This window comes from Hippocampus guttulatus, chromosome 14, assembly GCF_054856545.1.
Source record: "Hippocampus guttulatus isolate MCC_2025c chromosome 14, RoL_Hgut_1.0, whole genome shotgun sequence".
Lineage (NCBI taxonomy): Eukaryota > Metazoa > Chordata > Actinopteri > Syngnathiformes > Syngnathidae > Hippocampus > Hippocampus guttulatus.
Window position 1 is genome coordinate 15,295,574 of NC_141274.1, and position 574,580 is coordinate 15,870,153.

At 44.2% G+C, this 574,580-nt stretch overlaps 22 protein-coding genes, 2 long non-coding RNA genes, 1 other non-coding gene and 1 pseudogene across 58 annotated transcripts in view; 18 read left to right on the forward strand and 8 right to left on the reverse strand.

Moving 5' to 3' along the window:
• The first annotated feature begins 2,853 nt into the window (after window positions 1–2,853).
• Window positions 2,854–37,660, forward strand: insra (insulin receptor a). 2 transcript variants are annotated; one of them, XM_086128391.1, is made up of 21 exons: window positions 2,854–3,903; window positions 12,666–13,214; window positions 21,327–21,663; window positions 26,347–26,486; window positions 26,574–26,718; window positions 27,449–27,657; window positions 27,976–28,102; window positions 28,710–28,963; window positions 30,299–30,466; window positions 30,825–31,023; window positions 31,150–31,433; window positions 31,604–31,743; window positions 32,163–32,322; window positions 32,402–32,498; window positions 32,567–32,634; window positions 32,777–33,006; window positions 33,604–33,714; window positions 33,804–33,963; window positions 34,074–34,203; window positions 34,276–34,410; window positions 35,148–37,660. In XM_086128391.1, the coding sequence occupies exons 1-21, from the start codon at window positions 3,816–3,818 to the stop codon at window positions 35,497–35,499; spliced, it is 4,083 nt and encodes a 1,360-aa protein (XP_085984517.1). In that variant the 5' UTR covers window positions 2,854–3,815; the 3' UTR covers window positions 35,500–37,660. The 2 variants fall into 2 exon arrangements, with proteins under 2 accessions (XP_085984517.1, XP_085984518.1); XM_086128392.1 differs by lacking the exon at window positions 2,854–3,903 and adding an exon at window positions 10,857–11,183.
• Window positions 37,661–38,734: 1,074 nt separating this feature from the next.
• Window positions 38,735–51,058, forward strand: arhgef18a (rho/rac guanine nucleotide exchange factor (GEF) 18a). 5 transcript variants are annotated; one of them, XM_086128790.1, is made up of 20 exons: window positions 38,735–38,902; window positions 42,213–42,326; window positions 42,533–42,627; window positions 43,337–43,477; window positions 44,239–44,489; window positions 44,607–44,732; window positions 44,950–45,067; window positions 45,157–45,408; window positions 46,413–46,489; window positions 46,574–46,764; window positions 47,187–47,245; window positions 47,325–47,504; window positions 47,588–47,734; window positions 47,854–47,966; window positions 48,041–48,100; window positions 48,677–48,724; window positions 48,808–49,284; window positions 49,751–50,075; window positions 50,202–50,282; window positions 50,398–51,058. In XM_086128790.1, exons 2-20 carry the CDS (start codon window positions 42,253–42,255, stop codon window positions 50,544–50,546), a joined length of 2,964 nt encoding a protein of 987 aa, XP_085984916.1. In that variant the 5' UTR covers window positions 38,735–38,902; window positions 42,213–42,252; the 3' UTR covers window positions 50,547–51,058. The 5 variants fall into 5 exon arrangements, with proteins under 5 accessions (XP_085984916.1, XP_085984917.1, XP_085984913.1 ...); XM_086128791.1 differs by having other exon boundaries at window positions 50,401–51,058; XM_086128787.1 differs by having other exon boundaries at window positions 46,413–46,764.
• Window positions 51,059–51,504: 446 nt separating this feature from the next.
• sppl2b (signal peptide peptidase like 2B) lies at window positions 51,505–59,259 on the reverse strand. The gene is made up of 15 exons (XM_086128792.1): window positions 59,122–59,259; window positions 57,823–57,933; window positions 57,575–57,757; window positions 57,415–57,504; window positions 57,173–57,312; window positions 56,913–57,055; window positions 56,720–56,816; window positions 55,902–56,018; window positions 55,720–55,801; window positions 55,576–55,650; window positions 55,442–55,504; window positions 55,255–55,354; window positions 54,704–54,781; window positions 54,455–54,615; window positions 51,505–53,228 (listed from the first exon to the last, which is right to left on the reverse strand). Exons 1-15 carry the CDS (start codon window positions 59,215–59,217, stop codon window positions 53,079–53,081), a joined length of 1,686 nt encoding a protein of 561 aa, XP_085984918.1. The 5' UTR covers window positions 59,218–59,259; the 3' UTR covers window positions 51,505–53,078.
• Window positions 59,260–59,648: 389 nt separating this feature from the next.
• Window positions 59,649–59,720, forward strand: trnae-cuc (transfer RNA glutamic acid (anticodon CUC)). Its single transcript has one exon. It is a non-coding gene; the product is annotated as a tRNA-Glu (tRNA).
• A 439-nt stretch (window positions 59,721–60,159) lies between these two features.
• dapk3 (death-associated protein kinase 3) lies at window positions 60,160–65,104 on the forward strand. Its single transcript, XM_086129947.1, has 9 exons — window positions 60,160–60,250; window positions 60,864–60,995; window positions 61,184–61,544; window positions 62,436–62,565; window positions 62,695–62,743; window positions 63,380–63,406; window positions 63,498–63,650; window positions 63,725–63,770; window positions 64,178–65,104. Exons 2-9 carry the CDS (start codon window positions 60,934–60,936, stop codon window positions 64,706–64,708), a joined length of 1,359 nt encoding a protein of 452 aa, XP_085986073.1. The 5' UTR covers window positions 60,160–60,250; window positions 60,864–60,933; the 3' UTR covers window positions 64,709–65,104.
• Window positions 65,105–66,756: 1,652 nt separating this feature from the next.
• prkci (protein kinase C, iota) lies at window positions 66,757–88,958 on the forward strand. The gene is made up of 18 exons (XM_086129177.1): window positions 66,757–67,111; window positions 72,934–73,055; window positions 75,498–75,587; window positions 77,826–77,876; window positions 78,357–78,442; window positions 78,877–79,014; window positions 79,119–79,173; window positions 79,793–79,848; window positions 81,076–81,252; window positions 82,065–82,162; window positions 82,567–82,653; window positions 82,755–82,890; window positions 83,027–83,114; window positions 85,012–85,137; window positions 85,613–85,692; window positions 85,915–86,004; window positions 87,544–87,659; window positions 87,747–88,958. Exons 1-18 carry the CDS (start codon window positions 67,029–67,031, stop codon window positions 87,832–87,834), a joined length of 1,767 nt encoding a protein of 588 aa, XP_085985303.1. The 5' UTR covers window positions 66,757–67,028; the 3' UTR covers window positions 87,835–88,958.
• Window positions 88,959–92,234: 3,276 nt separating this feature from the next.
• Window positions 92,235–125,417, forward strand: skila (SKI-like proto-oncogene a). Of its 2 annotated transcripts, none has more exons than XM_086129342.1 (8): window positions 92,235–92,384; window positions 96,309–97,574; window positions 117,490–117,594; window positions 118,148–118,233; window positions 119,338–119,480; window positions 121,058–121,365; window positions 122,011–122,241; window positions 122,681–125,417. In XM_086129342.1, the coding sequence occupies exons 2-8, from the start codon at window positions 96,465–96,467 to the stop codon at window positions 122,945–122,947; spliced, it is 2,250 nt and encodes a 749-aa protein (XP_085985468.1). In that variant the 5' UTR covers window positions 92,235–92,384; window positions 96,309–96,464; the 3' UTR covers window positions 122,948–125,417. The 2 variants fall into 2 exon arrangements, with proteins under 2 accessions (XP_085985468.1, XP_085985469.1); XM_086129343.1 differs by having other exon boundaries at window positions 117,493–117,594.
• A 1,194-nt stretch (window positions 125,418–126,611) lies between these two features.
• Window positions 126,612–136,066, forward strand: nadkb (NAD kinase b). 2 transcript variants are annotated; one of them, XM_086128779.1, is made up of 12 exons: window positions 126,612–126,822; window positions 127,911–128,227; window positions 128,311–128,394; window positions 129,995–130,124; window positions 130,654–130,762; window positions 131,327–131,412; window positions 131,497–131,599; window positions 131,939–132,099; window positions 133,765–133,864; window positions 133,942–134,099; window positions 134,162–134,244; window positions 134,467–136,066. In XM_086128779.1, the coding sequence occupies exons 2-12, from the start codon at window positions 127,917–127,919 to the stop codon at window positions 134,624–134,626; spliced, it is 1,485 nt and encodes a 494-aa protein (XP_085984905.1). In that variant the 5' UTR covers window positions 126,612–126,822; window positions 127,911–127,916; the 3' UTR covers window positions 134,627–136,066. The 2 variants fall into 2 exon arrangements, with proteins under 2 accessions (XP_085984905.1, XP_085984906.1); XM_086128780.1 differs by having other exon boundaries at window positions 127,916–128,227.
• Window position 136,067: 1 nt separating this feature from the next.
• Window positions 136,068–140,765, reverse strand: sec62 (SEC62 homolog, preprotein translocation factor). Its single transcript, XM_086128782.1, has 8 exons — window positions 140,687–140,765; window positions 139,635–139,743; window positions 139,421–139,526; window positions 139,156–139,339; window positions 138,973–139,059; window positions 138,841–138,901; window positions 138,635–138,754; window positions 136,068–138,145 (listed from the first exon to the last, which is right to left on the reverse strand). Exons 1-8 carry the CDS (start codon window positions 140,720–140,722, stop codon window positions 137,664–137,666), a joined length of 1,185 nt encoding a protein of 394 aa, XP_085984908.1. The 5' UTR covers window positions 140,723–140,765; the 3' UTR covers window positions 136,068–137,663.
• A 536-nt stretch (window positions 140,766–141,301) lies between these two features.
• samd7 (sterile alpha motif domain containing 7) lies at window positions 141,302–147,547 on the reverse strand. The gene is made up of 9 exons (XM_086130047.1): window positions 147,235–147,547; window positions 144,030–144,161; window positions 143,839–143,962; window positions 143,630–143,754; window positions 143,449–143,530; window positions 142,523–143,172; window positions 142,301–142,416; window positions 142,111–142,221; window positions 141,302–141,812 (listed from the first exon to the last, which is right to left on the reverse strand). The coding sequence occupies exons 2-9, from the start codon at window positions 144,130–144,132 to the stop codon at window positions 141,558–141,560; spliced, it is 1,566 nt and encodes a 521-aa protein (XP_085986173.1). The 5' UTR covers window positions 144,133–144,161; window positions 147,235–147,547; the 3' UTR covers window positions 141,302–141,557.
• LOC147195329 (apolipoprotein D-like) lies at window positions 141,689–152,091 on the forward strand. Of its 2 annotated transcripts, XM_086130049.1 has the most exons (8): window positions 141,689–141,819; window positions 141,911–141,969; window positions 143,644–143,766; window positions 149,641–149,758; window positions 150,402–150,536; window positions 150,930–151,051; window positions 151,126–151,211; window positions 151,593–152,091. In XM_086130049.1, exons 5-8 carry the CDS (start codon window positions 150,423–150,425, stop codon window positions 151,850–151,852), a joined length of 582 nt encoding a protein of 193 aa, XP_085986175.1. In that variant the 5' UTR covers window positions 141,689–141,819; window positions 141,911–141,969; window positions 143,644–143,766; window positions 149,641–149,758; window positions 150,402–150,422; the 3' UTR covers window positions 151,853–152,091. The 2 variants fall into 2 exon arrangements, with proteins under 2 accessions (XP_085986175.1, XP_085986176.1); XM_086130050.1 differs by lacking the exons at window positions 141,689–141,819; window positions 141,911–141,969 and having other exon boundaries at window positions 143,619–143,766.
• A 2,620-nt stretch (window positions 152,092–154,711) lies between these two features.
• and2 (actinodin2) lies at window positions 154,712–158,885 on the forward strand. The gene is made up of 5 exons (XM_086129716.1): window positions 154,712–154,827; window positions 155,949–155,993; window positions 156,240–156,403; window positions 156,910–157,809; window positions 158,493–158,885. Exons 1-5 carry the CDS (start codon window positions 154,770–154,772, stop codon window positions 158,883–158,885), a joined length of 1,560 nt encoding a protein of 519 aa, XP_085985842.1. The 5' UTR covers window positions 154,712–154,769.
• A 673-nt stretch (window positions 158,886–159,558) lies between these two features.
• Window positions 159,559–195,891, forward strand: LOC147195331 (RNA-binding Raly-like protein). 6 transcript variants are annotated; one of them, XR_015102910.1, is made up of 11 exons: window positions 159,559–159,665; window positions 169,763–169,970; window positions 174,868–174,945; window positions 181,570–181,847; window positions 191,591–191,687; window positions 192,537–192,584; window positions 194,011–194,210; window positions 194,416–194,517; window positions 194,633–194,790; window positions 194,896–194,971; window positions 195,108–195,891. XR_015102910.1 is itself a non-coding variant. In XM_086129911.1 (11 exons), the coding sequence occupies exons 4-10, from the start codon at window positions 181,592–181,594 to the stop codon at window positions 194,941–194,943; spliced, it is 894 nt and encodes a 297-aa protein (XP_085986037.1). In that variant the 5' UTR covers window positions 159,559–159,665; window positions 169,763–169,970; window positions 174,868–174,945; window positions 181,573–181,591; the 3' UTR covers window positions 194,944–194,971; window positions 195,108–195,883. The 6 variants fall into 6 exon arrangements, 5 of the variants coding, with proteins under 5 accessions (XP_085986037.1, XP_085986035.1, XP_085986038.1 ...); XM_086129911.1 differs by having other exon boundaries at window positions 181,573–181,847; window positions 194,911–194,971; window positions 195,108–195,883; XM_086129909.1 differs by having other exon boundaries at window positions 194,911–194,971; window positions 195,108–195,882.
• Window positions 195,892–196,253: 362 nt separating this feature from the next.
• On the forward strand, window positions 196,254–204,868 carry lrrcc1 (leucine rich repeat and coiled-coil centrosomal protein 1). Of its 3 annotated transcripts, none has more exons than XR_015102840.1 (19): window positions 196,254–196,496; window positions 196,820–197,025; window positions 197,588–197,653; window positions 197,730–197,897; window positions 198,273–198,439; window positions 198,709–198,945; window positions 199,086–199,270; window positions 199,453–199,621; window positions 199,685–199,833; window positions 200,865–201,069; window positions 201,453–201,571; window positions 201,650–201,851; window positions 201,986–202,171; window positions 202,265–202,439; window positions 203,011–203,174; window positions 203,234–203,442; window positions 203,619–203,661; window positions 203,807–203,944; window positions 204,022–204,033. XR_015102840.1 is itself a non-coding variant. In XM_086129220.1 (19 exons), the coding sequence occupies exons 1-19, from the start codon at window positions 196,453–196,455 to the stop codon at window positions 204,778–204,780; spliced, it is 3,165 nt and encodes a 1,054-aa protein (XP_085985346.1). In that variant the 5' UTR covers window positions 196,254–196,452; the 3' UTR covers window positions 204,781–204,868. The 3 variants fall into 3 exon arrangements, 2 of the variants coding, with proteins under 2 accessions (XP_085985346.1, XP_085985347.1); XM_086129220.1 differs by lacking the exon at window positions 203,619–203,661 and adding an exon at window positions 204,664–204,868 and having other exon boundaries at window positions 204,022–204,280; XM_086129221.1 differs by lacking the exon at window positions 203,619–203,661 and adding an exon at window positions 204,664–204,868 and having other exon boundaries at window positions 204,022–204,157.
• Window positions 204,869–205,027: 159 nt separating this feature from the next.
• Window positions 205,028–210,477, forward strand: e2f5 (E2F transcription factor 5). Its single transcript, XM_086129222.1, has 8 exons — window positions 205,028–205,439; window positions 206,505–206,614; window positions 206,768–206,929; window positions 207,419–207,527; window positions 207,634–207,961; window positions 208,870–209,007; window positions 209,477–209,515; window positions 209,661–210,477. The coding sequence occupies exons 1-8, from the start codon at window positions 205,311–205,313 to the stop codon at window positions 209,732–209,734; spliced, it is 1,089 nt and encodes a 362-aa protein (XP_085985348.1). The 5' UTR covers window positions 205,028–205,310; the 3' UTR covers window positions 209,735–210,477.
• A 6-nt stretch (window positions 210,478–210,483) lies between these two features.
• Window positions 210,484–211,814, reverse strand: LOC147195334 (uncharacterized). The gene is made up of 3 exons (XR_015102841.1): window positions 211,647–211,814; window positions 211,471–211,557; window positions 210,484–210,672 (listed from the first exon to the last, which is right to left on the reverse strand). It is a non-coding gene; the product is annotated as an uncharacterized LOC147195334 (long non-coding RNA).
• Window positions 211,815–212,773: 959 nt separating this feature from the next.
• On the reverse strand, window positions 212,774–217,223 carry LOC147195335 (uncharacterized). Of its 2 annotated transcripts, XR_015102843.1 has the most exons (4): window positions 217,209–217,223; window positions 214,143–214,303; window positions 213,519–213,611; window positions 212,774–213,449 (listed from the first exon to the last, which is right to left on the reverse strand). It is a non-coding gene; the product is annotated as an uncharacterized LOC147195335 (long non-coding RNA). The 2 variants fall into 2 exon arrangements; XR_015102842.1 differs by lacking the exon at window positions 217,209–217,223 and having other exon boundaries at window positions 214,143–214,353.
• myripa (myosin VIIA and Rab interacting protein a) lies at window positions 215,694–229,465 on the forward strand. 2 transcript variants are annotated; one of them, XM_086129218.1, is made up of 17 exons: window positions 215,694–215,860; window positions 216,392–216,573; window positions 217,350–217,571; window positions 218,716–218,852; window positions 219,932–220,024; window positions 220,461–220,558; window positions 220,723–220,803; window positions 220,930–221,046; window positions 221,128–221,245; window positions 221,821–222,338; window positions 222,498–226,049; window positions 226,149–226,205; window positions 226,670–226,834; window positions 227,261–227,422; window positions 227,606–227,704; window positions 227,808–227,868; window positions 229,003–229,465. In XM_086129218.1, the coding sequence occupies exons 2-17, from the start codon at window positions 216,464–216,466 to the stop codon at window positions 229,104–229,106; spliced, it is 5,694 nt and encodes a 1,897-aa protein (XP_085985344.1). In that variant the 5' UTR covers window positions 215,694–215,860; window positions 216,392–216,463; the 3' UTR covers window positions 229,107–229,465. The 2 variants fall into 2 exon arrangements, with proteins under 2 accessions (XP_085985344.1, XP_085985345.1); XM_086129219.1 differs by lacking the exons at window positions 215,694–215,860; window positions 216,392–216,573 and having other exon boundaries at window positions 217,427–217,571; window positions 218,595–218,852.
• A 6,161-nt stretch (window positions 229,466–235,626) lies between these two features.
• On the reverse strand, window positions 235,627–244,260 carry LOC147195337 (intraflagellar transport protein 20 homolog). 4 transcript variants are annotated; one of them, XR_015102846.1, is made up of 8 exons: window positions 243,947–244,260; window positions 242,821–242,958; window positions 242,637–242,722; window positions 242,448–242,551; window positions 241,876–241,998; window positions 241,713–241,807; window positions 237,667–237,741; window positions 235,627–236,025 (listed from the first exon to the last, which is right to left on the reverse strand). XR_015102846.1 is itself a non-coding variant. In XM_086129223.1 (6 exons), exons 2-6 carry the CDS (start codon window positions 242,945–242,947, stop codon window positions 236,022–236,024), a joined length of 396 nt encoding a protein of 131 aa, XP_085985349.1. In that variant the 5' UTR covers window positions 242,948–242,958; window positions 243,947–244,255; the 3' UTR covers window positions 235,627–236,021. The 4 variants fall into 4 exon arrangements, 1 of the variants encoding a protein (XP_085985349.1); XR_015102845.1 differs by having other exon boundaries at window positions 241,687–241,807; XR_015102844.1 differs by lacking the exon at window positions 241,713–241,807.
• Window positions 244,261–248,928: 4,668 nt separating this feature from the next.
• depdc5 (DEP domain containing 5, GATOR1 subcomplex subunit) lies at window positions 248,929–348,150 on the reverse strand. 6 transcript variants are annotated; one of them, XM_086129477.1, is made up of 42 exons: window positions 348,017–348,150; window positions 345,867–345,934; window positions 345,704–345,791; window positions 345,554–345,600; window positions 339,129–339,214; window positions 335,606–335,689; window positions 335,481–335,530; window positions 330,395–330,464; window positions 327,754–327,832; window positions 327,606–327,667; window positions 327,446–327,515; window positions 327,300–327,372; window positions 327,119–327,222; window positions 326,961–327,035; window positions 324,363–324,497; window positions 312,757–312,818; window positions 312,614–312,684; window positions 312,453–312,522; window positions 312,231–312,267; window positions 312,032–312,152; window positions 311,714–311,937; window positions 311,439–311,639; window positions 298,841–298,976; window positions 289,240–289,328; window positions 288,543–288,596; window positions 283,892–284,048; window positions 282,828–282,988; window positions 280,575–280,695; window positions 280,325–280,492; window positions 277,815–278,037; window positions 276,920–277,044; window positions 274,881–274,959; window positions 273,670–273,782; window positions 270,182–270,268; window positions 269,680–269,812; window positions 268,819–268,918; window positions 268,496–268,735; window positions 262,501–262,670; window positions 252,588–252,759; window positions 252,426–252,486; window positions 250,098–250,180; window positions 248,929–250,017 (listed from the first exon to the last, which is right to left on the reverse strand). In XM_086129477.1, exons 2-42 carry the CDS (start codon window positions 345,922–345,924, stop codon window positions 249,719–249,721), a joined length of 4,638 nt encoding a protein of 1,545 aa, XP_085985603.1. In that variant the 5' UTR covers window positions 345,925–345,934; window positions 348,017–348,150; the 3' UTR covers window positions 248,929–249,718. The 6 variants fall into 6 exon arrangements, with proteins under 6 accessions (XP_085985603.1, XP_085985602.1, XP_085985605.1 ...); XM_086129476.1 differs by having other exon boundaries at window positions 268,496–268,738; XM_086129479.1 differs by lacking the exons at window positions 339,129–339,214; window positions 345,867–345,934; window positions 348,017–348,150 and having other exon boundaries at window positions 268,496–268,738; window positions 345,704–345,792.
• Window positions 348,151–350,980: 2,830 nt separating this feature from the next.
• mrpl37 (mitochondrial ribosomal protein L37) lies at window positions 350,981–365,548 on the reverse strand. Its single transcript, XM_086129661.1, has 8 exons — window positions 365,069–365,548; window positions 361,325–361,502; window positions 360,731–360,846; window positions 360,114–360,302; window positions 358,382–358,536; window positions 356,371–356,502; window positions 354,568–354,642; window positions 350,981–351,842 (listed from the first exon to the last, which is right to left on the reverse strand). The coding sequence occupies exons 1-8, from the start codon at window positions 365,490–365,492 to the stop codon at window positions 351,765–351,767; spliced, it is 1,347 nt and encodes a 448-aa protein (XP_085985787.1). The 5' UTR covers window positions 365,493–365,548; the 3' UTR covers window positions 350,981–351,764.
• A 9,913-nt stretch (window positions 365,549–375,461) lies between these two features.
• On the forward strand, window positions 375,462–437,289 carry LOC147195340 (microtubule-associated serine/threonine-protein kinase 3-like). 2 transcript variants are annotated; one of them, XM_086128303.1, is made up of 27 exons: window positions 375,462–375,943; window positions 381,964–382,052; window positions 387,478–387,550; window positions 395,571–395,591; window positions 397,086–397,167; window positions 398,652–398,812; window positions 413,449–413,524; window positions 413,637–413,846; window positions 416,699–416,800; window positions 417,159–417,291; window positions 417,698–417,783; window positions 417,965–418,050; window positions 418,310–418,518; window positions 418,623–418,761; window positions 418,863–418,995; window positions 419,078–419,243; window positions 419,382–419,483; window positions 419,592–419,714; window positions 420,722–420,834; window positions 420,920–421,098; window positions 421,726–421,847; window positions 421,936–422,124; window positions 423,828–424,051; window positions 424,204–424,326; window positions 424,404–424,540; window positions 424,645–424,829; window positions 430,427–437,289. In XM_086128303.1, the coding sequence occupies exons 1-27, from the start codon at window positions 375,858–375,860 to the stop codon at window positions 431,272–431,274; spliced, it is 4,197 nt and encodes a 1,398-aa protein (XP_085984429.1). In that variant the 5' UTR covers window positions 375,462–375,857; the 3' UTR covers window positions 431,275–437,289. The 2 variants fall into 2 exon arrangements, with proteins under 2 accessions (XP_085984429.1, XP_085984430.1); XM_086128304.1 differs by having other exon boundaries at window positions 397,089–397,167.
• A 673-nt stretch (window positions 437,290–437,962) lies between these two features.
• pik3r2 (phosphoinositide-3-kinase, regulatory subunit 2 (beta)) lies at window positions 437,963–503,880 on the forward strand. 2 transcript variants are annotated; one of them, XM_086128364.1, is made up of 16 exons: window positions 437,963–438,160; window positions 450,327–451,189; window positions 467,794–467,886; window positions 479,914–479,991; window positions 486,778–486,930; window positions 489,771–489,981; window positions 490,072–490,157; window positions 490,563–490,668; window positions 491,020–491,118; window positions 491,250–491,430; window positions 492,754–492,873; window positions 494,866–495,008; window positions 495,101–495,277; window positions 495,383–495,454; window positions 495,581–495,751; window positions 496,242–503,880. In XM_086128364.1, exons 2-16 carry the CDS (start codon window positions 450,871–450,873, stop codon window positions 496,447–496,449), a joined length of 2,217 nt encoding a protein of 738 aa, XP_085984490.1. In that variant the 5' UTR covers window positions 437,963–438,160; window positions 450,327–450,870; the 3' UTR covers window positions 496,450–503,880. The 2 variants fall into 2 exon arrangements, with proteins under 2 accessions (XP_085984490.1, XP_085984488.1); XM_086128362.1 differs by lacking the exon at window positions 437,963–438,160 and adding an exon at window positions 448,879–449,009.
• Window positions 503,881–509,464: 5,584 nt separating this feature from the next.
• Window positions 509,465–510,268, forward strand: LOC147195342 (uncharacterized; annotated as a pseudogene).
• Window positions 510,269–513,711: 3,443 nt separating this feature from the next.
• Window positions 513,712–518,420, forward strand: LOC147195343 (gamma-interferon-inducible lysosomal thiol reductase-like). Of its 4 annotated transcripts, XM_086129844.1 has the most exons (8): window positions 513,712–513,960; window positions 514,588–514,776; window positions 515,877–515,951; window positions 516,091–516,177; window positions 516,329–516,481; window positions 517,830–517,898; window positions 517,988–518,082; window positions 518,255–518,420. In XM_086129844.1, exons 1-7 carry the CDS (start codon window positions 513,841–513,843, stop codon window positions 518,069–518,071), a joined length of 777 nt encoding a protein of 258 aa, XP_085985970.1. In that variant the 5' UTR covers window positions 513,712–513,840; the 3' UTR covers window positions 518,072–518,082; window positions 518,255–518,420. The 4 variants fall into 4 exon arrangements, with proteins under 4 accessions (XP_085985970.1, XP_085985969.1, XP_085985971.1 ...); XM_086129843.1 differs by having other exon boundaries at window positions 517,988–518,420; XM_086129845.1 differs by having other exon boundaries at window positions 514,633–514,776; window positions 517,988–518,420.
• Window positions 518,421–519,575: 1,155 nt separating this feature from the next.
• The window catches only part of LOC147195344 (3',5'-cyclic-AMP phosphodiesterase 4C-like), an 81,278-nt gene continuing 26,273 nt past the window's right edge, over window positions 519,576–574,580 (forward strand). For 3 of the 4 annotated variants that reach the window (XM_086129841.1, XM_086129842.1, XM_086129839.1), the window contains exons 1-3: window positions 519,576–519,648; window positions 519,732–519,796; window positions 523,221–523,438. In XM_086129841.1, coding sequence (XP_085985967.1) covers window positions 519,755–519,796; window positions 523,221–523,438 — 260 coding nt within the window. In that variant the 5' untranslated portion in view covers window positions 519,576–519,648; window positions 519,732–519,754. Of the gene's footprint in view, window positions 519,649–519,731; window positions 519,797–523,220; window positions 523,439–549,582; window positions 550,544–574,580 lie in introns of those variants that run through there. The other variant, XM_086129840.1, reaches the window with a different exon arrangement.

Genomic DNA, 574,580 nt, shown 5'->3' on the forward strand with positions numbered 1-574,580 from the left:
GTATCTCACCAATCTAAGTGTAAATTCAGAGCTCGGCAGCTTGACAGGAATTCTGTCTCTCATCATCAGACTCTGAGTGTTAGCATCCATCTTGCTTTGTTTCGAAAAATTTTTGGTGTCACTTGGATACGGCAGTGTTGTTAACAACCTCTCATCCACTTCCACAATCAACAATGCATGCTTCCTTCTTGAGCTGCTTTCGCGCCACGATCTCATAAAAGAGCTTTTCTTAGACCTACGTGTGGGAGGACAGAAAGTCAAACAATAGTTTGAGAACGACTTTTACAGGAAGTATCGACGTCCAACGTTTACGTTTCCTCAGTGGGAAAAGCGTGGAATTCAACACGCACAACTGGTGAGCAGAACAGGCATCAGGAAGACAAACAATGCGCAGATATGCGTGTCCAGAAAACTCATACGTGACGTCACTCTCCTGAGACTTCAGCTCAGTGAGCAGGGGTGGACAGGCATTTGTTTTCAAGGGGTCCACACTTGATCTTTAAAGGTGGGCCATTATGGTCATTAGAAGAGAGAAAAGTTCATGTAAAAAAAAAAAAAGTTTAATTACTGTAGAGACTATTCACAGAACAATTAATTACATTTTTAAAACTTTCTCATGAATGAAACTTAAACTGCTGTAAAACAAGAAGTATCAAATATTATAAAAACTTTTAAAAATAAAAAGTCAACTGATTGCTTTAATATTGACATGACAATAATAAAGCAGATTATACAATATGTAGTGCGACCTTTCACGCACATATGCAACCTGTCATTCAAAGCTGGTATCTTTCCATCAAAAATGAAAATTGCTAAAGTTATTCCAATCTATAAAAGTGGAGAAAGACATCGGTTTACAAATTATAGACCAATATCACTACTACCACAATTTTCAAAAATATTAGAAAAAGTATTTTCTCGCAGACTTGATAGCTTTATACAAAAGCATGCGCCGTTAAGTGAGAATCAATATGGCTTCAGGGAAAAACGGACCACCTCAATGGCAGTTATGGAGTTTGTGGAAGCAATAGCCACTAATATAGACAACAAAGAATTTACTGTTGGGGTTTTCCTAGATCTAAAAAATGCTTTTGACACAATAGATCACAGTATATTATTGAAAAAACTAGAAAGATATGGCATTAGAGGTGTATCTTATAAATGGATAAAAAGTTATTTAGAAAACAGATATCAGTACGTGCAACTCAACAATAAAAAAACCAATCAACTGAAAATCACTCACGGAGTTCCTCAGGGGTCAGTGCTTGGTCCAAAACTATTCATCTTATATATAAATGATATCTGCAAGGTCTCAAAACAATTTAAATGTGTCCTATTTGCTGATGATACAACTTTCTACTGTTCTGGAATAAATCTGAAACAGCTCCTGACAACCGTAGAAAACGAATTAAACAAATTAAAAAACTGGTTCGACAGAAATAAATTGTCACTTAACCTGAAAAAATCGAAGTTAATTGTTTTTGGCACAAGACCAATCAAACACCAAGCTAAAATTATGGTAAACTCAATTGAGATAGAAAGAGCGTATGAAACCAAGTTTCTCGGATTAGTAATAGACTCAAAACTATGTTGGAAGCCACATAACGATAACGTAAAAAGAAAAATAGCCAAAACCGTAGGGATCCTCTACAAAACCAAGGAAGTGCTAAATAAGAGATCTTTGTACACATTATACACTTCATTATTATTACCATATATGACCTACTGTGTGGAAATATGGGGAAATGCCTGCAAAACAAACACACTCCCTATTCTCAACCTACAAAAAAAAGCAATTCGAATTATTAATGGATCAAAATATACGGAACCCACAAATCCACTATTTATCAAATTAAATACGATGAAATTTTATGACCTGGTTGACTTTAAAATCGCCCAATTAATGTACAAAGCACACAATAACCTGCTCTGCCAAAACATTCAGAAGTTTTTCGAAATTCGAGAAAGCAGCTATGATTTAAGAGGTACCAACTTATTCAAAAAACTCAAAACAAGAACAAACATCAAGCAAAGAAGTGTATCTATCAAAGGTGTTATTAATCTGTGGAATAATTTCGAAACGGACCTGAAAATGAGTAAATCGCTTGCCGAGTTCAAAAACAAATTCAAAAAAATAGTACAAACAACCTACATCAATCAGAGTTAAAATGATAAATTCAAAACATTAAATATAATGATAAATCAGAACTAAGTTGATAAATAGAGAAAGGTATATAAATATCCATTATGAATACAAGAGAAAATTGACACAAGAGTGTCAGGGTGTGGAAGTATATAATCCCGATACAAACCAAAAGTTGTAAAAATATCACGGTTAAGGGTAAAGTATGAGCCTTAATGGAGACTTCTTTCTTCTTACTTTTTTCTTTTCTGATTGATATAAAAATGATTTATTAGATACAATCACATAACGGGGTAGGACTAGATAAGTTTTTTACTTCTTCCTACTCCCTTGAACATAATAACTGTGTTGAATGAAGATTGATTTCTTTCTTTTTACTTTTTTTATCTACCTTATTTTCTGTCAAATTATTACTGTATATATGTTTTATGTTCAATAAACAAACAAACAAACAAAGTACTCATTTATAAAAAAAAAAAAAACAAAGAAAAAAATACATCTTTGGAAAAACGAGGAACCTTGTGAAGGGTCCGCAGATGGGAGAATCCCCCTTCCAGGATGACCAGGCTGCAATGGATACCGAGCGGGCAACATTTCACACACAATCTTAAGTGTTTATTGACGGAGTGTCCGTTGTGATCCAACAAACTCCAGTCCGTGTTTCCCCGGGAGCCCATCTGCCTCTCTTGGCAGCGTTTGTTTACTGTCTGGGAGAAGAAGAAAAAAACACGCACACACCCTGGGAGACAGACCATCTACTACCTCTCTCTACCCGTGCAATTAGAACGAAGGGGCTTTGAAAAGATCCACAACAGAAAGGAACAAGTGCGACTTTACTCCAGTTGTGGCGTTGTCTGCCATTTTACAAGAGCAGTCGGGTCGCGACTGGGTGGTGCGACGTTCACGTGAAAAGCAAACAAACGGAGTTGTCCTTGCTGCCGCGTGGAGCTGCAGGAAATCTCGGAAATCTCAGCGCTGGAGCACGCCTCGGAGTTCGGAATAGAAACGACGCACAACGAGGACAAGCATTTTGCCATGCTTTGGCCAACATTTGACGCGTATTCGGGGGACGATTTGATTCTTTCCCAAATTCACGCGAACGTAACGCCACGCGTGCCACCAGCGATCTGGACTCACGGCGGCTCAACGGCACGGAATGACACAAAATGGTTTTTTTCCCCCCCGGTGTAAATACTTTACATTTATGTGGACGTAACATCCCATTTTTGTAGGCAAAGTGTGGCGTTGAGTGTCCGCGGCCCAAACTTTGACGTGTGTGGCCTAGTTGGCTGGCTGGGATTGGTTACTTTTGACAGCTAGCTTGTTAGCTCCAGGTGGCGCACGTTAGCTGCCAGGTAAAGCCGTTTTTGCGCTCTGGGTCGCGTGGGTTTGAAGCCACAAACCCGCGGAGAAGCCACACGTAGCTGGTTGGCTTAGCCTTAGCTTTAGCCGCAGTAGCTTGAGTGAACACGTTGGACTCGTTCCTCCGCCCATCTTTCCGGGATGCCGTTGATTTATATTTGTTTACTTGCTGGCTCACGCCGCAAAAGCAAAACAATTTCCTGAAGAAGAATTACACCCCTAACAACACGCCCTCCTTTTTGTGCCCCCTCCCTGGTCACAAGAAGGATTACTCGGGGAGTTTTTTTGACGGCTTGCAGCAAATTGGCCGATGGTGCTCGAGCCCGAGTCAGTTATGTGGCTCCGGACTTTGGCTCTTGTTTTGGCCGCAGCCTGCTTCGTGACCACCACCGCGGAGAGTAAGTAACCTTTCAATTTCAATGATGTTTTTCCCCCGCTATATAATTCGCTTGGAAGTAAACATTAGGTACCTGTGGTGGGAAAAGTGTGGCCCGAGGGCTCATATTCCATCATTTTTATTTCGGCCAACTGAGAAGAAAAAAACAGCCCTAAAACAGGTCTTAAATATCAAATGCAATTGTTTTGCATTAAAAAGTTAAATACAGCCGAATTGCATTGGCGCTGAATATTTTGCATGCCACCCAGAGGGAGCCCGTTTTCCATTCAAAACAAAACAAAACTGAATTTATTGATTTACCGTAAAGCTGGTATCTCACCGAACAGTGAATGCTTGCGAACGTAGTGAATTTTGGGTTTTCGGCAGCGTTCGTAAAAAGGTTGCAAAGATGTTCGCAGGCAGGTTTTAATCTTGCAAATAGTTTTTCTGGTAACGCTGTCTGCAGACTGTCTGCTAAATTTCATTGGAGGCAACACAGTGAAGAGACATGGTGGCTGCAAAATGCCCTCATATCGGGAAGTAACCAATTAAAGGAAAGCTGCTTAAATTAAGGAGAACAGCAACCCAATCACAGAAAAGCTTCAGATAAAAGAACATCACAGATTATTTAAAAAATTGACTACAATAAATTGCGGCATGGGTCTCGTCACCGTACTGTACAGGAGTAACGAGCAAAAAACCAAAGTTTCACGTAAGGCAAGGTTACGTTCTGCATAATTTGAGCATTTAATTCAGCCGTTCTTCGCATATCAATGGTGGTTCTCGCGCCACCCTTTCAAAATCACTGGGTCAATTGATTTACAGGATTATCAATGAATAGTAAAGTACACATAATATTGCAAAAATAAGACATTGTGCGTATAACCTCTTTATCGATTTATGAAACATGAGTAATACCAACAATTTGACACAGCCGTACGTTTAAGACGTTCATTTATTATAATTGGTGAAACAATCCTGATCGCTTATGAATAAAAATGTTTCAAAAAGTTGTTTTGTCCACCAATATATTGTTTTCCTTTTAGTTTTTGCAAAAATGATATAAAATTGAAAATGAATTGTTTATTAACACTAAACAATTCTACATGATTTACTTGTTTGAAATATAGTCATTTTTCAAGTATTTTTTATCTTTTGAAATAATTGTTCAATTGATTTGGTGAAAATAATAAAAAAAAATACACAATGTGACGTACACTTGACATTTCTTAATGTATTTTATAAAGTACTTGGTCAATGAATTATAATTGAATAAATTTTAAGCAGTGACGGATAACTGAATGACTTTATTAAAATTCAACTTTATATCTGTTAATCTCATCCAATACAAAAGTCTTTTCGAGAGGGGAAGTAAAAATAGACCACAAAGATAAAGTGCGCCGTCATAAAATTGCAGATGTGGTCAGTCAATCATTTAAACTCGTGTCAAATGGGAGTTGGCACACGTCTCCCACCCTTAAAAGTGCCATTCATTCACCCCAAATAAAGTTCAGATGTTTTAGTAGGCGTTTCTCGGCATTTTTGTGGTTGCATGCGACCACACGGGCTGCTGCTTCCACGGCATCAGAAGGCGCACCCCATTGTTCAAAGGTGTCAATCAGGCGAAGGGTACCAAAGAATTTTCAAGGCATGAGATTAATGGTGGAACAGAGTAAAGACACGCATCATCAAGAGGAGGATATATGGCACAATTTGTGACATTGCCCACTTGACGCCTCTCCAAAATTAACGAAAAGACGAAAAGAAAACCGGTCAGGGGAGCCGGCGACAGCGTTGAGGGAGCTGCCGCAATTTTAGTACACGTGACGGCAACCTCTCATCTTCTTCGTATGTCTGGGGCCGTGGGCTCGGGTGACAAGAGGGAAGCATTATCTTGCAAAGACAAAAACAAAAACAACGCTTGAAATCTGCCAGACGGATGCGGGAAAATGTGTTACGGTCTGATGAAACCAAGGATGAACGTTTTGCCCATCATTCCAAGCTATACTCATGGCTCCTATCCAAAAAGACCAACACAGTGATTATTTATTTATTTTCCCCTTTAAAAAATTCACTTTGCTTTTTAATGGAGATGTGCGGGTCGTAGGTCACATGAAAAGTGAAAACGATAGAAAAATCCTTCATCTTGGTCTCATTATCTTACGTCACAAACACCTGGAATCTGCGTATGTAGACTCATTTTTTATTGCATGTCTGGATTGTAGTCATCCATAAGGAAATAAAGAAGTCAAACTGATGAAAGTCAATTTGAGTCTTGCCAGTAGACATTTGACTATAAGCGCTGTTGTTTTGGCCACGACGGCATATTGACGATGTTGTAACTCACAGGCGCCTCGTGCACGTAAAAAGGCACAAAGGTCGGGCACTTATCATCTGTTTGTGTCCGTAAACAAATTGTTGTCGCCGTTGGCCCTCCTGGCTAAGAAGTCTGAGAATGTCAGGGGGGGGGGGGATAATCTGCTCTCACTCTCTGGCCAATTTAAACATTTTTGTGTTGTGTTTCTCGCTCTCGCGGTCAAGGAATGCGACATCATAAACTCCTGATAGCATTCTTATTCTTATTATTTTTCCATGAATGCATGAAGCCGTGTGCTTTTTTACTATGGATGTAATGCAGTGATTCCTATCTGTGGCCAAAGTATCCAACTTCACATACGTGGTCCCCCAATTATGATTGATTGAATTCAAATAATGTGTCTTTATCTATCTGTGCCAGCGACGATGGTTTTTCAGTCCTTTCATTGGCTCAGTGACCTCAAAATTTGAACTGTATTGTACGTATATCGCAAATGATTCTTGGGCACTTCCTGTTACCTTACATTAGGTAGCTCGCGATGAACGTCTTCCACCGCTAAGTGCCTTCCACACCTATTTCGGCATCATCTTGAGAGGTTTACCGCCCCGCTTTGTTTGACGACAACCCACAAAGAGCTTTGCCCGCCCTGTCTGGCCTGTACTGAAATCCTCTCGCGCCGCTCTTTGCCGTCAAATCGGATGGCGGCTATCGGCCGGTTGGCCGACGCCAGCTTCTTCCTTTGCTATCGCGGAGGAGAGCGTTTGAGCGGGATTTTAGTGCATTGCAAAAAGAGCCCAAAAATAGGATAGGATCAGCACCAATAGTTAGGTCGGACAGAAAAAATGGGCCTTTCTGCAAATGGTTGACTGCGCACTTCTGCAGTCGGCATATAATAATGTCGTAAATATCACACGGCACTCAAACACGTGCACAGTAAGTCTTTTTTTTTTTTTTTTTTAAATCTGTGCAGATGATTACGTTTCTCTTTGGGCGCTGCCTTTAGGATGACCCCGCCCGCGTACCTGGCGTGACAACAAAGCTGCCCTTTAATCCTCTCCATCGCTTTTCATCACGTCCTCGCTTGGCCTTTGTAATTGGAAAGGAAAATAGGATGCGATGTCAAGTGTGTTTTCCATTAAGACTGTGCGGGTTCAAAAAAAAGTCGTTTATTTTTTTTTTACTATTTGGAAATGGCTTTCTTTCTTATTATTTGGCCTTATGGGGGAGCTTTAAGAAAACATACAAAAATATATTTAGCTCTGTGCGCAACCTGACTCCAGTGTATCATGACAGGATGCACAAAAATCCATCCTGAACATATGGTGCAAACCACACTGGTAGTTGCCCAATATTCGCTTGAAAGCGCCTTTTTTTTCCACGGACTGCACACCACTAGAAAAAAATGCTTCACAAATATATGGAAGTTATGATGATCCCGTCTCCATTTACTCACAAACAGTTTCAAATCTTGGCCGGTGTATTTAAAAACAGTTATTGATTCTGTTGGTCACACAGGTTAACTGGACCTTCTACCATCTCGGAGACGAGCATCCAATTGCCTGTCAGTATAAGTCGCTGACCTCGATAAAAGAACAAAGATGCAGTTGTTAAAAAAAAGGGGGGGGGCGGGCAATGAAATGAAATTACATGATGACCAGCAGCACACCTGGCGAGACTGGTCAGACCGGTGATGCGAAATGATGAAAGTTGTGAAATGTTGTCACTGGGTCCTTGGCGGAGCTTCAGAGCAAAGTTTGATGATTCACTCCAAAATGCAAAACTTGGCTCCACTATCTCTCAATGGCAGGCTCCGTTTTGTTTTTTTGTTTTTTGGAAAACCAAAAAAAAAGTCCCACGTAAAAAGAGCTGTCAGTGAAATGTGGCCCGGCCTGTGGGGCACGACTGTAAATGCCAGCCCCAGTAACAAGCACGTTGTTAAATTAACACCTTGTTGACAGAATCATCAAAAGCCAACATTATTCTCCTTGCGCAATTCTCAAACCCAGCCGGTGTAACTTTTGCAGTCATGCAATGTGACTTTACAGTCATTTGTTTGTTGCTAGCTAATAAAAAGCACATTTGGTGATCAACATATGAGCTTAGACTTAAAAGCAAGGTTTTGAAGGACTAAAGGTTTTGTTTTTTTTTGCCGTCGACTATTTTGCGATGAAAAGCACAAAGATGTCGACCATATGTTTTCAGCAAATAAAAATGATCGCCGGCCTTTTGTGCACCGAGGACCGGTTTCACGTGAAGAAGAGAGAGAGAGTAACAGACTGGCATAGAAACAAATACTGTAAAAACAAATGATTAAAAGGGTAACTCGCCATTGTGATGAAATTGTTTGTTTTTTTTTGTAATTAATGCAACCCCTTCATCTTGTGCCTTTTGCCTCGCAAGGTTAAAAAATAAAATAAAATAAATAAACCGGTATGTATGCACTACATTAGTTTTGTGCCACGGGAAGAAATTTGGTGGCCAATCGAATTGTACCCTCATATAGTTTGAAATTGGCAGATTTAATTTTTCACTCTAAGAGGCAGCACTTCATCACTGAGACGCAAAATTTATACTTGCCTACTGTTATTCCGATCCATATTTGTGGCACATGCAGTGGTAATAAGAGTGTCTGAGGCCAATGCAGTTAGCCGCTGCTAATCTGCGCTTCCAACAAAACAACTCATGTGGTTTGTTGGTTGCTTGAGGTTGGCCTATCTTCACCCAGGCTTGTCTCCAAGAAACCCAATGTGCTGGTGACAATATATTCATGACCCTAATTTCGACATCACAAACCGTCAAAAATCTGAAGGGCTCGCTGACTCAGACACAGATTTTCAAGATTGACTTGGCTCATCATTTTCACACTTGGTGGGGGGGCGCAGGCTGAAGAGAATGGCTGAATGTGCACCGAAATGGAATGACTTGTTGTTGAACAAATGTCATCGCTATTCAAAAAGTTTTTTTTTTTTTGTCCATAGGTGAATGTGGACCAAGTGTCGTTCGTGTCGGGGGCAGTCATGTATGTTGCGTAACGGCACCTCCCGTCCCTTGCCTGAAGTCTCGGGCGGCTTTACAACGGCCAATGATTTCATGACGTTTTGACCCCAGCTCAAAGTGAGCAATGACATCAAACCGACTCAAGCGGGAATTTCTGCATCGTAAATCAAAAGAGAGTTGCGCAATACCGCCGCACTCCGTCAATTTTAGGGCCTCACGCTGAACCCTCTTCACAAGCCCGTCCGACCAGTGGCTGAGTGTCCTCTCAGGTGCTTGTTAAGAGAGGAAGCTTTTCGTCAATTTAATGCATTCCAAAATTGCCTCCTACTGCGAATTCCACGATCTGCGTTGTCAACGCGGACTTTCAGTGATGTTTTGCGACACCTTCAAGCTGAAATTCCCCAAAATAACATGCAAGTGGCAGCAGGCGCCTAGCGCAGGAAGCTAACGTAGCGGTCCATATTGTAAATCAATTTACAATTCTTTTTAAAAAGAATTCACACTCAAAGTGCCTCACAGCAGACACACAAGATCCGCATTAAAGTCCTCAAGCCATGAACACTGGGAACAAATCCAGGAAGTAGAAACCTTCCAGAATAAAACCAGCAGCAGCACTCTACGGATAAACGCAATCCAATACGTCTTTATTTGAATAGCGCTTCCTCAACAGGCGCAGCTGTCGATGAGAAAAACATAAGTGGGAGAGCAATTTGGCCGAACATTGCCGAAGACATGGTGCATATTTGATGACTTCTGATCACACGTTGCAAGAGCAACAAAATGTTTGACTCTTGGCCTGCGCTTCCAAGTCTGAAATGTTTTTTGCAGGGGTCGCCTTGCCTGATCTGTTCAAGTCGACATAAACAAGGAGAAAGGGAAAGCCGTTTAGCGCTTTAGCATCATATGTAGACAGATAATAATACTCTGAGGCACATTTGCTTTATTTTCGTGACGAGCAACCCATATTACTGCAGCTGATTGAGAAACTGAGACGGTCTCCAGTATGGCCATATGTCTGGAGTCTACTTTCCCCAGATGACCAAGGCGCAACAGACCAGAAGTGGCAGCAAATGTCCATTCAATTGAAAATGTTCACCAAAAAAAAGTGGCGAAAATTGTTCTCTTTTTTTCTAATCTATTTAATGATGACATTCCTCTGTCTTCAATATGAGAGCGAGCTGCTTTGAAAAAAAATATACAGGGTAGTATTCAAAAATAGGATTGTTATGATTAAAACATACTGTATATTTAAAAAGATTCACCTCAGCAAAACAACAAAAATAGTGCCAATTTATATGCAATAAGAAAAGGGGGAAATACCAATCAATTTTTGGGAAGAAGAAGAAAAAAAATGTATCCATTGTAATTGCCCACTCCTGATCAATATTTGTCGTTGGCTACCAGGAAGTCGAATGGCAGCCAAATAGTGAAGCAAAGCTTTGGCCGCAGTTCTTTCCAAGCTCGGCGCGGATGATAACATCACATGGAAGGAAGAATCTCGCTGACTTGTATGGAAAGCAAAGAGAACAGTGAAACCTTGAAAAGGGAAGTGTCGTAATCTCCCCACGGCTTGTGTTCCCGCGTTTTCAGGGGCCCTCTCAGGGAGCCCGCCCCCCCCCCCCCCCACCCACACACACACATACTCAACACCAGCCTAACAACGTCAACGAGCCTCTGCCGTGCAAAGGAATGTCCTAAAAGTGGAAAAATTAGGGCTCTCGTTTTAAATCAATTATCCTATTGGCTACTCTGGTGTGTGTGTGTGCGCGTGTGTGTGTGCGTCTGCAACCAATGTTGGGTAAAACATGGACAGCGGCCATCCGTTTTACTTGAGTTTTTACCGCGTTTTTTGGGATGCCACCGCCAGTGACGAGGAAAACAAATGTGCGATGAAAATCATATTTCAGGCAGTTGACTCAGGAAGCATCTGTCCGCTTACATCGTCACGATGAATTCAGCCTTTGAAAGGTCTACAATGCTATCGACGGGTGAGCAGTTTTCTCCTTTTATTTGAGTTTTATTGTACAATGGTTTCATCTTTCAGAGTTCCTCACTTGTATGACAGTTCAACTCGATTCTACCGTTTTTTTTTTTACTCCTATAGAAGTTCTCTGTTTGTTTTGCTTCGAGGCGCGTCCCGTTGCCATAACCTGCAATGCAGCTATTTCGTGCCTTTGGCGCACGTCCTTTTAGATTTACGAGCCGTGGCAAAAGTTGCGACTAAATGTTCGCACATGGACCAGCGAAGTCTTTCTCCAAAATTCCCCGCTCGCACATTTGGGTCGTCATGTTCCAGTTTCCAGTGAGCTTAGCTATCAACGGCTTGGATTGGCCGTTGCTAAAAATACTCTCCCGGCTGAAAGTGAACACTGATAGGAGCGGCGACGGCGGCTCGCTCGTCTTCTGAGCGGGGGTCACTCGGTGCATGTTTTACGAGCTCCTATTGTACGCTTGTCCATTCACTCCTTTGGTGCGCACCAGAAAGCTGAGCTCTTTGTGGCTCTTCACTCTCGCCGCACTCGGTTTGCCGGTTGCCAAATATTTGGACACTTTTTTCTTTTTGAAAAAAATGAATTCATTTTTTAAATCACAATTGTAATTTTACGTCGGTAACCGAGGCTATTATATATGTTCTATATCACCGCTCTTGTAAAAGCTGGTTGTTTGCGCGCCGAGTTGCGAGAGAAGGTGTCAAAGGAGTTCTCGGCCATAAAGAGGTGCACGCCTTCCGCCACCTTACATCTGAGCGGTTGACCCCGCGCACACCCCGGCTCACCGGCGGCCGCCTCGGTAAACAAATACACGGCCGCGTGCCTGCGCACTCGCGAACTATACGTTGGAATGTCCCAAGTTGCGCCTGCGCAGCCAATAGCAGATGTGGAAGAAGCGGGATGGATCGGGCCTGATCCACTCTTGGGGGTGCGCTGTCAAATTGACCGGGCGTGCGTAGCGCGTTTACTCTCACCGAGCCATTGGCCGACGCTTGTTTCTGAGCCTTACGTAAGCTAAGCTCTTTATGGGCCTGTTGCTGCTTTGGTCTGCAAGCCTGCCACCACATGGCTCCCGTTTTGGCCACCCGTGATTGCGTTGTTCGCGCTTCCAGTTGGACACCATAGACAAAGGCAACCCGTTGCGGCCGATCGGCAGGCCGCGTGTTCACGTGCCGGTTAATATTGCCTTACCTGGTTGATTGTAGCGCCATCTGTTGATTAGCATCTGCTTGCGAACGCTCTTCTTTGGAAGTTATTTGTAGTTGTCTTATGGAAAGACCCCCGCGGCTCGCTAGCCACTCCTCAGACCTGAATTTCGAGCAGTTGGGTGTCTTCGGCGTGTCTACCATGATCTGGAACCCCCAGCGTCATAAATACGCCACTCGCGCAAACCGCGGCTAACAGACTCGTGTGTCTGTGTGCAGCGACTCTGTTCTTTTGTCATCTTAAACTTCTTGTTCTTTCTTTTCATCTTTCCAGTCTGTCCAAGCAAGGACATCCGTAACGGCGCGAGCAACCTCAACTCACTGGCCAACTGCACGGTGATCGAAGGCCACCTAAAGATCATCCTCATGTTCGGGACCAAGCCCGAGGACTTCCGGGGTCTGACCTTCCCCAAGCTGACGGTGGTGACCGACTACCTGCTGCTGTTCCGCGTGTACGGCATGGAGAGCCTCAGCGACCTCTTCCCCAACCTGACGGTGATCCGCGGCAACAACCTGTTCTTCAACTACGCCCTGGTGGTCTTCGAGATGCTGCAGCTGCGCGAGCTGGGCCTGCGCGGCCTGATGAACATCACGCGGGGAGCCGTCAGGATCGAGAAGAACCCGGACCTCTGCTACCTGTCCACGCTGGACTGGTCCAAGATCCTGGACTCGGTGGAAGACAACTACATCGTGGCAAACAAGAACGACAGGGAGTGCGGGGACGTGTGCCCCGGGGCGTCTGTGGGGAAGACCACCTGCCAGACCACCACCATCAACGGACACTTCAGCGAGCGCTGCTGGACGCAGAAGCACTGCCAGAGAAGTAAGTTCTTGAGTGTCGTGCTACCATAGCATCCTTTCGCTGTCGTCCGGTACGATATCGTAAGAGCGTTGCTTAAAAAATACGGACAAATTACAGCTGAACTATGGTCAGGAATAGAAAAAACATTTGCCGGGTGCTGCTGCAATGTCAATTGCCAGACTTACAAAGATCCAAAGCCTAAAATGTTCAATTGTGCTGGTCTCACAACAGTCAACGGTGACCCTGTTCAATATTAACCATGTTTAAAATTTGCAACGGTAGTTCATGTCATTTTTACGTCCGCAAAGTAGATGAGACTTGAAACGACCACGACAGCTTAGACTGAAACATGAAAAGAGCCGTCAGAGACGCGGCAGCACACGCGCACGCGCAGGTGGAGGAACCAGCTGATAAAGCGCAGGTGACCGTGTTGCGTAAGGGTGCAAGAAAAGGTATCGGGACGGCACCCACGTGCGAGATTCTTCCCAGAACTTGAACTGCTTGGCACCGCGAGGCAGCAGTAGGGCAAGCCAAACTTCTAGATATCGTCTGAGAGGATCTCCCAAAAAAAAACAAGAAGCGCGAGAACCCGCTGAGAGGAGCCGTTGATGCGCTAACTGGCCGGCCGCGGCGTCGCATTAAGATCCCGATTCGTACCCCGGAAAGCCGTAACCGAAATAGAAAGCACCCCGAGCAAACTCCGGCGCATCACGCAACGCGAGCATTCCAACACGGCTGACTTTAGCCAACGCTGCCATTCAACGGGAGATGATGACGAATTATTTTGGTTTTGCGCAGCGATGCTCGCCGAGTCGTCGGCTCGGATCGTATGCGGTCCAAGCGTGACGAAGCAACCTGATACAGAAAACTGCTTTTGTTTGATCTCTACTTCACAAACCTAACTCAATCAAAGTGTAAAAACAATTTGATCAAATGAAGACGCTTTTGTTTGGAAAGACAATCTGGCAACGCAGGCACATGCGATGAAGTGAATTGAGCGCATCCGTTGCCAGCAGATCACTCACTGGTCCCCGCTGGTTGCCGTCGGCTCTTCAGCCTTTATTCTGCTCACTCGGAATCTGAAGCCCTCCGCGGCCCCGTGTCCCCTGCCCCCCCTCCCCCCCCCACCTTTTCACCCCTCTGCTTCTCAATACAATCATGACCCGTTAAATCGCAGTCTTTGCGATTGCAAAATCACATTTTGTAAAATTGCGATTCAACGTTCAGCCCGAGTATGGACGTATGACAGGCGCAAGCAAAGAAAGAAAGAAAGCTCTGTTGCCTCTTCATCAGCCTCTTCGGTATGATTTATTTCACCTTTTTTATTTTTATACATATTGACTCCAATTTGTGAAATGCCTCTGTCTCTTCTTTAATGCCACATGTTTATAAATATATGAATTATGGGAAATATATATGGGGGGGATTGCAAATCGATCGCATTTTTTTTTCTCTTTTTAAACGGCAGGTAGATTATTCTCCATAATCATTCAGCCCTCGATCAAATTTGATTCATGCGGGATTTTCTTTGGTTCACTCAACCAAACCCTTCAGGAGATTTGCTCCCCAAAGGTAATAAACGGTGTGCCACTCTCTAGTTTTTGCCGCTCACTGCTTCCAGGGTGTCCGAGTAATGTATGCTATCCCTTGATTTGCGCTGCTAATTTTTACTATCTAGTGCCAGCGAGGAAAATTAAAAGAGTGGCGGAACGGCCGTTTTAATGACCCTCCTCGGGCTCGAGTCGATGTAGCAGAGGCGGCCCGGCCCCATTTGCCGGCACGTGTTGCATAATGAATGATTTCCTGCTGATTGGGTAATATACCTTGCCGACAGAAGAAGACTGGGTGAAAGGTTCATCCCGCGCCGACAAGATGGGAGTCTTCCAGGTTCAGCGTGCGTGCGTAGGATGAGGCGTTTAAATCGCACACGGACGTGGCTTTTGCGCGGGGTCGGCTATTGTTTGGTGTTTGCTGCTAGGAGACCAGAGGAAGAGTAGCGGCAGGGTGTGCACATGAAGCCGTCCGTCACTCTCTGGAGGAAGGAACGGCGAGGCCGTCCGTCACCGCGGCGGACCAAGTCACTCGACGTGGCCGGCGAAATCGGGGCCCCTCGCTCCCACCGACGTTCCTCGCCGGTGCCGGCGCGCTTTCTGCACTCCGGACGACAATCGTCGTCCGAGTGTTCGACTTGATTGTTTCCCGTGCGTCTTTGTTGCGCCTTTTCCGCTGTGGGATTATGAATGGACGCGAGAGCCGGCCAGCGGAACCAGATCTTTTTAATGACGGGTCGAGACGGAAAGGATAGCGGCTGCTCCGGGAGGATTTGAGCTTTACGACGACGCTCGATCCGTTTGGGATTTTGTCACCTGAAGAAATAAAGAGCCTTTCACTCGTGCGTCTGCGAGGCACTTAAGGAAAGCGCTTCGCACCGACTCCTCGTGACCAAGCATCAGGAACAACTTGTGGTTGAGTATCTTGCTCAAGGACGCTTCGATGTGGTCGTAAGAGGTGGCAATTGAACCCGCAACTGCTGGGTTGGGAGACGACCGATCCACCGATGAGCTGCGCCGCCCCCATTTGTCTCGTTCACGCTGCCGGCCCAGATTCGATTTTGCTCATCTTCGGTTTGAATGGACATCTCGCTGTGTTGCCGATAAGGAGATGCCTTTCATTTACAGCAACGTTTTGACATCTGGGATTTAATTACCCTTTGATCAACAAATTGCCAAAAACGTTCTGTGAAATATTCACCCAGGAACCGTTCGATTTTTCTTGTAGATGACGCACTTGGCGGCTAATTGGGAGTACAGCGTTCCACTGTTCGAGGAAAATAAGACAAGGAATAAATCTTAAATGACGCGTTCTTCTTTTGTTCCTTCAGCGGTAAACCGATTGATTGTTGTGCTGCCGATTGGGCTGAAACGGAGCGCCAGTGTACGTGGGAGTGCTGAGTAAGGCGAAAACAAATCGGTCCATCCGAGTATTTGGGAGTGCTGGGTCTCACCCTCTTCTGTTCCGTTCGTCTCGATTGGCCCCGTCCACACGCGCGCGAGTCTTTCCTCTGAGCTGACTACACCTCACCTCTCTGGCACTCGCCAGGAGCTGAACCCTGCGAACTCTTTGCCGTACAGCGACCGAAGCCAGCCTCGCGGAATCCCGGACATTTCAGGCATCCGGCACGAGCCGGGCGGAGAGCCGTTTGGTTTTTTTTTTCTTCACCACTTGCCGTGCGCCCGCCACAGCCTTCCGATCCGTGCGCAAGGTTGACTGTTGGCGTTTCTTTGTTTGATTTGTCATGAGCATCAACTCAAAGGCGCATTTGCAGTTCCAACATATCGAATTTCGCCCAAGCATTATTTTAAATATTTGGTGTGTCGTCAGGACTCTCAAAGTCAACACTTGGTGTGCAAATTGGCTGTTCTTCCCACGTTTCGATTGCCAGCGAGGCCCGGAAGCCAGTTAAGACGCAGAGGCCATCTCGCGCGTCATTTGCCTGTCGAGCGGGTGGGGTACACTGCGACATGTGTTTATCATTTCTATTCCAGTCACGGACAAATTGCATATCCTGCTTTCAGGTGGCGATGACAGCAGCAGCGCGTTCAAAACAAAAAGTGTCGCTCCTCCTCCTCCTCCTCCCCCCCGTGTTGTTTTTCTGTTCTCGATCAGTGGAAAGCGGAGCCCGCTAATGAAATTGTTTACCTGTCGCCCCGCCCGCCCGTGTCCTCGGCCAAAGCCCGCCGCCTCTGCTGCTGAATCAGAAGACGTTATGAGCGAGGTGTACCAAAAGTAATTGACTCTTCTGATTAGAATTTGTCCTGTTTTTTGTTGTTGTTGTTCTTTTGGTTTTTCTGAATGTGCTGAACTTAATCAGTCCAACACATTCTTAGCGTGTTTGGTCAATGTTGTCGCGGATGATTTGAATTCTCGCAAGTCAAGGTGTTGTTTATCCTTGGACGGTGTCACAAGTGATTATTTCAACTGGCTTTCAAGAATCCGTTCAAATTCAAAATTGTCTATTAAAAAAAAAAAAATCAATACCATACATAAGATATCTGCAAGTGTGACTGCAGCGTTTTATTTAGCCATACATGGATTTGTTTCCTCTGGACTTTCAGAGAGAGAGAGAAAAAAAAAAGAAGAAACTAAAAACTGTCCATGTCATTGCAGTGGAATTTTAATTAGCATCCAGCAGTCTGCCGCTCACACCGTTTTGCATTTTCGGCCCTTTTGATACAAATTTAACGCACAAGCCCCGAATAAGCGGTTGTTTCATGGCAGATTGAAAAGCATACCATGGAATGAATTAAGAGATGATGGTGGCGCTTCTGGTTGGAAGAAAAGCCCTTCAGTCTGTAGGTAGTCTTTAAGGAAGACTCGGCCCATTTGGAATGCCAAAACCATTCGACTATATCGGCCTTTGAATAGACGGTCCTGAAAACCTGGACTACATCAGGGGTCCGCCAGTCCATCTGGTACGGGGCCGCACAGATATATATATATTTTAAAATGTAGCGCAACATTTGTACGTTCTCATCTGGACCACCCGAGCTGAGGAAAGATGCTTCGCTTTTCGCGAGCCCTTCATGAAAAAAGAATCGAGGTGATAATTCAGAGATGAGCACGTTTGACAGAGTAATTGACAACGTCCTCGGACGGTTTGGCCTCTCACGGGTTGGGACCGCGTTGTCCTTCGGCGTAGTTCGTCTCGTTCAGACGAGCCACCGGCCTCGATTTGAGTTCCTGACGGTCCTTCCCCCCCCCCGTGTTTATTGTCATCTATTTGTAGTCTACAACTTTAGAGCTACATGACTACGCGTTTCAAACAAAAGGCAAGTAGACGGCTGCTGTTTATTGACTTTCATGTTCATTCAAAGCCGCAGTTGAGCGTTTTGTTAAACATTCACCACGGTTATTGATCGTCTCTCTCCGATGCCAATTACGCTGGTCTCTGCCGTGTACTCTAAAAAGTCTTTGGGTTCACCAATGACAACTGGTTTTATTGGATGTTTTTAGGCGGCTTTTGGCCGCAGTCATGCCCGGACACTCGGATGTAACCTCGTTGTCCAGCCTGCCGATTTCACACCACCTCTGAAAGGCACTTGCCGAAGCCTGCGTCATGTACTGAGTGATGACACCCGCACTGATAATCCATTACTTACAGGATTTTTATTTGAAAAAGAATTGTGTGGAGGTGGCAAGATTTTTGTATGGTGTCTAGCTCGGGTTTTGAACTTTTGCAATTGGATCTGGAATATCGCCCCTGTGATGACCTGGGGGGAGCGCACTGTATATCATTTTTAGGACACGCACGGCCATTTTAAATACTTCCATATTTTCAATTCCTACAACTCGTTCCCAAAAAGGATCAACGTTCGCAGCAACAGTCAAGCCGATGAACCAATTTGGGCTTACTTACAAATCCGAGTAAGGCGTCAGACACCTTCATTAAGTTGACAAATCGGCGAATGGGTTGCGGACGTGACGAATACGACTCAACACCTGAGATGTTGTGGACTTCTTTCAATCCCCGAGCCGTAAGAATTTCTACCATGCGCTTCTGAACGATAGAGTCAAACGTTTGTGCCGCAGGGGGTGGGGTGAGGGTGTTTTGTTTTGTTTTTTGTCGGAGACATTAAAATTCATGTGAAACACTCGGAGTATATTTCAGCCCGGATTGTAAAATGTTTACAACCTTCCCTACGGTTGCTCTCGTGCTGACCAGCTGCCATCTGAGAGTGCTTGAAAGGGTTAAAGCTGGGGGCCTGTCTTCCTAAAAGATGAGGAGAAGCCCTTTGAATGGCTAGCCTCCGCATTGGCTAAGGCCGAGGGTGGATCTTTTGCAGCCGCGACGCTCCGGCATGGATCTCTCCTGCGGGATCGGGGGCGAGCCGCGGCGTTGAAGCGTGCGGGTGTTTGCGTCGAAAGCAAAGTTGAAGGACGGGTTTAGAAAGCAACTTTGGGGCTTCGCAATAAAAGGCATGTTCTGCTTCTGATTGCCGAGGCCCGAGGCCATTGTGTTGTGAAGTCAATAAGAGACGCTTATATCACAATGTTTTCCCTCTCACGTGGTGCCCCCCCCCGCAACCCCTCCTTCACATTCCCCCTCTCCTTGCCATTCTCATGTTGCTGAAGCCCCCCCCCCCCCCACATGCATGCTTCTTTCAAAGGTGAAGAAAGAGCGGGGGGAGTGGGGGTGTCAATGTTGATTAGGGCGTACACCACAAACATGAAAATCATTGCACCCTCGAAATTGGGGAGTACCTGCAGAAAACCAACTCCAAGGACGGGTACAAACAAACAAACTCCATCCAGGAAGGCTGCAGCCGAGATTCGAAAGCCAAACCTCAGAACTGTGAGGACGTGCTCACCGCAAGGACCACAGAGTTGACGCATTCAAAAGTGCTGCTTTACGGGACCTAGTGGTTGAGCCCCGCTACAAATAGCCAGTGTGTGAGTAACTGACCCCCCCCCTCCCCGATTTTTTTCATTACCCTTACTAATACTGTACTCCTCTGCAAGCCGGTGGTCCGGTACTCACGTGCTAGAAGCTTTGGATCGCAGCCCTTGCTAGTCGACGCAGAAAAGTCATTTCAAGGAACAACTGATGAGCGAATGTAATGAGCTCATTGCTACCCAGGAGTTGTCACATTTTGTCCCGAGACATGTGGAAGAAGCGCGCTCTTGCATTTTACTGTTACTAGGACACCCCCCTCCCCGGCCCCCCCAATCCAAAGCATAAGTGGGGTTGGTGCATTTTATTTTGGGCAGGCCCTTACCTCAAAGAACCTTTTGTCCTTCTCACATTAACACTTGGATAACAGTATACACACACACACACACATGAGGAGGGGCCTTCACACCTGATCTAATGTTATATAACAGGCTTATTATTACAAACACACACATATGCAGACGCGCGCATAAACGGTCGCCTTGCGTCACGCTATCTGTCCTTCAAAGGCCAGACACCTGGCCGCTCCTCGCACGTTAACCCGCAACATCTCTCTTTCCTGTGTTTGGTTGACGCACCGCACGGATCGCTCCGTTAGTGTTCACGAAGACGCACATTTTTGTTGATGTCGGTTCTTGACTCACGCATCACACGTTAGTTTCATATTACAAAAGTGTCTCGCTTGCAAAAGACGTCAACCGTCGCTCGTGTTTACTTCCCGCCGGCCGAAGATTGTCCTTCCTCATTAGCGTTTGTCTGGTGTTGAGCCATAGTCGATCCCCCCCTCCCCCGGCGGCCCCCTGCTGTTTGTATACAATAACACTTGTTGTTAGCTGACAGCAAGATGATCCTCGGCTGCTGACTGGCTCACTGAGGGATTTCACTCTGCCTGATGAGCACTTTTATGGAACAGTATAAACCTCTTTATTCCTCCTGGGTGTATGCTAGCTATGGCACGGGGAAAGGCGGTTGCGGGAAGGCCTTTTTCTTGGAATGTTTGGAAGCAGCGCGGTGACAAAGTGGTTGGCGCATCTGACTCGCGGTATCAAGCTTCGGGCTTGAAATCTCCAGTTTATGCTCTCAAGTGAAAGAAAACAAAAATGGCAGAATGTATGTTGAAAATGTCCCCAGTCGGGTCACTCGTATCTCGAGTTGCGACTGGACATGAATGTGGAATGCCTTGATTGTGATAGCACACGTTTGCTCTAATAGCATACAATTTGCTGTGTTCTGTGTTAAAGATGAACAAAAAAGCTGTTTTGGGGTCAGATGTAGATGCATTTTTGCAGGATGGATGTGTCTCCCGTCTCAGTTCCGACATTATAACTCTGCATAGCGTGCGATAGACGTCGCCTTTGTAAGATGGGGGTGTCAAATAAAGGGGATTTATCCAACGGAACCCGTTTCATGAATGAAAACGAGTGATTCTTTTAGAGCCGTCGTTAAAAAAAAAATGCAATTGAACGTATTTGCACCGAAAGTGAACTCGTGAATGAACAGAGATAACGGCGCTTTCCGTATGCCTTCAGGGCTACGATGCATGTTCTTTTCCAACCCAGATGAAATCTCCTTTGATCCACTTCCAAAACTGCCAAGGAATGGCCGCTTTGGTTTCACGATGAACCCTTCTTGACCATCCTGACCTCCTTTTGTCCCCCCCCCCCCCCCCCCCCCCCCCAAAGTGTGTCCCGTCCACTGCAAACACCGCGCCTGCACCCAGGACCAGCAATGCTGCCACGAGCAGTGCCTCGGCGGCTGCCTGGAGCCCCGGTCGGCTGCTCACTGCGTTGCCTGCCGGGGTCTCCGGCACCAGGGCGGCTGCGTGGAGCGCTGCCCCGACGGCCACTACACCTTCAAGGGCTGGCGCTGCGTCTCCTTCGCCTTCTGCCGGGACCTCAATGACAGGTGCAAGCGGGAGAAGGAGCGGAGCCAGAGCCCCGAGTGCCACGAGTACGTCATCCACAACGGCGCCTGCGTCCCCGAGTGTCCCTCCGGCTACACCACCGTCAACTCCTCGGCGTAAGTGCACCGCCGCCCTGTCATTTCCCTAAAAAAAAGGTTTTCACGTAGGGTCTCCTTCATAAGTGCATTGCCGCCATCTTGTGGCATTTATCCCCAATTACAAAAGCCTTTTGGAGTCATTTTCACCCTTGATGGCAAGGCTCTGATGACACGTTTTCCACCTTCAAAGGTAACATCAGCCAAGGCGCTGACAGGATGGTGCCTGTGTGGATGAGCAATTTGGAAAAATTGCAGGGTAGGACATTGCCAACTTAGTCAGTGTTGGCGTTGTTTATTCCCAATGACATCGGTGAGGAAGACGGTGGGAAGCTTTGACTTGGTGCCCTCCGTTCGGTGTCGGCCGGTTTGGTCCGATGACCGTCCAGACCTGGCTGAATGAACCGAAATAGAGTTCAAGTGTACTAAACGACACAGAAAGCAGACGACTATATTGATGTTATGAGCAATCTGGAAATATTTCCTATTTTCTTTTCGAGCTGAATTCAGTCTCTGCATGTTGACATCGATGTCTCAGTGACTCAGACATGAATTGTTTTCCCCTTTGCTCCACTTGACTCCATTTGCAGTTTTTGTGATATTTATCTACCCGACTTCCCACTCCGGATTGAGGATTTATACATGCGCTGACCTCTCGACAACCTTCTTCACATCGCTCCTCGTCGGCCTCGCCGACCTCATCGGGGAACTTGCATGTTTTTGGCCGTGCCGACCGGCCTACCAAAGAACCATACGGTGGACCCGATGTCATCGTTTTTCAAAAACATTTCAGCTTTTTTGACTTGCGAGCGCAGACTTGAGATACGAGTACCGCAGCGAACTCGACTCGTCGAACCGGAAACGGCAATTTGGCAAAAATTTAACAGTTGAGCAAAAAAGAAGAAAAGAACAGGAAACCTCTGTCATGCCACTCCCAGTTCACGTTTGCCATCAAACAAAACATAAGACTTTTTGCAAACAAATTTGATAGCCAAATGCGAACAAAAAAAAAAGAAGAATCTCATTGAAACGCAAAACAGTTTTGATGGATCGTTGCAATTTTAGAAGCATGGATATTTGAACACAGAGTGAAGCAACACGTGTAGACAGATAATAAATATAACAATACTCGCAGGCATACGTTCCTTATCCTCTCCGAAAAATGACAAATATTATGCAAATATTGCATCTGACTGAGTCACTTGTGCTAAAAATAGAATTCTTCTTTTTTTGACTGCATCATGATGCCTTCCGGTGGCCCAGGCGCGCATGCCAGAAAGAGCAGCACAATGAATTGGATTGCAACTTTAAATCATGATGTGCAGTTTAATTCTTAACATTCCATTTAATTACAATTAGCTCTCTCTGTTTCGTATAATATCGAGTGCTGTTTTTCCTTATTAAAAAAAATAAATAAACACACCACCAACAAAAAAATAGAGTCACTGAAACTGAATGACTCTCATAGCTCTGAGAACATAAACGCGCACGCTCACAACATTGTGGAGCAATGCAGTTTAATCAGTTTATTTCGAAACCCTATCATTTAGTATTTTTGTGTTTTGGCAATCGCGGCCACGTCCTGACAATAATAACGTTCCACCATGTTTGGCGTTGAGCTTTGAGTCTCTTGCTGCATTTGCCTCCAACTGACCCCTTCTTGCACTGTCGCATATCAGCACTTTTACTCCCGCACCGCTTCCGTCACAGCTCAACCCTCGCCGGCGCTCAGAATAAACGTTGCGCTCGACGCTCAAAGTGCACATGTGGCACCGCGCAGAGGGAATGAGGTCAATGTTGATTGTTAGCTGAAAGATGTTTTTCTTTTCCCTGCCGCTGAAACCCACATACTTGGCCACGTTGCTCCTGTCGGGCTGGAGTCTTTTTTTTTTTTTTTTTTTTTTTTGAAGTGCCGCCGTTCCTCGATTGTTTGTTTAGCCGATTTAATCTGTCGTTAATCTCCAAGCGACCACAATACTTGTATTATTCTCTTCTGATTACGTATTTAGACCTCATAGAGGAGTCGCCGCCATGAAAAACACTGAATTAGCTGACCCACAGTCGTTCTTATCAATGGGCTATCATGAGTGGACCCTCAAATGGGTCTCAAGAAGTCAATACAGCACCTGAAAAGAAATACATTAAATCGCCTGAGATACCTTTGTAGAAATAGAAGTAGCATGATCCAATTGATTCTGATCGGCAGAAGGTTTGCTTTTTGCTTGGACTTGATCCCGCTCGTCTTTCGGGTGTGTTGAGCACGTTTGTAGATATTTTATTTCATGAAATCCTGACCGCCAAGTGTCTGACCAAACGACGACTTTTCGGTGACAGCGGAGGTCCCGAGTATGCGAATGTAGAGCTGCCCCCCACGTGCTTCCGGCCACCCTGCAGTGACATCTTGTCACTCTGGGCAGGCCACTGAAAAATTTCTGGCTGTTGGGCGGGAACCTTTCCACAAGTTGCAAGCATCACCCAAATTGTTTTGTATGGTGTTTAGTAGCTCCTCTCGAAGTTTGGGGAAAATTCAGCCCCCAAATCTGGTAAGCATGTCTATAATCAGTAAGCCTCACAAAGTTTCAAGAGGCCATCCTGTAAAAGCACAGAAAATATGCTGTTTTGCTTGGATTTTAGGGCTAAGTCGGTCTTTTGCAGGGGTCCTTCAAAGACAAAATTGTCCAAGAGGTTTTGCTCAATTGCTACCGCGTATATTAGATGAGTGAACAACGATAAATTGCCAGGAATTTGGGTTGTCATCTTAACGTGTGGGCGGAGCATGTCTGCACCGTTTCAGTTCATCCGCCGCAACTTGTAATTCTTTTTTTTTTTTTTTGGAGTTGTCTCTGTGCTTTGCCAAACAAAACAGTTCTGTCATCATAAAGCCGCCAGATCAAAATATTTTAGCACCAATCACAGCAATGACCATAACCTCCATCACTGGTGTCTAATCCTCGCTTTAATCACAACCTTAATCAACTTTGGGGTTTGTGGGGGCACACACACCACCCGCGTGTCTGCCGAGTGAATCCGTTTCTGGCGTACTTTGGAGTATGCCTTTGTGCTCATCACCACCACCGCGTCATGAATGATGGGATTGCGCGGATGGATTTTTCAGGGACATCATTTGATGCGGCGGACACACAGCTGTTGTGGGAAGATGCCATCTGAAAACATTACATAAGGCAGTTTGTTTAACCAAGTTCCATTCAGTCGAAAGATAATCATGGAGCTATTTTGTTACCGCGCACCTTATAGTGGCCGTTTTTTTTCATCGCAGTGCATTTTGTTCAAAAGTCACTCTCAAGACAAGAGGGGGAGGTGGGATGCAGAAATGTCAGACAAGCACATTTAGCGGTGGGAACATTTCTTCGCTAATGGCTTTGATATTTCTCTCAGGATGCGGAGCAGATACGAGGGCACGATAAGGAGAAAGGGCATGGTTATCGTTACTGCGGCGACTGCGGATTACCTACTTTAGCCCTCGGTTATGTTCTCATTCTTTGCCGTTTGTATCAACTTTGCCTCACATACGAAACGATCAGACGGTGTTTATTGCAAGATAAACATACAGATGGCACGTCGTTGTCAACCTTGATAGGACAAGATGAGGTGGGCCCCGGAAGAAAAATGTGGATGGACACAACATTGTGGAAAGACCAAAGATATGCTGACGCCCTGAAGGTGGAGTTTAAAACAAGATGAAAAGGACTGCTATGGAGAGATGAAAGTAAACAAGACAAAATAGGCGGAACAAATGAGTTGCGTAGCTCCCCCATTGAAAAAAAAAAAAAATCACACGCAACATTAGGGAGTGATCACATTTTTACAAAGTGGTCTTTAAAACAAGGATGAGGAGGAGGAGAAGGTAGCGCTAAATGAGGCAGAATGGGCCTCGCGTGGTGGGATGCCTCCAAGTGGCGCGAGGGGGGAACGCCGGGGCTCTTGGGCCCCAGTTGCGGCTAAATGCCCACCAGCCACCGGAAGGTAGCCGCCCCACAACCCTCCTTAAACAAAAATCAGGCGAGGGCCCTTCTGGGGCCCGCACTGAGTGTGAACCTCGCGGGGCACCAGCGAGAGTCGTACCGGGTGTGGGACCCGGGAGGCGGGCAAGTCCCTGACGGGGGCCGATTGCCCAGAAAGGAAGGAGGCAGAATGGGTGGAACAAGCGACCGCATCTCCAAATACGCCGCCTCCGCCTAATATAAGATCATCCATCGTTCGATAAACTCCACACATGAATTCATCTGAGAGACACTTTATGTATTTTATGGCTACTGCCATTTTCAGCATGACGTCTCTGATCCACTGGTGAAAGGACACTTTGATCCTCTCCTCTTTCATCTATAACTGCTTCAGACAACAAAGTGTATGCAGAAAATTGGTGAAGATTGCACGACTGTCTGTGTCCTATGTGTTGTGTTGTGTTATTTTTGTTATTTTGACTTCAAAATGGCGCAGCGAGAGTGGCTGCCTTTCCAGCAGCTCCTATATTTTGTTGTTCTACTTCTTCCTTTCATAACTTTGCTGCTGTGAATTGGCAATTTCTCCTTTGCGAGACTAATAAAGGTTTTCTTATCTTATTTTGATTCGCAACAGGCTTTCAGTGGGCAGAGCATCTTTTTTTTGTCTATAAGATTTCCAAGGTTAACACATTTCTCCCGCAGGTGTAACATATGAACATGTTTTTGTTTCACGGCTGCGCAGGCTGAACTGCACCCCATGCGCCGGGCTCTGCCCCAAGGTGTGCGTCGGTCTGAAAATGGTGGACTCGGTCACGGCAGTGCAGGCGCTGAGGGGCTGCACCGTCCTCAATGGCAGCCTGGTCATCAACCTGCGCAGAGGAAGTAAGCGCCCAAAAATCTGCACCTTTTAAGGCTGACCGGGCGACATGACAAACCGTTGGTGGTTTTGTTTGTTTGTTTTTGCGCCAGACAACATAGCAGCAGAGCTGGAGGCCAGCCTGGGCCAGTTGGAGGAGATCACCGGCTACCTGACGGTGCGGCGCTCCTACGCCCTGGTTTCGCTGTCCTTCCTCCGCAAGCTTCGTGTCATCCGTGGAGAGGAGACGGAAATTGGGTGAGGCACTGTCCTCTACCTGCTGCAGAGGTTCTCAAAAACCTTTTTTACACAAGTACAACCTCATAATGCGAACGCCATTGACGCATATACAGTACGAGTTGTCTCTGTTTTGTTTGTTTTTTTTTGCAATTCACTTTTCCGGCTCTGCTGCATGGTAAATGTTTTCCATTCTGCTTCTTTTTTAAGAACAACAAGTTGTGCTGTGCATTCAAATATTTAGACCAGGTGAAATTAAGTACAGTACACCTGTAAAGGTTACAGTATAATCATTTTGATATTTCATCAGAAAGCCCAATATCACATCGTTTTGAAGAGAAGATAGCATATGTCGGGTATGCCTTACTATCTTAAAAATGAAAGGTGCTGAGGGTGTCCGGGCTCTCCCTTTGAGATAAAATGAGAAGCTTAGTCATCAGGGAGGGGCTCAGAGTGGAGACGTTGCTCTTGCGCATTGAGAGAAGCCCGACGAGGTGGCTTGGGCATCTGATCGGGATGCCTCCTGGACGCCTCCCTCGTGAGGTGCAAACCATCAGGACTATGGAGGGACTATATGTGTATTGGTTGGTGTGGAAACACCTGTGGTGAAGTGGCTTGGGAGCGAGAAGTCTGAGCTTTGGAAATGGAAGAGATTAGCTGGATGGATGGATGGACCACCCCCAGTTGAGAACCACTGACTTCCATGACCCAGTTAACATTCTTCAACCTTGTCTGCCCCCCCCCCCCCCAGCAATTACTCCTTCTACGCCCTGGACAACCAGAACCTGCGGCAGCTATGGGACTGGTCCAAGCACAAGCTGAGCATCCTGCAGGGACGCATGTTCTTCCACTACAACTCCAAGTTGTGCATGTCGGAGATTCGCAAAATGGAAGAGGTCACCGGGACCCGGGAGCGCAGGAACGACATTGCGTCCAAGACCAACGGCGACCAGACATCGTGTGAGTTGTGTTGCCACGGAGATTGACGCACCTTTTTGATCCTCGTTTCACCAGTGGCTTTTCTTGGCATCTCCCCGCGAACAAGAATGATTTTGTTAGTCTGTTTTCAAGCGAAAGTCCTGTTTGTAGCGACGGTACTCTGAATGACCGCCGAGAGCGCTGCCGAAAGCTCGATGGCCCATCCGCAACGCCGCGTTTTGATTGACTGAACTTCAAAAAAACGTTTCGGCACCTAAAAAGGATCGAGTGACCTTTGAGCGCATCTGTATCACTCTTTTGCACCTTTTTTGACCTCGTGACCCAAATGTGTTTTGCCAGGTGAGAATCACGTGCTGAAGTTCACTCAGATCCGCACTAAGAGCGATAAGATCATGGTGAAGTGGGAAGCCTTCTGGCCTCCAGACTTCAGAGACCTCCTGGGATTCATGGTGCTCTATAAAGAGGCGTAAGTTCTTTTCCACTGACTGCGTGACCGGGCTATACGCCGAATGTATCTCGTTTTCAGCTGCAACGAGAATGGATGACGTGACAAAATATGAACATGTGTTTCCAAACGTGGGAATCAGCTGGCCATCTCGTTTTTACGCTTTGACGTCTAAAATCCACCAAATGACCTTGCGGGCCACTGGTTGACCTCCATTGATTTGATTATCATTCGTTGGTTGTTTTGCCATCCACCGATTAAGTTGATGACATCTTACCGATACGTTTCTTGGGCCGAGTGGGCGTGGGGGCTTGTTTCTTCTCACGGTTAGTTTTTTGTTCATATTTTTTTCATTGAACAATGCGACTCTTACCCGGTATGTAACCTTAGGACTATTGTGGTAACTGTCCCAACAAATGTGTTCTTGCTGCATGAAAAAAGTAGTCTTGTTACATTCCATCTTATTTCATGTAATGAGATTGGGGCTGGCTGTTTTACAACATGACAGCAAGGCGTGGAATTTGCTCTTGGAACATGAGCATTTCTCTTTGAAAGGCGTGTTTCCCGGCGACCGTTTTGTCGACTCGGCCATATTGCCCGGAATAATATCGCACTGTGGTCTTGTCAGGCCGTTTCAGAACGTGACGGAGTTTGACGGGCAGGACGCGTGCGGCTCCAACAGCTGGGTGATCGCCGACGTGGACACGCCGCCGCGCTCTTCCGAGGGCGACAAGTACAACTTTGAGCCGGGCCACCTCATCTTGCCCCTCAAGCCTTGGACGCAGTACGCCATCATGGTCAAGACGCAGCTCTCCGCCTCCGACGAGCGCCAGGTCCACGGGGCCAAGAGCGACATCATCTACGTGCGCACCAACGCGACGAGTAAGACTTCATGTCATCTTGTCGAATTACGTACACGAATAAAGGGAGGGAGGTGGTTTTTTTCAAGTGGACACGGCCTCAATGAGAGTAGAGGCAAAAGTGTTGCATGAAAAAGTCTTAATAGCGTCATTTGAACTGTCACTTTTTACTGGTAGTTACTATACTGTTCTCATTGCAACTTTTTTCGCCAATGTTTAAGACATTATTCTTTTGCGATTTTTATTTTATTTTTTCAACTTAATTCGTGTAATGCTTCAACCCCACTTGGACGTGATTTCTTTCCCGATGACATTCTTGAGAACGATTATAGCTGTCTTTTTTCGAACCATCAATCCAGCTACTTTGCTCGTGCAAAAAAATCAATATTTTGACCACTTGCTTTTATTTCCACCGAGCACAAGATTGTAACATATGGCTCGAGTGCAACTTTGTTCACTTCGGGATCATCAGTTATGACCAAGTGCTCTCCGGGGGATTCTTACAGTATATGACACCCGCCATCTTTCCCACCTCCTGAAATAAATTATTCATGGAAAGATGGGGGGGGGGGGACAGTGGTCTGCCAATTTTTCAGTCTGAAACACACGGCGTATCGTATATTATTCACACCATCTGGAAAAGCTTGTACACAGATTCTTTCGATGTGCCTATGAATGCTTGGTAGCCACGTGAAGGGCAGCGTGGCGCTCTTACCCCGTCTGGCACCCCTCACTCCAAGGTTCCCTCGTCCATGTCGCGTCAGATTGTCAGCCCCGACCCCAAGGCCGGCGCTGCCGTTTCCATATAAGCAGCAGTTGGTTTGGTGCACAAATAGTCTGTGTTGGCCTTTACCCTGACATCCAGAGAAGCAAAATTTAGCTACTTCAGGCGGTGCGCTATCTCAGAAGCTCTCATCCGTATAGTCCCTTTAAATAAAGTGTTATCAGCCCCACTGGTGTTTTGTACATATTTATTAATATGTTCAAACAAAAGCACTGAAATAGAATCGGAACAACGTGTGCACTTGTGAGTGCCGACTCCCCACAGCACTCAACCCTTTATTGATACAGCACTTTCAAACAACCACAGCTGCATACCGAGGGCTTTCTCGACTTGGACTAAAAATCAATTGTACAATCACAAACAATGAAGAGAAATGATTAAAAATGTCACTAACTATAGCTGAACGTCAACGGCACTCATCGGCTATCTCTTGCATCCCAAAATGAAAGTTTGATTTATTGATGTTCCCCCGCATAGTTGGTCAGCATTGAGCTCCGTGGCGGTAATACATACAGGAAGTAGCAGCGCATGTACTAGGTCTTCAATGCCGTGTGGATATCTTTCTGTCCACAGAACCATCGGTCCCTCTCGACCCCATCTCGTCATCCAACTCATCCTCGCAGATCATACTGAAGTGGAAGCCCCCCAACGACCCCAACGGCAATATCACACACTACCTGGTCTTTTGTCAGCGGCAGGCCGAGGCCAGCGAACTCTACAAGTTTGACTACTGTCAGAAGGGTGAGACGTCGACGACACGTACGCGCGTGTGCCGTCATGATTGACGTGCCGGATCGTCCGGTGATTCGAGTGCCTGAAGTAGCCAAACAGTCACGGTACAATCAGACCGGGTCATGGACGCCATTGAACTGTGAGCAATGATGACGGTTATAGTGATGACATTTGTCAGCGTTATTTGCCTTACCGCGCAAAGCAAAAGGTCAAGGATTGGCTCATTAGAGCGAGGCGAGTCAAAACATTAGTCATGCTGGAAGGTGCGTGAACAACACTTACCGGTGACACGGGTTTTATATAAGCACGCGCATGTGCGGCCCTTGTCCCGCCCTCTTTTTGTGACAGCGTCTTCCCATTTTCCCAGGGATGAAGCTCCCCTCGCGGGTACCGACTCAAGTGGACGGAGACGAAGAGCAGAAGTGGAACCGGACGGAAGAGCAGGGACCCGGCACGCGATGTTGCGCCTGCCCCAAAACGGACAAAGAGCTCAAGAAGGAGAAGGAGGAGCTGGAGTACCGCAAGACCTTTGAGAACTACCTCCACAATGAAGTTTTTGAGATGAAGTAAGACTTCCCTACACAAAACTTAAAAAGGGGTAGTCAAGTCAAATAGATGGCTTGCTTTCAACTTCCTGGGAAAAAAAATCGTAATTTTCCGACAAAATAAGAAAATCAATTTTCACTTTGCAGACGCTCAAGACAACGGCGCTCGGCGATGGGCGCGGCCAACCAAACGCGCCCGTTCCCCACCGCCGCTTCTGGGAGCAGGCCGTCGAGCACCGTCATCCCCGAGGACGAGGAGATGTTGGAGAGCACCAAGACGGTGGTCACCGTACTGGCCAAGGAGTCCACGGTCATCTCCAACCTGCGCCACTTCACCAGCTACCAGATCGAAATCCACGCCTGCAACCACCCCACCGACGCAGCCCGCTGCAGCATGGCAGCCTACGTCAGTGCCCGCACCATGCCTGAGGGTGAGCCGCGCTCGCACGCTTTTCAAAAAAACAGGAAACGTTTACTTTTATTATAGATCAACGTCCACTCGAATCATAATAGGAGTTCGTCAGTCAAATAAATACGCAAGCAATGTGCGGACGGAGCAAATCGTACACCTTCCTGTGACATTTTATGTGTTCCCCTGCAGACAAAGCCGATGACATCACGGGCCCCATCACGTACGAGGTGTCCGACATGATCGCGCACATCACCTGGCAGGAGCCCGCCGCCCCCAACGGCATGATCATCCTGTACGAGGTTAACTACAAGCGCATCGGCGACAGTGAGGTGAGCGGACTGTGCTGCTAAACAAAACAGCAGCACCTACATCAAAGGTCTCTCCGTCCACTTTCCGCTGTATCTTTCATCGACAACTAACGTGAACTAGAGATGAACGTTACGGGTTTGTGAAAGCAAAGACGATCATTCATAACGTCATCACGAGAGCCTAAGCAATATTGGTCAAAAGGATGAAAAAAAATACAGTTTTAGGTAAGCAAAAAATATTTTCAAACATATAAATAAAAAATAGGATATTGCATCAATACAAAGTAAAAAGGAAAAAAAACAAACATGGGTACTCAAAAGAAGACGATAAGAACGTTAGTGGACAAATATTACCATCTCCTTCCGGGAAGATCTCTGAGGAGATGGCAAATGAAGAAATGAGACTTAGCCCATGAATTGAATGAGCTGTTTTGGCCCAGGAGCTGCACCACTGCGTGTCAAGGAACATGTACAAAGCCACGCGTGGCTGCAAACTGCGGGTAATGCACTCCGGCAACTACACGGTGAGGATCCGAGCCACCTCCCTGGCCGGGAACGGCTCGTGGACCAATCCCACCTACTTCTACGTACAAGACGCGAGTAAGTCTTTGCTTTCGGTGATGTGTTGACATTATCGGAATGTGCAACGTGTCTCACGTTTTGTTTTGTTTTTAACCAGGAGATCCTCTCAACATCGCTAAGATCGTGATCGGACCGGTCATCTGCGTGCTCGTCCTCTTTGCAGCCTTGGCGGGATTTGCCATGTTCAAGAAGAGGTAGGCCGCCTCCGCCACTCGTCTCTTCTTCGCCGCACTTCTTCTATGAACTGATGTTTTCCTTTCAGCCAAACTCAAGGGCCCAGCGGTCCTATTTACGCCTCGTCCAACCCCGAGTATCTCAGCGCTAATGACAGTAAGGCACAAACTCACCATCCGATCTCGTATTCCTCCAACCAATCTGACTTCATGAAACATCGATTAGTAGATTGACATATGCTCACTTTACAATGTCGTGCGCATCTACGTTGACCAATTGCAAATGCGAATGAACGCAGTGTATGAGGAGGACGAGTGGGAGGTGGCCCGCGAGAAAATCAAAATCCTGCGAGAGCTGGGCCAGGGCTCGTTCGGCATGGTGTACGAGGGCATCGCCAAGGACATCGTCAAGGGCGAGGGTGAGACGCACGTGGCCGTCAAGACGGTCAACGAGTCGGCCAGCCTGCGCGAGAGGATCGAGTTCCTCAACGAGGCTTCGGTCATGAAGGCTTTCAGCTGCCACCACGTGGTAAGCGCAACAGCTACAGCCTCTTCACAGTCATGCCAACATATATTACCTGACAAATTTTAATTCCTTGGTTGTTTTTTTTTTTTAGAAGAAGAAGCCCTCATTCTAAAAATAAAAAGTCAAAGCCTTCGGTACAATTGGTACACAAATATTAGATGGAAAAATACTTATTTGTATATGCAGTAATACAAAGCATTAGACAAAAATGTCCAAAACAAATGTGGAAAAAATAAATTTTTTAAATATTTTTAAAAAACAGAAAATTATTGCAAAGAAATAAGAATGTCAGAAAATGACGCCAAACAAAAGATGATTTTTAAAATATATTTAAAAAAAGATTGCAACTTTTGAAAATATGAAAAAAAAACTTGTAACATAGGAATAAATACACAAAGATTTGGAAAGAATACAAATATGAGACAACAATAATTCCATCAAAATATTCACCAAAAAATTGATATAATTACTCAATAAAATATACACAAAGAAAAAAGATACAAGGTAATAAAATATTGGGTGCGGGGGGTATATATCAACTGTCTGAAATGTCAATGCGGTTTACAGTCAGCAAATCCATGGTCCCTTTGTTTTTTTTAGGTACGTCTGCTAGGCGTGGTGTCTAAAGGTCAGCCCACCCTGGTGGTCATGGAGCTGATGACCCACGGGGACCTGAAGAGCTACCTGCGCTCCCTGCGCCCTGATGCTGAGGTAATAACATCTTCTCGTACATTCCCTCGGGCAGCCGCGGTGTACTCGCTACATCAAACAATGAATAAATAAAATGATGCGATTGTCAGAACAACCCGGGTCGTCCACCTCCTACGCTCAAGGAGATGATACAGATGGCGGCCGAAATCGCCGACGGCATGGCCTACCTCAACGCCAAGAAGTTCGTGCATCGAGACCTCGCCGCCAGGAACTGCATGGTGGCGCAAGACTTCACCGTCAAAATAGGAGGTGTGTTTTACACTTTGGAAAAGTTGACTCGACGTGGTCATGTTATTTTCCCCTAAGATATGGAGTTTTATTGCTTTGGCTGAATCAACTTGTTTTTCTTCTCTGTTCAGATTTTGGCATGACCCGAGACATCTACGAGACAGACTATTACCGTAAAGGAGGGAAGGGCCTGCTGCCCGTCAGGTGGATGGCACCCGAGTCTCTGAAGGACGGGGTGTTCACTGCACATTCAGACTGCTGGTCGGTAATTCATTGATTTGAACGTCAGATGAAGAAGGTTTTTGTATCCCAATGTTTTTGCCTTGCGGGCAGGTCGTTCGGGGTGGTGCTGTGGGAGATCAGCACGCTGGCAGAGCAGCCTTACCAGGGCCTCTCCAACGAGCAGGTGCTCAAGTTTGTCATGGATGGAGGATACCTGGATCGACCGGACAACTGCGCGGACCGACTGTGAGTACATGATAACGTCAACAATGTAAAAGTACAACTGTCGCCGTTTATTGTATTTACAGTTAAAGGATAAATCTTGGCCATTGTAAACTTTTTGAGGGGGTGGTTGTTAGTTGTGGCAGGGCTTAGCCCTGCAACATTTCGCAAACAATTGACATTACCCTCCACCCCCTCCAAATATCTGTAATTAAATATTGATGCCACAAGATGGCAGCAAAACACTTAAAACAGAGAGAATCAGAACGCATCAACCCCATTACATCGAGCATGTCGATGTTGGGGGGTCGCCAAGTTTTCATCAGTGCAACTGCGAGGGCCACATACAACCACGAACTTATTAAGCAAGTTCATGACAGAATACTTTTTAACATATGGACACAATATAATGTGCAAAATATTTCATATACAGTATATATATATATACACACACACACACACATAGAGAGAGATGTTTTTAAATTATTTTTTCCGCTTACCTTGCTACTTGTTCCTCCCAAATTGCACTTAAGTCCAATAACTTTGCCGCACACTTTGACAATGCTGTTTTTGTCTTTAAAAGGCAGCCCATTAAAAGTTAGAGGACTTTCAATAAAAGCATGATAACAAAAATCGTAATTCAGTGTTTGTTAAATTTAAGATTTGAGTCAAACACTATCCCAAGATAGTGTTTGACGAATGCCGAACCGCAAACGTGTGAGTTTTCACTGTTGCCATTGCGCTTGCTTCCCTTCTTCCAGACACAACCTGATGCAAATGTGCTGGCAGTACAACCCCAAGATGCGTCCGTCCTTCCAGGAGATCATCGAGATGCTGCGTGACGACCTTCACCCGTCCTACCGCCAGCGCTCCTTCTTCTACAGCGAAGACAACAAGCCGCCCGAGAGCGCCGACGACCTGGACCTGGATGTGGACAACATGGAGAGCATTCCGCTCGACCCTTCTTCCTACTCGCAGAGGGAACTCCGCTGCTGCCCCGACCGGGACGGAGGCGGGGGAAGTTACGAGGAGCACCACATCCCCTTCGTGCACATGAATGGCGGCAAGAGCAACGGACGCATACTGGCTCTACCACGACACAGCCCCTCCTAACCGGACCCCCTCCTCCCACAGAATCTTTTTTTTTTTTAAAACACATAAATCACACACTCTCCAGAAAACCCTCAATGCATATCTCAGGATTTTTACTTTTGCTACACACACACACTACAGTGCTTTTTTTAAGTAGAACCTCCTGCAGCTTACCTCTGTACATACTATATATATAAATAGAGAGAGAAATATGAATTTTGCCAATTTTGTGGATAAAGAATTCAACTGTGAAACAAGGCTGCTAACAACAAAAAACAACTTTGGGATGAAACCAAAGGGTGGGAAACGACATATGTACATATAAGCCCCTTTAAAAAAAAAAAAAAAAAGTGGGGGGGTTCCCCATTTCTGTGCTGAAAGACTTCATTCTCTGGTTATTGTGTGGGGGGGGAGCAGAAAGAAACTACATATATGGACCCCTGCCAAGGCATTGGAGAAAATGGATCCCCACCCCAAAAAAGAACAACCACAAAGACGTTCCCCACTGCCGCGTTAAAAGGTCTCTTTCTCTGGTTGTTTTGAAAATGAGAGAGATGGACACTACAGTGGCGCCTTAAAATACAAGTGACCCGACACAATTATTTCTAGATTCTAGTTTTTTTTCTTTTTTTGGGGGGGAGGGGGGGGCTTTAACTTGAGAGCAAAAATTAGAGATACGAGTGCTTTATGGTAGCAGTGTCTTCAGCTCAACACACTTCACAATAAGCAGTTTGGCAAAAAGTCACAATTCTTCAAAAAAGCGGCTTCGAGCTGCTAACTACCCGCATGTTAAAATTAACCACAGATTTTCCATAGAAAAGTCCGCTCAGTTTAATGGAATATATAATGCCATAGTCTGGCTCTCAAATAGCTACAGTCATGGTGTTCTAACCCTGTAAGCAACAGATATTTAAATTCAAAAAGTGAAGTACCACGTATAGACAGATATTTTACTCACCTTCTCCACTCACTGGTGTATATTCTGAATCCTCTACAAAGAACATCTAACAATACTGCTGCTTACTGTGAAATTGATCAGATCCAAATATCTGTATGGCTGTAATGTACTGCCCCCTGGTGGCCCAAGCACACAAACCAGAAGGAGGAGGACAATGTTCATCGAATTGTTTGGATTTACAAACTTCAATTTTTCACATTAGATTTGTGTCCTTACTTTGTTTTTGTAATGTACAAGAGTAGGTTGCCATTGACTGAAGGAAATAGTAGAGTGCTATTTTTCTCATTTTAAAAAAACGTGACCATTTTTTGCATGTTTTTTTGGGGGGGTGTTGGGGAGACTTTCACAGATAAGTATTTTTTCTGGGGAATTATGATTTCAGATACCAATGTGGTCACATAATGAATTAAAGTTGTATCTCAAGGCGCCACTGTACTTATATGGACCCCTGTCAAGGTTTCTGAGGAACTGGACCCCCCCCCTCCCCGCCCGAAAAAAACCCCAACAACAACCACAACGAGGCTGAAAAGGGGCTCCCCACTCCCGTGTCGAAAGGCTTCATTCACTGCTTGTTGTGAAAAAAAGTAGAAGGAAAAAAAGTGTCCTTCTTGAAACTCTTGAACAAACTGCTGAAAGGAGCTGGTTGATGGTGAATTTTTTTTTCTTTTAATCTCCTGGCTCTGCAGTATTCCAAACACAAACAGGATACAAGACACGAGATCACTCTTTTCCTTGTTGGATTTTATTTATTTGTTTCTGTTTCACATTTACAGCTGAAGGATATTTTTAAAAATGACCTCCTCACATCGACCAATAGCTGCTTTTTCTTTTAAAGCGGGTGTTCAAAAGAGATGCTATATACAAATTTTTTTGGTTTTGTTTTTAATATACCGTGTATATATACACGGCATATCCATGAAATGATTGATTGATGGTTTTTGTACATAGCTCATGTTATCGCTCCCGACAAAAAAAAAACGTTTTTACATGTTGCGCTATTATATTCAATCTTTTTTTTTTAAATTCTAATTCATGAACTCATGATCAACCAATAGCACTTGTTGTTGTTTTGTTTTGTTTTTTTGCTTAGCAGGCGAATGAGTGTTTTGTTTTTGTTTCATTTTCTTTTTTTTCTTTTTTTTTTGAATCGTCATCCTTACGAGATCAAATAAAATGTAAATTTGCAGCAAGGCGCATCCTGCTTGCAGGAGAGTCTCAACCTTAGCTCACCATTTCTCTTTATTTTCCACACGACCAAATCTTGATCCAAGAGCAAACCATTAAGTGCACTTGCAGCACAGTCCAACCACAACTCAAACAAAAATGCTCAAAATATTTCACTGATTTCTAAAAGCACTATAAATATCCATCCATCCATTTTCTTAATGGTTTTATCCTCACAAGGGTCGCGGGGGGTGCTGGAGCCTATCCCAGCTGTCTTTGGGCAGTAGTCGGGGGACACCCTGAACCGGTTACCAGCCAATCGCAGGGCACACACAGACAAACAAACATCCGCGCTCACACTCACACCTAGGGACAATTTAGAGCATAAATGTCAAACTCCGGTCCTGGTTGGCCGCTGTCCTGCATGTTTTCCAATGAGCAGGTTCAATGTCAAGCTTGCGCAGAGCTTGCTGATGATCTGATCATTTGAATCAGGTGTGTTGCAACAGGGAGACTTGGAAAACGTGCAGGATAGCGGCCCTCCAGGACCTGAGTTTGACACCTATGATTTGGAGTGTTCAATCAGCCTGCCATGCATGTTTTTGGAATGTGGGAGGAAACTGGAGTACGCGAGGAGAAAACCCACGCAGCCACAGGGAGAACATGCAAACTCACAGCGACTCACAGGAAGGCCGGAGCTGGGTACCTCTGCACTGTGAGGTCGATGCTGTAAATATGACAAGTACTTTTTTGTAGTGTGTGCGATATACACAAATCTAAGAAAATATATATATATATTCGTAAGATATATAAATATTAGGGAAATTGCAGCGATGTTAGACAAAAACTATAACGTGAAGAATACACAAAAATACAGAATTACCCAAAAATAGGTCAAACAAAAATATCTCCTTTACACAGACAGGAAGTACATTGAGTGTATGTGCACACACACACACGCACTCAAAATACAAAAATATTACGTAAAATTGGGCAAGTAGTAGAAAAGGTACAAACGTTAAGAAAACAACTTAAAAATATACCCACATATTGAAATGAAATCTTTCCCAAAAAATCTTCCCTTTGAACGGAAGTAGTGCTCTGGGTTGTTCCACAGGAGGCTGTACCTTTTACCTTCTTGTTGACCGCCTCTCTCGAGCAGAGCACTTGTTCCTCGGGAGTCGGCATATCGGCGTTCACCGCTGCTGTCATCGTCCCAGCTGAGGAAACGCGACCACACTGAACCTGTCGTCTGTCCTGAAACGAACATTATAAAACCTTCTCTTTCCCGTCTCCTCACAGGTAAGACATTCAACCACTGCAACGTTTCCCCTGCGCCCGACATTTTGTGCTTTTTCGAGGGAGGTTTGCCGAATAATTTTTGATAAGACGACGCTAAACACCGCCGTCAATCTCACCTGCTTGCAAACTTCAAATTACATTAATATCCTCCTTCTGGTTTGTTTTGTCATGGATGCACTTTGAAGCGTGGCTTTTATTAACTTAAATCGGTGTTAATGGCGAACAATTTAACACAGTAGCATGCAGGTAGCCAAGTCACCTGCCGACCTCAGTCAGACTTGACACCTGTTTGCCTCCTCGCCCGAAACTGTTGATTGAAAGCGACACCCCGCTGAGTTTTTGTATTTTGTTTCTAATTCTCCTATTTGTATACTAAAAGCTTTTAGGGTCGACACGACGCTGTGGTAACCGAACACAAGTTTTTGTTTGATTCATGTAGTTTGTTGCAGTTTCATTTGGCATCATGTTGCGCGCGCATTGATACTCACGAAAAAGTAGGTCGTTAGGCGATCGATTTTCGGCCGTTTGGCAACACGTTGTGTAGTTCTAGTCATCGTAATAAATGCATAAATATTTGAGAAAAAATATATACAAAAATATCATGAGCAAAATACACAAAAAAGGGAAAATACATAATAGTAAGGAGACATTTTACACACATTTAGAGTGTTCCATGAACCTGCCATGCATGTTTTTGCAACGTGGGAGGAAAGCGGAGTACCCGGAGAAAACCCACGCAGGCACAGGAAGAGCATACAAACTCCACACAGGTAGGTCGGGGCCGGACTCCCATACCAACCCAGTATTAACCAATCACATTTCAACGCACGTTAGATGATAGCCGTCGCGCACGCCACTGTTTAAAGTGCCTCGGTCACACCAATGTTGGAAAAAGTGTTGCTTTTTTAAGAAATATATCTAAAAAAAAAACAAATGAAGCATTTAAACAGGGCTAGGTTGACCTTATGTATCCACTGAATCTTTGCTCGTGAGCAGGTATTGAATATTGATCAGTTGACCCCCTATGGCACGCGTTAACATCACCCAAAATGATAACCGCTGCCGCTTTTGACTAGTTGACGAAAAAACTGCGTCAACGGGCATGTATTATTCAACAAATAGAATCCAGAAACAGATCTGTGGTTGTTGAGGTGTGTGTGGGTGTGCACGTTGAGCTGTGTTGCGCCGCGCATGTCTGCTGCGTCACGTATGTTGAGTTGTGCTGTTTGTCGAGCGTTTTGTGCAGCAGGCCACCTGGCAGACTCGCTGGTCTAGTTCCTGTTGTGATGTGGGGCAGTGACCTGGATTTCACACGGCTTTTTCCTTTCAGTCTTTTGAGGTGTGGCCTGTGCCGAAAAACACATCAAGTCATTTCTAGCTCGAGTAACTTTTTGTGTGGCTAAAAATTCTCGGGATGCCTAGCTGTTTTTTCCCCCTCCGATACTGATAACGTAACATTTTATTGATCTTTTTTTGTTGTTTTTTTTCTCAAGTCACGTTGCACGTGGAACAAGTTCGCGTTCAGTGATTTCCATAACATTTGCCAGCTCTGCATTTTGCCAAATCAATGCCCATTCGCAGTTTTGTGTTTCAATTTGGTTGTTTGAGGCACAAAATGCAAATATTGACTCGCAAACCGACAAATGACTCCCTTGAGGTCGCCGAGCCAATGTCTCGATGCCGCTTTGATCTCTTCTTGAAATTTTATAGGCCCCACGCCCAAATTAAAATGAAAAGAAAGTACCGGAGTCATAAGTCACACTTAGCGTAAATCAAAATTGTGTTTGTGTTCGATTAACAACAGTGCGTTTGAGGTGCGTCGGCTTCTGAGCTGCTGTTGATTTTTTTTCACGGCTCCAAATAGCGCAATGCCATCTACGTGCTCCTCATATCAACATCCACTTCAGCCGTGTCATCTTCCATTCGATTTCCCCGTGACGCGGATGCCGGCGGCGGCGTGCGCTTTCAAGCGGCAGCCGCGCGCTCGTGATGAAGATATGAAGATGCGCAGGGTATGCCGCGCCCTCGCCAAGTATGAGCGGATGAAAGCCGACTGCTGCCGTCACATCTGGGCCGCGGCGGCGTTTCCCACAGTGCGCTTCCGGGATTTGCCAGGGAGCTGGTCGGACCTGAGCTCCTGGCAGGTCTCGCTGATTTTGCCGCCGCCGCCATTGGACTCAAGCGCTCGCTCTGGTCTTGTCTCTCTTTTGCAGGGAGCTCCTGTGTCAACACTCTCATTCAACCCCTCACGTCTCTTTTTCCTTTTGGGTTTGAGCGAGCGCTTGCGGCAGATGGCCGACCCCCTGAGATAACTTTCGTTCACCTCCGAGACCGTTTTGAACCATGTTGCTCAGCAACACTGAGGAAATGACACCGCTACAATGTAAAGTGGACAGATTGTATGGTGTGACGGTGAACGTTTCTTTTCCTCGCCAAACAACTAACTGAACACACAGCTATTAGTGTCGAAACCACCGGCAACAAAAGTGAGTCCACCCCGAAGTGTCAATCTAAACGTCACCATTTTTGATGATCTTTTCCAGGATTCTCCATGAAAACATGAGACTGGATCAGACAACATTTTTTTGCCTCTAAAGCACTCGTGCCACCGATTGACGCAAAATTGGGTTGACACATTTATCATTCGACAGAACTCATGAAAAAGTCCCGTAGACACATGCAAGACATTCGATAGCACGTTTGCCATGCGCAGAAAAGCGGGATATTAATGCATCCATCCGTGATCCAATCCGCTCATCCTCACTGGGGTCGCGGGTGTGCGGGGGCGAATCCCAGCTGACTTTGAGCGAAAGGCGTGCTGAAGCATCACGCCTGAACAGTCACGCCTAGGAATAATTGAGTGTTCCGTTTACCTGCCGTGCATGTTTTTCGGAATGTGGGTGGAAACCCGAGTACCCGCAGAAAACCCACATGGGCTTGCGGAGAACATGCAAACGCCGCACAGGAAAGCCCATAGACCGGATTCAAATCCTCGAAATCTGCCACTGTGAGGCAGATGTGATCATCCGTAGGCCGACATATAAATCGGATGCATTCTTCTTATTTTGTATCGAAGCTCACATGGTTGGGCGAATTCCAGGCCTCGCGGAAACAGTCCCGCAAATGAATTCAAGTGTGGAGGCTTAACATTTGTTAGTCGACGATGACTTTGAACATTGCGTGCGACCGCCTGGCTTCTTGGCACCTTGCTGCACTTTGCCTGTTCTTTTCGGTTCATACAGTAAACGGGAAGATACGTGAGCACTCTTTGCGCTATTTCACGTTGTTTTCTTTTTCTCCTTGCGCTCAGTGTTCCCGATGGCATCCCTGGTTTCCCCCCGGGTCCCGGCATGACCGTCACGCCAACTCAAGACAAAGCTCAGCCCGGTTCATCGTCACGCAAAGACGCGACAACAAGCTTCAGGTGCGCCGGCGGCAGCGACTCAGATCAACTGGTTTCTCCTCATACTTGATTCACGTCTCGCACAAACCGCTGGAGAAACAAACACGAGTTCATTGGGGGAAGTGCTAAGCTTGGTTATGTGTTCGCAGCCTTCTTCAAAATTAGCTTGATCGTCTCCTTTTGATTTGAGTCATGTTTCCACTCAAACCATTTTTCACCCCCCCCAGGTCCGGCCAAGCACGGATGGATGAGGTGGATGGCGTGCGGGGGAGGCTCATGGTCGAGGATGCCGTTTCCCTGGCTGTTTCCATCAATCTGGAAGGTCAGCTCATCCACTGGGAAGATCAAGTGGTGTCTTTTGACAAGAAAAATCACTCGCTACTCTTTCATTTTGTGCATGGCTTCACTCTTTTTAGTTCCTTTCATTTTGGACTCATTTATATTATTTAATTTATTCACTATCCATTTGATTTCATTTTTTTTTTAAATTCGGAAGCTGAGTTTATTACCTTTTCATTTATTTGGAGGTGGATTTTTTTTCAATGAATATTTTAAAATCCATTCATTTTGTTAATTTCATTCAAAAGTGGCTTCACTCTTTTGGATCATTCATTTGAAGATGATTCGCCATTTCCATATTGTTTTTATTTGTTCGGATGTCTTTCACTCATTTGAATTATTTCTTAATTCGGCAATTTGCTTTTGAAGATGGCGTAGCTATTTGATCTGTATTTTTTAATCCGTTCATTTTATTCGAGGATAGTTCATGAGTTAATTGATACAACTTGATTATAATTTTGTTCATTACTGGAGCCTGATCTGAGACTTGAACCTCCAGTCATCCTGGAATATTCTTGACAGTTTGAAAAATGGAATTTAATTTCCATAAATTGGTAACACTGCGATGGGCTTTTCTTTGAGCCAGGGATAAATCGCTACAACAAAATTCAGAGTTGAAGTAAAATGCATTTGAAAAAGTAAATCGTTTTCTAGATATCGTCCCCACTTAGTGAATGTAATGTGTCCTCCAGACGGTCATTATTCTTTGCTGCGAGGCAAGTTAGAGTGCGACCCTCAGAGCCTGGAAGCCGAGTCCTGGAGCGCGGCAGCCGACCCGGACTACCTGAGAGGTCTGGACCGAGGGGCCGTCAAAAGACAGGATGTCATCTACGGTGCGCCCAACGTCCCAACGCCCGACCGCGTTAATTCTCGCCAGGGTTACGCATTGGAATGGATGTGCTATTTCAGGAGCGGTGACCACGGTGCTATTTATCTTTTCACTTACGATGATTGTAAATGACATGAGGGCGACGGTGCTTGTAATTATAATTGCGCTGCGTAAAATGTTTTCGTAAACTCGCATGGCCTATGATTACAAAGATCACGATGTCGCAGTACCGTGTTGTGTTGAGTGCCGGAAGCTGAAGTGCCGTGCTATTTCGCTCCATGCGACACCAGACGCTTTCCTTTGTGTATTCGTGTGCCCTGATATATATATATATTTTTTTTTAATTTAAATTATTTTTTCCATGAAGATAAATTGTAATCTTTAAAAAAGAAAAACTCGTGAAAATGAATGGAGTGAATATTTACTTTGCATTCCACCTAAACTGTTTTTTTTTCTCCCCTCACTATAAAGCATATTTTTCAACGGAGGTTTTCTTTTTTTTAATAGGAAGGGAATAACGCTATGAATTGAGGTAAAAAATTTGAACTTTAACAATAATATTTTAACCTGTGAATTTCCAAAATATTTTAATCCTTAGACATTTATGATAAAAGCAATTTCGAAGGTATAGTTTTTCAGTCTGGCAATAATGTATTGCCACACTGGGAGGCATTTTTCAATTTGAAAAATTCTTTATTAAATATAAATGTCAAATGACTCCTCCTACTTCAGTGTGACAATTATTTTTTTATTTTTCTTGTCTAGAGCTGATCCAGACAGAGATGCACCACGTGCGCACCTTGAAGATCCTCCGACACGTCTACATGCACGAGCTGCGGCAATCGCTGCTGCTGGACGAGGACAAAGTGGGCACGCTGTTCCCCGGCGTGGACGCCCTGCTCACCCTGCACCAGCACTTCCTCGACTGCCTCAAGGTGCGCCAAAGCCAGAGTCAACAGGAGGGCGCTCCCGACGGCTACCAGATCACCGAGCTGGGAGACCTACTCATCGCACAGGTTTCCCTCGGAATATCAAAGTTCTTCTTTAGATAGCGGATAACACGGAGTAAATATACAATACATAGCAAACGTGTGGATGGCTGACCTCGGTTTTTATGTTTTGTTTTGTGCTAGTTTTCTGGCCTGGTGGGTGAAAAAATGAAGGAGTGGTACAGCATTTTCTGCAGCCATCAGACGGAAGCCGTCAGCTTCTACAAAGAGCAGCTGCAGAGCAACAAGAAGATTCAAAGCCTGATGAAGGTAGGTGAGACGCAAACTCTCACCCGGCGCCGAAACCCGAGAGGCGGCGGCGTTCGTTTTCCGACGTCTCCGGACCGGGAGCCCACAGACGGATCTGTCGACTGCCGAAGGAAAGCGTATTGTTGAAACATGTCCGTTCGTAAATGCAAAGCGACTTTCCAGACGCTCCGGATTGAGTTTTTCCACGCCAATTGAATGTGTGGGTGTCTGCCACCAGAAAATTGGCCAGCTGGTACTGGTGAGAAGGTTGAGCATCCCTGAGTGTTTCCTACTGGTGACCCAGCGCATCTCAAAGTACCCCGTCTTAGTGGAGCGACTGCTACAGAACACGGAAGGTACGCCACGATTGGGATTATTCTCTCATTTACAATTACACGTACACCCCCCCCCCCCCCCCGCCCTCAAGATATTGTGCACCTTTCAGTCGACACAGACGAGCACGAGCGTCTGCTCCAGGGCTTGGCGGCCATCAGGGAGACCATCTCCCGGGTGAACGACAACATCAGGGAGTACGAGAAGGCCTCCCGCCTCCGCGAGATCGGCGTGCGCCTGGAGCCCAAGTCGGTCGGCCGGATGAAAGACGGGCAGCCGATCCGTCGCGAGGAACTGATCCAGGGTGACCGGACGCTGCTGCACGAAGGCCCGCTCGCCTGCAAGTCTTCTGGCAGACACAAAGGTTCATCTTATTCTGATTCTTAATCTTGCCAAAGGTTGTGGGCAGACGGCTCAGTACTATACAACGGTATGCCTCCGGTGTTCTGATATGTGAAACCGTTAAGGCCCGAGAGCCAGTTGATTGGATTGCTCGATAGGAAAACATGATATTTCAAAGAGTTGATCTTCTTGGCTGCCCTGTGGCCTATCCAGGGTGTACGCTGCTGGCTGGGATGGGCTTCATCTCATGTGCTCCTCTGAGGACAAGTCACATGACATCGATGGGACTAGCATGGTGCCGCGAAATTGACGATTCTCAAAGATGTTGGGGTTTATTTGAAGAAGTTGACATGTGTTTCACGCGTGTGGAAGTGTCATTTTAAAAATACATATTGAAGATTTGAAACTTACGTCGGTCGGGGATAAAGGCTCTTTTTAGCTTAAGAAGTGAGGTGATGTCTGAAAAGTTTCAGACATCGGATGACATAAGATTTATTCAATCCCTGGGCAGGCACGATTTGTGAAAGTTCCTTTGAAAAGTCAATTCGCCATGATATATGCCCCTTTTTGTATTCATTGTGCTTGTGAGAAGAGCTACGAGGAGTAGATGTGCGCAAGGGCATCGTTTCATTGATAACGGTTGTCCATGAATTGGTGAGGGGAACTTTTGAGAAAATGGCTGCCAGATGTCTCACTCTGAGATTCCTTCCACGAGATAACGCGAGTCTTTTCTTGACTGAATGCTATTCGAATATCCTGAAGACGAGGATTCCCGTCCCAATGTCGAGATGCTGTTAGCATGCAGTACTGCGGTAAGTTAGTTGAGGTTTCACGTGCTGCATAAACCCGACTAATTCAAACCACTGTGACGTGGCCTCTACAGTTGGACTGGGCTCATGCATCAGGGCGCTTTGATCCGACCGGTCTTGCTACATATTTGAATGTCGCTGCCGTCGTGTCAAAGGTTTACCGACGGTATATCGGACCCGGTCTAAATTGAATAATCTTTGATTGGATTTTCCTCAGACGTCCACGCTGTGCTGCTGTCAGACGTGCTCCTGCTGTTGCAAGAGAAAGAGCAGAAGTTCGTTTTCGCTGCTGTCGTGAGTGATGTGCGGGAGGGAAAAATTCATTTCAAAAATACACACACACACGCACACACACAGAGCCGCTATGTTATCACGCAGGATAATAAACCGCCGGTGCTCAGCCTTCAAAATCTGATCCTGAGGGAGGTGGCCCACGATGACAAGGCCATGTTCCTCATCTGCGCGTGCACCGCCACGCCGCAGGAGGTGTACGAGATGTACGAGCTACACGCCGGCTCCAGGGAGGAGCGCGTCGCCTGGATGGGCCACATATGGGACGCCATAAACCGGTCAGAACGCTTCTTCTTGTTGTTCTCATTTCACTTTTTCACGGCGGGCATTATTATCAGTCATCTGGTTAGTAGAGCAAATACACGATGGCATAAAATGCACATCGCACGCGTCATGATATTTAATCCGATCACAAGTCTTGATAGAAATCCAGGCCTCCCCTCCGATGAAGGCCTTCAGCGCAAGTAAAAGCCAATGGCCGTTATTCAAGGGGCGAGTCAAGCCAAAAATATGTTCTCATCAGCCCCACTCCTCCAAATCCGGCATTCACGTTCATATCGCGCGTGCGGACTATGTCACTCTTGTAGAAACAAAAACGCCTTGCTTGAAATATCGGCAGTCAACAAAGACCGCTATTTGGGGAAATGCCCTACGTTTTAAAATGGTTTCAAAAGACACGAACAAATCCTTCCGATTGCAGTTACTCGGCGGAGGACAAACGCTTGCAGGAGCTGATGAGCAGATTGCAAGAATATCAAGGTAAGAGTCCAAGTGCTTTGTGTGTTTCCAATCCATCCTATTTAAGAATGCCTTTTTTTTGTTTTGTTTTCATGGGTAGAGCGTTTGAAGGCGAGGGACGAGGACATCAAGCTGTGCCTGTCCGAGAAGCTGCAGATTTTCAGCACCATGTATCGGGACATGACCGGCCAAGAGAGCCCCGCCAAAGGGCTTCTGCTGCGAGGAGACGCCGCTGACCTCCAGCAGGGGGAGACACTGCTCCAAGGAGCCATCCACGAAGGTCGGAGCAAATTCCAAATGTGTCCGTCTTTTGTGCTGATGCTGATGCCGATGCTGATGGGGTTCCTTTTTGTGTTTCTGCAGTGGAAAGCCTTCAAAATCTGCTCTTCTGCACAGCAAAGGACCCCGCTAACATCCAGGGGGGCGATTATGCGTTAAAGTGGAGGTCACACAGGAGGTCCGAGGCCTCGGGGCCGCTCGACGCTAACCCGTCTGCGAACACTCTTACAGGTAAGCTGCGTAGGACAAAATGGAATGAGAAATACAGCACGGAACTCCTTAACGTAACCACCGCGATGAATTCATGCCGAAATCCCTTCGGGTAAGGTGCTCTTCGTTGTTTTGATTAGATCGCACGTCTCCCGACGGAGATGTGCTGAACGGGCTCATCGTTGGCGGCGTTAAGGCCGACGACGCTCCGTCCCGAGAGACCACGCGCTTCCCCGAGAGCCACAAGCAGCCTGTGAGTGACACAAACGCAACCCTCAGGCCCACGTACCGACGCATCATCCCAAACCTTTTTGCCGTCTCGTAAAGGCCACCAGCAACGCGTGGACGCAGATTTGGGCTTCAGCCACCAGCGACTTGCAAGCCGAGGTGAGAAACGGAGAGCGGGGCGGTGTTTTACATGAACATTCCCCCTGGGGGCCACCCAAAGTTCACTGACGCTGCCCCAAAAATATATACGATGAAAAGAACGCGCTGTCTTGCTTTTTTCATATTCAATATTTGGACTTTCATCCACTTAAATTGATCAATAATGATGAATCTTTTTTTTTTCTGCATTGCGCGCATTTATGTTGCACGTCAGGTTGAATCTTTCTATAAAGAATGGCTTGAACATGAGTTCAAAAGCCCGGGGAATGTCAAATGCTAAATTTGATTTCATACTGTTGTGCTCAGTTAGAATTTATACTACAAGAAAGACAACATGCAAAAAAAACCAAAAAGTTTTCAAGAATACAGTAAAAATTTAAAATCATCAGTGAATCAGTATTCGGACTGGGACTGTCCACGAGTTGGATGACGTCATTTTCTTGTTGTCGCTAGCGCTATCTGGCTCTCGTAACGGTGGCTCGCAACTCGGGGCAAAAAACAAAAACAAGCTCAGCTCTCGAACACTTGTCATTTGAGGTCCCATTGTAGGTCCCATTCCTATCATTCCCTCTGCAGGTGTGTGAACGCGTCATGCTGCTCGCCCAGAGGCTGTATGCATTACAAGTAAGTTGTGAGCTGCTTTCCCACCACCACGACACAAATGGCGTGCGTGAACGCCGGTTATCTTTCAACCGCGGTCCTCCCAGGCTGTCGTGGCCCGGCAGGACAGTCAGATCGAGGTCCAGCACACGCTGCGTTCTCCCGGTCAAAGGCATTCGCGGCCCTCCGGCGGCGCCTTGCTGGAACAAGAGAAGCAGCGCAATCTGGAGAAGCACAAGGAGGACCTGGCCAACCTGCACAAGCTGCAGGCGCAACACCGCCAGGCGCAGCTACGCTGGGAGAAGGAGCGAGAGCGCCACAGCCTCTACATGGAGGCCCTGGAGTCCGAGCTGAGGCTGCGGCAGGACGAGTGCGCCCGGCGCGAAGTCAAGCTCGGCGAGGAGAAGGAGGAGTATGACCGGCAGTGGGAGAACTACCAGCAGGGTCTGGAGCGCCTCCGCGAGACCACCAAAGCCGTGGAGAGGGAAAAAGAAAGCCTGACTCAGGAGAAAGAACGTCTGGAGGACAAGCTGAAGAAGTACGCGGAGGCCGTGAATGCGGGCAACGCCAACTATGATGACTCGGTGAGTTGACCGCGGCGGAGTTTCCTGCCTAGTAGTCATCCTTTCCAACAATAACCGCATGTCGAAGTTGCCTTCACACTTTGGAACGCTTGTGAATACATACACTGATATGAGATTGTCTGAATCGTAATGTACAAAAAAGCATGATTGAACAAGGCGCATACGAATTTTATGGTTGAAAACTCACGGCACACCACCCAACACAAATTCTTTGTGTTGAAATAACGATCTGGTGTCGATTTATTCTGGCCACAGCTGGATACACAGCTTCATTTATACCTACTGCCATCTAGTGGAAGAGCCATCAATTGTCACCTTAGGTTGCTGACATTGGAATCGGTGGAAGAAAATAAAAAAAATGAGATTTTCGAGACAGAACTTGTCTCATATCTAAAAAAATATAAATATATATGTGTGTGCGCATTTGTTTGTTCATGACAAACACGTTGACGTGTTTCCTCCACAGCACATCAACCTCTCCAGCTACAAGTCATTCAGGGGCAGCCTCGCCAACAGCCCGACCAGCGTAAGCCCGCGTCCGCACGTCCTACTGGCCATCGCCCGCGACGGCAACAAGGAGACGCCGCCCAAAGTCCCGCCGCGCAAGGAGAGCATGAGCGTCCCTCCGCCGGCCAAACCCGAACTGCCCGTGCACCTGATCAGCACCACCAACCAGGTGCACAAGGTGGCCGGCGTGGTGCAGCAGATCCCCACCAAGCTGGCCACCATCTCCAAGGGAAAAGACCGGGGCTTCCGTCTAAAGGCGGCGCACCAGAGGGCCCACAGCGCAGGTCATCTTCATCATCATCATCATTTCTATCTATTATCTACCATAACTGTCAATCACTGTATCAACTGCCTATCTAGTCATCTGTCCGTCTACCTACTGGACACGTTTGACATCTCTGTGCTTGCAGCCTCCATCGACGTGAGCCAAGTCGTGCCCATCAGAGTGACGGGGAAGGAAGGAGGGAGTCTGAGGGCCGTCTCCCATTCAGGTACACGTGTGTGTGTGTGCGTGTGTGTGTGTACATTTATTCATTCATTCAAGTGGCTCCGGATCCGGACCCCAGCTGAACTCTCATTTCCTTTTGCCATGTGTTTTATGGACAGTAGATGAGTCATCTGGGCATGCCAGCAGCGTGAAAATATCACAGTCGTTCATGCACCCCCGAAGTGGCTTGGAGGACCCGCCCCCAGTCCCATCCCCTTTCCCCAAGGAAGTGCTGGAGAAGCCCACGGAGAAGGTCATCTTCCTTTAATTCACGCCATTTTGGACTGAGGAGTGGAAAGACTGGAAGTCCTCTTTGAGGTACTGAACACAAATGTGTTTTTGTCAAAACATTTTTGCGTGAGATGAAGAGTTTAAAAACAAAACCAAAAAAGGAAAGCGCGGGAACCATTTTGTACAGTGGAGAAAATATTATGCTCCATGTTATTGATGTTCTTACATTGCCAAATATTTTTTTTTGACAAATGTATTTTTGATTGCAAATGAACACTGCATTTTATGAGCTTTTTAATTTAATGGTGCATGGAAGCTACTGCAGAGGAGAGTTTAGAACAAGAACTGCTTTTGAATTAAAACAAAAAAACAAACTGCTGCAATATTGAAATGAAAAAAGCAAGACTTTACTGTTTTATTGGTATTTATGGTTTTTATGATGTAGGTAGTTAATTTCATTCAATATTTTTGTTAAATGCATTTTTAAAAATCCAAAACATATTTTATTCTATTTGAAAAACATAAAATAAAGAGAGTACAATATTTGGAGATGCTTTTGTTGTTTTTCTGTCTGAAATTCAAAGAAACCTTTTTTGACAATTTTTATTCAAATGATTTTTTTCTAAGTACTTGATTTGGAGGGATTATTAGCCAAAACAAAATAATATTGGTGTTGCTGATTTATTTATTCTTTTGAAAAACACCTAAAATATGAGAAGAATACATTTTAAAATCACAAAATATAGAGATACTTTTTTTTTCTCTCTATTAAATTAGGGGCTTGTTTTGTTCCTTTTTTTTAAATCTGACAAACAACTGAAAACCTTGTTGCTAAATTTTGTTTTTCTTTTTCAACCAAACAAAATTATGTCTCTTTAAATTTTTTATTAGTCGTTTGGATACATTTAAAAGATTTGTTTTAACCCCAGAGTATTTTTTTTCATACCCGGTAACTAAAATGTGGTATGTAAAGAAAACAAGAAAAAGAGAAGATATTTCCGCAAAAAGCCTTTAGTGTTTATTTATTCAACTGCAAAAGTCAACGTTTCATTCTATGTTGTCCTCAATGGAGGCACTGAACACAATTGAAAGGAGTACATCGGTCTTAAAACCTATTGCAGTCAGGGGGGTCACCAACTTTGGTCCTCGATCCGGCATGTTTTACAGCTCTCCCTCCTCAAAGATACCCGACTGATTATCATGCTTCTGATGAGCTAATCATTTGAATCGGGTGTGCTGGATTTTAGGAGATATCGAAAACATTGTGGATGTGGGGGCAGGAGGACCAGAGTTGGTGACCCCCCTGCTCCTGCATAGTATAGCACATCATATATACATCCAGAATATGTACATTAAAAACACAGAAATGATCTTGTATAGAATGAGTTGTGCAAATGTTTCATACAATCTAACTTGATCTCTTGTAACTTGAATGACTCCCGTAGGGATCCAAAGTGCTACATTTTTATTTATTTAGTTTTAAAAAACGTTTGCTCCACCCAATATGTCAAGTCTGCACTATAGGTTATAATTCATTTGTAATACTAGGTAGAGAATCCACACCACCGCATGCAAAACAAAACAAAAAAAAAAGAATAGATAGCAAAAAAAGGAATTTAAATTTTAAAAAAAAAAGGTTTGGCTCAGTCGACAACCGTGATCACACCAACTCACACTCGTGTCACAAGACGCATGAATGGCACCATAGCTGATCAACTTAAAGCATACATCTACACATTTCCCTCATTTTTACTTGAACTTCTTTGTTTTGACTGAAAATTATTATTTTTAAACATGAACGGGAGGGAGGGGTTTTAATTTTTTGATATAAAAGGCATAACTAAAAAAAATTGGTATTGCAGATGAAAAAAGAGAGAAGCACAAATTGTTGCAGGTTTGATGTTTATATATATATATATATATATATATATATATATATAATTTTCAAATTCCCCAAAATAGCTATAGTAGCAATTTCTATCCGCAATTTGGGGTTTTGGTTTCTTATTCTAACTATTCCCCTAAAATTATTTTTCTCTGTATTTTGGATTAAAAATTAAAAGAAAATTTTGACTTTAGCATTCAAGAAAATTATTTCCTTGAAAAACAACCCCCCCCCCCTCCAAAAAAAAATCTGATTTTTTTTCAGGCTGGATTTTTTTCAAAATATCTTAAATTTCTTGGGGGGAGGACAGTCATTGTTTTTAATTTAAAATTTAAAGAGCTGTGTTTTTTATTGGACTTTCTTTTTCCCTGAAATATTGAAAATGTCTTTTTTTTTAAATCTGAAAACATTTAAAATCTTTTCGGGATATTGAACGTAATTCAGATGTGGAGATCCACGCTTTTTATTGGACAGCAATGATACATGTAAGCTAATGCTGTGGTGAGCCAAGCATTGGGGTGTGTCGGGCCTGGGCTAGGAACATATTCCCTCCCAGCTCTCATTCCCTTTAAAAAGTGAGGTATCAACACACATTGCGGCGCCTCTTTCTCCTTTGTCCCTTTTAACGTCCACGTGTGTTGCAACACGATACGGAAAATAAACTTGAGACGGACACATGCGCTATTAGTTGAGCTTTTCCTCGTTTTCAGCCAGGGGCATGTCCTGAGGCGGACCAGGGTCTTGGCCGTGATTGGCTGCGTCAGCGCCCGCTGACCCCTCGGGTTGCATCCCCGCCGTTTGTGTACACTTGATGGGAGCAAGCGCTATGGCAGGCTGTGAGGGATACAAATGAAATGACCGTCACACGTTACGAAGTCAACGCGCTCATTTCCAATCAACGATGTACTGAATAAATTATTGCTGTCCCATGAAAAGCATGTACAGTACCTCCAAGTTTATGTCATTCCTCAAAATGGTAGCATCTGCTGTCACTGTGCCCCACTTATTTGTCAATCACTAGGATATCGATTCTTTTTTTTCCCAACTGTCAATTTGAGTAAAATTTGTCTGCTCTGTATTTTTGTTTCACGCCAAAATATTATTAAAACAAACAAAAACACCCCTTTCTACAAACACGGACACCCTGATTAGGAAAGGACAGAGCCAACTCTTCCTACTCAGGAAACTGAGGTATTTTGGGGTTCAGGGGTCGCTCCTTGAGACTTTCTATAACTCGGTGGTGGCCTCGGCCATCCATTGTGGCATTGTCTGCTGGTCAGGCAGCATCTCGGCCCGGGACAGAAAGAGACTGGAGCGACTGGTCAGGAAGGCCAGTTCTGTCCTGGGCTGCTCCCTTGACACTCTGGAGGAGGTGGGCAACAGAAGGATGCTAACTAAGCTAAAAGCTATGATGGACAGTCCCTCCCACCCCCTCCAGCCTGCCCTGACAGCACTAGGTAGCTCCTTCAGCCAGAGACTGTTTCACCCGCACTGCAAGAAGGAGAGATACCGACGCTCGTTCCTACCAACTGCTGTCAGGCTGCTGAATAAAAATAATAATAATAATTAAATGATGTGAAAAACAATTGTAAATAGCACTGCGATTTATCCATTTTGTATTTATATTGCACTTAATTGAACGATGTTTGTTTGTTTTTTCTTCTTTCTTCTTTCTACCCACATTCTTGCTGCTGGAGGCTGTAAATTTCCCCAGTGTGAGACAAATAAAGGATATCTTAAATCTTAAAAAGCACCCCCCAATAAGTTGCCTTTATGCTTAATGCTTCGTCAAGAATTGACAAAATGGAGGCTCTGAATATCGCAGAAAAAAAATTGAGTGTAAGGTAACAAAGCAGACAGAATACCTGCAGTGACACTGACAGACAGCTGAGCCCTCAGCAGCAGACTAGATAGAACACCCCCCAAAAAAGAAACAAGCAGTTGGAATGTATAAAAAATAATAAAATAAATAAAAAGTTAACTTTATTGAAAGTGATTTTTCTTTCCTCGAGTCAAAAGTATTGTCTGTTGTTGCGTGCTTATATCAAACTGGTAGTCACCACAAATCCGCTGCCGGTCCAGAACTGAGACAGCTCCCTTCGCCACAGCGCCACCGCCAGGCTGGTGAGCAGAGTGCAAGGCACCAGGTAGAGCAAGGCTGGCTGGCCCATCTGCATTAGGGCCAGCGCCACGAAAGTGATCATCAGGCCCACGCCGTACGCTAAATATAGCGGAGATGGGACTGTCGTTAAAAAAAAGAATAATAAAAATGGCCCTGTCGTATGATGTATTGACTGATAATTACGTACCAATCGTACAGGCCACAAAGTAGATCCTGGAGGACTGTGTCAAAATGTCAAAGCGGTGGCAGTACACCACCAGCAAGCCTGGGGGAGAAGGGAAGAAAAAAAAATCCCGAAAAGAAAACGATCCCAATTTCAGAGTGTCCACGAATCCGAAGTTGATTTAGAATTTACAAAATCCGTTTTGAATTTTTAAAAAATGTAAACCAGGTGTTGGATAGTTTTATGACTTGAAAAGCAACAAAAATAACTTTTTTTATTTCAAATTTAAAAAAAAAATAGGCAACGTATTTTGTCATCGACAGCTGTATGAATCATTTCAGATCTGAAAATCAATTATTGCTGTTTCAGATTGACTTTGTATTTCGTATTGGTTTGGATCGTAACCAATGAGACCGTTCACACCAAAAATTCAAAGTAAATAAAAAAATATATATAGTGCTGCCAGTCTGTCTTGCGTCACTCATCGTGACATGGTAAGTAGTGTGGGTCACTTTGGTGAAGAGTTATGCCTTGGTGAAGGTCTACAATTAGATTTAGGGGTGTCATTTAATCACCTGGCACCAGGATGTCGCCAAAGCCCAGCAGGGAGAAGGGCCGATCGCATAGGGCGAGGGGTGAGGAGTTCAAGCGCGGCACCTTCAGCACCATCGGAAGCTGCGGACCAAACCAGCAAAATCAAGCTGGGAACTGGTTTTTGGTTTATATTTATATATATAGAAAGCGTTCAAAAAAACCATTGACCTTTTCGTGCGTGGCTGAGTCGGAAGGGCCTGCGGCCACCTCCACCATGATGCTCTCGCCGCTCTGTGCGGAGAAAGGGAACGCATGACATGACCAAGAGCTGAGAACGAGGTGGCATCTGTAAAGCCAGCTACCTTTGTGAAGAAGGGCGTGATGAACACGAAAAAGACGTCGTAGACGAAGAGCACCGTCAGTAGTAAAGTGCAAGCCTGCCGTAGAAGAAAGGAGGAAATCTCCACTTCAGTGAATAGCTTGATGATATGTTGACGTTTGAGTACCTTAAATGTGGGCAGTCTGACAGTCTTGAGCATGTAGAGGCAGAAGGCGATACCCAGGGTGTCCTGCAGCACCCACGCCCACCTGGACCACACAAAAAAAAGTTTTTTTTTTACCCCCCTATCTCCGTTGGGGCATTTCCCCCCTCCCAAAGGTCTGTGTATGAAAGTATCTCTATACTCACTGATCCTCATTGCGAAACACCATCCAGGTGATGCTAACGCCCACGCAGAGTGCGGACAGCAGCAGGGCGCGCACCTGAGGACGCTTGTGCAAGTAGGGAAGGTTGTTCTCCGGAATTCTGCGAGGAGGAAGGGGGGGGGGGGGCGTCTCACAACTTGTATAACAGTGTACAGTGAAACGCGGTCAAAGTATCGGGTATCGGTGCTGATGCTGTACCTTTTGTACATTACCTGTACTCCCTAATATTGTATGCATCGATACCACATCAATCGCCAGCATGAAATACCGTCTACCATCTGGCATGGAGTCATGTCAACGGTCTATGTGTGGCTTTAGAGACGGATAACCATCATCGTAGGTGCCTGCGACTTCCTTCTGCGGCGGCGGAGACGGCCACCCCGCGAGTTGCCGTCTCGGCCACTGACCGGCGAGTAACGAATTTCATGCAGTGGTGGTGAGTACACAGTACAGTACTGAAAGTTGTATCAGTGCCTACCTGCTAAAGATGTAGTAGCTTGTGACATTTTCTAAGTATCTTTGTAAACAGTGATGGCCATTTTCTGCAGGTTGCAAAGCGGCGACTTGGTCCTCACCATTTTTTTCGCCCCCAAAGTCATTGGTAAGGCATTTTAGGATGTCATAAGGTGAATTTGAAATGACATTTCGGGATTTTGGGGTCATAGTTATGAGTACGTTTCAATTTTAAACGATTGACATAGGCAATTTACTTTCTTTTTTTAAATGATTATTTTGTTGTCTTGGTCCCAAACTCACACATGATGTTTCATTGCATTTTGAGTGCGGCGTCCTTTGTCTCACCTGCATTTGCAGAAAGGAAAGCGGCGCACAAAGGGCCACAAGCAGCTGTAGAGCCCCACGGATGACGCCAGGCAGAAAATGGCTATCACCCAAATTGCTGCAACGGGGGCAAAAAATATCAAATTGTGGAAGGACATCTATTCAGATGTACTTCATGGCTTGTTTCGTGTCTGCTTTTATTTATTTTTTTTACCCAGGCTGTCGTAGAAGAAGTAGAGCAGCACCAGCATGCTGCAGCACATGACCACAAACACACAGATCATGATGGGAGTCACATCCAGCGTCTCCTCGTCCTGCTTGTCCGCCCCATCGTCACGCTTGTGCTTCAGGTAGCGCCTGCGTGTGGAAGGAGGGACCAAGGTACATATTATGCTGACCACCACTTTAGTCTCTGAATTCTTCGACTGCTTTTGCGACTAATCCCCCCCCTACCCCTGCGGCATCCACACTTACTTCTTACGGTCTTTGCTGCCGGCCCAGTGGCCACCGACGGCGACGGTTCCCACAGCCATGAGGAAGATGATGACCATGTTATAGTCCAGCACGGGCTCTTTGGGAGCGTACATGGCCACCAGTCTACCTTTGGCAAACATCTACCACGCAAAACAGAATGAGTCATTTGAAAATGAGACTTGATGTTTTATTTTTTGGACTAGGTATGTTGCAATGATGCATGATGCAAGACTGGCTCTCACCTTGCTTATCTCCAGCATGTCAGAGTAGCTGAGCAGCGCGACGGGGATGTCAATCTCCTCGTACTGGGTCTTGTTTCCCGCTGGTGGCGTCTGAAATGAAACCAAAGCAAATTGCCAGGCGCCGCATTCAATTGGAATCCTTCAATCCGATTGATGTTACCAGTCTGTCCTTGCTGACAATGAGCAGGCCCTTGGCGCCGTTCATCTGTGCCAGGCGGACCTTCTCGTAGAAGGTGCAGTTACCCCTCATCACCATGGCGATGCGGTTGGGGAAGCCGCCCTCCGGGACGTCGGCGGGCGAGCACAAGACCGATGTGGTCAGGTCGTGGATCTGGAGACGCGACTGCGAATACATGGGAAACGCTGATGTTCGATCGCAGCGTATCAAAGCAATCCTCAATTACTCACCGCCTTGTTGAGGTCCTGAGGCAGACGTGCCCATTGCGAGTTAAAGAAGATGCAGTAGTCCTTCCCTTTGTTGTCATCGCTGAAATGAGCCATGCCGTGCTCCGCTGCCACCTGTGTCCATGGGAGGACAAGAACAAAAACCGTGGTGCCTTGAGATCTGAGTCGTCCAACGTTTCGAGTTTTGCTAGATCAGAATTCAAACTTGAGATACGCACACTTTATGATGGCAGTGAACTCGACTTGTGTCACAATGGCCGCACTTTGGTAAAAACTCATATCGTTTGTCATACGTGTGTGTGGGTGTATATATTAGATGACTTATCTTATGGTCCGCATACAGCACATTTGACAATAAAGTTGTACTTGATACTTGACTTGATACTTATATTAGTGCTGTACTAAAGATCTGAAAAGGGAGGTCAGACGAGAGTACATTTCCCCACTTAAGTTCAAGGCAGTACCCCTGGTGGGGCGGGGGGGGGGGGGGGGTTAAATAGATTAAAAGGCATATACATTATTTCACGGAGAAAATATGATTTGAGATACGAGTGTTTTGAGTTAAAAATTGGCGCGAAATGAATTCAACCCGTATCTCAAGGAGCCACTGTATGACCACGTTTGGGTTTTATTCACCCAAAATGTCCGTTTACGTCAAAGTGACTCCTGGAAAACAACCTTCACAGGCCACATTATTAGGTACACTAAATGCGTCACAACGGCCCAAACAAGACTTAAGAGACATTTTATCTTTTAGAATTGCCGGCTGATATTATGAAATGTGATTCATATTAGCATTTGTGCTAGGTAGCAAATGGTAGTGATGCAACACAGGGAGACCCCTCGATACTCCCCTCGCGTAGGTGAGGGGGAAAAAAATTTAATATTACAACCAGAAGGCCGTGTGGCATGAATCAGCTAACAGAAATTGACTGGAATGTCGGTAAATGTCAAACTTCATTTCACCGCAAAGGCGACTCTTAGCTCGGATGCTAGCGGCGTTAGCTACCCACTACCACCCAAAATGACTTTACTACTACTTAACTACTAACGTGCATTTAAAACATCGTTTAACACTGTTACAATGGCGCTGACAGGATGCTACGAAGTTGTCAACTGCTGTCAGACTTGACTAAGCTAGTAGCAAAAATACGAATCTTGCGTTGTTTTGTTTTTTGATCAACGATGATGTGGTTCGATAAATGTTCGTCGCCGGGCACAAGAAAAAACCCCAGAGCCCACCGGTGGGGAGGAGTGAATTTTCAGTAGGGAAAAAAATGAGTCGGTGTAAGTGTCGCCCACCTGGTGGATGGCTAAAAGAGCGGCCCAGATCATTGTTCCGAGGCCGGGGACCGTCATCGTGAGGCCGGGCAGCAATGTTGTTGTTCTGACCCCCATCCAACGGAAAGCAGGGAAGTGAACACCCCACCGCCAGCTGTCCCGAAGACGCGCCCATTGAATGACGCCCCACCCGGAAATGTTTCCTGGTACAGTTCTCAAGGATTAAATACAATTAATTACCTGCTACAGTTCTCAAGGATTAAATACAAGGAATCAATCCATTAATTTAAGGAAATACGCGGCATTTTAGTTAACAATTTATTACACTTTATAGTTTTCTAATTGATTTAAAAAAAAATATTAAAGGACCGCCTTTTTCGTACATTTCAATGGATGGACATCAATGTACTACAATTTTAAAGGACCGCCTTTTTCGAACATTTCAATGGATGGACATCAATGTAGTATATTGAATGTACTGAAATGTACGAGCATTTGTCCCATATATTTATACAATGATAGTGCTCATGCAATGGGTTTCCTGACAGTCCCTGGTGGTCTAGTGGTTAGGATTCGGCGCTCTCACCGCCGCGGCCCGGGTTCGATTCCCGGTCAGGGAACTAACTTTTTGTGCATTTTTAAAAATGACAATGTGGAACTTAAAGGCACATCTTTCAGAGTATGATCTGTCTTTCTATTGGTTATGTTGTAGGAAAAATCTAAACTGTGCGTTTTACGTATTGCTTTCGAAGCTGAGCGTCGCGTGCACCGCTCGACACACTGTGGCGTTAAAACTGCGGATTACGTCATTACATATGTTTTCCCTTCTGGCAGTGCATTGGTCTCTAACAGCAAGGCCGGAACTCGGTACTAATCACCTTTCGGAACAAGGCACTTTATGAGGAAAATTAAAAAAATAAATCTTAAGATAAAACTCCAATGAATTTCATTGTGTGATATTAACTTCCCATTTGTATTAGTCTTAGTAAAGGCATTCCCCCGCTGATCTCGCTCCGACTACCTTAACGAGGACTTTTATTCTGACAAGTCGTAACGGAAGTTCAGTGACTGTATCACTCGCCTGGTTATACTTCAACTCACACAGTCAGTTAATTTGATCGGAATGCAGCACTACTAACCCAATACAAACGTAAGTACCTCCTCGAAAATAATTTTGGGTGGGTTAAATTCCATCCCAAACTGGACTTTATTGAGCGTTTTTCAATGACCGCCAATCGGTGCCTTTTCAGCGGCTCCTTCAAGCTAGCTGGTCAGCTAAGCTAACTGCCGTCTTGAGTCCCGACTGTTTCTTTTTCTTTTTTCTCAACCCCCATTCCATACCAGCACCGCCACCACAAAAAGAGGCTTGTAATTCTAATATTACTTGTTTTCCTCTAATTTCCATTACGCTTTTGCTTCACGCGTACGTGCTGTTTTTGTGTTTATCCGTTCCTATCCTAAAGTCACAATACTATGTCCAATCCAAATTTGCGAGTCACTGTCATTCTTGTGTTCAATCAAAGCTCATTTTCAGTCTGAGTTTTCCATTTGTAGAAAATAGTTCAAATGTCCGTATAGTAGTCCATTTAACTGAGACCGATTGGCAAGGAGATGATGTAAGTAGGACTGGAATGCAGGGGGCTCGCTGACATCATCTTCAATACTGCTGGCCAAATAAGGAGGAAAGAACACGTGATGTCAATTTGGATGTTGTTGCCTCGAGCCAACTCTTTTCTTTTAAGTATGTAATCACCTCTTTGCAGGGTAACACGCACTACTGACACACACAAAGAAAGGCAGCCGGGCCAGCAGCATTGGTGTAGCCGGCACGTCATGGCTGGCTTCAGGCAAGAGGATGTGGAGCTGCACTATGAGATGGGAGAGGAGCTGGGCAGGTATGCTGTTCAGGTGTGTGTGTGTGTGTGTGTGTGTGTGTGTGTGTGTGTGTGTGTGTGTGTGTGTGTGTGTGTGTGTGTGTGTGTGTGTGTGTGTGCGCGCGCTTCTTATCCTCTGATAGTCTTCTGTGGTGTTGTTATACATGAAAAAGAATCATACACACACTGCTGTTGCCTCCTCCCCTCAGCGGTCAGTTTGCCATTGTGCGCAAGTGCAAGGAGAAGAGCTCGGGCTGCGAATATGCCGCCAAGTTCATCAAGAAGCGCCGCCTGTCGTCAAGCCGGCGGGGCGTGAGCCGTGAGGAGATCGAGCGGGAGGTCAACATCCTGCGTGAGATCCAGCACAGTAACATCATAACGCTGCACGACATCTTCGAGAACAAGACGGATGTCATCCTCATCCTGGAGCTGGTGTCCGGCGGTGAGCTCTTTGACTTTCTCGCCGAGAAGGAGTCTCTGAGCGAGGAGGAAGCCACGCAGTTCCTCAAGCAGATCTTAGACGGTGTGCACTACCTGCACTCCAAGCGCATCGCACACTTCGACCTCAAGGTACGGACACTTTATCGGGTGACACTTGCGCCATCCACTTACACCCTCAACTGCTCGCCAGCCAATCGGAAGGCACCAATAGCAAGCATTCACAATCACGTCGATGGAGAATTAACAAAAGGAAAATTTCGAAACAACTCAAAACTGCCTCGTTAGCTTTTCCAAACTAACTTTAAAAGATATCCAGTTGCAATGTCAACTCTACAATTTGTACGAAGATTTGTGGCTGTCCATTTACTTAATGTTTTTTTTTTTATGTGCATGTTTTGGCAAATTTATGGTAATGTAACCTGGGCAGTTTTAATGTGCTTTACAGCAACTTTTATGGGATTTATTACAGTCAAATTCTAATTCTTACTCTTGTATGCAATTTACTTACTTACTTTAGTCTCATTTCATCTCATCTCATTTCAAACGTTTATGGCATTCACGGTCGTCTTATTTTAACCTTGAAACAACTTTTTTTTGCGCAAACTGGTAGCTTCATTTTCAATTAAGCAATTTTTATAGAGTTTATTGGATTTCTGTTCATCTTATTTCAACTTTTCCAACTTTGGGGGAATTTATGATAACCTCGCTTAAACTCATGCAACTTTTACTGGATTTTATGGCAGTCCAATTTGTAACCTAAGCAATTTTTATGGGGCTTATGGTCGTCTTATTTTAACCTAGAGAGTATGCATGGGATTTACAGGGGTCATATTTTAATAAGAGCATCAGCTATGGGATTGTTCAATCAAACATCTATGGACCTGGATTCATTCATTGGTCCCACATACGCTCAACTATGTGAAATAGCTTCCATCTATCTACACGCGTTGATTCGTCAACCACATCCTCAGTGCCGTGCTGTGGACGAACGCTGAGCGTTGTTGCTGTGTTGCGTTGCAGCCCGAGAACATAATGCTGCTGGACAAGAATGTTCCCAATCCCAGGATAAAGCTCATCGACTTTGGCATCGCCCATCAGATCAAAGCCGGCAATGAGTTCAAGAACATTTTCGGAACGCCCGAGTTCGTAGGTAGGTTTAGCGGCTCAATAACACCCTTCCCCCTACTCCCAACGTGTCGAGTTTCTTGCCGAGTGAGCGACTTTGTGCGGTCTCCACATCTGCTTCACGTTGACATCTTGGTTCCTCCGTGCTTTGCAGCTCCAGAAATAGTCAACTATGAACCGCTGGGACTGGAGGCCGACATGTGGTAAGACAACAACCTGCTTTGCTCTGTGACTCCGCGCCTCACCGTCCACATTCTTATACATGAAGACATTTATTTGCCTTGCTCTTCTTGCAAGAGGAACCATTGGCGGGATTTACAGTAGCCTGGTTTTCACCCGCATAAATTTTATGGGGTTAACAGCAGTTTTATTTAAAGGCAGCACAATTTCGATGACATTTATGGTGGTCGTATTTTATCCTATGTGACTACGATATGCACGTAGATAAAGGGGGGGGGGGTCACCCAGGTCCAGCTAGCATCAACGAACTTCAGGTGGCCCGACACAGTCACGTTTTGGCCCTGGGCCATTGGGCCACCGGCATTGTCGGATCCTGTTGTATAGGATTTATCTGCCTTTTACTTCAACATGTGCAACTTTTATGGCATTGATGGTACTCCTATTAAATGCCGTGCTTTAAATATCTACACATGTCTAGGATTTATGGTTGTATGTCTTTGAACATTGGGATTGGTTATGTATATTTTATTGATGTATTTTAACTCGTCTAATGTGATTCTGTGCATCTTTGGGATTGAAGGTAGACTTTTAAACCCACATACTCATTGTGAGGATTCCCATGTGACATTCTCAAGCCGTCTTTTCTTTTTTCTATGCAGGAGTATCGGCGTCATCACGTACATTTTGTAAGTGTCGCATCCCACAAGGCGAACATGCTAACAAGCATTCAACCGCTTCACTCGGTCATCCTCTAAAGCGTCCAACCTTTGCCGGCAGGTTGAGCGGCGCTTCTCCGTTTCTGGGTGAGACCAAGCAGGAGACACTGACCAACATCTCAGCGGTCAACTACGACTTTGACGAGGAATACTTCAGCAACACCAGCGAATTGGCCAAAGATTTCATACGACGCCTGCTGGTCAAAGATCCCAAGTAGCAGACCAAATCAAATTCTTTGTTTCTTCACGTTTCCGTGCTGTCTTTTTCTGACTGACTTTCCATTGCAGGAAGAGAATGACCATTGATGACAGTCTTCAACATCCGTGGATTAAGGTGATGTACCATCTTCCTTCACTGCTGTGGACTAGTGTTCTGTATTGTGTGTCTAGGTAAAGGTGAGGATATGCCAGAAGGGCTGGATAAAAATAGTTTTGGGGGGGTGTTGGGTTTGACCAAAAGGAAAATAGAGTGAGGTCACATATTACCCCTGAATCCCAATCTTATAAATTGTGACCCTACTAACACTAACCCAACCAAAAAAAATGATTTGAAAATATTACGCAATATTAGAGCGCGAGAGGGAGACTCTAAATACGGTAGTGATGGTAATTCTACCCATCTTTATTGTAAATGTTATCGCAAACATCATCCCAGGTTTACTGTTTTATCCCTCCTGATACAAAATGAGATTGTGATCGGAGTTTACAACTGACTGACATTGCCGCTTTGGTGTTGTCCAGGTGATCAAGCGGCGCAACGTGCGCCAGGAGGACCACGAGCACAAGCCGGAACGCCGGCGTCTGAAGACCACGCGTCTGAAGGAGTACACCATCAAGTCGCACTCCAGCATGCCGCCCAACAACACCTACGTCAACTTCGAGCGCTTCTCGCAGGTCCTGGAGGAAATCGCGGCGGCCGAGCAGGGCCTGCGCCAGCTGGAGCGCAACCGGCGCTCTTGCCGCGACGACGTGGCCGCGCTTCTGTCCATCTACGAGGAAAAGGAGGGCTGGTACAAGGAGGAGAGCCGGGGCATCTCGGGCCAGCTGGGCACCGTCCGCCAGGAGCTGCAGCGCACGCAGGCGCAGCGCAAGAAGAGCCAGGAGGATGCGCGCGGAACTGCGCAGGCCGCTGGCGCGCTCAAGCGCAAGTTTGGACGCCTGGAGAACCGCTACGAGGCTCTGGCCGAGCAGGTGGCGCACGAGGTGCGCTGGGTGGAAGAGCTGGTGCGCTCAATCGCCGTAGACAAGGACCGGCAAGAGAGCGCGCCTTGAGGTTGCGCTTCGATGCACTCCTCGCCTTTAATTTATTGTTTTACACTTCTTTTTACGGACTGTCCTTTTTATTCTCACTTTCCATTTTTATTAGCATCAGCTATGCAGTGCCTCTGTGCTTACATGGCCTCACCAACAAGAACTGGAACTATTTTTTTTTTATTTTTTTTTTTTGTCATCTTAGTGCACCTCAAACATTCCATTTTTTTGTTGTTGTTTTTTAACACATTCCCCACATTGTATCGAACACTTTCAGTGAAGTCCCCCCCCCCATGTACTCGTTGGCACTTAAGATTATAGCAACGTTTCAAAATATATATATACTTTTTTTGTATATGTGTAAACAAGCTGGCATCGTTTGACAGCTTTTTCCAAATAAAACATTTTTCCTGTAAACTGTTTTTGTCCAGTCCAACACCTGGACTCGTTGGTATGTAACTATGCCATATTACTTGTTCAATCAAACATCTATGTACCTGGATTCATTCATCGGTCCCACATACGGTCAACTACGAGGAATATCTTCCATCTATCCACACACGTTGATTCGTCAACCACATCCTCAAAAAGCTCTCAAAAAAAACAAAACAAAGGTCCTGGGAGATGACCTAATCCCAGGATTGGCTTCGACTCAATTCTGCCATTCATTCACGTTCTTGTTGGCGTCGCCTGAACAGATCTCAGAAACAACAGCGGTCCCCTGATCTGGCTCCCACGTGTGTTTGCACATTCAGTCTTTCACAATATCCTTGGTGCGGTCAACACCTGGATTGACCACCTGAAACCTGCTGTTATTTTGTTGAATGAAACCATTAGATCAGGTGATTAATTATTTGTTTGTGGGCACGAGCAGCAGTATAACGTAGTATGCCATCAAACGCTTTTAATCATTCTTACTATTAATATTATTGATCGCACTTGTACCTGGGAGGACGTAGGTGAACGGGAAGGTGACAGCCACCGTGGCTGCAGGCGCTATGAAAATAGACTGCTGACGGCGGCAAATAGAGGCAAGCTGCTTCAAGACATAACCGGCAAAGAATGATTAATGAGGTGCAAAATGTGGCCTGTGAAAAAAAAAAAAGTAACATTTGAAAATTTTCCCAGGAACATTGCGGGCATGCTGGGCTATGCTAGCTGTCGAGCGCTGGTTTCAGCTTATCAACTACTGCCATTCATTCTGATGACCTTGGGGCAAACTAGTACCTGGATTTGTCTCTTGTTTTGTATGTTCTTGGCCTTATCGAACGTCGCGATTGGATTCCGGTCAATGACCCAATTCAGTCAAAGGTTTCACGGGCTATGACCTCAATCAACTATGGGCATTTAGTCATCTATTGCTGTTGCTGTGTAGTAGTGGAGGGTTGACTTCCTCTCAACAATAAGAGGTCTGAGGTGAACTGCCTTGCAGCCAAACTGTTGCCATGGCGACCGCAGTAGATGTGCAGAATTTAACTTATCCAATTAAGTGCTATCAAACTTGATTTGACACTTTTTAAAAATGCTCACCTGGTCCCAATCTTTAAAATTAAATTACACGAAACAGGAAAGTAATCAAAGTTTGTATGCGATAACCGCGAATCCCTCTTATCTTGGGAGACTTGCATGCCATTGGGATGGTTTCATAACCCACGTGTGTTGTGTTTTGCACTTTTTTCTTCAAAGTAGCCCCTTCGCTAAATGACACGCTATGGGTTTAGCTTAATGTCGGCATTTCTTCTGCACCAGCGCAGTTGAATGCGGCACATATCCTCCGGGTATCTGTTCTAAGGTTCAACCTCAGAGACTTATGGGTGAACGACACTGTCCACATGAAAGCTTTAGTTGGTCCGCTCTGACAAGGAGTAAACTGATGTTACCGTGGGCGATATTTTACACCGATATGATATGTTTCTGAAGCAGATATCGGATTGGTTTGTGTTAATGCCTTTTATTTTGCTGTCAGATATGAGTAAATATTTGTATCACAAAAACGGAACGTTTCGTCTTTCGGTTTTAAGTTATGCGCCACCCCCCGCAAACATTCCAACAATGGTGTGGTCCGTGACTAGGCCTATGCAGTAGGGAGTTGTTTGGCGGCCCCTTAAGTTTTTCTTTACTTTCAGGCGTCATTTTGTGTTTAACCACGCAAGCGATTATTCTTCATTTTTACGGCTCAGTTCACCTCGCTTTTCACCCGTTAAACTCCACTCGGCTTTAAAGATACCGTTTTCGGGGCGTGGTAGACAACTAACAACACACGCACACCAAAAAGGAAGGGAAAAAGGAGCCGGAGACGGAAGGGGAGCTTCAGAAATTCTGGCTGACCGCGGCTGAGCTTATGATGCCGACGTTGCGGGACAGCACCATGTCTCACCCCGGCGAGAATTCCCAACAAGTCCGGGTGAAGGCCTATTACAAAGGGTAAGAAGACGCCACCATCGTCGTCCTTTTTGCGCCCTCTCTCCACTTCTTGCGAGGTTCATTATCGTAGAAGACAGCTAAGCAGACGGCTAAGCTAACGAAGCTAATGGCTAGTATCGCCCAGTGTGGGGTAAACTTGACAGACCGGTGAAACTGTCCAGACACCCAGTGGGCGAGTTGTGGTTTATCCCGTCTTAACGCTATCTCTATTTCATCAAAAAAAAGACGTACTTGTTTTAAAGACAGTTTGGTGGGAGCGAGGGTTTGACGCTTTTTCTTTTTTACTTTCCGGTCAAGTTGCGAGAGTTGGCTAATAAATCGTGCTCAGGCTGTTAGCCGTCGGAGCTAATTGTCAATAGGATGTCACTGGGAGGCCCAGCATCACTGAAATCGCAGCTATTGATGATTTATGACACCGGTTATTCACTCGTGGTTGTTAAGTAACTTAAATGTGGTTAAAACTACATTAAGGTGAGTCCAATCCTTTTGTTGATAATGTTTACTCCAGTCCTCTGTGGGAAACTTATGGATCATGTTGTGGTCTCGAAGATCTCTTCTCTTTACAGTTTAGCCTCTTCTATCCCAACTGACTTTGTGGCAAGAGGTGGTATACACCCTGGACGAGTTTCCAGCTAGTCAGGCACATGGGAACTGCAATGCATCAATTTCTCTCTCCTGCTTCTCCTCATTAGCATCACAAGTGATGCAGTTTGTCACAGTTGAGTTTGAGTGAGAGGCAGGGTACACCCTGCACCGGTTGGCAGTCAATTGCAGTATTATATAAACAAACAACCATATTGGCCTTAAAGTGAAAATTAATCTCAATAATAGAGCATATAAATTGCATTTCAATGGTGGTTATTCTGTGCTCGGACATATGGATTGCGGAGTTCCCCGGGGAAGTTGCCTGGTATACCTTTTGTTCTCTGTATTTACGAATGATTTTCCATTTGTGTTAAAGCATGCAACTGTGGCAATAACATTAAATGTGGCTGCACAAACAATAGGTCAACTCAATAATATCTTAAAAGAAAAATTTGTTTCAGTAGCCCGCCAGATACAAGTAACTAATAAATTATTTTTCAATACTGGAAAATCACAAATGCATGGTGATTAGGTGTAGCAGTTGATTCTACTTTATTGTGGAGCAATCATGTCAATTACTTATACTTCAGAAAATGGGAAGGACTATGGGCATTATTAAATATTGCAAAAACGTTATCAAGTCGGGCGCTAATAGGGTTCTCAATACGCGAAAGAAATCTGGAGAAATTTGAGGCTGAAATTCCAAGGCTACTGTATGGACACTTTTCTGTTAAACAGAGTTTCTAAATAATTATTATTATGATGAATTTGATAATTGATTAGTTGCTGATTAGTCGTTTAGTTGTGGCACCTCTAGTGCTCTAGTTGGACAAGTGGCAGAGTGTTTTGGGGATGAGGGAGGAAGATGGAGTGCCTGCGAAAAACCGGGGACGAAAGGCAAACTGGACAGAGGAAGGCCAGCGCAGGGATCTCAGAACTATGAGGCGGAATTGCTAACCAGTCTGTTACCATGCTCCCTCATTTGAGCCAATCTTCCACTGTCATTTGAAACCTCCGAAAACATTCAAACCGACAAAATCTCACAAAGCATCATGTGATTTCATGAACTCAGTACAAGTCCAAAAAGTTTCTAAAAACTAAAAGTCATTCCAAACTAGTCAGTACGACTACTACTGATAATACCGCTAGTTCATCCCCCCACCCCCACGTAAGTGGGAGAAATGGTTCTATAAGTGTCAAATTGGCATCAAGATGCGAACCTGCCAGATAGGTGCCGATAACGCATCTAAAAGGTGCAACAGTATCACTTCAGAAATGTGTTGATCAGCAGGTTCGGTAATATTAATAGAAATCTTCAAAAAAAATATTCCCTCCCCCTTAGTACTATATGCATCTTCGGTAAAGACTGGTCACTGCGTTGACGTTTCCACCTCCCTCCTTGCGATGGAGCCAGCCATTGGAGCGGGACCTGAAAAACCTGTCGTACATGTCCCGTTCGCCACGCACCGGCTGTGTTTCTTCGCTGCCGCAAGCGACACACCTCAGGAACGCTGCTCCCGTGTGCGTTCGCTTGCTCATTAAGTGACGTCTCATGCAAGCATCCCGAGCACGCTGCTCAGGAATGTCAGCTATGCCAACCCTAAAGAGGAAATGAAGATAAATCAGGTATTGGATGGCTGTGTGGCAAATTGAGCAATGATCATTGAAGCTCAGCTTTGACCAACTTCTGCGGTTATATTGCATCACCGCTTTCCTGGCATTTGAAGTGGGATTGACAGGTAAAAGGAGCGAAACAGCCTTTGGCGGCGCGGGCACCCGCAGTGGCTCCTCATGTTGTCTGTCGCCTGTTTAAGTGGGAGGAAATTTCATCTGTGCTGTGTGCACATTTGACAATAAAGTTGTACTTGACTTGAAGTTCCGTTCCTATGGAGGCGACCTATCTTGAATTGATAGAAAAATTACATTTACAGTGAACCCTTGTAGAAAAACACTTCAAAGCTGCGTTCACTGAGTCGACCAGCATCATCAAGCTGTCACAGATGGCTCAAAATTCCAGAGGTGTCTAAGATGCTACGTTTGACCACCCCCCGTTTTTCCATGTGAAACTGAATGCTAAAAAGTGTTCATATTCCCAACACCAAACCCAAGTTGGCCGCCTTTGAATAGTGGCTAGCTGCCTCTCTTCGTTCTGGGTTTGGACGCGGCACCTCCTGCTGCTGCGGGACTACAATTTCAATCTATATTTGCTTTTATTGTTGCTTCCTTGGGCTGGGCTTTCATCATTGGAGTGTTCATTCTTGACCAGTTACATCAGCAGGCCGGTGTCTGGCGGTGGCGTCTCGGTCTGTCGCAGAGCTTTCTTCCTTCGCCCTCGCGCCTCACATCCTGCGCTTTGTGAGTCACAATAAGCGAAGGCTTTTATTGTCTCCCCGTTAGGACTGTCTTGCTCACGGCTTCGACTTTAGCTTGATGGTTCCAGGCATCTCGTCGGTCTGGAAACGGCACCATTATGTGGAGGTATTGGCTGCGCATCGGTGTCACAGGAGTGGGCATTGAGCGTGAGCAGTGAAGACGGATGTTCCAAGGTGCTCATGGAAGCCCACCGAGGCCCTCTGACCTTTCCTCCTGCTTGAGGTCTCGACTGACAAATAGCTTCACTCCAGGCAGATGCGACCGCCGAGTCTGACGAAGACGCCAGAGGCGCGGGTTACAAGAACGCTCCTTCTCAGCTCACCAACTCTTGCTTAATTTGAGCGTACAGTCAGAAAGAAAGCCAGGCCGATGCATCATAATGCCACAGCTGCTGGCTTTTACACGGTGATGAGCAGTCAGGCTTCATTTATCACCCCGCGTACTCTTATTTTTTTCCTTTGTAGTCTGCCGGATGTCGCTGCGCCGGCGTCGTCCTTGCCCGGATGGATAGATCTCGCCGTTTCATCAAACAAAAGCACCATGGATTAGTTCATCTTGCCATTCGCCAAATTGATTGAGCATGTTATAAATCAAGGCCAAACGCAATGGTGGGTGGTCTTCTTGAGGCCACACCCAAGAATTCGGGCAGAGCCTTTTAATGTCTCATCATGCAACACAAAATGTATTCTTATGATGATGACAAAATACCTCTTTCCTCTGGCTGCTACTTGAGTCCTGATTTGGGATATTAAAGATGAGCTGTGGTCTCGTATTCAATGGACACCCACATCTTAGATCCCGTGAAACGTGACACATTCAACATCACCCGTTGCCGCCTGTTGGGCGCCGTTATCTCTCGGGAGGATGTAGCTGCCATGTTGGTCCTGCAGGAGAGATCAGAGTGTAGGACGGTCAATGCCAGCCTTCTCCAACCCCCACCTCCCTCGTAGGCAATGATTAACACCACCAGACTGGAGGACGGGAGGTGAGAAAATAGCGGCAGGTTGGGAGGCGGAGGCGGCAACGTGCCACTGATGTACCGAGCTTCAACAATGCCACCGTTCTTTTTTTTTTTTTTTGGGTGGGTGCCTTCCGCCGTCTGTCATTGAGTGTGACGCTGTCTCTTTGTTTTAACACTTCAAGTTGAGTGACGCATTCAGAGTTGGCCATGGCGCTCTCTCCTATCCCACCAGGATTTCTAGTCATTCATGGACCACCGCGTGCGATATGACCATGATCAATTTTTGAATTTGGACGACATTTATGTGTCACATGGTTGAACAACTTCTCCAGGAGGCGGAGCAACTTGACTCCAGTCGTGCTTTTATCTACCTACATGACAGACTTTACAGCTTTACAGATGCCTTTTTATGTTCTTCTGTTGTATTATTTGATGTGAACTGTTCGGGAAAGCGCTTTGTTATAGCTGCAGCTGTTGTAAAAGCGCGATGCAAATAAAATGTATTTTATAATATGGTATCATATTATGTCCTGCGTAAGCACCATGACAATGCCAGATTTTTATTTTTATTTTGTATTTTTTGTTAGATCCAAAAAAAAAACCAAAAATGCAGTCATATTCCTTTGCACCAGGCCTGGCCCAACCTAGCAGACTTCAACCCCATCACACAGTTGACGTTGAACCGGTGGTCCAGTGTATCCTTGTTTCTTCTTTTTTTGTCTTGCCCTAAAGCTGTCAAGTTAAAGAATCACAGGCTCCATTTTGTAGCAGGCGAGTAAAAGGAATGTCCTTGTGCATTGATGCTGGGCCTGCAGGGTCCCCTCAATATCCCCCTACTGACCCACCCACCCACTTTTCCACTTTTTTAAGTTTATTTTTAATGTCCACATTCTAAATAAACTCCTCCCTCGTACGTTCAGGGGGTTTGCCGACACGTGTTGCCATGGAAGCGTAAACGCTTCTGGGGTGCCATTTCCCGGGCTGTAAACATCAGAATGACCGGCCGGTGGGGGCTAGCAGACAATTCTGTGAAACGTCTGACAGATGATCCCCTCCACAGGGGAGAACAGTCTCGGTCACCCTCTACTAGACTCGTTATCTCTTGTGTGTGTGTTTGTGGGTATGTGACTGGAAGAAACAGAGGACCATGTCTGATGGCCTAATCTCTGCGGTTGGCCACGCTCCATTAGTAAAGTGTTTCCTCATCCCGGGGCCAGGGGCAATTATTTACTCGATTGCAGGTGATGGGACCTGCCTTATCAGGGCGATGTACCGATTTCCTTATTTGCATGTTTTGTTTTTGTTTTGGTCTTCCTTCTCAACACTGAATAAAGATACTTGGTTAAAATAAAGGGTGTTACGGTTTATGTCCAAGGACATTTGAAAACTCAATCATTTTCATTTCATTTTAAATTGAATTCCTTTTGCATTTTCATTCATCCACAACTTACAAGGAAATTCAATGACATTTTTGGGAGAGGATCGGGCCAAATTTTTGAGTTTGAGATTTATTTATTTTTATATGCCAGCACTTATTTTTGTTTGATTATGAATGAATTTCGTTTGTTTTTAAATATATATTTTTAATCAAATAATTTGAAAGATTATTTTTTTAAATGATTTAATTTTGAACTTACTGAACTGATTTTTTTGGACATGTTTAATTTTATTTATTTTGAATGTTATCATCTGATGACATCTTTTTTTTGACAAAAATAAATATTGTTTTAAAATATCAAATCAAGTGGTTTGAAATTGTTTGGTTCGAAAATACGGCATTGACTATTACCAATATTGTCATTTACAAGAATTCCTGAGGAAACTCCTGAAAAATATGCTCAACTGATGTGCTGGCGTCTTATGCGCGAAAGGGTGCGTTATTAAGAACAATGATTCTGTGCAGGGACATCATGATAACCCACTTTGAGCCATCCATCTCATATGAGGGCCTCTACGGCGAAGTCAAAGACATGTGCTCCATGGACAACGACCAGCTCTTCACCATGAAGTGGATCGACGAGGAAGGTGTGTGTCCAACTTATACACACAATTATTAGAAACACACTCTTACATCCTAGTTTTTATGCAGAAATATTGTTTTAATAAAAAACTAAAGCTCAAAATACGGCAGTCCTTTTACTTAACTCAACTGCACCTTAAAACAACCACCGCCAGATACAAAGCGCTGTCACATGTCAAAAGCCAAAGAATAAAAATGAGTTTTAAAGATGGGCAGCCAGGGGCCTTGCCTAACGTTCAGTGGGAGGCCATTCCAAAGAGAGGGACCAGCAGCGGAGAAGGCTCAGTCCCCTCTGAGCCTCCGCTTAGTTCTTGGTACCTCTAACAATGTCTGGTCCAAGACCTGAGGCACCTGGCAGGTGCATAAGGAGGCGCAGGAGCTCCTAGACCTGAGGTGTCATGAGGCCATTTCAAGATTTGAAAACAAATACAATCTTAAAAAGTACATGGTATTGGGTGTTGTAGTATTGGAGCAAACTTGTCACCCAATTTCACCAGGCAGAGGCAGTGTCTCACGCGAGACGAAGCTGTCGCATCTCACCGCTCAGCACGAAGGTCAGCATGACAAAACTAATTAGACTCAGCCGCCATACATCATCGGCGCCGTCGTTAGCCTGCCCGAGCAAGAAAGCTGCTTGATGCTCATAATGAAGCGCTTCAGCATCACCCCTGACATCGATAGAACATGCAGGGGTTGCCCTTCTTGAGATCGAGTCAAATGTTGCCTTCCATTATTAGATTTGTTTAATAAAAATAAAAAAAACATGAAACAAAACGGGCATATTTATGTATGCGCCTAAGGTTTTATGCTTGGGGGTGTGTGCATTATTATTATTATTGTTTTTATTTTGGTAGTTTACATGAGAGAATGTACTCCAGAACGTACTTCCTAAGAACTCTAGTCTTAGCCCCTGGCTGTGACTTACAGTAAATATTCCCATCCCCGGAATTCTATGGAAAGGAATATCCTTCACCCGGAATAAAAACCTATGCATTAACATTTTGACTACGATATTACGTGTTACCGGAACTTGCGTAAGCGGAAATTCCACTACCCGTAACCCGGGAGCTTAAATACACGCAACGCCCACCCGATGCGACGGAAAAGACAACGCTGAAACAAGTTTTCACTTCGCGTCTTTCGATCATCAGATTCTTAACGACGACGTGCAAGTGAGTTTTTATTGCCGTGCGTTTTACTGTAATTGTCAATGATTTTAACTTTATTCACTTACGTCCTGTAGAACGCGGCACTAGCCTAAAAGCAGCACTCACTCGACACGACCAAAGAAACGTGTTCGCTTCGCCGTTTTCATTCATCAGATTCGAAACGAAGACGTGTAAGCGACTTTTTATTGGCGTGCGTTTTACTGTAATTGCGAAAGATTTTAACTTTATTCACTTACGTCGTGTAGATCATCGCATCGAAACGTAGAACTGTAACGACTGGAGCGGAGCGAGTGAAATGCATCCGTTTGAGCGAGGCTGGACACAAAGTTAAAAAGGTCCAGCAGACATTTGGAGTTGGAAAGACGCAAATCTACGAAACTTTAAACAACAAGGCATCGATTCAACTCCTGATGACAAGCCACCATCCAGCAAGGAAGCAATGCAAATGGCAACAAAAATCCTTCAGTATGCACAAGAATTACCAGACATCGGTGATCAACGGGACAGTTACTTGCAACTAGCAAGAAAACTGTATGACACGCAGGCAAACATTGTCATAAACCAAAGAATGCATCCAACAAAACAATCCAAAATACATATTTTTTTCCCAAGACAGAAAAAAAATAAACATTAAAATACTGTACGTATTTTACTGTTGTGATTTTTTGGGGATACACCTGTATTGCAGTTTTTGTTATATAAACAGTTTTTGGACAGTATATTTTTGTATTTTATTGATTGTGTTGTTACACGTGCATTTTGTCAACATACTTGCAGGTTCATAAAGGACATGTACCATGCTCATTTCCCAAATGAGGAATTTCTGTTATCAGGACAAATTGGACAGCGCAAACACGAGTCCATACTAGAGAATATTTACTGTATTTACGTGAAATGATTAAAGGGGAAGGGGGGGACTTAAAACATGAGTCCTCTCCTCAGCCATTTTTATCGCAGCACACAACGTATCTTCGGACATTTGCCCAGCCCAGTCTTCACAAGTCAACAACCGAAGCATCTTGGTTGAAGATTCCATTAACATTTGGATATTCTGCGCGTTCTCGGTTTATGCGTACTTACAGTTGGAACAGGACTTGGGTCGCGACTGATGACAAGATCTTCGGGACCTCAGAACGGACAAGAACACAAATTGAGCAACAACGTTTGTCTTATTACTATCTGTTATCAATTGGCTGCCTTCTATAATGAAATCACGTTCCTTCCTCCACCCTTCGTCTGTGTGAGGTTCCGTGATTTAACGTCATTATCCTCTGACAGGTGACCCGTGCACTGTATCTTCTCAGCTGGAGCTTGAAGAAGCGCTGCGCCTCTACGAGCTCAATAAGGACTCTGAGCTCATTATTCACGGTAAGCCCCCGCTTTATTTCCTTGAACACCATTTCCTGGCAAAACACCATTTATTTACTCATGGTGGAATTACGCACGCTGGTCTAAGCTTAAAAAGAATATTGTTTGGTTTTTTATATATATATTTTTTTAGCACTCTATAGTATACAACTTGATAAACATCCTGTAATAACATAATTTAAACTCAATGTAAAGAATAAGTTTGTGCTTCATGATTAATTCATTGCGCTATCGTCACCAGAGGGCGGTCTAATTTCCGCATCGGCGATAAACAAAGAAGTCTGTTTGAACCGCTGTGTAAGATGCAGTCATCTTTTGTATCCCTGTGAGCGCTGTTACATTGTATGACTACATGTGTTGCTTCACCCTTTGTTGAAATAAACCCTATTGAATTAAAGGCTTCTGAACCACAGAATCAATGCTAGTGAATTGAGGGTGCATTTTGTCTTAACATTAAGCCAGCAAACCTTTGCAAAAGGTTTTTACAAAAGAGAAAAATGCTAAAATTCGATAAACTGCAAAAAAAAAAAAAAAAACATCAGGGGAAAAATATTAGATGAAAAATGTATCAAATGTTAGAAAAGCATATTTGACAAATATATAGACCAAAGGTAATAGCCAAAAATACACACATGAGGGGGAAAATTTGATTTTTCAATCAAAAGGAAGTGGAAAAATGCCTTGCCCCTGAGATGGATGAAAATGGGTGGATTTTTCTGCTTAATTCGTCTTCCACAAGTGCAGTATTGATCACAATACAGATATTTAGATTAGTGGGGGCGCATAGAACACATTATTGTAAAGACAACTTTGGGTTTGACGTCCTCTTTAAATGACCAAATAAATCCAAAAGTAAAGATTTGTTTTATACAGTGCTATCATTTGTCTAGCCAATGTACTTCCTTTTTTATTTTCCACAATCTGTGTGCGCGCGCGCCATCGCTCATAGCAAGGTGGAGGAGAAATCAAGCATATGTTTGATGATGCACCGAAGTGTGAACACCACCGCTTTTCTGCCCCTGACATGCGTCTCCGATCCCGCTGGCTACTTTGCAGCTATTCTTAGTCGCTTCTATGCACAATCGGCATTGATGCAGAGGTCGGAATGGGCGTATGTGTAACCAACATTTGATTGACAGGCGCCCGGAAGTGTCTGACCGGCGGGGGCTGGTGTTCACATGGTGTTTAATGTTAAGTTTTCTTTGAATCAGAGGTGAGGAGTAGGTTCACGAGTGCAAGAAAGGGTGGTGGCAGAAGAGCAGACGCAGCAGGGGGGAGGATGCCGGCCGGGTCCCTCGCTAACGAGCTTCTCGGCTGTGGCCCACGCCTCGCCTCTGACTCGCACCGCCTCTGGTCTCGAGCTCCTTGTGTCTCACACGCACACGCACATTTGTCAGCTTCTCTTAGGTCATCCCTGCGCGTCCCAAAACCTGCATGCACCGCACTGACGACGTGTCAGACGCTCGAGGTGACACTTGGGCTGCAGGTGGTCTTTACTACTGCTTTCTTATTCAACATTATTAAGTCAAAGGAGTAAGCATTTTTCCACAATTCAAAACAGCTCCCCCAGGTATCATAAATTGTGACTGACACATACGCACGCAAACACAGTGTGGTGTATGACTGCAGCCTCCACAAGTTAAGGACACACTAGCTGGTGAACACATGAGAGCCAGTCTTCCACGCGACATGGTTGAGGAGATGCCCAAACAAAATCCATTCCGCTATTAGACATTAGACATGCGCTCGCTGGTAAGATCCAGCCTGCTGTTGCGCATACAATTGCTGGCACAGTGGCAAGAGCCAGTCCTCTGAGCCACGTGCAACAGGTGATAACTGCCCTGCCACTAGTCAAATGTTAGCGCCGGTTGCTAATGGGTGCATCCCCCCCAAAAACGGAGTGCGTGGGTCTACTTACCATTTTGTTTTATTATGGTAGTGCAATGGCTGAATTCTGGCCCTTGCTCGATTGTGGCTCTGGATTACTTTGCATTACCGTGGCGACCGGTGTCGGAGCTGGGACTTAGAACAGGGCGAGAAGGCTACTTGTGCACAAGCAGAGGCAACACTTGGTTGTTTAATTTCACACTTGATGGGTGGACAGGCACTCCGGAGACCCACCTGCCTAGTTGTATACCAGTACGAGCAATTAAAAAGTCCATTTTAAATACGCGGTCCCATTTAAGTTGATGAAACTCATTGGACCTGAAATTGTGTTCTTTTTCCCCACCCCTTCAGTGTTCCCATGTATACCAGAGAAGCCTGGCATGCCGTGTTCTGGTGAAGACAGTAAGTTCAACTCAGTTGTTTTTACTCTGCATGACATCAACTTTCATTTTGTGCTGTCCTCCAATGGTGTCTTGAGATATGAGTGACTCGATTTACTAGCTATTTTTCAGATATGGGCTTTCAAACGGTGCAGCAACACTGTAGAAGTTCTATATTCTTGATCATCTGAGAAAAACAATCCATTAATCATAATGCTTAATTAATTTCATCTGGAAAAGGTGATTTGAAATACAAGTGTTTTGAGTTCCAAACATGGTCATAGGGCTTATTCAACTTGTATCTCAAGGCAGCATTCTGGTCATCTTCTCTTTTCACCTGTATGGCAGTTAGTGATGTTCAAATGTTGCTTCAAGCAGCCCGACCCTCGAACAAATGTATTCACTTAACGTTACTTCCACCGTGGGGGAATTGTTTTGACACGAGAACAAGTTGGAAACCAAGCAATTTAGCACAGCCTCTCTTTCACTTCCCGCCCCACAGAGTCCATATATCGGCGAGGAGCGCGGCGTTGGAGGAAGCTCTATTTCGCCAGTGGCCATGCCTTTCAGGCCAAACGTTTTAACAGGGTACGCCATCGCACCGACTGCTCTGAATTTGTGTTTTTACGGTTTGCATCTCGTGGGAAGCCTTGTTATCTTTTTCAAGGGTCGATATAAAATAAGATATCCTTTATTTGTCCCACACTGGGGAAATTTACAGTCTACAGCAGCAAAATTGGGGGTAGACGGAAGAAAGAAGAAAAACACCATAAAGTCTCTTTGGTGTACTCATCAGAAACACTCAGTCATCATGAAAATGTCGCAGAGTGATGAAACTGTGACGGCTTCTTAAAAGCGGCCCAACATTTGCACACATACCAGTCAACAGACTCCTCACCTTGTCGGTAGTTCAGTAAATAAATGCCCCCGGCCACTATTTGTGCAATTATGGTGTCTTTCGGGGGGGATCGGATCCATTTTTAAATGTCATGTCTGTTTGCTCCTCTCACCGATGTCAACAGAGAGCGCATTGTGCCATCTGTACGGACCGCATCTGGGGTCTCGGCCGACAGGGCTACAAGTGCATCAACTGCAAGCTGCTGGTGCACAAAAAGTGCCACAAGCTGGTTACTGTGGAATGCGGCCGGCCCATGATCCAGGTGATGTGGCGTTGATTTTATTTATGTATTTCTATATTTATTTTACATTGTTTGTCACCCATAACACTCACCCACTCAGTGCCGTGACTTGCGCTTTTTTTTAGGAGCCGATTATGCCTGGTCAGCCACCCGATCAGTTAGACCCATCGGAACAGCCAGGTACTTGTGCGCTTTCAAAACCACGACTAACATCATGGCATTTATTAAGATTTGAAGATTTTAATTGCACTCCATTATGGTCAATAATTCTCATTTCACTGTTTGAATTCAGTGGCTTATTTAGGACTGTATTTCCACAATCTATATTTTATTTTAATTTTTTTTCCCCAATATAATTTAAGATATAAAGTTGCATCGTGTCATCCTATTTATTTAAATGTATTGATGTTTTTTAATCTGTTTTGATTCCAAAATGTATTTTAATTTGTTGAATTCATTTTTCAACAAACATTTCCTATTTTTATCAATGGGTTCGTGTTTGTGCGCCTGTCGCAATTATAGTTTGGGCCGGAGGCATCTCCCAGGTCGCGCGGGGCATTTGTGTTGTATTCCCAACAAGGTCATATTGGAAAATTGCTATTTTTTTTCTCCCCTACTCAAATGGAAGTAGATATTATTCAGGCCCAGCAGAGCTGTGAACAAAGCATGACTGTCTCTCACCTAGTTTCTCTCTTTCCTGTTTCTTTGCCTCCCCCTCTCCTGCTGCTGTCTGTCTGACACTTTTGCTCTTTCTCGGTCTCTCTCTCTCTCTCTCTCTCTCTCTTGCTCTCTCACTCAGGCCCTCAGAATAAAGACTCCAGAGAAAGCTTGACTTATGACGGAGAGGAGAAAGAGGTGATCTTTTTAATTTTTTAAATAAGCCATTCATTTGTGACTCTCACTCTGTCGACGGGACTTGTTGGATATGTGTGTAAAATCACCGACATGCTAGCAAAAGATCTTATAGATTTGTTTCAAATTGAAATGCGTATAATCCCTCGTTTTGAATTTATCTTTATGCCAGAACCACAAATGAGAAATATCCAAGCAATTACCGGCTCTCCAAAGCCGTGACAACGTGGATAGTGTAGAGTTGCAACTCCCAGTGCTGCGATAATGATTGACGCGTGCAGTAGTCCAATAATTACGTCAAAACAAGGCCTGAAAAGTCAACTGATGACGGTACAGTCAGCCCCCGCAGAAAGGGTGGACTCACCAGAAGTGCCTCTAACCGCCTCGGAAGATTGACGACAGACTTACATTTTTTCAATCAATTAAATTTCATTCAAGTTCAACAACTCGTCAAGGAACTTCTTGATTCAACGTGTTTAAGAGGTAGCTGGAAGTGAAAATACGCCCATAAGAGCATTCATTTGCAGTCACTGTTGCGGTGCCTTTTAGATTGATTTCCTATAGCGTTGCAAATAAAGTAGCCTTTTATCACAGCTCCTAACACAGCCGGCTGATGAATAGCGATGTGTGTAGTTTTGGGCCCGTTTGGTACAGCCGCAGAGGGACAGGGAGTCGGATACGCACAGATGGTCTGAGATAAGAGAGGGGTGGCTGAATGATCTTATCTGCACCCGGGGATGGGATTGTCTCAGCGCACGGTGAGTTGGATCGGCGACTGGAACGTCTTGCTACAACTCTAGATTACGGCAGAAAAGGATAGAGGCAGGAAGATTCCAGAGGAATGTGATCGTGGGGTCTGTAGTTCGACTGTACCAAGCTGGTTTATAGCTACTTGCTAAAAATGAAGGTTTGGTGCATGTCTTGGTCAGATAGTGGTCCATATTTCAATCCAGTTAGGGATCAAGATGAAATACATAAAACTGCTTTCAAGCCGTTAAAAAACAAACAAACATAAGAATTACCAACTGCTAGCACTATTGATAGATTCCCCCCAAACCAAATAATGTACAGTGGCGTCTTGAGATATAAGTGACTCAAGCTGTTGTTCAGCTGATTTTTATTTGATGTTTTTAACTTTCTCTGGGGGAAAGTCAATATATATCTGTGTCGCCACAATCATATTGTCAGTTTTGATTAAGTACCCTCCTGCCATCTCTCATCCCCGATCAGGCACGGAACAGTCGGGACACGGGGAAGTCGCCCTCCAGCCTCGGCCTGGCCGACTTCGACCTGCTGCGCGTGATAGGACGAGGCAGCTACGCCAAAGTGCTTCTAGTGCAGCTGAAGAAGACGGAGCGCATCTACGCCATGAAGGTGGTCAAGAAGGAACTGGTCAATGATGACGAGGTGAGCCCGCATCATCAAGCATCTACTGTATGTTGTAAGATGTAATGTTGGGTGAAAGGAATCATTTCTGATTCGGCAAAGCTGACAAAGCTGAATTCATCTGTGTTGGCGCTTGTGGACTTGCGCGTGATTTGAATAGGTACTCTTTGACTGAAAGCCGTTATGTGTCACTTGGCATCGAATTGACCTTAAATGGGAACGTGAACTTGGACCCGTAGTATAAATCTAGCTTTAGAGGGCCATGAGAGAAGGAAAAAGCAAGCCAACAGCCAAAAGTGAAACAAAGCCTTCATCCAAGTAGATGTGAGGCCAAGTTAACAGTGCAGTCGTCTTATTTGTGCGTCCGAGTGCGTTGGTGAAGTAAAATGCAATTAGCACAACCGGCGGGCGCTGTTATTTATAGCACAACAGACGGGCGCGCTCCGACATCCATCTCGGCTATCTTGTCAAATGCTCTGAGCCCGTCGGTGCCTCAGAGAAGGTGTGGATTAACCGCGGCGTCTTCGGGAATCAATCGGCAGCATATGCTGTGCGAGAGGCGAGTAGTTAGTCTTGATTTGACGCTCTGAGCGCAATTGACAAATTGACACGCGGCAGCCGGTCGATGGCCGAGTGTTCTATTGGCGCTGGGCCTCGCCAGCGGCGTGTCCAGACATATGAGATGGGCTCTTCTGGCTCGGCCCTTTCCGCCCGCCGTTGCCCACGCGAGTCGATGGCAACGCTGCTTATTCAGCTTCTCAGCACTTGAACACAATGTCGCAATGACCTCTCGTTGGCATCTTGGTGCATCTGTCCTACCCCCCTCCTTTCAGGACATCGATTGGGTCCAGACAGAAAAACACGTTTTTGAGCAAGCGTCGAATCATCCTTTCCTGGTGGGCCTGCATTCCTGCTTCCAGACAGAAAGCAGGTACGAGGCACTTTTTGTCAAGGTGACCTATGATTTTAAAAATCAAGTTGGATTGTCCTTAATTGTTTGGAGAGGACACGATGACAAAAGGTCATTATTTCCAGTGATTTAGTCAAGGTTATGCTGTAGGTCACATTCACGGAGAAATGGCCTCGTTTGTTTCGCGCACAGAAACCTGGCATTTGAACCGGGGTGTGTAGACTTTTGATCGCCACTGTCCCAACCTAGTCCGGATGGATCGTTGGATTAAATGATTTAATGTCACCCCTTCCACCATTCTCGGCCACTCGTAGGCAATGTATTCATGTCATACTTAGCGATTGCTTTGACATGCTGTCAAATTACTATATATGATCGACGTCTGCTAAGAGAAGAATGAACTTTTGTCAATATTCCCTCCGCAGACTCTTCTTTGTTATTGAATATGTGAATGGTGGCGACCTCATGTTCCACATGCAGAGACAACGGAAGCTTCCAGAAGAGCACGCCAGGTAGGCTTGCTGCTCACTGATGTTACGTGGCCTTCCTCCAATTTGGGGGTTTTCGGAGTTGAATGTTTTTGTTGTTGTTGTTATTTTATTTTTTCTCTCAGATTCTATTCTGCAGAGATCAGTCTGGCGCTCAACTACCTCCACGAGCGCGGCATCATCTACAGAGATCTCAAACTGGACAATGTGCTGCTCGACTCTGAGGGACACATCAAACTCACAGATTACGGCATGTGTAAGGTACGTGTCTCTACGTGTGTGTGTGTTGTGCATGGCCATGAGTTTCCATGCGTTTGTCCATGTGAGTTTCTGCTCGTGCACAGTCATGAGCAAAAGTGAGCGGCTGTCATATTTGTTGATGTGTTGTTTTGTTCAGGAGGGCTTGAGACCCGGCGATACGACAAGCACTTTCTGCGGCACCCCTAACTACATCGCTCCCGAAATACTCCGAGGAGAAGATTACGGTGGGGACAACAAACATGCTGCCACTCACACACATTCAGTTTCCCAAGTTACTTTTTTGACTGAAAGCTTAGACACTTACTTGTCAAAATAGAACACTTTGTGTGTAGAAAAAAATATAACTGCAAACAAAACCAACAAAAAAACAGAATGACCCAAAAGCCAAAAAAATCGGAATGTGGTGCGAGGTGGGCAGAATGAAGCATCTTCACAATATACCCCACCCCACCCCTAAAAAAAAAAGAAAGCAAATTAAAGACACTAAAAATACCCGTTTCTGCTTCACTACAGTGTCACTCCACTACAAATGTTGTGGTATCATAGCAACAGGACCTTGCTTGCTTGAATGCCTTCATTTTGGATACAGTATTCTGTATTATTTTTTTGCTTAGATTAAAATAACGTTATTCCTGCACCATGTTTTGGCTTGAACTTTTTAAAATTAAATAAGAAAAGGTCAGGACGCACGCTAGGTGTGTTCAATATCATGCCTTTGATGATATTACTGTTTTGTTTTTTTGTTTAATTAAAATTTGAAAAGTCACGAAATTTATACGAGCGGGCCGTGACAGCGCGCGTATATTGTCTCTTGACTCCCTTTGGATGTACGCGCATTGTTCTCTGCTGCATGAATAATGTCGGAGAGCGAGAGCAGTGCCGCAGGATTGACTTTGTCCTCAAATGAGGATTTAGTGCCTAAAATGGGAGCGGCCTCTGTCGAGTGGAGGTGATTTGGCTACAAGAGGTCAGATATACAGCAAAATACAATCGTTTGCAAGTTATGCAAGACAATTGTTCCCAATCATGGTGGAAACCCAACAAATATGTTTCACCACCTAAACTTAAATATACAGCCAATCTGAATAGGCCATGAAAACGCATAATGAGCTCGTATCTCAAGTTGGCGCCAGCAAAAAAGTCAACCGATAAATGGCTTGTTTCTCGAAAAGCTTATTTGTCGGGTTAATCTTATCTCAAGGCACCACTGTAATGGCATTCCTGCCAGATGCTTGCTTTGAGGGACTATTAAAATTAACTTTTTAAAATTCATTATGCTCGGGTGTTTAATTAGATGCAGACGCAGGGAGACTTCTCCTAATAAACCTTTTTTTATGTGCAGATATTAAGATGATCCTTAAGGGAGTACAAATTACATGAGTAATTTTAATCCGCCCTTGCAGAGAACACACACACACACTTTTCTGTGTTAGTCGCATCATTGGAGGTCAAAAACGCAGCATAGAGGTTGGAAAGTCAAGCCTAATCATCAGTATAGTGGTATGTATGTATGTGTGTGTGTGTGTCCATATTGCTCCATCATATGGCTTTGTACGCGCGGGCAATATTTGCACGAGGCCAATCAATCCCCCCCACGCAATAAATGTTCAAGAAACATATTTCCACACCAAATATGTAATATCTTTTGAATAAGGCATAGTGTGCGCATGTGTGTTTAAATGCACACTGATTTATCCCCCCCGCCCCCCCCCCCCAAAAACGTTATTACTGGGAGGGTTTTCGGCGTTTGTGTGTGTGTTTCCCATGTGTGCCCGTGTCCCTCTCTACCCCATACAGACTCATAAAACAAGCATGCAAAACGTGATCAGTTGGAGTTGAAAAGGAAAAATGCACACTCGAAGGCCCCACACGTACCCCCCTCCAGGGGTGCACGCATCACAGTTTGGGAATCCCTGATTTAATCCAAGCTTTCCGCAAGGCTTAAGTAAGACATTTTCATGCATTAGTACTTGTAGGTTTAGTCAGTGAGAACACATTTACTGATCTTTTCCACACTGGACAGGTTGCCATAGTAACAGTGAGATCAAGTATCGGAAGGATTAAAAGTAAACCGTAGTGTCAGAAGTCTGATCGAAAGCGCTTCTTTTAATTTGTGTGTAGGCTTCAGTGTGGACTGGTGGGCGCTGGGCGTGCTGATGTTTGAGATGATGGCAGGCCGATCGCCCTTCGACATCGTGGGAAGCTCCGACAATCCTGACCAGAACACAGAAGACTACCTCTTTCAAGGTAACGGAAATCTTGTTCACACATTTGTGTCCGCCATCTGCTACGAGGGAACCTGCGAATGCACACGCGCTCTAGTCTGTCAGTTGATTTCATTTCGGGAATGAGGTTGGTGTGTTGCAATATCAAGCCTTTCATACGGGATCGTAAGTCAACAAAATACATGCAAACAACGCCCATTATTATTTTTTTCAATCATTTTGTTGAACCGCAATTCAACGTAAGGTTTCATTTTGATTGAATTTTATTGATTTCTTTTTTATTGATGGTTGTCAGATTCAGGTTATTTCTGTGACCACTGGGGGTTTTTCAGAGGGGTACCAACTTTTTTGTTTGTGTGCATATTCTTCACCTTTGATGAGATTTCATGTCGCATTGGAAGTGTTGTAAATACAATACAATAATATAATATGTAATCTTGTGGACATGCTCTCGTCATTTATCTCACCTCATCCCTGTTTTTGTGTGTGTGTTGCAGTTATATTGGAAAAACAGATAAGAATCCCCCGCTCATTGTCTGTCAAAGCTGCCAGTGTCCTTAAGGGATTCCTCAACAAGGTAGGCAGTGCTTGGATGAACACTGAACGACCTTATGGCCTTTTTTTCACATAGCACTGCTTCTTCCCCACTCACTTTGCCGTCTCTCATCCGGTTCCAAATATATGTTTGATCTTAACACATATATTTGCAGCTTCTCACCTCTCTGTCTATTTGCCATTTTGTTATCGCACTCTCACACTTTTACCTGTCTCTCACCTTCCCACCCTCGTTCTATTGCAGGATCCCAAAGAGCGTCTGGGCTGCCACCCTCAGACAGGCTTTGCCGACATCATGGGCCATCCCTTCTTCAGAAATGTCGATTGGGACCTTGTGAGTCTTTTACCTTTTTTGAGCTTTACTCAGGGGATTTTTGCACATGAATGCGACTACGCATCATGAGTTAAAAACATTGAAAATGCTAAGTGGACATTTCCAAAGTGATGACAATCCATGTATTGATCGTTGTAAGGAAGAGTGGATACTTGGACCGCCCTGCATAGAAGCACTGTGGCAGGAAGACTTTTAAGGAAAAAAAAAAGAAGAGAAGGTCAGCAGGAACATAGTGACGAGCAGAGCGGCAGTGTGACAAGGCGGGAAAGCTGAAACGTAAAAGACACATAAGTCAGAAGAGCACACTTAACTCAAGTGCTTTTACTGTGACTACGTTTACATACGGTCAAATGTTGGGTTAAGGTCAAAATTCTGATTTCTGAAACTTTCGGGATAGCCCGTTTACACACGTGAGTCGACAGTCACTCCTGCGTTTACACAACTCGATTTAAACGACATCGAACGGACGTCATGACACAAACAGACGTCACTCATGTCATGCCACTCATCACGGGATTAAAGCAGCCAGTTTCCTCCTCGCTCCAAAACCGAGCTGGGCTTGAGTTTGCGCGACAGACGTACAGACTTCTAGACACACGTATATGTGTGTCTGTATATAAACGCGGTGTTATTTTCACCACAGAGAGCGAATATAACGTGAAAATGCCACGGCAAAGTCATTGTTTTCAAATTAGGCTCGCTATGGCAATGTTTTCCGCATACAAGTACTTCCTGTATTGCAAAGACCGAGATTCCTCGCCGATAGAGCAAGAACGTGCACATAACACAAACCCAATGTCCCTTTCAACAGAGGTATTCAGTCATGTGTTTGTCAGTCACGACCAATTGTTCGGATTAGAAAAGGTGTAACCCAGGGGTCATATTACAAAACCTGAAGAAGAGCGTATTCGGGTTTTTGCGCGAGTGTACATGGACTTCACAAAATTCTGTTCAATTCTGCTCATATTCCGGTTTGAAATGGGTCATTGACTGGATGTAAATGGAGTCAGTGTTGGTCTATGATACGCTTTTGGAGCCACTCCCTTTGTTGTCCATGTGTTTTGAGTCGCATCGACTTTCTTTTTTTTTTTTTTAGATACTCAGAAATGACTGACAGGAATCTCAGCATGAGTCCAACGCAGACTAAAAATGGTCCAGAGTGTTGTTTTACTGAGCTTCCTGTTCCCGAGTCATAATAATGACTAAAAGTCTCATATTTCATAGGGAGTGACATTCCTGTGTTGTGTCATCACAGCGGTAAAATGAAACTCATGTTCATGTGGTCTTTCAAGTCATTCATGAAGCCGCTGAATAGAAAATGAATCAACAGCAGGAAAGGTTACATTCCCAATAACATTGTGTATTTAGATTTGGGTTCAGTTTTATTTTTACCATTTTTCTTTGTTAAAAAAACACAAACACCATTTTTTGGGGGAGGGTGCGATGGATTGGCATGATTTCAGTTGGCAAAGAGTGTGGCCACGGAATTAATTAAAGGCATATTTCAAGCCCCCACCGTATATGTGATTGTGATTACAGCTGGAGCAAAAGCAGGTGGTCCCTCCCTTCAAGCCCAACATCTCGGGTGAATTCGGCCTGGACAACTTCGACGCCCAGTTCACCAACGAGCCCATCCAGCTGACGCCTGACGACGAGTACGATTCGCTGATCGGTCGAATTAAATGCCTTTGTGAATTCATCAATGAATCCATGGATCGTCCTTTTGTTGTTGTTGTGTGCAGCGACGTGGTGAAGAAGATCGATCAGTCCGAGTTCGAGGGCTTCGAGTACATCAACCCGCTGCTCATGTCGGCAGAGGAGTGTGTGTGAAGGGAGACGCGCATGCACACATTGACAACACACACGCTCACATACACACGTGCCATCTCAGTGTCTTCATGCTACGCGGTTACGAGGCGACCCAGCGACGTCATCATTCATAGTTTTCGTTGTTGCCAAAAGCAGTTTCACACTCTGCCAGTTCTAACCACTCGCCCTTAAGTCTTTATGAATTATTTTTATATGCTCTCTATACAAACCTACAAATGTATAAATATAAAACTGCACTGATACCTTAGTGTCATTGGGGGCCTCTTTATCAAGTTCTTCCAAGGTTACTTACTGTACACAGACTCATTTTATTTGTATATATGAAACTGCTGTTGATTAACGTTAGCCACTTTTTAAAATCTAAGCTCATTCATTGACTCATGCCTCTTTCTCAAAACACAAAATATGAATATGTCTATATTTTTTAAATTTAACTACAACCGCTATGTGTGTCATCCGTGTGCAACTTCAGAATCAGAACTGGAGTTGAGTTGGCTAAAATACTGTGAACAAACGTAGCGCATTAGCCAGACTTAAACATTCACACAGGACCCCCCCCCCCCCCCCCCCCCCCAAAATGTTGGTTTGTATCTATCTAAAAATGGCCATGTCTTTTCAACGAGTAGCCATCTGGGTACGCCTGCCACAAAATAAACACCCAACTTTTCCAAACCAAAATAGCACCTACCACCAAAAACGGCCTCTCTCAGAGACGTATCGAACTTTACCGCAGTATTATGGATATCTGTCAGGAAAGAAAAAAAATACGTAGCCACTGTAATATCACTGACTCTAAAGCTGTTGCTAACCAAAACAGCAGCACTTACCGAGGCACTTAAACAGGCGCTTATGAATTCAAGTGTTGCGTGAGTCAATGTTTACATTGCCTCGGTTCTCTAGATTTTCTTAAAGATGCTTTTAAACTCCATTTTCACTTACTATAATATCTACTTAGATGTGAAATAAGACCACTATTTTTGGAAATGTGCAAATATCCCATCGTGCACCCCCCCCCCCTTATTTCGCCACTCCACGTAAAAATCAACGGGTTGAAGCACAGTTGATTGTGGCTTTAGAACTGTTCTGTTTTCTTCAAAAATAAATAAACACACACACACACATTATCTGTAGATTATTTTCTGAATTATTCCACTAACTTAAAACACTAAGAGACAGATCGCAAACCTCTGAGAAACACATTCTGTCTGTTACCTTTATTATTATTTTTTTTTTATTGTCATTACTTTTTATTATTTGTAATCACCCAATTAATTATGAAATGTTACTGGGTGTGTTTTGGAAGGCACCTGCAGGACTCTGCTGACATTTTATTATTAATGTGAAAAAGGAAAATAAAACAGTCAAATAAACATTTTATTTCTCCTTGTGGTAAAAAAAAAAGTTTCCGTTATTTTTATCAACTGGATTGATCTTTTCAGAGACAAGTAGGATGAATTTTTGTCAGTCTACTCATAATAGACAAGCCTACCAAAAGTGATACTGTTTTGGAGCTAAATTTTCATCAAATTCGTGGGGGGGTTCAGTATCAACTTTTTTAACAACCTCGGGCACACACTCCCAATAGCCCAGTGACAAAAACAAATGTGCTGAAGTTAGCCTACCCTGGAAGCGTCATTCTGATACACAGTCTCCGCTTTGCTGCTGCGCTCCCGTTTTCTCACTGCCCTCAGTCAACTCTGAGATAGTGAGTCTCCAAGCACCGCGTCGAGAAATGTACACGGGAGACCATCATTTGGTTCTAACCAATTCACACGCCGCCTTGGATCAAATGTGTTCTAGTTAGTTGGGATGGGCTTGCATTCAAAGCAAAAATAAGGGGAATCAGATTGTTGCAATTGACTTCTTTTTTTTTTTCTTCCCTCCACTGGTTACATGTCCATAGCTGCATCTTTTCAGAACAGCCCTCCCACCTTCCCACCTCTTCTTTTGACACCCCTTGAGAGTCATTGACACCTGACCACCCCCCCACCCCTTTTTCTGACCTAATGCCCCGCAAGAACCGAAGGGTCACGGAAATGATGTGCTGCAAATAATGAAGCTGATTGATTTGTGGGCCGAGGGTAGCCGTAACAATGGTGGGCGGGGGAGGCGCGGTAAGTTTCACACACAATCCCAGGTGAATCACATTTGTGGGTGAAAAAAAAAACAAGACTCCATCTCGAACAAATGTCTTTGCATAATTGCTCATCCCCACAATGGTTTGTTTGACATTGTTCCCGTGCCCGCTTTTATATAAGGTGCATCCCCCCAGGCCATGTGACTGCTCCTCACCCCACGGAAGACATACAGCTGAGGTATTCACCTCGTATCAGATAAATGTATGACGGAGAAAAACGCATCCTCCTCCTATTAATTGCTTTTATCTTGTCGGATGTTTTATCCCTTTAACCCAACCCCAAAGGGACTAATTAGGTAGCGGAAGTCCGTGCTAAACGCCGTCCCTTTTGTAAAACACGCACAAGCACACACACCCGTAGACTACAACTGAAGGTGTTTTACTTGGCAGGGGCTTACTGTAATCTTGTGGAGTGGGTTTATGAGAGTTTTCTGTTGGATGGCAAGTCATCAAACGTCGCCGCCATGCTGCGCTCACATGAAATGGTGAAACCTCAAAAAGATATTGCTTGGATCATCCAGGTTGGATGGCAGCACGTTTCTCCAAAGCCTGTCCGCACCTTTCAGCATGAATTCACTCCCAAAGACATATTTATCTTTTCAGACTCCATAGATTCAATCCCGGGTACTCCCCCCCCCCCCCAAAAGGTAGGGTGAAAAGAAACCAAAATAAAATGGTCACCTCAAATCCAAGTGGAAATTTGTCAGGTGTTAGTTCTTCATTGTGGCTCTTCTCATGATACAGGTATACGTGTCTACTGGATTTCATGTTTAAAACTTGTTTTAGGGGAGTGAAGAAAAACCAAAAAAATCCAGTCGCAATGGTTATCGTTTCTTGTCATTTGGAATTATACAACATTTATCGCATTATCTCCCTAGTAAAATCACTCGCTGCCAAAGCCTATTGAATGAATTGCATTCCTCTCATGGTGGTTGAGCATTGTTTCTCCAACCTGTTTGTATGTTTGCCATCACCGGTCACAAAGAAAACAGAATCACCCTCAGACATGTTGTCATCAAGCATCATTACCGCAAACTACATTCAGAGAGCCCGAACGAGCCCTGGCACATTTTAATATGCCACATCGATAAGGACGTATGAAGACGCCGCCGTTATGCCTGCCTCCCCGGGGGTTTCCACTGATCGCTACCCAGTCCGATAACAGTTAAGACAGAGCAGCAGCCTCTCTGCGTCTTGGCTTCACCCCTCACTCATTTTGTTTTCTAATGAACCGTCACATTAGCGCACGTAACAGATGAATTGAGTCCCCGCGCAGCACTTGTAGCTGTTATTACAGCAAAATCAATGCCTCCCCCCACGACACATCTTGTTGTCAGGAGGGGGTTGGGGTTACTCATATCTGCTCTCATAATACAACCGCTGACCTTGCCGTCACATCACAGCAGCTGCTGCAAAACAGCCCACGGGGTTGCCCGGCGTTCTCCGTGTGCCATCAGTCACAGTGTACTCAGCTAAAATGATAGATTGTAGCCAACGTGGTCACTTGAAACTTTTTGTGGGTGTACTCGTCATAGACATTGCTATCGAATCTCATGTGATTAGATAAAACCGACTTTCGAAGGCGAGTTTCCCAAATTTTCCAAGGGGAGCTACCAAATACAATACAATGTATCTTTATTTAGGTAGCGCTTTCCCAACAGCTGCAGCTGTCACAACAGTTATCATAAATGCAAACTGTAACCAAACCGATGCTTAAAAGGACCACTTCAAACCAAAATGGCAGTCTATCAATGTCTTTTCAGGCATGTCCATGCTATTAAATCTTTTGGTGGTAAGGGAAACTGAATTCTATGTTTTACCAAATGTACATTTACACTAAAATACCCCTAAAATGGTTGCGTCAACCAAAATTGCAGACGGCCTGTCATTTCAGGCAAGGTTTCATGAAACCGTTTTTGTGAGGATGCCTCATAGACAAGTCAACCAAGTTTCATCTTGCTAAATGAAACTCTCTTCAGAGGTTGAATTGTCAAAAGTATTTCAGGGGCTGCTCCCAAATGCACATTGTAACCAAAATGACACGACCGAAAACCGATTGGCGAACAACGTTTCCCCTTTAAATACTGTCGTCCCGCCGGTGTTAAGCCTGTCTCCTAAGTGCAGTCAGGAGGAAATGGCAGACACACACACACGCACACGCGCGCGCACACACGCACACGCGCGCGCACACACACACACACACACACACAGACAGAGTGCGCGAGAGAGAGACACCCCCGCATCGTTTCCTGTAGACGTGATGACGTCTCCGCCTCTCGTCCTCGATGTGGCGTGACGTCACAGGGCTGTAGTGGTGGTGTAGCCTCATCTTGTTGACGCTCTGCCGCCGCCGCGAGGCTTTTCCAGTACGGAGAAGACCCCCGGCGAGTGAGGTCCAAGCAGACGGAGGCAAGTGCTTCAGTAATTTTTTTTTTACTGCATGTTTTTGTTGTATTCCCGTTTGTCGAACAATATACTTGTCGGAGTGAGTGTCGCATTGATTTGTTTGACTACGAACGGGCAAGAGTCGGTGGGATATGATGTCGGCTGAAGCTTGCTCGGCGTTGCCCGCCGTGTCGCTCGCTCTCCGTCTGGGGGAGGTGAGCGAAACGGCCGTTCTCCGCTGGACCTAAGGAGAACACACCACGGTGTTCGTTGTCGTACTCGTGGTCGGCCGAATTGGCGAGACAGCGCAGGGCTTCTTGAGTCCCCCACCTTCCGCCTCCCCTCCGCCGCCCTAACTACCGCGTAGCCGTCTTGTTAGAACCCACTTTTGCTGTGTTTTTTTTTTAGGCTGAGCCGAGTGTTGTACATGGCTAGCTAACTAGCATTTTCATCGCATAAATTAGCCTCCGGTTTCGTTTTGATCCTTTTTTCTCTTTTTCGGTTACTTTTATCAACCGTCCCTCGCGTGTTGAACGCAAGCCTGACATGAATTCAAATGAGGATTATGATGAAATATATATTTTTATCGTTGAACGTATCGCGAAGTAGACCGCAGTGACACACTTGTGGGGGCACCCCGCTCAGAGTGAAGCCCGGACCGGACCGCACAGCGTTGGCTGTTGTAGTAGTGGTCGCGGTGGCCGCGGCGGCTCTCCCCAGTCGAGACTGGGCAGTGCAGACAGTGAATGTCATTATCGGCGCTGTCTGCATACCAGCGCAGCGCAGTCGAGGCGGGAGGAGGGAGGGGGGAAGACTGGAGAAGGAGCTTTTCTATGCGGCGTCCTTGCAGCAGCTAAGAGCGGTTCCTCGGACTTGGGTTGGTCGCTATTGGATGATCCCCAAAACGCTGCTGTTTACGGGATACTTGCCTCTCACCGCCTCTCCCGTGGAGCAAAACTCATTACCCCGCCGCGAAGCTCGTGTTGACATGTGTTCGCGGTGCTTTATGACATGAAAACGCCCGCAAACATCAACCAGGCTGCGGAATCAAGGTCGGGCTTTTGCGCAGAAGCAGTGCGCCAGTCGAGGGGAATGCTCCATGAAAAATGTGCCGAGGCATGCACATGCCCATTGGTCTGACAGCACTGGCTTTTCCATTTCAATTTCACACTCAACGTAGTATCAACGTAGAACCAAAAACACAGTGAATATGATTTTAAAGGACACATTCTCTTGATCTGTGGCCTTAAAATTAAATAATAACAATGTTAAAATCATAAATATTGTCAAATATGAGCATTGTGTTGCAATTTGCCATGCAAATAAAGGACAGAAAGGCAGTGAAACGGTCTGAAATGACATGGGTGCACACAGTACTGTGAGTGACCTTGTATCAGCATCAGAAGAACGAAAGACACCGTACAACATAAGATCCGAGGGAGACTGAATCGAGCTAATAAGTCACCTGACTGGAAATGTGGTCACACCACAATTTTCTGTGCGTCCATGTGTCAGAGACACCTGAAAGGCTAATTGGTGTGAAAAGACCCAAAGCATACTAGGTAAAAAACAAAATAAAACAAGTGGCGTAGCTCTCTGTAGCATAAACATGGTTGGACGCAACATTGTGGAGTGACTACGTCAGAGTCGACTGGAACGCTAATGGAGATATTAGACATAAGATCTGAGTTAGACTAGAAAACAAATACGTGGCGTTGCACACACAACATTGTGGCGCAAACGCATGTCAAAGTCGACTGGAATGCTAATCGTATTTAACGTTGTCTCTCTCTTTTGAAAGACAAAAGCTAGGCATATATTTGAGGGAGGAGTATATTTCTTGGTTTGTACAAGCACAATTCACAAACTCTGACTGCGCCTCATTGCCTTGGTCCTGGACGCAAACGTTTGGCAATCACACTCCGGCCTGTGTTGCATTCAGGCACCCTCACCAGAGCTGAGAAAAGCCATTATAGCTTGTGGGGGTTTCTTGTTTCTTTTGTCCTGAAACAAATGGTTTGGTGGGGAATTGAAAGTTACCAAGATGATGCTACCACAATTAGAATCTTCACACTTTTTTTACTCTGAATAATACAACTTTAGTCTCTCTAAAAATGCAACTTTTTCCTTGAACTTTTTTCTCAAAGAAACACCATTTTATTCCCTCGAACTCCCAAATTCCGACTCTTTACCAAAATGTGGTGGCCCTGTCAGAACCGGCACTGGCCCCATACTGTATATTCAGGATCTAATAAGTTGCAGTGATAATTTCATATTTAGCATCTCCATGGTGTATTATTTTAACCTTCCAAATTATTCCCTACATTTGTAATTTGTTGTTTTCATGTCATATTATTCATCTAAGAATCGTTGGAACATACCTTTTTGTCAAAGAAAACAAAACGTAATTCTCCTGAAAAGCAAGCATTTGTTGAACAAGTATGACCCGTTAGAACTAACCAGATGTGTTCAAGTACGCTATGCTGGAGAGAATCGCTGACTAGGGCTCCCTCTAGTGGTACGCAGAAGATTCACTCAAATAAGATAAGATAAGATAAGAAAACTTTATTAGTCTCGCAATGGAGAAATTCCCAATTCACAGCAGCAAAGTTATGAAAGGAAGAAGTAGAACAACAAAATATAGGAGCTGCTGAAAAGGCAGCCACTCTCACGGCGCCATTTTGAGGTCAAAATAACAAAAATAACACAACACAACACATAGGACACAGACAGTCGTGCAATCTTCACCACTTTTCTGCATACACTATGTTGTCTGAAGCAGTTGTAGATGAAAGAGGAGAGGATCAAAGTGTCCTTTCACCAGTGGATCAGAGACGTCATGCTGAAAATGTGCACACGTCTGCTACAAGCTAAGTTTTGAAAGCCAACAGAAAATAAAATGGATGTAAAACATGACATTTCATCAAATATATTAGAGTGAATGACAATATCAACTGATGGCAAGAATTAAGTGAAGCCTTCAAAAGTTCGCAAGTGCATTTAAAACCAGACACAGTAGAAAGCAGTAGGAAGCAGCCCAGTTATTGAACTTTGAAGTGCAATTCATTTCAATTGAATCTTCAAGAAAGGTGTACTTTAAAATTCTGTGCCTAGTAAAATTCTGACTCATGGCGTATTGTGTAGTCAAGCCGATGTGACGCGCATAGATACTGCAAGTGCTGTTTAGCGTCTTCCACATGGTAAATCCTGCTTTAAAACGGGCTGTTGTATGCCAAGCTGTGAGGGAGGGGCTGGAGGGGTTCTGTTAAGACTTTCACGGAGTGTTATTCATGCGCTTGATGGAGCCAGCATGGGGTAAAAAGCACAGTATGGGGTTTTTTTTCTTTACATTTAATGGAGAAGCATTTTCACTTGCAATGTGCAAATGTTCGGAGCATTGCGGGCCAGCATGAACTTATATAATGGCAGTGGCGCCGGTCGTATCTGGTCCGCTGGATTTGCTTGTCGGGATTCTCACTTGCTCGCTCGCCGGGGAGAAAAAGTGAAATATCCGATGCAAATTTCACCCCTCACCACCACACACAAACATCCCACCCTGGGTTCAATTACAAGTGCCCCAAGAGATGTTTGTGTGAACTATGCTAATGGCCATTTGGCTCAGTGGTGCACGCAAACAGCCATTGACCTCATCAATGCTGCAATTTTCTGAGGGGAAAAAGGCAATTCCATGTGACTTAAAAAGAAAAAAAGTCAATCCGATCTACCCCAAAAAGTTCTTGGACTTCTTACAAAGTACAAACCGGGTCTACCTTTGACTCCCGTGACTAAATTTTGACAGTAGTTACTGTGGTCCAAAGACATCATGCTCATCCAAAGGTTGCTATTTTTGGAATAATGTTGATTTTTTTGTCTGTTGAGGTATATATACAGTATTTTTGATTTTCCTCTGTTAACTTTTTTTTTTTCGTACTCTTTTTGAATCACCAGGAAGCATCTCGGAACATCGAAAATTCTCCATCATGCTTGTCTCCATCGACTCAAGAATCAGCATCATTTAAAAAAAAGCCCACGGGACAAACCAAAGGAGTTATTAAAAAAAAAAAAAGCCGAACCGGAAGATAGCAGAACAATAAGAGAGCGCTCAGACATGGCCAGCACCCAGACCAGCTTGAAGAGCCCCTTCAAAGGCCTGAGCTCCTTCAAAGGCGGCATGAAGCGCCTGTACCGTGAGCGTCTGGAGGACGCGCCCATCAAGAAGCGAGTGATGGCCGAGATCAAGCTGAAGCGCCGCGGCTTGGAGTCCTTCCATAAGGCGGCTAAGGTGAAGTGGGAGCACGTGGACGAGCCGCAGCAGCAGCAGCTTCACTGCCGCGACGCGGACACGGACACGGACGGCGAGTTGCACGCGGCCGCCTCGGCCAAAGCGCTGGACCTGAGCCCGGGGCTCAAACACACGCTGGCCCAGTTCACGCTGAGCAGCCAGAGCTCCCTCGGGGGGCCAGCCGCCTTCTCGGCGCGCGGCGGCCCGGAGCCTTCCCGCGCCGGCACGCCCCCGCCGCCCTCCCCGCCCGTCCTGGGAGGCGGCCCTCTGCTGGTCCCCTGCGACAGCTCCACGGAGCTCACCCACTCGCTGCTGGAGGGCGAGTCCATCTCCTGCTTCGTGGTTGGCGGCGAGAAGCGGCTGTGCCTGCCGCAGGTGCTCAACTCGGTGCTGCGCGACTTCTCGCTGCAGCAGATCAACACGGTGTGCGACGAGCTCTACGTGTACTGCTCGCGCTGCGACGCCGAGCAGCTGCACATCCTCAAGGTGCTGGGCATCCTGCCCTTCAACGCGCCGTCCTGCGGCCTCATCACGCTGACGGACGCGCAGCGGCTGTGCAATGCGCTGCTGCGCCCCGGCGCCAAGCCGTCGGGCCGGGGCCCGCTGAAAGAAAGCGAGGCCGGCTTCCGGGTGGAGCACCGATGCCTGGGCAAGTGCCAGGGCCTGTTCCTGCCGCAGTTCTACGCGCGGCCCGAGGCGCCCTGCGTCCAGTGCGTGGAGTGCCACCTGCTCTTCTCGCCGCAGGAGTTCGTCATGCATTCGCACAAGTCGCCCGACAAGAGGACCTGCCACTGGGGATTCGACTCGGCCAAGTGGCCCTGCTACCTGCAGCTGGGCAGGAAGTATCAGGGTTCGCCCGAGGAGGCCGAGCTCAAGCGGCTGCTGGACCAGGTCAAGGGCAAGTTCCACTACCGGCTCAAGAGGGCTCTCGACCGGGTGAGTCCTCGCTCGTGCGCCGCGCCTTGCCGTGCCGTCCAGCGTGACTTGCCGTCGTTGTGCTCCGAAAGGAGGCGAACTGTCAAATTGGTCCTGTTCGGCTCCATGCCGTTGTACTTGCCGCGTCCGACGACACCAGAGCCCTTCTCATGTTGTGTGCTCGTTGGCCAGGCTGGATGACTTTGAGAAAAATGGATTTTTCAGGAGGGAAGCAATCTTTCATCAAAACGTAACCTCAAAAGGTTGGGTTTGAGACGAGATGCATTTTTCAGGAACGCATTCCGATGTTTCGTCATCTTCGCTAGTACACTCGCATATTCCTAGAAAGAGAGATTTTCATTGAATGCACATTTTGTCACACAAAAAGTCTGCATTTTACTAGAGAGAAAGTGGCCACGTGTCATTTTCTAAGAAGTTGCAATATGATGACATTTTATTTCTTTGTTGTTGACTCAAAAGACACGTCCACGTTGTCACGTAACGATCAACTGGATTAGACTACATCGCGCCCGGTGTGTTTTCTTAAACCACCGTTGACCTACTGCGTGTTTGTTTGTGTGTATTAGTGAGAGAGATCAGGGACAGGTGGCCGGCCTCATCAGACAGACGAGGTGAGGCCAGCTGGCCACAGCTGAAGGGGAAGTGCATCATTTGTCCCCCCTCGGGTCACCTGGGGGTCACTGGGAATGTCATTGAACAAAAGGTCAATACATGAACCCCATAAACCGCAAGGCCGGAACCAAAGACCACCGCTGAATACACTGTTGGCCGTGTACTGTCCCAGACGGATGCACGTGTTTCAAAATGAGAGCCGGCCTCACTTGCTCTTAGATTTCAATGCACCCGTTGCTTTGCGCTGAAAGATTGGCAATTCATTCCGCTGGGGCTTTTAAAAGTCCCAGATTCAAAATTGCTAAAAATGTGGAGTTATCACGACACCTCGCCCTCCCGTTGTTGGTCAGGCCGGCCCCTCGCCCGACCGACGTAAAACCAAAAAAATCAGCTTTTCGGGTAGCACGGCTTGATAAAGGAACAATCTCCCAAAAGTGTTTCCAAAGAATGACTGCAAGTGCTGTATTGGAGGCAATGTTATGTTTTTGAGCGTGCCATTTTTCGATTAATTCAAGGTACTGTTAGTATATGACATTGTATTATATCATGCTGTCAGGAAACAAACAGTTAACCTGTCGCCAAATGGTCAAATGAAAACGATAGACTAGCTACCGAGGTAGCTAACTGGCTAACTCGCTTGGCTAACAGAACAATTGGTTGCGACTCTGTTCACAAAAGGGAGATAAGCGGGGAAGTGGCTACTCATATTCCGAGATGACACTTTGGTTGCATTCATAAGATTTCAGTTGTTTCTTTCCCTTGACCGAATGTGCCTGTCTAGCGCATTCAGACTAATATATTCTCAATAATTATTTGTCACCCCGCGATACATTGAACCCGCAATATTTTTGCTGACTGTTATCATATTGTCCAAATCTGACACCAGCCCATGCCTGCCATAAGATAATGCAGTAGTCAAGTCATAATTACAGTCAATATTTGTATGAAACAATAAGTTGGGTCAAACATAAGCATCCTTTTTTTCCCCACTTTTTCCCCTCCCACCCACATAATCATACGCCGCTGCCCAATTTAGTTCATCGCGTGGTTTACTGCATACGTGAGGTGAGAGGTGTTGTCACACTTTTTGTACATGCATAGATTCGAAAACTCCTTGTTTCGGTCGTGATTTATGGTCCACCGGTCTCCCGTCCCGCCTTGCCATTTGTCTTCGTCCTCTGCTGCGAGTAGATATTCCGGAAGCCGAACAAAGGTCAGCGCACAAAGCGCGGTCCTCGCAGATGAACGTGCCAGACAATGTCGCGAACCCCGTCGCCAAGGTGCCGTTAACCGCAGGCGACGTGACGCATCGTCGCAGCTCGCCGCCTCTCTGGAGCCTCCGGTCTCACTACGTCGTCGGCCCTCGGCGGAATGCCTCTTTCCTCTCTCGCTCTGATTTTCTTCTTGGAAAAATCGTCTTCATGTTCTCATTAAAATGCGACTTTATTCTCCAATTGTTTTTACTCGTAGACTTTCTTCTAAATATTACTTGCGGGCGTGATTGTGACATTATTCTCATGAGAAATCCTCAGAAAATCAAACTATATTCTTGAAAATTCAGGCCTTATTTTTCTCGTAAAACTAGGACTTTATTTACTGGGAGAGAAAAATAAATCGGACTATCCTCATGACTTTCTCCTGTAAAAGTCTTACAAAATTGGACTGAATGATTCTCCTAATATTCTCCTAAAAATCCAACTTTAGTCTCATTTTTTTTCTTGTAGTCAAAATCTGTTTTTTTTCTCAAATATTGGTCACGGGAATCTGACTTTATTCTTATTTCAAATTCTCATAAAATAGGACTATGATGGTAAAATGATGATTTCTTTCTCGTAAAAGTAGGACTTTAATATGTTGAAAACCTGCTTGCAAAAAAATTGGCCTGATTTTCAAAATATGTTTATACAGTATAAAAATCGGACTTTATTAACTTTACCCTCGCAAGATTTTTCCCCTTTTTTTTTCTTCGTAGGGGAAAAATACAGCATTCATTTTTCTCCCCTCACTCTATGATGTATTCTCAAACTTGGACTACTCGTAACTTGTTCAATTCTGAGCGTTGGTGAGGAGGTGCTCCGTAAACTGAGGCACCTGGGTCCACATGTGAGCTGGAAATCACCATGTTGAGCAGCTCTTGATCAGACCCAGATTCCTGGATAGGAATTAAAAAAAAAAAAAGGATGTCTGTCGTGCTTCAAAGAACGGATGCGGCATTTGTAAGCTGTTTGGCGCGTGTGATGAAAGTGCGCGTTTGCCTGGACAGGAAGTGAGGCAGACAGACGTGTCTCTCAAGCCGAACATGCTCCAGACTCCCGCAGCCGCCGCCTCAGCTGCCGCCGCCTCCGTGGCGGTGACTCACAGTTTCCACATCCCAGTGGATGTTAGTGGAAGCGAGGCAGCTTATAGTAACATGTCCTTTTTCGCGCTGGCTTATTTGGGGGCTTTGGCGTGTTGCTCTAACCCTTTTCCCTTTGGCCCACATTCACACGCTGCGGCTTTTTACAGGCAGTAGAGACTCAAACAAAGGGGCGGCTTTCTGGAACTTTGTCACTTTCTTTGCCAGCGACCAGTCCCATATCCTGTTCAGGTTGTTTGGTCTGAAAAAAAAAAATACAGTTCACCCCCCCACCCCCGAATGCTCTTCAAACAGCACCGCTAGTGGGAGGGACAGTGGTCACATCAGTCGACAGCTTATCATCTTATCAGGTTACACGGCGCATGAAAGGGTTAGATAGATTTTTCCTGTCCTAATACCTCGAATTGATTGATTTCCATGTTTTTATCTGCTCCTTTTCATTGTGGCCGTAACACTTTGTAGCATAACAGCGCCACAATTTAGTGCAGACCTCCTGCCAAGGCCAATCGTACACCTCCCTGTGTGGCAAACTCTTGACCGTTTTGTCACGTTCGCCTTGTTTTTGTTGAACAGAGTCAGACGCCGTGACCTGATATTTTCAGTCGGCCGACATAATCGTGGCGAGGGGATTATGTGTGTGTGTGTGTGTGTGTGGCTCAGTCACAAGTGTCAGACAGACAGAACAGCCCCCATCTTGTCTGCCCTGAACACCCCGGCCCCCCACCCCTGACTGAGTGTCTGCGGCACAGACAGTAGACAGCTGCATGTGTGTATTTGCTCTTTGGAAGCCAGTGACTTCACGACTGCATTGACGTAGCCGCACTCGGCGGCGATCTGTCGGCAGGCAGCCCGCTCTCCCGCCCGCCATCTAAACGGATCGTAGACGTGCTAATCAGTCATTTTCTTCCTTTTCTGGTTCCATGCTCACGTCCAGCTCTATTTACGCCGTTTTGACTTCCACGCTCAGACATTTCAGCTGTCGCCCACGTGAGCCCGCAAACAGAACAGCTCAAGAACCGCCCTACAAATCCCTCATCATCAAACTCCTTCAGCTACATAAGTTTCACCTTTCTCGGATCCTGCTATGAAAAGGAAAAAAACAAGCGTACTGTATTTGTTGGGCCTCAGATCAGAACGTTGCTTCGGGACAACCGCTTTGCGACTACAACGACCGCCGTTGAGGCTGCAGCTTGCGGAATGCACTCGCTAATGCGGTTCGTAACTTCCGAAGCAATAAGAAAGCCGGCGGTCATCGTGAGATCGCGGACGAGCTTCTTCTCGGTTTGCAAGAGCTCGGGAGTAGGATGAGCATTAAAATGCATTACTTGTGCAGCCGCCAAAGCCAGTGGTCCCGAGAACCTTGGCGGCGTAAGTGAGGAGCAGGGCGAGCGTTGCCATTGGCACATCAAAGCAGTGGAAGAATGTTAGCAAGGTCGATGCAACTGCAACGTGAGGGCAGATGACTTCCGGAGTTTGTTGAGAGATCTCCCTTAGGTAGTTCACAAGAGAGCAGCTGCAAAATGAAAATGTATGACGTGTGGCAAGTTTGGGGCGGGGGGAGCTTTTCAGTGGTGTCTTATCTGTAATGAGCACAATGCTCCAGATTTTTTTCTCTCGATATTTTCAACTTATTCAGTGTTTGTATGCTGTGTGCTGTGGTCAATAATGCTCAGAAAGGACGCAAACATAAAAGTCGTTTTGATCATGCGTGATCTGGGAACTATTTATAATTCAGTAATTATAGATCATCAGGAAAAAAAATACTCAAAAAATTAAATTGGAAGGATGGGAAAGAAATTCCCATAATATTATGGAGGACTTATTTACTTATTAATTATTATTATTATTATTATTCTTTTGACAGGGATAAGTATAATTTTCGGAGATGATCAATGACTACATCAACAAGTCAATAGTGCCAGACACTTTTCCGCTGTAGTCCCCCCCCCCCCCCCCCATCCCCCCAGACTCCAGCCAGCCGACAGTCACAAAATAAGCATCAAAAGGAGCCGATAGTCGACTGTTACGTAATCAGAGTGGGCGCATGTGTGTCTCTGCGAGGCGGGTGAGTGGAGAACCCCGTGGCTATTGATCAGTCTTGATGAATGGCGGCGCAAGAGGAAAGAGGAAAGGGACGACGAGTGAAAGCAAGTCGCGTTTGCGTAAGCGCTACATGTCGAGACTCGCCATGCAATCGAGTTCACCTCGCCGCTACCTCCTCATTGCCGCTCCCCAGACGGCCCGCGGTGTCGGCTGGAACTTGTGGTCAAAACAGCCAAGCCTCGGCTCGCCTCCCCTCAGTTGAAAATTCACCTCCCCGAGACCCCGGCTGAACCGCTCACCCTCCCTGGAACAGCCCCTTCGGCCCCCCCAATCACACACCGGTTTCCTCTGTCCTGAACCCAAATTGAAAACCCCTCCCCAGGATAGCCGCGTACATATTTCATGTCATTTTCCAAAGAACAATTATCCATTTATGCTGAATACACAGCAGCTTCTTAGAACCTCCAGTCTGCATGCAGAGCCAGGCACAACAAGCCCAGCCTGTGTTTGCTTGCTCTTGTAAAAGGGGGCCCCTCCGAGGTCGGGGGGCGGGGTGGGCTCTGAGCCAGGGGGGTATGTTTCTGGTATGTCGCCATCGGGTCGATGGCAGCAGTGCAACGGCTCGACCGCCCGCTTGGAAGAAGGCCAAATTCACATCATGATGAGGCCTACATGCTATGCCTAAAGAAGTCGGAATATGAGGAGAAAATGTTGCTTTTTCTTTTTAGAAACAGACTTCATGTGACAATGGAAAACCACCATTTACTCAGAGTCCAATTCTGATGCAAAAGAGTCAACGTCAAATGAATCTCACGGGAATTCTTGTTTGAATGAGGCGGGACGATAACGTCGGGGCTTCTGCCGCAAACTCGGCCACAGTGTCCGTGAGGTCCGTCGGTCAGATAGAGCGGAGCCTCGGCCGCAGCCTTTCAGACCAAACAAACGCAACCAAATGTGTTCCGCCTTTTAAAACGACCGCACCTGCTGCCCGCGCGCACGTTCGCAATAGTGTGACAACCGAATCCAGTTTGCCGTCTTTTTAGCTCATCGGAGGCTGATGTCTACGGTTTACGCCGGTCCTCTCATGCGAAGTTACGAGGCAAAGAACAAAAGAAGGCGCGCGGGGTTGCTGCCACAGATACTGTTTTTCTTTTGGTTGTTTTACATTCATGGCCAGCAAGCTTTTTTTTCTTTCCATCTGTTAATTATGACTTGAGTACGGCGCTAGCATAGGTTAGCGCTCGACTAAGGCAGTTCCATGTTTGCATCACATCGCTGCCCCCGTATGGGAAAAATACAGCCTTGGTGTGATTCTCCGGCCTAAATTAAGGCGCCTGATTGGCAAAGAGTTCAGAGAGGACTTTTAGGAAGCAAGCGACAAACAAAAAACCGGAACACATTCTTGTCCGCTTTGTTTTGGCGCAGAGTCTCTGCAATAATGAATCAATTTGTTGACAAGGAAGTGAAGCGTTGTCTATCCGGTCTCTCTGGGAGACGCAAACGCAGGTTGCCTTTTTAATCGGAACCCAAGCGTTTGCATTTGAAAGACTCGTCCGGGCCCGCTTCCCCCCTCCCCTCCCCTCCCCTCCCCCGCCCGACAGGAGCGCTGATTAATGAAGATGGAAACGCCAGAGATCATAGACGGCACTTTTTCCATAGGCGCGCACACATGTAGACGCATCATACGGCCACTTAAGAGTCCCTCTCTAATATTTGATCCCCGCGGACGGGGGAGATGAGCGCCGGATATCAAAGGCGTGTCGCGAGTCCCGTTGGACCGCCGCACTCATAAATGATGCATGCCGCAAACAAGCCCGAATCAAGGGAGAATAGTCAGCCCTCACCATGATGGGAATCCCCATCACTCCACTTATTCCTATCATCTATTTTGCATCTTCTGGAATAGGCCTGAACACTGACTCTCTTTGGACTGGTTGTCTTGCTTCTTTCTGGTTTTCACCTTTGCTCCATTAACATGAAAAATACACCCAGCAGCACTCCCCTCACGCTGCCTGTCAATCCTTATCTCACCAAAGGTGTGACTGACTGCTTACTTAGAAATATGTGAAGACAGTTTGTAAAAAAAAAAAAAAAAAAAAGTTATTTAAGATGTTTGCAATAATATTAAAAGTGGATGATGATGATCCGTTCTAAATAGAAATCGTGTTTTAAAAGTTGGAGGTGCTTGGATGTCGTTGACCGTGAAGTGCATGCGGAGGCGAACGACTTTTGAGGACGGTCTGTTTCTTGCATCTACGATGGAAAGAGGTGCAGAGGATCCACGGGGAAGCACAGCTCTATTTACAGGACGAATGTAGATGAGCTGGCATGGAGCCCGCAGGGCAATGAAGCTAGAAGACTTTTGGTGGCTCTCCCCCGCCCGAGACAGATGACTCCCCTGCGTGGCGTCTCACTGCAGGCGGGAGTAGCGGCGGCGTATACGCGCCAAGCCTTCCGGGAGACACCGGAGCGCCTTTTACGCAGAGATCCAGAAAAATGACAATCCGAGCTGTGACACGACATAAATCACTCCACTGTGGCTTTGACACAAAAGCCAGCTAAGCGCTGTATTGCGACAACCGTGCGGGTTTCGGTTTTCTGTGCATCGGTAGACATAACATTGTGGCGATGAAGATGGAGCTTGACTTTGCGCCGCTGCCATCGCTACTCGCCGCCAGCCCTGAAGTACTGCTCTTGTAGATCTTTTAAGACGTCGCGGGTATCGGAATTGCCAAAGCGAACCGCTTTTCTCAGACACCGCAACCTTTTTTTAAAAAAATCTTTTTGAGCACTGCTGCGTATGTGTGAACACTGTGTCCTTGCTAGCCAAAACATTTCTCTGCTCTACAGAGCATTAAAGACTGACGGCGGCAGAAAACGCATAACTTGGACGACTGGGAAACTAGATGCCGAAAACGGTCGGCTTCAAGCATTAAGCGTGCGGGCGGCGGAGTAAAGTCGACTCAACCACTACTACTGTGCGGGAGAATTTAATGCTTTAATCACCTGACGTTCACTGCCCATTTTGTGTTGTCACACCGATGTCACCGCGCTTCTTATTATCTCAATAAGGCAATCCGCACGGGCACCACCTCCGCTGTTACGCCTCCGATGCGGCAATTAAGTCGCGTAAGAAGGCAAGGTGTACCGTAGTTCACTTCCTCTAGCTCGGGACGTCATCCCTCTGCGGCGGCCATTTTAAGCAGCCCGCCGTGATAAGCGCGCTTGCGAATGTCAGATGTTTTCCATTTTGTCACGGCCGTCAAATCCATTGGGATGAATCACATCCCCCGTCCCGGCTGCTTCGTCATCGGCGGTAAAAAGGACAACGAGGCTAGACGCTGACCTCAGCGTGATAACATCCCTCATTAAGGACACACACACACACACACACACACAGAAAGATAAGCAGCTGTGTAGACACACCCCGCAGCGATGCACCATTTCAGACAAAAAAAAAATGACAGGAACAAGAGCACTCGCTTCCTGTCACATTGCGGTCTCGTCTTCCACTCGTCACGGACGAGACGAGACGAGTGGACAAAGATTGATCATTATCCCCCTCGCGTGCGTCTTTGATCTTCCGCCCAGGTGCGTTGACTCCGATGACTCAAGTCCCGGATGACATTTCGGCAAGTGACTCAGACACGCAGACGCACGGACTTTTGCATTGGATGTTTTAAGAGGCCAGTGTTTACAAGCGGCCCCGGGACACCTTTCCAAATCATTTACTCAATCATTTAGAGTCAACAAGCCTCAACGTGCGCAGAGGAAGTGACGAGACTGGCAGCGAAACAGGAGTTTATCTTTTTCAACTTATTTCTTGGAAAGATCCACTTTTATATTTTTCGGCAAATGTGTCTATTGCCATAAAGTGTCGTTTTTCCTTCCTAATAATCTATTTTGGGGTAAAATGACAGCTTTGTTATTGTCAGTTGAAACTATTTTTTCACGATACTCTCATAAAATGAGGCCTAATATCTCATCTTATGCTTTTTTTTCCTGATCCGATTTGCAATCTAACTACTTACTTCTCTCATAGTTCTGGCTTTCTCCTGTAATATTGGGACTTATGTCTTCTTTCAACTGTTTCCCCACTCACATTATTGGCACTTTGTTCCATTTCATCCAATGTCATGACCTTATTTTCATAATATTACAACTTGTTTCTCGTATTGGTCCAACACGATTCCCATGAAATTAAACCCTTTCTGCAAAGAATCCATTTTGCTTCTTGTAATATAAGAACAATTTCTACCACTTGATCCTTCTGCGTCATAATAGGACAACATCTCTTCATTTTGCGATTTAATTCGGGCTCCGAGATCCAGAAGTACAGTAATCCCCCCCCTCAATTGTGCCTTTGGACTTTTCTTATTCTGCAAACTGAAATGAGCACGCGGGAAGTGATTGTAGTTGGTCCTTGAGCTCTTTTTAGAAGGAGAATGAGTTGGATTTGCGGCAGTGGATCTGTGCGTGCGTGCTAGTGTGACAGAGACAGGCCTGTCCTGAGGGGTGCTGGGTGGTCTGGGGTGGCATGTGGGGGTGGGGGGGGGGGGGGTTAGCACAGCCAAGCTGGCCATGTAGAGAGAGAGAAAAGCAGTGGAGGCTTCAAACAAGCATTGCATGTAATATGGATGAGAGCCTGCACACATTCTCTCGCTCACCCTCTCCCTCGCTCTCTCTCACTTTCTTTCATTCTTTGTGATGCATTTATTTTGCCTCACCCCCTCCCCGCTCTCCCCAAAACATAATGTCACAGTATTACATGACGCCAACCACTAACGTCACGGAAAAACATAGCGCGCACGTTTAACATTGCTCAGGAAGCTAAGTATACATTGTATGTCTGAGGGTGGTGGGGTGGACGGGGTGCCAAAACGTAATTGTCTACAACATCTATGTATATACGTACACACACATACACAGTATGTCATTACTGTATGTTTTTGCAGGGGCATTTTTCTCATGACAAAACATCCCAAAAACTTGTTGTTTGTGATCTCCGTTCATTCTAATGGGGCGAGGTCATTTGAGAAATGGGGGTTTTGAGTTACGAATGTGATCAAGGACCGAATTAAACTCGTATCTCAACGCACCGTTGCGGTGTGTATCTCGGAACGCTTGATATTTCTTTTACACTTGAAATGAGTTCAATATAAATGATATGATAAAAATTCCATGAAAAGTATTGCTAAGAAAAAACTAGCAAATGGGACATTTGGCCCTTTATCTGGCCACTCGTATTTATTGCAACTACAAACGCAAAAGGGGATTGGGCAGCGTCTCCATTTTGTGTCATGAAAGCAGAGCTGCGCTGGCTCGCCTTCTGCTTAGCAACGTCGCTCTCTCACATTCTCTTTCTCTCTTGCTTCTCTCCAGGCTCTCTCTTGTTTCATCCTCTCTGAGTTTTTTTGTTTTTTTTGCTTCTATTCTCTGAGTTCACAAGTGTCCTCTGGCAGTGAGAGTCTCCAGACTCTTGCATTACTCTTCCACACTCTTACATTGGCCCAGATGACGAGTACGGTCGTGGACAAGACAAGAGCCCACTGGCCTCATTCTTCGCGTCCTCTTTCATGAAGCGCGCCCGTCTTTCCAACTGCGTCATCCTCCTCTTGACCGATGGCCGATGACATGCGTCTGTGTGTTTTTGTGTCGCGCGCAGGTGAGCGCCCCGACAGCTCGTCCATAAACAAGCCCAACGCGCTTGGCTGTGGACGATCGTTTCATTTCATTTAAGACGAATCGATGAATCCACAAGTGTTCTCAAGTGGTTCAATCGACACTCTCGGTGGATGTTGTCGCGGCCACGTGGTTGCTCCGAGAAGTGATTAATCCACAATCAATTCCTTGAGACACGTCTGTTCATAAATTTATTTCAAATGTCCAATAAAACCCAAAACAAACGAAGCGGCGGACGGAAAACAAAGCGCGACCTACTTGTCGCAATTCACCCCAGTGAGCGACGCTATGATTAAAACTCGCAAAAATCGATCCGTTTTGGGCATAATGTGACACAATTTGTGGCCCTTTTGTTTTTTGTTGTTGTTGTTTTTTTTTTGGGGGGGGGGCGGGGGTCACTCGCAGGAATGACAAACATGACCGCCTGGTGCACGCTGCGGTCTAGACGCTCATCATAACTAGGACATGTTGTCATCATGATCAGGGTTTTAATTCTTGTTGTTAATGGCATAATTCATAGCCACGGCCAAGCCTCCTGCAGCTGCAAAGTGAGACATGACCTAACGCTTCCTGTTTGTCCTTTTATAAGGAGCTGAGTGGCGGCTTTCTTTCAGCGCCTTCCTTCTTCACATTCTCTCTGCAGGGTTACGCCAGGTGAATTACAAGACTTAAAGAAGAAAAAAAAGGAACAATTTTGCAAGCATAAAGTTGTAATCTTACTCCCCTCCTCCCCCCGCCCCCAAAAAAATCACAATTACATTCGAATATAGTTGCAACACGAGAAAAGAAAAACAATGTCATTTTTACAAGTCACAGCATTGCAAGAAAAACGTTCTGATTTCATTTCTCGGATGAGTGTGAATGGTTGTTTGTCTGAATTTGCTTCTTTTGTCCGCGTCGTTTCACAATCTAACCTTCATACCGCCACCTACTCTGCGTGTGCGTGCGTGCGTGTGCACGTGTGCGTGTGTGTGTTCATCCAGCAAAGTGTATTCTCGGGCAATTGATCCATTCATGAGCTAACAGCTAGCATTATGACTCCCCTTAACTGTGAGAAAGGGAGATAGAAAAAAAAATTGATTGAGCCAAGTCTTTTTTTTTTTTTTTATGTGAAGGATCATGGAAAATAAAAAGCTAATTGCCGCAGTGAAGCGCCGCGTAGCAAGACATCGCGCACCGTTCCATTTATAACGAAGGCACTTTCACCCACATGTTACAGCGAGGCTGCACAAGGTCGGCTTGTAAAAATGGCTGGCGGGAGCAATGTGTACGTGTGGCTCATTGACGATCATTTCCTCCAAAAGCAACACGAAATGTATCAAATCTTTGATGCAACAATTCTAATTCTATCGCTTTTGTGAGTTAAATGTCGAGGCCTTTTCCCCTGCAATGTTTTTTTATTTTAATTCAGCACTCGTTTGGTCATTATGCCGACTGCTGTCGGGCTATTGAATAGACGTCCCGAAAACCTGGGCTCACCCCCCACTCACCCGTTTTTAAGATGCTTATTTTTATTTTTGTACTTTTTGTCAACTACTTTCTCCCTTTCCTAATTTGGCTGCTGTAAATTGGGAATTTCTCCATTGTGAGACAAATAAAGCTTTTCTTATCTGATGCCTGTGATGAGTAGGCCAACATTCAAGCCTCAAGAACCCTCGAGCGAAAAGACATAGGAAGTCGGCCATTTTTTTTTGAAGCATCCACTTGAATCGGCCATTTCGGGGTCGTTACAAAACAGGAAATCTACCATTTTGATTTGAAGCAACCGTTTAGCGTCATTTTAATGAATATTTGCATTTGGTAGCATCCCTCAGAATGGTTTTAATATTGAGCCCCCAGAGTCAATGTCACTTGGCACCATGCAATGGCTGGTCGACATGTCTGTTTTTGAGGCGACCCACAAAAAAAGTCTTACGAACCCGTGCCCAAAAAGACACGAGTCAGCCATTTTGGTTCAAGGCTGCTGTTAACTTTCATTTGTTTTTCGAATTTCCCTCCCCCGGTATAGACAGCGCGTCCATGCGGCGCAAAAACATGCCAGCGGGCCTGAAGCCAAATCAATCGGGCAGGGATGAAACACTCCTTATCTGTGTGTGTGTTTGTCGGGGGAGGGTAGTTGCAGGAGGTTTCCAGACATGGAGTCGCACGACATCGGTCTCACCGGTCTGCTGTCAATTTGCTTCCTGTTTGTATTTTTCCCCTCACGTGAAACACGCCACATTTCTTCTTCTTTGCTCCCTTCAACATTACATCATCCCAATTTGCAGGTACGACAGAAAGACATATTGGCCAATTTTTTAAAAACATCCCACTGATATGCTAATGAAGTCCCCCAACCCCCCCCCCCCCCCCCAAAAAGTGCATACCATTAAATGCCTCACTTTACTTTGCCCATGGGCTCTCATTGATTTGGCTGTTAAAACAAAATGCCGCTGCGGGTCCGTGGCTAAATGGCTTATTGGATTAAGACCTCTTGTGTGTCTGTCTGGGAGGGGCAGGTGGGACCACCACGTGTAAAGCAGACAGATGAGATATTTATGTGTCAGACCGGCTCAACGCTTGGGAACTATAAACCCATACGACCGGATATCCGTTCGTAAACGAGAAACATACGGCCGTGTTGGTACCAGACTACTCTAATTGATACAAATTACCGCAAGGAATCCATCGATCCATCGATTGTAGAGCAATCAATTGTGGCTTGACAGTTTTCATCACTTGAAACAAGAGAGCTCACACCCTGCGCTCTGTATGTCACGTTACGCTCACAACCAAAAACGGCCAGCAGCGCTGGCCAGTAGCGACATGATAGCACTGCTTTGTGGTTTACTGTCACTACATTTCACACAGTCACTATTTTCGACACCTCTGATAGCTATTCAGCAGTTGAGCTACTTTGGTGCCTGATAGGAAGGTAGCGTTCACAGACGCTTCATTTCCTCCCGCAGTTGTAATCATTTCTCCAACGTCACATGACTTAGCTTTTTTTTTTTTTCCGCAAGCTCGCCGGCAACACCGCGGGCCTGCGAAATGGGTACAGCGAGTGTAAGCGTGCAAGTGTGTAGATCTGGCCGATACCCGAGCTTCTTATCATGTGTTGTGGAATATTGGTTGGGCAGAGTCTTTTCCCGACAAAAATAAGATATTTTGTTCTATTGAAATCTTGAATTCAATCTTTAAATACGCAAGACATGTTGTTGTTGCCTATTTTTTCGAGTGTTATTAAGCAACAGCGCTCAGGGATAAAAGACATTTCATATGTTTGAAAATCCTGGAAGAATGTGATTTGATGGAATTGAGTTCTTTATGATAAACATCCACATAAACAGATTTGAATGATCAACTCGTATCACTCTCAAACGTCATCAAATCATGTCGAACTTTTTTTTTTTATGACATCCTGTGAATATATCGAATCTCATGCCAGAGATTCCCAATCGCCACTTCGGAGCACATGTGATGTTACTATTATAACGGTTATCAATACAATATATCCTCTTTTCATTTTCAACACAGGTGCTAATGCTGACATTGTCGTGGTTTTCTGATTGATTTGTTCCAACAGTTGGCAACGGTTAGAAATACAGCCGGCTCGACCGAAACCTGCGGGGCTTGAGCGGAACAACAATCGGCTAAGCGTATTTCCTTCGCACAGTAATCCATCTTCAAAGGCAGCTTTAACTTTCCGTTTGTAGGTGATTCAGTGTAGCCCCCCCCCCCAAAAAAGCATTTTAAAATGTTCGATGTGTATCACAGGATGTGTCAACGCAACTTGTAGATCGGTTAGGGTGAAGAAAAAAAAAAAGCGTCTTCCGTGCGTGATGCTGTCGAGCAGCTCAGACAGGAAGCGTGTATTTCGACAGCTCGGCGTCTGACACGGCTCGACGGACTGCGGGAGGATGTGGTGGAAGCAGACGGGGCGTGACCGCGTCTCTGCGGGCGACTCTTCCAGCAAAAAGCGCACCCAAATAAGTTTGACTTCCTCTTTCTGACAAAAAAAGAAACGTCTGCGGCGCTGACCTCCTCATGAATGCCAAGCTCATGAATGGGCCCTAAGGGCCAGGAGGGAGAGACGCTCTGGGTGCGGGAGTGTTGTTGTGACTTTCACTGAGTCATATGAAATGTACTCGTTAGTCATGAATCTTTGAAAAATTCTGCCCCCGAGCCAGTTTCACCGAGCATCATAAAATGTTCCGGGGTTTGTTCATCATGAGTAGACCCACACAAAAAAAAAATCCAAAGATCACATGCTTGAAATGCCGCAGGAAATAGGTCACATTTTGATAACATGAGTCCTTTCGGTGAAAATGTATGTGGTTATGAAAATTCAGCCTTTGAGGCCAGTTTTTGGTAGGCATGTCTATCAGGAGTCGATAAAAAAAAAGCCCCTCCCTGGAAAAGGGACCTATGTATATCATTTGGATTGAACAAGAAAGAACATAATCACCATGTCAATTTATTTGGGTGCCACTGGCCCGATCGATTGGGAAACTATGCCAGACATGCGTAAGCCCGGGAGAGACTCGGACTGCAAGGCGGCTTCAAAGGGCCGATGACAAATGTGTCCTCCGATTTCTTTTTTTTTTTTTTTTTCGGACGATTTACGTTCGCCCCTTATGTAACTAAATTAAAAGCAACACGATCACCATTTTGTCCTCATCCCCGGGTGCTTGTATACTCCCACAAGGAAGCGGAGAGCGGGCTGTAGCGCTGAACGAGCCGCGTTAAGCGACACACCGACCCAAAACTCCATTTTAACCATAATGGCTCGTTATTTTATATCCAAACAAAACCACGACAATATCAAGGCACTTCTACGATTTCAATATCGTGAAGACGGCATTATCCTTCCACAGGAAGTGGTCAATTTTGGTGTGACGCGGCCATTTGACCGTCACCCAGAGACCTTCGTAGGTGAACAACCCGAGATGTACATCACTTGCGTGTGTGATGCCAGATGAAAGTTCAAACCCAAGGCCTGCGCTCTCTTTTTATTGTTACTGAGATAAGATATCTATGAACACGGTTTTACCAGCAGGTTACCGTTTCAGCACGCACAAATCAAGGCCATCAAAAGCTGTATCTAAATGGCGACTTAATCATTGTTTAAGTTCCAGCATTATAATGTGTCGTTGTGACAATTGCACCAGTTCGTGGTTGTGGGGCATGATTTATAATTGACCAGCAGAGCGCCGTCCTCGACGCGCACATACTTCCTTTCCACTTGACGGCTCTTCGTGTGTCTGTTACGTCTACGGAGTGTATATACAGTACATTGCGTCCGTACATTATACATTCAGCGGGAAGACCGCGCGGGTATTTATAACCGTGTGTGTACAGATACGCGTGAGGGAGTAGGAGCTTGACCTCGGAACTTGTTTGCTTGTCTGTGTGGCAGTCCGGTTGCGTGCGCGTCATGTGAAAAGCGCACCGCTTGCCCGCATCGGACGTAGCGTCTCACTCCGCTTGCGAAAGGAATGACAAACGGGAAGTCGTTAAACATTTGAGCGGCCGTGCCGCGTCACGCGGGACGAGTTGCGATACCCGGCCGGGGTTGTCCGTTGAACTTGCGCGCCGCTTTCCCGCCTGGCGCACACCCTCTTACTCGGTTCATAAACGGCAAATCATTCAACCATTTGACTGGCTTGGCCGCGTCACGGCGCAGGTTATGGATGGCGCAATGTTATTTGTTGACCACCAACTTGGAATCTGGGGTCGGGCGTGTTGATGGCTGTTGTACTTGTATCGGTTGTAGTATTTAACGGCCTGCGCGCTACGCAAACATCTTTCCGCTCCAATAAAGTTGTCTGCTGCGAAAGCGTCACGTGTACAGTACCGACGGTCTGGGGAATATGCGGAGGCTGCGGAAATGGGTCACCGGGAACGTTCACGTGGCCCAGTCTGTCTAGGGCAGTATGTTTCATTGAGCTGCCGCATCGTGTGCGAGTGTGACTGCGGCAGCGGGCGGCCAGACTGCTGGTGATTAGGACCAACGGGGCAGAGTTCAGCCAAGAGAGTGTGCGGAATGCTAATCCACAATGTCACAAGGCGAGGTTTGGCCTCACAAAGGCCTGGAGACATACGTGCGTGTGTGAGCGCGAAGGGGGCTTGTGTGTATGTTGTTAGCAGCCCACGTAAGAGAGGTGCTACTTTATGGCAGATTAGCACAACATGGTGTTTGTTAATAAAAACATGGCGGGGGGGGGGGGGTGAGAGAGCGACGGGCAACAACGCTCGAGCGAGACAGTTGTGTCGAGGTTTGCAGACTCACTCATGAAGACGGCACAGACCGACGGCAATAATGAGCATTGGCCGCGTTTGTGCGTGGGCGTGCGCGCTTGTGAGTTTGAGGGGGAGTGGCTGGTGGGCGTTGAGCCGTCAACTGTCAGATCAACTGCAATTAGCCAGGAGCGTACATGCACGTGAATATCTCTCCGGCGTATATCCATATGCAAGGAGGGAACGTCTACCGACACGCCGACAAACAAAACCGTTTGGGTAATGTCCGCATTCATCCACGCGCCAGCGGGACAAAGTATTGATGTTGCGATGGATCATAGTGCGGTGGCAATACAATGTTCAAGCTTTGGTTTTTTTATCGGTTTCACTCAGTTTTCCGCATATAGCTTATTTCCGTCCCCGAGCGATGTACAGTTCAAACTAATCCCACATTTACATACACGGATGACGAGTGCCAGGTGGTCTCCAATTGCCCACATCACATCCAGGGCCGACTACATCATCCGCAAGGGGGGGTCTTGGAGTTTATATTCCAATGTCATTCACAGACCCCGGCAAGTCTATTTCCGTTTCCGCAACGTCAAGCCGACGTGCGCTCCGACCGCCCTGATTTTAATGCGAATGGGCGATATCGTCACCATTGCTGATTCCATCAACTAAAAAAGCGTATGGAGAAATCCATCATGTGCAATCTTCAGAAGAAAAAGGAAAGCACTTGAAAAACCGGCTTTGCGAGAAAAAAAACAAAGCCATTTTTTTCAAATCAGCCTCAAAATACGTTTCTGGACACAGAAAGCCGTGTCTCATTTTTTGTTGCAGGCAAGTCATGCAACTGATTCATTCCCACGAGTCGTCTTTCATAGAAACGTCAAACACGAATCCTGACCGTCACGACTGGCCTTCACCAACTGCTTACCCGTCATGCGCATGATGGCTTTTCTGCACCCCCCCCCCCCCCCCAACAACAACAAAAAAAAATACAGAAGGCCAAAGAAGATGTTTTTACTGAGTTGTGCAGTAAAGCTCGACCAGCCATTCAACGGCGGGCGTTAACCTTCAAACGGTCCTTCGAAGACGGGCCTCGGTGTCCTTCGCATGTCATGTGACGTTTACTCCTAAAGACCACATGCGCACGCAGGCGTGCACTTTAGTGAGCTGTGTCGTCAGCACACCGTGCGTTGTAATGAGGGTCAAGCAGAGAAAGGACTGCCGGCGACTGCTTGTCTTGTGTTTTTTGTCACCTCTCGCCTCCCACACATGCACGTACCCATCCGCTTCTACGAGGCACCACTGCAGTGGCTTCACCGTCACTTTCCGTCAGTCTCCGGGCCCCGAGTCTCTCCCGCCCTCCCCCTCCCATCCTCTCTGTTGCTGCAGTAGGGAAGAAAAAAAGAATCCAGCCAATCGGGAGCCAACATAAACAGACGAGCCCCCTCGCTCTGCACGCACACACACCTGGTTGTGCTCTTGCCTCCAGGCTGTTACATGTGCAAACACACACTCATTCAAGTGCGTCTTTGTAAATACGCTCCTACCCCTGACAACGCACACATTACGAATACATGATTGTGTGTGGTTTTTTTTTAATGAACATCTGACAACAATGAGCACAGAATGCTAGCATCAGATCTTTCATAACAGCGCGACGCGGCCGACCGTGACTGGAAAGGACCACTGGGGGGGGGGGGGGGGGGGGGAGACAATGACATTTTGCGACTCACAACTGCTCAGTGAGCAATTGAGAATGGCTTATCCCCGTGCTGTGACCATAATCTGTCAAACCTTTGTTTGATGCTTTATCTGTTAGCTCGCGTGTCAGGTGGCCGCTAGCCGCTTGTTGAGTGGCATTCTGAGCCATGAGGGCTCTGAGATGAAATCTTTCCTCTTGCTGATGATTGTGTGGGTGTGTCGGGGGGTGGGGGGGCGGGGGTATATCCTCTCATCGAAAAGAAAATTTCACACGAGTTGCCTATTATCCTGACTGACGTATCATTTTGACAGCAAGACTCGTGCATCCAGATGCAAGCAACTTTTGAGTGGTTGTTGATGTAAATAGCTGATGAGTCATTCCTGTTCAGTCTCCATGACCTGTCTGTCAAGAGGGTCATTTGACTTTATTTGAGTTGTATTATAGGGTGGAGCCTTGAGCATCAGCTCCATCGAGCCCCTTGCTGAGCCTGCCCTGGATTTGCTGAAAACACACATGCGCAGAGGCAATGTCGCTTGTATTTACTCAGCACACACCACGCAGGCTAAGAAGCTGACATCATGAATCATAAAGCTTAAGCGCACACACACACACACACACACACACTGGCATGTATAGTGTATAATGTATAGCGCATCCTCACATTGAGAGAGACTCCCAGCTGCGTTGCGGCCCGCCTAGCAATGAATCACACGCACGCCAGCGCGTAATGGCAGACCGTTCGGCTTTGCTCCTCTTTTATTCATGTAAAGCTTCCTCGGCGGCCCCGCTCGCTCCCGTATGCCTCGCTGTTTTTTTTTCCCCCCCCCCCAACGACATTCGTCTCCATTTTCCATCTCTTGGTTGGATGTCATTAGTTCCTCCGTCCTCCATTTTCAAAGGTGTTTGCATCGATATTGTCTTTCTACTTTTCCCGCACTGCCGTCGGCATCGTTTCCATCCGCGCTTTGATGACGTCACGGGCGGCGGTCGCCGGGCTCGCGGCATTATGAGTCTTGATGTCCAAAGTTGTACATCTGACACTACAGGTGAAAGCTATTCAAAAGCTCTTTGCATCTAGAATTTAGATGCAGAGGTCTTGATGTCTTGATAGGCGTCAGTCATGGCAGTCAACACTGTAGTGGCTGATGCACAAGTTTGGCACATATCAAAAGAACAGCTTTTTTTGAAGAAGTCTTGCTCCAAATGGATAGGAAATCTCACTTTGGGATTCCATGTGTACATTTCCGTCTTGTTTAACCTTGACGCCCCCCCTTCCCCCTTCTCCCTTCCAGAAGGCGGCTGCGGCAGATGAAGACCAGGAGAACCAAGCGCGCAAATCCTCTGCAGACCTCTGCCCCCCCGGCGGCAAGCTGGCCGAAGCCGAGCCCGCGAGGAAGGTCAGTCGCCAGGCTACCCCCACCTTTAACACCCCCTTGCACGCGCCTCCCTTTCTCCCATCCGTCACCTCCAGTTGCTCCTGCCGCCCCCTGGTACATGCGGGTCAGCTCTCTGGGTCGGCTACCGTGCGCCAAGCGCGCGCACGCACAAGCCGCTCATTTTCTGATGGCGTGTCTCCTCGGTGCAACTTGGCAGGAAGCGCGCACACAATAACACAGCTGCAGAGATGGTCTTCCAAGCTCTTTATCATCATGATCTCTTTTTCTTCTCTCTCTCTCTCTCTCTCTCTCTCTCTCTCTCTCTCTCTCTCTCTCTCTCTCTCTCTCTCTCTCTCTCACACACACACACACCCCTCCCCCCAAAGGCACACTTACTTAGTGTTGAGCAGGTGATCCCTCATCTATGTCTCCTGGCAGCATCTATTAGATTACAATTGTGACAGTGAAGCCCATTTCCTGTCTCATGTCTCCACGCTTACGCGCATCTAATCACTCGTTGTCATCATTCCTCTCTTTAAAAGTGTCTGTTTGTACTGCTTTGTTTGTACCACAGGTTAAGATGTCGCCGAGCGCGGTGTACGATCAGCTTTTCCCGGACATCAAGGAGGAGCCGGGACACCCCGCCCTGGTCCACCCGAGGTACTACAACATAGGAAATGCTCTGGTATTTTTAGAGTCCTTGTAAAGCCCCCCCCCCCCAAAAAACACACATTTTTTTTCCCGTCCTTGTGCCGAATGAAGAAGTCCAGGACTTTTGAATAGCTGTCCACTAAATGGACGAGTGCGCAATTGTGACATCAGAACCACTATAACGACTGACGTACGACTTCACTGATCTTCATCAATTATTAAATTGATTGATTGATTAAAACTTCACTACAGTCTCTTTCACACAAATCCTGCAAAACAGAGTCATTGTTTTTTTTTTTTGCACAGAACCCACCAAACCAAAAAGAAAACTCACTGACATGGCATGATGTCATTCCAATTGGCCTTCTCACCATCTCGCATTGAAGCGTAATTCCACGCAGATTAAAAAAAAAGCGGAAACGGCCGACCAAGCCTAGCCAGCGTGGGACTTGCGTGACGCGCTGACACCCCGCCACCGCCGGCACCCCACAACAGCCTGCGCCAGTTTGTAGCTAGCGCGTCTGCGGCGGTTAGCCATCATGAACGTCTCGCAGTACATCCTCCGCAGCACTTAGCACAACGTTTGACGTCCATGCGCGTCGCACTTGTCAACCATCAGCTGGGTGTGCATTTTTTTCAATCAGGCCTGGGTTGCCACTGTTGTACTTCTCTGCTTAACCTAGTTCGTCGTGCCAACCGCAGCTTTGTCTGGAGGGGGTCTCTTGATGATGGGGGGGGCGGGGTCTTCACGAGTAAAGAAGCAGATAGTGCCACCTGGACGCTTGTGATAAGCCCAAGGTCTGTTTAGGCGGAGTGGGTGTAAATACAAGATAAGACCTACCCCAATATTCGGCGCCGGTGTGAGTTTGATGGCGCGCGCAGCGTGAATTACGGCTCCCGTATATGTTGCATATCATCCCCGCTAAGTCCATAACTCAGAAGGTTTTACGAGACCATGAAAGGTGACATTGCTTGCTCGCGATGATGAGTAGGGTAACAAAAAGCCGCAGTCGGTCAATTATGAACAAACGGAATTCATTAAAGCTGTCTCAGAGCGTGTATCGGTGTTTAATCTCTCCTTGTTGTTTTTTTTTTCTCCTCTGTCTTCTCCAGCTACTACCTGTACACATACGATAAGATGCTAGCTCCCAACGTGTCCCTGCGCAGGGAGGCGGAGATGAGCCGCGAGATACTCGGCGCGCTGCTCAAACATCAATATGGCCGAGGAGCGCCGCAACACGACCAGCCTCCCGTGGGTCAGTTGCCCTTCATGTTAACCGAGCGCTGTGCTGTTGAGCCCAAAAACCACACAACATTTCTCCTTTTTTAAAGCTACGGTGCTGCTTTTTGTCTATTTGAGAATTTATTGAAGTTATCGGTTTGAGGAACGGATCCCGTTTGAGAGTGAATATCAAGTGGAGCCGACAGCTGCAATCATGGATGTCAGTCACAAGTCTGCTTGCTTGTGGTGTACTGCTGGAGTGCGGCTTGTTTGTAAATAAATACGCACTTAGAGAGGAGCTGGCGCAAGCTGTTAACATTCTTACGACGTGACCGGGAGAGACAAGCGTGCTTATGGAAGAGACACGTGTGCACTGTAAACAGCAAAACACACACACGCGCGCCTGCAGCCATGCATGTAATCGTGTGCTGACCTTCACTTATAGACTTGGGAGGGGAGAGGGTGGCGGGGGGGGGGGGTACCTCACTATTGATGAGCAAAGCGGTGGTGGTGGTGACCTCCTTTTCTGCACTTTTTCTGCAGTGTGTGTTTCGAGTACAAATGTGTGTGTGTTTGCATGAATAGTCATCACAGGAATGTGTTTGCCATCCCAGCCCGTCTCTCTGTGAGGCTTTTCTCCTTCCATCCTTTTCTCTTTTGCGCTTCTCCGCCTCCCACGCCGTCACTTTCTTCACTCGTCCTCTTGTCCCGCAAATGCTAAAATGGCCACCTTCTGGGACTTTTCAAGCATGGGCTCATGAAACTTTTCCTTGGGTTCTTTGGACTTTTTTGTGTGTCTACTCATTCTAGACATACCAAATTTCATATTGCTAAGTGCAACCATGTCAAGGTTGAATCTTCCAAAGATTAGAGGGGATGCTACAAAAAAAAAAAGACAGACTTCCCGCATCTTTTCCGGCATGCCTTTTTTAGACTCCCCCCACATCTACTCACAATAGACACGCGAACCGAATTTCATTTTGGGAAGGGAAACTGGCTTTGGGGGTTGAATTTTGAAAAGTCTGCTGTCTATTTCTTCCGCTTGCTGTGTAACTTCCACTGGTTTGCTAGCCTACTTGCTTTTGATCCATCCGAACGACTCACTGCTATTTGTGTCTAGCATGTACTGTATGCACTATTTATTTCTGTCACGCACACACACTATATGAATAAAAGGCAAGCAAAACAAGATGCGGCTTTTGATGCCTCCCCAGATACATTTCTAAGAGGTCAAGCACTTTGCCCACTCCGTTCTTTAATCCGCCCCACAAAGCATGTTTATTATTAAGAGTCCTGGAATATTCATTGCATTAACGTATCCTAAATTTGAGGTTTTTTAAAAAAAAAATTATTGTACTTCTGGATGTCACTTTGGTACATTATTTTTGGTCCATGCCCAGTCTCTTTTGGGGGGGGAATCAAATATGTCGCACCCCTGATTTAAAGTGACAGAACACGTTGCCAGATGTCGCATTAGGCTCCCCCTAATTCCCATTTTGCCGCAAAGACGATCTTTTTCTGCATAGACGACAGTCCGCACTTGCTACCTTCTTTTTTTTTTTCCCCCCCTCCTTCGCTAACTTCCTTCTTCATCCCGCTCCTCTTCCTCAGATCTCCACGCGTCGCCTCCACCGGCTGAGGAGGCCAAATGCCAACGCGCTGCCGAGCGGGAATGCCAAGCCCAGGCAGTTTCCATGGAGACGAACATCCTGAGCGGCAAGATAGCCACCCGCTCCCACAACAGCCCTCCTCCTTCTCCTCTTCATCCCGCGGACCAAGATGCCGGATGCGCCGTGAACATGACGTCGGGCGGGCCGGAGGACGACAAGGACAGGATCGTCGTGGAGATCGTGCAGATGTACGGCAGGCAGCAGGAGAAGCTGAACTCCACCCTGCACAAGCAGCTGCAACTGGAGATGGTGAGAAATCAAGCCCGCTCGGATAAATAGACTCGCAGGCTTCCTCGGTTCAAGTCGGAATCCCTTTTATATCAGCAAAATATGTTGAAAGCATTCAAGGAATTGCTTTGGTCGTTCAAGTCACTCTCGTGCTCATCCAGAGGATTCGCCGCACACTGTTCTCATCGATATGAATGAAATAGGTTGACATCCACCAGACAACCCCGAAGATCAGGATCTGTCTGCCTACACCTCAATCAAATCCACCAAAATGGTGTTCTACCACCTGCCCCGCAACGAGTTGGTCTCAAGATGAGTTTGCCTTTTGTCACCAAATTGGCAGGTGCACCACCAAAAAAATGCTCGTCATGGCGCACCGTGCCCTGTCAAATTCCTAAACACAAAGAGGCTTGCACCTGCACCGAGCTCAAAATGCGCCACTTTTTATGCACGTTCGCTGCCTACAAAAATCGAGCCCTTTGTGCCTATTCTGGCATGGCTTCTTGACACTTTTTGCTTGGTCTGTTCACAAGACGGGCCAAGCAAATTTCATGTTGCCAAGTCAAACTAGCACTGGAGGCCGAAGCTAAAGTTAGTGCTCGGCTTCCTGCGTCTTATTACTCCTGACTTTTGTGTCCTTTCTTTGCGGCTCCGTTTACCCCGCAGGAGCTGGAGGCGTTGCGCGGCGGCGAGGCGGCGCGGCTCCGCGAGTTGAGCGCCGAGCAGCGGGAGCTGCGCACCGAGCTGGAGGCGGCGCACAGCGAGCAGGCGCGTCAGCTCGGCCAGGCCCGCCGGGAGCAGCTGGAGCTGGAGATGCGTCTGGAGCGGCTTCGGCAGCAGACGTGCGCTTGCGAACCCGCCGCTCGGCGCCAGCAGGAGGCGCGTTACGCCGCGCAGGTATGATGCCACGCCGCGCGTCGGACCGAGGTGGTCGGACGCTAAAGTAGACAGACGTGTGCCGTATTCATTGAGTGAATGAAATAAGATACTTGACTCGAGGGTGTCTCGCTTCCAGTTTTGGTTAGCAAAGTACTTTGCAAATGTGCTCAACACATAAGCCGTCATGTCCACATGTGCACAATACAGTCTCTGAACCGAGGTCATTCCAGTTGCTTTTTTTTTTTAATTAAACCATTATCTGAGGTAAGCTTGTAGGCTGGGCACCACTGTATACAACTTCCGGCCCTCACGTTTTGCTTGTTTCTGAGCATCCCGTCTCCACATGCCATCAATTTCCGGCTCCGTGTCAGCCCAGCGCGAACAACGTTGTGCGCTCGTTGTGCGTTGTTCCCAAGGTTTACCTCGCTAAGATCTCCTCCTCGCGGTCTCTTCGCAGTTGTCGGATCTTCGCCAGAGGCTGGAACGCGCCGAGGCCGACCGGCAGGAGCTGCAGGAGGAGCTGAGACGCGAACGGGAGGCGCGCGAGAACCTGGAGCGCACCATCGCCCAGCTCAAGCAGCAGATGGCCCAGTCGGCCGCCGCCATCCCCGCCGGGGGCAGCCCCTCGCCTCCCCTTACCCCGTCCACCGGGCCCCCCAACGCCCATTCGCCCGCCTCCTCCTCACCGTCCTCATCCTCCTCCTTCTCGGAGGCCCCAAAGTAAACGGCAGCCCTCTTCTGCTTTCACTGTAGGACTTTTGTAATTTAACAAAGAAGAGTTTTGCCTTTTTTTATTATTATTATTATTATTATTATTGTTATTATTACTGGTAATCCTTCTTCTGCTCTCAGCAAACATATTTAAAAAGCTTTTGGTTTGTTTGGCACGTGATTTCAATTGATAGCCACCACCATTCGCGCTGCTTGTTTTGCATTCCCTCGGCACACCTCGCGGACGGGTGAGCGCTCGTCTCCTCTGAGAGCAAAGTGAAATCATGTCATGGAAAACGGAAGACAACTGCCATCGCCACCTCGCTCTGCGAAGCCGTCCTCCCTCCGCACCACTGTGGCATTCTTCCACGCCCACCGAAAAACAAAACAAAACACTGTGCTACTTTGTTCCGGGGTACTTGGGTCATCCTTCCCCCATAATCCCTCTGGGAAAGGAATGAGGGGTTTATTTGGTTTGTTTGTTTGTTTGTTTGTTTATTTGTTTGTTTGTTTTCTGCGCCGAACATGAAGGCAGCTTTTTGATAATAACGCAAGCTTACAGCCCCGCCCCTTGATTTGACCTGAATGTGGGACAGCAGGTGACACCAGTTACTTGCCCGTTATGCTGCCCGACTGAACAAACGGCGGCAGGAAAGGGAGTCGGAGAGGGGCGGCACCCCATGGAGGGTTGACTTTGACCCGCACCGGAGCTCCGGTTTTTGTCACGTTACTCGGCAAAATGTGCTTTTTATTGCACATGAGGTAAAAAAAAAAAAAAAAGAGGTGGGGCTCTTTCTAACTTTTTATGCATCTGCAACAAATGCAAATTGATAAGACATTCCACTGTGTTCCATCTCAAAGGCAGATTATAAGGAGCGTTGCAAATCAAGTCCTTGCTGAGGGTGGGGGGTACTTTCGAGAAATTATTTAACATAATATTAAACTAAAGATTTCTATTCACTTTGTACATAAACTAGCCATTAATATATGAACTCTTCCGTGGATAATGTTTTGAAGGTTATATGAATGGGACCGGGGGGGAATAAAGGCTTTTGCTTGTGATCTTTGCAAAAACATGCAGACTTGTCAAGTGGATGTGGAGGAAAATGATATTTCACCTCACAATTTGCCCTGATCTTTTTGGAGCTGGGGAAAGGAAAAAAAAACAAACATTCCTGTCACTTTTTCTATGAAATCCACAAAAGGCCATACTAGATTTCTGAAAAAAAATTACAAATGTTTTTCATAACAATTTCGATGATGTTTTTAAGAATTGATGGCAGGCCAGATCATAGGTGCTGCCGCCAGGTTTAACATGTTTTAAAAAATGCATATATGTATATGCATGTTTCGCAGCCTCTCATGTTTGTCACATGACCACACATACACATGAAAATAAAATGTCTCCCACGCGTAGAATACTAATAATGAGCCACCGAGGCTCGTGTGCATGAACCTGTGCAAGTTTTTGAAAAATCATGATGGGTTGAGATGAAGACTTCATTCAAGGTCAGCGTGTGTGTTTGTGTGCGTGAGACTGAGACCGTCATTGTAATTGTACGTTTGTACACTGTTGACGCCGCTAAATTCATATTCAGTATTAGTGTTGTTTATTTTTTGGTTTTGTTGGGAACGGAGCAGAACAAGTCAATGTTTTCTACACAAGGGGCCTGCTGTTTGAAGTGAAAGGGAAGTGTCCCCCCTCTTTAACGATGGATTACATTTTGCAGTGTTACAACACATATGCTTTTGTACAGTTCTAATTTTTTTTTAACACCAGTACCAAGTTTGTCCACCACGATGACATTGACATATCCTCTGTTGGGGTTTTAACACAATGTCGCCGCATACTGTAAATAAAGATGATAAATAAAAGACAGGAAATGTGAATTCCCGACAAGAATGACAATCGGCAAGTTTGGGAACCCCTGTTCTTTTCCTATTCGGTGGCATGCTTTTGTCGTCCCATCCTAGCATTGGTGAGCGACAAGTTGGTACACTGTGTTTTCATTTATACACTTCTATTAAAAAAAAAGATCTATCTATCTATCTGTACATCTATATCTAGAGAGCGAGAGATATTCGTGGCTTCCGCCACACAATGCTGAAACATGACTTGCAGTGTCCGTGTATAAATATGACCATTGCCAATAACCATGTGATGAGACTTGTTCTTTGCATGACTCGAGACACTGATCTCCTACCTCATGTTGTGATATATATAAATAAGATGGTTTTTTTTAAATGCAGAGGACACTCTGATAACTGTTCAATCATTTAATATTGACAAGTACAGACATGACCTGACCTGTAAATGCTTCTTTAGCTCTATAATACCTCACTTCTTGTATCTTTGTGGTTTCTTTTTTTTTTTTCCTGTTCTTTACCCTCATTTTCATTTCACACCTTGTACATATGACCTTGTGTAGAGACAATGAACTTGGATGCAATTCAAGTAAAGTTCTGTAGTGTTAAGCCATCGACACGTGTCTCCTGCTGCTCATTTTCACACATCGATATTTAGCATCTTGAGAGAACTAAAATGTGTAGAGACAATGAACTTGGATGCAATTCAAGTAAAGTTCTGTAGTGTTAAGCCATCGACACGTGTCTCCTGCTGCTCATTTTCACACATCGATATTTAGCATCTTGAGAGAACTAAAGTGAAACTTTTTGACATTGAAGGTCACACTAACAATCGGGCCAATTTACAGTCATTTCACTCACTTCCAATCAAAGCCGCAAAGGCCCGATGGTTAGCTATTGAATCCTCCGAAAGATTATTATGAGTATACATATTGTATTTGTATCAAATACATACCCTAAAGGGCCGCACAAATTATTTTCAACAAGTCAAAGGTCTGTCTATCAGGGTCGGTCAGGTCACACGCGACGATATGGTAGTAATCCGATCAAAATGTCCTTTTCATTCCACAAAACAAAACTACAAATAAAATGTCATTCCCATTCTCAAGGTTTTCTGCTAAATTTAAACCTCCCAGTCGTGGTTTGTTTGAGCGAGTGGACACACTCCAAATATCTTTGTACAAAACATGCTTCCTGTCTGTCCAGTGAAGCACAGCCAGGCCAGCAAACAAGCTCCCAACATAGGGGAGAAAACTTTTTCCTGCCAATAAGCCTGATTGATTTTAAGTCGCAAGTGCCATGGCAACCAAAAACAGAAATAGACTCCACAATTTGAGAACAGGGGAAGTGAAGGGGCGCAGGTTCCACACACACCTCTGCTTTGAGCAAAATGTTCAATGGAACCCGTGGGGGCGCCATCTGGGAGGCCAAAGACCTCACCTGGAGCATCCCGCTACAAAGTCCGACAATGGAAAGTGTGTGGGTTGGACAGGAGAGCACAAGTACAGTGTGTTCTCTGGAAGTATGCCACAAACATTTATGTACTGGGTGTACTGTACATGCAATGCACATGTGCTACACGAGCGCACGTGCGCACACACACACACTCGCAGGCAACACACACACAAACGTTTATGTTAATTATTCGGCGTATCATAATTACGCACAGTGTATTTGTGTGCTACCGCAGTTTACTGCACTCAGGGCGTAATTCTCCATGAAACCGCCGAACGACCACCAATGGCGCTGTTGCACTCATCAGGCACCAAATCCTGCCTGAATATACCCCCCCGAGTGAGACGCACGCGCTCAAGATCACGCGGTGACGTCATGTAACTCGCGGTCACCGTCACGCGATTTGCTAATGTCACTTGGGGTGTTGTTTTGACGCCGGTGTGTCTCAGTGACAGTTAATAAGGAACACACATTGCCCGTCAGATTTGCGACGCTGCTCCGCGTCCCGACGACGTCGTTCTTGTCATCCATTATGAACTTCTGTTGCTTTTCATTGCCGTAACTACGGTACGTACTGAACAACGGCTAGCCGGCTATTTAGCGGTCAACAGACTAGTTGAGACAATTAATGTCTCCGACGTTTTCAGATAGCTGCCAGAGAATTATTGACTTGTATGACTTACATTTTGGGTTAGCTAATTGTTTAATTTCATGGGTTGTTTGTTGGACCACAACTTGGCGCTGTACTTTGTAAATTTGTTTTATAAGCCTAATAAGGCCATGTATCTTTGTAAAAAATATATATATGTAATTTCTATTGTACATAAGTTAAAGGAGTGCCAGTAAGGCAACAACTGCTTTTCAAATGATCAGCTATTTTTGAATATAGTTTCTAACCACGACGGATGGCGCATGATGATGACGTTGGCAATCATCATCATCAGTAGTAGTAGTAGTTACATTGGTCAACTTTTTTTTTTTGCATGAACCTTTCTTTAGATGACTAAGTCTGAAGTTGCCTTTATTTTTACCTTCATAATAATCATATTAATAATAATAATACAACAATATATATAGTCAGCAACAGGTGGATTTTTTTCCGAATAGTTACAAATTACAACGCATGATTCAATCCATCCAATTAAGTCAACTGTATTTATAAAGCACTTTCAAACAGCCATCGCTGCATACAAAGTGCTGTACATGGAGCAATTTAACATGCACAATAAACAGTAAGACAAATTGGTAATAAAGGCAGCAATTAATATTATTACTTATGGAGTAACAGTGTTTTTGTCATCATTACTATTATTATATACTTTTAAAATGAATTCTTAAGATTACAACTCACTAATTTTATGTTTAAAAAAAAATCCCACCAAGTATGCAGATTTTATTCTGAAGTCAACAACAACAACAATAATAATAAGTAGTATTAGTATTAGTGGAGTTATTTTAATTATGATTATTAATGTTATCTGCCAATAACCTTGATTCTATTCTGAAGTCATGTGAATTTATGATTAACATTTGTTGTTGTTAATTAGTTGTTATTTTGGTTGTTTTACTCCCCTTACTCTAAAGGAAACAAGTTATTATTATTTAGTTTGAGTTACTTGGGTACAACCGCTTTGACGTTTTTGCTTTTGCCACAGCGCAGCATGGAGAACTCTGAAGGCGGTACGTCGTCGGAGCCCGACAGCGTGACAATTCAACCGACATCCTGCCCAAGCCGAGCGTCCGAGCCGGTGCGGCCCCCCTCGTGGGCCTCCTGCTCGTCCTCCGAGCACCGCGAGCCCAAGAGACGGCGAGAAGCCAAGCAGCAGCAGCAGCAAGAACGGCGGCGACGGCGGCGGGGGGAGGGTCAGGAACAGCTGCTCCGTGAGACGGAGCGCCGGAGGTTGCCGGGCCAACGTGAGCACTCGGAGGCGTGCGGCTCAGTGAGCGACGCAGCGGAAAGTTCGCCTAAGAGGTTTGCTCGGGCCAAATGCCAGCTGGTCGCTCATGCCACTGGCATGGGTGGGTTGACCTGACTTCTTCCTTCTCCCTCTGCAGGAGAGCTCACTTCCTTCATGGACCCTATCCAGCCACTCACTTTGGACCCAAAGCCTGCATTCTTCCTAACCCCACTTCAGTCATGTAAGCGACCGCGTGATTATGCACTGAAAAATGAAAAAGGCCTTTGAATGTACAATACTTGATTCAAATCGGAGGCAAATGACTGAAAATGCTTGAAACTGTCATCATTTCCCCCTCTGCGCCCCGTTTAAGTCGTACTTGTAATACCAGCGTCAAAGAATTGTGTTAATTTCACATTTTCTTTGTCTCTTCTTTCTTCACATACTCGTGAAAATGTGTCGTTGTGTGCTTTCAAACAATTTAATTACATTTTTGTTTTAGTACCCCATTTCTTTTGCACTGAACAGAGAGAAACTTAATTCTGTACGCAAAAAGTCTGTTTGATCATTTTAAACATTACACAGCAAGTGCAGAATTGCATTTTGGACAAGTTATCCATCGATCTATATATCTGTCTTCGATACCTTCCAAAAGTATTGGAAGGGCAAGGTCAATTCCTCCATTTTTGTTGTAGAGCGAGAAATGAATAAGAGACATTCAATATTTCAGCTTTTATTTCATGGCATTTACATTTAGACACATTCAATGACTCAGACTTGCGTTTCAAGCCACCCGCTTTTCAAGTGAGCAAAAGTATTAGAACAGACATCATCAAATGAACTAAAAGTCAATCACATTTCATATTTGGTGACATAACGCAGACTAGCAATCGCTGCATCGACCCAGTCTTAATTTTGAGATTCTTTTCCAGGCCTTTACTGCAGGCCCTTTCAGTTCTTGTTTGTTTGTGGGGATCAACACGCCTACTTGTATTTGCTTGACATCAAATCACTTCGATAAGATTTTCAGGGTGACACGAAAAGATTGAGAGCATTGTCGAAAGAACATCGGGTCTGATTTCATGCGTATGAACTCTTGAGATGCATCAACTGGTGTTCCCTCGCGGTTTAAGTCTGCAAATGTTATCATGTAAACAAAACGCCAGTCGCGATGACGTCGAACCGTCGATCCGAGTCCGCAAATCATGATTCGAATTTTAATTCGCCAACGCCCCCTCGTACGAATGTCACTCCGTCTATCCGTCCGTCCGTCTTATCTCTGTCCCTTTTTCTCTAGCTACAGAATATTTCTATGACACCATCTTTCTCTCTCAATATTTCTTTTTGTTTCTATTTGTATCGCTACCTATCTATCTGATTGACTGAAAATGTAAAAAAAAAAAAAAAAAGTACCAGTACCTTTTTTTTTTCTTTCTGTCGGCACGTTTGCGGCTATGCCTGTGTGTGTGCGCGCGTGTAGACATTGACACTGAAAGACTTGCGTAACCCTGTGAGATAAGATTAAAAAAAAAAAAAACAGGAATACTGTGATTGGTTCTTTTATCTCAGAATGGGAATGGTCACAGAACACATGCTTCTCACCTCATGTCAGTGTGCGCATGCGTTTCCCTCGGAGTGTGTGTGCGAGTTTATCAAAACAATGCCGGTCAGCCGTCGCAGTAAGAAGGAGCGAGAAAAAAGGTAGAAGCAAAATGCAAAAGGGAGCACGTGACGGTAGTTTGTCATTTTGGTGAACTACCGAACGTATCCAAGGATGTTGAACTTTTAACGACCAAGGAATCCTGTCAAGACGGCACTAAGGTCTCATGTGGTTTTGTCAGGCACATCCAGGACCCAGCAAGCCAGCGCCTCACCTGGAACAAACCTCCCGTCAACGTCCTGGTCATCAGGAAAATCAGAGACGAGAGCCTAGCGGAGCCTTTCAAAGAGCTGTGCCGGTTTCTCGTGGAGGTACGCGCACCTCGTGTGTGTGTGTGTCTGTTTGGATGAAAGAACGTGCGTCTGTGTATTTGTGTTGCGTGACTGCTGCCAACAAATGAGCTCTTTGTGTGTATTTGTACTTTGCACAGTGTTAAAGTAAGACATTTACAGCAGTACAAAAATGGGGATGGATTCCGATGCACTACGGCAGTAACAGAAGATCTAATATTAACGTCCTTTCAACACAAAAAGTTGCTCCATACCAGCTTTGTCTGCAAGTATGAATCGCTCCCACAGGGAAACGGGAATTTTGAAATGAAAGGAGTCAAATGGACTTATATGCACACACTTTCACTGTGTTGAGCAAAGGTTTGGATATCTGTGCATTTTATTTCGCAAAACCCCGACCGTGGATGGTCTGACAAGCAATGACTTGTCAGTTACAGAACACGTTGCAAGCGCACGCGGGCAGGTCTAAGTCAAAAGGCCAGGGCCTTTTTTTTTTTTTTTGTGCCAGTCCAGCCCTGCTAGTGTGTGTGTGTTTGTGCGTGCGAATTAGGAGAAGCAAATGATGGTGTACGTGGAGCGGCGGGTGGCTGACGACGGGACGCTTTCCAAAGATGAGAACTTTGGCTCCATCCGAAACCAGCTGTGCACCTTTCGAGAGGGTGAGTGAGCATCAATTGACCCGGGGAGGGAAAAAAATGCTGCTAAACATTCCATATGCATTTTGCAAGAAACACGGGGGGAAAAATGTATTTTGTCCTTTCTCGTTTGCCCACTTTTTACCTCCCGTGTATGTGACATAGTGAACGCATTCTGGAAAACATTTGGCTCGGGTGTAGCTGTACAGATTTGGAAACGATGCTGACATTATATGTAGTCGAGTCTCGAGCTCTCTGTATTTCCCGTATCTTGGTTGAGCAAAAGTTTTGCGCTTCCGTCAACAACGGAGCTATTTCCGTGTTCGTTCACAGAACTTGCCCGGCTGGTGGGTTCTGCTATCGTCTCAATGTGCGCGGCTGGACGTTCACGTAACTTGCGCTGAGATGTGAATGATATTCCGAATGAAAGAGATGTTGAAGTCTTCCGATAAACCCTCATCATTTTGCCCACGACAACCGTGATGCGAAATTCTCAGACCACTTCATCTTTGCTGAACCTGACGTTCCGCCAGGGGTGTGTAGACTTTTTCTCTCCACCGAGCAATCTGGTTTTGTGATCCACCGCAGGCTACGACGACATCTCGGACTGCATCGACCTGATCATCTGCCTGGGCGGAGACGGCACGCTGCTCTACGCTTCTTCTCTCTTCCAGGTAGAGCCGCGTGTCTCTTTGGCGTCTTGTTAGCATGAGCATGCGGGGATCGGTCAAAGTCAGCTCAAACGTCTCTTCGTCCAGGGCAGCGTTCCGCCGGTGATGGCGTTCCACCTGGGCTCTCTGGGCTTCTTGACGCCCTTTAAATTTGAGTCGTACAAGACCGAAGTGGACAAAGTCTTTGAAGGTAGGCGATGCTCAGCAGACACTTGATTAGGTACACCTAACGCCATCTCATACACACACTTACGAACACTTCAACTACAACACACAGGTCATATATTATTGTCGGGACCGAGCCCTGCCACCGGCGAAAATTGGCACGCCCCTGAAACGGTCTGTAATTCTCCATGGATGTCAAAACACGGTGGCAAGAAGAGAACCTTTTCGATTATCAACACCTGATGGCACCAAAGTGCCAGAACGTGCCGGAACGCAATAGCGATGTCACACCAACACACATTTGCGCAGTTTGTGGCACTTGCGTCAGGCGCGTCATTTTCAAACCGTTTGGCGATATGTTCAGGGAACGCGGCCATCACTTTGCGCAGTCGCCTGAAGGTGAAGGTGGTGAAGGAGCTGCTGCCGCCGCAGCAGCGGGAACAGGATCAGGAACCGGAAATCAATGGACTGGTTCCTCACCGCTACACGAGCAGCGACGCAGGCAAGGTCACCCTGCAGCTTCAGGTGAGCTCCTTTCGTCTTCCGTCATTGAAAACGATACAGTGGCCCCTTGAGAGATGGGCGACCGGATTCAAGTTCGGTTTTCCAAGATGCGAATGTGATGTTATTCGCCCAATTTTATTTTTTGCTTTGACAAGCTCGTGTGGATTTGAGCCACAAGCGCCTTCTTCAAATCTACATTGCAACAATTGTTTTGATTTTTAGGTGAAGGCTGGAACAGATTCATGGCATTTCCGTTCATTTCAGTGGGAAGAGATGATTTGCCGTTTTCATGAATGAGCGTCGTCGCGGATTGAATGAAACTTGTATGTCAAGGCACCACCGGCTAAGTCGGAATAATCGCTATAATTCTAAACAAAGAGTGCTATCCTGTAGGGAAAAGGAGAAAAAATAGTGGCGTTGTTGGAGCAAAAACACGACACGTACACACCGTGCAAGATGACAGCGAGAAGTCACTCACATACAGAATATGACGTTAGACAATTGCTTTCGACGCGAGCAAGCCATGGTGTTCATTTCAGTTCTCTGTCCTGCCGCCGTGTATACGTAAAGTGTTCCATTTCTGAAAAAGAGGTCCCGTCATCCCATTTCCTTTTCATCCCCTCCGACTTCCCCGTTGTTGGTTTTTCTTCCTGCCTGTTGCACGTATTTGCAGGCTGCGTTGCCGTGGCGACAGTCATAATAAAGCCGCTTGTGTTGAGCCCGGTTGCCGCGGAGATCGTGGCGTCAACAGCAGAGCCGACGCCAAATGGGTCTTGGATAGAGTCTGCTGACGCACGCACACACGGACGGACGCGACTGCGGTGGATCATTTCCCCCTTTCACCTCCTCCTCTTCCCTGCGTGTCTGATCTCATTGATAGACTGAAGAGGCTGACTGATGATTCTTCCGTCGGCGCCTCAGTCTAACCTCCTCTTGGCGGCGCGCTCGGTCAGCGGCTGACGTCAGCGCATCTGTCAGACGTCGCGAGCGTCTGTCGCGTGGGACGCTCATTTGCATGCGCCGCATGCGGCCTCCTGATCATTTCTTGTTTGGATCTAACGGAGTCCAGCAATCGGTAGTGGCAACAATTTTCACATTTCAGAACGACTGCGGCCGCTTCTAGTTTCTTTTGCTGGATCAAGCGCCCTGCTCATTTCTGTGCTGGCTGAGCGAGAGCCTAGCCAATGACTTTGGGATCCAGAGCAGGAATTGATCAAATTTTGTATCTTTTATTCAAATCAATATTTTTTAGATACAAAACTAGAATATATCTAGAAATTATATTTCATCTTAATGAAAAAAAAAGTCGCCTTTTGTTTCAGGAAAAAGTTTAGAATGTCAATTGTACATCACATTGCATCCTTATGAAGAATAAAGAAAACAAAAAGGTATAGCAATCGGCTGACTAACTATTAATTTATACGTTGAGTGAACGCTGGCGCGTTTTGGCTGCCGCTGCTCAACCCGTATTGTTTTGTGTTTTTTGTTATTGTAAAGTGTCCTTGGGTGTCTTGAAAGGCGCTTATAAATAAAATCTATTATTATTATTATATTATACTCGCATACTGACAACCAGGGTGCTACTGCCACCTAGTGTAGTGAATGTGCAATGAAACGTTATTGTAGTACGGGGGGGGGGGACAGCCGTAAAGCCAAGTGTCTATTAACCGATGTTTGCATGTGTAGGTGCTGAATGAGGTGGTGGTGGACCGCGGGCCTTCATCCTACCTGTCCAACGTGGACCTGTACTTGGACGGACGTCTCATCACCTCCGTGCAAGGCGACGGTGAGGACCCGCGCAAGCCACGTTCTACTCTTCTCGGCCTTTCCAACAAGCGTTAACCCGTGACCGTCCTCCATCAGGCGTGATCGTCTCCACGCCGACGGGCAGCACGGCATACGCGGCGGCGGCGGGGGCGTCCATGATCCATCCCAACGTGCCAGCCATCATGGTGACGCCAATCTGCCCGCATTCGCTCTCCTTCAGGCCCATCGTGGTCCCCGCCGGAGTGGAGCTCATGGTACGGCATTTTCTCTCTCTCTATTATTATTATATTTTTATATGATACTATTTTTTCCCCAGATCACCTTGTCCCCCGACGCCAGGAATACAGCCTGGGTGTCGTTCGATGGCAGGAAGAGACAAGAGATCCAACATGGCGACTGGTACGCCCACTACTTCGAACATTCATGGGTTGTTGGAATTGATTGACTAGTGGGGTTTTTTTTTTTGGACAAATAATGAGATTTGTTTTTACTGTCAAGAATGAAGTCCAATTTTTTCGGGGGTGGTAAAATGCTGGACCAAACCTGGGTCGGCCGTGTCATCGCAATGTTTCCACATGCCCATTTATAATGATCTGCATTGTTTTGTGTGCGTGCGCTTAGCATCAAGATCACCACGTCGTGCTACCCCGTGCCGTCCATCTGCTGCCATGACCTGGTGTACGACTGGTTCGAGAGCCTGGCGCAGTGTCTGCACTGGAACGTGCGCAAGCGACAGACGCGCCTCGCCGAGGCGTCCGACGCGTCAGACACGGACAACTGAACCCGGTTCATGCCGCGCACCCCTTTTCCGCACACTCGCACCCACTCATCGCAGTTCCTGAGCCAGATCCTGTGACGCTACTCCCAGCGGTGTCCCTTTTTTTTTACATTCCACACAGTGTCAAATTAAGAGAAACATTTATGTATATATATTTGTACAAATTATATTTTAGTTCATAGTTATTGAATGTCATATTTACATCTTTTCAAAACGTCACACATCGCCCCGTAAAGCGTTGTTTCCCAACCTTTCTTGAGCCAAGGCACATATTTCACACGGCATGCCACCACCACACACAACACACAGCAAGTATTTACAGGGAATCGCTACTATTTGTTGGATAGGGAGCGCTCAAATAATTGACACCCCTCCAAAAAGGGATTTGTAATTGATGGCGCCAAAGCACATAAAAGTGAGAAGCTCATAAAGTATCAACATCCTGCTTCCAAAGTATATATAATCATGAACCAGTGTTACATAAACTCCTGTATTCAGTAGTTAAATTCTGCAACATAAACAAACCATCTTCACATGAGCTTCATCGGTCATATTTGCTGGCATACGTGCCTAAACAAAAAATTGACGTGATAGCACGCGTGAAATAAACAACTATGCAGACTAGCATTTCACACAAGTATTAAGTCATGAAATTCACCCTTTGCCATTCACACACATAGCGGCGGTACATGTTAGGGAATATTGGCAAATTGTAACTAACTGCAAAGTAGACAACAACAGTTTGTAGCTGCTTTGGAAGAGAAGCAGGAACATACTCTCACGTTTTTCTGCGCACAAGGTGTATTCAATGACCGCCAACAAAATAGGACATTCCAAAAGCATATCATTGGCGTTAGGCTGAAAGCTCCCGTGTCATAATTTGGTCCATTTCATAATTTTCACAATTCTATTCTTTTGGTCAGTCCACGTTGTGTGTGTGCTATTTATACAAATTGCTGACCAATCAAAACAATTTTTGCCTCCTGAAAAGTGATTTTGGCGGTACAAGGATTTGCCTGTTGCCAGTTGAGATGAAAAATACTATCAATGAATTAAAGCTGAAGTAGATTCCACCAGATGGCGCCAAAGTATAATTACCTGTACTTCACTTGCTCCCCCCAAAAATCTGAATAATTTTGAGAATTGGGTCTGCCAAAAAACATGCACATTTGTAATTGCAGAACTGCGAATATGTGAGATTCACACCGTATCCAGGTTCTTTGTACCTTCTGTCATCTAGTGGAAAAACCTTCCTCCTCTATTTGTTCTGCCTGGGATAGACGAGCTAAACGTTTTGTTTGAAGTAAATACTGGTCCAACCAGTCAGGGTGAATCAGTATATTTTGTAGAGCACCGTGGTTGGCAATCACTGATCTGAAAAGTGTCGTGTAGTTTGGAGCCCAAAATGGCGGCTTCAAAACAAAAATAAAGCTGAAACACTTACTGGTGCTTTCTCTGTTTTTATTGCAATAAGATATTTCCAGACATCCATTATTCTTACTGGTTTTATTATTAAATTATACTCCAAAATTGCATGAGAATCGAACGTGAACAACCATACGCAGACAGAGGACACAAGGGAGAGAAAACATTGACTTCTCCGTCATTTTAATATCATATACTACATTGTACAAGAGCAAGTGGAGGGAACACAAATTATGACTATATGAGACAGAAAATGGAAAAAAAAGTGAATGGAATAAATTAACGGGGCAGAAAAAAAGCAGCAGATGGAGATGTTTCTACGGTTATTTTGACATGAAGTTGTATAAAAACTAAACAAACATGGTGGCAGGAAGGGGAATAGTCAAATATATTTAACACCTCCTAATAATAGAGAAGACGCAAAGAAGCAGTTACATGGACTGCAAACACGGTATGCATATTTCAAGCTCATAGATTCAAATATTCCCGAGGAGTAGGAGGGCCACACGAATAACGAAATGAGACCACGACAACTTTTACTTTACATGTGACCACTGAAACGATGATCCTTTCTTCACGGCACTTTGTAAAAATGTGAACTTTGTTCTCCGAATATTTAGCCTTTGTTTTGCAGAAATTGCAGTTTGATTTCTGTGTTATTACAACTTTAATCTTGAACAATTACAACTTTTTGGAAGAGAAAAAAAAATATTCGTGTAAGATTAGGCTTCATTGCAAAGTTGTTGTTTTTTTTTTTGTAACACTGGGACGCCTCCCTGCCCCAAAATATTTTTGGTGGTGTAATTTGGTTCTCTTGTGTGCCCTCCTGCTCCTTGGTAAAATATGATACATTTCAAAATGTGATCCTCCTTAACACTAGCGCACTGTGCTCATTTGTTTGTTGGGTGACATGAGCTGTTTCTCATCACACTTCCTGGTGTTGTTTGGCACCTTTCATTTTGAAAGTTTACTGCCATCCAGTTGACCACGCCCACAAAAAAAAAATCAAGTTCACCGTGGCGAATCTCTGCACGCCTATTTCGGTTCCTTTACAAACAAAACAAATATGAAAAAAAGGTTTGGTCCCTCTCTGTCGCATCAGGCGTGGGCCGTGATGACACCAAAAAAAAAAAAAAAAAGAAGGAAAGAGGCTTCTCTTTTGGACCTTGCCGAGTGGCTGACCTGTTTTTTGGGGGAGGCGGGGGTGAAATTCTGATACATTTCCAGGGGAAGTTAAGAAGGTGAATTTTGGAAATAACGTATTCCAAACTGGAAACTATCCCATGAGAATTGAAGGTAATTTCATAAAGCATTCAAGCGTAAATATAAATGTTGTCATGAGCAGACATGTAAAATAGATAGCTCTCCTTGCCCACATGCGAGGGCATTAAATTACTTTCATTAGCCCCTAACTATATTTAAAGTTCTCTATTAAGAGCAAAACGTACATTTGATAAATTCTTGGTTTATTACCGTTAATTTGCGCGAAAAGTTTCCCATTTGGAAAATCCCAAGAGTTTTGCAACGCGAAGGAGAAATGACGCAGGAAAGGATGGCAGATGAGTTGTGCGGGGCAGACAGTCAGCAGAGCGCGACGGGATTCCTCTTTTGGAGTTTATGATTGAGCCACGTGGATTTGAGTGTCTTTGCGCTCCTCCTCTTTGTCTTCCTCATCTTCATCTTCTTCCGTGTGCTGGTCCAGTTCCTCCCTGGTGATCATCTCAAAGTCGTTGCCGTTGCTGTGTTGCGATCCTTCCTCCTCCTTGCGCTCGCTGTCCGTGTCCGAGCGGCGCTCCTCCTCCTCCTCACCGCTTTTACGCTCCTTGTCGTCCTCTTCGTCCTCCTCCTCGTCCTTCTTCTCGCTATCCGACTTGTTGTCGTCGCTGTCTGACTTGCGGGCCTCGTCCGCGCCGCCGGCGTCCTTGTCCTCTTTGGCCTTCTTGCCGGCGCCGCTGCCTCGCAGGCCTTTGTACTCGTGCGTGTAGAGGGGGCGGAAGGAGTCGATGAAGCCCACGTCGGCCGTCAGGTTGGGTAGGAACCAGAAGTGGTGACGCCCGCCCGTCACCAGCCAGATGAGCAGGAAGAGAATGCAGCGAGCTGAGAGAGCAAACGTCGCCAGGACAGAAAAGCGGTTCAAAAGGTGAGTGGACGCAAGATGTCAAAACCAGACAATGTCAAGTGTTAAATATCTTGTTGGATTTTATACTGCAACAACCCCCCCCCCCCCCCCAAAAACAAATTAAACTACACAGAAATAATATTTTCCTACGGTTTAAAGAAGACAGTATTCTATATTGATACGCTAAGGAAATGTATTTTCAACAGCAGCCCTGCAGTAACTGTTTTCGTACACGTGGGGGCAGCAGAGTCAAGTGCGCATGCTTGCATTTCTCCATTCCAAAGAGGCAAGTTCATTTTGAATTCAGATCCAATTGAAGACCATTTGGTCTCGGTGGGAGGTGTGCCTTCTACCTCGGTGCCACCATGGCAACGCTTATGCAGCGTTGTGGTGCACTTCCACCTCCTTTTCCTTCTTGTTCTAGACCGGTGGCGGCTGGAAAAAGAGAGCGAGGCGAGCGTTCTTACCGATGGCGAGGAGCAGAATGCTGGCCACGAAGCAGCCGGCTGCCACACTCAAGTAGTAGACGCCCACGCGCATCTCTGCAGGCCACAGCGGGAAGAGCGTGGCGGCGATCACGGCAATCACTGTTGACGATGGCGACAACGTGTTCAAAGGTTGGTGGAGACATTTAATGCGTAGAAGAGATGATGAGCACGCGGCGCAAACTGACCCAAGACCAGCCCCATGGCGAATGTTTTGAAGTGAACAGGGTCATAAATCCACACGTAGACCTGAAGAGGGGAGATTATTATTGAAAAAATATTTAGTGAAATGGTCGCCCAGGTGACACACGTCCTTTGACCTCGTTTCCGTCGAGGAAGAGCTGCTCCTCGTGCAGCTCCAGTTTGAACTTCTTCTTCACCTCCTTCTTCTTCTTGGGACTGTCGTCCTGCAACCGTAACACGGACATCGGTCACTGTCGATGACAACTTCAGCGCTGTGCCTTGAGATACGAGCGAGATCAGAATGAATCCATCAAACGTACACTCTTGTCCTTCTTGGCTTCACCAGCATCCGACACCTCCTTCTTCTTGTCTTTGTCCTTCTTCCCCTTTTTGTCTTCCTCCTTGCCACTGTCACCCTTGGACTTCTTGTCCTTCTTGGCGTCTTTCTCAAACTTCTTCTTCATCACTTTGAGCGCTCGGTGGAAGAACTGCTTCTTGAGGAGTCTGAGCAGCCGAGGAAAGGACACAAACGTGTTTTGATTCTACACTCTGCATGCGGTGTGGCTCCTGGCTAGGTGTGGGTACCTATTGCAGTAGTCGAGCACCGAGTCTCTGGTGGTGAAGACCGCTTCCTCGCCCTTCTTGGCCTTGGCCCACTTCGAGTCCAGTAAACAGTCCACCGCCTTGGAAGCTGGCACATGGGAAAAACATTTTCCGGGAAATGCCTTTCTTATGGCCTCCAATTGGCTGAAATATGGCCATTTGGTTTGCTGTCACTGCAGCTTTGAGGATCAATTACCGGTGAAGTAGTCCACTCGCTGGCCCATCATGTTGGTGGACTTTGTAGGACAGTTGAAGCGCATGTACTTGGCCACCGCCTTCTCCTCCTTGGTGGGCTCGCTCACCTCCTGCACGCACACGCGTGCATACACACAACGATGTTCGCTTTTGATCGACAGTGTCAATATTGAGTGTTGTGCGGTTTGAGGGTTACGTTACCGCTCATTACATGCCAACACTACACATTATGTAACTGTATACTTACAAGATGGCTGGAATAGATACCAGAGTTTTTCCTGGCTAAAATTGAGGCAGAGGTGGTAAAACTGTGATCATTCGCGTGTGTGTGTGTGTGGGCGCGCGCGGACTAGCTCAAGCACTTTTAATGACGGGAATGTTATTTTCAGCTTTCTTTAGTCCGTTCTGAAAGCTGACTGATTGTTTTGAGTCAAAATGCGAAACTTGCAAACCTCTGCTTTTAGTTCGCTCTGGTAGAGCTAAATAACCAAAATATTCGCATTATCTATGGCTTCTAAACACTCTTGACGTCAATAGGCTCTTGAATTGATTTGTTGCTGTCATGGCTCGCTTTCTATGTACATATACTGTATATATATATGCATATGTATGTATCTATGTATATGTATGCAAGCAACGGTTGCACTAAATAGCAACGCAGTGCCACATGTTACCTCCTCGCATTATGTAAACACGTCGCGCATTAGAGTCGGGCTGAGGTGGCTTCAGCCATGAAACATCCCAATTGATGAGGCACGCCAGACGGTAAATTGTTCTAGAATGGATTATATATACTGTATGATGACGGTTGGATAAATGTGAGTTTAAGCGAGGAGACAGCGTTTCAAGTCACATTTCAGCCGAGCAGCACGACTCTAATGCACTGTAGTTGTAAAGCAAGCTAACTTAGCCACGTTAGCATCACTTAGCTTCGCCAAGCCGGCAACAGACGGGATTGGAGCGGGCTCGCGAGTCGACCACAGGCGGGCGCACTCCATCGCGCCGCCGGCTGAACTTCTACAACCGTAGAGGAGGGCAAGATAATTATCACACCTGGATCCGTTTCTTGTGTCTTCTGCGCTCCGCCATGATCGCCCACAGCTCAGAATCTGCCGAGCCAGAGCTCGCGTCAAGTATCGCGAGACTACGAACGCGAACGCCAACTTGGTGGAGGAAATGTACTTTTTGTATACGTGCTAAACAGTGCATGTTACAGTTCAAATTATGACATAAAATGAATTAAATAAATATCAAAGAGAAAATCGTTAAAAAATCATTAATTCACTCTGATTTTGAGTATTCTTTTTGAAATCAAATATATAGCATAGCATCTATACTAGTTAAGCACGGTAGCGCTGAAGTAGCTAACGTGCACCAAGCAACATTTACAGTATGCTTTTTTTCCCCTCTCACCATGTTTTTGTGAAATCCAGTTAAGGGTCGAGGGGTGCCGGAACGGATTAATGGTAATTCCATTCAAGTTAATGATTAAAGATAATTTGTGATATGCGTCATTTTAGTTATGAGTGTTGTAATGCAACAATTAAACTCATACTATATCTCAAGGCAATACTGTAATTATATTTTTCTAACACCTGGAATGAGCCAAAATGGTGTCTTTCTATAATAACAATAAATCAGCCTAAGTGAACATCATTGCTTCCAACGTAAAGGACAAAACAGACACACTTTATTTACAATCCATTCAAACCAATAAAAAAGTGGTGTCAAATTCCAATGACACTGCATAAATAAATCCAGTAGATCAATCACTCCGGCAGGAGAACTTTTCAGCTTGCCTATTTGTGTGACTTTTTCGCATATACCCCACAAACACGGACACGCGCAACATTGTCAAGTGACGTGGTTGCAGTCGTTGCTCCACGTGACATATGTTCATCTTCAACCACTGCTGCCAGAGTGTTCACATGGGCTCAGCGGTTAACTCTTTAGCACGCGGGGAGCAGTTGTCCAGCTCGCAGAGGTGCTCTGTGGGTTTGAGGATGTCGGCGGCCTCCCGGGGACTGGATGCCATCATCATCATCTCCTCGCCGTTGCAGTTCACCGGGGAGCCCGGCTCTGACGAATGGTCCCCGGGCTTGTCGGGGGCTGCCTGCAGGGGGCCGGCGGGGTGCGGGAGGTTCATCATGTACAGCATGCTGCCCATGCGCCTCGACACCTGTTGGGTGAGAGAGCGTGTTTGTTCACAAGCTGGATTGATTAGTTGTTTCTATTTGTAGCCGACTGTTGTGCGACTTGTTTTGTAATTCTTTCCAGGACAAGGAATCGCATCGAAGTGGTCCTGAACGTTGCACCCAGCTATCCCACAAAGAAAGGTAATAAAACTGTTTTCCAGCCATTTTTTGGTTGATTATGCTCATGTTACTTTTAAAAAATTGCATGATGATTCATTTCCACCTGTTAAATGGAGTGCACGAGAGACACTACATGATGCCATATCCATGCCATGAAATTACCTGAGAGCGTATTTTGAGAGCTGGCCCAAGTTTAAGGCCCAGTGTGTCCAGCAAATGTTCCTCCGAGAGGAGGGGCAGCGTCTCACCGTCAATCATGTGGTCTTTAAACGTCTGCACAATCAAACGCGTTTCTCTGGTCAGCGTGACACAATTGAATGGAAAAGACGGCAACGCAAAGCGAGACGCCCACCTGAGCGTACTCCGAACAGGAGGGAATGCTGTTGATGAAGTTATAAACATCGTTGGCGCTCCATTTCCTGATGTCCTCGGACACCTCATCTCCATTTAGGAAGACGTTAGGTGGACCTGAACAGCGATAAGTTTCAGTCACAAACGACACCAAAACGTAAACTGTGGCCACAATAATGGAAATATTGTCATGCCCCCCCCCCCCCCCCCTCCCCAAACGCACCTGGTGGTAGAAAGCCATTCCCGGCAACGGGGAACATGTAAGGCATGCCCCCTGGGGGATACATGAACTTCTCCGGGAAGGTGGCACACTGGCTCGGAGCCTCCTTTTCGTTGGCTCCACTGTTGCTGGATTCCACACGTTGGTCCGGAGCGCCGCCCTTACGCGGACCCACCTCGCCCTCCTTGTAGCATTTGCTGCCTCCCGCGGCCGCTTCAGAATCCACTTTGGCCGGGTGGTGCGCCTTGCCGACGGAGCACTCGTCTCCCGCCTCCCCCTTCACCTCCACCTCTTTCTCTTCCCCTCCGGAGGCGCCCCCCGGACTCCGCTCCACGCATTTGTCCTCGGCCGGGCCCTTGACATGATGCTCGGCGCTCTTGTGGGCCGCGGGCCGCCTGGCCGCCCGGCGGCCCCGCTCCCTGTGCAGCGTGCCGAGAGGGGGGTAAGGGTTGGAAGTCATGAGGATGCTGTTCGAGTGGAGTTCGTCCAGGGTGGGCCGGTGGACGAAGACGTCGTGGCCATCTGGCATGCGCTGGCGACCTCTGAAGGTCATGGGGTTGGAAGGGTAGGACATGGGGTTCTCTATGCCCATCAGACCCTTTTGGTGGGCGTTCTCCAGCTCTTTCTGATGCAGGATGGCATTCATCTCCATTCTGAACACAAGATGAAGATAGAAGACACTTTTGGACCTCTTTTTCACAAGGTGTTTGGTCTTGGCCGTCCGACGGGTACTCGGATTAACATCCGCTAATCGACGGAGTTGACTGTCCCGACGAGACGGGCAGCCGCCCCGTGACAACCCACGGACCAGACCCAGATCTGAAGACGCCTCCGTATGAATCTGGGCTGCTTCTTGCCAAAGAGTACGCTGTTCCTTGGTTTTTATCCAACAGTCTCTTTGAGACTTCGGTTATTGAGCATACACTCACCTGGCCATGTTTTGCTTGTGAATGAGCTCCTGTCGCCGGGCGGCCGTTTCCATGGGCTCTGAGGGCAGGAAGCCGTAGCCAGCTGAAGCCAAGGGAAACGTCACACTCTTTACCTTAGGAATACACTTCAACTGACTGGAAACGGTGTGTGTGTGTGTGTGTGTTTGTGTTCATACCGTACCCACTCCTGGAAAGGTTCTTCCCGGGAGGACGCCGGCGTGCGGTGCCAGAGGAGGGCCCAGGTGAGGTCCCATGTGCATCTGCCTTCCGTCCGGAGCTACCATCTCAGCCGGCGGGACTAACTCCCTGAGAGAGGAGGTAGGTTCATTTTTTACTATCTGGCGAAAAAAGTGATCAGGTCGTCCGAATCTTAGCGGCAGCCTCCCCAACCTTTCCATGAATCGTGGTTCAAACGGGGTCGGGACACCCTGTAACCTCTGCTGGCTCTGGGTGAGGATCTGTGGCGTCATGGCCATTTGGTTCCTCATCATGATCTCCTGCCTCTGTCTCAGCTCTTCAACACACAAACACACATTAGGTCACCAGAATTCCATTTCAAAAACCAAAACTTCTTTTCTTACCGTTTGCCGACATGCCGTTGACCAGGCGGTACCAGTGCTTCTCATCCAAAGCTCCTTGCTCTCCCAGTGCCGTCATCTTCCTCAGCTGCTCGCGAGGGGTCATCTTACGCTCCTCCAGCCGCCACGAGGATGCTGGAGAAAATGCAAGACAAACCACAAAAGAGGGTTGAAAATTAGGATTATGGAAAAATAATGCACCGATGAGTATCGTATTATGAATACCTTTTGACCAAAAAAAGGTTTTCAGGTATGTGGAAATGCAAACGTTGCAACGTTTACATTTCCACGTTCTTCCTCTGCATAGCGTTCTTCTTATTTACATTTTGATGTTTTTAATGTCAGACTTTTTCCATACCGTTGTATTTTGTTAGCAGTAGCAGAGACGGCAATTATCCAGCGAGGTGGGCGGTATGAGACGTGAGATAATGACTCACTACGGTCCGGCCATAAGTGCGAGCTCGCACCGATTCACCCGTTTGCGAATCAGCTTGCGCCGTCTTATTGCCACCCCGAAGTGAGTTATTCTGTCAGCCTAACTGCCCTACTGAAAAATTTCCGGCTTCCTCTGAAAGCAAGTTTGATATTGTGCATGCACATCCGAAATAGTCTTTTTATATCCATCCATCAGACACCACTGCCACCCCATTCAAAGCATGCAGCAATTTACGCCACTCAGCGTTTCACTCTTTTGCCTCTTTGTCTTACTGCTGATCTAATAAGCATTCATCTTCCATCTCCTCAATCCCCACTCAGCCTTATAAACTCAAATTCATTAGTGTAAGAATGGCGTTCTAAAATAGTGCTGACACTCATTCACTGCCAATGACGGCTATAGAAGTCAAAAGGTCCGTTGTTTTTCCGTGGGCTGGCAGGGAATGAGTTTTGCAATCAACGTGATAGGAATATCGTAATCCACACTCAGTCTTTAAATTTACCCACTTACATCATGTATATTTACCGTTGTGTCATGCTGCCCCTCTGCCCCCTAACCTTGTGTATGATGACAGCCTCTCAAGTTCCCTCTGAAAGCATCTTATCTGAGCCTTGTAATCCCCCAGGTAGTCCTGGAACAGTCTGCTAGCTACATCTGCTGACCCTATCGCTCTACCCACCCCCTCCAACCCCTTCCCCACGCTCATCCCAATTCCATCTCCACCTTCCTTCCCCGTGCCGCCCCCACCCAAGTCTCCCACACTTCCCCCAGGATCCTATTAGCTAAGTTGTGGCTATAAAGCACTTTAACGGGATGTGTCGGAGGTAATCCTCACGTTTAGAGTTTTACCCCCAGCAAACCTTGCCTGTAAGCATCCCGGACAATACACCCTGAGTGCTAAGCCTATTAGCCTCCATTAGCATCCAGGTTGGCCTAAAAACACCTCGGGGGTAAATATGGGGGGACACAATCGGTTTATGTAGTGCTATGTGGGCACCGCAACACACCTGCGTCCCTTTTTTTCCTCGCCATCGTCAAAGACATACCGCATGTAGTCGGTAATGTTATTTCATGTGCAGTCAATACCTAAGTGAGGCGCTGTGAGGAAACGCATTTCGCTTGTTGAAGGCTTATTGGATTACCTTGAGAGTTAAACATTCAAGTTGTGTTAAGCTTGCCACATTTGGTCAACGGCAATGGAAAAAAATCAATACGAATGCCAACAAATGACTGTTTCATGAACCCACGGGCGATCACGGCGAGAGGTGCTTTTAATTCCGGTTCAGTGGAAGTTCAGAACATACGGGGGATTATTTAGGGTCGTTTCAATAGTGGTGTTGTTGAAATGGCAATGATGTCAATTTTCACACATCATGAATGCCAACAAAATAAATCAAAATCTGATTCATAAATGACATTTCATAATATTATTCGGACATTTACTTTTAGAGTCAGAAATAATCAACGAAAAGATAAACTAGAATATAAAAACAAGAGTAATAATAATCCTTGTTCAATAACAGTATTTTGAAAATGACTTCATGCACGTGTCTGTTATGCTATTTTGTCAAAAGCAGCGAAAAATTTCATGAGCAAGTATATATAAAATAGGAATGCTACGACATGTTGGATAATATTGTTTTGAACTTATTTAAATCATTTAAAGTGCACACACATTTAAACAAAAATGCATCCTATTTTCATCTTTTTTTTTCCAAACTCAGAGTGTCATAGCAATCTTAAAAGGCAGCGGGGAGTTCAGAACAGGACAGTACTTGTTGTTGCCTAGTAATGAACCAAGTCATTCATGTATTAATGTTGAGTAAATTCACAGGCTACGGCGCTGTCAATTCATTCTCAATGCTGCCATGGAAACAGGAGGCAGAAACATTTCGAGAGCAATTCTCGCCCCCTGTCAGAAACATTATTTTAGAAAGAGAATACCCAAATGAAAGGTGAGCGCTCAAAGTATTTGGGCGACAGGCGGCTGCCTAATGCGCAGGGGGGGCTGGACTCCTTGGGATTTACCGTTGCAAACGTAATCCCATTACAAGAATGAATTAAAGAGAAAAATTGCTGACGATTTAGCTGCAGCTTAGAGGAGGTCATATCAGACATTGTCTCGCCCCTTCTTATTCTCTACGATGCGCACGCACGCTAAAGCTTGGCATACTCTCAGTTACACATGGACAATTCCATTATACGCGGCTTGTCAGTGGTAAGCACTGACTGAACAATTAAAGCGGTGGCTAGGTAAACAATATGGCAAACCCTCCATCATGTGGTCACTTGTCTGACACATTGAAAATACATAAATGTACTGTGCACATCGGAAAAAAAAGAAATCAAATTTTCATTGAATTTTGATATTGGGTTGGGAGAAATCAACATGCTTCTGGAGGCTTTCTTTTGGCCATTTGGAATTTGGACTCATGTTAAAGATACCAAAGGTTACATTGCCCTCAAAAATTATTTAAAAAATAAAGAAATTATGGAAAAGAAAGGCACCTCCCCAAAACTTTATATATACAGTATATAAAACATTATATCAATATATCATATATATAATCAAATCTTTTTTTCTTCATATGCTGATTGGCTGGGAGTAGTCACACGGTTATCCTGCGCGGATAGACTGAAGTTGAAGTTAGCAAATATGGTAGCCCTCCCTCGTAAAGCTTCATTTCATGAAATGGACGCTGACGCTGTTTAAACTTAACGTTGTACAGCATCCTGTCATGTGATTACTTCAACGAATCTGTCAGGACTCACCTTGAAAATCCAGCGAGGGGGATCTTCGTTTCAGTTGAGAATGAATTAAAGAAAAAAAATCAATAAAATATGTCAGCGAGTAAGGCCTCGAGCATCCGACAGGAAGCGTCCCGTCCCGCGCGTCAAGTCTTTCCCGGGCCTCCCGCCACACCGACAAACTGCCTGCCAGCCTAACTGCCTTAACTAAAAAAGACCTTTTAAATACCGATTGCTTTCATCTCCATTAGCGGGCCTTATCCGCCGCGGTAAGCCCTCCCTCGTCCTGACATCACCGTGATCTCCCCCGTCCAATTGCCCGGGTGCACCTTGCAAAAAAAAAACTCATGTGTAATTACTGAAGCAGCACTGCTCCTTAAGCGTTAAACCTCTTTGGACGTTTACCTCACTAATCCCTTGTTAGCACTTTAGGCCATAGTTAAGACACCTAAATGCTTAGCTCCCTTTTTGCACCAGCAAAATAAGCAAAGACCTCCCGCTCAGAGGCCTGATGCCGCAACGCTTGGAAAATCCTTCCATAAGTCTTATTTGTGCCTTTTTTTTTTCTCTCTCTCTCCCCTTGGAGTGTTGCTCTCACTGGGGTGCCGGCGTCTTCACCCAAACATGCTCGGTGGTCATTTGTTTGCGTTCCATCTAAATTGTCTGGATCAACCACTCAGACCTCCTAAGCTGACAGTTTGTGCTCACCGGCCGCTTACTCGCGGGGGTCTGCGCTTTGAGGCATGTTGACCCGTACCCGCAGTACACGGTCAAGATGGACCAATGAAGGAGCGTGACGAGACCCAATAGGCTGCAGTGGCTTGATGAAGTCATTCGCTTCTTTCATACAGAGTGTTGAAAGAAGCGAATGACAAATTTGAAAACAAAAAAATGAAGATATCTCCAAAAACTGATATGCTTGAAAAAAAGTCTTTTTTATAAAGTCTGAGTTCAAAATATGTTTCGGGACATATCAACCCCTCTCACTTATTGAAGGCTAGTGAGGTGATTAACATTTTCCCACTTTGCTGGGTCGTGGGTGAAAGGCAAAGGCGGATAAATACTCAACCTGCCGTTACGCCAATTTTGCAAAAACCCTGCGTGAAGACGGCTAATGCCTGAATCGTATCTTAGCCTTTTTTTTTTTTTTTAAACATGGCTTCCGCAAAATTGGCCGAACAGTAGAGGATGCATTTGTTTGCCTTTGCCTTTCACACGGAATGAAGACATGCTACTAACAGCCTCACTAGCATTCAATAATTGATCGGTCTGCACGGGATAGATGAAAACATTCGCGTCTTTCACGGAAATTCTGCTGAATTAGGGCATCAGAGGCATCTCGGTAGAGTCCGTTTTTATTGGCCTGTGCCTTTCACGCAGTACCCATCGTAAACCCTTTCTCACACAGAAATCGGAAAGGCATCAAATCAGAATTGATCAGGAAATGGGAGCCAATTACAAGCATTATTAGTGCCGTTTTGCGCTCTAAGAGGCCTAATAAAGGACTTTGGAATTAAGCATTAGGACTTCAAAACTTCTAAACTGGTCATTTAGGAATCTGTGGGTCACATAAGCTTTTTATGGGGGATTTCTGTCCATCTTGTTTGTACGCAGCATTATAGAGTCACAGCGAGGCAAAGGGATCACGGCGGGTTTAACCTCCCCGGCTATAAAGTGACAAACAAGACACTCTTTCTGCTTGGTCCTCTTCTAATTACAGCTACAATCTGCCATCCGGACGTTTCACACTGCGACCTAATCCTGCTCAAGTGGAAGCATTACGTCTTGCTCAAATCTTGTTTAGGTCTTGACTGTGAGCTTATTGTTTAGGTTGAATAATCCCAAAAATAAGCCTCCAATCTGAGTGGCGGCACATGCAGGAACATGCTGTTGTCATCAAAATATAGCAGGAAACGCTGCCGAAGGTTGAGGACGATTAGCTTCACTGTGCTTGACGAACGAGGAGAGTGATAGACTACAAAATGGCCGCCTAGCTAGATGCTGTATTTTGTCAGAAGAATGCCCTTTTTTTTTTTGGAATAGCCATCTCCTTCTGGAACATGTTCCCTCCAGAAATTCTTCAAGTTTTGTAAGTGAAGCCCAGGAAGAATAGTCTCGGCACTGGTAGACCCAAACTAAAAGTCCGGAGACCCCGTGCCTGAAAAGACGCATGAATTCTGCTTTTTTTGTTTTGAAGTGGACACTTTAGAGAGATTTTCACCATTTCCAGGGTCCTTCAAAAGCGGTCTTGTGCTTGAGATTTTGTCCACACGCTACAAAAGTTGAGCTACGTATCAAAAAATGTAGTTAAAAAAAAGCAAAACTTGAGCTTTCAGAGAAATGTCTGCATGTGTGGCACAACAGCGGCCCAATCAAGGTTGTTTTCTAACATGTGCTGGTATGTCCCCCATGACTCCAATTTGATAATAGTTGACTTCAAGTCTGAAATAAAGTGAAGGCCCGAGCACAAAGGCACCATTGATGACGCAGAAGCGCACTGTGAACCAAATCTCATTCGCTGTCACACTTCTGTCTGACCACCTCTGAGGTAAGAACTCACTCTTTACCTGTTCATAATTTGCTTTTGTCATGAACAAAATTACGCACACAAACTAGCCTACGTTTATTTATAAATGATATTCTTGTGAATTGCATGTCTTGCCATCCATTTCCTTGACGGAAAAGCAAAAAAGCGCTTTGAGTGATCAACACGATGATGGCAAAAATGAGAAAAAACACGAGTGAAGATGACTGCCACTTGTTTTTCATCATTCATCTTGTTTTGTGAAGCTAACTTAATCGAAACAAAATCAAAGTTAAATGTTTATTACGCCTCAACGATACTTATAACACACAGACGTTGAGAATTTTGGCCACGTTTTCACTTGAGGCAGAAAATCCAAACTAGAAAGACGAGGGCTGCAGATGACCGCAACCTATTTTACTCGGCATATTGTCTTGTTTCAATCAATGTCTCAATGTACCGATATGGTGTGATTTGTTTTGATTCGGCAAAATCCATTTTAAGCAAATTTATAAGCGGTCATTGTAATTATGATCCTCTCTCTCCTTTATGGATGAATCACAAATGTTGAGTGCATTACAAATAATCAATTCCAAGCATCTGACTGTTAAATGGCCCAAATTGTTCACATGTCTGGTTTAATCGCAAAATTGTTCACCTCTGTCAGGTATCAAAGGTGAAGCTCGCCATGAAGCTGTTTTGGGCACTGATGGCATTCATTTTGCCTCTCGTCAGAGCTCAGGTGCCTCACTGGGGTCCATGTCCAGAACCCGATGTTCAACCCGCCTTCAACCTCAAACAGGTTATCTATCTCGCTATCTAGTTATCCAGCTCGCTCTCTAGCTCGGTGGCTAGCATCTCTCTCGCCTCTTAAGCCCTGACATATAATGCTATCCTCTCAGAGGAGGGAAACATCTAAAACATACAGAATAGGGACCCTTGAAGACCGTAGTTGCCCACCTCTGCTTTTGATTGTCTAATATTTATGAAGGGGTTTTCTATGCAATTTTTTTACTGTCATAAGGAGTAGCATCTTTTCAAAATGTCACAAAGAGGAAGGAAACCACCGGCGTCGAGGTCATGCTCAGGTTGTGAACTTCTTTAGGCAGCATATACAAACCTCCCTCCACATTGATGCGATGAATCAACTATCAACTCCATCCAATGAAAACAATGATTGTTACGCCTGTTACAGTTCATGGGGAGGTGGTTTGAAATCGCCAGGCTGCCGACGCAGTTCGAGAGGGGCCGCTGCATCGAGACCAATTTTACATTCAGAGGAGACAAATCCATTCGAGTGGTCAGCTCGGAAATACTGTGAGTGAAAAAAAAAATGGTGATTGTGATGATGAAAGTACCTGACATACAAAAAGCGTTGTCTTGAGCCACAGGAAAGGAGAGGTGAGGAAAATCGAAGGAACCGGTGTCATTGAGGATCTGAAGAATCCTGCCAAACTTGGAATTAGCTACTCATACGGTGAGCTTTAGGGAATCTTTTATAGCCCCTTTTTTAACACATGCCCTGTTGACAGGCTCACGGTTGTCACCGTTTCAGAACTCCTTGAGCATCAGTTACTTGAACACAAATGGTGCTGCAACTCATGTAGATAGACAATATCACCCTACCAATTGTCATTCAATTTAATTGTTATTATTCCAAAAAAAAAAAAAGGAATGTATGCAGTACAATTTTGTGGAGTCAAATTTTGTTTTCTGGGGTGGAGGCTGCAAGGGAAAAGTGGTATTTCCATTCATTTTGATAGAGAAGTATGATTTGAAAAATGAGCGTTTTGTGGAACATTTTGAATTTATACCTCAAGGTACTATTGCATTCGTACATGCATCTTTTACCCATCAGTGCTGCCGTTTTCCCCCTACTGGATCCTGTCCACTGACTACGTGAACACGGCGCTGGTGTACTCCTGCACGGACATCCTGCGTCTCTTCCACCTGGACTTTGCCTGGGTCTTGAGCCGCACGCGCAACCTGCCCCAGTCAACTATTGACGGCGCCAAGGAGACTTTCGCCAACAACAACATCGACGTGATTCGCATGATTGACACCAAGCAGCAGGGCTGCGACAAAGACGCGCCCTGGAGTGATGACCGGCTCTTATAAAAAAAAAATCAATAAAAATTAATGCAATATAGCCACATGGTTGCACTGAACCACTGCTTCCGTTTCAACAACAAAAGAAACACGATAGTTTAACCCCAAACTCAGGTAAGAGTGCTGGTTTTATATTGTTGCTTCTCTGCAATCTACTGAACTAGTTATTTTGTCATCTGCCACATGCTTAGAGCCTAAACCAGTGACACAAAGCTGTAAATTACAACAAATAAACATTTGAAATTCAATTCATGTGATCTCTTGTTAGTTTTTGGAATGCATGAAGGGTGAAGTTTCGGGTCGTCACAGAAAACAAACAATTCATTGCGTAACGGGTTATCGGACCACAACAAAGATGACATTTTGTGTTTGTGGAGACTGAAAGGCTTGATTTAAATACACAAGGTATCATTCTCTTTGTTTTATGTTTAGTCTGACATTAAACTTCAACTGGGAGTGGCAATAAACAACTTGAAATGTCTTTTGTCACAAGCCAACACAACAATAAAAAAATAAAATGGCCAAATTGACGGCTTGTATCTTGACAAACATGTTAATCGGGTCACTGGCATCTTGAGACGCCACCGGATGCCTTTTTGGCCTTGGTTCCATACTCCCTGTATATGAATCAAGTCTCATAAAAAAAAAAAAACGAGGATGCAATTAGGTCTGGTTGTTTGATTTGTCCGCCTCAGGACCGAGATCACACCACATGAAGATGTTTAAAGAGTGTGTCAAAGGAGGAGGGCGATGCATGAAATTCGACAATGGGACCCCATCGAAACAGACTGTGAATGCCTCAAGATATTTGACAAGATTATAAACATTTATTTAGCTTTATTTTTTTTCACATTCATTTAGCTCTATCTTTTTGACACCAGCCTTAGTATTTTTCTGACACAACTCATCCAATAGAAAGGGAGCAGCGGAGCTAAGATGCTATGTTGCTGCTTTATGAACCAATGGTCTGCCTGTCTGAGACGTGAACTCTTCTCTGCGTGGCTCTAATGTCACATTCATAGTTTTTGCTTTTTGCAGATTTCGAGGACCTGTTCTTTGACGATAACATCCAGCGACAGACCGCGATGGATCCTACGAGTCCCACCGTCCGCGCCTCCAGACTGAACATTCTTTCAGGTAAGAAGCAGACCTGCCATTTCGCTTCCATGTCTTAATGACATACAATCTTCTTTCCTTGCTTTTTAAACCTCAGCCTGCAGATGTTGTGGGATTCTGAACATCACAAAGATTCTTTTCGCCAGCACGGAGTAACACCTGGCTAGTAATTATACATATGATGAACTCCCGTAAACGTGTTGGCGTGTTAACTGCCGGGTTGCATCCAGAATTTAGGATTGCATTGTGACAATTGAAGGACAAAAATGCACCTTGTAAATTTTAGGCAAAGCTCTAAATCAGGGGAGTGTAACTCCTTTTTGCCCGGGCCACTCTGGAGTTACTCTTCTTACTCAACAATCTTTTTATGTTGACAGCTTCTGATTGGCTGTTGAAGTAAGGGAAAGCAGGAAGTGATTTAGTTGCCGAGAAAAGTGAGTTCCGGATCGTACTGCGGCGCCTACGTCCTTTGAATAAAGCTGCGTTGCTGATTTGAAATTCTAACCCAAACGCAGGTTTAAAATACTGAATAGAAACCCCAACACGAACTGTACTTGATTCGTTTGATTTCATTGTCTGTACTGCTCTTAGCCGCTAGGGGGCACAGTTGCCTGGTAATTGGGGATTCGGCAACGAACAGGATTTTGACTCTCGGAGTCCTCAATTTATTCATGCAATTGTTTTTTTTTCCATCTAGAGTCTCTCAGTTCATGTGTTTAAAAACAAAGGGCAAATTGATATTTGCCTGGTTGAGGAAATTCCAGGAGACTGGCGTATGACTTTGTGCTCCACGTTCTTAGCAGGCACTGTATCGTTTTTACAAGGGTCTGCCTTTTCATGAGCTTCTCATTTACAAACAGCGTGAGGCTCTTTTCCAGGCTCTCAAATCGTGTTGTTGTTTTTTGTTTTTTTTAGTACTGCCACGATGCAAAAAGAGACGTGTCACCATGCAAGGGTGAGATGGCAAAGAAGAAAAAGACTCTTGATAACTGCAAATTACAGCGGTGCCTTGTTAAAAGCGGTTTTCTGATTTAAACCTGAACCCAAAATTGAAGGCCGAATTTGACATCTTACCCCTGGCTTCAAATGTAATGTGATACAACAGCAATTCCAACATCCATCCAAAGTAATATGAATCAATCCGACACAGTGTGGAGTGGCATTCCTCAGGGAAATGTAATAGGTCCATTCATTATCTGGTGAAAAAAGTGACCTTCTGGATGAATATTTTTGTATTCCCATCATGTTTAATTGCCATCATGCAAGGCTCTTGTTTGGTTTTGACGGAGGTGTACTGCATTGAAGTGGACTTAATTGCTAACAGCTCTTCAAACCCCCCCCCCCCCCCCCCCCCCACACACACACAGTGCAATTTGTAAATATACAAAATCAACCGATAGGAAAAACCTTCCAGGAAATACAGGTCCTCTTGTTAACACGTCACTCTGCTTCGCCCGGCTGCTAATGACAGGGCTGCTATTGGTCGGGGCGGTGGCCAATCCGGCGGCACCTAACAGCAACCCATGTGGGGTTGTCGTTTTCGTTTTTAATGATCTTGGGGGGTGTAGGGGAGGCATCCTTAAAAACGCCGCCCCTGCCTGCCCATGCCATACCGGGTGGCAAAGAGGCGCAGGGGGGGCCAGACAGCTAAGGCCAACAAGCAGAAGAGGACACTGAGACGAGACCTCTTCAGCACCAGTGCAGGTAACACTTGGCGTCAAAAGTCCGTCAAAAGTCCTGCTAAAATCGACGTCGATGTCCGATTGTTAACAGTCATCATTTAACACACAGGAAGCACCTCAAAGCGAGAATGGCATCGCCTTCCCTGATCCACGTTGGATTCCTTCTAGCCATGATATTCCTACCAGGTGAGACTTTTTTTTAATACTCCTTAAAATTCACATTAGATAAATGGAATGTTTTGGGTTTTAGTGTGTTTTATAATGATAAAGTTTCTATAAAATGCAACGTTCTTCTTGCCGCTCTCAGTTATTTGTGCCGTATACTCTTAGCCTCCGAAAATAAGTCCGTTTTGAAAAATGCTGTTTGTCCTCCAATCATTTCTTCTTGACGGTGGCCACCTCTGCTATAATTGTTCCCATATTCTGTATTCTCAAAGGTTTGACACCGGAGAACCACCTAAAAAAAAAAATACATTGCTCTCCGAGCGCCACGATTTAAAATACAATAGCTCAGTAGGTTCGCTAAGTGTTCATCAAAAGATTAAAACTGTGCTGACTGTTTCTTCTGTTGCCAATGTTTAACGCACTGAGAAAATGTTTGCCGATCCATGGAAAGAAAGAATTGGTAAAAAAAAAAAGTTCTTCCATGAAAGTGCAAAAGTTTAAAGTTATAAAAATTTAAATGAGGAACGGAATTATCCACAAGGGGAAACTCTATGAACATTCCAAAGGAGATGTCATGGAAGTGCACTGAGAGGATGCGACCTGAGAGTAGTTTCGGGGATGGCCTGACTGTTTTTTTTTTCTCAATTAAATGCAACATGGCATCTCAGACGACCAAATTGGCCTCTGGTAGAGAGAAAGTTTCTCCTGCTTTAAAAGCTCATGAAAAGTCATATCCAGGCCCCAATCAGCTGAGTCGACTGTTTGACTTTTATGAGTGCTAAACTTCAGAAGGAAACCCCTGGTGGAGCGGAGAGACATGGGAATGCATACAATCATCACATCCGCATACAGTTTTTGCAATTATTTTTTTCTTTTACAGCACAGAGGTAATCAGGGTCCATACTTTGAAGTTTTACAGGTGGAGGTGCCCCCCCCCCCCCCGGTTGTCTTATAAACACACAGATGCTTGTTAAAAGCGATTGCGGGTGCTACCAGGGCGCCACCATCCCGGCAACATGCCGCGTTTTGCACCCCCGAGGGGCCTCGTTGGGCGGCTCAGCATTTTTTTTCGCGCGACATCTGGTCCTTGTCAGTGAAGGTGCCTGTTGCTTGCTAATGTGACTCCTGTGTGGCTTTGACAGAGCTCCTCGGGGCGGTCCCACTGGAACAGCGCAAGGAGGACGAAGGTGAGGATGTGTTGATGTGTCACGGGGGATTCTTTGGTGGCACCGCACTGCTTTTCAATCACATGAGATGAAACAAAATGCGCACAAAAAAAAAGAAGTCATTTTTCCAACCAGCATTTTTGCAGTAAATGTCCATGACTATCAATGTCTAGCATTTTCACATGGAATTGAGAGCGCAATCGGATTCAATGGCATTCCAGCAAGTGTTGTTCTTCATGCGGCTGCGTTATGTTGCTGTGCTTTCAGTTGGTGGGGTACCTGATGACATGAAGGCTGAGGTCATGGCCAACCTGAGAAAGTCGCTGCGCCACAGGAGGAACGCGCCTGTCATGACGGTGCCCCAGTTCCAGCGCCTCCCTGACTTCTGGGGCTGGTACAAATATTTCATGGACAGCCACAACCAGGAGGGAGTGAGTGCTGCTAACATTTATTATTTTGCCTCCCATGCAGGGATTTTTGTTTTGTTCAATGAATCATTTTTTTTTTGCTCGAAGATACAGCACACGTGTCCCAAAAAATACTCAGTGCTACAAACGTAGGGCTACGAGAACTCGACTTTTGGCGAGGTACCCTCAAGAATTCAGTTTTGACATTTTGGGAGCATCTGTGTTTCCTTGTGGCCTGGAAAAAGTCAAACTAAACAAAATTACACCTTGTGTATACAAAACAAGCACGTTGGTAAGGCGAAGGCCTGAGGAAAATCCGCTGAGCGTGATACGAACAAACAATGCAAAATGCCTTTGACATAGCTTCAATAAGTGCACTTTTAGCAGCAATGACTATTGGAACACAAATGGTGGAGCAGCACATGTATTCCTTATGTTCTATGTACTGAAAACTCTGAAATAGCCCGTTACGATCCGGGGCAGTTATCCCTGACTTGCAACATTTTCAAAAAACATTTTGTACTCTACAGGTTGAGGATTTGGACCGTCTGTACATGGCGTACCTTCAGAACAAGCACAGGACCGAAGAGGGCCCTTCCTTTAACCATTACCTCAAACACTTGAGCGAAATCTACAAGGCCTGCGCCGACTCCGACGACCCGGAATGCATCGCCGAGTCCACCAGCAAGCCAAAGGCGGCCGCGGTGATGCCCGCCGCAATCAAGTCTTCCGCCGTCCAGATGTGTAACCCCTACGTCGACCCCTACTGCCTCTTCCCGCTGACCTCTCGAGCCATCGCTGGCCCAGAGCCCCGGCCGGCCCCGGCCAAGGCGCCCGCCCCCGTCCTCCGCCCTGCGCCGCCGATGCCTATGAAGAGCCCGACGGGCTTCTACCACTACGCTCCCATGCCGGAGCCCTTTCTGAGCCACGAGCAGAAGGCTGAGCTGCTGCGGATCTGCAACCGCGATGACGTCGAGTGTCTTCAGTACCACCTGAGGGCAGCGTACGGCTACCGACCCGCCGCCGGTCCCGCTCCGTCCTACGCCGCCCTCAAATGCGACCCCGAGGACCCTTATTGCGATCCAACGATGGCTCAAAAGGCGCCCGCGGGCTATTACCATCTGCGCTACCCAAGCTGCGACCCGGCTGCGGATCCCTTTTGCGCGGGCAACGTCGCCGCTCCTGCCGGCCTCGGTGCCGACTCCGCACCTCCGGAGCGGCGCTGTAACCCGCTGTTTGATGCCGGCTGCCACCCGTTGACCGCCACCAAGTTGTCGAGCCTCGGCAAGCCCGTTCCGGAGTACGCCGCGAAAGGCCAGCCTGCCCGCGTCGCCTCCCCCTTGACCTGTGACCCCCGCTACGATCCCTACTGCATACTGGCGGCAGCCGCCGCCCTGCGCGAGCCCCGACCGCGACTCCCGGAGCAGCAGGTCTGAATCTCACATTCTGAGTCACATTTTCACGAGTGTAACTCTCACTTTTGTTACTTTTCATTTGGCTTATTATGTAGTACACGTTGGTACCTTGACTTCCGAGTGCTCCAACTACGAACCGTCACTTACTCAACTTTTTTCCTTTGTAATTGCAATTTAAGGGTGTAGTTATGGGCGAGATTCACACGCGCCAGCGCTCTCGTGAAGTGAAAGAAAAATGGAGCCATTAAAATACTGCAATGCCCTCGCATGTGGGTAAGGAGAGCCACAGTCGCTGTATGTAGAGAAACTACAACAGTATTGAAGTATCTGATTTCATATCGGATCATGGTGAGATCATGTGGCGTCTCGTAGGGCGATGCGTGAGCGTCTGGGCCGAGCTGCGGCTGAGAGCAGCTCCCGGACGAGTGTTTTCATTCTGTTTGTGTTTAAATGTTTTGCCAGCGATTAATAAATGGCTGAAAAGTGCATCGGCAACTGTGGCTTTCCTTTCCCACATGCGAGGGCATTACAGTGAAAATTTAATCATTTTAAAAAACTACAGATCACAGATTTTTGCGACAAAAAAGTAAAAAAAAAACCCAAATCTGCCAGAACACTGTCGTTAATTTTTGCTGTGTAATGCTTTCACTTGCTGGCTGTATGACCAAAACCCACCCACCAATCAATCAATCAATCAGGTCCGCTACAAGCTTGGCATCCGCGGCAAGACCGAGGAGGGCGACGACTGCTATGTGCACTATGACAAAGACTGCACCCCGCTCGACTCCCAGCAGAAGGCCGAGGCTCCGGCCCAACCCCGCTGCCATCCCTTTGACCCCACCTGCGCAAAGTTTGCGCCACCCCCCGCCGTCCGAGCCCGAGGACCCGGCGAGGGCGCCATCATCCTCCCTGACCCGCACTGCGACCCGGAGCTCGACTACAACTGTCGCCTGCGTCGTGCTGACGCAGGCGACGAGGAGAAAGTGGCGTTGCAGCTCGCCCAGAAAACAACCAAGGAGGCCACAAAATCCAGCTTGCCTCGTTTTGAGGACTTCCTCCGTGGCATCATGACCAGCCACAAGTCGATTTAAAATAACCCTCACAGAAGAACCTGAAGCCAGTACAAAAATTGGATTTTTTTATTTTTTATTTTTTGTCTAAATCGGCAGTTCAGTCAAATGACATAAAAGTCGTATGGATGTCGAAAAGAGTCATACATATGTATGTATAGATGTTTCTGTTAGATCTTGTTAGGTTGCAGCAAGTATTGTAGATTGCGTTGTCAATATAGATTTTAATATTGACTTCTTTTATTCAGTTTTGATGAAGTTCTTCATAAAAGCTAAAGCTGAATACGCCGCCGCACTCACTTTTGTTTTCACGGTGAACTTTGACACGCTGCTCCACCCACATTACACGGCATGTAGGTAAAAAGCTTTTGCAAGTCAGGGTCACCCTTGTGTCTGGACGTCTTTCTGTTCAATTTCAGAGTGGCCCTCGATTCATTTTGGAAAACTAAAAATGTTGTAATACCAGTTTTAGCCACAGGATGGCAGGCATCGCTCCCCGGGGTCTCCAAGCCTGAGGCTGTAAACGTGAAGAAGGACGTGACCTCGCCACCGCGATAGCGAGCGCCAAACTAAATGAAGAAGTTTCTTTCCCCCCCCCCCCCCCCCCCCCCCCCCCCCCCTGCCGCAGCGTTGACAGTTCGGTTGAAGCCACACGAGGATTTCGTCAATTCGCGCCCTGCAAGAATATGGATATATTCCAACACGTAATCGTGCTCGAAACGCGTCTGGTGGCTTAATTGGACAAGCGGCCGTTCTGTTGGGGAGGCATCGCGGACCAACTTGAATGCAACGTTTGGCCAGGTGAGGAAGCTATCTCATTCATTTGCGGAGTTGAATGACACGCAGCAAAACGTATGCTAGTCTCCATGATACAAGCATATACTGGACTACCATACGATACGATCCGTAAGTACTTTGATTTTTGTGAAAATATGATGGGCAAAATGAATTCCTGCAATTAATAGATAGTGCCATGTTTGAATGTGACTTTTCATTCAAGAGAGCCCTTCGGTTTTTATTGAGTGGGAGGGTGAATCACAGTGTACGGACAAGCCGATCGGTTCAACTTGAAAACTCGAGTGAGTTTTGAGGGGGCTTGTATTAAAGAACACCCCCCCCACCCCCGAATACAAACATTTTCACCAGGTTTCCAACGCATTCCATGAAAGTTGGTCCAAAGTTTAAAAAAACAAAAAGACCTACATATATAAGATAAGATATCCTTTATTTGTCCCACACTGGGGAAATTTACAGCCTCCAGCAGCAAGAATGTAGCCAGAAAGAAGAAAGAAGAAAAAACAAACAAACACCGTTCAATTAATACATACATACATACATTTTCCGAACCGCTTTTATCCTCACTAGGGTCGCGGGGGGTGCTGGAGCCTATCCCAGCCGTCTTCGGGCAGTAGGCGGGGGACACCCTGAACCGGTTGCCAGCCAATTGCAGGGCACACAGAAACGAACAACCATTCGCACTCACACCCACACCTAGGGACAATTTGGAGTGTTCAATCAGCCTGCCATGCATGTTTTTGGAATGTGGGAGGAAACCGGAGGACCCGGAGAAAACCCACGCAAGCACGGGGAGAACATGCAAACTCCACACAGGGAGGCCGGAGCTGGAATCGAACCCGGTACCTCTGCACTGTGAAGTCTACGTGCTAACCACTCGACTACCGGGCCGCCCCGTTCAATTAAGTGCAATATAAATACAAAATGGATAAATCACAGTGCACAGTTGTTTTTCACATCATTTAATTATTATTAATATTATTGTTGCTATTTTTATTCAGCAGCCTGACAGCATATATATCCATCCATCCATTTTCCGAACCGCTTGATCCTCACTAGGGTCGCGGGGGGTGCTGGAGCCTATCCCAGCCATCTCCGGGCAGTAGGCGGGGGACACCCTGAATCAGTTGCCAGCCAATCGCAGGGCACACAGAGACGAACAACCATCCACGCCCACACTCACACCTAGGGACAATTTGGAGCGTCCAATCAGCCTGCCATGTTTTTGGAATGTGGGAGGAAACCGGAGTACCCGGAGAAAACCCACGCAGGCCCGGGGAGAACATGCAAACTCCACACAGGGAGGCCGGCGCTGGAATCGAACCCGGTACCTCTGCACTGTGAAGCCGACGTGTTTGCGTGTGTGTTGTGTGTATATATATATATATATACACACACACACACACACGCAAACACTGAGGCTTACCCACCGGGTGGCGCTGTTGGCACAGCCGACACACTTCAACTCTCGTTGGGTTACTGATTTTACAGAGGGGCTATCTGAAGAAAAATCTCAATACGAATAAGCAATCGTCATCGTCGTTATCAATTAAACTCCCTGTTTGCAAATCATCGTGATCAAAACTATCATTGACTTAATGGCCACAGTGTGCTCGTTTCAATCCTCTATTGAAAGATTTAAGCCCTGAAAGCCCCCCCCGCCCCCCGTGTAATTAAAATTTATCGAAGGAGGTCTCGGCGGAGAGGAGATCAAACTGGTGGTGATGAGGAGGAGGAGGAGAAGAAGAAAGTAAATGTTTGGGATCAATTTCACGCCTCCGTGAAGAATAATTGCGGCGGATTGGAAACATTATGATGTGAAAGATAAGAAGCCGGTTTAGGCCCGACAGCCACTTGGCATGGACTGCTAGATGAATAGATGGATCGGTGGCTAGACAGAGAATGAGAGGTAGGGTCAGATGGACAGTCGCTAAATGGGTTGGTAGACAGGTTTTTGTGACACAACAAATGAAACCAAGATCAATTTGAAAGGGTTTTCCGCCATGAATGTTGCCCCCGCAACCTATCCAATTCAATTGACAGATAAAAATGAGGCAAAGTAAAAAAATAAACAATTGAACGTTTTGTTTTGTATGCATGTCTGTATGATATAATCAAAAGAACATCATACTTACTGAGTCAAGCATGATGGTGGCTGTAGCATGCTTTGGGGCAGTTTTTGTTCATCTGGAACAGGGGTCTTAGTCCAGGTGGAGGGAATTATGAACCCTTTGAGATAGCGGTTAGTGGTGACATAAAACCTTCAGGCTTTCGGTAGGTCGGCCTACACGCTATTAATCTCGAATGATTTGAACAAACATCACTGCGCTAAATGCACTGCAAGTCAGCAAATCACTGTAAGTTTCTCCCCTGTCCCCTCGCTGGCCCTCATTGTCATTGCGAGAATGCAGCCGAGTTTGAGCGTGGCCGTACTGTACTGTAATGATATTCCTGCGGCGTGGGCCTCGTCCAGACCCAGTCAGCAAAAGCGTCCGTCCGTGCTGACTCAAGCAGCCCCCCCCCCCCCCCCAAGTCCCCCAGGAAGCCTGCCCAGAGTCTCCCTGGCAGCTTCTGCCATGTTGTAGCTGCAAGTCGGCCAAAGTTGCTGGAATGTCAAAGGAATAAAAAAAAGGATTGATTGCGCTCTAACATTGCTTATGGTTGTTAATGGATAAATAAAATGGATTTGAGCGCTCTACTGCAAGTTGAAGCTGTCACGTCCCTAAACTGTAACATATCAATTCATAATTGGTTATTAATGGGCTTGATCTTTAAAACGGGGTCGTGATTAAACCGTGTATGGATCAAACTTCTTTCATAGCCCTTTCAAGTGTATTTTTGACGTGATAACTCACTATGCCAAATTCTTTCATTTGAAATGTATTTGTATTTGCACAGCATTATTTTGTTTTCACATTAGGGTTTGGGGTTTTTTTTTTGTAAAGAGGCTTTCTTGTTGATAAACAGGACATGTAATGGAAAAATTCCATATTATGTTTCCTTCATCGACTTTTCAATTACGGCCTTGGCAGAGGTCTGAGCTCGCACTGGTGTCTCATTTGAAGTTCCCTCTGCGTCTGTGTCTCCCTCTCATCAATTTTGACGTGACATTGACCCCTTCAGGTTTGCGCCCGCAGGCCCTGACGTGCGCTGGCATGTTGATCGATTATAAAGGGGGTGTGGGGGGGGGGTCATTCATGATGGCATCTGAAGGAGCCATGCAGCATTCGCAGTTAATGAATCGCTCGAACGCTCGACCGAACATTGATCAAACAATGCTGGCAACAAGCAATATGCTACTTCGTTTTATACGTGTTTATGTCTTGCCGCTCGGCTCATAATCGAATGAGCGGCAGCTTAAGTGAAACATTATGTTTGTCATTACAGTGGACAATCTGGCATCATAAACGCAGAGATGGATTCAATGTTCACATATAGTCAAACAACTTGAGTTGATCCACCGTTGAACCCACAGTGTCTACTTGTGTATGCTAAGACCCCCGCGACACTTTAGTTCCTAAATGTTGCTCAACATCAATCAAAGTGTTGCAAGGAAATGATACAAAACAAATCGAGATACAGATCACGGAGCGAAAGTCCACTGCATGGCCTGTTAAATTGGCTTGTTAGTTGAGCTAGTTTGCCGGCACGAATAATACTACAGAAACTAGGCCGAAATTAGCATCTTACATTCACGAGCCGACAACGACATCGCGTTAGTTTAAGATAACACTCCTTTCCGCAGAGAAGACAAAATTGCGCAGTGCTATTCATCACATAAGCAAGACGCGCTGTATTATTAGATGCGGGCATGGTCAAATGTACGCTGGCTTAAAAGAAATACGGTGGCACGCTAGCGCGTGTTTTTAAAAAGGCAGCGAGAGCAAAACCGAGTTGGCTTGTACGTCATTGAAATATTTAACAATGTACTCGCATGATTTTTTTGATCAATCCTCATCCACAAATCCATCCAAGTCTTCATTATTTGTATGGGAAATGAACAGCGAGTCACGTTCTCCATCAAACACGTCCGGTTCCCTCGCATCATCGTCAGAGTCGGTCTCGTTGTCGCGCGGCTCGTCGGAAAAAAATGCCGGCTTTTTTTTTGCGAAAGCTCCAACAACAGTGCGAGCAGACACGTTAGCCCCGCATTATTAGGCACCGCGTCCATTCGGGAGAAAATTGAAGGCTTTTAAGTGCACCTCACGGTTGTGAGAAAAAAAAAACGGCGTTTCTTCTGGTCGCAAAGAACTTTTAAACATGTTCAAAATGGAATGGCGACGAGAAAAACAGTTTGGGAATGTCTGGCAGGCTTCTTTGCCACGGTTAGCAACGTTCTTAAAAGGAGCGCATTGCTGATCTCGTACGATAGCATTCTTTGCGTGCCTGAATGCATGTTTTGGTTGAGAAAAGGAGCAAACGGTTGTTATTGTTTGGGGCATTTGCGCTTCCCATGAGTAGAAACTGCGCGCTTTGGCTTTTGGGAAATAAGCTACATTTACCAGCGCATCCCAAGGTCATAACTCAGTGACGGCTAAGGCGGACATTTACTGTGGCGAGCGTCTTCCCAGCAAGCACTGCGGGCTTGCTTTAAGATGTCAAACACTACAAATCTAACCGGAGTGGAGGAGTGAAGAAAAAAAATCAATATTTTACAACCCAGACGGAACATTTATCAGCATATTGGCAAAACAACATGACACACGTTCTGAGTTCTGCCTTTTTTTAGCAGCTCAGGTACAGACAATAGAATGCATTGACGTCGTCACAGTTAACAGACATAATGAGAGAAAATATCCCGCCGCACCAAGGCTAGTTTTCTGCCTTTGGAAAATGGTCAAAGCTTTCATTTATTTGCCGCAATGTTTTTGCAGGAAAAACAAATGGGGAGAGGGGGGGGGGGGCGAAGAGAATCTCTGTGATGGAAAAGCATGAGTGCTGTCCATGAATAGAACCAACAGCCTCTAAAATATTTTGCCCATTTCTCCTCTGTGAAAGTACCCCCCCCCCCCCCCCCCCCTCCCAGCAGCCAGGGCAATCCGCTTCTTTCATGACAATGGCGCCAAAGTTCAATCAAAACAAATTGGAGTACAGTGTCTGTGGGGCTTCAAAGCCTTGTCTCAGCGGGGCTCAGTTTTCCGTTTCGGCGAGTGGTGGGGAGTTGCTGGAATGTATTATTATTTTTTTCTTTTGGGGGGGGTGATTGTCCAATTCATTCACCTCCCCTGTTGTGTGGCGGGCCTCAGTTCAAAGCACAACCTTTCACGGTGATCCTGTTGTTGGCTTTTAAATGAGAGCAAAAACACCCCCCCCCCCCCCCCCAAAAAAAAAAAAGCTAAGGAACCAAGACTGCGGTGGGGAAGTAGATGATTCATCGCTCCTTCCGCCACAGCTTTTTAAAATTCGCAACGCATTTAGTGAAGGTCAAGTGCTCGGAAAGAACAACGTAGACAAGCCGACTTTTGTCTCACGCTTCTGTGTGCGCGTCTGAGGAAGGGGAAAAAAGTCCCCCCCCCCTCCCCTATTCCTCCTGGAAGCGAAGACCCCCGTGTCATGCCATGCGCGCGCATATTTGCCTGCGGTCACAGCAGGACGGCTCGGGTGCGAAGAGGCCTCGAGGTGCATCCTAATCATATACGTAGTTGCCGGCTCCTCGCCGAGCACGTTTCCGCAGTAACGGCAAAGTGCGGCTCAATAATACATGCGGCGCTTGACCCATTTTAGGCGCGCCGATCAAAAGATTGGTTACTTGGAAAAGAACGCAGATTAAAAGCCAAGGAGCACGGCGACGACCCATTTTCTCTTCTTATGGCCGCCAACCAAAGTCGCTTGCTTCTATTCAGTCGAGTGGGACCTCAGGATAGCGCCGGAAATACAAAGTATTGCCAAATACAGAAACGTGCAAAGGAATATCATTGACGGAGAGGGAAAAACCCGGGACGTCCAAATTGATTTTTGATCATGGATTGGACGAGTTCTCGAAAAGCTGGCGTCTCCCAAAAAGTCACGTGTGAGGACACAGCCAATCAAGAGGCTCGGCGTCGACAGGATATGCTTACAGATTGATCGACGCGTCTCATCGTGTATTTGAGCAGACAAATCAATATACGGTATACATTTGCAAGTTTACGTTACACGCAGTTTTAGATGATGAGCGTGACACATTTGTGAGCGCGGTTATGGATACGGATTCTTTTTCGATATTTGTGGTTTGCGTAAGACGCCACCGTGACACAAATACCGAAACCACACGTCCAAAATAACGGGCTAAAAACCGCCGGGTTGCATCGATGGCACGATGGGCTTTATTCGATTTTTTTTTACATCCAATCGTACGTATCATGATGATGACACTAATGCAGCGTGTTATACCGGAGACAAATTCCTTGCGTGTTCTACATACTTGGCCAAGAAAGATGATTCTGCTTCTGCTCATATGGTAAGATGATCTCTCATCACGACGCTGGCACAGGAAGTAGTCACAGGTGACTCTGGTGCATCTTCGATCAACTGCCAGCGCTGGTTGATTGACAGCCCTACGTCTCATTGAAAGATGCGCAATGATTGGAAATGCGAGAAGTGCAGAGGAAAGGAATCTTTCGAGTGAGTGGCACGATTTCAGACAACGTGCATTCGGTGAAGAAATAATTCTCAGGCAACTTTGAAGGCGGTTTCCAAATGATTTGTTGTTTTCGACCGCGGGCAATATGACGTCCCAGTGAGAGGAGAGTTTGAGAGGAGCTCGCATCACCTTTGCAACTCGGCAAAATATCGACTTTGACTTTCTCGGTAACTACACAAGTAACGGTAAACAGTTTTGCAGTTAGAGTGGTACCATGAGTCGGACTTTTTTTTTTTTTTTCTTTTTTACTTGGTGTTGGCTTGAATTAAGTGAAAATGAAAAGTCACTTATGCCATTTATTCAGCGGAACGGAGCCAAACACACAAATAGAAAATGATCGCGCTCGAGATACGAGTACCACACCGACCGCGCCCGTGAGTCAAATCATCTTTTCCCATTGAAATGAATGGCATTGCCATGAATCTGTTCCAGCTAGCCCCTCGCCCACACCCAAACACGGTTGTCGTTTCAGCCGCTCAAAGAGGATAAAGAATATATGACAGTATGTCATGTTTTATTTCATATCTAAGTGTGTTGCTGCGTACGTTTGTGTTCCAATATCAGTTGGTTAAAAGTTATAAGTCTATTCCTCCTCACTGTGTTGAGGAGGTTCTCACAAATATTGATGAACCAATTTATCAACAGCAGTCGGTCTTGTGGTGTAGTCCCACCCACGGTTATCTGTATTTTGTGAGCGCTGCTTTTGTGTTCCTTGAATGTTACAGATGCTGCCGCTTACAAAAAAACCAACATTTTTTAAAAATGATCGCGTTATCTGAGCTGGCATTAGATTGCAGACTCGCAATGCTATTTTCCGCTCATTTGAAGCACACATGAAAACACTTTGGGTTGTTTTGATTTCGGCAGGGTCGCAACGGATTGATGCGCTTGATGGCGCACATTCATTTCAAAAGATTTTGCGACGTGAGCGTTTGGAACGCATCGAAAGTCATTTATCGCGTTTGCGTTAGCATACAAACAAACGCGATCCAAAAAGGATTTTATTTTGGAAGGCACTCACGCGACAAATAGCAACCTGGCATCGGCCTCGCCGGCGTGCCGCGCGTGCACTTCACAGCTCGCATTCCTTTTGTTCTGTCAGACGCGGCAGCAGAAGCGCCACTCAACATTTCCGTGGGTAATTCAGCAGCCATTAAAATGCATCGCCGGCCGTGGACAAAAGCTATCGACATTTATGCGCGCAGCACTCACCACTGGATGTGATGCATTATTTGTGTTTGCGTTCAGACGCAAAAAGTGGGAGGTTGCCATTCATGTTGCATCGAGTGCCACGCCGCCGACGATGTAATTACAGCTTTCCAGGTGTGCGGACTCATAACTGAACTCGAGGCTGGATCGGGGGGGCCTGCGGTGCCTCCGCATCATCGCAAGCCCCTTCGAGCCCCCTCGCCTGAAGATGCGTATCCGGGCCGAGGAAGATGAGCTGCTCGGGCCGTTCGGTCAGAGCTCAGGACGCAAGCCGGTGAATTACAGTTCCTGTGTGTGTGTGTGTGTGTGTGTGTGTGTGTGTGTGTGTGTGTGTGTGTGTGTGTGTGTGTGTGTGCGTGCGCGTGTGTGTGTGTGTTAGCTCGAGATGAATGGATAGCGCGCCGGATGCGCTTGGGTTGTAGCCGCAGGGAGTTGCCGCGCCATATTCGAGCCGGCACCAAAGAAGAGACGGTCCTCATCGGCGTTTGACGCTTGTGCGGATGGAGCCGATTCCTAAATCCCCGACTTGGATTGCCCGCCTCAGGAAATGGGACTTTTTAGAACACATTGTAGCACCAAATAGCAGCATGGATGAAGTCTCTCCGGTTTTCATCTGCCTGGAGGACATTTGGTTGTGGTCTGATGAAAGCCAAGCTGAAGGTTTGGCCTATTGGCACAAAGCCAAGGCTGCGCATCACCCGTGAAAGGCCGCACCTGTCAGCGAAGCACGTTGGTGGCGGCGGCGTGCCTCGGGGCTGTTTTTCTTCAGCTGGGCCGTCGGCGAGGTGGAGGGAATTATGAACGGTTCCAAAAAGCTTCAGGCTTCGAGCAGAGAGCAAAGCAAAAGCCTACAAGAACATTTGGTCTTGACTTGAGGTTAATCACAGGCGCTTCAAATGGCGGCGGGTGTACAACACAATACCTGTGTGGTCACTCGTCAATGTTGGGTGTTGTTCTCGTTTCTATTTTGCAACCAACACGTGATCGTTAACCGTTGAGTCCATGGGAAGGCTTTTGCTCATCAAAACGGCACTTGTGATTCTCGTTGGTTTTCGCTCGTCCACGTGTACTTGCGCCTTTTTGCCGCACGCCTACGAGATGTCACTGCCGCAACCTGCGAGACGATTGAACAAGCGCAAGCGGAGCTGTTAGAGCATCGCCAAGCAACACTGGGTCTCACCTGACCCCCTCGCCCCTATTGATTGTCAGTACTACCCCCGGGCTCCTTAGCAACTCACTTGATTCATGCTTTAAGTCGTTTTTAATGAGAAAGCGCCCCCCCCCCCCCCCTCCCCGAGGTATAGACAGATATATTGACAATGAGGGGGAGCGGCGAGAGCGGATTAGTGGCACTATAGACGACCCATGGACAATTTATGAATGAACCCCGATTTTTATTTTACTCATACTTGGAAGGCAACTTTTCTCAATGAATGTTTTTTGTGCCGATTCCAAATCTGTCCTCATTTTTTTTCTCTCTACTACATCACTTTTTCATCAACACGAACATAACCATAATAATAATAATAATCCTAATATAATGACAATGATACGTCGTAATGTTGATGAAATAAAGCTTAGGTTCAGCAACGGGTGGATGAAAAAAAAATTGCGAAAGGTTTCATCGGTCAAACTTCAAAACAAAACCAAGAAAATATCTGAAAAGCCTGATCTGCCCCCCCCCCCCCAAAAAATTAGATTGCTTTACTGAATTGTGTATTCGATCTTATGTGTTCCTAATAATGTGTCCAGATCAGGGGTGGGCAAACGTTTTGGCTCGGGGGCCGCATTGACTTTTAAAATTTGACAGAAGGGCCAGGTCAGCACGAGCTGACCTGGTACATTAAAAAAAATAAACTGCATTTGTTGACAGTCCATATCAAACATCAACAGAACAAAAGCATAAAAGTACTGTATTAATATACTTTTTTAAAATGACGACAGTGTTGTTGATGACCTATTTTAGCCTGTGCATCGCTGCAGATGGGTTGTGATCAGACCAGTAGAAGTAAAGCGATACAGAGGTCCTAGGTGGTCGAAAAGATCCCTCCCTGTGTTCTGCAACTTCAAGTCAATGCACCACCTGGCGGTGAAATGCCTGTCATTACAAGTCCAATTGAAATGAATGCAATCACTTACATCGAACCTTAATTGTGGACCGACCTTCGGCGGGCCGGATTAAAATGACCGACGGGCCGGATTCGGCCCGCGGGCCGTAGTTTGCCCACCTCTGGTCCAGATGCTGCAATATTTCCATATCTGCATGTTGCAGCCATTCATTCATTCAGAAGAGGAGAAGAGGGAAAAGCAAGCCACGTGCGCATACGTCACAATCCACACAAGCGCGGCCCCTCCCGCATCACGTGACGCCAGCGCCGGCTGATGCTGCGAGCAGCCAGCGGACACTCCGGAGAGAGTGTCAGCCCGCCTGCGAGCCGAGCACCCCGCCCGCCACCTTTCTTTTTCCATACTCCCGCTCGGTGAGTATTTGATCTTGCCTTTTATTCTCTTGGTTTTTCTTTTTCTTGTTTTGTTGTTGGTGTTCGGGCCACGGCCGTTGTGCGCACGCAATGCTCACCACGTCCGCGCAGGACGCGGACGTGCTGGCGGAATGCTTTTGGATCCGCTTGTCTCTTTTAGCAGTATCCCCCTTTTGCTCCGTCTCCTGCCCACGGTCTCCATGGTGGCTCCTTTGGTGTTGATTTTGGAGCTTTTTTTTGGGGGGAGGGTTGTTTTTATTTTTTTGCAGCATTGGTGATGGGATTTTGGAGGATTTTTAAGATTTTCTCAGCAGGTGACAATGGAACTTGGAACCGAGTTCTTCATGCAGACGCCAGGTGAACTTTTGTTGCACGATTGCACATTTTAATCCGCTATTCTGAATGGGGACATGCGGAAACAATATTTCTCATGTTATTTATATTTGGTATTACATGTTATTTATATAAAAGTATTCCACATTATCAGTATTATACATTTCTTTTCGAAACATCTTTAAAAAATGTAAAAATCAAAGCATGACATCAAGATCTTGAAATACGACAAAACGTTACATTAGGAAATAGAAAAGATTAGATTCGGAAATAATACAAAATAGGAGATAAAGTATATCAAAATGTGCAGAGACTTTTTCACGATACCAGCCATCTTTCAGACAATTATTTACTTTTTCCTCCTTTGATTTGAAAGCATAAACTTGAGATACATTTTTGTGATGTTGTTCATGACACAATTTCAATGGGAGATGATGATTTAAGAGGAGTGATCTGAAAGCACACACACACAATATAGCGATATAGATACACATTTTCTTCAAACATTGACATAAAAAAAATGGAAAAATACACACACACAAAATATGAGAAGAAAAGGAAATCAAATATTCAATGAAAATACAGCGAAGCTGATGGCGACACCGCATTCTCGCGGTTGTGGCTTTGAATTTCTCCTCTGGCCTCGTGTGTGGACTGCGCATGTCATTTGGGGACCAAGTGTTGCCTCCATGAGTGAAAATACAGTCCCTGCTCATTTTATGGCCGCTTCCTTTTTTCAGTTCCCATTTCAACAAGTAGCGCTCACTCATCTTCTTGAGCAAGATAGCCCCAACCTTGGTCGTCACGGTGATGAAAGTGATTCCCCGCGTCAACGGGGACGCCCGACAACACTGGTGCCAAATGCCGGTCCTTGAGCCACAATGCTGCATGGTTTTATTTATTTATTCCGCCCCCCCCCCCTCCTTCGACACACTTCATTCAAATGACCAGCTTGCCGGGTCGCTCTGCAGGTGCCTGATCACGATCACGATCATTTGAATCAGATGTGTTGGAGGAGGGAAACATCGAAAACAGGGGGTGCCCACACCTTTTTTAGCACGTGAGCTACTTCAATAAATTGTCATTGAGCTCAAGCCTGTTGAAACTTTTCACCATCTCTGCCCTAAATCATTCTTGTAAGACGTGGGATATTTGGACATATTTTGCATGCCGGACAACAGGTCAGGCTAACTAAGCATGAAATGTGCCGCTAAGCAAACGATGCTTATCGCTGGCCAGGGATGAGGATCTGCAATAGCCCGGCTTTCGGTACACATGCACTGAATCGCTATGAGCCGCGAGCAAGGAATGAAGTTAAGGCGGGCAGATGGACATCTTAAGAAGCCGCTTTTCTTCAGCCTACACTCACGGAATAAAAGAAGCTTGAAGGAACTTGGCTTTTTTCTTTTTGGGCCCCTTGAATAGGTGCAAATAGTTATCCTAGGATGCAGTTTGTCCCCCCCCCCCGCGGCCCATCCACTTGTCTGCCCAGTAGTGAAGCCTCTTGGAGCTATGGAAAGATTGAACGTGACTTCTTTCAGTCACGAATATTGTTGACGTGCTCTAGCTCTCAAGATCTTTGGCGTCAGAAGTTGGACGGTTCGCCGTGAAGCCAACCGTGGTGTTTTTCTCAAGCAAAAGGATGCCTGTTCAGATGGCGTTTGACAGGTCCTTTCCGTGCCATATCAACTAAGCAGGAAACACAGAAGTGATGGATCCCTCCTTCTTCAGATGATTCTGTTGCGCAGCCGCGGCTACGTGATGACCGGCCACCCTTCCGTCTTGTGCTGGGAAAGTGTTTGAAACCGGCTCTGATCCAGGTGAAAGGTCAAAATTGAGATGAGTTGCTCGTGTGTCTCCCTAACAACGAAGGCGTGGGAGATAACGCCTTCGGAGTCCAACAAGCGGCAAGGAAAGAGTACTTCAGGAAGATGAAGAAGCTCACACAACGTGTCAACATTTACAAACAAACCACTGGTGTCGCGTTCCATTATGCATGTGCCAATGCCCGCTGTTCCCTATTAGAGACACTCTCTCTTTTTTTTCTTTTTTCCCCCGCCACGCTAAAATGTATCTTTCAACACGGCTCCGGGCCGTCTTTTCACAAACAACAGGCTCAGTGTGCGAGCGCCGTCTGTCGCGAGGCGAGGCAGTGCCATTAGCCCTGCGGCGTCTTCATCTCAGCGACGGCATCTTTTCACCCCCCCCCCCCTTTTTTTTTTTTTTAAAAAGAGGAGATGCCGTTTGATTTCAGCACCACGGGCAGCTGCCGGGACTTTATTACGCCCATTCTCGCCTGAGCGTCTGGCGTGTCTTTGCTCACTAACCCCCGCCCTCACCGCCCCGACGCACCGCACGAGTCTGATGCTATTTCAAGCTCTGTGACCCCCATTCAGAGGGCTTCAAAAAGAGGTTTCATCCCCTGATAAGAGACAAAATGAGAATTCAGGTGGGCACAATGGCTTCCTGTGTTCCTTTGAGAATGACTTTTTCTTAATCTGGCAGGGTGAAAATGATTTCGGTGTGTATATGCGGCGGTGTTTTACTCCGCAAGAAGTAATATCATGCAACGAGAGGACGCACACAATACAAGCATCGGCTTTAGCTTTGGAAAAAGCAACTAGAATGAATTTTATTGAGCAAAGCATGAGAAGTTAACTTCTTGTCGCCGAACCTCCTTTTTAAACAGCACAAACTACAGATGGACTCAAATGCGCTTAAGTCAGAAGAAAATTGCGGCGAGAAGGTATTGTAGCGCTCGACATCCTTACGCATTGTTCCTTCTTGTTGAACGTCACCAACGGATGCACCGCGCCGGTTACAGTGGGAAAACTAGCATGAGAAGACAACAAGAGCGAGACATAAACTAGCGCAAGAAGCTAACATCGCTGTCTCCAGCTCCACTCCGTGCGCTTTCTTGTCAGACGGCAAAAAGGGATGCACTCAAACACTGAATTGAGGATGAAAGTTTTGAAGTAAAACCTACCAAATTCAATCCAGTAGCAACACAAACAGATGAGTTCAAATCCAGCACAATTGTCAAAAGAGATGCAAATCAGCCCCCCCCCCCCCCACACACACACACAAAATGTCAGTCAATACTGGATCAACACCTGCCATATTTAAATTGGTACACTATCAGCATGTTTTTTGGTTGTCCTTTTCTTGAACACTTTACGTGGTCAGCGCCATTCTGGCATTTGGAGTTGGCGCTCCATCTTTGAAGAGGCACTTTGTTGCATTTTTCCTCGTTGATTCCCATTTCGTGGGTTGCCTGTACAGATGTAATTAAATTTCGGAGAACTTCTTCAAAATGGTCTGGCGCAAGTCTTGCTTGCGGTTGCGCTCGGAAAAAAACGTCTTCGCAAAATGGCCTCGGGGAACATTAGGCGGCAGCAGGCTTTGCTGTCAATTTTGATTCAGAAATTACATCATTTAAATAAATGTTTTTTTTTCTTTTCAAACGAGAGACACAGAGGGATTATTCCTATTCTTCATCCTCGCGTAAAAGAAGCGGGGTGGAAGTCCCGCATGTGACTACGGTGGGGGGATTCGAACACATGCCATGACTTCCTCCCGTTTGCTTACGCAGAGTGATTTCTCCACTTTTACTGCCAAATATAACCTTCCTCCACTCGCGTTAACAAAGTGGGTCACTAGAGCAGCAAGTAATTAGTTCATAGCAAAACATGCTAACGTTCATGACAGAAAAATTCCAAAGGAAAGTGAACATTCGGGACGGGATTGACCTTTTTGTATGACGGGTGAAAGGGAGTGTGACAACAAGTGTGATTCTCATCTTATGAATTCATTTTTGGAATACTTGAGGATTTAAAAAGCAGCTACAGGGACGTTCTCTCTGCTAGTCATTGCTGCTAACCTAGCAACAGAAAGGAACATGACAGTGAATAGGAAATGATGTCTGTTTGAGCTGCTTCTGCTTTTATGTTGGGAAGCTCTTACCTCCTGCTTTTTTTCTCCTTAATAGGTCTCTCAGTTGGAACTGGTGATGTCCAAATGTTTATTAGCGAAGGCACTTTTGATTTGGATCTAATATGACTAGGGTGGTCCAATTCAGTCCAGCCTTGGGCTGATTTTATTTGACTAAATGTATACTTCCTCTTCTACAGTCAGCTTGATAATACTCTGTCGGAAGTGATACTGTCCAACTTGTTGAGAACAAAGGACTTTGATTTGTATCATCTGTGAATGGTGTGGTGGCCGTTATTTTATATTTCCCAACCGCGTTGGCCGCAGCACTAGCACGGACCTCACAGATGAGGTTGGCGATATGTGATGACAGACAAAAAAATTCCACGATAATCATCGAGCGGTCATGATGAGAAGGTGCGAGATAGCGTTGCACAGATAGCGCTCCCCCTATAGGTCCTGCTGCTTTTATCTCCCGGCCGATAGGTTCGCTTCCAATCGGATCACGGCGGTCGTGAGTCATTTTAAGCGCCGGGCGCCACCCGTGTGTCGCCGCGCCTCGCGGCTCCGGCATCAATTCAGCGGGAAAGTGAGAGATGAGGCTGATTGAAATCGTGATGCATTCTCTTTACAGGAGGTCGGAGCGGTCACGGGCACACCCACGACGCGGCCAAACAGCAGCTCACCATTCCGAAAAGGCGCTTCATTAAAGGTATGAGTAATATGGAAATGATGGGGGCTGATGGCGGAACATAAAAAAGGAGAGGGTAATAATTTATCAGCTAATATCCACCTACCTGGCTTGATGTATGCCGTACTTCTTCATCTTTGATAGTCGCTCTAAGCTCATTGAAGAAGCTTGCCGTTTCCCCTTCCCCATGATTCCCGTTCCTCCTTCTGTTCTACGGCTTTTGATCACAAGTGACGCCACGCGGCAGCTATTTAGCTTGGAGCTAATGTGAGAAGCTCACGTGGCCGTTGTAGTCGACGCTCATCTCCAACATCACGAACAGATGGCCTAAAATCACCACAACGCTCACAGAAGATTGAAATTCAAGTCATTTGCTCGCATAAAGTTGCTCAAACGGAGCCAAAGAGAACGGGAATACCGTACAACAAAAAGTCTAGGCACCTGCCGAAATAAAAACACTATCGGCACAAACAGGGCCCGATTGTTCAATTCTCAGGCATTTTAACCACTGTTTAAAGCCTCACAGCTAGTTAAATTCTTAAGCCGCTTTTAACTCACCGACTGTTAAATATGCCTTGTTCAAAATCTCTTTGTTAGTTAATGGCAGCATCAAAGTTAACCATGTGGTCGACGTCACTGGTTAGTATCAATATATCTCACAAAAATGGAGACTGGTGTCCAATACAGAGGAGCCAAATACATGTCCGTCAAAATTGCCGCGATGTAACCCCCCCTGCGCAAACCCCGGCGGCAAAAGACAAATGTCCATCGGCAAATAATGCAACTCACAATGCGCCAAACGATTAGTAACCGTATGAGCGCAACATTGCTTGTCAAATAAAAAAACCAACACCGCTGCGTCAATCCAATAACTACTACCGGTAAAGGCATGCTAGCAACAGTTAGCAGGCTAGCGGAGATATCTATCGTATGGCAAAACAGGAAGTAGAAACTTGCCAAAATGGAAGTAGTCGTAGCACAAACAGATTTAAATGCTCTAGTAGAAATAGTTCACAAAAAGTTGTTTGATTTGGGCTGCGGCTTCAAAGGCGTTCTCTTACTTGTAACGGCGCAGTTTTGAGTCCCGTCAGCATTTATGTGCTAAACAGAGCAGCAGCATTGGCTTCTTCGATTCCCACAATACCCGGCCGGCAGCAGTGTGTGGTCCCTGCCGCATTAGCCGCTGTTTACTGTGCAAAGGGGGAGATTAGGATCCGCCGGGAGCGACACGGGCCGGCGAGGGCGTCTATTCATTAAGCCCTTAATTGCTAATTGAGTGTCGGAATGTTTCCGCCATGCATTAGCCGAGTACTTTGCGCTTTTAGCAAGAGAACGGATAACAAATGTATGATGGAAAGACAGTGTTATTAGAAGGGCACTGCTTTTGTTGTTAACATGATGTAAGGTATTTGAAAAGCCATATTTGAAAAGATACAGGAAGTGTGCCATTTCCATGAGAACCATTTTAGGTTCATTCTTCCTACAAAATACAAAAAAAATTAAAAAAAAGTATTTATTCAGTCCGTGGAGCCTTTTTCACTGCCAATATCAAAACAGAGCAGCAAAAAATTCTCAAGAGCATACGCATGGAAGCACACGGAAAATCTTCCGTTTTGGTTTGAAGAGACCAATTGTTTTGAGCTTTTCTAGGGCCCCTGAAATAGCGAATGTGTTCTTTACGTTGAATTTAAAACAGTCTCAATCTTTTTGTAGGCTTTCTACTGCGGGCATGGCATCAGAGATGGATGATCATTTCATTTCGAAGATTGGCCATGGAAAAGGGGCTGAAAATTATTCATTCTACCAGTTGACACAAAATTAGGTGGCCATGTCTATCATAACAGGACACGTGGAAAAAGTCTCAAAGACCCATGCGTGAAATTGAAAAGGAAGTTGGCCATTTCCGTTTGAGACGGCCATTTTGGTGGAATTCCAAAACTCTGACTAGGGAACTCGCCCAAATGTAGACAGACAAATGATTGTAAAGCACGGCGTCAAAGTCAGACTATTTCTAGGATTTGCCATCAAAAAGTGAGTAGAAAAAAACTCCCAATTAGACAAGTTTGGCCAGTTGACAAGAAATTGGGCAGACATTTCAATCTTCAAAAGATATGTGAAAAGGGACTCTGAAATTGGACAGTCAGCCAGCATTTGGATTTGTAACAATTATTTTTGATGGATTCTTACTCAGGAATTTGGCTTAAGCGGGCCTAAATGGGAATCGGCTATCCAAGACGGATGGTGAAGCTAAAGTTGCGGAGCTTTTTCCCCCTCCCGAGGCCATCAAATGTGTGGTCAAAGTTTGAGACTCATTTAGAGAATTCATCACTGCTTCCAGCTTTAATTCAGGCTGCAGGTTCCCCACCCTTGCTTGATCCATTATGCTCAATGATTACATTTCATTAGGCGCTAATGTAGCTTAACTCCCTAATCCATTGTTCAATTTTGACTTGATGCGTGTTGATCAGTTTCACTCTCTTGCCTTTGTGCGTCAGGTCATGAATTATAGGATACGCAGGCACGAAGGACCAGCACTTTTAATCACTGTCCTCAGCTTTGATGTCATTTGCCGCAGCGTTTCTTTCTTTCTTTCTTTTTTTTTTTTTTTTAAATACCTCCTCGCATTTTATGACACGTCAGTGCATAAAAGCAGAGTGAGCGGACTTGTGCCGTGCCATAGCTTTTAAATTAAGACAGTAAAAAAAAAAATGTAATTAGATTTGAGTCCACACTTAGTCCCTAATGCGTTTGGCTGTCATTCAAAGTAATTAAAAAAAAGATGATCATCGCCACGTATCCGCAGTCCCCGGCGCTTTAATTCCGTACCCTTGCCTGTCACTGCGGTTTGATGATAGCACAAGTGACATGTTTAATGTGTCACAGCAGACAGCTCGTAAAGACGTCGGCAAATGAAACACAATCTTATTTCACGCTAATGACGACAACGCAGGTGCGACTCTTTGCCTTGACGCGTCATTAAACACGCCATATGTCGCGAGATGACCCTAAAATAACAATCCTATTAAGTGAGGAATCAGTTCTGGTGCTGCCACATGAGATGGCCTTTGTTCAGGGTCTTAAAAAGGTGCACTATTTAATCTCATAGGAGAAGTTACGAGAATACATTTGTAATTCTGCAGGATCGTTCTTCTTCTTATTTATTTATTTATTTTTATCAAAAAGGTGGCCGATTGGTTTTTGGTTGTTTCACGTCATCGTAAAGAATGAAAGATTTGTGATCATATCAAATGCGTTTAAGTTGTCATGAGGCATCGTTTCAAAGAGAGAATTATTTTCATGGTCTGAAATTCTTCTGTTGGATCTCATCAATTAGTGTACCTAATTAGGTGGCCAGTGAGTGTAGCTCGCATGAATATATTCTATCAGCTCGTGGAAAATAGCCCCCCAAAAAAGGTTTGAAGTTGGATGTTTCCAAGTGTCTCATGAGCCCACCCGGCAAAAACACAGGACCCTTTAATGTGAGGCCAATGTTTCAGAGCGAGTGGAGCCTGTTTAGAACAGATGGAATTTGCAACGAATCAAGCAGTACTTGTCGGATGATTCAAGAGAAAATAACACTCAACTCGGCCTCGGGCTCTTGATGCTGCTCCTGCTGCGCTTGGTGGTGGTCAGGACAGATACACCAACAGGAAGTGGACATGGAAAGAAAAACTTGAGTTTCCCACCCTGACCCGCTCTCTTTGCCACATTTTCTTTGAAAACTTTTTTTGTGCGTTTAGGAATTGTGAGGAAAAATGGTGGATAGATGGCATGGACAGATAAATCAAACCAAAGACGCATTCTATCTGCCATTGGCGCTTTACCTGCTAGCATGCTAGCGTGAACAAGTTAACACTTCTGGTATGACCTTAGAATTGATAAAAATGCGAATATTGTAAGATAACATGATACAAACTAACTATACCCCCCCCCCCCCCCCCCCCCCCCCCCAGGCGTATAAAGCAACTTTATATTAGCTCCCTCCCGTGTTGGAAAAAAAAAATAAGGTGGACAAACTATTTCATCAGCACACAAACACTCAAGGCAAATCTTAGCGGTTTGGTAACTTCTCCAGAATTTGACACAGTGAGGAGCGCACTACGTTTTCTACAAAGTGTGAAATAATCAAACGCTTTCACGAGAGGGAAGTCGGCCAGGGTGACCGTGCAAAAAAGGAGTGAAGACCTCATTTGCGTGTTTTGCCGCGCACTTTCATTTGATTTTATGCGTAGGTCTGCCCCATATAAACGCAGCTCTGATTGACGTAACGCGATCGATCCCGCGCTGCACTTTGACTGATGCCTTCGCAGGAGCATATTGGCACGCCGCGGTTGAATGTAATAATGCGGTAATCGTGATGGCCGGATTGAAGGTGGATGTATGGGAGGGTGCAATAGATGGATGTATCGCTGGATAGCAAATATGACATGGATGGATGGATGATATTACAGCTAGGGCTTGTTCACTCGCCCATGATGATGATGATGCTCTCCAATCGTCGCTGATGTCCATATTACGTTCAGATTGTTCTTCTGCCAAGTTTGTTCTTTGAAAAAAGAAAAAAGATGGATTTCATCAGAAATTACAAACACAAAAGCATGACTAATTCTAATGAGCGTTCGTACAACGTGACCGAATGAACATGTCCATTTTTTCACACTTTCTTCTTTTGGCTGCTAATTAACGAGCGGAGGCCTTCTCCGTAACCCCTTTTGCGCTCAGCACGGGCTTCAATTCAGCGGCTCCCGGCTTTGTCCAATTAAGTCTGCTTAAATGTGCTCATGCTTGCATAATCAAGCGTCTAATGACCTCGGCACTCGCAACTACGGGCTTTGTCCGACTTTCTGTTCTCGCAAACTTTTAGGTTAATCAACTCTACAAAAGCCGCAGTTGTCCTCCATTGTGTGTGTGTGTGCGGTTTGAATGCAAGAAAGTGTACTATCCTGAAGGGAAATCTACTGTCGAGAATATTGCCGGGTTGAAAGAGAATCTGTTCATTCAGCATGCTCCACTGGGAAATATCTTCTTCATACCTATAGCTATCGCGTCATTCCATCCTTCTCCCGTTCTTATGTTTCAATCCAGAGTCCTCACCAGCGTTTGTTGGGATTAATAAATCATTGGCAGGTTGCGCGCTTACTTGCATTTCTTTGGGGAAGCACAGAGGGGAAACGTTTGCGCATCCACATTAGCCTTCCTTTGTGTTGTCACTGTCATGTTGCGAATGAGAAGTTACTTCCATTTGAGTCGCTTCTATTTGCAACAACCGTATTTTCCGCACTATAGGGTGCACCTACGAAGCATTCCATTTTCTCCAAAGCCGACAGTGCGCCTTATAATCCGACGCGCCTTCTATATGGATCAATATTCCAATTTGTTGGATGTAGTATTTTAAATGTTGGGGAAAGCGCTTTGCGATAGCTGCAGCGCTTGTGTGAGCTGGAAATAAATAGAGCCGTATTGTATAGCTCCATCTAGTGGATGCATAGCGCAACCGTAGCCACGATTGTCGCTTCAAATCCACGCGCCCCATATATGAAAGACGTTTTAAAATAGGCCATTCACTGAAGGTGCGCCTTATACTCGCAAGCGCCTCATAGTGCAGAAAAGACTGTCCTTACTTCAAGTGCTGAATGGATCATTGGATGGGCAAATGAGTTGATGGATAGTAGTTGGTTACTGGAGGTTAGGTATGGATGTTCTGTATCGCATGAATAATTTTTTGCCTTTAATGTGTTTGGATAGATGGATGAGTGTTTGAAATGGCTTGTCGTGGTTTTGCATGGATGCTTGTTTCCATGCGTTGATTGATGTCTATCGCCGTGATCGTTCTTCGCTGCCAATCGCAACGCAAACCGTGTTCACGCCCGTTCGCTGTCAATAAGAATGATTCTCGAATGGGGGTATAAACTCTGCGAGACCCTCAAAACTACCGTACTTCTTCCGTCTCGTTACAATCAGACCTGCGGATCCCCTCGGCGGCCTGCGGCATGATGGGAACAAACGCTTCGTGCCTCGGGGAGGCTGTAAACACGCCATGAAGCGGTGTTAGCACGTAGAAAGCGTTACCTGCCGCGGAGCTCGCTCAGTGCAGATGATTTGTCTGACTGACATGCACCTCCAGGAAAACGTGTTCAAGTGTCCCCATACGTCTCTCTTTCTTTATTTATTAACCAAGGCAGTTGGTTCTGTGACAATGTCGCGTGAAACAGAGTACGTATAAACGTTTGTAGATCTCTTTCGTTTGCGGAATCTATCCTCCGTTGTTCGCCAACGGTCACCTCTTGACTGTTTTGAGCTCTTTTAGAAACGCCCTCCTATGCCGTGGGATGGCCATTTAGGATCATCCATTTGCGCTCTGTTGTTCACCAAAACAGCTGCGCATTCTGAAGCGCGCAAGCCGTCCCGCAAATGAATTAACGTGTGCAGACTGAGTTGATTGTGGCGTATTAAAAATGATCTTGGATGATGCGGCGTTAAATTGCATGTGGATGCACCCGATAGACCCGATCGCTGTTTGGTCGGATCTTGTGAAGGTTGTCATCGTGGATGCTTAAAAGAGCGCCAGTCAAAGTGTTGAAGTTAACAACTCTGACTGAAGCCGATCATTCACAGCTATAACGGCATCCCTTTGTGATTACCCAGCAGCCACTGCGGCAGGTCTAGGATGACCGGCAAGAGCCAGACCAGCAACGTGACCAACAAGAATGACCCGCGTTCGCTCAACTCCCGCGTCTTCATCGGCAACCTCAACACGGCAGTGGTGAGCAAGGCCGACATCGAAGCCATTTTCGCCAAGTACGGCAAGATCGCGGGATGCTCCGCGCACAAGGGCTACGCCTTCGTCCAGTATGCCAGCGAGAGGAACGCCCGAGCAGCCGTGGCGGGCGAGAACAACAGGGTCGTTGCAGGACAGTCGTTGGGTAACGTTGATCTCATTTTGCATCATTCATGAAAAGCACCCTTCAATCAAAACGCCTTCATTCCCGCTGACGGCTAGAGAAGTCCGACGCGGTTCCATTTGAACTGGTTTGTCAGTGAATGGGTTCATTTGCCACGTTTCGATGAAAGGGACAAAATACGCTAACATAATTGTTTTTACACGCTGAAAATTGTATTCTTGTTTCCCCAAAAATATAACTAGAAGACCTCCACCAAGGCAATCCTTAGCATGTCCCTTTGACTGAGTGATGTCATTGAAAATGCAGTTCCATTCGCGTCCTCTAGATGGCAGTGGTGTGATTTATAAAGTGAGTGTCAATTGAAAACAATCCCTTAATCTGAAACTTGCCAGTTCCTTCGCGTTGGCCCCAATTCAAGCAGACTACAACAATTACAAATGAACAAATTCCTCCGCATCTTTACCCTCATCTGGACCAAAACGCAATCCCTGGCCTAGCAGAATTATTTCTCATGTTTGTGTTGCATTGTTTGCCGCTTTAATAGCTATCAAGCTAACATAACTTGCTCCCCTCGCGCATCGGTGCTTGGTGGAAATCAAGAAACTCGGCTCATGTTAATACGACGACTGTTTTTCTGGTTCAAATGAAGGCAGATATGGTACCAGTCTGATCTGTGCTAACTTTTTATTCACTTTTTGCAGCTTGACTGCATTGCGGATTTTCCTCACAGTGTTTGTTTTTCCCCCCAAGGATTTCTACTGCATTGTTAAGATATGTGGGTGTTAAATCTTATCGCTATAGTAACACAGTTCTTGACTTGACCGCCAATTTAGTGCAGTTTTGATGATGTCGGAGGTTTTTGGCGCCAAGGCAGCCACCGCCTAATTTGAAACCCTGCAACAGAAAGGAAAGGTCGATGACCAATTATTTCCGAAACATAAAACCCTTGACAGAAAGCATCTGCATATTTCAGGATTTGTGCTATTGATTTTTTTTAACACCTTTTCTTTTTTTCATTTTTTTCAGTCTCGATGTGACCTTGAATGCCTTGCCAATCGTTCTAAAATGCAGAATTTAAGATCAAAGAGAAAGACAGGGCAGGCCTGCGCATGTCAGTGCGTCCGGTGGATCCCCCACTTAAATCCTCTCGATATTACTTATTGATTTGTTCAGCGGCTCGTCCGTAGTCCTCACCCGAGCTCTCGGTGAATATAAATGGTCTTCTCGCTGCGGCGAGTGGTGTTCACTCAATTGGGCTGAAGTGGAGTGGTGTGTGTGTTGTGTGCGTCATGTTCATTGGGGACCAATCGCATCGACAAGCGTGCGTGGTGAAATCATCCTTTCCATCCACATTGTAAAACGTGGAACTAAAGGCAATGGGAAGCCAAACAAAACCGAAAGGCAAGTGAAGTCGAGTTTAAAATGAAATTAACCACACAAAGGGAAGTTATAAGTACGGGAGGAAACCAGAGTACCCGGAGAAAAGCCACGCAGGCAAGGGGAGAACATGCAAACTCCACACGGGGAGGCCGGGGCTGGAATTGAACCTTTTGCACCGAGTGGTCAATGCGCTAACCACTGGACCACCGGGCCGCCCTTTATTTCACGAATAACTCATAACTATATGAGTTATTCGTTACTCATAACTCACTGACGGAAAGCAGCACCGTACGGGAGTATTCAGGCCGTCCGCTTCACAGTTCTGAGAGTTTGCTTGTTTTAGTATTTCGGCTTCCTCGCACATTCCAAAAACATGCTCGAAAAGTAAAGAACCGTCCAATGGTCATTATGTTTTTCCTATTTGCCATCATCGGTGCCCTCCGGGTCATCCTTGATGACTGCCCAATGACGCTTTAGTGCCAATTGTCGATTAAGATTGTATCCAACCTTCTGGAACAGCTGAACTTTAATTGCTGTTAATCAGTGGCGCCTTAATCGTGGCGGGTGTGAGCTGAGGCCTTTTGACCATGACTTTGCATGTGAGTGGTTAATTCTGAACACCGATCACATCCCTAGTTGGAAGAGGGTGTGCGACCGCCATTCTCTCGTCTTTAGTTTTACTTCTCCTCTTGAAAATATTCCTCCAAAATTGTGATTGAATTGTCCTGATTATAGATCACATTAAAGGGCGTGAAACGTTTTGCCGCGCTTTATCTTGGTTCCGTTTAAAGCTGTCATTTCACCGCAGACGTTTTGTCTCCATTGTACCTAAGTTGTTCAGGTGCCATCACACTGCTGAGGTGCCCTTGAACACTCTCGTGTGCAAAAATTGAATTTTCCCCTCAGAAGAGCTGGCGGCTCCTTCTTGTTCGTCTTCTCTGCAAGGTTAGGAGCTGTGTGCCGTTGAAGCAACTGAGCATATGATTTTTTAATTAAGCTTTTAGGCTCCACTGTCACACAATTATTCACCCCACTGTGTCTTTTTTGCGCCCCCTCCCCCCGCTCCCCTTTCTGTATGAAAGATCATTATTAACTTGTCCCGGCAAAGTAAAAGAAGAAGATAATGAAAGAGTCAAAATTGCAGCAGTCTGTCAAGAGTGAAATGAAGGACAAATGGCACACTAAATGCACACTTTGCAATTCACAATTGCATTTTTTTTTTGTGTGTGTACGTATCGACCAAAATAGGTCTATCGACAACAGGAAGTCACGTTTTTAACCGCCACACAAATGTAAAAATAAGTTGGTAGTGTATGAAAAGAAGTGTACATAATCCTTCCGAAACACAAAAGTCTTTACAGTAAGCCTCTGCATATTTCAGGATTTGTGCTTTTCTTTGATTCTTTATTTTGACACCTATAGGTCTTACTTTTATCCATCCTTTCGCCTGCCTCCCTTTATCTCTTCTGTCTTTTCTTCCCTCCCTTCGATTCACCTCCTACCTTCTAAGAACAAAAAGTAAGCCTCCATGTATATGTATAGACTCGTTTTAAGAATTCATCGGATGTGCGAGAGTTCCGCTGCAGGTGTGACTAGGTCACCCCTCTCAAGATGAACTTGTGCACCTTATGTTTAAAACATGAAATTCTTTTTGGGCTACACTGGAGGGGCGCTGTCGAGGGGTTGATGAGGTCACATCCAAATCACGCCAGAGATCCTGTTATGTCTATTTTGTGTTAAGGTTATTCACTTACGACCGCCTTAATGTCCAATCAGTTGGGTGGCGACTGGTGACTCATGCGGTTTTTGGAGACTGAATTGTGTTTTTAGCATTATATCTGCTAAAATATGATGACATGACTCCTCCCGATCTGATGAGAGCCGTCTTGGGTAATAGTCCTGTAGTGCCTTCTTGTGGAGGAATCGCACCATTGCAGTTTCTCCCAGAAAATCGAACGTGTATTTTTTTTATATATATATATATCAATGAGATATTTCTACATATCTTTTTCATCTGTGTATTAAAGGTTTATTATGCTTGATATTTTATGCATTCAAAATTGTCCCTCGGTGTGAGTGTGAACTCTGTAGTTGTTCATCTATGGCTGTGTCCAAATTCACAGGCTGCTTCCTTCACAGCCGCGTTTTCGGCCGCGTGATGTCACTTCCGACTTCACGACTTGATGATTGGATATTTTATTTATTTGAGTTTTTTTAAAAATTTGTTAACCATTACATGTTTTTTTAACTTAACAGAAGGTCAGAATTCATTTTAAAATGTGTGTAAATGTGAATTTGTATATGTACAAATACATTTACAGGTACTGTCTATAGTTTTTTTTCTGATATCAGCCTCGATGCATTCATGGGTTTTCCACCTTTGTGAACACTAGATGGTGCTACTGTAGTATTAAACCTAACACTTGGAGAGATTTTGTGGGGGAGAAAGATGGGGGTGGGGCTTGGAGCTGTAGGTCCTATCTGATGGTAATGAGATGCATTAATAATATTATAAAGTTCCAAGGGGGCGGCCCGGTAGTCCAGTGGTTAGCACGACGTCGACTTCACAGTGCGGAGGTACCGGGTTCGATTCCAGCTCCGGCCTCCCTGTGTGGAGTTTGCATGTTCTCCCCGTGCCTGCGTGGGTTTTCTCCGGGTACTCCGGTTTCCTCCCACATTCCAAAAACATGCATGGCAGGCTGATTGGTCAAATTGTGGCCTTGCCTCGAATACAGGACGTAGGGCTCCACCTGTTTTCTGACTTTGGTCACATGACATTTGCACCCCCCCCCCCCCCCCCCCCCAATAACAATACAGGATTACAGCAGCCCCTATTCTGTGCAACAAAAACTTGGCGGGCAGGACTCGCACCCGCCAGTTTACTATGGGAGTATTTCAGGGCAATTCACTCATTCACCCCCTGGGATGTTTTGACAAATGGTACGGTCGGAAGCTGCTCGGCTCAGAGTCTGGGGCTGGAAGCGCGCGCGCACACACACACGTACACACACACACACACACACACACGCACACACACAGGCTGTCTGTTTTTGGGGAGAAGGAGAGGGAGGAAGAAGAGGTAAAGTCGAGCGTCTTTTCCCATCTTTTCTGTGCATTCCCGACATGTACAAAGGCAGGCGCCGCCGCATTCCGAGATGTGAGTATATATACTCTACAAAATGAGATTGTTAGAATCCATGTTCGACGAAAAAAGTTGATTTAATCTGCTAGTTTTTCTCGGACAGCTTCTATGTGTCTGTCTTTGCCAAGTAAATTGGAGATGCTCGATTGGATTCATGAGTTTGTATACCGACTGATGCGTTTAAATGTTCATGTCTTTTATATCCCAAGAAGGGCAACATCACATATAGTGTCAAAAAGATTAGTTTGCACAGCTTTTCATTAGATCATGGTGGCATTTCTTTTTTGTTTGTTTTTTTATATGCAACTGTCCTTGAGATCAAACATGGATCAAAAATGTCCTTTCTGAGTCCATTGGAACCTGATTGTTTCAATTCATATTTAAGGTATGTCGAGAGAGCTTGCAAATATTTCAGTTGAATTTTATTTTTTTTAATTACATAAACTTGTTTTATTTTCACTCCTCAAGAACATGTAGATACCCTTTAGTTAAAACAATAACTCAAATTAGACATGGTACATCTCTATATTTATTGCTAATATTCTATTTATTTTACAAGTTTGATTAATTTCAATGCTTTCATTTTGTATTGTGTCAAACATTCTTTCGTGGCAGAAAAAACTCAAGATACAATTTTACCTCACAAAAAAAACTATCCGTTCAAGAGTCAAACCGTGGCAATCACAAAACCTTCATTCGTATTTGTCAGACATCCTTCAGTAAAGGAATCGACTTTATAATTTAACTAAAATTAAAAAAAAATCACTCAGCCTTTCATCGTGGAGATGTTACAAATTTCATTAAAAATACTACGTAAAAAATTCTTCCGATTCTATTGCTGATCTAGACAGCCCGCCGCCCTTCTCCCCAAATATCAATATAGATTGGAGTTTTTGTCGTCTCACTGACTTGAGCGCAGATTTTTGGAGGCCTTAAAAGAAAACATCAGCGGTTACTCGTTACTTGTGATTGCTCAGTGAGGAGTGGGCTTGCGTAAGACGGCTCTCAGGTGGGATGCGCAATAACTGCAACAATTATGAATATGTAATCATGTCTGTGTGGGGAGGCTACGTCAGAACATTTGCTATTCATGGTGGGATTGAAAAAAAAAACACTACCTCACTAACACTCGCTGCAAACTCTGAATCGCAATGCACTTTGGATAACTACTAAAATTAATGGGGAAATCTGCATTTTTAGATCAGCCAAACACTCAGAAATCTGAACTATTACAAGCAAATATTTGCTTCAGCGTACTTCACTGTAAGTCCGTTCAGAAAGTGCCAATGTTAGCTCTGAATATTAGCCCCAAACTCCCTGAATTGTAAACATTGGATAACAACTAAAATCAGTGGAAAAGAAAGACACCTTGAAAGTAGCACCGAAACCCAGAAACCAAATCTCAAATCCTGTGAGACTTCAACTAGCGAGCAAGGCTCACTGGAGCGACTAGTCGCAAACATAAAGTCTGAATATGTGGGGGGGAAAAACAAACAAAAAACCCCCCATGTAGTTCTTAAAACAAAATTTTATTCAATTGTAATCTTAATGAGTAATATTTTCAACATCATCATTTTTAATCTATAATTTGATGCATGATCCAAAAGTGACCTTCACAAAAGGATGCTCTTCCTTGAGGCTGAATTTTCATCCTCAAAATAGATGCCATGTAAACGGCAACTCTGCATCTGACAGTTTGCTTTTGCCTGATTAAAAGGCCACCGAAGAACGAGTTTTCATGAAAAAATGTTGCCTCGTCAGCCTTTGTCCAAATGGAACAGTAAATCCCGTCGGGTGGTGCTGTGCTCATGATGTATGAATCCCTTCAAATTCCCATCTCGTAAAAAATAATCACATTAGGAGCTCGGGAGGAAATTTACAGGCTGCCAAAGTGGCCATTTTCCTCATGCGGGCTGGGGAGCCAAGTACGGAGGATTCATTAAGAAAGGACGAGGTGTGGATTCATCCACGCGTCCATTCCGAATATAGTGAAGATCACTTTCTGGCGGCATCCTTGCTGCGGATTTGGCGGGAATGGCCGTTATGTGTCTTGACAGATATCAGTGTTCCGGTTGACACGCGTTCACTCGCCATTGAGATGAATCCGTATTTGAAGTAGGACTCCCGATTCTGTCTCTGAAATGTAGCCTTCTTTTTGTGGAAGTCGTAAGCGCCTCTTCTGTCTCCAGGCTGGGCCTTTTCCCCTTCCCAAAGACGTTTGTTTTTTTACTCATTTTGCTAGCTCCTGGCTTTTCTCTCCTGCTGTGTTGAGCCCATAATGACTTTTGGGTTTTTTTTGTTTTTTTATGCCCCCTCTCAAAGCTGGATTTTAGGGGCTGCCATTGCTCGGCACCTCCACCCTCCTTCCCAGGCGCCCACGGCAACAAGTACACAATTTTAGGCCATTTTTACCCACATAATGAGTGTAATTAATCAGTTGTTCCGTCGCGAGGTGTTTCATTTCGGAGCGCTTTTACGACTTGAGCAGTGGGGGTCGGGGGGCTATCGGGAGCTATCTTTCATGTCTTCCTGCGGTCTAATTACAAGGATGCAGCTGTCCCAGTGCACCCGAGAGCCACTGATGCATGCTCACCTTCCCCTCTTCCTCTCCTCCTCTTCCTCCGACCGCTTTAGGCCATCAGAGAGATGTGAGACAGAGCTGAAAGGAAAAACACGGTGACTACACAGAATGTTCCAAATGAGAGGGAGAGAGATGACTTTTTGGCTACTTGTTGCTTGGCAGACGACATAGGTTGCATTCGAGGCAGTAGGAAGCTCAAAAGCAAATTCCAGTCAACCCTAAACAAACAAACAAAAAAGTGCTTTGTGCTAGCTTTTCTCCACAATTGTTACGATTTGGTCATTTTCTATAATGCTGACTTTTGCTCGAAAATATTTCATGGAGGGCGGCCCGGTAGTCCAGTGGTTAGCACGTCGACTTCACAGTGCAGAGGTACCGGGTTCGATTCCAGCTCCGGCCTCCCTGTGTGGAGTTTGCATGTTCTCCCCTGGCCTGCGTGGGTTTTCTCCGGGTACTCCGGTTTCCTCCCACATTCCAAAAACATGCATGGCAGGCTGATTGAACACTCTAAATTGTCCCTAGGTGTGAATGTGAGCGTGGATGGTCGTTCGTCTCTATGTGCCCTGCGATTGGCTGGCAACCGGTTCAGGGTGTCCCCCGCCCACTGCCCGAAGACGGCTGGGATAGGCTCCAGCACCCCCGCGACCCTAGTGAGGATCAAGCGGTTCGGAAAATGGATGGATGGATATTTCATGGATTTACGTTTAAAAATCGAATGTAATTACCAAATTTACACCAATGCATGCGTGATTTAAAAAGAATAGCGTCAAAAAAGATTTGCTGAAGCTTAATGGTATTTTTTGGAAACAAAAATAACAAATACACAAAAAAAAAAACCAAAACATAACACGGTGAGCTAAAGCGGTCGTTGGTGGCAACGTGGCGCAAGCGCCACATTGGTAACACCTGATTTCGGTGGATGCTTCAGAGTTTGATAAAAGCTTTCCCCGTTCCAACCTCCATTCGGTTCACGAAATATTTTGTTTCGAGCCTTTGAACAATCTCCAAGTTGCGACAGGTGAAGCTTGATCACCGTCTGAGCTTTTGTTGATGGTAGTTCTCGTCCAGTCCTCCAGATAGCTCGGCTTTGCGCAAACGGCCGCTGTCCAAGTTTTGTGTTTTCATCAGTGGTAACGCGGCCCATCTGCTTGTTTCCAGAAACTCATCACAGACAATGTGAATCTTACCATGCGTTGGAGAAGTGCAAATGTCCAAAAAGCTTCCCCAACTGTTTCCACACTTCAGTCACGACCCAAACAAAATATTTGCCCGGCAAGTTGACATTTTTCCGATGTTAACTTGCAAACCTTTGGCAAGGTGATGTGATGCAATATGTTGACACAAACTGCCAAGTGTAAGATGTCAAATGCCGATGGCCTCCTGTCTGTCCAAGTGATACCTGAAACCAAATTGAGAAGGGGAAAAAAAAAGTGCACCGTGACTTACGGGGCCGTCTGTATTGTGAACATTTTTGCTGTGGATGGTCCAGTTAGAGCGCCGTGGGAGTGGATTTCTGGCCAAATAACTCCCATCCGCTTGATTGCTGAGCCTGTCAACATTTTTATCACTACAACTTTTTCCACGGGTGTCAGCGTTGACGACTCATCCGTCAAAAGGCGCATCTCGGCTCGTTGCGTCAAGCTGTTGGCCATTTGTTTGCGTCGTCACGTGCGACCTTGAGCAGTGCACACTCGGGGGCTGATTGAGCAGAAGCCAGGACATTTTTGGAGCGCGCCGAAAGGAGCCGTCAGTCAGAACAATGAGACGGGCGTTGTGTGCAAATTCATCTGCTAATGCGTCAGTGTGACTCATTTGTAGGCGTGAAACGCTTTACCGGTAAACCGTGCCGAAATTTCAAATATGTCCGTTTCAAATTAGAATGAGTGTCGTAATCTGCTTTTTCGGCTTCTCCCATTTTGTACGTGCTGCAACAGCAAACAAACAAATTAAGAAGCAGACGATAGAAGAAAGCATTAGATGCAGACGCTGGATATGAAAAGTCATCACACCCCTGTTCAAATTCCTTCTTTTGATGATATGAAAATGTGATAAATCGTATCAAAAGTTTTTCCGCCATTAACTCATCCACCAAAATCCTATTATTTGCATAAAAAATGTTGAGCATATTTTTCATCTCATATTTTTGTAATTTGCGAATTTTTGCATAATATTTTTATTTTACTTTCAACGTTTTTGGTTTGGTTTTTAATTTTTTTTCCAATTTTTTTTCCCCCCTGATATATTTCAAATGTTTGTCCAGCTGTTTTTGTGCATTTCTTGGGGTCTAGTACTGCTAATTTTAGATTTTCTTGTCATATTTAGAGCATTATTACTTCGGTTCTTGTCAGCCTGTGCAAGTGTACCAAATTTACTGACCTGCCCCGCCTCCAATCAGCAAGTCTCACTCATCTGCACTCCTTTGCTGCATTGCGTCTTTTCACACGTTCAAACTGTGATTAAATACCCCCTATCCCTTGATATTTTATTTTATTTTGTCGTTCTATTTTCCTTTTCACAAGTCTCGGGACTTACTGGGCCAAGCCGCGTTTGATATTCTGTCCCCTATCACGTGCAAATATATGCGTTGGTATGACAATTGACAGTGTTGGTGGATTGGTCGCGTGGTGCATCTTCCAATATTTACGCCTGCTGTGACCATAGGACTGTGCTCTGTCTACCCAGACGTCAACATGGCAGGAGAGCCTAAACCATACCGGCCAAAAATGGCCACCAAGAGACCGCTGTCATCCCTCTACAGGTTGGACCCTTACTTTAACCCTTTCATCCATCCATCCATCCATCCATTTTCCGATCCGCTTTATCCCCACAAAGGTCGCGGGGGTTGCTGGAGCCTATCCCAGCCGTCTTCGGGCAGTAGGCGGGGGAGACCCTGAACCGGTGGCCAGCCAATCAGCCTGCCATGTGTGTTTTTGGAATGTGTGAGGAAACCCACGCAGGCACGGGGAGAACATGCAAACTCCACACAGGAAGGCTTCGACCTCTGCACTGTGACCACTGGAGCACCAGGCCTCTCCCCTTAACCTTTTAATGCACCCTGTAACCTGATAACATGATAAACTATCCATTGTAGTAACCGCAGTCCCCGAAAGGGTTCTTGGAATACAACTTTAAAAATGACAACTTCCTTCACTAATTTTGATTTTAAAATCCAAGCCGAAGATTGCAGCACAAAATGTCGTCATAAAAATCCCCCAATTTTTTTGACATTTGTGTTCAAATACTTTGGACTGTGGTGTATTTTTCATATTTCTTTCATAAATAATAACTCAAAAGGAGCATGCCATATCCACCTCTTCATCTGTATGGCTGCTGTTTTGACTGGAGCCAATTGGATACACGTCTCTCAACCAAACTATTTTGTGCACCCGATGTGTTTTGGAAAGTCCTTGCCTATTTCTGATCGTAACAGAGGTGGGGAGCAAATGGAAGCGCTAACATTGTGGCTCCAGTGAGCAGGCTTGTCCAGACAATTTGCTGTCATTAATTGACCTGTCAATCAAAGGGGCTTCTGGAACTCCTTTATGAATCAACCTCATTCAGAGTCTTCCCGGGACGTCTAAACTTCATTTTTGACTTGTTTTTGCAGTGGCTACGAGTTTGACTATGACTACTACAGAGATGATTTCTATAGCAGGTATGTTGATAATAAAGTGGGGCCTTGAGCTACTGTAAGTGTTTAATTTGTTACATAACCAAACTTGTAAGTCAAAACCCGCATAGCTCAAATAATCTTTTTCCATGATAATGTCAGAATTAATTCAATCATTTTTGTCACAATGCATCAATGTAACGGTCATAGCGCTGCTCCTTCTGGTGCGCCCACCTTGGCCACCTGGGGGCAGCATAAGGCAAACAGATGGATGTACCCTCCATTGAGCTGTCGCAAATCCTTTCAGCTCATTAGTGCGGCAATAATATTTGCTCTATTTGTGTCTACGTGTGTTGCTGCACCGTGTATGTTCAATCCGTTGTTTAGATGGTTATTCCACTGCAACGTAGATGCTCTTTAGAGTTGACAGACTGAAAGGTTAAGCGGCGTGTTTATTTTTAAATAAATACGGGGTAATTCTCTTTCTTTGTTTCTTACAACAAAGCTTTGTAAGAAACATCTCTTGCATGCACTGGAACGTGTCTGGGGTGATGTATCTTGGGGTCGTATATTCAAGAATGTACTTTTTGCAATTTTACATGTGGAGAAAAAGATTGCTCGCACTTTTTTTCAATTTGTAGGTGTGTTCCTGTTTACGCAAAAGCTTTGCATTTTATTCTGTCGCAAATGTGAGACAAAAAGGTCAGGTTTAGTTACGGAACAGAGCATGATTTTTGGCTTTCCATCTCACCCCACATAAATAATTTACACTGCCCCGGGAGGACTGTATAAAAGAAGGTTTCCGCCGACCACTGCTCTCATATTTTCCTGATATTTGTCGTCTCCTTTTATTCCGGAGGCGGTTGAGTTTCCTCAATAGAATTAGCATCCCAGGCAAAGCGAGCATATTAGCATGTAGACATAATGAATGTCATATCGGGAGCTTTTTATTTCCTCCATTCCGGGCTTCTTAATGACGCTTTTACCCAAGCGCCGACTGTCAGATTGTCCCCCGGCTGCTCATTCGTGTCCATTTACGCAATCCTTTTGGACATTTTCATTGCTTTGTTTCCTTCCCAAGCTTTGAATTATTATCAAGTGCGGGCATCGTATCATATCATATGAGTCATCGTCTGTATTTGAGGCGGAGACGGCAAAAAAGAGTTACTGTTTTGACGGCTTTTGACTTGATTGAACAAAAATCTGATTTGGCCTTGGGAGTTAAAGCCTCGGACACAAAAGCTGAATGTCGATTCATGATTATATATAAATATATATCTCCATCCATTAATTTGCTAATCCGCTTCTCGTCATAAGCGTGTCTGCAAACAGATTTTGTAGTCTTGCTACAATACTATTATAATATTCAACTACATGATGAACATTGAAATCGTTTTATTTGTTCATGTTGTATGATTTCATAAAATTTGCCGATATTGCTCATTTAAATTGCACTTGATTGTGTCTTCAGACTGTTTGAGCACCACGGTCGCGTGGTGCCACCCGCCAGGGCAGTCATCCCAGTCAAACGCTCTCGGCTCGTCATGCCATCCGCCCCGCGCAGGATCAAGTCCTCCTTCTCTGTCCGGGCCTGCTCTTCCTCGTCCTCTTGCTGCTCCTCTTCTTCCTCCCGGGTTGTCAACGTCCCATCTTCTGTCACGGAACCCAAACGTATGTTCTTTCTTTCAGCTTTCTTCTCATACTGTACAGCTACCGCGGGACTGGATAAACCACCAAAACTAGCCGCTATTGGTCAGCCACTTTGCTTTCATGATGTTTCGAAAATATTTTTTAATGCATTCAAATGTGTTTTTCTATGCTTTCCCTACATCGCTACTTTTCGCCGATCCTGCTGTTTCGTGTGTGTACTGCACAGTGAAGACGGAGCAATTGCTGAGTATCAAAAAGGAACTGTCGCAGATCAAGACCAAGATTGATTCCCTGCTGGGGAGGCTGGACAAATTTCAGAGACAGCATGGTGGGACATGAAATGAACAGACAGCCCCCCCGCCCCCCCAAAAAAGGTTATACTATATGCCGCTTAAATTTGTTCATTGGTTACACTGGTGTTTTGGTGCTCTCTCCTTTGCCAGAGATGCAGAGGAAACACGAGGAGGCGTGTGAATGTCACCACGCCGACCAGGACGACCACTCCAGCGGAGAGGACCTGGGGGCGCCGGCCGAGGCCGAGGCAGGGGAAATGACAGATGGCGGTGACGATTACTTTGAGGACGAGGGCGCCGGTGACATGGTGAGATGCCAGAATCGTGACATCCGATGTCCGAATACTGCTCACTTTTGATTGACAGTCTAATTTCAGTTTCCCATGCAAAATAATGTCAAATCATTCAATCAGCTTTTGTAATTGCAGAGAGAGAACCACATATCAGATATCGACAACTGAGCAAGCTCAGTATTAAAAGAACAACAAGGTATTTATTCATGTATATACACACACACACACACACACACATTGCTTCTATTTTGGCATTGTTTTTCCATCAATCTCACGTGACAACTTAAAAAAAAAACATCGTTTTGACTGGAGCCTACCTGATGTGTTTCCAGTGAAGTGAAGTGAAGGGAAGCCTGCAGTGCATAAAGATTGCAGAATTTAACCAGCAAAGCCTCCGTCAGCCAGAAGGACTGTTTAAAAATAAAAAATCAACAACAGAGGGAATGATTTGTTTGTTTCGTATTTGTCTCATAAGATTGAAAAAACAAACAAACAAACAAACAAACATTGACGCTCCCAATGTGTTTTTCATCCAGACTGCCGGTTTTGAGTGGGGATAATCAAGTGAAATGAGCAATCGGCAAATGCTAACCTGTATATGCTGTGTACTTCAGCCACTGTGGTCTGTATTGTCTATAATTATGTTGTACAGCAAATGTATGTTGAAAATATGAATGTAAGAGGAAACCGTGTGCTTTGCTTTACTTGTACAGTCATCTCGTCTCTCTCTTTCTGTCACAGTCTCCACCTTATTCTGGCCTCTCGTTACGTTCTGTCAAAGAAAAGATGAATATTTTTTACGATCAGCATGTAGTAACAAAAATAAGTGACTCTCATGGATCATTTGTATTCACTGCTTTGGTTGTAAGCTACGGTTAAAAATAGTTTTTGGAATAAAACAGTTCCTCCCATACAAGTCTCATTTATTAATGGTGCATTTACTGCGCCTATTTTTTTTTAAGAAACCTTTATTAGTCTCGCAATGGAGAAATTCCCAATTCACAGCAGCAAAGTTATGAAAGGAAGAAGTAGAACAACAAAATATAGGAGCTGCTGGAAAGGCAGCCACTCTCAATTTGAGTTAGTTTTCTTTTTTTTTCCAATAAGGGTTCTTCTTTTTTCGTACCAAAGTAGACACAAGACATAACCAAGGCATTTAAAAAAAGGTCTATAGGATGTTACTTAACTCAATTGGAGAATACATTTATTTGAGATATAACGTTTCTTTTCTCACCTTTTGAAATTGTCAGGATTGTACTGCAAAAATAAAAAGGCATTTTATACGTAAGACTATTAAAATATGTACATTTATTTGAGTTGTTTGTTTAATGCCAAGGAAGAAGGAATGCCAAGGTTTTCGAGTTTTTTTGCTGTCATAAATTCTCGAAAGGCGCATGCGTCGATTTGGGTAGGCGGAGCATTGGACTCGTCCCGGAAGTTACTCCCCTACGTCACGTAAACAGGAAAGAAGCGGCCAGTTCAACGACAGAGACTCAACCAAATAAGCTCCGACTGCATCGTTGCCCAGTTTTCAAGGAAAACTTTTTTTGAAGCACATTTCACGGGATTTGTTGACTAATCGTCAACCCCGTTGTAAACTTTTGTTACCATGACAACCTACTTCATATAAAAGCAGACTGGGGTTTTAAATTTGTGGGATTGTAGTCACTGCACGTTATGGAAGAAAAGGAAATAAGTCTCATCGACAAGAATATTTCAAGGTAAGTGCCGTTGTTGTCTTTTATGTAGTGGAACTCGTGGTATTGATGACGCCTGACATTGCTGCATTCTAGTATCGAGCCACAATTGAATACAGTACAGTACTACTTTGGTGTTTAGTTCATTCTTTTGATCGACGAGCTCAAAAAAAAGGCTTGTAAAAGAGTCGACCGAAGATGGCTACAAAGATTTGGCCATTACTGTATTTCGTATTACTTTCAAATATTGTTTTGATTATGTTGTACTACCTTTTGATTTTTTGTGCATCATTTTCTCCTGTACCATTTATGTTCGAAATATTTGATATTTCTCTCCTCTTGTCTAGCCTGCTGGAGGTTCCCCTGCGTCCCACCATCACATCACTCAACCTGCACTGCAACCGCATTCCGAGGATCGAGGGTCTGACATCGGCGTGGCTCTTGAGACATTTGGACCTGTCCTCCAACTGCATTGCTAATATTGAGGGTCTCGCTTCTCTCACGACCCTGAGGACTTTAAATTTATCTTGCAATGCCATCAGCAAGGTTGAGGGTGAGCCCACCCCATTATACTGTACACCAGAGTGGCGGTTCTTGATCTTTTTGCGATATGAGCCAACATTCTGACTTTTTGGGGGGGGGTTGTTTGTTTGTTTTTTGCTTTGACTTGCGAGGGCAAACTTGAAATATTCATTTCACAATAAGCAGCAGTTTGGCAAATAGTGAACAAAGAGTCTTCAAGCTGTTGATGGCACTCCCAGTTGAAATTGACTGTCACACTAAACATGAAACTTAAAACAATCACACAGCTTTGCCTTAGGAAAGTCCACCTCGCTTATGGTATCAAATAAGGGCAAAATGCCCATGACATGCTAATGGGTAACATCTATAGTCACAAATGTAAAACCTTTTCATCAATGGATGTTTGAACATCAACGGTGGAGCAACAAGTGTAGACAGATAATGTAACAATACTCACGGGCATCTATTTTTTAGCCTCTATTAAAAAAAAAAAATAATAATAATTAAAGTAGTCGTAGAAGGACTGAAATGAATTGCAGGATAAAATCACAATCCACAAATTGTTTAATTCATCGCTCTTTTGTGACCCACAGGACTGACCGGCCTGGTGAATTTAACAAGGTTAGACTTGTCCTTCAATCAGATAAATGACCTCAGCGGTGAGTTCAGGAGGGACTCTTCAGTACCAAAATTATCTTTTATTGGCAGTCGTGGTGATTGTGATGTGCCCGCCAGGCCTATTGCACCTCCACGGCCCCGGACGCAAGCTCAAGCACCTCAGTCTCCATAGCAACCGCCTTGGCAGCATTGAGCACCTCCTGCAGTGCTTGCTGGGATTGCAGGGTTTAAGTGAGGTGCTTCTGAGCCACGGCGGCAAGGACAACCCGCTGTGCACGACGCCAGGTGAGACCGTGACTGTCATTACAATCGGATCCTCTGACGTTTGTTTTGAGGAGCTTGCCTCGCTGTGAATTTCTTCACAACAGTCTGTCTCAACCTTTCTTTAGCTCAGATGAGAATTTTGTTTCAAATTACTCACAACTTGACATTCTCAATGTCAAATCGGATTGTTCTGCGTGTCCTTATAAGTCCACAGGTTTTTTTTGTTTGTTTGTTTTTTTTTAATTGTCACATTTCCTACCTGCCATCGCTCTGCTGACATAACCAAAGAAAAAGTTTTCAAGATTGATATGTGCTGAGAGGAATTCAGCTTCACTGGTTCCATGGTATTTATTTACTATTTGCGGTGTTAATCGGTACGTGCGTGTTTTGTCACAGGTTACCGTGAGATGGTGATGCAGTCATTGCCACAAGTGTCATTTCTCGATGGCCTGGATCGTCTAGGACAGCCGTCATATTCCACGGCCGACAGTCCGTGCGACATACCCGGGCTCGAGAACTATGTGGACCTCCTCCTAGTCTCCGATGCTGGCAACAATGAAGTGGTGAGTTGAAATATCCCCACTGTTCTTGATCCCTTGAAGCTGAAAAAACAATTTACAGTCATTAGACATGAATAGTTTCAACAAAATGCACTCATGTTCAGAAAAGTGTACAGCAAATCCTGAAATTTTGAGACATTTTCTATCTTGTCTAATATTGTCGTGTTTTTTTTTTGGGTGTACTTTTAGTTGTTCATCTTTTTTGGGTGAAATGACCAAAATGTTCATACTGTTTCTCGTTAAATGGAAAAAAAATGTCTTCCTTGTTATAGGATGCTCTTTTGACCACGCCCAGTATCAGGGAAGTACTGACCCACTTTGGACACAGCGTCGCCCCTGAAGCCTTTGGCGATTCAGTGGCAGCATCCGACGGGCAGGGCATCCAGCAGCTGCAGCAGCAGCAGCAGCAGCAGCAGAAGGGCCACTTGCTAGATGTCGACCGAACACCGGCCATGAATGACGAGCGGGTCAAGAAACTGGAGCTTCAGGTGTCTCACCTTCTTCAGCAGGTGCTTTTATTCAGAACAGTACACACTCTAATGTTGTAGGAATGTTCACAAACAAAAAAAGTTAGACATTTAAAGCAAAGTAAGTAAGAAGTAATTCATTAGCAATTAATGGGATCATTCTCATGTAATATTTGACTCAGGCTTCCGCAAGGCACAAGTGCAGTCAGCCCAGCCGCTCTGCAGTTAAAGCGCGGGTAGCCACAAATGACACGGACCGCACATCGGAAAGCGATTGTGACAGCGGCAAGGAAAACGGCTCTCGCTCCGCCATCCCAAAATATCGGAAGCCCACATCGAGGACGACGACGAGCAAGAGATCAGACAGGTGATTTGTTTGCTCCACTTAATTGCCGGTATGCATTTTGTTCTGGAGTGAGAGTATTTCGTGGCATCATGTCACTTTCACTTTCAATTTCACTGATTTGCCCCCCCCCCCCCCCCAACCCAATATCACCGGTAATATATTTTTCATCTGGTATGATTCCCTCCATTTGGTCTTCTGCACAGCGATCAGGAGAATCTTAAACAGAGGGTTACAAAGTCTGCCGTCAGGTGGTCTTCCGGCACCGTCAAAGGGGGCGTTGACGCATCAGTTCCGAAAAGGAGGGTCACACTGAGAGGCGGCAAGGAGCCGATTGATGTGAAAACCAAGTCTAGTGAGGAAGAAACCTATAAGGTACGTTCTGGACGTGTATTTCCCTTTATGTCGTGGGCGCCCTCAAATTTCCATTCGCACCAGGCTATCGTGGAGGAGCGGGACCAGGAGAGAGAGAGGCGCTGGAAGGCCGAGCAGGCCGTCACCAAGTTAACGGACGAATTGAAGTGCCTGAAGACCAAAGTCGGCGAGGAGAAAAACCTGCAGAGTATGGCCATGCACACCACCGACAGGTACGATACGCCACATTGGTTGGTTACACCTCCACAATTCAACAGTTGAGTAGATTTGATTGCTATCCTCAAAGTATTAATTGAACAGTATAATAATGTACTTATGTAGTTGAACCCGCAGGGGTGGTAAACGTCTTAAGACGATGCAGCAAAAAGTCTGCGTCGCTTTTAGCGGTTGTGGATGTTAACAGCTGATGAGCTGGTAATGTGCTCAATTTAAGCTATGTGACTAACCAAAGATAAAGACAACAATGAGTGTACGAGGGACCTTGAGATACTAGTTTAATTCGTTCCGTGACCACGCGTGCAACTCAAAACACAATCTGAAATCATCTTTTCTCGTTGAAATGAATCGAAATGCAATGAATCCCTTCCAGCCTTCCCACAACAATACAACAAAAATTGTTCTGTTGATTGTAATGAGCGAATACAGGACTCCATAATATCGTACTAAGCCTACGTTAATGACATACTTCAACCAAATCTGACAACCTGTTATCTGGGCCTGAAAAGGCGGGGCCTGGCCCGGTGAGTGACGTGGGAGTTGGCTGGCTGCTACCTGGCTAAACTGTCAGGCACTGGGCATCTCGGGTGATAGCATATGATCAGGCCTTTGCCCACTTGGATGGGAACAGGTGAAAATACGGCCCGATAAGCGCTACGTGCGCAGCCGGTTTCAGCACAATGATTTGACCTTCAACGTTGTGTTTGACTCCAGTATTGGACAGGATTTTTGGTTGAGCTCCAAATTGCACCGCTCTCTGGGACTCCACTTCCAAATATTGCAATCGCTCTCTCTCCAGACCGCGATGCAATTTGGCTGAAACTCTTCCAGCTGCACCGCGAGAGGAGCCAGGCAGTCAGTGTGTGCGCAGTGCAGATAAATCACAAGCATGATCCCAATTAGGTGCACGGTGGCAAGCATACGCCAGCACTCGTGACTGCATCGGTCTGCGCCCTCGCCGTCGTAATGATGGCGCACACGTTCATCGCGTGCGCATATGTGAGGTGATTCCACATCTCCCCTGCAGGCTTAAAGATTTGCTGCTGAAGGAGCGTTCGGGACGCTGTGAGCTGGAGTCTCGCATGCAGCAGCTGGACGGGAGGTGCCGCTCGCTGAGCCAGCAGCTGGAACGGGCGCGCGGCAGCGAGGAGCGTCACAAGCATGCGTTCCGGCGACTAGAGGAGGACGTCGCCCACGGGGAGGCGTTGCGGGCTCGGCAGCAGGCCCAAGAGGTGCACGAGAACACACTGAACAATTTGCTCAGTCACACTATAACATTTTTTTTCTCCTAATATGTTTGTGCATTTTTGATCCAAAAAAAAAAATTATTTTTCAACCTGTATTTGGTCTCATATTTTTTATGCAAATATTTTTGTTTAAAATATTTTGTTTGTCCTTCTTTCGTATAAATAACACCTTTATATTTTGTGGATTTGAACCCTTTAATGTTAAATTACGTTCGTAGTCATGATATGGAGTCTGAATTTTTACACATGAGATGCTTCATAAAGTGATAGGCCTGATCAATTTTGTGGAGTACTCTCCCTTAAGTGGTTCAAAAAGAGTGACTCGTTATTATTTTGTCATATGGCAATGAAAACGGATCATTTTTCAGATGAAGCGGCAGCAGGAGCTGGAGAACAAGGTGGTGGCTCTGAGCCGCGAGTTGGACGTCCAGCGAGCCAAAGTGCAGCAGCTGCACGAACTGCTGGCGTGTAGGGAACAAGATCACAGGTGCGTGCGCCTCCCCCTGGCTTTTAAAAAAAGAATACAATTCACAACTCCTCATTTACATGTCCACCGCGTCCCTAGAAAGCAGCTGGAGTTGCGGCCGCAGCCGGGCGGGACAGAGTTCCTGGCGGCAGTGGCAAGAGAAGTGGCGTCCGAGAAGCAAAGTTACACTCAGAGAGAGTCCGAGTTGAAGGTTCAAGCGGAGGAGGGCAAGAGAGCGTACGCGGCCCTGGAGGACGAATTCCGCATGGCGCTCACCTTTGAGGCCGCGCGCTTCTCTGAGGTCTGCTGATAAATGTGGACGCGTCATACCGTTACCGTCGTGCCATCATATCTCGCGGGTTATTCAGTACAACTGTCTCGTTGCGCGCCGGAAATGGATGAGTCGTCCCAACATTTCTCTGCCCGCTCGTGCAGGTAAAGAAGGCGTACGACGAGATGATGGCAGAGCTGCCGGAGCTCCGAGTGACGCTGGCTCAGTCGCAGCAGGCGGAGAAGAAATCCGCTTCCCTGGTGAAGGAGCTCGCGGCGCTGGTCGAGGACCAGAAGGGCCGCATCGCAGAGCTCATCAATGCAAAGAGAAACGCTGTGACCGAGTTCAAGGTAACTGAGGGCTGAAAATCAAATGATCCTAAGATGAATGGATAGAATGCTGACCCCCCCCCCCCCCTCCCCCCTCCCCCCGTCTCCTGACAGAGGCGCGCCCAGGCTCTCGAGGCCGACCTGGATCAGGACCGCCGTATGCGCCTTCAGCTGGAGGCGCTCAAGAAGGACAAAGCTCGACTGTCGTCTCAGCTCGGCGCGCAAGAGTCTGTCATCGATGGACTCAGGGCAGAGAGGAGGCTCTGGGGGCAGGAGCTCGCTCAGCAAGGTAGACGAAGAACAATCAATAGTGTTTGCGGACATACGAGGAGATTTACTGTCTATTTTATTTTTTATTTTATTCTAACGGAAAAAAAAAAGATCACTTCACGGCATGAAATTGGGTGGACAAGTCTTAACCTCGCTGGGGCGCATGGAAAAAGTCTCAAGCCCCCAGGCTCGTAGAGTGACTGGCAAAACAATTACTCTTTTCATTAAATTGCAGAACCAGAGCGACCGGAAAAGAAAGAATAAAAAATGAATACATCAGGGTGTCGGTGAAGGCAACCAACTTTGCCAACGAAGCCTTGTGATGAAAAACGCTGGAGTGAGAATGAGGCAAACCGAGAAACGGATTACAAAAGCAGATCTGAAAGATCAGTGCATGATAGCCCCACCCTTCACGGGAACATTTGAAGAAGGCTCACGTAACGGCAACACACAGTCTCTGAACACGTTATTTCATGTTCAAGAAGTTAGCAAGTGAGCACAGAAACCAACCCAAAATGACAACATCCGGTCCTCAATGGAGGTCATGAATTGCCAACAGGATGCATCCCTTTCTCGTTTATGTACCACAGGAGCATCTCTGGCTCAGGACCGCGGGCGTCTGGAGGCCAGGATCGAGGCGCTGGGCGCTGAGGTGGAGGCGCAGAAGAAGCAGATTGAGCGGGACCACGACGCGCTCCAAATTAAAGCTAAAATCACGGAGGATCAAACAGAATCCATCCGCAAACTCAAAGAGGTGCGTGGAAGCGAAGCTAGCATACGACGGGTACGTTACGGCCTCTCCCTGTTCCGTAGACGCTGCGGGAGCGCGACGAGCAGGCCCGCAGGCTCCGCGACGACAACGCCCGGGCCGAGAAGACGTTCCGGCGGCAGCTCGACGAGGAGACCTCTCGGCTGTCAGAGCTCGAGGGACACGTGCAACGCCTCAGCTTGCGCAAGGAGGAGCTCAAGCAGCAGTTGGCGGACAAGGAGGCCGAAGTCGCAGAGGTGAAACGAGTTCACAGGTAAATTCACCGTCATCTCACATCTCTGATTGTGTCATATGAAACAGGAGATACAGTGGCGCCGTCACTCATTAGTTGAATTTGTTCCATGACAATACTCAAATTTCACATTATGATTGTATCTCAAATCATCTTTACCCATTGAAATGAATGGAAATGTCTTTCATTTGTTCCAGCCCCCCAATACAACAAATATTTTTTCTAAGGTGTTTTCATACAGTAAGTAAAATAGCATTTTATAATATTGTGCTTTACAAAAACATACACCTGCGGGCAGTATGAGACAGACAGACATATGGTACGTTTCATTCAGCAGGATGTTATGCGATCTCCCCCCCCCCCCCCCCCCCCTCTCTCGTTTCAGTGAGTCGACTAAAAAGTGGCACGAAAAGGCTCAGCTTCTCACTCAACTGGAGAGCCAAGTGAAGCGCATGAAGGAAAACTTTGAGAGCAAGGAACGCACGCTCCTGGAAGAGAATGAACAATTGACCGAAGCACACGGGTGGGTGTGTTTTGTGCCGAGGTGTTAGAAAAGAGGAGCTCGCCTATTTAAAACTTCCACGGCGTCACGTTTTTCAGAGCGGCGGTGGAGAAGCTGCGATGCATGGACGATGCCTTTTGCGCGCAGCTACAGTCACTCCAGGCCGCCCATCAGGCTGAGTTGCTACAGCTGGCGAATGACAAGCACAATCGGATAGAAGAAGCCAATCGAAAGGTAAAACCGCAGATTACGAGTCTCTTTTCTTCTCCTTCTCTTCCACCCCAGAATTTGATGGCTTTGACGACTGAGCAGCGTTATAATGGTCCACCGAAAATAATGATTTGGTGTACTTTTAAGGTAAGGTTTGCACAACAGAAAATTCTGATTTCGGCTGCGGACTTTCCGTGTGGAGTTTGCATGTTCTCCGCATGCCTTTGTTGGTTTCCTCCCACATTCCAAAAACATGCATGGTAGGTTCATGAAATGCCCTAAATTGTCCCAAAGTGTAAGTGTGAGCGCGGGCAGTTGTACTCCGATGTGTGTCCTGCGATTGGCTGGCAACCAGTGCTGGGTGGAAGACAGCTGGGATAGGCTCCAGCACCCCCCACGATCCTTGTGACGATTATAAAATGGATGGATGGATGGATGGATTTTTAAGGAGGGCTCAATGATTTACACTCTTGCTGTTTGCAATCTCCCGGAATAGCTGCACTTTTACACTCTTTTTATTTTTATTTCAGGTCTTTGAAGTTGAGGAGGAGATGCGTCAGTTGCTGCTTGAGGTGGAAGCCAACAAGAGGATCACAGAGGAGAAAATGAAACGCCTTAACAGTGTGCTAAAAGATTTGAACTGGTAAAATACTGTATATTGGTCATATGTCAGCGCAACTGGATTTTAGTTTTTTACAAGTTCGTTTTTATGAATTAAATTATTTTAAATTACTATTTTGAGTGAGTGAAAAAAAAATTCATTATAATTTAAGTCCATGCTTAAAAAAGGGACGAGCTCAGACAAGGACAACGAGCAACAGGGGGAGACAGAAGGGGAAGCCTGGCAGTTCAGCCATCTATCTATCGATCAAAAATTAAAAAAACAAACATGAGAGTGCCGCACAGACGCCTGTCCACGGGGTCTCTTATGCGAAAGTGCAGGAGCAGGGTCACTTTTGGGTGGGTGACCCGTGTGGGACCGTGGTTGGCTTGGCAACAGCAGGCCAACGTAACGCCTTTTCATTTAAAGGGGCGGAGAGAGGCTAGAGAGAAACAAGACCGACAGGTGAACTGATTGTTTAGTGTGGCGAGAGCTCCTTTGGGCAGTTTTGTTTTCATGAACACATTGTCATGAAGTGAACTTTGACGTTCGGAGGAAAGTTAAGACCTTCCAAAAATGGAGTGCGACACGATAGACGCGGCTCGCTCGACACCCACTCGCCACGAGAAAAGTTTGGGTCTCCTCACGATGAAGTTTGTTGGTCTTCTCCAAGAGGCCAATGATGGCGTCCTCGACTTGAAAATGGTCAGTGTAAACGCCAGTGAACTGTTTTTCTCTGTTTTTCGGGAGGTACGGTTCACCCCTAGCAGCAGATGTGAAACAAAGAGCCATCAGTCACCCAATCAGGGGGGGGGGGGGGTCGCCCGCTGGTCAGGTGGACCGCGCTTTACTGTATTCAGGTGTTGGAGCCTTCATTACCAGAATTCCCTTTTCGTGAGAAATGTTTCATTTTAAAGGATACATGAAGTGTTTAATTGTATAAACCTATTCAACTGGCAAAACAAAAAAATATCCGAAAATGTCCTGTCGTGCCACCATCTTTTAATTTACTTAAAAGGATAGTGTGTAAAACTTTGATTTTTCGGTGTCCATTATTTTTTTAAAAGCACATGCTCTATTTTTTTTAATGGAATTGTAGGTGAAGTCATTGCTAATTTATTACACTGGGTGCACCTCCACTATAGGCTGCCAATTTTCACCGCAATCTTTCTGCTACGGATAGCCGAAGGAGACAAACTTTTAGAACGTAATTCGTCAACATGATGCAAAAGCACTTTTAACACGGTTCGATGCATATACTCCGTCACTTGAAAGTATTCAAGAAGTCGTTTGGGTTGACATTTTACAACCACATCCGCTGAGGTAAGTGGTAGTAGGCTAATAAAGTGTGCTCTTTTGAGGCAAAGTAGCGCGAATGCTTCAAAATGTACCGCTTCGAGCACGGGTCGTTGAATTCTATTAGTTGACCACTAGAGGGCGGTAAATGCTACACCTCGCGCCTTTGCCCTCTTTTTATCCCATTTCTTTTTAAATCGGAGAACGTTTGTTTCAATTATTATTTTAAATAATCGAAACCCACTCCGTCCCTTCTGCCGTTGAACAACTAACCACTCTTGCCAACAGGTTTAGCTTTCTCCGTGTTCGGCTTAATTTGTCAAATCCTCTCTTTGAATGCCTCCGTGTCTCTGATTTCATCCCATTCTGGCAGTATTACTTTGCCAGGTAGTCTCGGTGTTGGTGGCGTTGCAACATGGTCCTGTTAAAATGTTGCTACCTCCACATTATTGACACTTGTTCGTAAATCGACAGGCCGCAGACAGCTTGGCAGTGAAGCAGAAAAGGCGCATATACGACATCACCAATGTGCTGGAAGGCGTGGGCTTGATTGAGAAGAAAAACAAAAATGTCATCCAGTGGAGGTTTGGGGAAGAAACAAAAACATGTTTTTGATTTTGAAATGGTTCTTTATAGGATAAGTTACCACATTTCCACCACTAGACTCATTCTAAGAGACCCCGATTAAGTGTGGGACAAACACATTGATTTTCAAAATATGGTTTGCTCTCTTGCAGGGGCGAGAACAAGGGAAGTCAGAAGCAGGAAGTTCTTGACCAGGTTAGGCTTCTGCAAGCCCAGATTTCTGAGCTGGAAGCCCAAGAAAAAGAGCTGGACAAGCAGAAGATCTTGCTGCAGGAGAACAAAGAATTCATGAACCACGATTCTGGTACGAGCAAATATCCTTGCGTCGTCTGTGAGGGTTTATCAAAGAAGATGCTGGAAAGCAGAATGGAAATGTATCTTGAAGAGGTAGCATCACGGTACCTGTATGGAAAGAATGCCGGGGCACGTGCAGTTCTAGGAATATCCCACTTTCATTGATTTCTGTGCAAAAACCAAAGATGGCTGACGTTTTCTTTCTACTCTGATGCAGCAGTTTTTCAGGAAGAGGCCATTGATAGAGATTGTCACTCAACAATTATACATGGTCATGTTTGTCCTCTTTGGGACTATTGACTCAGTCATTTCACTCTCAAAACAAAAATCCCATCTTGATCCTCTTAACAGAAAACAGAGAAAATGTGCTGAAGAGCGGATTATAAATATAATTGCTATTGTCAGATAGTTTAATCCCAAATGACTCCCGGTCTTGTTTTTCTGGTTTTGTGTGTGCGTGTGTGTGTCTCACTGTTGCATGTAATCCTCTTTGCTTAACACTTCCTCACCTATACATTTGTAACGCACGAGGACATCTGCAATTCCTTCATGGGTGACACTCTCCTCCTCGTCGTGGCTCCATCTGGGACGCAGCTGGAGGTGCTGCTGCCAGAGAAGGTCGCAAAACATATAAATGGACAAGATCTCCAAAGCAAACATGCACACAATTTCATCCATTTATCAAATTGCATTGAGATTGCTTCGAATATATTTTGTGTCTCAGGGTCAGATGGGTCCCAAGAACTACCAGGTTAACCTGCGCAGCAAGGTGGCTCCCATCAACGTCACCCTCATTAACCAGGACTCGGACTACAGCGCCCCCGTGGTCTTCCCTGTGCCTCCCACGGACGTGATCTGCCCCCTGTTCACGCCGCCCCTCGCACTGTCCGCCAGCTCGCACCGTCTCCCCCTCTCCACGGCCGCCGACTCCACCGGCTCCAGCGCCACCGCCTCCTCCTTCTGCAGCCAGGACTCGCTCAACTCAGACCAGCAGATAGCGCTGCCCGAGCGCGATGGCGTGCTGAGGTCAGCGTTCCCACATTCACCCATCGGTAAGAACTGTTTGTGTGCACGGGGGAATGGAGTTATTCCAAATGAAACGCATGTTTTTATTTTGATTTAATATTTTAGGGATAGTTTACAATGACATAAAAGTATGTGCTTTTAATACAGACTCATTAACACATTTCAAATCCAGCTTCAAAACACATCTGTTTAGACAAGCCTATTCACTCGGACCATAAAGCCATTATTTATATTTATTTATTTTTTGTTGTATTTTTTCTTATTTTATTTGATGTTGTTTTTAACATTGTATTCGTGATTTTAACTGCTTGTTGTAAGGTGTCCTTGAGTTTCTAGAAAGGTGCCCACAAAGAAAATGTATTATTATTATTATTAAGCTACCAGCGCAGTTGCCTATTTTCTGGGTAGGGGGGTGCTAAAACACCCCTAAATTGAATCCTAGCACCCGTAAAAACGGATGTGTGGGTAATGTACAGTATATATATTTTTAAATGTCATTTTAAATAAGCTACGTGTTTTAAAAGGGTGCTCACGTAATTTTTTTTATTTTTATTTTTTAAATAAATGGGTGTCTGCTACTGCTGCCCATGTTTTAGTGTACGGTAGGTTTGTTGAACTCTTGAATTTTGGGGGGAAAAAATGCCTGTTTAGGGCCATCTTCAGGTTGAATGCAGAACTACATTTGAATTTGGCTTTCTTTCGTCTGATTGGCCTATCAGGAAATCAATATTAAAATGTTTTTTTTCGCCCGCTAATTTTGACTTCAGTACTGGATTTTCTGTCCAGAAGTGGACACGCATCTTTTCCATTCCAAGCAAATTCTCAAAGTTTTGCTGTGTTGTCTTGCAACTGAAACAATAATTTTGCACTTTTGTTCTCTCCATTTCCAGTAAGCTTCTGTGCAATGTCATGCTTTTGGCCTTCTCCTTTGCAGGGTGTCCCAATCAGCCGACAACTCTTTTGGAGCTGGAGCAGATGGACTTTGCTGGCCCAGAGTTCCAGTCTGTGCTGGGCATGAGCAGCCTGCTGAGGCACAGTAGTGTCGGGGAGCACATGACTGAGGACAGTGATGGTACTCTCTTTTATTTGGTTCAAAGGATGATGTAAAAACAAAAGAATTCCCATGCCTGACAATCGAGCAGTCCATTTACAATGTTCATCTTTATCGCCTTAGAGCAGTGTTTCTCCATTATTTTGTGATGCTCCGCCCCCCCATCCTGAACAATAGGCACACCTCTGCATATAATTGTATCCTAAATATTATAGAAAACAAAGAAATTTAGATCAACTTACAACAAAAATAACTGTCTATTACGAAAAACATTCAAGTGCATCAATTTGCCTGATATAAAAAAAAAAAGAGTGTCACTGCCATTTACTGTAGCGGATGTGCAATTACTTTTTATTCTAGTATGGCCCAAAAAAAAAAAAAAGTGTGTGAGGAACACACGCCGGCCCCTGCACCATGCCCCCCATTTGAGGACTGCCTTTGAGGCATGTGCTCTTTCCAGAAAAAAAACCCAAATTATACTTTGTTGCAGAAGCTGTTGGATTCATTGATGAGCTGCTGTCTACTGATGGTAAGCATGTTGAAAGGCGATGTGATGTTGCCTCTATTGTGTGTGTGTGGCGGGGGGGTTGTTTTTGTTTTTTCAGAAAAGGTTTTGATTATTTTATCCGCCCCCTTCAAAAGTATCCGACTTTGTTTGTGGTGTATTGGTTTAGGCATGGACTACAGCTTCACCCTGGATGACGGCAGCGTGTGCGACGTGTTTGATGTGCGGGCCCTCAACTACTAACGAATGAAGCTCAAGGAGTACACCTCCATTCTTTCCTCTGACTCATTTTGGACTTTCAATAAGTTATTTATGAAGTTAGTGGGCCTCCATTTTCCCGTTGAAGGTTTACAGGGTAAAAATGCCTGCAGCATTCGGGACTGTGACAGTATTGAAAATATTTTTCGCCATCCACAAAATGTCGCTTGTACACCTCGTTTGTTTTGGGTTATTTAATTGCATGTAGGTTGTGCTGGGAATCCTAAATTAATGTGCCACTGCCATTGCAGGCCTTGCTGTTTCGGTTTCATTACGTCTTTGTTTTGGATTTGACTAATCATTTCAAGTCTTTAAAAAGCAATCATTGTTAAATGCTGAATCTGGCTTATTTGTCATATAATTGGCCATATTTTTTTTCATCTGTGTTGCCAGTGAACTTGATTGCAAGAATTCTTGATTTTCACATTTTGGGCATTTTTTAAAATAGCTATTTTTCTCAATACATTTTTGAAATCTCAATTCACTCGCCTTCTAACTTGTGGGTTTGCGGATGTAGCACTCTTGATAATTCTTCCAGCCACGTGGAACCTCGCTCTATTCACTTCATCAATCCATGTGTACGTTGCCTTATTCTGAGGAAAAGTTTATTTTCAAGGAAAAAGATATCCTCAAGAGGAAAAATACGTTCACATATGAGGGAAAAAAAATCCCCACTCCTTTCACCTCCCCTCATGTGTATTGATTAAAAAAAAGAACTTTAGCGTCGACATGAGTGCTTGTTCCAGGTGTGTTTATTCAGCAGTGCATTGTATGGGATAATATACACACTTCCCATTTCTTCACAGCACAATATCACCTTCTTTGAAAAGCCAGCAGGAAAGAGGACAGCACAACCAAAGTTGAGTCAAGTCACGCTAGATGTTTGCAATTGGCGACTTGGTGCCGTCGTCTTTGGGCTTCGGCTGAGGAGACAAAACAAAAGCGTTTGAATCATAATGAAGTAAAAAAAAAAAAAGGATGAAGGTGAATGTTTGACTAGTTGGGATATTTGGGCCACACTGAACAGGTAAGGCAAGAATTACACTCTGAGATTAAAAATACTTGACATTGTTTTCCTGAAAATGCTATTCGTTTTTTCAACAGTATTTTTTGTAGTCATTTATGTACTGCTTTTGAGGGGAAAATGGGATATAATTTTCCAGAAACAGGAAATTTATGTTTCTGTAAATTCCGTTCCATCCTTCCTGGACGGACTCCTCTCTCCCAGGAATTTTTTATTTATTTATTTTTAATGGACTGGGACAGAGGCGCTTTACAAGGACAAGGAGGGATGGGGAAGGAGGATGATTATTATATGTATAAGGATGGAGAGACGATGATGAAAGGTTACAGAGGTCACGGAAGGAGGACGACCCGGCAAAATAGAGTCAAGTGCCCATCTCTGTGTAAATTTGTTACCTCAAAAATATCCATCGTGTTTGTCTCTCATCATTGACCTTCGGTAAATGTTAAATTTCAGATAAAGTGTGGTACATTAGCAGGTAGACTTTTTATTTAAAAAAAAATTAAACTTTTTGACTTTTTTTTTAATGTTAGATAAATATCTATAATGTCCTACGATATCTAACATTCTAGAAAATACCTGGATATGATTTTTTTTTTTCTTGTGGATTTTCGATCTTATCACCATGTGGTGTTTTTTCTTTTCAGTGCGCTCCAATACTCCTTGGTACAAGACAACTTCAAGAATATCTTCATACCTTTACTAACAGCGAGCATGCTCCTGGTCTCAGGTAACAGTATCGATTATATCCAAACCATGGTCTTCTTTTTGGTACGGCTCTTCCCTTTTTTCAAAACAACATCAACAAAAATCACCTTTTCCCCTAAACTACAATTCACTGACATGTTCAAGCACCAATGACGACCTTCTCACCGGTTTTCGTTGCCGATTGCCCGTCAACCAAGGCGCGGCGTCGGCCGCGTCTAACGCGGTGATGAACAGGAAGGCCTGAAGACACAACAGGAGCACTAAGACACTTTTCTCCATGGCTCATGAAACTCCCCGCAGCGGCACATAAGCACCTTTATATATGGGAAAGCCAACAAGCAAAACAAGCGCACTTCCCGTCACAAGCGAAAGGCAGCGGTCACAACTTCCTGTTGGTCCACATGTACTTGCATCACAAAAGATGTCACCTCACGATTTCACATCTGAGGGCTTTTTCAATAAGAGGAAACGGTCCAGAAGAAAAAAAGACTCATTTGAATGTTTTCAGTCAAAGGCCACCAACCTTTTTGAGAGTAAGAGCCACTTCATGTGTACTGATTGTGTGAGGGGCGACCAAATTGATATCCGTTTGAAATAACACATTTGTCCAAATTAACGTTGAGTACTATGAGCGCGTGTCATTTTTAACACTCGATGATTTTAATTTTCAGACTCTGATCATGTTAAAGATGCATCACAATAACTGGCGGTTTTTGCATTTTTAAATCCTAATTTCTACGAGCAAATCACAATGTCGCAGCACTGGCGGGCTACTCATGTGGTCCTCACGGGCTACCCGGTGCCCGCGGGCACCACGTTGGTGATCCCTGTTTTAGGTAATATATTGTAAAATGTAAACGTAATGCCACATCAATCAGGGTATGCGGTTTCAAAGTCCAAGTGTGCAAAAAATGGGCATTTTATTTTTAATAACAATAATAGTTTTTTTTTTAATGCCAAAAGTCTCTTTTGGACAAAAAAAAGTGTTTTAGAAAATAAATTGAAGGAAAAGTTCCCAATTTCTTGAAATTTGTATAATTTTGAGGAAAACAATTTCAAGAAAATAAGTTGTGTGTGTGTCAGTGTAATTTCCGTCTGGAAAAAGAAAAAGTAACGATCTCAAGATTGCATTTTTGTTTATACATATATAAATATACCCGCGGTTGAGTACTGACTGTCAGGATGTACCTCAAGGCACTAGCCTTGGCCCTGTGCTATTGTCTGTACATTTTGTTGACTCTTCATGGAAAGATTGGCTCACCGCTCTTGACAAAAGACAACAAAGCACAGTGTTTGGCCAACATATTTAACATACACTGTACAATGTAGTAAAACATGGATGCCTAGTAAACAAACACGCATATCTTAAGTGTGACGCCATCCAAGACGTTACATGTTTTTACAGAAACATCAAAGAGGAATTGGCACAATTATGACTCAAGAGCATGAGCGGGTCAACGAGCTGTACCCTTTCAACATCCGTAATCTAACCACAAAAAACATCTTCCTCTTTTTGTTTCAAAAGATGGCATTGGTGGCTAGATGTTGCCAATCGCCACCATTTTTGGCGACAATGTCCAAAACAACAAACATAAGCTGTATGAAATCTCTCGTAGAGTGCTTTCCATATCTGTGATCCCTTTTTCAACATGTCCTCAGAGAGATGCAAGTGGCCACATAACCATACTGTGAGATGACAACAATGAGCCCAGCGTCCAAGCACAGGTGATTCATTTATTACGCTAACTGTCCATACGCGTGTCAAGATGATACAAATTATGTTTGTGACGGCCATTGGATTACAATATCATGTGATTGGGTTTTCGGCTATAGTGATATATTGAATACAAGATTTCAAAAAGATGCTCAAGAGCCATGATTATTGTGGTCAGCGTGAAAAAAACCCAAACATCTAAATGGAGTAGGACGAGGTGGTGGTGGAGGAGGAGGAGGAGGAACTGGGAACCCCTATGGAAACAGACAGACGGCATGGTTATCTTATCGGAGAAAAAAATAGTGATGAATAATGGCAATCACCCGAAAACCCGGCATGCCACATGATCCGATTCTCCCGCTGCAGTTGGAGCGCCAATGTTTCTTTCGGAACCTCCGTGGTGGCCACTCTCTCCCCTGCAACAACATAAAACCTAAAGTATTTGGTAAAAGGTTTATTATACTGGATTTCAAATCGTTTTATATTTTTGTGGGGAAAATGATGTCGTTGTTCTTTTTTGTTCAATGTATTTTCTTGAGGGGGAAAAAGTGAGAGTCGATAAAATATTGCATATTAAAGTTTCTTTTTTGTGCACAAAAAGATTTTTCAAAAGGTCTTTTTTTTTGCATAAGACCAAATAAATTCAAAGAATACATATTTTCATTTAAAAATAATGTATCGTTTAAAAAAGGCTGTATATTCAAAAGGATACATTGATGAATTTTTTTTTTTTTTAAAGAAACACGAACAGATTTTACGCAAAAAAAAATCTATTTTCTAGAAAATAGATGTCTTTTGAGAGGAAAAAAAAAAGGACAAAAGTGACTTTCGCAACACCTGCCGCTGTAACAAAATGCTTTACAACATAACATAGCAATAATACAACAGAACATCAAATATCGACAATTATATCATCATAACTGTTTCTCCGTACATACAGTACATACCGGCTGAGGCGGCGGTCCTGCGACGGTCATGGCGTTTGTCGACCGCCGGGCCGATGGCAGCAGCAGCACCTGCACACACAGCAGCAGCGCCAGCACCTGTATGTCCATGTTGGGCTTTTGGCGCAGCCCCCCCGATGATGTCGGCTTATATCCACCCGCGGCTGATAACCAAATAGCAGTTGCATGCGTTATCAAAGTGAAAGTGCTTGATTTGTTGACACAAAGCGCAAGAGATCTAAAATGCTGTCTTCCGCCAAGCTCCCTAATAAGACGCTGCCTGTTTATACGAGTTTTCTTTGGAAGTCGGCATGAGAGTGACATGCAAATAAAAGTTTTGCCTTCAGCATTGCGCTTTATTTCGTTTTGCTTAACCAGACTTGGTAAGCACACCGCACACCTTGATCAGAACCATGTCAGACTTTTCTGTATCTGTCCGTCTGTTTGCAGGACAAGGAACGTTCACTCTCATGGACGGCTAACCACTTGACGGACGCGCTGCAATGGGAAAAAGTGCAACGTGAGTTTTGCCGCTCCACATCGTAGTACAATTATTTTAATTGAACTACACAAACATGGGGTGATTGTCAGGGAAGAAATGGATTGACACCCAAAAAAATAGATGAAATGAGTGATTGCAAAATACAGACTTGGATATTTTTCCGATCCGCTTACCCTCACAAGGGTCGCGGGGGGTGCCGCAGCCCCTCCCAGCCGTCGTCGGGCAGTAGGCGGGGGACACCCTGAACCGGTCGCCAGCCAATCGCAGGGCACACGGAGACCAACGACCACCGCACTCCCACTCCCACATAGGGACAATTTCGAGTGCTCAATCAGCCTGCATACATGTATTTGGAATGTGGGAGGAAACCAGAGTACCCGGGGAAAAGCCACGCAGGCCCGGGGAGAACATACAAACTCCACACAGGGAGGCCGGAGCTGGAATCCAACCCGGAACATCCGCACCGTGAGGTCGAGGCGCTAACCACTGGACCACCGGACCGCACCTCTATACTAAAGATTTATCATTTTGTGTGAATTTATTTGGTTTTACTTTCTTGATAGCACATGACCACTAGTTGACCTCAGTCGTCCCCCCCCCCCCCCTTATGCACCCCAATGGGGATTTGTGTGTGTTTGTGCGTGTTTTTCAAACCTCAATCCGATTATTCCTCATTTATTTCTGCTTACAAAACCCGTCTGTTCTCGAGCTACATCCACGCGGCTTTGCCCCGGAAGGATTGAGAAGAGTGTCGAGGGCCATGCATGTTTCGCATGACAAAGCTCCCAAAACTTTGAACTGTCAAATGCTCATCTCGCGCATCATGTTTCCTCGTTACGTACAACGAGAAGCAATCCAGCGCATCAAAGCGCCAGCGAGTGAGTCGGGAAGGCAGCCAGACATAACAAGCGGGTGCTTACGTAAAAGACTATTGTCTTCTCCTAAGATTTGTAGGCTGTCGCCGTTTACATCATCACCTCATTCCTGCTACTTTATTGTGCAAAGGGATTTTGGTGGAGGAAGCTTATCCTCATTTTCTTTTTTTTTTTTCATAGGGATTACCGAAGTAGGGCGGTCCTGAACTTGTACTGTGCTGCAAAACCTTCTCATAGGTGGAATAACGCTTTAGGGCTCACGACTTGTCCTTTGCATGCTTATCGTTTCCAAATAAGACTTCTGAAAAACATTTGCGTTCTCCTCTGTTCTGACCAGCACCTTGGTAAGTTGATACGCGTTTTGCTTTGTTGAACTAAAAACATCCCTGAGTGAATTTAACCCATTTTGGCCACAACATGCGTTCCACTTTTTTGTTTGTTTTTTTTTTTTTTTGAATGAGATTTTTGTAATGTGGTTAGGACCTATTCAATGATTTATAGACCAGTGGTGGAATTTTCAAATCGATGCTACAGCTGACTGGGAGACAGTGTAAAGGTCCGGAGTAATATATTTGGATCTCACTGTTCTGGTCAGAACATGAGCAACAGTGTTCTGAATGTCCTGCAGATGTGTCGATGTGAATCCAGGCAAAAGATCATTGCGATAATGAAGTCGACAGTACTGGAGAGAAAAGCTGAAAGTCCGACCCTACTTCGAACTTGGTCTTAAAAAGCCGTGACTCCAACGATTGACCAATAACAATCCTATTTTCTCTATTGCCGTTTCTTTTTTTCTCAATGCATATCTTAATTTGATTTGGCTGTTTACACGCACGTATGACTTTTCAAGATGTAGCTTCAATTTTTCTTCTCAGGTTGTCAACCTTTCCATGCGCCCTCTTGTTGAGATGACAACATCGGGCTGAGCAAAGGTCACAGCGCGCGCGATGGGCCGCAAGTTGGATCTGTCCGGCCTGAGCGACGACGAGGCCGAGCACGTGCTGCGGGTGGTGCGGCGCGACATGAGGCTGCGCAAGAAAGAGGAGGAGCGACTCAGGTGCTAACGGCGACTCGAGATAGATGGATCCTTTTTTTAGTTGTGTCGGGCAAGGGACAATTTTGAGTGAAATTTATCATCCTCGTTTTCTTGTGCGTGCGTGCCCACGGTCGAGTCACCAGACCTCTGCACAGAGGATTATGAAACAATCCGAAGTGAAATGCAATCCCAATCTAAATCTGATCTACTATTATGTTCTTCATTTTGGGCTCCATTTTCATTCCTGGCCTTGTAAAGATTAGGAAAGAGGCTCCGAAACGGCAAACAGGAAGCCGCGGCCCTTTCCTGTTGTTTCCTCGCCACTGACCGATCATACCGCATGTCCGACTTTTACTCAAGGCCGTCCCCATGTGGCCATCTGACACAATGCAGCTCCAAGTCTTTTTCGAACCGAAACATTGCTTGCCTGCACCCCACACATATCCACCCGCTGGCAAGAAACTTCTTTGAAATAAACCCATTGGATGGGATGATTCGTGATAGCTGAACTCAATTGAGCACAGCTCACCCGCCCCGAACGCGCCCACTTGCTCAGCTCCTAAAGCTGCTTCCCGAAACTAGATCATAAAATCAAAAAAGACCTGAGCGGTTACAATGCAAAGCATTTTCTGTTGATGTAGTGAGCATGAGCGTACCTGCTTAACCACCTCGTACGACATCATAAGTTACCGCTGAACTCAAACGCCGCTTGCCTGCCTCGCACGCATCCGCTCGCTCCCAAAAATCGACTCTCATGTTTTCCTTTCCAAAACCGCCCCCCCCCCCCTCCCCGCCAGCGAGCTGAAGCGGGCGCTGGATGAGGAGGGCAGTCGCTGCCTGCTGCTGTCACGCCAGCGCTACTTCAACCAGCGCTGCTGCATCCGCTGCTGCGCGCCCTTCGCTTTCCTGCTCAACCCCAAGCGGCGGTGTCGCGACTGCCTGTACAACGTGTGCAAGGCCTGCAGGCTCTACAGCGAGCCCGACAAAGCCTGGCTCTGCCGCGCCTGCCAGAAGAGCAGGTAAGCGATGACTCTCGTGACCTCGGCACGTTACTCCACATTGCTGGAGGAATGGATTTAGATCGTGGTACAACGTACACACGTGCATAGGTTTTCCATCAAGTTTGCTGTTTCAGCATGTCTCCATTTTAGATTGACAGTCGTGTTCTTTCATGAAATGAGAAACAATTCCAATAGTGCCTTGAGATACAAGTGACCCAACTTGGGGGCGTTTCAAGATACGAGCTGTCAATCCCATTTTGGTTTTTTGCTTTGACTTGCGAGTACAAACTTTAGATACAAGAGCATGGTGGCAGTGGAAGATAGAATTAATAAATATTCTTCTGGAAAGATTCTTAACTGTAAATAGCACTGCGATTTATCCATTTTGTATTTATATTGCACTTAATTGGACGGTGTTTGTTTGTTTGTTTTTTCTTCTTCTTTCTGCCTACATTCTTGCTGCTGGAGGCTGTAAATTTCCCCAGTGTGGGACTAATAAAGGATATCTTATCTTAGCTTATCTTATTGTTACCCTCATCTGAACAGCACTGTTAAGAGTAATACATTTTTTTTTTTTACCCTCCACAGGCCTATAACGGGAAAACGCCATCGAAACAAAGGCTAACTATTGGCATCCATGTGGCGCTGCCGTTATGCTTTCAGGGGTATATTCTCGTTGCGTTGAACTCGGAAAAGGCACTCTGCGACACACTTTTTGGTCTGCGCAAATGTCCCCATCGACTTAAGTCTGTCACTTCTGCACCTTCGTGACGTGTACATAGACTTCAGCGTATTTCGTCATCCGCGCACAGGAGGCCGGACGAAGGACTAGCGCGTCTCGAAGATGAAATCGTATCATTTGGATCGGTTGAAGTGATCCCGCGCTCCGCCGTGTGAAAGGCGCGTCACTGAGCGGCGACCGACTCGACGCTCGCAACACTCGCTGTTATTTTAATGGTGGCAACGGTGAATTCGATTTGAATCTTTTGTTTTCAAATGGATGTCACACACCTCTTAAATCATTTCTTCGGTTACGGTTAGGCGGCTGCGTCAGAAGCCCGGATGGGAGAATCATCGTGCCCGATGGATTGGCTTAGCGCCAACAAGAGAGTGTCCCGCGGCCTTGGAGGATCTGTCATGAACACGCTGGACTATCTTTCAGATTGTTGAAGCAACGGTCGCTGGATTGGTTCTACGCGCACGCGAAAGGACGCTTCAAGCGCTTCGGCAGCGCCAAAGTGCTGAAGACCATCTACGGGAGACACTCGGCCGAGCGCAGTCCGGTTTCGGAGCTCACAGGTACGCCTCTACTGAATGACGGTCTTTATGCCAAGGGTGGGGGCGGGAGTCACAAGGATTAAAATCACGTGACTTCAGCAGATTTTACTCTGAGTGCCGACGGATTCCCATGTGGGGTTTTTTGCCCTGATGTGTTTTGTTGTCGTGAAAGATGCAAAGTTCACTTCAACATCCAAATATAGTTGCGCCTTGAGATGAGAGGAACTCGCCTTGGGAGTTCCTGGAAATACTCGTTTGGATGATTATCATTTTCTTTTTCCTTGAACTTGAAATACGAGCTCCGTGTCATGCCAGTGATCTCAATTGGACTCGCTTCACAAGAAGCAAGTGTCAAAGCCGCGGATTTGTTTGCATTCTTCTCTGATGACTGAGTGACTTTTGCCTAGGCCGGACTTGTTTTGTAAAGTGATTGGAGTGAACATTTAAAAGACCGCAAGTCATAAAGTTCACCAGTCTGCCATATGAATTCTTGGTTCAGCTGCCTTGATTCGAGTCGAAGCCTAACCTACAAGACCGAAACGTTAGCGGATCGTAAATCCGATCTTGTTTATTGTAATACTGATGAATTTATTTGCGTTTGGTAAAAAAAAAATACACATGAAGAAGACCTTGAAAGACAAACATCAAATCACAATGACAATATTGAGGGAAAAAAAAAATCTCAATGAAATTCATATTTTCCAAAATGGTTGAGCCCACGAACCAACACGCACGCCACGGCACGCATGGCTTTGTGCAGTACATTTCACGTGGCTTTGTTGGAGACCTCTTGCCCTCCCCAAACGTGATTGAGAGTGACCCGGCGTTCTCTTGGGACCCGGCGACCGGTAATACCGCACACGAGGCCGAGCGCTAATGCACTTACATAATGGCAAACGGCCGCATTGTTGCATGAATCTCGACGTGACGCGGTCAGAGCTCAAAGCTCAGTTGGAAGGGGAAGCCGTCTCTGTCACGACTCCTTCCCTCTTGCTCCCTCAGAGGCTACGCCTCGGTCGTCGTGACCCGCGGACAGAAATGGTCATTCTTATTCATTTGGTAAAAGTTGAAGAAGTATACTGTATGTGCGTGTGTCGCAGAGGGAAGTACCCACGAGGAGAGCATCTGCAATGAAGGCAGCGTCTGCGGCAGCGTCTGCGGCAGCGACGCCACCTTCTACAAACAAACTGAAGGTGACCACGGGGCAACGTTCATCACTGTCATTTCAGGCATTGACATACAGTGGTAGCGCTACTTACAGAATGAATCGCTTCTGGAAGAAATGTCGTCACTAGAAAACGTTGTTCGTAGAGACACGTTTTTCTAATCCGTTCCAAGCCCCCCCCCCCCAAAAGAAAATTCAGACAAATGTTTTCTCAAGCATAAAAATGGATCCAAATATGGAACACGTTTCTCCATTGTGAGACCAATAAAGCTTTTCTTATCTTAAATTCCATATATTGCACGATCAAAGAAATTGGGCAAAGCCACCAGTCCACTGCGTTGGCGTGAAAATTCGCTGCTCTCGTTTCACACTGCAGTGTGGTCACGTAACTCGCACGCGACTTGCAGCTCACTGCGAGAACATGACAATTGAATGCACTTTTTTTTGTGTGCGTTGCCGCTCAGAGCGCAGCATGGCGGAGACGCTCGCCGCGGCCTTCCGGGTGGCGCAGGAGGCCATAGACGAGGCCATTTCCAACGCAGAGTTTGACGCCGCCAGTCAGGTTACTGTTCTTATCTCATCAAACGTGTGCTAAATAGCCTCTGTGGTTCCAATATCAAACACGCCGCTGTTTGTACGCGGAGATTTTACTGTTGCTAATCTGTTTTTGACCTGAGACGACCTCATCAGTTTGTTTGTTTTTTTTACGTACCGATGTGTCATCAGGAGAATCCAAACGAAGCCCGTTACCTGCGTGAGCACAGAGGAGAGCTCATTGAGGAGCTGGCCAAAACAATCGTGCAAAAAGTAAGAGCCAAGATACAAAATTCACCGAACACGTTTGATGCGGTATGATGAGATGATTCCGTGCGTCGGAGCCCTCGTATGAGCTCGGGCAAGAACGGCAGCTGACGTTCCACTCGCGCATGTAAGATGGTCCCTCGGAGGAAGACCTTGGCTGAGATGAGCGACGAGTATGAGCAGGAGGGATCGCTGGAGCGCGATGCCCGCCGCCCCGGCCAAACCTTTCGACGCCTCAAAGGCCTCTGGGTGGGTGACGAGGTCCGGCGCCTCGCCGTCTGCCCTCAAGAGTGACAACAGCTCTGCCTTGTTGGTCGGTCTCATTTGAAGCGGTCGCGATCCGCCTTCTCGCTGATGGACGACAACCGAGACGCTCGTCAGACATCACCTGAGGAAGGAGGATCGGCCGCGTCTCCGTGGACAACTGTCGAGCGGATGGAAAACTCCGGTACGTCGCATTTGTTTCCAGTTCAACCTTCTCAGGGGACAAAGCGCCGCACCGAACAATTCCCTGCTCTGAAATGGCAATGAATTGGAAGCTCCCTGCATTAAACTGCCACTTACAGGAGAATTCCCTGCGCTCACCCGGCACTTCGCAAATGACAAGTGTGAGCCCATGGAGAGGCCACTGTACCAAGATGACAATTCACTGTCGTAAATTGAAAGTTTGCAGCACTAAACAACAGGTGACCGCGCTTGACTCCATTTCAATTGGGTTCACTCATCGGACTAATGGGACGAGTGGGCCCACGTCACCGGCAAAGCACCGCGTGAATAGAACAGGGAACGCCGCCAACCCACCAGGTCACCGCACAGATTGCCAATACGTTGTCCCAGTTTGAATGTCCAACTTCACTCGGGTGACACTCCACTCAACCAATACGATTGAGTGCATTTCCATGTATTACAATTTACAATCCCCTCTCAACAATTTCAGAGGGCACTGAAATGTGGACATTCAAACTCGGTGCGACCTCATCTTCATATTTGTCTCTGCGTGTGCCCATGGACCTTCACGAGGAGGTGTGTCCTCTGTGCTCAAGAGTCCGGATGGGAACTGGATCGCCCTGCAGAGCGTTCAGCTGCCTCGGCCGAGCCCGCTGGCCAAGAGGAAGAGTCGAGTCTACGGCGCCTCGGAGAGAGAGTCCGCGGCGCTTTCCGCTTATGAGGCCGCGGACTCCGACGACGAAGCCAAGCCAGAGCTAGACTCCTCCTGGGGCGCCGTCCCGCAGGAGTTCCGCAGGAAGCCGACGGGCTCCGTAGTCCGTCGAGATGCGGCCAATAGAAACGACGCTCGGTCGGACTCCGAGGGGAAGCTTAAAAAATCTCCGGCGGCCATTGTTCGGCGGCAGACGCCGCCGGCGGAGGGCGGGCCGCCGCCGTCGTCGCACCGGACCGGCATCATCGACATCGCCTTCGAGCGGAAGGCCGCTCCGGACGAGGGCGGGGCCGGAAGCGAGGCGGCATCCGGGAAAGCTAAGCCATCGCGCAAGAAGAGAAGAAGTAACAGAAGAGCCACACTTTATGGACCTCTTTCCGCGGTGAGACAAAAATCAGCCTCAATCCTTTTTCGGTTATCGCCGACACGATTCGCCGCACTGATCTTGTTGGAGTGGTTAAGTTGACCGATCGATGAGTTGCTTCGGTCCCGACAATTCACTCATCTTCTTTGGAACTTTGTGCCTTCGTCCCATTGACAGGATTATGATGCCCATTGCTGTTCTGCCACCGATGACACTCCCGACACCTCGACACCCGACGCGGTGACTCCTGATCTGCTCCGCCGGAACGTGGACAACGGTCAAGCGGAGCAAGAGCTGACATTGGATGCAGCACAACCCTTAGAACACATCTCCGACTCTTCAGTCAGGGAGGAAGGCGGCGGTGACGCACAAGCCAGAGAAGCGAGAAGCCCAGATGATGAAACGGACGTGGACTCGAACGGAGCTGAGACGGAGGACAACGGGAATGGCCGCGACGAGACCGGCAACTTGAAGGCCGAGGTGGACTTGGCAAGAGGAAGAATCGAGGATGAGAAAGAGGAAGAGGAGGAAATGAAATCGAGGTTGTACAAGTTGGTGGCAAAGTCTAGGCTGGCCTACTTCTCGTCCACCGACGATGAACTAGACCGAGCGGGAAAGCGTGAGGAGGACCAAGGATGCGACGGTCAGGATCGCCAGGAAGAAACCGAAGGACTCACACGCCGACTCGGCCAGCTGGAGAAGGAAGTCCGATCCACCATGTTCTCCTCCACCGAGGAGGAGCTGGACCGGATCACGGACGAGGAGGCTAAAAAGGAAGGGGAAGAAGAGGCGCCGGAGGTGAGGTTGTGCCGCTTGGCCGACCAGGTGGGCGCCGCTTGGTTTTCCTCTACCGAAGATGAGCTGGACCGCGAGGAGGCTGCGCAGGAGGAGACACTGTGGAGGCTGCGGGAGCACGAGGCGGCACGGGCCGCTCGGGTGCGCCATCTGGCCAGTCTGGTCAGCGCCTCGCAGTTCTCCTCCACCGAGGATGAGCTCGATCGCGTCGGCGAGGATGAACGGGAACAAAAGATGATGCCAGCTCAGGAACCCTGGGGAGAAACGCTGGGAAGTCATTGGGAATCCATGGGGGGGGAAGAACCAGGAGAGCATCCGATGAGTGAACACTTTTCAGATGCAGCAGTGGACGCATTAGATGGTGACGGGATGCAATCAGAAAAGGCGGGAGAGACAACGAGGAGACCAGAACCGGATCCGCCGCTCGATCAAAAAGCCCAACGGGAAGAGGAAGACGGCAGAAAAGAGAGCGCCGGCAAGTGGGAGAGCGAGGGGGAAGACGTCCAGTTCAACAAAATCACCGCCGGCGCATCCGCATTGACACCGGAGGATATCCGCAAACGCGCTCGGGCTGAAGAGAGGAAAAAGGACGCAAAGACGGACGTGAAGGGGGACAAAGATCCAAAGACTGACGAGGAGAGGAAAGACGATACCATGACAAAAGGTGAAAGGACACCAGACGCAACGATGGACAAGAGGCGGAATGAGGAATGGAAAGAGGATGAAAAGGCAGACAAGAACAAGAATCGGGACGAGGAAAGGAGGGAGGATGCAAAGATTGATGAGGAGAGGAGAGATGATGAGATGACAAAGGAGGAAAGAAACCAGGGCACAAAGAACAGGGATGATGATGATGATTTGAATCCAGACAAGGAGAAACGTGTGGACTCAAAGACAGACGAGGACAAAAAGGAGCATTTAAAGACAGACCAGGATTTCGCCCATGTGAAGAAAGAGAATTCAAAGACTCATGAGAACGGGAACGGGGACGCAAATACAGACGAGACCAAAGAGGATGAGAACGGGAACCAGGACGCAGAGACCGCCGTCGAGAGAGAGGATGAGATGGCGACGAACGAAGAAAGCAACCAGAGTACAAAGACGGATGGGAGGAAAGAAGATGAAAGGACAGAAAAACACAGGAAACGCAGGAGCGAGGCAACCGGAGACCTGAAAGAGGACACAAAGACAGAGCGGGACTGGAACAAGGAGCCAAAAGAGGATCGGAATCAAGAAGAAAAGACCGAGAAAGAGAGGCCAGTGGACTCGAGAACAAACCAGGAAAGGAATGAAGACACAAATACAGACAAGGACGGCAACAAAAATGCAACGATGGACAAGGGGACGAGTGATGGCAGGAAAGAAGAAACAAAGAAAATGGACAGTGAGACGGACGAGAGCAATGAGGATGATCACCGCAACAAAGATGCAAAGACTCCTCACGGTCCGAACGACAATCTGGTGACAAAAGAAGAAAGCGACGAGGACGTAAAGAAAGACGGCGAGAGCGACGGCCATCCAAAGACAGCCGATGAGAGGAAAGAGGAAGAAGAGAGAGATGAGAAATGGATCCAGGATGGGAACGAGCATATCAAGACTGACAGAGAGACGCAGGATGAGAAGAAGACGAATCTACAGCCCCGTGCGAATGCCACGAGAGACACCAAAACGCATGACGCAAAAGAGGCCGCAAAGACGGACGAGGACTGGAACGGGGCAGATGAGGACCAGAGAGAGCGCGTCGTGACGCGTGACAACGGGGATGAGGGGGTCAACGGCAACAAGGACGGCATCGAGGCGGCTCAGCCTCTGACGGAAGACACTAAGGCCCACTGCGAAAGTCACGCGGACAAGGAGACGTGTCAGAAGATGGAACGGGACGTGGAAGCCGAGACGGATGAGAGGGACCCGAACGAGGATGCCGAGACTAAAAACGGGAAGGACAACTCCAAAACGGGAAAGGGGAGGAAAGAGGACTTGGAGACAGGAAAGGCAGATACGGAGAGGAACGACAATGTGAAGAGTGATGGCGTGAGAAAAGAGGACACCGAAGCAAACGACGAGGAACGGCAAACGGACAAAGACCGGAACGAGGAAGCCAAGGCGGACAAGGGCGGGAACAAGGAAGTACGGACGAACGCAGACGGCAATGAGGAAGGCGATGAGGACATCCGCCGGAACGAGGATGCCGAGACGGACGAGGAAAGAAACGAGGAAGCCGAGACGGACCGGGGCTGCGGGAAGGATCCAAAGACGACCCGCGATTGGAACGAGGATCCAAAGACACGCGCGGATCCGAGCGAGGATGCAAAGACATACAATGAGAGCAGTGAGGACCTCAAGAAAAACAACAATAACGACAACGCAAAGGCGGACCAAATCTGCAACGAGGAAAGCGAGACGGACAAGGAGAGGCAAAAACGCCCGAAGACGGACGAGGACCGCGGAGATAATACTTGCCACGTCAAAAAGACCGACGGGGATGCGCAGACAGACAAAGAGGGCAAAGATTTGACCGATACGGACAACGGGAGAAAGGAACACTCAAAACCAGCTCAGAACAGGGACGAGGTCAAAGTAGAGAAGGATCGCAATGAGGCTGAGACGCGGGAGAACGAGACCGGGGGTGACGAGGCTGGCAAAGAGAGGGAAAAAAAATGGAGAACGGAAAATGGCAAGCGCAAAGCCACCGACGGCAAAACGGAAAATGATAAGGAGGCAAAGACGGACCGAATAGATGGAAAAGAAGTCCGGGAAGAACAAAGGAGTCCGCTTGAAGATGCCGAGAGGCCGGCTGTGGAAGAACTCGAGGAAAGGCACAAAAGTGCCGCTCTTCCGCTCAGTCATCCGGCCGGTAGACAACGGGAACAGCAAGTGGCGGCGGCCCCAAGAAGAAAAACCGCCACCGTGCCCTTGCCGGAGGAGATGGCAAATGTGAGCCACCTTTTCACCGACCTGTCGCTTTCACTAAGCGAGCGCTCGCTTGACTAACTTCTCGTTCTTCCTCCCGCTTGTACTTCCTGCATCCCGTAGGCCAGTGACGCCGAAGCGTACCACGCGCTACACTTCACATCGAGCCTGCCGGAACAGGTGAGACGCACCGAGGGCCAGCTTCTTTGTGGCCATTTGTACAACGCTAGCAGGAGACTTTGGTGACGCTAATCCCTGATCGCATTTCTACCGCGGGCCAACGGACAAACTAAGCTAAGTACAGTGGCCTTTGTCCTCGTTGGGTTTGTGGGTGACCAAACATGGTCGGTTTTTTTCCAGCTAAAAACGCCTTACCTAACATGGCCCGTTTTTTTCAGTAAAAAACGCCTGACTGCACATGGTTGTTTTTTTTCGGCTAAAATCGCCTTGCTATACATGGTCAGTTTTTTTCGGTAAAAAAACGCCTTACTATTCAAGTTTGCCCGTACAACTACGGTTGCTGTTCCAACATCAAAATGCAAAACCAAGCAACTGCCTTTTCACAACATCGTTTTTTAAAATTTTTATTGTGTTCCAAGCTTCTGTTTCTCCTCGTAAGTCGCGTCTGTCACATATGTGTGCAGAGGGACTCGGCAGCGTCCCTGTGCAGCATCACAAGCGAGGTCCTGAAAGTTCTCAACGCCACAGAAGAGCTGCTCCAGGGGGCGGAAGGTCCCTCTGCTCTCTCTTTGCCTCCGGATGCCGACCCCAAGGAACTGGATCAGCAGTTCTCTGCGCTGGAAGAGAAGGTGGCTTGTAGTTTTGGGCTGGGCCAACCTTTGGATTTTTTCAACGAGTTGATGCGCCAGATTTGATCATGGATTTAATTTCATTCATCAAGAATACATAAACCCGTAATGATAAGGATTAAAACGTCATCGATTCAGTCTTTGTTTTCGTGACTGTAGTGCATACGTCATAATTGTGAGAAAAAAAAAGAAAGATGAATGCTTGACGGATTTCACTTATCACGGCTTCTTTTTGGAACGTAACTCCCGCGACAAATGGCGGATAACTGTACACGCCAATTTTTTTCCAATGAAGTTTTTTATTACTTTGGAAAAAAATGCAAAAAAAGAATGTGACTCTTGATATTGTAAATGCTCGGCGGTGTGAAAGAGCGAAACGGTACTTTCTTTAACGGTGGCAGGTACTTTCAAGGTAGTTCTCCGCAGGTGTACGTTGCGGCGGGCTCAGTGTACGGCGCGGAGGACGAGCTCGGTGCGCTGGAGGAGCGCGCCAGGGGCATCTCCGGCAGCACGTCTGACACCGAGCTGTTCTTCCTGGAGGACCGGGTTGCGTCGGCCGCCGCCCGGGTTCAGCAGTCTGAGCTGCAGGTGAGCGTTTGTTGTAGACCGGACCCAAACCCCAACGTGAAGGTAGGTGGGGATTTGTCCACAAACTTTATTTTTCTGTTTCGTTCATCTTAGGGGCTGTTGCTCGCTATGGCGTGCGTGTGTAAATGCGTGCGAATGCGCTCGCGTATCGCAGGATGTTGTTTGAACGAGTATGTTCCGCAGATCAGTGACATCTCTGCGAGGATCGCATCTCTGAGGAGCGCCGGACTGGATGTGGACCCGCAGTCCCGCTTCGCCAAGGCCAGGACCGTCCCGGTCATGGTAAGTACTGTAAATGCATTTTCCGGTGTCACACGCGCGTGCGATGTGACCCGACCCGCACGATATCATTGGCCTCACGCAAAAGACGACCATGTCTCTCCAGCCTCTCACGCTGAGCTCGTCCAGACAGCTGAGGAGACGACTGCCTGCGCTCCCACGTCCGGGTGAGCACAACACAAACAACACTCTACTTGTGTACTTTCATTCATATCATGCAACCTCGCTTCATGCAATGCTGTAGGTCCACTTTTTTTTTTTTTTTTTTTATAAGACCAAGGTCTTATAAAATGCACGGCTGTCATGGGGAGCAGGGCTATATGCCCATTTAGTATGGTCAAGCCAAGCTTATACAAATCAACACTCCTCACAACCAACCAATAATGGGGTGCGTGAAAATAACAATTATTCACTTTGCCAGTACACAGCAAATAATGAGAGGTATTGTGTTGAGGCACAGGAACTCTTTTATTTTGTTAAGTTGTGCCTGCTTAAGAATAGAAATAGCCCTTTTAGGGAAATAAGACATTTTTACTTTAACTTTGTTAAACAGTAGTTGTCTTTTTTCCCTTAATTTAACAAAAGCAAAACAAAATACTCATTTTACCAAAATAAATACTAAAAATGAAAACAAAAATATTATTTTCATTTGTACAATTCCCCTTTTCACATCCCCTCTGAAATCACTGAAAAATTTATCAGAAGAGGAGTTAAGAACCCTTTTAAACACAAGGGAGCACAGGAATGTGCAGTGCTGTTCTTCCACTAAAGGTGAATGCAATGTCTGAGGCATGCAAATATTATTTGAGGACACCATTGGGATGTTCATTTACCATGTTGCGGTGTTCTGCTGTTAAACAGCTGCAAAGAAGGTAGACAAGAGCAAAACTGCACACAATCGAAAACTCCCGCGATTCGTCTTGTCTAATTATCTGTGTGCGGCTCTCCTGGGCTGAAGCTGTGAGCACACTGTGGCGTCGCGCATGCGTCTGGTTCATCCATTTTGAATGCGTGTGTATTGGGATGGACGCGTGCTGACGCTTATGTATGGGCACACCTTAAGTTCAGAGGAGCCAATCAGCGCATCGTTATCGCCGACATGCCCTGCTCAGCCAGGGTCTCCAGTTAGTCAAACATTATACACACACAGTCGCGCTGCTGCGTCCTCTGCAATACATCTGTTCGTGCACGCAAATAATACAACGGATAATTTTAACAAGCGATCGCGGTAATGCACAGATTATAGTCCAAAAATATACAAATGTATAACGTAAAAATCACTTTATAATTTATTATTTTAGACAATTTGCCGAGGGTCCGGACAGAGGAGGTCCGGACAGAGGAGGTCGGCGGTCTGGACAGAGGAGGTCGGCGGTCTGGTCGTGGATCGCGGTCCGCCAGTTGAGGAAGACTGCTGTAGACTGTAAATGTCCCCAGTGTGGGACAAATAAAGGATATCTTATCAATTGTATTCCCGGTTCCCCCTCTTGCCAATGCTAAATTATACCATGTTTCCCAATTCTTCATGTCTTTTTCAGGGCTCATTTTGCTATTGGCCTCCACAGTAGGTGCATGATTGTTTTTTTTACTGATAAGAAGGAAAATACACTGTGCCCATCTTTCAACTGACGGGAACTAAAAGGTTAAAAATAAATACTTCCACTCATGGATTCAGCATGTTCCCTCATTAAATTTTTACGAAACTTGACCTCCGCAATGTGTACCACCTGGTGAGAATTAAAGAGGGAGATGAGTAGAAAACTGCTTTTAATCACCCTTGGGGTCATTTCGATTATCTTGTTATGCCTTTTGGGCTGACCAATGCCCCTGTCGTGTTTGATTAATGAGGTCCTCCAAGACATGATCGACAGGTTTTGTTTCCTTTACCTCGATGACATTTTGGTTTTTTTTCCAGAAACAGTCGGTAACATTCCCAATATGTCTGCCTGGTTCTGCAACACCTTCTTGAGAACAAGTTGTTTGTTAAAACAGAGAAGTGTAACTTCCATTACTCCTCAATTCAGTTTCTGGGGTTTATTGTAGTCAACTTCGAGCTGGTTCAGCCAAGTTACAGGCTCTGGTCAATTGGCAGACTCCGACATGAAGGAAGCATTTACACAGTTTCCTGGGTTATGCCAACTTTTACAGCCGGTTCATCCATTACGACCGTAGTATTGCAGAGTCACGAACAAATTGTATATCTGCAAAAGTGCCACTTGTCTGGACCCCTGAAACGGAATCTGCCTTTATTAACCTGAAACAATTGTTTCCCAGTTCACCTGCTCTCGTTCACCGTCATCGTGATTTGCAATTATTTGTCGAGTTAGATGCTTTCGGACACAAGAATAGGAGCAGTTTTCTCCCAGCGCTCTTCGGTCGACCAGAGGATGCACTCCTGTGCTTTCTTTTCGCATCGCCTTAGTCAACCTGAGAGCAATTACAATGTCGGTAGTGGAGTTGCTGTCATGTTCATGGTCTGCTTTTACTTTTTGGTTCTCCAGTCATGGGCCGGTGGGTGTAGCCTCCTGTTTCACACCCGCTACCCATTGATTCGCAGGATATGTAAAAACTGCTCCGGTCGAATGGAGAGCGGCACTTTGACACGTGCCATGCTACGTTCGCATCAAAACACCCTGTGAGAGACTACCGGGCCGCCCACATATAAAAAATATATATAAAGATATTAGAGCTGTCAAACGATTAAAATATTTAATCTAATTAAAAACGCAACTGTCATAATTAACTCAAATGAGCTGAAAATTAATCGTGATTACTCACGCATTTTTTATAGTTTCTGAATTTCCTTTTATTTTTTTGTTCTATTTTTCCCCATTTTAATGCTCTCATCAACATGGAATCAGGAATCAGTTTTCTATGTGCAGAATGCAAATATTTACTGAAATGATTTCGATTTTCAATTTTACATGAACATTTTTCACTTGGAGCAGTAATTCACACATAATCTCTCACATAATATTAAGGTCCATCAACAACAGTGAAAAAAATATTTTGTCACACAAGAGCTGCTTTAACTAATTTATAGCTAATTATACTAATTTATTACTAAACTAGCTAATTTATGTGCTAGGGTCTTTTTTATCCTGGACTTAAATTATCCTCAGAAGAGGATAGTTCGAGCGGGTTTTTTTTCCCCTCTCCCTACCCAGCATTTTCCTTTCTGAATTCTGACTGTAATTTCCCCATTGCGGGACAAATAAAGGGATATCCTATCTTAACAGCTCTTTTTATGGAATCAAAACAGAGCAATATAAAATTATAAAGTGCACATCTAAGGTAAACTAGTACTCAGCCTATAGTGGATTTAAGCCATGGTTGCATACTTCGTTTTTCTCAAGTTTGCTTTGAACACAGCAGTCAGCCTATGTCGTTGGTCCTTCTTGCGCGCAAGTCTATGGTTTTGTGTAGACATCATTTCGGATGACTACACTTGGTTTGATGACAACACTGGAGACGTTTTATTTTCAGTGTGGTCGCTAGGTCGCTACCATTGCACTGCTGAACTCTCGACGTGCCTCAGTGCACTGTCGCTCTCAGACGAACACAGAGAAGCTCCACCCCCATTATTTATATGGACGCGCAACACGGTAACCATCCACACAAAATAGTTCCAAACAAGTAACAATCGTGTCAGTGGCATACATCGAACTCAACAGAATGCCTGCTCTTTATTCACCAGAGGCTCATTAAACCTAGTCTCTTATTTCTCTCCCGAAACAGTGTCTTCTCCCGCTTGGTGTCCCTTAGCCTTCTCCGCTAAGTACAATTTCTGTTCATAGCTTGTAATGGAGACTCTCGCTGGCAATCCGTAGTGGAGTCGTTCGATGCAACGCGAATGATTTCAGCTTGAGTCTGGCTGTGGACAATGTTGACAGGCTTGCATGCAGTAGCAATATATTTAGCTCTGGCTTCAGCAAACGTGTTCTTCGTCGTGTTATCCATTTTCTTCGCTTTGAAATGATCCATAGCTGTCTGTCTTAGACGAGGGAGCGGAGTACTCACATCAGCTGTGTGCTTGGCCATTAAGTGGTATTTCAGACTCGACGTGCTATGATGATAGCTCAGTTTACAACTGCAAAACATACAGGTAACTTTGGTCTTGTCAGTGGAACTATCTGGCAACTTTTTAAAAGTAAACTTTCCATTCATAAACTCTTTCAGTATCCGTTTTCGGTGTCTCGCGCTGCCGTGGCTGGCAAAACAAACGTGCGTGGACCTGTGCAGCTCGCATGTTGTTTTGTTTCTGGTTTATTTACAGAGCAACGTAACATCCGCTGTGACGTGTGCCGCGTTAATCTCGCGAGAAACAATTCAATCCCGTTAAAAATCAGTTAAATTAATGCCAATAATAATGCGCTAAACTGACAGTTCTAAAAAAAAAAAAAATCCTCGTCTCACCCCTCGGGTGGTGTCCATCCCTCATTCAGCTCGGGTCCTCTACCAGAGGCCAGGAAGCTTGAGGGTTCTGCGCAGTATCCTTGCTGTTCCCAGCACTGCACATTTCTGGACTGAGATGTCCGATGTTGTTCCCGGGATCTGTTGCAACCATCATCTAGTTTGGGGGTCACTGCCCCGAGTGCTCCGACCACCACAGGCACGACTGTCACCTTTACCTTCCAGGCTCTCTCCAGCTCCTCTCTGAGCCCTTGGTATTTCTCGAGTTTCTCGTGTTCCTTCTTTCTGATGTTTCCATCACTTGGGACCGCTCCATCCACTACAACGGCTTTCCTCTGCCCTTTATCGATAATCACGATATCTGGTTGGTTCGCCATTACCATCTTGTCAGTCTGGATCTGGAAGTCCCACAGGATCTTCGCTCTGTCATTCTCCACCACCTTCGGAGGTGTTTCCCATTTTGACCTTGGGGTTTCCAGTCCATACTCCGCACAGATGTTTCGGTAGACTATGCCAGCCACCTGGTTATGGCGTTCCATGTAGGCTTTCCCTGCCAGCATCTTACACCCTGCAGTTAGGTGTTGGATCGTCTTAGGTGCCTCTTTGCACAACCTACACCTTGGGTCTTGTCTGGTGTGGTATATCTGGGCCTCAATGGCTCTGGTGCTCAGGGCCTGCTCCTGAGCAGCCAGGATGAGTGCCTCTGTGCTGTCCTTCAGGCCAACCCTCTCTGGCCACTGATAGGACTTCTTGAGATCAGCCACTTCAGTTATGGTCCGGTGGTACATCCCGCGTAGGGGCTTGTCCTCCCATGATGGTCCCTCTTCCAGCGCCTCATCCTCTGTTCCCCATTGTCTGAGACATTCTCTGAGTACCTCATCTGTTGGAGCCTTCTCCTTGATGTATTCATGGAGCTTGGATGTTTCATCCTGGACAGTGGCTCTCACACTCACTAGTTCCCGGCCTCCTTCCTTTCGGCTTGTGTATCGTCTCAGGGTGCTGGATTTGGGATGGAACCCTCCATGCATGGTTTGGAGCTTTCGGGTCTTAACGCCCGTGGTCTAAATCTCTTCCTTTGGCCACCTTATAATTCCTGCAGGGTATCTGATCACTGACAGGGCATAGCTGTTTATTGCCCGGGTCTTATTCTTGCATTGAGCTGGCTTCTTAGGACTTGCCTCACTCGCTGGAGGTATTTGGCCGTAGCCGCTTTCCTTGTTGCCAGTTCGAGGTGGCCATTGGCTTGTGGTATACCGAGGTACATGTAGCTGTCCTCAATGTCTGCTATTGTTCCTTCAGGGAGTGAGACCCCTTCAGTGCGGACTACCTTTCCTCTCTTAGTCACCATCCGACTACATTTCTCAAGCCCGAATGACATCCCGATGTCGCTGCTGTAGATCCTGGTTGTGTGGATCAGGGAATCTATGTCCCTTTCACTCTTAGCATACAGCTTTATGTCATCCATGTAGAGGAGGTGACTGATCGTAGCTCCATTTCTGAGGCGGTATCCATAGCCTGTCTTGGTGATTACTTGGCTTAGGGGGTTCAGTCCTATGCAGAACAGCAGTGGGGAGAGTGCATCATCTTGGTATATGCCACATTTGATGGACACTTGGCTAAGTGGCTTGCCATTGGCTTCAAGTGTGGTTTTCCACATCCTCATCGAGTTCTCAACAAAGGCTCTTAGGGTCCTGTTCACCATATACAACTCCAAGCATTCAGTGATCAATGTATGTGTCATCGAGTCACAGGCTTTCTTGTAATCAATCCAGGCTGTGCACAGGTTGGTATGTCGGGACCTGCAGTCTTGTGCGACTGTTCTGTCAACCAGGAGCTGATGTTTGGCTCCTCTGGTATCTCTACCAATGCCCTTCTGTGCTTCGCTCGTGTATTGATCCATGTGTACACTTATCTTAGCCGCAATGCCTGGCATGAGCTCCCATGTTGTGGAGAGACAGGTTATTGGCCGATAGTTGGATGGGACTGCACCCTTTGAGGGATCCTTCATGATCAGGATCGTTCGCCCTTCGGTTAGCCATCCTGGGTGAGTCCCATCCCTCAGCAGCTGGTTCATTTGTGCTGCTAGGCGCTCATGGAGTGCTGTGAGTTTCTTTAGCCAGTAGGTGTGGACCATGTCCGGCGGGCCTGGTGCTGTCCAGTTTTTCATATCTGAGACTCTTTCCTGTATGTCTGCCACTGTTATGGTAACTGGGTTCTGTTCAGGGAGCTTGCTGTGCTCCTCTCTCAGGGTCACCAGCCATTGTACACTGCTGTTATGTGCAACCTCCTTCTCCCATATGCCTTTCCCCAGTACCTTTCAGTTTCCAGTCTTGGTGGATCAGCTCTGTTGTTAGGACCCTGCCACTGAGCGTACACTTGCGCAGGTTGTGTTGCGAACAGCCTGTTTATTCGTCTGGCCTCATTCTCTTTCGTGTACCGCTTTAGGCGGCTGGACAAGGCTTGGAGCCTTTGTTTAGCAGTTTCGAGTGCTTCAGGTATGGTCATCTGGATGTACCTCTCGGGTATCGGCCTTTTCATCACACCTCTCTGGGCCTCCGTCAATTGACTCACATCTTTCCGAGCCGCCTTGATCTTAGCTTCCAACCGTCTTTTCCATGGTGGGTAAAGTATCTCATGGCTCCCATGGTTGCTCTTATAGCCAAGCATCTCTAGGATCACTGATGCTGAAGCGTATATCAGCTCATTGGTTTCCGTGATCGTGATGGTAGGGAGGACGGACACCACCCGAGGGGTGAGACGAGGAATTGTCTCTCTCTGAAATACATTTCCATATATTTTGCTTTCATGGCTCTCTTAGTCAAAAAGGTTCCTGAGCCCTGGTCGAATCCCTTGTCGTTATATTTGGTCATTTTTGTTCATAACAGTTTTGAGTTGAGCTTCAGTCTCCACCTATTCTAGTTTGTACTTTCACAGGTGTCGAAGTCCGGTCCTCGAGGGCCGGTGTCCTGCATGTTTTCCATCTCTCCCTGCTGCAACACACCTGATTCAAATGATCAGGATCACTAACAGACTCGATAGAGCTTGCTGATCATTTGGATCAGGTGTGTTGCAGCAGGGAGGAATAGAAAACATGCAGGACACCAGCCCTTGAGGACCGGACTTTGACACCTAATAACTTGTACTTTTTATGCCAACTTTTTCTCCTGTGCGATGTCATCCTTTCATTTCTACTTTTTACAACTATCACCACTCTATTTTGGAGCCACTTATTGTTAACCCTCGTGCTTTCAATTGCTTTCTGTATTTTGGGGTCCTCAGCTCAATTTTTTTTGACACCATGTGACAGATGCATACCCTTTCTGGTTATATTGAAGGAAGGCCATCAACATATTCCAACGTATCACACTTGAACCTGTTGTATCCCATTTTCAAGAAAATAAATAAAGATAAGAATTGAGTTGGCCTTTGCATCCTTCAACAATTGATCACACAGATTTTCAAGTTTGGGCAGAGTTGTGGTCAAGGAAAAAATATCCACAACATGTACCATATCATCTCAAACATGTTTATTGATGTCTGTGTTTGCATTATGCATGTACTGTATATACAGTATGTGTGTGTACTGTATGTATTACAGAAGTCATCTTTTTACTTCTGTCAGCATTAACAATTGATGTGGAGATACATGGATCGTGGAATTAGCTGCAAAGAAGGCATGGCAAGGCATCAAAAGGGAGGAAACCCAGATGTGCTGATGTCCATTGATTCCGGAGTTGTGCATTTTTCTCAAGAATACTTCAAAAGTGGGAACCAGGAAATTGTGTTTAAGTGTAAGTTTCAGGACCTTACACTTGTATTGCAACCACTCTTCCACCTCAACAATGTATTGTTCACGCTTGCATTGTTTCGAAAACCTTATTTGTGCAGTTCTGGTTGGCTTCTTCAATCAACTGTAAAGAGAAAAAAAATGAAACAAATTTAAACTACATACTGACAATGCATACCCCCACCTGTAAGACAGTCAATTTGTATTTGTGTAGTCACAGACATACGAAAAAGACCAGCTTTGATTCAAATGTCTTCATATCCGTTATTTTTCAACCACATGCTTGAAATTTTTGTTCCATGTTTTTATCAGGCAATGGCTATGGATAAGATTTTATTGATAATACTACTCTTAACGATGATGCTTATTGATCCGGTGCCTTAACAGTCTTCTTATCTTTTTTTGGTGAATCTTTCCGAATTAGTGCCCTGCGATTGGCTGGAAACCAGTTCAGGGTTTCCCCCACCTACTGCCCCGAGACGGCTGGGATAGGCTCCAGCATACCCCGTGACCCTTGTGAGGAGAAGCGAATTAGAGAATGGATGGATTTTTCCAAGTTAAACTGGAGATCTATCAGAAAATTTATAGTTGAAGATTAATTATGGTTATTAAACGAGAACCTCGGGCCACAAATTCATTTTGCCTGTGACTAACAACTTCAGCTCTGAGCTAACTGAATTTGCAGAGCCGGTCTTGTCAGAGCTTCTTCCACACAACAAGCGCTGGAGGCAAAAGGACATTAATAATGTTAGATTGTGCCTGCAAGAGCTCAATAAATGTGCAGAAGATGTATCAAGATCTGTTTCGTATTTCCTGGATGACTTAACTCTCGTGTCATTTAATCATGTGGACGTGTCGGCACTCCTCGGAAGAATGCAGCAAATGTGAACAGTGACCACCTCAAAAGCACTCTAAACACACAGGTAAGCTACCTGTGAAACTTTGTGCGATGTTTCTGCTGTACAGACAGCCATGGAGAAGGTTTCAAGCTTGGGTGCATTTACCGCTGATACACCGAGTTCTCCCAATATTACGCCCTCCTACATTCCCCTGGCGTGATTGTTGGTAATCTCAGAGCCGAGCTGGTGGACACAGGTTTGGGAGGCACAAAGCCCCAAGCATGGTGAAGGAACGACGCAGAAGGAAGCAAATCTCCGAGAGCGCTGCCCAAGGTCACCCTACATCGTGCATACTTTAAACTCCAGCAAGGCAAGGGAGCGAGAAGTCCGAAATAATTGGGACGGGGACTGGAAGCAGTCTACTGGCTGCCAAAACAAAGATGTTGAGTGTATTTGCAACCAAGTTTGATCTCACTGTGGATGCCAACACTCTGTCATTAAATGAAAAGCCGAGTCGGAAGGTGAAATGCAACGCAGTCAAGATATTACAGAAAAGATGTGTGAAGTGGTGTAAATGTGCGACACGCAGTCATGGATGCACTGCTTGCTGAGTATTATGAGAAATTATTTCATTTTAAATGCCACTTCTTTCCGTGTAACTTCATCTGCCATAGTCATCATTGTTCCAGTTTCTGATTACTTCAGGATTTAGTCCCATTGCACATGATGTAAACAATGAGCTTTTATGAGTTCTTATTTGGTGAATTTGTCTTAATACGCATTGCTCACGAGTGTGCGGCTGCCGCTTGGCCAAGTTGTTGATGCAACTTGAGATTGACACAGGAATACTGATTTGATTTTGATGTGATATACCGTTATGATGTCAGGGGACATGACAATAGAGAGTACAAAAAGCACATACTTACTGCAAAATAAACTGGTTGATAAACTCATTCTGCTCAGATTCCACTTTAGACAAGGCATCACATTCAATGCGATATCTGAAACAAGGATATAGACAGTATTATTCAAGGAACTTGTCTCTGGTAGTTTGAGCCACCCTGGTATTGCAGCATGGAGCAAATACAATAAAACGAACATTAAGGATATGTACGTAGGCCTTTACAACCACTCAATCACTTTGTACTAACATGTGTAACAATGGTATTGTTAGATAGAGTTGTTGCTAAGGGGACAGCTTTGGGTGAGGGAACGGGAAGTGACGTGTGTTCTCCCCGATGTTACGAGACAGAGTTATGCCAATTAAAGACAAGTAAGCAAGAAGCTTTAACCGTCTAAAAGAGTACAGACCAGAGCGAAACATGGTGGCAGCGTGTGTGTAGGAATTGGCGTCGTGAAGAGAGTGTTGGACGAAATGCTAGCTCGTTAGCACGGAAGCTAACTGCAGACAGAGGCTACGATGGAAGGCCTGAGACCACCGCCGATTCTTTCTTTGGATTCAAGCAATCTGGCAAAGACATGGAAGACGTGGAAAGAGGAATTCACATTGTACGTGGACCTGACGATGCCGAACACTGAGGAAGCCACGAGATGCAAGCTGTTTCACTACCTCATAGGAGAAGAAGGTAGAGAACTGATGAACACGTGGTTGAGCGATGATGTGTCTGCAAGGAACACCGTGAGAGATATTATGAGAAAGTTTGATGAACATTGTAACCCTAAGCTAAACGAAACCGTGGAGAGATACAAGTTCTTCATGAGAGATCAAACACCGGGAGAAAATGTGGACAAGTACGTCACGGAATTAAGAGTTTTGGCCAGCACCTGTAATTTCGAGCAGTTAAAAGACTCCTTGATAAAAGATAGAATAGTGTGTGGCACAAACGACAATGGGCTGAGAGAAAGGCTGCCAAGAGAAGAAAATCGAACGTTGGAAAAATGCATGAAGATTTGCAGAGCATCAGAACTGTCGAGAGAAAACTGTAAAACATTGCAAGGGCAGACAGTGAATGACGTGTGTTCACTCAAGCAGGAGAAGACAAGCAAAAGTGAGGTTCGCTGTAAATCTTGCGGCAAGACACACGAGAGAAATAAAAAGAAGTGTCCTCCTGCTTTTGGAAAACAGTGTAAAAAATGTGGAAAGGATAATCATTTTGCTGTAATGTGTAAGACGAAAAATACACACAGTAAGAATGACAGAGCACTAAATGCTGTTGAGGAGCAAGATGAAGACAAATATGAAGATGTTCTGATGATAACCCACAAAATGGAGACAGGAGAGAAAGTGAACCAAATGAGAGACAAGCATAAGCAAGAAAAACAACTATTTGCTGGAATGCTAATTGACACAAGACAAGTCAAGTTTCAAATAGACTGAGGAGCGAGCTGTAATGTCATCCCTCTACATCTTCTAAACCCAGATATGAGGTTGGAACATTCTGACAAAGTTCTGGTCATGTACAATAAGTCAAAAATGAGTCCATTGGGCCAGTGTCGAGTCAAGATAAGGAACCCCAGAAATAATAAACAGTACCGAGTGCTGTTTCAAGTAGTGAACGTGGAAGGGGGCGTACCAATCCTAGGCAGAAAGGCAAGTGAAGACATGAAGCTGATCCGAGTACTATATGAGAACATCATGACTGTGGACAGCATTGTAACAAAAGAATTGATACCTATACCAAAAGAAGACCATTGCAACAAAACCATGACGATGGAAATGATAGAAACAGAATTCTCGAATGTTCTCACTGGCGATGGCTGTATGGAAGGAGAATACGGGATTGAGATAGATGATAATATACCACCAGTAAAACTGCCAAAACGCAGAGTGCCAGTTGCAATGATGGAACCACTCAAAGAACTAGTTAAAAGGGAAATCATTGCTCCGGTGCAACGAAGTACAGACTGGATTAATAGCATGATTTCATTGAGAAAACCAAGTGGGAAATTGAGGGTCTGCATAGACCCCAAACCATTAAACCGAGCACTGAAATGAAGCCATTTTCCACTCCCAACAATAGATGACATCTTGCCAGAGCTTGCAAATGCAAAGGTATTCGCCGTTTGCGATGTCAAACATGGATTTTGGCACATTAAACTGGAGGAAGAGTCAAGTTACCTCACAACATTCTCAATCCCGGTCGGACGCTTTAGATGGCTAAGGATGCCAATGGGAATAAGCCCAGCGCCGGAGATCTTCCAAAGGAAACTCACGAATGCACTGCAAGGCTTACCTGGAACATACATCATCTGATGATATTTTAATCACGGGAGAAGGGTCAACCCAAGAGGAAGCTACCCGAGACCATGATGTGAAACTGAGATGCTTCCTACAGAGATGCATGGAGAAAAACATCAAACTAAACATGGACAGGTTCAAGCTGCGACAAACAAAAGTACCTTATATAGGACATCTACTGACAGCTGAAGGACTGCGTGTTGATCCAGAGAAAGTGCGAGCGATCAGAGAGATGCCGAGACCAACTGATGTGAAAGGCGTACGACTGCTAGGGATGGTGAATTACCTGTCAAAATTCTGTGAACACTTATCAGATGACCGTGAAGCCCTGAGACAACTGACACTCAAAGACAACATGTGGGAATGGACAGATGTCAACGAAGAGGCATTTGAGCGACTGAAGGACAAAATAGCCAACGCTCCAGTCCTGAAATACTACGACCAGAAAGGAGACCCGACGCTGCAACGTGATGCATCGGAGACCGGACTCGGAGCTGCCCTCATGCAGAATGGGAAGCCAGTGGCGTATGCAAGCAGAGCTCTGACACCCACAGAGAGGGGCTACGCTCAAATAGAGAAAGAATGCCTCGCAATTGTGTTTGGAATAGAGAAATTTCACCAGTACACCTATGGCCGAGTCGTCACCGTCCAGAGTGATCACAAATCCTTAGAAAACATACACAAGAAACCATTGATAAGTGCACCAAAGAGACTACAACGAATGTTACTCAGGTTACAGAAGTACAATATTCATGTGACTTATGTATCAGGCCGAGACATGTTGTTAGCTGACACTTTGAGCAGAGCATATTTATATGACCGTCAGAAAGGGGACGCCGAGTCAGAGATGGCAACTGTCAATATGATTGATCATCTACCCATCTCTACAGAGAGACTCTCTGAAAGGGTGGCCGAAGAGCAAAAAAGATATCCCAGCAGACATACAACACTTCCAATCATTTCAGGATGAGTTAAGCTATCAGGGTGGAATTGTTTTCAAAGGAGAGAGAGCAGTGATTCCCGATGCACTCAGAAGTGATATTACCTGTCGCATACACTCTTCTCATTTTGGGATTGAAGGATGTCTCAGGCGTGCAAGAGACTGTGTACGTATACTGGCCAGGGATGAATCAACAGATAAAGACTTTTATATTCAAATGTGATGTGTCGCAGGTCTGTAGACTCCAGACAGCAGAAAGAGATGCTGCAGCCGCATGACATGGAATACAGTCCCTGGGCAAAGGTCGGAACAGACTTGTTCTCATTCCATGGAAAGGACTATTTGATAACTGTGGATTATTATTCCAATTTCTGGGAAGTGGATTATCTTCCGGACACATCAAGCATGACAGTTATCCGAAAACTTAAAGCACATTTCGCAAGACAAGGGATCCCGGATATTGCGGTATCAGATAATGGGCCACAGTATACCTCCCAGGAGTTAAAACGTTTCAGCCGACTATGGGAATTCAAACACAGAACATCATCGCCGGGTTACGCGCAGAGTAACGGGAAGACGGAATCTGCTGTGAAGACAGCCAAAGCTCTCATGAGAAAAGCTGCAATGGATGGACGGGACCCTTATCTAGCAATGTCGGACCATCGCAACACACCGAGCCACGGTCTTGCGACTAGCCCAGCAAAACGACTTCTGAACAGGAGGACGAGAACCCTCCTCCCTACAAAGGATACTCTTCCGGAACCAGTACTTCAAAATAATGAGCAAGGAATTCGACAAAACCGATACCGTCAAGAGAAATATTACAACCGCACAGCAAGGAATTTGAATGCTCTGAGAAGTTGAGACAAGGTGAGAGTGCAGCCCTTGGATCCTCATGGAGTATGGCGACCTGCGCGAGTCGTCAGACCTGTGGACAACAGGTCATATGAGGTGAAGCTGGAATCCGGAGGCGTTTTGAGGAGGAATCGAAGACACCTCAGACAGGAAAGTGATGCAGCATCCGTCATCTCGACAAGGGACGGGACTCAGAGTTCTGCACCATGTGAAAATCGTCACCAGGTCGGGTCGTCAAGTAAACGGGCCAAGGTTCTTGGAGGACTACACGCAACGAGGACAATGGCATTTCATTTTTGTGAGAAAAAAAAAAAGACGAAAGGAAATTGTTCATGCATAATTTGTATACAAGAGTGTGAGAATACTGTCACGGTTGTACGTGATTATGCATGTGATTATTTTCTAAGATGTACAGTATATAGTAGAGGTTTTTTGAAGCTCAGAAAGTTAAATGATTACATTCTAAGTCAATGCTTAAAATTTCAAAAAAGAAAAGATGTAACAATAGTATTGTTAGATAGAGTTGTTGCTAGCTTTGGGTGAGGGAACGGGAAGTGACGTGTGTTCTCCGCGATGTTACGAGACTGAGTTCCGTACATGTGCTTCCAGAGTTATGCCGATTAAAGACAAGTAAGCAAGAAGCTTTAACTGTCCACTCTGTTAAGAGAGAACAGAACAGAGCGAAACAACATGAGGTTTTAATTATCATTTACCTTTCAAGTTGCGTCTTCTTCTCTGCAATGAGCGCTTGAAGCTGCTGCTGCAGAGCTTCTCTTTGCTTTGCCACTAACTTCAGCAGGTTTCTTGCTCCAATTGCCTAAAATTAGAGAATCCATGATAGGAACTTGAAGAGTTCATGTTGATTTACATCGGGGGGGGGGGGGGGGGGGGACCAACCTTACCTTGAACTTTTCCGTCTCGGTCTCTTTTGCCAACTGATCTACAAGCTCAATTAGACTTCCAACTTTTTCCTGAAACTGTCCGATTTCTGTAAAAGACACAGAATAACGATAATATATGTTGTCAGTAGATGAGATAAACGGATCAACCGTGATGTGTAAAGAATAAGAGACGGAGGGGTCTTACTGTCAGCAAATTCTTTGCACTCTTCCTTGAGTTCTGAAGTCTTCTGGCTCACATCTGGTTCTAGTGTTCGTAGTTTGTTGAATTCATCAAAGAAAATGCCTTCCTCTTCGAGTAAGTCTTGAGCCATAGCCAGAGGGACTAACAAACAACATTGTAAGGTAAACTGAGATGCAAGTTCTTACGGTTTTAATGATCATGGCCATCCAGTCAGTTATCCCACATTTACTTTTAACATTACTCTAGTTTAAAAAAAAAAGGTCATACTCGAAATACAATCTTGAGATCTTACATTTTTGGGGTGCTTCAGGACCCACTAAACGGGCTAGACACGCCTATGCTGTGCATGTCCCGGGCATTGCAAACATGGTTTTAATTTAAAAAAATATATAGTTTCGAGACATATATTTTTGTGTCAACAGATTTTTGTGGTTGACTTCATTGAGGTGGCCGATTATTCCTTCACAGTTTTAAATTGAGGACACAGACATTGGTCGAATAATTCATACAGTATCTCAAAGTTGGCAACACGAGTTTCTGCTCTCCGCTTGCACGACCGACACGCGTGCACATAAAAAAGCAGCCGATCCTTTACGTTTTATTTAGGCTTTATAAAGGTGTCGACGGATCAGATGTACCGCCGGCCTACTTTTCTCATAAGTGCTTTCAGTCTTAAGGTTGATCCATGACATCGATCTGTCCGGGGGAAAATTGGGATCTTCTAAAACGCTTCATTTCTCTTTATGTCAGAACGCCGCGATGAATCGTCACAAAAATTCACATGCACATCTCTACATATGCCCACTTAAACCTCCGATAATATCATAACAATCGCCACAGTATTTTGAATTGTATGGGTACTAAGCTTTTTCCTCCCCACAAACGTTCACTACAGATACAAAATAAATAAAAGTGGTTTAATGTTAGCAAACTACAACCAATCGTCACCAAATTTCACGTACACATCTATGCTCCCATCCATGTCTGAAAATATCAAAACACTCCCCGTAAATTTTTTTGTTAAATAATGACAGCGTTAGCTAAACTCAATACCAAATTAAACCTTACAACATTTACGTATCGGGCTTAACGTGTGAAAGGGTAAACACAAATGATTTCTCATGCCTACCTGTTACGATAATGTGAGGGGTTTAACGGTAGCAAAAGGGTCCAATAACTTCTCCGTTTAAACACGTATTTCCCGTTGCGGAGGGTTGTTAGATGAGGGAAAAGTCCCGGAAATCTCTCGCGACTGGCACAGATATGAACACAACGCACGCACACGAAGCAGCCGGTTCCACTGTGCCAACGTGGCGGCCATGTTGACAGGGTCAACTTTGCCGTCAAAGGCAATGCACGGACATTGAAAACAAGTCTTATCTTGCTAATTTCTAAAAATTCTTAACAGATTTTCGTGAGTTTTACTTTGTAGTTAACGCACTCTCTCTCTCTCGACCCCCCCCCCCGCGTGTGTGTGTGTGTGGATAGATAGATAGACCCCATGATGTAAATGTTCGGTCCACAAGCGTATGCAGCACATTGCATCCTTGTACTTCCGTTTTCATTCCCGACACACACACACACGCGCGCGCGATGATGACATAATTGCCCCTCCTAGCCTAGCATCACCGTAGGCAAACAGATGAATAGCTTTGGTGACAGCATAAAAAAATCTGCTGTTCCTTCTATTATCCTCTTCAGTTTAGACGCCTCTCTTTCTTACTGCCATCCACGGGTTTACATTTTTACATCATTCACGAAACTTTATGAAACTGAGTGCTTGGGTACTGATTCACAACTCAGGCTACTTGTTTGATACACACAATTGAAATAACAAATTTGATGAAAAATACATTAAATAGTGTTAACTAGGTGATTAATATCTATCCAACTATTTAGTTGGGGCAGGGGCAGCAGCTGGAAGGCCAGACTTCCCTGTCAAGGAACCACATTGGTGACCCCTGTCTTAAAGAGAGATCACATTTTCCAGAATGTGCTGTATGTTACACGTATAGTGCATTTGACAATAAAGCTTATCCAATCCAAAATTTTATTATACGGGGGAGCGGAGTAAGATGCCCCACTAAAAACGATTGATATAAAATATTAAAATCTAATTTTTTGAAAACATAAATAGATCTAATATCAACACAATACGTGCACAAGAAGTATGCCCAAATAAACAGGAGGGTAATTAAATCACCCAAGACTACAGCTTTGTTTTTATAAAACAAAATGTAAAATAATGAATCTTAAACCATAGCCTAGGAAAGTAAACGGAAAGAAAAATAACATTGGCTACACTCAAAATTCTGAATCATGGGGGCATCTTACTCCATATGGATGGCGGGCATCTTCCCCACAGTAATACTTTTACAGTTTCAAATATTGAGGGAAAAAAATATTCAGCATTTTTTGTTCAAACTAATTGATCACCCTCCACAACACTACCATGTTCATATTTAAAACAAGTTTGTGCATTCATATCTTTGAGAAAAAAAATCTGAGAATTATTTTTGCTTCAAATTCCCTCACAATCAGTTCTTCGGACTCCCACCAACATTAATTTATTTCAATGCTAAACAAAGTTGAACGAAGCCGCTTGGGTCCAAATAAACTGCTGAAATTAAAATTGTCTCCCTCCAGTGGTCAGGAAGAGAATTATGGACGGGGTGCATTTCCCCCAAAGAGCTGTTTCTACGCCACTCTACCCTACGGAGTAGTAAAATGGTGTGAAAGCAGAAAAAACACCATCTTTGTGAGAAAACGCAATCTTTGCAAGGGAACTGATTTTTTCGTACATCCGGGTCAGTTCAACGTCTGTAACCTCCAATGCGTGTCTGTTCAAAAAACGGCAGTACTGTATGTCAAAGATGTACTGTATGTCTATCAAGTCATGGAGGAGGATTTGGAACTACTGGTTTTAAGTTCAACCAAAATAAAATAAATTTGGTTTACCTGGGGCGACACTGTGGTCGACTGGTTAGCACGCCCGACAGTGCAGAGTGCGATTCCGGCTCCGGCCTTCCTATATGGAGTAATCCAAGTTTATACAGTGGAAGACATCAGGCTGACATGACATAATAAAGGTAACACAATAAAGGCCCTCATCAAACAAAAGAACACGAGGAAAACATGAAACTAAATACTAAGTTGCAAGACCAGTTCAGTGGGTGTCCTGCAGGCCAGATGAAAGGTTCTCGATGGGACCAATCGGGTGGGCATCCTGTCGGCCAGACGAGAGGTTCTCGCCGGGACCAATACAGTGGGCATCCTGCCAGCCAGGCGAGAGGTTCTTGGCAGGGCCAGTTTGGTGGCTGTACTGGGGTGCACAGGAGGCGAGGACGGCTGCTGGGCTTGCACCACTAGAACAGGATCAAAGGGCCGCTGCGGGGCTTGCACCACCAGAGCAGGATCGGAGGGCGGTTGCAGGACTTGCACTGCCTGAACAGGATCGGAGGGCAGCTGCAGGGCTTGCGCAGCCAGAGCAGGATCAGAGGGCGGCCGTGGGCTTGTGCCACCTGAGCAGGTTTGGAGGACGATTGCAGGACTTGCGCTGCCAAAACAGGTTCGGAAAGTGGCCGCAGGACTTGTGCCGCCAGAACAGGTTTAAAGGAGGGCTGCGGGATGTGCGCCACTGGTGCAGGATTGGGGCTTCATGCTGCTGATGAGCTAGGATGGAGGCCCGCCTTTGCCGAGGGGCCGGTACGGGTGCCTAGTGCTGTTGAGGTTGCTATTCATTGTTTTATGTGTTTATATTTATATATTTATGTCTTTGTGTATTTTTATGCAGTTCAGTTTGCTGCCCGTATTTTTAGCCGCGCTTCAATGCTCCTGAGTAGCCGTGACGTAAGAATGCCGGTGACGAGGAGCCAGCACGGAGCCTTGCAGCTGCCGAGGTGACGGGGCCTTGCCTCATCAGCCGGCCGCCATGGGGCTAGGGGAACATGAAGGGCCAGGAGAACAATACTGGGGAAGGCGAACTAGTAGAAACATGATGAATGGAAGGAGGTGGAGAAGTAGACAGTGAGCAAGGTGATGAAAAAGGTGGGTAGTAAAGTGGCTTGGTGTTGGTTTCGGAAATACGTGATTTGTAAAAGGTGGAATTACGGATCCAACCAGAACCTTTACCCGGGTTCCGAAGGATAAATGGCCAATTGGGTGCCCAAGTAAGTGTCTGATAAGATGGGTTCTGGGGTGGACACTGAGCGATCACCAACAGAAAAATGTGACAAAAATTGAGTAGTGTGACCAGGAAAACCAAAATCGATGTCAAAATCTGAATTGGAATCGGAAAGGAGGTTAACTAAATCGGGGCTATCTATATTCACAATCAGAAGAAATTCTGAGTCGAAAAATGAAACACGGGGTGGGACAAGAGAAAGGGAGTGTGAAAAACTAGGACAAGTACAGGTGAGTGAGACGTGTAGGAAAAGAGGGTTAGGAGCAGGTGGTGACATCTGTGGCTCGATGGATTGTGCCCGAGTCTGATGGGTCCATGACTGGTCAGTACATACTGTCACATGAGGAGCGGAATTTGGACCCAGAAGCAGACATGACACGGAAGTTGGAAAAGTAAAAGTCTTTAGCTTCGAAAATACAAACTAACTCCAGAGAGCAGGGCTGGATGCACAAGACATGGAAGAGAGTTCACACTCTGCTTGGGCGAAAGCTCAGCGTAGCCTCACTGAGTAATCCAAGTTTATATACTGGAAGAATTTAGGCCGATATGACATAATAAAGTTAACATCATAAAGGCACACATCAACTGCCTACTAATTGAAACATCAAGGAACAACCAGACACAACAACACGACTATAATTTACATTTTTACCTTGTTCTTCTATATTGAGAAAGAGAAAGAGTAATAAAAAAAAATGAGAAAGACAGTCAAAGATCTAACAGTGGAGAGGAGAGGTAGGTGTATGTGTAAGACCATGTCAAGTTCGAAGAGGCATGTGAAGTCGAGGCCGGGTTGTAATTGAGGTAAATTTAGGTAAGAAAGAGGAAAGAGGATTTTATTTTGAATGTCTAATTTTGGACCATTTTTGCACATTTACAGGAGTCATACGTTTGCACCCTTTGGCTGGACCCTCTTAAGATCTGGGACAATAACTGGCAACAATTTGTTGAGTTTTCAAATTACAATATGACGGCGGCGGGGCATAAAATTTTGAGTTTCATATTTGTTTCGCCACAAAGGAGGAATTGCTCGTTGAGTGACACTGGACCTGCGTGAGAACGGCTACACGTGTTTGCTTTGTATTTTTTGCTTGTGCTTGTTAATATTCCATAATGCTTGTCAGCATTAATAGATTTATGACCGCGGGAGAAAAGTTAATGTTCCCGAAAGACAATTTTAGGACTGGTTTTCACCATCAGATTCCCACCGTAGCTAGGGCGGAGGTACCAGCTTTCGTAAACACAAAGCTAGGATGAAGGCCAAGATCTATGAAAATTTGGTGGTATATGTAACAGCCCAAGAGCTACAAAGAAAGTCTCTGCGCCATATGATAGACTTCACATGAAATTTACCATTTTTAATTTACTTTAAAATTTGGTCAAATTTTCGGCCTTTTACAGAGGTGACATCTATAAAAAACTCCTCTTAGAGATTTTTTTCTGATTGTCTTGAAACTGTCAGTGTTTTATCTAAAGATGTTTGAGATGAAAAGTAAAACCAAAGCATTTTATTTTGTAGACGGTGCCTTTGCGTGCCAAGATAATGACGCTGATTTTGATGGTCTAAACCTCTGTGAAAACATGAACATTTGCACCCACTTACTAATCATACATTTTTTACTATTTCAGCGTTTTGTTTTGTTTTTTTAATTACCATATTTAGGGCCCCCATTGAATGTTTTAACAAAGCAAGCCCTAGTTGAATATTTCACTAGATCTATGAAAAGTTGGAGACATGTGTAAAAGCCCCAGACTTACAAAAAAAGTCTCTTGGTGCTATATTTTAAACCTAACATACTTTACCATCTTTACTTTTAAAATGTGGTCCCATTTTTTGCCTATTACAATCTTAAAGAACTCCTGGAGGGTTTTTTTCCCAATTGTCTTGAACTGTAGGTGTTTCATCGAAAGATGTTCATGACGAAACGCAGAAGCAAAGCTTTTTATTTCGTTGAAGAAAAAAAGAGGATTTTAGAGGCTCATAACCACATCTGAAAAATATTTACAGAAGCAGCCCCATTTCTGTTTCACCGAGGTTTATGTTCCATTAAAAAAAAAAAAAAAATTAGAATCACAATTACCCTGACGTGCCAGAAACCCAACCAGCCACAAAGTGGCCCGGGCTGCCATAGCCCTTCTTAGCTGCATGTGAACATATATTAATCAACAAGAACAAGCTCAGAGAGAAGCTGAGAGAAATGCTGCCATGTGAATGAAAAAAATAAAATTAACACATCACATTATGCTGTCTCCCCGAGCAGTCAGCATTTGGCAGGGACCTGCTATAAGCATATTTCATTGAAAATTAGGGCAAACTCTTACATTTAATATTTAGACCGTTTTTACAGTAGATGGCAAATCCACCTGATCTGGATTATATTATTATATATATATTATTATAGTATATGTGCACATGTGAACAAGAACTGAGCAAATATCAAAGGACATATCTACTAGCAGGATGAATCAGGCGTTTGCTGGATATTTAAAACAATATTGCGCAATCATGACATGATTACATATGGTTTCAAAGTGGTAACCGGCTCTCAAAGGGCAATCAGCGTTCAATGCGGCCCATAATCAAAACACGTTTGCTTCATGGTATCAGTCATTGATAAAAAAAAAAAAAAACTACTGTTTGGAACAGATGTGATGCAAACAAATGTAGCAACCAGGCATTTAAAACTGCACTGAAACGTGAAGCTACAGTTGCTGACTTTAGGGGGCGCTGGTATTAATTTTCTCCAGGCAAATGTTCCAGAAGTTCAGTAGTCTGTTGTCTTTATTGGCACAGAAGTCTGTAAAGTCTTTCAGCAGGCGGTCAGCCATTCTCTCGTCACCCAGAACACCGGTCCTCCAGGCTTTTGTTAACATGGTGTTGTAGGACCAATAGAAGCCAATCCGATCTTCACCACTGATCGACCCCTGGTTGGTGGATGTAGTGGAGTTCCTGCGTCGACGCTGTTGCCCACTGGTATACTTTCTTTTGGAGTATGGCAGTTGTAACAGAACAGTGCCTGAGAGGAAGGGGCCAGAATGTGACTTTGCCTTTCCAGAAAAGAAATCCATTTTTAAATGTCGAAGCGGTGGGACCAACCTGTTACGTGGATGTACTGGGGTCTGTTCTCTGATGGGAAATTAAAAGCTGACGCAGAAAACTTGTCGAGCACGAACCCAAATCTGTAAAATATTTATGGTGTAATGTTAGACGGACTATGGAAAAGAGGACGGTTTCCTCCCACATTCCAAAAACATGCGTGGCAGGCTGATTGAACACTCTAAATTGTCCCTAGGTGTGAATGTGAGCGTGGATGGTTGTTCGTCTCTCGGTGCCCTGCGATTGGCTGGCAACCGATTCAGGGTGTCCCCCGCCTACTGCCCGAAGACAGCTGGGAAAGGCTCCAGCACCCCCTAGTGAGGATAAGGTGGTTCGGAAAATGAATGAATGAATGGAGGGCGTTGGTGGTAGCGCTCTGAGTGGTTTAGGTCCTATTTAGCTGACAGAACCTTTTGTGTCAGCCTTGGCTGGTCTGAGTCACGAACTGCTCCCCTGTCATGTGGTGTTCCACAGGGCTCAATTCTGGGGCCTCTGCTGTTCTCGCTGTATCTGCTCCCATTGGGTTCCATCTTAAGGAAACATGGTATTTCCTTCCACTGCTATGCAGATGACTGTCAGATCTATGTCCCACTGAGCAAAAAAGACGCCTTCTCATTAAGGCCACTTTTATCCTGCCTGGAAGAAGTCAAAACCTGGATGGCACAAAATTTCTTGAATTTCAATGAAAGGAATACAGAGGTGATACTGTTTGGTCCCAGTGGCCCTCGTACGTCCCATCCTGTAGACTTGGGCCTCCTGTCTCCTTATCTTAGGTCAACAGTCTCAAACTTGGGCCTTAAACTGGACAGTGATTTCAAACTTGACTTCTTTCACCTTAGACAGCTGGCCAAAGTAAAACCGCTCCTCTCTCATGAACACTTTAAGACAGTAATTCATGCCTTTGTCACATCCCGGCTCGATTACTGCAATGCCCTTTACTTTGGAGTCAGCCAGTCCTCCATTAAGCGCCTCCAGCTGGTCCAGAATGCCGCTGCTCGCCTCTTGACTGGTACTCGTAAGAGGGAGCACATAACTCCTACTCTGGCATCCCTTCACTGGCTCCCCATACATTTTAGTTATTTTCAAGATCCTCTTTATTTGTTTTCAAATCTCTAAATGACCTCGCGCCACCTTTCCTCTCTGTGCTCATCCACCCCTACGCACCTGCCTCAGGTCTGCGGACCAGACATTATTAGAAGTACCAAGAACTAAACTGAGGCTCAGAGGGGATCGAGCCTTTTCTGTTGCTGGTCCCTCTCTCTGGAATGACCTCCCACTGAACATTCGGCAAGCCTCCTCGCTGCCCATCTTTAAAACCCGCCTCAAAACTCACTTGTATTCTTTGGCATTTGACTCAGCATGACTTAGATTTGTTCTTGGTTTTGCTGTTCGGTGCTTTCTACCGTCTTTGTTACCGATTTGCTTTACTGTTTGTTGTATATGTTAATTGCTCCATGTACAGCACTTTGTGTGCAGCGATGGCTGTTTGAAAGTGCTCTATAAATACAGTTGAGTTGAGTTGAATATAGAGACTTATCAAGTCATGTCAAGTCGTTTAGAAACCAAGTCCCCAGTCAGTCAGGTTGTTCCCAAGTTTTTGGCAAACAAGTCTTAAAAAAAAGCAACTCAAGTGTCACTCGAATCAAGTCACAGGACTTGAGCCCTCCATTTCTGAGAAATTGCATTGTATGCAACCATCTGGACAACTACTCTTTAATAAATCTAGTTCAGCGCTTTCTTTGTGCAGATTGCTATCTTGCTATATTTTAGCATACTCATTGTTACCATGATAACAGCTGAGCCATTCGCTTTCAAAAACATACCTGGCCATGGGGTACAATCCTTGCTATTGCTATAGGTTAGCATTATAAATTTTAACAGGTTAGCTTTGTATCAATTCTCATTAGAAATAGTATTTACCAATAGGGGAAAAATGTAAAATTCCCACAAAAATTAAATAACTGGCCTGCAACCTGTTATTGCAAGTTGGCATGACTTTTCGAACTGTTTGAAACTTTGGCCCCAACAAAATGGACAGTCATACTGTCCAATTTCGAGCGACTACTAAAATGCTGACATTTGGTCAGGTGATATTGGGCAAGAGGATTGAGTACTTAACACGCTATAACAGCAGCTAAGCTAACATTTGGCAAGATCGCAACCTGATTGGGAAAAGCGCTAAGGCACAGAGATAAGGATTTTACATTTTTCCCCTATTGGTAGATAGGCAATGTGGGAATTTTACTTGTTAATTTCTTTTTGTTTGAGTAAGACATGGACAACATCTGCAAGCATAGTATAGCACAGCCATTAAAAATAACATTAAACCTGTACAATATGGCCTCTTGAAAGCGTTGCATCCTGTCCCAGTAAGTCTCTGGTTCAAAACCTGTTTGATGAACACAAATTGATAAATGTAGAAAATTACATGAAGAAGATAAAACTGTCATATTTGCATTGGATTGCTCATCTTGGGATTGTGAACAGTACCTTCAAACAGGTTTTCGCTACCATTCTTCATCAGACATTGAATATTGAGACCTATGAAGAGTTGAGCTCTCAGGGGATCTCCATACAGGTGTGACGTCTGTGCGAATGGACCTTCCAACACAGGAACCAATAAGAAACCACAGGATGCCGCTTTCCTGTGCCAACCTTGAACCTAATAAAAGATAAACAGACGTTGAAGGGGACTTTAGGTTTCAGGGGTTTTTTTTTTCTAGACAATGGTTTTTGGTTTTGTTTTTTTTGTGTGAAGAGAAAAAGGTAAGAGTTTTTTTTCCTCTTCACCCAAACAAAAAGACCATTGTCTTGAAAAAAAAGAAGCCTTAAACCCAGTTTAACCAAGAAGTAGACAAGATGAACACACTAATTTAAGGGGACAATACTGTCTTGATTGATGGATGGATGGCTGGGTGGATGGAGATACAGACAGACAGATAGTTAAAAGACAGATACAGTCGCAAGCTTGCTAGCTAGCTGGTGTTGGAGGGTGAGGCGTGATTCTTCTGCCGTCCTCCACATGTTCGTTTGAATTCAGGTTGAGTTAATGAATAAAATCAGAGGCTGAAAATGGAGAAGTTGTTTCTTGAAGATTTTATCATCAGAAAGTTCCGGGCACAAGTGTGATACAGACAATGGCTGTGATCAGAGCACAAATGCGCAAATACAATGTCTCAAGACAAGTCCTATATATTCAAATGATACTTCACTTTCGTTTTAGGTATAACTGTTGCAGTACTTTCGTTTACGAACAACTGTTGCATGATTTTCGTTAACGAACAACGAACACCCGCACTCACACTCACACCTAGGGACAATTTGGAGTGTTCAATCAGCCTGCCATGCATGTTTTGGAATGTGTGAGGAAACCAGAGTACCCGGAGAAAACCCACGCAGGCCCGGGGAGAACATGCAAACTCCATACAGGGAGGCCGGAGCTGGGATTGAACCCGGTACCTCTGCACTGTGAGGTCGACGCGCTAACCACCCAGTCAAACTGTCTGTTCAAAATATGTTGTCAAGCTGATAATGCACGTAGCTAAATAATGGCTTCACTAGCTAGATAGATACAATAGCTAGCCAGCTAGCTCGCTGGCTAGCTAGATAGATAGCTAGACAGACGGATAGAGTTGGCATCCATAGGCCAAGCCAGGTTCTGAATTCATATTCATAAGGGTCCAACAGGGTTCCCACTCTTCCACTTGCTTTTTATTTATGGACCTTTTAATGACTTTTGAGGACCAATTTAGCAATTTTTTAAAGGACTTTTTCTCCATTCAGCGGGGGGATTCACGGTGGATTTAATGCCCGCTCAGCAATACACGGGCTGAACAGAAAGCCACATATCATTGAGCTGGTGTTCAAATCATTGCTGCCAAAGGAAGGGCACATCTTTATTTTTAGGGGCAATCACTTAACCCTTTATTTGACATACTGAATGTCAAATTTTCACTTTCCTACCTCTATCACAGGTAGGAAAATGAAAAAAACATTTTTAATTCTCAAATAAAACACACAAAAATTTAAATTGAGAAAATATGAAACTTAAAATTTTTTTCGAATAAACACAACACTAAGAACAGAGCTAATGGTCATATGGGTCACCTGGACAGGGTTTCGGAAAATCTGGTTTCACTAACTATAGTACTGATTGTCCATCTTAGCAGTATCCCGTCTATCTGAACAGCTGAAATGCATGTCAGAAGTCTAAATCCCAAATGGTCCAACCCTATTATTTTCCCTCATATCACCTTCAATGATCAGACATGTTTTATAATGACAAATATGAAACTGATATGACAATTAGGGAATAGCAGACAGTGACTTAGTTTTCTCCTCAATCTCTTTTGCAAGTTCTTGGCAATCAATTTTCTTCTCTTTTGCTGTGTGCCTCAATGCATTTGACTTGACCAGGAGGCTATGACAAGTTTTACCTCTCATGGAGATGCCCTCTTGCACACTCGGCAGTAGGCCGACGTATAATCGCCAGCAATTTTTTCCGACCCAAACACGGAACTCCGGCTTCTCCAGCCACGCCACTTGAAAAAAGCATTGTCCCGGAATATTTGTAGCGACGCCACTCGATCGAAGCGCGCCTCAGCAGTGTGTGCGTCTGCGCGAACATGTACGCACGCACACGTCTTTTGGTTTCAACAAAGCAACCGACGTCACAAATCAAATATGCTCTGATCTACGACAACAAAAAGCTAGCCTAGCCGAGACAACAGCTAAGCTTAGCTGACGCGCACACAGCAGAGAGCAGCGGACTATCGACTGCTGAGGCGCGCTTCGCTCGAGTGGCGTCGCTACATATTTGTCTGTCACTTGTTGAGATCGATAAATTCGATGAATAGATTTTTCCAGAAAATACGGTAATTGTTTGCCGAGCCGGCAACCAAACCATCCATTCACTGCCCCAGGATGGTGTCAATCTATTGTTGTTTACCGGAATGACCCGAAGTGATCACGTGATCATCGTCGGAACTAATCGGAGACGGCAGGAAAAGCAGAGCGGGTACCAGGTCCTGCATGTTCCGACAAAACTATGAATTGGAAGGGTGGGGAAAATGACATACACAAATGAAATGAACAACGCAGGTTAATTTTTATGGATTTTAGAAGATTTCCCTGAAAATTATGGACGATTAAGAACATAATTTTACAACTTCTTTTTTTATTGATTTTTATGTACTTTAACGGCCCGTTACGAACCCTGTCCAATAGTGCAAAGAGATCCACTGGTTAAAGGACACTTTGATTCTCTCCTCTTTCATCTATAACTACTTCAAACAACAAAGTGTATTCAGAAAAAGTGGTTAAGATTGCATGACTGTCTGTGTCTTAGGTGTTGTGTTTGTACAGTATTATTTTGTTATTTTATGTTCTGTTGATGGTGGCGCAGGTACCCGCAGCAGCTCCTCTTTCTGTCCTGTGGTTGCACTGTGGTTGAGAGGAAACAAATTTCATCTGTGCTGTATGTTGCACAGAGCATATTTGACAAAAGTTGACTTAATTTGAAAAGAGTGGCTCGACATCAAGGCGGCCCGGTAGTCCAGTGGTTAGCACGTCGACTTCACAGTGCAGAGGTACCGGGTTCGAGTCCAGCTCCGGCCTCCCTGTGTGGAGTTTGCATGTTCTCCCCGGGCCTGCGTGGGTTTTCTCCGGGTGCTCCGGTTTCCTCCCACATTCCAAAAACATGCATGGCAGGCTGATTGGACGCTCTAAATTGTCCCTAGGTGTGAGTGTGGGCGTGCATGGTTGTTTGTCTCTGTGTGCCCTGCGATTGGCTGGCAACCAATTCGGGGTGTCCCCCGCCTACTGCCCGAAGACAGCTGGGATAGGCTCCAGCACCCCCCGCGACCCTAATGAGGATGAAGCGGTTCGGAAGATGAATGAATGAATGAATGGCTCGACATCACTCTCAAATCTATAAGACAGGGGTCGCGAACCTGGTCTCTGCTGTATGTGCGTCCGCGCGAACATGTACGCATGCACACGTCTTTTGGTTTCAACAAAGCAACCGACGTCACAAATCAAATATGCTTTGATTTTATGTTCTGTTGATGGCGGCGCAGGTACCAGCAGCGGCTCCTCTTTCTGTCCTGTGGTTGCACTGTGGTTGAGAGGAAAGAAATTTAATCTGTGCTATATGTTGCACATAGAGCATATTTGACAAAAGTTGACTTAGTTTGAAAAGAGTGGCTCTACATCACTCTCAAATCTATAAGACAGGGGTCTATAACCTATGGCACGCGAGCCAGATATGGCTCTTTTGATGATTGCATCTGGCTCGCAGATAAAACAAAGTATTGTTGCTTGTTTAATCCATCAACTTTTCACTGCTGTGTCCTGTTCAGGGCTGCAGTTTGCTGCAAGGGCAATTTTAATTAATTGGATGATACTGGCCTATGTTGGCCATTGCTGTGGAAACAGGTAAACCTTTTGTATCAGCCCACTCAGTCATTAGCTCAAAGCTAATCCTTTGACGAATAAGATAAGAAAGAAAGCCTTTATTAGTCTCGCAATGGAGAAATTCCCAATTCACAGCAGCAAAGTTATGAAAGGAAGAAGTAGAACAACAAAATATACGAGCTGCTGGAAAGGCAGCCACTCTCGCGGCGCCATTTTGAAGTCAAAATAACAAAAATAACACAACACATAGGACACAGACAGTCGTGCAATCTTCACCACTTTTCTGCATACACTTTGTTGTCTGAATAAGATGGCGAAAAGGAAAAAAAGATGACGAGTATGGTACACTTCAGGACGAAGAGACCGAAGGATTCGCCTTTGTGGAGGGGACAGGTTCTGCGGTGTGTCTAATTTGCAATGACAAAATACCATAGATGAAACGGTCGAATGTACAGCGGCACTTTGACACGTGCCATGCTATGTTCGCATCAAAATACCCTGCCGCAACTCCGCGTATGAACCCGGCAAGCTGACTACAATTCCACGAGCTTTGCTCGCAATTGTGAGGAACGGAAAACCATTCACATTCATGGTGAGTATTACAACAAAATTATTTAAAAGAATACATTCAGAGGCTTATTATACAACATTTGTTGAATTTACATTTAAAATACACTTTACATACAGTATATACAGCATATATATTACATATATACAGGTATATATATCTATATATATATCTATTAGAGCTGTCAAACGATTAAAATATTTAATCTAATTAAAAATGCAACTGTCATAATTAACTCAAATGAACTAAAAAATTAATCGTGATTACTCACACATTTTTTTATCGTTTCTGAATTTCCTTTTACATTTTTTGTCCTATTTTTCCCCATTTTAATGCTCTCATCAACATGGAATCATGAATCAGTTTTCTATGTGCCAAATGCAAATATTTACTGAAATAACAATTTCGATTTTCAATTTTACATGAACATTTTTCACTTGGAGCAGTTATTCACACAATCTCTCACACAATATTACTGTCCATCAAAAACAGTGAAAAAAATATTTTGTCACACAACAGCTGCTTTAACAGCTTTTTTTATGAAATCAAAACAGAGCAATATAACATTATAAAGTGCACATCTAAGGTAAACTAGTATTCAGCCTATCGTGGATTTAAACCACGGTCGCATACTTCGTTTTTCTCAAGTTTGCTTTGAACACAGCAGTCTGTTTCTGTATGTTTGTTGAAGAATAACGAGACACCGGACACCAGTGTTCGTTATGTGCCGCTGTATTCAAAACTGCCAGCTGTACAAACAAGCGCACGCACTTCCCCCGTGCTGTTGGGGCAAACCATTCTGAAAGAGAGGGGTTTCACTCCCCCTAACACAGTCAGGCTATGTTGATTATGTTGGTCCTTCTTGCGCGGAAGTCTCTCTACGGTTTTGTGTAGACCTCATTTCGGATGACTACACTTGGTTCGATGACAACACTGGAGACGTTTTATTTTCGCTAGGTCGCTACCACTGCAGCGCACTGTCACTGTCAGACGAACACAGAGAAGCTCCACCCGCTCTATTTATATGGACACAGAACACTGTAACCTTCCACACAAAATAGTTCCAAACAAGTAACAATCGCGTCAGTGGCATACATCGTATACCTGTATGAGAGAAAACAACAGGTAACTTTGGTCTTGTCAGTGGAGCAATCTGGCAATTTTTTAAAAGTAAACTTTCCATTCATAAACTTATTCTTTAAGTATCCGTTTTCGGTGTCTCGCGCTGCCATGGCTGGCAAAACAGACATGGGCGTGGACTTCTGCAGCGCGCATGTTGTTTCGTTTCTGGTGTATTTATAGAGCAACGTAACATCCGCTTGTGACGTGTGCCGCGTTAATCTCGCGAGAAAAAATGTAATCCCGTTAAAATTCATTTAAATTAATGCCAATAAAAACGCGCTAAACTGACAGCTCTAATATCTATATCTATCTCTCTCTCTATATATATATGTAAAATACAGTTTATAAAAAAAAATCCTCGTCTCACCCCTCGGGTGGTGTCCGTCCCTCATTCAGCTCGGGTCCTCTACCAGAGGCCAGGAAGCTTGAGGGTTCTGCGCAGTATCCTTGCTGTTCCCAGCACTGCACATTTCCGGACTGAGATGTCCGATGTTGTTCCCGGGATCTGTTGCAACCACTCATCTAGTTTGGGGGTCACTGCCCCGAGTGCTCCGACCACCACAGGCACAACTGTCACCTTTACCTTCCAGGCTCTCTCCAGCTCCTCTCTGAGCCCTTGGTATTTCTCGAGTTTCTCGTGTTCCTTCTTTCTGTGATGTTTCCATCACTTGGGACCGCTATAACCTCTACAACGGCTTTCCTCTGCCCTTTATTGATGATCACGATATCTGGTTGGTTCGCCATTACCATCTTGTCAGTCTGGATCTGGAAGTCCCACAGGATCTTCGCTCTGTCATTCTCCACCACCTTCGGAGGTGTTTCCCATTTTGACCTTGGGGTTTCCAGTCCATACTCCGCACAGATGTTTCGGTAGACTATGCCAGCCACCTGGTTATGGCGTTCCATGTAGGCTTTCCCTGCCAGCATCTTACACCCTGCAGTTATGTGTTAGATCGCCTCAGGTGCCTCTTTTGCACAACCTACACCTTGGGTCTTGTCTGGTGTGGTATATCTGGGCCTCAATGGCTCTGGTGCTCAGGGCCTGCTCCTGAGCAGCCAGGATGAGTGCCTCTGTGCTGTCCTTCAGGCCAGCCCTCTCTAGCCACTGATAGGACTGACTTCTTGAGATCAGCCACTTCAGTTATGGTCCGGTGGTACATCCCGTGGAGGGGCTTGTCCTCCCATGATGGTCCCTCTTCCAGCGCCTCATCCTCTGTTCCCCATTGTCTGAGACATTCTCTGAGTACGTCATCCGTTGGAGCCTTCTCCTTGATGTATTCATGGAGCTTGGATGTTTCATCCTGGACAGTGGCTCTCACACTCACTAGTCCCCGGCCTCCTTCCTTTCGGCTTGCGTACAGTCTCAGGGTGCTGGATTTGGGATGGAACCCCCCATGCATGGTTAGGAGCTTTCGGGTCTTAACGTCCGCAGTCTGAATCTCTTCCTTTGGCCACCTTATTATTCCTGCAGGGTATCTGATCACTGGCAGGGCATAGCTGTTTATTGCCCGGGTCTTATTCTTGCATTGAGCTGGCTTCTTTGGACTTGCCTCACTCGCTGGAGGTATTTGGCCGTAGCCGCTTTCCTTGTTGCCAGTTCGAGGTTGCCATTGGCTTGTGGTATACCGAGGTACGTGTAGCTGTCCTCAATGTCTGCTATTGTTCCTTCAGGGAGTGAGACCCCTTCAGTGCGGACTACCTTTCCTCTCTTAGTCACCATCCGACTACATTTCTCAAGCCCGAATGACATCCCGATGTCGCTGCTGTAGATCCTGGTTGTGTGGATCAGGGAGTCTGTGTCCCTTTCGCTCTTAGCATACAGCTTTATGTCATCCATGTAGAGGAGGTGACTGATCGTAGCTCCATTTGTGAGGCGGTATCTGTTGAGGAGTGGGAACAGTATCCATAGCCTGTCTTGGTGATTCTCGGCTTAAGGGGTTCAGTCCTATGCAGAACAGCAGTGGGGAGAGTGCATCATCTTGGTATATGCCACATTTGATGGACACTTGGCTAAGTGGCTTTACACTGGCTTCAAGTGTGGTTTTCCACATCCTCATCGAGTTCGCAACGAAGGCTCTTAGGGTCCTGTTCAACTTATACAACTCCAAGCATTCGGTGATCCATGTTTGTGGCATCGAGTCATAGGCTTTCTTGTAATCAATCCAGGCTGTGCACAGGTTGGTATGTCGGGACCTGCAGTCTTGTGCGACTGTTCTGTCAACCAGGAGCTGATGTTTGGCTCCTCTGGTATCTCTACCAATGCCCTTCTGTGCTTCGCTCATGTATTGATCCATGTGTCCACTTATCTTAGCCGCAATGATGCCTGACATGAGCTTCCATGTTGTGGAGAGACAGGTTATTGGCCGATAGTTGGATGAGACTGCACCCTTTGAGGGATCCTTCATGATCAGGATCGTTCGCCCTTCGGTTAGCCATCCTGGGTGAGTCCCATCCCTCAGCAGCTGGTTCATTTGTGCTGCTAGGCGCTCATGGAGTGCTGTGAGTGTCTTTAGCCAGTAGGTGTGGACCATGTCCGGGCCTGGTGCTGTCCAGTTCTTCATATCTGAGACTCTTTCCTGTATGTCTGCCACTGTTATGGTAACTGGGTTCTGTTCAGGGAGGTTGCTGTGCTCCTCTCTCAGGGTCACCAGCCATTGTGCACTGCTGTTATGTGCAACCTCCTTCTCCCATTTGCCTTTCCAGTACCTTTCAGTTTCCAGTCTTGGTGGGTCAGCTCTGTTGTTAGGACCCTGCCACTGAGCGTACACTTTCACAGGTTGTGTTGCGAACAGCCTGTTTATTCGTCTGGCCTCATTCTCTTTCGTGTACCACTTTAGGCAGCTGGACAAGGCTTGGAGCCTTGGTTTGGCAGCTTCGAGTGCTTCAGGTATGGTCATCTGGATGTACCTCTCGGGTATCGGCCTTTTCATCACACCTCTCTGGGCCTCCGTCAATCGACTCACATCTTTCCGAGCCGCCTTGATCTTAGCCTCCAACCGTCTTTTCCATGGTTGGTAACGTATCTCATGGCTTCCATGGTTGCTCTTATAGCCAAGCATCTCAAGGATCACTGATGCTGAAGCGTATATCAGCTCATTGGTTTCCGTGATCGTTACAGTAGGGATCACCCTCAGTGCTGCATTCACACTTTTCATGAGACTTTCAGGTGGTACTTCACATAGCCGTTGTAATCGGTTTCTAGGTTGCCCAGCTTTCATTCTCGCCATGATCTCAGCTTTCAGGTCAGTTGCTGCCTCGCTCAGCATTTCATTCATTGGGGCTGGCCTCCCAATCTCATCATCTGCATTCATTGGGGCTTGCCTCCCAATCTCTGGTATGACCTCCTCCTCTGATCTGGCAGCCTGGGGCCCTTCACCATGGGACCTGCGTTGTACCTCATCAATCTGAAGTTGTGACAGCAGTTGCCGTTTGTGGATGTTGGAACACTGAGTTACTAGTTGTTTCGTGGTCAACCGTGACTGTGGGTTTCGAAGTAACCATTTAGCCCACATTCTCTGCATGTAACCCCTCTGACTAGGGTTGCTTGAGTAGTAGCATTCCAACAGAGCCATGTTATCGCATCTCCGCTTTGTGACAGAATTTCAGCCCCAACAGAATTTGGTATTTCCTGGACCGATCCCAAACAGCCACAAAACCAGATAGGCTGAGTCATTGTTCAGGAGAGGTGTAGCTCATAGTCCACCATTTGCAACAAGCCTTTTTGTTCATTATGCATATCTAAAAGACTGGTCAAATAGATATTGGTCAGCGTTTCTGTGGAAAGTCTTATTCGGAGAGTTAGCATCCGAACCCATGTGAAACAGGTGCTGCTCTCCTCTCCAGAATTATGGCGGAGCATTTCAGTGGACTCTAATAATTGACACTTAAATTTGGGGGCCCTGAGGCAAAACATGCAACAACAAATTTATGGTAATTATAAAACCCCATTGAAACAATCACACCCACCTTAAACTCCAAAGAGACTTGCACCCAAAAATCCACTTATTTCCCAACCTGCACGTTAATTGGCTGGCAACTGGTTCAGGGTGTACCTTGCCTACTGCCCAAGTCAGCTGGGATAGGCACCAGCACGCCCGCAACCCTCGTGAGGATAAAGCGATTTCAGATAATGGATGGATGGAGGAAGTGCCAACAACCCAAATGAATGCGATAGTTTCAAGAAATAGTCATAAAGGTACAATTCTTGGGGGTGGGGGACCAAAACATTGGAGAGCAATCACATAAAAATCTAGAAATGATGGAGAAAATTAAAAAACAACAACATAAAAAGAGTCTCACCATCTCAAAGAGGACTGCTGCAGTGACAGCCATCCAATGAAGTTTGATCTCAAAGGCAGAATTCAGGGAGAAGCTGCCGTGGTAATAACAGGTGCACCATTCAGTTCGACCCCGGCGATTGTTCGCATCCACATCCAGAGTGACTGTCTTCTGGTCTGGAACTGTGGCAGCTGAGGCACAGACAGATATCGTAGAATAAGAGACAAACGACAGAACTGACAGGAGAGAAAATGAGCATGGACAAATATGAAAACACCAAACTTTTAACGTTCATCAGGCCGGGTGAAAAAACTTTTGATATTTTAAAGTTGTCACGCACAAATACAAAAATATGGATCTGTAGCGCCACCTACAGTGGGAAAAACAAAATCAAATCCTGGTACATTTGACCTAGGGCTACAAAAATTGGTAGGCATATGCAGCACTCCGAGAAATACTAAAAAAGTCCATTGGTGCCATCTGCTAAGAAAAGTGAGCTACGATTTTTTTCTATGTCCAATTTTGGCCCATTTTTCCACATTTACAGGGGTCATACGTTTGCACCCTTGTCCAAGAGGTATCATTTGATTAAATTCTAACTTGGTCTTTACCATATCACCTGGGGAAAAAAAATATGAAGGTTTTTTTTAAAATATGACTTGAGTGGGGCATCGAATTTTGTGTTCGATAATTTCCTTCGCCACAAAAGAGGAAATGCTCATTAACTCCTCTGCACATGCTACAAAAAAATCTGAACATTAACATGTATATAATGTATAAGTTGAATATCTGTCAGAAAAACCTCATCGCCAGAGAGTCCAGGCTTGAAGAGACCCATGAACATATTTCATTGAAGTTGAAAGATAATTCATAATGGCAGACTTTGTGTTTGGTTTAGCATATGCTTCCAAGAGATGTTATTGTAGGTCTAAGGCTGTTAGATATATCTCCAACTTTTTGTCGATCTTGTTGAAATGTACAACCAGGGCTGGTTTGTAGAACATTTGTAGGGGGTGCTAATGGGACAATTAAAAAAATCTCACAATAAAATAATAAAGTACTGAGTACTTTGCCTAGCCCTGACGTTTGTGCATGTTTGGACCCTAATAATTAATGTTGTTTCTTGACACACAGGTTGCAAGTATATGTAACAACCGTAACTTGACACAGATAACTCATCAAAATTTCACAAATTTACGAATGAGAGTCCAGGCCTGGAGACATCTATAAACTTATTTTTCATTGTAGTAGCTAAAAAGAAATATAATTTTGAATCTTTGATGTCTTTCTCCAAGAGCATAGGTGTCAAACTCAGGTCCTGGAGGGCCGCTGTCCTGTATGTTTTCCAAGTCTCCCTGCTGCAACACACCTGATTCAAATGATCAGATCATCAACACCTCTGCGGAAGCCTGACATTGAACCTGTTCATTTGAATCAGGTGTGTTGCAACAGGGAGACTTGGAAAACATGCAGGACAGCGGCCCTCCAGGACCTGAGTTTGACACCTATGTCCTAGAGGGTGAACTAGATCTATTTCACAATTGCCCTGAAGTGTGTAAGACTTCAGGATGTTGCCCATAGGCGGTTTTACAGGGTGGCAGATGCCACCCTCACCAAATGCCTTAATCACCAGTTGCCACCCCTTGCTGTTGGCAATGAATCTATCAATACTATACCCAAAATTTTATTTTAAACATTCCTATATGTTTACTAGTATTTATTTTTATGTTTATAGATACTTTCAAAGTATGCATCGTCCAAATGTGAATTGTGTATACAGTAGTAAAGCGCTTTGTTACAGCTGCAGCTGTTGTCAAAGTGCTATATAAATCAGGATGTTGTTATGTTTCGGTCTGGTTATGTTTGGTAGTGATGGGTCCAGCGACACCGATGCGTTGACGCATGCGCCGGGGTCACAGAGCAAACCACGTGTCGGTGCATGTGCTACTTCATTACGTCACGTGATTGACACGTGAACTGCACCGGCGCAGTTTAGACTGCATCGGCTGCGTTGACACAGTCCAGGCTGCTAATTGACACATCGGCTGCGTTGACACAGTCCAGGCTGCTAATTGACACGTGAACTGCACCGGTGCAGTTTAGACTGCATCGGCTGCTTGGCACAGTCCAAGCTGCGCCACTTAGTCCAGGGGGCGTTGACTCAGTGCAGGGGGCGTTGACACACCAAAAGCCCGCACAGTGTATCCTAAGGAAGTGCGTCTGGCGACACGATGCCGATTGCCGAAACAAGCCAGACCTCACCCTCGCTCGAATAAAAATCTAAGTTTGGGCAATACGGAAAACACACATTATCAGAGAAAATGTGTCCGTCTGACTTCGAGCGTCATGTCGGCTGTCATATAATAGGCTATTATTATATGAGAAGTGCTTTATGAACGTTTGTACTGTACGTCATACTCCAGTTGATTGAGAGGTCCCGCCTATAAGGGGGAGTTCCAGAAAGTGACTGCGAGTGAGCACACCGCATGTTTGATGACTCTGCCACGTTGCTATTAAAAGTCACATAAAACGTAAACCTTGTCTGCTGACCATTATTACATCGGCTAGGCTAGTTTAGCTGTTGTCGTAGTTCAAAGCTTAATATGTGGCGTGGGTTGGGTCGGCGCCGCGAGTACGTGCTCGCGCTCACAGCAGAGATCAGCAGACTATCGACTGCTGAGACGCGCTTCACTCGAGTGACGTTGCTACAGTACGTGCATATTATGGAGCAGCTTCCGGACAAATACAAATTGTCAGCCGTGTAGAGCCATTTTGATCTCCTTTTGGAGAATAAGGTATTTATTAAAATCTCCTTGTCTCTCCAAGTGCCTCTCGGATTTTTGACATGTCTTATTCCATTGTGTGTGTGTGTTCTCCACAACAGGGGAAATAGCATGCATTAAACGCAACAGACTGACATTTAAAACACCGGAGCCAACCGTACTGGACCCCGCAGGACCAGAGGCCTGGTCCCACTGCCTCCCTTTCCTGTTCTCGGCGAGGCAAGTGTTGCTGTCGCCCTCCGTCCTTGTTTCCGGCGAGGCAAGGGTTGCCGTCGCCCGTCCCTGTTCCTGGCGAGGCAAAGGTTGCCGTCGTCCTCTGTCCCTGTTCCCGGCGAGGCAAAGGTTGCTGTCGCCCTCCGTCCCTGCTCCCGGTGAGGCAAATGTTGCCGTCGCCCTCCGTCCCTATTCCCGACGAGGCAAGGGTTGCTGTCGCTCCGTCCCTATTCCCGACGAGGCAAGGTTTGCCGTCGCCCGTCCCTGTTCCCGGCGAGGCAAGGGTTGCTGTCGCCCTCCGTTCCCGTCCTCGGCGACGCAAGTGTTGCGTCCTGCCCTCCCGCTCTGTTTCCACCGAGTCCGGCCATTGGGTGACTTTGGGACGTCTGGGATTCGTCCCTTGAGGGGGGCGGGGGGTACTGTTATGTTTCGGTCTGGTTACGTTGGTTTTGATTCCTCATGTACCCTTTTTTCACCACCTGTTCTCGTTATCAGTGTTCCTTGTGTGTAACCAATTAGCTCCCTCAACCCTTTGTCTTGTCCAGCTGTTTCTCGGTGTCTCGTCACTTTGCATGTATTTAGTTCCCTGTGTTCTGTCAGTCTTTGTTGGGTCATTGTGAGCTGTGAGCATATGTGTGCTTCTGTCACGTTTTGTTTCCTGTCTTAGTTTTGTTTGTTCCTCATGATTTCCAGGCATTTTTTGAATACTTCGACTGAGTGTTTTTTCCATTGTACTCCTGTGTGTATTTTTTGTAAAATACATTTTGGTTAATCCACCCTGCTCCTCCCTGCCTCCCTTCTTTTTGGGGTCCTACAACTATCACACAAAACCTGACAGATGTATTGTATTGTGTAGTTGTTGGTTCCCATTTAAAATGCACTAAACATTTATCGACTTGTATTGCATTTTGCCTTTTCATATTTGCCTCATACAAAGACACTGAAAATTGTGAAAAGCGATGGGTGAAATTACTGAAATAGGTTGAAAATGATCTGATATTTTCAGTTAGCCTTTGTATTTTTACCACCAACGACTGAATATTAAGGTTTGGCATCATCTTCTAATGAGTGTGAATTTGTGAACATTTAATGGACTTGGGTAAGTTCTCAAAATACTTCTTGAGGATTATTATCGAACAAATAAAGCATCTCAGCACATTTGCTGTTGTTAGTGATAACATGATTCAACATTTAATATAGCTTCCCTTTTCAACCAATTTTATTCCGATGTTGGGAAAGTGTCACTCATGTCATATATTCCCTTCATAAATTTTAAAATAGCAAATACTGATTATTCAAAAGAAGTATGATTCTTACAAAATTCCCATTCACTTACACTGATTTCTGGACAATTTGGGCCAATTTATATTTATCAAGCATACAAAAAATGGCATGTAATGCTTAACTTGTAATGCTTAATTGCCTGGCTCATTTTATTTGTTGTACAAATCTCTATCAAATGATATGCTCTGTTTTGGTATGTAGGCGGTTAAATTTTTTTTTTGTAAAATATCTACATCGTGTAACTTATGTTATGTTGCATATGCTTCCAATTTTTCATAGATCTTGGTGAAATATGAACAATCGGGGCCGCTTTGGTAAAAAGTTGTAGGACAGCGACAGAGACACAAAAAACAAAAATTAATATGTATTTTGCGAGATCTGATGTGTGCGTAATTTTGTTTTCACTCATGTTTTAGATCAGGGGTGGGCAATTATTTTCCCGGTGGGGCCAAATGAGAATCAGAAAATATTGTGGAGGGTTGGGCCAAAAGTTAGAAATAGAAATAGAAAATAAAGAAGATAGCACAATGTCTTTGTATGCCAGTAATAATGTAACATTCTCCTCCACCGTCACACTCAGCACCGGTTCTCCTCAAGGATGTGTACTGAGCCCCCTGTTGTTCACGCTCTACACATTTGACTGCTCTCCGACTCTTATTAGCGGTCCAGTTTGCGGAAAGTTTTTAACATGATAACAATCAAACCATTCTAGGAAATGTTAATTTACTCGAGCCACAAGCAATTCACTCTGAGCATGGAAATTGCCAGAATCGGACTGAGTAAGAATCGCTTCCTTGTTTTTCAAAGTCTCGTAGATTTGAGTCTTTCCGACTCCAGGCGTCTCCTGAATGTTTCGTACTTTGTTACCCGCTTCGTTTAATCAGATACACTTTCCCTTCCATGGTCATTACTCTCTCCCTCTTTCTTCATCTTCCCCTCCCTCCCTGTGCTCTGCAACTTGAAGTAACTGCGCCACCTGGTGTTGAAATACCTGTCATTACAAGTCCAAACGAAATGAATGCAATCAAACCTTAATTGTGCACCAATCTTCGGCGGGCCGGATTAAAAAGACCAACGGCCGAATCCGGCCCGCGGGCCGTAGTTTGCCCACCCCTGTTTTAGATTATCAAAATCGCAGCATTTTTCCTCGGCAAATAGTCCACTTCTACGCCAACGGTGTTTGACAAAATAAAGTTGTGCTCAACATTTCATCTTAAGTACCTGGAAAATGAAACAGCCAAAATTTTAAGATGAGCCAAATTATTATTATTTTTGTTTGTTTGTTAATCTATAAAAGCCAACAATGGAAATGAAAATGAATAAAATCATGGCAGACTTCCTCTTAGCGTTAGGGTATGGAACCTCGGGTATGGTTAGGTGTTTAGTTGCTGTTACATATGCCTCCAAATTTTCATCGACCAGTATGCAAAGTACAACCGGCCTGCTTGTGTAAGACAGTACTTGTTGGGGATGCTAATCAGACATTTTTAAAAGCGCATATTAACCCTCTGAAAGTTAGTATTTTCTGGTGTCTTTGGAATAAAAGAGCTGGCGCGATACAGACTCAGTACATTAGTCTTTCTATCATCTCGTCAGCATACCGAGTCTGTATCTCTCCAGCCCATTATCTCTGGTGGCTAACACGGACTTCCAATTCATCCATGTTATCCACCAAATACCTTGTGTTGGCCTTGTGCTCTCTTAACTGCAATGTGGGCTCAACTGGCTGGATGTACCTAGCAGTGCAGCTGACTGGCTGCGTCCGCCAAAGCTGCGACTGAAAGAGCTGTGCCTGCTTGCATAAGAGGCTGGTCGGCTAGGCAGCCAGGGCAGAAGGAATGCCGGGAGGTCAGATGGTTGTTGCTCCTCAAACACAAAGGCCACTTCAAACCATTTTCTCTGAAACAGGGCAAAGTCTTCCAAGCCTGCGGTGGACCAGCCGCAAGCCACTGTTGGGGGGAGCTGTGAGGCCTGGCCTGCTGAATGAGAAAGGGACTGGTGTCACTTATGTAATTGGCGAAATTGTGCACACTTTCCAAAGTGATTTTAACCCATTCACCATCCTTCTCTGCCACAATCCGATAGATGTAGAAGCCATAAACAAAGGTCCGCATGGCATCCCCAGATGCATGGGCCACCAAACCCTCCTCAAGCATTTTCTAAGAAGACAAAACAAACAAAATATACAGGGTGTTCCAAAAGTCTTGGGCACATTTGAAGTCCCCATATCTCCATAGCTATGAATGGTAGTTATTGTCACCCAAAAACAAAATTTCAACAAAAATAGTTTGACAGCTAAGTAAAAAAACAAAAAACAAAGCAAAACAATCTAAAAAGATAATTCAGTCACTATTGTATTGTTTTAACCAGCTGCAACTTGATGTGTGTTGTTCTTAGCAAATTAAAATAAAACCTTTCAAAAATTATTAAGACTATGGTACATTATTTTTGTTTGAGTGATGACAATGTGGGCACAAAAATTATTAAGACTATGGTACATTATTTTTGTTTGAGTGATGACAATGTGGGCACAAACCACAACTAGCCATTCTTAGAACTCCCAAATTATTAGCAGGGAAAAATCCTCTCTTCCCTGCACTGTGTCGGAAAATAGGTTTGTGACAATGAGCACCAAATTTGTGCAAACTGTATGGAAGACTGATCATTTTAGCTACTGTCTCATCAGGGGTAACGATTGTTCAAGCCCTATGCCCCGACATATTTAACATTACGATTGTGCCACCATTTAATTAGTTTACTTTGAAATGGAATTGCATAAACACACCCTCTACAACTTGGTGACGTGATTATACCACATGGAACACAGAACAAAAGAGAAAGGAGAAATATGAGTACCCGCAGAAGTGATATTGACACAGGCAACATCAAAAAATTATTTGCGTCGCATACAGATTTTTACCTGCATAACATCAATAGCCATGCTCTGTGTGGTTACACCCTCAACATTGGTGACTAGCCAGTGGATGACCTCAGCGCTGATGAAGCAGTTGAATGGCAGGCCTCTCTGTTCTGGGAGCAGGAGTACACCTGTCCTATGTTATTAGAGAGCACATAAAAAAATAAAATTAGCGCCACTGACCATTTTCAAATGAAGACATTAAGAAGAACATTGCGTGATGTTCCGTTACAGGAATTCTGTTCAGTCACAGATTGTCCATAGAGAATACCTTGTTCGAGCATAAGGGTGTCCATCAACGTTCCCTATAAATTTCCTTGTGTCTGAGCATTCACGGAAACTCCCTGAGCATTACGGTGAACATCGGGCAAGCACAAAGCAGCCAAACTAGTATCACAACTGTCCCTCAACCTCTTTACCCGCCGCCATATCGGATGTCATCCTTCAATTTAAGAAGATCAGTGTGCATATTCCCACGTCAACAGTTTACCATAATCACACTTACGTGGGATTTTTAATGGCCTCTAGGATTTCCAGGAGTGTTGACGAAGAGGACAGAGAAAAGTCCTCCAGTGCATTGTTTCCCGCTAATCTGTCAAAAACAAATTGATGAGATATTTTGACATGCTGAGTAACAGAGTAATGAGCACAGAAAAAAGTAATCATTCAACCTTGTGTTCATGTAGCATGACTATTTGCTCTTAGATAATTCCGTTAATCAAAAAAAAAAAAAAAAAAGAAAACCCCCCCCTAACTCTTATGTACACACACTCATCATGAGTGATTATGCAGCAATATTACGTCTTACAAATGGTCACGTCGTGAGTTGGATTGCGGGTCTACGATAGAGTACTGTTTTTACGATACTATAATTTTGACTTTGATACTTAACCTGTACAAAATAATTTGAGACCTATACGAAAATAATACCACTGCAAAATCCTAAAAACATCAGTAAAAAGCTGTGAAATAATAACTGACAGCTGAACAACTTCAAATTCATTTTATTTCTCTTCACTGCAGATTTTGAAAAAGTAACAGGATGTCTTTTTTTCAACTTGGGGCCACCTCCAAATTACATTCACAAATTGAACACTCTCATGAGCCTCAGCTCCAGTACGACATCGCAAAATAAGGCGTGGGTTGCACCAACATTAAATTTAGATGTCAAGTAGGGGGCCCCAGGCCGCAAGGTTGAGACCACTGCTTTAGAACAATCAAACACAAAACCTTTAACATATTTTACACTCTCCAGGTAGTTTTATTTAAATGCAATATTGTACAGGGTCGGCAAAATGATCTGACACATTTGTAGGTTAAATAAAAGGCAAATAATGTACAGAAACAAAAAACTCTTTGTTTTCGAAAAGTACATATAATGCCATTTTTCTTTTGTTTCTTTATAAGGCCATTATTTTTCGTTTGGGCGGCCTGGTGCAGAGGTACCTGGTTCAATTCTAGCTCTGGCCTCCCTGTGTGGAGTTTGCATGTTCTCCCCGGGCCTGCGTGGGTTTTCTCCGGATACTCCGGTTTCCTCCCACATTCCAAAAACATGTGTGGCAGGCTGATTTAACACTCTAAATTGTCCCTAGGTGTGTGTGTGAGTGCGGATGTATGTTCGTCTCTGTGTGCCCTGCGATTGGCTGGCAACCGATTCAGGGTGTCCCCCGCCTACAGCCCGAAGACAGCTGGGATAGGCTCCAGCACCCCCCGCGACCCTAGTGAGGATCAAGTGGTTCGGAAAATGAATGAATGAATGTTTTTAGTTTCTTTTTCAGTTGCTGCCATGAATTGAACAGGTGAGCATCGCACTTTCATTGTGGAAACGTTTATCAAAGCAAACAAATCTGTAACTGCAACACGACAAGCATTCCGTTTGCACTTCAATCTTGGTAGACATGATCCCATACCAGCTCGAAAAAACGACCTTGGTACGTTACCAACTTCAGAGCTACTGGATCTGCATTGAAACGAAAATCAACCGGCCGACCTCGCACCGCCAGAACTCCAGTTAATTTTGAAAACATAATGTAACAGAATGGCATTATATGTACTTTTCGAAAATAAAGACACTTGTTTGTTTCTTTACTTTATTTGCCTTTTATTTAACCTACTAATGTGTCAGATAATTTTGCCTGACCCTGTATAAAAGTATGACAACATCAAAAGATGAATCGTGTTTTACAACAGTACACAACAGTATTTATAATTGTACATGTAGTTGTGGATGAAAACGCACTGCCAAATGCACCGAGGAAGTACATACTGTATAGCACAGTTTTCAAACTCAAGGCCCGCGGGCCAGATCTGGCTCGCTACATCATTTTAAGTGGCGCACGAAAACAAATGAAACATGTCATCTTCCATGATGATTGCTGAAATCTGTCCCAACATTTCAAATTGCCATATGTAATCAATAACAACATTTAGATATTGCAACTATTTTCTTGTTGTCAAATCCCTCAATTAGACCTGTAAAAAATAGTTGAACACAACATTATTCTTGATTTCTAATTATCCATCAATTATCCATCAATTTGTTGCTGTTCAAGATGCATGCACCATTAAATGGGGGTGATCGACAAAGCCGGCTCAAATCTGCACACTTTTTAAAAAGCAAATAGTGATACTTTAGTCAGATGGCCGTCTTACACATCCAGACTCTGATATTTCTTTATTTATTTACAGATGACGTATTTAACTTGACGCGCGTAACAAAGGGGCCTTTGGAGTGACTGCGGACCCGCTTTGAACCGGCCGCATCTGACAGAGAGTTGGATCACCTTTGCTGATTTATTGTTATTTTTTGCCCCCCCCAAGTACCGGTATTGGGAATTATGGTATTACCATTTTTGCTTGCTAAAATGCCAGCAGGTGGCAGCCTGAACTGATTTTCTGATTGCACATCTGCTGCCAATCGATCAATCAAGGGACTCAGTATTTAAGAACCCTTCGTCAGTCTGCTTGTTGTCGGAGTATTGTTTTTGCCTTGCTGCTTCCTTCCTCATAGACCTTTTCTTGCTATAGATCTCGTTTTTTTCGCTTTTGAACTCTCTGTACTAGTGATGGGACGATGATACCTCAAGGAGTGTATTGACACACTTCACAAACTGTGTCAGCACTGTATTGGCACTGTGTTGGTCACCCAATAGTGACCCCTGCAGTAGTTATAAAATCATTGCAGGTAAAGAAATTCCTTGTTTGTGTAAATGCTAAACTGAGTTGGTATGTAAAATATCGGAAATTTGAGTTCCAATTCAGAGTTCCAATTTTTAACATATGTAGAAAATATTTGTTAAACCATGTGAAATAAAAGACAAAAAGTGACTACCAGTAGTTTTTAGAATTTTTATTGAGGAACAAAAGTTTTTGGAGTGTCTTTGCTCCAAGGCGATTTCTCCTCTTAGACACCAGCTCCTCAGCCTCAGAAAATACTCTTTCACATGGTTCAGATGACGATAGTGAGCAGAGAGTTTTAAATGAAAGCGCTTTTTGTTATTCATTTTTGTGCTCTCTGGTACCTGTTTTGACCAGCACTTTCTGTTACTACTTTGTCGGTGTGATTTGTGTACATTAAAACATATATATATTTTTTTGCTACGGAGACCTTGTTTGGCGTCTACACTTTTTGGGATCCCAAAACTTGATTCGGTTAGTCCGAATCGTGACGGAATACTCCGACCAGCATGGATCCTGTAGACGTTAGAGAGCCATCTCGACTTTATGGAGAGTGCCTGATTTTTGCTGGCTAAAATTCACGGTACGATACTGATACTTGGTGCAACATTACTGCAGAAGATTTAAATTGGAAGTTCAGAAGATTTTAAAGGTGCATTTATAAAATAACTTAAGGTGGAAACCACAAAATGTTTTTCTTTCAAACTATCTCTGTAAAACAAACAAAAAATAATATATAAAACAGAAAACTCACTTATGGACCAGATAATGAAGAAGTTACAGCTGTCACGATTATCACATCGAATCGAGGTTTACCTTGGGTCAACACTAACGCCAGTTGCAGCTTCACCTGCAGACTGTACTGATGTTCCAGCTGTCAGTCCCACTTGAAATCCCTTGTCCATGCCTTCAATGTATTCAGCAGCGAACTATATTAATAAAAACATGAGCAATATCGTCATCATGGTATTTTCTCCCAGTGTTGTGCGTTGTTAGATGCGGACCATCAAAACACAATTATCACTTTTGGGTTACGCAGGACAAAAAGTTCGAGATGAGGGACAAGATAATGCAAAGATTGAAGAACCCAGATGAAGGTGAGCACTTTTGGAGAGTGTGTTCTGTCAACTGGACACCCTCCTCTCGAGCCATCTCGACTTTATGGAGAGTGCCTGATGGATGGTTCTGCACCCAAGAGGCCCGGCCCAGCCTACAAGCCCACCCACCCCACACATACACATTTAAACAAATACGGCCCAGCATTCTGCACTATCCATCTCAGGGATTCACTAATGAGTGAAAATGACATAATGGTTGCTCAGATCACAGCTCAGCTTGAGAACATTATATGACCAAAACTCAGAAGAAAAAAAAAAATAGAACAGCTAACCACTCAAGCAAGTTCTGTGCTGAATGTTGGATATAAGAAGAGAAGGTGCACAAGCACAAACGACAGTTCGTGCAAGTCCCCCCACATAAGGAGTATGAGCACACCTGCTCGTCACCTCTCTCCATGGCCAACTCCAGATTGGAAGAGTCCAACCTCTCTCAAGAGGACTGGTACCAGAGTGCAAGCTACTCTATGTATCAAGGAGGGCCCCACTATGTGTCGTCTGAACTTCTCAACCTCACACACCAGCTTGGGCTCTTTCCTTTTTTCCTTTTCCTCTTCCACATCCCAAGAGCCAGATTCTGTAATCGGTGATGAGGCCGCCAAGATTCCTGTCTTTGGCCGTCCAGCTCACATTGTACCTATGTAGACCATACCCCTATGACTCCTTTCACGGCGGGTGAGCCCATGAGAACGAGGACCCACGTTGTCCTTTCCGGCTCAGCCGGGCCAGGCCCTCATAGGTGCGGGACTGGCCACCAGCTGCTCACCATCGAGTCACACCTCCAGGCCTGGCTTCAGATAGTGGCGCCGGTGACCCTCGTCCGGTTAAGCCGTTTTTTGTCTGGTTCCTCGAATGGGACTTATTTGCCATGGGTGAGCCAACCAGGGGCATAAAGCCTCAGAAAAATTTTACCTTGCGTGGACTTTCTGCACTTGGGAGTTCAGAAACAGGTGTTATGGGCTTGGGCTTCTGCTGTTGCTCCTCCAATGTCCTGAGAGGAGAAAACAAAAACAAAATAAAAAGAGAAAACTCATCAAGACAAAGATTCCTGGCTATAGTGTTGACATACAGTCAAACCTCGGTTTTCGAACGTCTCTGTTCTCGACCAAATCGGTGTTCGACCAGAAAATGTTAGATTTTTACGCCTCGGATTACGACCGAAAACTGGTATTCAACCAAACTGAGCAAACCGGAATATGCCACTTGACTCCTCTCGGCTTCCTTACACGAGGAAGTGACGCTTCCTCGTGTAGTGTTCATTGTGAGAAGACATGTTTGTTGTGATTTACGCAAATCTGACTGTTTTTATGTTATTTCTGCATAGTGTATAAACCCCTAATCATGGGCTAATAAAATAATTTCGGATTTCGAACAAATTGCTTTTCAAACAGAACTTCTGGAACGGATTATGGTCGTAAAGTGAGGTATGACTGTAATTGGTTACATTTCCACTCTCTCTCTCTCTCAGTGTATCTATAGGGGTGTTCAGACGGCAAGATTTGGTCCGGTGCTACGCCGGGGCTGCCCCAGTAGAGCGTTCACACGTGAAAATTAGCTCTGGCGTAGCCCCGGAAAACAGCTTACACCGGACCAAATTTGATCCACCTCAGGGAGGTGGTTTAAAAATTTGCTCCAGAGCAAATGCTTGTGAAGAGTGCGTACGGCGAAAATGCGTTGCTTTCGTGCTCTGTTGGACTTCCGTCATGTGTTTGTTTAATAACGACACAAGACTTGGCTGGTAACATCTTTCCTTTTATAGGAGACTGGACTGTCTCGGAGTTGTTTGTTCCTTTGTTGTGTGTTCACAACCCCCCGCCCCCCATATAATTTATTTTGTGATTTCCTCTCTTGATTTTCTGTTTGGCGCATTACGTGTTTGCTTTTCCGAGTGTCATTGAAGTCATCGTTGATTTACGTTTTCGGGGGCGGTCACTCTCGAGCAGAAGGCACGACCGAGAAGGAGAAGGACGTGCCTGTCCAGTAGTCGCTTGAGTTGTGTATATGTTTTAAAAAGAACCAACACGACAGCTCATTTGTTTTCTGTCGTTTTGCTCCGCTGCAGAAACTGCCGTGTGAACGCAAGTGGGGCTGCACCGACGCTGTGCCAGTGCAGACACGCTCAGCGGCTTTGTACGTGTGAATGCTCCACACAATTTGCTGCGGTGTAAAATATATCGCAACAAAATACATCGGTGCAGCGCCGGAGCAAATGTGTGCCATGTGAACACCCCTTAAGTCTCTCTGTCTCCCGCAGCTGAAAATCATGTGGTTGCCACTGCAAATAGCTGATGAGGATGCACTAGGACTCTTTCATTGGTCCACTGTGACATGATCTGTAATTTCATTTGTCAGTGACAAGAATGGGTATATCTATTGATAGCTCGTAGGGAAAACCCATCAATCAATCATATCACGTTAAAAGCCACAGCGTTCAAAGTAGCAGTTTATAATGCGAAAAGCATGGTGTTGTAGTTTCTTGGCTGCTTATTTACAAAACCCCAGCTGCTCATGTGCAGAAATATTTTCTGTGCATGCGCATGACTGTCTAGCTACAGATGCATTCGGCATTGGGAGAAAAAAAATCGGTCTACTGGTGTTTGTAATATAGTTAACACCTAATTTTATAATGTGGAGACCCACAGCTATTAATCCAAAGCAGCTAATGTATGTACAAATTTGTTTTTATGGCTAAATTTAGCTGTTGCGGCTTTTAATCAGTTGTGTTTTTTATCCTGGAAATTACCCTTTTAAAAGGGGTCTTTTATTTTCACTGACCCCTTGAAATTATACCAATAGATAAGCACGAACCTCTGGTTGAAAACGGTTTTAGTTTGTGAAAAAAAGTTTTTTCACTTTAGTGTATGAGAGCTAAATAATTTTTTTTAAACTGCCGTTGTCCATACGCTTCTGCACCAAAATGTAATTTTGACCAACATACAGGGCACACTTACCTATGGTTCTGATCCATCTCCAGTAACGCAGATAAAGCTGATGTTCCTTTTTTGCCTTGCAGGGGCACCATTGGTTCAGAAGGGTATGAAAGGAGAGAATTTAAGGCCTTCATGGGAGTGCCTTTCTGCAGTATAAAAATATGAATAAAGAGACCAATGTCAAATTTAGCTGAGCTGTAGGACCATTCTCAAAAAGTGGTAATTTTTAAGCTACCGGTAAATATTTGCAAATTTTGTGTATGTCCATAGAGCAAGGATAGAAGGGTGGCCAACCTACGGCTTGCGAGCCGCATGCGGCCATTTGGTTGGTTCAATGCGGCTCCCGGGCTTTCACATGACAAGTGTCAAAAATGCCTCGGCGGTGGCGCTGCCATTCAAACAATGGCACTAGGTACAGCAGAACGTACGACGTCAGCCTATCATCAATCCCATTACTTGATTGACATACAGGGCAACCAGTCAGATGACAACTGAAAAAAATATGGTATTTTGCATGCATGCTAGAGTATGTTTTTAAAAAGGCAGCAGGACCAAAACTGAATTTCTTTAATGCCCCTTTCCTATTGATGGGTGCGAGTGAGTCAAAGTCTGGATATGAATCCAATTGGGATGCTGTGGTGTGACCTTAAACGCTGAGTTATGAGTTGGTGGTGTCAAAGTGTATAATCTGCTTTGGCATTTTGACACCAAACACAGAGCTGACTGAGTATGACAAAATACGGTAGGCAAGCTATGCTAAATAAAGCACCGAAACAGATCTACACCTTAAACCAGAGTCTGTGTTTAATAATTCCCACAGCCAGCCTCAATTTAATAATATGAATTGATAGCAGTGAATCAGTTAAGACAACAAACTCCATAAGGTAACCATTTTTTTTTCGCTACAGATACTCACTCTGATTATCCTGTCGGAACGGTGACGTCGGCGAATGCGGTTGACTCCCTCAAGGAAGCGAATGAAGCCATCCAGTAGGACCCAGTCACCACTACCACCCATTCCAGTATTTGATCCATCGCCATAAACATCCCAGTGCCCATCTCCATCAGCTACACGCCGAGCTCCTCCAGCTGGAAGCAAGAGGAACCTTGTCCTCCAGAACTTGAGTGAGTCGATCAAACTGGCAATGGCAAAGGAAAGTTCATACTCAGGTTAAGATCATGTTGACATCCACAGTCTGAGTTTCCATGAATATCATCAAATTAATAACGTGTTTACACTTTTAAATGATCCCCTCCAGAGTTTGTCACAGGCTGTTTCATTTTAACATTTCAAGGACTGTCCACCATAAATTCTGTTTTTGGGATGGATGAAAATTTAACAAGGGCAATTATACATTGTCATGTTACAACCAGAAACATGAATGTATATTTAATTGGGATTTCATGTGATAGACCAAGACAACATAATTGTCTAGTGAAAAGGAAATGTATTTCATGGCCATACAAATGAAACAATGTCAATGGTAGCATGCTTAAGTATACAATCCACGAACCAAATGTATAAATATGTACAGTACGCATGCATAGGACGTTATGAGATTACATATTGAGATGCAATACTGAGGCCACCAAACCGGACCCCCTCAACGCCTCGACGAAATTCTGTCCATAAAGGTTATGAACAGAATCGGTGACAAAGGGCAGCCTTGGCAGAGTCCAATCTTCATTGGGAGAGATTCTGACTGACTGCCGGCAATGCGAACCAGACTCTGACATCGGTGGATTAGGGACCGGCCCGTATCAGGGGGTTCGGTACCCCATACTCCCGAAGCACCCCCCACAGAACTTCCCGAGGGACACGGTCGAACGCCTTCTCCAAGTCCACAAAGCACATGTAGACTGGTTGGGCGAACTCCCATGCACCCTTGAGGACCCTGCCAAGGGTGTAGAGCTGGTCCACTGTTCCGTGGCCGGGACAAAAACCACACCACTCCTCCTGAATCTTAGAGTCGCCATTCCAACGGACCCTCCTCTCCAGCACTCCTGAATAGACCTTACCAGAGAGTCTGAGGGGTGAGATCGAGTGACCGCCATTTTTTTAAAAAATAACCCCAACTACAGGTGGAACAAGTTAGCATACAGTGATTTCCCTAACAAAATATGGACAGTCCGTCACAGTTTGCAGTTCTGCAATACATTTTCAATGCATTTTCTGAACCACTTTACCTCACCGAAATTATCCAGAAAATGTGTTTATTTAATTTTGTTTTCATTCTTATATTGATATATTATATCACAATATTATAATGCTTAAAATAATCAATAAAAATATTAAAATATATACTTTGCAGTGACATTCTGACAATGCACATCACACACATATACACACGGAGCCATTTTTTCTCTAAATCAAAGCATTTTCATGTCAAGACATACCTTCAAGGACCAAAATAAAATAAATATGTCACACACCATCATCTATGCATCACTGAGCCGTGGCCGTGAGGCGTATTCCAACAAGTATTATGACACTGACAGAATAACAACAGTGCCGTGTGACGGTGTTTGTTAGTGTAGATGGTTAAAGTTCTCATCAGCACAGAATTCTTGTCTGCGCATTAATGGAAATAATAATTTGCCAATGAAGCTTCACGTTGTGCGTCTGCCCTTGTTTGTCGCCTTTGATATGAATCTATGAACACGGGCAGCTATTAGGGCCGAGTCAAGTCAACAGCTGACTTTGGACTTGTCAGCTAGTCTCAGTTTTTTTTTATAACCACTGACAAGAAATCTAGCAGCAATCAGGGCCCAGTCGAGTCGTTCGCATTCAGCTAACTTTGGATTCATCAGCTAGCACCTGTACACTCTAGCTGGCATATGTATATGACCGCGACATGCGGTCATCTGGCAAGGAACGGTGGTCGTTGTGGGACCTGCGCTTTCTGCAACATCCACCCTTTGCCTCCGGCATCACATCAGAAAGAGAAACTAACAAGGTTCATTGATTATTTTATTTATTGTTATTTGGCTTTTTTTTCTGTGCCATTGTTGCCTTTATTTAGAGTGTTCCTGTGTTTCTGACGAGTATCACATTTCGAATGCTACAAATAAGAAATACATGACTGATACTGTCAAGTCAGTGAACAGAACATGTTCCATGAAACACAATGATGCTTCTTGCAATAAGGTGAGCTTTGACCCGATAGTGTAACAAATATTATTCAGTGATGAATACCATGATAAAACCAAAACCGTGAACTTTGGATAGCGTTACAGCAGGTTTGCATGATGAAAATAAATTTTGGCCTGTGGTATAAGATAAAAGTTTGCTGACCCCTGGTCTATTATGAGAAATCAAAATAAAATCATTTTGGGTTGTAACAAGAAAAAAAAGGGGCGGGGGGCGGGCGGTGGATATGAACACTGCAAGCCACTGTATATTTATGATGCATTGATTATATATACCTGAAGTCCTCAGAGCCTGCAGAACAAATATACTGGTCCAAGTAGTTCCATTTATATTCCTCTGGTCTTTCATGGCCAAACTCAACCCAACAGGAGACAAACTGAGCATCGACATGTGGAGGACAAAGGCTGTAGTTGTACTGGATATGACGTGACTCGTATGGGTATCTAAAACACAGTCATTGTGCCATTTTTGTCATGTATAAGTTGATTGTGTGATATACGGTACAATATTTGCCAGTGAACTCACTTTGGTAAGTATCGAGTAACGGTGAGTATCTTGTCTTTGAGGCAAACCTTATGGAAGGTCCTACCCATGCTGAGCCAATAAACCGTCTCTTCTTCCTCTCCTCGACGCATTGATATCAAACCTGATACAAAAAAAAAAAAAGCACACGAAAAATAAAACATGAAAATATTAGAAGGCAAATCAACACTCAAGTCAACAATCTATAACTCCTCAGTCTCCACCTCACTCCAGGTGAAGAGTTTGTTTGTCATCCTCAACAGTTGTCTTTTGTTCCACGCCCATATAAGAAAATTCACCGAGTCATCATAATTTCACCTTTGCAACATCAATCAGCTCCGTCCCTCCCTCATCTCCCCACACCGCCGGTATTACTGGCCGCAGTCTCCACCTTACCGCATCGACTTTTTTAGCTATCTTCTCTTTGGTCTTCTTCAAGTTCAAGTCAAATTTATCGTCAAATGTGCTACATGTGCGACATACAGCACAGATGAAATTTCTTTCCTCAGGAGAAAGAGTAGCCGCTGCAGGTGCCCTCGCCGCCATCAAAAGAACAGTCTTGCAAAAAAAGTCATTCTGTACACTCCAGTTGAAAAACAAAAGCTAAAAACTCTACAGTTGAGTACCAAAATATCTCAGTACTTCCATCTCACGGCAATTTAGTTGGCCCCCAATTTCAGCTTTTAGAATTTAATTCAGAATTCACATATTCAGAGCAATGAAGACGCAGTGTCAGTGCAACGACAATTTAGACCGGGTCGGAGAGCCTTATTTTGAATGTTTCCTGAGCAGTCAGCTGTTTTTTTATACACGTCACAAGGAGACAGTGACAGCTCAGACGATGGCTGAAGTGACAGTCGAAACTGTCAGCTCGGTAAGTTTTTTTTTTCTTCACTTAAAAAAGACAATTGTCTGACAAAAAACAGAAACCTTAAACCTCTTTCAACTAATAAGATGACAAGATGAACGTGATAGCGCAACCCATAACAATGTTTTCTACATTTAAAAATTTGAGCTACACCGTCAGCGTTTCCAACAGAAGAGTCTCCGAGCGAACGTAAAGTTGTACAGGACAAGTCAAGTGAGAGCTGCCTTCTACGCCACCAATGCAAGCCTCTTCGTCTCTCTCAGAAGGCAATGTTGATGTATGTTAATTACTGTATAAGTTTTAATCATTAAAGATTTAAGTAAACGCGTGTACCGTTGTCATTTTTGTCACAAATATGTAAAGTAGAAATACTGTAAACATATTTTAAACATGCTGGTACCCACATACACATACACGGAAATTCTGTCCGACAAAGTAGACGACAAGATCCCAAAGAAATAAATGCATCATGCCACGACCCGAAGAAATTCAAGAAGAAATTAGAAAGAAAGTTAATGAGATATATCAGTCTGGAAAAGGTTACAAAGCAATTTCCAAGGCTGTGAGGTTTCAGTAAACCACAGTCAGAGCCATTATCCAAAAATGGATAAAACTGGGAACAGTGGCAAACATTCCCAGGAGTGGTCGACCAGCTGAAATTACGGTGACTCATCGCACGCACGCACGCACGCACACCATGATGAGAAACAGCCTGAAACTGAGGCATGCGATGCACTTTTTCAGCCTGTTAACTATCGCAGCTCACACGTACCATTTTAAAGTGCTTCCCTGGGCCCTCCTAGATTCCTATTCTTTGCCCGTGCCCTCGGTGAATTGTACACGAAGCAAACTCTGAATGAGAATAATGACGATAAAAGATAGAGCGCAACAGCTCTGATCACAAGCTGCAATTGCAGACTGCTGAGCGCTAACAACTTCCGGTGACGTAATCGCGCGCCATCGTAAATTCAAGATTTACCTGCTTTATTTTATTTTTTGAATTTTTTTGGTGAAAATGAGACTGATAGGATGATTAGGGTGCAGCGTACATTAACACAAAAAATATATATTACTAACATGTACAAAGACACACAAATGGTTGTTTGTTTTTTTTCCTCCTCGACACTCCTCGGATCTACTTGGGCCCCGTCTTAGATCTACCGGTAGATCAGGATCGACGTAACGGGCACCCCTGGTTTAGATATTTTTTGTGTCTGAATAAATTAAATTGGCATTTAGAAACTGCCTTTTTTATTTACTTGGGTTCCGGGGAGAAAGTTAAAATTGGTTTGATGAAGTTAATTTTTTGCGTGTGATAAACATATAAAAAACACAAAAACCAGGAAGAGGGCAGACACTTTTTCACGGCAATATATGAAATGTCTTACCTCTGGTGTATAAAGGACTGCTGCCAAGGGGGGTAGCCACAGAAGGTTGTCGTCTCCTCTTGTTTGATTGGACAATGATCTGGTAGCCCTGCATCAGCCTCTGACAGATAAATTCTTCAAACACTTGAGTAGCAGTCATCCCTGGCGATTCATCTTCTCGCCTAGAAAGAATTAGAAGATAACAGTCACATAAGATATTCAAACATAAACTTGATTTACAGTATACGTGCATGCCCATTTTTAAAAAGATGATTACATATTGGGCTGGACAAATGTGGAAACATAATCACAATTTTGATTGAGAGTGAAATTACGATGAGGGGGGGGATTGATTTCCAAACTTCATTTTGAAATCAATACAACGTATTATTACTATGACTACTACTACTAATTTCATACCATGTCATGTGGAAATATGTGGTGGTGTGACAAAAAGAAAAGTCCTAGAATCTTTGTATTCTTGAATTTCGAGAAATGTAGGCTAAGTATTGAAGGAAATTTTTTTTGAAACCGTGAAAACTCTCAGTATTACTTGAAAGGAAAAAGAGAAAATAATAAAGTAAAATAACAGTATGTTAAAATAATACAGATGAAAATAAACGAATAAAAACAAATATAGGTTGTTCCTGTGCGTTGGTCTCATAAGTGCGGAGTCGTGCCGCACATTACTATTATACAAAGTGTGTAATTTTTTTTTGTTTTTTTTTTTCAAGTTTAGTTCGATAGTAAACTCCAACTGGTGTGTCATTATCTAGCTTTAAGCATGCTCACGGACGGAAGAATCACATACGGACACCCTTGCCCCAAAAGCAACATGATGCATTTAGTTTACTTCCACAAATGATGGAACTTTTAAACGCACCACGATGTCCTGCACATTAATAGTTTTTCTTCAGTTATAATGTTTTAAAGATCGAGTACAAAATGAACTTTCAATTAATTGTCCAGCCCTATTCGTACACCGTATATAAAATGGATATATTTTTCCTCATTCATTGACATTTTGCACATTCCCCCTAAGTGTTATTTGGTAGGATTGGGTCAAGGTAAAAGTTGACAAACACCTCTCCAGGTCACTGTGTGGCAGTAAGTCATAGCATCCTTCAGTGTAGTCACTTTGTAGCATTTGCCGATCAGGGAAGTAGTCAGTGGTGAGTGGCAAGCAGGCCGGTGTGGTCAGAGATTTCCAGTCAACTCCCACTGCACAGCAGAAGCTGGGAACTGTCAGACATAAAGAGGAGACCAATTTCATTTTATGTCAGTATTTCTCTCTCTCGCTCTCTCTCTCTTTTTCTTAATAAATCTAATACCAGTGTTAACCACAGGATGGTAGACATTGCTCACCAAATGTTAGAATTTTTTGACAATAATTTGTGAGCTTGTTTGTTCACCTGCCTCTTGAGGATTGATCACAAATTTGCAAGGGTTCAGCTTAAGGTCTGGGGAGTTTCCAGGACTTGGACTCATAATGTTGATGTTTGTACCCTGAGCCTCATAGTGATCACTTTTGCCTTGTGGAAAGGTGCTCCATCAGGTTGGAAAAGGTTTTGTTCGTCATCAAATGGGTCTTGGATGGTTGGGAAACGTTGCTCATGGCTGTGTTTTTAGGCAAAATTGTGAGTGAACCCAGTACCTGGGCTGAGATGTAACCCCCCACATGAATGGTCTCAAGGTGCTTTACTGTTGGCATGACACAGGACTGATGCACATGCTCACCTTTTCTTCTCCCAACAAGCGTTTTTTTTTTTTAATGAATGCCCCAAACAATCGGAAAGGGGATTGATCAGAAAAAATATCATAACCGCAGTCCTCAGCAGTCCAATCCTCGTACCTGTTTCATATTATCAGTCTATCCCTAATGTTGTTCCTGCAGACAAGTGGCTTCTTTGTTGTCCGTCTTGACACCACGCCATCCTCCATAAGTATTTGCCTCACTGAGTGTGTCGGTGCACTCACACCTGCCTGCTGCCATTCCTGGCTAAGTTCTGCCCTGGTGGTGCTCTAATCATGCAGCTGAATCACCTTTGGGAGACAGTACTGTTTTCCGGACGTTCTTAGGTCTCCTGAAATCTTCTTCACAGCAACTGAACCTCTCTCCTTGAAGTTCAATTAAGTTCACTTTAATGACTCTGGCAGCTCAAACTTTTCTTTGGAAATGTTATAAATCGGTCCTTCGGTGAGTATGTTTCAAACACTGAAGACCGGTCACCAATATCCTTGTTTCCTCTGCCTTGTGGAAAACATGACATAGCAGTTCCATTGCGTCCCCAGGATGAAGATTTGCTCTTAACAATGCTGTGCTGAGTGACTGGAGTCACGGGGGCCCATTGAGTTACATGACAATTCTGACAATTTATCCACTTGTTGCGCTGAGGGCTCAACTAAAAAGCAGCCTCACTTTGTCCATGTGGAAAATGTAATCCTGCGAAAGAATCTTCATTTTTAAATAATGTACAGTGGTACCTCTACTTCCGAAATTAATTGGTTCTGGAGGAAATTTCGTAACTACAAAATCTTGTAAATTGAGACGCATTTTCCATTTAAATGTCCTGATCCGTTCCACATCCCCGCGCCTCAATTTCAGAAATAAATGTTTTCTAAAGCATAAAAAGAAAAATATGTAACAAACAAAATATGTAACAAATACATGTTACAATTAGATTATTGTGGGGCGGCCCGGTAGTCCAGTGGTTAGCACGTCGACTTCACAGTGCAGAGGTTCAATTCCAATGTGGAGTTTGCAAGTTCTCCCCGGGCCTGCGTGGGTTTTCTCCGGGTACTCCGGTTTCCTCCCACAGTCCAAAAACATGGCAGGCTGATTGAACACTCTAAATTGTCCCTAGGTGTGAATGTGAGCGTGGATGGTTGTTCGTCTCTGTGTGCCCTGCGATTGGCTGGCAACCGATTCAGGGTGTCCCCCGCCCACTGCCCGAAGACAGCTGGGATAGGCTCCAGCACCCCCCGCGACCTTCGTGAGGATCAAGCGGTTCGGAAAATGGATGGATGGATTAGATTATTGCACAATAAATGAGCGTTGTGCATAATCTAAAAATAATTAAAAAAAACAAAGACTAGTGTAGAAAATAAAAATTATGATTATTTCACTTTTAACTGAATCCTCATTGTTGTTTGCCCTCTTGTCTTTCAGAAGTGGTTTTTGCCTGCCGTTTTGTAAAGAACCGAGCAAAGGACATCTGCAATTGTCGGTTTTTAACAATCCTTCGAAAATGTCCAAGGCAAACATCAGCATGGTGAGCGATTGCCTGACCGGTGAACACTTTTTCTGGGTGATTCTCATTTACGTTAAACTATCGGAACGCCTCATGGCCCGAAGAGCGAATGACAAGGACGCTGCAAAGACACGCGTGTATCTATTTATGGAGCTACACACAAAATTTCTTATGAAGAGACGTTCGTAAATAGAGCTACCACTGTACCTCTAACATGTGTCTGGTTTTTTTTTTTGGGGAGGGGGTTGAAATGGAATACACTTTTTTGTACTCTTGAGTACTTAACGCCGTTATATGTTATACTCGCCAAGCATGTTTTCCCATTATTTTTGCAAAACAGCTCAAGCTCAGTAAAGTCTGTTGAGGGCGTTTGTGAACAACAGGTCTTTTTTCAGGTCTTTCCACAGATTCTGAATTGGATTTAAGTCTGGACTTGGTCATTGTAACACCTGGAATATGCGTAGTTTTGCACCATTCCATTGTAGATTTTGCTTTATGTTTAAGTTGATTGTCTTGTTAGAAGGTTAACCTGCGTCCCAGTCTCAGGTTATTTGCAGACACCAACAAGTTTTCTTTTAAAAGGGCCCTGTATTTAGCGCCATTTTGAACCATTTTCCCTGTCCCTTCCCATGCTACCACAATGTGTACAGTGGGGACAGTATGGTCAGGGTGATGTGCAGTGCTACTTTTACGCCAAACATAACGCTCTGTATTTTGCCCAAAAAGTTTCATTTGGGTTTCATCTGACCAGGGCACCTTCTGGTGTGTCTTATGGAAAACTTCAAATGGGCCTTTGGATCGATTTTTTGAAGAAATGTCTTTCCTCTTGCCACTCTTCAAAAGGTGGTTAGCGTTACTTTTTTGTTTAACGAATTCATTCGTCAGAAGCAGTGAATGAGATGCGTGACTTGTCATTCTGTATAGCATGCTGCGAGTTGTCTGTGCGATTGTGTTCTGGTGAACGGTGCAGGAATTGCGCCTTTTCGGGATCAGTAAAGTGAGTGAACTTAGATCTGCAAAGAGTGAAAACAAAATTTAATTTCTGCTATCACTGCTCGCTAAGAAACACCACACTTTTCACTCTTTTCTGCAAACAAAACATATTTTGACTTTCATGTGCTTTTGTGCATTTTTAGGCCTTCAAAAACAACTTTGTTTCTTGGCACACGGTGTGTTGCAATGATCTTTAGGTGACACACCCAAAATCTACACGTACAGCAGATTAAATCTCAGAGAATTTTGATCAAATATGGCCACTTTACAAAATGAAAACATTTGAAAAAACTAAAAATGGTGGACTCCTTGTTGGGTTTAGGGCATGGCTCTTTTTGGTAGGTCATGGGCTGTTACTGAAGATATGCCTACCGATTTATGTAGACCTAGGTAAACGCTAGAGCTGAATCTTGAATTTATCACTAGTTTCATCAGTTGCTATGCATGTTTATACCAAGAAAATGGACATCATTTTTCTTGGCAAGCAACACGTCGCCACAATAACTGTTCAATGAAATAAAAAGCTTTACTTAACTTTTCAAATGAAACAGCTATGGATGAAGCACCCAAAGTTTGAAGACAATCGGACGAAATCTTGAAAAGGAGATCACTAAAATATGTCCTCTTATTAAAGGCTAAAAATGGGGCCATATTTAAAAGTTAAATTAAAAATGTTGGAGGTTTAGCACATTGTTCCAAGAGACTTCTTGGTCAGTCTTTGAGCTGGTAAATGTGCCTCCAACATTTCGTAGATCTTGGTGAAACGGACAACCGGGAATGCTTCGATAAAAAATTGTAAGGGCCGCTACTGAGCCATTGCCACTCAATAAATAAACAAATAAATCGCACAATAACTCTCAACAACATTTTTTTTTTTGCCAGGCCTGATAATGTGTGCGCAAAGGATTATGTGTTTTACACACATTTAGACTGGGGCTCAATGACTTCAGCAAACAATTAATATTGCCATTTTCCTGACAGGAAAATCTTGATTCAACTCGTGATCCTCCCCTCCCCCCACTCCAATTAAAGCTGAATCTCTGAACAGTAATGGTACATATGATATAAATGTACTTGTGAGAAATTATAATGCAAGTATCGAGTCCATTAAATATGAAAAGAGGATTACTCTTCTCTCTTGCTTCGTTTCATGAAAATTTTACATCTTCGTGTAAACATACAGGATGTCAGTTTTTTCTTTGATGTAATGAAATAGGCTGAGCAAATAAATCCCATGCTTACAGCAACAGCATTTGGCAAAAGCTAACTAAGTTTGTGTTTTAGTATGATCCAAGACTTAAAACTGTTCTGAGCAAATTTTAGGTTTTGTAGTTCAGGTTAACCAGTTTGGGGAAAACATTAAAAAATAAAACATTTTCTCTTGCCACCAGATGGCGATACCACTATGATAAAACATAGGTTCATAGATGTTTTCGCGCCTGAACACTCATGCGAGAGTTCAGCAAAGTCTTAATTTAGTTGAATAACTTACTTGGATTGGCTCCATTTCGAGGGAAGTCGTCAAATTCAGAAGCATTGTTGGTCCCTGTACGGATGTCACATTTTAGACAAGGAGAGCAGCAGAGATGCACTTCATATAACTCAACTCAACTGTATTTACAGAGAAAATTAAAACAACAACCACTGTATACAAAGTGCTGTATATGGAGCAAAAGGAATTCACACTACAGCAAACAATGAAATTATAAATGAAGAACAAAGACAATAGAAAGCGGGAATGAGGGAACAGCAACGGAAAAGGCTTGATCCACTGTGAGCCTCCGCTTGGTTCTCGGTACCTCTCATAGTGTCTGCTCCGCAGACCTGAGGCAGGTGTGTAGGGGTGGAAGAGCCCAGATAGGTAAGGTGGGGTGAGGCCATTTAAAGATTCGAAAACAAATAATAGGATCTTAAAAAGAACTCTAAAATGTACTGGGAGCCAGTGAAGCAAAGCCAGAATTGGCATTATGTGCTCCCTCTTACGAGCTCCAGTTAGGAGGCGTGCAGCAGCATTTTGAATCAACTGGAGATGCTTATTGGATGATTGGCTGACTCCAAAGTAAAGCGCAAATTCAAGACCAGGTACATCTGATAATTAACTGAGACAAATTGTGGACTATTTCTAAAATATACTGTATATTTTTAAAGAAGTACTTTTTCTTTGATAGCATGTTTTGGAGTATGCTTACCACCATTGTTGCCAGGACTTTGAGCATATTCTTCTGTCCCTCCACTAATGTAAACAACATTGTCATCTGCTTGTGGGTAGCTTGTTTGCCTGCAACAGAAGGGGTTTAGTGTTGTCATTGTCAGTTTTTTTTCTCTATTCTCAAATCTCTCTCTCTCTGCTCCCTGTTTAGGAAAAATGTCATTGTCATTTGCAGTTTCCAAACTGCCTTACCATTGGCGGATTAGAGGAATAACAGTCGCGCCATTACAGTGGAATACTTGCATATTTCCCTTTATAAGAAACTTTTTTTTTTTAACATAAGTAAATAATTTAAAATAAAAGCCCCAAGACCGTGTTACCATGACATAAGATAAGATATCCTTTATTTGTCCCACACTGCGGAAATGTACAGTCTACAGCAGCAAGATTGTGGGTAGAAATAAGAAAGAAGAAAAACAAATGACAAGGACATTGTAAAACTAAGTTGGAGAATTGGACCCTTCTTGCTCCATGCCAGCTGACACCCATCTCACTGAGGTCTTCTTTGGCAGTCTGTCTCCACGTCTTCTTTGGCCTACCTCTCTTCCTCTTTCCACCCTCTGGCATCCAGTCCATGGCCACACTTGCCGGTCTCCCTCTTGACAGTCGGAGTACGTGGCCAATCATTTTCCTTCTCCTTTCAGTCAAGTCAAGTCAAGTCAACAGTATTTATAGAGCACTTTCAAACAGCCATCGCTGCATACAAAGTGCTGTACATGGAGCAATTTAACATGCACAATAAACAGTAAGACAAATCGGTAATAAAGGCGGTAGAAAGCACCAAACAGTAAAACCAAGAACAAATCTAAGTCATGCTGAGTCGAATGCCAAAGAATACAAGTGAGTTTTGAGGAGGGTTTTGAAGATGGGCAGCGAGGAGGCTTGCCGAATGTTTAGTGGGAGGTCATTCCAGAGAGAGGGACCAGCAACAGAAAAGGCTCGATCCCCTCTGAGCCTCAGTTTAGTTCTTGGTACTTCTAATAAAGTCTGGTCCACAGACCTGAGGCGCCGGGCAGGTGTGTAGGGGCGGATGAGCTCAGAGAGGTAAGGTGGCGCGAGATTATTCAGAGATTTGAAAACAAATTAGAGGATCTTGAAAATAACTCTAAAATGAATGGGGAGCCAGTGAAGGGATGCCAGAGTAGGAGTTATGTGCTCCCTCTTACGAGTACCAGTCAAGAGGCGAGCGGCGGCATTCTGGACCAGCTGAAGGCGCTTAATGGAGGACTGGCTGACTCCAAAGTAAAGGGCATTGCAGTAATCGAGCCGGGATGTGACAAAGGCATGAATTACTGTCTCAAAGTGTTCATGTGAGAGGAGAGGTTTTATTTTGGCCAGCTGTCTAAGGTGAAAGAAGCTGGATTTAACAACGGCACCAATTTGCCGATCGAGTTTGAAATCACTGTCCAGTTTAAGGCCCATGTTTGAGACTGTTGACTTAAGATAAGGAGACAGGGGGCCCAAGTCTACAGGATGGAATGTACAAGGGCCACTGGGACCAAACAATATCACCTCTGTCTTCTTTTCATTGAATCTCAAGAAATTTTGTGCCATCCAGGTTTTGATTTCTTCCAGACAGGATAGGCGTGGCCTTAATGAGAAGGCGTCTTTCTTGCTCAGTGGGACATAGATCTGGCAGTCATCTGCATAGCAGTGGAAGGGAATACCATGTTTCCTTAAGATGGAACCCAATGGGAGCAGATACAGCGAGAACAGCAGAGGCCCCAGAATTGAGCCCTGTGGAACACCACATGACAGGGGAGCAGTGCGTGACTCAGAGCAGCCAAGTCTGACACAAAAGGTTCTGTCAGCTAAATAGGACCTAAACCACTCAAGAGCACTGCCGCCAATGCCCACCAAGTGCTGCAAACGAGACAGCAGAATACTGTGATCCACTGTATCAAATGCTGCAGTTAAGTCCAATAAAACTAGACACACGTGGTCTCCAGAGTCATTTGCCAGGAGGATGTCATTAGAAACGCGTAACAGGGCTGACTCCGTGCTATGCATCGTCTTGAAACCTGACTGGAAGACCTCCAAGATGTTATGTTCATCCAAGAAAATTTTCAACTGCATGTGCACCACTTTTTCCAGAATTTTGGAAATGAAAGGTAGCTTGGAAATGGGCCTGAAACTTGACAGCACATCTGGATCAAGGCCAGCTTTCTTGATCAAGGGTTGGACCACAGCATGTTTAAACTGTTGGGGAACTACACCAGAAGAGAGGCTGCTGTTGATGATATCCAAGACTGATGCGCCAACACTCGGGAGAACCTCCTGAAAGAAGTGCGGGGGAAGAGAGTCGCAAGGGGAGCCAGATGGCTTTGTCTGGCGAACTACATCCTCCAAAAGCGCCAAGGACACAGTTTCAAAAGAATTTAGCACAGCTGAACATGGAACATGGACAGAGGGGTCAGATGCGGTATTTGAGACCGGAGTCCTAGCTGTAGAGACCTTATCAATGAAAAACTGAAGGAATCTGTTGCACATCTCGGGTGAAGAATCCGAGCAAGTAGGCAGAGGGGGTTTGAGTACAGAATCTATTGTTTTAAATAGTGCGCGTGGGTTGTGACGGTTAGCTTGAATAAGATCCGACAGATATTCTCTTTTGGCCTCTTTTACTGTGAGCTGGTAGTTACGCCAGCAGTCTTTCCAAATTTGATGAGAGACATGCAATTTGTCATTTTTCCACTTGCGTTCGGCTTTGCGACACCCCTGCCTAGCTGTGCGGGTAATGTCGTTAAACCATGGCTCGGGTTTAGGTTTTGGGAGCACAGTTTTTGAAGGAGCCACCAAATCCAGGATGGCACGGCATGATGAGTTGAACCAAGAGGTGAGTTCCTCTGTGTTAGACGAGGGTACGCAAAGGTTATTAAAGGCATCAGAGAAACGACCAGCAGTGCGAGGGTTAAAAATTCGGCGTTTAAAACTAGGAGCGGCAGATTTCACAGCAGCATGCGATAAGACTACGTCAAATAAAACTGCCATGTGATCAGAAATCCCATTTTCAAGGACTTCCAGATTTGACACCGGTAGACCATAAGCAAGGACAAGGTCTAAAATATGACCTTGTTCATGTGTCGGGCTGGTCACATACTGCACGAAATTAAAAGAGTCGATAAGTCTTAAGAAGTCCTTTGCTAGCGTTTTTTCCAGACAGCACACATGGATATTAAAATCCCCCATTAGGAGGATATGATCATATCTCAGCCTGATTTCCGCAAGAAAGGTTGAAAAGTCGCTTAAAAAGTCTTTGTTGTATTTAGGAGGACGGTAAATGACAGCACAGAGCACCGGGAAAACACGACCGACTTCAAAGAAGGTTGCTTCAAAGCTGGTGGCCGATGTGGTGAATGTGCACCGTTTACATTTGAAATTGTTCTTAAAGATGCTCACCGTTCCTCCACCACGGCCTGATGTCCTCGGGGTATCGAGGAAACCACAGTCGGGTGGCAACAATTCAAGCAAAGCGTTGTACTCACCAGTACCTGCCCAAGTCTCCGTCAGACACAGGAAATCCAAGTCATTGGAAAGGAAATACTCCCTCAGAATATGGGTCTTGTTCGTCAGCGACCGGGCGTTTAACAACGCGATCCTTGTGGGAGTAGCAACGGGAGGGATTGCCTCTTCCGATCGCCGAGCCCGGGGGAATTCCCTCAAAAGCTTTCGCTGGATTCCTCCCCGAGAAAGGCGTGGAGGGTAGAAATGCCGTGGCGCGATGGGAGAGCCAACGACTGTTAGCAAGCACGAGGCGACGGGGTAGAGGGCACACCACGCCGGAGCGATCGAAGTGTGTCTCAGATCCCGTTTTAGCTTCACGAGCTGACCGCTACGTTTGCCGCGGCGGCGGCGGCGCTTCTGTGAAGGGGGCGAATGAACGCGGAAGAGATTAGCCGACAGGTTAGCCAAGAACGGAGGTAGCGTCTTTTCACCACCGTCTTGCCAAAACGCGGCCGAATCTCCGACGTGTTGTTGAATCAATAACAACGATCGGCGATCATAAACCAACCGAGACGCTGTTAGGGAGGTAACAAGCATTGCGAAAAGTAAAAAAACCCGAAATGGCAGGAGCGTCGCCGAACACACTGGCGCACAAGCGGCCATCTTGGGCTTTTCAGTGACAATGTCTGACAGTTCAGCTACTCCTGCCCTCCTCATCACCTCCTCGTTGGTGATGTGGTTTCTTCATGAGATCCTCAGGATGGATCTCAGGCAACGCCGATGGAAGACATCTAACTTGTTGGTAATATTGTCTGTCTTCATCCATGTCTCACAGGCGTAAATCGCTGTTGGGATGACCACTGACGTATAGAGGCGTAGCTTGGTGGCCGTAGTGATGGTTTTCGATGACCAGATGTTGCGGAGGCGTTGGAACACTCCCGCAGCTTTACCAAGTCTACTGTTGACGTCTTTCTCCACACCACCTGTAGTTGACATGTTACTCCCAAGATATGTGAAGCTGTCAATGTACTCTGTCATGTTGGTGTAGAGTGAGTGGTTGAAGGTGTTGGTGCTGTCCGATGGCCATGGTCTTTTCCTGGCTTATTCGTAAACCAAGCTTAACTCCGTGCTCATGCAGATTGTTGGTCAACTCCTGGAGTGCGGGCTGGGTGTGACTTAACAGAGCCAAATCATCCGCAAATTCCAGGTCAGCTAGTCTGCTCCCTCCCCACTTGATACCAACTTTTGCCCCTGTTATGGACTTCCTCATCACAAAGTCAATTATGATGATGAAGAGTAGAGGCGACAGAATGCAACCCTGTCTTACACCAGTGACAATGTCAAAATCATTAGTTGTGCCACTGTTGGTTTTGACACGACAAGTTGAGTTGTGGTACAATGACCTGAAGATGTTGATGTACTTGAGGAGTACACCATACAGCTGGACGATCTGCCACAGTGATTCCCGATGGATGCTGTCGAAGGCTTTCTTGAAATCGATATAGTTGATCATGAGTGGTATCTGAAGTTTTTGGCACTGCTCTATGATGTTTCGAAGAGTAAAGATCTGTTCGGCGCAAGACCTTCCCTTCCTGAAGCCGGCTTGCTCTTCCCTCATGATGTTATCCACTTCGTCTTTAAGGCGATGTAGAACACTGCAGAATACCTTGCTGGGGATTGACAGCAGTGTAATGCCCGCCAGTTATTGCAGTCAGTGAGGTTTCCCTTCTTAGGCAGCGTGACAATGACCCCACGTCTCCAATCGGCAGGAACCTCTTCAGCATGCCAAATCAGGTTGAACAGGTGGGTAAGGCTCTCCACAACAGCGTCTTGGCCATGTTTCAACAGCTCAGCAGCTACCTCATCGAGTCCCGGTGCCTTGTTGTTCTTAAGGCCCTTGATTGCTCTGGCAACCTCAGTCTCGGATATCTCTGCCGATGTAATGTTTCGAGGTGGAGCTGGTGTCTCTTGATCGAAATTGAAGAGCACGGGAGGCATTGGTTGGTTGAGAACCTCCCTGAAGTGTTCCAGCCATCTTGCTTCTTTCTCCTCGTTGCTTAGGAGTGTCCTGCTATCCTTGCTCCTGATTGGCACTCTGGAGCTGCTCATCTTGTATAGGGTCGTCGTGTTGTTGTTCTCTGCTGCTTCCTGTGCCTCTCTTGCTTTCTCTTCTCGCCACTGTCTTTTGTCCTTCCTGCAACTCTTCTTCACTGCCTTGTCCAAGCGCCTGTACTCCTCGTCTTCCAGGACATTATATTGCAGTATAATTTTTGCAAATTTGTCCATTTGTGGAGTTTTTGTTGTAACCTACCATTCGTGCGTATTTGTGATTTTCTCTAATGTGACAATACAAAAATTTGTATTTTAATTATTTTGCATACAAATTAAATGGTTGCTAAACAATTGCCCACATTAAGGTAAGTAGGTAGGTAGGTAAATAGGTAGGTAGATACGTACCGTATTTTCCGCACTAAGAGGCGCACTGGATTATGTGGCGTACCTTCAATGAATGGCCTATTTTGTAATTTTTTTCATATATTGGACGCACTGGATTATAAAATGCAATCTACAATGCATACACTAGAAGGAGCGTTGCTCCATCTAGTGTATGCATTGCATATACTAGATATATATGCACTCGTTCAACTCGAGAGGCGGTCATGAACGCATTTCCTTGAGCGCAGCTCCAACAGAACAATCAGATGTCAGTAAAATATAGGAGACTGGACTGTGTCAGAAGTGTTTGTTATTGTTTGTTATTTATTCCTTTGTTGTGCATTGTATTCACAAACGATGAAATCACAAAATAAATTCTGTAGGGAGGCTATAGAATTAATTTTGTGATTTCCTGGCTTGATTTTCAGTTTTGATGCATTACTTTCAATATCGTAGTTTCATTGAAGCAATCATTAATTTTCGTTTTTCAGAGGCGGTTATGAACACCTCTCGAGTCGAACGGAAGAAGAGAAGGCACGGAGACGGACAAAGACACACCTGCATTTGTTGAGACTGTGAAAACCATTAATAAAGAGTGTGTTTTAAAAAAAACAACACCACAGCACTCCTTTTTTCGGTGCTGCAACAAAAACGTATTTAATAAAGCAGCAACACGGTTCACTGAACCATCAGCAAGTTATAACATTGTAAGCATGTCTCCACCAAGGAGACATCTTGGGGTTGACATATTACCGTAATAACCATACACAAGGTACGCCGGATTTTAAGGCACGCTGTGAGCCTTCAAGAAAATGGAAGACTTTTCGGTGCGCCTTATCGTGTGGAAAATACGCTACTGTGGTGTTAAGTGTCCCCCTGACTGATTTTTTAAATATTTTGCATGTTTGTCCTACTTAAATGCATCTCATCAACAAAAAAACATTAAAATTAGTGAAAAATAACACAAATAAAAAAAATGCAGCTTTTTAAATGTTTTTTTTCTTTATTATTACAAAGGGATAAATGGCCCTGTGTTAAAAAGTGTTTGCCCCCAGGAACAAATGTGAAAGAAAGTAAATGAGATTGATTAGTGTGGAAAAGGATAGAAAGCCATTTTTAAAGCTTTAGCGAACCTCAGTGAGAGCCCATCCATCAGTCCATTTTCTACCGCTTTCTAAAGGTCGGGTAGCGGGAGCAAAAGCTTTAGCAGGGAAGTCCAGAGTTCCCTTTCCTCAGCCACTTCTTCCAGCTCTTCCCAGGGGATCCCAAGGCGTTCCCAGGCCAGCCGGGAGAGAGAGTCTCTTTACTGTGTCCTGGATTGTGCTTCCTGCCAGTGGGACATGCCCGGAACACCTCACTAAGGAGGCATCCTAATCAGATGCCTGAGCCACCTCATCTGGCTCCTCTCGACGTGGAGAAGAAGCGGCTCGACTCAGATGTTCTCCTCATGTCTGTGTGGCTTTTCTCCGGGGACTCTGTTCCCCCCCCCCCCCCCGACTGCCTCCTAACCCTAACCCTCTCCCCCACACACATTAAAAACACTAAAAGTCCCAAAGGGCAGCCAACTGGCTGACCGTTCTCATGCTAATGTGAAGAAAACCACCACATTCCATTTGAACAAGATGGGGGGAGAGCTCCACCTTGCTGCATTTACAGAAAAATGTTGACAAAACTGGCCGTTGAGTTGTTTTAGACAACACAGCTTATGCATCTAGGGCAGTGTTTTTCAAACCCTTTGCCGCGGCACAGGCATACAAATTGGATATTTTCCTGCGGCACACTTGTCAGGTGTGCCGCGGGAAAATATCCAATTTGTATGCCTGTGCGGTCTATCACCGAGAAAGTAATTGTGTAGTACCCTCCCATACTGCTAGGGAGCAGCAACAGCTATTTTTATTTATTTATTTTTAATTCTTAATTAAATATAATATGTAATATAATAATAATTAATAATTATTTGTTTTTTTTAATATATATTATGTATTACGTTAGATATTATAACATTGCCTTGTGTTTAGACTCATCACTTGAGACAAGTGAATTTGTGACGCATGAATGCAGGATGACGTGAAACAATAAATATGAAAGATTATAAAATACTTTTTTCTTTGTGTTCATTTGATTCCAATTCAAGCTGTTATAACGCCATTCTTCAATGTTAAAAACGGTTATAGTAACAATATTACATGTTAATTGTTAAAATAAGCATTTTTTCCCCCACATTTTCAGCTAGTGGTGTGCCGCGAGATTTTTTTCAATGAAAGAAGTGTGCCTTGGCTCAAAAAAGTTTGAAAAACATTGATCTGGGACACCCACCACGTTCCATTTGAATAGGATGGGGGAAGAGCCCCACCTTTTGTTTTCGCAGGGAAGTACGTCTCATAGCTCCTGTGTACCGTTTTGAAATTCCGCCCCAGATTGGCTTTCTTCGGCAATGCCACCGTTGCATTGCAAATCACACAATCAGGCTTTGAATGAGAATAAACCAAAAAAATAATCTTGCTCCCACTCAAGGTGAAAATGGTCGTTCTTGGCTCGTTTCCTCTCAGTCATGTTGATGTTTCGTGGTGACAACAGCTGTGATCGTGAGCTGCTCACTACTGTTGAACAACTTCCAGCAGCGTTTCCAACTCATCGGTAAGGATATTAGCTATTGGCTGTCGCTGAATGATGTCATCGGGGCGATGGCTAATATGCGATTTACTTCGGCGGATGTTTTTTTCTTACCTTTTATTCTTTTGTAATTTTTATTTGTTGATGTTTTCTTAGTTTATTTTAGAAAAAGAAAAGTTTTACATTTACATCCGGCCCAGATTGTAAACCTGGCGGGATCAGCCAGCAACGGCTTCATTTGGGGGAAGGGGCCACAACAGCACCCGGCGCTGCTCATTGAGAACAATGTGCTTTCGCCACACAGACTCCAAAAGTCTCCAATAACACCAGAAAAAGTCGCTAGATTGTCACAAGTCACTTTTTTGAAAAAAGAGTCGCCCGAGAGGGTCTGAATACTCACTAAATATCGCGTCAAAGTCACCAAGTTGGCAACACTGACTTCCTGTTTTGACATTTAAAAAAAAAAAAAAAAAAAACTCATTTTTTTCCCTACACACCTCGCAGTTGACGCGGGATTGACTGGTTGGGCACCCCTGATCTAAATTTTCCCTTGGTGTGATTGTGAGCGCAAATGGTTATTTGCCTTTGTGTGCCCCGGAAACTAGTTCAGGGTGTACCCTACCGACTCCCCAAAGACAGCTGGGATAGGCTCCAGCACGCCCACAACCCTTTTAAGAATAAGTGGAGTAGAATACAAAGCTGGGTGGATATATCCGTGGGTCATTCAATAAATAAGGTGAATTTTTCAGTTTAAGGACTTCTAACACACATAGAAGTTTACTTTTTTCCCCCAACAGTCTCCCAGCATTGTCACACAATTTTCCTATCTGTGCACAAGCTTCCATCTTCCCTCAGCGTAAAAATCTTTGGGCTCATGTCTCAGCCAGTCGCTCCCGACAACCTTTGACTTCATCCTCACTTTCAAACTTCCACTTGACCACCTGGGAAGCCTGAGCTTCACACAGTGTATATGTGAAAGTGACCATGAAACATTCTGAATTAATTTGTCTTTTAAAGAAGTGATTCTTTGCATTATATAATTTTAATATATTGCCTCAGCTGTGATTTCGTGTGTGCTAAGTTTATCTAACCTTCCTGTGGCCTCCTGATTTGCATCTTCCAGCGGCTCAGATGAGATGTGGGCATGATCTCTCTGATAACTGTCTTGCAATTCAGCAATGCTTTGCCTGGTCTGGTGATGGATTTGAATAGCTTCTCCAAGAGGATCTGAAGAACATAATTGGGTTTATTAAACATACAAATGATACAAAAAATCTGCACACCCCTGTCCAAATGATTTTTTTTTGTTGCTTTTTTTGTTTTTTAAGATTAGATCTTTTTTTTTTAGATTTAAGATCTAATTTCAAAGTGTTTTCTACCATTAATGACATACCTTTAACCTGAACAACTCAATTGAAAATCCTCAAACTCAGATTTTTGGCATCAAGATAAACAGTATAAATTGGTCAAACATTTTGGAAATTAGAGAAGAAAAACAAACAGAAAAATCTGACATTTTGAATATTTTGTGCGTATTTCAAGGAAAATGTTGAATTTTTGGTAAGTGGCAATTGAGGGCATGTTGCAAATCATTCCAAATGTGAATTGAATGTGCTCAGTGATTTGAATTTTTATTAAATTAAATAAAAAACAATTTGCATTTGTTAAATGTAATGATCCAATGGGAAATGTGAATTTGGAACCGGTTGCCAGCCAATCGCAGGGCTTTTTGTCGGCTTTTAGCAATCCTTCGAAAAAATCCAAGGCAAACATCAGCGTAGTGAGCGATCGCCCGACTGGTGAACACTTTCTGGGTGATTCACATTTACGTAAAACTATCCGAAAGCCTCATGGCGCGAGGGGCGAATGACGTAACAAGAGGCAATATTTTCCTGTTGGGGCGTTTCGTAACTTTCGTATGAAGACACATTCGTAAGTAGAGGTACCACTGTACATACTTATAAGTATGTACTGTACATACAGTACATACCCAAAATAAATATACACATTACCTGTAACCACTGTACAATGGACCCCGGATTCACTCATACTGGTAACCCAGTTTCACACCTAAAACTGCTGTTCCACCACACCTCAAAAATCCTGGTTGTGCATAGGTTTAGTATTTTTATTTTATTTTTTTATGTTATGTGGACCCCATAATTGACAATTCTAATTCTCGATTCTGAAATGGATTTTAGATTTTCACTTCCAACCCTTTGAAGATATTGACTATAAGCCATTCGATCCCGAGAACAATTTGGACCCAGACAATAACTTCTTCAAGAACAAACAAAGGGTAACAAACTCTAACTATTACCTGGATGAACAACTCAACACTAATATAAAATTGGAAAACGCACTTTCAGTAATACACTTAAACAGTAGAAGTCTCTATAAAAACTTCACAAAAATCAAAGAATACCTGACTAAATTCAATAAATTTAAAATAATTGCCATATCAGAAACTTGGCTTGATGAAGATAAAAAACTGAAATGGAAATAGAAGGTTATGAAATGTTTGCAACTAATAGGGAAAACAAAAAAGGAGGGGGGGGGTGCAATATATGTAGACAAAGCACTTAAATGCAGTAAAATCGAGAGATTGACAAACACAATAGAAAACTTAATGGAATGTCTAACCATTGAAATACATAATAAAAAGGCATCAAATATCATCATAAGTTGCATCTATAGGACACCAGGATCATGTATTGACACATTCAATAAAAAACTAACAGATATGCTCAGTTACTACAATGATAAGAAAACCCGAATATGTGGTGGCTTTAACATTGCCTTATTAAACCCAAATGGACACAAAAAAACAACTGACTTCATAAATACTATGTACAGCAACAGCCTTTTCCCAGTAATCCCGAAACCTAGCAGAATAACAGTTGACACGGCCACATTAATAGATAACATATTTATAAATAAGATTGATCATAAAATGGAAAGTGGACTTCTCATTAATGACATAAGTGACCATCTACCTGTCTTTGCAGTTTTTCATAATTATTTTGATAGAAAAGCTAAGTCAACAACTCACATAACAGAAATAAGACGAAGAACCCAATGCTCCATCGATGCTTTTAAGCAAGACCTAGAAAAACAAAACTGGACCGAGGTCTACTCAAACGAAGACCCAAATACAGCGTTTGAAGTATTTCAGTCTACCATAATCTCCTTATATGATAAATATTTTCCATTAACTAAAGTCTCCAAAAAGTATAAAGACCCAAGTAAGCCATGGATAACGAAAGGCATAGAAAACGCATGTAAAAAGAAAAACAATTTATATAAATTGTTTTTAAAATTGAGAACTGAAGAAGCAGAAAAAATATATAAGACCTATAAAAATAAACTAGTAAATATTATAAGAACCAGTAAAAGAGATCATTATCATGCACTATTAGAGCAGAATAAAAGTAACACAAGAAATATGGAAAATACTTAACCAAGTAATCAGAAATAGTCCTTAAAAAATGGATTATCCAGAGTATTTTATCAAATGCAAAAATACTATTTTGGAAAAAACTGCAGAAATAGCAACTGAATTTAATGAGTATTTTGTCAACATCGGCAGTAACCTAGCAAAACAAATTCCTGATCCAACAGACTTGTTTGAAATAGATAGATACGTAGAAAAAAACTCCTCCACGATGTTCCTTACTGCTGTAAAACAAGAAGAAGTATCAAATCTTATAAAAACTTTTAAAAATAAAAAGTCAACTGATTGCTTTAATATTGATATGACAATAATAAAGCAGATTATAGAATATGTAGTGCGACCTTTCATGCACATATGCAACCTGTCATTCAAAGCTGGTATCTTTCCATCAAAAATGAAAATTGCTCAAGTTATTCCAATCTATAAAAGTGGAGAAAGACATCTGTTTACAAATTATAGACCAATATCACTACTACCACAATTTTCAAAAATATTAGAAAAACTATTTTCTCGCAGACTTGATAGCTTTATACAAAAGCATGCGCTGTTAAGTGAGAATCAATATGGCTTCAGGGAAAAACGGACCACCTCAATGGCAGTTATGGAGTTTGTGGAAGCAATAGCCACTAATATAGACAACAAAGAATTTACTGTTGGGGTTTTCCTAGATCTAAAACAAGCTTTTGACACAATAGATCACAGTATATTATTGAAAAAAAAAGAAAGATATGGCATTAGAGGTGTAGCTTATAAATGGATAAAAAGTTATTTAGAAAACAGATATCAGTACGTGCAGCTCAACAATAAAAAAACGAATCAACTGAAAATCACTCATGGAGTTCCTCAGGGGTCAGTGCTTGCTCCAAAATTATTCATCTTATATATAAATGATACCTGCAAGGTCTCAGAACAATTTAAATGTGTCCTATTTGCTGATGATACAACCTTCTACTGTTCTGGAATAAATCTGAAACAGCTCCTGACAACCGTAGAAAACGAATTAAACAAATTAAAAAACTGGTTCGACAGAAATAAATTGTCACTTAACCTGAAAAAATCGAAGTTAATTGTTTTTGGCACAAGACCAATCAAACACCAAGCTAAAATTATGGTCAACTCAATTGAGATTGAAAGAGCGTATGAAACCAAGTTTCTCGGTTTAGTAATAGACTCAAAACTATGTTGGAAGCCACATATCGATAACGTAAAAAGAAAAATAGCCAAAACCTCTACAAAACCAAGGAAGTGCTAAATAAGAGATCTTTGTACACATTATACACTTCATTATTATTACCATATATGACCTACTGTGTGGAAATATGGGGAAATGCCTGCAAAACAAACACACTCCCTATTCTAAAACTACAAAAAAAAGCAATTCGAATTATTAATAGATCAAAATATACGGAACCCACAAATCCACTATTTATCAAATTAAATACGATGACATTTTATGACCTGGTTGACTTTAAAATCGCCCAATTAATGTACAAAGCACACAATAACCTGCTCTGCCAAAACATTCAGAAGTTTTTCGAAATTCGAGAAAGCAGCTATGATTTAAGAGGTACCAACTTATTCAAAAAACTCAAAACAAGAACAAACATCAAGCAAAGAAGTGTATCTATCAAAGGTGTTAATCTGTGGAATAATTTCGAAACGGACCTGAAAATGAGTAAATCGCTTGCTGAGTTCAAAAACAAATTCAAAAAAATAGTACAAACAACCTACATCAATCAGAGTTAAAATGATCAATTCTAAACATTAAATATAATGATAAATCAGAACTAAGTTGATAAATAGAGAAAGGTATTGAAATATCCATTATGAATACAAGAGAAAATTGACACAAGAGTGCCAGGGTGTGGATGTATATAATCCCGATACAAACCAAAAGTTGTAAAAATATCACGGTTAAGGTTAAAGTATGAGCTTTAATGGAGACTTCTTTCTTCTTCCTTTTTTCTTTTCTGATTGATATAAAAATGATTTATTAGATATTAACACATAACGGGGTAGGACTAGATACGTTTTTTACTTCTTCCTACTCCCTTGAACATAATAACTGTGTTGAATGAAGACTGATTTCTTTCTTTTTACTATTTTATCTACCTTATTTTCTGTCAAATTATTACTGTATATGTTTTATGTTCAATAAACAACAAACCAACAAAACCAAATCGTGTGTGCCATTTAACTGTGTACCACCCAATGAATGGTGCTTATGGCCCTTTTCAATCTGGTAATCGCCAATGATGAGTTGAAACGGGATTGGCAATACTTCCCATATTCACCAATCCGGCAGAGGGGCAATTCATCTGTCAAAACGGAACCGGGAAACCTGAGTCAAAAGCCCTGGCTACCGAGAACAAATGTAAGTATGAAAAATAATTGTCTTCATGGCCACCTATCCATGGGATTGAGTACGGTATAAATCCAATATTGCTGGACTGACTGAAATCATGGATTTGGCTGATCGACGCCACTAAAGAGACATTAGCCACGGACTCAAGGCTGTCTTAAATTCTTGGGCAGCCTGCTACCAAAACAACATCTGCTATCTCGACCTTCCCCTGATGAAAATATGCACGGAAGCTAGTCCCCCACCATCACCCCCTCCCTCATACATTCCCTTGATTCACCGTCTTCATTGTTTATGTCTTGTGACCTGTTGTAACTGTCATATGCTTGTGCAGGAGGTTTTTTTTTTGCCTCACTCAAATTATCCTCAAAATGAGGGTAGTTCGAGCGTGGGTTTTTTTCTCCCTCTCTCCCTCCCCTGTGGTTTCTTTCTGACCTTCGGGTTGAGTGAACGCTGGCGCGTTTTGGCTGCCGCTGCTCAACCCGTATTGTTTTGTGTTTTTTGTTATTGTAAAGTGTCCTTGGGTGTCTTGAAAGGCGCTTATAAATAAAATGTATTATTATATTATTATTATTATTAAAAATAAAAAAATAAAACACTGCTTATCAAACCAATGACACAATGTTGACATATGCCAGCATGGTAACAAGGGTTAGCTAGCTAAACCATTTGAAAAGAATGTGAAAATATAGTGTTGGTTGCTGCACCAAAAACTAACGTCATTGTTCCCAAGTTGTGTTATATTAGAAGAAAGCATTTAGTGCCCCTCCCAACTCTTTGCCACAGCTATAAATAGAATAATTTGTCTATAAAGTTGTTATCAGTGCTCTTCTGCATAACACTGGATCCTTTTTAAAAAAATTAAAAAGACAAGTGTTAATCTATGGAATAACTTTATTAACACAGGAGAACAAATTTATACTCCCGGCGCACACAACTGACAATGAGAGCACCACTGCCAACTACTGTAATGGATGTGCAATCATATTTTATTCTAGTCGAACGAGAGAAAAAAACAACAACAAAAAACATGTTCTCTTGGGGGTTGTTGGGGGAAGAGTGGCCTCCTCTTCCCCACGTGTTCATTGAATTTCGGACGAGGAGAATGTTGGTACTCCAAATAAAGGCTGGAGGCGATGAACAGTTCCTTCGAAGGGTTTACTTTATTTCTCTGCAGTTTACGAATCGATTCGGGCTCCTGAGGGGTCCAGATTTGAATCAGGAAGCGTCAAAGAAACACATTCATGAGATTATATAGAGACAATATGATAATGAGAGGCGGGGAGGTACCCCTCTCATGCAAATCCCAGAAACAAAGAAAGTAACATGTCATCTGACCCGGTGTGCCTGGAAGAAGTTGGGAGTGGTGAGGTGAGACCAGACCACCACTACCCACCATTTGGTGTGATGGCAGGAACACAGATACTTGAGATAACAGTTCCTCTTTTGATGTTAAACATGTCCTGTGGAGGGGGGCCCTAAAAGTGGTGGGGGTCGAGGGGCACTAATGGTGATTGTAAACACAGTGAGCAGGAAATACCTTCAACGGCATTCTACATTGTTTCTTTCAAGTGTCTGAACAAACATAACTAACAGAGAGCAATAACACCTTAACCATCAAACCTAACTAAGAAGAGAGGAATAATACAAGAGTATTCCAATTCTAGGAGATGATTGTTACAAGGACGCCAAGCAACGCTGTGGGCATGGGAAGGTTATACAGCATGACTAAATATGAGCAGAATACAGACTTCAGGGTCACAAACGACCACTCCAGCGTTGCATCATGACCAACTACCCTCCCTCCCCCCCTGACCTCCAACCACTCTGGGGGGCCACCAGTTTTTTAAGAAGGGCTGAAAGAAGGCGATACAACAGCCGAGCTCAAAGTCATCTATCCACCCCAGGAAAACGAAGGAGCTGGTTGTGGATTTCTGCAGGAAACAGTCTTCAACTGCACCGATGAACATCCAGGGTATGACATTGAGTGGGAGACCTCCTTCAAGTACCTGGGTGTTCTTCTCATCATTAACCTAGATTGGTCTAACAACATGGACTTTCTGCTCACGAAGCGGCTCTTCCTGCTTAGAAAACGGAGGTCTTTTGGAGTTCATGGGTCACTTCTTAAGACCTTCTATGACTCTGTGGTGGCCTCAGCCATTCATTACGGCATAGTCTGCTGGTCAAGCAGCATCTCAGCCCGGGACAGAGAGAGAGTGGACCGACTGGTCAGGGGGGCCACTTCTGTCCTGGGCTGCTCCCTCGACACTCTGGAGGAGGTGGGCAACAGGAGGACGCTAGCTAAGCTAACAGCTATGATGGACAGACCCTCCCACCCCCTCCAGGCCACCCTGACAGCACTGGGCAGCTCCTTCAGCCAGAGACTGATACACCCGTCCTGCCGACTCCTGTCAGGCTATTGAATAGACCAGTGGTGTCAAAATACAGCCTGCAGGCCGGAACCAGCCCCCAAGGAGGTTCGATCAGGCCCGGAGGATCATTTAAAAGTGAAAAAATGCATAAAAGACACAGAATGAATATTTTTAACAAGGTGCAATTCATGGAGTATCCGCTAGGGGGATACACTGTTTTGATCAGCGTAGACGATAACACCAGCCTCAGTCTGTCACTGAGACAGATCCAACACAGCAGATGCTATCAAGAACGTGAACACTTTATTCTTTACACATTTAATAGCACTCTCCTTAGTCTGTAAGGTGTAGGCAGGGATTACATTTAGATTTTATATGCACATGTGTAAATGGTTTCAAAATTTCTTTCTTTATACATCTTTTTTAATCTTAAAGTGCATGACTATATTTTTCTCCTTTGTACAATCAGTGGGATCAGTTGCAATGCATATATGTGAATGATAAAAGTAAATTGCACATTTGTCAAAGGAAACCAAAGGTGCTTCATGAAATGTTTTGTAAAAGATATGTTCATTAAATTTCAACATTTTCCTAATGTTCTTGTGCTTCTTTAGACCAAAACAAAGGAAAGACATATTATTTTGGTTATTTTAGCAGAGTATCGTATCATTGTCCGGTCTTGACATCTAGTGAGGCCGTATGTGGCCCACAATGTGAAATGAGTTTGACACCCCTGGAATAGACAGTCCTGAAAACCTGTACACACCCATTTTTAATATGCTGATATTTATTTATATACCTTTTGTCTTCTACTTTCCCCCTTTTATAATTTTGCTGCTGTAAATTGGAAATTTCTCCATTGTGAGACAAAAAGAAGGTTTTCTAATCTTATCTTAATTCATGTGTACCAAAGAGGCCTAATCGAACATGCATTTTCTTTGTCTATTCTTACACGTTGACATTGTTTTCTTTTATTGATATTGTACGTGTCGTACTCATGAAGCATTGTAAATATTGGTCATGAAAGTTACTAATTAATATTCAACTTTTAACTTAATTTTGAATTACATTGGTGAATATTATCAAGTACTGAGGCACTGTGAGATGATATTGTAGTTGGTTTACTGATTGTAAGAAACAAAACTTTGAGTTGAAGTCTGCAGTAGTTTTTGGATTGTTCGGGTCAATAAGTCAATACTGAAATCCCCCTATTTGTTTTTTTACCAAATGTAGAAAAAACACACATTGCATCTATTCCCAAAAGTGATCAATACTTGAACCCGGCATCTTTATAACGCTGGTGTCGGGCGCAATCCAAAATCATCACTTGTCAGGAAACCCCAAAAATGGTCCCCCTTGATTTATCAAATACTGCTTTAATTTCAAGATTGTACCTCTGGAAAATTGTCCAATTTTATGACCATAAGAGCTTCTTTGCATTGTGTTGAAAGTACAGTGATCCCTCACTACTTCGCGGTTCACTTATCGCGGTCTCAGTGCATTGCGGATTTTTCAAAAGTATTCATCAAAAATAAATAAATAAATCGCGAAAATGTCACAAAAGGTCCGCGACAGGCAGCAAAACAACAGCGAGCAACATATTCAGTACGACATGTACATTTCATGTTTACTGTATTTTGTTATTTATACACTAACCTAACCTAACTTATACATGTGTATGTACACACATATACTTATATATATATATATATATATATATATATTAGTCTATAGCATTAAGTAATGTTAATGACTGCATTTTCCGCACTAAAAGACGCACTGGATTATGAGGCGCACCTTCAATGAATGGCTATTTTGTAATTGTTTTTTCATACATTAGACGCCTGGCATTAAAAGGCGCAATCTACAATGCCTCCACTAGATGGTGCTACGCTCCTTTCATTTAACTCGAGAGTCGTCCGTTCAACTTGAAAGGCGTTCATGACTGCCTCTGAAAAATGTAAATTAACTATTACTGTACTTAAATGAATGTACGAAAATTTAAAATAATGCATCAAAACAGAAAATCAAGCGAGGAAATCACAAAATAAATTCTATATCCACCCTAGAGAATTTATTTAGTGATTTCTTCGCTTGATTTTCTTTGTGTTTTCATTGAAGTAAGAATTAATTCGAGTGGAACGGAAGAAGGCACGGACGGACAAAGACGTACAGTACCTGTATTTGCTGAGACTGTGAAAACCATTAATAGAGTCTGCGTTTAAAAAATAATAATAATAAAATCACAACCACAGCTCTCCTTTTTTCAACAAATACAGGTGCGTCTTTGTCTGTCTCCTTCGCTTCTTTTCTTCCGGTCAACTCGAGAGGCGTTCATGACCGCCTCCGAAAAACGCATTGGCATTTCCTTTATCATAGCTCCAACAGTATGATCAGATAAGATAGGAAAACCTTTAATAGTCTCACAATGGAGAAATTCCATAGTTAGCAAAGTTATGAGAGGAAAAAGTGGAAGAACAAAATAAATAGGAGCTCCTGTAAAGGCAGCCACTCTCGTGGCGCCATCTTGAAGTCAAAATAACACAAGTTGTCAGTCGTGGTTATTTATTCCTTTATTGTGTATTCACAAATGATGAAATCACAATATAAATTCTGTAGGGGGGGGCTATAGAATTTATTTTGTGATATCCTCGCTTGCTTTTCAGTTGTGTGATGTATTATGTTTTATTGTATTGTATAGATGTATTATTTTCAATTTTTGTAGTTTCATTGAAGTAATCGTTAGTTAACGTTTTTCGGAGGAGGTCTTGAATGCCTCTCGAGTCGAACAGAAGAAGGCACGGAGACAGACAAAGACGTACCTGTATTTGTTGAGACTGTTTTAAAAAATTAACACCACAGCTCTCCTTTTGTCGGAGCTGCAACACAAACTTATTAATAAAGCAGCGACACAGTTCATTGAACCAACAGCAAGTTATAACATTGGAAGCATGTCTCCAGGAAGGAGCCATCTTGGAGTCGACATATTCCCGTAATGACCATACAAAAGACGCACCGGATTTTAAGGCGCTCGGTGAGCTTTTTTGGTGCGCCCTATAGTGCAGAAATTATGGTACTACAAATATTCACTTCTACATGCATGTATATCATTAAATTTGGCCTTATAAATATTATATATACTGATACACATGTACATATACCTGTAGAGGGGGGTTCCCACTTTCCCTCTTTAGCGGGGGTGGGGGGGTCTCAGTCCCCATTAACCATGATAAGTGAGGGATCACTGTACCCCTTATTTGACTCTCTCTTTTAATAGTATACATTACAGCTGGCCGATATCACCATATATATCGTAACAACAATACTATCTTCTCACATTCCTACTATGGTGTCTACCGTTATGTGTCATCTGCAGATAACTCCATGGAATAAGAACGCCAGAAGAAACTTGTTTTATTTATTGATGATTGATTTAAATATTTATTTATTTATTTCGACCGATTGCTGTCAAGCTGCTGAATAAACATGCGTGAAAACCTGTAACCATTGTCAATAGCACAGCCACCTTACGCTGTGTTTTCTATGCTATTGCTATTTATTATTTATTATATTTATTCTACAAATATATTACTAGTGCTTTATTTCATCCATCCATCCATCCATTTTCCGAACCGCTTGATCCTCACTAGGGTCGCGGGGGGTGCTGGAGCCTATCCCAGCCATCTCCGGGCAGTAGGCGGGGGACACCCTGAACCGGTTGCCAGCCAATCGCAGGGCACACAGAGACGAACAACCATCCACGCCCACACTCACACCTAGGGACAATTTAGAGCGTCCAATCAACCTGCCATGCATGTTTTTGGAATGTGGGAGGAAACCGGAGTACCCGGAGAAAACCCACGCAGGCCCGGGGAGAACATGCAATATTGCACTTATATTGAACTGTGTACAGTTCTTTTTGAAACATTTATTTTGTGCAATGAAACACTTTATCCCCCCAATCTTGCTGCTGTAGACTGCAAATTTCCCCAATGTGGGACGAATAAAGGTTTTCTTATCTTATCTTAAAAGGTTTTATCTTATCATCCTTATGCCAGACAGCTGCCATCAGTTGGCAGACTGAACAACAACACAGGGAGGTGAATAATCTACATAGACATCCTACTTTACAAACATATGATGAAAAGTGACATTGAAAATTAATAAGTCACCAGGCGGGTAACTGCAAATAACAAACACTGTTACTCCGGGAAAGGAAAAAAATAACAAAAACAAACCCAGAAATATTAACTATTTACAAATTATAGCTTTAAAAACAAAACAAAACAAAACAAAAAACACCTCGGCCAGGGGTGGCCAACCTCTGCTCAGCTAGATTTCTTGTAAATGTCAGACACCAACATGATTATGACAGGAATTGACTCCTACAGGAATAAGACCACAGGTCAGTCCTTTTCAACAATGAATAATGTGTTCACTGTCTCACACACACAAACTCTCAGTTCAACCAAATCCACAAACAAAAATCGAACATTTTTCTCTTACTATGCACATCGCTCTTAGCGCCTTAGTGCAGGGGCTTCTGGCGTTCCTTCTCTTGAACAATACTCTTCAAATCTGTCTTGTATTCCGTTGTTGCCACTCGAAGCAGGCACTGTTTGCATGCGAGCTGCGGCGGTTACTTACTACTTGGGTCAGCTTGCCACATATGGCAAACGTTTTTGACCAAAGATCGACTTTTCAAGCGACCAACCTCCCGTGATTGGCCCGATCGTGCACATGCAAGCATATACTGTACGCACGCACGCGAGTGCCCAACCATGCTCATGCACGCATATGCACGCACGCCACGATGAGCAACAGCCGTAACAGCCCCTTACATGAACGAAACCGAAACACACAGACGCAAAATAACGCTACCTACACACAACAGGAAATGTTACACGGCATCCTGTACATCAGCCGGGAAGAATGATTTCGAACACAGGTGTCAAACTCAAGGCAGACCCCATCCTCCACATCATTTTATGTTGCCCGCAAAAGCAAATGATGTCAACTTCCACAATCCATGCTAAGATCTGGAACAAAACTTCAAATTATCACCTGTAATAAGTGGCATTGAGATTTCACTTTTTATTATTTATATTTATTAGCGGTTGCCCCCGCAACTCGACACCGGCTAAGCGGATTGATGGATGAATGGCTGAATGGAGATTGCAGTACAATGGGATGCATTCCTCATTTGATCCAGGTCTCTTTAATGTCACTTCAAAATAAAGTGAGTAAAGATATGCAGTCAGTGTGTTGTCAATTTTTTTGTAGAAAAAATATAAAAAATATAGCGTGCTAAATCATTATTGTGACAAAAAAAAAGGCCCATTCTAGTGATAGAATTTTTTTTTCCATATCGCGCAACACTAGTATACATGACGAGAGAAGTCCGAAATTAATAATGGGCAGAGATATAAAAAAAAAAAGGAAAAAGAGGGATAACGAATTAAAAATGATATCAATAGTATACCAAAGAAAGTAGAGCTCACCAAGAGGGAATGTGTGCATCCAGCGCCTGCGGTTAGATGTGAGCTTCGTGGGCATTCTGGTTGGTGTGAAGGGGTTTATAAGGGCTCTCTGCGGTGTATAGCCTCCTGGCTGTATGTACAGGGTGGACTCAGCACTTCCCACTGTGAACCTAGCAGGAGCACTTGAGTCTCGTTGAGATTCCACCGTCTTCTCAGACAAGTCTGAATAAAGAATCACAATGAATGGGAAGCAAAGTGTGGGTGGATTGTGGAGTTTCTATCATATGAAAAATTACCTTTGGCACATGTGTACCCGAGAGAGCTACTGACTTCATAAACCATAGAAGGCATCCGGGGTATCAGAAACATGTTAGCTACAGGGCCCAGACTATCATCAGATGCCAGGCTATGCTGTTCATCAGCACCAGTGAAACACAAAGTAGGAGATGCGCCCATGCAAGTTGAAACATCCGCAGACCCACAGCTTTTTTTTCCACTTCTCTCTTTACCCCGAACCATCCTGCGAAATGGAGTTACAGTATCTTTGGCAAACATGGATTCAAGTGTTCAGTCTCAATTGACAAACATTATTGAAGTGCAACAGATCTACACACCTGGATGTGGGACTTCTCTGAATCAGCGAAGGACCGGGCAGTCTAAAAACCTGAGAGTCATATGCATCATAGTCCACCTGTATTGGCAGACCGTTCTCACACTCCTTTTGGATAGATAAAGCTATAGCAAGTTATTAAAAACAGTTCTTGAGCACAGGAAAAGAAAAAAAAAGCACATTAAAGCATTTATACAACTTACTTGGTTCGGTGCCTTTTTTTAGTTTTTCATAATGACGCTAGAAGAAAAATATGAAGATATGTTTTTGAGGGTTGTAATGAATATAAATGGTACAATGCAAATCTCGGAAGATATAATAATAATAATAATAATACATGTCATTTATAAGCGCCTTTCAAAACACTCAAGGACACTTTACAATCAGGACAAGAACAAGATCACTGTAAAAATAAATTATTTCACCTTGTGGCCTGCAAGTTTAATTCGGGGAATGAAGGTATTAAAAGAATTCTGACTTTTGGAGGTGTAGAAGCTGAAAAGGCACAAAACATAAAGGAGATGTTGATTATTTCAGTCTATTTTTAGAGTTTAAAAACAATTATTAGTTGTAAGTAAAGTCATGCCTGTGGTTGATCCAATGAGGCAGATGATAGTCATTCCCCACAGAAGAGTCAGGTGTCGATTTATTGTGCAACTATGGAGTCAACGTTGAACTCATTAATAAACATACTTGATTTTATACAGCCTCAGTGACTTTGGGTTTTACCTTAAATAGCGGTACTGCATGTAATGGCTGCTCTCCCATACACACCAAGTCAACACCAATACCTACAATTATATATATATATTTTTTTATTTGTAGGATGAATTAAACATTTGTCTAAATTGCATGACAAAATTAAAAGTAACGAGAACATCAAAACAATGACACGACATGGTGAAAAAGGCATCACAGATTTAAATGAGAAAATTGTCTGAGAGCAGGGGTAGGTGTTTGTGGAGGTGTATGGACTGAGGAACTCAATGTGGGACATTGCGATGGTGCCAGGTGCATTGCAGTAATTAAGTGTGAAGGAGACAAAGGTGAGGATGACCTCAGCCTCAGTGCAGTTCTTCAGTTCTTGACTTAACTTTGGACTAATTGTGCTGCTTTTTTAAAATTATTATTTTTTGCATAGTTTGGAAAAGGGGGTAATAAATTCTAAGACTTGTTTCTATCAGATAGTTAATTACGAGTGAATTACTCTAGATCACATACGTCAAAGTGCCGGCCCACGGGCCGGATCTGGCCCACGAGAATGTTTTCAGTGGCCCCTGGGATGATATTGATTTATTATTAGAACCGGCCCGCGGACCACAGCAAGCCGGGAGCCCGCAGATCTTTTACATGCACCAATACTACATTTCCCACAATGCAACGGTGACGTGCCAAGCAGTCGGCCGCTTTACTTCAATATTTATTAGTGCAGCGGTCATTCGCATAGCAGTGACGTTAGCTTTCAGATACCCATCAAAAATGGCAAAACGGAAGGTGGACACTGAGAACCGGGGGTTTCAAACAAGGTGGGAGTCGGAGTACATGTTCATGGACGTAGCTGGAAAACCTGTGTGTCTTCTGTGCGGAGAAAATGTGGCAGGATTGAAAGAGTGTAATCTGAGACGACATCATGAAATGAAACACGCAAACAAAAACAAGAATATGGACATGGAGGGGGAGGGGGATTTTTTAAAAAACTGTATACTTAAAGTTTGTGACGAAGTTTGCCCCGAAAAAAAGCAACTCTTTTTAAACGTGAGCATGAGCACAAACGCAATTGCCGAGCGAGTAGAGCAGTTGTCCATTTATCTAAAAGAGCAGTTTGCGAAAAAACGAAAAGATGTTATCACATATTCCTTGGCTGTGGATGAAAACGCTGAAGTTTCTGACGTTGCCCAGTTGTCAATTTTCATCCGCGGAGTGGACTCCAGCCTAAGCATGACAGGAGTTTTTGGCTTTACATCCTATGCATGACACAACTATAGTGCATGAAAAAGATACGGCAGTGGGTGCTGCGCAGTTTGGTCATTTCCTCCCTCATTTGGCAGCACATACGTGTGTGAACAACTACTTTCTTTGATGAAGCTGAACAAAACATCACACAGAAGTCGACTTACTGCTGAACACCTTCACTCAATTTTGAGGATTTGCTCAGCTCAGAGCCTGACCCCAAATATTGGTGAACTTGTAGAAAAAATAAGACACCACTGAGTATCAGCCTCAGCCTCAAAGAAGTGAATATTACTTTGCAATCACATATTGAGTTTTTACTCACTTCAAGTTTAAAAATTAAAGTATAATATCGGCTTTCACGGTATGTTACTTCTTGAAGAAAGTGTTGTTTTTGGTTAATAAACTTTGTTTTAAAAAGTTTTTATTCAAGTAAATGATCGAAAATTGCAATTATTTGTTTTTCTTGGAAGTAAATTTAGCCTACTTTTGCTAAAAGAGAAAATATGGGCTACTGATGGTGCCTTGAATAATACTGGCTTCTTTCATTCATGTTATGGGTATTTTTATACAAAGAAAATTTGTTTTTTGTGCCTGTTGAAAATTAAAGTTTACTGACAGAGCCATAAGAAAATGTTGCTTTATTGATCTGATCATATTGGAATGTATTTGTTAGGTTTTCAGTCAATTAACCTTGGTTCATTAAACTATATGTGGTCATTTTTTAAATTTTCAATGAACATTCGATCAGTCGATCCCTTGGCTTGCAGCAAAAATTTTTATTTGGCCCTCCGTCCATTTGACTTTTACACCCCTGCTCAAGATCATAACTAAGAGAGGGCAGTCAGCTCGAGTGGATATAATCATATCACCAAGACAATGTCATTCAATGGAATTCGTCAGTTTCCCATCTAGCGTATCGTTTGGGATGCAGCCAATTGATACATCCATTGCTAATACAGTGGTACCTCCACTCACGAACGTCTCTTCATACGAAATCTTCAAGTTACGAAACGCCTCAACAGGAAAATATTGCCTCTAGTTACGAAAGAAATTTCAGGTAAAACTACAGCACTGGCTGTTACTCGCATCTCCGAGTTTCCTGAAAGCAACATACTTATAGCTCCTTTGCCAGTGGCTATGGCCGAGCGTTATCCTGGCATCCTATTGGCTAAGAGGGACTTCTACCGTATGAGTCTATGTGTGTAGATAGATAGATCTGTGTCGATACAGCGTCCTCGTCATTCGCTCCGCGGGCCATGAGGCGTTCCGATAGTTTTACGTAAATGTGAATCACCCAGAAAAAGTGTTCACCAGTCGGGCGATCGCTCACTAAGCTGATGTTTGCGTTGGGCATTTTCGAAGGATTGTTAAAAACCGATAAAAGCAAATGTCCTTGGATTAGTTCTTTACAAAACGCCAGGCAAAAACCACTTCTGATAGAGAACATGAACTAAAGCGGGCAAAAAACGATGAGGACGCAGTTAAAAGTTAAATGACCATCATTTGTTCAAGGTGTCAGCAATTCTAGCTCTTCGATTGGATTCTGGTTACGATTGATTCTGGATTCCGATTCTTCTCCTTCTTCAAAAAAAAAAAAATAAATAAAAATTGAAAAAAAGATGGCGCTAACCAGTAATTTTTGGATAAAATAGGATGAACTTTTGTCGTTTAAGTAAATGTTTTTTTTTAAATGTTTGTGCACTTAACTATTATCAAGTCAGGATATTACTTTTTCTCAACACAGCTTTATTTTTGTCAATCTCAAGAAAATATGATAATGCAGCAGTTGCTGAAAGGATGTGACTGAACACTGATTGATGGGCTAACCCGGGGATTGGCAACCTGCGGCTCAAGAGCCGCATGCGGCTGTTTAGCGCCTCCTAGTGGCTCAATGGAGCTTTTTCAAAAATGTTTAAAATGGAAAAAGATGGGGGAAGGAAATATATATTTTTGTTTTAATATTAGCATGCTGTGAAAGTGCGTCCTGTGCCTCGTTCATCTTAGCGGCCGTTATGGCTGTTTCTTGTTATGGCATGAGTGTGTAAATGTGTGCGTATGCGCGCGTGTGCAGTAATGGCTTAATTGTGGGAGGTTGGTTGAGGGAAAAGTAGATCTTCCGTCAAAAAAGTTTGGGCACCCCTGCTCTACAGGATGAACTGCAGGTGTCACGTTCCGTATTTGACAGCAGGGGGGAGGCGTTCTTGCTTGCCGCCTGCACACCTGCCACCCATTTGTGGATGATTACACCTGCTATATGTAGGCGCTCCGACAGTCGACTCACTGCCGGAGTATTCCACACCGTGCCATTTGCTATCGCCTATTCCTTCTCGGTTAAAACACAGATTTTGATGACTATTGACTATTATTGCGTGCTTTGATATTCCTCTCGTGTTTGATTTAATATTTTGCCTAAGAACTTTCTCCTTGCCGTTTTTGTTTCGCAAGCGTTTTCTGTTTCCTCGTTATTATTTCCTGGTCCTCTTTTTGACCAGCGTTTTCTGTTGTCCGTTTAGACGGGGATTTTGTGTTATATTAAATCTCATTTTTTGTGACAAAATTCTTTTCTGTGTCTGCTATTTCGGGGATCCACTTATCTCTAGTAGTTGCGCACGAAGCGATTATTCTGTCGCTTCGGGCCCAACGTGACAGCAGGGGAAAAAAACTTGAATGCTGGCTAATATAACTCATATAGATACATACATGTGCTGCCTTCATTATAAGGCTTTTAATTTTTTGCGGCTCCAGACATATTTGTTTTTTGTTTTGGTTTTTTTTGGTCCAATATGGCTCTTTGAACATTTTGGGTTGCCGATCCCTGGGCTAACCTAATATTGATTTTCTTGAGAATGGAATAAATACATATTTAATCTAAGTAGTCTTTGTAACCATATGCCATATGTATCTATGAATGTACTGTTTTTATATATATGTCTATATTAAAAAAAAATTCTCGTCTCACCCCTCGGGTGGTGTCCGTCCCTCATTCAGCTCGGGTCCTCTACCAGAGGCCAGGAAGCTTGAGGGTTCTGCGCAGTATCCTTGCTGTTCCCAGCCCTGCACATTTCCGGACTGAGATGTCCAATGTTGTTCCCGGGATCTGTTGCAACCACTCATCTAGTTTGGGGGTCACTGCCCCGAGTGCTCCGACCACCACAGGCACGACTGTCACCTTTACCTTCCAGGCTCTCTCCAGCTCCTCTCTGAGCCCTTGGTATTTCTCGAGTTTCTCGTGTTCCTTCTTTCTGTGATGTTTCCATCACTTGGGACCGCTATAACCTCTACAACGATTTTCCTCTGCCCTTTATTGATGATCACGATATCTGGTTGGTTCGCCATTACCATCTTGTCAGTCTGGATCTGGAAGTCCCACAGGATCTTCGCTCTGTCATTCTCCACCACCTTCGGAGGTGTTTCCCATTTTGACCTTGGGGTTTCCAGTCCATACTCCGCACAGATGTTTCGGTAGACTATGCCAGCCACCTGGTTATGGCGTTCCATGTAGGCTTTCCCTGCCAGCATCTTACACCCTGCAGTTATGTGTTAGATCGTCTCAGGTGCCTCTTTTGCACAACCTACACCTTGGGTCTTGTCTGGTGTGGTATATCTGGGCCTCAATGGCTCTGGTGCTCAGGGCCTGCTCCTGAGCAGCCAGGATGAGTGCCTCTGTGCTGTCCTTCAGGCCAGCCCTCTCTAGCCACTGATAGGACTTCTTGAGATCAGCCACTTCAGTTATGGTCCGGTGGTACATCCCGTGGAGGGGCTTGTCCTCCCATGATGGTCCCTCTTCCAGCGCCTCATCCTCCGTTCCCCATTGTCTGAGACATTCTCTGAGTACGTCATCCGTTGGAGCCTTCTCCTTGATGTATTCATGGAGCTTGGATGTTTCATCCTGGACAGTGGCTCTCACACTCACTCGTCCCCGGCCTCCTTCCTTTCGGTTTGCACACAGTCTGATGATATATGATATACATAAATGTGAGTATGTATGTATAAACCCAATTCCAATATTATTGACGTTAAATGTTATTTCAAGAGATTGTAGTTCATCTACCCTAATTGGTTATCAACTTATATAAAACAATGCGACCCGCGCGTACCCAGTGGGAAGCGGACAGTGGAGCCAACTGGGAAAAGCCGCCAGCGGGGATGGGCCCTGGCCGAGCTGCCATGCAATTGCGCTGTAACTTTGGTGTCTAGGAGGGCACACATTTCGAATGGGTCCTTCTTTGTTCGTGCTTCTCCCGCATGCAAATCAGACAACTGAATTTCAGCAACGACATTAAAAAACGAACAATTCTGGGAGAAGTGGTTTCACTTAATTACCTGTTCTCGACACTCAACTCAATTAAAGGGATACTAAAAAAAAAAAACCTGCTGTTCTTGCTGTGCGTGCATTGGCCTGTTAGGGACAGTGTGGTGCAGCGGTGCATACCATACTCATTATTTGAAATGTATATTACACACGAAAGTCAATGCTAATTGCCATTAGCATGTCAATTAGCACTGGTGATGTTTCATAAAGTATGTTGAGTATTCAAATATACAATATGCGTAATTCTTTTTGTCGTGTGTTCAGCTTCACTGTAAACTCCAACTGAGGTGACATTAAAAAGGGAGGGGAGAATAACATACGTGTCAGACGCTTGCTGCATAAGCAACACAGTGCTTTCACAAAGTGGGGACTTGAAAATAAACACCACCCCTTTCGAAACTTTCTTATGATCGTGACAGGTCAAAATTGGGATCACAATCCTATTCAGATTCATTTTCCTGTACTACTGGATTGGAGTTTTTCATTCAAAGATACAGTCAAACCTGTTTTCGACCATAATCCATTCCAGAAGGCTATTCGAAAACCAATTTGTTCGAAAACCGAAACCATGTTTCCCATCATAATCAATGTAAAATTTTTTAATCCATTCCAAGTCTAGAAAACAACTTTTTTTTAAAGCATTGTTAAACTATTTTACACCATAAACTGTACACACATGTAATCAGAGAGCAGGTAATATGTAAAATACTGTACAAACAAACTACAAACATTTTTTGTTTTACTTTTACCAATTTTAACAAAAACATTGACATTGTAACATAAAAACTGAAGTAACACCTCTCTCTCTCTCATTGTGAAAATTCTAGATTGCATTCTTTTACACCTTGAATTTATAAACCCCAAAGTAATGGCTGTAACTATGGACGCTCTCTCTGCAACCCTACGCTACGGTACAAAGTAACATCCCTCCATCCATTTTCTGAACCGCTTTATCCACACAAGTCCAGTCTAGTCCATATTATAAGTTTGCTGGGTTTTCGAGGAATCTATGAGCAAAATTGTATCATGTTTAAAGTTTCATTTAATCTGGGCACATCTAAACGTTTGGGTGCGTATCCAGCACCCCCAAATGCCTGTGCACAAAGCCAGAGGGCTGTTGAAGGTTTTTTTTTTTTTTTATGATGGCGCCCCGAGTGGCTGCCTCTGCAGCAGCGCATATCCCTGTTTGAGTTTCTTTTCGTCCTTTTAATTTATTTATTTCTTCTTCCCATTTTGTTTTGCGTGGTTTTGTACCCCAAACCTACGGGGGGGGGGGGGGGGGCAGCGCCATTTCTGCTCATCTCCTTTATTTGTTTTAATCTTTTTACGTATCCTGTGAACGGAGATCCCAATAGCACACGCAACTCCATTGTTTACAGTAAGGACCAGCTGTTAGCATGGCGGGCTAACAGCGGGCTACTGGCCGGTGACAAACCGGATATCCCACGTGAGTTGAAGAGGAGGAGACGAGGGTGTCGAGCCGGGAAGGACCGCCGCACAAGGAGGAGAAGGTACAGACATGTCCTCCCGTCCGTCATCATGGGGAATGTAAGATCGCTCCCTAACAAGATGGATGAGCTGGCGGCGCTAACGCAACATCAAAGGGAGTACCGCAAGGCTAGCCTAATGCTACTCACGGAGTCATGGCTAACAGCGATCACTCCGGACACACATGCCGAGTTGGAAGGCTTCCAACTCATACATGCGGACAGGAATGAAGGGAGTGGAAAGAGAAATGGTGGGGGACTGGCTGTTTTTGTGAACGACAAATGGTGCAATCTGGGGCATATCACGATCAAAGACTCTGCAGCCGGGACATTGAGCTGCTAGCCATTAGCCTCAGGCCCCATTATCTCCCGAGGGAATTCTCACACGTCATAGCTGTGACAGTGTACGTCCCCCCGTCGGCTAATGGTGATGCAGCGTGTGATGCCCTGATGACTGTCGTGAGCAGGCTGCAAACACAGTCCCCTAATGCCCTGCTGATCATCTCTGGGGACTTCAACCATGTCTCTCTGTCCTCCTCCCTTTCAACCTTCACACAATATGTAACCTGTGCCACTAGAGACAATAAAATTTTGGACTTGTTTTATGCCAATACCAAGGAGGCATATAAACCCCTCCCCCTACCCCTCTTGGAAGAGCAGACCACAACTTGGTATTTTTCGAGCCTGTGTACAAACCCCTGGTGCACAGGCAACCAACTGTAACCAGAATGGTCAGGAAATGGTCCACGGAAGCTGAAGATGCTCTGCGGGACTGCTTCGACACAACCAGGTGGGAACTCTTCAGCGAGGTTCATGGGGAGGACATTGATGCACTCACTGACACCATCATGGACTACATAAACTTCTATGAGGAGAACACCGTACCCACCAGAACTGTGCGGTGTTTTTCCAACAACAAACCATGGATTAATCCCGACATAAAGGCCCTCCTGAAGGAGAAGAAGAGAGCTTTTATGTCGAGAAACAGAGAGGAGCTGAAGGCCGTGCAGATTCGGCTGAGAAGAAAGATCAGAGAGGGGAAGAAGACATACAGGATGAAATTGGAGGACCAGTTACAGGCCAGCAATGTCACTGGTGTCTGGAGGGGCCTGAAAACCATCTCAGGCCACGACAGCCCAAAGACATTGACTGAGAAGGACAAGGACTGGGCAGATGGACTGAACCGTTTTTTCAACCGTTTCGACCAGTCGTCTGTCCCTTCCCCCAACCACCAACTGCAACCACTCTCACTGAGGACTTCTTGTCCTCCCCCTCCTCTTTCAACCAGCTCTCAACAACCCAGTCTGTCACCTGGTTCCTGCCTGTCCGTCACAACAGAGCAGGTGAGGAACCAACTGAGGAAGATGAATGTGAGGAAGGCAGCAGGTCCAGACAAGATCAGTTCCCGGCTCCTCAGGACCTGCTCTGACCAGCTGTGTGACATTGTTCAGCACATGTTCAACCTGAGCCTGAAGCTAGGCAGAGCTCCACAGCTGTGGAAAACTTCGTGCCTGGTCCCAGTGCCCAAGACCCCCCGCCCTAAGGAGCTGAACAGCTACAGACCGGTGGCGCTGACGTCTCACCTGATGAAGACGCTGGAGAGACTCGTCCTCGCCCACCTTCGACCGCTGGTGAGCCCGGCACTGGACCCGCTGCAGTTTGCCTATCAGCCTGGCATCGGCGTGGAAGACGCCATTATCTACCTCCTCCACTCAGTGCTGTCACACTTGGAGAAGGCTGGGAGCACCGTGAGAATCATGTTCTTTGATTTCTCCAGTGCCTTCAACACCATCCAGCCCAACTTACTGGGAGGCAAACTGCAGAACGCCGGAGTGGACCACCATCTCACAGCATGGATCATAGACTACCTCACAAATCGGCCGCAGTATGTGAGGTTGCAGAGCAGTGAGTCGGACAGGCTTCTCTGCAGCACTGGAGCGCCGCAGGGGACTGTTCTGGCTCCATTCCTGTTCATCCTCTACACCTCGGACTTCAGACACGCCAATCCAAACTGCCACCTTCAGAAGTTCTCCGATGACTCTGCGATTGTTGGCCTCATTACAGAGGGGGACGATCGGGAGTACAAGGGACTGACGAAGGACTTTGTGGACTGGTGCCAGCAGAATCTCCTCCAGATCAACCCTAGGAAAACTAAGGAGTTGGTTGTGGATTTCTGCAGGAAACAGTCCTCACCAGCACCGATGAACATCCAGGGTATGGACATAGAGAGGGTGACCTCCTACAAGTACCTAGGTGGTCTTCTGAACAACAAACTGGACTGGTCTACAAACACGGACACCCTGATTAGGAAAGGACAGAGTCGACTTCCTACTCAGGAAATTTAGGTCTTTTGGGGTTCAGGGGTCGCTCCTTAAGACTTTCTATAACTCGGTGGTGGCCTCGGCCATCCATTATTGCATTGTCTGCTGGTCAGGCAGCATCTCGGCCCGGGACAGAAAGAGACTGGAGCGACTGGTCAGGAAGGCCAGTTCTGTCCTGTGCTGCTCCCTTGACACTCTGGAGGAGGTGGGCAACAGAAGGATGCTAACTAAGCTAAAAGCTATGATGGACAGTCCCTCCCACCCCCTCCAGCCCGCCCTGACAGCACTAGGTAGCTCCTTCAGCCAGAGACTGTTTCACCCGCACTGCAAGAAGGAGAGATACCGACGCTCGTTCCTACCAACTGCTGTCAGGCTGCTGAATAAAAATAATAACAATAATAATAATAATAATTAAATGATGTGAAAAACAATTGTAAATAGCACTGCGATTTATCCATTTTGTATTTATATTGCACTTAATTGAACGGTGTTTGTTTGTTTTTTCTTCTTTCTTCTTTCTACCCACATTCTTGCTGCTAGAGTCGCTGTCTTTAAACTGCAAGCCATTCTACTCGCCACGTGAGTTCACCTCCTTTTTACTAGTCAGTGTTTACATTGCGCCACAAGCTAACGCTAACACAGCGATACAAACGCGAGCTGAACAAGTAAATAAACTCAAACTAAAATACCCGGAGTCACCCCTGATCATTTTGGGTGATTTTAATAGAGCACATCTCAACCGTGAACTTCCCAGATATAAGCAGCACATCGACTGTTTCACCAGAGAAGGCAACATTCTAGACCACTGCGATACAACAATCAAAAATTCACACCGATCGATCGCCCGTGCAGCATTGGGTCTTTCTGACCACAATTTAATACACTTAATACCTACATACAGACAGAAACTCAAATGTGTTAAACCGGTTGTTAAGACTGTGAAAAAATGGACAGATGAAGCAAAACTAGCTCTACAAGAATGCTAAGACTGCACTGATTGGGGCGTCTTTGAAACTTCAACGGGCACACTGGATGAATACACAGACACTGTAACATCATACATCAGTTTCTGTGAGGATATGTGTGTACCAAAGAAGTCCTTCCGCTCTTTCAACAATAACAAGCCATGGTTCACTCCCAAACTCAGGAAAGAGAAAGAGGCCGCATTTAGAAGTGGAGATCGGGCACTGTACAAACACGCGCGAAACCAATTGACAAAGGAAATTAACATCGGTAAGATAAGCTATGCAGAGAGGCTGAAAACCAGTTCTTTGCTAACGACTCTGCATCTGTGTGGAATGGCCTGAAAGCAATCACAAACTATAGAATGCAAAACAGTGAACAATCAGGGTCTTGCTGATGAACTAAACATGTTTTTCTGCCGATTTGAAAAGGACACCCCCATTTCCCACATACACCCACCTCTACCAGAAACTACTCTATCTCTATCGAGGAGTCGAGGGGCGCATTGAAGTAGCCTCAGTTTGGTCGAGAACCGGAAGCCGAGGGGAGTCGAGTGACGTATTCAGGCTTGCTTAATTTGGTCGAGAACCGATTTTTGGTCGTAATCCGAGGCATAAAAACTCAAAATTTTTGGTCGAAAACCGATTTGGTCGAGAACAGAGACGTTCAAAAACTGAGGTTTGACTGTATTTGAATTATAAACAAAAGCGCAGTCACAGTGAAGAATATTACAATTAAGGAAATGGAGTAGTTGTACAATTTTCCATCATATCCCTGCAATCAGGGCCCAGTGGTCCAGTGGTTAGCGCATCGACCTCGCAGTGCATAAATACTGGGTTAAATTCCAGCTCCGGCCTCCCTGTGTGGAGTTTGCATGTTCTCCCGGGCCTGTGTGGGTTTTCTCCGGGTACTCCGGTTTACTCCCACGTTCAAGAAAAGATGCATGTCAGGCTGATTGGACGCTCTAAATTGTCCCTGGGTGTGAGTGTGAGCGCGGATGGTTGTTCATCTCTGTGTGCCCTGCGATTGGCTGGCAACCGGTTTAGGGTGTCCCCCGCCTACTGCCCGAAGACGGCTGGGATAAGCTCCAGCACCCCCCGCAACCCTTGTGAGGATAAGCGCATTGGAAAATGAATGGATGGATGGATGTCCCTGAAATCAGCAAAGTATTTTGATTTCATTTGTTATTAGCTAAATGTAGACATTGTAATTTGTTTCGGCACCTGGCATCATAGCTGAAAAAGTGGCAGAATCGTTGTTTGTGTGTAGCATTGTGTTTGTTTGGACATTTGCACTTACCATTGTCAATCATTCGTTGCTTGGTCAGAATCATGAGCAGACGGTCAACTTCAAACACCCCCACACCTGGCGTGATGACCACTGACATCTGGCCAGTCCGGTCAAAGTTTCGATTGATATAATGCTTGTCAAACACTAAGAGAAAATGGGAGAGTATCATCTTTGGTCGATGCCAAAACCTGCCAAAAAGATACTTCCAATTGAACTGCCAAATCAAACAAGCCAGTCCGATACTTCCAACTTCTTCCAAAGTCAAAAGAATTTTTAGTTAGCAAATATATTTTAAAAAATCCCTTCAAGAATCAAACAACCACGAACCCATATTATCTTAATTGTCACATCACACATGTTAAGACATTGAAAATGTATTTAAACATCTTGGCTCACATACGTCAAACATGCTAGCCATAAGTGCCACAGACCACTGTATCCTGGTTTTATTGTCAGCTATAATGAAATGAGCATGAGAAAGATGTGTGTAGCATTTGGAATTATTTAACCCTTTCCTAAAGTACAGTACAGTAATCCCTCACCTTCTGCGGATTCGCTGTTTCACGGATTTTTTTAGTGCAGTTTTTTAATGCTTTTTTTAAAACAGTGAACTGTGTTCTGCATCCTGATTGGCTAAGGGACTGACCAACGTGAACAGTCTCCACACCTTGTCTCTGTACAACTTGCCAAAATTACCTTTTTTTGGTCTTTGGTTTTCATTGTATCAGTGGCGAATGCTGGTCTGTCAAGGAGGGGAAGCTCAATTTCGGCCTACATCATAAAATGTGTCCGTTTATTTTCACATGAATTCTAATCTCCGTTCCTTTTCAAAAAAATGAGAATATTGCCTTCACCATAAGATCGGTGATTGGCTCATTTCGCTGTCAATCAAAAAGAGATTCAGACAGATCATCCAATCATCATGCAGAAAGCCGAGTTTCCGGGCCAGCCTATAAACACCCACTATCCATAGTCTCCCAGAGACACTGAGCGTCCAATGGGCGGGACAAAACCAGCATTTATCCAATGACTCGTCTCGTTTCAACGCATTGGGACAACCTACACTGAACTCTCTCGACGCCCAGCGTCCGCGCGGTCGACGCTCAGCGTCCACACAGTTTAAAGCACAATGAAGCTGCGGGAATGAATGAGAAGAGAGTCGCGTCGTAACCAGTAATAAGAAGCTGATTCCGAACAAAAGTTGAGCGCGTTGTAGCGCGTATATAGTCAATGACATGTCCACACAATTGTACATACACACATATAATTTGATCACGTACTCTTTGACATTTTAGGGGAAGCTGAGCTTCCCTTGCAGTCTTAGAGCAATCGCCTCTGCATTGTACATTTGCGGATGTTTCAACATTTGAAATTTCTTCCCTCTCACATTTTTTTTGCTTTTTTTTTCATAAATCCTACTTCACGGATTTCATTTATCACGGGTTCTTTTTGGAACGTAACCCCCGCAATAAATGAAGGATTACTGTACTAATTTCGACAATGTAAGACCTACTTTGCTGGAAGGTTGTGGATAAACTGGTTCTGGCCCACCTACACCTCGGGTGAAACCTGCTCTGGACTCTCTACGGTGTGCTATAATGTTAATGTGAATGATTGTATAATCTGTCTGATGCATCGTTCTGACACACATCTGGATGGTAGCGAAGGAACTGTGAGAATCATGTTCTTGACGTCTCAGGTGTCTTCAATACTATCCACCTTATCTGCTGAGTGAGAGACTCCTTCTGATAGGTGTCTCATCATCCAGCGCCTCACAGATGACAGACTACTTCTTAGTAGTCTGGTGTACCCATGGTGTACGCTTTGGGAGCACCCTGTCAAACATTGTAATCAGTGATTATGGAACACAACAAGGACTGCCATCTGCCTTTGTGTTTACCTCATACAGTACACTTCCGACTTGTTATAAAACTCTGGTTTATTCCACCTTTTCTGATGACTCTGCGGTGGTGGGGTGTATTAAAGATGGAAAATAGAAAATTACTACCATGGGGGTTGCTATTCATACGGTGCAGCAGTATTATTTGGACATACACGTGAACAACAGACTGTAATGGAATAAAACATGGATAAAAGATGAGATCTTCATGAGGAGGCTCAACTCATTCAATATGTGCAGCAAGATGCTGAAGATACTTTGAGTCTGAGAAAGAAATTGTTAACTACTTGGCTCTTGTCTGCTAATGCAGCAGCAATAGTAACAGGGGAACTAAAAAGGATCAATAAATAACTTTTATTCAAATATCCATCCGTTTTCTACCGCTTATCCGGGGTCGGGTCGCAGAGCAAGCAGCTTCAGCAGGTATGACCAGATTTCCCTCCCTTCTCACTTATTTAAACATGTATTTAAACAAGTTAATGATCATTTCCTAAAAACGTTTATCAGTTAGAATATTAACTATCTTGTCTTTGTAGAGTATGAAAGGTTGTTGCTGTTTTTCCTCATACTGTCTCTACAAAGCACATTTTAAATGATGCAGATGGGTCTGGAACATATCCCCACTCTATAAACTGAGGGAAAATTAAGTTGTCTCATGTTTACAATTTGACAAGTGTTTTTTTGGACTCATTAATTAGGGTACCAACCATTAAAAGAAAGGTTGAGGGCTTCCAAGTAGTTTCCCTGAGCAGAGGTTGAATTATATCCAGGGGGAAAGCCATCTTACCAAGAGAAAAAAAAAGGAGTTAGGTACCAGCAAAATATTGAAAACAAAGTTCCGGCCAAAGTAATCCAAAAGTTGTACCTGCTTCTTTCAGTCGCACCAGAACAGGATACTGAATAAAGAGATTCTTGACAGTAACTAACAATGATGTCCACTCATCACGCCTCTCATTCTGAGCCACAACTCTAATCACAAACCAAAATAGACTCTTCATTCCAATTTATCTGCCACCTCATTTAATTGAATTACATAAAATAAATACCTATAGAAGTCCTCATAAAAATGACCTTCATGATCTTGTTGGATTGATGCTCTCAGATGCTCAGGAAATTCATCTGTAAAACATCATCACTCATGTTGCATTGCTGGAGTATTGATGAGCAAACATTGAGATGCTGAGTGGCTCACCTTTTGATTTGGCACTGTAGAATGTACGTGAAAAGAGCACAACTGTCACTTCATGAGTGCAGTTTTTATCCTATTTAAAAACAGCAATAAATTACAAATTACTTTCAATAATGTTATATCGAGCATGAAAAATGGCAAAACCAAAAGAAAACTCACAAACCTTCCACTTGCCAAAAAGGTCAGAAAGAAAACCATTCACAGCCTTTTCAAAGTATAAATCACCTATCAATGAAATGTTGGGATGAGACAAAAAAACTAAAACGAAAAACATGTTAAGTGCGTGGCGAAAACAAAGCCAACCAACAAACCGTAAATGTCGAAGTCCCACATCTCGCAGCTCATTTGGATGAATATGTAAACCATCGCAGATGTGGATCTGAACACAACCTGTGTCACAAATTCACAATGGCAAAGATTCACTTTGTTGAATTATTCAGTCATTCATTCATCTTCTGAACTACTTATCCTCAGAAACGATTGGGACCTCGCAGCAGTCCGTCATCAGGTCATAGTAATAATAACTTATACAAAATCATAGGGAACTCACAGCAATAACTCCTTGGGCCTAATAATAATGATGAATTTTATTACTATCATTATTATTAGAGCTGTCAAACGATTAAAATATTTAATCTAATTAAAAACGCAACTGTCATAATTAACTCAAATTAATCGTGATTACTCGCGCATTTTTTATCGTTTCTGAATTTCCTTTTATGTTTTTTTGTCCTAGTTTTCCCCATTTAAATGCTCTCATCAACATGGAATCATGAATCAGTTTTCAATGTGCAAAATGCAAATATTTACTGAAATAACAATTTCAGTAAATATTTTCCATTAACATTTTTCACCTGGAGCAGTTATTCACACTTAACCTCTCACACAATATTACTGTCCATCAACAACAGTTAAAAAAAATATTTTGTCACACAAGAGCTTCCTTTAACAGCGATTTTTATGGAATCAAAACAGAGCAATATAACATTATAAAGTGCACATCTATGGTAAACTAGTACTCAGCCGATAGTGGATTTAAGCCATGGTTGCATACTTCGTTTTTCTCATGTTTGCTTTGAACACAGCAGTCAGGCTGTTGATTCTGTTGGTCCTTCTTGCACGGAAGTCTCTCTCTGGTTTTGTGTGGACATCATTTCGGATGACTACACTTGGTTCGATGACAACACTGGAGACATTTTATTTTCGGTGTGGTCGCTAGGTCGCTACCACTGCACCGCTGAACTCTCGACGTGCCTCAGCGCACCGTCGCTGTCAGATGAACACAGAGAAGCTCCACCCGCTTTATTTATATGGACACAAAACACTGTAACCTTCCACACAAAATACTTCCAAACAAGTAACAATCGCGTCAGTGGCATACATCGAAATCAACGTAATGCCTGCTCTTTATTCACCAGAGGCTCATCAACCTAGTCTCTTATTTCTCTCCCGAAAGAGTGTCTTCTCCCGCTTGGTGTACCTTAGCCTTCTCCGCTACGTACAATCTCTGTACACAGCTTGTAATGGAGGCTCTCGCTGGCAATCCGTAGTGGAGTTGTTCGATGCTATGCGAATGATTTCAGCTTGAGTCTGGCTGTGGACAATGTTGACAGGCTTGCATGCAGTAGCCATCCATTTAGCTCTGGCTTCAGCAAATTTGTTCTTCGTCGTGTTATCCATTTTCTTCGCTTTGAAATGATCCATAGCTGTTTGTCTTAGACGAGGGGGCGGAGCACTCACATCAGTTGTGTGCTTGGCCATTAAGTGGGATTTTAGACTCGACGTGCTATGATGATAGCTCAGTTTACTACTGCAAAACATACAGGTAACTTTGGTCTTGTCAGTGGAACTATCTGGCAACTTTTTAAAAGTAAACTTTCCATTCATAAACTCTTTAAGTATCCGTTTTCGGTGTCTCGCGCTGCCGTGGCTGGCAAAACAAACGTGCGTGGACCTGTGCAGCGCGCTTGTTGTTTTGTTTCTGGTTTATTTATCGAGCAATGTAACATCCACTGTGACGTGTGCCGCGTTAATCTCGCGAGAAAAATTTGAATCCCGTTCAAATTCATTTAAATTAATGCCGATAATTACGCGCTAAACTGACAGCTCTAATTATTATTATTATATAGATTTTTTTTACAAAAACAAAAGGAACAGTGGTCGCTGCTCAGGCCATCATAACAATATGAAATATAATAACAAGAATAATTTCTACAAAAACAATATCAACGTCTTTCAATGCCAGCCATCTAAAAAAAACTAACAAAAAAAAAAGAACCTATGGAGTGCCAGTCAATTTAGAGCCAGACAATTTAGAGTATTCTGACTGATCTGACATAGCTCACAGAATATCGTGTTTCATGTAAACACTGAAACTATCTCATGCAAGATAAGACTCTCTTCTTTCATCACACAAAAAGTCTGATTCTACCTAATTTTGATTTTGTAATCAGCAGTACAACAGGGGTTGGTTTCACCCAAATTACCTATTTTCAAATTGGCAGATAAACAAGCTTTTGGGAAAAAGATTTATTTTATGCAAAACAATGACTTCTATCCGTAATATGTTTTGACGCTTCAAATATCTGATCAGTCCTTTTATTCTATCACATTGAAAATGTGCAAATGCATTTACACATTGTCAATAGGAGACAGGACTACAGGAAGGCCAGTCTAGTACCCGCACTCTTTGTGCCACACTGTTGTAGCAAGTGCAGAATGTGATTTGGCATCATCTTGCTGCAATAACCAGGGGCACCCATGAAAAAAAAGACAAGAAAATGCGCTCAGAGGGTGACAGCAGCGGGCAATTGCACACACAAGTAGCTTTTTTGAAAACGGCTGGCATTGAAAGAGTTAATCGGCGGATCTTTAGAAATTACAGAGGAATGGCGATCTGACCTTTTACTCAGTTTCCACACTGTTCAGATCTAACTAGAGCCTCTGTCTTACCCTGGTGTCTTCACTGATGTATCCACAAGTCACTTTCTCTCCCTTCACCCACAGTTCACTTGCCTGGGATCTAATACACCCAAAACAAAATGTTAATACTTCCCTGAAAAATAGGAAATAGTAATAGTCATATGGAAAATAAATCTCTGACGTGTTTTTTTTGTTTGTTTTTGTTTTTTTGGGTTTTTTTTGCCAGACCTGATGTGCATGCAAATTCAATGAGTTATTACATGTTGAGACCCTCATCCGTGGTCTCTTCTCATCTCAAGGTTTTCTTTTTCACCCAAATGGGATTTTGAGTTTTTCCGTGCCCAGTCGAGAGTTTGATTTATGGGATGTAGTCAATCATCATCAATTGCGGGCCCGTGAAGCCCTTTGAAACTCATTTTTGAGTTAGGGCTATGAAATTAAAATAACTTGACTAAACTTTACTCTTGCATTCTCAAGGTCAATGTCAAGGTCAAGGTCATCTTTATTGTCAAATATGCACAACACATATGACATGCAGCATAGATGAAATTTCTTTCTCTCAATCCTCAGTGCAAATATGCAGGTTTTAAAACAACTGTTCTGTTTTGGTTGGTAACAGACACAAACCAATGGAAAATATATTGTAGACCAGTGGTGCCCAACCTTAGACCGAAGATTTTGCAATCAACCAACTTCCCGCGATCGACCCGTTACCGCACACGCATGCAAATACACGCACGAACACACGCATGCCATGATGAGCAACAATCATCCCTAAGATGAACAAAACTGAAAAATAAAGTAGATACAAGAGTTTGTGGGTTTGTGAAAAGGGAATCACTGCCTACCTTCGTCGGATGCATGGGACGTACTTTTGCAGCATATTAACGTATCATGTGTACCGTTCCAGATTGCCATTCTTTGCCAGTGCCCTCAGTGAATTATACACGGAACAAACTTTGAATGATAATAATAATAAATGAAAACTTGCCAAGCCTGATGGATGTGCGGAGTTTGGTTAGTTTTCGTGCATGTTTAGAGCCTCAAAATCTGTGTAGTTTTTTCGGCTTAGTTGTTCAACGAATCCAAGAAAATCCTCAACACATTGATCATGCCTGAAACTGAATACTGTGACCTTTTGGCAAAAGGTGTCGGAATAATGGTGCTGCAAAGTCTGATGATTCACTGTGACAGTAAAAGATGACATAAGCCGAAGGTTGGTACACAATTACGGTTCGATGTAAAGTCATTTCATTTGGACTTGTAATGACAGGCATTTCAACGCCAGATGGCGCAGTTACTTGACGTTGCAGAGCACAGGGAGGGAAGGGGAGACGATACGGAAGCCCGAAGTAGCGCCAACTCAAGGAACTCCCACTCGATACGACAATACAACACAATACAATCGGAATAAGTGTGTCCGCGCCACTATTTTCTATCATTGGATCCAAAACGGCGACATGCAAGTGACTCTTTATTGCAGTGAGTGTCATTGGAATTGCGAAAATGTTTATGTCCTGTAGATCATGGCATCCAAACGAAGAGGAACAGTAATGGCCACGGAAGAGAAAGTGAAGTTTATCTGATGAAACGAAGCGGACTACAAAGTATGAAACATTCAGGAGACGCTTGGAGTCTGAAAGACTCAAATCTACAAGACTTTGAAAAACGAGGAAGCGATTCTTGCTCAGTCCGATTCCGGCTATTTCCATGCTCAGAGTGAATTGCTTGCGGCTCAACAGACAGTCGAGTAAATGAATGTTTCCTGGAATGGTTTGACTGTTATCGTGCTAAAAACTTTATGCAAACTGGACCGCTAATAAGAGAGGAAGCGAGTTCCATAGCGCTATGGGCTTTGAAGCGTCCCGTGGCTGGCTTCAAAAGTTCATTGCACGACATCAGCTGAGCAACGCTGTCTTGTGTGGTGATCAAGGGGAGGTTTGAGAAAGAAAGCCACCAGGTCTTTTACTCATGTCATTTTGTAGCAAATAGTCCTAACCTTGTTATATTTTGTCATATACCTGTACTGTATGCTGCAGTTTTTGGGTAATATATTGTTGCACTTTGTTGCTTGTGTTGTCACACATGTTAACATACAGGACATGTACCATAGTTGTTTCACTGTTCTCATTTTAAAAAAAGTATGGCAATACTTCATGTTTTTGTTCTGTTGATGTGCACCGTCAACATATACAGTTTTTTTATATGTACTGTATCTTGTGCTGACCCGGCCCACCTGTCAAATTTAGAAATCAATGTGGCCCCCGAGCCAAAAAGTTTTCCCACCCCTCCCAACCTTTACCTCGTTTTTGCTCAGAGTTTGTTTAAGCCCTCATAATGTTAAAACACGAAAATAGTCAGATTTCACAAAACTGTGGGCGCGTCAACGTGCAGTTCGCCAATAAAACAACACTGACTTTGAGGGTCTAAAAAATGGACGAAACCTCATGAAACTGCACACACATCCGGCCTAAAAAAAAATAACCAAGATATATATTTTTTTATATATTGTGGGAAAAAAACTTATTCACTGGTGCCCCCAAGAAACCTTTAAGAAAGCACTGGAAAGACCTGATGCAACTACCGCAGCAGAAATGCATTCTTCTCCCGCTAGTCGGTGCTATCGGCATCCTGATTCTCCCTGGCAGATAGTGCAAACTGGTACAGTATGTATTGCCGGTTTGTTTTTTTTGCATCCAAGCATAAAAGTTTCTTTCATGTCAAAATAACATTTATGATTTTTTTAAGCATTCCGGATATGGCAAGGAAGATGAGACATTTATTTTAAAAGCGACCTCGCAAAGAGGAAGGCTGAGTCTAGGTGAAACAGAGTAGAGATACTAACACAATAAACAGTTAAAATGTAATAACTTATAGTGGTGACAACGTGGAAATTTGTTCTGAAATACTGGTGATAGCGAGGGTCTGAATGCAGGACAGGATGAGTCGCTGAGGCGAGGCTACATAAAAACGTTTCCACATAGGAGCATAAGAACACAAAGTCAACGTAAACGTGATTGAAACATTGTTTTTTTATTCCTTTTCCGTTTCGTCTTAAAAACACACGAGCCAATGGCTTTGACAGCGGTGCTAAATTAAATTGCCTACAATCAGGCAAACTGAGGAAGCCATTCAGTTATTTATGCCAATAGCACTGCGCCCAAACACAGCAGGCAATCGCTGTTTCCCTTGTGACACAGCCACCAACCAACTACAGGCTGGACACATTAAAAAGACACGAGGTGACGGCTATTCACAAAGCAGCCGAAGAAAAGGAGAAGTACCGTATTTTCACGACCATTCGACGCACCGTATGGTTGGGCGCAGTCTCATTAATGGGTGCTATTTCTGTATTTTACACATAGACAAAACGCACTGTATTATTGGGCGCGATTTTAAAGTGGTAAAACATACGCCAGCTTAAACATACGGCATGCATGCGCGCACGCTAAAAACACGTTAGCTTGTAGCATACGGTAGCATGCCAAGACATACAGATACAAGCTAAAAACACGTTTTTAAAAAGGCAACGAAGCAAAACGGAGTTCCGTTGTATTTTATTTAGCCATCGTACAATGTACTCACGTTTTTCGATCAATCATCACCCAGAAATCCATCAAAGTCCTCATCCTCTGCATCAGAATTGAACAATTGTGCAAGTACCGGTAATCCATCAAAAACGCCGTGTTCCCTTTCGTTGTCAGTCACTCTCATTGCCATGTGGCTCCACAGAAATGATGCCGGCTTTGCCAAAAACTCGAACAACAGTGCAAGCAGACACGTTCGTCCAAGCAGCCACAATCCATTCGCAAATTGTGGCGTAACTCGCAGGGCGCTGCCTCTCACTCTTTGTAAAGTTGTGTTTGCCATCGATCATTCATTGTTCCCATGCCGCTCGCAACTTTACTTTGAACGCCCGGTTGATGCCGATGTCCAGCGGTTGGAGTTCTTTAGTCAAGCCTCCGGTAATAACGGCAAGCTCAGAGTTCATTTGCTTGACTTGGTTTTTCACCGCTGCTGTGAGATGGGCACGCATGCCAAAAGCATAACCGATGGCTTGAAGTTTGAACTGAGCTTCGTAGGCGTGTCTCTTTGTAGAATTTATTTTCGGGGGTTCTTAGAAACCAAAACCGAAGTTGTTTTGCAACAATGCACATAGCCACACTCTATACAGGTGTTGGTACCTGCTTGTAGCGTCGCTTTAGCGTCCACTTACACGCCCACCCTTCACTCATTGGCGGCCTGCTTCCCCGCATGCCTGTCACTCACGTCTGCCTTTTCTCTCTCTTTCTCTCCATATATGTATATATACACGCCCACCCTTCACTGATTGGCCGACTTCTTTGCCGCATGCCTGTCCACAGTCACTTCCGCCTTTTCTCTATATAAACAGCGTGTCGGCTTTCAGTCAGGTTTTGGAACTCAGCGCATAGACAAGACGCTCCGCCTCATAAGGCGTCCTGTCCATTTTGGAGAAAATTTTAGACTTTTAATGGCGCCTTATAGTCGTGAAAATACGGTACATTGAAGATGGTAGTACCTAAGAACAGCTAACCAATAAAGTTACAAAACTAAAATAAAATAGTTTAGATAGATAGTTTTTTAGATAGATTTTCTATTTATTTATTTATATTTACATACGGAGGACACTGCAGCATGCTATTGCAGCGCAAGTGGACATGGACCACAGAGAGCTTGAGGCTGCTTCAAAATAATTAGTGTCTCTCTCAAACAAATGTGACCCCAGCACACAAGCTATGAGTCCATCATTCTGCTATGCAAGTTTTAATAAACGAATGCTGTAACATGATAATAGTCATATTCTTACTGGAACTTAAATTTTGAATTTGACTTTTATTTGGTCTCCCGTAGGAGAAACTTGTCTCGGAGGACGGGCCCTCTGTGCTGCTACATACATTGAGCAAAAACGTACACATACACTACTATGTTTCCTGTAAAAGAAAGTCCGTTGAATTTACAGAATACATGCACGTCAGGACGCATGGTTAGGATGGTACCACCTCTGCCTCAATTTGAGCCAGGAAAAACACTGACTCGTCTACAAATAGAGGTTAACGGATTTTAAAGCAACGAATGAAATATAGTATTCACATACCTGATTCCAGCATATTCCACTTTTTGTGACACATAGGCACAAGTCATTACCTACAATATACAAAACAAAATGAACCAATGAACAAAAACATGTTAAATTCAGATGTATATTTTTGAAAAACCAACCAAATTCTTTTTTAGTCTCCACATGTCACCCCTCCCGATGTATTGGTCTTTAAATGTCACTTCCATCAGGTCCAGAGTGATGTCCTTTGAAGGAGAAAAATATGACAATCAGGTTTCCAAAGTACTCATCTCTCATGAAGTTTTTCATTTTTTCACGTGAAACTATTTATTGGCTTTTAACGTGATAGGGTGATACAAAGTGGCTTCTTTATGTGAAATGGAAAAATATTGTTTCCTATTTTTCTTTACCAATCTGAAAAATAGCCGTGCAAACGTATTCATCCGTAGATGCTGTAGCTAGATGAAGGACAGACAGATGGACAGACAAGCGGACATACAAACATACAGACAGATACATTATTCAGCCCGTGAAAGAAAAAAAAATTGTGAAATGGAATGGTTCAGAACTCAGGGGTCAGCAACCCAAGTCTACGGAGCCCCAAGTGGCTCTTTCATCCCTTTGTTGTGGTTCCCAGTGGCTCTGGAAAATAACCGTGCCCTTGACACCAGGGTAGGCCACAGTTCGACGATCGACTTTGTGGTCGTTTCTTCGTACTTGTGACTGCATGATTTAAGATAAGATAGGATAACCTTTATTTGTCCCACACTGGGGAAATTTGCAGTCTACAGCAGCAAAATTGGGTGGGGTGAGGGGGGGACAAAGTGTTTCATTGCACAACTTGGTCACTTGGATGACGAATATGGCAGAGCTGCTAACCAATCACCAACTGGTGGTGTGTTGGCTCGGATGCTTAGGGAATATGTTTGTCCAACTTGCCTTTAATAAGCTTTGCGTGCCTTCTTTTGAAGATGTGTCCTTGACGTTTTTAGAGGATGTGGTTTGCCAGACTATGCCATCTGGCTCCCCTTGTGACTCTCGTCCTCTGCATTTCTTTAAGGAGGTCTTAATGAGGTTTTAAGGAGGTTCTCCCGAGTATTGGTAAATTGGTCTTGTCCATTATCAACAACAGTCTGTCTTCTGTTATAGTTCCCGAACAGTTTAAACATGCTGTCGTGCAACCCTTGCTCAAGAACCCTGGCCTTGATCAAGCTGTACTGTCAACTTCCAATTTCCAAGCTGCCTTCCATTTCAAAAAGTCTTGAAAAAACGGTACACATGCATTTAAAATAATATCTTGGATGAACATAATATCTTGGAGGTCTTCCAGTCAGGTTTCAAGATGATACATATAGCACAGACTCAGCCAGTTTACGAGTTTTTAATGACATCCTCCTGGCCAATTACACTGGAGACAATGTGTGTCTGGTTTTATTTGATTTCAGTGCAGTTTTTGATATATACTGGATCATAGTATTCTGTTGGCTTGTTTGCAGCACCCGGTGGGCATTGGCGGTCACGCCCTTGAGTGGTTAAGGTCCTATTTAGCTGACAGAACCTTTTGTGTTAGCCTTGGTTGGTCTGAATAATGAACTGCCCCACTGTCATGTGGTGTTGCACAGGGCTAAATTCTGTCTCTGTTGTTCTCATTGTATCTGCTCACTTTGGGTTCCATCTTAAGGAAATATGGTGATTCCTTTCACTATGGTGCGATCTACTGTATATCCCGCTGAGAGTAAAAGACACTTTCTCGTTGAGGCCACTTTAATCCTGTTTAGAGCAAATCAAGACCTGGATTTCACTAAATTTCTTGAATTTCAATTAAAAGAAGATCGAAGTGATGGTGTTTGGGCCCAGTTGCCCATGTACATCCCATCCTGCGGACATGGGCCACTTGGCTTCTTATCTTAAGCCAACAGACTCGAAATTGGGTCTTAAACTAGACCCAAACTATTGTTTGTTGTTGAATGAATTGTTTTTTGCTCCATGTACAGCAGCCTTGTATACAGTGGTGGGTGTTTTAAAGTTCTCTATAAATACAGTTGAGTTGAGTCTGCTAGGAACCCCTGTCAGAGTCCGCCTGTCAGGAGTTTCAACTCATATCTCCAGCAGAATCTTCGCCCAGATCCCAGGGGGATGGGGGGGACATTCAGGTGGACCATGCTCCACAGCTCCATTGTTTAGGCAACCAACCGGAGGTGTGGCCATGAGGTGGTCAGAGCCGGTGGCTCACCAAAAAAATCGCTGCTCTCAATTTACCAGTCAATCTACAGTACGTTCCTACCCTCACCCATGGTCACAAGCTGTAAATCATGATTGAAAGAACTATAAACCGGATATAATTGGTCAAAATGAATTTCCTCCAGGGTATGCCTGGGCTGTCCCCAGGACGTTCCACCGGGAGGAGGCCTGATACGAACCAGGACATGTTGGAGAAACTGTCTCGTGGTTGGCTGTGGCAATGCCTCGGGACACACCTGGAAGAGCTGGGACCAAGTTGCATAGGCGAGGGGAGTCTGGGCTTCCCTATTAAACTGTGGCCACTTTGACCCGAGCGGAAGAAGAATTAGTATCCATCATCAATTTTCTTCCATATTTGGTTGTGGGGGCAGCCGTTTAAGCAGGAAAGCCCAACTTCCCTCTCCCCAACCACTTTATAAATCTCATCTGGAGAGCTGAAGGCATTCCAAGGCCAGCCAAGAGACTGGACGATAATCTTCACCCGATGGGATGAAGTATTAATATCGCAGCGCCCAACCAGTCCAACGCGGTCGACTGGCAGTCCGTGGACTGGTCCCACGTCGACCGTGAAGGCTATAGAGTGGGAAATTAAAAATAAATAAATAATTGTGTGTCTGCGTGCATGGCCTTTGATACAGAAGGGCAGCGGCTCTTCACTGAGCCCCGAACAGAAGGCTGAGCTTCTCACTCTGTTTTTAAGAGAGAATGGAGGAAACTGAAGTGGTAACTCATTTAAGATGCTTGTATATGTAATCTTTTGGTCATGACTCACAATTAGTGAACACCGGTGAAAGTAGGAACACAGATCAACAAGTAAAAGGCTGTATCCCCGCAGAGGCTGCACCAATCGACCTGACAGCCCTGTGTGTCATTCTCTCACATGTGGACAAGACCCCAAACGGAACTCCTACTTTTGGGGTAGGAGATTACCTTCAACTTAAAAAGGGCACCCTTCTCTTTTTTGGGTAAAGACCTTTTCCTCCAACTTGGAGTTGCTAATTCATATCCCAACTGCTTTACACTTGACTGTGAACCACTTCAAAGAGAGTTTAAGATCACAGATTGATGAAGCTAACATAGCCACATCACTTTCCAACTGTACACCGCGATGGAACAGGACTGCCTCTAAACTGTCTATCGAAGCTGTTTTCATTTGTCAAAATGTTTCTGAAGTATGTGGTCCACTTGGACCTAATCCATTGCTTCCCATGGAGAATGCCCAAACTTGTCAAAAGTGGGTCACACCTGCAGCTCGACTTAATACATTTATGTCAATGGTTGTGAAGTGACAACGTAGAGAAGTTCAAGGAGAATAAATGAAATCCATTGCAGGTGTTAACTTCCAGCCCACCACGGCAAAAAGGGACTGTGAACCAGTAACCCGTGATAGAATACAGTGTAATGCCTGATAAAGCCATTGTAGACAAAGAAAAGTGATCAAACCTTTGGGTCAACAATATTAACAACGACATCTTGGTATGCACGCAGTCTGAAGGCTTGTGCCACAGCCTGATCCACACTGATTGTCTCTAAGAAAGAATGGAGAAAGAAGGAATTCCATTAATTCGCAAGTTAAGTTTTTGTGATATTGCTGTTGACGCAATAGGGTTCAGATACATGTACATATTCCTTGGTACCCTTCAGATGCTGCTTTTGTCGTTTTTTAATTTTTTTATTTATTTTTTGCTCCTACCCCTCCATGATCCGTCACCTTACCGTAGTGGAGGGGTTTGTGTGTCCCAATGATCCTAGGAGCTAAGTTGTCTGGGGCTTTATGCCCCTGGCATGGTCACCCATGACAAACAGGTCCCAGGTGAGGGACCAGACAAAACACAGCTCAAAAAACCCCTGATGATGAATGAGAAATATGGACCTCAGTTTCCCTTGACGCGGGTCACCGGGGCCCCCCTCTGGAGCCAGGCCTGGAGGTGGAGCTCGTTGGCGAGCGCCTGGTGGCCAGGCCTACACACATGGCGCCCGGCCGGGCTCAGCCCCAAGAGGCAACGTGGGTCCCCCGTCTCATGGGCTCACCACCGAGGGGGGGCAAAGGGGTCGGGTGCAATGTGAGCTGGGCAGTAGCCAAAGGCGGGGATCCTCGGCTACAGAAGCTAGCTCTAGAGACGTGGAATGTCACCTCTCTTGCAGGGAAGGAGCTGGTGTGCGAGGTAGAGAGGTTCTGACTGGTTTTCGTCGGACTTGCCACCACACACAGCCTGGGCTCTAGTACCAGTTCTCTGGAGAGGGGTTGGACTCTCTTCCACTCTGTAGTTGCCCATGGTGAAAGGCATAGAGCAGGTGTGGGCATACTCATTGCCCCCCGGCTCAGTGACTGTATATTGGGGTTCACACCAGTAGACGAGAGAGTTGCCTCCCTCCGCCTTCGGGTGGGGGGACAGGTCCTGACTGTTGTTTGTGCGTATGCACCCAAAAGCAGCTCAGCATACCCATCCTTTTTGGAGTCCTTGGAGTGAGACCCCGATCAGAACTCGAGTGGTGTTTTGTTCTTGGACTTCTGTGCTCGTCACGGATTATCCATAACGAACACCTTATTCAAACATAAGGGTGTCCATATGTGCATTTGGCACCAGGACACCCTTGGCCGCAGTTCGATGATTGACTTTGTGGTTGTATCATCAGATTTGCTGTCGCATGTTTTGGACACTTGGGTGAACAGAGGGGCGGAGCCGTCAACTGATCACCACCTGGTGGTGACTTGGCTCCGATGGTGAGGGAAGATGCCGGTCCGACCTGGCAGACCCAAACGTATTGTGAGGGTTTGTTGGGAGCGTCTGGCGGAATCCCCTGTCAGAAGGAGTTTCAACTCCCACCTCCAGCAGAGCTTTTCCCACGTCCCGGGAGAGGCGGGGGACATTGAGTCCGAGTGGACCATGTTGTGGCCGTAAGGTGGTTGGTGCCTGTTGTGGCGGCAACCACCATACTCGCTTGTGGACATGGCAGTAAGGGATGCCGTCAAGCTGAAGGAGGAGTCCTATCGGGCCTTGATGGCCTGTGGGACCCCAGAGTCAGCTGATGGGTATCGACCAGCTAAGTGGAGCGCAAATTCAGCAGTGACCGAGGCAAAAACTCGGGCGTGGGAAGAGTTTGGTGAGGTCATGGAAGCCGATTTCCGGACTACTTCGAGGAAATTCTGGTCCACCATCTGATGTCTCAGTTGGGGGAAGCAGTGCACCATTAACACTTTGTACAGTGGGGATGGGGTGCTGCTGACCTCGACTCGGGTCGTTGTGCGTCGGTGGGCAAAGTACTTCGAAGACCTCCTCAATTCCACCAACACGCCTTCCTTGGAAGAAGCCGAGTCTGAGGACTCTGAGGTGAGCTCTCCTATCTCTGGGGTTGAAGTCACCGATGTGGTTAAAAAGATCCTCGGTGGTAAGGCTGCCCTTTGTCACAGATTCTGTTCATAACCTTTATGGACAGAATTTCGTTGAGGCATTGAAGGGTTCCGGTTTGGTGGCCTCAGTATTGCATCTCTACTTTTTGCAGATGATGTGGTACTGTTGGCTCCTTCAAGCAGGGCTCTCCAACTCTAACTGGAGCGTTTCGCAGCCGAGTGTGAAGCGGTTGGGATGAAAATCAGCACCACCAAATCTGAAACAATGGTCCTCAGTCGGAAAAGGGTGGAGTGCCCTCTCCTCGGGGAGGAGATCTTGCCCCAAGTGGAGGAGTTTAAGTATCTTGGGGTCTTGTTCTTGTGAGGGCAGCAGGGAGCGAGAGATCGACAGGCGGATTGGTGCAGCGTCTGCTGTGATGCGGACTTTGTATTGGTCTGTCGTGGTGAAAAAGGAGTTGAGCCAAAAGGTGAAGCTCTCAATTTACCAGTCGATCTACGTTCCAACCCTCATCTATGGTCACGAGCTATGGGTCGTGATCGAAAGAACGAGATCCCAGATACAAGCTGCCGAAATGAGTTTTCTCCGCAGGTTGTCGGGCTCTCCCTTAGAGATAAGGTGAGAAGCTCAGTCATCCGGGAGGGGCTCAGAGTCGAGCCGCTTCTCCTCCACGTCAAGAGGAGCCAGATGACTTGGCTCTGGCATCAGATGCCCCCTGAACGCCTCCCCGGGATGACCCAGGGCACACTGGAGAGACTATGTCAGCCAGCTGGACTGGGAATGGCTCAGGATCCCCCGGGAAGAGCTGGAAGAAGTGGCTGGGGAGAGGGAAATCTGGCTTTCCCTGCTCAAGCTGCTGACCCCCTAACCCTGGATAAGCGGTAGAAAATGGATGGATGGATGCATGGATGGATGGATGGGAGCAGCTATTGTTTTTTGTTTTTTTTTGGGAAGTCCAATACAAAAAGAGGGACCTCTACCGAATGTGTCTATGAGTGTAGATACATAAATAGATAGATATGTGTCTTTGAAGCATCCTCGTCATTCGCCCCGTGGGCCATGAGGTGTTCCGATAGTTTTACATCAATGTGAATCACCCAGAAAAAGTGTTCACCAGTCAGGCGATTGCTCACTATGCTAATGTTTGCCTTGGGCATTTTCAAAGGATTGTTAAAAGCTGACAAAAGCAAACATCCTTGGATCAGTTCTTGACAAAACGCCAGGCAAAAACGACTTCTGAGAAAGAACATGAACTCAAACGATGAGGCGGTTAAAAGTTAAATGATCATCATTTTTATTCTTTACTCTATTCATTGTTTTTTACATTAGGCACAATTCTCATTTATTGCGCAATCATGAAAAATGTAAGTTAACCCAAAATTGAAAATTGTCACTTCAAATCATACAGAAATACAGTCTTCAGACTTTAACCCAATCCAGCTGGTTTGGGAGGAATTGGACAAGAGAGTGAAAACAAAGCAAAGCAAACTACAAATGTTACACATTAATGGGAACTTTGCAAAATCTGCCTAAAATGGCTACTTTCATGAGTAAAGACTTTACAATACATTTTTGGGTAAACATTCCATGATTTCCGCAGTGACTTAAACGGTTTATTTGTTGAATGTTTTCATCTCAGAGTGCACAACCAAAATTGGGATGGTGTTAAACAAATAAAAATTGAATATAATGATTTGCCAATCGTGTACAACCTATATATACTGTAAGACACTACAAAGACAAGATATTTTAATTTCAAACTGATCAACTTTATTGAATTTAGCAAATAATCATGAACTTTGAATTTTATGGCTGCAACACGTTCCAAAAAAGCATGCCAGTGTAACATCAATAAATATTTGAGGATGGGGAAGACTAATTGTTGATGTTTTGTAGGTGAAATCCTTTCCCATTTTTGCTTGATGTACAGCCTCAGCTGTTCAACAGTCTGGGGTCTCTGTTGTTCTATTTTATGCTTTATAATGCGCCACACATTTTCAATGGAAGACAGTTCTGGACTGCAGGAAGGCCAGGATAGTACCCGCTCGCTTACTCCGAGCCACACTGTCATAACACCTGTAGAATACGTGGAATTTCTTGCTGAAAAAGACATTGCGTGTATGTATCCTTCAGCATTAATTGAGACTTCTGAGATGTGCAAGTTATCTATGTCATTGGCACTGACACAGCCCCATACCATTATAGATGCTGGCTTTTGAACTTTGCGCCCATAAAAATCCAGATGGGTCATTTCCTCTTTGGCCTGGAGGCAGTGATGTGTTCCTCGAGCCGGCCCTTGGCCTCGAGGACCGGCTCGAGGACCGAAGGGCGGTCCTTGGTCCTCGGCCTTGGCCTCGGAGTATGTATGTGTTTGTATGTGTGGTGTGTGAGTGTCTTTCTTCTAATTTACTTTCGTTTTGTTTTCAGTGTTGGGGGGAGGGGGGGATGCAACAGATTTATGTGCGCATGCGGGTTGCTATTTTAGTCCGCAAACTGAGGAATCGCGCGGATGAAAGTTTGAGATGGCGACGAAAAAAAACTCACAAAGGTCTACTCATTACGACATTTAAGAAATGGAAATGCCAGTTTGATTTTTCGTATGAATCGTCCAAAGGGCGTATCACTAAACTCATCTGGAATGTATGCACAGAACGCGAGAGCGAGATACGACGAGAGGCACGATTACGAGGCAAGTTGGTCATTAGATTTGTAGGCTAATAGTGATGAAAAATATTATGAAACAGTATTGGTTATTCTATAATTTACTGGTTGTAGCATGGTAACTTTATGAATAAAACATTCGTCACAAGGTGTAGTAATGCTAATGTTAACTGTTGGTAGAACTCATGATGACGTGTGTTAAATTCTTTTGTCAAATTGATCGTAGATTACACATTCATCGTCTTGGGAAGAGGATGTCAAGCCACATCAATACTTACCTGTATTAATGATTACCAGTAAATTAATCTTTACCATGGTTTCCTATTGGGTAATCCGACGGAACCGGAAAACGGTTACCATGAATTTCCGAAATCCTAAGGCCTGCTACTGAATTATTTAAATTTTTGCAGCATTTGTTTATCATTGTATGTATATGTTGTTGTTTGTGTTATTATCATATGCAATTGAATAAGTAGACCATTTCAGAATTCGAAATTTGGGACTCTCTCAATGCATAATGGCACTCATACTTCTCTAATTAGCGAGTCCCTGGACTCGCTGCCGGTAAACTGTAAAATTATCACTGCAGAGATTACCGCTTTTTCTGCACTCTGATTGACTTCTATGCAAAGTCATTTCTCAACTTGTCTTCCGTGCCATGTCATGCCTGTTGAGTGTTGATTTACTTCATATTAAGAAACTACTGCACTAAAACATTAATTCATAAATGTACTGTATACCATATGATTTTATTTTTTTTCCTCAGTATAAATAACACGTACCCTGACTGTTCTACTCTTTGAATAAAAACACTTCATTCAAGCGTTAGGGAGTGCAAGGGGTTATGATGGAGGGGTGTTGCAAATCATGAAGACCTGCCAAGTGGTATGATAGCATTGTTTTATACATGTCCTCGGCTAGGCCTCAGTTTCAAAATCAGTCCTTGGTCCTTGGCCTTGGCCTCGGAGAATTTCTCAAGTCCTTGGCCTTGGCCTTGCCTCGGAAAATTTTCCAAGTCCTTGGCATTGGCCTCGGAGTCAAGTCCTTGGCCTTGGCCTCGGGTTGCCGGTCCTTGGACACAACACTGCCTGGAGGACACGGCGCCCACAATTTCCAAAATCAATTTGAAATGTGGACTCATCAGACCACAGAACACTTTTCCACATTGCATCTCTCCCTCTCCGATGAGCTCAGGCCCAAAGAGGGTGGCGGTGATCCTCCGTGATGTTGGTACATGGCTTTTGCTTAGCATAGTCGTTTTAAGTTGTACATTGAGGCACATTGTCCTTAAACTGTTGGACTATTTTCTCACAAATTTGTTGACAAAGAGGTTAACCTCGTCCCATTTTTGCTGTAAATGACTGAGCAATTAAGGGAAGCTCTTTTTGTTTTATTCCCAATCATGGCAACCACCTGTTCCCAGTTATCCTGTTCATCTGTGGGATGTGCCAAACAGGTAGGTGTTTGATGAACATTCCTCAATTTCCCAGTCCTTTTTTGCCATCTGTCGCACGTGTCGCAGACATAAAGTTAATCATTATCTCCCAAAAACAATAAAGTTGATCAGTTTATACATTAAATAGCTTGTCTTTGCAGAGTATTCAAATAAATATACAGTAGGTTGAAGATGATTTGCAAATTATTTTATTGAATTTTGTGTGAATATTGTGTTCTGTTTAAAACAATGTCCCAACTCCATTGGAATTGAGTTTGTACAATGAGACAATTTACTGCATGAGTTTCTATTTTAAATAGCTGGTGGGGAAAAAATTGTACATTCCAGACCCTTTGACCACACAAATATTTTTTTTCCTGCTCCACATGAAGAACAGAAAAAGTTTAATGAGGTTGACATACCTTTTTGAAGGTCTTCTTTTAAGCTCTTCACTTGCAGCAAAAGGGGACTGTGAATTTTAAGCATCAGTTAATTTAAAAATTGTGGCAGCATAACAAATAAACACTCCCTAATCTCTCTATGGTAACTTCCTTCTTTTGGTACAAACTCACCTGAACTCATCAGTAGGATGTGCAATTTCAATTATGTCCCCAAGGCAGATTTGAGGGAAAACTTTAGGATTGACCACCACTTCATCATCTGAAGAAAATAAACATTTGATTGCAAAACAATCCTAGAGGGAAAAATGGAATGTACATGATGTTTTGAACTTACCATTTCCACCAAAACCTCTCTTATGCAGCACAAGCTTGTAAGATTTATTGCTCTTCATAATGTACCAGCTGATTAAAAAAAAAACATCATCAGTTAATTAGTCAGTGGAAGACAATACATCACATGTATATAAACAAACACAGGTACCACCAGTGATTATGCTCTACCTATTACATACCCTTGAATGTTAGGCCTGATAATGTGCATACACCGATTGAGGGTATAAAATGACATCCAAGATTAAAAATACCAATGGGTAGTGTTCACACACTGATAAAGAATGGACCACATGCATGGCAAGGTGTTAAGCATTTCCTATGCAAAGGTTAACTTCCATATGGGAGTGTTTCCCAACCAGAGGTACGTGTACCCCTCGAGGCATGTAAGCACACATACATACATAAAAAATATATATATATTATATACATACACACACATACATACACACACACACACACACACACACACACACACACTCACCGGCCACTTTATTAGGTATACCTGTCCAACTGCTCGTTAACACTTTTTTCTAATCAGCCAATCCCGTGGCGGCAGCTCAGTGCATTTAGGCATGTAGACATGGTCAAGACAATCTCCTGCTGTTCAAACGGAACATCGGTATGGGGAAGAAAGGTGATTTGAGTGGCTTTGAACATGGCATGGTTGTTGGTGCCAGAAGGGCTGGTCTGAATATTTCAGAAACTGCTGATCTACTGGGATTTTCATGCACAACCATCTCTAGGATTTACAGAGAATGGTCCGAAAAAGAAAAAATATCCAGTGAGCAGCAGTTCTGTGGGCGGAAATGCCTTGTTGATGCCAGAGGTCAGAGGAGAATGGCCAGACTGGTTCGAGCTGATAGAAAGGCAACAGTGACTCAAATAACCACCCGTTACAACCAAGGTAGGTAGAAGAGCATATCTGAACGCACAGTACGTTGAAGTTTGAGGCAGATGGGCTACAGCAGCAGAAGACCACGCCGGGTGCACCTCCTTTCAGCTAAGAACAGGAAACTGAGGCTACAATTTGCACAAGCTCATCGAAATTGGACAATAGAAGATTGGAAAAACGTTGCCTGGTCTGATGAGTCTCAATTTCTGCTGCGACATTCGGATGGTAGGGTCAGAATTTGGCGTCAACAACATGAAAGCATGGATCCATCCTGCCTTGTATCAACGGTTCAGGCTGGTGATGGTGGTGTAATGGTGTGGGGAATCTTTTCTAGGCACTCTTTGGGCCCCTAGGTACCAATTGAGCATCGTTGCAATGCCACTGCCTACCTGAGTATTGTTGCTGACCATGTGCATCCCTTTATGACCACAATGTACCCAACTTCTGATGGCTACTTTCAGCAGGATAATGCAACCAAACTCTCTGAGGAATGCTTCCAGCACCTTGTTGAATCTATGCCACGAAGAATTGAGGCAGCTCTGAAGGCAAAAGAGGGTCCAAACCGTTACTAGCATGGTGTACCTAATAAAGTGGCCGATGAGGGTGTGTGTGTGTGTGTATATATATATATATATATATATATATATATATATATATTGTAAGCAATTTCTTGTTCGCAACCCCCTCATTACAGTAACTTAAAACAATAGTTGAATATAACATTATTTTTTACTTCTCTATATGTTTTCACAGTCATCACGGCTCTCCAAGGGGAACGGGAAATAGACTGTGATCGGCGACAAAAATTTGTTTGCTCTAAACAGTAGTTGCGGCCAACTACTGTCATCAGAATAGCCAATCCCCAACAAGCCAAGGGTTCCACGCAGTGGTTATTGACCATCAGAGCCGGTCACGGCCAAACAACCACTGCCTGTATAAAATTGTTTTTTTTGTCATACATCTAGTTAGGAAGTGCATGGTCCTATGTGCCGCCCCCGCCCCTCCGTAACATTGATGCTTTTCAAAAAAATCCTCCACCCCAAGCATATAAATTGCCCGTCCATGGTATATGACATGTAAAGGCATAAAGTAGCAAATGGCCACAGTAAATTCACGTGGACCGTACTTCCGAATCATTGTTACTTTAACAACGTTGTTAAACATACGATCTTGATCACTAGTAGCGTCAGCGCAAAGACGTTCCACGTAATTTTCAAAGACGTGAGTACGAGGAAACCGTGATTTTTGGGATATCTTACCTGCTGTCACTCGTAATCGAAGTCCCACCCTGAGTCGTTTGTGACTCCTTAATAAATTCGAAGAATAAGGTTTATTTTTTTCTGTATCCTTCTTTGTTTTCTTGCTGCTGCTTCTTCTGATGACAGGGAACGGTTATGTGCATTACCGTCGCCTACTGGTATGGAGTGTGAACCAGCTCTGACCCTCATAATTTTCCACTCTCCTTTTTTAAAGTGTTAACCGCTCTCTGGAAGTAACCACGGTGTTGGAAATGTCGGACTAATACTAAATTGCTTTAACTCCAGGTCCTTTACGACTTCTCGCTTCCTTCTTCCAAAAGGTTTTCAAAACGTTTTCCTTGTACACTAGTCCAATGATTAATTGACATTTGTTTCCTACAAATTTCTAATGGAATATATGCCCCATTTCTACAGCTAATGATCCTTTGCGGAGTTGTTGTCCTCAATGCCGGATTTAGTACAAGATGCAACTCTTTTAGAATCGTTTTTGCTGCTGGCCTATACACCACACATTCATCGTTCATATTTAATCTAATTGTTCCACAATACATTTTAATGCCTTTCTGTCTGCCCCACGCCTCCCAATCTCGGCTAAATATCTCCTATTCACTTTTATTTATTTATTATTTTTACATTCATCTATTACCTTCTGGACATGTGTTGTCCACATTAATCTTTAATCTGACCATAACCCCAAAATACTTAAATTGTTTTACTCTTTCTATTCTATGTTCCTTAGAACATCTTGACTTTACTCCAGTGTTTTCTCAGTAAAATGTTGCCGCTGTCACGACCATGTCCTCGAGCAAAAAGTCACAATATTAGGCATAAAGCATGATCAATGTTTTGACGCTTTTCAGTACATTAAAATGTAAAAGATGACCTTTGGTGTTGCCGTGAGATGGCACGATATGTGTGACAGAACACTACAGATAGATTACATTAGACATTCATTTAAATTTGGGATTTTTTGGTGAGCCAATAGAGGGGAGTTTTTAAGCATTTTATTTTTTAAAGCTAAGGAGTGTGAAAGTCATATAATATACTGAAACCTGTTATTGTCCCAAGTCTTGAGATGGTGGAGACCATGTTTAAAGTGAATCGGATGAAACCGATAGGTCACGGTCACACATGACCGCTGTAAATGTTGGGAAAAAAAACATAAATTTATAAATTGTACATTCAAAAAAATGTTAACTCACTTCCGTTACCATAGGTCAAACGTAAAGTGATAGGGCTCTGTTAAATATCTGTAGATGGAGCAATTTTTTTTTTGTAATCATGTATGACAGATCGGCGCCAATTATACAGTATCTGCCCCCCCGCCCCCCAGTGGCATTCATTAAAAAAACAAACAAACTGACAATTAGCTACAATATTATTATTAGTAGTATAAAGTGCCTTTATATTGCTCTGGTCTTGTCAGTGCTTAAAATGTAATGTTCAGCATGTTGCTTGCACCATTATTATAGTGCTCATTTATTTATTTATTTTTTTAAATCATAAAAGTACACAATTTTTTTCTTTCCGTGAATACACTTTTGTTTGAGGACTTTTGTTAACCCCACCAAAGATAGAACACATTATGATGCAACTGGTACTGGAATGTGAAGCTAGTTCATCCATGACATGTAACATTCTTGAACCAAAGCGTAAGGCATCGCCTTTTGAATCTTTGGGTGACCAAAGTCAGAGACATTGATAATTTCCAACGAATAGGTCATCCGACTGCTTGGACCCTGTGCTTGAATTAATCCATGCTGTATTTACCGTTCATGTTTTTGATCGACCTGACAAAATCTTGTCCAAAACGGTTGTTGATTGATATATTTTCAGCACTGCTTCAAATATCACTTGAGAACTTTTGGGAAATTATCATAATCCTCAGTACTGTCAAGAGAATGCATTTTTGTTGAGCAAAAACGTTTACACACCTGGCTGGGGAAATATGTTGTCTATTTTCTTTGAGAAGAGGAATCAGTATCAGCGGCTGTCCAGAGGAGTCGGAGATTCGTGCTGGATTGGTAAAGAAAACACTTCCTTGATACCGCCTCTGTGGTTGAAAGATTTTACTGTACTTTGTCCAGTACAGCTGATGTCAAAGTTACTGCGGTCTCTCAAAAATTGGCACACAATACCAAAATATTTTATCTGCTTCCACTTCTATGGGAGCAGAAAACTTAAAGAATGAAAAAGTCATATTACTTCTTAACTCTCTTCCATCAGGAAAAAATGTCAATGCCTCTCTCTCTATAAATACCCACACACGCGCACACATGCTTACACTCACACCTAGGGGCAATTTAGGCCAGTGTTCAATCAGCCTGCCACACATGATTTTGGAGGAAAACTGAGTACCCGGAGAAAACCGAAGCAGACATCGGGAGAACATGCAAACTCCACACAGGAAGGACGGAGCCGGGATCCGCGCTAACCACTCGCCCACTGGGCCGCCATAAACCTGTATACCGTATGCATGTATGTGTGTGTATATATATATATCCATCCATCCATCCATTTTCCGAACCGCTTGATCCTCACCAGGGTCGCGGGGGGTGCTGGAGCCTATCCCAGCCGTCTTCGGGCAGTAGGCGGGGGACACCCTGAATCGGTTGCCAGCCAATCGCAGGGCACACAGAGACGAACGACCATCCACGCTCACATTCACACCTAGGGACAATTTAGAGTGTTCAATCAGCCTGCCATGCATGTTTTTGGAATGTGGGAGGAAACCGGAGTACCCGGAGAAAACCCACGCAGGCCCGGGGAGAACATGCAAACTCCACACAGGGAGGCCGGAGCTGGAATTGAACCCGGTACCTCTGCACTGTGAAGTCGACGTGCTAACCACTGGACTACAACTTTTTAAAAGTAAACTTTCCATTCATGAACTCTTTAAGTATCCGTTTTCGGTGTCTCGCGCTGCCGTGGCTGGCAAAACAAACGTGCGTGGACCTGTGCAGCTCGCTTGTTTTGTTTCTGGTTTATTTATAGAGCAACGTAATATCCGCTGTGACGTGTGCCGCGTTAATCTCGCGAGAAAAATTTAATCCTGTTAAAATTCATTTAAATTAATGCCGATAAAAACGCGCTAAACTGACAGCTCTAATATATATATATATAGAGAGAGAGAGAGAGAGAGAGATGTATAGATCTACCTATATATCTATATACCGGTATAATTAGATATATACTGTATATAGAGAGAGAGAGATCGTGTATATATACCTGTATAGATATATCTATATAGATATATATATCTATCTAGATAGATACATAAATAAATATATCCTGTATAATAATAGAGTATAAATGAGGCAACATTTCCCACATCACTATCATCCAAAAATATTGCGAGTTTCATTCCATACATTTCAGACAATTAATATTATATTTATATTGATGTGTTATCAAATGTCTATACTAGATGGCATCCTTGGCATCTTTATAGCCCAATTAGACCATAAAACAAGTCTAGTTTACAGCACGTCATATGTCACAGATATTATGTAAAGCGGTCTAAAATATGGCAGGGGACAGGATACTGTACTGTATAGCATTATTTTGATACTTAATGGGTTGACACCTTTTTAAAGGGAATCATTTGTACGTTTATTCTTTACACTATGATTAACCTGGAAAATTAATTCAGACCTTTCACGGTGAGGGAATCTCAGGAAATAATTTCCCTGAACACAGAAATATTGATTCACAGTTGTATCACAACGATGAATGGAAGTCTTTTTTGCTACACAGCGCCGTGCAGGTAAAGTGCAAGGAACTTGGTGAAAGTCTCAGGCTTGTATCCTGCAACACCAGCTGGTACCTAGAGAGAAATACAAAAAATATATATATATAAATAGACTGGATGATTATGGAGAAAATAATTTTGACGATTATGTTGATTGAGATTGAAATCACGATTATTTAAATGATTGTTCATTTACTTCAAAACTCAACCTGTCCAAACCATCATCAGAGCCCCATGCCCATTCATCCCTGCACATTAAAGACATGAATTCTTGAACAGTCTTATTATTTTTGTCAAATACAAAATGCCCTTGTATGTGAAATTACAAGCCTCTTCCATTTTCATTCTGCTACATACACATCTTTGATGCCTAGCGTCTTTGCACACGTTGAAGGATTGGGCTAACCTGGGATCTCAGGGATTGCATTTCATGCCATGTCATGGGGAAAGGTTAAGTGGGATACTGGCACATTGTAATTGGAATTTATTGAATGAAGCACATCAGATTATAACCTCGATAAAAGGACAAAAATGAGACAACATTTTTGAGTTTTGAATCGGGCCCCAATGACTTTTTGTTGGTCTTAGGCTGTTTCATGTGCCTCCAACCTTTGGTAGAACTTGTTGAAATGTTCAACCTAAGCCGTTTCATTAAAAATTTGTAGAAGCCTCAACTAAGCCATTTTTCTTTTTATCTGCAAATTGAACTCATAAAATGGTGAGTATTTGGTCTGGTGTGTGTGCCATGTATCATTGTGCGCACAAATGTTAAGACCATCAGAACAGGCGTCATTGATCTTCTCAAACGACACGTCGCCATGGCAAAATAAAAAACCTTGCTTTTCTTTGTTGCTCTGAACATCTTAGGATGAAACTCTCACAGTTTCAAGACAATTAGATAAAATCTCTAGTTTTTAAAAATGTAACGCAGTCTGAGCTGATGTTTACTTAAACTTCATAATCCCGACATTAACTGGGACAAACCTGAAAATGAGAATTGGAGGGGTTTTTTTTTGTCATTCTGAATAAATAATGATGTCTTTTAGTTTTAGTTATGATACATTTGCATACTAATAATGATGACTTGATCATGCTTGCAATGAAGAATGCTTCATGCATTGTGCGACAGTTAGGGGACACAACCCCCTTTCTGAGAATGTGGTTGGAAAGAGATAAGGTAATAACTCAACTCAACTCAACTGTATTTATAGAGCACTTTCAAACAGCCATCGCTGCATACAAAGTGCTGTACATGGAGCATTTTAACATATACAACAAACAGTAAAGCAAATCGGTAACAAAGACGGTAGAAAGCACCGAACAGCAAAACCAAGAACAAATCTAAGTCATGTTGAGTCAAATGCCAAAGAATACAAGTGAGTTTTGAGGCGGGTAATAAGACAAAACAAGAGCAAGGTCGGACGTCGATGGAGCTGTCAACACCCCCTGCAACTTACTTGGTGTTTTTGTCATGATTGCACACAATGAGAAATAAATTAGAGGGCGAGCGGGGAGATCCGTGGGTGATGTGCAGAGAATTGAAACCTAACGCTTCCCCTGGTACCACTTACATCAGCTGAAATTCCATTTTTATGGACTCCAGAAGCTGACGCTACATTTATTTCTCCCAAGCATATGTTGGCTCGCTCACCAGTATTGACACTCCCCAATCCTGACTATCACTTTGTCGTAGAGGTAGACGCATCGAATGCAGGAGTGGAGGTTGTCTTGTCCCAGCGATGACCACTCGACCGGAGGCTGCATCCCAGCAGCGCCTTCTCACACCGCTTCAACCCAGCTGAACATAGCTAGGACACTGGTAATAGGGAACTGCTGGCCATTGTCTTCATTATAAAGGTTGAAAGATCAAGAGAAGCCTAAATCGAAATCATGATTAAAATTTCGATTTTTTTGCCCAGTGTGACTTTTTAACAATTTAAAAGAAAGTAATACTGACCGTTATACCAACTTCTATTTGAAAATCATTGGGGATGTCAAGGGATGACAACATTTTAGATATGCAAGTCAGACTTTTATTCTATTCCAAGTTATTCTAGTCGACATGCATGTAGTCTCAATTTATCGATTAATCAGCCCAGAACTAACTTTTTACAGAGGTTGGTCCTAGTTAGATCATCTCATCTTTGGGATGGACTGCCACAAAAACTAGAGGATGTTAAAAAAAAATCTATTTATTATATTTGAAGGGTGTTTTAATTTGTGAATTTGTATTTATTGCTGTTGGGGGAGGGGGGTTCCATTTGTTGTGGGCACTAACAGTGCAAGGTTACTGCTTTTATTGTAAAGTTTGCATTTATTAGAGATCTTTTTGGGAATAATTTTACATATTTACTGTATACAGAAATAACCACAGCGGTGGAAGTGAATGATGATCCCCCAACAAGAATACATAAATACACGACACAGCCCCATTAAGCCTCAAACACCCGGCGTTTTAGCACCACCTCCGAGTTGGTTCTGAAATGTGTTTCCATTGTAAGTGCTCTGCCCCAAAAAAGACTCATGTAAAAGTGACCACTCAAGGGCGCAAGCAAGGCCATTTTGGTGTGGAAACAGGGCAACGGGAAGGCGCTATTTCTTGCATTAAACAGCCCGCCCCTAAAATTGCTTGAGAACAGCAACAACAAAGCCAAAAAACAGTTTACAGGTTCAGAAAGTACGCTCTAACTCTTGATCCTGTTGTTTTTTTGGACATAAGAATAAGACAACTGGAACAATTTTAAATTGTGAAAACAATGCATCAAGTCGTCTTTCATTTAAAGTTAAGGTAAGTGGTTACCTTCAATTGCTTCTTCTTGAAAAGTGGTCTGACTTTGGCAAAATCGTACAGCTCAGCATCTTCCTCCATCCACACCTAAAACAAGTGAATTAAATAATACTAACTTACAAAAAGCCAACACAGTGCATGAATGAATTACATTGTATTATTCTTGGATATTGGTCTCTTTCATGCCAGAGCATATTGAAATTTCTGAAATCAAATTTCTTACTTTTCCATACTGTACTTGTGTAGGCACCCTGAAAGGGCTTTGTAACCTCTTCCAAGTTGATGTCCATCGTTTTGCTTTTTAATTCTTGAAATTCTTTTAAACATGGTGTGGTGTGCTTCTTTTTTTTTTATCTTGTTATCTACTCCACTGACATATACTGTTTAAGTAAGTGTAAGATTCATCAAATGTGGTGGTAATTAGACCCGGGTGTGGCCCGATATTGGAATGAAAACTAACCAAACCACATTGTTTGTAAACTGATTGATATATACCACTTAAAGTGATTTTAGTCTTTTGAAAATTCAAGGCTCTGTAACAGGGGTCGGGAACCTATGGCTCGCGAGCCACATGTGGCTCTTTTGATGATTGCATCTGGCTCGCAGATAAAACAAAATATTCTCACTTGTTTAATCCATCGATCGATTTTTTTACTGCTCATTTTCTGTTCAGGGCGACAGTTGGCTCCAGGAGCAATTTTGATTGGATAATACTGGTTACAACGTAGTAGTACTGGCCTACTACGTTGGCTTTTGCTGCAGAAACAGGTGATATGTCCCCTTTTGAATCAGCCTGCTCGGTCATTAGGTCAAAGCTAATCCTAAAAGAATAAGATGGCGAAAAGAAAAAAAAAGACAAGTATGGTAGACTTCAGCACGAATGGACCGAAGGATTCGCCTTTATGGAGAGAACTGGTTCTGCGGTGTGTCTAATTTTCAATGACAAAATACCATCAATGAAACGGTCGAATGTAAAGCGGCACTTTGACACGCGCCATGCTACGTTCGCATCAAAGTACGCTGCGAGAGACAGCTTTAAACTGTGTGGACGCTGAGCGTCGACTGCACGGACGTTGAGCGTCTAGAGAGTTCAGTGTAGGTTGTCCCAATGCATTGAAACGAGACGGGTCATTGGATAAATGCTGGTTTTGTCCCGCCCATTGGACGCTCAGCGTCTCTGGGAGTCTATGGACAGTGGGCGTTTACAGGCCGGCCCGGAAGCTCAGCTTTCTGCATGATGATTGGATGATCTGTCTGAGATTGAATCTCTTTGTGATTGACAGCGAAGTGAGCTAATCACTGATCTTATGGTGAAGGCATCCTTTTCATTTTTTTGAAAAGGAACCGAGAGCAGAATTCACGTAGAAATAAACGGACACATTTTATGATGTAGGCCGAAATTGAGCTTCCCCTCCTTGACAGACCAGCATCCGCCACCGACACAATGAAACCAAAGATGAAAAATTTGCAAAGGTAAATTAAGCAAGCTGTACAGAGACGAGGTGCGGAGACTGTTCACGTTGGTCAGTCCCTTAGCCAATCAGGATGCAGAACATAATTCACTGTTTAAAAAAAAAAAAGCATTAAAAAACTGCACTAAAAAAATCTGTGAAACAGCGAAGCTGCGGAAGGTGAACCGCGTTCTAGTGAGGGATTACTGTATGAAATATATATGGCTATCTCGAAATACATTTCCAGATATTTTGCTTTCATGGCTCTCTGAGTCAAAAAGGTTCCAGACCCCTGGTCTAGTGCATCATTAGCCTTCATAGAAACACACAGAGACAATAAATAACTACAAATCAGAGTTAAAACCTGGTTTTTGATGCCATCATCTCCTCTCAGATCTGTGGTGTTGAGTTGGAAAACAATGAACTGGAAAAGTCTGCCGTTGGTCCCAACTGCCTGTATTGTGATGGGATGATCCAAGACACGCCAAGTCTTGGCCTTGGTGTATGTATGCATGTATGAACAGATCCAGACAAGACAGAGAGGATGAGGGGGAGAAAGAGAGGAAAATGCATTGAGTCAAATTCACAAAGACCCATACATATTTGTTGGATCTTTTTTTGTTTTGAGAATTTTTTTTGTTTGGAGGCTCATGATTTTGGTAAATGGTCTGTTGCTAAGGTAGCATTTTACCTCACATCATGGATTACAGATTATCTCACAAACCGGCCGCAGTATGTGAGGGCACAAAGCTATGGGTCGGACAGGCTTCGCTGCAGCACTGGAGCGCCGCAGGGGACCATTTCTGTTCACCCTCTACACCTCGGACTTCAGATACATCACTCCAACCTGCCACCTTCAGAAGTTCTCCGATGACTCTGCGATTGTAGGCCTCATTACAGAGGGAGACGATCGGGAGTACAAGGGACTAACGAAGGACTGGTGCCAGCAGAATCACCTCCAGATCAACCCAAGGAAAACTAAGGAGTTGGTAGTGCATTTCTGCAGGAAACAGTCCTCAACTGCACTGATGAACATCCAAGATACAGACACAGAGAGGGTAACCTCCTACAAGTACCTGGGTGTTCTTCTCAACAATAAACATGACTGGTCTACTAACACGGACGCCCTGATCAAGAAGGGACAGAGCCGTCTCTTCCTACTCAGGAAACCGAGGTCTTTTGAGGTTCAAGGGTCACTCCTTAAGACCTTATACAACTCGGTGGTGGCTTCGGCCATCCATTATGGCATTGTCTGCTGGTCAGGCAGCATCTCGGCCCGGGACAGAAAGAGACTGGAGCGACTGGTCAGGAAGGCCAGTTCTGTCCTGGGCTGCTCCCTTGACACTCTGGAGGAGGTGGGCAACAGGAGGATGCTAGCTTAGCTAAAAGATATGATGGACAGTCCCTCCCACCCCCTCCAGCCCGCCCTGACAGCACTGGGTAGCTCCTTCAGCCAGAGACTGTTACACCCGCGTTGCAAGAAGGAGAAATACCGCCGCTCGTTCCTACCGGCTGCTGTCAGGCTGCTGAATAAACATGCGTGAAAACCTGTAATCATTGTAAATAGCACAGCCACCTTATGTATGCATAAGATGCATATATGCAACTTATATTTATACTGTATATAGTTTTCTGAAACATTTATTTATTTTGTGCATGCAACACTGGTTTTTTTTCTGATGCGGTCCCACAGCTATAGGCCCGGGTGACCACCACGACAGCCTCAACTACAGCCCTCATTCTAGTGAATGGACCAACATTTTTACCCCAAGTTGCAATATTTACAATAAATAACCCACCGTATTTTCCGGATAATAAAACTCTTTTTTTCTCAAAGTTTGGCCCGGGGTGTGATTTATCCTCTGGAGCAACTTATGTGTGAAATTATTAACACATTGTTACTGTATATCATTTCACAATAATTTCACATTAAACCGCAAGAGGGCGTTCTAGGCCTGTGTTGATAAATCGACGATGACTCTGATGTAGAAGAGGAAGCGCTGCAATATCGGCCAAAATATTGGTCTTAATTTGCAGGATCAGATAATGCAGTTGTTTTGCAGATGTTATTTTTCCTCCATTATCAGTCCAATAATTATTGTGAATCCCTAGTGTGCATAATCAGGTCCTATCAGTGGGCAAACCGCTGAGCAAGTGTTGTGTTAACACATACACAGTGCAGTTCACTCTTAAAAATAAAAATAAAAATAAAAAACCAAATCATATATAAAATGAGTTCAACATGATAAAATGTCTCCTCTTTACTTGCAGTCCCCTGTGCATGACTGTGTAACGACACCTTTGTCCTCCATTACCCTTACTCCAGATTAAACACACACACACACACACGCGCACACACACACACACACACTTACCCCATAAAGCATATGTGCGCGTGCCAGAGCATTTCCAAAAAGGAACATGATCATCTTGGCTCTGAACTGCTCTGGGGGAAGCTTGAAGCGAGTATCATCTCCTTCCAGGAAGTAAAGAGTGTGGGTATGAGGATAATAATGCTGTCCTCTGAAACCTGAATGAAAAACAATTTTTAAAAAAATATCTCAACAATAAAAAGACACTAAAAATGTGGTTAATGATGTAGTGTGTAAGAGTGTGATTTCCTTCAAATTGAATGTGAAGTCATACGTTTTTGATCCCGTTATAAATGTGAAGGTTTGCCCACAAAGATCTCAACAGTGGCTAATTGTTATGTGAGCTTAAACGGGCAGTTCATGCTAGAAAACCTTTCAATATGGTGGGGTTGAAACAATTCTGTGAAGAATAGTCGGCCAAAATTCCTCCACGGCGATGTGAAAGACTCATCACCAATTATCGCAAATGTTTGAGTTCAGTTATTGCTAAGGGTGGCACAAGCCATAACTAGGTTCAGAGGGCAATGACTTTTTTACATAGGGACAGGTAAGTTTAGATATTTTTTGTGTCTAAATAAATTGAATTGCCATTTCCTTTCTGTGATATTAAAATTACTTTGATTAACTGAAACGTGTGTGTGTGTGTGTGTGTGTGTGTGTGTGTGTGTGTGTGTGTGTGTGTGTGTGTGTGTGTGTGTGTGTGTGTGTGTGTGTGTGTGATCAATATGCAAAGAACAAAGAAATCAGAAAGGGGGCAACTACTTTTTCACTGCACTAGAGTGAGTGAAAAGCTGGGTCATCCATGAAGGACTCAGAGTACAGATACTGCTTCTCTGCATTGAGAGGAGCCAGATAAGGAGGCTTGGGCATCTGGTTTGCATGCTTTGTGGACAACTGCGCGGTGAAATGTTTTGGGCATGTCCCGATAGGAGGAAGCCTTGAGAAAGATGGGATATGCTGGAAAGAATATATCTTCCGATTGGGCGTGCCCCTGAAAAAGCTGGAGGAAGTGGCTGAGAAGATGGAAATAAGGGAGGGTCTCCCTCGCCTCATGAACACGACCGCGGATACGCGAAAGAAAATAGATGGATAGATGAATGGATGGATGGAAAAATTGATTTTTTTTAAAAAACAGATATTACACCATTTGGCTTTTGCATTAAGTTCCAGGATAAACTTAAAAAGCAGTGCAGGTAAAAAAAAAAAATTTCATTGAACTTAATTTGACTTTCTTTAACTTCCGACTGCATATGCCTTAATGTTAAATTTTCAGTATTTTTGCACAACTGTTCTCTAACAAGGCAAAATTCACAACAAGTGTTTCATTCTAAATCATTTCCAAGCATGTCTACTTTGATGCCTTTCAAGTGTCTTGCAGAGTCTCTGTAACTCTACAACAAATTGCTCATGAGACACTCTTTGCTGAGGGGCCACTTGGTTCTGTGAACAACTCGTTTGAAGCCTCATAATGCAAGGATTCTGTTAATCAGTTGTTTGGTGTCATTTTGGTCTCATGATGTCAAAATGTGAACAGGATGATGAAAAGCACTGTTTACCATTCTGCCTTAGCCAGGAAATGTATCGGTCAATTGGTGGCTCAAACACTTAGTATATTAGTCCTCGGTCGAGAACAGCACATTGTACAAAACCTATGAACAAATTATGTGCACAAATAATGTGCATTTAAATGTATGCAAGTTATTCCCAAGACGCAAAAGACAGAGCCATTGCTCACCTGTACAGTTCACCTCCTTCTTGTACACATATACTTCCTGCAGGTCCACAGTAGGAGATACAGGATAAAACGTTTCAAGAGCATGATCTGCTGTGTCTGACACTTGCTCTTTCCCAAAAACCCTTGGTAGAGGATCCATGCTGTTAAATATGAAGCCATTCTGACCTCGAACCTGGAACAAGTTTTCGCCTGGTACACAAAAATAAAACCACATTTTCAGTGTTTTGCCCTAAACTGTTTAATTTTTCTAAGTCAGCATTTGAAACAAAAATATGAAAAACGATTTTCATATGACGATATATATTTTTTGTATATTTACGTACAATAAACATGCACCATAATTTCTTAGATGACACACCTGATTAAAATCCCCAAAAGCTAAATTTAGCCATAAAAATGCATTTGTCCAAACTCTATATTCACTTTATTAGCCACGGGTCTCCAACGGATATTTGCGAAGAAAGAGGTCACACAGATGGATTTTTAAAAACTTAAACCGGTTGACGCTTTTTTTCCCTTAACATTGCTGGACGCAGCTAGTCTCACAGTAGCGTCCCTGATACTTTCTCAGTCTCTCTTGAAACAGAAGGCATTTGGTAATCATTTCAATAGTATACCTCTTTTCCATGTAGCTGCCAATGAGTATTTCTCAGTGAACATTCTCCTTCCAATTAATGGGTGGCTGGACTGAAGTGTGGCACAAAGATGGAGCAGGTTGAAGAGGAGTGTCTTGCTAAGAAAGATAAATATAAAATCAACATGTTCAGAGAATTTTAAGTGATGTTTTGACATTTATTGATATTAGTAAAGGGTGGGGGGGGGGGGCACTATGAGACTCGAGGCGACCCAACCACGTACTTCTCCCAAGTCAGAGTCGAAGTAATTTGTTCTTGAGTATCTGCCAATTCTGGGTCTTTATCCAATACTTCGGCAATGCATTATGACGAAAATTAAGAGTGCATATGAATTGTCTTTTTGGGGGGGGGGGGGGGGTTAGTTTTTGTTTGTTTGTTTTCCGAATTAAAGTACCCCAACATAATTTGACATGACTTTTGATAGGGCTGAAGTCAGCGGTGCTTCAAATTAGGGAAACAAATAAAATATTTTATTCTTGACTTTCGAAATGGGCAGCCCGGTTGTCCAGTGGTTAGTGCGTCGACCTCACAGTGCAGAGGTCGTGGGTTCGATCCCAGCTCCGGCCTTCAAAATACCTGTATTTTGCTGGTCGCCCCTCAGTTGTGTCCCAGAAGCGGGCATGTTTGATGGCGTTCAGAACACGGTTTTCCTGATCTGGTATTTGATTAGCAGGACTCTTTGCCAGTGATAGAAGCAGAGGTGGGAAACCAGTGACTGCCGTGCTTTTGGTTAACCAAAGGGCCTGTCGAACACCTGTAAAAAGATTACATGTTATTTCCCTGTCCATTTTTACAAAAACAGATTGGGACATGTAACATTGCAAGACAATGTTACACCAATTTACTGGCTGATAGAGCAACAAGACAGATGTAGCTACATCTGTGTGGTCAAGTTTATTTGGATAGCCATTAATCACTTGTGAGGCTCCAAGGGTTTCACAGGCCCACAGTTGAAAAAGATTTGCAACAATCCCTGATCTGAATCCCAAACCAGGCAAGGAAAACTCAAAGCCCCATTTGGGGAACAAGATATCTTAAAAAGGGACCACAATGGAGCAATCCCCCTTCAATGATGACCACTGTGCAATGAATGACACGTGAGTATCGTTTATCAGATTAAGGTATTATAGTGGTAAACATCCATCCATCCATTTTCTGATGTGCTTATCTCACAAGGGTCATGAGTCGTGCTGGAGCCAATCCCAGCTGTTTTCGTGCAGTAGGCAGGGGACACCCTCAACTGGTTGCCAGCCAATCACAGGGCACACATAGACCAACAACTATTCACGCTCACACACACCTAGGGCAATTTGGAGTGTTCAGTCAAGCAACCATGAATGTTTTTTACAATGTGGGAGGAAACTCGATTTCTTCATGATTTTTGCGGTCCTCGGGCCCACTTTATAACTGTGGACGAAGGATTAGAGGCTCAAATCCTTCGTTGTGTCCGAGGACCGGCAACCCGAGGCCAAGGCCAAGGCCAAGGACTTGACTCCGAGGCCAAGGCCAAGGGCCAAGGACCAAGGACTTGACTCCGAGGCCAAGGACCAAGGACCGATCTTCGGTCCTCAAGGCCAAGGACCGGCTCGAGGAACACATCACTGGTAATTGGTCAGGCTCAGGCCGGGTCGGGCTTTAATACCCGCGGGCCGGATCGGGATGAATTTTTTAGGCCCGATCTTACCTCTCGTCGAGGCGTGCTTCATAAGAGGAAAACCCAAAAATAATGACTTGTGATACCTAGCTGGCCAGTTAGACCACGTGACTAATTCAGCAAGTAGTTAGATGGTTTGGTAGACATTGCAAATACCGTACAGACGACAGTATAAAACAGCCAAAAAACGCAATGATAATTGTCAGTCATCTCATATTTTGTTGATTTCCGGTTGTTGTTACACGAGATGTGTGTGCAACTTTTTTTCGTGCCTTGTCCGTTGTTGTAATGGAACCTGCGTGAAAAAGAAGAATTTTCCATGTCTGGGAACATTTCAATTTGATTGCTTCTCATAAGGTATGGTAAAGAGAATAAGCTACCTTAACATAACTCAACTCAACTGTATTTATAGAGCACTTTCAAACAGCCATCGTTGCATACAAAGTGCTGTACATTGAAATGTGAATACATAGCTTTTCTCTTGTTCTCATGTCTAACTTGAGGTATTTCACAGATGAAGTGTCTGTTGTCGGCAAGGGAGCTTGTATACAACAATAAAATGTCATCTATGCTGAGGCATGACAGAGCCCTGTATGAGTGCAAGGAGACTCATGAAACTGGACAAAGCTTAGGCAAGTAAAATTACACGGTGTACAAATACTGCAAATGGGCTGTCCAGCACTATAGAGCTCAGTCAAGAAGTGGAGGCAAGATGGAACAGCACGTTTTTAATGTGCCCTGTGATGAAAGAATATCTTCTAAACCTATTGAAAAACTTTCAACAAAAAAAAAAATGAAACCGCTTAAAACCCAACACTGTGGGAAAGCTATTATTTCTGAATAAAAATGATTAACATGTTGTCCTCATAGCACTTGTTGCATTTTGTTCACATAGTAATCCAACCACATTCATATCATTTACTCAGCCATAGAATTCTCAGTGCTGTTGAACTCTTGGGCTTCGAGACCGCTTGACCATAGAGCAAATAAAGCACCAGGAAGCTTTGAACCATGTGAACCAATTGGCTGCAAAATTTCACTGCTTCATGAGGCTTCCTTTGGCCATCACTATGTAAAGCCCCATCTACATCTGTGACAATGAACGCTACAATTGAAGTTCAGAAATACTTGTCAGAACCAAACATTGACAGAAGCACAGATCCATAGCAGCATTGGAAAGGACAAAGATATATATTTCCTATTTTTTTCCCAAGTGACAAATGATTCAGAGGAAATCTGAAGAAAACAAAACCTTCCTGTTTCAGTCCAGCCGCTTTGGAAAAACTTTTAAAAAATAAAAATCAGTGAAACATATCAAATTTTTTAAAATTCTCATTTACAAGCACTAATTCAACAAGCACATTCCTGTTTCTAATTTTTCACTGTCGTCCTACCACTTGTTTTTTGGGGGAGGCGGGGGGGTGTAATTAGATTGTAGTACGTTTTAGTAAATTCTTGATCGCGCCATAGAGTAAATAAATCCTTACGAAGTGTTGGTACATGTGCCGGCACGGTTGGCTAAAAGTTTCGATGGTTCGTGAAGGGGTCTCTCACCATCACTACAGCCAGCAACGACACACGTACAAGGCAGGACGAATGGCAATGACACTTTTGTTGGTGGGGCTAGTCCAGGGGTCGGCAACCCAAAATGTTGAAAGAGCCATATAGGACAAAAAAAACAAATACGTCTGGAGCCGCAAAAAAATAAAAGCCTTCTATAAAACTTACAATGAAAGAAACACATGCTGTATGTATGTAGGAGACTGGACTGTCTCAGAATTGTTTGTTATTCATTCCTTTGGTGTGTGTTCACAAACGCCCACATAGAATTTATTTTGTAATTTCCTCGCTTGATTTTTTGTTTTGGTGCATTATTTTCACTTTTCTTAGTGTCAGTGAAGAGATCATTCATTTACGTTTTTCTGAGGCTGTCTATGAATGCCTCTCGAGTCGAGCGAGAAGAGAGAAGGCACGGAGTCGGAAGCAGACGTGTCTGTCTTTGTCGAGACTGTTAAAATCATAAATAAAGTGTACGTTTTAAAAAAACAACACCACAGCTCTCCTTTTTCGGAGCTGCAACATGTATCTATATCTATTTGAGCTATATTAGCCTACTATCAAAATATTTTTCCATTTTCAAACATTTTTTATAAAACTCCAGGGAGCCACTAGATGTCGCTAAAGAGCCGCATGCGGCTCTGGAGCTGCGTGTTGCCGACCCCCGGGTTAGTTTTTCAATACTGTACGTCCGCCGGCAATGTTTTGTGGAAGATGCAGAAAAGCACGAACGCCATTTTATTGTGATTACAGTAGGTCGGCCGTTAATAGTTTATTTTAGCATTGTGTGCAGACTGCCGTGCTAGGTTCTGCTAAAAAAAAAAAAACTATTTAAAAAGGTACAGAGCAATATTTGAACCCTTGACACAAAATAATAAAACAGCGGCTCCGGTGCGACCGTTCTCAACCCTACCAGGTGGCACACTTGAAACGGCGCCGATTTTGTACGAGAAGTTCTTGCGCGATTCATGGCAGAATAACCACTACGTTAAATCACTCTTGGATATCGACAACCAGGGTCATCCTTTGGGTTGTTGTTATTTCGACTCTGCTCCCATATACAAAAATTGTGAAAAATGATGCTCATATTAGAAAATGTTTTATGATACCTTCCAGTGCGTTGGTCCTCTGGTTAAAGACATGGCACGGTGTCTCTCGCGACAACGGCATCTCATGACTTGGAGGGGATCTGAAATACTGTGGATCCTTATAGTCCCTTTTCCACTGTGGGAAAACAGGTTTAGACAGCCCTGGGACATAGTGCATCCTTTCTCCATAAGTGACCATTTCCAGTCCTGGGATGTGAACTTTTTCTTTGGGCTCACTTACACTCCTAGCCTTCCTCGCAGAAATTTGGCTGCGACAGAAATGTCGGACCTGTAATCGGTTTATCTCTCCATATGCGGAGATCCAGTCTTTGTAGTGTAACGATTTGAAAACCCGCAAAGCAGTTTCCGGAGACATTGATATTCCTCGTTGGTGGCGGGATACACGGCGAGGACGAAGGTACTTGCTAAAACACAACCCTAACATTTCCTGCACAATGTGGGGCGCGCATGCGCAGACGTTTGTGGTTGTCTTCGTCGTCCTCTACTTCTTCTTCGTCGTAGTTGTCCTCTATTTCTATTTCTTCTTCTTCTTCTTCTTCTTCTTCTTCTTCTTCTTCTTCTTCTTCTTCCTCCTCCTCCTCCTCCTCCTCCTCTTCCCCTTCTGTGTGCAGTATATTAAAGGTGGTTGGCTTTCATCGCGATACTTTACTTGAGGCAATTCTCTTGCTCCCTCCACGACCTTTGCCAATCTCCTCTCTTTGGAGTTGTTCAAACGTAACCAAAGGGGGGTTTTGCATTATCCGATTGGATTCTATTTTGGATTAGATCATATCCAAGAACATAATCCAATCCTTGTGCTAACCCGGAGCAAGCCTTCAATTTTTGCTGTTCAAATCATTTTAGGTAAAATCTGGATCATTTTGATTTCAGAAAACGGGATTATCTTCATCCCGAGAGACAGTAGGAATTCAAGGTGGATTTCAGGAAGAAATGTAGCAAATCTTTAAATTTGGTCAAACATATTATTTGTATCATATTTGTATATACTGTAGATTACACGTGTTTAGATGTTACAGCCCAAGTTTGAAGTCAATAGGGTTAATCGTCTAGTCCAGTGGTTCTTATTCTTCGTAGAAAAATTATGTTTATATTTCAAAGACCAAACCAAAAGTATTTGTTTGTGGAAATTGGATAAAGCCAAGAGATTTTTTTCTATTTTGTAGTCACATAAACCGACAAAGTTAAGACTTCCAAATTGAGAAAATATTTAGTTCGGTATAAAGTTCCAAATGGATGAGGAATTACCCCCAAATTGTTTGAGCCAATTGATTTTAAATGTATGATTGAGGGTAGAAAAGTCGAAGTTCAATCCACCAATTTCGTAAGTGTTCATGACAAAAGACCTTTTCACATGAGTCATGTTTCTCCATAAGAAAAGCATCTTATCATAATAATAATACATTTTATTTATGAGTGCCTTTCACAACACTCAAGGAAACGGTACAATCAAGAACAAAAACAATAAAACCACAGATAAAATTATAATATAATATATAACATATTATATATGTAAATTTCCCCAGTGTGGGACAAATAAAGGATATCTTATCTTATAAATTAAAGAAGAGACAAATTTAAAATGAATATGTGGTTTTGAATAAGTGGGTTTTGACATGGGATTTGAATGTGGGAAGAGAATCAATATTACAGATGTTGGGTGGAAGTGAGTTCCAGAGTTTGGGGGCATAAAGCTCTGCACCCCATCGTTCTGAGACGGGCAGAGGGTAAACAGAGGTGGAGGGAGGATGAGGACCTGAGGGAACGGAAATTTGAAGAGATCAGACAGATGGGGGGGTGGGGTCAAGGTTATGGATGGCTTTAAATGTAAAGAGAAGTATTTTGAAGTTGATTCTAAGTTTGACAGGGAGCCAGTGGATCTGTCGGAGGATGGGGTGATGTGATGAAAGGAGGGGGTTCGAGTGATGATCCGGGCTGAAGAATTCTGAACAAGTTGAAGTTTATGGAGGAATTTGTGATGGACACCAAAAATAAGTGAATTACAATAGTCAATACGGGGGGCTTATTGATATTATTACACATTTTCTCAATCACAAACAAATAGATTGCTGCATATGTAAAACGTGGCAATCCTTACGCCTTTGTTTGTTCACAACGTGTGTCCTTTTAAAGAAAGATCTCTCCCGAACCATTGGTTAAACTTCACCTGAGTTTTATTAATAATTAGATAAAAGTTCACTGTACATCACATATCCTCATTTTTTCATTTTGTGCACAATTAAAAAAACTTATACTTTATACTTTTTAATAAATGCATTGTTTTATGTCTTGAATTTGTAAAAAATCATACTTATATTTTTCACTAATGAAGGGTTCGGTGAATGTGCATATGAACTGGTTGGGTTTGGTACCTCCACCTGGGTAAAGAGGCCCTGCCCTAGATCAAATCTACCAGGGCTGTTAATCCTCTGTTGGGGGTGCTACAGACTTTTTTTCTACTTATGTATGAAAAATTTAAAATATAACAATTTTTGCCAAACCCAACATGTGTGCAAAGTTTGGTGACGTTTGATTCATGTTTATTTCCACACAAATGTGAATCTTTGACGAGTAACTACAGCTGCGAGCAGCTATAAAGGGCACCCGCAACCCGACCAATTTTTGGAAAATGAAATACATCAGATTGAAAGCTATTTTGATCAAATGCTTACTTGCTTAATGCTGTCCGTCGTTGCCGACGATGACATCACTTCCTCCTTCAGGAAGTAATCACACGTGGGTACGGCGGTGGCTGTAGAGGCCAATTCTTGACGCGCATGTCCTGCCACAGACATCGCATCGAAGTCTAATTCGTCTCTGTCCAGATGGCGGGGTCCTCACTCGGTGTCGGCGCTCTCGGCGTCTTCTTGGAGAAACTGGAATCCGTGCTCAAATATTGACTGAAATCACGGATTTGGCTGATCGACGCCACTAAAGAGACATAAGCCACGGACTCAAGGCTGTCTTAAATTCTTGGGCAGCCTGCTACCAAAACAACATCTGCTATCTCGACCTTCCCCTGATGAAAGTATGCAAGGAAGCTAGTCCCCCACCATCATCCCCTCCCTCATACATTCTCTTGTTTCACCGTCTTCATTGTTTATGTCTTGTGGCCTGTTGTAACTGTCATATGCTTGTGCAGGAGTTTTTTGCCTCACTCAAATTATCCTCAAAATGAGGGTAGTTCGAGCGTGGTTTTTTTTCTCCCCCTCCCCCTCCCTTGTGGTTTCTTTCTGACTTTCGGGTTGAGTGAACGCTGGCGCGTTTTGGCTGCCGCTGCTCAACCCGTATCGTATTGTTTTGTGTTTTTTGTTATTGTAAAGTGTCCTTGGGTGTCTTGAAAGGTGCTTATAAATAAAATGTATTATTATTATTATTATATTATAATGAAGAAACATAATAAACAAAAAAAATTATTAAAATCAAAAAAGCATTTGTAATAAACAAAAACATATAATAAAAACAAATAATTGTAAAAAATATAGAAAAGAAAATATAATACAGTGATCCCTCGCTCTAACGCGGTTCACTTTCCGCGGCTTTGCTGTTTCACGGGATTTTTAGTGCAGTTTTTTTAATGCTTTCAAACAGTGAATTGCGTTCTGCATCCTGATTGGCTATTATTGACATTTTATTTATAAGCGTCTTTCAAAATACCCAAGGACACTTTACAATCAAAAAAGAGCAATAAAACCACAGATAAAATTATAAATAATAAAAAGCGATGAGTTAAACTAAATATGCAATTTTAAATAGGTGGGTTTTGAGATGAGTTTTGAATATGGGAAGAGAGTCAATATTACGGATGTCGGGTGAGAGTGAGTTCCAGAGTTTGGGGACAGAGCGACTGAAAGCTCTGCACCCCATCGTGCTGAGACAGGCAGAGGGTACACAGAGGTGAAGGGAGGCTGAGGACCTGAGGGAACGAGAGGGAACGGAAATTTGAAGAAGGTCCGACAGATGGGAGTGTCATGATTCGGTTTGGGACCAACAGGTGGCACTGTAGGGCTCCCCCTGCAGCTGCACACCTGTTGGTCATTAGGTAATTAGTGCTTAAAAAGGACTCCCAGCCCAACCACTCATTGTCGGGTCATTGTTTGCTCTTGCTACTGTCATGTTTGTTTGTTTGCTGTTCCTTTGCTGCTGTCATGTTTGTTCTAGTAGTGTTTTGGTTAGTAATAGTTTTTGTTTAAGTCATGGTTTTTGTTTGTTACTTTGGACTTTGTTTTGGATTTAGTTTTCTTGTTTTAAATACAATTCGTCAAGTACACTCTGCTCCTCCCTCCTGCCTGCTTTTTGGGGTCCACCACCACCACGCAACGTGACAGGGAGAAGGCAAAGTTATGGATGGCTTTTAATGTGAAGAGGAGTATTTTGAAGTTGATCCTCAGTTTGACAGGGAGCCAGTGGAGCTGTTGGAGGATGGGAGTGATGTGATGGAAGGAGGGGGTTCCAGTGATGATACGGGCTTGTCATGATTCGGTTTATGGACCAACAGGTGGCACTGTAGGGCTCCCCCGGCAGCTGCACACCTGTTGGTCATAGGTAATTAGGGCCTTAAAAGGACTCCCAGCCCGAACACCCAGTGTCGGGTCATTGTTGTTCTTGCTACTGTCATGGTTGTTTGTTTGCTGTTCCTTTGCTGCTGTCATGTTTGTTCTAGTAGTGTTTTGGTTATTGATCGTTTTTGTTTGTTACTTTGGACTTTGTTTTGGATTTAGTTTTCTGTGTTTTATCAATACACTTCTTCAAATACACCCTGCTCCTCCCTCCTGCCTGCTTTTTGGGGTCCACCACCACCTTGCTACGTGACAGGGCTGAAGAATTCTGGACCAGTTGAAGTTTATGGAGGAATTTGTTGTGGACACCGAAGAGAAGTGAATTGCAATAGTCAATACGGGAGGTGATGAGACTGTGGACAAGGATAGCAGTGGAGTGAGGGGTGAGAGAGGGACGGAGATGGTTGATATTGCGTAGGTGAAAATGTGCGGACCGGGTTATGTTATTAATATGACAGTGGAACGATAGTGAGCTATCGAGGATGACACCCAGGCTCTTGACCTGAAGGGAGGGGGAGACAGTGGAGTTATCAAGAGTGAGAGAGAAACTGTTGAACTGATAAGAAGCTGTGATTCGGAACAAAATTTGAGCGCGTTGTAGCGCATATTTAGTCAATGACATGTCCACACAATTGTACGTGCACACATGTTTGATCACTTACTTTTTTACATTTTAGGGGAAGCTGAGCTTCCCTTGCAGTCTTAGGGCGGAGAACTTGCTCAGTCTTGCTGGAACCAGAAATCTCGGCCAGAGGCATCATTGGACCAATCTTCATCGAAGAATCTGGCGCAGCAGTGACAGTCACCAAGGAGCGGTATGTGGAGGTCCTCAAAACCTTCAAGAATGAGCTCCAGACCATCTATCCTGAGCAAGGTCTGGTTCCAGCAAGACGGAGCAAGTTCTCACACCTCAAACCTGTCCCGAGATTGGCTGAAAGAGAACTTCGGAGGCCGAGTGATCAGTCTCAAGACTGATTTTGAGTGGGCACCCCATAGCCCGGACCTAAGCCCCCCAGATTTTTTTCTTTGGGGCTATCTTAAGGACAGAGTCTACGCCAGGGAAACCTAGAACCATCACGGAACTCAAGAAAGCCATCAGAGAGGAGATGAGAGCCATTACCAATTCAATCTGTAAGAACGTCATGGACAACATCGTGCTGCGCCTCAAGAAATGCACGGAGCTAAATGGAGGCCATCTAGAACATATGCTGTAGAACGGAGAAAAAAGGCCAAAGACCCTAGTGTTTTGATGTGATGTTTTGAATATAATAAACTAGTTATGACCAAAGTTTCATTTCATTCGGACAAAACACTCACCACCCATGGGAGGGGCCAAAGGGGTCGGGTGCAGTGTGAGCTGGGCGGCAGTCAAAGGCGGGGACCCTGGCGGTCCGATCCTCCACTGCAGTAAGACACCAGCAGTAAGGGATGCCGTCAAGCTGAAGGAGTCCTATCGGGCCTTTATGGCCTGTGGGACCCCAGAGGCAGCTGACAGGTATCGACTGGCTAAGCGGAACGCAGTTTCGGTTGTCGCCGAGGCAAAAACTCGGGCATGGGAAGAGTTCGGTGAGGCCATGGAAGCCGACTTCCGGACGGCTTGGAGGAAATTCTGGTCCACCATCCGACGTCTCAGGAGGGGGAAGCAGTGCACCACTAACACTGTGTGCAGTGTGGATGGGGCGCTGCTGACTTCGACTCGGGACGTTGTGAACCGGTGGGCAGAGTACTTCGAAGACCTCCTCAACTCCACCAACACGCCTTCCACGGAGGAAGCAGAGTCTGAGGACCCTGAGGTGGGCTCTCCTATCTCTGTGGTTGAAGTCACAGAGGTGGTTAAAAAGCTCCTCGGTACCAAGGCCCCAGGGGTGGATGAGATCCGCCCGGAGTTCCTCAAGGCTCTGGATGCTGTGGGGCTGTCCTGGTTGACACTCCTCTGCAGCATCGCGTGGTCATCGGGGAGAGTGCCTCTGGTTTGGCAGACCGGGGTGGTGGTCCCTCTTTTTAAAAAGGGGGACCGGAGGGTGTGTTCCAACTACAGAGGGATCACACTCCTCAGCCTCCCTGGTAAGGTCTATTCAGGGGTGCTGGAGAGGAGGGTCCGTCAGGAAGTCGAGCCTCAGATTGAGGAGGAGCAGTGTGGTTTTCATCCTGGCCGTGGAACTGTGGACCAGCTCTACACCCTTAGCAGGGTCCTCGAAGGTACGTGGGAACTTACCCAACCAGTCTGCATGTGTTTTGTGCACTTGGAGAAGGCGTTTGACCGTGTCCCTCGGGGAGTTCTGTGGGGGGTGCTTCGGGAGTATGGTGTACCGAGCCCCCTGATACGGGCTGTTCGGTCCCTATCCTGCCGATGTCAGAGTTTGGTTCGCATTGCCGGCAATAAGTCGGAATCGTTTCCAGTGAGGGTTGGACTCCGCCAAGGCTGCCCTTTGTCGCCGATTCTGTTTATAACCTTTATGGACAGAATTTCTAGGCGCAGCCGAAGCGTTGAGGGGGTCCGTTTTGGTGGCCTCAGTATTGCATCTCTCCTTTTTGCAGATGATGTGGTACTGTTGGCTCCTTCAAGCAGGGCTCTCCAACTCTCACTGGAAAGTTTCGCAGTTGAGTGTGAAGCGGTTGGGATGAAGATCAGCACCTCCAAATCTGAAACCATGGTCCTCAGTCGGAAAAGGGTGGAGTGCCCTCTCCGCGTCGGGGAGGAGATCTTGACCCAAGTGGAGGAGTTTAAATATATTGGGGTCTTGTTCACGAGTGAGGGCAGGAGGGAGCGAGAGATCGACAGGCGGATCGGTGCAGCGTCTGCTGTGATGCGGACGTTGTATCGGTCTGTTGTGGTAAAGAAGGAGCTGAGCGAAAGGGCGAAGCTCTCAATTTACCGGTTGATCTACGTCCCAACCCTCATCTATGGTCACGAGCTATGAGTCGTGACCGAAAGAACGAGATCCTGGCTACAAGCGGCCGAAATTAGTTTTCTCCGCAGGGTGTCCGGGCTCTCCCTTAGAGATAAGGTGAGAAGCTCGGTCATCCGAGAGGGGCTCAGCGTAGAGCCGCTTCTCCTCCATATCGAAAGGAGCCAGATGAGGTGGCTCGGGCATCTAATTAGGATGCCTCCTGGACGCCTCCCTGGTGAGGTGTTCCGGGCATGTCCCACTGGCAGGATGACCCAGGACACGCTGGAGAGACTATGTCACCCAGATGGCCTGGGAACGCCTCGGGATCCGCCAGGAAGAGCTAGAAGAAGTGGCTGGGGAGAGGGAAGTCTGGGCTTCCCTCCTCAAGCTGCTGCCCCCGTGACCCGACCCCGGATAAGCGGTGGAAAATGGATGGCTGGATGGATGCCTCAAAGCAACCCATGCCGTTTTGTCCTGCCTTGGAGATTTGGGGTTCAGGGTGTCCAGCAAGTAGCTACAGTGCAATAAGCAACAGGTGACATTTTTAGGAGGAATAATCTTGGGTCAGGGCTCGACACTGATTCATTGATCTCATTGCTCGTTCATTTTAACTCACCTCAGACCACCAAATGTCAAACACAAATTTGGCTCAGTCTACTATCCTCAGTCCCAGACCCATGTGGAGAGGATGAACTGCACATGCAGCCGAAGAACGACTGGCGAAAATGTGTGCATACACATGGCTTCATTGGCTCCAAGCTCTTCCCCTTCCTTTGATTTCCAAGAGGCAAGCTGGATGGGGTTCACCCTTTTGAACTCCTGACTGGTCGCCTGATGCCCGGTGCAGCCCTTGCTTTTGATTCTATTGGGAGCAACTGTCATCTCTTATGTCCTCACTTTGTGTTTCAGAGACCTCTGTCACAACCTGGCGGGGTACGAGATTTATTTGTACATTTTAACCCTTCGCTGAGAGTATGTGTGAGAGTATATGCATCTTTTGTCCAGCATATATTATCTCGATTTCGATGCTTGACCAGAAGATGTCAACACCCTCTCACATAACTCACAACTGTATAAAAGTGCTTGAAGTCAGATGGTTTGGGTCATCCTGCAAATTCTCCACTTAAGCTAAGATAGACGTAGATGATGACCAGTGGCGGTTCTGGGGGGGGGGGGCAGTGCCCCTGTAGCACTGATTCTGGCCCCCCCTGCGAACGTAGATTACGCAGTAGCGCCGAGTTGCCACCGCGAAAGGTGGAACCAAAGTGCGTGGCTTAACATTCTAGTCGGACAATTTAGTGCGCTGCACCACTTAAACATGAGTGGGGAAATGAGAAGCAGTCCGCAGAGAAGCAGATTACCACGACACGAGTGCTATTTTCGACACGACACAATTTATATTTTCAATGTAAAATCACAAAACGAAACAAGCCCCCCCAACAGTCGCATTATTAAGTCTAATTCCTCTTCACTTAAACATTTAACGTTAAAAATGAAAAGAAAAACGGACATTACATCATATTTCTATATGAAAAAGAAACACATTGATCCAGACACAGAGAGAGAGTCAGATGATGGTGGTGAGAGATCTGAAGAGGAGCAAGTTGAAAGCACCAGAGCAGGAGAGTCAGAGGACACGGGATTCATTTATTTTCAGAGCGAGGACACAGAGCAGGAGAGCGATACAAATGAAGATCCTGAGAAATAGGAAGATGAGACTGCAATAGAAGTGGAGTGTGAGACACGGACAGAGGATATTTGCTCTTCCACAAGCACTGGACCATCAGGTATGTGATGCTGAAAAGAACACTATCCTGTTCTGTGTGTGTGTGTGTGTGTGTGTGTGTGTGTGTGTGTGTGCGTGCGTGCGCGTGTGCGTGTGCATGTGTAAATTTTTTAGTATCCCTTTTTATTTTAATTTTTATTTAACAGGAACAATATATAAGAAATTGCCTTTTAAAATTTGGATAATTATATGCATGTAAAACATTTAGCTTCAGTGTATTTGCAATTTTAGTCCATGGTCAGGCTTGAGAATGTATTAATTTATATTTATTGAATACAATAAAAAATAATTAATACAATTAATAAATAGCATCAATCAATTCATTTTAGACACTTGTGTATGTCTGAGTGCCTCAGCAATGTAAGTGTAGCGGGTTCGTGTATATGCTGTGTCCATGCAGAACTTGTGTTTACATTTATTTGGTTTGTCTTTGTCCACAGACATCAGTAGATGTAAAGAGGACCCGCCAATGCAGCAAGACCTAAAACAGTTTCCCAGGACCCTGATGGGGGACAGGAGAAGGAGCTTCAAGGCAGGCTGGTACCATATCCACCCCTGGCTTGAATATTCTCAACAGATGGACTCGGCGTATTGTTACGCTTGCAGATATTTTAGCCCTCCTAATACTGTTTTTTTCTAATCACTGTAATGTTATGACTACAATGCTTTCAAAGTTTGATGAAATAAAAAGTCAAATAAGATTTCGAATCTGTCTTTTTAGCCCGGCCCCCTCAGTGAAACTGATCTAGAACCGCCACTGATGATGACCCCGAGCTCTGTTGTAGGCATTCGAATCCTCTGTCAGGGAAATAAACTTGGTGTAGCTCCAAAGTATTTCACAATGTGAATACATAATGTATTATAAAACTATATTATTCATATCCAACTAAACTATTCTGATGACACTTGCACTTGGTGAAATTACTTTGAGTAATTCTTGCACAAAAAACAAACAGGCTAAGGAACCAGTAAATCAAAACGGGTGGATTTTAATTTAAGTTCCTTAATTAATAAGTAATAATATTATAAACCAGCCGATAAACCTGACAGGCATTGCCGCCGTGACCCATTTCTCTCACATTTTTGTCCGAGGGCACAGGAAAGCAACACCATTTCCTCCACCCCCCAGCGCAAATCTCTGAGCATGCGCTGTGCGTCGCTGCTGTGACTGCAGTTTTTGTTTGGTTTTTTTCCCCCTCCGTCACTCTTGATGTGGCATTTTTTTGTCGCTGTTGTCATTTGATAATGTCGCATGCTTGCGAGGACAGACCTCTCCTGAAGCATAACGTGTGACAAGGGGAGACCTCGAAAAACGGGCATGGCCATAGAAGCGACTCGTCATGACCGAGCTGGCGAGCTGCGGTTCGGGGCTCAGTTTTTATCGATGCTGAACGACCGAATTTGTGCCTTCGGACGTTGCCGACTAACCAAGCTAAGATAACTGGCTCCAGTGGAGCCCCACCCGGGGGAGAATATCTGGCATGAGCCGCTGGCTGTAGAGGACAAGGACAACTCTCTTACCTGGATTGCCTTTATCGGTGACAGCCATCGCCACCATGGCTGACCAAAACCATTACTGGACGGTGCTACCGAGCTACAAAACTAGTTTTGTTACCGGGGCCATGATGAAAAGAACCAAAGGGTAAAATGATATTGAACAAAATGCTATGCTATTAGCTGTGTGTTGGAACCGTTTTGTCATGGCTTCTGCAGTATTCTTACATTGTGTGTGGCTGTTGAATTCGCCCGAGTTGAGAAATGTGCCTGTGTTCACACCCATCTGTCGCATAAAATGCCACTAAGTACCAGTGCTGATCGATATTTCGATGTATGCTCCCCTCTGTGAGATGGAATTAGCTCTCCCCAAGAAACAGAGCGCATATGTCCTGGGTTGACCTGTAAAACGAGCTTGTGATGTTCCTATCGAGTCTAACCTTGATTGTGCTTGCCTTATGTCCCTTGACCAATATAGAGGCTTTCAGTAGAATACCGGTGATGCATGGATTCGTATTGACAAACGCTGTTGCTGATAAGTGTTGTTCTGTAGGAGTGAGTCATACTCTCACCGGCCATTTTATTGGGCATCCCCACAATATCAAAAACCATATGATACAAGAATTGTAAGCATAACTAATACAGTAGTACCTTGATTTGCACTCTTAATTCACCTGCAACTCAACTCATATGTACTATGAGGCCTTGAGATTCAAGTTGAATAAATTTCTTGGCCACACTGACAACACATTGAAATGAATGGCAGTGCGCTGGGCCTTGCCTAGAATTTAAGTGGGATTTGTATAAGCGTTTATTGCAGAGGATTAACATGACTTGATATCTGTCCCCATGTGTTGCTGCACCATTTTTTGTCAAATATCTTTTACTCAAAGGATTATGGCACAGCTGTGTAGAAGTTTTATCATTTCCTATGTTTGCATTAGCCTTAATTAGTAGACTAGAGGCTAAATTGTGGTTATTTTAAATACACATTATTGAATTCACATTCTTTCATGATTAGCTTGACAATAAACTCAAACTGAAGTCATGTACAGTATTCTATCTGATGCTGCCACCATACAGTGTGTGAATCTCAAATTTGGACTCATAAATCTAAGCAAAAACTGCCAAATGACGTCCGGCCTCTGAGAAAAAAAACACAAAAAATGTTTTGCGATGTTTCTGTTAATTAGGAAAAAAAATAACACTTTATTGTTTAAAAGTGTCACAGAATATGAAGAAATAAAATTATTTATGTAGTGTAGTATGGTGGACTGAGACGATCTTGGTATAGGGAATTTCTGTGAGTAATTAATCCTCCCCCAAGCGTGATTATAATTGTCTGTATATATCAATAGTTGAAATCATACCCATCACAGTGATACTCTCATCCCTTTGTGCTGATTTGATATTCTCGGAACAATTAAACGGAAGGCATATGGCTGGGGTGCCCATTACGTCGATCCTGATCTACCGGTAGATCTAAGACGGGTCCCAAGTAGATCCGAGGAGTGTCGAGGACAAAAAAACCAAACAACCATTTGTGTGTCTTTGTACATGTTAGAATTTTTTTTGTGTTAATGTACGCTGAACCCTAATCATCCAATCAGTCTCATTTTCACAAAGTCTCATTTTCACAAATAAATATTTAAAAAATAAAATAAAGCAGGTAAATCTTGAATTTACGGTGGCACGTGATTACGTCACCGGAAGTTGTTAACGCTCAGCAGTCTGCAATTGCAGCTTGTGATCAGAGCTGTTGCGCTCTATCTTTTATCGTCATTATTCCCATTCAGAGTTTGCTTCGTGTACAACTCACCGAGGGCACGGGCAAAGAATAGGAATCTAGGAGGGCCCAGGGAAGCACTTTAAAACAGTACGTGTGAGCTACGATAGTTAACAGGCTACAAACGTGCATCGCATGCCTCAGTTTCAGGCTGTTTCTCATCATGGCGTGCCTGTGTGTGTGCGTGTGCGTGTGCGTGCCGGTAAGGGTAGATCCCAGGAGGTTAGTTGATCGAAAAGTAGATCTTCGGTCCAAAAGGTTTGGGCACCCCTGAAGGCAATGTTTGTGCGTTGAGCTGCAGATGGTTTTAAGTCGAAGTCAAAAGTGGATCTTTTCTCTTTTCTGTCACTGGAGTGCCTCGGCCCATTTCAGTTCTTTGGTGGCATAATAAATACGCAAGTGTGTGCAGGGACAGGGTTTTTTCTCTCCTGCGGCTAAAGGTCGGGCTTGACTGATACATTGGAGAGCTGTGAAAAATATTGCATAAGTAAACATATTTTAGATTATAAAATAAAATAATGATGTTGGGGTATAACTGGAGGTGCAAAGATTTCTGATGAAGCTTTTGTTTTTTCTTTTCTACCCTATCCCCCCAATTTTCTTTTTTTTTTTTTATCTTATAGCACCACCTCACCCCGGTGTAGCGCTTTCCCCGAGTGTGTTAATCTGCCACAGCGTCAGCGGCGACCCAGAAATGTCAAGCGCGACTGACTTTCACATCCTCTTAATTATTAAGAGGATGTGTAATGTCAGAGAGAAATAGGGAAATAGCATCAATATCTTCAGGATTAATCCGAGTTTATGCGACAAGTTATTGAGAGGGGAAATAGTACAACATCGGTACAATTTGGAAAACAATCAACATTTTGGAGGTAAAATATGCATTAAAAGTCTATTTAGAATTGCATGGAGGCTCGTGTAGTACTGTTAATTATTATCGGAGTTGCTGTTTAATGGTTGTAACATGTTAGGACTTACAGTTGATATAGTTCATGGTTTAGATCAGGGTTGCCCAACCTTTATTGACCAAAGAGCTACTTTTCAAGCAGCCAATCTCGACCCGATACCACACGGGCATATGCACGAAACAGAAAAATAAAGTCGATACAAGAGTTTGTGCAAAGGAAATCACTGCCTACCTTCGTAGAAACCTGACGTGGAGGCTTGGGATGCACTTTTGCAGCGTGTTAACTGCATGTACATCACTAGCCTATAACTCAGATGTACAGTTTGAAAATGCCTCTCCTGGTGCTCCAAGATTGCCATTCTTTGCCAATGCTATTGGCAAATTGCAGATGAAACAAACTTTGAATGAGAGTAATGCAAACAAAAAAAAGAACCAACGAAAAACCCAAACATCGCAACAGCTGTGATCGCAAGTTGCGATTGCAGACTGCCGGCCGCTAACAACTTCCAGTGATGCAGGTCAGGTGCTACCGTAGGTTAAAGGTGACTTGCTTTTTAATTTTATTTTTTAAATACTTTTTTTGTGAAAGTAAAACTGATAGGATGCCTTGGGTGCAGTGTACACTAACACAAAAATATATACAGTAATCCCTCGTTTATCGCGGTTAATGGGGACCAAAACCACCCGCGATAAACGGAAATCCGTGAAGTAGCGACCAATTAACATATCTATTTTAAAAAATGCCCCACGTGGGTCTTTGCACTTGAGCAAAGCGCGCGCAAGCGCGCGCGTGCACACACACACACAGGCCAGTGATCCCACCGAGTGCAGTAGACGTGTTTATGATTAGTCAATGAAGGTTGTTTAGACAATTGAGGATGGAGAGACCTGCTTTTGTTCTTATAAGTGTCCCCCCCCCCCCACACACACAGGCCAGCGATCCAGCTTGTGCATCAGACGTGTTTATGATTAGTCAATTAAGACAATTAAGGATGAAAGAGACCTGCTTTTGTTCTTATAAGCATCCTCTCTCTGTAGTAATAATAATAATAATAATACATTTTATTTATAAGCGCCTTTCAAGACACCCAAGGACACTTTACAATAACAAAAAACACAAAATAATACGGGTTGAGCAGCGGCAGCCAAAATGCGCCAGTGTTCACTCAACCCGAAGGTCAGAAAGAAACCACAGGGGAGGGAGAGAGGGAGAAAAAACCCCCACGCTCGAACTACCCTCATTTTGAGGAGCCAAAAAAACTCCTGCACAAGCATATGACAGTTACAACAGGTCACAAGACATAAACAATGAAGACGGTGAATCAAGGGAATGTATGAGGGAGGGGGTGATGGTGGGGGACTAGCTTCCTTGCATACTTTCATCAGGGGAAGGTCGAGATAGCAGATGTTGTTTTGGTAGCAGGCTGCCCAAGAATTTAAGACAGCCTTGAGTCCGTGGCTTATGTCTCTTTAGTGGCGTCGATCAGCCAAATCCGTGATTTCAGTCAGTATTTGAGCACGGATTCCAGTTTTCTCCAAGTTGTTGTCCATCCTGCAGTGACGCTCCAAAACCGCAACAGTTTGTGGTTGAGCACAGTCTGAGTCTGAGTGTTGGACATCCGCGTTATGCCATCCTTAGACCGGCAGCCTCGTCCAATAGAGCCGCTCCCGTCGGTTGAATTTTCGATAGATCAGGAAACTGCTCACACCAAACAGCAGCATACCTGTTATCGGAAGGCCGAAAATGTAGATGTCGTCCAAATCCTCAACGGACAGTGTTGACAGGCACACCATTCTCCGCTTCCTCCAAGGATCTAGGGTGTACCCAGCAGCAAAAGTCCCCGAGGGGCAAGTAGGCTCCCCACTGCCTGCTCTTCTCATCGAGAAAATGTTGTCGATGGCATCGAGAGACCAGCCAACCAATTCCATGTTTGTTTTTAGGATGAAAATACGACAGGAGGCTAGGAAAAGTCAGACAAAGACAGCACAAGGACTGAGTGGCGAGCAGGGAAGGGTGGGGGTGGGGTGGGGGACAGGAGCAGAAAGCAAAAGCGTCCGCCTTCGTCGAGAGCCAAGCAAAAAGGTCTCTCTCTTTCTCTAAGCAACACACATATACTCACCTGCGTGGCCCCTGCGTGCACGCACACACGCGTGCCCCACGTGGCCTTTCCGCGCTTGAGCAGAGTGCGCACACACTAGCACGCATAGTAAACAACACTTAGACCAGTGGTGGGCAAACTACGGTCTTTTTAATCCGGCCCGCCGAAGGTTGGTCCACAATTAAGGTTCGATGTGAATGATTGCATTCATTTCGATTGGACTTGTAATGACAGGCATTTCACCGCCAGGTGGCGAATTGACTTGAAGTTGCAGAACACGGGGGGCGGGGCAATCTTTTCGACCACCTAGTACCTCTGTATCGCTCTACTTCTACTGGTCTGATCACAACCCATCTGCAGCGATGCACAGGCTAAAATAGGTCATCAACAACACTTTTGTCATTTAAAAAAAGTATATTAATACCGTACTTTCATGCTTTTGTTCTGTTGATGTTTGATATGGACTGTCAACAAATGCAGTTTTTTTTTTTAATGTACCATAGCTCGTGCTGACCTGGCCCTTCTGTCAAATTTTAAAAGTCAATGTGGCCCCCGAGCCAAAAAGTTTGCCCACCCCTGACTTAGACACTGATTTCCCCCTACACTCCTCGCGATCGACTTGGGACCAGTCTGTGAGCTACTGATCGATCGAAATCATGAATATGATCCGTGTCTTCACATCTATGAATGTCATTGACATACACCAGCAACATTATTGAAGGTCATTTGAGCAAATTTGTGAATCGAACTGGTAGCCCTTCACATTAATTAATACCCAAGAAGTAGCTCTCTGCTTCAAAAGGGTTGGTGAACATCTGGCAGCTCAATCACACAAGCGGAATGACAGATTTCAGTCAACTTATCCGCCATGCAGGTCATGGTAATCCGCACAAGTTAAGTTGAGGCAACCAAATTCTCCTTGCTTGTTGAAGACATTTCACCTTGACAATTGTGCGCCGGAGTTCAGTTCAGCCGACACAATCCAGAGCTCATTTAGTTCAGAAATGTTCTACTCATCCATGCTGATGGATGAGCAAAGCTATGGAGAGAGTGCACAGTGGTATCATGCAAGTCAATGGGTGCATCTGGCCTCCTTCTCAAAATGTCAGACAAGGCTTTTTTTTTTAGGATTTGGTGCTCTAGCTTCAATCCACAAATGGGAACACTTCTGGCTGTGTTATCAAATTGAATCAGTATGTGTGTGACATTGTTTCTTGTTGGTCATATCATCATGTATGTTCTTCAGATATGGTACCTATTCGTCCAAATGAGTGCACATTGTGCTTGAATTCTGCACAGATCGTGTTTGTGGAAGTGCCTTTCAAAAGCAGATATGTTCGAATTTCGCTCTTAAATTTGTTTTACTCCTCTCACAGTGCCCGTAACAACAAGAGGAGGAGTTTGGCGGTCGGGACCCCTTCGCCCACGCTCTCACGACCGCTTTCACCTCTCCCACTTGCCACAGGTACTTGTGTGTTGACACTTAGGTGCCATCTGAATAATTGTTGCTTGGCAGTCTCATTTGATGAACTGTGTGCATGATGATGAAGGTTGTCGATCATTGCAGGATATCCATATACAGTGCCATGAAAAAGTATTTGCCCCCGGAAGCTTCTTTGTTTTTTTGTTTTGCATCGTTTCCCCACTTCACTGTTTATAATCATCAAACAGATGTAAAAATCAGATGAAGATAACCTAAGTTAAGCATAAAAGGCTGTTTTAAATGGCGCTTTTTTATTTAGGGGAAGAAAATCTCTTCAAAATTATCCAACTGTGTGAAAAAAGTAATTGCAAAGGATTTCAAAAAGCTGCAACAAAATGCCATGATCCAATGAAATTATAGAAGAGAATAAACCTATTGACATCCATCAGTCTGGAAAGGGCTGCTAAGTAATACCTAAAACCTTAGTACTCCATCCAATCACATTGTGAGCCTTTTTGCACAACTTGAGAAAGCATGGAGCAGTGATGAACCTGCCCAGGAATTGTCAGCTTACAAAGATGACCCCAAAGATCCCAGCTATGACTCATCCAGGAGGTCACAAAACAGCCCAGGACAATGTCTCAAGAACTGCTGGCCTCACTAGCCTTACTTAAGGTTCGTCAGTGTTCATGAGTCAACAATCAGGAGGAAACTGGGTAAACATGACATTCATGGCAGAGTTCCAAGACCAAAATCACTGCTGACCAAAAAGAACATAAAGGCTCGTCTTACTTTTGCAATACACATCTGAAGGATTCTCAGGACTAGTGGGAGAATCATCTTTGGACTGACAAAACAACAGTTGCATTTCAGAAAAAAAAAAACGTCTACACATACCCTAACACGGTGGTGGTTGTGTGATGGTCTGGTGTTGCATTGCTACTTCAGGACCCGGATGACTTGCTGTGATTGATGGAACCAAGATTTCTGCTCTTTGCCAGAAAATCTTGAGGGCAAATGTTTGGCCATTCATTTGTGACCTCGAGCTGTCTTAAATAACTGTATTTAAGTTCTGCATCACAAAAATGATCAAAAACGGAAAACATCAAGTCTTGTTCTGAATGTCTTAAAAAAAACACAAAATCAAGGTTTTGGAATGGCCAAGTCAAGGTCCAGACTTGAATCTGGTTGAAATTGTGTAGTCTAAAAGCCATTCATGCTTGAAAACCCTCCAGGGTTGCTGAACTAAAGCAATTCTGTTCTGTCAGGAAGAATGGGCCAAAATATCCCCACCGACATGCGAAAGACTCAAAGACTCATCCCCAGTTATTGAAAATGCTTGATTTGAATTGCTGCTGCTAAAGGTGGCCCAACCAGCATTTAGGGGCAAAACACTTTTTCACACAGGGCCATATACTGTGTTTTTGTTTTTTTCCTCCTCCAATCATGAAACCCTTCATTTCAAAAGTGCATTTTGTGTTTATTTGTGTTTTCTTTGACTAATATTCAAATTTAATGATGGGAAACATTTAAATGTGTCAAATAAGCAAATAAATCACAAAGGGGGCAAACACTTTTTTAAAGCATTGAAGCAATGCTCCTTTTGGTGCGGAATGTCACAAGATTGTCAGTATTTGCCCTGTAGTGTTATTTTGTTTATATCAGGGGTGTCAAACATACGGCCCGCGGGCCGGAACCGGCCCCCACAGAGGTTCGATCCGGCCCGCGGGATCATTTAAAAGTGAAAAAAAAATGCATTGAAGACACAGAATGAATATTTTATATAAAATGCAATTCGTGGATTACACGCTAGGGGGCACACTGTTTTGATCACAGTCGAAGACAACATTGTTTTGATCGGGGAAGAAAACAGCAGTCTCAGTCTGTCACCGAGATAGACCCAACGCAGCAAATGATATGAAAGCCCCAATCAATGCTTCTTGAGACCAAAGCAAAGGAAAGAGATGATATTTTGGTGATTCATAGCACAGTATGGTATAATGTTAATGGTTCGGCCCACTTGACATCTACCGAGTCTGTATGTGGCCCACAATGTGAAATGAGTTTGACACCCCTGGTTTATATCCTGTCAGTGTATCCCAACGTGATCGAACTAAATTGCATCAAGAAGTCAAATGATCTCCTAATGCTGAACTCAGACTACATGACTTGCAGCCATCTCGTTACCTCTGCGTCCTGCGTCCGAGACGCACAATTTTCCCGCGGGACGCACAGTTCCAAATAATGTGCGTTTTTGGGATGCAAGGAAATTTCTCAGTCAAAACAAAACAAAAAAAAAAACTATGACACACACACACACACACACACACACACACACACACAGATCCCGCAGACGTGTTTATGATTTGTCAATTAAGGATGATTAGACAATTAAGGATGGAGAGACCTGCTTTATTTCTTATAAGGCTTATAAGAACAAAAGCAGATAATATAAGCCTTTTCTCTCTCTCTCTCTCTCTCTGTCTCTCTCTCTCTCTCTCTCTCTGCAACGCATGCTCGCGCACACAAGCACACACACACACACACACACACACACACACACACACACACACACACTCGCACGCACCGTTAACAACACTTAGACACGATTAAAGATCAAAGAGTAACCCACGTGATAAGAGAGAAAGAAGATGCACAGCCAATCAACATGGCTTTGCTGCATCTTCTCAACCCCCCTCACCCCACATGTTACTGTATATATTGCTCTATGTGACTCACTGTTGTTTTGCTAACTTTCGTTGTTCCTCGCTGACCGACTATTTGCGGACTTAAAAAAAAAGTTTTTTTATGAATATGTTTGAAAAAATCCGCGATGCACTGAAGCCGCGATAAACGAACCGCAAAATAGCGATGGATCACTGTATAGGCTAATCGCTATAAAAATATTATGAAACAGTATTGGTTATTCTATAATTTACTGGCTGTAGCATGGTAACTTTAGGAATAAAACATTCGTCACAACGTGTAGTAATGCTTATGTTCACTGTTGGTAGAATTTATGTTGACGTGTGTTAGATTCTTTCGTCAAATTGATTGTAGATTACACATGCATCGTCTTGGGAAGAGGATGTCAAGCCACATCAATACTTACCTGTATTAATGATTACCAGTAAATTAATCTTTGCAGCGTGAGACTGGAACAAATACTGTGATTTTGTGGTATGTTGTATTCATGATGCCATAGGAGTACAACATATTTTGATCCATTTATTTTATTGAATAAACATGGAGTACTGATGGAATGTTCATTGTTAATGCATAGTTTTCAAACATTTACCCTTGAAACATTATACTTTTGAGTTTCAGAATTCTTGATTATGAATATCAGTCAAAATAGAAAAATGGGTTCCCATGATGAACGTTTACGGAACCCAAAATGAGTTCCCCTGGTTTCCCATTGGGTAATTCGACGGAAGCGAAAATCAGTTACCGTGAATTTCCGAAATCCTCAAGCCTGCTACTGAATTATTTAAATTTTTGCAGCATTTATTTATAGTTGTATGTATATGTTGTTGTTTGTGTTATTATCAAATGATATGCAATTGAATAAGTAGACCATTTCAGAATTCAAAATTTGGGACTCTCGAAATGCATAATGGCACTCATACTTTTCTGATCAGCGAGTCCCTGGGACTCGCTGGTACTAAACTGTAAAATGATCACTGTGACTCATGATGATCGCAATGTCAGATTATCCGACGTGGTCTGATAAATTGGTTCTGTGTCTTGGAGTGGGGGAGTGTCTGCACTGCAAGTCTGACACCGACCAGACCCTGGCCGATCATCGAATGTCACAGTCCAGAGCACGGTCTGACGGTACAGGTGGAAAAAAGAGAAAAGGGTCCAGGCAGCAGAGAAACAGTTTGTGGGCACACAGGACCGCGGGATACGGGCGCATGGCTTGTGCTTCTGGCGAGTGATCATGCTGAGTGCTGATGCCGGGAGCGTGCCTAATATTTCAGAAGGAAAAGAGAGCGAGAGCACGCTGGTGAGGGAGTGACATGCTTTTCGCTTCATCACACAATCGGTCAAAAGTGACTTGAAGAAAAGGGAAAATATTGGAAAGTGTACTTAGCATTTCAACTGATGCTTTATTTGCTAACTAGAAAGGTAGTTTACACTTTGAAACCCTAACCCAAGTTTCAAACCCAAATTTGAAACTCTAATCCAAGTTACAAACCATACTTTGAAACTCGAACCCTAGTTTCAAACTCTACCTTGAAACCCTAAGTCTTGAAACATAACTTTGACAACTGCTTGTTCCGGACCTGCGCCAATAGACACAATCTCGACAGAAGCACGTGACGACTGGGTGAGGACTGGCCAGTGATGGATTTGTAGTGTGACGATCTCGCCCTGGGCAAGTCACAGAACGATATCTATCTGTTATTCTGACACCATGATCGGCGTGAACGACATAAAAGGTCCTATCGTTTGAGGAGGTTTTGCATCATTTACAGCCTCCACTGGTTTGAATTAGGGCTTGAACAACTTCACATTTTGTCAACGATTAATTGAGTGTGTAATTTATAATAGAAATGAAGGGAACAGTTACATTGTGTTGTTTAAGTGTTTTAAGTGTTCCCTTGATTTTTTTTTTTTTTGGAGCAGTATATTTGTTTCATTTGTTACCTGGCCTTTGCACGCTTTTGCGTCCAAAACATGAGCTCGCTCACTCACTTTGATCTCGGTGAGACATCCATGTTGTTCATGCCAAAACATGCTATTGGCAATTAATCAGCTTCAAGTTATAATTGACATTGAGCAGCGGTAATGTCAACTACTTGGTTCGACACCTAGTCTGACACTCAGTCGAATGAATACAAACAGAGCTTTCTAATGTTTTGGAACATTTATTAAGCAGCTGTACATAATAGCAGCAGTCGGTGAATAATTTAGCTTTAGATTGAAGCCATCAATGTATGCTGTACATAAGCAACATGATGAATAAAGTTACTGGTAAAACATGAATTTGGCATGATGCCCTTGATGTAGCGATGGCTTCAAAATAAAAACCAGAGACACCTTTTTACTTGTCAAATTAAAACACTTCATCTTTGACAAGAGTTGCTTTTGAAATGTATGATGTGCAGAGAGCGAGTTCAACAGAAATGGAAGACACAATTTTTCTTCGAGGCATCACATCTTAATAGGCATAGATGGAGAAGGATGTAATTCTCATAGTACAACGGTCTGTCACTCATGCATGTCCTTTACATTTTACCCATACCAACGAGACAACATTTACTGTGGCATGAGAAAGTAAGATTATGTCGATGTTTAATTGACAAAATTCCTTGTAATTCTAGTTAATTTGAAAAGGCCTAATGTTGGCCAACATAATACCCAACATTAGAATAATCGGTCAGATCATAACGACGGTTCACTTTGGTTAATTATTAGAAGTTTGAAAGTTTTAAGTTTATAACTAAGTGTGTTTCTTTAGCTGGCAGCAGTCCTTCAGAAAGCCCCAGAAATGTCTCTGCCAGCGGCTCTTCTAACTTCCAGCTTGCCCGCAGGTAAGATTTGCCTTATAAAAAATAAAATAAATTAAATTATCTCCTGACTGCTGACACTTGGTGAGACATTCATGTACAACCGATTGAATGGCAACCAAACGATCAAATACACATTGTTTGTATTTGCAAATCAAATAAACTGTGACTTCAAAAGATGACGGTAAGAAAGGAAGACAACCAGAAAGGTGAGCTAACAATCCCATTTGTGTTTCTGTTCCAGCAAGTTAAGGTCAGGATGAACCAGAACCACCGTATGGAAACAGCCTTTATATTTTTCTTTTCAGGCGCCAGTCATCAAAAATACCGCCTGTGTTTTTGAAATAACACTTAACAGCGTTTTAGTGGAATGCCCTGACCTCTCCATTTTACCCTTGTAATGGAAAAAAAGCTCACAGAAAAGCAGCCCAACCAGCTGAAGAGCCTCAGGGCATCTTGCTGGTCACGGGTCTCGGATACAGCTGCAAGGCTGTGCGGCTGTGATTATGGGTGAAATTGCAGATCTTGTCCTCTCGAAGCACTTCTTTCAACACACAAGGGTCCAGCGGAGCATGGGCCATAATGGTGGGCAGCACAGGAAAAAAATAAAAGGGCTTTGATTTCAATTGCTGAGTTTCCGTCGTTTCATAGACATATCTTCATTTATTTTCAACGCCACATCCTCGTATGTACCCATGGCGTGATTAATCTGAAGGCCAAGTTGACTGACAAACAGTTCCGCCCGATGACTTACATTTGGGGCATATACTGTATGCCCGCCGCCCCCCCACCACCCCCCAAAAAAAATCCACAGAGTATTTGTATGTTTGGCCCAGTAACAAGTGGCTACCGGTCAGCTGTTTTAATTAAGTCACTATGAGTAAGGTGAACACATCATTACACATTGATTGATTCTGAAATGCACATAACTGGGATAATTTCGACATAACACAAGACAAAAAAAACAAAACAAGACATGTCCTGTTGGCATCCAAATGCTAACAGAGTTTTGGAAACACTTAATTCAACACTTCTGTCCAGAGTTTCCTAACAGCTCACTAAACACTAAGAAAGTACATACGTAATGTACTGTCTCAGCCATCTCTTTACCTCTGCGTCCCGCGTCCTAGACGCATAATTTTCCCGCGGGACACACAGTTCCAAATAATGTGCGTTTTTGGGACGCAAGGAAATTTCTCAGTCAAAACAAAACAAAAAAAAAAACTATGACACACACACACACACACACACACACACACACACACACACACACACACACACACACAGATCCCGCAGACGTGTTTATGATTTGTCAATTAAGGATGATTAGACAATTAAGGATGGAGAGACCTGCTTTATTTCTTATAAGGCTTATAAGAACAAAAGCAGATAATATAAGCCTTTTCTCTCTCTCTCTCTTTGACCATTGTTGTTTTGATCTCGCGTGACGAGATTTCCGTCCTCGCGAGAGGAAATTAGCGAGGTCGGCCTTCACCTCGCGGGAAGCAGACGATTGCCAAGTTATGTAACGTTAAAACAAGTGTTGTGAACAAGTGTTGCGAAAGTTTATTGCAGAGATATCACAGAGGAACCAGCTAAAGTTGGATAGTTTTTTGCGATGATAAGTTGACTTTGAGAAAGCCTTGCATCATTGGAAGCAGAGTAAAGAGAGGAGAATAACTCAAAGACTGGACCATGGGATGAAACCCCATACGAACCTATTTCTCAGCAAATCTTGTATGCCTGAATCATTAAAATTTTTGCAGCATTCGTTTATAAGAAATAAACCTATTATCAATGTATATTGTTGTTGTTTGTGTTATTATCATATGCAATTGAATAAGTAGACCATTTCAGAATTCGAAATTTGGGACTCTCTAAATGCATCATGGCACTCATACCTTTCTGATCAGCGAGTCCCTGGGACTCGCAGGGCTCGAACTGTAAGATTATCACTCCTGTCTCGCCCGATTGATTCAGTTTTTCAGAGATGCAGTACTAGGCTCCTGTAATGGCATGCAATTCAGTTCTGGGTTATGAGCAGATTAAGTGATGCACTCCATTGTAGCATATTGCAGCACATGCCATAGAATGAATTGTTCAGATTCAGAAAACTTTATTTATCCCCGTGGGGCAATTAGAGTTGTGCTACTTCATATGAGTCTACATGACTCATCGACACCAGTGGTCCCCAACCTTTTTTGTCCCACAGACCGGTTTAATGTCAGACAATATTTTCACCGACCAGCCTTTAAGATGTGACAGATAAATACAACAAAATAATATGATATGGCCGGCAGGAAAACTATGGTGTTTTTGAAACATAATAAACACGATCATGACACGAGGAACGTCCTATCTGGCCACACCACTCTCTGGTCGCTATGGTAATGTTCAAACGTGCCTTCAAAATAAGATATACCACAAATACGAAGTGCATACAAAATACAACTCACCATAACCGCATATTATGCAGAGAGTGCTTAGTGCGTGGCTATCTCCTGTTGAGATAAATCCGTATTTTAAGTAGGACTCCTGATACTGTCGATTAAATGCAGCCTTCTTTTTCTTGAAAGTCGTCGGCTCCTCTTCTGTCTCCTGGCTGGGCCTTTTCCGCTTCCCAAAGAAACTTTCCAAAGACGTTTGTTTTTTAAATTCATTTTGCTAGCTGCTGGGTTTCATTTTAGCGGTAACCTTTCACGTGACAGTGAAGCGCACCTTGACCTGCCTCAAGAGTGACATACTGTAAACCAGTGGTTCTCAATTACTTTCTGTCATGCCCCCCCCCCCCCCCCAAGGAAGAGGAAAACATCCTCCCCCCCACCCCCCGCACGACTATAAATAGTATCATTTGTCTATAAAATTGTTCTAAGTACGGTACATCTTTGCATAACACTGTATCCTTATTAACGTATAAGAGAATAAAAACACTTACAACAAAGAATAGCTTTAGTAACTGGAACAGAAAAGATTTAAAGTGCATCTGAAATTCAAAAATAACATTAAATCCTTAATTTAACAATAAATATTTTTTGACTGACCATGTCAAACCATACGATACTGAAAAATAAAATTACATAAAATCAATAACTAATAATGCATTCAAACTAATCAACATTATATCAGGAACACAATATTAAAAAAAACTTTAACCAGCAAAACATCCATCCATCTTCTTCCTCTTATCCGGGGCCGGGTCGCGGGGGCACCAGCTTTAGCAGGGAAGCCCAGACTTCCCTCTCCCTAGCTACTTCTTCCAGCTCTCCCCGGGGGATCCCGAGGCGTTCCCAGGTCAGCTGGGAGACATAGCCTCTCCAGCGTGTCCTGGGTCTTCCTCGGGGTCTCCTCCCGGTGGGACATGCCCGGAACACCTCACCAGGGAGGCGCTCAGGAGGCATCCGAATCAGATGCCCAAGCCACCTCATCTGGCTCCTCTCGATGTGGAGGAGAAGCGGCTCGACTCTGAGCCCCTCCTGGATGAAACGCTCCAGTGAGAGTTGGAGAGCCCTGCTTGAAGGAGCCAACAGTACCACATCATCTGCAAAAGCAGAGATGCAATACTAAGGCCACTAAAACGGACCCCCTCAATGCTTCGGCTGCGCCTAGAAATTCTGTCCATAAAAGTTATGAACAAAACCGGCGACAAAGGGCAGCCTTGGCGGAGTCCTACCCCCACTGGAAACGATTCCGACTTACTGCCGGCAATGCGAACCAAACTCTGGCATCGGTGGTATAGTGACCGAACAGCCCGTATCAGGGGGTTCGGTACCCCATACCCACGAAGCACCCCCCACAGAACTCCCCGAGGGACACGGTCAAACGCCTTCTCCAAGTCCACAAAACACATGTAGACTGGTTGGGCGAATTCACACATACCCTCGAGGACCCTGCTAAGGGTGTAGAGCTGGTCCACAGTTCCACGGCCAGGATGAAAACCACACTGCTCCTCCTCAATCTGAGGCTCGACTTCCTGACGGACCCTCCTCTCCAGCACCCCTGAATAGACCTTACCAGGGAGGCTGAGGAGTGTGATCCCTCTGTAGGTGGAACACACCCTCCGGTCCCCCTTTTTAAAAAGAGGGACTACCACCCCGGTCTGCCAATCCAGAGGCACTCTCCCCGTTGACCACACGATGTTGCAGAGGCGTGTCAACCAGGACAGCCCCAAAACATCCAGAGTCTTGACGAACTCAGGGCGGATCTCATCCACCCCTGGGGCCTTGCCACCGAGGAGCTTTTTAACCACATCGGTGACTTCAACCACAGAGATAGGAGAGCCCACCTCAGAGTCCCCAGGCTCTGCTTCCTCCAAGGAAGGTGTGTTGGTGGAGTTGAGGAGGTCTTCGAAGTACTCTGCCCACCGGTTCACAATGTCCCGAGTCGAAGTCAGCAGCGCCCCATCCCCACTGTACACATGGGTGTAGGCCCGGCCACCAGGCGCTTGCCAACGAGCCCCACCTCCAGGCCTGGCTCCAGAGGGGGGCCCCGGTGACCTGCGTCCGGACAAGGGAAACTTAGATCCATTCATTGTAATCATCATCAGGGGTCTTTGAGCCGTGCTTTTTCTGGCCCCTCACCTAGAACCTGTTTGCCATGGGTGACCCTGCCAGTGGCATAAAGCCCCAGACAACTTAGCTCCTAGGATCATTGGGACACACAAACCCCTCCACCACGGTCAGGTGACGACTCACGGAGGGGAACCAGCAAAACAAAAATATATAAAAGAATTTGTGTTTTCTTTTTTTTTTTTTTTAATCAAAGATGATGTCTGGATTAATGGCTACATGAGCACGTTTTGCAATGCATAGCTTTTCGAAGCGAGGTTTGAAGCAGGACACACAGCAACTCTCGGCTCCTGCTCAATGTGTAGCCAGGACCTGTATTTTAGTTTACTGAAGTAGCAGTCACAAAGCGGCATGATTGTTGGCAATATTCGGCACATTTTCGCTGAAAAAAACTCAAGCAGCTTTTCAGCGTGATTGGGGTGTTATGTCTTTAAATAACGCCTTAATTTATTTGGCTTCATGCTGTCCGGTACCAACATTTTTAGACACAGTAAGCACATCGATCTTTCCTCGTCTGCCACCGCAGTCACACTGAAGCCAAGCGCTTCATACGCCTCGTCATATTTCCTCCCTGAGAATGCTCCCTGCGGAAACTCTGCCAATGAGAGCGCCACTGCCCCCTAACGTAGTGGAGGTGCAACTGCGCATTATTTTAGGACAGTAAAAAAATAAAAAAGCATGTTCCCCGAGGTCAAACGCGCCCCTCTTGACGGAGCCTCGCGTCCCCCCCAGGGGGGCGCGCCCCACTGTTTGAGAAACACTGCTGTAAACGGATGTAACAGAGAATACGGTAATTTTTCAAAATAAATCTTTCAGATTCCGAAATACATAAAACGTAAATAATAATATTTATTCTTTCTGTGCGGCCCGGTACCAAATTACCCATGGACCGGTACCGTGCGGCCCGGGGGTTGGGGACCGCTGATCTACACAACTTCACTTCACCACACTGCCAACGTGGAGACTGGAGACAAATAGTGCAGAGCACTATTTCACTGGGCATCCAATTTTGTCACTCAGACCTGGAACAGCAGTAACATGCAATCACTTGCCGTAGGCCTGCTGCGGACCAAGTGACAGGGTCAAACATGACAGAGCCGGACAATGCGGACTCATACCTGCACACCGGTGATTGAGCCTTGCCCACACATCGACTCACTGCAATGTGATATGACAAAGCATTTTTGATTGGCTGTCCCACTTAAGATGCCACCGCCTGCAGTTCAAATTTTGAATCGGAGCAAGACAAGTTGCAGAACCCCCTTTATTCAGGTCTCACTGCATCGCCGTGGCATGTCTTCCATACAAATGAGAGGCAATGCAGTACAGTTCCATCGATTGATATTAGAATAGCCATTAAGTTGCAGCGACCACACTGTGCCTTATGCTCATAATGACGATCGTGTTTCAATCCAGGAAGGTGACAGCATATGACATCTGTTGCACATGTGAACCCAGTCACGCAACACCAAATAATACACAGCTCATGGTCAGTCAGCAAAGATGCTGTTGTCAATTTCATTTTTAGTAACATGTCCCTTAAATTTATGTGAAAAAGCCTTTGATCATTCTTGTCATCATACATTGTATGGGTGAAAGCATGTGGGTCCCTTCCTTGGAGAACCGTAGTGGACAGATGGGAGAGGAATGCGCGTGTCTCTTTGCACTCAAATGTTTGCAGTCGTGATTGGTTGTGTGAGTTATAGGTGTCAAATGAGCGCGTTAATTGCGATTAATTAATTACAGACCTAGGCGGCCCGGTAGTCCAGTGGTTAGCACGTCGACTTCACAGTGCAGAGGTATCGGGTTCAATTTCAGCTCCGGCCTCCCTGTGTGGAGTTTGCATGTTCTCCCCGGGCCTGCGTGGGTTTTCTCCGGGTACTCCGGTTTCCTCCCACGTTCCAAAAACATGCATGGCAGGCTGATTGAACACGCTAAATTGTCCCTAGGTGTGAGTGTGAGTGTGCATGGTTGTTCGTCTCTGTGTGCCCTGCGATTGGCTGGCAACCGGTTCAGGGTGCCCCGCCTACTGCCCAAAGACAGCTGGGATAGGCTCCAGCACCCCCCGCGACCCTAGTGAGGATTAAGTGGTTCGGAAAATGAATGAATGAATGAATAATTACAGACCATTTAGCGTGTTATTTTTTCTCGATTTTAATCTCTGCCTTTATTGTTTGTGTAGGTGGGTTGCCTTTTTCTAATAGCCCTTTTTATGTGTTGGCTTCCTGTGTTTGAGTTGTTGAGGGTGGGGAAGCAACTGTCAGTCACAGCCTGAAGCGGACATTGATTGGCTGCCATTATGTTGGGGCTTGTTTAGCCGAAGCTGATAGGTTCCCATTGGAGTTGGGCGTGGAGTGGAGAGGTGAAAATGTTGGAGCATGTGAGAGTTCTTGGCACAATGAATGGAAAATTTGGATTCCAAAACACCCTGATGACACAATTGATAAAGGTAGAGTGTTGTGCCTAATTTGTAAGGAGTTTGCTTACCACCGAAGCAGCTCAAATTTATCCTCCCACATCAATGCAAAGCAGCCAGTCGTGAGTGCAGCCACAGATAACGTTAGCACCGAAAGCGTTAGCAATATAGCAAGCGAGCCATACATAGCAAAGCTCTTGGGCAAACTAAACTCGAGAACACCCCACGTACGAGGCATAGTTGATGTGTCCTCTGTAGACTACTAGAAGTGATTGATATTTTTTTCAGTGCTTTTAGTTTGTCATGATGAACAGTGTTATTGCTGAAGTGCTAACTTACAGCACTGTGATTTAAGGGCCTGTTTTATTTATTGTTTATTATCTGAAGCAAGTTCAGTGTTGAGGACTTGTATTGCTCAGATAATTGTTCTGTTTTTAATATGTTGACCTAAGCACTTTTTAAGGATCTGATGTTCTATTTTATTTTTATTTTTGTAATTCTTTAGAGATTTACAAAAACAAACAAAACAGTGATATTCCCCCACGTGGTCGAAACTCAAGGTTGCAGGTAGGACTTTGACTATTCTCAAATACAGCAGAAAGTAAATGGCTAGGATTGCATCTGTCCAAATCTGCTGAAAAACAATAAAATACTTTATAATGCCACTTTTTCTTTAATCTTTTCTGCCTCAATAATGTAACAAATTTAAAATGAAAATAGAGGGTTTCTCAGTAATTTTTACATGTGATTAAAATATAGATTAGATTAATTAATTACAGACCCTAATTAATTAATCACACAAATTTTTAATTGCTTGACAGCACCAGTGTGAGTGTATTTCATCTTTGTGTATGAAGTTAATGGAATTGCTGCATTATAACAGCAAATAGCCTGGCTGGTGTTGAGCTGCAAAGTGGGACAGGCACTGGAGAGCATAACAGACAGACTTGTTCTGTCATTCTCATGAGGCTGTATTGACTTTGTTTCTTACACTTGTCTTTCACTGTCTCCCTCCCCTCATTTCCTGATCCATTTGTGCCCTCCTCGTTCCGCCTCTGTGAAGCCATCTGGTCCGTACTGAGAGGTAAGAAACCATCCGAAAGGGTTGTTTTGTTTTGTCATTATCTAAATTTCTTGCGGTTGATGTTATTTATTTTTTTAGGATTATTTATTTAACGGATAATGGGGAATTTCCGATGCAGAGTGACACAGAAACTGTCTCTAAGTAGTCATGGTATTGAGTAGAGTGCCGAGCTCCGCCAAGGCTGAACGAGTCTCACGCTGCATTCACACCTAAGGCAGTGCTTCTCAATTATTTTCTGTTATGCCTTGCCAACAAGAATAAGAAAATTCGCTCTCTCCCCCCCACTCTCTGCCACCACGATAATCATCATTTGTTGATAAAATTGTTAAAAATACACCTCTGCGTTACATTGTATCCTTATTAACATTAAAGAAAAGAAAAAAGAAAGAAATGTATTTTATTTATAGCAAAGAAGAACGTGATTAACATTTTTTGACAACGATTTGACAACAATTATAGACCAGTAGCCTTAACCTGACAACGATTATAGACCAGTAGCCTTAACCTCCAATGTGATGAAAGGGTTAGAGAAGATCATAGTCGAGAAACTACGCAAGGAGGTGGAAGCTTCGATGGATAAATATCAATTTGCTTACACAAAAAACCGCAGTACGAGTGATGCTCTGTCTCCTATTCTGCACTTTCTTCTGAGGCATCTTGAGAACAGGGGGGCATATGCCAGACTGCTATTCATGGACTTTAGCTCAGCCTTTATTTCAGTCCGTCCGGACATTTTGCTGAAGAATTTGGTTCGGTTGAATGTCAATCCATTTCTGATTAGGTGGTACCTTTCCTTCTTATCCAAGAGACCACAGCGTGTGAGATTTAACTCTGTCTTGTCAGATGAGGTCATGAGCAGCACGGGCCCCCCCAGGGTTGCGTGAGCTCACCTTTTCTGTTCACCCAATTATAAACGACTGTGTTAGCTCCCAACGAAATCAGTATGTTGTAAAATTTTCAGATGATACAGCCATCCTTAGTCTGCTCACGAGTGACTCTGGCATTAGTAGCCACTGTGACGGGATTGACATATTTGTTGACTAGTGTAATGAACACCATCTAAACATAAATGTGGAAAAAACTGAGGAAATGGTGTTTGACCTTAAATCAATTGGAGACCATAGCCTCATCTCTATAAATGGCACGAACATAAGGCAGGTCTCCTCATACAAATACTTGGGGATTTATATGGAGAGCAGGCTTGACTGGCAAGACACATGTATCAAGTGACTGTTCGAAGATCCATCAGCGCCTTGATTTCTTGCGACGTCTGAGATTATTTGGAGTTGGCAGAAGTATTCTATTGATCTTTTATCGAGCAACTATTTATTGAGTCAGTCCTGCACTTTGGAATAAGCAGTTGGTTTGGGAACCTGACTGTAAAATCGAAAGCTCAGATAACCAGCTTGGTTAAGACAGCAGGGAAGGTAATCGGACAGTTTTTTCTTGACAGTTTTTTTTACTTACAGGACTTGACTGTTTTGTTTTCTTCAGCAGAGGAGATGGCCGAAGATGGTCTGTGGCATCAGTTCCCTCCTCTGGATACTGCACCAATGCACCCAGTTCATCAGTATCTGTAAGCTTTTATTCAAATCAATATATTTGTGCCCCTCTGTATCTTGCTTCCAAGATCCCCGCAGTCACCTTTGCTGTGTCTGTCTGTGCCAGCTCCTAAGCACAGCTGACGCTTCACCCCGGCAATCAATTTTCAAAGTGTGAAACTCTCACCTGCTCACAGGCTTGAAACTGCCCGTGTGAACACTATGTGTTTTGCTCCATCGGGGAGTCTGGAATGTTTATTCATTCATCACAAGTCCGTGTTCTTGGCAAAAGGACAAACGCCGCTGACTTCTTCAGACTGTTGGGAGTGTCATTTCACACCCGCGCCTCAGCATTTTTGAGGTCCCGTGTATGACTTCATAGTGAGTCGTCAGAGGTCACGAGACCCTCACACCAGACTTTAACAGCACGCGCAGGTCAACCAAATAGTCCACATTAAGTTGAGTTATATATGATGGAATAAAAGGAGATGGGATCTTGTTTCCATTTGTTAGTCATGATAACAGGATGTGTCTGATGATAAATACTTGAATCACAGCATTTTTTCGTGCTGCACAGTGGGAAGAGATGAATCATCGAGTGCTCTCCAAGAGTAATGTCGATTGCTTCCAAGAAAGGTTTGTCCTCTGATCTCTGTATCAGACTAAATTCAACAAGACTAAATATCCAGAATGTGTAGCTGTTAATGGAAAATTAATTTGAAGCCCTCACAAGTGAGTGCTTTTTTTTTTCGCCCGACAAATGAGCAGGGGCTGTACAGTATAAAGACATGTCCCTACTCTATTTAGCCTTTTGGGAAACGTTATAGTACGATATTAATTGAGAGTTATATCCGTTACGTTGTTTGTGTCTGGTTTCTGTGTTGATGGTCTTGATACTTTATCTTGACACTCGGGACTGAAACTACAGTTGGCTGTAAAACAATAGTTGGGTCCTCTGTCACGGCTGTAATTTTGCATGGTCGGCCACATGGCTCAGAGATGGTGAGGTCAGCCCTCTCCACACAAAGGCCCTTTCACGGATCCTTTCAGTGAGTTCTTTATACTGCTCTGGCTTGAAACATCTCTCGTTACCGGGCTTTCTCCTCCTCTTTTTATCACCTATTTTCAGTCTTACTTTTGCACTCTGCCTTTTTCACGTCCAATCCTCCATCCTGCAATTCCCCTTTACATTCAGAGCCCAGTTAGATGCAAGTTTTCATACATTCCAGGCCTCATGTCACACATTTTGCCCTAGTGTGAGTACATGAGCGCACATGGCCGAAATGCCTTGGGATGAATTGCAGCGCCAAATAAAAGTCCTTCTTTAACAGAACATTTAAGCTCACATCCTCCAGACTGACAAAGATAACAAAAAGAGAATTTGTGTTTTGTTTGGAACATCTATGCTGTTTATTATCTTATCCTCATACACGTCCATGTAAAGCAAAAGTGAATGTTTTGAAGCACCCGCTGTTATTCATGTCCTGCTTATCCTCACCCGTCTTCTTTTCTTTGTCAGTCATCATCTTCCCAGGAGCTCTTGCATCAGCTGCCGCTCCAGCCAACACAAGATGATCTCCACTTCCTGTTTAAACATTTCCGGAGCACAGAAAGTGTGGCAGATGAAGAAGGACTACTACACACTTCTCCCCCTGTCAGGCTCCGCTCGCGCAGTCTCAGGTAGCATCCATTCCAAGCTAACCATTTGGCTTAGCATTTAAGTTCAGTGATTTCCTGTCATCTAGCTGTTCACTGTTCAAGAGTCCAAGATCATCTTCGGTCATGGAGATGAACGAGATAAAAAGATTATGGGAAAATTCCAGAATGATGATGAAAGTGTGCGTGATCATAGAGGACCACCAAAATGTAGCGGTTTGTTTCTTAGACTGTACCATTAAATACTGTGGTATCTTGACTAGTGAGTGCCCCAGCTTAGTTTTTCAGTTATGAGGCTTCACTTCCTTAATTTGTGTGTTTGGTTTTTTTTTGTTTGTTTGTTACTCACTTTGTGTTTCGACCCAAAATTAACATAGGAATGAACTTCAGTTATGCTGCTGTGTGAGTGAAGAGACAGTAGTATGTAGAACATAAATAACCGTAATGTGCTCGCTTGTGGACAAGGCGAGCCACAACAGCTGTTGAATGAATGGGACCAACAGTCAAACACACAAATACAAAATGAGAACGCTTGTCTGGACCGACTCTGATTCTATCCCCTGATATATATATACTGTATATATATTGTATGTATATATTAGAGCTGTCAGACGATTAAAATATTTAATCTAATTAAAAATGCAACAATTAACTCAAATGAACTAAAAAATTAATCGTGATCACTCACGCATTTTTTATCGTTTCTGAATTTCCTTTTATATTTATTTGTCATATTTTTCCCCATTTTAATGCTCTCATCAACATCATCATGAATCAGTTTTCTCTGTGCAAAATGCAAATATTTACTGAAATAACAATTTCGATTTTCAATTTTACATGAACATTTTTCACTTGGAGCAGTTATTCACACAATCTCTCACGCAATATTACTGTCCATCAACAACAGTGAAAAAAATATTTTGTCACACAACAGCTGCTTTAACAGCTCTTTTTATGGAATCAAAACAGAGCAATATAACAAAGTGCACATCTTAGGTAAACTAGTACTCAGCCTATAGTGGATTTAAGCCATGGTTGCATACTTCGTTTTTCTCAAGCTTGCTTTGAACACAGCAGTCAGGCTATGTTGATTGTGTTGGTCCTTCTTGCGTGCAAGTCTCTCTACGGTTTTGTGTAGACATCATTTCGGATGACTACACTTGGTTCGATGACAACACTGGAGACGTTTTATTTTCAGTGTGGTCGCTACCACTGCACTGCTAAACTCTCAACGTGCATCAGCGCACAGTCGCTGTCAGACGAACACAGAGAAGCTCCACCCGCTTTATTTATATGGACACAAAACACTGTAACCTTCCACACAAAATACTTCCAAACAAGTAACAATCGCGTCAGTGGCATACATCGAAATCAACGTAATGCCTGCTCTTTATTCACCAGAGGCTCATCAACCTAGTCTCTTATTTCTCTCCCGAAAGAGTGTCTTCTCCCGCTTGGTGTACCTTAGCCTTCTCCGCTACGTACAATCTCTGTACACAGCTTGTAATGGAGCCTCTCGCTGGCAATCCATAGTGGAGTCGTTAGAAGCAATGCGAATGATTTCAGCTTGAGTCGAGCTGTGGACAATGTTGACAGGCTTGCATGCAGTAGCCATACATTTAGCTATGGCTTCAGCAAATTTGTTCTTCGTCATGTCATCCATTTTCTTCGCTTTGAAATGATCCATAGCTGTCTGTCTGAGACGAGGGGGCGGAGTACTCGCGTCAGCTGTGTGCTTGGCCATTAAGTGGTATTTCAGACTCGACGTGCTATGATGATAGCTCAGTTTACGACTGCAAAACATACAGGTAACTTTGGTCTTGTCAGTGGAACAATCTGGCAACTTTTTAAAAGTAAACATTCCATTCATAAACTCTTAAAGTATCCGTTTTCGGTGTCTCGCGCTGCCGTGGCTGGCAAAACAAACGTGCGTGGACCTGTGCAGCGCGCTTGTTGTTTTGTTTCTGGTTTATTTATAGAGAAACGTAACATCCGCTGTGACGTGTGCCGCGTTAATCTTAATGGCCCTGAGCACCAGAGCCATTGAGGCCCAGATTTACCACACCAGACAAGACCCAAGGTATAGGTTGTGCAAAGAGGCACCTGAGACGATCCAACACATAACTGCAGGGTGTAAGATGCTGGCAGGGAAAGCCTACATGGAACGCCATAACCAGGTGGCTGGCATAGTCTACCGAAACATCTGTGCGGAGTATGGACTGGAAACCCCAAGGTCAAAATGGGAAACACCTCCGAAGGTGGTGGAGAATGACCGAGCAAAGATCCTGTGGGACTTCCAGATCCAGACTGACAAGATGGTAATGGCGAACCAACCAGATATTGTGATCATAGATAAAGGGCAGAGGAAAGCCGTTGTTGTGGATGGAGCGGTCCCAAGTAATGGAAACATCAGAAAGAAGGAACACGAGAAACTCGAGAAATACCAAGGGCTCAGAGAGGAGCTGGAGAGAGCCTGGAATGTAAAGGTGACAGTCGTGCCTCTGGTGGTCGGAGCACTCGGGGCAGTGACCCCCAAACTAGATGAGTGGTTACAACAGATCCCGGGAACAACATCGGACATCTCAGTCCAGAAATGTGCAATGCTGGGAACAGCAAGGATACTGCGCAGAACCCTCAGGCTTCCTGGCCTCTGGTAGAGGACCCGAGCTGAATGAGGGACGGACACTACCTGAGGGGTGAGACAAGGATTTCTTTTTTAATTTTATTTTTTATAACACCGTGTGTATCCATCCATCCATCCATCCATCTTCTACCGCTTATCCGGGGCCGGGTTGCGGGGGCAACAGCTTTAGCAGGGAAGCCCAGACCTCCCTCTCCCCAGCCACTTCTTCCAGCTCTCCCCGGGGGATCCCGAGGCGTTCCCAGGCCAGCTGGGTGACATAGTCTCTCCAGCGTGTCCTGGGTTTTCCTCGGGTCTCCTCCCGGTGGGACATGCCCGGAACACCTCACCAGGGAGGCGTTCAGGAGGCATCCGAATCAGATGCCCAAGCCGCCTCATCTGGCTCCTCTCGATGTGGAGGAGAAGCGGCTCGACTCTGAGCCCCTCCCGGATGACCGAGCTTCTCACCTTATCTCTAAGGGAGAGCCCGGACACCCTGCGGAGAAAACTCCTTTCGGCCGCTTGTATCCGGGATCTCGTTCTTTCGGTCACGACCCATAGCTCGTGACCATAGATGAGGGTTGGAATGTCGATCGACTGGTAAATTGAGAGCTTCGCCCTTTGGCTCAGCTCCTTCTTTACCACGACAGACCGATACAACGTCCGCATCACAGCAGATGCTGCACCGATCCGCCTGTCGATCTCTCGCTCCCTTCTGCCCTCATTCGTTACAGTGTTGTGTCCAACGACTGGCAACCCGAGGCCAAGGCCAAGGACTTGACTCCGAGGCCAAGGCCAAGGCCAAGGACTTGGAAAATTTTCCGAAGCAAGGCCAAGGCCAAGGACCAAGGACTTGGCTCCGAGGCCAAGGCCAAGGACCAAGGACTGATTTTGAAGCTGAGGCCTAGCCGAGGACATGTATAAAACAATGCTATCATACCACTTGGCAGGTCTTCATGATTTGCAACACCCCTCCATCATAACCCCTTGCACTCCCGAAGGCTTGAATGAAGTGTTTTTATTCAAAGAGTAGAACAGTCAGGGTACGTGTTATTTATACTGAGAAAAACAAAAATAAAAGCATATGATATACATTTATGAATGAATGTTTTAGTGCAGTAGTTTCTTAATATGAAGTAAATCAACACTCAACAGGCATGACATGGCACGGAAGACAAGTTGAGAAATGATTTTGCATAGAAGTCAATCAATGACTGCAGAAAAAGCGGTAATCTCTCAGTGATAATTTTACAGTTTCCCGGCAGCGAGTCCCAGGGACTCGCTGATCAGAAAAATATGAGTCCCATTATGCATTGCGAGAGTCCCAAATTTCGAATTCTGAAATGGTCTACTTATTCAATTGCATGTGATAATAACACAAACAACAACATATACATACAATTATAAACAAATACTGCAAAAATTTAAATAATTCAGTAGCAGGCCTGAGGATTTCGGAAATTTATGGTAACCGTTTTTCGGTTCCGTCGGATTACCCAGGGAAACCATGGTAACTAATGTTGGGTTCCGTAAACGTTCATCATGGAACCCATTTTTCTATTTTGACCGATATTCATAATCAAGAATTCTGACACTCAAAAGTACAATGTTTCAAGGGTAAATGTTTGAAAACGATGCATTAACAATGAACATTACAGAAGTAGCTGTGTACTCCAGGTTTATTCCAAAAAATAAATGGATCACAAACTGGTGTACTCATGTGGCATCATCAGAGTATTTTTTCCAATCTCACACTACAAAGATTAATTTACTGGTAATCATTAATACAGGTAAGTATTGACACATCAATACTTGACATGCTCTTCCCAAAACGATGCATGTGTAATCTACGATCAATTTGACGAAAGAATTTAACACACGTCATCATGAGTTCTACCAACAGTTAACATTAGCATTACTACACCTTGTGATGAATGTTTTATTCATCAAGTTACCATGCTACAACCAGTAAATTATAGAATAACCAATACTCTTTCATAATATTTTTCATCACGATTAGCCTACAAATCTAATGACCAACTTGCCTCGTAATCGTGCCTCTCGTTGTATCTCGCTCTCGTGTTCTGTGCTTACATTCCAGATGAGTTTAGTGATACGCCCTTTGGACGATTCATACGAAAAATCAGACTGGCATTCCCATTTCTTAAATGTCGTAATTAGTAGACCTTTGTGAGTTTTTTTTCGCCGCCATCTCAAACTTTCATCCGCGCGATTCCTCAGTTTGCGGACTAAAATAGCAACGTAAATCTGTTGCACCCCCAACACCGAAAAAAAACAAAAAACGAAAGTAAATTAGAAGAAAGACACTCACACACCACACCACAAACACACATACAGGCACAGTGAAATCGCGTTGATCACACAGTCAACTCGTGGGCGGTGACTTTTATGTTTAAACTATTTTTCGGTACCGTTAAAATGACGCCACGGAAACGACACGCTACAGGTAACGATTGTTACCGTGAAATCCTCAGGCTTGCCGTAGTTTTTTTTTGTTTTTTAATTGTGAGAAATTTCCTTGCGTCCCAAAAATGCACGTTATTCGGAACTGTGCGTCCCGTGGGAAAATTATGCATCTAGGACGCGGGACGCAGAGGTAACGAGATGGCTGAATCTCGAAACATTCTCTGAGTACTACTATTATTACCACTACCACTAATACTACATTAATTAATTTAATACCTTCAACTTCACAATAATAAAAAATAATTAAATCAACCATGAGTTTAAACTATGTATTATCAATATTCACAATTCCAAACATGAGAAAGCATTCAGCAAACATAACTGGAATCGAGCAAAAGGACTCCAAATCCCAACGGCCAAACCCGGAAGTGAAGTGCCAACATTATTGACTCCAGTTGTAACGCAAATTACTTGGTTCAAACAAACATTCTAGTGCCACCACACAAACGTGACGACTGTGCGAACATAACTAAATAAAAGACACCACTGTTACAGAAAGGCTTTACGCGCGATTTAAATTGCCGATCGCGAACGGAACGAACCGTGATTGAAACTAACTGTGATGCCGCTCTTTACACGTTGTGCTGACTGTCAGTGGCAGCCCCGCCCCTTTTAAAGCGCCAGATAAAGTCATCGTGGGTTTCCCTGGATGGATTTTGATTGATTTCTTCATGATTTTTGCGGTCCTCTGGCCCACTTTAAACCTGTGGACGAAGGATTAGAGGCTTTAATCCCTCGTTGTGTCCGAGGACCGGCAACCCGAGGCCAAGGCCAAGGACTTGACTCCGAGGCCAAGGCCAAGGACCAAGGACTTGACTCCGAGGCCAAGGCCGAGGACCAAGGACCGCCCTTCGGTCCTCGAGGCCAAGGACCGGCTTGAGGAACACATCACTGATTCGTGAACAAGACTCCAAGATACTTAAACTCCTCCACTTGGGGCAAAATCTCCTCCGCGACCCGGAGGGGGCACTCCACCCTTTTCCGACTGAGGACCATTGTTTCAGATTTGGAGGTGCTGATTTTCATCCCAACCGCTTCACACTCGGCTGCGAAACGCTCCAGTGAGAGTTGGAGAGCCCTGCTTGAAGGAGCCAACAGTACCACATCATCTGCAAAAGCAGAGATGCAATACTGAGGCCACTAAAACGGACCCCCTCAACGCTTCGGCTGCGCCTAGAAATTCTGTCCATAAAAGTTATGAACAAAACCGGCGACAAAGGGCAGCCTTGGCGGAGTCCTACCCCCACTGGAAACGATTCCGACTTACTTCCGGCAATGCGAACCAAACTCTGACATCGGTGGTGTAGTGACCGAACAGCCCGTATCAGGGGGTTCGGTACCCCATACCCACGAAGCAGCCCCCACAGAACTCCCCAAGGGACACGGTCAAACGCCTTCTCCAAGTCCACAAAACACATATAGACTGGTTGGGCGAATTCCCACATACCCTCGAGGACCCTTCTAAGAGTGTAGAGCTGGTCCACTGTTCCACGGCCTGGACGAAAACCACACTGCTCCTCCTCAATCTGAGGCTCGACTTCCTGACGGACCCTCCTCTCCAGCACCCCTGAATCGACTTTACCAGGGAGGCTGAGGAGTGTGATCCCTCTGTAGTTGGAACACACCCTCTGGTCCCCCTTTTTAAAAAGAGGGACTACCACCCCGGTCTGCCAATCCAGAGGCACTCTCCCCGTTGACCACGCGTTGTTGCAGAGGCGTGTCAACCAGGACAGCCCCACAACATCCAGAGTTTTGAGGAACTCCGGGCGGATCTCATCCACCCCTGGGGCCTTGCTACCGAGGAGCTTTTTAACCACATCGGTGACTTCAACCACAGAGATAGGAGGGCCTACCTCAGGGTCCTCAGACTCTGCTTCCTCCAAGGAAGGCGTGTTGTTGGAGTTGAGGAGGTCTTCGAAGTACTCTGCCCACCGGTTCACAATGTCCCAAGTCGAAGTCAGCAGCGCCCCATCCACACTGTACACAGTGTTAGTGGTGCACTGCTTCCCCCTCCTGAGACGTCGGATGGTGGACCAGAATTTCCTCGAAGCCGTCCGGAAGTCGGCTTCCATGGCCTCACCGAACTCTTCCCACGCCCGGGTTTTTGCCTCGGCGACCACCGAAGCTGCGTTCCGCTTGGCCAGTCGATACCCGTCAGCTGCCTCTGGGGTCCCACAGGCCATAAAGGCCCAATAGGACTCCTTCTTCAGCTTGACGGCATCCCTTACTGCTGGTGTCCACCAGCGAGTACAGGGGTTGCCGCCACGACAGGCACCATCGTCCACAACTCAGATTGGCCGCCTCAACAATAGAGGCACGGAACACGGTCCATTCTGACTCAATGTCCCCCGCTTCCCCCGAGACATGGGAAAAGCTCTGCTGGAGGTGGGAGTTGAAACTCTTTCTGACAGGGGATTCCGCCAGACGCTCCCAACAAACCCTCACAATACGTTTTGGGTCTGCCAGGACGGACCGGCATCCTCCCCCACCATCGGAGCCTACTCACCACCAGGTGGTGATCAGTTGACAGCTCCGCCCCTCTCTTCACCCGAGTGTCCAAAACATGCGGCCGCAAATCCGATGATACAACCACAAAGTCAATCATCGAACTGCAGCCTAGGGTGTCCTGGTGCCAAGTGCACATATGGACACCCTTATGTTTGAACAAGGTGCTCGTTATGGACAATCCGTGACGAGCACAGAAGTCCAATAACAAAACACCACTCGAGTTCTGATCGGGGGGGCCGTTCCTCCCAATCACGCCCTTCCAGGTCTCACTGTGATTGCCCACGTGAGCATTGAAGTCCCCCAGCAGAACAAGGGAGTCCCCAGCCGGAATACTCTCCAGCACACCCTCCAAGGACTCATAAAGGTTGGGTATGCTGAGCTGCTGTTTGGTGCATATGCACAAACAACGGTCAGGACCCGTCCCCCACACCCGAAGGCGGAGGGAGGCAACCCTCTCGTCTACCGGTGTGAACCCCAATGTACAGGCACTGAGCCGGGGGGCAATGAGTATGCCCACACCTGCTCTGCGCCTCTCACCGTGAGCAACTCCAGAGTGGAAGAGAGTCCAACCCCTCTCGAGAGAACTGGTACCAGAACCCAGGCTGTGTGTGGAGGCAAGTCCGACTATATCCAGTCGGAACTTCTCTGCCTCGCACACCAGCTCGGGCTCCTTCCCTGCCAGAGAGGTGACATTCTATGTCCCAAGAGCTAGCTTCTGCAGCCGAGGATCGGACCGCCAGGGTCCCCGCCTTTGGCTGCCGCCCAACTCACATTGCACCCGACCCCTTTGGCCCCTCCCATGGGTGGTGAGACCATGAGAAAGGGGACCCACGTTGCCTCTTCGGGCTGAGCCCGGCCGGGCCCCATGGGTGTAGGCCCGGCCACCAGGCGCTCGCCAACGAGCCCCACCTCCAGGCCTGGCTCCAGAGGGGGGCCCCGGTGACCCGCGTCCGGGCAAGGGAAACTGAGTGCCATTGATTTTATTCATCATAAGGGGCTTGTGAGCCGTGTTTTGTCTGGTCCCTCACCCAGGACCTGTTTGCCATGGGTGACCCTGCCAGGGGCGTAAAGCCCCAGACAACTTAGCTACTAGGATCATTGGGACACACAAACCCCTCCACCACGGTAAGGTGACGGCTCACGTAGGGGCCGTGTGTATGTATGTACTGTATATATGTGTGTATGTATGTAAAAACAGTATATACACACATACTGTACATACATACATACAAAATCGGAATATTATGATTTGATCCATTTATCTTCAAAAGGGTTGCGGGCGTACTGGAGCCGGTCAATCTCAGCTGTCATTGGGCAGCAGACAAGGTACACCCTGAACTGGTTGCCAGCCAATCGCAGATGTTAATTTATTTCATTATAAAATATATATACAGGGTCAGGCAAAATGATCTGACATTTGGAGGTTAAATAAAGGGCAAATAAAGTCAAGAAACCAAAACGTGTTTTTAGTTTTGAAAAGTACATTTAATGCCATTCTGTTTCGTTATGCTTTAAAAATTAAGTGGTGGTGCAAGGTCGGCTGGTTGATTTTTCATTTCAATGTTGATCCAGAAGTGATTATCCCTGGTCCTCCTGTATGGAGTTCGCATGTTCTCCCCGTGCCTGCGTGTTTTTTTTCTGGGTACTCTAGTTTCCTCCCACATTCCAAAAACATGTACCGTATTTTCACGACCATTCGGCGCACCGTGTTGTTGGGCGCAGTCTCGGTAAGGGGTGCTATTTCTGTATTTGACACATACACAAAACGCACTGTATTATTGGGCGCAGCCAGGCATGGTAAAACAAACGCCAGCTTAAACATACGGCATGCATGCACGCACGCTAAAAACACGTTTTTAAAAAGGCAACGGAAGCAAAACTGAGTTCGGTTGTAATTTATTTCGTCATTTTACAATGTACTCACGTTTTTCTCTTCGCCTCTTACACACTCACCCTTCACTCATTGGCGACTGGTACCTGCTGGGGGCGTGCCTTTAGCGCCATTCTTACACGCCCACCCTTCACTCATTGGCGACTGGTACCTGCTAGGGACGTGCCTTGAGTGTCCTCTTACATGCCCACCCTTCACTCATTGGCGGACTTCCGCATGCCTGTCGTCACTCACGCCCGCCTTTTCTCTATATAAAGAGCGTGTCGGCCAGAAGCGCTCTCAGTCATGCTTTGGAACTCTGCTCATACACTAGACGCTCCGCATTATAAGGCGTCCTGTCCATTTTGGAGAAAATTTAAGACTTTTAATGGTGCCTTATTGTCGTGAAAATACGGTACTGTGATCTCGAATGCTTATGGTTCGTGTGCCCTGCGATTGGCTGCCAATTAGTTGAGGGTCTACCCCGCCTGTTGCCTGAAGATGGCTCGGACAGGCTCCAGCATGCCTGCGACCCTTATGAAGATAACCGGATCAGATATTGAATGGATGGATCGATGAATATATATTCATCAGTCACATCGGGTATGGTGGCGGCATCCTTGGATGATAAATTGTTTAACTTTGTCACATTTCCTCTCCTAAGAAATTGCAGTGAATGAGCAGAAGTAGAACTTTATTCATGGCCATTTCGTAATGCACGGGTGCCCAAACTTTTTGGACCGAAGATCTACTTTTCAATCAACCAACCTTCCTCGATCAAGCCATTACCGCGCATGCGCATGTGCGCATGCGCACGCACTCACTCACACATGCCATGATGAGCAACAGCCTGACAGGGAGGCATGCGACTCACTTTTGCTAACTGTTAACTATCGTAGCTCATGCGTACAATTTTATAATGCTTCTCCAGATTCCCATTCTTTAAGAGTGCAATCGGTGAATTGTTCACAAAATGCACTTTGCCTGATGATAATAATAATAATAATAATAATAAAGGAATGGGCGGCCCGGTAGTCCAGTGGTTAGCACGTCGGCTTCACAGTGCAGAGGTACCGGGTTCGATTCCAGCTCCGGCCTCCCTGTGTGGAGTTTGCATGTTCTCCCCGGGCCTGCGTGGGTTTTCTCCGGGTGCTCCGGTTTCCTCCCACATTCCAAAAACATGCATGGCAGGCTGATTGGACGCTCTAAGTTGTCCCTAGGTGTGAGTGTGGGCGTGGATGGTTGTTCGTCTCTGCGTGCCCTGCGATTGGCTGGCAACTGATTCAGGGTGTCCCCCGCCTACTGCCCGGAGACGGCTGGGATAGGCTCCAGCACCCCCCGCGACCCTAGTGAGGATCAAGCGGTTCGGAAATTGGATGGATGGATAATAATAAAGGAGACATCGCAACAGCTCTAATCGCAAGCTGCCATTGCAGACTGCTGAGCACTAACTTCCGGTGATTTAGTTCACGCGCCACCGTACGTACGTTCAACGTGATCTATTTTTGTTTTTATTGTTGTGATTTATTTTATTGTTTTGTTTTTTCAATACTTTTTGTGAAAGTGAGACTGATATGATGATTAGGGTTCAGTGTGCATTAACACAAAAAGTGTATTACCGTATTTTCCGCACGAAAGGACGCACTGGATTATGAGGCGCACCTTCAATGAATGGCTATTGTGTAAATTTCTTTCATATATTAGACGCCTCGCACTAAAAGGCGCAATCTACAATGCGTCCACTCGATGGTGCTACGCTCCTTCCATTCAACTCAAGAGGCGTCCGTTCAAATTGAGAGGCGTTCATGACCACCTCTGAAAAATGTAAATTAACTATTACTGTATCAAAAAATAATGCATCAAAACAGAAAATCAAGCGAGGAAATCACAAAATAAATTCTATATCCCCCCCCCCCACAGAATTTATTTTGTGATTTCCTCGCTTGATTTTCTTCGTGGTTTCATTGAAGTAAGAATTAATTTACGTTTTTCGTGGGCTGCCTTGACCGCCTCTCGAGTGGAACGGAAGAAAGCACGGAGACGGACAAAGACGTACAGTACCTGGACTTGCTGAGACTGTGAAAACCATTAATACAGTCTGCGTTTAAAAAAATATTAAAACCACAACCACAGCTCTCATTTTTTCAACAAACTCAGGTGTGTCTTTGTCCGTCTCCTTCCCTTCTTTTCTTCCGGTCAACTCGAGAGGTGTTCATGACCGCCTCCGAAAAACCCATTTGCATTTCCTTTGTCGTAGCTCCAAGAGTACAATCAGATAAGATAAAATCAGAAAAACTTTAATAGTCTCACAATGGAGAAATTCCCACTTCACAGCAGCAAAGTTATGAGAGGAAGAAGTAGCAGAGCAAAATAAATAGGAGCTGCTGGAAAGGCAGCCACTCTCGCGGCGCCATCTTGAAGTCAAAATAACACAAGATGTCAGTCGTAGTTATTTATTCCTTTATTGTGTATTCACAAATGATGAAATCACAATATAAATTCTGTCGGGGGGAATACAATTTATTTTGTTATATCCTTGCTTGCTTTTCAGTTTTGATGTATTATTTTCAATTTTTGTAGTTTCATTGAAGTAATCGTTAGTTTACGTTTTTTGGTGGCGGTCTTGAACGCCTCTCGAGTCGAACGGAAGAAAGCACGGAGATAGACAAAGACGTACCTGTATTTGTTGAGACTGTTTTAAAAAACCTGGGAACGTCTCGGGATCCCCCGGGGAGAGCTGGACGAAGTAGCTAGGGAGAGGGAAGTCTGGGCTTTCCTGCTAAAGCTGTTGCCCCCGCGACCCGGCCCCGGATAAGCGGTAGATGATGGATGGATGGATGGATGTTTTAAAAAATTAACACCACAGCTCTCCTTTTTTCGGAGCTGCAACACATACTTATTTAATAAAGCAGCGACAAAGTTCACTGAACCAACAGCAAGTTATAACATTGTCTCCAGGAAGGAGCCATCTTGGAGTTGACGTATTACTATAATGACCATACGAAAGACGTACCGGATTTTAAGGCGTTCGGTGAGCTTTTAAGAAAATGGAAGACTTTTTGGTGCGCCCAATAGTGCGGAAAATCGGTCCTAACATGCACAGAGATACACAAATTTCTGTTAGTTTTTTTTTTCCTCTCCACCCCTCGTGATCATGGGACCAGTCCGCGAGCTACCTGTCGATCGCGATCTGCCCTCATGCGTCGTCATATTCCAACAGTAGGAAAAGAAACTGTGAGACAACATTGCGGTGCTGGTAAGACACCTTTAGTTGATTTCACGGGGTTCAAATTAAAATAGATTACTGGCAAGTGTCAGTGGTGTCCTTAAATATAGCTCCGGAAAGCCTGCAGAGATGATGTTGTCCTCATAAAGTCCCCAAGTACCGTATTTTCATGACCATTCGACGCACCGTATGGTTGGGCGCAGTCTCATTAATGGGTGCTATTTCTGTATTTTACACATAGACAAAACGCACTGTATTATTGGGCGCAATTTTAAAGTGGTAAAACATACGCCAGCTTAAACATACGGCATGCATGCGCGCACGCTAAAAACACGTTAGCTTGTAGCATACGGTAGCATGCCAAGACATACAGATACAAGCTAAAAACACGTTTTTAAAAAGGCAACGAAGCAAAACGGAGTTCCGTTGTATTTTATTTAGCCATCGTACAATGTACTCACGTTTTTCGATCAATCATCACCCAGAAATCCATCAAAGTCCTCATCCTCTGCATCAGAATTGAACAATTGTGCAAGTACCGGTAATCCATCAAAAACGCCGTGTTCCCTCTCGTTGTCAGTCACTCTCATTGCCATGTGGCTCCACAGAAATGATGCCGGCTTTGCCAAAAACTCAAACAACAGTGCAAGCAGACACGTTCGTCCAAGCAGCCACAATCCATTCGCAAATTGTGGCGTAACTCGCCCGGCGCTGCCTCTCACTCTTTGTAAAGTTGTGTTTGCCATCGATCATTCATTGTTCCCATGCCGCTCGCAACTTTACTTTGAACGCCCAGTTGATGCCGATGTCCAGCGGTTGGAGTTCTTTAGTCAAGCCTCCGGGAATAACGGCAAGCTCAGAGTTCATTTGCTTGACTTGGTTTTTCACCGCTGCTGTGAGATGGGCACGCATGCCAAAAGCATAACCGATGGCTTGAAGTTTGAACTGAGCTTCGTAGGCGTGTCTCTTTGTAGAATTTATTTTCGGGGGCTCCTAGAAACCAAAACCGAAGTTGTTTTGCAACAATGCACATAGCCACACTCTATACAGGTGTTGGTACCTGCTTGTAGCGTCCCTTTAGCGTCCACTTACACGCCCACCCTTCACTGATTGGCGGACTGCTTCCCCGCATGCCTGTCACTCACGTCTGCCTTTTCTCTCTCTTTCTCTCCATATATGTATATATACACGCCCACCCTTCACTGATTGGCCGACTTCTTTGCCGCATGCCTGTCCACAGTCACTTCCGCCTTTTCTCTATATAAACAGCGTGTCGGCTGTCAGTCAGGTTTTGGAACTCAGCGCATAGACAAGACGCTCCGCATCATAAGGCGTCCTGTCCATTTTGGAGAAAATTTTAGACTTTTAATGGCGCCTTATAGTCGTGAAAATACGGTAGTTAATTATCAGCAATGCTACCTTATTAAACCACTCCACCGAAATAGAAAAGCCATGTCACTTGCCTTACATGCTCTTGTTCTGACTGGTTGCATTGTATAGCTGCACCAAGGGTTGCTAATTTGAATCTCGTTGTTGATGTGTGTTAATTTTTCTGGCTTGTTGCAAATGTACCCTGTTGCCATTGATACTCTTGACACACAACATAAGTGCTCATGGCTTCCACAGATGGGAAACTGATCTAAAACACAGAGGCATTTTCAAATGAATTGTGTTTGTGATAGTCATGGCTGTCAACGAAAGGAACTTGTGCAATCAACCTTCCCTTTGACATGAAAGGGTGGGTGGGTCGGTGCTTTTTGATTTCATCGCAGTATTTCCTGAAGTAAAACGATGATAAATGAAAATCTTCCATCCGTTTTAGGAGTTTAATGTTGTGTATTCTTCAAAAGTTGCATCTGTAAATGGAAGATCTCGCCACTGATTTGATAGGGTTTTAAAAAAATTCTTGTTATTTTTTTAATGCCAACATTTCCCTGTTTCTCATACAGCCCTGGACGGACCAGTGGAACATTTGACAATGAGATTGTCATGATGAATCATGTCTATAAAGAACGCTTTCCCAAGGTACAGTGAAACTTGGAAGCCATCTTAATTCATCTTTTTTATGTATGCGCTTTATTCAGTCTTCTTTTTTAACACAATCTTTAATGGTCTTCCATCTGTGTTACGTTCCTAGGCAACAGCGCAGATGGAGGGTCGACTTCTAGACATTATTGAAGAGTGTTCACCTGGAACCGCTCTTCCCCTGGCCGATGGTGTGCTCGGGTTCATCCAGCACCAGCTGGTGGAATTGGTGCGAGACTGCCTGGACAAGTCTCAGAAAGGCTTGGTCACCTCTCGGTACTTTGTGGAGCTGCAGGAGAAGCTAGAGAAGCTTCTGCATGAGGTAAATGCTACTGCAGTGTGACCTTAAGAAAAGCACTCACCTATGCACTTCTGTTTTATTACCCTTGAATGTTCTTTCAAGGACAGCCAGTGAATTTCTGATGCCAGTCCACACTGCTCTGTCGGACATTGAGCACTTTCAAATAGTCCCCTTATATATATATAATAATAATAATAATAGATTTTATTTATAAGCGCCTTTCAAGACACCCAAGGACACTTTACAATAACAAAAAACACAAAACAATACGGGTTGAGCAGCGGATGATTCATTACATAATTTTCCCAGCAAGTTTTTAGTTCGATTCATGTTTCTGCAAGGCACAGATGACCAGTTTTCCCTTAATGGCCATCTTTCCTGGAGCCGGACAGTTGAGCCTCCAAAGTTAAACACACCACAAGTGGTACAGTTTGGAGTCCGAAAGTATGCCTAAAAAATAAAGTCAAGTTCACTTGAATAGCTCTTAATCACAAAAGAGTCCCAAAGTGCTTCACAGGCCTACAGTTCATAAAAATAAACATCTCCTGCTCCCAATTTGGCAAGAGAAAACTCACTGAAACCCATTGAGAGGGGAAAAAAAGGAGCAACAAATTTTGAGAAAAGATCTCAGATGGTGGGACCCCCCCTAAATGGATTACCGGGCAGCAATGAATGTCGAGTGGACAACATTTAGCAGATGATATAATGGTGTAGAACAGAGGTGGGCAAATCCGTGGGCTGGATCCGGCCCATTGTTTTTTTAAATCCGGCCCGCCGAAGATTGGTACAGTACTCAATTAAGGTTCGATGTAAATGATTGCATTCATTTCATTTGGACTTGTAACGACAGGCATTTCAACGCCAGGTGGCGCATCTACATGAAGTTGCAGAGCACAGGGAGGGAGGGCGAGACGATACGGAAGCCCGCAGTAGCGCTAACTCAAGTAGCTCCGCTCAATACGACGGAATAAGTGTGTCCGCGCCGCTATTTTCAATCATTGGATCCAAAACAGCGACATGCAAGTGACTCTTTATTGGAGTGAGTTTTACTGTTCTGGCGAAGATTTTTACATCTTGTAGATCATGACATCCAAACGAAGAGGAACAGTCATGGCCGCGGAAGAGAAAGTGAAGTGTATCTGATTAAACGAAGCGGGTTACAAAGTATGAAACATTTAGGATACGCTTGGAGTCTGAAAGACTCAAATCTACGAGACTTTGAAAAACGAGGAAGCGATTCTGGGTGTTTCCATGCTCAGAGTGAATTGCATGCGGCTCGATGGACAGCCGAGTAAATAAACGTTTCCTGGGAATGGTTTGACTGTTATCGTGCTAAAAACTTCGAGACAGTGAGTGAGTGGAAAGAAAGCCACCAGGTCTTTTACTCGTCTCATTTGGAGCAAATAGTCCTAACTTTGTTATATTTTGTCGTATACCTGTACTGTATGCTGTTTTTGGGCAATATATTGTTGCACTTTGTTGCTTGTGTTGTCACATATGTATGTTGTTAACGTAGTTGGACGTTCATACCGGAAATATACCACAGTTGTTTCACTGTTCTCATTAAAAAAAGTATGATAATACCTTAATGCTTTTGTTCTGTTGATGTTTGGTATGGACTGTCAACATATACAGTTTTTTATATGTACCATATCTTGTGCTGACCCGGTCCACCTGTCAAATTTAGAAATCAATGTGGCCCCCGAGCCAAAAAGTTTTCCCACCCCTGGGCTAGATTGATCTCTACTGAACAAAAAAAAAAAAAAAAAACACTGAAACATGCTTGCTTGTATTTTTTCTACATTGTTTGGCAGTTGGGACAAAAAATAAGACAAGATAGGATAACCTTTATTTGTCCCACACTGGGGAAATTTGCAGTCTACAGCAGCAAGATTGGGGGTGGGGGGATAAAGTGTTTCATTGCACAAAATAAATGTTTCAGAAAAGAACTGTACATAGTTCAATATAAAATAAAGCATTAGCAATATATTTGTAGAATAAATATAATAAATAATAAATAAATAGCAATAGCATAGAAAACACAGCGTAAGGTGGCTGTGCTATTTACAATGGTTACAGGTTTTCACGCATGTTTATTCAGTTATGTTACATTATTACTGGCATACAAGGACATTGTGCTATCTTCATGGGAAAGTTAAAATCAGAAAGCGTTGTAGTGTTTATCTTACTGAAAAAGAGTTCATTCAATTAACAACAACAATTAGAATTGTTTTGCATAATTTCACTGAAGAAAACGTTTTTCTGTTGAATAACTGCACTTCCATTATTTAGCAATAATACATACTCTTATCAGCTTCTGTAAACAATGTCATTAACTTATTTCAACGAAGAAATAAAATTGAAATCGGGAGTGGATTTCTAACTTTTGGTCCGGCCCTCCTCAATATTTTCTGCTTCTCATTTGGCCCCCCCGGAAAAATATTTGCCCACCTCTGGTGTAGAATGTTAGTTGAAACAGCATGAGAGCCCACCTAATAAAATGAAGCATCGCAAGTTGACGCCTGTGGGGAATATATCCTCCTCCGATCTTTTCCCATGTGGTCAACGCTAAGCTTCACTAGCCACATCTCTGAACAGATGAGGATCGGGGAGGAGAGAGGTGAAGCGGTAATATAGCAGGCCAAAGTTGAGATCCAGGTCAGTTTCAACAAAATGAAAATAAACCATCCATCATGTGACATCATTTAAGACAGTAGGTGAAAACGTGGATTTAAACCCAGACTCTTATGGGGACGATGAAAGTGTTTTTACAAGCCTTTTCGCTGAATCTGACAAAGCAAAGCACATTTCAGCACAAGCCACAATGCCCGGAACAGATATGGTAGTGACGTGATTTGTTGTTTCTCCGTCAGGCTTATGAGCGTTCAGAGAGTGAGGAAGTGACCACCATTACTAAACTCGTCAAGAAGATCCTCATCATCATCTCCAGGCCTGCCAGGCTCCTGGAATGTCTGGTAAGACTGGTTTGCCTCTTAAGCCTTGAACTGAATACTTGAAATACAGATGTCACAACACAGTGTGATGGTGTGCTCTAGGAATAAGAATGATGACACTCAGCTGATGTTTGAAGTGATCTGATGGAATCCATTATAATGTTTTGTCCTTGCAAGTTGGCAGTTGTGCAGCTACAGTGTCAAGTTGATAAATGCTCTGGCGTGTCATGTTGTTTGCAATACTTTTCACCATTTGCTTTCATTCAAGTGGTTTCTTTCATGTTTGCTTGAGTATAAAAGGATCCTCTACTGGTAACTGAGTCAAACGGAATGAACAACAACACCTTGTCTAATTTTTATTATTATTGTTTTTTTTTAGGAGTTTGATCCCGAGGAGTTCTACCAGCGTTTGGAGACTGCAGAAGGTGAAGCCAAGGTGAGCCAGGGGATCAAGACGGATATTCCTCGATACATCGTCGGTCAACTTGGCCTCACCAGGGATCCTCTTGAAGGTGCCAATCAGATTTGTATTTGTCATAGAAGGTGATCTGGCGATTCCTCCATTCGCTCGCATACACAGTGAGTGACTGCGTTGTTTTTTACATTTTTTTTACGGATTCTTACTTTTGGACCTGCTGATTTTAAGGTTTGCACATTAATTACCCATGTTGTAGAATTTGCTGAGATTTTGGCACATGGGAAAAGGACATCAAAATACAGTTCCACCGATGTTAAATTTTACTTTTATTTGTCTTGCTCAGTGCCACTTTGACCTTTCAACTTGAGAATAGTTTCCTCGAACTACAGATCTTTTTTTTTAATGTCTCTTTTTTTTTTTTGTTTTGTCTCTACAAAGCAAATTTACTTTTGATAAATGGCATTATAGGGTTAAATGTCATCTTAATTCTGTGTTTACAGAGATGGTCCAACTGGAACAAACAAGCTCAGGGTACAGGTCTGCCAGCAGAGAGTCTGATGAGTCCGGAGAGGCAATGCCAAGCCAGGTACAAACGACAAAGTAATGCAAAATATATAAATCTAGAGCTCAGGAGAACAATGTGTTGAATCTGAATCATACAGAACTCAAACATCACACATGATCCCCCATGATCACAAGGCTTTTACTTATTGGATATAACTGATTCTGTTTCCTGTGATTTATCTGTTCTGTCGACTGTGATTCAGAGCCGTGCAGTTTGCACTCCCCCGCGTAGAAAACCACTGGAGAGTGACTTCGAAACAATCAAGCTAATCAGCAATGGCGCCTATGGGTGAGACAACATTTCTTTGTTTGCATTGGTCAGTCTTAGCTCTCAAGTCATTTGTGAAGACCAGAATAAAGAGATTGGACGATGTGTTCCAAAGAATTGATACTCGTGTGTCATTGTCTATTTTCCCCATGTTTTTCTTCTTGTAAAATTTTGTTCCATTCCCCTACTTGTCATCTACTTTTCCTTCTTTCTATGCCCCCCCACCCCCTGTCCTTCTCTTATATTCCTCTCCCATGCGGTTCTCCGTGTCCCCTCGCAGAGCTGTATTTCTAGTCCGTCACAGGGAAACCCGACAACGCTTTGCCATGAAGAAGATCAACCGGCAGAACCTGATTTTGAGAAACCAGATCCAGCAGGTGTTTGTGGAGCGGGACATCCTGACTTTTGCTGAAAACCCATTTGTGGTTTCCATGTTTTGCTCTTTTGAAACACGGAGACACCTCTGCATGGTCATGGAATATGTAGAAGGTAAAGTCAACACCCGCAGCGTGATATTTTCACTGCACATATTTTTTGCCGTATACCATGGAAGTCAGTGTTTCTTATACCCGTCACAATTTGTTCGTTCAAAGGTGGGGATTGTGCCAATCTATTAAAGAACATCGGCCCTCTGCCTGTGGACATGGCACGCATGTATTTTGCAGAAACCGTCCTGGCTTTAGAGTACCTACATAACTATGGCATTGTACACAGAGACCTCAAACCTGACAAGTGAGCCCCCAACCTGCAACAGCTACTTATTAAAAGCTATCATCGTCTGTGTAAGCATGAATTTGTGGGGTCACGTTGTGTTTGGTTTCCTTCCTTTCTAGTTTGTTAATCACCTCAATGGGACACATTAAGCTTACAGACTTTGGACTGTCAAAGATCGGCCTCATGAACATGACAACCAATTTGTATGAAGGTCACATTGAGAAGGACACAAGAGAGTTCATCGACAAGCAGGTATGTTGTCTTTCTTTCGATACTGAGTTTGACTGAATGAAATCACTGAACATTACTGCCTTACCTTTTCACTTCTTCACAGGTGTGTGGTACCCCCGAGTACATCGCTCCAGAGGTGATCCTGCGGCAAGGCTACGGGAAGCCTGTCGACTGGTGGGCTATGGGCATTATCCTTTATGAGTTCCTTGTGGGCTGTGTCCCTTTCTTTGGAGACACACCCGAACAGCTTTTTGGTCAGGTGGTTAACGGTAAGGAAAGTCGTGACCTGAATGCCTTATTGCGTCATCACTGGCAACGTTTCTGTTCTAGAAGTTGTGTTCGTCAGTGATCAGTAACTCCAATTCGAATAGTTTCAGTGAATCAATATTGTTTGCTCGTTGGTCCAGATGACATCATCTGGCCTGAGGGAGATGATGCTCTGCCAGCTGACGCCCAAGAACTTATCACCAGACTACTTCGCCAGAGTCCGCTGGAGCGTTTGGGAACGGGTACGTGGCAGTGATTAAAGGCGGACACGAATGGAGGAGGAAATCAAGCATTTTGCTGTTTTGATTTGAGGCAAAGCATCAGTGTAGATGTGTCTTTATGCTCCTCAGGTGGAACTCCAGAGGTGAAGATGCACATATTCTTCCTGGGCCTTGACTGGAATGGTCTTCTCAGGCAAAAAGCCGAGTTCATACCACAACTGGAAACTGACGAAGACACCAGTTATTTTGACAGTAGGTGGATGTATGAATGGAAACTATGGGCTAAACCAGTGTTTTTCAATCTTTATCGAGCCAAGGCACATTTATTTTCATTGAAAACATCCCGCGGCACACGACTTGCTGAAAATGTGAAAAAGTTTATTTTAACAATTAAGTGTTATATTGTTCTTATAAGCGTTTTTTAACATTGGAAAATAATGCTGTATTATAACACTTTGAATAGGAATCAAAGCAACATCAATCCGATATTTTATAATCTTTCATATTTATTCTCACTCAGTGTGATAAATGGTTTGGATGAACACAAATCTGATATCCTGGCAGCAATCGATGAAAAACACAAAGCTCTTCTTCCACAGTTCTCCTTCTTTCTATGTTTTTAGTTTTTACGGCAGTCAGGTTATTTCTTTAGCTGCTTGGGTCCGAACATCTCATTTACAATGTCTTTGCAGGCGACAAGTATTAATTGCTCTGCCACTTTTTTGATCTCGCCACAAGTTCAGCGACATGGTAACTTGCTTTCAAGGCTCTCTTGTTTACCTTTGGGGTATTTCTCATGCACGTTGCCTGTTTCTCCCTGTGTTCACGCAGGCGAACAAAATACTGTTTCAAAGTGAAGGGTGTTTTGTTTGGAGATGGAGTTTAAGCTTACTTGGGACAATAGTGCTGTTGGAGAGTTGCTTTTCACCACATACCAAGCATAACAGTGTCGGTGCCGTTGCATCTCCAATAAAAGTACAGTAAATCCAAATGAAAGAGAGCTTTCGTTGTATTGGATCGCGCTGGAAACGTCGCTTGTCTCGAAGCACAAGGCAATTCGCTAGCTCCTGCTGCTGCTCCCTACCGGTATGGACGAGTACCTCACGATTACTCTGTCCCAATTTCCCACGGCACACCTGACAGAATCTCGCGGCACGCTGGTGTGCCGCGGCACAGGGTTTGAAAAACACTGGGCTAAACAACTATATGTACAATTTTTTTACATTTTATGCCTGATGACTGATACCATCCACCTACAGCCCGATCCGAGCGATACTCTCACCTAGGCTCTGATGACGACGATGAAACTAACGACGATGAATCCTCTCTTGAATTGCGACAGTTTTCCTCTGTTGCCCATCGCTTCAGCAAGGTATGTTTTCTTTTTCAGATCGCTGTGTTACTTTCGACTAAACTCTGTGATTAGAAGACACTGAATATTTCTTCCCATTCTGAAGGTGTACAGCAGCACAGAGCACTTGTCCACCTCTACACCATCCAACCAGAGCTTGTCGTCTTCAGAGCGGAGCCATAGCGAGGAGAAGGATGAGCGGTGGGAGGGCAGAGGCGCCTTTTCCCCTGGTGACGGACAGAAGAATCTGGCTAGCGGAGACAGAGCAGACGGACTCAGAGGGAGGTGAGAGCTTTCAAACAGATGAGGGACAGTTGAAAATGTTTCTTGTTGATCTGTTGAGTGCATAGAAGGATAAACTCTCTCTATTGTAGCTCATTGCTCCTTACAGATTGACAGGTCAATAGCAGAGTGGCAAGTCAGGACTCCACCCTTACGTCCAAATATGGCCACCTCCAGCTGCAAAAAATCAGGATGGCGACAGTCGAAATGCCAAATTTAACCTTTCAAAAAAGAGTCCACATACCAGTGGGTGATGTCCCAGTGGTTGTCTTTTTTTTCCTATATTTTAATGTGGTCAGTGGGCACAACTGTTCAGATTTCAGGAATAACTGATTCCACTTCCCCTAAATGTTTTGACGTTTCAGAACATTAAAGGATGATTCACGACCACATGGCCGTGTTTTGAAAATGAATGTTACCAAACGTGACCTCGACCATGCAAGAAACCAAAGGCCATTCACGTGCTCATGTGAAAATAAATTCCCAACTGCACGAACTGTTTTTGGCTGTTTCCACCCATTGTCCTTGTTGTTGTTTGTGTTAGCCTTTCTCTGTATTCCTTCTCAATACACCAATGAGATCGATTTTTAATCCGGGTTAAAATAAAGGTTGTGTGCATTTCTCTCGTAGTTTGCGTCCTCGTGCTTCGTCCGGTTCCTCCCAGTCAGAGCGCGCTGCTAGGCCGTTGGTATTAAACAGCACTCAGAGCCTTGACATGATGCCTCGCTTTGCCATCTCTGCTGAGGAGGAGGGTAAGCCTGGAAAAACATTTAGGTCTCCTGTTATTTTCAACTCGCGAAGGACCGGATGCCTTACTCTTCGTCTTCTTTGTGTTTCTAGACGGTATGGTCTCCAATCTGCGGCGAATTCGTCTCCGCAGCAACAGCACAGGCACCAGGCCGTCATTCCGCAGAGGCGCGTCCAGACGCATTGCCCACCAACTGGACACCCCAGAAAAACCGAGGCCGCCAACTGGAAAAGTCCCCAAGTCTGCCTCAGTCTCTGGACTCTCACTCATTATTACCCCAGGTGCATGCAAAATTACCACCTCTCTACAATTTGAAGAATGCCTTATTTGTAAAACATGGAAAGAGGACAGGTTTTACAACGCTAATGTCATGAAATAACACAATGTTCACAGTAAAGGAGTTGTATATCTGCTTTTATGGTTAATATTTACAGTGCCCTCTACAGACAGTTGCAAGGAAATCTACAGTACTGTATACAATACTGGAAGCACTCAGGCAACCACCACGACCAAACGCATATGCCCTGTAGGTGGTGTTAATGCACACTTTATGGATCAGAGTTTAATCTCTGCTCTATCTACAGCAGGGGTGCTCAAGTGTTTTTCACCTAAGATCTACTTTTCCATGAACCAACCTCCCGCGATCGACCCGTTACCTTGCACGCGCGCATACATACACACTTGCTCACGCATGCCATGATGAACAACAGCCACAAGGGCCCCCAAGATGAACGTGACAGAAAAATAAAGTAGACACAAGAGTTGATGAGTTTGTGAAAAGGATTTCCTGCCTACCTTAGTGGGACCCACATTTGCAGCCTGTTAACTATCGTACCGTTTTAAAATGCTTCTCTCGGCCCTCCAGAGTGCCATCGGTGAATTGTACACGAAATGAACTTTGACTGATAATAATAATAATAATAATAATAATAATCAAAGCTGCATCGCAACAGCTCCGATCGCAGCTGCAATTCCAGACTGCTGAGCGCTAACAACTTCCAGTGACACAGGCCGTGTCACCACCGCAGGTTAACGGTGACCTGCTTTATGTTATTTTATTTTATTTTTTAAAATAAAATACTTTTTGTGAAAGTGAAACTGATAGGATGATTATGGTGCAGTGTGCATCAACACAAAAAGTATATTGCTAACATGCACAGAGATACACAAATGTTTGTTTGTTTTCTTCCACACCTCTTGCGATCGACTTGGGACCAGTCTGTGAGCTACTGGTCCATCGCGATCGACGGCAACCCTGATCTACTGCAATGGCTCTCAAACCTTTTAACCCAAGTACCCCCTCAAATAATACTTGGCTTGCCTAGTACCACCATAATGACCACCGTTATGATGTTATAAAACTCGCAAACTTGGCAATGCTAGTCTTTCAGCAGACATATAATGAGAATTAGTTGAATAGTTTTTGGCCATTTAAAGGAGAAGTCAACCCCCAAATGTTCTTTACAATAATACGTTGTGTGTGCCTCCCCTAGTCGAAACACGGCATTCTGATGAATATTGCGTTTGTGGAAAATAATCAAAGCATAAAATCCACTCGTTTTTGTCCATCTCAGAGGACGGCCATTGAGCCACTTGCTGAAATCTGAATATGACCTTGCACTTTCTCAGTGCTCAAGTCACGACCAGTCGCGGCTCAGCCTCAGAAAACAGGTGACCTGTGATTGGTGGTTTCCTGAGCCCTGAGCAACTGTCTTGCTATTCTCAGCTGACAGAAAGGGACAAAATGGCCACCCACGAGATACTTAAAAACGGGTGAATTTTGCTGCTTAACTCATATTCCACAAACGTAATATGAAGCAGATTGCCGTGTTTAGACTAGTGGAGGCGCATAGAACATATTACATTTTGGGACTGAGGTCACTTTTAACACCACTTTTTACACCAATAGCCCAGGTGCATTTATCCATGAAGACTCCCATGAGGAGCAGTATGAATGAACTTTTCAAATATGCTTCCCATCCAGATGACTCAGCGGTTCCTCCTTCCAGCCCCAAGTCCTCTCTATCATTCTCGTCCAACCCCTCATCCAGAGACTCGTCCCCCAGTCGGGATCTTTCCATCAACATCAGCTGCCTCAGGCCTCCAGTGGTCATCCACAGCTCTGGGAAGAGGTTTGGCTTTGCTTTACGAGCGATCAGAGTCTACATGGGGGACAGCGATGTCTACACAGTTCACCACATGGTCTGGGTATGTGTCTGTCTCACAGGCGCTGCGGTCGAAACAATAATTATACTGAAGTCAAACTTGAGTCAACTATGTTTTGTTTCTGTGTGTGTGTCTTTGTCCTTTTTGGCTTTTTCTCCACGAGTTTTGATATGAACTTGTATGTGTGTGTTCAGTGTGTGGAGGAGGGCAGCCCGGCGCACGAGGCCGGTTTGAGAGCTGGTGACCTCATTACTCACGTCAATGGGGAGTCTGTACAGGGTCTTGTCCACACTGAGGTGGTAGAGCTTCTGCTGAAGGTATGGGATGAGACTCACATTGATTAATTGTATAACGGTATATAGTTTCCTCATATTAAAACATATGTTTGGAATAGAGTGGCAACCAGGTGACCCTCCAGACCACTGCTTTAGAAAACACATCTATCAAAGTGGGCCCTGCTAGAAAGACGAGTTATAAGGCAAAGATGGCTCGACGCAGCAAGAAAAGCAAGAGGAGAGATGGGCAGGACAGGTACAGTGTCATTTTGATGTCTCCAATATTATTATATCACTGATTATTATTGAACCTTAAAATAAAAACGATATACTGTTGACCTTTCCTGTTTCACTCTGCAGCCGACGGCGTAGCATCTTGAAGAAGCTGTCCAAACATACGCCCCCTGCACCTATGCAAAGCAGTCGTAGCTTCTCTTCCGGATTCCACCAATCATCCAGCGACAGCCTCTCTGGCTCCCCCACTCAGTCACTCTCCCCCGGCCCGTCCACTCCCTGCCGCTCCCCTGCTCCTGATCACTCTGGAGGTGAGTTGGAATGCTTTAACTTGAAATGTTTTCATGAGACCCACCTGAACAATACTGTTCGTATCAAGTTGCTAGAACCAATTTTTTTTTAAACAAACAAAGGTTAATGCTTATTTTTTCAACGTGTCTGAGAGGTAAAAATGTAACATATTTAATATTGTGGTTGTTGGTTGCAGTGTTTCCTAACCTTGAGTAAGCCAAGACCATAATTAAATTGAGTTACATATGAAAAATCTCAGAGCACACCACTCAAAAAATAGTGATCCCTCACTTATCGCGGTCAATGGGGACCGGGGCCCTGCTGCAATAAGTGAAAAACGGGCGAAGGAGGGATTGCTTCCCCCCTAGGAATTTTTGTGTAAGTGTATGTGGGTACCAGCATGTTTAAAATATGTAAGCAGTATTTATATTTTACATATTTGAGACAAAGACTACAGCAGTACATGTATTTACTTACTGACGTTTTTATGGTAAGACAATTAATTGGTATTGATGAGGAGGAAGCGAAGAGAGATGAGCTGCTGCTGCCCCCCCCCCCCTCCCCCCCCCCCGCCGCACACGTAGCAAACAGAAGAGACAGTATGCCAAAGAATCAACCGAGAGACAAGACACAAGGCTTTCCTAGTATCTCGATACGCTTGGCGGGTCTGCAAAAATGCGCAGCCAATCATCTTACAGGATAATCCCCTCATGGTGTCATTGATCGACGTTGCGCCGAGAACCAATCATGCGCCTTGAATTAGTGCCTGTTGCCGATACAGTATCGGCATGTACAAAACCTCTGAGTCGTTCGGCATTCTTTTTCTGAATAGAGTACTTTAGGAAAAAAAAAAAACCACGATGTACTGAAGCCCCAATAAATGAAGCGCAATATATCGTTTATCGCAGGGGTTACGTTCCAAAAAGAACCCGTAAGAGGCGAAATCCGTGAAGTAGTCAGCTTTATTTTTCACAGTTATTATACAAAACTGAACTATGTATACAATGCAGAGGCGATTGCTCTAAGACTGCAAGGGAAGCTCATCTTCCCCTAAAATGTCAAAAAGTAAATGATCAAATATATGTGCGTACGTACAATTGTGTGGACATGTCATTGACTAAATATGCGCTACATTGCGCTCAACTTTTGTTCCGAATCAGCTTCTTATTACTGGTTACGACGCGACTCTCTTCTCATTCATTCCCACAGCTTCACTGTGATTTAAACTGTGTGGACGCTGAGCGTCGACCGCGTGGATGCTGGGCGTCAAGAGAGTTCAGTGTAGGTTGTCCCAATGCATTGAAACGAGACGAGTCATTGGATAAATGCTGGTTTTGTCCCGCCCATCGGACGCTCAGCTTTTCTGCATGATGATTGGATGATCTGTCTGAGGCTGAATCTCTTTTTGATTGACAGCGAAATGAGCCAATCACCGATCTTATGGTGAAGGCATCCTTTTCATTTTTTTGAAAAGGAACGGAGAGAATTCACGTATAAATAAATTGACCCATTTTATGATGTAGGCCGAAATTGAGCTTCCCCTCCTTGACAGACCAGCATCCGCCACTGATACAATGAAACCAAAGACCAAAAATTTGCAAAGGTAAATTTGGCAAGCCGTTGGTCAGTCCCTTAGCCAATCAGAATGCAGAACACAATTCGCTGTTTAAAAAAAAAGCATTTAAAAAAACTGCACTAAAAAAAATCTGTGAAACAGCGAAGCCGCAGAAGGTGAACCGCGTTATAGCGAGGGATCTTGGGCAGCCTGCTACCAAAACAACATCTGCTATCTCGACCTTCCCCTGATGAAAGTATGCACGGAAGCTAGTCCCCCACCATCACCCCCTCCTTCATACATTCCCTTGTTTCACCGTCTTCATTGTTTATGTCTTATGACCTGTTGTAACTGTCATATGCTTGTGTAGGAGTTTTTTGCCTCACTCAAATTATCCTCAAAATGAGGGTAGTTCGAGCGTGGGTTTTTTTTCTCCCCCTCTCCCTCCCTTGTGGTTTCTTTCTGACTTCCGGGTTCAGTGAACGCTGGCGCGTTTTGGCTGCCGCTGCTCAACCCGTATTGTTTTGTGTTTTTTGTTATTGTAAAGTGTCCTTGGGTGTCTTGAAAGGCGCTTTAAATAAAATGTATTATTATTATTATTATTATTATTATCACTGTATTGAAATCAGGATAATCTTGTCTTAATTGTCTTCGACATTGACTCACTCAATGTGAAATCTGGGCCTGCTTCGTTGAAGACAAATCTACTACTGTGAGAAAGCCCACATTGTTTTGCTATTAGTAGTTGTTGGCGTTTGATACATTTTAGTATTTCTGTGTATTATTTGTCTTGAGCCAAACGCGAATGACGTTGTTTTTCCTTTGTTTCCTTCGACGCAGCTAGTTTTTGTTTGTGCTATAAAATTCCACAGTTACATATTGTCTGTATTGCCAAATGTTTGATTTTGTTGCCAAAGGGTGAGTGTAATCATTTAGAAGAGGGGTGTGAAACTAATTTTTTTAACAGGCCACTTTTGAGTCAAATCGTCACTCCGAGGGCTGTTATGACAGTGAAACCACAAAGTTATTACTTTTACACAACAAATTAATGGCTTGCAACTGTGAAACTCCTCGACAACGAAATCATGTTTGCAGCAAGAAATTTTTCACAACAGGGGGTTTTTCACTGGAGCAAATTTGATCTCAGATGTAAACACACACAGACACACACACACACACACACACACAAACGTAGGTGTACATGCACACACAATCGAATGTGTACTCTATTGTTATTCCAATAGTGCATAGGTATGAGCACACACTTATTTGACACTTCATATAGTTAGTGTAGAAAGAAAAAAGGGAAAGAAATTGCGAAATTCACGATCAGCATTCACTTTCACTTACATCAATTTCTTAGATAATGTCTTTTATTTTGCTTCCTCCATCTTTCATTTTGATCACTTTTACCCTCTCTTCCAGCGTCAGAGCGCTTCTTGTCTTAGCTGCTTGACATCCAAAGGTCCGTTTTGTAGCAATGCAACGTTCATGCTGCATCTGAATCTAACAATAACAGATACTTCCTGGACCCGGTGGCTTTTCTTTCCACTGTCTCACTGTCTCTAACTCGACCTCCCCTCGATCGCCATCCAAGACAGCGTTGCTCAGCTAATGTCATGCAATGAACTTTTAAGCCAGCCATGGGACGCTTCGTAGTCCTCGATGGCCATAGTTAGCGCGATGGAACTCGCCTTCTCTATATTTAGTGCTCCAGTTAGCGTAAGGTTTTTAGCATGATAACAAGTAAAGCATTCGGGGAAACGTTCGTTTTTTTGAATGTCCGTCAAGCCATAAGCAATTTACTCTGAGCGGCTAATCGGATGCATTCCACTCTATCTTCCATGGATCTAGCTGCAGTATATGCACACATAGACAGTGAGGTCCCTCTTGGCCAATCGGAGGCCAGGATGATGCTCGGTAAGCCAATAATAATAATAATAATAATAATAATAATAATACATTTTATTTATAAGCGCCTTTCAAGACACCCAAGGACACTTTACAATAACAAAAAACACAAAACAATACGGGTTCAGCAGCGGCAGCCAAAACGCGCCAGCGTTCACTCAACCCGAAAGTCAGAAAGAAACCACAAGGGAGGTGGAGAAAAAAAAACACGCTCGAACTACCCTCATTTTGAGGATAATTTGAGTTAGGCAAAAAACTCCTGCACAAGCATATGACAGTTACAACAGGTCACAAGACATAAACAATGAAGACGTTGAAACAAGGGAATGTATGAGGGAGGGGGTGATGGTGGGGGACTAGCTTCCGTGCATACTTTCATCAGGGGAAGGTCGAGATAGCAGATGTTGTTTTGGTAGCAGGCTGCCCAAGAATTTAAGACAGCCTTGAGTCCGTGGTTTATGTCTCTTTAGTGGCGTCGATCAGCCAAATCCGTGATTTCAGTCAATATTTGAGCACGGATTCCAGTTTCTCCAAGTTCTTGACCATCTTGCAGAGACGCTCCAAAACCGCAACAGTTTGTGATTGAGCACAGTCTGAGTCTGAGTGTTGGACATCTGCGTTATGCCATCCTTAGATGGCATAACGCATCCTCTTCACTTCCAATCGAGCCGCTCCCGTCGGTTGAATTTTGCGATAGATCAGGAAACTGCTCACACCAAACAGCAGCATACCTGTTATCGGAAGGCCGAAAATGTAGATGTCATCCACATCCTCAACGGACAGTGTTGACAGGCACACCATTCTCCGCTTCCTCCAAGGATCTAGGGTGTACCCAGCAGCAAAAGTGCCCGAGGGGCAAGTAGGCTCCCCACTGCCTGCTCTTCTCATCGAGAAAATGTTGTCGATGGCATCGAGAGACCAGCCAACCGATTCCATATTTGTTTTTAGGATGAAAATATGACAGGAGGCTAGGAAAAGTCAGACAAAGACAGCACATGGACTGAGTGGCGAGCAGGGAAGGGTGGGGGTGGGGGTGGGGGACAGGAGCATAAAGCAAAAGCGTCCCGCCTTCGTCGAGAGCCAAGCAAGAGTCTGCCAATGGCAGAGCAGCTGTGAGTATGTTGCGTTCAGGAAACTCGGAGCTGTGTAAACCAGTGTGGTGGTTGCTGTTGCCATTTCCGAACGAAGCAGTAGAGGTCGCTGTTGGATTAGACTTTGTTGTAGTGAATCTGTTCACGAGGCTTGAGCAGAGAAAATGATTTCATATCATGCAACAGGGTTTTTTTTCGTCGTATGGGGGGGCAGGAGAATGGGAATGGTGTTAATGCATGAAGATTTTTTCACATTAGGGGGTATTTTCGCCCATGTAGGTTTCGTTCTAGAGGAGTTTCACTGTAGTTTTGAAATCAGTCAAGTCAACTAAAATAGTTTGTTCAATTATTGTTCAGATGAGTGTAAACCGGGTTAAAAAAATCTTTTTTTCTTCCGAGGTGGTGGTGATGTTAAGTAGCTGGTGCAAGTTGACACAAAAGATTTGCTTTGGTGGGCCACATGAAATGATGTGGCGGGCCAAATCTGGTCCCCGGGCCTAGAAATTTGACACCTGTGATTTAGAATGTTAGCGTCACGTGCTTATATGTTATGCGCCAAAGTGCATGCCCATGAGTGATGTCAAGGCAATAAAAGCTGGTGAGTCATTTCGGCTCCATAATTGATGTTTCACATGAATGTGTATTGTTTATATTGTTTGGTTGTTTAATGCCTGAATTCAGTTTACAATTGTAAAGTTGAAATATCCCGTACACTAAATGGATGTGTATTCCACAATTGATATATTCTTTATCTGTGTTGTTGCAGACCACAAAAAAATAAACCCTCAAATGGAATGCACGCTTGTGTTCTTTAACGGGAGCACACACATCTCTACCTTCTCACTGTAAAATAGAAACAGCTGAGACATCATACTCACTTTTTGATGCTCTTCGTTTAAACTACAGCGAAACCCTATTTATGGCGGGGTATACATACGAGAGCCAGAAGCTATATCACGAGCGTTCATTTTAAAGGCAATGATGAACATTTTTCTCTGTCCCTATCATATATTGAAAAGTTTATCTTATTTATTTGCCATCGTCTTTTCTCTCCATGCAGATTCAAGTTCCTCGCCCTGCTCCAGCTCCCCGAACTCACCAGTACCTCAGGCTCGTCCCAGCTCCCTTCATGTCCTAGGCCGCTACACAAAGGCTGGTCGCTGCAAGTCGACTAGCAGTATCCCACCGTCCCCGCTGGCCTGCATCCCACCTCCCCAGCCTCTGTCTCCTCAGTGCTCCCCCTCCTGCCTTCCCAGCCATGCAAAGTCTTTACAGGGTTTTCACGGTAAAACACTGTCCCCTCCCACGATCGCCCGCCATTCCATGCGTCCCCGCAGTGCTGAGCCACCGCGCTCGCCTCTCCTCAAGAGAGTCCAGTCAGCCGAGAAGCTGACTGGTGACAAAGCAACAGGCGGGTATCATTGTGAGAGGAAAGCCTACAGCGCCCGCCGCCATACTATGGAGGTGCCGCTGTCTGAGCGCGAAGACGTGGAGGAAGACACCGCGACCGGGTTCGTCTGCGTGGGCGAACACGGCCGTCAGGGGCTGTACCTCGGGGGCCAAAGAGGCCACCAGGACATTTGCGGAGGAGGCAACGAGCACCACCGTTCTGCTGCCTTACCACAACATCGCAGCAGTAACCACCACTCCTCCGACGTGGTGGTGATGAGGAAGCTGGCTCTGTCCGAGCGCCGGGACTCCTTCAAGAAGCAGGAGGCTGTGCAGGAAGTCAGTTTTGACAATTTGGATGAGAGGGAGGCCACTCTTCCTGTCACTCAGCCTAAGACGTTCAAGGCATCGTGGGTCAGCTCGGCTCAGTCGGACTCCAAGCTTAAGGTGGAAGGAAAAGCAACACAGGATATGGGAGCGCAGCAGAAAGCCAAGTATAAAGATAAAGAACGGTTTTAGATTTCGTCGCCTCACAAAGGATCTAATTTAACGACAGGCTTATCCTGAGAATGTCTGACTTGCCGCTGTGAAATACTCACAAACATTTTGGGATATTGGACTTTTGGGTGAATTTTCAGGATGACCCTAAAATGCACTCGAATTAACACAGTTGATCATAATCTGACCGTCTCTAAAATTTTGAATGCACATTTCCGGTGTTTCAGTACTTTTTGGAGAACTTGCCATTTTCTAACACAGAGCTGAATGGAACAGGTTGTGAGCCAACCAATCCATATCGAAGGTGAGATGCTTCCACTCTGTATTTCTGCCGACACTCAAATGGGCGCATCACTTCTGCGTTCGATGTAAGGTGGCATGTTAGCCTTCGGTCAGCATGTGAACTCATCGTGACAACATGTAAAAACTGAGTTGAGGGTGAACATAGCGGCACACCTGTCACCCTAAATATGAATCAAAGAGAATTACACATTGTGTATTCAAAGCAGCAGATTCTGCTTAGCTTAATGCTGACACTGAAAAACGCCATTGACATGCCAAAAGTTAGCACAGATTGTTCACGTTTCAGAAATGGTGGACACAAACAGTGGAGCAACACATTTAGACAGATAATATGGCAACCCTCACAGGCACATATTCCTCATCCGCCATAAAAAAAGACATTTACAGCCTCTTAATGAGTCTCTTACAGTAGCAGTACAAAAGGTTTTTTATTACTTTTGCGTCTGCACGACTGCAGAGTACTATACTGCCTCCCGGTGGCCAAAGCGGGCACACCAGAAGAAGCAGCACAATAAATTGGATTGCAGCATTTACAATGTTTAATTGTGGCATCATTAAGTACATTTTTATTGAGTGATATTTTTCCTTATTAAAAAACAAGCAGGGCGGCCCGGTGGTCCAGTGGTTAGCGCGTCGACCTCACAGTGCGGTGGTCGTAGGATTCGATCCCGGCTCCGGCCTGCCTGTGTGGAGTTTGCATGTTCTCCCCGGGCCTACGTGGGTTTTCTCCGGGTCCTCTGGTTTCCTCCCACATTCCAAAAAAAAACCATGCATGGCAGGCTGATAGGGCACTCAAAATTGCCCCTAGGTGTGGGTGTGAGCGCGGATGGTTGTTCGTCTCTGTGTGCCCTGCGACTGGCTGGCAACCGGTTCAGGGTGTCCCCCGCCTACTGCCCGAAGACGGCTGGGATAGGCTCCAGCATGCCCCGCGACCCTTGTGAGGATTAAGCGGTTCAGAAAATGGATGGATGAAAAAACAAGCAAAAATGTTTTTTAGGAAGGTGGCTGGAATGGATTCATAGCACAATTTCAATCAGGAAAGATATGAGTGTTTTGAATTGCTTGCATGGTCATGGAAGGGATTCAACTTGGATGTTTAGGAATTACTGATTCTAGATAAGGTGTGCTTATTTTGCTTGCCTGACTGTCCAGGAATGATAGTCATTTTGATTTTTGGAAGCTTCATCAGCAAGTTACAGCAAAGAGACTGGAAGAGTCAAAGAAAAGCAAAGATCCTGGAAAATGTGAATTTTGCCGTTCAGCACCTTGTTGGAGAACAGTGCTTCGTCCAAAAAGTACTGAAACACTAAACAGTTGGACATGTGCGGTGAAAATCTTAGACAAGGTCAAATAAAGTTCATCGCTAAAGGTGATAGTCCATTTTATGTACATCGTGAAACTTCACTCAAAAGCCTAGCAGTGCTCACGTTTTGTGAGGACAGGAGTGTATGTTCATGTGAGACAACCATGTCACCAGACAACTGTGATCAAGTCCCATCACAAGCTTGAAAATGGATGTTGCACAGCAAAATACGCATCCTTCAGTCCCGTTATCATAAATACGACTGTCTACCTTTGTTTAATCCCTCGTTGATTGTTTTCTCGCTTTGTTCAGAACACACACCTACGAGGGATTACATTTTGTAAATATACTTGTATTTTAAATGAAAATGCACATTTAAAACGTAATATGCTCATCTGTTTTTTGCAATGCTTTACTGATTGTCAGCAATTGTCAAAAAGTGTAAATACACAGGATACCCCCCCGCCAATTATTTTTTGGGTTTGTGTTGCATTTAGATGCAACAGAAAAATCTATTTTGTGCTGTTTCTCAAAAGGAAGTCTCTCACATTATTGGGTCTCATCACTACTTGATATGAGGATCACACTTGAAGGCCAAACATTGGTGCCAAAGAGAGGTTAGCCATAAAGACCATACACGAGTATGGAAAGCTGTTTGAACATTTACTCCAGATCCTTGATATCCAGCTTGAGGTCTATGTATTGGTAAGCTCTTTGTTCTCACTCGCAATACCAATTCAGCACACAGTAGAACGACTAGGGCGCTCTCATAAAATGATTGTCCTAAGAGGAGGGGTTTTTTTCTACTATACTAGTGCCCCTTTTGGCTGACTAGTATGCAATTAAAATTTCTGAGTAAACTACTGTGCTGCAATACTACACTGTAAAATCACAACTTGTATTTTTGGGGCTAAAACAGTTATTTAAGTTGGAACAACTTTAAAATATAAATGATTTATATTTATGGTAACAGTGTTAGCACAACAAAGCAAGCAGGTTATCTGCTTAAAAAATATTTGCTGACTTTTATTGAAGATGCGAGGCCAATACAAGGGACAGTAGTTCTGTAAACCCGTTTCTTTGTTATGAAAATCCAAAGAAGCTGATTTTTAGTTGATTTGCCCAACTTACAAATTTTTCTCAGTTTGTTGCCTTGAAATTATGAGGTCCATGTACTACAATGTCTAGTACAGTGGTTCGTAACCTTGTTAGAGGTACCGAACCCAACCAGTTCATATGCACATTCACCGAATCCTTCATAAATGAAATATTTTTTGAAAATCTTTTTTACAAATTCATGACATTAAAAAAGCACATTGATTAAAAATTACATGACCCAAGTATAGTTTTTTAAAATTGTACGACGTACTATCACGACGGTCACATGGTGACTACTGAGCGCACTAAATTTCCCGCAGCACTGGCTGGACAAGCAATGTAATGTGATCATCTGCAGCCAGTGATGGCCAAGCGGGGGTCTCATAACTAATTGACATGTTGAGTCGGGTGTGTCTTAATTTAACCTTCATGGCAAAGGCTCCGTCGAACCCTTAGACCGATTCACCGAACCCCCAGGGTTCGATCGAACCCAGGTTAAGTACCACTGGTCTAGTATGACCTACTGGTAGGACAACTACAGATCACTAGTGAGGCAAAACTGTACGAGTTAACATCTGGATGTTTCAGGTACTGCTAGCACAAGAAGTTAACTAGTAGTACTTTAGGTCACATAAAAACTTTATTTCTACGCATTAGTACAGTGACAAGGGTGCAACAGTAGAAAAATTATCCTGCGAAAAATGTGTTTTTTTTTTCCAGCTATTACCATATACTACTGTATAACATTCATGCACAGTAGTAGGACAACTGCATGTTGCTAGAGTGGCAAAACTGTGTAATAGATGGTATGTGCACGCCGTTCAACGACAATTGAAGCACGCCATTGTCAATTAGTGCATAGTTTTGCCTGACTAGTAAAGTAGAGTGTGTCCTACGCTTGTGTCAAAGTTGTCCTAAAGACAAAATGTGGACTTCGACCTTAAGTAAAGGCAGCCCGGTAGTCAAGTGGTTAGTGCGTCAACCTCACAGTGCAGTGGTTGTGGGTTCAATTCCAGCTTCGGCCTCCCTGTGTGGAATTTGCATGTTCTCCCGGGGCTTGTGCGGGTTTTTTCCGGGTGCTCTGGTTTCCTCCCACGTTCCAAAAACATGCATAACTGGCTGATTGAACACTCTTAAGTTGTCCCTAGGTGTGAGTGTAAGCACGGATGTTCGTCTCTATGTGCCCTGCGATTGGCTGGCAACCGGTTCAGGCCGCCGCCTACTGCCCGAACACAGCTGGGATAGGCTCCAGTGTGCCCCGCGACCCTTGTGAGGATAAAGCGGATCAGAAAATGGATGGATGTATGGACCTTAAGGAAATCCGTCTTAACATTTATTTGATATCGAGTTTAAGATCCATGTCTTACAGTACTGTAGTAGAGCTGGTCATCACTTGAGTTAGTTTGACACAACTTCTGGGGTTCTTCATTTGACCCAACGTTTTGTTTTGGGTGTCAATTAAATAACCTGCAAAACGAAAACAACCTTCATCCTCAAAACTAAGACAGTAATAACCTGGAAGCATCAGTAGCACTGTGTCGGACTAGTAATTCTTTTCCACTACTGTATGACAGCTCTGCACACGAGTCGGACAAATAGAGGTTGCCAGCGTCTAAAAGTTGGTAGGTCAAAAATTAGCCAATTTTGGGTCAAAAAGGAGCTGGCCATCACTTGGCTTAGTTTGACAAAATTTTGGGGGTTCTTCATTTGACCAAACGTTTTGTTTTGGGGGTCAAATGAATAACCTGCAAAATGAAAACAACCTTTTGGGTTGTTCGTTTGACTCAACTTTTGGGGCTCTTCATTTGACCCAACACAAAAAGTTGGGTCAAATGAAGAACCCAAAAACTTGGGTTGAATCGACCAGTCGGTCCCTCTTTGACCCATAATTGGGTAATTTTGACCCAACTGGTTTTAGGTGTAGTGAGGCAAAACTACACGTGGGCATTTGTTGCGTGGGGTAAGATAGTTGTAGTTCTGAATTGTTTTCTTAGTGAGGGCAAAGTGTACGAGGTACATGAACCTTAAGCTTGATAGCACGGTTTGGGAACCACTGCTCAAACTGGGTTTCCACACATGAGGGGGTCTGTTGTACATAACGCGTGCACGCTGAAAAGTATGTCCGCAGCAGGATTCTCATGGCGTGGTTATGGTTTTTTTTTTTTTGTTTGTTTTTGGACCATTTCCTTCTTGCTGTCTTCAACACACTTAAAAGTACCTGTCGTGTCCTTCTCTTTATAAATGAGATGTATTTGGTGTACTCGCAAAAGTCTTGGAGACGTGTAATATTTCAGGACTGTTTATCTCTGTCTAGGTTGGGAAAAAAACTGTACAGTGAATCCCCCCCAAAATTCAAGCAAATTTTCTTCACTATTATTTGGTGTATAATTTGGATGAAATACAAAAATATGTCAGTTTGTTAATTTATTATTTATAATGAAATCACGTTAACTAGATTAAAGTGAGAATCTTGCCAACCTTATTTTTTCTTTCTTCATTGGCCCTAATCCTCTTCCGTAAAGTCAAGAATAGGAGTGATTTTATTTTAATTTTTTACCTAATATGCCTGTAAGGAAGCAGTGTTGTCGCAGTCCAACTAAACTACACTGTTGATGTGTATTGTATAAACAATGATGGACCTTAAAACAGCGGTCGGTGGTGTTTTTGAATGTGACCATGCAAAGGTTGTTGGCCTGCAAATTGAGTTGAGTGCAACTAAAGTGGGTTATAATAATAATAATAATAATAATAACACATTTTATTTATAAGCACCTTTCAAAATAGGGTAGGACTGTGCATACTTTACATTCCACCATATTATTCCCACATTTACCTTTTGTTTTGTTTCTTGTTGTGGGTTTTTTTTCATTCGCATGTTTGCAAGATGTAAGCGGTTCTTTGGTTAACGCAGAAGCAAATGTGTCTTGTCTGTTTCTTATTATATTGTGTTGGATACATTTTGGTGGTATGCTTTCACGATTTTTATCTTAGTTTATACCTGTTAACATCTTTAAATGTGTTAATGTTTTTTTTAAATTCCTTGTTTTAATTTGACATTTCGCGAGTCGGCTCCCCAGAAATTGTTGGCCGTTGTGTGCGTGTTGCTCTCCATGTGAGGTGTTAGACTGTCATTTGCTCTCAAAATCCAATTTTTGTGGTTTTAGTGTACTTTCCCAACCAATTCCCTTGTTTCCATGACAACTGGACCTTGTGAACTCCCTACTATGTGGGGATGTTGTTTAGACTGATGTGCCAATGTCTGTTTTTGTTTTTTAATTGTCTTAACAGTGCTTGAATAAAATACTCAACAATAAAGGACAACTGAGTCCAAACTTGCAATGTGTTGAATATTTTTCACCTGTCACGCACACTTGCAATTGGGTTGCTACTGTATGTTACTACACAAAGGTGGGTACCATTGCCAAAACTGGACAATTGGGGCGGATGAACTGTAGCTTGTATTCATGTGCTGTGTTTGAGCAGCCTCTTGTCTTTTTCTTAACTTCTAAAATGAGGCCTTGTCAGCTGAAATGCTTAAACACTTCAGTGGCTGGAATATACAGTACAGTATATCAGTCGGCCGTCATGGAGCTTTTTCCAGCCGAGACAACTCGTCCCCATTGAAAAAAAAAAGATGAATGAATTAATAACAAAAATAGCTCTTAAATATAATCTCTGGCATGATTGTGGCATATCAAACAAAACTTCTATCCTTGCATGTATGCATTATGTATTGATGTAGTTGAGGATTCTATATTTATCATAACATTATGACTTTTTATTGAAAAAAGACGACTGGTTAATTCCTATGACATTAATAATTTAAAATAATTTACAACGAGAATGATTTTATTTTGTCACTTTTTTTAGGCCTCGTACCGGTTGTCCCCTCGGAGCACGTGTCAGAGGGTTCGTACTTTTCCGTGCTGTTTCGGCTCTTTCCGCTGTCCTCATGGCTGTTCCCACGCGTCGGCCTCCCTCCTCCCTTCTCTCTCCGTGCTGGAAAATGGCTGTGCAGGGGAGCAGGGACTTTTCAACGGGAAAAGAAAAAACGGCGAAGTGAAAAAAAAGAATAGCTTTCCGCAAGTTCCGTGCACCATTGGAAGCTGCAGTGTAACTTTCCCCAACATTGACCGACTCCTGCCATTTTATAGTTTCGAGCGACGCCACTAAAATGTGAGAAGACTCAAGAAATATCCACGGGTGAGTACCCCCCCCCCCCCCCCCCCCAACTTATTGCACATTTGCAGGGCAGCGAGGCAGCCACTGTAACTTACTGGAAAATGGTGGAAACCTCAAATCGAGCTTGTCGACACCAATTAACTTTTATCCAAATTTTGAATGTCCGTTTTAAGGTGAAAGCTTATATTTTTAAATGTCACTTGACCAGTAAATGTTGCGAGCCGCCTCGCTTTACGAAGTGTAGCAAAGTTACGTAGTGTCTTTTTTATTTCGTAAAAGGTGCTTTCTCTGAGTTATGTTTAGTTGCTTTTTGAATTGATTTAGTGGACAAACGACCAATTGTTGTCAGTTGTTTTTTTCCTTTATTACCCCTTTTAAAATCAAACTGGTTAAACCGTTTTATTTGGACGGTCTACAAGTTAAATGAAAACCAATTTAGTGTTTGGAAACAACCCGTTCTTCTACGTTTGCTGCACATTTATTTAATTTAAAAGTTAAATACACCTGAACGGCACTTAAGCAGTGATTCCTATGCACCAGTCGTGTTACCCCCACCACACTTTGAAAATAACTGCATCAAGGCCGAATATTAAATAGCTCTGCAGTGCACAGAGGTGGCAAAAATATTACCACTCTGTACTTAAGTAGAAGTACAGATACTCGTCTTAAAAAGAGACCAGTAAAAGTAAACTCACAGATTTAACTCCTACTTAAAGGAGAAGTTAAGTGAACAATGTTCTTTACAATTTTTTTTCTGCACCCCCACTCGTCTAATCTCAGTCGCTATGTTGATGAATATTGCATTTGTGCGATATGTGTTGGGCACAACACTCCACTTGTTTTTATCCATCTCAGGGGGCAGCCATTTAGTCTTCCATGGCCACTTGCTGTCGACTGAAAATGACATCACAGTGCCTAAGGGCTCAGGTAATGACCTGCTTTCTGGGTTTGGTCATGTCATCTTTGGAACCTGAGCCCTGATGCACTGTGGTATCATTTTCAAATGATGTCATGTTTTGGAATATTGGGCTGGAAATTATTATTAATAATTTTTTTACCAGAGTTATTGACAAATTATTGGTAATCTATTATTATTATAATCGTTAGTTGCTGCCATAAAGTAAACCATAAATGTCAGCTAGCATAATGCTAAACTATAGTACAACAAACAGATGGGCAAGCAGAAATGATCATAGGTGTGACAATTATTATAAACATTCGAACAACCGCTTTGTTAACATGCATTGACCAGCAATAAAGACAGCCATCCATCCAGCCTTCAATTCATTTTCAACAGCAGCTAATCCTTAACAGGGTCACGGGGAGTGCAGGAGCCTATCTCAGCTGACTTTGGGCGTAAGGCAGACTACACCCTGAACCTACAGAGACGTACAACCATTCATACCCACATTCGCACTTGCCCGGAGTGGGGACTTATCACAAACTCCCCGCACACACCTAAGGCGAGTGGACCACGACACCTTCAGCGACTCAAATACAAGCATGCAACAATAGTCACAGGCATATACTATATTCTCTCTGCTTTGTGGAAACAAGTATTACGGGAGCTTAGTAGGGGACTTCTCTGCTTCTTCCCCTTGGTTTCAATTACACTCCATTTCATCACCTTCTTGAAATACCGGCCATTTTTTCAGAAAACATGAAAATCTGAAAAAAATACTGATTGTATTATATTTATTAATAGTTTGATTTCAAAGTTACAGTGAAATTGCTCTACAACTAAATCATGTTTGCAGCAAGAAAATTCTCACAACATGGGGTTTTTCACTGGAGCAAATTTGATCTCAGATGTAAACACACACACACACACGCACACAAGGGTTCTTTTTTCGTTGTATGGGGGGCAGGAAAGTGGGAATGGTGTGAATGCATGAAGATTTTTTTCACACTAGGGGTATTTTCGCCCATGTAGGTTTCGTTGTAGAGGAGTTTCACTGTAGAATTGAATGATCTATTTATCTAAGGATGTACCTGATTCTAGGACAGAATCGTGTGCAGAAGTTTAATTTTTTTTTAATACAGCGGGGATGCAATCGGAAACCACAATTTAGCTTTACCTGCAGTGGCTTACTTTTACAATTGCAAGGCAGGTAAGAATGCTAAAATGGTACTTCAAAAAGTTTATCCCTGGAGCATTTTTTTTTTAAACCTGGAAAGACCCAGATGAATGCTTGAATTGCACAGTATCAATCTGGGGCTGCTCCAAAGCAGTCTGCTTGGAAAAGATGGGACCTTAGTGACAATACTTAGGGCAGATTGGGCATTGCGGCAACTTGTGCAAGCCTACAAAACTTATGTTTTGACCAATGCCAGCAACAGATGACAATGTCGTCACGGCACGTGATTTGATTTGACCAACTGAATTCTGTTTTCTCGATGACTGGCACAGATGGAATCGTCACGTTGAGTGATCGGTGTCGTTTTTGCAACGTAAATATGTGGATAAGGACGTTCGTAAATAACACGTTGATTTTTGAATCAAGCCGATTGTCAACCGAGAAAAGTTTTGGTCACAGCCGCATACCCCGCTGCCAAACACACTGTTGCTTTGTTATTCGTCCACTCCCCCAGCGATGCCGCTCCGAGAAAATCAGCGGGCACAGGGCAAGATGGATTTATGGTGTTTGGTGAACTCACAAATACGGCGAGAATTCAGCTTGCAGGCCAGGTTATAATTTTTTTTCTGTTGAAAAGACTTGACCATCGTCACGGCTAATTTTCTGTTTGTGCTTTTAATAGAAATTGAGTAGAAGTGAACCTTGTGGTTCAGAACCATCTCACAATGCCACATTCCATTAGCTTGTAGCAAAGACTTACATTCAATGTCTTGGTGAATTTAAGATGCACTTCTTTAAAACTGTGCAATACGCAGGCCTCCATTTTAGAAGAAGTCCTCCTTGAAAGGTTGGCCTGTCTCGAGTCTCCATTGTGGCGCAGTAGATTTTTCACTTGCATGTGGCTCCATGGCCCAAGGCCAGGCTGCATGCGTGGTGCCTCAGTTGTTAGCTCCTCCAACAGCACAGCCCTAAAGTCTCAACACAAACTTTACAGCTTTAATTGTTTCCTTCCTTGCGTTCGGTTCTGTTTTCCAGCCACCTGATATTGTTCGTGTCGATGCTCATTGGTTCATATGAGGTTATTTTAACATGGATTATGGTCAGATTTTCTTTTTCCACCCAATTTGAGGTGTGATGCTAAACCGCCTCAATGTTTGCATTTGCTGACATCCGGTTCCTCTGAAAGCAAAACGTGTCAAATTTGGCTTCACCTAATTACACGATGACGCAGTTAGATGTGATTTGTCGAAATGGTGACGCTTTTACTTTTGAGTTTGCTTGCAAAAACAGACAGGTGAGAAAATCTAGTTCAGGAACATATCACCAGGGTATTAAAAGGGAACAGATTGGATTTTATTTCTTTTGTGGTGGCGGGGGGTTATAATATACAATTCATTATTGTACACAGTCGTCCCTTATTGATCGTGGGGTTATGTTCCAAAAAGAACCTGTGATAAGTGAAATCCGTGAAGTTGTCATCTTTATTTTTTTTTACAAATATTACGTATACAATACAATGCTGTATTGAATGAAACCACAGATTAAACATTTTTTCAGGCATTAAAATAAATTGTGTGTGTGTATAAAAAAATATGTATGTATATACAGTATATATATGTATATATATATATATATATACAGGATATATATATTAGAGCTGTCAAACGATTAAAATATTTAATCTAATTAAAAATGCAACTGTCATAATTAACTCAAATTCACAAAAATTAATCGTGATTACTCACGCATTTTTTTATCATTTCTGAATTTCCTTTTATATTTTTTGTCCTATTTTTCCCCATTTTAATGCACTCATCAACATGGAATCATGAATCAGTTTTCTACGTGCAAAATGCAAATATTTACTGAAATAACAATTTCGATTTTCAATTTTAGATGAATATTTTTCACTTGGAGCAGTTATTCATACTTAATCTTTCACACAATATTACTGTCTATCAACAACAGTGAAAAAAATATTTTGTCACGCAACAGCTGCTTTAACAGCGATTTTTATGGAATCAAAACAGAGCATTATAACATTATAAAGTGCACATCTAAGGTAAACTAGTACTCAGCCCATAGTGGATTTAAGCCATGATTGCATACTTTGTTTTTCTCAAGTTTGCTTTGAACACAGCATTCAGGCTATGTTGATTCTGTTGGTCCTTCTTGCGCGGAAGTTTCTCTATGGTTTTGTGTAGACATCATTTCAGATGACTACACTTGGTTCGATGACAACACTGGAGACGTTTTATTTTCAGTGTGTTCGCTAGGTCGCTACCACTGCACCGCTGAACTCTCGACGTGCCTCAGCGCACCGTCACTGTCAGACGAACACAGAGAAGCTCCACCCGCTTTATTTATATGGACACGGAACGCTGTAACCTTCCAAGCAAAATAATTCCAAACAAGTAACAATCGCGTCAGTGGCATACATCGTGTTTGACAGGCTACCTGCTCTTGATTCACCAGAGGCTCATCAACCTAGTCTCTTATTTCTCTCCCGAAACAGTGTCTTCTCCCTCTTGGTGTACCTTAGCCTTCTCCGTTACGTACAATCTCTGTACACAGCTCAGGGATGAGATTTTTCAGCTTTTTGGCGGAATTCCGCTTTTTTTCCAGTCAAAATGGACCTATTTTATATTGCTGTGTGACAATGTCATTCTATATGGATCGAGAGGATGGAAAGCTTTACAGAGTCACGCAACCTCGGTGAAACACCGAAAACAGACATTTCGACTGAAAAGTAGCTACTCGATCTCAAGCGCTTTTCAACAGCCTGGAGCATGTGTAAAAACAAGAGGAGTTGGCTAAAAAGAGAGTGGAAAAAGACGGAGAGGACCAATAAGCTTTTAGCGCTTGGTAAAAAGCTTAAAATGAAGAGAAAATAAAGTATTCTGCCTCATGAAACTGTATATTGTATATGCTGTAAATAGACATCCACTTTATCGAATAAAATACATTCATAACCCATATATAGTAAACAGTGTGGGACTTCACAATCACTGTATGAGGTAAGAAACAACAGCTTTTTATCACATTTACCCAACACTTTATGAATACAAGTAATGAATAAATCTTAAATATGGCAGGGAATGTGGTACCTTTTTTAGTTTTGATTTTGAGCAGCAAATTCGAAGTGACATGTTGGTGCTCACCAGGAATGCATAAGCAAAATTACAGAAATTTTCACTTGAAAGAATAGTGAACAATCTTGGGATTTTTTTCTGTTAAAGTTTCAAATAGTGTGTAAATTGAATACACTTCATCTTCAGCATGTTTAGTGCCACTTTTGTAAGTGGCCCCGCCCCCATGCCGGCCACGCCCCCGTCCCGGCCAAGCCTCTTCCGCTTTTTTCATCACAAGCCACTCTTATCCCTGACAGCTTGTAATGGAGGCTCTCGCTGGCAGTCCGTAGTGGAGTCGTTAGATGCAATGCAAATGATTTCAGCATGAGTCGAGCTGTGGTGTTGACAGGCTTGTATGCAGTAGCCATACATTTAGCTATGGCTTCAGCAAATTTGTTCTTCGTCGTGTCATCCATTTTCTTCGCTTTGAAATGATCCATAGCTGTCTGTCTGAGACGAGGGGGCGGAGTACTCGCGTCAGCTGTGTGCTTGGCCATTAAGTGGTATTTCAGACTCGACGTGCAATGATGACAGCTCAGTTGACGACTGCAAAACATACAGGTAACTTTGGTCTTGTCAGTGGAACAATCTGGCAACTTTTTAAAAGTAAACTTTCCATTCATAAACTCTTTAAGTATCCGTTTTTCGGTGTCTCGTGTGGCTGGCAAAACAGACGTGCGTGGACCAGTGCAGCGCGCTTACTGTTTTGTTTCTGGTTTATTTAGAGAGCAACGTAACATCCGCTGTGACGTGTGCCGCGTTAATCTTGCGAGAAACAATTCAATCCCGTTAAAAATCAGTTAAATTAATGCCAATAATAATGCTGTCTGTGTCCTATGTGTTGTGTTGTGTTATTTTTGTTATTTTGACTTCAAAATGGCGCCGCGTGAGTGGCTGCCTTTCCAGCAGCTCCTATATTTTGTTGTTCTACTTCTTCCTTTCATAACTTTGCTGCTGTGAATCGGGAATTTCTCCATTGCGAGACTAATAAAGGTTTTCTTATCTTAAACAGTAATCCCTCGTTTATTGCGGTTAATGGGGACCAAAACCACCTGCGATAAACGAAAATCCGCGAAGTATCGACCAATTAACATATATTTAAAAAAAAAAGCCCCACGTGGGCCTTTGCACTTGAGCAGAGCGTGCGCGCTCGCACGCACACACACGCACACACACACACACACACACACAGGTCAGCGATCCCAGTAGATGTGTTTATGATTAGTCAATTAAGGTTGTTCAGACAATTAAGGATGGAGAGACCTGCTTTTCCTATAAGTAATAATAATAATAATACATTTTATTTATAAGCGCCTTTCAAGACACCCAAGGACACTTTACAATAACAAAAAACACAAAACAATACGGGTTGAGCAGCGGCAGCCAAGTCTCTCTCTCTCTCTCTCTCTCTCTCTCTCTCTCTCTCTCTCTCTCTCTCTCTCCCTCTCCCTCTGTCTCCCCCCCCCCCCCCCACACAGGGATCCAGCTTGTACATCAGACCTGTTTATGATTAGTCAATTAAAACAATTAAGGATGAAAGAGACCTGCTTTTGTTCTTAAAAGTCTCCTCTCTCTGTCTCTCTCTTTCTATCAGCAACACACATACACTCACCTGCGTGGCCCATGCATGCCCCACGTGGGCCTTCCGTGTAGAGTGCACACACTAGCATGCATAGTAAACAACACTTAGCACTGATTTTTTTGAATGAAAAAATCCGCGATGCACTGAAGCTGCTATAAACGAACCGCGAAATAGCGAGCGATCAATATATATATATATATATATATATATATATATATATATATATATATATATATATATAGAGAGAGAGAGAGAGAGAGAGAGAGACAGTATATACAGTATATATATATACTGTATATATATATATATATATTGGATTGGATAAACTTTATTGTCAAATGTACTGTTTGTGTAACATACAGCACAGATGAAATTTCTTCCCTCATCAGAAAAAAAATCTGTATATATATATATATATATATATATATAGTAGGAGTTTTACTGTGTATATATATATATATATATATATATATATATATATATACAGTAAAACTCCTCTACAACGAAATCACGTTTGCAGCTAGAAATTTTTCACAACAGGGGGTTTTTCACTGTAGCAAATTTGATCTCAGATGTAAGCACACTTTCTAGCTGTCCATCATGTCTGATGATGACACTTGCTCCAAGGGAGGGGAGGATGGGTAGGGGGGGGGGGGTCAGCAACTCTGTCGCTGGTGCCACTTCTCGTGGGCATAGAGACCGATTCTTGAGCCGCAGACTCGACCACACACACACACACACCCACACACACAAACGAATGTGTACTCTATTTTCATTCCAATAGGGCATAAATATGAGCATACACTTATTTGACACTTCATATTGTCAGTGTAGAAAGAAAAAAAGGGAAAGAAATTGCGAGATTTACGATCAACATTCACTTTCACTTACATCAACTTCTTGGATAATGTGTTTTATTTTGCTTGCTCCGTCTTTCATTTTGATCACTTTTACCCTCTCTTCCAGCATCAGAGCTCTTCTTGTCTTAGCTGCTTGACATCCAAAGGTCCGTTTTGTCGCCATTTTAGCAATGCAACATCCATGCTCGTCTGAATCTTACAATAACAAATACTTCCTGGCATGCAATGAACTTTTAAGCCAGCCACGGGACACTTCGTAGTCCTCGATGGCCATAGTTAGCTCTCGAAGGCTAAAAACCTTACGCTAATTGGAGCGCTTCTCTCTCATTAGCGCTCTAATATATATATGTATATATATATACTGTATATATATATATATTTGTATGTGTGTGTGTGTTTTCCTTCAGACATCTGAATTTTTAGAAACACTGTACAGAACGTTTCATGGACATTGTGGGTTTTGTCATGGAGAAAATTTGGTCAGCGGTACAGTGGTGAGGCACGGTAATACATCCATTAGCCAGACAAACCTGCATGAAAAAAAATCTGTGGAACAGCCAACCTATCAAAGAGGAACGCGTTATAGCGAGGGATTACTGTATGCCCCCAAAAAATCTAACTTGCTTTTACTCTGCTTTTCACAAGCTGAACTCACATGGCTAAGACATTTACTACATAAAAGGTCTACTGTATGTGTCTCATATGAGTGTATACTGTATTTTTTATTGCAGATCTATTCCACAAATGGTAAATGCTTTTTAAAAGATACAGTACAGTGAAACTCCTCTCGAACGAAACCTACATGGGCGAAAATACCCCCTAATGTGAAAAAATCTTCATGCATTAACACCATTCCCATTCTACTGCCCCCCATACGACAAAAAATAACCCTGTTGCGTTATACGAAATCATTTTCTCTGCTCAAGCCTCGCGAAGACATTCACTCCAACAAAGTCTAATCCAACAGCGACCTCTACTGCTTCGTTCGGAATCGGCAACAGCAACCGCCACACTGGTTTACATAGTGAACGATGCTTATTTCGGTCACAGCTGCGAGTTTGCTGAATGCAATATACTCATAGCTGCCTTGCCATTGGCTTACCGAGCATCATCCTGGCCTCCGATTGGCCAAGAGGGACCTCACTGTCTATGTGTGTAGATACTGAAGCTAGATCCGTAGAAGATACAGTGGAATGCATCCGATTCGCTGCTCAGAGTATTTCTTATGGCTCGACGGACATTCAAATAAACAAACATTTCCTCGTATCATGCTAAAAACCTTACGCTAACTGGACCGCGAATGAGAGAGAAGTGCTCCAGTTAACGTAAGGTTTTTAGCCTTCGAGAGCTAACTATGGCCATCGAGGACTACGAAGCGTCCCGTGGCTGGCTTAAAAGTTCATTGCATGACATTAGCTGAGCAACGCTGTCTTGGGTGGCGATCGAGGGGAGGTCGAGTTAGAGACAGTGAGATGGTGGAAAGAAAAGCCACCGGGTCCAAGAAGTATTTGCTATTGTTAGATTCAGACGAGCATGGACGTTGCATTGTTTAAATGGCTACAAAACGGACCTTTGGATGTCAAGCAGCTTAGACAAGAAGAGCTCTGATGCTGGAAGAGAAGGTAAAAGTGATCAAAATGAAAGACGGAGCAAGCAAAATAAAATACATTATCCAAGAAATTGATGTAAGTGAAAGTGAATGCTGACCGTAAATTTCGCAATTTCTTTCCCTTTTTTTCTTTCTACACTGAAATATGAAGTGTCAAATAAGTGTGCTCATACTTATGCACTATTGAAATAAAAATAAAGAGTACACATACGATTGTGGGTGCGTGTACACATACGTTTGTGTGTGTGTGTGTTTACATCTGAGATCAAATTTGCTCCAGTGAAAAACCCCCTGTTGTGAAAAATTTCTTGCTGCAAACATGATTTCGTTGGAGAAGAGTGTCACTGTTCTCTTCATCCCTAGTTCTAAACTAAAGATGGTATAATTATATATATATATACATAATATGAATGTATTTACTTGACTCAAAAATATAACGTTAAAAGAATAAATGGGCATAAAAGTAATTTCTAATGAAATCATATTTTTATCAAGTGAAACAGAAAGGACATTTTTAAATGATATTGTATATGCTCTTAGGTTAAATGTCTCAGTTATTCTCATTTTCTGTGTAACGGTATCGAAATGCCAGTTTGTTGGCAATACGTTTGAATATATAGATGCTGGAATCTTGGCCAGAATTTCTTTCAGTGACCACAAAATGCTTATTCAGCCTGTTGAACTCTTCTCTGCTTTCGTCAAATATGTGATTAAAATATCAACTTCAAGTCCAATGCATGGTGAAGAGGTGTAGTTGTTTGGGTCAATCGTATGATGGCTGCCTAGAAACATCTTCTAATCTTAGAACGTTTCCTTGATTTGCCCGGCTTCTCTGGTGACTGAGTAGCACATGGTGCGCGCGGTAGCCAATCACATCGCGGGAAGAGCTTTCCCCCGCTCTAGCAACAGTGAGTTACTTGCTGCCTATTCATTAATTATTTTCCTGTGGTCTCCTTCAGCCGTTTGGAGTCCGCCGACAGTAAAGTGCTCCGTTTTTTTTTTTTCCTGCCTGCTTTCCTTCTCTGACTCAATAGAAAGTTGTAATTTAAAAAAAATATATATATAGAACAGTAGAGATGGATCTTTTGATGCCGAGCTGGCCAGCTGCTATGTTGCACAGTGGACTGCTTCTTCAACACTCTCGGAGCAGGACTCCTCTTTCACCTTGCATGACTTGCACCACTTGGTGCGCGCCGAAACTAAGTAGTGAAAAAAGGATTGGCGCATGAGGGCGCTCTCGAAGCCAACGTTTGCCTTCGACTTTTCTTCAACTTGTTTCCCGCTGGAGCCTTCAGACTGTAAACAAGCCAGATGGCAACTGGATCAACCATTGGACTTTTTTGCTGAGTGAGGATGGGGAGGGGGGTGGTGGGTCAGTCAGAGGCAGGTCTGTGGGTTGTAGGGGTGGGGGGGTTCAGAGCCAGGTGGAGGGAGAAGGAAGGAGGGTATGGCTAGGGGTGGGGGGTTATGGTGGTGTGAGGATTGCGGGCTGTGGTTGGGTATGCCAGTGCCACGTGTCTTGCCTGGCACATCTTGCTTGTCGGCTGGGAAGGATGTTGAACGGAGAGTCTGGCTGAGCCTGTCCGGCTTCTCTCTCAGACAAATGTGGGGTGAGTGTTGAATGCGGCTGCGTCCTCTTGACGCCATGACTTTTCGATCGCTCTCTTTTATTTTTCGTTTCCCAAATAGATAATAAAAAAAAAAGATTTTCGTCTACACGCTTTATAAGGAATTTATGTTGTCTTTCCAAATGTCGCGACGGGACCACAGTGTCCTGTGGTTCGAAAGCATGCCCCTTGGTATTCAAAGCTAACCAGTACGATTCCATGTTGTTTTTTGCTCTCAACTACTTTTATTTTTGTGCCTGCAATGCATCACTTGCAATAGTGTGCAGTCATCCAGCATTATTTTTGGTTGCACAATGTTTGGTCTTACAAAGCTGGCATACGGTTATTTGGTTTTGGGTGTTTTTAAATATTTATTTATCTATTTATTTATTTATTTTAGCATCACCCTAAATAGCTTGTAACTCTTGCTACAGAACAGAAAAACTTACATCCACCTTTCGAGCTGTCCTGGCTTGTGTCTACCACCATCCCTGATAGCATAATCATCGTCCTTGGCTGGTCGACAGACCGCTGATGTTGTACTTAATCGGCAAATCCTAATCTCTTCCTCTCTTCCTCCATCGCCATCTCCAATGTCCGCATGTTTTTTAGCACATTTTCAAATACAGTACAAATATTATTGGGGCTGAAATTTGGCCTTTTCACATGGTGATGACGTCATTATTTGGTAATGCTGTGAATTTTATTTTGCCGGTTTTATATTTTTAGGCGTCGTAATATCTCCTTTTGCTGCATGCACTGTACTGAGTGAACGTAGTGTGCTTTTATTAATATAGTTTGTTGTTATATGGTGTTTTACGTGAGCGGCTTTGGCCTCATCTGACTCTGAGAATCTGTTATCTTTTGAAAGAATGAAGCCAAAATATTTTGGAAGTGGTCGGGTATTGTCGGGTTTTCCTTCCTACTCTGCTTCAATGAAAACTTTCTTTCTTGGAATCATTTGCATGGCAATGTAGATTGCACAGTCCCAGTAACTGTTCCTTAGCAAATGGTGACACATCAGTTAAAGCCATGAGTGTGTGAATGTGGCGTGAAAGGAATGGAGACTCCTGTCCAGCAGCCAAGTCTGCTTTTGGTTGTGACGCAGCAGCATCATGCGATCTGTGTCCTTTCCGAAGACTCCACAAATGCATGGCGCTGCCACCGTTCGCCATTTTCTTGCGCGTTTGAGCTTCGTTGCGCCCAAATACTGTAGGTGCCGCTATATTTATGCCAGACTGTATTTGTTGACTCCTACGTTTTTGCATTTAATGTTAATTCATATACTGTATGTAACTATTTTTTTTCTCTCTCTTTCAGGGGGTTTTAATATACTGCAGGTTGGTCACAATCCCTGTCCAGAACATGTGGGAGCTTTAGAGAACCGAAGAAGATTAAAGAGCATCGCACTCCGACGCTGGTACTCCAATTTAGACCACTTCACTTGGACTGTAAGGAGCCGCTGCCACACGGCCCTCCACTGGCAAATTTTGAACCCGGCTGCCGCCAGCAGGTCTCGGACGCTTTAAGGAGCATGTTGCCGACGCTCTCCCTCTGCTCCATCGTGTGGCTCAACCGGGGTATCAAGCTGAGGAAAGTGCACCATTTCAACAACACCGGTCAGGTCTGAAACAAGCCTGTGGGGGTCGAGTGCTACCTTGCGGACTTACGAAAATGCTTCTAAGCTACGGGTGACTCAGTGGGTCCCCTCCACCCCCACCAAGGCCCCGCTGCGACAGCCCGCTTTGTGTCGCACAAGCCGCAGGATTTGTGTCGAGCTGGACCCACTTATTGCAGGGGGACTTGGCCTGCACTATACAATCCTCCACTCGGTGGCCATTTTGAATCGTGCTTCCCTCGCAAAATGGCAGCGGAAGGTTTCCAGTACCGTGCCCTCTATGTGTTTACCAAGGACCAGGAAGAAGACTTGGACCTGCAGCCAGGGGACCTCCTGATTGTGAGCAAGGCCTCGCTGCTCTCCGTCGAGAACTACCACGAGGGCTGCGCGGAGAAGCCCGAGTGCCTCGGCTGGCTTCTCGGTTACAACGAGCGCTCTAAGCAGAGAGGCGACTTTCCTGGGACGTATGTCGAATATGTGGGGCCTGTCAAGATGGCGCTCCCATCCAGTCAACCCAGGTCTCAGCGACCTCTGCCTGCTGCTCCCGCACCAGAGTCATGTCAAGGTAAGGCCACGAACATATTTTATTGAAAATAAAGCGCATGTTCCAATATCATGCCGGAATATTAGTTGAAGGGACAGACAGAAATATTTTCGTTTTTCAATCAGGAATAGTTTATGTTCACTGCAATTGAATTTTAAGTAAAACCTTTTCAAATATTAAGTAGTATACTTTTAAGTATTTCCATACATTGCAACACCTTTTTCCATGGGATGGCCCGATGCCCCTTTTTTTCTAACACAGCATGATACACTAGATTGGGGGTCGGCAACATGCGGCTCTCAAGTTGCATACGGCTCTTTAGCGCCATCTAGTGGCTCCATGGAGCTTTATAAAAAATGTTTGAAAATGGAAAAAAATGTGGGAGGGAAATTAATTTTTCTGTTTTAAATATGTTTTTTGTAGAAGTAAAAACATGACACAAACATTCTTAACATTTCCCAGTGCTGTAAAAATGTGTAGAATAAATATTACATTTCAGCGTTTCTGTCGAACGAAGATTTGCGGCATAGCCTGCGACACACGTTTCTATTAGCAGTGTTGTGTCCAAGGACCGGCAACCCGAGGCCAAGGCCTAGGCCAAGGACTTGACTCCGAGGCCAAGGCCAAGGCCAAAGACTTGGAAAATTTTCCGGGGCAAGGCCAAGGCCAAGGACTTGAGAAATCTTCCGAGGCCAAGGCCAAGGACCAAGGACTTGCCTCCGAGGCCAAGGCCAAGGACCAAGGACTGATTTTGAAACTGAGGCCTAGCCGAGGACATGTATAAAACAATGCTATCATACCACTTGGCAGGTCTTCATGATTCACAGCGATTAGCCTACAAATCTAATGACCAATTTGCCTCGTAATCGTGCCTCGCTTCGTATTTCGCTCTTGCGTTCTGTGCATACGTCACAGGTGAGTTTAGTGATACGCCCTTTGGACGATTCATACGAAAAATCAGACTAGCATTCCCATTTCTTAAATATCGTAATTAGTAGACCTTGGTGAGTTTTTTTCGCCGCCATCTCAAACTTTCATGCGCGCGATTCCTCAGTTTGCGGACTAAAATAGCAACCCGCATGCGCACATAACGTCATCTGTTGTGTCCCCCCCAACACTGAAAACAAAACAAAACGAAAGTAAATTAGAAGAAACACACTCACACACCACACCACATCACAAACACACATACAGGCGCAGTGAAATGGCGTTGATCACACAGTCAACTCATGTGCGGTGACTTTTATAGTTAAACTATTTTTCGGTACCGTGAAAATGACGCCACGGAAACGACACGCTACCGGTAACGATTGTTACTGTGAAATCCTCAGGCTTGCCATAGTTTTTTTGTTTGTTTGTTTGTTTTGACTGAGAAATTTCCTTGCGTCCCAAAAACGCACATTGTTTGGAACTGTGCGTCCCGTGGGAAAATTATGCGTCTAGGATGCGGGACGCAGAGGTAACGAGATGGCTGATCTCTAAACATTCTCTGAGTACTACTATTATTACCACTCACACTCATACTACATTAATTAATTTAATACCTTCAAATGCATAATAATCATAAAAATTAATTAAATCAACCATGATTTTAAACTATGTATTATCAATATTCATTATTCCAAACATGAGAAAGCATTCAGCAAACAAAACTGGCATCGAGTAAAAGGACTCCAAATCCCAACGGCCAAACCCGGAAGTGAACTGCCGACATTATTGACTCCAGCTGTAACGCAAATGACTTGGTTCAAACAAACATTCTAGTGCGACCGCACAAACGTGACGACTGTGCAAAAATAACTCAATAAAAGACACCACTGTTACAGAAAGGCTTTACACGCTATTTAAACTGCCGATCGCGAACGCAACAAACCGTGATTGAAACTAACTGTGATGCCGCTCTTTATACGTTGCGCTAACTGTTACCTGTCAGTCGCAGACCCGCCCCTCTTAAAGCGCCAGAGTTAATCCATCAAGTTTCCTTGGATGGAATTTAATAGATTCCTTCGTGATTTTTGCGGTCCTTATACAAGGGTTTCGAGGCTCTAATCCCTCATTGTGTCCGAGGACTGGCAATCCGAGGCCAAGACCAAGGCCAAGGACTTGACTCCCAAGGCCAAGGACCGAGGACTTGACTCCGAGGCCAAGGCCGAGGACCAAGGACCGCCCCTCGGTCCTCAAGCCGGTCCTCGAGGCCAAGGACCGGCTCGTGGAACACATCTCTGTCTATTAGCATGGTGGGATGCAAAGCAGGTGGCTGTTGCAAAAAAAAAAAAAAAAAAATTAAAAACGGCGTTTTATGTACAGTTCACCGAGGGTACCGGCAAAGAGAATCTGGAGGGTCGTGAAAAGCATTTTTAAAATGGTACACGTGAGCTACGAAAGTCAAAAACGCTGCAAAACTGCTCCCCATGCCTCTGCGTCAGATCTCGACGAAGATAGGTAGGCATGTGTCTAAGTGTGTTGTGTATGCGTGGGTCGATCGCGGTAGGTTGGTTAAACGAAAAGTAGATATTCGGTCAAAAAAGGTTGGGCACCCCTGCTCTACAGAATGCACTGCACGGGAAAAAAAAACATTTAATCATGAAGGCTCGTCGTGTAATTGTAGCAAACTTAGTCATTTTGATAGTAGGCTAATATAGCTCATATAGATATAGATACATGTTGCAGCTCCGAAAAAAGGAGAGCTGTGGTGTTGGCTTTTTAAAACGTACACTTAATTTTTGCTTTTAACAGTCTCGACAAACACAGACACGTCTGCGTCCGACTCCGTGCCTTTTCTCCTCTCGTTCGACTCAAGAGGTGTTCAAAGATAGCCTCCGAACATAGTGAAGTGATCACTTCAATGACACTAAGAAAAGCGAAAATAATGCACCAAAACAGAAAATCAAGCGAGGAAATCACAAAATAAATTATATGGGGGCATTTGTGTACACACAACAAAGGAATGAATAACATAAACAATTCTGAGACAGTCCAGACATACAGCATGTGTTTCCTTCATTGTGAGTTTAATAGAAGGCTGTTATTTTTTCCTAGTTTTCTTTCATTCATGCATGACAGAAAGCATTGCAATAAAACACAAATTCAATTCAAGAGTTAAATTCGCATTGAAAACAAAAAAGTGTGGTTGGGGGAGGGGATTTCTTTAACGACATTGTGTGCAACAAATATTTATAAACCTGCTAAAATGAATGAATGCCATTTGATCAACAGTTGATCAAATGTTTACATGTGATAGAGTCTTAAATATTTCAAACAGTATTTTTCGAATAAGGACATTGTTTTATTATTTTTATTTTGTTTTGATGAGTTTGTACTGTATGTACATTGCCTAAAACTTGTTATTTACCATTTCTGATCCACCCCCCCTTCCCACCCCCACACACACTCAGAATTAATTACTTGCTCTCAAAATCATAAAACAAGCACCAAGGAATGTGCAAAGCAGAATCGGGAGAAAATGTCAACATTTTCCTTTGTGACCAAATTTATGTTGTGCTGATAGCGTTTAAAGTGCCTTAAGTGAGTTAGCATGCACTTGCTGTAATTTTCACAAGTGTCTGTATTGACCGATCAAACCTGATTAGCATTTCATTATAATACAAGCTAATGGACTATAAAGAGTTAATTTAATTCCAGAAAAGCTTCAAACCTTGCAAAGAGCCTTTGGATTTCAGCTGATGAAATCAAGTGTGTGGAGCCCGTAGTGACAAAAAAATTCACAATACAAGAATGGTTAAAATCAGAAATACTAGAATTATAATATAAAGGTTGTCTTTGTACGAACAGGTCAATATCGAGGTTTGGCAGAATTGAAGAGAATTCTCGTTGCATTAACCCATACTCCAAAGCCATATTCTTTATCATCAATCATCAATTGGTTCAAGATGGCGAACGGTGCCAACTCGTGTCTGATCACCAATCGTTATTGGACATGCCATTTTGGAGGTTCCAGTGCATTTGAGTATGGTTGGGAGAAAACTTTGGCGCCGTTCCTGGCTGACATCTCCGCAGTGCTCTTCCGTGCCCAATGCGGTCCCGTGTGGCATTCCACGTTGTGACAAAAGGCATGAGATAAAAGGCATCTGGCGCACCTCTCAGCTGGCAAATGGGCGGTGGTCTTATCTGTGATGTCACTTCCTCACTTGGAACTTTGAATAACAACATTGAGAAGACTGGAAATTTTGGCCTCCAGTCAATATGCATTTTTGCCGGTGTAAGCTTAGCTAGCTTGCTACAGTCAGTCGACACTAGGAGAAGATAAAATGTTAAACGGTAAATTTGTTAATAGGAAACTGCAAATAGGCGGAGGCTCTCTGTATTGAATATATTATCACACATGTAGTGTAACTAAACGTATAAAATAAAAACCACACATAATTCTGTTGTTCAGTTGCAAAATATGTATTATTATCTATGCCTTAGTGTCAGCTGCAAAGCATTATGAGCAAGCGTCTTGTCATGGTGAAGCAGCCACAAGTTGTGCTGCCGCAACTCTGGCCTCTTCTCAGGCACGAATCTCTGTGGGGATGTGCTGCTCGATTGACTGGCCCGCCATACTGAAAGGGAAAACTCACCCTTTGTAGTTTGGGTTTGAAACGTAGCCCATCTTTCGTCACCGCAGTCACGAAACCTTTCTGACACAATATTTTCTGGGTTTTGACTTGAATACAAGATGGAATTTTAAAGACGGCAAACGACTTTGGTTTTTAACCAGATCTCTTCTGCATCGATATTGTTGCAAGCCAAACTCATCCACTTAATCAACCACGTCAGCTGATGAAGCAAAGTTGACTTTCTGATCTAAATGAACACAAGATGCCCCCCAAGCATGGGCTATACCTATAACCAGTTATTGGAGACTTGGTTGTCTGTATATTTGTTTGTTTTCTGTCACTCTTTCCCTGGCTTCACTGTAATTGCCTGCTGAGGTGAACCATGTTCAGCCTCCCTCCCTCCTCCTTTCTGCGGCCTCGCTCTCCGATTCACATACACGTCTGATACTGTCTCTGGGTGCCCATAAACCATCTAAGCGGGGCCAGTTCTCAGAAAGGAGGGGCCTCCACTACCCCAAGCTACTTGGAAAATCACTTTCAAAGAATCCGTGGAGGAGGTGGGAGAGCGTCTGGGACAGACTGGGAGGGAGGGGGAAGAGGGAAATGGTGAAAGCCGAGGCCACACCATTCTTCTGCAAGCATAGCAACCAGCTGAATTTGGTTCCTGGACTTAAGCAATTGCAGCACGTTTCAGGTTGCAGTTTCACAGTGCACTTTTAATGTCCTACCAGAAAAAGTGATTTCAGCATGGGGTTGTTATGTTATTGCGTCAGCATTTATATTTCCATTTGAATCTATTGTCATTTGAAAATATCATTACCAAAAGAGAGCCTGTGGTCAAAGAAGGACATTTGAACTTTGGGAATTCTTTGGTTTCAAGGATGCTGACGTACCTAAACCGAGGATGATGACATACTACAGATGGTACTAATGGCAAGACTACTCAGTAAACATTAGGGATGCATGAATAGCACTTTTTTTCAGACAAACAATGAGAATGAGAGTATTTTTTTCGGAGCACTCGTAGATACCAAGTACTGCTATTTGATAATGCCATTTCATCTTTGAATTGTGGCATAAAGGTATTTTATTTGAATGATATCAATCGTTCAGCAACACAAACTTTCCATGAACGTGGGTGGCATACGTTTTACTCAAATCACACTTTTTAGAGGAGCAACTTGTCATTATTGACGTTTTAATTTCCAGTTGCGTATTTTTCTTGCCACACATTTCACTTAAATGTAGCTTGTAAGACTTTCACTGATGCGGTTTGTCAGTCTGAACGCTTGGGCTATTTTGTCAAAAGAGTACACAGAAAAAGGTGAAGAATCTCGAGTCTGGTGGAAATACACGTAGGGATACCTCTTTGTTTTTTTTTTACTACAAAATAAGTATAAAGAAATACAAGACTGCTTTTTGCGAAAACCACAAGTTCAAAAATAACACTGTGGCAGGTGATACTTAAACACACTGTCGCTTCCTTCCTCACGTGCCATGTTGAAGTCCGCCGCATGTTCAGGACAGGAGCGCGGCTGGCTTGGCCTTCATCACTGCCCGAGTGGAGTTCATCATCAGTTTTGTAGGGCATAATTTGCAGTCGGCTCACAGAGTGTTGTCATCTATGTTTACCTTTAAGTATCTACGCACGGCTGACGACATCCCCCTTTCTTTTTTCGTGTGAGCCTGTAGTTGTTTTTCTTGTACTGAATAGGTTTTATTTAACGTATACTCTATCTGCAAAGTAGAGCCCAGAGACCTGTGAAACCGGATCTCGAGGTGCGTGTCGGTCACCTGCATTTGTTGTCGAGGCCGACACGAACACGTGCGGCATGGTCATGTGTTGTGACAGAGGAATGGCGGATGGTCTTGCCCGGTCATCAAGCATTGCGTGTCTGTTTAATCGGGGTGCAGCAAAGAAATGCAACCACGAAACTTGACCGTGACACACCGTTGTGAGCCAGGCACCAACTGGTCATGTCGCCACTGAACATAACAAACACATGTTTGGAGTGGCCAGTATGGCTTAAAATTGGCCAGTGATCTCTTTTTGAAGACTCTAGCTGATAAAAAATGGAAACGAAAATGAAAACCTAGATCTTGTTCTGTACGTTTTGCTCTATGCGTTCTTTATTTTTGTTTTGTTTTTCTGTATGAGTATTGACTCTTAGAGTACTCACAGTTACTGAGTGGTGCTACTTGTACTTTGGGTATTTAAATTTAATTTCACACAATGTCCCAAAATTGTGGATCAAGAGCTTTCTTGCTGACACAGATGATGGTTCATCGTTATGTTAAACTGCCACAACCTACTGCCAAGGAGGGGGTTACTCGATGTCCGTTATGTATTTATTTGTTTGTTTATTTATGTTACCTAAGTTTCGTTGGCTGGCACCAGCACTCTCCACAAATACTCAATACTGGACCTTAAAATAAGGCTGGTATCGGACCGATACGATACTAGATATCCACACTCGCCCATCCCGAATAAAAATAATGCTTCACTTTGTCGAAACTGTCCACTCGAGACCGAGTCATGTGACAGTATAAGCTGCTATTTCATGTGTATCGCTTTTTTTTTTTTTAATTGAAAGCGCTGTTTTCAGATTCAGAAAACTATTTATCCCCATGGGGCAATTAGAGTTTTGTCTTTTTTTTTATAGGTGTAAATAGGTGTAGCCATTAACATTGTTGCAATTCATGTACTATTTTACATGTACGATTTTCATCATAAGGCAGGAAATAAAATTGGTTTTGCGTGTTAAATCTGACTTTCTTCCTCAATTGGAGAATTTGATAAATCTTTATAAATATTTGCCATCTTCATTGCACGCAATTCGACAAGTTATAATAAGCTCTGCATTTTACTGCATGTGTACGGTGTTTTAAACTTGAGATTTGGGATCTTTCTTTCCACTGCAAGTGTTCCCTGAGAATGAGTGTAGAGCTTTTACGCAAGACAAATGGCAGCATTGATCGCTTGTCCTAAATTCAACCTTTGTTTGCATGACGTGGATCTTCAGCAGCTGTGTGAATTATAGCACTCAGATGCCAGGAGTAAAGCCAAAGCTTGACGTCATAATCTTCAAGTTCTTTTCACAACCTTAACATTATAACCATACTGCATGCAGAGTCAAATCTGTCACACATGTTCCAATCTCAGTCTCGCCAAACATGCAGGTAGACGAAATGGTTGCTGTCGTCACTTGTGTCCACAACATACCAACTGTTAACAGACATGACGGTGCTAAGGAGATGCTATGTCAGGGGTCGGGAACCTATTGCTCGTTAACCATGTATGGCTCTTTTGATGATTGCATCTGGCTCGCAGATAAAAAAAATGTTCTCGCTTGTTTATTAATGCATCCATCGATCGAGTTTTCACTGCTCATTTCCTCGTTCGGGCTGCAGTTGGCTCCAGGAGCCATTTTGATTGGATGATACTGGCCAACGTTGCCGTTGCTGTGGAAACAGGTATACGCCCCCTTTTGAATCAACCCGCTCGGCCATTAACTCAAAGCTAATCCTAAGCAAATAAGATGGCGAAAAGAAAAAAAGATGACGAGTTTGGTAGACTTCGGGACAAATGGACCGAAGGATTTGCCTTTGTGGAGAGAACAGGTTCTGCGGTGTGTCTGATTTGCAATGACAAAATTCCATTGATGAAACAGTCGAATGCAGAGCGGCACTTTGACACGCCCCATGCTACGTTCGCACCAAAATACTGTGCGAGAAACGGCCGAAAAGAAGCGTGCAAGCAACTGAGCAGTGTGCAAGCTAGGCAGCAGTGACTTCGCGTATGGGTCCGGCAAGATGACTTTCATTCCAATAATTTTGCTGGACTTTTAGCAATCGTGAGGAATGGAAAACCATTCACATTAATGGTGAGTATTATCACTAGATTATTTTAAAGAACACATTCAGAGGCTTATTACACTGACATTTTGTTGAAATGACTTTTAAAATACAGTTTTATACATAAAAAAAATAATAAAATCCTCGTCTCACCCCTCGGGTGGTGTCCGTCCCTCATTCAGCTCGGGTCCTCTACCAGAGGCCAGGAAGCTTGAGGGTTCTGCGCAGTATCCTTGCTGTTCCCAGCACTGCACATTTCTGGACTGAGATGTCCGATGTTGTTCCCGGGATCTGTTGCAACCATCATCTACAATGATGAGAGACAGTAAAATGAATGACATGCCGGCTCAGACGTCGCCCGGCCAAACAAGGTCTGCGTCAGGTGCTGGGGAACCAGAGCACCTTGATGAAAAATGGGCTACTGGAACAAAGCGGAGATGGGCGAGATGCGATAACATGGCTCTGTTGGAATGCTACTACTCAAGCAACCCTAGTCAGAGGGGTTACATGCAGAGAATGTGGGCTAAATGGTTACTTCGAAACCCACAGTCACGGTTGACCACGAAACAACTAGTAGCTCAGTGTTCCAACATCCATAAACGGCAACTGCTGTCACAACTTGAGATTGATGAGGTACAACGCAGGTTCCATGGTGAGGGGCCCCAGGCTGCCAGATCAGAGGAGGAGGTCATACCAGAGATTGGGTGGCAAGCCCCAATGAATGCAGATGATGAGATTGGGAGGCCAGCCCCAATGAATGAAATGCTGAGCGAGGCAGCAACTGATCTGAAAGCTAAGATCATGGCGAGAATGAAAGCTGGGCAACCTAGAAACCGATTACAACGGCTATGTGAAGTACCACCTGAAAGTCTCATGGAAAGTGTGAATGCAGCACTGAGGGCGATCCCTACCGTAACGAACACGGAAACCAATGAGCTGATATACGCTTCAGCATCAGTGATCCTTGAGATGCTTGGCTATAAGAGCAACCATGGAAGCCATGAGATACGTTACCCACCATGGAAAAGACGGTTGGAGGCTAAGATCAAGGCGGCTCGGAAAGATGTGAATCAATTGACGGAGGCCCAGAGAGGTGTGATGAAAAGGCCGATACCCGAGAGGTACATCCAGATGACCATACCTGAAGCACTCGAAGCTGCCAAACAAAGGCTCCAAGCCTTGTCCAGCCGCCTAAAGCGGTACACGAAAGAGAATGAGGCCAGACGAATGAACAGGCTGTTCGCAACATAACCTGCAAAAGTGTACGCTCAGTGGCAGGGTCCTAACAACAGAGCTGACCCACCAAGACTGGAAACTGAAAGGTACTGGAAAGGCATACGGGAGAAGGAGGTTGCACATAACAGCAGTGCACAACGGCTGGTGACCCTGAGAGAGGAGCACAGCAACCTCCCTGAACAGAACCCAGTTACCAAAACAGTGGCAGACATACAGGAAAGAGTCTCAGATATGAAGAACTGGACAGCACCAGGCCCGGACATGCTCCACACCAACTGGCTAAAAAAACTTACAGAACTCCATGAGCGCCTAGCAGCACAAATGAACCAGCTGCTGAGGGATGGGACTCACCCAGGATGGCTAACCGAAGGGCGAACGATCCTGATCATGAAGGATCCCTCAAAGGGTGCAGTCCCATCCAACTATCGGCCAAGAACCTGTCTCTCCACAACATGGAAGCTCATGTCAGGCATCATTGCGGCTAAGATAAGTGGACACATGGATCAATACATGAGCGAAGCACAGAAGGGCATTGGTAGAAATACCAGAGGAGCCAAACATCAGCTCCTGGTTGACAGAACAGTCGCACAAGACTGCAGGTCCCGACATACCAACCTGTGCACAGCCTGGATTGATTACAAGAAAGCCTATGACTCGATGCCACATACATGGATCACTGAATGCTTGGAGTTGTATAAGGTGAACAGGACCCTAAGAGCCTTTGTTGCGAACTCGATGAGGATGTGGAAAATCACACTTGAAGCCAATGGCAAGCCACTTACCCAAGTGTTCTGCATAGGACTGAACCCCCTAAGCCAAGTAATCACCAAGACAGGCTATGGATACCGCCTCAGAAATGGAGCTACAATCAGTCACCTCCTCTACATGGATGACTTAAAGCTGTATGCTAAGAGCGAAATGGACATAGACTCCCTGATCCACACAACCAGGATCTACAGCAGCGACATCGGGATGTCATTCGGGCTTGAGAAATGTAGTCGGATGGTGACTAAGAGAGGAAAGGTAGTCCGCACTGAAGGGGTCTCACTCCCTGAAGGAACAATAGCAGACATTGAGGACAGCTACAAGTACCTCGGTATACCACAAGCCAATGGCAACCTCGAACTGGCAACAAGGAAAGCGGCTACGGCCAAATACCTCCAGCGAGTGAGGCAAGTCCTAAGAAGCCAGCTCAATGGCAAGAATAAGACCCGGACAATAAACAGCTATGCCCTGCCAGTGATCAGATACCCTGCAGGAATAATAAGGTGGCCAAAGGAAGAGATTCAGACCACGGACGTTAAGACCCAAAAGCTCCTAACCATGCATGGAGGGTTCCATCCCAAATCCAGCACCTTGAGACTGTACGCAAGCCGAAAGGAAGGAGGCCGGGGACTAGTGAGTGTGAGAGCCACTGTCCAGGATGAAACATCCAAGCTCTCGAGCATAGGTAAGAATGAGAGAAGTTGATATGTATGTGTCGAGGAAGATGCTATCATCAGTCACACTGAAAACAACTGTCCATGAGAGGGCGCATTTAACCTGTATTTTTGGCTGCACTGCATCCACCAAGGATTACGATGCCCAAAAAAACAAAAACTCCCGAAAGACATTGTTGTAAAAGTTGACACAAAAGCGTAGATGGTAGAAAGCCTAATGAAGGAATGGTTGACCGAGCGTTGCGGCAAACGAGGATTTTTTCATAGAATAAAAAGCATGACTCCATGGCGAACAGTGACTTTTATGTTTTTATTTTTAACCAGCCCTGTTAGTGCTGTTTTACTGCTGTGGTGCTACCGCGTTACAGGCACTATTTGGAAAGAAAAGTTAAGCTATGTTGTTAAAACTTTTCACGCTTTCTGTGCACCGTCTTTCTTTGTAAATATCTCATATTACAATGTCGGCACCTATGGCTTATAGACAGGTGCGGCTTGTGTGTGTACAAAATGTTTTTTCCTTTAAAAATGGAGTGGGTGTGGTTCATAATCATGTGGTTTCTATAGTTTGGAAATATTTGGCCACGGTAACAATCAACATAAAGATGCTTTTTCAGAATGGGTAAGCTATTCCTTTTTTTGGGTCCAAATGCAGAACAGTTCAAAAATGTAGGACCTATCTTTTTTGCACAAATAAAACAAAGTTATGATCATGAAAAGAAAGTTGATTGATTAATTTTGTGTATTGTGTGGCATTGTCTGTTTAACTTGCAGCTTGAAGCAAGTAAATGAAAGTAGTGGGCACGCACACCTTGGCTGTTAGCATGCAGTGGTACCTGAACTGACGAGTGACCCTGTTCACAGGTTTTGCGAGCTGCGAGCCGTCGCCTGTCCATTTAATTAATTTTTTTGCTGTGTGCTGTGAGCCAAAACTTAAATTACAAGCAAGCTCCAAATAAACCAACACTCGAGACTGAATTTTTTGAGGATTTGCACCGTTTTAAGTTTAACAAGATCCTAAATGATAAATCGTTTATCAAAAATAGTCAGCAACTTATTGGATCGTTGATTAGTTGTGGATTAATCGTTGCACCTCGAATACATATGAAATGTAGTGTATGATATCATGAGTACATGAAGCCAGTGCCGCATCTGAGAGGACCACCCCCCAAAAAGGCTTAATGCCATATCCTGTGTCAGGAATGGTCTCTCGGAAGAGGCAAACATCCAATCAGATTACTTTGCTGACATCCCTCTGCTGCTCACACGACATCTATTTTATTTATTTATTTATTTTTTTACTGGCATTCCAGCCCTTGATTCATTTTGTTCCTTTAGGCAGTACAGCTCAGCAGGCACATGCCTCGTTCTGGGAATATTCAGTGACGGTGGTCATCACGTGCCAAAAAATAATCGGCAATGCGCACGGCGGGGTAGACTTTCTGCTGTCACGCACTGAAAAGTTGTCATAGACGGTGTGCGTCCGTCACACACTGAAACGTAATCATGGACAGGGGGAGGCTGGTCGCTGGTCGATAATTGGAGTAAATTATCTTGTGTAATGCCGTTTGGAGTGAACCGTCATGTCAGGACTGCACAAGTACACCCAAGTGAATGCTACTGGGTTGTGAGAAGAGTGGGAAGGAGCCTGCCCGTCCAGATGGCCGACAGAGATAAAGAAGAGGTGGAGGTCTGTCTCTGTGTGCACTGAAGACACTGCCAGGCAAACTTTTCATGTTTAACTGGCAGGCATTGAAACTGAGAGAGAAGGAAATGGAGGGGGAAAAAAGAGAAGTTGGGTTCAAAAAAAAATTCTGAGAACAAAAGGCAGTAAAATAAAGAGAGAAAAAAAAGGAGTCTTGGAGAGAAGCGGGAAAAGGAATGTTGGCGCAAAAGACAGAAAGTGAGATCAAGAACCAGAGCGAGAGCGCGAGAATGGAATGTGCTGATGCAGCGTTTCTTGTCCGAACTCCCCAAATTAGTCATCAGCTACGATTTAACAGGAACTGAAGCCCGTTGGCAAGTCCTGGTCAGGCCCGGTCCTCCCTGCCCCCGGTGTTACTCCCACCGCCCCCCCCCCACCCTCACCCCCACCCATCGACCCAGCAAAAGGCTCTGCTCCGGGACCAAATAGGAGGCCTGTCTGCGATGTCCTGGCCGAGCCATATCTGGCAACTTGCCACTGGGCTTTTGCTTGTTCAGGAGTTTTGATTAAATCCTTTATTGTGCTCCACTCACGCAAAGAGCCAAGGCGAAGCAGCGAGCGGCACAGAATGGAGTACAGGGGAGGAGAGAAAGCTCGACAGGAGAAAAGAAAAGGGAGTGGACGAAGGGAAACTTCCCCCCACTCTCTCCTGTAATCTTTCACTTTAGACTCAAACCACGTTTGATTTAGTATACAGACGTTTGCAAAGTATATACACATAAAAACAAGTTTTGTGACTTTTTTTGTTTGTTAATGCAATTTCTCATCCAATGGTAAGGCAGATTTGCTTAATTGACAAACTTCACAACTGAATACAAAACACAACCTTACATTTTTGTTCTGCAGCAGGCACAACTCACCACAATTTCTTTTATTGTTGTTTGTGGTCCTTTCACACATTTTTGAGGTCACAAAATTTGTGCAACCCAAACTTTTCTGCCCAACAGACCAGTAAAAACCAAAATATAATCACTGTTGGGTGGAAATTCCGTGTGTCCAAATAGGGTCAATTTGATATTTTTCACAAATTACTATAGGGCCGTCCCTGGATAATCTGTTACTTGTACGCATTATTAACCAATTTAAAGTATTGAAAATAGCTTGAGAACAAAGCTATTAGCTCGCTGACATTTGAATTGTTTGAGAAGATTCATAAAAATACACTTTTTCCTCACAACATGGGATCCGTGCAGCAATATTTTGCCACAAAAGTGAAATTGTGGAAGGTTTTTAGACAATAACGAGTGCAAATAGGTTAGATTTGGGGTGGGCAGTTACTGAAAAAAAGAATAATCCTGATTATTTTGATTGGTATTGAACGTCAGGCGGCAATTTGCACATTTATTTACGCCTGTTACACTGTTTAGTCAGCTCATCGTTTTATTTCATGAATTATTTGTGGTTCTGACTCAATTGAAAAGTTGTTTGTTTTTGGGAATATTCAAGTTTTTTTTTTTGTCTGGTCAGGAGATCAGTGTAAGCCTTTGACAGATGATCAGAATGGCTCGTGCTTGCCACGTCCTAGCACATTGGATTCGTAGTTGAACATGATTTTAGAGTGTAACGATACATGATTGCTATGCCAGCCATGATGTTTTTTGATCTCCTGAATACTGTATTTTCCGGACTATCAGTTGCAGTTTTTTTCATAGTTTGGCCGGGGTGGGGCGATTTATACTCTGGAGGGACTTATTTGTTAAATTATTAACACTTTCTTACGTCATTTCACATTAAACCGCAAGAGGGCGCTATAGGCGCGTGTGTGTGTATTTGAATAACTCTGAATGTTACATGAACATACAATGCATATTGTCAGTTCGTTGTTTATGCGTCGTGTAACGTTAGCATATCATACACTTATTCCCTTGTTGTTCTTGATTTCATTTTTATTTTAAGTTGCCTTTCAAGATGACATGTCTGTTCTTGGTGTTGAATTTGATCAAATAAATTTCCCCCAAAAATGCAGCTTGTACTCCAGTACGATTTATATGTTTTTTTATTTCTTCTATAGGGTGGCCCGGTAGTCCAGTGGTTAGCACGTCGGCTTCACAGTGCAGAGGTACCGGGTTCGATTCCAGCTCCGGCCTCCCTGTGTGGAGTTTGCATGTTCTCCCCGGGCCTGCGTGGGTTTTCTCCGGGTGCTCCGGTTTCCTCCCACATTCCAAAAACATGCATGGCAGGCTGATTGGAAGCTCTAAATTGTCCCTAGGTGTGAGTGTGGGCGTGGATGGTTGTTCGTCTCTGTGTGCCCTGCGATTGGCTGGCAACTGATTCAGGGTGTCCCCCGCCTACTGCCCGGAGACGGCTGGGATGGGCTCCAGCACCCCCCGCGACCCTAGTGAGGATCAGGCGGTTCGGAAAATGGATGGATGGATGGATGGATTTCTTCTATATGGCTTTTGTGACCTATACTCTGGAGAGATTTGTAATCCGGAAAATACGGTAGTCGTGATTTTGAGGCGGCACAGTGGTTAGCACGCTATCCTCATAGTATAGAGGTCCAGGGTTCGATTCCGGACCACCGGCCTTCCTGTGTGGGGTTTGGATGTTCTCCCTGTGGCCGTGGGGTTTTCTCCGGGTACTCCGGTTTCCTCCCACATTCTAAAAACATCCACGGTAGGTTGATTGATCACTCTAATTTGTCCCTAGCCGTGATTGTGTGAGCAAATAGTTGTTGGCCTTGCGATTGGCTGGCAACGGAAGATGTCTGGGATAGGCTCCAGCACGCCCATGACCCTCGTGAGAATAATCGAATCGGATAATGGATGGATGGATAGTGATTTTGAACATGTGAGGATACCTCCCAAAAGCGATCTTCCACTCGTCACACAGTCTGGGTTGCATGAATGATAACGCAGGGGGGCATCACGACTCTTAAGATATAAACAGCTTTCTGCTGGCTTTAGTAGGGCACTGCTCCCATCATAAGTCCCATTTCTGTCTTCAGCGTGACCAGTGGCTCACAAGCTTGCCCACGATGCTACTCGAATAATTGTCTTATTTTTGTCATGCGCTTTGAACATAATTTTTTTTTAATGCTATTTAAAGCAAAGATATCAGACTCAAAATCAGAATGGATTTTATTGCCAATCAACAAAAGGTGCATTCACAACTATTTGTTTTTTCCTGGAGTCTGATGCAACATGAACCATAACTGGAATGAGATCTTGAGATGCAATCAAAAGTTTTGTTACAAATGATTTCTGTGAACAGAAGCCTAAAGCAGGGCAAAGTTTAGGTCTGAGATTTGCAAAGTATGATACAAGGACCACACTCTCTCAAATGACATGTGAAACGTTCATTGCCCAAGTACAAGTTCAGTGATATTTAACCTTTAAGTGTAAAACATGGAAAGTCTTTCATTTTGAAGAACTGAACATTTATTTGAGTGTCTTACTTATTTCACCTTTATGTGCAAAACATTTGAATTGAGTTATTAGGTACGGGTATGTTATTTGACTACATTTAAACATAGTACTAATATTCAAACTGCATCATGTTACAGCAGTTTACAATATTGAATATACTTTTGATGGCATAAAGCCTTATTTTTGATTAACCCTCTGGCAACACAGTAGTTGGAGAGCGAAGTCTTTGATTAATTTTTTGGGGTGGTGTCAAGATTTTGAAAAACACTGGTTTAGGTGGACAGGTGTGCTTTTTGTGGAACAGGCTAAAATGAAAAAATATGCTGGTCTTTGCATAGTAATGTGTTTACCCATTGGCTAGTACCGAAATCATCCCACGTATACTGTGGGCTGCCAATCCCACAGGACCCCCATGACTTTCGGGAGACTCCGTGGTGGATGTGTAACTGTGATTGTCTTGTTTCAGCTGCCTCAGTGCCCGACCTGAGTGAGCAGTTCACACCAGCGGAGACGGCTCCCGCCGCCCTCGTCAGCCTGATCCAAGCCATAGAGCAAAGAGGTAGATCCGATATCCGTGTAAGGCAGCCATCTGAATCGCCCGTCCGCCTCGCTGTCTTTTCATATGTGCGCGCCTATCCACCCCTCGCCCTCATACCAACATTTGCGCAAGCGTAGATGTACAGACAAGCGAGTCCAGTCACTCGGAGAATCGCATGTGTTCGAGTGACATTACCTGCTTTGTTGTCTAGTTACAAAAATTAGTTACAATTCAGATTCAGAATCTGAATCTGAATTGGTGAATATGTAATTTTTTTCTTCTATTTTTCCCAGAGCAATTACAATGGGCGTCAATTATAGTGGATTTTCGCTTTTTGTGAGCCAGCCCTGCTCCAAGCACCCGCAAGTAGCATGGGCCGACTGTACAGCTATTTGTTTCCGCAAATTCTGTTTTTAAAATGACTTGAGTGGTGTAATTATACGACCGTATTTTCCGCACTAAAAGGCGCACTGGATTATGAGGTGCACCTTCAATGAATGGCTATTTTGTAATTTTTTTTCCAATTGTTAAATATTCAAATGCAATAAATAACCAGATTGTTGATTTATTTGGATTCAGTGCTTTATCATAAAACCGAGGTTTAATATCATGCCGTCTTATTTTATTCATAACAAAATGTTATGCTAAATAGCTAAATGCCCAAGTAATTTTTGAACATTTTCATAAAACGAGAAAAAAACTGAACACTTTCAACAGACAAGAGTCCAGTGACCCCGATTCAACCATACCAAGATGTCAAAGAATCTACCCAAACATAAAGAACCTACACAATTGAAAGCAAGCACACTTTTTACTGAGATTGTGACAGTAATTTCTACATGCTGCTATTTGAATAACACAACGAGGTTCACATCATGGATGGGTGGATAAAACATTTCGTAGCCATACCGTTTAACTGTGATCCAGGAGCCCAGATTTAGGGGGCCGTTCCATCTTTGAGGCACCTGCCAAAATGAATATCATGCTGGAAACTTCTGTGTTGCTATTGAGAGTGGCGGCAAGAGGTCTGGCCACGAATGTGGCAATGGTGCTGAAATACATCTATTATGAATTGGATGCACACGCTTTTCTTTGCGCAATGTGGTTTTCTCAACTACCCGAGAGACATCTTTCGCTCAACAAATGACCCTCCCGATGCAAACTTTTGAAACCCAATGTTCCTGGAGGATTTTATGCATTGGAAATGAGCAATGTTGCCCGGAGTTCACACCATCTTTCCAAAGTGGAAATAGCGGGGGAAAAAATCTTGTAGTGACTTGAATTGTGTGTGGAAAAGCTTGTCTTGAGTTGGCCTCATGTGGATTTAGCAGCTGTTTTTTGTGGATCTAAAAATAATGAACAAAAACATCCATGCATAACGTTGATCTTGGTGTGTCCGTGTCACAAATGTTTGACGCACTACTCCACCATACAACATTAATTAAAAATAATAATAAATCTATTTCGTGTGCGCACGTGTGTGTGTGTGTGTGTGTGTGTGTGTGCGTGTGTGTGTGTGTGTGTGTGTGTGTGTGTGTGTGTGTGTGTGTGTGTGTGTGTGTGTGTGTGTGTGTGTGTGTGTGTGTGTGTGTGTGTGTGTGTCACGGGATGCCCATATCTTTGCAGTAAAAAAATTGTCTCTTTGTCTCTGACTGGTTGGCCACCCCTGGGTAATTGAGTACATACATCTAAATAAAACAATTCCAATCTCAAATGATTTCTGTTAAATCAGCTAAATTACAGGTGTCAAACTCAAGGCCTGGGGGCCAGATCTGGCCCGCCACATCATTTTATGTGGCCCGCGAAGGCAAATCATAGATATCATCCATGATGCTTGCCAAAATATGGACCAAAATTTCAAATTCTCATATATAATAAATGAGAGATATTGTCAGCATTTTTTGGTTTCCAACCCCCCCCCCCCATGACAGTAACTTAAACAACAGTTGAATAATCTATTATTGAGTCATAATGGCCCTCCAAGGGCCCCTCCGTGAGTCGTCACCTTACCGTGGTGGAGGGGTTTGTGTGTCCCAATGATCCTAGGAGCTAAGTTGTCTGGGGCTTTATGCCCCTGGCAGGGTCACCCATGGCAAACAGGTTCTAGGTGAGGGGCCAGACAAAGCACGGCTCAAAGACCCCTTATGAAGAGCAAAATATATGGACCAAGGTTTCCCTTGCCCGGACGCGGGTCACCGGGGCCCCCCTCTGGAGCCAGGCCTGGAGGTGGGGCTCGTTGGCAAGCGCCTGGTGGCCGGGCCTACACCCATGGGGCCCGGCCGGGCACAGCCCGAAGAGGCAACGCGGGTCCCCCTTCCCATGAGCTCACCACCCATGAGAGGGGCCAAAGGGGTCGGGTGCAATGTGAGCTGGGCGGCAGCCAAAGGCGGGGACCCTGGCGGTCCGATCCTCGGCTGCAGAAGCTAGCTCTTGGGACATGGAATGTCACCTCTCTGTCTGTGTCTGTGGACCAGACTTTATTAGAAGTACCAAGAACTAAACTGAGGCTCAGAGGGGATCGAGCCTTTTCTGTTGCTGGTCCCTCTCTCTGGAATGACCTCCCACTAAACATTCGGCAAGCCTCCTCGCTGCCCATCTTCAAAACCCTCCTCAAAACTCACTTGTATTCTTTGGCATTCGACTCAGCATGACTTAGATTTGTTCTTGGTTTTACTGTTTGGTGCTTTCTACCGCCTTTATTACCGATTTGTCTTACTGTTTATTGTGCATGTTAAATTGCTCCATGTACAGCACTTTGTATGCAGCGATGGCTGTTTGAAAGTGCTCTATAAATACTGTTGACTTGACTTGACTTGACTCTCTGGCAGGGAAGGAGCCCGAGCTGGTGTGTGAGGCAGAGAATTTCCGACTGGATATAGTCGGACTTGCCTCCACACACAGCCTGGGTTCTGGTACCAGTTCTCTCGAGAGGGGTTGGACTCTCTTCCACTCTGGAGTTGCTCAAGGTGAGAGGCGCAGAGCAGGTGTGGGCATACTCATTGCCCCCCGGCTCAGTGCCTGTACATTGGGGTTCACACCGGTAGACGAGAGGGTTGCCTCCCTCCGCCTTCGGGTGGGTGGACGGGTCCTGACTGTTGTTTGTGCATATGCACCAAACAGCAGCTCAGCATACCCACCCTTTTTGGAGTCCTTGGAGGGTGTGCTGGAGAGTACTCCTGCTGGGGACTCCCTTGTTCTGCTGGGGGACTTCAATGCTCACGTGGGCAATGACAGTGAGACCTGGAGGGGCGTGATTGGGAGGAACGGCGCCCCCGATCAGAACTCGAGTGGTGTTTTGTTATTGGACTTCTGTGCTCGCCACGGATTGTCCATAACGAACACCTTGTTCAAACATAAGGGTGTCCATATGTGCACTTGGCACCAGGACACCCTAGGCCGCAGTTCGATAATCGACTTTGTAGTTGTATCATCGGATTTGCGGCCGCATGTTCTGGACACTCGGGTGAAGAGAGGGGCGGAGCTGTCAACTGATCACCACCTGGTGGTGAGTAGGCTCCGCTGGTGGGGGAAGATGCCGGTCCGTCCTGGCAGACCCAAACGTATTGTGAGGGTTTGTTGGGAGCGTCTGGCGGAATCCCCTGTCAGAAGGAGTTTCAACTCCCACCTCCGACAGAGCTTTTCCCATGTTCCGGGGGAGGCGGGGGACATTGAGCCCGAGTGGACCATGTTCCGTGCCTCTATTGTTGAGGCGGCCAATCTGAGTTGTGGCCGTAAGGTGGTTGGTGCCTGTCGTGGCGGCAACCCCCGTACTCGCTGGTGGACACCAGCAGTAAGGGATGCCGTCAAGCTGAAGAAGGAGTCCTATCGAGCCTTTATGGCCTGTGGGACCCCAGAGGCAGCTGACGGGTATCGACTGGCCAAGCGGAACGCAGCTTCGGTGGTCGCCGAGGCAAAAACCAGAGCGTGGGAAGAGTTCGGTGAGGCCATGGAAGCCGACTTCTGGACGGCTTCGAGGAAATTCTGGTCCACCATCCGACGTCTCAGGAGGGGGAAGCAGTGCACCACTAACACTGTGTACAGTGGGGATGGGGCGCTGCTGACTTCGACTCGGGACGTTGTGAATCGGTGGGCAGAGTACTTCGAAGACCTCCTCAACTCCACCAACACGCCTTCCTTGGAGGAAGCAGAGCCTGGGGACTCTGAGGTGGGCTCTCCTATCTCTGTGGTTGAAGTCACCGATGTGGTTAAAAAGCTCCTCGGTGGCAAGGCCCCGGGGGTGGATGAGATCCGCCCGGAGTTCCTCAAGGCTCTGGATGCCGTGGGGCTGTCCTGGTTGACACGCCTCTGCAACATCGCGTGGTCAACAGGGAGAGTGCCTCTGGATTGGCAGACCGGGGTGGTAGTCCCTCTTTTTAAAAAGGGGGACCGGAGGGTGTGTTCCAACTACAGAGGGATCACACTCCTCAGCCTCCCTGGTAAGGTCTATTCAGGGGTGCTGGAGAGGAGGGTCCGTCAGGAAGTCGAGCCTCAGATTGAGGAGGAGCAGTGTGGTTTTCGTCCCGGCCGTGGAACAGTGGACCAGCTCTACACCCTTAGCAGGGTCCTCGAGGGTATGTGGGAATTCGCCCAACCAGTCTACATGTGTTTTGTAGACTTGGAGAAGGCGTTTGACCGTGTCCCTCGGGGAGTTCTGTGGGGGGTGCTTCGTGGGTATGGGGTACCGAACCCCCTGATACGGGCTGTTCGGTCACTATACCACCGATGTCAGAGTTTGGTTCGCATTGCCGGCAGTAAGTCGGAATCGTTTCCAGTGGGGGTAGGACTCCGCCAAGGCTGCCCTTTGTCGCCGATTCTGTTCATAACCTTTATGGACAGAATTTCTAGGCGCAGCCGAAGCGTTGAGGGGATCCGTTTTGGGGGCCTCAGTATTGCATCCCTGCTTTTTGCAGATGATGTGGTGCTGTTGGCTCCTTCAAACAGGGCTCTCCAACTCTCACTGGAGCATTTCGCAGCCGAGTGTGAAGCGGTTGGGATGAAGATCAGCACCTCCAAATCTGAAACCATGGTCCTCAGTCGGAAAAGGGTGGAGTGTCCCCTCCGGGTCGGGGAGGAGATCTTGCCCCAAGTGGAGGAGTTCAAGTATCTTGGGGTCTTGTTCACGAGTGGGGGCAGGAGGGAGCGGGAGATCGACAGGCGGATCGGTGCAGCGTCTGCTGTGATGCGGACGTTGTATCGGTCTGTCGTGGTGAAGAAGGAGCTGAGCCAAAGGGCGAAGCTCTCAATTTACCGGTCGATCTACGTTCCAACCCTCATCTATGGTCACGAGCTATGGGTCGTGACCGAAAGAACGAGATCCCGGCTACAAGCGGCCGAAATGAGTTTTCTCCGCAGGGTGTCCGGGCTCTCCCTTAGAGATAAGGTGAGAAGCTCGGTCATCCGGGAGGGGCTCAGAGTCGAGCCGCTTCTCCTCCACATCGAGAGGAGCCAGATGAGGTGGCTTGGGCATCTGATTCGGATGCCCCCTGAGCGCCTCCCTGGTGAGGTGTTCCGGGCATGTCCCACCGGGAGGAGACCCCGAGGAAGACCCAGGACACGCTGGAGAGACTATGTCACCCAGCTGGCCTGGGAACGTCTCGGGATCCCCCGGGGAGAGCTGGAAGAAGTAGCTAGGGAGAGGGAAGTCTGGGCTTCCCTGCTAAAGCTGTTGCCCCCGCGACCCGGCCCCGGATAAGCGGTAGATGATGGATGGATGGATGGATGGCCCTCCAAGGGAAATGGTAACTAAAATGTTGCCCGCGACGAAAATCGGTTTGACAACCCTGAGCTAAATGATTAACATGTTCTTTTCTTAGCGACATACTTTTAATTCTAAGCAGGTTATCTCTGGATTCGTCCACCTTATGACTTGCAAATTTCCTCTCTGATTTGGAATTAACCCCAAAATGTCAAATGTATGTCAGCTGCCATTTACTCAAAGGGGAACCCAAGTCAAAAATTTCCCTTGAAATAATGTCTTTGTGTGTCCCCACTAGTTTAAACACGATACAGTGGTACCTCTACTTACCAGGGATGAGATTTTTCCGCTCTTTGGCGGAATTCCGCTTTTTTTCCAGTCAAAATGGACCTATTTTATATTGCTCCGAATCCGTAAAAAAATCTGAGGGAGGGGGGGGGGGGGGGTCCGGACTTGTCTTCGGCAGATTCGGGGCTCGTAATGTTTACAAGTAACGTTTGTAAGCATCCATTTTGAATCCCGTTTTTTATCGCAAAGCGTTAGTTTGTCGTTACTTCCTATATGGGCTAAAACCAATGTCTTACTTGTCAAGTCAAGTCAAGTCAACAGTATTTATAGAGCACTTTCAAACAGCCATCGCTGCATACAAAGTGCTGTACATGGAGCAATTTAACATGCACAATAAACAGTAAGACAAATCGTTAATAAAGGCGGTAGAAAGCACCAAACAGTAAAACCAAGAACAAATCTAAGTCATGCTGAGTCGAATGCCAAAGAATACAAGTGAGTTTTGAGGAGGGTTTTGAAGATGGGCAGCGAGGAGGCTTGCCGAATGTTCAGTGGGAGGTCATTCCAGAGAGAGGGACCAGCAACAGAAAAGGCTCGATCCCCTCTGAGCCTCAGTTTAGTTCTTGGTACTTCTAATAAAGTCTGGTCCACAGACCTGAGGCAGGTGTGTAGGGGCGGATGAGCTCAGAGAGGTAAGGTGGCGCGAGATTATTCAGAGATTTGAAAACAAATAAGAGGATCTTGAAAATAACTCTAAAATGAATGGGGAGCCGGTGAAGGGATGCCAGAGTAGGAGTTATGTGCTCCCTCTTATGAGTACCAGTCAAGAGGCGAGCAGCGGCATTCTGGACCAGCTGAAGGCGCTTAATGGAGGACTGGCTGACTCCAAAGTAAAGGGCATTGCAGTAATCGAGCCGGGATGTGACAAAGGCATGAATTACTGTCTCAAAGTGTTCATGTGAGAGGAGAGGTTTTATTTTGGCCAGCCGTCTAAGGTGAAAGAAGCTGGATTTAACAACGGCACCAATTTGCCGATCGAGTTTGAAATCACTGTCCAGTTTAAGGCCCAAGTTTGAGACTGTTGATTTAAGATAAGGAGACAGGGGGCCCAAGTCTACAGGATGGAATGTACAAGGGCCACTGGGACCAAACAATATCACCTCTGTCTTCTTTTCATTGAATCTCAAGACATTTTGTGCCATCCAGGTTTTGATTTCTTCCAGACAGGATAGGAGTGGCCTTAATGAGAAGGCGTCTTTCTTGCTCAGTGGGACATAGATCTGGCATAGCAGTGGAAGGGAATACCATGTTTCCTTAAGATAAGATAAGATAAGATAAGATATCCTTTATTAGTCCCACACTGGGGAAATTTACATGGAACCCAATGGGAGCAGATACAGCGAGAACAGCAGAGGCCCCAGAATTGAGCCCTGTGGAACACCACATGACAGGGGAGCAGTGCGTGACTCAGAGCAGCCAAGTCTGACACAAAAGGTTCTGTCAGCTAAATAGGACCTAAACCACTCAAGAGCACTGCCGCCAATGCTCACCAAGTGCTGCAAACGAGACAGCAGAATACTGTGATCCACTGTATCAAATGCTGCAGTTAAGTCCAATAAAACTAGACACACGTGGTCTCAAGAGTCATTTGCCAGGAGGATGTCATTAGAAACGCGTAACAGGGCTGACTCCGTGCTATGCATCGTCTTGAAACCTGACTGGAAGACCTCCAAGATGTTATGTTCATCCAAGAAAAATTTCAACTGCATGTGCACCACTTTTTCCAGAATTTTGGAAATGAAAGGCAGTTTGGAAATGGGGCTGAAACTTGACAGCACATCTGGATCAAGACCAGGTTTCTTGATCAAGGGTTGGACCACAACATGTTTTAAACTGTTGGGGAACTACACCAGAAGAGAGGCTGCTGTTGATGATATCCAAGACTGATGCGCCAACACTCGGGAGAACCTCCTGAAAGAAGTGCGGGGGAAGAGAGTCGCAAGGGGAGCCAGATGGCTTCGTCTGGCGAACTACATCCTCCAAAAGCGCCAAGGACACCGTTTCAAAAGAATTTAGCACAGCTGAACATGGAACATGGACAGAGGGGTCAGATGCGGTATTTGAGACCGGAGTCCTAGCTGTAGAGACCGTATCAATGAAAAACGGAAGGAATCTGTTGCACATCTCCGGTGAAGAATCCGAGCAAGTAGGCAGAGGGGGTTTGAGTACAGAATCTATCGTTTTAAATAGTGCGCGTGGGTTGTGACGGTTAGCTTGAATAAGGTCCGACAGATATTCTCTTTTGGCCTCTTTTACTGTGAGCTGGTAGTTACGCCAGCAGTCTTTCCAAATTGGATAAGAGACATGCAATTTGTCATTTTTCCACTTGCGTTCGGCTTTGCGACACCCCTGCCTAGCTGCGCGGGTAATGTCGTTAAACCATGGCTCGGGTTTAGGTTTTGGGAGCACAGTTTTTGAAGGAGCCACCAAATCCAGGATGGCACGGCATGATGAGTTGAACCAAGAGGTGAGTTCCTCTGTGTTAGACGAGGGTACGCAAAGGTTATTAAAGGCATCAGAGAAACGACTAGCAGTGCGAGGATTAAAAATTCGGCGTTTAAAACTAGGAACTGCAGATTTCACAGCAGCATGCGATAAGACTACGTCAAATAAAACTGCCATGTGATCAGAAACCCCATTTTCAAGGACTTCCAGATTTGACACCGATAGACCATAAGCAAGGACAAGGTCTAAAATATGACCTTGTTCATGTGTCGGGCTGGTCACATACTGCACGAAATTAAAAGAGTCGATAAGTCTTAAGAAGTCCTTTGCTAGCGTTTTTTCCGGACAGCACACATGGATATTAAAATCCCCCATTAGGAGGATATGATCATATCTCAGCCTGATTTCCGCAAGAAAGGTTGAAAAGTCGCTTAAAAAGTCTTTGTTGTATTTAGGAGGACGGTAAATGACAGCACAGAGCACCGGGAAAACACGACCGACTTCAAAGAAGGTTGCTTCAAAGCTGGTGGCCGATGTGGTGAATGTGCACCGTTTACATTTGAAATTGTTCTTAAAGATGCTCACCGTTCCTCCACCACGGCCTGATGTCCTCGGGGTATCGAGGAAACCACAGTCGGGTGGCAACAATTCAAGCAAAGCGTTGTACTCACCAGTACCTGCCCAAGTCTCCGTCAGACACAGGAAATCCAAGTCATTGGAATGGAAATACTCCCTCAGAATATGGGTCTTGTTCGTCAGCTCATTTATTTTGCAATAATCTAATTGTTATGTATTTGTTACATATTTTGATGCATTTTTGTTCCTTATAAAACATTTATGTCTGAATTGTGGGGAGACTTGGAACGGATTAGGGCATTTACATGGAAAACGCGTCTCTACTTTCAAAATTTTCTCATTGAGAAATTTCTTCCATAACTATTTAATTTCGTAAGTAGAGGTACCACTGTATTCTGATTAATATTGTGTTGTTGGAGTAAGAATTAACCCTTTGATACACAACACACTGTATGCTCACCCCTTCTAATGCACAACATGGGTCAAAAATGACCCGCATTCATTTTTCATGTTATTTCATGCTGGCTGAGTATTTTTTCTGTCCTATCTTTTGAAATCAATTTATTTTATCATTCTTTCTTTCATACTTTATGAACAAAAATAGCTTTTATATTATTACATGACATTTACACACATGGGTCAAAATTGACCCATTCATCCAAGTGTGACTAAATAACTTAAACTATAATAATAATTTGCTTCAAGTCATGACTTTAGCAGTGAAGGAGACCAAATATTTGTGTTTGATATTTGCAACGTATTTGTCATTTTGTCACACAGCTTTGATAAGAGAGAACACGGCTCTTGAGTTTCGCTTTATCAGTAGTTTAACAACTCTGAACTGCCTGCAATGCATTTTATTCTATTCTGCCTATAAAGAAATCAAATAAAAAAATTAAATACAATTTGTGTAGGCATTGTGCTAAAAATTATTTTCTCAATTGTCCTGTATATTCACTTATGTGTGATTCCACTGCACAATTGTTGGATGACATTCTCTCCTAAGTTTCTTTGAACCTCTGTTCTTGGCTGTCTCCCTGTAAAGACAGCTCCTTCTATTCCATAAGGTACCCTTGCGTCACACATCCAGAAGATTCTTAGCCCATATTTTGCAGGCTTTCTGGGCATGTCCTGGTGGAACATGCACCTGCCTCGGAATGGCACGAACTACTCATCTATGGTGACACAGTCCCCTGCAATGAGGGTCAAACCAATAAAGGCCATGAATTCTTCTTTGTCAGTGTTTCTCCACTATTTCCCTTTTGTTGTGGCGGTTCTTTGTCCCTCTAAATTGGTCCATTTTAGAATCTCCTCAAAGATGTTGTCACTCATGAACATATCCCATCATCTTTTGGTGAAACAGCTGATGTTCTAGGAGGAGGTCTTGGACCTCTCCATCAAGATGTTTGTGTCTTCTTGTTCTGCCATGAGTGTGGGGGATTCTAATTCCAGTCAGATCCATTTTTACTCAGTCTATTGAACTGAGTCTGAGTTTCCTCTTCAGACGATTGATCAGAGGAGTCTTCTGTATCATGAGAGGACTCTTCTTCATCCAGGGAAGCTGGATTTCCAGATACACCCACAATTCCAGCTTGACCGGGTGGCAAATATTCTGGGTAATCATCATCATAAATTTCAGACTCTGAATCAGAAAAAAATTGTCTCCTCATCTTCCTCATGTGGTTCTCGCTGCAGCATCGCTACAACCTCCTCAGCAGTAAATCTGCGTTCAGCGGTACTCTGAATAAAGACAATCAAAAGCATTACAATGTTTTCTGATCCACATCAATATGCAAATACACACATACAGATTAATTTTGGTGACTTGACTAAGCAATCGACTGCGCTAAGTAGCTAACACCTCAATGAAAAAATCTGCCAGCATCCCCCGCCACGACTAGCAAACACTACTAAAGCGAGTGAGCTAGCTAATTTTAATTACCTGTAACTTTCTAACAAGTAATGTACTCATGCTCAAACTCGATGAAATCTCATCAAATATTATGTGCAATTCACAATTGTCACCAAATATATTTTGAGGCAACATTAGAGCAATTGAAAAACAATACATGTATTAGAGATGGGCAAAGGGGGACCTGTGCAGAGCTGTGAAATGTTTTTTCTCTCCAAATGCAAAAGCTAGTAAATACATGTGGGTCTTTCTGGCCCATGTGTGTAACCTTGAGGTCGAAATACAAAAGAAAGGAAAAGTGGAAATAATGACCAGTGGTAATCAAAAACAAAATATTTACTGCATAGTTGGAAGAGTAATTGATAAAATTTAATGTTTTCAAAGTTACATCATAAAAAAACTCAGCCATGAATGAAATAACATGAAAATGAATGGATCATTTTAGACCCATGTTGTGCATTAGAAGGGTAGTGATATAAAAATATTTTTGTTCAAAAAGTAAGAAAGGAAAAAATAAAATAATTGTGTATTATGGTCAAAAAAGGAGTTAATTGAGGAATACCTTGAATACTGAATGATGAAATTAATTTACTGCAAAGATATCGAAAATAAAAACTCAACCGGGTCACTTTTGACCCATGTTATGCAAACTCAGGCGGCTCTGACATATTATCCAGCATTGCACTCTGCTGTCGAGTAAAATTGATGTCATATTGCCTTTGGGCTGTCATTGTGAACATCATGTGTGCAAACCCAGAAAACAGGTGAACCGCAAGTTTCCATCTCAGCCATGATGTTCACAAAGTCAAACCAGCTGTGTACAATTGTCAGCTGACACCATTCAGTGGCGCGCTGTTAGCAGGCAACACAGTACTGTAGCTTTGACATCACTTGCTGTCTGCAGCGAAAGATTTCGCCCAGCATGGCGCCCCCCTACGCTGACAAATTATTCTTTTTCATTCTTATTTGGCGAATGCACTATTAATCCGAGTACCGTGGTAAGTGCTGGCGCATAAAATGTATTCTTATTGTAATATATATATTTTTTTGTTTGTTTGTTTGTTTTCTCAAGGTCTCACTTCTCCATTGCTGTACAGGACAACTACCAATTCCTCCATTTCAGACATCCCTATGCACACTTTTATTCAAGGTGAGTCAACATGGACCGTTTGTCATTCTACATTATAATTGTTTCTCAGTCTGCACCTATTAAATACTTTTAGAACTAATTATCTTACTGATGATATCATTGATTTATGGAATAAAAATTGATTTTCCATTATTTAACAACAAAACGTGCATGTGAAATGGAGCTATTATTGTGGTCCGCTTTGGCTCACCGTCTTCCACATCACAGTATCTGTGACAATGAGTGTACTTGGCTTTAAAATGTAGGGCCCGGTCTGGTGAGTGACATGGGTGTCGGCAAATAAGAGCGCACAGATTCTGTTTTGAGCTCAGGTTATTGTCTGTTTGCTATCTGGCTAACCCTGAGCCAATCTGGGTGACAGTTGTGGCTGTGGCAGCACGTGGATTCATGGTCTTTTTATATACAGTCAAACCTCGATTTTCGAATGTCTCTGTTGTCGACCAAATCGGTTTTTGACCAAAAATTACGAGTTTTTTAGGGCTTGGATTACGACCAAAAATCGGTTCTCGACCAAACTGAGCGAACTTGAATGCGCCACTCGACTCCTCTCGCCTTCCGTACACGAGGAAGTGACACTTCCTCGGGTAAACGAGGCAGTGACGCTTCCTCGTGTAGCGTTCCATTGTGAGCAGACGTGTTCAATAAAGATTTTTTTTAAAATAAGAGCATCCAATGTGAGTGGACGTTTTCAATAAAGATTTTTTTAAAAAGCATCGTGTTTGTCGACATCTATGCAAATCGGACTGTTATTTCTTCATTGTGTGTCAGCCCCTAATCATGGCACCAAAGAAATCAAGTGAAAGTAGTAAAGCTGGTGAAAAAAAAGAGTAAAATAGTGCGCAAAACTATTGAATTTAAGAAAGATTTGATAGCGAAATATGAATCGGGTGTACGTGTGTCTGTTGGCTCAGGAGTTCGGCATGCCGAAATCGATTATCAGCAGCATCCTAAAAAGGAAAGACCATCGTAAAGTCACTGATGTCGCTGAAGGATCTCGTGTGCTTAGCAAACAAAGGCCACACATATTAGAGGAAGTGGAGAAATTTTTGCTTATTTTCATAAATGAGAAACAGTGAACACGGGACAGTCTTAGCCAAGATACGATTTGTGGCAAAGCAAGACAATTGTATGGAGATTTGATTTAAAAAAAAAAAAAAGGATCCCAGCATTGCTCCTGAAGAGTTTGATTTTAAAGCAAAAGTTGAGCCAAAGAAGTGTGATACACTCCGTGATTTGTCATGGGGAGGCAGCCAGTTTAGACAAGGAAGCTGCCAAAAAGTTTAAAGTTAAGTTTGAAAATCTCATCAAGGCCGAGGAATAGCTTCCCCAGCAAACTTTTAATATGGACGAGACTGGACTTGTGTGGATAAAGCGGTTCAGAAAATGGATGGAGGGATTTTACCTCATACTGTAGCGTAGGGTTGCAGAGAGAGTCCATAGTTACAGCCATTACTTTAGGGTTTATTCGTTCAAGGTGTGTGTGTGTGTGTGTTTGTGTGTGTGTGTGTGTGCGTGCGTGCGTGTGTGTGTGTATATACATATATATGTATATGTACATACAGTATATATATATGTAACCCAGTTACCATAACAGTGGCAGACATACAGGAAAGAGTCTCAGATATGAAGAACTGGACAACACCAGGCCCGGACATGGTCCACACCTACTGGCTAAAGAAACTCACAGCACTCCATGAGCGCCTAGCAGCACAAATGAACCAGCTGCTGAGGGATGGGACTCACCCAGGATGGCTAACCGAAGGGCGAACGATCCTGATCATGAAGGATCCCTCAAAGGGTGCAGTCCCATCCAACTATCGGCCAATAACCTGTCTCTCCACAACATGGAAGCTCATGTCAGGCATCATTGCGGCTAAGATAAGTGGACACATGGATCAATACATGAGCGAAGCACAGAAGGGCATTGGTAGAGATACCAGAGGAGCAAGACTGCAGGTCCCGACATACCAACCTGTGCACAGCCTGGATTGATTACAAGAAAGCCTATGACTCGATGCCACATACATGGATCACTGATTGCTTGGAGTTGTATAAGGTGAACAGGACCCTAAGAGCCTTCCTTGCGAACTCGATGAGGATGTGGAAAACCACACTTGAAGCCAATGGCAAGCCACTTACCCAAGTGTCCATCAAATGTGGCATATACCAAGGTGATGCACTCTCCCTACTGCTGTTCTGCATAGGACTGAACCCCCTAAGCCAAGTAATTACCAAGACAGCCTATGGATAACGCCTCAGAAATGGAGCTACGATCAGTCTTCTCCTCTACATGGATGACATAAAGCTGGATGCTAAGAGCGAAAGGGACATAGACTCCCTGATCCACACAACCAGGATCTACAGCAGTGACATCGGGATGTCATTCGGGCTTGAGAAATGTAGTCGGATGGTGACCAAGAGAGGAAAGGTAGTCCGCACTGAAGTCTCACTCCCTGGAGGAACAATAGCAGACATTGAGGACAGCTACAAGTACCTCGGTATACCACAAGCCAATGGCAACCTCGAACTGGCAACAAGGAAAGCGGCTACGGCCAAATACCTCCAGTGAGTGAGGCAGGTCCTAAGAAGCCAGCTCAATGGCAAGAATAAGACCCGGGCAATAAACAGCTATGCCCTGCCAGTGATCAGATACCCTGCAGGAATAATCAGGGGGCCAAAGGAAGAGATTCAGACCACGGAGGTTAAGACCCGAAAGCTCCTAACCATGCATGGCAGCGATGTGTTCCTCGAGCCGGTCCTTGGCCTCAAGGACTGGCTCGAGGACCGAAGGTTGGTCCTTGGCCTCGGAGTCAAGTCCTTGGCCTTGGCCTTGGCCTCGGGTTGTTGGTCCTCGGACACAACGAAGGATTTGAGCCTCTAATCCTTCGTCCACAGATATAAAGTGGGCCCGAGGACCGCAAAAATCATGAAGAAATCAAACAAAATCCAGCGAGAGAAACCTATGTTGATGACTTTATCTGGCGCTTTAAGAGGGGCGGGGCTGCCACTGACAGGTGACAGTCAGTGCAAGGTGTAAAGAGCGGCATCACAGTTAGTTTCAATCACGGTTCGTTCCGTTCGCGATCGGCAGTTTAAATAGCGTGTAAAGCCTTTCTGTAACAGTGGTGTCTTCTATTTAGTTATTTTTGCACAGTCGTCACGTTTGTGCGGTCGCACTAGAAGGTTTGTTTGAACCAAGTCATTTGCGTTCCAGCTGGAGTCAATAATGTCGGCACTTCACTTTGGCCCTTGGGATTTGGAGTCCCTTTGCTCGATTCCAGTTATGTTTGCTGAATGCTTTCTCATGTTTGGAATAATGAATATTGATAATACATAGTTTAAAATCATGGTTGATTTAATTAATTTTTATTATTATTGTGAAGTTGAAGGTATTAAATTAATTAATGTAGTATTAGTGGTAGTGGTAATAATAGTTGTACTCAGCGAATGTTTAGAGCTCAGCCATCTCGTTACCTCTGCGTCCCGCGTCCTAGACGCATAATTTTCCCACAGGACGCACAGTTCCAAACAATGTGCGTTTTTGGGACGCAAGGAAATCTCTCAGTCAAAACAAACAAACAAACAAAAAAACTACGGCAAGCCTGAGGATTTCACAGTAACAATCGTTACCGGTAGTGTGTCGTTTCCGTGGCGTCATTTTCACGGTACCGAAAAATAGTTTAACTATAAAAGTCACCGCACATGAGTTGACTGTGTGATCAACGCCATTTCACTGCGCCTGTATGTGTGTTTGTGATGTGGTGTGGTGTGTGAGTGTGTTTCTTCTAATTTACCTTCGTTTTGTTTTGTTTTCAGTGTTGGGGGGGATGCAACAGATGACGTTATGTGCGCATGCGGGTTGCTATTTTAGTCCGCAAACTGAGGAATCGCGCGGATGAAAGTTTGAGATGGCGGCGAAAAAAACTCACCACGGTCTTCTAATTACGATATTTAAGAAATGGAAATGCCAGTTTGATTTTTCGTATGAATCGTCCAAAGGGCGTATCACTAAACTCACCTGTGACGTATGCACAGAACGCGAGAGCGAGATACGACGCGAGGCACGATTACGAGGCAAATTGATCATTAGATTTGTAGGCTAATCGCTGTGAAAAATATTATGAAACAGTATTGGTTATTCTATAATTTACTGGTTGTAGCATGGTAACTTTATGAATAAAACATTCGTCACAAGGTGTCGTAATGCTAATGTTAACTGTTGGTAGAACTCATGATGACGTGTGTTAAATTCTTTCGTCAAATTGATCGTAGATTACACATGCATCGTCTTGGGAAAAGGATGTCAAGACACATCAATACTTACCTGTATTAATGATTACCAGTCAATTAATCTTTGCAGTGTGAGATTGGAAAAAATACTCTGATCATGCCACATGAGTACACCAGTTTTTGATCCATTTATTTTTTGGAATAAACCTGGAGTACACAGCTGCTGATGTAATGTTCATTGTTAATGCATCGTTTTCAAACATTGACCCTTGAAACATTATACTTTTGAGTTTCGGAATTCTTGATTATCAATATCAGTCAAAATAGAAAAATGGGTTCCCATGATGAACGTTTACGGAACCCAACATTTGTTATCGTGGTTTCCCATTGGGTAATCCGACGGAACCGAAAAACGGTTAGCATGAATTTCCGAAATCCTAAGGCCTGCTCCTGAATTCTTTAAATTTTTGCAGCATTTGTTTATCATTGTATGTATATGTTGTTGTTTGTGTTATTATCATATGCAATTGAATAAGAAGACCCTTTCAGAATTCGAAATTTGGGACTCTCTCAATGCATAATGGGACTCATACTTTTCTGATAAAATGCTCTAAAAAGTTGTTTTCTAGACTTGGAACGGACTCAAATGTATTACATTGATTATAATGGGAAACATGGTTGTTTCGTATAACACATCAGTTTTCGAACAGCCTACTGGAATGGATTATGGTCGAAAACCGAGGTTTGACTGTATTTATTTTGCAGCTATGTCTGTCCTTGAAGTAGCACTGTGACACACGCCCCCCTCATGCTCCATCTTTGTGGAATTTTCGAAACAAAACATGGAATGAGCCTCTAAAATCCTCCACAACAAATACATTGACGAAAAAAAGAACTGATTACAAAAGAACTATCCACACTTCTCAAGGACAATGTTCTATGTGTGCTTTTGAGTTTCAAGGGACACTTTTTTGCATGCATTCGGTGTTTCCCCCCTCCAACACACCGGATTCAAATGGTCAGGGTCAGACTCCTGCAGAGCTTGCTTTTGAGCTGAGCATTTGAATCCAGGTGTGTTGGACGGGGGAAACTATCTCAAACCTGCAGGCAGGATAGTGGCCCTCGAGGAGTGGAATAGCACATTTATGTTCCCTGGCATTTGAAGCAGTTTGATGTAGAACAGGGGTGCCCAAGACCAGTCCTCCAGAGGCCTGTCCACCCTGTTTTTGATGTCTCCCTCCTCCAACACACCTGATTCAATCCATCGGCTCATCAGCAAGCTTCGCTGAAGCCTCAGAACTATCCCAATCATTTGAATGAGCTGTGTTGCAGCAGGGAGAGAAAGAAAACAGGACAGCGGCCCTTGAGGACCGGGTTTAGGCACCCCTGATGTAGATTGATTCCACTTGTTGCTCCTTTTTTAAGTGCGATATGAGCCCCAGCTTTGAACATTCTCTCCCTTTAAGATACACTTTGCTCCTCACTGCCATCATGCCAACTTGTTCACGGGAGTGATGCATGAGCCTGCAGTAACATGAGCCCTTGTTGTAGTTTTACACTTGACTTTTTTGCGATTGGTATATCATTTCAGGCCTATTTGTTTCTTATATACCAGGTGTCGTCAACCCGCGGCTCCGGAGTCGCATGTGGCTCTTTAGTGCCGCCCTAGTGGCTCCCTGGAGCTTTTTCAAAAATGTTTGCAAATGGAAAAAGATGGGATAGGGTAATATATTTTTGTTTTAATATGATTTCTGTAAGAGGACAAACATGACTCCTACATTCTTAATGTTTTCCAATGCTGTAAAAATGTGTAGAATAAATATTACATTTGCGACACGTTTTTATGAGCAGGGTGCGATGCAAGGCAGGTGGTTGTTGTAAAAAATTAACAGCATTTCTTGTACAATTCACCGAGGGTACTGGCAAAGAATGGGGGAATCTGGAGGGCCGCATTTTTAAACGGTACATGTCAGCTACGATAGTTAACAGGCTGCAAAAGTGCATCTCATGCCTCGATCATTTTAGGGGCTGTTCTGGTTTTTGCTCATGATTGCTGTGGTGTGTAAGTGCGTGTGTATCCGGGCGTGTGCGGTAATGGGTCGATTGCGGGAGGTTGGTTGACCGAAAAGTAGATCTTCCGTCAAAAAGGTTTGGGCACCTCCACTCTACAGGATTCACTGCAGGGAAAAAAAAAACATTTAAGCATGAAGGCTCATTGTGTATTTGTAGCCAATTTAGTCATTTTGATAATAGGCTATTATAGCTAATATTGATACATACAGCATGTGTTGTCTTCATTGTAAGGCTTATCTTCATTGTAAGGCTTATATAAGGCATTTAATTTTTTGCGGGTCCAGACATTTTTTTTTTTTTTGGTCCAAGATGGCTCTTTCAACATTTTGGTTTGCCGACCCCTGTTAATTACCGATATTTATTTCTATAATATGTCTCCAAATTCCTTATGTCGTAGAACAACACATTTTCTTTCTGAGCCTGGATTGTGCTTTTTAACATACAGTGCTGTACATTATCATTCTTGATTGTCCTTTTATGCAGAGAGTGATATCACTCAGACAGATGTGGGCATCTTGTCAGAGTGTGTCTTGCACTACCTGAGAGACCTTCCCTCACCTCTCATCCCTGCCTGTACCTACGCTCATCTCCAAACTGCTATCACACAGCAGCAGCGGGCCCTACAGCAGTCAGCAGGTGCAAAGCACATGGCACGGGACTTTATTGACACAAATGCAACAATAATCTTGCATGCTAAGAACTGATAGCGGTGGTGGGGATAAGGCACATAGAGTAGGTGCAAGTCAAAAGTACCTCTCAGGTCTCAACCTGCAAGCGAGTCCCAAGTTTCTGCGGTAAAAGTCAAGCTAGTCAACTCCCCATTCATGGTGGAGCAAGTCGAGTTATGACTCAAGCAAGTGTTAAGTCACATCATTCAACATACCGTATACAGCATCTTGCATTACGAACACATTCATAGATGCTCACACAACACATTCATTTTTTTAGTGATCGTTACCAAGTAAACAGTCTCTGTATTATCCATGACTTTGTCTTCTCAGTTAAACACATAACTACCAGCTTGAATCTCAGTTCATGTTTGATCAGCTCTCCGTTCCAAAACTTTGATCTTACCTGCCTGTGGGTTTAACACAGTGGTTCTCAATTATTTTCTAAGAAGAAGAAAACATCTCGCGCCCCCCCCCCCCCCCTCGTGACTATAAATACCTGTAGTATCATTTGTCTATAAAATTGTTCGAAGTACACCTCTGCATAACACTGTATCCTTATTAATGTATAAGAGAAGAAAAAAAGAAATATGGATCAACATCAAGTATCAAGTACAACTTTATTGTCAAATGTGCTGTATATGCAACATACAGCTTTATTAACTGTAACAGAAAAGATTTAAAGTGCAAATTCAAAAGTAAAATTAAATCCTTTATTTGATTATAAATATTTTTTGACGGACCATGTCAAACCATTCGGTACTGAAAAATAAAATTACATAAAATGAATAAATAACAATGCATTTAAACTGATCACCATCATTAACTCAGGAGCATTTCTTTAACTTTGTCCGGGTAAAAAACCCTGACAATAACCAAAATAATATGTCTTTCCTTTGTTTTGATCTAAAGAAGCACAAGAACACTAGGAAAATATTGAAATTTAATGAACATATCTTTTACAAAACATTACATGAAGCACCTAAGATTTCCTTAGACAAATGTGCAATTTACTTTCATCATTCACATATACAGTATGTATTGCAACTGATCCCACTGACTGTACAAAGGCACAAAACCTTAACAAGTAATTGGTATTGAAAAATATAGTATGCACTTTTAAGATTAAATGAGATTTATAAAGAAAGGAATTTTTAAACCATTTACATGAGCATATAAAATCTAAATGTAATCCCTGCCTACACCTTACAAACTAAGGAGAGTGCTATAATATGTGTAAAGAATAAAATATTCACGTCCTTGATAGCGTCTGCTGTGTTGGGTCTGTCTCAGTGACAGACTGAGGCTACTGTTGTCTTCTTCTCTGATCAAAACAATGTTGTCTTTTCCTCTGATCAAAACAGTGTGTCCCCTAGCGGATATTCCATGAATTGCACCTTATTAAAAATATTCATTCCGTGTCTTTTATGCATTTTTCACTTTTAAATTATCCTGCGGGCCGGATCAAACCTCCTTGCGGGCCGGTTCCGGCCCACGGGCCATATGTTTGACACCCCTGCACTAGAGGAACAAACTACACAAACAACTCCGAGACAGTACAGTCTCCTACAAAAGGAAAGATGACGGAAGTAAAACAGAGCACGAAAGCAACGCATTCTACCCGTATGTAATCAACTCTTCTCATGCCTAGCGAGTCTACCCCTGTAGCGTTCACATGTACCATTTTATATCGGTGCTGCCCCGCAAACGAGCATTTACTATGGAGTAAATTTTTAAACCATCTCTTGAGCAGGGTCAAATTTGCTCCGGTTTAAGCTGTTTTCAGGGGCTACACCGGTGTAGTTTTTGTTCGTGTGAACGCTCTACGGGGGCAGCCCCGGTGCTGCGCCGGAGCAAAGGTTGGCGTGTGACCACCCCTATAATGAATGAAGTTGGATTTCATAGTTGTTGCGACTTTTATGAGTTACAAACCTAGCATGTTGCCATTCATTTTTTCTCGATTGAATCGAAAACATAATCCTTGAATCCAAATGTGTTACTAGCAGAGCTTACGGTGGGCTTGCAAGTCACCCATTTTATGCGCTTTTCAAATAATGAGCCGTCACTTGGTCGCAACACATCATCTTGAAAAAGCTTATTTTCAAACGTAAACAGAGACTTGTCAAGTCCTGTAGTTCAAGTCAAGTCAGGTCTCATGAATACCACGTCAAAGTTGAGCCTTTCACCAGTCCCAAAAGCGACGGCTTAATGGGACAGCTTGTAAAATTGTGTAGATTTTTCACTCTTCACTCTTGTCTCAAAAGCCCACTTTTAATTTTAGTCATCTGCAAAAAAATATGTTCTATCACATCAACATAATTTGTAATTTGTAAATGTAATTGTAGGTGAAATAATGGCTCATTAAATTACATAGGGAATGCCTCCCCTGCAGCCTTCTTTGTGCCATAGATAGCCAAAGGAGACACACTTAGCCAAGGGTTCCTCCACACAATTTACTACGTGGGGCCCAACAACTGTCTTGCACTTACGCCGTCACTTGACGGAATACCAGAAATCCTTTAGGATGACATTGTGCTTGCACCTCAGCTGAAGAACTCGATGGGCAGCTTGCCAAGTGCAATCTCTCCGAGGCACTGGAGCGCGCCGTGCTTTCGTTCGAGTTTAGGTCAGTGCATTCTATTAGTTCACCACTAGGTACCATTAGATTCTACAAACTGTACCTTTAAGTCTGACTCAATTCAAGACATCTGACTAGAATGCCCCACCTCTAAATTCAAGCTCACAAACTAGCAGATGTTCAAACCCGTGTCGGCTCATCTTCATTGATATTGTGAATCCCTCCTCTAGACGGTACAGTGGCCGGCAGCCATGACAGAGAGGTAAGCCGGGTCCTGGAGAGCTCATCTACCGTCCCTCTCCATCACCGCCTCACCCTGCAGTACCTCCTCACACACCTGGCCACGGTAACGCAGGCACAGGCCAGCAATGCCTTGGATACACACACGGTTGGCAAGATCTTTGGACCGCTGCTGATGAGGACAGCCACCTCTGCTCCATTGTAAGTTTGAGAATGGTCAGGAGTTATTAATTGTGGCCACCGAGCTATTTTCATTTCTTGTTGATGAGTTGTCAAATAACGGCTTGACAGGTTGTCGTTGGATGAGGAGTTGCCTGCCCTTGTAGTGGAGCGCCTTCTGATTGAGAGAACTGCAGAACAAGACCTCACACCACCAGGTAGTTTGAATCGTGTGTTTGCAGTTCTGCATTCATTGACATTAGGCAGTGTAGCAAATCATCAGTGTGCCGGGGACTCCAAGGGGCACTACAAACTCAGGAAAAACATTTGACTTTCTATCCATCCTTCCATTGTCTGTACCACCTAGCCTCAGGATAATTATATTAAATGTAGCTATTGCTAGTAACTCTTGAAATGGAAACCCCACCATACATTTAAACTTAACATCAATTGTTAAAATTATTATGATTGTTATTGTTATTACAATTCATATTACATAATGTTAGGAGATGTCAGCTACTTGGGGCTTTACTGAACTCTGATGAGAAATCATGCTTTGCTCATCGACTTTAGCATGACAACATGAATTTCATATAACCTTCATAGTCTGTGCCTGATAACAGTTCTTCCAGCAAAGCCACCAAAGACGAAAGTGACACCCACAGCAGCTACGACGGACACAAGCACCCTTCTCGGCGATGCCGAATGGTACTGGGGAGAAATATCCAGGTAGGAATGACTGTTAAAATTAAAGGAAACTCCTTTTAGGGCTGTCTTTCTTTTTTTTGGATTGGATTGGATTGGATAAACTTTATTGTCAAATGTACCGTATGTGTAACATACAGCACAGATACAATACAATGCAATACAGCACAGATGACATTTCTTCCCTCTCAACATAAAACAAGAGGAGCTGCTGCGGAATCAAAGTGTCCTTTTCAACGTATTTGTTCATTTTAATACGCACATCACTGTCACAAAATAATTTTTTTGCAAGGCCATTGAGTGTGACCGTGATATTTTGTAGCTCCTCAGTTGCAGTGGAAAATGTTGACGATGAGTTGATTTGTTTATTCGCAGGGAGGAGGTCAACGAGAAATTGCGAGACACTCCGGATGGTACCTTCCTTGTCCGAGATGCCTCAAGCAAACTGGAGGGCGAGTACACGCTCACCCTCAGGTGATGAAACACAATTGGAAAAAATAGTAATTGCATTTGTGACTGTAAACAAACACCAAGTGACCATAATCCTAAAAATAAGTATGAATAAGTTGCTGTTTTGTTTTCTTTTCAATTTCTGCCCACTACAGGAGAGGTGGGAACAACAAACTTATCAAGATCTACCACAGAGATGGCCGCTATGGCTTCTCTGAGCCTCTCACCTTCCTGTCTGTGGTGGAGCTAATAAACCATTACCGACATGAGTCCTTGGCCCAGTACAACGCCAAGCTGGACACCAAACTTCTCTACCCTGTTTCCAAATACCAACAGGTTGGTGGCAATCGGGCGCAGAGAGAAAAGTCAACGTGTGCGATTGTGATTGTGATTGTCAATGTTAATCCGGTAAGTATTCTCTAGTAAGGAATCATATTTGCGTTGTCCAATCTTGCCTTATAACGGAATTTCCTTTTGTGGGAAACGACTACGGTGCATGTCCTTTATGAACATGCAAGTATGTTAACAAAATACATGTGTAACAACACAAGCAATAAAATGCAAAAATATATGCTCCAAAAACTGTGTATGACACAAAAACTGCAGCATACAGTACAGGTATATGAACAAAATACAGTATAACAAGATGCATCACAAAATTAGGACTATTTGCTATAAAATGAGATTAGTAACAGACCTGGTAGCTTTTCTTTTTAGTCACTCACTTTCTCTAACTTTACCTCCCCTCAATCACCACACAAGACAGCGTTGCTCAGCTGATGCCATGCAACAAACTTTTGAAGCCAGCCACGGGACACTTCGAAGTCCTCGGTGCCCAGAGTTAGCGCTATGGAACTCGCCTCCTCCCTAATTAGTGGTCCAGTTTGCGGAAGTTTCGTTCGTTTATTCGACTGTCCGTCGAGCCACAAACAATTTACTCTGAGTAGATAATCGGATCCATTCCACTCCCTCTTCCACGGTTATTACCGTTCCTCTTTGTTTGGATGCCACAGTCTACAGGATGTAAATGTAAATTAATTAAATAAAAAAATCATTCATGATTCCAGTAAAACTCATGCCAATTGTCACGTACAGCAAACAAACGAACATGACAGGAGCAAACAGCAACCAATGACCCGACACTGAGTGTTCGGGCAGGAGTCCTTTTATACACTAATTACCTAATGACCAACAGGTGTGCAGATGCAGGGGGAGCCCTACAGTGCCACCTGTTGGTCCCAAACCGAATCATGACACCAATAGAGTCACATGTCGCCGTTTTGGATCCCATGAGAGTAAATAGCGGCACGGACACATATTCCGTAGTATTGAGCGGTACTTCCCTGAGTTGGCGCTACTGCGGGCTTCCGTATGGCTTCAGAGTTCCGGGTACCAGAACTTCCGTTGTTATGAATCGATCGTTCACGTAATATCGTAGTCGAAATTTTCATGTCTAGGTTTTTATTCCGGGTGAGGGAATTTCCGGTTGACAGAAGTCCATTAGGTGGGAAGACTTCACTGTATTCACAATCCCAAATGTTGACTTGAGTGCATTCTTAGGCTTCATTGAAAACGGCACCGCAATGCGACGGAGAAAATAAAAATGACCGATTGTAGTATGCTTCTCAGTGTTTAGACTTGTGTGTTTGCATGGTTCAGCTGGTGAAGGAGAACAGCATAGAGGAGGTTGGTGAGCAGCTGAAGATCTATCATGAGCAATACCAGGAGAAGAGTCGCGAGTACGACACCCTGTATGAAGAGTACACACGCACCTCACAGGTATGAGATCAATTGAAAATAAATTTGTTGTCGGGCCCCGCAAGCGCCCCGAAATTCGTCTTGACTCTTTGCTGTTTTACAATAAACGCACGTTGGCGACACAGTGCAGAGGTCCATGGTTCCATTCCGGGCTCCGGCCTTTCTGTGTGGAGTTTGCAGGGTGTTCCTAATTATGGTGTGATTGTGAGCGCCAATGCTTGTTTGTCTGTGTGTGCCCTACGATTGTCTGGCAACCAGTTTAGGGTGTGTGTATATATATCGAGTATCTCTGTATAAAAATCGCTTAACTCAGTGGTGTCAAACATACGGCCCGCGGGCCAGAACCGGCGCCCAAGGAGGTTCGATCAAGCCCGCAGGATAATCTAAAAGTGAAAGAATACATAAAAGGCACGGAATGAATATTTTTAATAAGCTACAATCCATGGATCATCCGCTAGGGGAACCCTGTTTTGAGCAAGAAGACAACAGAAGTCTCAGTCTGTCACTGAGACAGACCCAACACAGCAGTAAAAGCCAGCTACCTAATTGCTAGCAAAATAGCATGAGCATCAAATCCATATTCCAAGAGTGACTTTGTGAAATGATGCATGATGAAGGCGGCTGAACTTGTATGTCCCGAGAACCGAAAAGCTTTTGCCAATATTAGCCAGACGAGGAATACAAGAGAGCATTTCGGACCTATCTGCAGATTTAGACAGCCAAATGAAACAGAGTCAAGTCATTTTGTCAAATGTTTTGTAAAAGGTATGTTGATTAAATTTCAACATTTTCCTAATGTTCTTGTGCTTCTTTCTACCAAAATAAAGGAAAGACATGATATTTTGATTATTTAGGGCAGAGTATGGTATAATTTTAACAGTCCGGCCCACTTGACATTGACCGAGGCCGTATGTGGCCCACAATGTGAAATGAGTTTGACACCCCTGGCTTAACTTGCTTGTGTCCTTCACTACATAAGGCGGTCACCAGCTCGTGACCGGTTTTGCCAACACCCCCGCACCCCCCTAATACATTCAAACTACACATTTGAGAATGACCTTTTATTGTGGGTATCCTATGGTGCAGCTGTACTTATCCAGATTTGAGAGAACTCTGTATTTTGTGTACATAAACAAGTGACAGTTCACGATCCTTTCACTCCCACATCAATAACATTACCCGGTCCGCTCATTTCCACCGTCGCAATATAAACCGCCTCCGTCCCTCACTCACTCCTCACACCACTGCTATCCTTGTTCACAGTCTCGTCACTTCCCGTATCGACTACTGTAACTCACTCCTCTTCGGTGTCCATCAAAAATTCCTCCATAAACTTCAACTTGTTCAGAATTCAGCAGCCCGGATCATCACGAGAACCCCCTCCTTCCATCATATCACCCCCATCCTCCGACAGCTCCACTGGCTTCCTGTCAAACTTAGAATCAACTTCAAATTACTTCTCTATACATTCAAAGCCATCCATAACCTTGCGCCCCCCTATCTGTCAGATCTTCTTCAAATCTCCATTCCCTCTCGCTCACTCAGGTCCTCATCCTCCCTCCACCTTTTTCTACCCTCTGCCCGTCCGTCTCAGTACAATGGGGCGCAGAGCCTTCAGTCGCTCTGCCCCCAAACTCTGGAACTCACTTCCTCCCAACATTCGTAATATTGACTCTCTTTCCATATTCAAAACCCACCTATTCAGACTTGCCTACCCGCCTTAAATCTTTCTTTCTTTGTTTATGATTTTATCTGTGTTTTACTATTGCTCTTGGTTGTACAGTGTCCTTGAGTGTTATGAAAGGCGCTTGCAAATGTGATGTATTATTATTATTATTAAGTGCTTTTGCAGTTCACCTCATGAAAAATGGGAGCAAAACCAAATGTTGCATTTCTATTTTTGTTCAGTATAGTTCTACTTGAAGTATCGGGGGAGACATTTTTCAAATAAAACCCAAGGGGAAAAAAAGACGATACCCTAACGGTCATTGGTCAATCACAATCCCACCACAGGAACTGCAGATGAAGCGCACAGCCATCGAGGCCTTCAACGAGACCATCAAAATATTTGAGGAGCAATGTGAGACTCAAGAACGCTATAGCAAAGAGTCTCTGGAGCGCTTCCAGCGTGAGGGCAATGAAAAGGAAATTCAGAAGTGAGTGATTTTTTTTCCCTTCATTAGGTTATGAACAATGTGTTGTCTGTTGTTTTGTCCCTGACATCATTTCTATTCTTCTGTCTCATCAGAATCCAGAGCAACTCGGAGCGTTTGAAATCTCGCGTGAAAGAGATCCACGACAGCAAACGAAAGCTGGAGCAGGACCTGAGAGAGCAGGTCTCCGATAACAGGGAAATCGATAAGAAGATGAATAGTCTCAAGCCAGATGTCATGCAGCTCCGCAAAATTCGAGACCAATACTTGATGTAAGGCAACGCATGTCTACTCCACCCAAATATGGACTAATTTCGTAACATTTGCTGCCCTGTGGCTATACGACTGCACGGATTGTGTGATGGTCTTGTTTTCAGATGGCTGACACAGCAGGGTACAAGGCAGAAAAAGATTAACGAATGGCTCGGCATAAAGAATGATGCTGATGAGTAAGTGTGTGTGTGTGATGATTGTCATCTCAAGGACTAGTGACAAATAATGCAGTGCATCCATTCATTTCCCACCATTGGAAAAACGATCATCAAAATGTCAATATTTGGCGCCCGTGTTTCCAGCTCGTACTCGCTCGAGGACGACGAGAGCTCACCCCACCATGATGAGGGCACTTGGTACGTGGGCGACATTAAGCGCACCCAGGCCGAGGAATTGCTGCGAGGGAAATGTGATGGAACCTTCCTCATCCGTGAGAGCCAATCACAGAAAGGCTCGTACGCCTGTTCTGTGGTGTAAGTTGCCCTTGCTTGTTCAAATACAATCAAAATTGCCATTTGGTCAAATACAGCAATTGCTGTGTTCCGGTGTGTTATGTTTTTGAGTATCAAAGTACCTGAGCTGTTCACAAATTTGTATTTGGGTTATTCTCCGTCTAAAGGCTTACTACGTACCGAGCGACACGGCCAAAACAGGCTGAACTGTGTGCAGGATTCGGCAGATAGTTGTCGTCATTCAAAAGTCAAGCAGTGCCGTAGCATCGCAAATATAACACCCAATCTTTTCTGGGTTCTGGGTGTGAGCGAGACCCAGGTGGCCGGCGGCCACCGCCATGCCACTTAGCCATATTCAACTCGATTTTGACATTTAGAACCAGATTTAACTTTTTTTGCAATATTCGATAGTGAAATCACAGTCTCAAAATGATTTTCAATTCCCTTCCGTCCCCGCTCGTCTTTCTGGTGGGCCACAATGTCAGCCTGACTTTTTCTTACCTCTTTGCAGTGTGGATGGAAACACGAAACACTGCGTCATCAACAAGACGGCCACAGGTTACGGATTCGCCGAGCCGTACAATCTCTACTCATCCCTCAAAGATTTGGTGCTTCACTACAAAAATGTCTCCTTGATCCAACACAATGACCAGCTGAATGTAAATCTAGCATACCCGGTCCTGGCCCGCTCTCAGAATCACAACCAGCACCCCAGATGAATTCCTCACCAGCAGATAAGGGACTTCACCGGGGGCGGGGGGGTTCCACTCTCATACATTGGGGGTCGAAGGGGGAGTAGGGGGGTGTACTCTGATCAAGGTCGGTCTTGTGTGTACGTGGCAAGTAAAATCCACTTAATGAGCATGACTAACTGGCTAGAGGCCGGGCTTTGTTTTCCATCTGATCCCAGTGGAGCTGAGAGCACGTCTTGCTAGTATCGTGGCTTCACAACAAGCATACCGACTTGTAACTTCTGCACTGTACAGTTGGCCTGTCGCAGCGAGCCGCTTCAGCCAGACATAACTGTACAGTGCACATTACACAAGCCCCAGCGTGAAAATACACAATAACACATCTTGATACAGAAGAACAACCTGTTCAAGAATAAGCACACAAATTCTGTCGAGGAGGAGGGAGAGATGGTTGGAGGATGAGAATTTTTTAGAGGAGACACTTTGTTTTGTTTTTTGTTTGTTTGTTTGTTTGTTTTTGCCTGAAACAACACGATAGCTTTTGATAGACAAAGGCCCGAACTGTTATCCGAAGACCGCCTGCAAACTCTCCGTAGACAAAAGCCTGTGCTGTCATCCTGTGAAAAGGACTGGTTTGGCTCAACCAGGCTGTTTGCTTCACACCTTAAGGGCGGCTGAGAAAGTGTTGGACTTGGGTGGTGTAGTCACTGGAGCCTGGGGAAGGGGATGAGGTCGATATTTAGTGGAATGGATGTTTTTAGGGCGTTGTAGAAAACTCGAATTTGGTGCTGGTCTAAATACATAGTAACAGCTTTGAATTGACCACAAGCCTGTGTCACGAGCTGAGAGAGACGGGAGAGAAAGTCTGTCAAAGTAGACAAAGCTGCCGCTTAAAAATATCCTCTTTTTTTTTTTGTCAAATGTTCTTTATTTCCAACCGCTTTGGCTCGTTGCTCTGTCTCAACAGGCTTCCATTTGAATTGACGTGAGATATAACAGGATAAAAAAAAATGCACGGTACATCTCGTGAAATGTTTGAGTCATAGTACATTGATGAGTGCAGTTCCTCAGGATGACTGAAAATAGTGGAAAATGCATCCAACTTGTTTTTGTTTCTTTCTTGTTGGGTCCTCTTCAAGACGGTAGCATCTGTAGCCATTGACTTAACTGTTAGTGCTTGTTCTATGCGTCTGCTTTCTATATACTAATGAAGGTACGTGCAAAGCATCGATCGATGTGATTATTGTACCTTTGGTACTGTATTTGCTTTGTTCCTACTTAGACTGTTTTTTCCGCGGCCCTTGCAGATGTTATTTTTTTATTTTATTTTTTGAATATAATATCTAGTCACGGTACTTCCCCTTTTTGCGTTTGACTGTTCGTTTTATCACAAGCTTCACTCGCAGAGCTGGAGAACAATTAATGTACAGAAAAAAGAAAAAGCGGTAATATAACCACGTATTTTGGCCATACATGCAGTCGATGTATGCAAGTGGAGTGGCGCTTGGATTCCATTTTCCGACGTCAAGCTAATGTGAGCCAAATGAAGGGTTTAAAAGCATTGTTGTTTGTTTCTTTGTGGTCACAGAGATTAGGAAGTCCTTCGTGCTTGTTTTTCTACCTGTTATGCATAAACAGCGCTTTTCAAATTTATGAGGCCAGTGGTTCTCAAACTTTCTATGCCAAGTATTCGATAATTTATACCTAAAAGGCACCGTTAACATTATTGTAAGCCACTGTGACATTACGCACAGTTGGAAAATTAACATGTTGCTTTGGGGGAAAAAAAACTCCAATAATGATTCAGTTGAGACGTATTGCTCACAAAAGGTAAATTAAAGTTTTACTTAAATAAATGTTAAAAAAAGAAACTGCTCTTGAAGATTCAAGGCAAACACATCCAATTGAAGTGTGAGTCTTTCTTCTACCACTAGAGGGAGCCCGTGTACTATCCATCCATGAGCGGAACCGCTTTATATAATACAATACAATACATCCTGATTTATCTTCACGAGCTGGGCACACTTTGAAACTCAAGGGTCTAATAAATTTGCAAAGTGCTGTACAGTGATCCCTCACTTATCGCGGTTAATGGGGAGCGGGACCCTGCCGTGATAAGGGAAAACCACGAAGGAGGGTTTGCTCCCCACTAGATATTTTTGTGTAAGTGCATGTGGGTACCAGCATGTTTAAAATATATAAACAGTAATTATCCTTTACATATTTGAGACAAAGACTACAGCAGTACTACACGTCTTTACTTAAATATTTATTTGTATAACCTAATACAGTAATGAACATCCATCAGCATTGCCTTCTGAGTGAAACAGAGACTTGTGTCCGTGGCGCTCTGACGGTGTAGCCGTCGTTAGCCTCCAGCTAGCTCCCGGCCAGCTATCTCCATGCAGCCGATGTGCTTATGATAAGACAATCGATAAATGAAGTGCAATATACCGAGGGATCACTGCACATTAAAGCATGAAGCGCGCTTGCACGATGCACAACACACGAGCACGCGCAGAAGAATCGTTTTTCCACTTACACGCATTCTCACCTCTTCTCACTTATTTGTTTGAATGCAGGTCTCACTTGCAAAGCACAAGACTTGCTAATACAATGTCCAGAATGAAGCTCACCTACCGTACTCTAGCCAAAAAAGGAAGAAGCAGTATTTTATTTGTGGAAGGGTTGTGCAGGGGAGACAAGTCAATTGTATTTTTGGATTTGAAAAAAAAGTGGCCAAAATCAGCTGCAAAACACAAGAGGAGTGTGATGAAGGCTATAGAAACGGTTTTTGTTCTTTTGTTTTTTATTGTGAAGATGCTGATACAGTTAACATGAAGTACACTTTGAGTTACAAGTGAATTGATCATGTTTACTGACAAATAACCTTTTTTTCACTCATGGCTCAACACGGACATTACTTTAGAAAGTGATCTTGTTTGTGCTTTATGGTATTTTTCCTGATATTTTTATTTTGTAGTTGGACTGGCCCATTTTTTTTTTGTTTTTTGTTTTTTTTAATGAACGCAGCTTCCCAAATATTCATTTTTCGCCATCGTAGCCCGGTCTATTCAGTTGTACTGCACTTTGCACACACTTCTTTGGCTTAGAGGTGAGTTCAGCGCTTCTGCTCAGAGGGTTTAAACGAAGAAAAAAAAAAGCGAGTGAAAGATTAGAAGTGCCTTTCGTCAGTTGTGATGAGCGCATCCTCTCCTCTCTGTTGTTGGAGCCACTTGCTGCGCCCGCCATCTTATTTTACCTTTCTTGGCAAGATGCGCGTGTGCGTATTTTTATATGTTGGTACGTCTTTAGTTGTATCTGTTTGCTGTTTAGATGTATTATTCAATTGTTCTTTAAAGTTCTATTAAAGTTCTTGCTTTAGTGCGGCGCACTCTCACTTTGCACGCATGCTCAAAATGCACTACAACCTTAAGAGAGGAACTCCATTTGGCCTTCCAACTATCTCGTGTTGTTTTTGGAACAAGTGAATGAATGGCAAAATTTACTCAAAAAAGAGTCTTTCTGTGACTCTTCCAGTCTCTCTGTTATTACTTGCTCGAGACCAAGTCATGCCAAATGTACTCAAACATTGAAAAGTTGGACATAGGAGGTCAAATCAAAGTCTGCGTCGTGTGAAAATAAATCTCTTCTTAATTTGACCCATCACAAATAGCCAACTATCCAAAATGGGGCTTCTCTATACATTCAAAGCCATCCATAACCTTGCGCACCCCTATCTGTCAGATCTTCTTCAAATCTCCATTCCCTCTCGCTCACTCAGGTCCTCATCCTCCCTCCACCTTTTTCTACCCTCTGCCCGTCCGTCTCAGTACAATGGGGTGCAGAGCCTTCAGTCGCTCTGCCCCCAAACTCTGGAACTCACTTCCTCCCAACATTCGTAATATTGACTCTCTTTCCATATTCAAAACCCACCTATTCAGACTTGCCTACCCGCCTTAAATCTTTCTTTCTTTGTTTATGATTTTATCTGTGGTTTTACTATTGCTCTTGGTTGTACAGTGTCCTTGAGTGTTATGAAAGGCGCTTGCAAATGTGATGTATTATTATTATTATTATAAAATACTGAAAGATCAAGCGTTTCTCTCCGCTCTCGAGTGCTGTGGGCATGTGAGTCTGCTGTGACGGCCTGGAAAAATTGGTGCTATTTCATCTAGCATCTTTCTCATAGCATAGCTGTTTTTCTTTGATCTGGGCAAATATCGAGTATATTTGCCAAATGCCACCAATGGCTGGGATACATCCCACCGGGTCGCTGCCAGGATTTTGAGGAGGCGCTCTAAAGCACCCGCGCTGCAAAACCCCTCTATACGTTAGCTGTCACGCCTGATTTAAAAAAATAAAAATAAGAAGAAATGATCTGGCTCTTCCACCTTCTCTGCTCGCGCTTCACGGTTGACCATGAGGTGCTCTTGAACAGCCATGAGTGTTTGACGTTTATTTTAACGGAAAATGTATTTTCAAGGCCGTACAAGTCTCTGAATCTCTCAATGGGATCTTCACCTGTCAAAGTTTGAGTGCATTCTGAGTTCCTTGCGGCAATTTCACCTGAAGGCCGAATACCTTCAACTTTTTGGGCAGTAGCGGACATAGTTGACCAAATCCCCCATCTGTTGTCTTCACTTGATTAGTTTGAAACTCTGCATTCAGTGTACAGGGTGTGCAGACACTCAAGTCACAATTATCTTAGCTGGCTTCTGCTGCCGAATCGCATTGAGACTAATAGACCGCAATGCCATGCAAAGGCCAGTTTAGCATAACAATAGAACCTTCTGTCTGTGTCAAGAGTTACGAGTGGGAGTTTGATTGCTTTGCGCTGTTCATGGATCTGTTGTCAATTGAAATTTGTCGTTGGGATAGCGCGATCGTCGAGTTGAGCGTTTCACATATTTCAGGGATGTTTGGTCGACTTTGGATCCGCTCTCAGCTTTTTGTAGTCCACGTGGGTCGAAGAGATGAATGCTTTCAGCTACCATATTTTGCGGGAGGCATTTGAAAGCTTGAGGCGGTGCAACTTTGGCATGACGTGGGCGTGCCTTCAGGACTCGGGCACGCTTTCGCTCCTCTTCCTGCTCGTGTACTAAATATGCATTTTGTGTGCATTTATATGCATTTTTCTATACGGCGAATCATCATTTAAAGAATCCAATATTTTTTCATCGGCTTTGGTACACTGTATATGATCTTTCTTGAAAAGGCCTGACGCCCCAAGCACATTTTTCACTGACGATGAGGAACATGCAATTTGGTGTCTGTACAAGTTTGAAATGTGAGAGATGTAATACAGAGTAACTATTTTGAAGCGTATACTTAGATATCTATATTTTTCGATGATGTAATTGTCATTTGGCCTGTGCTTGAAACTAATCGGAGCTGGGGGGTTTCTCTTAAGGCTCTGCGGCGGCTCAGTAATCATGGCGAGCGGTTCATAAAAGGCGGGCAATTTTGAATACTCCGCTGCAGCAGTCTTCATAATACTTTGCGGTTATCGTCAACTACAGTATATTCAGTGTAATAAACCGGTGCATTCGGATGATAAAGCAAGCTCATGTACCTGTGTCGATATTTACGGAACCAAGGCCGTACGGTACAAGTATGTTCAATGCAATCTTGGCTGCTTTGCATTTTTGAAGTCATGGAGAGATGTTTGGTTTTGTTTTGCATTTCTTGAACTTAATGACTCATCGTCATTGGGAAGATTTGTGAGTTGTGTTGTGACCACAAATATCACACAGACAGAAATTGGAATGAAACATCGTAACTCTGGAGGAGCCGGAATTTAAATTGCAAAATGCAATGAAAAATGTGTTCGCCTGACTGAGGTTGTACACTAACTACAAATGGAGGGGTGGGGGTGGGGGGGACTACAGCATTCTTCAGGTCGCCATCACTCCTTGCTACGGATCTTCACAAAATCAAACAATGATGGTTCTTTTATGATGCTCCAGCATTTTTTTTTTTAGCTTTTTGGGCAGGGAAAAAAGAAATCTGTTAGAATTGTTTGTGTTTTGTGTGTTTTTTGTTTGTTTAATAACCTTACAGAGCCTATACAGAAAAAGATAAGCTAGCGTGAATTTTTTTTTTTTTTTTGCTGAATACATTAAAAGAAATACAAATGTTTATGACATGTAATTAACCAAATAATAAAAACCCATTTAAGAATCAATCCATCCCTCAAAGTGGCCATGATTGATTTGCGTTTCTTTATTTCCTGCTGTTATAAACTTGAAAATATTGCTTGTCCTTTTTATTTTCTCGTTAATATTCATTGTTGTTTGACTTGTTAGAACAGTGCTCCCTGTATTTGCAACATTCGTTTCGAACCCAACCTGCTTCAAGAAAACACTGAGCCTTGTATATTGCATCTTTTCTTGATTCTCTGTGATGTGCGTGTCATCATGACTCTTAGATGTTGATTGTTGATAACTTTGAAATATGATGCTCAAATATTATATGACACCAACGTATAAATCAAATCCTACAGCCTTTTTTTTTTTTGCACTATTTGAAGCAAAGGGCATGATGAGTCCATTTCTTCATTTGTCTCAAAAGCTTGTTTGATTTGCGTTTTCATTTCGTTCTTTGGAGCCGATGTACAGTGGACATAAACAACTGTACACACCGCTGTTCAAATGCCAGATTTTGTGGGATTAAAAATAAAACCAAGATTAATCATTGTCAAAGTATTTTTTTTTAAATTGTAACCAAAAACCTGTACAACTCAATCAAAACGAGAAAGTAAAAATAATGAACTGATTACTGGCCATAATGACTTTTGTCAAATTAGTTTCATCCATCCATAACACATTTTCCCATATGCTTTTAGGTTTTTAAGTTTTTTATTTTGTTTTGTTTTCATTTGAAACTGAGGTCAGACTTTGTGGCCACAATTCCTAAAAGTATGTTTGAGGCAAACGCAACATTGCTCGTCAGAAAAATAACCATACAGAAGCATGGTTGTAGCAGCATCATGCTTTGGATCTCAACCCCCCACCGCCCACCCCTTTCCCCACCCAATACCAATATTCAAGTCTTGGAGAAATGATTGGTTGGCTGTCATGCCACAATTGTTTCAAAGGCTCAGGTAATAACAAAACATGACTACATAATAATGTTAATCTGGAAGCCTGTGCTGTTCACGGTGGAAGCGAATAAAGCAATCACACAAAGCCACACCAAAGGACACGTGAACTGAGAGGGAGCACTGTTGTTTCAGGCTTTTGTTATTTTTGTGTCTCACACTATGCACAAAAAAAAAAAAAATCCTTGTGTTCATATCGGTCAGTTGGTCTGTGATACTTTACAAAGGACTAATTTACATTCTCATGTACAGCCCGCAGTGTTTTCTTCATTCACACAGGTACTCTTTCATCTGTACGATTTTCTCTTGCCTGATATAATGATTTTAAAAGACAATAAAATATTCTGTATATAAAATGTGGTCTGGTTATATCTGTCAATATAACAATAGAACACACTGCAAAAGCCCATTCGAATGGCAGGGCTTTGTGATGCAAAAAATTGAAGACAAATACAAATACGCAAAATCCAACTAGAACATATGAGCTTTATTCAGGCTTAGTCAGAAGCACCGAAAATGGTGGCAGGTGTGTGCTGACTCCGACATGAGTTTGAATGTCATTGGTTAATTCGGAACACAGCCACATTCCAGTTATAAGAGGGTGTGCACACTTGTGCAACCACATTTACCCGAGTCGTTGGTTTTTACTTCCCCTCTTGAAAGATTCGAGTTATTTTTTTTCAATTGAGTTGTACAGTTTAGAGGTCACATCAATGGTGAAACGAAAAATGGTAAGACGAGGGACCTATGCAAGGATTCTGTTTGTGGATTTCATGTCCAGATGACATACCAGTGGAGGTATGGAAGTGCTTAGGGGAGGTGTCGGTTGATTTTTTGACTAGGTTGTTTAATAGAATATTAGACACAAACAAGATTCCTGATGAGTGGAGGAAGAGTGTCCTAGTACCAATTTATAAGAAGGGCGATGTACAGAGTTGTAGCAACTACAGGGGGATAAAGTTGATGAGCCATACGATGAAGGTTTGGGAGAGTAGTTGAAGCCAGGTTGAGACAGGAAGTGGAGATTTGTGAACAGCAGTATGGTTTCATGCCGAGGAAGAGCACCACAGATGCAATATTTGCCCTGAGGATGCTGATGGAGAAGTACAGGGAAGGTAGGAAGGAGCTGCACTGCGTATTTGTAGATTTAGAGAAGGCTTATGACAGGGTGCCAAGAGAGGAATTGTGGTTCTGTATGAGGAAGTCAGGGGTTGCAGAGAAGTACATAAGGTTGGTTCAGGACATGTATGAGAATAGTACAACAGTGGTGAGGTGTGCAGTTGGACGGACAGAAGACATTTTGGGCGATTTTAATAGAGCACATCTTAACCGTGAACTTCCCAGATATAAGCAGCACATTGACTGTTTCACCAGAGAAGGCAACATTCTAGACCACTGCTATACAACAATCAAAAATTCATACCGATCGGTCGCCCGTGCCGCATTGGGTCTTTCTGACCACAATTTAATCCACTTAATACCTACATACAGACAGAAACTCAAATGTGCTAAACCAGTTGTTAAGACTGTTAAAAAATGGACAGATGAAGCAAAGCTAGCTCTACAAGAATGCTTAGACTGCACTGATTGGGGCGTCTTTGAAACTTCAACGGGCACACTGGATGAATACACAGACACTGTAACATCATACATCAGTTTCTGTGAGGACATGTGTGTACCAGCGAAGTCCTTCCGCTCCTTCAACAATAACAAGCCATGGTTTACTCCCAAACTCAGGAAAGAGAAAGAGGCCGCATTTAGAAGTGGAGATCGGGCACTGTACAAACATACCCGAAACCAATTGACAAAGGAAATTAACATCGCTAAGAGAAGCTATGCAGAGAGGCTGAAAAACCAGTTCTCTGCTCACATCTGTGAGGAATGGCCTGAAAGCAATCACTAACTATAGAATGCCATCCCCCCAAACAGTGAGCAATAAGGGTCTTGCTAATGAACTAAACATGTTTTTCTGCCGATTTGAAAAGGACACCCCCATTTCCCACATAGACCCACCTCTACCAGAAACTACTCTATCTACCCCCCCCCCCCCCACCCTCTTTTTCTCCACTACAGATCCACGAACAGACGTGAGACGGCTCTTCAAGCAGCAGAAGATCAAAAAAGCTGCGGGGCCTGACAAAGTGTCCCCCTCCTGCATGAAAGTCTGCGCTGACCAGCTGGCTCCGGTCTTCACACAAATCTTCAACAGATCCCTGGAGCTGTGTGAGGTCCCATCCTGCTTCAAACAGTCTACCATCATCCCAGTTCCCAAGAAATCGGCAACATCGGAACTGAACGACTATAGGCCTGTCGCCCTGACGTCTGTGGTCATGAAGTCCTTTGAACGCCTTGTGCTGAACCACCTAAAGAACGTCACCGGACCCCTGCTGGACCCTCTCCAGTTTGCCTACCGGGCAAACAGGTCTGTGGAAGACGCAGTCAACATAGGTCTGCACTACATCCTCGAGCACCTCGACAGCACAGGGACCTATGCAAGGATTCTGTTTGTGGATTTCAGCTCTGCATTCAACACCATCATCCCGGAACTCCTCACCCCCAAACTTCTCCACCTCGGTGTGTCCCCTACGATCTACCAGTGGATCCTCAGCTTCCTGACGGGACGGACACAACAGGTGAGACTGGGACCAACAACATCAACAACACGCACCACCAGCACTGGAACCCCACAGGGATGTGTCCTCTCTCCACTGCTCTTCTCCCTCTACACAAACAATTGCACCTCAACAAATCCAGCTGTCAAACTCATAAAGTTCGCAGACGACACCACGGTCATCGGTCTCATCAAAGACGGCGACGAGTCTGCGTACCGCCAACAAGTGGAGCAGCTGGAGCTCTGGTGCAGCCGACACAACCTCGGGCTGAACACGCTCAAGACTGTAGAGATGATCATGGACTTCAGGAAACGTTCTTCTCCACAGTTGCCCCTCACACTATCCAACTGCCCTGTGTCAACCGTCGAGACCTTCAAGTTCCTGGGAATCACAGTCTCCCAGGACATGAAGTGGGAAATCAACACCATCTCCATCCTGAAAAGGGCCCAGCAGAGGATGTACTTCCTGAGGCTGCCGAGGAAGCATGGCCTGCCACAGGAGGCGCTACGACAGTTCTACACGGCAGTCATCGAATCAATCCTGTGTTCTTCCATCACGGTTTGGTTTGGGGCCGCCACAAAAAAGGACAAAATCCGACTTCAACGGACAGTTAGGACGACGGAAAAAATCATTGGCACCGCCCTACCCACTCTTGAGGACTTGCACACTGCAAGAATCAAGACAAGGGCACGGAAAATCCTCCTGGATCCCCGGCACCCTGCCCACCACCTTTTCCAGCTACTCCCCTCAGGCAGGCGCTACAGATCCATGCGCACCAAATCCAGTAGACACTTAAACAGCTTCTTCCCTCTAGCCATTAACTCCCTAAACAGTCACTGACGTAGTCACTCTTCTTGTACTACAAATACTGCTACTGGTCACTCTAAAATGGTTCAATGATTTTCTACACCAACTGTACAAACTGTCATAGTATTGTATTCTACCACTGTTCACTTTAGCTCTGCTTGATACTTTGCACATTGTCTCACAGTTGTCACTGGGTGGTACCACCGCACTACGGTTCACTTACATTACGAAATGTCCTTGCATACCTATTTGTCATGTCCTTGTTTACGATGATACTAATGCAGCGTGTTATACCAGAGACAAATTCCTTGTGTGTTCTACATACTTGGCCAATAAAGATGATTCTGATTCAGATTCAAGGTGGAGGTAGGACTGCATCAAGGATCAGCCCTGAGCCCCTTCTTGTTTGCTATGGTGATGGATAGATTGACAGATGAGGTCAGACAGGAGTCGCCCTGGACTATGATGTTTGCAGATGACATTGTGATCTATAGTGAGAGTAGGCAGCAGCTACAAGGAAACCTAGAAAGGTGGAGGTTTGCACTAGAGAGAAGAGGAATGAAGGGCAGTCGTAGTAATACAGAGTACATGTGCATAAATGAAAGGGAGACCAGTGGAACGGTGAGGTTACAAGGAGCAGAGATGGAGAAGGTACAGGAATTTAAGTACCTAGGATCAACAGTACAGAGCAGCGGAGGCTGTGGAAGAGAAGTGAAGAATAGAGTGCAGGCAGGATGGAACAGCTGGAGAAAAGTGTCAGGAGTGATTTGTGATAGAAGGCTGTCAGCTAAGGTGAAGGGAAAAGTTTTCAGAACAGTTGTGAGACCAGCCATGATGTACAGTCTAGAGACACTAGCAATTGGCAAAAGACAGGAGGCAGAGTTAGAGGTGGCTGAGTTAAAGATGCTGAGATTCTCCTTAGGAGTGACAAGGATGGACAGGATCAGAAATGAGGTCATCAGAGGGACAACTCAGACAGGAAAGTTTGGAGAAAAAGTTAGAGAGGCCAGACTGAGATGGTTTGGACATGCACAGAGGTGGGACAGTGGATACATTAGTAGGAGAATGTTAGAGATGGAGCTACCAGGTAGGAGACAGAGAGGAAGGCCAAAGAGGAGATTCATGGATGCCCTGAGGGAAGAAATGCAGGTAGTTGGAGTCAGAGTAGAGGATGCAGAGAACAGGGAAAGATGGAAATTAATGACTCGCTGTGGAAACCCCTGAAAAGGGACAATCCGAAAAGAGAAGAAGAAGAAGATCAATGGTGAAAAAAATTCTCAAGTGATTTACCTTGGTCTTGGCATTCGCTTGGCGTGTACAGACTTTATTTCAACTATCATCTATACACTACCGTGCGATAGTTTGGGGTTTACTTAGAAATGTCCTTTTGAAAGAAGAGCATTTCTTTTCCAACCACATTAACAACCATCTAGAACAGTGGTTCTCAAAGTGTGGTACTGGTGGTACAAAAGCTCACTCTGGTGGCACTTGTCATTCCACTTCTGTATGTTGCTGATAACAAGACATTGTTAAAAATATAACCATTTGGGTTGATCGACTCGTGAGCACGTCCCCTTCACAGTGCAGAGGTTGAGGGTTTAAATCCCGCACCAGCCGCCCCTGTGGAGTTTGCATGTTCTCCCCGTGCCTGTGCCGTGCCGCCCACATTCCAAAAGCATCCCAGGAAAGTTGATTGATCATTCTAAAATGTGCATAAGTGTAATTGTGAGTGCGAATGGTTGTTTGTCTATGTGTGCCCTGCGATTGGCTGGCAACCAGTTCAGGATGGACCCCGCCTCCTGCCCAAAGACTGCTGGTATAGCCTCCACCACACCCACGAACCATGTGAGGAGAGGCAGATCAGATAATGGCTGGATGCTTATCCATTTTGTGGCTCCACTTTTTTTGACGAGGATGTTTTTACTCGACACAAGGCGTCGCTCCGATTCTCTCCCACCGCATGATTGAATTTCACTGAGCTAATGGAGACGCTGTCTACGTCACGTCATCGTCAGCCAACCACTGAGGTTGAAGTGCAAAAACAGGGAAATGCTGGCTGAGAACTTATAAAAGTTGTCACGGCATTTTTTTGCTTCAGTTATTAGTCGTGATGGCAAAATGAACCCCCATAAAGCAGTGAAGCCCTGCAGGGAAATACTTCACACACGCTTCGGGGCTTCAAGATGAAACATTTCCTCGACTACGCCATCATGTGGACAGGAAAATGTATAACATGCTTGGTGCCTGCAATAAAATGGTGGGGTGTAAATCATGCTCTGAATGTGGTAATAGCTGTTATGCTTTTACTTTGAAAGCCCTAACAGTATGGATGCCGGGGGAAATGTCGTTAGCTTAGGAAGACTTGTGTGCGACGACTGCTAGAGCCAAGTCTAGAATAAACTGTTGCTTGCTTGAAACCGACTGCATCTTATTTACCCACATTACGACATTGTGTCAGAGGTCGGACAGCGGGAAGAAGAGCACGAAGAGCAACCTTTGGAGCTGAAAACCAAAAAAAAAGATGTCCGAAGACGGCAACAACGGGGCCGCAGCAGTGCCACGGCAGCAACAAACTCCTCAGCTACCGACGAATGCCAACTTTCCTCCGAGCGCTACGTTCTCCATACAACCACCGGAAGCATTTGACTTCTCAAAGCCTCAAAATTGGGAACGGTGGATACGCAGGTTCGAGAGATTCAGACTGGCCAGCAACCTTCATCTTAGCACAGATGCTAACCAGGTGAACACGCTAATTTACTGCATGGGGGATGAAGCAGACGACATCCTGCAAGGGCAAGATTTAACCGACGCACAGAGACAGCAATACACCTCGGTAAAGAACACGCTCGGAACGTACTTTGTACCCAGAAGGAACGTGATATATGAGAGAGCTAAATTCAATCAGAGAGTGCAGCAACCAGGTGAGGCTGTTGACGTATTCATTACTGCACTGTATACTCCGGCGGAAAACTGCAAATACGGAGCACTCCACGACGAGTTAATAAGGGACCGCATCGTGGTGGGGCTGAGAGACACCAGTTTATCTGAGAGGATGCAGCTAGACGCAGGTTTGATGCTGTAAAAAACAAATCAACATGGCAAGACAGTCAGAAATAATAAAAAAGCAGCAAAACGACCTCAGAGGAGGAGGTATGATGGACATTGATGCAGTAACAAAAGGAAGAAAACAAAAACCATTAATACACAAGACCCCTGAACACCCAAAGCACTCATCAGCAAAGCCACAGCCATCATCATCGGATGGTCAGGCATGCTACAGATGTGGAGAGTCACCCAGTCATGCCAAAGCACAATGCCCAGCTAGAGATGTCACATGTCACGCATGTGGAAAGCGAGGCCATTACAGCAAAGTTTGTAAGTCTACCAAAACAGTACATGTTGTAGAGACAGACTGTAATGAGGACACTCCCTTATTCCTTGGCTCGGTAGATGCAGGATAAGACCCATGGTTTGCTGATTTGACTATTAGAAACCACAAAGTAAAATTTAAGATTGACACAGGAGCTGACGTCTCAGTTATTCCGGCCCATATCTACCATGCCATTACAGGGGGCGCCTCTCAGTTAGTCGAAACCGACAGACCACTATTTGGCCCAGGTCGAATGCCCCTATCTGTGTTAGGCAGATACAGTGAGTCACTATGCAAGGGGGAGCGAGTGATACAGGAAGAGATTTATGTTGTCAATGACTTAAGTGTAGCCTTGTTAAGCAGACCAGCAAGCGTTAAGCTTAAACTAGTCTACAGAGCAGACACCATAGACTAGTCTGAAATGGAAGACGCCTACCCAAAAGTGTGTCAGGGTTTAGGAATGATGCAGCAGCCATACACTATCAAGCTCAGGCCAGACGCCATTCCCTACTCCCTGTCCACACCAAGACGAGTCCCTATCCCTTTACTTGGAAAAGTGAAAGAGGAGCTCAAGTGAATGGAAGACATTGGTGTCATATCCAGAGTGGAAGAGCCAACGGACTGGTGTTCCGGCATGGTTCCTGTGCCCACAAAGAACGTCTCAGTGCACATCTGCGTCGACCTCACACGCCTCAACGAAGCGGTCTGCAGAGAGAGATACATACTGCCGTCTGTGGAGCAGACTATCGGCTCCCTGGCAGGAGCAAAGGTCTTCAGCAAATTGGATGCCAATAGAGGATTCTGGCAAATCCCATTGTCCCCTGAATCGTCATTATACACCACATTCATAACTCCCTTTGGCCGCTTCCGCTTTAACAGATTGCTCTTCGGCATTGCGTCAGCCCCAGAACATTTTCAGCGACTCATGTCCATGATCATCGACGGGCTGCAGGGAGTCGTATGCCACATGGATGATATCCTCATATGGGGTAGAGATCAACAAGACCACGACATCAGACTACACACAGTTCTCAACAAGCTCCAGGAAGCCGGGTCACGCTTAACATGGAGAAGTGTGAGCTGGGAAAAAGTGAAGTCAAGTTTCTGGGTCATATTCTGTCCGCAGACGGAGTGCAGCCAGACCCAGACAAGGTAAAGGCTGTCATGTCCATAAGAGAGCCGTCCAATACAGGAGAGGTTCGTAGCTTCCTGGGAATGCTAAATCAGCTGGGAAAGTACATTCCAGGCCTGGCGGAAAAAGACAAGCCGTTGAGAGACCTTCTCTCAAAGAAGAATCAGTGGGTCTGGGGATGTGCACAACAGAGAGCGTTTGATCAGCTGAAAAATGATCTCACATCACTGCCAGTACTGACACTTTACGACCCCAACAAAGAGCTGAAGCTGTCGGCGGATGCCTCGTCATACGGACTGGGAGCAGTCCTCCTACAGAAGGAGGAAGTGCAGTGGAAACCGGTCACGTACGCATCACGTGCAATGACAGAGATGGAACAGAGGTACGCCCAGGTGGAGAACGAAGCGCTAGGAGTGACTTGGGGGTGCGAGCGTTTCTGGGATTTCCTTATTGGGAGACATTTTGCCGTAGAGACCGACCACAAGCCACTTGTCAGCCTGCTCGGTCACCAGGCACTTCCTGAGCTTCCTCCCAGAATCCAGCGATTCCGACTAAGACTCATGAGGTACAGTTACACTATCTCACACACCCCTGGCAAAGAACTGTTTACAGCCGACACACTCTCACGCTCACCTGTCCGCAAAAACTCAAGCCTGAAACGGGCAGACAAAGACTTAATAGAAGAGCCAAACATCTACGTGGATGAAATCATCGTTAGCATGCCAGCCAGCTCAACGTACATGACACAACTGAGAACATCTGCGGGAAGACAGCGTTTGCTCAGAGGTCATGTCATACTGTCAAAAAAAATGGCCTGACAGGGCCAAGCTGACAGCTCCAGTTAAGGCTTACTGGCCTGATAGAGCCTTGCTTCCAGTACACGATGGACTACTGCTCAGAGGCTCCAGACTAGTTATTCCCACAGCAATGCGCAATTCTGTCCTCGACGCAATACATGAGGGACACCAGGGGGTGACCCTCAGCGGGCCAGAGAGGCGGTACGGTGGCCAGGATTGAGCAGCAAACTAAACGAGCTGGTGAGAAATTGCACCACATGCATCAAAGAGCATGCCAACCCTGTGGAGCCATTGATAGCCGGTGAACTCCCACACAGACCTTGGCAAAAAGTAGGTTCTGATCTATTCTCACTCGACCACGAGACCTACCTGCTAGTAGTGGACTATTATTCTAGGTTTGTAGAGATTGCCAAACTAACTCCCACTCGATCTCAGAATATTATTGTGCATCTCAAATCGATATTTGCTAGGCACGCAGTGCCTGAAATCTTTGTTTCAGACAATGCCCCTCAATACTCCAGTCGAGAGTTCAAGGACTTTGTTGCAGCCTACGGGTTCACCCACACTACGAGCAGCCCTGGGTTTTCTCAGGGTAACGGGGAGGCGGAGCGTCACGTGCAGACTGTGAAAAAGCTGCTAAAGAAGGCTCAGGATCCGTATCTGGCTCTGTTGGCGTATAGAGCTACACCGATCGCAAACGGGTACAGTCCTACGCAACTCCTCATGGGCAGAAGACTGCGCACCCCAGTGCCCCTGCATCCTTCTCTTCTCGACCCAGAACATCCGGACAGCACTGTCGTTGCAGCGAAAGAAAGGGAGAAGAGAGGTAAAGACAAAGACACTACAAGTTTCAACGACAGACACCGTGTGAGAGATCTGAGTCAACTCACTCCAGGACAACCAGTGTGGATCACTGATGCAAAGTCTCAAGGCACAGTGGTTTCCTCCCACTCAGCCCCACGTTCATACGTCGTGGAGAGCCCTTCAGGCACCCTCAGGAGGAATAGACACCATCTTGTCCCTTTTCCAGAGACTGTTCGACACACACCTCACACACTGACACGCAGCACTGCACCACAACCAAGTGAGCCTACCGTGGGTTCTCCAGAACACGCCCCACATCACGTCCAGCACCGCCCGAGGGCCACACAACCATCCGTCACACACCTGTCCTTGCACACACTCAGGGTCATACCACTAGGTGTGGCAGAGTGGTGCGAGAACCTCACAGACTGGACTTTTGAACTGTGGGGTGGGGGGGGGGGGGGTTGTGGAAAAAAAAAAGAGGTGAAACAGAAGGATTGTTGAATATCCAAAGTTGTGGAAAAGTAGGTTTGTTGAATATCCAGAATTTGGTTAACAATATTTGCTTCCACAGATATGTCTGTTCAGTGTTCTAGAAAGGGAGATGTGGTAATAGCTGTTTTGCTTTTACTTTGAAAGCCCTAACCGTATGGATGCCGGGGGAAATGTCGTTAGCTTAGGAAGCCAAGGAAGACGTGTGTGCGACGACTGCTAGAGCCAAGTCTAGAACACACGCTTCAGGGATTCGAACCGTGGAGCACATCACTAGTTATTAGACAGTTTAGTGTTAGAAAATGAAGGCTGATTTGCCGTTTATGTTGACTTTAATCGTACACTTTAGTTCTCTGTCTTCGTCACGTCCTTACACTCTGGCGCAGTGCTGTTCGTCTCCCAACTCTGCCGTTCAGTGTGGGGTGAGATTAATGCCCCCTTTATTAACCTTTTAACGTTTTAATAATCCTATAATCTTGATTTTGGATGTGTTTATATCTCGGTAAAACATCGCCCCCAACGTTAGTATTGCGTGTAACGACAAAAAAAAAAAATCCAATTTACCCTCGTGTGTGTGTATGTATCTATCTATTGATCTATCTATACATATACACATTTCATTCATTTAACATTTTATTCCGTAAATATCTGCAAGTCTTCACATTTTCAATTGAATATTATTTCAGCATTCTGAGAAAAACATCACAGTTGTGCTATTCACTGGTGAGCTATTTTTATTGTTTCTCAGAAAGATAAATCAGTAACGTAAATAAAATAATTTGAGTTGTAGGTCCAGGTCAGAGGTCATATTAATGGTGGCGAAATGATCAATCAATCAATCAAACGTTATTAATTATAGCACTTTTCATACATAAGAATGCAACTCAAAGTGCTGTACAATGTTTTTAAAACATTTCAAATATCTCTTGATTAGATTTTTTATTTTATTTTTTTGCATCACAATAACAGCGTTGTGGGCTTTTTCTTCTCACTATGTATCAAATACACCATTATGTACACTCATGGAAAACGTTTGCCTCTTTATGCAGGTGTTGAAACAGTGTCTCCACACTAACTTGACCAATTCTCATCAGGCAGGGGAGCCTGTCCACTTGGATGTCTACTACGAGAGTCTGTGTCCCGACTGCATTCTGTATCTGACACAGGTGCTGTACCCCACATGGGTGCTGCTGCAGGACATTCTGTGTGTCCGTCTGGTTCCCTTCGGCAACGCGCAGGTACACGTGTCCATGCACTGGTTGCAGTACCACTCTGGTATTGTCATGGGAGCATTACCACGGCCCGGAGATGTGAATTGTAGGCAACCTGCTGATTTTATTTCAGCAGCTTAATCTCATATACAGCTGTACCTCAAAGGAATGAACTTGTTCATTGTCTTCGTTAATGGTCGAGGTTAATGGACATCCTGCTCCTTCTGTGCGGTCCACACTTGTCCGGCCACTTTTAAACTCTTCAATCCACTCGTACACACAGTTTCCATCCCTGACACAACTTCTGACCATAAAAATCGGATCACTGCATTCTGCCAGTGGAACGACTGAAACAAACACGTCTAACGATCGTTCCAGCAAATATCTTACCTGATCACGATCACGTGACACACAAGTTCCCGCATGCAGGGAAAGTTTCATGGAACTTAAACACAAGTGCACGCTGTTGCATAAAGTGCAGGTAATTTTTGACTTACTCTCATACCTTTTTGGTGAAAGTGAAACCGATAGGATGCTTAGGGTGCAGTGTACACTAGCACAAAAATATATATTAATGACATGCATATCCATCCATCCATTTTCAACACTGCTTCTCCTGAACTGGGTCGCGGGGGTTTGCTCGACCCTATCCGAGCTAACCTCAGGCAGAAGATAGGATACACCCTGAACTGGTCACCAGTCAGCGGCATGGCACAGCTAGAGAAAAACAACCATTCATAGCCACATTCACACCGTCTTGTGTGTGGGAACCAATCCCAAGCTTCTCACACACAAGTCATGCAAGTGGAGCGTGGCACCATCAGTAACTATAACACACACACACACACGCACACGCACACACACCACCCCATTTCCCCCTACACCCCTCGCGGTCGACTTGGGACCAGTCCATGAACTATTGTGATCGACTGGAAGGGCACTCTTGGTCGAAAGGGTGTACCCCGACTCTCACCCAAAGTCGTATGGTTTGGACTCCAACCCACGCATGAACCCTCGTTAGTCATGTCGTCTGAAAATTGGATGGATGGATGAAATTAATGCAGTGGTCGGGGAACAATAATTGTGTAATTTCATATTCTTTTAGAGTTCATGTTTTTGCCCACCAGGAGATACCCAGTGAGCGCAAGTATATATTTAAGTGCCAACATGGAGAACAGGAGTGCCTTGGCAACATGATTCAGGTAAAGCTTCATGTCGCTCAACCTCTCTGTCAATCACCATATTTGTGAAAAAGGAAATTTTTCGCATTTAGAATGCTGGTTGACGTTTTGTAAATTTTCACTTGAAGAGTTTTAGCAAGTCTATTTTCTGTTTTGTCAGACGTGTTTGTTGAACATGACCGACAATGCCTTCCTCATCATCTTCTGTATGGAGGCCTCCACTGATGTCATCGCAGCTGCCAAGAGTGTAAGAAACATTTGGTTTACTCCATCTTAAAATCCTTTCTCATCTCTTAGTTAGTTAGTTAGTTCCACCCATTCCTATTTGGAACATTGGGCGACCCTTCTTGCTCCATGCCTCATCTCTAATATGTCCTAATTTGCTGACTTGCGTCTAGTGTGTTCATCTGTACAGTCCCAAACTGAGCTGGGAGCGCCTCATGAGCTGCGTGGATGGAGATGTTGGAAACCAGCTGATGCATCAGAACGCGTTGAGGACTAACTCTTTGGATCCTCCGCACCAGTTTGTACCCTGGTTGACCATTAATGGGGTGAGCTTTGCTGCTGCTTGTTGCATCCCTTCCTCACTGGTCTGAACACTACCTTCCCAGTCCACATAGTATATACTGGAGATAGAACCTGACTCCAATGTAGTGTTCTGGGAAAAAAAACCCCAGCAACAATTATTGATATCATTATTGAATGATTAATATTGAAATCATCATTAATAAACATGACTATTAATTGATTTCAAAACCTTGTATTTACCAAAACTCCATTCCAAATACTAGATTACGGAAATAGACTTTATTTTGGGTTCAACCAGTCCTCCATCAAGTGTCTCTAGTTGGTCCAAAATACTGCTACCCGCCTCCTAACTGAAGCTCGTAAGAGGGAGCACCTAATGCCAATTCTGGCTTCCCTTCACTGGCTGCCAGTACATTTTCGAGTTCTTTTTCAAGATCCTATTATTTGTTTTCGAATCATTAAATGGCCTCTCCCCACCTTACCTTTCTGGGCTCTTCCGCCCCTACGCACCTGCCCGGTGCCTCAGGTCTGCGGCCCAGACATTATTAGAGGTACCAAGAACTAAGCGGAGGCTCAGAGGGGATCGAGCCTTTTCCGTTGCTGGTCCCTCTCTTTGGAATGGCCTGCCATTAACGATTAGGCAAGCTTTTTTTTAAGAGACATCTTTATTGAGACTGTCACTTGTTTTCTGCCGTCTACCGTAAAGGAGTGAATACAATGAATTTGTGTTTTCATTTACTGTTTTCACTTTATGTTAATGTTGTATCTTAAGTCTTTTGTTACAGCTGCAGCTCTTGTGAAATGCGCTAAATAAATAAAGTTGTATTGTATCGTATAACTAAAACTTGAAAGAAGAATTAGAAAGTAAATTAGTAGCAAAGTAAAATATGAAAATATAGAATAATAGCAATAAAAAAAAAGATGGGATAGGCTGTGTGGAGTTTGCATGTTCTCCTTGTGCATTTGTGGGTTTTCTCTGGGTTGCCTGCTTTCCTCCCACATTCCAAAAATGTGCTACTACTATATTAGGTGGGTGTGGATGTTCATTATTTGAAGGAATATCACTCCCAGACCTCAATGCAAATTTTCTATGAGCATGTCTGCTAGCATTAGCATTGGCAATGTTTCTACAACCAAGATGCTAATTTGCTGGTAGCATGTCAATGGGATTTTCACAGACTTTAGCTTTAGCACTGGCGGTGTTTTTCAAACAAAGTATGCCTTGCATTTAAATATTCAGTACAATGTTTATAATTCTGTGTCGTGCTCTAGTAGTGATATACCATCTTATACTGTACTATCTTTTTGTGAGTGTTTTGTTCCCCATTCCCTCCTGTTGAGTGCCCTTTTCGAATTGAAACAATCTTCCAGGCACACACAGATGACCTGCAGAAGAAGGCTACAACTTCTCTCTTCCCGCTTATCTGCAGCATGTACAAGGTAGACACTTGTTGCCTCATTAAATTCACAGCGTGGACAGTTCTTGTCTCAAGACTTTGCCCTTTGACCTCTTGACTGTGTGTTTGCAGGGCATCAAGCCTGTGGTCTGTGGAAATGTTGGCCTTAAACACAGAAGATCTGATGGCGCTTTACAATTAGTGGCTCGATTCTGACTCTGCTTCAGGTGTGGCTACTTCGGCGATAAAAGGCCATGCTAAAACGTATTGTTTTTACTCACTTAGAGTATTGCAAACTGATTGAGCTTTTACACAATATCCAGCTTTGGTTACATGTGCTATTTGCGCGATTACTTCTAATTTATAAGAGAAGCTCTTTCATACTTTTATCTCCAGTAGACTTGATTCTTGTCATGGTCTTCTGATTGGACTCCCTCAAAAGAGCATCAAACAGCTGCAGCTTGCATTCTCCCAGAACAAAGAGATCAGAATGTGTTACTCTGGTTCTAAAGGCTTTACACTGGCTGCTCCCAGTCAGCTATGGAATAAACTTTAGTACTGATAATGGTCTATAAATCGCTGAATGATTTTTGTCCAAAGTACATTCAAGAAATGCTACTTGGAATTGAAACACAGGAGGGCTCTGAAGTCTGCAAACTCAACTCAGTTAGTGGAGCGGAGAGTTCAAAGCAAACATGGTGAAGCAGCCTGTTATGCTGCACACAAATGGAAGTTGGCTACTATGTGCTGCTAGTACTTCTAGTGATGATATTACATTCAACTAGATAACATGCAGTGCTTCACTAGTAGTACAGGTAGCGCATAGATGTCAACCAGTGCAACCTTTTACCTCATTAGTACATGTAGTAGTCCTGCTCGTGATGACTCATACATGGACCTTAAGATGGACATCAAAGATATAGATTAAATGCTCCTAACAGCTTGCCATAAAGCCATTTGAACATCTTTTTGGCGGCGCACTAGTTTCCGTTCATAATTCAGTGCACAAGTAAGATAATGGAAGAAGCTGTTTAGAATTATGTAAACAAACAGAAAAAATAAATATAAATAAATCTTGCATTGCACAAAGGGCGGAGGAAAAACATAAATACTGCAATAATTCTAGCTTTGTTTCCCAGTGTGCTTCTATTCCTTTATCTTAAGGATTAGATTGAACATTCCTGGGACATGGTTGACCTCAAGCATTGCTGCCCCCCCACCAATGCTGCGCCGTCTGTTCGCACATAACGCACATGCCAGAAATAGTCACAGAGTTCTGGAATAATTAACAATGGGTAATGATATTCTAAGGACATCAACATGCACGTTCATAAGTCCTTTTTATGCCACCTCGGGAGATATATTCAATGAAACAAAAACATGCAGAAGTATAAAAATCCAATTACAATTACAGCACACCTTATGGATGCCTGTAAAGATCTAATAGAAATGTTTCAATATGAAGCCTCTTCTAAGATTATTGGAATAAAAAATTCATGTGCCACTTTGTTTTTCTGTACATGTTTCGTGGAAGATTTTAGGCAGCACACTGTGGCCTAACCAGAACTTCTGCATACATGACGTCCCCTGATTGTCCGGTCAGATAAACCCGCACTAAGCGCGCTATCCGGCCATGCATGCTACTTTTCATTCAGCTCTCAGCTGTGCTTTTTGCCGTTTTACTCATTGCATACTGATTCCCGTTTTCGACCTGTTCAGCTTCAGAAAGGCTTGAGAAGAAAAGTAACTCAAGTGACACTGGATTTCTTTTACAACTGGAGGACTGTCAGGAGGTAAAGAAAGCATCGCCGGCAGAAGGGTCAGCCTAAGTCACCGCCTGATATGTAGTCACTCAAGTTTTCCATCACCTTCCCAGTTGTCTTGCTACCCTGATGCAGCATGAAGAGAAATAACTCGTCCAAACGTTTTAATGTCACAGAGGTAAGAAAAGTACATTGAACTCAGTGCTAAAAAGGAAATTCTGTTGAAATAACTAATAATCTATTTCAAGTCAGTATTTGTGTCTTTTTGAAGGAAGGCTTTTACTGTGCATTTTTGTAAAGATGAGTTTCGAATGGCAAGTGACGTCATGCCGTGAAGCTCGGGGGCGATTGTGCTGGTAACAAATCGAGTGATTTTGTCACGAGATGCATGTTGTTGGTTTTAAAATACCGCTACTGTGGCGGCAGGCACAGACGGCCTGAGAGCCAAATCCACCATGTGTTGGAAGTTAAATCAAATCTCTGAAGATAAGGCCACCTCTTGAAGGCTTGTCACTTCTATGATACCATCTGCATCACGAAGGCCATCTTCTCAAAAGGTTAAGCAGATTGATACTACAGTGGTGTGAAAAAGTGGTCACCCCTTTCGTGATTCCTTTTTTTTTTTTTTTTTTACGTTTGTCACATTTAAATGTTTCAGATCCTCAAAAAATTTAAAGAATAGTCAAAGATATCACAAGTAAACACAAAATGCAGTTTTTAAAGGAAGGTCTTTATTACTAAAAGAGAAAAAACAATCCAACCAAAAACATGGAACAGTTGTGAACCTTCCCAGGAGTGGCCGACCAACTAAAATTACGCCAACAGGGCAGCGACGGCTCATCGAAGAGGTCACAAAAGACCCCACAACAACATCCAATGAACTGTAGACCGGACTTGCCTTAGTTAACTCATTCGGTACCAGCCAATTCTAGACCAAGTCTGAAAAGACGTTTAAAAACGTCTTTGGGAGTGAATGAGTTAAGATCAGTGTTCATGACTCCACTATAAGAAAGAGACTGGTCAAAAATGGCCTGCATGGCAGAGTTCCAAGACAAAAACCACTGCTGAAAAAAAAGAACATTGAGGCTCGTCTCAGTTTTGCCAAAAAAACATCTTCATGATCCCCAAGACTTTTGGGAAAATACTCTGTGGACTGGCAAGACAAAAGCTGAACTTTTCAGGTGTGTGTGTCCACTACATCTGGCCTAAGAGTAACACCGCATTTCATAAAAATAACTATACCAATATGGTAGTGGTAGTCTTGGGCTGTTATGCCACTTCAGGACCTGTAAGACTTGATGTAATAAATGGAACCATGAATTCTACTGTGTACCAAAAAATCTTGAAGGAGAATGTCAGGACATCTGTTAGTGACCACAAGCTGAAGCGAACTTGGGTTTTGCAGCAGGACAATGATCCAAAACACACCAACAAGTCCACCTCAGAATGGCTGAAGAAAAACAAAATGACATTGGAGTGGCTTCGTCAAAGTCCTGATCTGAATTCTATTGAGATGCGGTGGCATGACCTTCAAATGGGGTTTCATGCTCGAAAACCCTCCAATGTGGCTGAATTACAACAATTCTGCAAAGATGAGTGGGCCAAAATTCCCCCAGAGCGCTGTGAAAGGCTCATTGCAAGTTATCGCAAACGCTTGATTGCAGCTGTTGCTGCTAAGGGTGGCCCAACCAATTATTAGGTCGAGCGGGCAAACACTTTTTCACACAGGGCCATGTAGGTTTGGATTTTGTTTTCCTTTTAAAAATCAAAACTTTAATTTAAAAACTGCATTTTGAGTTTACTTGTGTTATCTTTGACTGAATGTTTAAATTTGTGTGATGATCCGAAACATTTAAATGTGACAAACAATAAGACAAAGACAAAAAATAAGAAATCAGGAAAGGGTGCCCAACACTTTTTCACATCACTGTATATGAATATCAATACACTGTATATAAAGACCCCATTCATTTGCAAAAGCTGCAAATGCTTGGGAGCTACCAAAACAAGATATACTTGGACACTCTTAACTTGTTTACAGCTGTACTTTTATATTTGGCAACTGGAATCCAAGTGTTGACTGCCACTAAGGATTCTATTTGTCAGATATGTTTGTCAACAGGACGCGGTGCTTTCCACAGGATCTGTCCCAACTTGTCTGTAAAGTCCAGGATTCTAAATAACGAATGACTAGATGACGGTAGATTTCCCGCACTGCATTATACTTTGGATTTTAAATCAGTTCAACTTTTGAGTTGAAGAAGAAGCTTTTTGAGTTTAAGTTATTTTATCTTGTCACATGGAAAAGACGGGACAGTTTTAGTCACCTGACATTTGAAGAGAGTCTGTCCGTACTTTAGACCACTGGTCCCCAACTCCTGGGCTGCGAACCGGTACCAGGCCGCACAGAAAGAATGAACAACTTACATGACTTCTGTTTTGTTCATCTCGGAATCTGAAAGGTGTTTTATTTTGAAAAACTACTGATTCTCTGTTACATCCGTATACAGTGTGCCCCTTTTGACGCAGGTCAAGGCGCGTTTCTCGGTCACGTCATAGGTGACCACTAAAATGAAACCTAGGAGCTAGCAAAATGAGTAAAAAAACAAACGTCTTTGCGAGGTGGAAAAGGCACAGCCAGGAGACAGTAGAGGAGCCTACGACTTTCAAGAAAAAGAAGGCTACATTTAATAGACAGTGTCAGGAGTCTTACTTAAGATACAGATTTATCACAACGGGAGATTCCCACGCATCAAGCCCACTCTGCGCAATATGCAGCGATGGTGAGTCGTATTCGTCACGCACTTTGTATTTGCGGTGTATCTTATTTTGAAGGCACGTTTAAACATTACCATAGCGACCAGAGAGTGTTGCTGCAAGATAGGACGTTCCTCGTGTCATGATCATGTTTATTATTATGTTTAGAAAATACTGTACCACAGTTTTCAGGCAGGTCATATAATATTATTTTGTTGTATTTATCCGCCACATATTAAATGCCGGTTCCTGAAAATAATGTCTGACATGAATCCGGTCCGTGGGGCAAAAAGGTTTGGGGACCGCTGCATTATATGGTAGTGAAAAGTGCGTCACGATCAAGATGATGGTGAATGCCATGTAAAACAAAAGCCACTGACATCCAACTTAAGCCTTGTGGTGAGTCTGCTTCGCTCACAATGTGCTTCTTGGTTGTATATTTGAAAATAGACTATTTTACCATCCAAATCACTTTCTCGGTCTTGTTTTGAATGTTTTATAGTTTGGGGTGTCCCAAAAGCAGAAAATATTGGCCTCATAGTCGTCCTTCTGTTTGTCATTGCACGGGTCTTTCTCTGCTTTTTGTTGTTATAAAACCACACAGTTTTCTCGAAAAAAAAAAGAAGCATTTGACCAAAAAGTAGGTGATATGAGCAATGGCCTCATGCTGCCTTGTAAGGATTCCTCACCAGGCATTTTTGTTTGATGAAACATCTTCCACTTTTTAAAATTGGCTGAAATTTAACACAAAACGAATGGCCTTGTTCTAAATGCAGGCAGCTTTGTCGTCTTAAGTTCCATAGCCTCCTGTTCCGAGTCTGAAACCTACAGTCTGTGCCTTCCAGCGACAATGGGGGTCTTCGGATCAGGCTTCCTGTACCGAGCTCCTTCAAAAGTCCTATGTCAGATATGCCGTCAAGAGGCTCTTCTCTGGCACCCTGCAGCTACCCAGGCTGTCGTGCAGAGCCACCGTGCTGGACAGACGTGAGGATGCCCTGTCAGATTCCTGTTCCGGCTCCCCTGGGACCCTTTGGAGTCTGACCAGTCGCATCTCAAAAGCCTTGTGAGTTTGCCATTCTCTGTGTTGTCAGTCCTTGACACTACTCAAAAAGTAGTCGGAGGGAAGTGTGGAGGGAAGGGTACTTGGAGGAAAGTGTGTTTCTTTGACATACTCTTCCAAATGCAAGAAATGTTTGTGACCAGGGGTGTAGTGGGCGTGGTACGCGTTGGTACGCCGTCCACCCACTTCTCCCGACGCCACATTCAATTTTTATTGAAATGTTTGTTGATCATTGTTCTAATGCGAGTTATGCTTAATAACGTTGGCCTGTGATTATTTTGTAGTAGTAAAACATTAAATTTAACTTTAGTTCAACTGGTGTTGTAGCCTATGATTGATGTTCTGTATGTACAGTATATATAGAACATCCCAGAATCGCGTACACCCACTTAAAAAATCCCCACTACACCACTGTTTGTGACTGAAGCCAAAGCTTGTTTGATCCAAGTGTCCATAAACACTAATAAGGACAACAGCATTTTATATACATGCTCATGTATTTTCTTTCTTCAAGTCAACGGAATGCAGACAGACCTGTTTGACAACGTTGGTATCAACGGCATCTTTTTTTCCTCAAACTCTGTTGGCCAACAATTCTGTTTTTATGTGCCAAATCACCGAGGGCAAATGTGACACTCAGCAGACCGGGAACACTCAGAAGAGGTTGGAACACATGGCACGTGCCCTAAAAAAACGCTGGGTTGACCCAACAAAGGTTGGGTTTGGGTGAGTTAAAGAGCTGAAGTTTAGTGTTGTACTGAGGTTGAAGGAAGACAGGGGAGATGGGTCACCCACGCGAAAACATCATGTGAGTGACTACCTGTGGTGACCCCTGCTGCTGCTTCTTACAAAAATGCTGCAAATTCAATTAGGATTACTTTTCACTATGGCTCTATTCCTAACGTGGTAACCCTATTCTTAGGAGCTCTTACTCATCAGTATGGCTATTTTTTTAAACCCCTTGTTGGATCAAAATACAGACCCAACATGTTGGGTCAAACCCTCAACCTACTGTACTGGGTAGAAATGACCCAGCGTTCTGTTTTGGACCCAGCGCTGGGTTTGCAGTTTCACCCATGTTGGGTTACTCTTGACTCAGCCGTTTTAACAGTGAAAATGTTTTGAGGTGGAATTGGACAGTCAGAAACACAAATATAAAATGGGAACACTCGCAGGGCATTGATGTTGCCCACATCCAACTCCAACTCCTGTCATTCCTTATTAGGCCACGCCCCTTTAGCCAATAATTATACGTTTTAAAACCACTTTATTTTTTGTTACAATCTCTGTGGTGGCACAGTCCAAGGTTCGATTATGGGCCTTGGCCTCCTTCCATGTAGTTTGCATGTTCCCCTTGTGTCTGCGTGGGTTTTCTCCGGGTACTCCGGTTTCCTCCTACATCGCAAAAACATGCGTGGCAGTTTAATGGAAGACTAAACTGTCCATAGGTGTGATTGTGGGTGTGAATGGTTGTTGTTTGTCATTGTGTGGCCTGCGATTGGCTGGCAACCAGTTGCGGATGTCCTCCGCCTACTGCTCGAAGACGGCTAGGAGAGGCTCCAAGCACGTCCGTGACCCTCGTGAGGATAAATGCCTCGGATAATGAATGGATGAATGGACATATGTCATTGGTAGTGTCCAACTGTGTTGTGTTAACAATATTGACAATGCACAGCAGGATTTCTTGTATTGGCTCCGTTTAATTGTTTCAATCACAAAGCCTGGCGAAGATCAGAGAAAACAATGTTCTTTCTTCAATTCGAGTGATACAGCAGGCCCCTACACAGGTTATATATGGCATAGCAATGTAATCAAACACTTCAACTTGGAAATGAAAACAAACGTTTTTCCAACCCTAAAAATATTTCCCTCCCCATGGACATCAAGAGAAAAAGGGGAGAGTCAAAGGCGGGAGTTGTACTTAAAAGTGGCAGTGCCAAATTAATTATTGAAGTAGGGGAACACATAAGACACATAAACATTTTGAAAGGGCTACCAGTTTGATCCACACTCCTGAGAAAAATGCATAAAATACCTAGTTAATAAATCAAGATATTCATCGAGATGAAGACATTTCATCAATAGCAAGGAAGAATGAAATGGAAGATGTTGGAGGATGATCAAACAGGGGGAAGTGTGTTGTTGTCGACACGGCGGGATCCCTTGACCGTTCTCCACTTCCCCAGGTCCTCCGCGTGTTCGTTTGATTCGGGCTGAGTTGATGTGCAAAAGTCAGAGGCTGGAAATGGAGAAGTTCTTGCAAGATGTTTTACTGAACGTTCAGGGCACAACACGAATCGATTCGGGCTCCTGTGAGTCTAAGATTTCATCAGGAAGCCCCGAGCAACTACAGTCACACGTACATATAGGCATAGTATGTTAATTATATTAATTAGGGGCGGGCAGTCCTTCCCCTCATGTAAAAATCTGAAACAAAGAAAGTCAAGCAAAGTTCGATTTTGGCATTTTGACAAAGTACAGACCATATCTGTTGGTCCACAAATCTTGAGATTAGGGTTCCTCTTCGAAGGCACTTGACAGCCTTCAGGGACTTTCCCAAGGTGGGAGACGCAAAAGAAAACACTTGGGGGGCTGTTAATCACTCAAGGGGAAATAGGAGCCCAGCTTCACACTACATTCTTTGTTTTAAGTAGCGGATGTTCAGGACAGAGACCTAATAGTCAAGGTCGACCTGTCTATGATACAAAGTTTTAAGCTAAACATATAACATAGGTGATATCTTCAAAGACTATACATACCTTGTTTTGTTTGATATGGTAGACCACAGTACCGTATTTTCCAGACTATAAGTCGCCGTTTTTTTCATAGTTTGGCCAGGGGTGTGACTTCTACTCTGGAGTAATTTATGTGTGAAATTACTCACACATTACAGTATATCAAATTGTCCCTAGGTGTGAGTGTGAGCGCAGATGGTTGTTCGTCTCTGTGTGTCCTGTGATTGGCTGGCAACCGGTTCAGGGTGTACCCTGCCTACTGCCCGAAGACAGCTTCATTTACTCGACTGTCCTTCGAGCCGCAAGCAAATCACTCTGAGCAAGAATCGCTTCTTTGTTTTTCAAAGTCTCTAGAATTGAGGCTTTCCGACTCCAAGCCTCTCCTGAATGTTTCGTACTTTGTAACCCGCTTCATTTAATCGGATACGTTTCACTTTCTCTTCCGCGGTCATTACTGTTCCTCTTCGGATGCTATAATATACAGGACGTAAATGTAAATGCATGAAATAGAAAATGGAATTTGCGATTCCAGTAAAACTCATGCCAATAGAGTCACTTACATGTCGAAAATAGCGGTGCGGACACAGTTATTCCATCGCATCGAGGGGGAGTGGCTTGAGTTGGCGCTACTGAGGGCTTTCGTATGGCTTCCGGGTTCTGGAACTTCCATTGTTATGAATTGATCGTTAATGTGATATAGTAGTAGGAAGTTTAATGCATACATTTTTTTACCGGGTTTGTGAATTTGTGTTTGACAGAGGTCCATAGGTCCAGAGGTCCCTCTGTCTCTACCCCTCTCTCTTCCTCTCCCCTTTCTCCCTGTGCTCTGCAACTTCAAATCAATGCGCCAACTGGCGTTGAAATGCAACGTCATTACAAGTCCAAATTAAATGAATGCAATCATTCACATCGGACCTTAATTGTGTACCCACCTTCGGCGGGCCGGATTAAAACGTCCAAACGGGCCGGATGCGGCCCGCGGGCCGTAGTTTGTCCACCTCTGGAATACAGGATATAATCTCACATGTTATTTACACATTAAACTGCAAAAGGGTGCTATATGCCTGTGTTGATACATTCCTTACTGGCGGTAACCGATAAAAACAACTGACGAGGACTGTGACGTAAGCGACATAGAAGGGGAAGCATCGCAATTTCTACCTCCGGAGTTCTTTAAAAGTGACACAGAGGATGAAGATTTCATCGGATTTCGTGATTTGGAGTGACACTAATGTTTGGTAAACTTGTTAGCATTTTCTTCATGCTGTAGTTATCTAAATAACTCTTAATATGTTACATGAACATACCAGGCACATTCTCAGTTCGTTGTTTATACATGATGTAACATTAGCATATCATACACTTATTCAGCCTGTTCTCTATTTTCATTTTTATTTGCCTTTCGAGATGACATGTCTGTTCTTGGTGCTGGATTTTGTCAAATAAAGTTCCCCCCAAAATGCGATTCATGCTCCAGTGCGACTTATATATATGTTTTTTTCTTCTTCATTTTGCATTTATGACCGGTGGGACTGATACTCAGGAGCGATTTATAGTCCGGAAAATACAGTATATATATATATATATATATATATATATATATATATATATGTATTATTGATACATATATTCAAATATGCTTTCCCCTCAGCATGAGAATCAGTGTCTCATCCTATTGTTTTAGTGTGTTGTTGTGTTTACTGTTTTTATGTGATTAATTTATTGTTTTAACTGTCTTTGTCTTCATACGTCTGATTTTGAATTTATGTTCAGCACGTTGGATGCAGCTGTGATTGTCTTTTGGCTCATCTAAAGTTGAGTCAAAAGGGACAAGAACAATAACAGCCATTTCGACAACAATAAGTGTCAGGTTCTGAACCGAACTGAATAATGTTTTGGATTCCAGAAATGCAGACTCATACAAAGTGCAATAACAAATATATTTATTGACAGAAAAGCGCACTGACAAAGTACAACTTGAAATCGCTGGTCACAAGGATCCCGGAAAAAACAATGCATAAACCAAAAAGCTCTTCCAAAGGCAAGGTGCAAGAAAACGCAGAGAATACACAAACGAAATATCTCAAATCCAATAACATGAAAAGAAAAAAATCAAGAACGATTAAAAGGAATCATGAAAATACTTGCAAAGTTCTATGACAAAACGAGAGCGACTAGAAAAGAGATATCGAGAATGCAACAGCAAGGTAAATAATCCGACAAGAGAGTAGGCGGCTTGGCGGTCCTTAATACATGGCAGGCTTGATTGGCAAACGCAGAACAGGTGCACCTCCTGGAGGGAAACGTACTTCATTGCATCTGGGGCTGAAAACAAAACAGACAGACATGACAGTTAGAATTTTATTAATATAAGCCCCTACAAGAGTTTCATGTTGAAATCATCACTTCTACAATATTCCATGTCCTGTCACCAGTGAGCTGTTGATAGAACAAGCCCCCTTGTTGGCGACCCCTGATATGGACAGGATGGTCAATGACTGGAATCAGTTAATTGTTGTTTTCTTCAGTGGATCACGATACGCTTGGTGGAAATTAAAAACTGAATGTACTACATTTGGAAATCATCAGGCATTGAAATACTCAAGAGAGACGCAACTTCAAAGTATGCCTGTGACTCTTTGCATCTATATTTGGTCAGTTGCTTTGTTCTAAATCCCGCCATGGTCGTGACCCACTGTGTCCTCCTTTGGGGTTTTTCTGACAGCCGAAATGATGCCCTGAGGTTTTCCAGATGTTCTGCATTAAGTGACGCATGTCCACATAATTAAGAACTAGAAGTCTACCATCCTCAATTTACTAAGAAATGGAAAACGGAAGAGAACTTACATTGGTTCTCGGTGCTATGAACATTCTATTCCATTCCAAAAACACACTCATTTTGATTTGCACATCATGGCCAAAAAATTAATAATAATAATAATAAAAGAAGTATAAAAGCAAGACCATAACGTGTTTTATCTACTGTCTTTTGAAAGAGATCCCAAAACATTTGCAATTGTTTCAACAGTTATTACTGATCATACTGTGTGAGTCATATGACATTTTATAAGTTTGTTGTGTAACATTGAGCAACCAAATCTAAACGTTGGTTCTGCCTGGTGTTCCTTACTGCGCACTGCTGAATTTTCCTGCTCAATTACGGGAGGGGAAAAACCTGATCTGATGACATTTAAGAAAAAAATACACATAATTTTCCTTGCTTTATTATTACCGTGAGTTTCCTCGAACCCAAACTCCAAATAAGATATGTAACTTGAAGGTCATTGATTGACAACGGCACTCCTGGTTCAAATCCCTGAGTGCTGTGATTCTCATTATAGTTTGACTTAAAAATGTCCAACAAATGTTATCTTTGTTCAGCTATATTTGGCAGCAACATTTAGTGACAGGCAAAACAATGACATGCATTCCCACCAGATAGTGAAAGGTACATCATTTACTCAGGCAGTGCCGTGGACACACACACACACACACACACACACACACACACACACACACACACACACGTACATCAACTGGAATCTGACTGTTTAGTGCTCCTTGGAGATGATGGAGTCCCATCACTTTGGATTTGAGCTCAGCACAGCTTTTGAGGCGAAGATAAAGATTAGGCAGTGAATAGCGACTTGTCACGTCAAGTATTGGGGAGAGAAATGCCAGGATGTTTAGGCACCTGACATTCAAACAGAATATATAAATCCAGATGTGGGCATTCTGTTAGTTCTGACAGAAGTTTGCCCGGTCTGTTACTGACGGATTCCCGTTTCGCTGTTGACTGACGGAAACTGCGTGTCCCATGTGCGTTTGTTGTCAAGCGTCAATATACACCGGGGTTGTTTCGAGCAAACTGCATTGACTATTTATGGAAATGCATCACCAGAAATGCTCAGCTTTGATATGGAAACACATCACCAGAAATGCTCAGCTTTGACCAATCGTAGATAAAGTCCATTTGTGGTTCCTGCAGAGTAGGTTGCAGGCTCCAAAGAGCTGTAATCTGCCAATAAACTAAGAGAGGAAGAAGAAGAAAGCTCGCATTCAGTCTGACTGCACCATTATAGATCATAGCTAGATTTAACAGAGACAGGAGCAGTAGAACATGGAGCGTGGTTTAAATAACAATGAAGGAGTGACGGACTGGCGATGATGAAATGGCGAATCGGTTAAATTTACTGACGGTGTTAAAATAGCGGTGACAACTTGAAATTTAGCGATGACGCAGTGATTGACTGACAATGACAGTTTTGGTTGGCTTGAAATAATGACGGACTTTCGATGACAAATATGTGGCCCAGCTACTGGTGAATGACAAATCATGTACCGGCAAAATTTGTAAACACACCCAACTCAGTGTACTGGTATGAACAGATTGTTTTGCGCAAAGTAGTAGTATGTGCCGCGATTGTGAAAGAATACAACTCACTTCATGAAGTGAATGGCGAACGGCTTGTAAAAAAATAAAAATGCTGACGTCAAAATGAGCCATGCATTGAGTCAGCGGTACTCACGGTGCGTTTTGTAATCGTATATCTGAAGATTTTTTTGTTTTGTTTTATTGTTTGGGGTATTACAAAGCAAACATTAAGAGCATCAAAGTCACTGTTCTGCTCGGCATGTTTTTTTTACATTGATTTTGTACATTGGTTTTTGGTCTTGGTTTTGAAATCTTGGTAGTTAATACCGTATTTTCTGCACTAAAAGGCGCACTGGATTATTAGGCGCACCTTCAATGAATGGGCTATTTTAATTTTTTTTCCATATATTGCACGCACTGGACTATAAGGTGCAATGTACAATGCATCCACTAGATGGAGCTACAGTCCTTCATTTGACTTGAGAGGCGTTCATGACCGCCTCCAAAAAAACGTAAATTAACGATTAGTCAAGCACAACTTTATTGTTAAATGTGCTGTATACAGCACAGATGAAATTTCCTCCTTCTTAAAAAGACAACAGACAACAAGAGGAGCCGCTACGGGTGCCCGCCATCAAAATAATTACTTTTATTACTTTTAAATTACTTCGATGAAACTACGAAAATTGAAAATACAGAAATGCATCAAAACAGAAAATCACTAAATAAATTCTGTAGTCCCCCGACAGAATTAATTTTGGCATTTCCTTGAGCGTAGCTGCAACAGAACGATCAGATGTCAGTAAATTGTAGGAGATTGGACTGTCTCAGAAGTGTGTTATTGTTTGTTATTTATTCTTTTGTTGTGTACTGTATTCACAAACGAGGAAATCACAAAATACATTCTGTAGTGGGGCTGTAGAATTTATTTAGTGATTTCCTCGCTTGATTTTCTGTTTTGATGCATTATTTTCCATTTTCTTAGTTTCAATGAAGGAATAGTTAATTTACGTTTTTCCGAGGCGGTCAGACGGCGACGAGTCTGCGTACCGCCAACAAGTGGAGCAGCTGGAGCTCTGGTGCAGCCGACACAACCTCGGGCTGAACACGCTCAAGACTGTAGAGATGATCGTGGACTTCAGGAAACATTCTTCTCCACAGTTGCCCCTCACACTATCCAACTGCCCTGTGTCAACCGTCGAAACCTTCAAGTTCCTGGGAATCACAGTCTCCCAGGACATGAAGTGGGAAGTCAACACCATCTCCATCCTGAAAAGGTCCCGGCAGAGGATGTACTTCCTGAGGCTGCTGAGGAAGCATGGCCTGCCACAGGAGGTGCTACGACAGTTCTACACGGCAGTCATCGAATCAATCCTGTGTTCTTCCATCACGGTTTGGTTTGGGGCCGCCACAAAAAAGGACAAAATCCGACTTCAACGGACAGTTAGGACGGCGGAAAAAATCGTTGGCACCGCCCTACCCACTCTTGAGGACTTGCACACTCAAGAATCAAGACAAGGGCACGGAAAATCCTCCTGGATCCCCCGCACCCTGCCCACCACCTTTTCCAGCTACTCTCCTCAGGCAGACGCTACAGATCCATGCGCACCAAATCCAGTAGACACTTAAACAGCTTCTTCCCTCTAGCCATTAACTCCTTAAACAGTCACTGACGTAGTCACTCTTCTTGTACTACAAATACTGCTACTGGTTACTCTAAAATGGTTCAGTGATTTTGTTGTTTACGATGATACTAATGCAGCATGTTATACCGGAGACAAATTCCTTGTGTTCTACATACTTGGCCAATCAAGATGATTCTGATTCTGATTCTGATGAACGCTGTTGGATTCGCCTGGCGCTTTAACAGGGGCGGGGCTGCCACTGACAGATGACCGTTCACGCGACGTATAAAAAAGCAGCATCGTATTATGTTTCGTGAGTGAATACACTCGCTTTGTCGTAGGCATGGCCCAATGGTAAGCTACGTGTGTGCTTTTCTTTACCAGATATGTAAAGTTGGCTTTTAGATTCGATCATGATCGGTTGCTTTGTTTGTCTGCTTTGCATTGTGTCCGTTGTGCTTTATGTTTGCCGCATCGCTATGCAATCACAGTCAGTTGTCATGTTTGTCCAGCTGCAATTTGATGTTTGAACGAAGTAAATTGCGTTGCAGCTGGGCTTAATCATGCCGGCGCTCCACTTCCGGGTTGGACATTTGGGACTTGTAGTTCTTTTGTTCGAGTCGACTTGATATGTTTGTGATGTATGGTTTCTTACGTTTAAAATAATGAATGATGATGACGATAATAATACATAGTGAAATCATGGTTGATTAAAGTATTTATTAAATGTATTGTTAAAATGAAAGTATTTATGTCAATTATATACATATTTTCATCGCAATGCAGAAAGATAGATAGACAGTGATCCCTCGCTACTTCGCAGTTCGTTTATCGCGGGTTTAGTGCATCGCGGATTTTTGCAAACATTAAAAAATATATATATATATATATATATTTTTTTTTACATATACTGTACATGGAGTACAGTACTGTATATGTTGCTCTATGTGACTCGCTGTTGTTTTGCAGCTTCTCGCGGACCGTTTGCGGACTTTTTAAAAAAAATGTTTTTTTACCTGTTTATGTTAATTGGACGCTACTTCGCGGATTTTCGTTTATCGCGGGTGGTTTTGGTCCCCATTAACCGCGATAAATGAGGGATTACTGTATTCATTTTTACTGCATTTATGTGTGCTTTAGGTTATTACCTGCTTCTGCTACTGCTTCTGCTACCACTTCTGTTACATCTACTACTACTACTACTTCTGCTGTAAAGTGCTCCAATAAATGTGTCAAAAAAGTACAGAATGAGTGATCCTTCCATGCTGACCGACAATCCCTATTCAGAGGGCCGTGAAAAACGGAATTAACTGAACAAACGCCTCTCGAGTCGAAGGAAGAAGAGAAGGCACGGAGACGGACAGACGTAATTTGATATTTGTATTTGATAAGACTGTGAAAAACATTCATTAAGTGTGCGTTTTAAAAAAAACAACACCACAGCTCTCCTTTTTTCAGAGCTGCAACTTATTTAATAAGCGACAGCTCACTGAACCAACAGCAAGTTATAACATTGTAAGCATGTCTTCCAGGAAGGAGCCATCTTGGGGTCGACATATTACCGTAATGACCATACACAAGGCCACTGGATTTTAAGGTGGGCTGTGAGCTTTTAAGAAAATTGAAGACTTTTCGGTGCGCCTTACAGTGCGGAAAATACGGTACATTAACTTGTGTCTTTGGTTCGGTTGTGTGCCATGAGATTCGTAGTTATATTAAATATGTGGCAAGGCTCAAGAAAAATGGATAAAACACCGTCTTAGTGGGTGCTTACATATTTGAAAACGTTGAGTCTTGCAATTTAAACACTCGAGATGGTCCCTGGGTGTGATTCAGTGTAAATGGTTGTTTTTTCAGTATGTGCCCTGCGATTGGCTGGCAACCCGTTGAGGGTGCACCCCGCCTACTGCCCATAGTCAGCCGGGATAGGCTCCAGCACGCCCGTGACCCTTGTGAGGATAAAGCGACTCGGATAATGAATGCACGGATGGAGTATTGCGATAGATGGGATAAGACAAGCTTTCACGTGATAGTTTGTTTTTCCTGGGCTGGGACTGCCTCTATCTCAAACAGTATGTTAGTATTACTCCAGAATACAGAATGTAAAGAAGCAAGGAAGTGCAAAAAGCCTCAAACCATAAGTCATTTTTTGGGGCTCTCTCCCAGCTGTTGCCCATCAGCTGAGCCTTGTGTCAGATGCTTCAGCTCCTTAGGTTATTTTACACAGTATGCACAGAAACTGGATTTAGCTGTGAGTCCTTAATCACAAGCTTTCCTTTCTTGCTAAACAAATGAGTTTGCTTGCATGGTTGGAGGGGGGGGGGGGGGGCATGACGGGTGGAGATGACGTTGCCTCTGGTCACAGATAGAGAGCGCCATCGTGACAGCACCCATGCTCTCCAGCTGTTCTAGTCAGAGGAGCTTCATGTGACTCCTCTCGGTGATCCTGGAGCATGAGAAAGGCAAGGAGGCCGTCTCTGTGAAAAGAAGGCAATTCCCCAACAAATTGTACCACCCGGAGTCAGAAGAAAATCCTGAGTATGCAAATTCAGTTGACATGACTACGAAGCGAGCTGCAGAGTCGAGCCGAGCGGGGGCTGGTTCATTCCGCTTCGAGGTAGTCGTTTTGTCGTGCAGTTGTCAAGTTGAAGAGTCCGATTTTATTTTAGGATTGAAGAAAAGTGGGTGGTTCAGGGAGAGAACATGGAGGGGATCTGTCATGATCCTGCTCCCCTGTAAATCAGACGTCCATATTTAGTTGGAGAGAGGGGAAGGCTTAGCCGTAATGTAAACAAAGGCTCAGAGGAGGAGGGAAGCACATAGAGTACTTCAACTCGATGTTGATGGACCCGAGCTCCTTCAGGAAGCCACAAGAGAGACACATTGCTTCTCTTTTTGAATTCCATCTTAGAAGCTTCTCAGTGGCCAGAGGCACCGGCTGTCAAGACAAAAACAAAAAATAAATAAATAAAGGGTGGGGGTTATGTAAGAATCAAGGACCTTGAGGAAAGTTCCTCATACTGTCACAGAGCAAGAGCAGCCTGATTGATGACCATCCTCTGCTGATCATGAGTGAATTCGGCTCTGGGAGCTCTGAAGACGAACAAGTTGAAATTCGGGGGTCTCGGGGGCAAAGAAGAAGGCAGAGACTGCCGATCATTCAGCTCATACCAAGGACAAAGACAGGATCTCCGGGTGGATCCCCAAAGAACTCGCCGCAGGACTCCCCACGTGGGTCTCCTCGAAATTCACAGATGCTCTTCAGAAAAGTGATGACGGCCCGGAGCATCAACCTTCAGAGGCGCCGGTTCACCTTGGCACACACACCCAGGTAGAGTTAACTTCTCAGAGGAGTGTGTCTTATAGCTCCTGTGTCAAGGTTTCGTACAGGTATGCATCCAAAAAAATTACTCGGCAAAGAGGATTTACAACTTATCTGAAAGCATACCACTGGCCAGTGTTTGCTCTTACAGGTCTAAAACTCTCTATGTCTTTTGAAAATATCTTGAGCAATTTGAATCACAGGTTTGTCTTTTGACCTTGCGGGGCTTGTTCTGTTGATGTAACGGCTGGGAGTCTCTCTTCTCAGCTGCTCTTGTTCATTTATTTTTGGCTTCTGGATTATCAAGCCCGGGGTTGACGAGGAATTCACATTTTTGCCGTGCACTAACATTATGCACCGTCGCGGGATGATGAAATTAGCATAATTCGAGGACTTTCTTATGTTTTTGCGCATTTGACACCCGACTTTATTGTATGTTTGCTCAAGCTGTCAGTTTTAGTACTTCGTTTCCTTGAGGTGGGAGTGTTTTTCCGTGGCTTTGTCCACTTCATTGGACTCACCTTTGTAAACACACGGCATCCCTGCTGTCACCGGATCAGCTGTGTTTGTTGTTCCACTTGGTATACGTCAGACACACACGTGGCTGGAAAACAAACCGCCAACTACTTAATTTGATATTTCCTTTGTTTTCATCCCAGGTGGTAAATGTGCTCACACTCTGTACTTAAGTAATAGTGCATATACTGGTTTAAAGTAGAAGTATGTATTTGACTCTTTTACTTAAGTACAAAGCCCAATTTCGAAGAACTTGGGACGTTGTGCGAGACTTAAATCTGAATACAAAGATTTGCTAATTATTTTCAACCTGTATTCAGTAGAATACGTGAGAGACACTGTTTTTAATGTTCAAGATGGTGCTGCTGATGATTGTTACAATTATTATTTATGTTTTTTTTTATTTTTAATATTCTCTCATTTTGAGCTGGATGCTTGCAACAAATTCCAAAAAAAGACCGGGAAAGTTGGGGAATGATCCAAGAAAAAAAAAATTCTGTTTGGAACATTCCAAAATGAGCAAGTTAATTGGAAAAAGGCAAGTCGTGTGCCCGGGTGTAAAAGGATCTTCCACATAAGGCTCCGTTCGTCACAAGCAAGAATGGTGCAAAGTTCACCACTTTGTGAACAACTGCCTGAGCAAATAGTCCATCAGGTTCAAGAACATTTTTCAATGTGTAATTGCAAGAAATTGAGGAATTTCATCAACTACGGTCCATATTATCATCAAGCAATTCCAAGAATATGGACAAATCTCTGCACGAAAGCAACAAGACTTAATATACAACATTGAATGGCCATGACCTTTGATGCCCTCAGGCGGCACTGCACTGCATCAAAAACTGACATTGATGTGTTCAGGATATCACCACATACTTCAGAAAACCAATGTCAGGAAATCCAGTTGGGCGCTACATCTTCAAACTGCCATGCAAAGTGAAAAGATATCAACAATCCGCAGAAATGCCAGCTTCTCTTGGCCCAAGCTCATCTGAGATGGACTGACGCAAAAGCCTATTGTGGTCTGACGAGTCCAAATCATGGACATCTGTCCTCCAGGCCAAAAAAGGAAAAGGAACATCAGCGCAAAGTTCAAAAGCCATCATCTGTGATGGTGTGGGAGTGTGTTAATGCCCATGGCATCTGTAACTTAGGCATCTTTAAAGGCATCATTAATGCTGAAAGGTACTGTACGTACAGGTTTCGGAGTATCTTATGTTTGCATTCAAGCAAGAGCTTTTTGAGGGACATTCCTGCTTATTTCAGGGAGAATGTGCAAACTAAACCCCGCACCTCTGCACTGTGAGGCCGACGCGCTAACCAGTCGACCACCGGGCCGCTTGTGCCGCATTATGTAGCGCAAAATAAAACAGACAAGCGCGTTTGTTGATCAAGTGAAGTTCTACATTAAGCAAGAATGGGAAAGAATTTCATTCTGCTTATTGAGTGTTGCTCAAAGGAAAAGTGATGGACCAGAGTGCTGAAACTTTTTGGGAATACTTGCTGGTATCAAATTCAAAATGAGGGAATATTTGCAGCAACCCGGGTGGATACAGTGTCGACCTGACAGTGCAGAGGTCGTGGGTTCGATCTTCGGCTGCGGCCTTCCTATGTGGAGTTTGCCTGTTCTTCCAATGCCTGCGTGGGTTTTCTCCGGGTACTCCGGTTTCCTCGCACATTCCAAAAAACATTCATGGCAGGCTGATTGAACACTCTGAATTGTCCCTAGGTGTGAGTGTGAACGCAGATGGTTGTTCGTCTATGTGTGCCCTGCGACTGGCTGGCGACCAGTTCAGGGTGTCCCCCCGACTATTGTCAGAAGACAGCTGGGATAGGCTCCAACACCCTGCAACCCTTGTGAGGGTAAGCGGATCGGAAAATGGATGGATGGATGGATGGATGGATGAATATTTGCAAACACGGTCAAGGATAAGGTTTGTCAGTTCAAACATTAAATATCTTGTCTTTGTCGTGTATTCAATTGAACATAGATTCAAAAGCATTTCCAAATGATTGTTTTCTGTTTTTATTTCCATTTTACATATCCAAATTTCATTGGAATTGGAGTTTGTGAAATTAGACTGAATGTACAGTACAAAAGTAAAAGTGAATTTTGACTTTCTACTTGATCAAAATATCCATTTTGATTTTGAAACGTTTTTTTTGTTTTTTTTTAAAATCAAGAACTAACTATACTTGGCTCAGACTATTTTCCTTTTCAAAATAACAAGTTCCCACTGCTTTGCTCCAAATGTGAACTGACTAACAAACAATGCAAATCAGCTCATAACAACAATCACTAAATAACATACCTCTTTTATTGGTGTTGGTTCAGATTTGATCCAAACGTTTTTAAATGCTACAAGCTGGCGATTTTCAGGCTCTCGCAAGACACAATACCTTTGCCAGGAGTCACTCTTTCCGCCGTTAACGTCAAACAATTCTCAGAGTAGACCACGGATGGGTCATGTCTTGGTTTTCTTCATGTTCAAATGTAGACAGAAAAAGTAAATTCCTGTCAGGGAAATGAATAATCAAGCAAGTACAGCGAACTAAAAGTACAGTATAAAATGTCTGTACTGGCTTACTTTGCACCACCGGTTATTATATTATCTTATCTTGGGCGTTATTTGGTATGGACATTGAGAACACAGCTGTGCTGGCTGCCGGCAAACACACAAGCGCTTGTGCTCGTTATCTCAGCTTTTATGAGCCCCTATTGAGGATTTGAAAGTAGAATAAACATGTGCTGGGACAACCCTATTAACGCAAGAATCATGTGATCACTCTGTGCCTAATTGAAAGCAAACCACTTCATGTTCACTGCCAACGAAGAAACGGGCAGAAAAGTTATTTATTTCCACTTAAAGGAAGCAGTGCCCTGAACACCGAATGTGTTAAGGCGCCTTTCGGGAGCCCTTAAGGCAGGGAAGTCAAACGTATGGCCCGTGGGCCGGAACCGGCCCCAGAGGAGGTTCGATCAGGCCCGCGGGATCATTTAAAAGTGAAAATAATTGCATTAAAGACACAGAATGAATATTTTAAATAAAATGCAATTTGTGGATTATCCGCTAGGGGGCACACTCTTTTGATCACAGTAGAAGACAACATTGTTTTGATCGGGGAAGAAAACGGCAGTCTCAGTCTGTCACCGAGATAGACCCAACGCAGCAAATGATATGAAGGCGCCAATCAATGCTTCTTGAGACCAAAACAAAGGAAAGAGATGATATTTAGGTCACAGTATGGTATAATGTTAATGGTTCGGCCCACTTGACATCTACCGAGTCCGTATGTGGCCCACAATGTGAAATGAGTTTGACACCCCTGCCTTAAGGAAATACATACGCCACCTCCCTCTTTGTCAATGATTACCCTCCTCCACCATGTACATCTGATTTAAAAAAAAACTGTGATGAAAACCTAGTGCTGTAAAATGTCTCCTTGTCTTATTTGTTGTGTAATAAAAGAAAACATTGCTTTGGAGAAAAACTGAAATCGTATTGGCTTCTTCTCAAATGTGTAGGCACGTCTCGTATGACATTGATTGTCTGCAGCGCCGTCTTCCTCGATTTTAGTGTCGGCAGAAGATCGAAATGTTTCACCGATAGCATTAGTGGAACAAGATTTCAAGGTACACTCTGAAAAAGCCGCAGCTTTGAAAGTGAGCAGTTCTGCAAAGTAGTCATCCGCAAGGGTATGTGTAGTGTCTGCTCACGTCACGTCACGGCTGAAATGAGGGAGAAAAGTTATAGCAGGATGGCTGGCAAGGAGGATAAATTAAACAAAGAGAGGATCCAGTGGAAAATGAATGTCAAAGGGAGCACAGTTTTAGAACAGAGCCGTCACTCCATTTTCACTCACTGTCCAAGTTGATTAAGACTCTTGTTCCATTCAAGAGAACTCATCAAATGGGCTTTTCTTCTGGTTTGGTTTGTTTATTGAACATAAAACATATACAGTAATAATTTGACAGAAAATAAGGTAGATAAAATAGTAAAAAAGAAAGAAATCAGTCTTCATTCAACACAGTTATTATGTTCAAGGGAGTAGGAAGAAGTAAAAAACTTATCTAGTCCTACCCCGTTATGTGTTTATATCTAATGAATCATTTTTATATCAATCAGAAAAGAAAGAAAGTAAGAAGAAAGAAGTCTCCATTAAGGCTCATACCTTACCCTTAACCGTGATATTTTTACAACTTTCGGTTTGTATCGGGATTATATACATCCACACCCTGGCACTCTTGTGTCAATTTTCTCTTGTATTCATAATGGATATTTATATACCTTTCTCTATTTATCAACTTAGTTCTGATTTATCATTATATTTAATGTTTAGAATTGATCATTTTAACTCTGATTGATGTAGGTTGTTTGTACTATTTTTTTGAATTTGTTTTCGAACTCAGCAAGCGATTTACTCATTTTCAGGTCAGTTTCGAAATTATTCCACAGATTAACACCTTTGATAGATACACTTCTTTGCTTGATGTTTGTTCTTGTTTTGATTTTTTTGAATAAGTTGGTACCTCTTAAATCATAGCTGCTTTCTCGAATTTCGAAAAACTTCTGAATGTTTTGGCAGAGCAGGTTATTGTGTACCGGTACTTTGTACATTAATTGGGCGATTTTAAAGTCAACCAGGTCATAAAATTTAATCGTATTTAATTTGATAAATAGTGGATTTGTGGGTTCCGTATATTTTGATCTATTAATAATTCGAATTGCTTTTTTTTTTGTAGTTTTAGAATTGGGAGTGTGTTTGTTTTGCAGGCATTTCCCTATATTTCCACACAGTAGGTCATATATGGTAATAATAATTAAGTGTATAATGTGTACAAAGATCTCTTATTTAGCACTTCCTTGGTTTTGTAGAGGATCCCTACGGTTTTGGCTATTTTTCTTTTTACGTTATCGATATGTGGCTTCCAACATAGTTTTGAGTCTATTACTAATCCGAGAAACTTGGTTTCATACGCTCTTTCTATCTCAATTGAGTTTACCATAATTTTAGCTTGGTGTTTGATTGGTCTTGTGCCAAAAACAATTAACTTCGATTTTTTCAGGTTAAGAGACAATTTATTTCTGTCGAACCAGTTTTTTAATTTGTTTAATTCGTTTTCTACGGTTGTCAGGAGCTGTTTCAGATTTATTCCAGAACAGTAGAAAGTTGTATCATCAGCAAATAGAAGACATTTAAATTGTTTTGAGACCTTGCAGATATCATTTATATATAAGATGAATAGTTTTGGACCAAGCACTGACCCCTGAGGAACTCCATGAGTGATTTTCAGTTGATTCGTTTTTTTATTGTTGAGCTGCACGTACTGATATCTGTTTTCTAAATAACTTTTTATCCATTTATAAGCTACACCTCTAATGCCATATCTTTCTAGTTTTTTTAATAATATACTGTGATCTATTGTGTCAAAAGCTTGTTTTAGATCTAGGAAAACCCCAACAGTAAATTCTTTGTTGTCTATATTAGTGGCTATTGCTTCCACAAACTCCATAACTGCCATTGAGGTGGTCCGTTTTTCCCTGAAGCCATATTGATTCTCACTTAACAGCGCATGCTTTTGTATAAAGCTATCAAGTCTGCGAGAAAATAGTTTTTCTAATATTTTTGAGAATTGTGATAGTAGTGATATTGGTCTATAATTTGTAAGCAGATGTCTTTCTTACTTTTATAGATTGGAATAACTTGAGCAATTTTCATTTTTGATGGAAAGATACCAGCTTTGAATGACAGGTTGCATATGTGCATGAAAGGTCACACTACATATTCTATAATCTGCTTTATTATTGTCATATCAATATTAAAGCAATCCGTTGACTTTTTATTTTTAAAAGTTTTTACAATATTTGATACTTCTCCTTGTTTTACAGCAGTAAGGAACATTGTGGAGGAGTTTTTTTCTACGTATCTATCTATTTCAAACAAGTTTGTTGTATCAGGAATTTGTTTTGCTCGGTTACTGCCGATGTTGACAAAATACTCATTAAATTCAGTTGCTATTTCTGCAGTTTTTTCCAGAATAGTATTTTTGCCTTTGATAAAAAACTCTGGATAATCCATTTTTTTAGGACTATTTCTGATTACTTGATTAAGTATTTTCCATATTTCTTGTGTGTTGCTTTTATTCTGCTCTAATAGTGCATGATAATGATCTCTTTTACTGGTTCTTATAATATTTACTAGTTTATTTTTATAGGTCTCATATTTTTTTCTGCTTCTTCAGTTCTCAATTTTAAAAACAATTTATATAAATAGTTTTTCTTTTTACATGCGTTTTCTATGCTTTTCGTTATCCATGGCTTACTTGGGTCTTTATACTTTTTAGAGACTTTAGTTGATGGAAAATGTTTATCATATAAGGAGATTATAGGGGTGTTCACACAGCAAGATTTGGTCCGGTGCTACGCCGGGGCTGCCCCAGTAGAGCGTTCACACGTGCAAATTAGCTCCGGCGTAGCCCCGGAAAACAGCTTACACCGGACCAAATTTGATCCACCTCAGGGAGGTGGTTTAAAAATTTGCTCCAGAGCAAATGCTTGTTTGCGAAGCAGCACCGGTGTAAATTTGCATGTGTGAACGCAACTGGGTTAAATTTGCTCCAGAGCAAATGCTTGTGAAGAGTTTACGTACGGCGAGAATGCGTTGCTTTTGCGCTCTGTCAGAGTTCCGTCATGTGTTTGTTTAATAACGACACAAGACTTGGCTGGTAACATCTTTCCTTTTGTAGGAGACTGGACTGTCTCGGAGTTATTTGTGTAGTTTGTTCCTTTGTTGTGTGTCCACAACCCCCCGCCCCCCATATAATTTATTTTGTGATTTCCTCTCTTGATTTTCTGTTTGGCGCATTACGTATTTGCTTTTCTGAGTGTCATTGAAGTCATCGTTGATTTACGTTTTCGGGGGCGGTCACTCTCGAGCAGAAGGCACGGAGACCGAGAAGGAGAAGGACGTGCCTGTCCAGTAGTCGCTTGAGTTGTGTATATGTTTTAAAAAGAACCAACACGACAGCTCATTTGTTTTCTGTCGTTTTGCTCCGCTGCAGAAACTGCCGTGTGAACGCAAGTGGGGCTACACCGACGCTGTGCCAGTGCAGACACGCTCAGCGGCTTTGTACGTGTGAACGCTCCACACAATTTGCTGCGGTGTAAAATCGCAACAAAATACATCGGTGCAGCGCCGGAGCAAATGTGTGCCGTGTGAACACCCCTATTGGTAGACTGAAATACTTCAAACGCTGTATTTGGGTCCTCGTTTGAGTAGACCTCGGTCCAGTTTTGTTTTTCTAGGTCTTGCTTAAAAGCATCGATGGAGCATTGGGTTCTTCGTCTTATTTCTGTTATGTGAGTTGTTGACTTAGCTTTTCTATCAAAATAATTATGAAAAACTGCAAAGACAGGTAGATGGTCACTTATGTCATTAATGAGAAGTCCACTTTCCATTTTATGATCAATCTTATTTATAAATATGTTATCTATTAATGTGGCCGTGTCAACTGTTATTCTGCTAGGTTTCGGGATTACTGGGAAAAGGCTGTTGCTGTACATAGTATTTATGAAGTCAGTTGTTTTTTTTGTGTCCATTTGGGTTTAATAAGTCAATGTTAAAGTCACCACATATTATTCGTGTTTTCTTATCGTTGTAGTAACTGAGCATATCTGTTAGTTTTTTATTGAATGTGTCAATACATGATCCTGGTGTCCTATAGATGCAACTTATGATGATATTTGATGCCTTTTTATTATGTATTTCAATAGTTAGACATTCCATTAGGTTTTCTATTGTGTTTGTTAATCTCTCGATTTTACTGCATTTAAGTGCTTTGTCTACATATATTGCAACCCCCCCTCCTTTTTTGTTTTCCCTATTAGTTGCAAACATTTCATAACCTTCTATTTCCAATTATTTTTAATTTATTGAATTTAGGCAGGTATTCTTTGATTTTTGTGAAGTTTTTATCGAGACTTCTACTGTTTAAGTGTATTACTGAAAGTGCATTTTCCAATTTTATATTAGTGTTGAATTGTTCATCCAGGTAATAGTCAGAGTTTGTTACCCTTTGTTTGTTCTTGAAGAAGTTATTGTCCGGGTCCAAATTGTTCTCGGGATCGAATGGCTTATAGTCAATATCTTCAAAGGGTTGGAAGTCGATGTTTTTGGGATGTGAATTTCCCGCTCCCACGCGGTCGTCGCTGGATCCCTCGCGGTTGTCGTTGGTTCCCTCGCTGTCATCGCTCGCTCTCTCGCCGTCATCGCTGGCTCCCTTGCTGTTGTTGCAGGCTCCCTCGCGGTTGCTGGCTGGACGTCTCCCGGGTCCCTCGTGGTCGCTGGCTCCTTTGCGGTCGTCGCCGACTCCCTCACGCTCACTGGCTGGCTGCCTCCCGGCTCTCTCACGTGCGCTGGCTCGTTGTATCCCGGCTCCCTCAGACTCGCTGGCTTGCTGGGTGTCTCCCAGTTCCCTCGCGGTCGCTGGCTCCCTTGCGGTCATCGCTGGCTCCTTCGCGGCTGCTGGCTGGTTGTCTCCCAACTCCCTTGCGGTCACAGGCTCCCTTGCAGTCGTCGCTGGCTTCCTCTCGGTCGTCTCTGGCTCCCTAGCAGTCGTCGCTGGCTGGTTGTCTCCCGGCTCCCTCGCGGTCGCTGGCTCCCCTGCAGTCGTCGCTGGCTTCCTCGCGGTCGTCACTGGCTCCCTCACGGTCGGTCGTCGCTGGCTCCCTCGCGGTCGGTCGGTCTTGAAAAAGTTATTGTCCGGGTCCAAGTTGTTCTCAGGGTCAAATGTCTTATGGTCAGTAGGGTTGGAAGTCATCAAAGGGTTGAAAGGGTCATCAAAGGGTTTGAAGTTTTTTGGTATGTGAATTTCCTGCTTCAGTAGGGTCAGAGTTTTTGTCGTTGGGTGGTGAACAGTTCTCAGTATGCCGCTTGATGGTGTTGAACTCGAGCCTGTTTTGTTGGAGTACTGGTGCGGGGGTGGACGATAAGTTTGTCATGTCTAAAGTAGGCAGTTTCCCCTCTGTCACGTGCAGCTTTTAATTTTGGGAGGAGCTCTTTTCTTTTTTGTCGTACGGCATCTGTAAAGTCTTCGTTGATGTCGATGTTGGAGCCTTTTAAGTATTTTGCTTTTTGTAGGATTCTTGTTCTGTCCTTGTATTTTAGAAATTTCACCACAACTGGCCTCGGTCGAGGTCTTCCAGGTTCTTGTCTTCCTGTGCGGTGAGCTGTCTCCACCTCAATTTGCCCCTTTATCAGCAGCTTCTCCTTGAGGATTTTTTGAACTTTTCCCTCTGTTTCAGTCCACGTTTCTCCCGGTGTTTCCTCAATTCCATCAATTCCCAAGTTGTTTCTTCTTGACTGTCCTTCCAAGTAGTCCATCTTGTCTGTTAATACTAGCATGCCGTCACATATTTTGTAGAATTCTGTTTGCATGTCTTTGGAATGGCCAGTTTGACAGATCAGATTTTTTTTTAATGTCGTCTACCTCTTTTTGGGTAAAGTTGATGCTGGTTTTTATTTCTTGGACTTCCCTGGTAAAAGTGTCAAGTCGTGAGTTTGTTGAGTCTATTATCATCTTGACAAATCCTTTGAAATTTCCTGTTGTTGTTGAAAAAGCGCCGTAAAAAGCTCTTTTTGTTGCTGGAGTAATTTGTTTACTTGAGTGAGGGTCAGGAAGTCCTCATCCTGCTTTGTGTCTTGCTTCTGTTTGGGTGGCATTTTGTCGGGTCTCGTTGCTAGCCGGTTGTATGCTAGTTTGTGACGTGTCCAGTGGGCTTGCTGCTGGGTGTTTCTAACGTGGCAAGTGGGCTTGCCGGCTCCCTCACGCTCGCTGGCGTTCGGCTGGTTGGTCTCTGGTGGTGGGTTCCAGCTGCGTAGCGTCTGTTCGCAGTTAGCTTCCGCGCTAACGAGCTAGCGTTTCGTCCAACCCCCTCTTCACGTCGCCAATTTCTACACACGCGCTGCCACCATGTTTCGCTCTGTTCTTTACTTTCAAATGTGGGAAAGCTTCACACGAGAGAAATGTTGACTTTGCTGTTGCTGGCAGCTGCTCCTTCTTTCCGCTCGGCAATGCGTAGCAAGTCACACTTTCTCGTCTTTCTGGACATGTTCTTCCGGCCATAGTCTTTCTCTTTATGGCGGTTACTACAGTGGACGGCTTACAATGTTATCAGGTTGCAAGGTGCATGAAAAAAATTAATGGTGAAATCAAAACTCAGTCTTCACTCATCTAGTAGAATACGGGAACAGTCTTGTTTGTTTGTTTGTTTGTTTGTTTATTGAACATAAAACATATACAGTAATAATTTGACAGAAAATAAGGTAGATAAAAAAAGTAAAAAGAAAGAAATCAATCTTCATTCAACACAGTTATTATGTTCAAGGGAGTAGGAAGAAGTAAAAAACTTATCTAGTCCTACCCCGTTATGTGATTGTATCTAATAAATCATTTTTATATCAATCAGAAAAGAAAAAAGTAAGAAGAAAGAAGTCTCCATTAAGGCTCATACTTTACCCTTAACCGTGATATTTTTACAACTTTTGGTTTGTATCGGGATTATATACTTCCACACCCTGACACTCTTGTGTCAATTTTCTCTTAAATTCATAATGGATATTTATATACCTTTCTCTATTTATCAACTTAGTTCTGATTTATCATTATATTTAATGTTTAGACTTGATCATTTTAACTCTGATTGATGTAGGTTGTTTGTACTATTTTTTTGAATTTGTTTTTTAACTCAGCAAGCGATTTACTCATTTTCAGGTCCGTTTCGAGATTATTCCACAGATTAACACCTTTGATAGATACACTTCTTTGCTTGATGTTTGTTCTTGTTTTGAGTTTTTTGAATAAGTTGGTACCTCTTAAATCATAGCTGCTTTCTCGTTTTGGCAGAGCAGGTTATTGTGTGCTTTGTACATTAATTGGGCGATTTTAAAGTCAACCAGGTCATAAAATTTCATCGTATTTAATTTGATAAATAGTGGATTTGTGGGTTCCGTATATTTTGATCTATTAATAATTCGAATTGCTTTTTTTTTGTAGGTTGAGAACAGTCCAATGAAAATGAAATGTCTCATGCCTACTCTGAGCACAAATGAATGATTTGGCACCAGAATTGTCACTGCATTTTCACAGCCATTCCCATTTTTCGTCTCACTGCATTTGAGATCGTTTCAGAATTTTAGTACTTCTCTGGTGTCCCATGTTGAATTGTTGGAAGGACTTCCGCCGATGAATTGCAAACCTATTGTTGCTTTCAGCTTGAAACAATGTGTAGCAAGGTTGTCAAAAAGCAGGGAGGCAAGGAGGCACAGGGTGGAGTGACCAAGATGTATCGTATTGGCCCGAATATAAGACGGTGTTTTTTGCATTGAAATAAGACTGAAAAAGTGGGCGTCGTCTTATGTTCGGGGTCTAGACATTATACCCATTCACAACGCTAGATGGCGCCAGATATCATTGAAGCGAATGCTGAACTTGACTCCCGAGGCCAAAGTGAACCCCTGTCACGAAGAATAAAAATTAAATTAGCGGTAGCACGAAGAAGAAAAATAAAAAATAGCGGTAAGAAAGAAAAGAGAAAAAAATGATAGAAGAGATAACAGAAAATGGAGAAACGCAGCGACAATCTGGAGAAAAGTGGGTCGAAGATCGGCAGCTGAGGAGAAGTTGCGATGTAATTTACATTTCAAAAACCAGAAGCCATTCATATACGAATGTGATTGCACTTTAGTTTACATATTTAAATGCTCAGATATTAAGATATGAATGAGGCAAAATAACATGCTTTTTCTCTCAAATATATTATTATAATCATTTGTTTCAGATGTACTGTAATTATTTTCTGTATAAAAATTAATTTGGTGTTCAAAAAGTCTTTTTTCAAACTTGAGTCTTGAAAAAGAGGGTGTCGTCTTATAATCAGGGCCGTCTTATATTCGGGCCAATACGGTATGTAACAAAATGCAAACAGGAGTACACTGGAAAAACACGAACTTGAAGTACTCAAACAAAGTCCTAGAAATCACAAGGAAGCCAAAGTAACTCAAGAAACCTGTGACAGAAAACAAAACGTGACAAGAGCAGAGCACACAGATATTCACATATCTCGCTCGCACGCACGCATGCACGCACACACACACACACACACACACACACACACACACACACACACACACACACACGATGACCCAACAAAGACTGACAGAATTCAGGGAACTAAATATAAGCAAAGTGACAAGACAATGAGAAACACCTGGACAAGACACAAAGGGTTGAGGGATCTGATTGGTTAAACACAAGAGACACTGATGAACAGGTGGTGACAAAAAGGGCACATGAGGAAACAAAACCAAACGTAACCAGACAGAAACATAACAAAGGTAAAAAGACAACGCTGAGTTTAATGACGGCTCATTTGTCTACCTGACTTTTCAAAAGTTGCCCCCGCTGCGCGCCACATAAAGTCATTGATGGCATCCTTGTGTCATATCTGCTCCCCAACTGTGTGGTTGATGCTCTTGGGGCAAAAGGCCAGCGAAATATTCCTTGGACATTGTGACCTAACTTCACGCATTTGGGGGTGTGAATCGTCACCCTGTGGAGCCACACATGATGCGCATGCCATTGTGCAGCACAAATTACGAGCAATGTGCATTGAAAGTTATGTCATATTTGTGTTTGGATACATTTGCCCAAAACATACACAAACTTAAACTGGGTTCTCAAAGGTTTTGGGTTTTTTTCTGCTCAATAATTGCCAATTTCCAAAAATAATCTTACTATGTGTTAACTGCTGTGGCGAAATACGATACAAGACAAGAGTCATTGGCTATTTTTATGTAGTGTGAAGATCTTCAAATTTTGCATGGTGCAGTTGAAAAAGTCACTTGAACAGCAACTCCAATCCAACGGGTCGGATTCACTTGAGAATAGTCTGCTTGCAAAAAGACACAATGTTCAGTAGTTTGTGTATTTTGGCTCAGTTTGTTTGAAGTGTGTTGACTGTGTTGATTTCGGCGCCCCTCACTTGGTCCCGTGCTTTACTTACTACAAAAACATGTATTGTGCTTGTATGTTTGCAGATTAGTTCTACTGACGGGGATCTTGTGCTATCCAATCAGAGGATATGATGGCATGAGAGGGGAGTGCGATATTAACTATTTCGGGGACAGCGGTTACTACAGTGGACGGCTTATCATGTGATCATGTTACCGGGTGCAGAACAGAAGGTTCACGCAGATGCAATATCAAAGTATTGATTGACCAGCGTACTGTTATTGCCGCTGGCTCTGAGGCAGGTTTCTCACACGCAAATTCGCGAAAGCGTATTGGAACACACGCTTCATATTTTGCAGTACCGCTCAACTTTTTCAGCAATGCCTGCCGGTCAAATTCTCTGCCCTCTCTGTCCCGTTTGCTCTCATTGGGACTTGCTTGCACTGCCTCTCCCAATAGGTCCGCACCCCACCCCTCCTCGCCCACTGCACCGTCTCTCTCTGTCTCTCATACTCTGGGGGGGAGATAGCGTTGTTTGTTGTTACAAGCCCCAAGTTCGATCCCACCACTCTCAAGAGAGAATAGAAGAGGGAGCAGACGTCTGTTGTGGGCCCTCTGACAGGGGCGACGAGGGACGGTCCACTCCAGGGAGCATCCGATGGGAGTTCAATGTTCTTTCCAGCTCAGTTTTCCACCCCCCTCCACTAAGGCTGATTCGACACGACCGGATGATGAAAGGCAACTCTTTGATATCAATGTTATTGGAGAGCATTTTTAAAAACAGAGAATGGTCCGGAAGCTTTTGTTAAGCAAATGCATGTTACGGCTTTGGTGTTGATTCGGATGATCTCAGTCTTAGAGTCTTAGAAGGACGGCAAACGGACCTAAATCAGACCAGCGATGAGCTGAAAAAGAGTGTGAAGTGAAGAATTTGCTCAGTCGGCTCCAATACGGGCGGCTGACAGCTTCCTTGGTTTCCACGCTTGGTTTGCTTTGCCCTCTGAACTTTCTCCGAGATGAGATGCCGAAGCTCTGCGATGCGAGGTCTCAAGCAGCCAGCGCTCATTGCCTTTTGAGGCATGTGCTCCACATGTCCGCTTCCTTCCTCCCCATGTAAACAAGTGGACTTGAACAGAATGCTGCACTCAGGAGCCGGATCATAAATTGAATTTGCACCTTGATGCACTCTGATCTGCCGATTTTGCATGGAGTTGGAAGCCAAGCGTTTCCAGAAAATCGAGGAAATACCGAGAGGGACTCCCGTGGCCAGACTTAACGTTCACCAGTGTCCTTTGCTCTTTTGGTTTCCTATAATCTGATCAAAAGACAACGTGAACTGATTCTTCAGTTCATTCCAGCATGGCAGGGTTTGTCACAACACAGACTTGGTTTCTCCCTCGCATTTAACGCTTTCTATTTCAACTGGCTGCTTATCAACTTTGGGACGACATGATGAACAAAGACTCTCGCTTCCAACGGAAGACGCACGGCAACTTTTCAACCCGCAGGCACTCATGCATTGGGTACGTATGAATTCTTGGTCATCAGTTTAGCCGTCGCCAATACGGTGACACCAGCGAAATCTTTCGTATGCCCCCCCCAATGATATGCTGTTAAAGATCTCGGTATCATGTTCAGGTTTCGGTATCTGGATCCTCAAGTTCTTTCAGGCACCTTGAGGTTCCACCAACGTTAAAGCTACCTTCTCTAACGACATGTTTGCCAACGGTTGGTTGGTATTGTGGGGAAGGTTGTCGGTGTTGCTGTGCGTATGCTGGGTGCCGTGATGGCAATGTGGATCAATGTCTCTGTCTGTCAATTTTCCTCCTTGGGTTCCATGGATAAGAGCCAAGAAGCTGACATGTCTGTTAGGCATGATATGATCATCGCCTGGCCAAGGACAGCTTGCATCTCATTCGAGGACTAACCAAATATACTGAGCAGTTTGCGTTTTGGACATTGTGTTTTTTTTTCCTTGTAAATGTAGGACTAACGTATATTCAAAGAATCATACAGTATTACTTTAAGACGTTTAAGATCTCAATTGATGAGCCTGGGGAATGTGCAAAATACAAGTACACTGAGTATTACACTCTCAACGTTCAGATGTTTTAAAAGACAACCCGTTTGAAGAGGTGTTTGTAGAGTGCTGCCTTTGCAAATGTGCAGCAAACTTTTCTGCACTCTGGGCATAAGACATGTGCTCCAGTGTCATAAAATCTCCTGAAGCCTCTTCGAATCATATGAGAAGATCAAAGCATGAGATTGGAAGCCACAGTCAGAAGTGAGAAAGAAGTGAGAAGATTTAAGTGTGTAGACAAACTGGTGGCAACAAAAAATATCCTGAACCGGAATTGCAGGGCGTTATCCAGTATATTCATGCAGCGGGAGAAACAATGATCTGATTCCCGGCAGAATTGTTTTTTTCCTCACTTAGACAGAAATCAACTCGCTCGAATTTTGGTGGTTGGGGTAATAGAGCATAGATAAGACAAAATTGTGGAGGGAAAAAACTAAATATAATTGGTTTCTGAACTGTTGCATTGTATTGAGAAAAATGAGTACTTGATGGAGAGAGCAGAGGGTGTACGCACAGCGGTGAGACGTTTGCAGTAGTTGCTCACCACATTCAGACACATCTCCGGAGGGATTTTGGCCTCTTTAGCAAAAGTCTTGACATCCTTCAGCTTTCCTGGCTGATGCTTTGAAACTTAAAGTTTCATCTCCCTTTACAGGGTTTCTGTTGGCTTGAGGTCTGTAGAAGACTTGGTATCAAAGAGCTCTAATTTGGGTTGATTCCACCTCGGCACTTTCTCCCAAATCTTCACTGAGTCTTTTAGGTGCGGCCATGCAGCCAATGGAAGATTTCAGTCCATTGTGGCGCAGTGTGTTACTTACCAACCCTTTTGCTTGTTCCGGCTGTGTACATAACTGTCACACATCGTTATCGTCACTCGATCTTCTTGCAACGCTGCTCTGTGTATTGTCATTTTGTGCACCTTACACTTTTCGATGACGGCTTCAGTCGTTTTCCTTTTGCTGGTGGTTTTGTAACCCATTCCGGCCTTGCGCAGGTCTGCTTTATGCACATTCATTCAGATCTGGAGGCACCAGCCAACCAGTCGGAGCCAGAATTTTGGCCCACTTTTCAGGAATCAGATGCACAACTTTTTTCCCTTGGGTGCTTTTATAAAACCAATTGTGTCGAATGTTTAACTGGTGTCCCTAAATTTGTTGTGAAAATCGGTTATGTCCATCACAATGAAGTGCTTTGTGCCCCATATTACAACAGAGATGGCTTTATTCTGAAATGTACCAAGAGTACCAGGACACTATTCAGTCTTGCTGTCTCTCTCTGTCTCTCACTTTGTCTCTTTCTCTCTCTCTTTCTCTCGCACACTCTGGCACCCCTAACAAATTCAGCGTCAAGCCTTTCTTGCCCTGGTTCAATGAGAGCTCCGAGTCCTTCTCATGAAGGGACAGTGAGTGGCGTGCGCAACACGTTTGAGGAGAGTCCACTCCATCTGTGACATATGCCAGTTCAGTGACTGCAAAAGTGAGATAATTCAGACAAAGAGGTAAAATGCACAGACTACAGGGTGGAGAAATGGCAATAGAGAGGATGTGGATGTGATAGTGCTGTTTTTCAGCATTGATAATGGATGTTGGAAGGTCAACCAGGAGGGTTGGTGGGGGGGGGGGGGGGGGGTAATTGCGGCAGTGGATATTAATCATGGTCAAAGTGGAAGTATAATAAATGTGTGAATTGGAGAAAGAGAACCTAGGGTGAGATGTCATTTGAGATGCAAAGAATGAGGAGCAAAACAAGCGTGTCAAGCGAGGCCACACAACTAAAGGACAATGGTGTCAATGTCAAAGGTCTGCTGGCACCCAAACGCACATTTTTTGTCAATATGGCTTGTGTGACTATTCTGTGCGTCACTGCTGTACTCTATAGTTTCAGCATGACTGATTTCCCCGATCGCCTGGAGAGCTTCATCGATCTCTCGAGGGGAGCGGCAGCCCGTGACAGCTCCAACATAGGCACACTTTCATCAGCGACGTCTACTTCTCCTGCAGGGCGGGACATCTTGTTCGTACAACAGCCTCTACCTTTGTCATCTTTGATTAGGTGGGGAAGCTCCGGGTGGAGGACAGACGTTTCTGCAGCAAACCTGCATTTCTTTCTTTCTTTTTAAATTTTTTTTTTAATGTCGGTCCACTCTGCTCTGACGCAAGTGTCAGATGACTGTTGGTTGCGGCCGCTAGAGGGAGCACCTGACTATGTTATGCCTCGGGCTGACATAACAGCAACAGTGGCCTCTCTCGCTTGTTTTTCCCCTCCAGATTGATTACTCATTCTGAAAGAGAATAGGTTTGAAATCTGTATAATGTCATTGATTAAATTTGATTTTCTTGTTTGAATGGGTCTTCGTTGTAATAGTGCTTTTTCTGCACTGTAATACTCAATGTGTATACAGTATATTTTGAACGTTGCAATTTAGCAATTTTTTAAAAAAGGCCATTCACACGTGGCTGTGTGTCAGATGCCTGCCTGTAGATAGGAAAATCGAAGTTGTTGCCACTGGAAACATCCACCCATTTTCGATGCCAACTTCATTCATTAGGGTCGCAGGTGAGCTGGAATCGAGAGGTGGGGTATGTCCCAGACTAGTTGCCACTCAGTCGCAAGGCACTTACAGACAAACAATCCTTCGGGATTTTAAGTCATTGGAAATGGTCAGTAAAAAGTGACAAGCTTCACTTGTTTGTAGCGTTCAGAACCGCAAGGCATTATGGCCTCAAAGCCCAGCATGCAGTCAGTCGCCACATCCGACGAGCACCTAATCTCACGATCGTACGAGCAGATAGCACACTATTGAATCATGAGATGACAGATTTTGTTTTGCGTTACAGAAACCATTATAATCCTCGAGAAAGGGCCCCAATGCCGACACCTGCTGCGGCCGCTGGCTTTGTTTGCACATCGGGATGTATGATCACAATTTTTGCAGTGGAGGAATTTCTTTTGAAATCAGAATCAGAATCAGAATCATCTTTATTGGCCAAGTATGTAGAACACACAAGGAATTTGTCTCCGGTATAACACGCTGCATTAGTATCATCGTAAACAACAAATCATTGAACCATTTTAGAGTAACCAGTAGCAGTATTTGTAGTACAAGAAGAGTGACTACGTCAGTGACTGTTTAAGGAGTTAATGGCTAGAGGGAAGAAGCTGTTTAAGTGTCTACTGGATTTGGTGCGCATGGATCTGTAGCGTCTGCCTGAGGGGAGTAGGTGGAAAAGATGGTGGGCAGGGTGCGGGGGATCCAGGAGGATTTTCCGTGCCCTTGTCTTGATTCTTGCAGTGTGCAAGTCCTCAAGAGTGGGTAGGGCGGTGCCAACGATTTTTTCCGCCGTCCTAACTGTCCGTTGAAGTCGGATTTTGTCCTTTTTTTGAGGCGGCCCCAAACCAAACCGTGATGGAAGAACACAGGATTGATTCGATGACTGCCGTGTAGAACTGTCGTAGCACCTCCTGTGGCAGGCTATGCTTCCTCAGCAGCCTCAGGAAGTACATCCTCTGCTGGGACCTTTTCAGGATGGAGATGGTGTTGACTTCCCACTTCATGTCCTGGGAGACTGTGATTCCCAGGAACTTGAAGGTTTCGACGGTTGACACAGGGCAGTTGGATAGTGTGAGGGGCAACTGTGGAGAAGAATGTTTCCTGAAGTCCACGATCATCTCTACAGTCTTGAGCGTGTTCAGCCCGAGGTTGTGTCGGCTGCACCAGAGCTCCAGCTGCTCCACTTGTTGGCGGTACGCAGACTCGTCGCCGTCTTTGATGAGACCGATGACCGTGGTGTCGTCTGCGAACTTTATGAGTTTGACAGCTGGATCTGTTGAGGTGCAATCGTTTGTGTAGAGAGAGAAGAGCAGTGGTGCACCAGCTCCAGTGCTGGTGGTGCGTATTGATGATGTTGTTGCTCCCAGTCTCACCTGTTGTGTCCGTCCCGTCAGGAAGCTGAGGATCCACTGGCAGATCGTAGGGGACACACCGAGGTGGAGAAGTTTGGGGGTGAGGAGTTCCGGGATGATGGTGTTGAACGCAGAGCTGAAATCCACAAACAGAATCCTTGCGTAGGTCCCTGTGCTGTCGAGGTGCTCGAGGATGTAGTGCAGACCTATGTTGACTGCGTCTTCCACAGACCTGTTTGCCCGGTAGGCAAACTGGAGAGGGTCCAGCAGGGGTCCGGTGACGTTCTTTAGGTGGTTCAGCACAAGGTGTTCAAAGGACTTCATGACCACAGACGTCAGGGCGACAGGCCTATAGTCGTTCAGTTCCGATGTTGCCGATTTCTTGGGAACTGGGATGATGGTAGACTGTTTGAAGCAGGATGGGAACCTGAATTGCTTTTAAGAAAGATGCACACATTAAAATGTCATTTTAAGGCAAATTCCCGTTGTGGGGGAGAGAGTGTAATAAAGCAGTTTGAGTTCATCCATCCTGACAGCTGTCACGAGTGGCAATTTTGTTTATTTTGTTTATTTTCTGTGTGTGGTGTTTGAGGAGCTCAATTTGCTGAGATGCCTCAACCAGGTTTTTTTTCTCCACGAGATATCTTTCTTCTGTAGCCTTGTAATTTGCACACTTTTCCAATTATAGTGGCAGGTGTTAAGGTACACAACAAGGTACTTGTAAGACATGCAGGGCTGCTGTCCCTCAAGGGCCGCAGTTGCCCACCCCTGCTCTGCAGTGACAATCATGAGTACGGCCACACGTTTTTCGAAATATTTCATTTTATCTTTTCATCAGACAAAATTGAATAGTGAATATACCTTGCGTAAAAATTTACTGCCCGTCAAAAAATAACACACATTGAGACACAAATAAGTGATAATGTGAGGGAGACTCACACACAGACACACACACACGCGCGCGCACACACACACACACATATACATATGTATATGGAAAAAAAAATCCTCGTCTCACCCCTCGGGTGGTGTCCGTCCCTCATTCAGCTCGGGTCCTCTACCAGAGGCCAGGAAACTTGAGGGTTCTGTGCAGTATCCTTGCTGTTCCCAGCACTGCACATTTCTGGACTGAGATGTCCGATGTTGTTCCCGGGATCTGTTGCAACCACTCATCTAGTTTGGGGGTCACTGCCCCGAGTGCTCCGACCACCACAGGCACGACTGTCACCTTTACATTCCAGGCTCTCTCCAGCTCCTCTCTGAGCCCTTGGTATTTCTCGAGTTTCTCGTGTTCCTTCTTTCTAATGTTTCCATCACTTGGGACCGCTACATCCACGACAACGGCTTTCCTCTGCCCTTTATCTATGATCACGATATCTGGTTGGTTCGCCATTACCATCTTGTCAGTCTGGATCTGCAAGTCCCACAGGATCTTCGCTCTGTCATTCTCCACCACCTTCTGAGGTGTTTCCCATTTTGACCTTGGGGTTTCCAGTCCATACTCCGCACAGATGTTTCGGTAGACTATGCCAGCCACCTGGTTATGGCGTTCCATGTAGGGTTTCCCTGCCAGCATCTTACACCCTGCAGTTATGTGTTGGATCGTCTCAGGTGCCTCTTTGCACAACCTACACCTTGGGTCTTGTCTGGTGTGGTATATCTGGGCCTCAGGGCCTGCTCCTGAGCAGCCAGGATGAGTGCCTCTGTGCTGTCCTTCAGGTCAGCCCTCTCTAGCCACTGATAGGACTTCGTGAGATCAGCCACTTCAGTTATGGTCCGGTGGTACATCCCGTGTAGGGGCTTGTCCTCCCATGATGGTCCCTCTTCCAGCACCTCATCCTCTGTTCCCCATTGTCTGAGACATTCTCTGAGTACGTCATCCGTTGGAGCCTTCTCCTTGATGTATTCATGGAGCTTGGATGTTTCATCCTGGACAGTGGCTCTCACACTCACTAGTCCCCGGCCTCCTTCCTTTCGGCTTGCGTACAGTCTCAGGGTGCTGGATTTGGGATGGAACCCTCCATGCATGGTTAGGAGCTTTCGGGTCTTAACGTCCGTAGTCTGAATCTCTTCCTTTGGCCCCTTGATTATTCCTGCAGGGTATCTGATCACTGGCAGGGCCCATAGCTGTTTATTGCCCGGGTCTTATTCTTGCCATTGAGCTGGCTTCTTAGGACTTGCCTCACTCGCTGGAGGTATTTGGCCGTAGCCGCTTTCCTTCTTGCCAGTTCGAGGTTGCCATTGGCTTGTGGTATACCGAGGTACTTGTAGCTGTTCTCAATGTCTGCTATTGTTCCTTCAGGGAGTGAGACCCCTTCAGTGTGGACTACCTTGCCTCTCTTAGTCACCATCCGACTACATATACACATATAAATATATATATATGGAGTTTACATGTTCTCCTCAGGCCTGCGTGGGTTTTCTCCGTGTACTCCGGTTTCCTCTCAGATTCCAAAAACATGCATGGCAGGCTGATTGAACACTCAAAGATGTCCCTCGGTGTGAGTGTGAGCGCAGATGGTTGTTCGTCTCTGTGTGCCCTGCGATTGGCTGGCAACCAGTTCAGGGTGTCCCCTGCCTACTGCCCAAAGACAGCTGGGATAGGCTCGGAAAATGGATGGATGGATATATACGGTATATATATATATATGTATATATCAGTGACGGATGGTGGTCTGTCAAGGAGGGGAAGCTCAATTTCGGCCTACATCATAAAATGTGTCCGTTTATTTATACATGAATTCTACTCTCCGTTCCTTTTCAAGAAAATGATCTGTGACCCTGTCACACCAACAAGGCGTCTTTTCCAGGGACTAAACTAGTGTCCTCTCTATGGCCAGCAGAGCTAGGCTGCTTAAACGGCCTTGGCCCATGGTGTTGCGGGTGTAAGACTTAAGCCGCTTCAAACGAGAAGCTCATCTCTCCACCTGCAGATGTAGCTTCAATCGTTGCCATTAATGACAGCAGTTTGTCGACCTCAGGCATTGCACTGATCAGTTATTGGCTCATTTCGCAGTCAATCAAAAAGAGATTCAGCCTCACACAGATCATTCAATCATCATGCAGAAAAGCTCAGTGTCCAGGCCAGCCGATAAACTGTCCAATGACTCCCAGAGACGCTGAGCGTCCGATGGGCGGGACAAAACCAGCATTTATCCAATGACTGGTCTCATTTCAATGCATTGGGACAACGGGGTCTGAACTCTCCAGACGCCCAGCGTCCGTGCTGTCGACACTCAGCGTCCACACAGTTTAAAGCACAGTGAAGCTGCGGGAATGAATGAGAAGAGACTCGCGTCATAACCAGTAATAAGAAGCTGATTCGGAACAAAAGTTGAGCGCGTTGTAGCGCATATTTAGTCAATGACATGTCCACACAATTGTATGTACGCACATATATTTGATGACTTATTATTATTTTTTTTTTTTACATTTTAAGGGAAACTGAGCTTCCCTTGCAGTCTTCGAGCAATCGCCTCTGATATCTATCTATCTATATCTATATCCATCTATATCGATATCTATATATTGATATATAGATATATATGCACGCACACTCGCAGGCCTTCACAAATGCAGGTGACGGACTGGCCATTCAATATTTTTGCAGAAACTTTCCTTATTGTTGTATGGTGTTTGATTGTTTGTTTTTTAACAACAATGCTATTTTTCTTTTTCAAAATCATGTCACAAAAACATTTTAGGTTTTGTTTTGCAGAGTTGCTCAAACGGTTTACTGCTTTTTTATACAATACAATTTGAATGGAGATTTTTTTTTTTTAATATTAGAGCAAATTGAGTTCTGACCTTGGTCATGGAATGAATTCGACTTTCAGGATAATTTGTTCCCGGTGGAGGTCTTTGCTCCCCATAGTGGCAGTTTACTTTGTTTGGGCCCTTTCCATTTCGCATAATTGGTTTTGTTGGGCAATATAACAGAGGTCGGCAAACAGAGAAGATGACACCTGACAGGCAGCAGCTCTGACAGTGCTCCTCACGCGCTTGAAAAGAGCTTGTTATCCAGGAATGCCGGCCATGCCAACATTTGATGTCATGAGGCCCCTTTATAATCATGGAGGTGATGGCTTAGATCAGCCTGCACTGGAGGCTTAGGGGCAACGAATGACGCGCCCTTCAGTGGTTAACACGCCTCAATCACCTCGGTCTCCATTTCAAGTGTTTGATGGGATGATCTTGAGCAGAAGCAAACAGTTGGCGTCTGTCCTGCGTCAAACGTCCGCTCACTTCCACACTGGTGACGCACGCACACGACAAACTAGCAAATCATCTGGTTGGCTTGTAAGACTTTATGTCTAACTTTTGTTTTATTTGACAGTTCAATAAGAAGTTGAACTGTCATTTAAACCAGTGTTTCACAACCTCTTTTGAGCCAAGGCATACATTTCACTTGAGAACTTTCACAGCACAACACCAAACGAAAATGTCCTAAAAAAAATGTGTACAAAGGTGCCCAGTGTCACGATTCGGACAAACCAAATCAAGTTGGGATCCCAAAAAGTGTAGAAGCCAAACAAGGTCTCCGTAGCAAAAAGAATGTTTTAATGAACAAAAATCGCACCGACAAAGTAGTAACATAAGCGTTGGTCAAAACAGGGACCAGAGAGCACAAAAACGAATAACAAAAAGCGCTTGCACAAAAGGCAAGGGGAGAAAACAAGAACCGAGAATACAAACGAAAAAACAATGTCACAAAATACACGCAAGCAAGAGCCGAATCACAAAATAAAAACCATACTTACAAAACCAATGGTACAGAGAGTTCAAAACCGAAAAAACGACGAGGTCTATGGCAAGAAAGGTCGATGAGCAAGGAAGCAGCAAGGCATAAACAGTACTCCGACAACAAGCAGACTGAAGAAGGGTCAAGAAAACCTTTGGGTCATGCTAGTGTTAAGTACAGAGTCCCTTGATAGACTGATTGGCAGCAGATGTGCAGTCAGAAAGTCCGTTCAGGCTGCCACCTGCTGGCCAGGCCGAAAACAGAAACGTGACACCCAGGGACGTGCTGGGCCCAAAATTTGGCCCCGGAAAGAGGCACCGACAACAGCCGTCACTTGAAGAAAAATAATTGTTGAGGGGCGGGGGGGGGGGGGCATAATGCGGTGAAAAGTTGCTGACAGACCGTCATGCGTCGTCCCTGTTGGTGCTTTCATTTTTTTTCTTGACCATGCTTGTAACTGAAATCACTCGTATGTCCAATTGGTATTTGAATAATAAAATTAGCTCTCTATACAGTGAAACTCCTCTACAACGAGACCTACATGGGCGAAAATACACCCTAGTGTGAAAAAAATGTTCATGCATGAAAGCCATTCCCACTTTTTTGCTCCCCCTACAACGAAAAGTCCCCCTGTTTCGTTACACGAAATCTTTTTCTCTGCTCTTGCCTCGCAACGAGATTCACTAGAATGAAAACAAGCCTTCTGCAAAAGTCTAATCCAAACTCACCATGCCACAGCGACCTCTACTGCTTCATTTGGAAACGGCAACAGCAACCACCACACTGGTTTACACATGCCCAGTCGTACAGGAATAATTTGTTATTGTTAGTTTCAGATGCAGCACGAACGTTGCATTGCTAAAATGGCGAGAAAATGGACCTTTGCATACCAAGCAATTAAGAAAAGAAACGCTTTAACGCAGGGGTGGGCAATTATTTTCCCGGGGGGGCCAAATGAGAAGCAGAAAATATTGTGGAGGGCCGGGCCAAAAGTTAGAAATAGAAATAGAAAATAAAGAAGATAGCACAATGTCTTTGTATGCCAGTAATAATGTAACATTCTCCTTCACCATCACACTCAGCACCGGTTCTCCTCAAGGATGTGTACTGAGCCCCCTGTTGTTCACGCTCTACACATTTGACTGCTCTCCGACTCTTATTAGCGGTCCAGTTTGCGGAAAGTTTTTAACATGATAACAATCAAACCATTCTAGGAAATATTCATTTACTTGAGCCACAAGCAATTCACTCTGAGCATGGAAATTGCCAGAATCGGACTGAGTAAGAATCGCTTCCTTGTTTTTCAAAGTCTCATAGATTTGAGTCTTTCCGACTCCAGGCGTCTCCTGAATGTTTCGTACTTTGTTACCCGCTTCGTTTAATCAGATACATATCACTTTCCCTTCCATGGTCATTACTCTCTCCCTCTTTCTTCGTCTTCCCCTCCCTCCCTGTGCTCTGCAACTTGAAGTAACTGCGCCACTTGGTGTTGAAATACCTGTCATTACAAGTCCAAACGAAATGAATGCAATCAAACCTTAATTGTGCACCAATCTTCGGCGGGCCGGATTAAAAAGACCAAGGGGCCGGATCCGGCCCGCGTGCCGTAGTTTGCTCGCCGCTGCTTTAACGCTTGAAGACAGGATAAAGGTAATAAAAATGAAAGATGGAGGAAACAAAATAAAATACATTATACACGAAATTGATGTAAGTGAAAGTGAATGCTGATTGTAAATTTTGCAATTTATTTCCCTTTTTTTCTTTCTACGCTGGCTATGAAGTGTCAAATAAGTTTATGCTCATACTTATGCATATTGGAATAAAAATAAAGTACACATATACGTTTTTTCTTTGTGTTTGTGTTTACGTCTGAGATAAAATTTGCTACAGTGAAAAGTCCCCTGTTGTGAAACATTTCTTGCTGCAAACATGATTTCATTATAGAGAAGTTTCACTGTAATATTCTACATTGTAAAAATGAGGGATGACCCGAGCCTAAATCACGCGAGCGGAAATCGGGCCCGATCAAGTCATTTTCAGCTGATTGGAATCGGGCAAAGAGTATTTGATTTTGATTTTTGTTTTTCCTTGCCCTCCTTGGGGTCAAGATCAGGGGATGTGGTTCACATTTGTCAACTGTGGGCATGTGAAGCCCTTTGTGATTAATCCTTTCAGGGACAGCGGTTACGACAGTGGACCTCTTATCATGTTATCAGGTTACAGGGTGCATGAAAGGGTTAAGGGCTATAGAAATAAATTTGACTTGACCTGATTGGGAATCCTGAACGTTTTCACAGCTTGGGAGTATTTCTTTTCTCAAATGTTGGTCAAGTTCCAGTTTGTATCACCTCAGGGCCATTCAATTTTGTTGCCGTGTAATTAAAGCCAAACTTTGGTGGAAATCTTCTCTCAAAGGAAGCTACGGTCGAGTTACAGGTATATGACTGAGGCAGATGGCATTATCCATTCCTTAACATCTTCCTCCTTTCAATCTCTATAATAGCAAATATTTCTCTTGTGGACCCGATTTATTAAAACTTCTTTAAGACTAATACTAACAAAACTAATCTGTGGGGATTTAGCCTGGAGGTCTTTGGCTCCTCATCTTCCTGGTCTTATGTCCAAATGTTTAAGTTTCCAGCAGGAGCGCACGGAAGGTTGACCGGCTACTGTTTCATATTTGCTTTACACATTTCTGGTCTTCAAAAATACATTGTCCCTGGCCATGGGTGCCCCCACTGTGTGTGTGTGTGTGCGTGTGTGCATGCCTGCGTGTGTGTGTGTGTGTTCTCTTTACCAAACATAGTCAAAGCATAATAGCGTGTGTCCAAAGGGAGATCCCCGTCCTGTGATTGTGTCAGGATTCGGTGTGTGGGCGAGAGAAAAGCAAGGAGTTAAAAGGGCTAAAACATTTGGGGAGGGCGGAACCCACAGCAGCTAAGATCCCTCCCCCTTTCTTAGCTCTCACCTCACTCTCAAACGTGTTCCTCTTGTGATATACACACACATACACACACTTGCTGGGTGCTCGGGAAGACAGTCATTTCAATCTGCTCACCATATCGAATGGTGGAATCCGACCCATTCGCAAGAATACACTCGGATGGATTGCATCATGCCTTCCAGTACACCTGTGCTCAGTGACCACTGCTCCTAGAACCGGCGTCCAGCACTCCCGCCAGGGGTGGGTCGGGGGCATGACAACTCCCAGGAAGCCGCGGAGAGCCGGTCCGACAGAACGAGACAAACGGGGGAAGCGGGTCGCGATTTCCAGGGATGAGAGCCAACCCAATCTGAGCGAAAGGGAAGGCTGAGTGACGGTCCTGCGAGAGGGATCATGAGTGTGCCCAGCAACTGCGGCTTGTGCTTTTCCGTGGAGCGGACGGTGACGGTGCGCGGTGGGAACAAATGGGGATCGCCGTATGCTGTCAACAGACCCATTGACATCGTACAGAAACGCAGGCGGTAATTAAGAGCCTTCTCATTCTCTTTTCATGTGTCTCAAATGCACACACACACACACACACACACAGACACGCACTAACCCATGGACGTATCCTATATGTTCAGTGGCTCAAGTTTCCCCGCATCTCTAGAATTAAATTGCTTTGACTGTAACCCTCTCCAGCTCACCCTCATCATTATCAATTCTTTTCATGTGTAAGTAAATGCAGTGATACAGTGAACGTGCGCCTATTTGGGGTCCGGCATTCACCCATTTTTGGGTACCTTCACTGAAAGACTTAAACCTATCCTCTGTTTTTGTAATTTGGCCAAAGGATATAACAGTGTTGCTTTGGCGCTATCTGGTGTGAATCCAAAAGAAACTATTTTCAGTGAGTTGAGGAGCTCCATTAGACTAAAGTAGTCCTTTGCCAGCATCTTGTGACAACTGTGGGCAATTACTGGATGGGCGTCAACTACGCGTGGATTTTCGCTATTTGTCACAAGGCTTTTTTTTTATGGCTTTGTACAGTATACAGTACTTACGAACTGGAACGTCCTTGCATTGGGGACAGAAGAGCCACAGTCACTGATGCACTTTCAGCCATTTGTTGATCCCAGGGAAAACAGCAAAACACAACTTGCGCAGGAGCTGCTGTTGGCCACAGCTCACGCTCAGACACTCACATGCTGTCTCACACAACATCCGACCAGGTCCTGCCTCTTAAATTCACATGCACATGTGCCTAGAGACTGTAATACATACAGTGCTCTCTGTACATTTTATGCTCTCAATTTGTTTTGTTTTTTCTTCAGGTGTGTTCGCAAGCTGTTTTAGAAGTGTGTCTTCAGCTTAAATGTGCCAAAAGCATGTTTGGGTAGTGGCAAAATTATTTTATAAAACAGTTTTATATGGTTTCTTTTATGTAGTGTTTTTTGTTTGTTTTTTTTTTGTTCCAGCCCACTGAACATTTTGATACGGTGATACATGGCGTCAACAGCTACTTGGTGTCAACAGCGATTTTTTTCCCTTTTGGCATTTAAATTGTGTCATAGATTCATGGTGGGAATTAGTTAACTCCATACACTGACATTGTGTAAATCACTGGAAAAAAGAAGTGAGTCCACCCCCAAGTGAAAACTTCCTATTTAGGAAAAGGTGGGGTTAATGTTCCACTCCTGTCTTTGGGAAACAGGTTGGACAAAAAAAGAGATTCACCCACGAGCATGTGAGCAAGAAAGACAGCACAGCCCAAACGATCTCTTTGCTTCATGGGACAACTTGTCTGGAGCTTGTTTTTTTTGAGTCATGGTTTTGACCTTTGCGAGTGCATCCACTGATGGGGGGAGAAAAAAAAAGAAATGAGCGTATGCTGGAGACAGTGGAGCGTAAAGGTCTCTGTGTCCATTATTCTCCTGAGGAATTGCGTGGAGGAGCAACACGTGAGATTAACAACCATGTCAGCGTGCATGTTTAATGCTCTTGTTAGACACCCAAAAGTGATTGATGTCTGAACTCTGACCTTTTGGGCACTGCGCCTTTGTCACACTCTCGTCTGCATTTCTTAATTCACCTACATATGGAAGCAGAGCGATGAACAAAAAAGACTAACGGTAAATAATGTGGAACGGTCATGCGTGGGAAGAACACAACGGATTTTTAGAGACATTACAGAATGTACATCCCGAGATGTTCTCTAAGGTAAATAATGGTGCCATTGCTAACATTGTGAGAGTGTTCAGTTTCGCAGGTGACTTCATTGGGGAAAGCGTAACAGAGCAAAAGTCTCATGAGCCCAAAGGGCTTTCCTTAAAATGAACTGAAGTAAACAAATGCTAGCCTTCTGTCGTTGTGTTACCAGCATTGTTGTCGCAAGATTGCACACTGCACTTTATTTAGATAAATGGACACACATGGTTACATTTGTTTATTTTATTTATTTATTTTTTAAAATTTAGTTGAAAACTAATTTCAAAGTTTTAAGGTAGCATAATATTGTCATTTCAACATTTTTCTTTGAAACTAAGTTGAATAAATACCCAGTTGTGTTAAATGTGTGTCTTGCGTATTAAACTACACTTACAAATACTGTAGCTGTTATACTTTTCTGTATAATAGTTTTAATATATGCTGAAGGAAAACATAGACAATATTAATTGCTCATTTACAGAGATGGGCACTTATTTTTACCCTATTTTCCCAGCCCGTCCTCCGTCTGTGACCTGGGTACCCTTCATTCATCGTCCCATAAAATAATAATTTTGCATCCCTGTCCGTCATCGTCCTTTTAAAGCGCTTCCGTCCCAGCCCCCCCCCCCCAAAAAAAAGAAAAGAAAACCCAAACATAAAAATCTTGGTGGGCGGGCAACGAGAGACATACAACATGGCCTGCTTTTTTCATTTCCATTGAACATGAGTGAAATGGGTGTCAGTTGGTACTTTGTTATGTTCTCGCACTGTACACTAGGTGAGAGTGTTGCTATCAAATACAGTGTTTTGCTACACTCTGGCTTTGTTATTTTGCCTCCCGACACCATGTACTTAACCTGGTTCGGAACGATTAAAGGGATGGATGAAAACCCACTTCCGACCTTGCTTAGTTCGTTCTTTTTAAAAAAAATTCTCATCCTCCGCCCCCAAAATGGGTGTCCATCCATGACGGACGGACGGACTGTTCCATCCCAGTTACAGAATGCCCATCTCTGTTCATGTTGTTGACTAAAACTATGCAACATCGAGAGAGGTTCGCCAGGGCAAGAGGAGTCTTCTCATGTCAAAGTTGAGATGGCCTCTGGGTACGGGGTGGCATACTCAACTATTACTAATATGTATTGGTGTCAGTGAGCACTCTTTGGGGGTGGACCTACAATATCCATCCCCACCCTCTCAAAAGGTGTTTCTATGATAGGCAGTGTGATGAGTAGGTTCCTGTTTGACTGTTTTGGAGCGTTCAACTGACAATCCGGGCAACTGCAGCAGTAGTTTTCCATTTTCTTGTGTACTCTGGGCCAAAAAAATACCCTCTGTAATACTCTCTCCTTTGTTTCCTCTAGCCCGATGTGAGCCCCCATTAAGTCCGTGTGGGCCAACTGCAGGACAGTGGAGATGTGTTTGCGGAACGAGTCACTGTTCGTGTATTTTATCCTTACTACCTGATACAAGAGGCCATTTTTTTACCGCAAAGTAGAATGGAGTGATGTGGGTTCCTACTAACTTTCCCTCTGTTGCCTGAAGGTTTCTTTTAAAGCGTTGCAAAGGGTGGTGTCCTGTAATTGTTCCATACTGACCTCGCAGGGGTACTCCTGCTTTTGGGTGAACCAGGTCATCTGCACTGGATGCGGACTATATTCCAGAGACCGCCAAGTCCCTAGGCGTGACTTCTGGTCCAATTACTTCAGCCGTTAATGCTTTGGCGTGCCTGCCTTTTCCGACTGAGACGCTTCTATGCTTCAAGCCACAGCACCTGAAAAGCCAGGCAATCTCGGCCGATTCGTACCGGAACAGGAAGGGCCTTGATCACTCCCACCTCCACATTAAAAGTGCTTTTAGTGGTGGTGAGTTTCACCATGGTAGTAGGATATTCCCAAATATCTCCATGGACACAAACCACTGGTATTTATTCTCCATGAGAAAAGGGAGTGGCTTGTACCATTGTCTCCGGAACCAGGGTTCAGACACTTTCGGGAATCGAGCATGGCTTCTACGTCGTACTGATTTACCCTTACAGAACACGTGGGTCGGGGGCTTCCCTTTTTCCCTAGGAGGCCGGCGAAGTGGGTGTGAGCGTGACCAGTTTCGGCTGTGGGCATAGGTGCATCTGAATTTCCACACTGTCATGACATATGTCCCACTTCCCCACAAGGATAGCACTGTCGAGGTTCTATGCCCAGGTTTCCTTAATGTTTCTCCACAGACGCCTTTAATCCCCTCATACTTTCCAAAGAAGGGGACCTATTTGTTTTGGGGTTAGTCGGACGAGGGCTTCAGGAACTGGGAGACACTGTTGCATCAGATCCTTGTTGAAGTCGTCTTATCATGTCTCAGTCAGCTTGGAACTGTTCAACTGCCTCAATTAGCTTGCTCGCTGTCCTCAACTTCTGTTGACGAATCTTTTTGGCCTCACACGGTAAGGCCTGTAAATGTTGGTCCATCACTAGTGTTTCTATTATTTCGGCAGGGCTCTTTCTTGGTTCTAAGTTCTTGTTATTCTAATGAGTTCATGCATCTGACAGCAGGGAGGTGTATCATTTTTGTAGGACCAGTTATGGAAACGCTGTGCCATGCTGAATTTAGGAAGGCCATGTCGGCTCAAGATCTCTGCCTTTAGTTGCTCATAGTCTTGGGCTATGTCTGGTTCTTAGTCCTGATGTGCTTTGAATGCCTCACCTAAGAGAAATAGCACCAAGAGTCCAACCCACTGTGCTTTCGCCCACCCTGTTGCATTGCTGTAGCTTCGAAGGCATGAAGATACGCGTGCACCTTCCGGTTCCGGGTCGCTGCGCTGTGGTCGACCGGTCTACGTCTGGAGCGTTTTTTCTTATTTTTCCACATTTCTCACCTACACTCCCTGCTTTTTCCTCGCTCCACAGACCCGCGTTACCTCAGCGCGACTGTTCGAGCTATTAATTCTGCACTTTCCCCCTTCGATTCTCTTTTTTCATTCATTTTTTCATTCATTCGTTAGCCCCTGCTAGCGCCTCCAGCTCGCCCGGTGCTAACGGCGAGCGCTCCAAGCCAGTGCTAACGTCAACAACACTGCACCTCCACATTAATATTGGCTCACCACAACTTGAGACTCACGCCTAATATGACCATCTACTCGAGGGAACAGCTGCTGCTTCTCAGAGACGTCTCGCTGCCGGTCCCCCCCGCTCCTCGTCAGGCTCCCCGACGCGATGTGCGTCCACGGACTCAAACAAAAGTCTGTACAAAGGTATCTATTTAATATAAAAATGCACCAACAAATTGTGAACAGAAATCACTAATCAAAAAGAACCAGGAAAAACAATACATTAATAAAAAGCGCAAAAACATGAGCAAGGACAAAGACAAAAAACAAATACTTACCAAGCGAAAGGCTAGAGGGCAAAAACGACAATATCGAATGGTCTAGAAAAACAACACTTGAGCAAGAGCAGCAACAAGGTCAATAATCTGACAAGCCACATGTGATCTTGACAGTCCTTAAATACTTGTTTGACTAATCAACACATTCGAAGCAGGTGTGTATGCTGGAGGAAAGATCCTCCACTGCCACCTGCTGGAGACACACAAGAACAGGATCATGACATTTACACAGCGCATTGATGTTTCAAAAGAGGTTTGAAAAAAATTTTACGTTCCAACTAAAGTCAGTTCTCAGACACATTTCCTCCACGTAACATGGGCTTCTCCTGACTCCTTCTCGTCTTTGTGGATTTTTTCTCACTCTTCCTCTGCTCCTTTATTTCCTCTCTTTTATAAACTGCGCTGCCTGTTTTAATCAAGTGGATAAAGTAGCCACACCTGTTAGGGTTGTGATGCATGCTGGGAAATGTGTTTGGATTGTCGGTCATTTGGGTGTGCAGCACGGGTTTCTGAAACGGAAGGTAACGTCCTTCCACTCCACGTCTCCGTGTGATGCCAAAACTTAAAGACAATCAGATGACTAAAACTTTAATTAATTTTAGTCTAAAGACTACAACTAAAACTAAATTAGTCAATTAAATTAACACTGACTAAATATACAGTTGATACAAAAGTCCACACTCATTTTTGCATTGAAAAAAATGCTCAAAACGAGATGATGTCAAATGCAGCAATTCTTATTTCCACTTTGAAAATGTAATACCATCTTAGTAGCATTAATGTCATATCAAGCTTTTGTTAAAAAAAGCAACAGTTGTAAAAAGTTCTAGTCCAATTTTGGTTTGCCAAATATTTCAACAAATTCACAGAAATTTAGTTGGAGTTGCATCACTGTTCTATCAAATGTACTGTTACACATACAGTACATTTGACAATAAAGTTTATCCAATCCAATCCAATCATACTCTATTACAGCGCCCCTAAGGTAGGTCTATTTAAATTTACCAATTGACCTTGTAATGCTAGATATAAATTAGACGTAGAATACATTGCACTCGAACACAAGCCCATATACCGTAATCCCTCATTTTTCGCTGTTAATGGGAACCAGAACCCCCCACGAAAGGTGAAAATCCATGCGGTAGATTCCCCCCCTAGGAATTTTAGTGTTTGTGTATCCTCCTGACTACCAGTAGTTCAAATTTGTCCTCTGTAGAGGACATTTGTGAACCTAAATATCTTCCACCCAGTGCATCCAATCGCATTAACTCATTTTGTGCTCTAAAGAGGACATTCAGTGCCAATGATACCAAATTTTTAGGGGGTGGGGCTTTGTTACTTTGACTTCTCAATAGAAGAAAATGGCTTCCCTCAGTGCAAGTACTTTTAATGGGAAGAGGAAAATTTTTATCAAACACATTTTGTCTTGAAATGCTGTTGGCATTTTATTTATAAGACTCTTATGAACACGTTAAAGTGTTGTTTGAGTTGTTTTTAGTGTATTTGAGCCTAGTATTCAAGTGTTTAAAAAATGTCCTCTGTAGTGGAATTGGAATCTTTTGGAGTAGTCCAATTACTTCACATAGATTGGGGAATTTCAAAATAAATGTGATTGGACAATTTTTTTTCCTGGTAGTCAGGAGGGTATGTGGGTACCAGCATGTCTAAAATATTTAAACTGTATTTATACTGTGGTGCTCACGAGGCAGTGAGGACGCCAGCGATTAGATTTTTGTTAGCAGAAGAACAAGCTTACGTTTGATTCACCCGCCACATGCACAATGACAAGTGTTGACAAGTCATTAGTCTACATGTCATGCACAATCACGGTGTCACGTCACAACCAAACTTATCATAGCAAACTGAATAAAATACAAGCTAATAATGAAACCATTAAAACAATGACTGAAGAAATAATTGACACAAAACATGCTTTACATTCTTAGTGCCACAAAGCCAGCTCAGAGTGCATCCAGTCTCCCAGTGACATTACAATACTTCACACATTTGAGACAAAGATTACAACAGTATGCGTATTTGCTCGAATTTAATTACAAGTTGAAATGGGGTTAAGGTTTCTTTTTTACCAGACAATGGTCTTTTTTCGTGAAGGAAAAAAATACTCTGACTGAGCTGACAGTTTTGTCTGTTCTGTCACTTCAGCCTTCATCTGAGGTGTCACTGCTTCCTTGTGATGTGTCCTAAAAACACCTGACCGGGTTGTGAAACCTTCAAAATAAGACTCCCGGTCAAGGCTGTGAACCAACCCCACTGCTGCCGCTGAAGCATTGTGTCCCTGTTATTGGTGCCATCTCAGCGGAGGGATGAACGGGTTTTCATGCTCCCACACACCTGGGACACATTGCCTAAATAGAAGCAAGGGGGTGAAGCACAACTTAACTCATCCCAAAAAGTTGTCTCTTAAAAAAAAGTTATCGTGAACACAACACTAAGATACAGTATCCGAGACAGTCAACAACATGGACGAGACTGGTGAGACATAACAAGGGAAGGTGCTGGGTAAGGCTGTGATGATGCGCAGCCAATAAGCTCACGGGATGAATCCACTCATGCTCTCATTGGTTGATGTCGAGCCGGGAACCAATCACGCACCTTGTATGAGTACCCTGGTATGTACAGTACAGTACAGGCATGTACAAAGCCTCTGAATCACCTCATCTCTTTGTTCGGCATGCAGGGAAACCTCTCTCGCAGGTCAATGTGAAACAACGCATCTTTTCGCAATTTGGCTGTATATTTTTTTTCATTTAAATTTTTTGATTTTTGACTTTTTTTTTTAATGAATATAATATTTTGAAAGAACCCTGAAAAGCACTGGCGCTGCAAAATGGCGAGGGATATTATTGTATGATTGGGGAAAAATTCAACAAGCTGCTGGCTTCACTCTTTTTGTATCTAAAAACCCCACTTTTCAGGAAACAGGGAAAAAAAAGTGACATGTTTGCTGAATAATTAACATTGCAACGTCAAAGAGAACAAACCATTTTCAACACTTTACATTGGTCAATAATTTGTTAAAATAACAGGCTTGGTGAAAAATTTCAACAGAGGAGGTTTCCGCCACAATTAAACCTTTACACTATACCATGGGCTGGATGAATTGCAATCTACACAGGCATAAAGGAAAAACACACTTTTTAGCAAACACTGTGACAATTTAATCAATACCGTTCAAATGAATGAGTCAATTATATTATGAAGCTAAAGATACGGACAGTTGATGATGTGGTCATTGTAAACCTCGAATCGTGCTCATTTAAGATCAAATCAGTGTTGCTTGACCAGAAGAAAAGTTGTAGTAATGTGTTCTTTAATGGATCTATGGATATCATTTTTTAAATCAGCGATGTAAAGCAAAGTTTTCTTGATCATTTATATTTTTTTGTATTGATTGTGAAAGTTACTTGGTTACAATTTTCAGTAATATTTATGAATTAAGGGTTAGGTTCAGCATCAGGTGGAATTGCGTGGACCCCTCTCTAAGCAGTGTCACCTGTAGCTTTTTGTCCTCTGTAATGAATTGATTGATCCAGTTTTCTATTTTTTTTCGGTTAGTGTCATCACAATCTGAAGTGAGCCAAGTTTGCCCAAGTAGCATCAAGACAGCCGGGAGCCGGATGGAAAAAAAACAAACAAACAAACAAACAAACAAAGCCATGAGTGGGGTTTCTAACTGAACCACTGACAGCAAACAATGTTGGCGAGAACCAATGTGATTTATGCAAGCAGAAATTGAATATGAAGTCAGAGCTTTGAAAAGATGGCAGATTTGGCACATTGCGTTTGAATGAGGTCACCGCTAAGGTTACGTTTTCCAAACGTATTTCACTGAAACTCAGTCCACCTCTGTCAGTTGGTCATGTAGAATCAGGACAAAGAGGAAAGGGACAAATCCCCCCCCCCCCCCGCCTCCTGCTTTCGAGTTATCACCCTCTCTCCGGTGTGAAAGTTGGATGTGATCCCATACGTCCGATGCCAAACCGTTTCAAGGCGTCATTTGTTTGTATGACCCCATATCTGTGAGTAAGAATTTGTCTCAGGGTTAAATTATTACCTCCACTTCCAGGTCCATGTGGCCAGAATGCCTCGATCATTTGGATCATTTGTTTGGAGCAACAATGCAGTCATCGCATGCCTTCAGCCGAGCATGGCGGCAAAGCCAAAACACATTGTGTCATCATAAATGTGTCTTTTGGAGAATGTTTTCTTGAATTATGGGTGGCTTTCAAGAATCAAGTATCAAGTACATTTCAATGGTTGATAGAACAACAGGGAGTAACTTGGGTCATCTTTTTCTGCCTCAGCGATAGGAAGGCGTGACTTGTCCCAATGTTCTTGGGTTTTACGCATGCTCTGATTTGTCAGCTTGTTCTTCTAAATAAACATCTTGAGTTGACTTTAATGGGCATGCCATCTGTTAAATTGATTTACGATCCAGTGATGAACTTTCCATTCTGGATTCCTTTTTCACCTCATGATCAAACAACCACGCAATGCTAGAAATGTGAGCCTGTCATTTTTTTTGTTTTGTTTTTTTAAATAAAAATGATCCCATTGTTTCCAAATGCTTGCAGCTTTAGGTTTTATATGGTTAGTTAGTTAGTTAGTTAGTTCCGCCCGCTCCTATTTGGAACATTGGGCGACGAGCCTCCTCCATTTGTTCCGGTCACTGGCGACCTTTCTTGCTCCATGCCAGCTGACACCCATCTCACTTCTTTGGCAGTCTGTCGCCACGTCTTCTTTGGCCTACCTCTCTTCCTCTTTCCACCCTCTGGCATCCAGTCCATGGCCACACTTGCCGGTCTCTCTCTTGGCAGCCGGAGTACGTGGCCGATCATTTTCCTTCTCCTTTCAGAGACAATGTCTGACAGTTCAGCCACTCCTGCCCTCTTCATCACCTCCTCGTTGGTGATGTGGTCTCTCCATGAGATCCTCAGGATGGATCTCAGGCAACGCCGATGGAAGACATCTAACTTGTTGGTAATGTTGGCTGTCTTCATCCATGTCTCACAGGCGTAAATCGCTGTTGGGATAACCACTGACATATAGAGGCGTAGCTTGGTGGTCGTAGTGATGGCTTTCGATGACCAGATGTTGCGGAGGCGTTGGAACACTCCCGCAGCTTTACCAAGTCTACTGTTGACGTCTTTCTCCACACCACCTGTATTTGAGATGTTACTCCCAAGATATGTGAAGCTGTCAATGTACTCTATGTCATGTTGGTGTAGAGTGAGTGGTTGAAGGTGTTGGTGCTGTCCGACGGCCATGGCCTTGGTCTTTTCCTGGCTAATTCGTAAACCGACCTTAACTCCGTGCTCATGCAGATTGTTGGTCAACTCCTGGAGTGCGGGCTGGGTGTGACTTAACATGGTTTTATATGGTATGTTAAGAATAATTGAAATTAGATTGCATATTTTGCAAGTGACCATTCTTAGCTACCGGATTTTTGGTCAGGTATTTCCATCCGCTTGTAGCTTAGTTTGTGCATGTTGTGATGTTCTTGAGTGTTGGGATATGAATAACACTCGTTATCACACAGTTGCATGAAGCTCAGCAGCGACGGGAATAGCCAAAGCTAACCAGGCTAACGACGGTTCTCATCCGCAACCATTTTGTACTCTTACACCTCTGCGCACACCCGTGCCTTGTTGGCCATACATCAGAAGCTTTTTTTCACAATGTGTTTTATGCACCCCCACACTCGTCTAAAACGATTCTGGTGAATATTGCTTTTGTGGAATATCACTTAAGCAGTAAAATTCACCCGTTTTCGTCCATCTCAGATGGCGGCCATTTTGCCACTTGCTGTTGCCTGAAAATGACGTCACAGGTTCTCAGCTCAGGGAGGATACAACCAATCATGACTCAGCTGTGGGCACTGTGATGATTTTACCTTTAAAATTTGGTTTGGTGAAATGGATATGCAAACTATCAGAAGTCAAGTATAGGGCATACATTTTTTACACAGCACTGTTTACATCTAAACGAATATTAAAGGCAATGCTTCATGTCAATTCTTAAGTGCCACAGTCAATGTAAAATAGTGAAATCTGTTTAATGTCAAAGGACTATCAAGTTGTTTGTTGCAAATAAGATTAGAATTGAACAAAGTAAAAATGGTCGCTGCTGCCGAAGGTCTTCCTGTACACCAGTTACTGAGCCAAGGCACATATTTTTATTAGGAAAATCACACAGCACACCACCAAGCAAAAATGTCGTGAAAATATCTTGCAATACAACAATGATCTCGTCTCTACTCAAAATTGGACTTTATGTAAAATCTGGGTCTGTGTGAATGGCAAC

Bases quoted from the DNA above. Each gene is read 5' to 3' on its own strand.
- lrrcc1 (XM_086129220.1), top strand. From the start codon at position 196,453: ATGGAAGAAAAGGAAATAAGTCTCATCGACAAGAATATTTCAAG. The intron at 201,070-201,452 runs GTGCACGAGAAC...ATCATTTTTCAG, and splicing joins CTCGGCAGCAGGCCCAAGAG to ATGAAGCGGCAGCAGGAGCT. The intron at 201,572-201,649 runs GTGCGTGCGCCT...CCGCGTCCCTAG, and splicing joins TGTAGGGAACAAGATCACAG to AAAGCAGCTGGAGTTGCGGC.
- sppl2b (XM_086128792.1), bottom strand. From the start codon at position 59,217: ATGGGGGTCAGAACAACAACATTGCTGCCCGGCCTCACGATGACGGTC. The intron at 56,019-56,719 runs GTGAGACAAAGG...TCCTCCTCGCAG, and splicing joins TTTCCTTTCTGCAAATGCAG to AATTCCGGAGAACAACCTTC. The intron at 55,651-55,719 runs GTACTCAAACGT...CTTCTACGGCAG, and splicing joins TCAGACTGCCCACATTTAAG to GCTTGCACTTTACTACTGAC.
- LOC147195329 (XM_086130049.1), top strand. From the start codon at position 150,423: ATGAAGCTGTTTTGGGCACTGATGGCATTCATTTTGCCTCTCGTCAGA. The intron at 151,052-151,125 runs GTGAGTGAAAAA...CTTGAGCCACAG, and splicing joins GTGGTCAGCTCGGAAATACT to GAAAGGAGAGGTGAGGAAAA. The intron at 151,212-151,592 runs GTGAGCTTTAGG...TTTACCCATCAG, and splicing joins TGGAATTAGCTACTCATACG to TGCTGCCGTTTTCCCCCTAC.
- prkci (XM_086129177.1), top strand. From the start codon at position 67,029: ATGATGCCGACGTTGCGGGACAGCACCATGTCTCACCCCGGCGAGAAT. The intron at 78,443-78,876 runs GTACGCCATCGC...CGATGTCAACAG, and splicing joins AGGCCAAACGTTTTAACAGG to AGAGCGCATTGTGCCATCTG. The intron at 85,693-85,914 runs GTAGGCAGTGCT...GTTCTATTGCAG, and splicing joins TTAAGGGATTCCTCAACAAG to GATCCCAAAGAGCGTCTGGG.
- samd7 (XM_086130047.1), bottom strand. From the start codon at position 144,132: ATGACCCCTCGCGAGCAGCTGAGGAAGATGACGGCACTGGGAGAGCAA. The intron at 143,755-143,838 runs GTTGGGGAGGCT...CTCCTCTCTCAG, and splicing joins GAACCACGATTCATGGAAAG to GGAGTTAGTCCCGCCGGCTG. The intron at 143,531-143,629 runs GTACGGTATGAA...CCTTGGCTTCAG, and splicing joins AAGAACCTTTCCAGGAGTGG to CTGGCTACGGCTTCCTGCCC.
- LOC147195343 (XM_086129843.1), top strand. From the start codon at position 513,841: ATGAAGGCTGATTTGCCGTTTATGTTGACTTTAATCGTACACTTTAGT. The intron at 513,961-514,587 runs GTGAGATTAATG...CTCTTTATGCAG, and splicing joins ACTCTGCCGTTCAGTGTGGG to GTGTTGAAACAGTGTCTCCA. The intron at 514,777-515,876 runs GTACACGTGTCC...TTTGCCCACCAG, and splicing joins TTCCCTTCGGCAACGCGCAG to GAGATACCCAGTGAGCGCAA.
- insra (XM_086128391.1), top strand. From the start codon at position 3,816: ATGGTGCTCGAGCCCGAGTCAGTTATGTGGCTCCGGACTTTGGCTCTT. The intron at 30,467-30,824 runs GTGAGACGTCGA...CCATTTTCCCAG, and splicing joins GTTTGACTACTGTCAGAAGG to GGATGAAGCTCCCCTCGCGG. The intron at 32,323-32,401 runs GTAAGTCTTTGC...GTTTTTAACCAG, and splicing joins CTTCTACGTACAAGACGCGA to GAGATCCTCTCAACATCGCT.
- sec62 (XM_086128782.1), bottom strand. From the start codon at position 140,722: ATGGCGGAGCGCAGAAGACACAAGAAACGGATCCAG. The intron at 139,340-139,420 runs GTACCCACACCT...TCGGCTGCTCAG, and splicing joins GTGCTCGACTACTGCAATAG to ACTCCTCAAGAAGCAGTTCT. The intron at 138,902-138,972 runs GTCAAAGGACGT...TCCCCTCTTCAG, and splicing joins TCTTCCTCGACGGAAACGAG to GTCTACGTGTGGATTTATGA.
- pik3r2 (XM_086128364.1), top strand. From the start codon at position 450,871: ATGGCAGCGGAAGGTTTCCAGTACCGTGCCCTCTATGTGTTTACCAAG. The intron at 451,190-467,793 runs GTAAGGCCACGA...GTCTTGTTTCAG, and splicing joins CGCACCAGAGTCATGTCAAG to CTGCCTCAGTGCCCGACCTG. The intron at 467,887-479,913 runs GTAGATCCGATA...TGTTTTCTCAAG, and splicing joins CCAAGCCATAGAGCAAAGAG to GTCTCACTTCTCCATTGCTG.
- and2 (XM_086129716.1), top strand. From the start codon at position 154,770: ATGGCATCGCCTTCCCTGATCCACGTTGGATTCCTTCTAGCCATGATA. The intron at 156,404-156,909 runs GTGAGTGCTGCT...TGTACTCTACAG, and splicing joins ACAGCCACAACCAGGAGGGA to GTTGAGGATTTGGACCGTCT. The intron at 157,810-158,492 runs GTCTGAATCTCA...TCAATCAATCAG, and splicing joins CGCGACTCCCGGAGCAGCAG to GTCCGCTACAAGCTTGGCAT.
- dapk3 (XM_086129947.1), top strand. From the start codon at position 60,934: ATGGCTGGCTTCAGGCAAGAGGATGTGGAGCTGCACTATGAGATGGGA. The intron at 61,545-62,435 runs GTACGGACACTT...GTTGCGTTGCAG, and splicing joins TCGCACACTTCGACCTCAAG to CCCGAGAACATAATGCTGCT. The intron at 62,566-62,694 runs GTAGGTTTAGCG...CGTGCTTTGCAG, and splicing joins CGGAACGCCCGAGTTCGTAG to CTCCAGAAATAGTCAACTAT.
- skila (XM_086129342.1), top strand. From the start codon at position 96,465: ATGGCCAGCACCCAGACCAGCTTGAAGAGCCCCTTCAAAGGCCTGAGC. The intron at 117,595-118,147 runs GTCAGTCGCCAG...TTTGTACCACAG, and splicing joins AAGCCGAGCCCGCGAGGAAG to GTTAAGATGTCGCCGAGCGC. The intron at 122,242-122,680 runs GTATGATGCCAC...GTCTCTTCGCAG, and splicing joins AGGCGCGTTACGCCGCGCAG to TTGTCGGATCTTCGCCAGAG.
- depdc5 (XM_086129476.1), bottom strand. From the start codon at position 345,924: ATGAAGAGCAATAAATCTTACAAGCTTGTGCTGCATAAGAGAGGTTTT. The intron at 312,523-312,613 runs GCATGACTTTAC...GTGCCTTTTCAG, and splicing joins CCTCATTGGATCAACCACAG to CTTCTACACCTCCAAAAGTC. The intron at 252,487-252,587 runs GTACTGTTCACA...TTCATCAAACAG, and splicing joins TAGCGAAAACCTGTTTGAAG to GTTTTGAACCAGAGACTTAC.
- mrpl37 (XM_086129661.1), bottom strand. From the start codon at position 365,492: ATGTTAGGGTTGTGTTTTAGCAAGTACCTTCGTCCTCGCCGTGTATCC. The intron at 358,537-360,113 runs GTGAGCAATGGC...TTTTTCATTCAG, and splicing joins GAAGGAGGTGAACTGTACAG to GTTTCAGAGGACAGCATTAT. The intron at 351,843-354,567 runs GTAACCACTTAC...ATTTCTCTCTAG, and splicing joins TCAAGAAGAAGCAATTGAAG to GTACCAGCTGGTGTTGCAGG.
- LOC147195337 (XM_086129223.1), bottom strand. From the start codon at position 242,947: ATGGCTCAAGACTTACTCGAAGAGGAAGGCATTTTCTTTGATGAATTC. The intron at 242,552-242,636 runs GTAAGGTTGGTC...CTCTAATTTTAG, and splicing joins CCGAGACGGAAAAGTTCAAG to GCAATTGGAGCAAGAAACCT. The intron at 237,742-242,447 runs GTAAATGATAAT...TCCTTGTTTCAG, and splicing joins AAGAAGACGCAACTTGAAAG to ATATCGCATTGAATGTGATG.
- myripa (XM_086129218.1), top strand. From the start codon at position 216,464: ATGGGCCGCAAGTTGGATCTGTCCGGCCTGAGCGACGACGAGGCCGAG. The intron at 216,574-217,349 runs GTGCTAACGGCG...CCTCCCCGCCAG, and splicing joins AAAGAGGAGGAGCGACTCAG to CGAGCTGAAGCGGGCGCTGG. The intron at 221,246-221,820 runs GTACGTCGCATT...CTTCACGAGGAG, and splicing joins CGAGCGGATGGAAAACTCCG to GTGTGTCCTCTGTGCTCAAG.
- arhgef18a (XM_086128787.1), top strand. From the start codon at position 42,253: ATGACCGTCACGCCAACTCAAGACAAAGCTCAGCCCGGTTCATCGTCA. The intron at 43,478-44,238 runs GTGCGCCCAACG...TTTCTTGTCTAG, and splicing joins AAGACAGGATGTCATCTACG to AGCTGATCCAGACAGAGATG. The intron at 50,283-50,397 runs GTACACGTGTGT...TTTTATGGACAG, and splicing joins GAGGGCCGTCTCCCATTCAG to TAGATGAGTCATCTGGGCAT.
- LOC147195340 (XM_086128303.1), top strand. From the start codon at position 375,858: ATGGCTGACCAAAACCATTACTGGACGGTGCTACCGAGCTACAAAACT. The intron at 375,944-381,963 runs GTAAAATGATAT...CTCCTCTCACAG, and splicing joins ATGATGAAAAGAACCAAAGG to TGCCCGTAACAACAAGAGGA. The intron at 417,784-417,964 runs GTACAAACGACA...ACTGTGATTCAG, and splicing joins GAGAGGCAATGCCAAGCCAG to AGCCGTGCAGTTTGCACTCC.
- e2f5 (XM_086129222.1), top strand. From the start codon at position 205,311: ATGGAGTGCGACACGATAGACGCGGCTCGCTCGACACCCACTCGCCAC. The intron at 206,930-207,418 runs ATATCCTTGCGT...ACACTTCCTCAC, and splicing joins CACGATTCTGGTACGAGCAA to CTATACATTTGTAACGCACG. The intron at 209,008-209,476 runs GTACTCTCTTTT...ACTTTGTTGCAG, and splicing joins CATGACTGAGGACAGTGATG to AAGCTGTTGGATTCATTGAT.
- LOC147195331 (XM_086129911.1), top strand. From the start codon at position 181,592: ATGACCGGCAAGAGCCAGACCAGCAACGTGACCAACAAGAATGACCCG. The intron at 192,585-194,010 runs GTATGTTGATAA...TTGTGTCTTCAG, and splicing joins AGAGATGATTTCTATAGCAG to ACTGTTTGAGCACCACGGTC. The intron at 194,518-194,632 runs GTGGGACATGAA...CTCCTTTGCCAG, and splicing joins CAAATTTCAGAGACAGCATG to AGATGCAGAGGAAACACGAG.
- nadkb (XM_086128779.1), top strand. From the start codon at position 127,917: ATGGAGAACTCTGAAGGCGGTACGTCGTCGGAGCCCGACAGCGTGACA. The intron at 130,763-131,326 runs GTGAGTGAGCAT...GATCCACCGCAG, and splicing joins GCTGTGCACCTTTCGAGAGG to GCTACGACGACATCTCGGAC. The intron at 132,100-133,764 runs GTGAGCTCCTTT...TTGCATGTGTAG, and splicing joins AGGTCACCCTGCAGCTTCAG to GTGCTGAATGAGGTGGTGGT.